We start from the raw sequence: 576,716 nt of genomic DNA on the forward strand, positions 1-576,716 counted from the left end.
GAGTTTTGCACTAAACCTTTACCTCCTTCGGGGTTATCTCTACCTCTGAGCGTCAGCAGCCGCCCCAACAGTGCAGAGCCGGGCTGCAGTTCCTGCGACACTCCTCTATATGATCAGGTTAGTTCACAACTGGGAGGAAAATAAGAATTGATATAACTGTGGTTCAACATTGAAGTTTATTACCCAACACTTCAAAATAAAGGCTATTTTAATGTAGATACTGTATGAGAAAACGATTAATTTAGTTCAATATTATAACGTAGAAAGTAATCTATTAATGGAAACGTTGGCTTCAGGCTCACAAAAAAAAACGAAATATCATACGGTTTTATTTGGAAACTAACGGGTGATATGTTCTCTTCTCCGTAGGGTGGACCCGTAGAAATCCTTCCTTTCCTCTACCTCGGCAGTGCCTATCATGCTTCAAGGAAGGACATGCTGGACGCCCTGGGGATCACGGCCCTGATCAATGTCTCTGCCAACTGCCCGAATCACTTTGAGGGACATTATCAATATAAATCCATTCCTGTGGAGGACAGTCACAAAGCAAACATCAGCTCCTGGTTCCTCGAGGCCATTGAATTTATAGGTAAATTGGGCTCTTGCTTTTATTCATATCATGCACAGTCAGTTTCGCAAACAAACTTTAAAGACTTCATTATACTAAAAGCAGTACCATATATTTCTGATGCCATAAGAATCTTGCAGTAGATTATTAAAATACATACAATCAGCATTCTCCTACCATGTAAAATGCAGAGGGTGGGAATTTGACCTTCTCAATTACAATTTAGGTTTTACTTCATAAGCCATAAACACATGAGGGAGAAAGGAATAGAAGGATATGCTGATAGGATTAGTTGGAGGGAGGGAGAAGGCTCATGTGGAGCATAAACACCAGCATGGACCTGTTGGGCCGAATGGCCTGTTTGTGTGCTGTACGTTCTACGTAAAGCTTCAATCATAGTTGCCATCAGCCCATTTTTCTGAACATTTTAACAGTGGTCATACACATAGCTGAGGCTCCTTAATTTTTATACCAATTAGTAAAACCTATTCTAAACATTAACTGTAATTATTTCTTTTATATCTAGTCTTTGATATTGTTTTATATCCAGTCTCTGGTACTAAAGATCTGTTGTTTCTTTCAGATTCTGTAAAGAATACTGGTGGCAGGGTGTTTGTACATTGCCAAGCTGGGATCTCTCGATCGGCCACCATTTGCCTAGCTTATCTCATGAGGGCAAACCGGGTGAAGCTGGACGAAGCATTTGAGTTCGTTAAACAGCGCAGGAGCGTCATCTCCCCCAATTTCAGCTTCATGGGACAACTCTTGCAGTTTGAGTCTCAAGTATTAACCCCCTCGTGTTCGACAGAGGCTGCCAGTCCCTCAAAGAACCCCTCTGGAACTTCAACTCGATTTGTCTTTAATTTCCCTGTCTCCATGCCAGTCCGATCGGCAGCTAATTCCCTGAGTTATCTCCAGAGTCCTATCACCACGTCCCCTACGTACTGATCTATGCTGGAAAGACTGATTTTTTTTTAAAAGACTAAACAAAGTTCAATAAGCTGAAAGATCATGTTCATATCTTTTTTCAATGTACAGAAACTTGTCTATGATGGTTTCCAGACCAGAAGTTTGATATTGTTTTGAAGAACTGCAATACCTCAACCAGACCCTTGCACTGTGTCACATTCTGAAAACTGTCTGGGGGAGAATACAATCGGCGTTTTAGCACTTTTTTAATACTTTTTTAAATATTTGGCCGAACTCTTCGTGACAATTTATGCAGATTGCCAATTTGATAATTTATACAATTATTTATTTACATAATGGCCATTGTTTATTGTACAGTTATTTTGTAAACATCCAATAAAAATTTTTTTACGATGTTGCATGTAATGATCTATTTTATCGGTACCTATCTGGGTTGTTAATGATACAACCCATATAGTCTGACTGGAATGCTTATCACCAGATTGTGTTCCAAGATTTCCAGACTTTATCCTGCAGACGTTAACAATAGATAAGAACAAGCTGCAGATAACAACTTGCATTTATCTATTGCCTTTTAATGTAGTAAAATGGCACTTCACAGCATTCCTATCAAACAAAATTTAAGGAGATATTAGGACAAGTGACCACAAGCTTGGTCAGAGAGAGAGAGAGAGAGAGAGGTGTTTAGGGTAGGGAAGTTCAGAGCTTGGGGCCTAGGCAGCTGAAGGCATAGCCACCAATGGTGGAGGGATTAAAATCAGGGAAGTGCAAGAGGCAAGAATTGGAAGTGTGCAGAGACCTCGGAGGGTTGTAGGGCTGGAAAAGGTTAGAGAGAGAGGGAGGGGTGAGGAAGAAGTGAACTTCTATTGTGCTTGAGCCTTTACTAACTGCTATTTTAAGTACTGTATTCCCCTTTAAGTTACACTTTGTATCAAGTGGCTTTGTCTTAAACCCTGGCCATGCCAATGTCAGGTAATATACATTGTCAGCCACTGTATGTCTTGTGACAATACTTGGCTTCATTTGGAACTTGGTGAATAGCTGCAGTGTTTTAACTGCAAATACAAAGCTTTTATATATTTTTAAAAAACAATAAATCTCCATGCCCAATATGTAGAAGTGTACTAGTGGGATTCCCTAATTGCAGTATTAGCATGAAGGCCAAGTCAATTTCTAAAGAAAGTGAGCCTTGAAATCCATACTATGAAGTATAACTATTGGAAATGTTCAAATATCATAACTCAATCTTCCAGAACCTCTCCTCCTTTTCCCACCCCTGCCTTTAAAAAAATATTACCCAAGATATTAGAAGTGGAGATGGTAAATAGTGTGCCATTTCAGCTGGAACTAATCCCAAAATGAATGTGCATTGGCATCACAAGTGCCAAATTCCATAGGGAACAGCTTGCTGCTGAGTATGCTGCCCTTGTCACAAGTGTGATACAATACAAGGGTGTTTAATTTCAGTAACAGATTTTCATTGGGACTATTAAAATGTGGAGCATCTTTTAATATCTCTCACCTCTGTAATTGATAGTTGGTCCAGCATCATGAAAACCTGGTCCTGCTCCAAACATACCTTTTCATTATGTTTAATGGGGCTACATTAATTTCATAGCCCTCTGTCTTTAAAGTACAAAAATATATTTTTCAGTTAATGCCTTACTACCAATAACAGAAACACTAACCTTACTCAGTTTGTTTTTAAACTAGTGCTTTTAAAATGTTATGTTTATAGCCAATTTATTTGGAATACACATTTAGCCTATCACTGACATATACTGTTTTATGAGCATTCATCGAGGCTGAACTTGGGATTGAATCGAGGAAATTACTCCTATATCTGCTCCTGAATTTTTTTTGAGGAATCAGGAAACCACTCCCCTTTGATGGGGTATGATAGTATAGTGGTTACTCGACCAGTAATCCAGAGGCCAAGACTAATAATCCAGAGAATGTGAGTTCAAATCCCACTATGACAGTTTGAGAATTTGAATTCAGTTTAAAAAGCCAGTATCAGTGAAAATGACCATGAAGCTGTCAGATTGTAAAAACCCAACTGGTTCATTAAGGAAACCTGCATCCTTACTGGTCTGGCCTATTTGTGACACCAGTCCTGGAGGTTAACTCTTAAATACCCTCTGAAGCAACCTAGCAAGTTGTACCATGACTTTCTCATAGTAAATAGGGATGGGCAATAAATGCCAGCTTGCCAGCAAAACCCACATCCTGAGAATGAATTAAAAAAGTAAATATTCCAACATAAAAATTATTCCCTAATTTGGATCTCACACAGCTGCATGCATTTTATGTATGCCTCCAAAATAACTCAACCCCCTGAAAATCACCATATTAGTTCTAAAATTATATTTTGATTAAAATGTTTAAATTTAGACAGCAAATTATGAAACTTATTGAACATATTGCTACAGTGATCAGAGAGAAAAAAAACTTACAGCGGGAGACGGCTATCTTATTAGTTCGTGCTACATTCAGCTGAAATACTTTGGGGACACATTGAAACTCCTGAATATATATATATATATGTATATATTGCTGGCTCTACCGTTTCAAAATTAAACCAAAGTAAACAAACTGAGACGAAATCTCAACCTGTCCTAAATGTTTCAAAGTCACGGGGTACTTAGGTCAAAAGTAAAGATTAGCCAAGTTATTTGTCTTTGGAGTTAGTTTAATCGTAGTTCAATAACGTTGCTAAGTAACCTTGGAGGAGTTGTTGCTCAGAAGTGTTCGACTGGTTGCATCTCCATGGAAACCACAGGGGAGTTTCCTGAGTCACACAAGGAAGCCGCGCGTCACTGCTTGTTCTTGGCCACTAGCCCGGACTCTGATCAGGCACTGTTTAGGTGAATGGTCTCCAAGTCTGGTACCAAAATCCTACTTTATACTAACAAATCCTCCGGGAAGCAGTGTGTTAAAGCACGTATCACATTCCTTTGAACATAACTCTATTTCTTATATATATATATATATATACACTCGTTCAAAGCAGACCCATCTTAATTCCTTAGGTAAAAGGATTATTTTCTCTCTGCATTACCCCTCATCCGTATGTGTGCCTCCAGTCAAAACTCTCCCAATTTGTTTTATTGGAAGGATAAATTGTTATAATTAATTACTGTAGTTAAATTCACAACTGCTCGAAGGGAATCGTTTGCAACACCCATCAGTAAAATGTTCACTTGTATAAGTTTGGTGATTTAATTGATGGATAACTTTGCCGAGGATATGTATTTTAACATTATGAATACAATGCGAGAAACAGGTTTACAACCAAGCATCTGTAGAAAGGTATAAAACGCGTAGAAATATGCCCCGTTTGATCACATACACAGTACCCTCTAATATGATCTCTGATTAGATTAGCGGGTGAGAGTCAATTCCGTCACGATATTCATTTGAAACAATAATGGAATCAAGTGCAATTTCACTTAAATTAAGTGTCAATTTCGGCAACATCGAGACAAATCGTTGCCAGGACGCTACAAATATGCACAGGACAGGTCAAAACTGCTTGTGTTCTTTTCAAATAATATTTTTTTTAAAGTACACATGAATCGGATCTGTTGGGAGCTGATGATCAGCTGCATAGGGTCGTTTCACTTTGCTTTTCAGATGATTGGTTGGATAAGCGATCCTGGACGATTCTCTTACGGGTCACCTTATGAAATAACTACCTCCAGCCACCAGCCAACTCCTATTTTTATTGGACGCCCTTGCCGTTTATTTTGTTCTATTATGGAAAATCACTGCCGTCAGGCTGGAGCACGTGTATGGCCAATGGCGCTGTCACTCAGTTACTTTCCATTACAAGTCCAAGTGGGCAGCCGAGCGTCTAAGGCGCATTTAACAGGAAAGGAGCGCACTGACGTTGAAACTCAGAGAACACGGAGTCCCGAGAGCGGCCGCGTTCCGCTCATTCCTCAGGATGCGTCCTGCACGTTTTCATTTCCAGATGTCCCGGCGGAGGTCACGCCGGATGTACTGTACGTCTATAATTAGAAACATTTATGGATTGAATTGCAAGTGAAGCATTTCATATTACAGACCGAAATAGATTTGCAACTGATGGATTTTACATCCTGTTCTTAGTATCTGGATATCTTACTCTTATACACACAATTTCTGAAGATAGTGAAGAATTACTTCCGCCTACATTTGTATGACAGATAACGCAACTATTTCGGCTTTGCTCTATTTTAAAACAAAATGTTGGAACTGCAATTTTTCCCTTTTCTTCTGAAAGGACTGTAACTCGTCTCTGAGTCGATGTTTCTGCCTTACAATGCATAGCAGCTCAAACAGCAGTTAATAATTGATGTTCAGTCCGATCGTGGTCACAAATATTAATACTAATATTATACGAACACACTTCCATAGTTAATCTGGCGGTTTTAATCATTTTCAAATAAAATATAGGTTAAAAATATAATTTTTGAAAGGTAGCTGAGATTGACAGCTGTGGTTATATTTAGGGAAAATGGGCCAGATATCTGTTCCGATCGCATAATTTTCGACAACTAAGTAACTGCAAGTTTAAATGATTATGTCAATACTAGGAACGTAGGCAAGATGTGCTATAGTGTTACGACCTGCTAGAAACGACAGAATTAAGAATGAAAGTATTACATGAAGTTGCAGGGCAAATCAGGACATCCGTGATTACAGATAAATCATTTCTTGGAAATCTGTGCAGTGCCAGATGAACAATTACGTTACTTTATCGGTACGCAGCTGTCATGGAAACTATTGTAACGGGTTCCAAAGGCTTTCTTCTCGATTTACCTCTCTCCAGCAGAGCCTTAAAAAGATTCTATACAATTAAGTTTACAATCAGTATGTTTACAATCAGTAAACATAATGAGAAATTGCAATTAAAAGCAGAGGTGAAAGAAAAAGGGTGGGACTCCAAATCTAGAGCCCCCTAGATGTCAAGGAGCTTACAGGGTAGGATAAGGCAATAAAGGGAAACTTGTGTCAGATACCAAGAGCTCAATACTGCAGAAAGCCTAAAGGAATCATCCGATAAAACCAGGTAACCTTTGTTCCCACTTTCCACTCCTCATGAATTTTCCACTCTCCACTTTTCAAAGTCACCTTCATTTTCATGAGAAGCCAGTCAGAACCATAGCTTGCGTCATCAGTGATTCGCCACACATCAGCCTTTCTGCCTTGTCTAAGTTGCTCAGAGAAGCTCCAAATAGCAGCTTTCAGTTAAGTATTTTGAGATCATTGATCCCCAGCTTGCTGCAAAATTGTTTCCCTTCGTCACATCCAAACCAGACTGCCTCTCCATCCTTGATGGAAGCAGTGGCCATTTGCTTTAACACCTCAATTGGCTGGTTGATGTATAAAGTCTTCCTCACATTCAACATGTGAAAGTGCAGGGGTGACATTAAAAAGGAAATTAGGAAAGCAGAGAGAGGGCATGAAAAAATACTGGCAAGTAAAATCAAGGAAAATCCAAAGATGTTTTATAAATACATAAAGTGCAAGAGGATAACTAAGGAAAGAGTAGGGCCTATTAGAGACCAAAAAGGTAGCCTATGTTTGGAGGCGGAAGATAGGGGTATGGATCTTAATGAATACTTTGTGTCTGTCTTCACAAAAGAGGGGGACGATGCAGACATTGTAGTTAAGGAGGAGTGTGAAATATTGGATAGGATAAACATAGTGAGAGAGGAAGTAATAGTTTAGCATCTTTGAAAGATAAATCACCAGGCCTGGATGAAATGTATTCTAGGCTGTTAAAAAGAAGCAAGGGAGGAAATAGCGGAGGCTCTGACCATCATTTTCCAATTCTCTCTAGCTACAGGTGTGGTACTGGAGGACTGCTAACGTGTACTGTTGTTTTAAAAAGGAGAAAGGAATAGACTAAGTAATTATAGGCCAGTCAGCCTAACCTCGGTGGTGGGCAAATTATTGGAATTAATTCTGAGGGACAGTATTAATTGTCATTTAGAGAGGCATGGATTAATCAAGGACAGTCAACATGGATTTGTTAAGGGAAGGTCGTGTCTGACTAACCTGATTGATTTTTTGAGGAGGTAACAAGGAGTGTTGATGGCAATAGTGCATTTGATGTAGTCTACATGGATTATAGCAAGGCTTTTGATAAGGTCCTACATGGCAGACTGGTCAGAAAAATAAAAGCCCATGGGATCCAAGGGAAAGTGGCAAGTTGGATCCAGAATTGGCACAGTGGCAGGAAGCAAAGGGTAATGGTCGACGGTTGTTTTTGTGACTGGAAGGCCGTTTCCAGTGGAGTTCCGCAAGGTTCAGTAATAGGTCCTTTGTTTTTTGTAGTATATATCAATGATTTAGACTTAAATGTAGATGGCATGATTAAGAAATTTGCAGATGACACAAAAGTTGGCCATGTGGTTGATAGTGAGGAAGAAAGCTGTAGACTGCAGGAAGATATCAATGGACTGGTCAGGTGGGCAGAAAAATGGCAAATGGAATTCAATCCGGAGGAATGCGAAGCAGTGCATTTGCGGAGGTCAAACAAGGCAAGGGAATACACAATAAATGGGAGGATACTAAGAAGTGTACAGGAACAGAGGAACCTTGGAATGCATGTCCACAGATCCCTGAAGGCAGCAGGACACGTAGATAAGGTGGTTAAGGCATACAGGATACTTTCCTTTATTAGCCAAGGCATAGAATATAAGAGCAGGGAGGTTATGCTAGAACTGTATAAAACACTAGTTAGACCACAGCTAGAGTACTGCGTACAGTTCTGGTCACCACATTACAAGAAAGATGTGAATGCACTAGAGAGGGTACAGAGGAGATTTATGAGGATGTTGCCAGGACTGAAGAATTTTAGCTATGAGGAAAGCTTGGATAGACTGGAGTTGTTTTCTTTGGAACAGAGGAGGCTGAGGGGAGACTTAATTGAGGTGTATAAAATTATGACAGGACTAGATAGAGTGGATAGGGAGGATCTATTTCCCTTAGCAGAGAGGTCAAAAACTAGGGGGCATACATTTAAATTAATTGGTAGAAGGATTAAAGGGGAGTTGAGGAGAAATTTTTTCACCCAGAGGGTGGTGGGGGTCTGGAACTCACTGCCTGAAAGAGAAGGTAGAAACCCTCATCACATTCAAAAAATACTTGGATATGCACTTGAAGTGCCACAACCTACAAGGCTACGGACCAAGAGGAAAGTGGGATCAGGCTGGGTGGCTCTTTCTCGGCAGGCACAGAAGCGATGGGCCGAATGGCCTCCTTCTGTGCCATACATTTCTATGACTATGATTCTATGAATAATGCAAGACAAATAAGTTGATGGAGGCTTGTGTTGGGTTTCAGGCCCAGAACTTGAAATGAAGTGCTAATACAATCTACCACAATATACACATGTGAATTGTGTGCAATGCTTCTTTCAGAGTGTAAAATATATGTGTATTGATTCCCATTAATAATATCATAAAAAGTCCTAGTGTACCTTTCCTGTCAGTCACACTTTAAGTGTCAAACTCAAATTTTTGTGTCACACATGAAAAAAGTATAAAGAAACAAAAGCATTCATTTGACACAGGAGGCAGGATCATTCCGTGAACTTTCCAATTCATACTTTAAAAACAAAGGCAGTTATATGACATAGGATGTGTCATAGGAGCCAGAATATCTGTTTTATCGGAGTGACTTTACAAATCACACTTTGAAAAAAATGGAAAGCCAAGATGGGAATCGTGGGTGGAGCTGATTGCAATGTTGGAGAGGGAAGTCATGATGTTGTGGAATGGTTCAAAGTGAGAAGCCCGAGGCTAGGGCAGATGGATGCAGGTTCAAGGTGAGATGGCGGTAGTGGCATTAGAGAGAGTAGCTGGCCTAATGGCAACAACAGATACTGGAAGGGGCAGGTGGCAGGAGGCCTGAAAGTCAATGAAAGGATAGTGGCAGCAAATGAAGGGGTGCACACGAAATTGGGAAGATAGGTTACGGCTCATGACATGAAATGAGCATATGATGGGCAGCTGCAATTGGGAATGGGTGGGTGGGTGGGTGGGTGGGTGAGGGAACAGAGTGGGCAGAGCCAACATCCCCAATCCCAAATGTCAACATGGCAGCCAGCGGGAATTAGTGGGTAGCAGAGCAATAGGGGATGGACAGCACAAATGGCAGGAGGCAGTGCACAAAAATAGAAGTGGTAGGCAGAATTCATGGTTGGGACATAAGTATAATTAATATAGTATTGCCACAGCACCAACTAGCTTTGAGGTGCAGCTTGGAGGACTGATGCATTAGCGCATTAAAATGATATGAAAATTGAAGCGGAAATAGCATTACACAAAAATCCTACAAAGGAAGTAACATTGAGTTACATCGAGTCTACATTACAGAAATAAGACTTTTGGCCCAACTGGTCTATGCCGGCTGTTATGCTCAACACAAGCCTCCTCCCACCCCTCTTCACCTAATCCTATCAGCATACCCTTCTATTGATTTCTCCCTCATGTGCTTATCTAGCTTCCTCTTAAATGCATCTACACTATTTGCCTCAACTATTCCTTGCGGTAGCGAGTTCCACATTCTTATCACTCTTTGGGTAAAGAAGTTTCTCCTGAATTCCCTATTGGATTTATTACTGACTATTTTATATTTATGACCTTTATTTTTAGACCCCTCCCACAAGTGGAAACATTTTCTCTACGTCTACCCTATCAAACCCTATTATCTTAAAGACCTATCAAGTCACCCCCCAGCCTTCTCTTTTCTAGAGAAAAGAACCCCAGCCTGTTCAACCTTTCCTGATAAGTATATCCTCTCAGTTCTGGTATCATCCTTGTGAATCTTTTTTGCACCTTCTCCAATGCCTCTATATCCTTTTTATAATATGAAGACCAGAACTGTGCACAGCACTCCAAGTGTGGTCTAACCAAGGTTTTATACAAGTTTAACATAACTTCTTTGCTATTCAATTCTACCCCTCTAGAAGTGAACCCTCGAGGTTGGTTTGCCTTTTTTATGGCCTTAATAACCTGTGTCTCTATTTTTAGTGATTTGTGTACCTGTATCCCTATATCCCTTTGCTCCTCTATCCCATTTAGATTTATTATCCAAGCAATTTGTAGCCTCATTCTTCCTACCAAAATGCACCACCTCACACCTATCTATATTGAAATTTATTTGTCATTTATGCATCCATTCTCCAAGCTTATTAATATCTTCTTGCATTTTAACACATTCTTTGTTTGTATTAACTACACCCCCCAATTTGACGTCAGCGAATTTTGAAATTGTGCTTCCGATTCCGAGTGTCCCTGTGGAACAACACTTCCCACCTTTTGCTAGTCTGAGTAGCTACCCTTAACACCTACTCTCTGTTTTGTAGCCAGCTTGCTATCCATTCTGCTACCTCTCCCCTGACTCCAAATGCTCTGTCCTTATTCAGGAGTCTACAATGTGGTGCCTTATCGAAGGCCTTTTGAAAATCCAAATATATCACAACTGCTGCATTACCCTTGTCTACCCTTTCTGTTACTTCTTCAAAGAATTCAATAAGGTTGGTCAAGCATGATTTTCCCTTTTGAAATCCGTGCTGACTATTCTTTATTATATTTTCATTTTCTAGATGTTTTTCTATTACATCTTTGAGTAAAGATTCTATTATCTTTCCACCGCCGACGTTAAGCTAATTGGTCTATAGTTCCCTGGACTTGTTCTCGCTCCCTTTTTAAATATAGGAATCACATTAGCTATCTGCCACTATTCCCTTTTCTACTGAATTTTTATATATATGTAATAGTGCTTCTGCTATCTCTTCCCTAACTTCTTTTAAAATGTGCGGATGCAATCCATCTAGACTGAGAGTTTTACCCTCTCTAAGTTTGCTAATGTTTATCAATTATCTCCTCCCCCACCCCCGCTTTCTATCTTAAATGTCTTTATATCTTTTTTGATCCCTTCTTCTAATATCATGCCCACCTTATTAGTCTCCCTGGTAAATGCTGAGGCAAAGTAACTATTCAATATTTCTGCCATTTTGCTGTCATTGCCTGTGAGTTTATCTTGTGCATCCCTTAGTGGCCCTATCCCTATTCTGATTTTTCTTTTATTTATGTGTCTGTAGAATACTTTACTATTTCTTTTTATAATACTTGATAATTTAATTTTGTAGTTCCTCTTCGCTTTCCTAATTTTTTTTTTACTTCTTTCCTAACCTCTTCATATTCCCTTTTGTCACCCTCTCCTTTATTTTCTATGTACTAAGAATATGCCTTTTTCTTTAGTTTCAATTTTACCCTTATCTCTTTATTCATCCATGGTGTTTCACTATTGGCTAGTTTGTTTTTGTTTTTTAGAGGAATGTATTTCTCCTCAACTCTATTGATCACTGTTTTAAATATTACTACTGCTGTTCTATTTCTTTGTCAAAATTTTAGTAAGTATGAAATGTACAGAGAGTGCTTCCATTCACAAAATTTTTAATTTATTACTAGTGAATCTCACATGGCATTTCCCATGGCAAGTCAAAGATGATGTTGTTTTATTTCATGTAACATACAAATTATTATCAGGGTCATTGATTTATGGAGATTGAATCAGTGAATTGTATTTTTATCACAGAGGAGTGTGGGAATTTTAGTGGTATTTTCAGACTCATAACTGTGTGCATACTTATACATAATGTGTTGTTTGATAAGGAGAGAATTATATAGTGTAATGGAATATATTATTGAAGACAGGAATAAAACAATGGTGAAAAATAAAGACATTCATGTAAAATGGAGAGAAATTACATAGCAATCCAAATCAAATGAATTTAATTAATTGAAAAATGGGATTGTATGGTATAAATGTTTTATCTTATAGTAGAGTTTTATGAAGCAAGCATAAGGAAATTACAATAAATTAATGTGAAACATATGTAATAATAAAATCTTCCCCATAGTGTTTTAAGTGGAAAATTTGTTTTAAAAGTGAATGTTGCTGTGTTGGAGTTTTTTTATGTCAGTATGAAGTTTAATATGTAGTGGGCAGAGGAGAAAGGTTGGGGATTTGGGGTTAAGTGGTGGGGAGATATTTAAAAAATCAGGAGAGAAAGATGCAGGAAAGAATGCAGAGGGAAATATTGGTGGTGGTGAGTAGGAAAGAGGTTGGTGATGGGAAGTGGGTGGTAAAGTGCAAGCATGGGATTAGTAGCAGGGAGTGGTGAAAGGTTAGAGGATGAAAATTGAAAGGTTGCAAAGAGTTTGAGACAGTGAGTGCAAAAGAGATAAGGTGATCATGAAGAAGAGAATATATATATATATATATATATATCTAGCTGCATTAAGGATGAGAGTATTGGGGTTTAAGTGAATTGGTGAGTGGCAGGATGTGCAAGAATGTAGAAGGGGGGTTTATAGGTGAGGGAAAAGTGGGTTTTGGGAGGATTGGTCATGTAGGTCATAGAATATGGGAGGGGAATATTGGGGCCTGGGAGTAGTGGGTGCAGATGTGGCACTGGAGAGAAGTGTGGAGGAAGTAGGTGGGTGGTGCTGGGATGTGGGAGAAGTGGAAATGGGATTGTGCGATTTAGTTGAGATGGTTTTGCAGTGTGGGAGTATTCGGGAGTGATTTGTGGGATGTGATAGCAATGAGGACCCAGGATGTGGGAATTTTTTTTATTTGTTCACGGGATGTGGGCAACACTGGCAAGGTCATATTTATTGCACAAACCTAGTATTTGGACTGGCTTTGTGAGTATTAGGGGTGCCACAGGAGATCGTAGTATCATAGTAGGTACAGCACAAGAGGAGGCCATTTGGCCCATCATGTCTGTGCCGACACTTTGAAAGAGCTATCCAATTAGTTTTATTCCCCTGCTCTTTCCCCATAGCCCTGTAAATTGTTTCCCTTCAAGTATTTATCCAATTCCCTTTTGAAAGTTACTATTGAATCTGCTTCCACCATCCTTTCAGGCAGTGTATTCCAGATCATTACATCTCGCTGCATAAAAAAATGTTTCTTCATCTCACCTCTGGCTCTTTTGCCGATCAACTTAAATCTGTGTCCTCTGGTTACTGATCCTCCTGTCACTGGAAACAGTTTCTCCTTATTTACTCTATTAAAACCATTCGTGATTTTGAACACATCTATCAAATCTTAACCTCTCTGTTCTATGGAGAACAACCCCAGCTTCTCCAGTCTCTCCACATAACTGAAGTCCCTCATCCCTGGCACCATTCTAGTAAATCTTTTCTGCACCCTCTCTAAGGCCTTGACATCCTTCCTAAAGTGTGGTGCCTAGAATTGAACCCAATACTCCAGCTGAGGCTTAACCAGTGTTTTATAAATGTTTAGCATAACTTCCTTGCTTTTGTACTCTTATGCCTATATTAATAAAGCCCAGGATCACATATATGCTTTTTTAACAGCCTTCTCAACTTGTCCTCAAGTGGGAAGATAACCTTGAGTTGTTGGAGTAGTAGGAGATAGAGTTTGGGCATGTTGGAGTATCAGAGTGTTGGAAGAGGGTTACAGGAGAGGGGAGTGTTTGATAACAGTGCTGGGAAGTGGGAATAGTGGGAGGGGCTCTGAGGTCCAGGATGAGTTTGTGGCAATGGGGATTCCATGCTGGGACATAAGGTTTGGATTTGGAGGCATTGCAGAGGTGACCCTGGAGTGAGGAAGAACATGGGATTTTGGGGCTGGGAGCATTGGAAGCAGGGAAATGGGATGTGTCAGCATTGGGCTGGTGTGATGAATTAGGAGAACTAGGATGAAGGTTGTGGGATTGATGGCACTTGATAAGGAGATACCAGGGTGTGGTAGGACTGGGAGTGGAGTGTCAACACGTAAGACCATGAATGGGATGGGTGGGGTCCTAGGTTTGGAAAAGTGGCACGCGATAGGGGGTTTTATCAGGAAAAGGTGGCCAGTGTGGGAAAGATTATGGGGTAGGGGGTGTGATCCAAAACCCAGGCTCCCTGTAAGCAATGTCAGGTAGAGCTATGTATTAACAAGGTAAAAAATTGAATCTGGAAATTTCTTTCCATGACTTTTTTTTATTCGTTCATGGGCATCGCTGGCGAGGCCAGCATTTATTGCCCATCCCTAATTGCCCTTGAGAAGATGGTGGTGAGCCGCCTTCTTGAACCACTGCAGTCCATGTGGTGAAGGTTCTCCCACAATGCTGTTAGATAGGGAGTCCCAGGATTTTGACCCAGCGACGACGAAGGAATGATGATATTTTTCCAAGTCGGGATGGTGTGTGATAGTATATAGTGTATAATCTGTTGTCCACCATGCAGCACTAATTTAGTTTTCAAATGCTTCAGTGAACTCTGATGATTTAGAAACAATGCAAAAGGAAAATTCGCTACCTCATAATTTATAGATGAACATCATTAATAATGGTGGTGGTGTTGTTCCCATGTGCCTGCTGCCCTTGTCCTTCTAGGTGGTAGACGTCGCGGGTTTGGGAGGTGCTGTCGAAGAAGCCTTGGCAAGTCGCTGCAGTGCATCCTGTGGATGGTACACACTGCAGCCACAGTGCGCTGGTGGTGAAGGGAGTGAATGTTTAGGGTGGTGGATGGGGTGCGAATCAAGCGGGCTGCTTTGTCCTGGATGGTGTCGAGCTTCTTGAGTGTTGTTGGAATTGCACTCATCCAGGCAAGTGGAGAGTATTCCATCACACTCCCAACTTGTGCCTTGTAGATAGTGGAAAGGCTTTGGGGAGTCAGGAGGTGAGTCACTTGTCGCAGAATACCCAGCCTCTGACCTGCTGTTGTAGCCATAGTATTTATGTGGCTGGTCCAGTTAAGTTTCTGGTCAATGGTGACCCCCAGGATGTTGATGGTGGGGGATTCGGCGATGGTAATGCCATTGAATGTCAAGGGGAGGTGGTTAGACTCACTCTTGTTGGAGATGGTCATTGCCTGGCACTTGTCTGGCACGAATGTTACTTGCCACTTATCAGCCCAAGTCTGGATGTTGTCCAGGTCTTGCTGCATGCGGGCATGGACTGCTTCATTATCTGAAGGGTTGCGAACGGCACTGAACACTGTGCAATCATCAGCGAACATCCCCATTTCTGACCTTATGATGGAGGGAAAGTCATTGATGAAGATGATTGGGCCTAGGACACTGCCCTGAGGAACTCCTGGAGCTGAGATGATTGGCCTCCAAAAACCAGTGCCATCTTCCTTTGTGCTAGGTGTGACTCCAGCCACTGGAGAGTTTCCCCCCTGATTCCCATTGACTTCAATTTTACTAGGGCTCCTTGGTGTCACACTCGGTCAAATGCTGCGTTGATGTCAAGGGCAGTCACTCTCACCTCACCTCTGGAATTCAGCTCTTTTGTCCACGTTTGGACCAAGGCTGTAATGAGGTCTGGAGCCGAGTGCAGCCTTTATATTTGTACCACATTTAAAAAAAAAATATGAATTGCTGTGCTCACTTAGATGAAGGATGCCAGTACTAGGAATTCAACTCTTTACTAATTTTGGCTCGCAGTGTCAGTGTGAAACAGCCCAAGGTGAGGTGTTTCAATAAATGTGCAGTTATACTGCTCTTTTTGCATTTGTGTACAGCAGCTTCCACTTTCCAGCAACACAAAGGTGATGATAAAACTTTAGGTTCAGGTTCTGACCTTGATACAGAAATTGAGTGATTTTATTATTATTATTTATTTATTATTATTGGAATTTGCAGATAACACTGAATTGGGGGATGTGACAAATTGTGACAAGAATTGTGGAAAAACTACAGGAGAACATGCTCATGCTTGTAGGATGGGCAGATAGGTGGCAGATACAGTTCAATATAGAGAGATTTGAAGTAATACATTTTGGAAGTAGGAATAGGGAAAGTAAATATAAAGTAAATAGTAAGATTTTAAATGGAGTAGAGAGACTTTATCATGCAAATACAAACATCATTAAATGTGGAATCACAAGTAGAAAGGGCCATAAAAAGACAAATCGAATTCTCTGTTTTTGTATTTAGAGACATAAAATATAAAAGCAAGAAAGTAATATTGAAGTTATACAAGACATTAGGCCAAAGTTAGAGTATTTTGTACAGTTTTGGGCACCCCAATGAAGGAAGAATATGAAAATAATGGAAAAGGTGCAGTGTGGATTCATGAGAATGATACCAGGGATGAGGCATTACAGTTATGAGGAGACACCTGAGGATTTAGGGTTCCCCCGCCCCCCACATAGAGCTAAGAAAGTTAAGGGATGACCAAAGATCTATAAGGTTTTGAAAGGTTGAAATAAGGTAAATATTAATAGATTGTTTTCAATGATCAGTGAGGCAGTAATGAGAGGGCACACATTTAGGATAATCACAAAAATCACAAATAAAGCAAAGGTTAGAAAAAAAATTCTTGACACAGAAGGTGGTTAGAATGTGAAATGTCACAGACCACTGTTGAAGCAAAATTAGATAGTTACTTTAAAAGAAGAATATTAAAGATCATGGAGAGTAAGTGGTAGAGTGTGATCACTAGATGCCTCTTGCGGACAAAGAAACCAATGCTGACTTGATGGGTTGCATGTTGGTTCTGTGCTGTAACATGCTACGATTGTGTGGGTGTATATGTGTACATGTTCAGAGCTCTCTCATAGCTGTTAGAGTCTGGTTTGCAGCATAAATCAGGTCTGACCAACTGTGCTTTTCATTCTCCACCTATCAGTCACATACCAGCCACTGCAATATCAAACGCTGCATTCATACTCACACTGCTTGTCTCCTGAGTTAGGTTGGCCTTGACTTTGGATTAAAACTACAACTGTAGTGTTGCTTCAAAGTGGTATGACAGTTGCAGTATTGATTCAAAGTTGCAGTGTAAATTTACCCAAGGTTGCCCTACTCTACACTATGTAAACTATGTTATTGCCTAATCTCAACTTCAGAGAAGCACCAATATAATTTTTCCCACTGACCGTTCCTATTTCCTCCTTGTTGCTTCTTTTACACTGCATTTGGTGATGCAGTGCTGCCAATGTTTGACTGATGATATGAGTACATTCGGGTGGAATGTGGTTGATGAACGTCCTCATAGGCATGCAGTTGTTGCTTACTGATCTCCAGCTGTGGTGAGTTTGCTGCAATTGCTGAGTGTTGACAGAACAGTCAACCACCCTCAATTGATAGAAATTGAAAGATGACCTGGAGGCCACTTGGTTTCTAATTTACTAAAAAACAGGCTCCCCTATGATTCACTTGAATAGGTGAACATCACAGACCAGGAAGATCATGGGTTCAATTGTTGGCTTGTGCTGAGATAGCTGATCTCAACTAGGGTGTTGGTAGACTACTATAATTGCCTTCAGACCCACAAAGTTAGGGAGGGGAGTGTTGGCCTACATTCCCATTTATAATTATTATCTAGTGACCTCTTATGGAAGTGTATGTATGGATGATCCGGTTTGGCTGTGATGCTCCCTGCAGTAGAATAGCATGCCAACACTCAATGTCTAGGCTCACGCATGAAGAATGGCTACATGGGCGAGGCACCAATGGCGGCGGGTGTCTGTGGAACTATACCTTAGTAAGATGTCAATGGCCTAGAAATTAGTTTAGGCCAGTCTTTAAGTACCAAATGGGTGCATCCCTGCACCTGAAGGTGGAGGATCGCAACAAATTGTTCCTCAGGCCTCATCTTCATAATTGTGGTGAGCTGCTGGTGCCTGCCGCGTCTCCACAAGCAGCTCAACTGAAGAATTCAATTTTGTGCCACCAGCCTCACTGATAGGGGCCCTCAGGTAAGTCTTGCGGGGCGGGGGGGGCGGAGGAGGACAGATCGCTGCCAGAAGTGGCAAATCGGGAGTGTTTTATAGCCCAGGGAGCACTCTTGCTACTCCTGGCTCCACATCAATTAAACATTTTTTTTACTTACCTTGTCAATGGTGGCCCTTGACTAGGCCGTGAAACATCCAGAAAACCTGAGCAGAGCAGGCCCGATTAGCAAATGACATTACACTTGTTTTAGACAGATGCCTGAAAAATGGGTCTGAACCAGGCACAGAACTTTGGACCCTGAAATTAGGCCTTGTTGCACCTGTTTTTGAGCAGTGCCTTCTAAATACCCTTCTTCTCATTTTTTTGTGCCCCATCCTGGCCTTGTGTCAACAAACTGTCCTAAATCAAACTTGTAAACAATTTTACAACACCAAGTTATAGTCCAACAATTTTATTTGAAAATCACAAGCTTTCGGAGCTTTTCTCCTTCGTCAGGTGTGTGAAGGTTTCCATAAAAGCACCGCATATATAGCCACAGAACAATGCCTGGTGATTACAGATAATCTTTCCAACTGCCCGTTATCACACCTCTGCATGGATGGTGTTCAAACAGGGGAACGTTACACCCCAGACCACTGAATACGCAAGCAGTCAGATTACAAAGACAGAGAGAGAGAGAGAGAGAGACAAAGAATGGCCAGTTGTATTAAAAACAGATAACTTTTGTTCGCTGGTGGGGTTACGTGTAGCGTGACATGAACCCAAGATCCCGGTTGAGGCTGTCCTCGTGGGTGCGGAACTTGGCTATCAATTTCTGCTCGACGATTTTGCGTTGTCGTGTGTCTCGAAGGCCGCCTTGGAGTACGCTTACCCGAAGGTTGGTGGCTGAATGTCCTTGACTGCTGAAGTGTTCCCCGACTGGGAGGGAACCCTCATGTCTGACGATTGTTGCACGGTGTCCGTTCATCCGTTGTCGCAGTGTCTGCATGGTCTCGCCAATGTACCATGCTCTGGGGCATCCTTTCCTGCAACGTTTGAGGTAGACAACGTTGGCCGAGTCACAGGAGTATGAACCATGCACCTGGTGGGTGGTGTCCTCTTGTGTGATGGTGGTATCTGTGTCGATGATCTGGCATGTCTTGCAGAGGTTACCGTGGCAGGGTTGTGTGGTGTCGTGGACGCTGTTCTCCTGAAAGCTGGGTAATTTGCTGCGAACGATGGTCTGTTTGAGGTTGGGTGGCTGTTTAAAGGCGAGTAGTGGAGGTGTGGGGATGGCCATAGCGAGGTGTTCGTCGTCATTGATGACATGTTGAAGGCTGCGGAGAACATGGCGTAGTTTCTCCGCTCCGGGGAAGTACTGGACGACGAAGGGTACTCTGTTGGTTGCGTCCCGTGTTAGTCTCCTGAGGAGGTCTATGCAATTCTTCACTGTGGCCCGTCGGAACTGTCGATCGACGAGTCAAGCGTCATATCCTGTTCTTACTAGGGCGTCTTTCAGCGTCTGTAGGTGTCCATCGCGTTCCTCCTCGTCTGAGCAGACCCTGTGTATTCACAGGGCCTAAATCAAACTGAGTGCTTTCACTTATTAAAACAAAAATGTGACAACTCATCCATTCCTAATTTGAAGGTAATAATTTGTCATACATATACACACAAAATAATGGAGTGGCCACCACCATTTTTATTATGTTGAATGAGTATTATTTTCTCAGCCTCTTGCAGTGTCATTTTACAGGAGCAAAAATAATAAATGTATTACATATTTGTTAAAATGTCTATTAACCATTACTATCATGCAGAGCATGCCAATGGGATCACAGTGCATGTGCATAACTCACTTGAGGTTTAGGAATCACTGAGTTTGGTACTTACAAACAAACAAAAAAACCTTACCTTTAAAATAATATAAATTCGGTCCAATCATTTTTATTAAACAATGCATAAAGTGAATACAACATCATACCATAGCATGTGTTGGTTTGGTTTTGCTTGTGGGAAAATGCTTCATAGTTATGGATCTTTCAAATGCTGCCGCTGTTTCTAGTGAAACCTGACCCATTTACCTCAATCAAACAGTCACTACCCCATAATTCATTTGTTTCACTATATAGGTAAAAGCTAAAGAAACCCAGCTGTGAAAAATAACAGATCCCTATAACTCTATCTTTGATGTTTAACTTGTAAAATCCACTATGAATACAGTAGAGCATTCTGACTCTGGTTTTTGATGGCGTGGATCAGAGGCAGAGCAAAGCTAATAGAAATCACACCTAGTCTGAATATTTCATTTTGTTTTTCTTCCCAGCCCAATCGAAATCCACAACTCATTTGTACCCTGAATCTAACCCACAGTTTAACATCTCTGAGAGAGTCTTAACTAGGACCACAAACACTTACAATGGAAAAGGCGAGAAATGTTTTTTAAAAATTGAGATGCATTTTTGTAGTGATACAGCGACATGAACTTTATCTAGCAATTATAGGTACTGCCAATGGATAAAAAATATAAATCCACTATGCTTGTAAAGAGAGGTATTGTAATGTCTAAGGGAGTGATAGTTAAAATGGGTGATATCAATTCAGCTGCCCATTATAGATCTCTCCTGATTTTCATTTCCATTGACTTCTGGAAATGAAAATTAAGAGAGATATATAACGGGTGGCTGAATCAATATCGTCCGTTTTACATTATCACCCAAAGTCAAAATTACTCCCTCCGTGTGCTGATGTTTGAATGATGTGGAGATGCCGGTGATGGACTGGGGTTGACAATTGTAAACAATTTTACAACACCAAGTTATAGTCCAGCAATTTTATTTTAAATTCACAAGCTTTCGGAGGCTTCCTCCTTCGTCAGGTGAACGATGTGACGAAGGAGGAAGCCTCCGAAAGCTTGTGAATTTAAAATAAAATTGCTGGACTATAACTTGGTGTTGTAAAATTGTTTACAGATGTTTGAATGGTCAGGGCTATAGGGTGATAGGATGTAGATTAGTAATAATGATTACTTACATGTTGGTTTCCTGGCCTGGGCTGTGTCAACAGGGAGGGAGGCTTAGCAGGAGGAAAGGATGCTCAGAGTGTAATTAATCTAAGCTACTCTCATCTAGTGGACAGTTGCACAATGCCATTGAGCATTTTGTCTGCATGCCCTCTTAGGTAGGGAGTCATGTGAAGTAGAGGGAGACCTGCAAAGGAAAGGGGACAAAATACAAAATCATTATACAGAGAAAGAAAACAAGCCATTTCAATTTGTAGCAGTGACAGACATGTAACTCGGTCAGAGTATTTACAATTACAATATTTGTGTATAGATTTGAAGAAGCGCCCTTCATGTAATAGTTTTCTATGAAGAAACTAAAACATTATTGTAAAACCCACAAGAAAACTTGCAAGTCAGCTGTCATCTTTGATACTTTGGGAAAGTCAGACATTTCTGATGACAATGTAGATTTAAGTTCTGACTCAGAACTTTTACCTCAATGCACATCAATACTACCTATCATGTATCTGACACATTAAATAATGATTGCTAAGGAATAAAACAGCCACTGGACTCCAATTCAAACACTGTTGTTAAAATGGGATTGCCAGAATTTTCTAGTCAACAAACTGTCCTATTTCCATATCAAAGGTGATAAGAAAATGTAAATACACTTGGATCTTTGCACTTATACAATTATGCAATTTGTGAGGAGTTTCAACTATGCAATCTTCATACACTTTAACAGTTGTGATGGGGACCAGTATTCCACTACTGCCTTGGATAGGCACAAGCTTAAATGACAAGTGGCTGTTCCATAACAAGAGGCTGTTCCATAATTGTTCAACTCCACATTCTCTTAGCTAGAATCACAATTAACTTTTTAAAATAAAATTGGGAGTGACATCTGAGCAGTTTTAATATGACGTATCATGTACATTTTGTGAACATGTTTTAAATAAAACATTGATGAAAAAATGACAATAAATCAGAACCAAGATAATGATGCTTTCCATTATGATACTGACATTTGAATTATGCACAGGTGTTGTTGAAACAGGTTCAAAGGCTCGCAGGTGACTTGAATTCATCTGAATTTACTTAGTCAAAAGGGTCCAAATTAAATCTATTAATTGGCAGTTGTAGCCTTGAGAGACCTATAATGTCTGAGCAATAAAAATTTAGCTGGTGTAATGCTGGCAATTCCCTTACGCTACAAGTTTAGCACTGGCTCATTCTGGTTTTGGATTTGCACCAATGCTAAACTTCTGTAAATCAGGCGTCAAAGTCCAAATTGATTCCTAAGTGAAGCAGAGTAAGACTACCTCCTCCAGGGAGTCTTACTTTACTTTGCTCTGGTGTCAGGTTAGGCCCTGTATTGGGATTCAGGCTGCACTTACACTGCAACTGCCATGTTGGTGCAAAATGAAATTTCTTTCAGAAAAATACATTTTGGGATACAGTATATGAGTGATTTGAGATATGACATGAAATAAATGTAGCATGCTTGGGAGGAAAAGGTGACTTTGGATCTATGATTTCCAAAGCTCTCCACCACTGAGGTTTTCCTCGCGTCATGTCTGGGTCTGTTGTAGACTAATTGATAGAGATTGATGGCTACGATTAGTCAACAATTCCATTATTGTTGTACCATGCGAGTACCAGGATGGTAGAAAGCGAACTGGATGGACCTTGGTCTTTTGTTGTCTAGCAATTCCTATGTCCCTGTGAAACCACTTCAAACCGACACAACAGTGACAGTGTAAATGCATCCTTATACAGTCGCAACAACAGCGGTATCGAGGTGACAAGTTTTACTGTTTACGTCTAACCCTAGGAGTGCAAAATCCAGCGGCAGAGTGGCTACATGGGAAAGCAGGAGATTTCCCGAGTACCAGCATGAATGGTTCCAAAAGGATGTAAGGATAAACAGCAACTACAGGTCAATCAGTTTAACCTCGTTGGTGGGGAAACTTTTAGAAACGATAATCCGGGACAGAATTAGCAGTCACTTGGACAAGTGTGGAAGGCCTTAGAGAGTGTGCAGAAGAGATTTACTAGAATGATTCTAGGGATGAGGGACTTTAGTTACGTAGCTAGACTGGAGAAGCTGGGGTTGTTCTCCTTGGAACAGAAAAGGTTGAGAGGAGATTTGATCGAGGTATTCAAAATCATGAAAGATCTAGACAGAGTAGATAGAGAGAAACAGTTCCCATTGGTGGAAGGGTCAAGAACCAGAGGACATAGATTTAAGGTGATTGGCAAAAGAACCAAAGGTGACAAGAGGAAACATTTTTTTACACAGCGAGTGGTTATGATCTGGAATGCACTGCCCAAGGGGGTGGTGGAGGCAGAATCAATCATGGCCTTCAAAAGGGAACTGGATAGGTACTTAAAAAGAAAAAAATTGCAGGGCTACGGGGATAGGGCGGGGGAGTGGGACTAGCAGGATTGCTCTTGCATAGAGCCGGCATGGACTCGATGGGCCAAATGGCCTCCTTCCTGCTGTAACCTTTCTATGATTCTATGATAGTGCTGTATTATCGCTGCCCCCCTTTCTCAGTGAGAATCCTGAAGAATCCTGCGCCTTTTCAAGTGAACCCTGACTTAATCTGATCAAAATTCAATCTCAAAAATTCTTATTTTTCTTTACAGAATTCTCAGATCACTGAAAAGATATTCCAGAAAAATGGTTGGCCTTTCAATGCTATAGGATTTTGTTGTGACAAGTGCCACCTGCTGGCCATTCTGAATGCAAGTCTCTTATAGGAAACATTTCAATCAGTTAATTCCTGCAAAGGAAATGACCAGTTCATCATAATAATTTATTCATATATCAGCAATTCATAGTGGAATAATAGAAAGAACTTTCCACTGCACAATTCTTTGCATAATTTTATTGTATTGGACTATTGTCAGAAGTGTAGTGTTTCATACAATTATCACTTTTACACAGTCAACCATCCACATTTCATGCTGACAGTCAGCGTTTTATAAGTCATTTTGAGATGAAAATCAGTGCCACTCCCAGCATCTACCGCCTGCTGCTGCTCCAGAGGATTCAATGCAGTGGGCAGGAATGCCCATGATAGTTTTGCAACATCAGGAACTCCTGCCCGTAGTGTGCCATGATCTTCACATGCTGGAAATGATACGGATAGGAGGATCCCAGACCACCGCAAGTGAGGTGGAGGGGAGCTGGGAGTCTACTGAGGTGGGAGGGGAGGAAAATGTCAGTATGAAATGGGTGAGATGAAGAAGAAGAATGCCAGCATGAGCTGAGAGGGAGGGGCTGAAGAGTAGCAACATGAACCCTGGGGGAGGGAGTGAAAAGTGCCAATGTGAACCGTGGGGGAAGAAGAATGCTCCATCACTGTGACAACTGTAAAACAATATTAAAACAATCTGACAATTAGATGTAACAGTGCACCAATACATACCCACAAAAGCCCACAATGTCTTTGCAAAAAAATAAGGACAATCTCTGCATTTTTGCCACAACCTGATGCTGTACAACTAATGGAATGTTGGGTATCTTTGCAGCTTAAGTTATGACCAGCCTGTGCAATTGCACCTTCAGTGTAACTACATGTATTAGGGCTATGCTGCTTTTGAGCTGTCAGTTTTTGCTAGTGTTCAGGTTTGTATCTATCCCTGCAACATGATGTAATTTGAAAGATTGTTGAAATAATAGGAGCTTTTCACCAAGTTTTAATGGAGCTTCTTGTGATGATGGGCTTGGATAAGGTAAAATCAGACCTTTTTAATATGCGTTCATTTAACAGGAGTTAACAGTTAAAATTAGTTAACAAGAAGGAAGGCAAGAGCTGTTAATAGAGAATGGTCTGGAGCTTTCAGTTCCTATTCACTTGGTAGAAATAATCACATACCAGGTTTTTACTTAAGTGGAATTACCTGTATTATAAAGTTCCCAAAGATAAGTATAGATCAGAGAGATCATTCAGCCCATCCAGCTCATCCTTCTTGAGAAACCTTTGGTACTCCCATCATAGTATCTAACTAGCTCTTGAATAATTCCAGTGTTTTCCCCCCTCCATTACACTACCCAAAAGATCATTACAGGTATTTATCACTGTTCATCATATTAGATTAGAATTTGGCTTTTCCAACTCTCTCTATCTGTGTCCCTTTGTCTTCACGCTTTAAGTTGAATTTGTGCTCCAGATTGACCTTTTTGGTTCCACTTTGTATTTTGTTTGCCTCCCATAAATCCCCTCTCATTTGCCTCCTTTCAACAACAACAACTTTCATTTGTATAGCATCTTTAACATAAAAAAATGTGCCAAGGCACTTCACAGAGGCAGGGACAGTCACGCAATGAGATTCAAATATGTTGCCCTCTCTCAAGTTGAGAGCACGTCTGCACCCTTGCCACCCTGTCAACCAATAGCGGCACAGGTGCCAGCTGTGCCAGACTGCCCTGACAACCACCAAGGTGCCACAGTCTGCAGCTGGGCCTTCTCAGTTCCTAGAGGTTGCCAATCAGGTTGTAATTTGATAGATTGTTGAAATAATAGGAGCTTTTCACCAAGTTTTGATGGAGCTTCTTGTGATGATGAGTTTGGATAAGGTAAAATCAGACCTTTTTAATATGCGTTCATTTAACATGAGTTAACAGTTAAAATTAGTTAACAAGAAGGAAGGCAAGAGATGTTAATAGAGAATGGTCTGGAGCTTTCAGTTCCTATTCACTTGGTAGAAATAATCACATACCAGTACACAGTACACTTCCTGTAAGTGCCATAATTGCTTCCTTTAACACTTTCTCCATCATACTCTTCCAACTCACTGTGAGCAATATCACAGGAAATTTGCTAGTGATACCTGTTTATTTTTAAGTTCTAATGAAAATTTGTAGACAGTTAACATCCCAGAGTTTGCTACTGCTCTTTTTTCTTGCTATTAACTTGGCTAGTTCCCGTGGAATTCATATTCTAGTGCATTTCAGACTGCAAAATTTTTCATATTGAAATTCAAGACTGTTGCCATCTAAGGATGCACAATAAAAATTATAGCATATTTGATCTATTTTAATCATTTGCAAAACTATTAGATTACTGTGATTAAATTGGTCAGATTTTTGTTACATAGAATTTTGGAGATTCCACCAATGTTTGCATTATATAGAATGTTAACTTGTTGTGAAAGTGGAAAACCAGTGGCCTTGCCTATAATATAGAAAGGGCTGATGCCATTGCAATATATTAACCGAGCAAATCAAAAAAAGCTTTTAGCACCTGTAATTCTGGGATTTGTGTGGTATTTTGGGCATTGTATTTGCGATTCTGTCACTTTTTTTGTGAAAACCAAAAACCAGTAGTATTGATCATTTATAATAATGTTAACACCACGAGAAAATGATGTAAGAACAAGATACTTCTTGTGAGATGTTTGAAAATTACTTTAGAAACTAACAACAGAAATAGTGTATTGAGGGTCCAGCGTACAAAAATGTTAGACAATGTTCCGTCATTTGTTTTCAAACACATGATGCAGAGCATAAATCATATTGCAATGCATCATCACTATACTTGTGTTACATTTCTGTGTTTGTCTCACTCTCTGATGTGGGGTTTTTTGAAAATGTGTTATTTTGTGCACTTTTCCTGCACTGTGAATGATTTTTTTTTTATTCGTTCACGGGATGTGGGCGTCGCTGGCGAGGCCAGCATTTATTGCCCATCCCTGGTTGCCCTCGAGAAGGTGGTGGTGAGCCGCCTTCTTGAACCGCTGCAGTCCGTGTGGTGACGGTTCTCCCACAGTGCTGTTAGGAAGGGAGTTCCAGGATTTTGACCCAGCGACAATGAAGCAACGGCGATATATTTCCAAGTCGGGATGGTGTGTGACTTGGAGGGGAACGTGCAGGTGGTGTTGTTCCCATGTGCCTGCTGCTCTTGTCCTTGTAGGTGGTAGAGGTCGCGGGTTTGGGAGGTGCTGTCGAAGAAGCCTTGGCGAGTTGCTGCAGTGCATCCTGTGGATGGTACACACTGCAGCCACAGTGTGCCGTTGGTGAAGGGAGTGAATGTTTAGGGTGATGGATGGGGTGCCAATCAAGCGGGCTGCTTTATCTTGGATGGTGTCGAGCTTCTTGAGTGTTGTTGGAGATGCACTCATCCAAGCAAGTAGCGAGTATTCCATCACAATCCTGACTTGTGCCTTGTAGATGGTGGAAAGGCTTTGGGGAGTCAAGAGGTGAGTCACTCGCCGCAGAATACCCAGCCTCTGACCTGCTCTTGTAGCCACAGTATTTATATGGCTGGTCCAGTTAAGTTTCTGGTCAATGGTGACCCCCAGGATGTTGATGGTGGGGGATTCAGCGATGGTAATGTGGTTGAATGTCAAGGGGAGGTGGTTAGACTCTCTCTTGTTGGAGATGGTCATTGCCTGGCACTTCTTTGGCGCGAATGCTACTTGCCACTTATGAGCCCAAGCCTGGATGTTGTCCAGGTCTTGCTGCATGCGGGCACAGACTGCTTCATTATCTGAGGGGTTGCGAATGGAACTGAACACTGTGCAGTCATCAGCGAACATCCCCATTTCTGACCTTATGATGAAGGGAAGGTCATTGATGAAGCAGCTGAAGATGGTTGGGCCTAGGACACTGCCCTGAGGAACTCCTGCAGCAATGTCCTGGGGCTGAGATGATTGGCCTCCAACAACCACTACCATCTTCCTTTGTGCTAGGTATAACTCCAGCTAATGGAGAGTTTTCCCCCTGATTCCCATTGACTTCAATTTTACTAGGGCTCCTTGGTGCCACACTCTGTCAAATGCTGCCTTGATGTCAAGGGCAGTCACTCTCACCTCACCTCTGGAATTCAGCTCTTTTGTCCATGTTTGGACTAAGGCTGTAATGAGGTCTGGAGCCGAGTGGTCCTGGCAGAACCCAAACTGAGCATCGGTGAGCAGGTTATTGGTGAGTAAGTGCCGCTTGATAGCACTGTCGACGACACCTTGCATCACTTTGCTGATGATTGAGAGTAGACTGATGGGGCGGTAATTGGCTGGATTGGATTTGTCCTGCTTTTTGTGGACAGGACATACCTGGGCAATTTTCCACATTGTCGGGTAGATGCCAGTGTTGCAGCTGTACTGGAACAGCTTGGCTAGAGGCGCAGCTAGTTCTGGAGCACAAGTCTTCAGCACTACAGCTGGGATGTTGTCGGGGCCCATAGCCTTTGCTGTATCCAGTGCACTCAGCCGTTTCTTGATATCACGTGGAGTGAATTGAATTGGCCGAAGACTGGCTTCCGTGACGGTGGGGATATCGGGAGGAGGCCGAGATGGATCATCCACTCGGCACTTCTGGCTGAAGATGGTTGCAAACGCTTTAGCCTTGTCTTTTGCACTCACATGCTGGACTCCGCCATCATTGAGGATGGGGATGTTTGCAGAGCCTCCTCCTCCCGTTAGTTGTTTAATTGTCCACCACCATTCACGACTGGATGTGAGAGGACTGCAGAGCTTTGATCTGATCCGTTGGTTGTGGAATCACTTAGCTCTGTCTATGGCATGTTGCTTCCACTGTTTAGCATGCATGTAGTCCTGAGTTGTAGCTTCACCAGGTAGGTACCTCATTTTTAGGTACGCCTGGTGCTGCTACTGGCATGCTCTTCTACACTCCTCATTGAACCAGAATTGATCCCCTGGCTTGTTGGTAATGGTAGATTGAGGAATATGCCGGGCCATGAGGTTACAGATTGTGCTGGAATACAATTCTGCTGCTGCTGATGGCCCACAGCGCCTCATGGATGCCCAGTTTTGAGCTGCTAGATCTGTTCTGAATCTATCCCATTTAGCACGGTGGTAGTGCCACACAACACGTTGGATGGTGTCCTCAGTGCGAAGACAGGACTTCATCTCCACGAGGAATGTGCGGTGGTCACTCCTACTAATACTGTCATGGACAGATGCATTTGCGACAGGTAGATTGGTGAGGACGAGGTCAAGTAAGTTTTTCCCTCGTGTTGGTTCGCTCACCACCTGCCGCAGGACCAGTCTAGCAGCTATGTCCTTCAGGACTCGGCCAGCTCGGTCAGTAGTGGTGCTACCGAGCCACTCTTGGTGATGGACATTGAAGTCCCCCACCCAGAGTATATTTTGTGCCCTTCCTACCCTCAGTGCTTCCTCCAAGTGGTGCTCAACATGGAGGAGGACTGATTCATCAGCTGAGGGAGGACGGTAGGTGGTAATCAGCAGGAGGTTTCCTTGCCCATGTTTGACCTGATGCCATTAGATTTCATGGGGTCCAGAGTCAATGTTGGACTCCCAGGGCCACTCCCTCCTGACTGTATATCACTGTACCGCCACCTCTGGTGGGTCTGTCCTGCCGGTGGGACAGGACATACCCAGGGATGGTGACGGAAGAGTCTGGGACGTTGGCTGAAAGGTATGATTCTGAGAGTATGGCTATGTCAGGCTGTTGCTTGACTAGTCTGTGGGACAGCTCTCCCAATTTTGGCACAAGTCCCCAGATGTTAGTAAGGAGGACCTTGCAGGGTCGATTGGGCTTGGTTTGTCGTTGTCGTGTCCGGTGCCTCGTGGTCCGATGCCGGGTGGTCCGTCCGGTTTTATTCTTATTATGACTTTTCGTAGCGAGATTTTACAACTGAGTGGCTTGCTAGGCCATTTCAGAGGGCAATTAAGAATCAACCACATTGCTGTGGGTCTGGAGTCACATATAGGCCAGACCAGGTAAGGACGGCAAGTTTCCTTCCCTAAAGGACATTAAGTCTTAGTGGTCTTAGTTTTAAGTGGATTCTTGGTCATGGATGTGTGGAATGCTGACCTTTTATATCTAGAGGGCTAGAATACAAGGGGGTAGAAGTTATGCTACAGCTATATAAAGCCCTGGTTAGACCACACCTGGAGTACTGTGTTCAGTTCTGGACACCGCACCTGAGGAAGGATATATTGGCCTTGGAGGGAGTGCAGCGTAGATTTACTAGAATGATACCTGGACTCCAAGGGTTAAATTACGAGGCGAGATTACACAAACTAGTGTTGTATTCCCTGGAATTTAGAAGATTAAGGTTGACTTGATCGAAGTTTTCAAGATATTAAGGGGAATTGATAGGGTAGATAGAGAGAAACTATTTCTGCTGGTTGGGGAGTCTAGGACTAGGGGACATAGGAACAGGTGTCGGCTATTCAGCCCCTCGTGCCTGCTCCGCCATTTGATAAGATCATGGCTGATCTGTGATCTAACTCCATATACCTGCCTTTGGCCCATATCCCTTAATACCTTTGGTTGCCAAAAAGCTATCTATCTCAGATTTAAGTTTAGCAATTGAGCTAGTGTCAATTGCCGTTTGCGGAAGAGAGTTCCAAACTTCGACAACCCTTTGTGTGTAGAAATGTTTTCTAATCTCGCTCCTGAAAGGTCTGGCTCTAATTTTTAGACTGTGCCCCCTACTCCTAAAATCCCCAACCAGCGGAAATAGTTTCTCTCTATCCACCCTATCTGTTCCCCTTAATATCTTATAAATTTCGATCAGATCACCCCTTAACCTTCGAAACTCTACAGAATACAACCCCAATTTGTGTAATCTCTCCTCGTAACTTAACCCTTGAAGTCCGGGTATCATTCTAGTAAACCTACGCTGCACTCCCTCCAAGGCCAATATGTCCTTCCGAAGGTGCGGTGCCCAGAACTGCTCACAGTACTCCAGGTGCGGTCTAACCAGGGTTTTGTATAGCTGCAGCATAACTTCTGCTCCCTTGTACTCTAGTCCTCTAGATATAAAGGCCAACATTCCATTTGCCTTATTGATTATTTTCTGCACATGTTCATGACACTTCAATGATCAATGTACCTGAACCCCTAAGTCCCTTTGGACATCCACTGTTTTTAACTTTTTACCATTTAGAAAGTACCCTGTCCTATCCTTTTTTGATCCAAAGTGGATGACCTCACATTTGTCTACATTGAATTCCATTTGCCACAATTTTGCCCATTCACCTAATCTATCAATATCCCTTTGTAATTTTATGTTTTCATCTACACTGCTTACAATGCCACCAATCTTTGTGTCATCGGCAAACGTAGAAATGAGACTTTCTATGCCTTCATCTAAGTCGTTAATAAATATTGTGAATAATTGAGGCCCCAAGACAGATCCCTGCGGGACTCCACTAGTCACATCCTGCCAATATGAATACTTACCCATTATCCCTACTCTCTGTCGCCTTTCGCTCAGCCAACTTCCTAACCAAGTCCATACTTTTCCCTCGATTCCATGGGCTTCTATCTTAGCTAACAGTCTCTTATGTGGGACCTTATCAAATGCCTTCTGGAAGTCCATATAAATAACATCCATTGACATTCCCCTGTCCACTTCTCTAGTCACCTCTTCAAAAAATTCAATCAGGTTTGTCAGGCACGACCTACCTTTCACAAATCCATGCTGGCTCTCTCTGATTAACTGAAAATTCTCGAGGTGTTCAGTCACCCTATCCTTAATTATAGACTCCAGCATTTTCCCCACAACAGATGTTAGGCTAACTGGTCTATAATTCCCCGGTTTCCCTCTCTCTCCTTTCTTAAAAAGCGGAGTGATATGTGCAATTTTCCAATCTAAAGGGACCGTTCCTGAATCTAGAGAACTTTGAAAGATTATAGTTAGGGCATCCGCAATGTGCTCACCTACTTCCTTTAAAACCCTGGGATGGAAACCATCTGGTCCTGAGGATTTGTCACTCTTTAGTGCTATTATACATCGCCTGAAAATTGGAGCCAGGACTTTCAGGAGTGAAGTTCGGAAACACTTCTACACTCAAAGGGTGGTAGAAGTTTGGAACTCTCTTCCGCAAACAGCAGTTGATGCGAGCTCAATTGTTAATTTTAAATCTGAGATTGATAGATTTTTGTTAACCAAAGGTATATGGAGTCAGGTCACAGATCAGCCATGATCTCATTGAATGGTGGAACAGGCTCGAGGGGCTAAATGGCCTACTCCTGTTCCTATGTTCCTTGTCTTTCATAAGTATTCTTGACTTGACTCCCATTGAGAAAATCAATAAGTTAAGGGAATTAAAATGACATGCTCTAAAATGTTCCTCTTAATAGAAGGAGACAGCATATCCAGCTTGAATGTGTGACATAGATGATGGCCACTGAAGAAAATCCTTAATGTTGCATGAAAGGAAATGGTTTAAATGTGGAAAATTGGAAAATTGTGAATTTTGGTGCAATTCTGGTAATTTGATTCTGCATAGCTCTTCAACTGAAGAAATAAATAATTTGCAACATGCACATGCAGACACTCCAGCAGTGATCCTCCCGCTATCGATAATTTTAACAAAAATGTCAACGTGAGTGAAAAACAGGATATCCTGTTTTGTGCTCATATGATTCATTTGGTAAAATTATAAAGAGGGGAAATTTCAGCTCCAAAGTTTCTTGGTTTGTGTCCCTTCAACATGGAAACCTCTCTGTTTAATTGACTGGCACTGGGAACTGGAATAGTTATCACTTCTCACTAATTGATTTAAGTGGATAACAATCTTCATTTAGTTTTATTGATCTGTCAACAATCAAATAAAGCTCCCCCCCTCTTCTCCCCTAAAATGCTAACTCCTCATTGGGACCCTAATCACTTTCAGGGGGTGGTGGCTGGGACTTCCCTTGTCAGAATGTGTCATTGCCGAGCACTTGTGGTGTGAACGTTACCCGCTACTTGCAGCCTAAGGTTGATGTTGTCTGGGTCTTGCTGATGGCCAGCATGAGCTGCTTCGTTACCAGAGAAATTATGAATGTAGCTGAACACTGTAGAATCATCAGTGTACAGACCCACTCCTAACCTTATGACACAGGAAAGGTCAGTGATGGTTGAGCCAAGCATCATGTTCTGAGGAAATCTGATAGCACTTTCCTGGGGCTTCAAAAGTTGGCATCAAACAACCACAACCATATTCCTGTGTGTCCGGTATGATTGCAGCCAATATTCAATGAAATTATTTGTTTTTGTACTGTCAGCTTTTGTTAGTTTTCTAGCCTGGCATGTATCTGGACTTGTGATGTCGGCCAGAGAATTGTAGGGTGATATCAATTGGAGACTGAGCATGAAATGGGAAAGGGCCACCCTCAAACATGGGCTGTTCTTGTGTGTCTCCTGGAAACCAGGTTAGGGTGTCATAAGTGGAAGTCTGGGGAACAAGATACCCACTTGATTTGAATGCAGGGTAATGTGTGTCGATCAGAGGACAGAAAATGGTGGAAAAATTAGTGGCCAAACATCTTCCCAAAAAAAGAAAGCAATATGATTTTACTGTTCATTAAAACATATTTTTCCAGTATCAAAACATTAACTTTTGAAAAGCTACCAGCAGATGGTGCAAGCAAGCCTACTTTAAATTTGAAGCACTTCACAAGTTGCTTTCAGCTGTATCTTTCTAACTGAGTGAAATATTATTTAGCAGACAAACAATGAATACTTCATAGAACCATGAATAAATAATTGCAATGATGCTCAATTACTATCATACTTGATAGTTCTGGAAAATAGTTCACACTGCACACACTGGGATCTGCCTTCGAGTGGGGCAGGCTCGAGGGGCCGTATGGCCTACTCCTGCTCCTATTTCTTATCTCCACCTTCTCCTTTATTGGTAGGTTCACCTGACTGATCATTCAGGATTTGTTGTTTTCGTAAGTCCTTATCAGTTTCTGACTGGCAGTATTCTAACTGCTTTCCTTGTATGATTTGTATGTTCCTTACCTCAATCCAAAAAAATTACCATTTTGCCTAGGTATGAATCCTGTGGCCAATAAATTAAAACATAATAAGCTCTTTGACCTGCAAATATTTGTTCTTGTCAGACACACCTATTTATATTTGCAAATTCTTTCTCCTGTTTGTGTCCTTGTTCTAAAGCTGCAGTATGTTACAGTTTTTGATTCTATTTGTGCTTTTTACAAGTCAGCTTAATATGATTGTGTACATAATGTAAATTTATCTGGCAGGCTGGACATGATAATAAGCAGGCTCCACTATATGCCTTTACATTAAGTGTCTAAGCAATCAAAGACATAATAGTGGCTTAAAAATAAATTACATACAGTCCTGTAAAACAGCATTAAACACTATAACTTAAGAATGCAAGAATTAGTAGTTAGAAAAAGCTGTTTGGATTCATTGAGCTTATTCTACTTTATGGATCACTGTTTAGCAAGCCCTAGCTCATTTTAATCCTCTTGTTTCCTGATTCTGCTCCCAAAACAATAGTCCCATCTTTTTGCAATCTTCCCTAATAAGCCTAGACAGCACTATGCTCTCCTTCAACAAGAATCTCCTCCAATCTCTCTTGAAAAAAATCTAGAAATTCAGTATTCAACATTACCAGGAGAAAACATCGACAACTTGCAGTTATATATAGTGCCTTTAGTGTAGTGAAACATCCCTTGATGCTTCAGAAGGTTGGGGATCAGACTCTGAGCAGGATTTGGGAAAGGATTTGAGGAAGATACATCTTGAAAAGGCTTTTAAGGGTGGGGAGAGATGTTGGAAGTATTTCAGAAAAGAATTCCAGATTGGTTGAAAGCTTTGCCACCAATGGTGAAATGAGGGGAGGGGCACACAGCAGACTAGAGGTGGAAGAGGAGAGGGTGTGAGCTGTGACATCCAGCAGGAAGAGGTTGAAAAGGGTTTTTGAGGGATTTGTCAATGAGAATGATGATTTTGATGAGGTAGAGAGCTAGTGGAAGTCTGCAGGACAGAAGTGATAGTTGAACACACATACTATGGCACTGGAAGGAGTTTGTGTAGATTAGAGCTGGAGAGGCTAGTGAGAGCATTGGAAAAGTTAAGCTCTCCAAGGTGACAAAGGCATGGGTGAAGGTGACTGTGAGGGTTATGTAGGGACAGAGGTGGGAAACATAGTGGAGGTGGTCTTGGTGATGGACTGGATATGAGGTATGGAGTTCAGCTTAAGGTTGAGCAAGACATCCAGGTTGTGTACTGTTGGTTTCAGCCAGAGTGTGTAGCTGGGAAGTAGGGTAAAATCAGGGCTAAGGCATAAAGTTTCTGGTGGGAGCTGAACATGATAGCTTTGTACTTGTGAACATTGAAATGGAGGAAATTCTGGCTCATCCACAATTTAATATCTGTTAAACAGTCAGACAGTACAGCAACAGTTATGGTTGGTAGTGAACAGGTACAGTTGGTTGTCATTGATGTACACCTGAAGGGTTACATCTATATTGGGTTGATGTCATGGAGAGACAGGGGAATAGCAGGGGCCTAAAGATAGGACCTTGTGGGCACAGATGAGAAGTCGTTCCAGGAGATGTGCTAACTGTGTTGGGATGCAGATGTAGAGAACTGAGAAAAGGCAGTGCCAAGGAACTGGAACATCAAGAAGTGGCAATAGAGGGGGATGGAATGGTTAACCCTATTGAAAGCATCAGAGAGGTCAAGGAGAACTAAGAAGGATAACTTGCCACAATTGCAGATACACAAGACATCATTGACTTTGACCTGTGCAGTCTGGATGCTGTGGGTGGGACAGAACCAGACTGAAGAGATTCAAGGAAGGGGTTATGGGAGGCATGGACACCAAGCTGAGCCCCAACGGCATGCTTGAGGACCTTGGGGAGGAAAAAGCGATTATATACAGGGTAGTAGTTGAAGAGGATGTAGGGCGTTTTAAGGCGAGGGGTGTTGATGCAAAGAGGAAGAAAACTAATACAGAACCCATGAAACAAAACTCACATTTCTATGTTTGCCACATCACCGAACATAAGAACATTATAGGATGATCTGGTGCTCCATTAAAATTAATTAATGGAAATTCACAAGCTAAGTTTCACAATTTCAGGAGGTGCCTTCTCTGAAAGTGCCGCCCTCCACTGGGAGCGCTAGATGTCAGAATCATCCCTTATAGTCCCCATTATGCAACTTGTCCAATACCAGAAAGGGTTCTTCTGCCCAGTTCAAGTGCTTTCACCAGTAATGTTATTGCCGTTATACAAGTGTTTCTTTTTTCTGTTCATTAACTGATAAAAAATTTGAAAAAGTCTAACTTTTTTTAAATAGAAAAAAGTTTCAAATGCTTACTGAGGTTAAGTATGTCCTTTTGTGAAAATGAACCATTTCAGTTACATAGTATCAGTCCTAAGCACTCCCAGCTATAGCTTAGGTTAGATGGAATGTATAGTTCCCTGAACTTGGACGTAAAAATTTACCTTAACCTCAACCACAGAATAGCACTCCCTATGTGTAACAGTGTGGCATTTAGTTTCCCATAGCAGCTATCCTTGTGGTCTCTGAGTAGAACTGCCAAATTCTGAACAGTATTGTGCTCTGGATTAAAGTACATTAGGAATGGGATCAAAACTGCCTAACACATCCCACCCCATCTGTCTGGATTACATTGAATCCAAATCCTAGCTGAAAAGCCAATGTTCCAACTCACTGCTCCACCCAGTCCATCATTTTAGTACTTTTTGTACTTGTATTTAATCTAGTTTCCTCTTACCTAGCTTTCTCTGTGGTGTGATTCATCCACGACTTTTTTTTATTCGTTCATGGGATGTGGGCGTCGCTGGCAAGGCCAGCATTTATTGCCCATCCCTAATTGCCCTTGAGAAGGTGGTGGTGAGCCGCCTTCTTGAACTGCTGCAGTTCGTGTGGTGAAGGTTCTCCCACAGTGCTGTTAGGTAGGGAGTTCCAGGATTTTGACCCAGCGACGATGAAGGAATGGCGATATATTTCCAAGTCGGGATGGTGTGTGACTTGGAGGAGAACGTGCAGGTGGTGTTGTTCCCATGTGCCTGCTGCCCTTGTCCATCTAGGTGGTAGAGGTCACGGGTTTGGGAGGTGCTGTCGAAGAAGCCTTGGCGAGTTGCTGCAGTGCATCCTGTAGGTGAAGGGAGTGAATAGGGTGGTGGATGGGGTGCCAATCAAGCGGGCTGCTTTGTCCTGGATGGTATCGAGCTTCTTGAGTGGTGTTGGAGCTGCACTCATCCAGGCAACTGGAGAGTATTCCATCACACTCCTGACCTGTGCCTTGTAGATGTGGGAAAGGCTTTGGGGAGTCAGGAGGTGAGTCACTCGCCGCAGAATACCCAGCCTCTGACCTGCTCTTGTAGCCACAGTATTTGTATGGCTGGTCCAGTTAAGTTTCTGGTCAATGGTGACCCCCAGGATTTTGATGGTGGGGGATTTGGCGATGGTAATGCCGTTGAATGTCAAGGGGAGGTGGTTAGACTCTCTCTTGTTGGAGATGGTCATTGCCTGGCACTTGTCTGGCGCGAATGTTACTTGTCACTTATCAGCCCAAACCTGCATGTTGTCCAGGTCTTGCTGCATGCGGGCACAGATTGCTTCACTATCTGAGGGGTTGCGAATGGAACTGAACACTGTGCAATCATCAGCGAGCATCCCCATTTCTGACCTTATGATGGAGGGAAGGTCATTGATGAAGCAGCTGAAGATGGTTGGGCCTAGGACACTGCCCTGAGGAACTCCTGCAGCAATGCCCTGGGGCTGAGATGATTGGCCTCCAACAACCACTACCATCTTCCTTTGTGCTAGGTATGAATCCAGCCACTGGAGAGTTTTCCCCCTGATTCCCATTGACTTCAATTTTACTAGGGCTCCTTGGTGCCATACTCAGTCAAATGCTGCCTTGATGTCAAGGGCAGTCTCTCTCACCTCACCTCTGGAATTCAGCTCTTTTGTCCATGTTTGGACCAAGGCTGTAATGAGGTCTGGAGCCGAGTGGTCCTGGCAGAACCCAAACTGAGCATCGGTGAGCAGGTTATTGGTGAGTAAGTTCCGCTTGATAGCACTTGCTGATGATTGATGATTGATGGGACGGTAATTGGCCGGATTGGATTTGTCCTGCTTTTTGTGGACAGGACATACCTGGGCAATTTTCCACATTGTCAGGTCCATGTCAGTGTTGTAGCTGTACTGGAACTGTTTGGCTAGAGGTGCGGCTAGTTCTGGAGCACAAGTCTTCAGCACTACAGCTGGGATGTTGTCGGAGCCCATAGCCTTTGCTGTATCCTGTGCACTCAGCCGTTTCTTGATATCACATGGAGTGAATCAAATTGGCTGAAGACTGGCTTCTGTGATGGTGGGGATATCGGGAGGAGGCTGAGATGGATCATCCACTCGGCACTTCTGGCTGAAGATGGTTGCAAACGCTTTAGCCTTGTCTTTTGCACTCACGTGCTGGACTCTGCCATCATTGAGGATGGGGATGTTTACAGAGCCTCCTCCTCCCGTTAGTTGTTTAATTGTCCACCACCATTCACGACTGGATGTGGTTGAACTGCAGAGCTTTGATCTGATCCGTTGGTTGTGGAATCGCTTAGCTCTGTCTATAGCATGTTGCTTCCGCTGTTTAGCATGCATGTAGTCCTGTGTTGTCACTTCACCAGGTTGGCACTTCATTTTTAGGTACGCCTGGTGCTGCTCCTGGCATGCTCTTCTACACTCCTCATTGAACCAGGGTTGATCCCCTGGCTTGTTGGTAATGGTAGAATGAGGAATATGCCGGGCCATGAGATTACCGATTGTGCTGCTGATGATGGCCCACAGCGCCTCATGGATGCCCAGTTTTGAGCTGCTGGAGCTGTTCTGAATCTATCCCATTTAGCATGGTGATAGTGCCGCACAACATGTTGGATGGTGTCCTCAGTGCGAAGATGGGACTTCATTTCACACGAGGACAGTGCGGTTGTCACTCCTACCAATACTGCCATGGACATATGCATCTGCGACAGGTAGATTGGTGAGGACAACGTCAAGTAGGTTTTTCCCCTCGTGTTGGTTCACTCTCCACCTGCCGCAGGCCCAATATGGCAGCTATGTCCTTCAGGACTCGGCCAGTAGTGGTGCTACCGAGCCACTCTTGGTGATGGACATTGAAGTCCCCCTACCCAGAGTACATTCTGTGCCCTTGTTACCCTCAGTGCTTCCTCCAAGTGGTACTCAACATGGAGGAGGACTGATTCATCAGCTGAGGGATGGTAGTAGGTTTCCTTGCCCATGTTTGACCTGATGCCATGAGATTTCATGGGGTCCAGAGTAAATGTTGAGGACTCCCAGGCCCACTCCCTCCTGTCTGTACCGCCACTTCTGGTGGGTCTATCCTGCCCGTGGGACAGTTCATACCCAGGGATGGTGATGGAAGAGTCTGGGACGTTGGCTGAAACATATGATTCTGTGAGTATGGTGATTGCTTGACTAGTCTGTGGGACAGCTCTCCCAATTTTGGCACAAGTCCCCAGATGTTAGAGAGGAGGACTTTGCAGGGTTGGCTGGGCTTGGTTTGTCTTGTCTAGTGGTCCATCCGATTTTATTCTTATTTTGACTTTCTGTAGCAAGATTGTACAACTGAGTGGCTTGCTGGGCCATCAAGAATCAACCACACTGCTGTGGGTCTGGAGTCACATGGAGGCCTAGACCAGGTAAGGACAGCAGGTTTCCTTTCCTAAAGGGCATTAGTGAACCAGATGGGTTTTTACAACCATCCAGTAGTTTCATGGTTACCATTACTGATACTAGTTTTTTTAATTCCAGATTTTATTTAATTGAATTTAAATTCCCCAGCTGCTGTGGCAGGATTTGAATTCCTGACTCTGGATTATTAGTCCAGGCCACTGGATTATTAGTCCAGTAACATAACCACTATGCTACCGTATCCGACTTGTTTCATGTTAGCTCAGAGGCTCCCAAGGATTATCCCATTCTGTTTCTTCTCTATATCATGACATTCTCCACTCATCATTCAACCCTGTCTAGTTTTCTGCTGAAGAATCCACTCTGCATTTATCAACTTCCTTCAGATTGCAAGCTCTCACAAATTTTATTCTTCTCCCAGTGCAAATATTGAAACATTAATTCTTAATGCGGTAATGAAAGTCTTGTTCCTTTCAATTCTTTGAAGACACCGACCTCAAAACTTCAATGATTTGGCCTGGAATAAACCCAATGCATCTACCTAGGGGAGTTGGAATATGCTGGTATTATGCCACCTTTTAGTTCTGCCCTAAGTTCTGCTGGAAGTAGCGGAGAGTGCAAGATATGCCTGCAGAAGTGCATCCATACAGATAATGGATTTAGGTCAGGTTAACATCAGAAGACCTAAATTCTGCCAATTTGCCCTTGGATTTGCTTAGCTTAAAGTATGCCTTATAAAACAGGGGTAACTTACAACAGCAGCTGAGGAAGGCAAATGCTGGGATCTTAAAAGTGAACTGCTGCATTTCATTGAGTTGATAGATAAAGGCTCATAACTTTACTTTGGATTAGTCTTTTGTCAATTTTTTTTGCTCTTTATTTTGGAGACTTCTTGCTTTCTTTTGAGGAATTTCCCTAAAATTAAGCGAAAGGCTTCAAAATGGTTTTCCCCTTGGGGATTCCCCTCCTTATCATTCATTTGTCAGAGGAGGAGGAGGACCAGCAGGCAACCCAGGAATTCAAACTCATAAGGCAGGAGCACAGAAAATCTAAACCTGCCCACTGATACCCAGCCAATATTAGTGACATTTGCACTGTCAAACACGAGGGCGGGAATTAAATTGTTAAAAATGTGCAACCCGAGCCCAATCTGCTGCAAACGCATCAACTTCCGGTTTAACCGCAGTAACCCACTCTAGAGAGGCAGGTCCGTAATTATAATATTCAAATGAGGCTCCATTCCAGAGATTTTGGCAGTGACTTGAAACTAACGCCTCCTGCACAGGATTCCCGGGGTTCGGGAAAATTGTCCGTAAAACGGAGGCGAGATTGAATGGCACTTCACGGGGATGGTTAATGGTCAGGTGCCTCGACATGAATAAAGGCTCAGTGCTCACAAATGCTTTCTCCGTTCCTTCTGGGAAACGGTTTGATGAGAGTACTTGTTGTGGCAAACATATTGGTACAGTTTGGAAGTGTTCACACAGAGAACATCAGGATGGGTGGTGCCATGGCTGCTTTTGATTGGACTTCAGATGAGGAAGACAATCAAAAGCAGCAACGGTGTGTTGTGGAGGGAGCTACAGGAGAGCAGCAGATAAGGGAGGAACAGAGGGGCCAAGATCGCAGAAGGCACTACCCAAGTAACATGGTGCACAGACAGAGGTTCAGCTTTCATGACCTCTCAGAAGAGCAGTGCTTCCAAAGGCTGTGATTGTCTTGTCAGGTGGTCGCAGATATCCTCAGCCTACAGTGGCTGCGAAAGTCAACACCACCCTCAATTTTTTTGCCTCTGGTTTCTCCGAGGGTGCTACCGGAGACATATCGCTGTCAGCTGCACGTAAATGCTTACGGAAGGTGACTGATGGGCTGGGAGGTATGTGAACTTCCCCTGAGATGATAATAGCCAGAATGAGTAGACACTCGGATTCACATCTCTTGCTGGCTTCCAGTAGGCACAGAGTGCCTTCGACTGTGCACAAGTGGCAATCCGAGCACCACCAGTTCAACCAGGAGCATTAGTCAACCACAAGGGCTTTCATTCCTTCAATGTTCAGCTGGTGTGCAACCACGAGAAAAGGTCATTCAGGTCTGCACCAGATTCCCTGGTAGCTGCCATGATGCTTTCATACTGCGGCAGTCTAACATCCTTGACCTGTTGGTACCTGGAACCACCCTTAAGGGGTGGCTGCTAGGAGACAAAGGATACCCCCTTCAAACCTAGCTGATGACACCTCTGAGGAGCCCCACCCATCAACCCCAAGAGCGGTACAACAAGATCTGCATGATTACCAGATGAGTCATCGAGTAATCCATCAGCATGCTCAAGATGTGCTTCAGGTGCCTGGACAGGTCTGGAGGTGCCATTCAGTACTTGCCAGCGAGGGTCTTTAGGATAATGGTGGTGTGTTGCATTGCGCACAACATAGCGCAGCAGTGAGTACTCGAGGTGAAGGAGGAACAAGCCGCTCATCACTCTTCATCTGATGACGGTTCCAATGGAGAGGAGGAGGAGGAATGAAGATGTAGTACCCAACACCAGACCAGTCTCTCTCTTTGCTGCTTGAGATGCCAGGGATGCCCTAATAGCTCGAAGGTTCAGTTAGTCACTCTGTTACTTTGGTCCAGTCTATCACATTCCCTGCCGCCATCCCCCCCTCTCCCCCCACATGCACCACTTGGTCTCAGTCAATTCACGTCTTCACATTCATCACCAAGCAACTGAAAACCCGAGTTGCCACTCAGTCAGGCAAGAATGGTGAACATGGGGAAATGGTGCAAATTAATAAATTTTATTTAAATAAATAAATGAAACTTAATAACACAACATTTTCATAAAACATTGGTGGGAGTTGTTTATTGGCCACCAAACAGTAGGACACGACATAAAGTAGGAAATTAGAAGTGCATGTAACAAGGGTAATAAGTATTCATCAGGGACTTTAATGTACGTATAGATTGGGCAAACCAAATTAGCACTAATACTGTGGAGGACGAATTCCTGGAACGTATACGAGCTGGTTTTCTAGATCAGTATGTTGAGGAACCAACTAGGAAACAGGTTATCTTAGATCTAGTATTGTGCAATGAGAAAGGGATAATTAATAATCTTGTTGTAAAGGAGCCCTTAGGGAAGAGTGAGCATAATATGATCGAATTCTTCATTAAGTTTGAAAGTGATGGCGTTCAATCCAAAACTAGGGTCTTAAATCTAAACAAAGGAAACCACGAAGGTATGAGGCGCAAGTTGGCTGTGGTTGATTGGGGAACTACATTAAAAGGTATGACGGTAGACAAGCAATGGCTAGCATTTAAAGAATTAATAAATAATTTACAACAAATATATATTCCCTTAAGGCAGAAAAACCCAACGGGAAAAGTGGTCCAACCGTGGCTAACAAGAAAAATTAAAGGTAGTATTAAATCAAAAGAAGAGGCATATAAAGTTGCCAGAAAAAGCAGTAAGCTTGAGGATTGGGAGCATTTTAGAATTTAGCAAAGGAGGACCAAGAAATTGAAAAGAAAGGGAAAATAGAATATGAGAATAAACTAGCGAGAAATATAAAAATGGACCGTAAAAGCTTCTATAGGTATGTAAAAAGGAAAAGACTGGCGAAGGCAAATGTGGATCCCTGACAGACAGAGACGGGAGAATTTATAATGGGGAATAAGGAAATAGCAGAGAAATTAAACAAATACTTTGTGTCTGTCTTCAAGGAAGAAAAAACCTGCCAGAAATACTAGAGAACCAAGGGTCTGGCTAGAAAGAGGAACTGAAAGCAATTAGTATTAGTAAAAAAATAGTATTAGAGAAATTAATGGGCCTGAAAGTCGATGGGCTCAATTTTAAACTTAAATTGCGGGTGCGTGGAGACGAAGTTGGGGGGGGGGGGCTGCGAAAATTGCAAAAATGCAGAGTGGGTTTGGAAGCCAGCTCCGACCCGCCGACTTCCGAGTTCCCCACAGACGCACCTGCGAGCGCGCGCACTTCCCAAATCTGGAAGTTCCGCCTGTAATTAAAGCTGGCGGGATGATAGTTAAAGAACCAAATGTACCTCATTGAGATACTTCAGGTACTTTACTTGTGACAGATTAGGCAGTTAGAACAATTTTTAACTTACCTGGGCGGCTTTCCCATGGTTTCCGATTCACGACAGGCAAAAATGAAATAAATAAATAAAATAAAAATCCATTGCACAAAGTTAAAACACAAAATCAATCTACCTTTCCACCCTGCTCCGATGTCCAATGTCTCCCTCTCCGATGTCCCTCTCCGCCCCCGATGTCTCCGTCTCTGATCTCCCCCTCTTTCCCCGATGTCCCTCTCAGCTCCCAATGTCCCTCTCTGATCTCCTCCTATTCCCACCCCACGTCCCCCGATCTTCCCCTCTCCCCCCCCGATCTTCCCCTCTCCCCCCCCGATCTTCCCCTTCCCCCCCCCGATCTTCCCCTCTCCCCCCCCGATCGTTCACTCTCCATCCCCCGATCGTTCACTCTCCATCCCCCGATCGTTCACTCTCCATCCCCCGATCGTTCACTCTCCATCCCCCGATCGTTCACTCTCCATCCCCCGATCGTTCACTCTCCATCCCCCGATCTTTCCCTCTCCGCCCCCCCCCGATCTTTCCCTCTCCGCCCCCCCGATCTTTCCCTCTCCGCCCCCCCGATCTTTCCCTCTCCGCCCCCCCCCCGATCTTTCCCTCTCCGCCCCCCCCCGATCTTTCCCTCTCCGCCCCCCCCCCGATCTTTCCCTCTCCGCCCCCCCCCCGATCTTTCCCTCTCCGCCCCCCCGATCTTTCCCTCTCCGCCCCCCCGATCTTTCCCTCTCCGCCCCCCCCGATCTTTCCCTCTCCGCCCCCCCCGATCTTTCCCTCTCCGCCCCCCCCGATCTTTCCCTCTCCGCCCCCCCCGATGTTTCCCTCTCCGCCCCCCCCCGATCTTTCCCTCTCCGCCCCCCCCGATCTTTCCCTCTCCGCCCCCCCCGATCTTTCCCTCTCCGCCCCCCCCGATCTTTCCCTCTCCGCCCCCCCCGATCTTTCCCTCTCCGCCCCCCCCGATCTTTCCCTCTCCGCCCCCCCCGATCTTTCCCTCTCCGCCCCCCCCGATCTTTCCCTCTCCGCCCCCCCCGATCTTTCCCTCTCCGCCCCCCCCGATCTTTCCCTCTCCGCCCCCCCCGATCTTTCCCTCTCCGCCCCCCCCGATCTTTCCCTCTCCGCCCCCCCCGATCTTTCCCTCTCCGCCCCCCCCGATCTTTCCCTCTCCGCCCCCCCCGATCTTTCCCTCTCCGCCCCCCCCGATCTTTCCCTCTCCGCCCCCCCCGATCTTTCCCTCTCCGCCCCCCCCGATCTTTCCCTCTCCGCCCCCCCCGATCTTTCCCTCTCCGCCCCCCCCGATCTTTCCCTCTCCGCCCCCCCCGATCTTTCCCTCTCCGCCCCCCCCGATCTTTCCCTCTCCGCCCCCCCCGATCTTTCCCTCTCCGCCCCCCCCGATCTTTCCCTCTCCGCCCCCCCCGATCTTTCCCTCTCCGCCCCCCCCGATCTTTCCCTCTCCGCCCCCCCCGATCTTTCCCTCTCCGCCCCCCCCGATCTTTCCCTCTCCGCCCCCCCCGATCTTTCCCTCTCCGCCCCCCCCGATCTTTCCCTCTCCGCCCCCCCCGATCTTTCCCTCTCCGCCCCCCCCGATCTTTCCCTCTCCGCCCCCCCCGATCTTTCCCTCTCCGCCCCCCCCGATCTTTCCCTCTCCGCCCCCCCCGATCTTTCCCTCTCCGCCCCCCCCGATCTTTCCCTCTCCGCCCCCCCCGATCTTTCCCTCTCCGCCCCCCCCGATCTTTCCCTCTCCGCCACCCCCGATCTTTCCCTCTCCGCCACCCCCGATCTTTCCCTCTCCGCCCCCCCCGATCTTTCCCTCTCCGCCCCCCCCGATCTTTCCCTCTCCGCCCCCCCCGATCTTTCCCTCTCCGCCCCCCCCGATCTTTCCCTCTCCGCCCCCCCCCGATCTTTCCCTCTCCGCCCCCCCCCGATCTTTCCCTCTCCGCCCCCCCCGATCTTTCCCTCTCCGCCCCCCCCGATCTTTCCCTCTCCGCCCCCCCCGATCTTTCCCTCTCCGCCCCCCCCGATCTTTCCCTCTCCGCCCCCCCGATCTTTCCCTCTCCGCCCCCCCCGATCTTTCCCTCTCCTCCCCCCCCGATCTTTCCCTCTCCGCCCCCCCCGATCTTTCCCTCTCCGCCCCCCCCGATCTTTCCCTCTCCGCCCCCCCCGATCTTTCCCTCTCCGCCCCCCCCGATCTTTCCCTCTCCGCCCCCCCCCGATCTTTCCCTCTCCGCCCCCCCCGATCTTTCCCTCTCCGCCCCCCCCGATCTTTCCCTCTCCGCCCCCCCCGATCTTTCCCTCTCCGCCCCCCCCGATCTTTCCCTCTCCGCCCCCCCCGATCTTTCCCTCTCCGCCCCCCCCGATCTTTCCCTCTCCGCCCCCCCCGATCTTTCCCTCTCCGCCCCCCCCGATCTTTCCCTCTCCGCCCCCCCCGATCTTTCCCTCTCCGCCCCCCCCGATCTTTCCCTCTCCGCCCCCCCCGATCTTTCCCTCTCCGCCCCCCCCGATCTTTCCCTCTCCGCCCCCCCCGATCTTTCCCTCTCCGCCCCCCCCGATCTTTCCCTCTCCGCCCCCCCCGATCTTTCCCTCTCCGCCCCCCCCGATCTTTCCCTCTCCGCCCCCCCCGATCTTTCCCTCTCCGCCCCCCCCGATCTTTCCCTCTCCGCCCCCCCCGATCTTTCCCTCTCCGCCCCCCCCGATCTTTCCCTCTCCGCCCCCCCCGATCTTTCCCTCTCCGCCCCCCCCGATCTTTCCCTCTCCGCCCCCCCCGATCTTTCCCTCTCCGCCCCCCCCGATCTTTCCCTCTCCGCCCCCCCCGATCTTTCCCTCTCCGCCCCCCCCCGATCTTTCCCTCTCCGCCCCCCCCCGATCTTTCCCTCTCCGCCCCCCCCCGATCTTTCCCTCTCCGCCCCCCCCCGATCTTTCCCTCTCCGCCCCCCCCCGATCTTTCCCTCTCCGCCCCCCCCCGATCTTTCCCTCTCCGATCTGTAACTAGTAGAATAGATGAGGGGGAACCAGTGGATGTGATGTATTTGGATTTTCAGAAGGCTTTCGATAAGGTCCCACACAGGAGGTTGGTGAACAAAGTTACAGCACATGGAATTGGGGGTAATATACTGGCATGGATTGAGAATTGATTAACAGAAAGAAAACAGAGAGTAGGAATAAACAGGTCTTTTTCAGGTTGGCAGACTGTGACTAGTGGGTACCGCAAGGATCAGTGCTTGGGCCCCAGCTCTTCACAATCTATATCAATGATTTGGATGAGGGGACCAAATGTAATATTTCCAAGTTTGCTGATGACACAAAACTAGGTGGGAATGAGAGATGTGAGGAGGATGCAGAGAGGCTTCAAGGGGATATAGCAGGCTAAGTGAGTGGGCAAGAACATGGCAGATGGAATATAATTTGGAAAAATGTGAAGTTATCCACTTTAGTAGGAAAAACAGAAACGCAGAGTATTTTTTAAATGGTGAGAGATTGGGAAATGTTGATGTTCAAAGGGACCTGCGTGCCCTTGTCCATGAGTCATTGAAAGCTAACAAGCAGGTGCAGCAAGCAATTAGGAAGGCAAACGATTTGTTGGCCTTTATTACAAGAGGATTTGAGTACAGGAGTAAAGATGTCTTACTGCAATTATATAGGGCCTTGGTGAGACTGTACCTGGAGTATTGTGTACAATTTTGGTCTCCTTAGCTAAGAAAGGATATATTTGCCACAGAGAGAGTGCAACAAAGGTTCACCAGACTGATTCCTGGGATGGCAGGATTGACATATGAGGAGAGATTGAGTAGACTAGGCCTGTATTCTCTCGAGTTCAAAGAATGAGAGGTGATCTCATTGAAACATACAAAATTCATACAGGGCTCGACAGGGTAGATGCAGGAAGGATGTTTGCCCTGGTTGGGGAGTCTAGAACCAGGGGTCACAGTCTCAGAATAAGGAGTAGGCCATTTCGGACTGAGATGAAAAAATTTATTCACTCAGAGGGTGGTGGATCTTTGGAATTCTCTACCCCAGTGGGCTGTGGAGGCTTAGTCATTGAGTACATTCAAAACAGAGATCGATAGATTTCTATATATTAAAGGCATCAAGGGATACGGGGATAATGTAGGAAAATGGCGTTGAGGTCAAAGATCAACCATGATCTTGTTGAATGGTGGAGCAGGCTCGAGGGGCCGGATGGCCTACTCATGCTCCTATTTCTTATGTTCTTATAAACATCCATGTGCATACCTTAGGTGAATTACAAAGCTTTTCTTTACCTTTTTAAAAGATGGGAGACTAAGAAATGTTGGTAGTCAGAGGGATTTGGATGTCCTTGTACACAAAACACAGAAAGTTAACATGCAGGTACAGCAAGCAATTAGGAAGGCAAATGGTATGTTAGCCTCTACTGCATGGGTGTTGGAGTATAAGAGTAAGGAAGTCTTCCTGCAATTATATGGGGCTCTGGTGAGACTACACCTGGAGTACTGTGTACAGTTTTGGTCTCCTTACCTAAGGAAGGTTATACTTGCCTTAGAAGAGGTGCAACGAAGGTTCACTAGATTGATTCCTGGGATGAGAGGGTTGTCCTGTGAGGAGAGACTGAGTAGAATGGGCCTATATTCTCTGGAGTTTAGAAGAATAAGAGGCGATCTCATTGAAACATATAAGATTCTGAGAGGGCTTGACAGGGTAGATGCTGAGAGGTTGTTTCCCCTGGCTGGAGAGTCTAGAATTAAGGGTCATAGTCTCAAGATAAGGGGTCAGCCATTTAAGAACAAGATGAGGAAAAATTTCTTCACTGAGTGTTGTGAATCTTTTGCATTCTCTACCCCAGAAGGCTGCGGATGCTCAGTGGTTGAGATCAGTAGATTATAGGACCCTAAGAGCATCAAGGGATATGTGGATAGGGCGGGAAAGTGGAGTTGAGGTAGAAGCTCAGCCATGATCATATTGATTGGCGGAGCAGGCTCGAGGGACCATATGGCCTACCCCTGCTTCTATTTCTTATGTACTTTTCCTACCGCTGATATGTGGTGCAACACCGTGGCTTCAGCAGAGGTAGAGGCAGGCTGCTTTGATCCCTGCTCTGACTTCTGAGATGCTCTGGGTTTTGGAGCCCGTGAGGGCCCTGCCAAAGTCTGCTCCACCCGCACCTGTGCAGGGGCAGACTCGGTCATCCGGAGAGGAGGCAACATGTCGGGTACTGGTGGAGGAGGTGGGGGGTCCAACAGGTAAGACGTGGGAGCGCTTTGAGTGGAGTTCTCACTTCCATGTCTCCTTTCACCATCATCCCTCTCCTGGACCTATGGCCTCTCTGGGAGGGAGCAGCAGGGAGGAGATCAGTGATGCCTTGTAAGGCCACGGCTAAGGTCTCTGTCATCCCGTTTAAGGTGGCAGAAATTTTGGTATCCACAGTTTGCACGGCTGTGGTCAGGGCCTGCAGGGATGATCGCAGTTCCACAGAGGAGGACAGTCTATCCATGGAAGACATCCTTGCGATGACCTGTGACATCAATCCACAAATGCTTGGGCTGGACTCCTCCATCCTTTGCGCTATTGTGAAAAGTGTGCCTGGCACATCTGGCAGTACCTTGCTTATTTGCTGCTGATCCTCTATCACTCTCCTTTTCAATGATGGCCCCTGGGGTTCAGCATTTATATCCAGCTGGGCAGATCTTGGAGAGGAGTGCGTCCTCCAACTCGGACACTGCACAGGTGTTCCTACCACCACTCTCTGCTCGTGCTCACTTGTGAACTGTGAGTCATGAGGTGAACACCTACCTAACTGTCTAACAGGATCCACTGATGTGGTCGTATTGGTGCTGGTGCCTGTGATGGTGCACCCTCTGAAGGAATCAGCTCATCTGAGGAAACATCACCTGGAAGAGCCACATGCTGCTGTTCTTTGCATGATGGCCCTGGAGGAGAGAAGACATGCTTACGATTTAGTAGTGGGAATGTAAAAATGTTGCAACTCAGCATGATTAACATGATCATATTTCACTCACTGCTGAATGCAAGTCAACATGACTGAGTCTTGTAGGAGATGTGGGTCAAAGATATTTAATGCTCTCATCAGGCAGCAGCAAAGTCCGAGTCTCTCCATCTCCGATGGTCAGGGACACCGATATGCCATTTATCTCCTTGGTCTCCTCCTCTGCAGGTGTCAACTGCACAATTCATAGAGGACCATCTCCGGTCTTTTTTTTTATTCGTTCACGGGATGTGGGCGTCGCTGGCAAGGCCGGCATTTATTGCCCATCCCTAATTGCCCTCGAGAAGGTGGTGGTGAGCCGCCTTCTTGAACCGCTGCAGTCCGTGTGGTGACGGTTCTCCCACAGTGCTGTTAGGAAGGGAGTTCCAGGATTTTGACCCAGTGACAATGAAGGAATGACGATATATTTCCAAGTCGGGATGGTGTGTGACTTGGAGGGGAACGTGCAGGTGGTGTTGTTCCCATGCGCCTGCTGCCCTTGTCCTTCTAGGTGGTAGAGGTCGCGGGTTTGGGAGGTGCTGTCGAAGAAGCCTTGGCGAGTTGCTGCAGTGCATCCTGTGGATGGTGCACACTGCAGCCACAGTGCGTCGGTGGTGAAGGGAGTGAATGTTTAGGGTGGTGGATGGGGTGCCAATCAAGCGGGCTGCTTTATCTTGGATGGTGTCGAGCTTCTTGAGTGTTGTTGGAGCTGCACTCATCCAGGCAAGTGGAGAGTATTCCATCACACTCCTGACTTGTGCCTTGTAGATGGTGGAAAGGCTTTGGGGAGTCAGGAGGTGAGTCACTCGCCGCAGAATACCCAGCCTCTGACCTGCTCTTGTAGCCACAGTATTGATATGGCTGGTCCAGTTAAGTTTCTGGTCAATGGTGATCCCCAGGATGTTGATGGTGGGGGATTCGGCGATGGTAATGCCGTTGAATGTCAAGGGGAGGTGGTTAGACACTCTCTTGTTGGAGATGGTCATTGCCTGGCACTTGTCTGGCGTGAATGTTACTTGCCACTTATCAGCCCAAGCCTGGATGTTGTCCAGGTCTTGCTGCATGCAGGCTCGGACTGCTTCATTATCTGAGGGGTTGCGAATGGAACTGAACACTGTGCAGTCATCAGCGAACATCCCCATTTCTGACCTTATGATGGAGGGAAGGTCATTGATGAAGCAGCTGAAGATGGTTGCGCCTAGGACACTGCCCTGAGGAACTCCTGCAGCAATGCCCTGGGGCTGAGATGATTGGCCTCCAACAACCACTACCATCTTCCTTTGTGCTAGGTATGACTCCAGCCACTGGAGAGTTTTCCCCCTCATTCCCATTGACTTCAATTTTACTAGGGCTCCTTGGTGCCACACTCGGTCAAATGCTGCCTTGATGTCAAGGGCAGTCACTCTCACCTCACCTCTGGAATTCAGCTCTTTTGTCCATGTTTGGACCAAGGCTGTAATGAGGTCTGGAGCCGAGTGGTCCTGGCGGAACCCAAACTGAGCATCGGTGAGCAGGTTATTGGTGAGTAAGTGCCGCTTGATAGCACTGTCGACGACACCTTCCATCACTTTGCTGATGATTGAGAGTAGACTGATGGGGCGGTAATTGGCCGGATTGGATTTGTCCTGCTTTTTGTGGACAGGACATACCTGGGCAATTTTCCACATTGTCGGGAGGATGCCAGTGTTGTAGCTGTACTGGAACAGCTTGGCGAGAGGCGCAGCTAGTTCTGGAGCACAAGACTTCAGCACTACAGCTGGGATGTTGTCAGGGCCCATAGCCTTTGCTGTATCCAGTGCACTCAGCCGTTTCTTGATATCACGTGGAGTGAATCGAATTGGCCGAAGACTGGCTTCCGTGATGGTGGGGATATCGGGAGGAGGCTGAGATGGATTATCCACTCGGCACTTCTGGCTGAAGATGGTTGCAAACGCTTCAGCCTTGTCTTTTGCACTCACGTGCTGGACTCCGCCATCATTGAGAATGGGGATGTTTGCAGAGCCTCCTCCTCCCGTTAGTTGTTTAATTGTCCACCACCATTCACGACTGGATGTGGCAGGATTGCAGAGCTTTGATCTGATCCGTTGGTTGTGGAATCGCTTAGCTCTGTCTATAGCATGTTGCTTCCGCTGTTTAGCATGCATGTAGTCCTGAGTTGTAGCTTCACCAGTTTGGCGCCTCATTTTTAGGTATGCCTGGTGCTGCTCCTGGCATGCTCTTCTACACTCCTCATTGAACCAGGGTTGATCCCCTGGCTTGTTGGTAATGGTAGAGTGAGGAATATGCCGGGCCATGAGGTTACAGATTGTGCTGGAATACAATTCTGCTGCTGCTGATGGCCCACAGCGCCTCATGGATGCCCAGTTTTGAGCTGCTAGATCTGTTCTGAATCTATCCCATTTAGCACGGTGGTAGTGCCACACAACACGTTGGATAGTGTCCTCAGTGCGAAGACGGGATTTCATCTCCACGAGGACTGTGCGGTGGTCACTCCTACCAATACTGTCATGGACAGATGCATTTGCGACAGGTAGATTGGTGAGGACGAGGTCAAGTAAGTTTTTCCCTCGTGTTGGTTCGCTCACCACCTGCCGCAGGCCCAGTCTGGCAGCTATATCCTTCAGGACTCGGCCAGCTCGGTCAGTAGTGGTGCTACCGAGCCACTCTTGGTGATGGACATTGAAGTCCCCCACCCAGAGTACATTTTGTGCCCTTGCTACCCTCAGTGCTTCCTCCAAGTGGTGCTCAACATGGAGGAGGACTGATTCATCAGCTGAGGGAGGACGGTAGGTGGTAATCAGCAGGAGGTTTCCTTGCCCGTGTTTGACCTGATGCCATGAGATTTCATGGGGTCCAGAGTCAATGTTGAGGACTCCCAGGGCCACTCCCTCCTGACTGTATATCACTGTACCGCCACCTCTGGTGGGTCTGTCCTGCCGGTGGGACAGGACATACCCAGGGATGGTGATGGAAGAGTCTGGGACGTTGGCTGAAAGATATGATTCTGTGAGTATGGCTATGTCAGGCTGTTGCTTGACTAGTCTGTGGGACAGCTCTCCCAATTTTGGCACAAGTCCCCAGATGTTAGTAAGGAGGACCTTGCAGGGTCGACTGGGCTTGGTGTTTTGCCGTTGTCGTGTCCGGTGCCTAGTGGTCTGATGCCGGGTGGTCCGTCCGGTTTTATTCTTATTATGACTTTTCGTAGCGAGATTTTACAACTGAGTGGCTTGCTAGGCCATTTCAGAGGGCAATTAAGAATCAACCACATTGCTGTGGGTCTGGAATCACATATCGGCCAGACCGGGTAAGGACGGCAGGTTTCCTTCCCTGAAGGACATTAGTGAACCAGATGGGTTTTTACGACAATCCGGTAGTTTCATGGCCATCATTAATTCTAGATTTTTTAATTTAATTAATTGAATTTGATTAATTAATTAATTGAATTTAAATTCGCCAGCTGCCGTGGCGGGATTTGAACTCATGACTCTGGATTTTAGTCCAGGCCTCTGGATTACTAGCCCAGTAACATAACCACTATGCTACCGTCTCCCTCTCTCTTGTATTTTGGGCTCTCCTCCTGCAAGGGGGAATGACAGACCCATTAGATTCTGTGAGGCACGTGCACATCCGATGGATGGAGTGCATTTGGTATGCACAGCAGGTAGGTGCATTACGAGTGCCACTGGCATGCATTTGAGGATGTGTGTTTAGAATCGGGTGAGCTTAATTGAGGTGGCATCACATTGCATAAGGATTGGGGTGAGTGGCAGTGGTGGACAGATAAATGGGGAGGTGAGGAAGTGCATAGAAAGGGAACGATGGGTGCTGTTGAAACTTAAGTGGCTGTAAGGAGTGATGTGATGGATTGCGCTTGACAAGACAGTGAGGGGCGGGGTGGGGGGGTGCATTACACAATGTAGGCAAATCTGCAACTGTGCTCACCTTTCCTGACCTGGTTAGATCATTAAACTGCTTCCTGCACTGGATCGAGGTATGGGCACTATAATCCTGCTGCTGACCTCCTCAGCCACCTCTAATCATGCCTTCTTGGTCACAGCAGCAGGTTTCTTATTGCCGTTGCTTGGGAAGACTACCTCCTTTCTTGTCCTTAGTGCACCCAGAAATACATTAAGTAACACATCATTGAAGCAGGGCACAGCCTTTGACCATTCTGACTCCATGTTTGAATTTTTTCCTCTCTCTAGAAATGCTCCCAACTCCTTCAAATTCCATCTTTGCAATGGCCCTTTAAATAGTTGAGGTGAAATCACATCATGCAGCTGTGCTCACACGCATTGGAGACGCTAAGTAAAAGATAGAGGTATCCCTGTCGAAATTGGACATTCCCACACGTTCCACGATCTTCCGCCTTTCGCGCTGACTATTGTCCCCCCCCTCACCAGCCACTCCCCCCACCCCCCATTCAGATCCTGCGTCTTCGTTATTATCGGGCCCGTGAAGTCTAAGTTCATAAATCACAAATGCATATACAATATTTAGAAACTAATTGTGGTCATATATTATGTTAGCATTTAATAAATTCAATCGTGCTTGCTGTAAGAAAAGCAGTATTACTTCTATTGCAATTTTTGTTTAAAATTTTAAAAGATTAGTTCAGAAAGCTCACACAGCTGTAACGTTGGATAACAAACATTGCTTTTATAGAGGAAAATTGAACAATATACATTTCTCAGACTAAGTAAGACTTATGAGCTAGTATACAGTTTATAGTCACTAGAAATACATATTTGATGAAATATATTTAAGTGCTCATCATGCTCAAGACAAGTATACATTGATTTCTTTGTGCCTAAAGATCTCTTTCATATAATGGCAAAATAATAAATGAATTAGAATTTGACAGTTCACACAATGTGAGTAAATTCTGCTGAACAAATTAATTTAAATTAAATGGAAAAAGACATGACTATTAGAATGTGTTGCACAGTAGAAATAGTTGTACTGATAAATCTTAGATGAACATTCACTGCTGTCATGGACTCTAAGGAGGAGAGAGAAGTAGCATCGGCCCAATCCTGCACTGCAGGTACTCATCTCGCCTTGCTGGCTCCATTATAATGAGGCCCAATATCAGGCCTCATTACAATGGTCTCGGGCCGCACCATTCAGTTGCAGGCCATGTACCCTGCATTCTGGGCACACCTGAATTTCTAGGCCAAGCAGTGTGCTCTAAGTTTGTACTATCACCACCCTGCAAGTATACAAGAGTGCCCCAGATTCACGCCACTTTTAATATTCTTAAGCCCCAGACTCATTCTAGCTCTAATTGGTCGTTCCTCCACTTGATGCTGTCTGGTGCCCTGGTTGAATGTTACTTGTGGAGTTACTGAGTTTAAACTGACAAATTACCATTTCATAATAGAGCATATTACTGCATCATTATGCTGCACTACCAGACTATGCATCTGTTATTTGACACCATAGCATAACAGGAAATGACATCACTATTGTAATTTTGAGTGGTTACATGCTGTTTAACAACTTGGGTTGTGAAATGAAGCCCATTAATGAGGGTTTGGAGTCCTTTTAAAAGTTTTTATACTATCAGCAATTGCACGGTTTAATTTATTCCTCTACAGCGTTTTAAACACATCTTGAACAAGTTAAATAGTCAAAACACTCTAGCTCCCAAAATAATGCTATCATAACAATGAAAGCTCAATATGAGCATCTAACATGTGGTCATAGGATATTATTTTTCCCTGACATAATAGTGCACTTATTATACATGCAACCATTACAATGGGACTGGAACATGTTGACTAGCAGGCAGTTCCTGGATTATCTTGCAGATCTAAATCCCCTTAGGCAGCAAAGCTCGAGATGCTGATTTTAAAAACAGATGATTTTTCTAGCAGTGTCCTTTCTCTCCCAAGCAACATACGGCTAAAAATGAATGGAGTCACTGTACATAACTCTGGATTTTAAAATTGACTATAAAAATGAACAAAAAGCAAACATTTTTTAACTTGTAATGAAACTGATACTATCTCCATTAGTTTTTTAAAAAAACATTTAGCGTTATACTACTCTAAATCATTAGGGAGGCTCACCAATGCCTCTCTGCCTTGCCAGCGTAGCTTTAAATTTTCCCCTTTTTTCCCACCCCCCCAGCACCACCGCTGGGATCTCAGTCAACCAACTTTTGCCCATCCCACAGCATTTAAATGATGGCATGGGTTGGGGCCAGGGCTCATCGTTGATTTTCCCGCTCCGCTGCCTCAACTGCTGCCAACTTCAGAGACTGCCAGGAGTGGGATGGCAACGGATCCAGTGGCTGGTGAAGAAAACCCGCCCTGCTGAACATTGGAGGGAGAAGGCCTAGTAGTGGGTTCCTCTCCCTCTTTTAAAGCTCCTTACTTATCCTTTGAAGTCCCTCAGCTCATGGGGAAATTTTATTTTTTGAATTTTTAATAAAATTTAACAGTGGTCTTCTGGCCCCTTCAAATGTGGCACTATACCCTTCTTCTGCCTCAGTGGGCATCCTGCTACAGCTTTGCCATTCCTTGCTCCCTTGCAGTAGCAGGCTCCCTCTTTGTGGCAGGATCCTGCTGGGAGCCAGAAGGCTATAAGTAATGGCCTCTAACCCAGGAAACTGGAGCAGGGTCGAGGTGGTAGGTGCCCAGACCCTCTTCCGGTGGTGAAAAAAATAAAGTTAAGTCTAGCTATAGATTATTTTATTGTTAGCTATGTAAATAATAGGATAAATGGCTAGCTCTGTTTCACTACATACACAGTACTAGAACCAGCCAAATTCTGTCAAATTTTGTGGCTAGTACATTGTGGAAATTGAACAAGTGGCTTGCTTAGTACATGCAATTTGTAAACTGAAATAAAGTAAAAAGCTATTTTCTTAGCATAATAGTGGGGTAGAAATTCTTTCCCGTCCCGCCGATTTTCCAAGCGCAAATTCAGCGTTGGACTTACAAATTTCGCTGTTGGACATCCTGCACCATAAGTATGTTCAAAAAATGACCGCCGCCATATTGGTAAAGGTGTGCCTAGGTGTGCCTAGCGTCTGCCTGAAATAAATGCTAGCCTCATTATAATATATTAATGGAGTCCTGCGCATTAATTAGGATCCCTTGATGAAATTGGTGCCTGGGTGTCTTTAATTCGCACTTTCTTATACCCGCTCAGAAAAACATGGTGCCAATCCTTGGGAAGTTGGCTGAAGCAGCGCTATTTAAAGGGGTCCCCACCTCTATTAGGGTAAGTCACTGGAATGTCATTTTTGGCTGCTGGAGATTTTTGAAGCCATTGTTTTGGCTGAGCCTTGGTAGTAGTTCAGAGTACAGAGCAGTTGGACTGCTGACTTTTGGCTGCGGCTGCACTGTTTAACTCCATGGCTGCAGGAGGACCAGAAAAGATGGGAATGTTGCTGGGATTACCATTGAGGCTGCCATAGTGGCGGTAACAGCAGAAGCAGCAGCAAAGACCTGTACAGGGTCAAAGAAGATGGTGAACAAGACAAGTGTCACGGAGGTGTTACAGCACACAGGTCTTCTGGAACAGGACACCGTACCTCAACATGTCAGAGGAGCAGTGTGTGAGGAGGCTGCGCTTCACCTCTGTCACCTGTTGTAGCAGGAATTGGAGCCAAACACCAGAACACGTACAGCACTGCCTGTTGCTGTAATGGTAATGGTGGCTCTCAACTTCTATGCCTTTTCAGGCTGCAACAGATGACATCAGCAACATCAAGTCAGTTTGCTGTCCATACGGCCATCAAGCAAGGAGAGAGCAATACTTCACCTTCCCAATAGAGGCTGCTGATCAGGAGGAGAGAGCTCTTGGATTTTCCAGCATTGCTGGATTTCCCTAGGTGCAGGGTCTTATTGATTGCACACACAATGCCTTGCATTGCCCCCATCATGAATCTGCCATGTTTTAGAATAGGAAGGGGTTCCACTCCCTGAATGTTCAGCTGGTGTGGTGACCACAAGCAGCAAATAATGCAGTCTGTGCCCAGTATATTGGCAGTAGTCATGGTGCCTTTATATAGCAGCCGTCCTCTTATGTTCTCCCGCCCCCCCCCCCCACATTTGTCTTCAACCCAGACCAGGGGTGTCAGGCTGGATTCTTGGAGGCAGAGGTATCTCCTCTATATCTGGCTCATGACTCCTGTCAGGAACCCAGACACGGAACACCAATACAATGAGAGCGACTCAAGGATAAGAGCTCTCATTGAGCAAACCATAGGCATCGTCAAGTAAAGGTTCTGGTGCCTGGACCAATCCGGTGGAGTCCTGCAGTATAACCTCATTGAGTCTCTGGATTTGTAGTGCTTGCTTTGCTGCAAGCTATACAACTATGCCATTCGGAGAGGCCATGTCTTACAGAAGGAAGAAGTGCCAGAGGAAGATGAACAAGGAAACGAAGAAGGTGGTTGGGAAGGTCTAGGCCGAGCAGTATTGCCAGAGCTGTAAGGCAACAAATTATTGAGGAGAGATTTTCCGAAGCAAATCCTTCCCCAGCACACCAACAGTCCTGCCCTTTGACCCACTCTTTCCACCCACCTTCTCAATGCCCTCTAACATTACTACCTCATTGTTTTTCCTCCTACATAACTACAAATATGAAGCCCACCTATTTCATCATAATGGGGACCTCCGACCAATTTACTAATCTTGGCATTGCACTGATTCTCAGCCTGAAAACGGGCCCATATGAATTTCAACTCCTTTGAATCCTGAGAGGTGTGTTGTAAATGTCTCTGAGGAGTGCGGCAGAAATCTTTGATCAGTTTGTGCAGAAGTCACATCTTTATAAACAGAAATCATTTGAAGCACAGCCATCGAGATCATTTCATTTCACTTTTCATTTACAACTGATTCAATTTAAAACCAGTTCAGCTGAGTAACATACCACAAACCAAGGCTGTACTTTAATTTGATTTAAATCAGATTCTCAGAACATCTTGAAAGGATTTCAGTTGATTCTAGTTGTGGCCCAAGTGAGCAATAGCAATGGTTTAACGTTTTGCTGTATTTTCCTCAAGCATGTGGATACTCAAATATTTTCATAGTTTTCAGCTTTTTTCTTTGAAAAAAAAAACTTTCTAAGAGTTTAAATATGTATAGAAATCAATATCTACAGTTGAAATAGTCAAAGCATCGTCAGCCAGAAGTGCCAAGTGGATGATCCATCTCGGTCTCCTCTCGATATCCACGCCATCATAGAAGCCAGTCTTCAGCCAATTCGATTCACTCCACGTGATATCACGAAATGGCTGAGTGCACTGGATACAGCAAAGCCCCGACAACATCCTGGCTGTTGTGCCGAAGACTTGTGCTCCAGAACATGGACAAAAGAGCTGAATTCCACAGGTGAGGTTAGAGTGACTGCCCTTGACATCAAGGCAGCATTTGACCGGGTGTGGCACCAAGGAACCCTAGTAAAATTGAAGTCAATGGGAATCAGGTGGAAAACTCTCCAGAGGCTGGAGTCACACCTAGCACAAAGGAAGATGGTAGTGGTTGTTGGAGGCCTATCATTTCAGTCCCAGGACATTGCTGCAGGAGTTCCTCAGGGCAGTGTCCTAGGTCCAACCATCTTCAGCTGCTTCATCAATGACCTTCCCTCCATCATAAGATCAGAAATGGGGGTATTCACTGATGATTGCACAGTGTTCAGTTCCATTTGCAACCTCTCAGATAATGAAGCAGTCCGTGCCCGCGTGCAGGCTTTAGCTGATAAGTGGCAAGTAACATTCGCGTCAGACAAGTGCCAGGCAATGACCATCTCTAACAAGAGAGAGTCTAACCACCTTCCCTTGACATTCAACGGCATTACCATCATCGAATACCCCACCATCAACATCCCGGTGGTCACCATTGACCAGAAACTTAACTGGACCAGCCACATAAATACTGTGGCTACAAGAGCAGGTCAGAGGCTGGGTTTTCTGCGGCGAGTGACTCACCTCCTGACTTCCCAAAGCCTTTCCACCATCTACAGGCACAAGTCAGGAGTGTGATGGAATACTCTCCACTTGCCTGGATGAGTGCAGCTCCAACAACACTTAAGAAACTCAACATCATCCAGGACAAAGCAGCCCGCTTGATTGGCACCCCATCCACTACCCTAAATATTCACTCCCTTCACCGGTGCACCGTGGCTGCAGTGTGTACCATCTACAGGATGCACTGCAGCAATTCGCCAAGGCTTCTTTGACAGCACCTCCCAAACCCGCGACCTCTACCACCTAGAAGGACAAAGGCAGCAGGCACGTGGGAACAACACCACCTGTACTTTCCCCTCCAAGTCACACACCATCCCGACTTGGAAATATATCGCCGTTCCTTCATAATCGCTGGGTCAAAATCCTGGAACTCCCTAACAGCACTGTGGGAGAACCTTCACCACACGGTCTGCAGCAGTTCAAGAAGGTGGCTCACCACCACCTTCTCGAGCAATTAGGGATGGGCAATAAATGCAGGACATGCCAGTGACGCCCACATCCCATGAACGAATAAAACAATAAACAAACAATCCATTTGAATAAATCAGCTCAGCCATGACACACACAGTGAAGTAGAAATTGGTCCTTCTTGCACCCGTTTTGTCGGCTGAAGTGGGGTCAAAATGACCAATTTCTCAGGGTTACAGCCTGTGACCCAAGGATGCCTGAAATACGTCCAACACCATATTGGCCTAAGAAGATCTTCAGGCGGCCGACTTAAACAGGTATTGGGCCCTTTGCATATGCTAATGAAGGGCCATTGCCTGTTTAAGTACCCATCAGCAAAATTAGTCAGTGCCGAGCAGTAAAGGATCTGGGCCTGCTCTACTTGGGTTTTGGTGGGATTGCTGTGGTCTAACAAGTAGCTGCCACAAAAACATAATTTAAAAAAAAATTACTTTCCCGTGGAGCTGGGAGGAGCATGAGTGCTCCTCCTGGCTTACATCACTTTTGGGGGTTGCTGACGGCCTGCAATCACCCCCTACCTGGTCTTCCCACCCCCCAGGACTTACCTGACCACATCTGCCGGTGAGGCAGAGGGCCCAAATTGAAGCACCGCTAATGGACTAGCTGCCTCTAGCCCATTGGGCCGTAATGAATTTCTACTCCAGTGACACAGGAATGAGTCACCAGAAATAATGTGATATTTTTCAGAGTAATTGAAGTAAAGAAAAAACTTGTATTTACAGATAAGCTCCAGTTGAAGAGCTGGAGTCTGGCAAGAGTGTGTCTGGCATTAGCACAGGTGTATTGGGCTGATAGTTCCCATCTGTGTTATGTTATAATTTCTATGTTTCTTTCATTCTGTGTGGATAAATTTATGTGCTCGTCTAGGTAAAAGATATTCGTACAGTCAAGCCCATTTCAATTAATAACTGATAAAAGAATAAAACATTTGAGAATAAAATCTCTTTTCACAAATCCCTTTTCTATCTTTTCCAATGATAGCTGATTAATTAAATAACAGTTAAATGACAAATGTTTAATTGAAGCCTGGATTTATCCATTTAAGCTTTGTACTGCCTCGCTAAACCAAAGTCAATGTGTTAAGCCCTTTTTACAAGAGTTTTTGTCTGGGTGTGAAAACCACGTTGTAAACTAATTCAGTGATGTTTCACAATCTTTCTCGCCTCATCAGATGCTAGGGCTCAAGATGTGATCTGTTTTCAAAGGTCCTTTATAAAAAAAGATTTGTTGTGTTGCACTGTAATGAAGCATTTGCCTGAGGAAGGAGAAAATCTCCGAAAGCTTGTGAATTTAAAATAAAATTGCTGGACTATAACTTGGTGTTGCAAAATTGTTTACAATTGTAATGAAGCAAATGGCATAAATACACTTTGTTATCCAAAACAACTGTGTGACCATTTTTACACTGCTCTAATTACAATCCAGTTCGCATTCCATTGTTAGTTTCACGCCAACTTGATCCAACAGTTAAAATGGATGATCAAATAGAATTGTTAAGTGAATAAAATTACTAGGCAAAATCATTAATAATTTACCATTTTCCACTGTATTAAATGAACACATTTTCTATGTTTGAGAGAAAGACTTGCATTTATGTAGCACCTTTCACAACCTCCTGATGTGCCAAAGTGCTTTACAGCCAATTAAGACTTTTGAAATGTAGTCACTGTTGTAATGTAATTGATATTTTCTGACAGCATCAAGCGCTCCCATGTCTGCTAGAGTATAGAGAAAAGCTCTTGTTACCCTGTGCCAACAATGTACCTGGATCTCAATTCCAGAAGAATTTTTTTTTTAATTATCTGTTCTTGTGGCTTCTTTGAATGTGATTGTGAATCTTGTGCCAAGCTATGAGCAAGTTTTTGCAGTGGCCTCCTGTCTACTAGGAATTAGGTTGAGACTGCCCAATCTAATTTTTACATGGCACTTTTACAGTCACAAGAGAGAAGATTTTCATCCCAAGAGTCTGGACTTCATCAGGTACCAGAGGTGAGGAGACAAGGTACTAACCATCTGTTCAAAGTCCTTCAAAATGTTCATTTTAAAATATTAGGAGATTTGAATGCTTAATTTTGTTAGATACTAGATGGTAATTTAGATTGCAAGTTGACTTGTGCAATCTTCAGGTGTAATTTGAAACAGTTTCCAATTTTGCAACACTAATGTGTACTAAATGCACATGTAACATGTTCTGCTGTAGTGCGTCGAGCCACAATCCCCCAGTAATTTCATAGCTATATCACTGACCTGTGAAACCTCTTTAATGAGATGGACTGTCTGGCTTTGCAGTGTAATAACAAAATAAGTGATTGCATTCATTTAATGAATTAATTTATTTTAAGATTTAGCTGACTGGTTCTGAATTCTTGCAGATTAAAATTTTTAAAAATAATATACAGACATTTTGAAGGATGAAAATAATTTTGTAGCAGATTTTATTAACATGTATGTGGTAATGTAAAAATATTGGAAAGTTGCTACAAAAGAGCATTGTAGACACAGAATTATGGAAGTTCCCTTTTAGATACTTTTTATCCTTCTGCGGCTCATTAAAGGAGAGGTATCACCATGCAAAGTGACTTGTACTTATCGGGAACTGGCAGAGTGACATAATCAGTAACGCAATGACATTATTGTAGCATTGAGTGTGTCTGGCATTACATATCCAATATTACTATTACAAATACCCTGGTAGAATAGTTTATCTGTGCAATATCTGTTGCAAAATTGTGAATGTATTTACATTCTGGTACACATAGCAACAAAAGGAAATCGTCCCCTTGTTATAAAAGTTTATGCGCTTGAAAGCCCACTAAAACTGCCTTTGCGAAAGATCATTTTCCTGAACTGTACACTGTATCCCATTCGATGGGGCCGATTTTTGGATGGCCGAGCGGTTGCTTTGGGGCTGAAAATGGCGGAATCCCGGAGCGAGTTCAGAGCCCAACTCCAACCCGATCAGTTCCGGGTTCCCCAATGACGTGTTCGGGTGCGCTGCAGCTCCCGCATGCAGGACTCCCACCGGCAATTAAAGCCGGCAGGATGATAATTTAGATAGTTATTTAGATAGTTGAGGTACTTGACAGACCTCATTGACTGGAGATTTTGGCAGGGGTGCAATTTTGAAGGATCCTCAGTGTGTTTTCCGTGCTGTGGAAAACACTCCCTGTTGGAGCAGACGTGTTTCAGCCAGCAGCCAGTGCGAGATGCAAAGGATTATTTGACAGTTGGGGGGAATACCTCATTTATTGCAGCAGGGCACTCTGTCACTTCAGACAAAGTTTTGGCTGCAACACCTTTGTCTTTCCACTCAAAATTAATAATTTATACCCTAAACTCTGCTGTGCAAACACATTTACCTACTTTGCGGACCCCCTCAAAGTCACACCATCAGGATGGGGGTGGGGGGGGCACCATAACTGCATTCATCACTTCATCCGAGGACGAGCAACGTCACCAGCCGCGCCAGGCACACCATCCACCTCTGCCACGTGGATCTCCACAACACAGTGCTGCGCCATAGGCACCTGCACAAAATAGACATGCAAATACACATACACCCACTGTAGGGTGACCCAATGGGTGGCATCATGTGTGGGTGTTCATGGTGAACTTCATGAAAAGGACTTATTACTCAAGCGAGTCAAGAATGGCCAAGACGTGGCAGTACTGGTGGCAATAATAATATTTAATGTGCCATTAACAAAAATCAATTATAAATAAAAAAACATGACAAACTGTCAAACACCCTTGTGCATCCCCTTTGTGCTCACAAAACCTTCGCCTTATGAGTACTCCTACATGGTGCTTCCCCTGTGACTGCAGCAGAGGTAGTGGCAGGTTGCTCTTGCTCATGCCCTGACCGATTAGATGCTTTGGGCCTATGCCCTCTGGGTTTAGGTGCCTGTGAGGGCCCCTCCAAAGACTGCTTCACCTGCACCTGTGCAGGGGCAGACTCAACCACCTGGAGAGGAGGCAGCATTGCAGGTACTAGTTGAGAGGGGGGCAATGGATGAGATGTGGGAGCGCTTTGAGTGGCGTCCCCACTTCCATGTCCCCTTTCACCATCATCCCTCTCCTGGGCCAGGCCCACATCACTCCTACCACCCTGCTGGACGACAGTTTGGAGGACATGTGTGAAGCCTTGTAAGGCCAGTGCTAGAGTATCTGCCTGCCTGTTCAAGACGGCAGAAAGTTGCTCACCCTGAGTCCGAAGGCCGTTGTCTGGGCGTCAGTGGACTCATTGGTGAGCCGTACTTGAAGCTCGATGGAGGCTAGCCTTCCCTCCATCGCAGACGTTCCCGCACTTACCCACAACACCATCTCAGAGATGCCCTCACGTCCCTGTGACAGTATCTCAGAGATTCCCTCCTGTACCTATGCCACATTCCACTTATGCAGGAGTTGGACTCCTCCATCCTCTGCGCAATTATGGAAAGTACGCGTGGCACCTGTTCCAGCACCTCGCAAATTTGCTGCTGCCCCTCGATCATTTTCCTTTCAAAGGATGGCCCCAAGGGTTCAGCATCTGTGTCCAGCTGAGCAGAGCCTGGAGAAGAGTGCTCCCAACGACGCGGACTCTCCACAGCTGCCCCTGCCACCAGTGTCTGCTCGTGCTCATATGTGTGTGGTGACTCACCATGTGCGACCCCAACTAACTGAGGACGGGGTTCCCACCTAGGTGTGTGTATCTGCGCTGGTGGATGGCTTGCTCAGATTTGACGGTGCCCCCTCAGAGGCCGGCAGATCCTCTGAGGAATCGCCCTCCGCCGTCATGGTGGTCGCTGAATGCCCTGTAAGAGAACAGAAGGCAATATTAAGCATGATGACAGATGTTGAGGTGCTGAAGATGGCAAGGCATGTTAACATCAATTGCCATTGTGAGTGCTGAATGTTAAAGTTCTGTCACCAGCCGTTTGTCGGGTGGCAGTCTCGGCGTTCCCGACGGACAGTCACTCGAGGTTGTGGCTTAGTTCAAGAGCCTCCTGCTCCAGGTCTGTGAGGACGACCAGATGTTGTGGCACCCTCCGGTCTTCGCCCTCTCCCGTGCATTCTGGGCTCTCTTCTCCTATAAGGGGAATAAGTAGAGAGACGTGAGTGAGGGATGGTGACGTGGCCAACCGCTGAATGCATTGGTTTGGGTGAGGCTGACCGTGAAAGAGATGCATCAGAGGGTGAGTATGAGACAGTGCCATCACATTGTATGAGGATTGGGTTGAGTGGTAGTGGTGGGATGTGTACTGGGGAGGTGAGTAAGTAGAGGTAAGTTGAGGATGAGCTTTGAGAGGATGTGAGGAGTGATGTGGTAGAGTAGTTTGCCAGTGCAAAAGGAGTTGTGGAGTGGGGGCGGTGATGTGGAAGACGGAGTGTAGGAGAGTGATTAAGTGTACTCACTTTGGCTGACCTAGTTAGGACATTGAAGCGCTTCCTGCACTGTATCCAGGTGCGGGAGACGTCGCTGCTGCTGCTGACCTCCTCTGTCACCTCAAGCCAGGCCTTCTTGGTGGCAAAGGCAGGCCACTTCCTCCCGTCCGCTGGGTAGAAAATCTCCCTCCTCCTCCTCACCCCATCCAGTAAGACCTGGAATAAGGCATCATTAAACCTGGGGACAGCCTTTCCCCTGGGCTGCTCCATGGTCCTGTGTCGTTGTTTGCTTCATGATCAGTCATTGGAGGACTGCCCCTTTAAATAGGGCTCCTCCAGCTGAGAGGCTGTGATGCAGGTGCGCAGACCGCCCGCTGTGCAGGTTTCCGACGGGAAACCCAGAAGCCACGTTAAGTGGCTTCAATTTACCCATGATCGCGTGGGGAATGGACGGATTTTATTGGGCGGGTTACCCACGCGCCCAGTCGCCCCTCCGCTGCCATCCCGCCTCCCTGGTAATATTGGGCCCAATCTGTTTGCCACTAAGGAGAATTGTTCCTCATGGTTAAAGTGTGGCTTCCCTGCAAGACAGGTGGGAACTCCTCTTCAGTTACATCGTTTCATGCCTCTGGCCCGGATAACTGTGCTTTGTAATTTATGCTGTAGGTTTAGTTCCCTGGGTTTATCTGCAAATGAAAATGTCTTTTTTTTTGTGGCAAAATATGCGGTGGCAAACCTTTCAAGGGCAAGTTGCTCCATTGCTGTTCTAGGAACCCAGCTGATAATGTCGCTTTAAAAGGTACTTCCGTCTCTTTCGCCAAAAGGTCATTTTTAGTGAATTCAATGTTCATCTTATTTTCACTTCATTTTATTGAACAAAAACATGTTAGCGATAGCTGTTACTGAATTCCTTTTTAAATGAACATTATCCCTTGAATACATAATTGGCTTTTTAATAACACTCCATAAACATTGCTTCAGGCAGAGTCCAATTGTTTGATTAGTGCTGGAATGCATTTTGCACATTTTTATAATCAAATAATTAAGTGATGAAAAGAGCTCACAACATGCAGTTTATGGCTTTACTGCATCGACCTGTTAGTACGTGTTTTAAAATATAGCCCCAGGAGTAATATTTTGCTAATAGTGTAACTCATGATATGGTAAGAGGAATAGGCCCCTAAAGCTGAACTAAGTTTCTTTATGATCGTTTAGATTTAATTTTGTTTTCTTACATATATTCACTTGCAGAATATTGTGGATTGAAACTATAATACAATTGGGATCAATTTATGTAAATATAATTAAACATTAAAAATTCACTGATCATTCATTGTGCTTTATATGCGTCTACAATAATACATGAGGGATACACATTGGGGAGCAGCAAAATATTTTATTTTAATCGAAATAAATTATTGAGGGAATTTCATATTTGTATCATATAGGGTTACCAACTCTGGATGCATTCCTGGAGGTTTCATCACATGACCTCCCATCTCCAACCGCCCCACCCAGGCAAACAGCCTTTTTCTCATCTCCAATTTTTTTGGAATTAATAATTAAAAGTACTCAGAGAAAATGAAAAAAATAAAGTGTTCAAACAAAAAGAAATACACTTTTTTAATGCCCCTATGATTTTTCTCCTGGGTTGCTCGCAGCAGTGTCCAGGGGATTAATCTTTAATTCTTGAAGAATCCAGGATAATCCTAGAGGGCTGGCAACCCTATTATTATATGAACTGCCTCACCTCTCTGGAAACATGACTGACTGTCACCTTGAAAATTCCTTAACTGGGTATTAAGTACATATTAAATTCATAGGACTGTATTGAGTCAAAATACTGCTTGCACAGTTCAGTAATTGAGTCTGTATGAATGTTAGCTCTGTAAGAGGATGCAAAGAATTTTGAAATATATTTTCAAATATATTTTACTTCATGTTTGTTCCTCAAGCTGTGAATGTGTTACTTGTTTGAGCGCTGTAAAGAATCTGAGAATGGTAGTAGTGAGTAAAGAGTTTCAGATTCCGTGTTATCATACACATATGGATTATTCTTGGTATCACACTTATGTATAACCACATGGTTTATCACATGAACAATATCAAAATCACTTCATAAGGTAACATATACTACTCACATGTTATGAACATGGTGTTAAAGTCTTGAAAACAATTACAAAAACTAAAAAAAAGTTTTGAAGTTACTATTGTTTATTTTATTCAGGTGATATACAAAAAGTTCTGATTTAACCTTTGCTTCTATTTATAGAAGTATACTTTTGCCATTAAAGTGAACCTGAAAACCACTGAATTATATGGGGCCAGAGATCGCTCACCTCAGGACACCGTATTGCAATGGCGTCCCCTCTCTCCGCCGGCGAATCCAGGAAGTAAGTTCGCGAATGCGCATGTGTGCACTAAAAGTCGAAAATCGCGAACTTGCTCCCATTGGTTCGTCGGCGATTTGACAATTCCAAATTAAAGGGCCACACTACGTCACAATCAATAAAATCATTAAACATTCGTAAACTTACCTGTCTGCCCAGCTGGGAAGAAGATACTTACACCACCAAAAGGTACACTGGAATATACCAGCTCTACACTACTTTTTAAAAGCGCGATGACTGTTAATGACTGCAAAACAACAAAAAATTAAATTTTAAAATGTGGAATGTCATATTACTCTTATTTTAATACTTCTTGATCATTAAAATGTTTTTTTTACTTTTTTCTGTAAATTTTTATTTAAACTAACATACAGATGTTAACTGTGAAGGAATAATTTCTACTTGCCTGCTTGTGGGCGTGACTTTTCTTCTTGACAGATTCTGTGGGCGTGGCTTCCATTCCCACAGTCTGTATCGGATCCGAATGAACCTGTGCTGAAATCACAGCTGAACCTAAAAAAAAAATTGAAAAGGGAGAAAGTGGACGTTGGAGACCACGAGGTAAGTTTTTTCGTAGTGTTTGTCTGCAGTATGTGCAGACAGCCTTGCAACGCTGGTCGGAGCAAGTCCTGGCCCATTCACTACATATTTGAATTGTAAGGGCTTCTTGTAACTTGGTGACTAAGTACCAAGGTCAAAAGGGAGCAATTAAAAGCACATGTGCTTTTCTAGTCAGATCTTCCAAAAATATTTCGAACAATAGTACAGGTAAAAAGGCTGTTCTCCTAACCATGAAATAAAAAAGGCATCCACTACCCAAACTCAAGGGAAATATGTTCTCTTACTGAATCAATGGTCACATTAAATTCCAAGATATATGTCCACAATTGGCTTACTGAAGCACCCATGGGTCCAGTAAATCAATCTGCTGACAACTTAGTTGATATTGAAAGTTTCTGTGAGGTAAACTATATTTAGTGCTTGAACATGAATTTCCATTTGAGCAATTTATGTGGGCAATAACCATACAGTTTAGTCCCTGCCTATCGATTGCCAATACAAGTGTCACTCTGTAGGATAAACCCAGGGAACTAAACCTATGACATAAATCATAGTTGTCTGGGCCAGTGGCATGAAACAATGGGCCAAATCTTGCTGGAAAAATAATGGTGTGTTAACACTACACAACGTTATTAATGAGCAAATCGGCAGACAAATTCAGGGGATTGAGATATACGGAGAGTTGTGAATCTGCTGGTCGATTTATGCCGCTCCACCATTTGCTGTGCACAAACAGTATCTCGCCCTTAGCCCACCTGTTATTTTTAAGAAGTTGCTGGATTTGCACATGAATTGCCCTTTAAACTCGCTGCAGAAAGTTAGGGCTGGTGATTAAGAGCGTACGTACCCTTTTAACAACAGGGTTGTTAATGCAATGCCAATCAACCTCTCTGGCCTAGAAAGGGAACAATTTAAACTGCTTATTCTCATTGCTGCAAGTAGTAAATTCTTCTTGGAGATTTAAAATTTTTAAAATTGTTTTCTTATTTTTCTGTCTTTTTTCTTTCTCTCTCTCTTAATCTAATCTTTCTTTCGCTCTCTTTATTTCTCTTTCTGTACCTGATTTGACTCTAATTCACCACTCTAATTCATCCTCCTTGTCTGTCGTTCCTGTTTCTTTCTCAATCCTTAAATCTCATTAGTTAAGGAGACACACTGTTGGTCTTGCCTTTCACTAAGGTCCCAGATGCCCCGTTGCCCTTGCCATGCCATTATAAGCTCGCACTTCCATCAAGTTATGACACAAAAAATTTTGAGCTGAAGAGTGCAGGAAAATGTATAACTAACTCTGCACACTGCAAGATACCCCGCTCCAGCAAAATTTGGCCCAATGTAAGAGGAATTCCCATCTGTTCTGCAGGGGAGCCACTCCTCTTTAAGCCGTAAGGAATAATTCTCCTTAGCATCAAACAGATTGAATCGGATCCAGTGTACACCTCAGGAAATTGATTTACAACAAGCCGTTGGTTTTTTTGCAAGGAATCCCAGTGGGCTTTCAAATCTTATCTTGTTGAGAAAGGAGTATATCTCTGGAATGCTTCAATAATACCTATTGAGAAGTTAATAAATGCCTGGAACAGAGAAGGTTGAGAAGAGATTTGATAGCGGTATTTAAAATCATGAAGAGTCTAGACAGAATAGACAGAGATAAAATGTTCCCATTGGTAGAAGGGTCAACAACCAGAGGACATAGATTTAAGGTGATTGGCAAAAGAACCAAAGGTGACATGAGGAAAATCTTTTTTACACAGCAAGTGGTTATGATCTGGAATGCACTGCCTGAGGGGGTGGTGGAGGCAGATTCAATCATGGCCTTCAAAAGGGAACTGGATAAGTACTTGAAAGGAAAATATTTGCAAGGCTACGGGGAAAGGGCGGGAGAGTGGGACTAGCTGGACTACTCTTGCATAGAGCTGGCACGGACTCGATGGGCTGAATGGCCTCCTTCCATGCTGTAACCTTTCCATGATCCTACCAAATTGTAACACATTGACTTGGTAGTTTTCGTAGTCAATGCAAAATTTCAAGAAGTTATACTATTTCAGTCAAATCTGGACATGTAGGTTTCAATCATAAAACAGAAAAAATCTTGAGGGATAAATTAAATGTGGACACAGTTTCTATTCAGAAATGTATCTATTCAACTACCTGAGGTCTAAAGCTCTTAAAATTTTCTGAATGTTTAGGAATATAGAATTACTGAGAATATAAATCCTATTCCCAATCTTTGAGGATACAAAGCTCTAGCACAGAGTGGCGCAGTTCCTTAACCAGGATACTCTTTCTTCTGCTTCCAGTTATAGAGCGTTAATATGAGTGCTGGAGCTACAGGCAAAATTATGAAACTACCGGTTACACCCTGTTCAAGATCCAAAGACTGCTAACATTTCATTGAAAAATTATACGTCTCAAGGTAAGACTGTGTTGTAGGGTCACAAGATAGCTGGCATTCCGAAGGATTATTTTGATTTGGGAGGAAGTAGAGTATGAGATGTGGGGCAATTAAGGATTTTGGGGCGCTAAATTGGGCCGTGTAGTGCCCGTAGTTTCGGTGCTAAACGGCCCCTCCGACATCCAAGATGGCGTCTTGGATGCGCACGCACGTTTCCTATGTGACGTGCACCAGACACCATCTTGGTATAGGAGTTAGCGCCCAAACGCTAGAAGCATGTAAAGTAGAGACAAAGGGCCTGATTTTAGCAGGCCTGCGGGTTTCCGGCGGGTTGGGTTTCGGGTGCGTGGTCTCCGCGCCCAGTGAAATTAGTGGGTTGCCCGCGCGATCGTGCCAGGCAATCCACTAATTGGAATCAATTACCTGCTCCTCCGGGGTCCGCGCTGCTGGTCTGCGCGTCGGGCGGGCTGCGCATGCGCAGTACGATCTGTCAGCTGGAGGCTCTCTAGTTAAAGGGGCAGTCCTCCACTGACAGATGCTGCAACCAATGGAACAAATTACAGCATGGAGCAGCCCAGGGGGAAGGCTGCTCCCAGTTTAATGATGCCTCACCCCAGGTATCATCAGATGGGGTGAGGAGGAGGGGGGGGACAGAGATCTTCCACCCGGCGGGCGGGAGGAAGCGGCCTGCCTCTGCCACCAAGAAGGCCTGGCTCGAGGTGGCAGAGGGGGTCACCTGCGCCACCAACATATTGCCCACCTGCATACAGTGCAGGAGGCGCTCCAATGACCGCAGTAGGTCAGCCACTGTGAGAACACGTAGTCTTTCCCCTACACTCCGTCTGCCACAACACTGCCCCCACCCCACATCTCCTTCGGCACCGCCAACACTACTCTGTCACATCACCCCTCATACCCACTCAAACCCCATCCTCATCTTACCTGCACCTACTCACCTCGCCAGTACTCACCCCGCCACTAACACGCAACCCAATCCTCATACAATCTCATGGCTCTATCCCATACTCACCCTCTCGTGCATCTCCCTCACGGCCAGCCTCACTCAACATGCCACCACCTGTGCTGCAGCCACAGGGCATGCATCACATATGTGCAGTAGGCAGCGTAAGGCAAACGTGTCGTGAGCATGAAGGGGATGCACAAGGGTGTCTGAGGGTTTGCCATGGATGTTACCTGTATTGAATTTCAGAGCAACAAACATCACACATTATATTGGCACCACCACTGCCATGTCTCCGCGAATCCTGTCTGTTGTGTCCAATAATGCCCGCTCCTGGGTATCACTATGAGGACCCACCACTGATGCCACCCATTGTGTTACTGCAGAGTAGGTGCAGGTGTATTTGCAGGGCTTTTCCGCGCAGATGACTGAGAGACATCGGCGGTGTACCCGGCTGCACCCTGGAAGGATGCGGAGGAGAAGTTGTGGAGGGCAGTGGTAACTTTGGCAGCGACAGGTAAGCAGATGGTGCTGGGGCCAGCCAGGAGCAGCTCGGCATGAAAGAGCCTGCAGATCTCCACAACTACATGTCGAGTGAATCTGCGCCTCCGTGTGCACTGCTGCTCTGAGAGGTCCGGGGACCCTGTGGCGAGGGTAGTGCCCTCTGCGACGCGTCTCTCTCTGCGGTAGCCCTCCCTCCTGCTGTACAGGTGGATGTGTCACAGTACTCTGTTGTGGAGCTCCACGTGTCAGAGGTGGACGGCGTGGATGGCGAGGCTGGTGATGCTGTTCGCCCTCCGAGGGGGTCATGACTGCAGCTACGGCGGCCCCCATCCGCAATATGTACATCTGAGGGGGTCCGCAAGGTAGGCACATGTCTCCGGACCCCAGGGTGAGTGTGCAGGTTAGTGACTTTGACCGTCCGGAGGGGGGTGGTGGAGGCCACACTTTGTCCCAAGTGACAGAGTGGCCTCCTGTAATGGGTGAGGGTCCCCCCCCCCCCCCCCCACCTGTCAAATGGACCTTTGCAGCTGCCGCAGGCTGACGGCTGCAACACGTCCAGTTCAACTAGGACTGTTTCCCCCAGTGTGTGAAACAGTCCCATGTTTCCCAAAAATCACACACAGTCCCTTAATCAGGTCAGTTAATGACCTGAACAAGCAAAATAAATACACTCAAGTGGCATCCCGCTGGCTTTAATTGCCTGCGGGATTCCCAGCAGCGGGGGCCACCGCGCACGCACCCCTGCACGTCATCGGGGAACCCGGAAGTGGGCGGGATCGTGGCGCGATCCGGTCACGTGCCTGGATATCGGGATTTTAGGGGCCCCCCCCGCTGGAAACCCACAGGAAACCCGACGGTAAAATCGAGCCCAAAATGGCTGCAATCAGTGCGCAACGCTGATTTAAAGTGATACACACAATCTTGGACCTTAACGCTCAACTCAACGCACAGTCTTATCCCCGACCATCTAAACGTTTCTAACAGTGCCTGAAGGAATCCCAACTGCGCTATTTAAATGGCCATGCAGGTGTTGCAGGTTAGTTGCTGGATTATTGCTTCTGGCTGCTGGAGGAGTAGCAAGTGTTTTTTAAAGCTCCCTATTCTTATTGAGAGTTCCTACATTACTTTTGAGAGTGCTTTGGCAGGTATTGCCTTACGGGTCGGGAAACTACAACCCTGGTGGAAAAACATTCCTGCCAACCATGGACTGTCTGCTAGTTCTCCCATTGGGCATTGAGCATGACTGGGAGCATGCAGAGAGGCCACGCCCAGAAGGTCAAGCTGCGAGGAGACGGAGGACGAGGAGGCGCAGGGCACTGAGCAGGAGGCCCTACCCAATGAGGGCCTTAAGGGATCAATTCTCTTACCTCAACATGACCGAGAAGGACTGCATCCGACGTCTGAGGTTCACCAAGGAAGCCCTCACTGAGATCTGTCAACTGGTGCGGCCACAACTGCAGCCTCAGAGCAGGGCGAGGACAGCATTGCCTGAGGCTATGAAGGTCATCGTGGCACTGAATTTCTACGGCTCAGGAGCATTTCAGGTCTCTGCTGGTGACATGTGCAACATCTTGCAGTATGCAGTGCACTTCTGCATAAGGGAAGTCACAGATGCACTGTACCACATGAGGAATAGGTTCATCATCTTCCCTCTCGACAGAGCCAATTAGAACGAGTGAGCACGGGGGTTTGCCCACATTGCTGGCTTCCCCATGGTGCAGGGTGCCGTGGACTGCACACATATTGCCCTGCGTGCCCCGCACATCAACTCGGCTGTCATCGTCAACCGAAAGGGCTTCCACTTCCTCAACGTGCAGTTGATGTGCGACCACACGCATCGCATCTTGGAGGTCGATGCCCGCTACCCTGGGAGCAGTCATGACGCCTTCGTCATGCGGCAGTCCAACATGCCAGCTACCTTTCATCTGACTCGGCAAGTCAAAATCTGGCTACTGGGCGACGAGGGCTATCCCCTCACGACGTGGCTCATGACACTGGTCAGGAATCCATGCACACGTGCACAGCAGGCCTATAATGAGAGCCATGCTGCCACACGCAACATCGTGGAGCACACCATAGGCCTCCTCAAACAATGCTTCCGTTGCCTAGACCGGTCTGGAGGAGCCCTGCAGTACTCCCCTGAGCGGGTGGGCAGATTCGTGGTGATCTGCTGCATGCTGCACAAACTCGCCATCATGAGGGACCAGCCTTTGCCACCAATGACTGCAGAAGATCCTGAGCCAGAGGAAGAGGAGGAAGAGGCAGAGGAGCAGGAGGAGGGGGTGGAGCCGAAAGAGGAGGTGAAGGAAGACGCAAAGTTGCAGTAGGAATCACACACTTTGTCTGCAAGGGCTGTGCGTGATCGCCTGATCCGTGCTCGCTTTCAATAATTGGAACTACATCCCCCAACTCACCAACAGTCCTACATTCCCCACCTTTCCCCTCCCACAAGACAATCAAATCGCCCTCCATCAGATCACACATTGGTGTCCCTCTCAGCTCATTGCATGAATAAAAACCAACAAATGCAAAATCAAACTCTCATTTATGGATTAATAAATGAAAATAATTAATGAAAATATGCAAACATAACAGAACTATTCATCCTTGTACAGACCCCATTACAGCCTTGGTCCAAACATGGACAAAAGAGCTGAATTCCAGAGGTGAGGTGAGAGTGACTGCCCTTGACATCAAGGCAGCATTTGACCGAGTGTGGCACCAAGGAGCCCTAGTAAAATTGAAGTCAATGGGAATCGGGGAAAACTCTCCAGTGGCTGGAGTCATACCTAGCACAAAGGAAGATGGTAGTGGTTGTTTGTGGCCAATCATCTCAGCCCCAGGACATTGCTGCAGGAGTTCCTCAGGACAGTGTCCTAGGCCCAACCATCTTCAGCTGCTTCATCAATGACCTTGCCTCCATCATAAGGTCAGAAATGGGGATGTTCGCTGATGATTGCACAGTGTTCATTTCCATTCGCAACCCCTCAGATAATGAAGCAGTCCGAGCCCACATGCAGCAAGACCTGGACAACATCCAGGCTTGGGCTCATAAGTGGCAAGTAACATTCACGCCAGACAAGTGCCAGGCAATGGCCATCTCCAACAAGAGAGAGTCTAACCACCTCCCCTTGACATTCAACAGCATTAGCATCGCCAAATCCCTCACCATCAACATCCTGGGGGTCACCATTGACCAGAAACTTAACTGGACCAGCCACATAAATACTGTGGCTACAAGAGCAGGTCAGAGGCTGGAATTCTGTGGCAAGTGACTCACCTCCTGACTCCCCAAAGCCTTTCCACCATCTACAAGGCACAAGTCAGGAGTGTGATGGAATACTCTCCACTCGCCTGGATGAGTGCAGCTCCAACAACACTCAAGAAGCTCGACACCATCCAGGACAAAGCAGCCCACTTGATTGGTACCCCATCCACCACCTTAAACATTCACTCCCTTCACCACCGGCGCACAGTGGCTGCAGTGCGTACCAGCCACAGGATGCACTGCAGCAACTCGCCAAGGCTTCTTCGACATCACCTCCCAAACCCGCGACCTCTACTACCTCGAAGGACAAGAGCAGCAGGTACATGGGAACAACGCCACCTGCACGCTCCCCTTCAAGTCACACACCATCCCGACTTGGAAATATATCGCAGTTCCTTCATCGTCGCTGGGTCAAAATCCTGGAACTCCCTTCCTAATAGCACTGTGGGAGAACCGTCACCACACGGACTGCAGCGGTTCAAGAAGGCGGCTCACCACCACCTTCTAAGGGCAATTAGGGATGGGCAATAAATGCTGGCCTCGCCAGCGACGCCCACACCCCATGAACGAATTTTTTAAAATTCCCTTCGTGCCTGTTGTCCGTGTGCCTTTACCTATCCTAGTGCTACTACGAGGTGCTTCCCCAATGGCTGGAGCATGGGTGGAGAAAGGCTGCTGGCTTTCAATGGAGGAACGTCCAAATGGCCTTGGAGGATGACCTCGAGCAGTTCTGGGCCTGGAAGGCCCGGCTTCAGACTGCACCATCTCAGCATGGGCTGCAGCAGTCCGGCCTGGCTGGCCGACAGGCAACTTCAGGGGCACTGGGGGAGTGGCAGGGGTGGGAGCAGGAATGCCTTCGTCCTGAGAGAGGACAGCAGGTCCGACTGCCATGGCACCACCGCCACTTTCCCGGGGCGGTGCCTCAGCACTCCTGGTGATCGGCTGTAGAACGGATTGCTAGAGTGCTGTGATGCCCTGGAAGCCCTGTTCCACAGTGGTCCCCAGAGTCACGATAGCTGCAGTCTGAACTTCCAATGCAGCAGTCTGAGCTGCAAATGCAGCAGTCAGACCTTGGATGGCAGATGTTTGTGCTGCAATGGATGCTGTGACATCAGTTATCAGATGCTGCATCATGGTGGGTTCCACAGCTGCGCTGATGGAGGTGACCACCCATTCCATGTTGGAAAGGATGGGCTCCAAGCTCTGCACAAAGCCCTGCACCAAGTTGGAGCTGGACTCCTCCATGCCCCTTATCATTATGCGCAGGCTTTCTGGCAGGCTTTCCAGTGCCCCAAGCATTTGTTGGTGTACGCCCATTAGCCGTCTTCTGTAGCCTGGCCCATCGAAGTCCTCATCTGACTCCTCTGCAGAAGAACTAGTGAACGACCTCACCCTCCGGCGAGCTGGCAGCTGTGGTATCCATTCCCCCCACCCTGGCTCCTGCGCACTTGTGCTCAGTGTCTCACCACGTGCAGATCCCTCCTCTAACCTAACCTCTAAAGGACGTGCAGTGACAGTCTCTTAGCTGGTGGAAGCAAGTGTCAGATCGAGTGACGATGTGGCTTCAGTGTCCTCCTCCTCCTCCTCGGGTGCCGCCAAGTGCTCTTGGGTCTCTGGAATGACAAAGGGAAACAGGTTGAGTTGTGGAGTGGGGAGAGGAGCAAGTAAGAGGTGCGTGCTGGCAGCATGTGCAGTACCTGAGTCAGAAAAGATTATGGGAGGGAGATGTGGAAAAGGAGAAGGATCATTAGATATGCAGAGACCCCTTGACCAGGATCTCCAGCGCGGCACGTTGTAACGGCTGCAGCGACGGCCCGTCCAATAATCCGCAGCACCATCTCCTCTAGGGGGGTTGAGGATGTGTAGACATGCCCGTCCAGCCTCAGGGCCCTCCTGTTATATGCTACCTTCTCCTGCAAGATAGAGGACAGTGTGTCAAGGTGTGGGTGATGTGCCTGTCATGGTAGAATAGCTGCCAGTTTGTGTGCCTTGAGTGGTGGTTGTGTGGCCTGCAAGTTTGGTATTATGTGCAGGTGAGATGCAGCATTGCGTATGGATGGCAGTGTTTGTTGGTGGGTGGGTGGGTGACAGGAGGTGTCGTGCATGGAGTATTGGTGCAGTTGGTAGGATGTGCCACTTGACACTTGCATTCACTCACCTTGACCACTCGTGTCAAATCATTAAATTTCTTGTGGCACTGCACCCACGTGCATGGTGCAACGCTCCTCCCATTCACCTCCTGTGCCACGGCCGGCCAATCCCTACGCTGCTGTAGTCTAGAAGGTCTCCATCCACCCTGCGGGTACATGGCTGCCCTCCTCTGGTCCACACCATCCACCAGGGCCTCCAGAGCATCGTCAGAGAATTTTGGTGCCTGCTCTCTTGCTGGTGCAGCTACTCGTGATGCCATTCTCCCTTCTCCTCCTTGGCTGTGTATCTGCCATTTGAAATGCGTCTGCACCTTTAAGTAGTGCAGGCTGCTGATGACGTGCGCTGTCCACGCCCCATTTCCAACTTCCTCATTCTCCGTGCAGCCTCTCAGCAGCGAGGGCTGCGCTTGCCGCACGGAGATTTCAGGGTAAGTATCAGGCAGCACAAAGTTCACGTGCTGCCTGCGTAGGGTCCATTGGGCATGGAGTGGTAATGCACGCGCTACCATCGCCCAGAACAGACCCTTATCCAATTTTTCCCCCTTGGTGTTTGAGATCTTGGGATCATCCTGACAGGATTTATTGAATCCCCTGGATGGGTAAGAGGTTGGGTGGGGGGATGGGGGAAGATGTGTGTGAGTTAGCTCTTGATTGGCAATGAAGGGGACAGTCCTACTGCATTTGTAACTTAATCTGTAGTAGTGGGTTCATACACCAATCAGATCATTTCTAAACTGTGGGTAATAATAGGGTAACTTTGACAAATGAGTCTTGGACTTTATGTCACAAGTCCACTGGGGAAGTTAGAAGTTTCTATGTCCCACATGCAGCGTGCTGTTACTTGGAGAATGTTAAATGCTACGTTACAGGGAAAAGAAAACAGACGTGGAACAATTCCTGAAGAAACTGAGTTGCAACAACCTCCATAAATAATGAATTCTCAAGACAATCTTGGGGATGTGTGTGGGGACCAAGACATAATAAATAGAAATGCAGGGCTGCGAAAACCACATCAAAGATCTCGCAAGGTGTGGTCTTGCATCTGTGGTAGATAAAGGTACTGTGCTATCGGATGGAATACTGGACTCTTAACTTTACAATTCTGAACTGTTGATTGATAGTATATACGTTTTGGAGAATTGGTCAGAGAATGGTAGGTTCTTCTCCACTTCGTCCCAATCTGACGCATGAGGCGGTGAAAATAGCAAGGTGATTCACCCATGTGTAGTGTATAAAGAGCGTGTGAATTTAAAACACTTCCTCCAAGTTTCCTTATGCCTTTTGAGCCTTCCTGCGATCTGCCTGCCAAGTCCCCATTGCAAAAGTGAGGAGTTCCCAACACCGAAGAGTCTGGAGATTTTGAATACAGGTTTATGTTAGCTCAGAAATGTTTTTTAAAGTTTTTTTTAAACCATTCTGCCTGAAGACATCTGAACTTCCTTCTCGCAGGGTCAGACCAGCAGATTTTTGGATCCCCTACAGTCGGGGTTCTCCGGAGCAGGTATGGCATTCCCTATGGGCATTGTCTTGTAAGCCATTATCATGGAGGAGGAGCACCTCGGGATGGAACAAAGGAGACTTGGGCAGCATTTACTACAAGAGGCATCACAGTACACTTCATCACTGATGCCTTCTCTTCCATGGAACACAATCTACCTTTGACACCACAGCCTTAATTCTTTGTCCCCACTTTCAAATAAAGGGACTTTCCCTAAAACCACTACTCATCCGACCACATGACAACACATCAGCTCTCTTTGCTCCTACATGAACATACAATGGTACCAATCATCATTACCTGAGTGAAAATGCCAGCACCGCATAAGTGCACCCTTTCCTGTATGACCCTAACCACTATCAATAACAAAGCATCATGTTAGTTAAAGTAGTGGACAGGGGAATGTCAATGGATGTTATTTATATGGACTTCCAGAAGGCATTTGATAAGGTCCCACATAAGAGACGGTTAGCTAAGATAGAAGCCCATGGAATCGAGGGAAAAGTATGGACTTGGTTAGGAAATTGGCTGAGCGAAAGGTGACAGAGAGTAGGGATAATGGGTAAGTATTCATATTGGCAGGATGTGACTAGTGGAGTCCCGCAGGGATCTGTCTTGGGGCCTCAATTATTCACAATATTTATTAACGACTTAGATGAAGGCATAGAAAGTCTCATATCTAAGTTTGCCGATGACACAAAGATTGGTGGCATTGTAAGCAGTGTAGATGAAAACATAAAATTACAAAGGGATATTGATAGATTAGGTGAATGGGCAAAATTGTGGCAAATGGAATTCAATGTAGACAAATGTGAGGTCACCACTTTGGATCAAAAAAGGATAGAACAGGGTACTTTCTAAATGGTAAAAAGTTAAAAACAGTGGATGTCCAAAGGGACTTAGGGGTTCAGGTACATAGATCATTGAAGTGTAATGAACAGGTGCAGAAAATAATCAATAAGGCTAATGGAATGCTGGCCTTTATATCTGGAGGACTGGAGTACAAGGGGGCAGAAGTTATGCTGCAGCTATACAAAACCCTGGTTAGACCGCACCTGGAGTACTGTGAGCAGTTCTGGGCACTGCACCTTCGGAAGGACATATTGGCCTTGGAGGGAGTGCAGCGTAGGTTTACTAGAATGATACCCGGACTTCAAGGGTTAAGTTGTGAGGAGAGATTACACAAATTGGGGTTGTATTCTCTAGAGTTTTGAAAGGTTAAGGGGTGATCTGATCGAAGTTGATAAGATATTAAGGGGAACAGATAGGGTGGATAGAGAGAAACTATTTCCACCGGTTGGGGATTTTAGGAGTAGGGGGCACAGTCTAAAAATTAGAGCCAGACCTTTCAGGAGCGAGATTAGAAAACATTTCTACACAGGTAGAAGTTTGGAACTCTCTTCCGCAAACGGCAATTGATACTAGCTCAATTGCTAAATTTAAATGTGAGATAGATAGCTTTTTGGCAACCAAAGGTATTGGGGGATATGGGCTAAAGGCAGGTATATGGAGCTAAATCACAGATCAGCCATGATCTTATCGAATGGTGGAGTAGGCACGAGGGGCTAAATGGCCTACTCCTGTTCCTATGTTCCTATGAATTACAAAGTGCAAATAATCAACATTCTCTTTCCTAACGTAACACTGTGCTTCCCTTGGTTGCTTGCATATGCCTTTTTTTAACCTATCCTCACATGGTTCACGGGTCTAAAGTGGCCCTAGTTTCATGTCAGCTTGCTCCTGATGGGGAAGCACTACTGGCTGCAACTGTTCCTGGGAAGCCTGGTCTTGCCTCCCACATTCCACTGATGTGGTACTTTGAGGGAGATGGCCGGTGGCATAATGGCAGCTATCAGATCCTGAAAGCCCTGAGATAGAGGTCAGCTGCAGATTGCAGTGGAGCTGCCCCACACCCAATTGGTGCCTTCAAGGAAGACAGCTGCTGTGAAGTCACCACAAAAGGTAGCTGTAGACTCAGGAGTCACACCTGTCAGTTGCTGCACATCATCTGAGCCTGCACATAGGTATGATGATCCTCAACCATTCTTCTTTTCAGGCACGCACCCATGAGTTCTGAGTCCTACAACTCTGAAGCTGTTGGCAACCTTCTTCTTAGCTTTTGCTGGGAAGGGGCCACATCCTCACCCACTCCCCACTCCTGTACGTGGAAACTTCTGTGCAGTCGTTAAAAAGACAGTTCAGCCTGCACTCATCAGCGGCCAACTGGAGAACAAACAGGTAGGAGAAGAACAGTGTTTGGCTCTTTCACTTCACTCTCTAATAACTTCACTGCATATCTTAGTAATATTTGCATTAAACGTGTGCGGAATTATGGCTACACAGACACCATCTGGGTCCAAAGGGCAGGAGGAAATGGCATCAATTGAGAAGAAGAATGCAGAATTTCACTGATTCTGATCACCAAGCTCTCCTCGAGGAAATCAAAGGCAGTAGGTTGGTGTGGGTGCCACCATGCCACCTAGAAATGTAAATTATGCTGCCTGGAGGGAGGTGATACCAGCACTGAGTGCCAACTTCCTCACCTCCAGGACTGCAGGGATATTGATAGATTAGGTGAATGGGCAAAATTGTGGCAAATGGAATTCAATGTAGACAAATGTGAGGTCACCACTTTGGATCAAAAAAGGATAGAACAGGGTACTTTCTAAATGGTAAAAAGTTAAAAACAGTGGATGTCCAAAGGGACTTAGGGGTTCAGGTACATAGATCATTGAAGTGTAATGAACAGGTGCAGAAAATAATCAATAAGGCTAATGGAATGCTGGCCTTTATATCTGGAGGACTGGAGTACAAGGGGGCAGAAGTTATGCTGCAGCTATACAAAACCCTGGTTAGACCGCACCTGGAGTACTGTGAGCAGTTCTGGGCACTGCACCTTCGGAAGGACATATTGGCCTTGGAGGGAGTGCAGCGTAGGTTTACTAGAATGATACCCGGACTTCAAGGGTTAAGTTGTGAGGAGAGATTACACAAATTGGGGTTGTATTCTCTAGAGTTTTGAAAGGTTAAGGGGTGATCTGATCGAAGTTGATAAGATATTCGGAAGGACATATTGGCCTTGGAGGGAGTGCAGCGTAGGTTTACTAGAATGATACCCGGACTTCAAGGGTTAAGTTGTGAGGAGAGATTACACAAATTGGGGTTGTATTCTCTGTACAGGAATGGAGGATCGAAGGTAATACTGGATGACCACTACATCCTCAAGATTAAAGAGAGAGAGAAAGGGGGTGGAAGGTTCTATGCTCTATCAGAGGAATACTAGGGCGACAGTGTAGGTGTTCAGTTACCAACATGGCATTGGCAAGATGCCATTGACCTCACCATCTCCCACAGCAAGAGCCGAGTGCCCACAAGCTGCATAGCCTTGTCCTTGAAGGGGGTGGCCTGCCTTTGGCAAGTACTTAGTAAGTATGTGCAGGCTTGGACGATGTGCAGCAACTGACAGGTGTGACTCCTGAGTGTTCAGCTGCCTTTTGTGGTGACTTCACAGCAGCCGTGTCTTCCTTGAAGGCACCAATTGAGTGTGGGGCAGCTCAACTGCAATCTGCAGCATTATATGCCAATTTTTCCAGCAAGAAGATAGACTAAATGAGGTTACGGCTAGCAGTTGAGTGTGTGCCAAGTGGCATAGGATCGCTGTGGGAGTATGAGGTTGTTAAAGTGAAGGAAGGATGGTTCATGTAAGTGATTGTTATGAAAGGAGCTGAGTAGCCATATTGCAAGATGTCAAGTTGGAGCCACCTTTAACCAGTGTAGTATGAAGGGTTAGTTGTGAATGTGTTGCTTTAAGAGAACGCGCTGGTGCCCTGAGTGGGGAAGGAAGAAAAGGAGAGTGCCCAGTTATCTTGCCGGTCCTGATGAGATCATTTTTGTGGCACCGTTCTGCAGTCCTGGAGGTGAGGAAGTTGGCACTCAGTGCTGGTATCACCTCCCTCCAGGCAGCATAATTTACATTTCTAGGTGGCATGGTGGCACCCACACCAACCTACTGCCTTTGATTTCCTCGAGGAGAGCTTGGTGATCAGAATCAGTGAAATTCTGCATTCTTCTTCTCAATTGATGCCATTTCCTCCTGCCCTTTGGACCCAGATGGTGTCTGTGTAGCCATAATTCCGCACACGTTTAATGCAAATATTACTAAGATATGCAGTGAAGTTATTAGAGAGTGAAGTGAAAGAGCCAAACACTGTTCTTCTCCTACCTGTTTGTTCTCCAGTTGGCCGCTGATGAGTGCAGGCTGAACTGTCTTTTTAACGACTGCACAGAAGTTTCCACGTAGTTCAGCTGCTTACACTCGTTTTATACTGGTTTTACACCAATAACTGCACTAATGGGAATGCAAATGAGCACACCCAGGAAACTTGCCTGTATCTCCCTCTGCAGGCCACAGGTGGGTACAATTTATTTTTGAAGTGACCATAATGTTTATTAGCACTTAGTAAGGGCAATTAGGGATGGGCAATAAATGCCGGCCTCGCCAGCGACGCCCACATCCCATGAACGAATAATAAAAAAAAATCAGAACATAGTGCAAAGGGGAAACAACTTTTCTTTTCACCATTTCTAACATATAAATGTTTCTCTTATACTCCTGCTCAGATTTGATTGATTCAGTCTTCAAAACCCTGGCTGACCTTTTGATGAAATGTCCAAGCTGGCCCAGTCCTGCTACAAGCTCTCCTTACTACAATGTACATCTTCCGGATGGGGGCCGCCTTAGCTGCAGTCATGACCTCCTCGGAGGACGAACAGCATTACCAGCCTCCACGGCATCCACCTCTGACACGTGGAGCTCCACAACACAGTGCTGTGACACATCCACCTGCACAGCAGGAGGGAGGGCAACAGCAGAGAGAGATGCATTGCAGAAGGCACTACCCTCGCCACAGGGTCTACAGACCGAGGCTCAGCTTCCTGGACCTCTCTGAGCAGCAGTGCACACGGAGGCTCAGAGTCACTCGACATGTAGTCATGGACATCTGCAGCCTCCTTCATGCCGAGCTGCTCCCGGCTGGTCCGAGCACCATCTTCTTACCTGTCGCTGTCAAAGTCACCACTGCCCTCGACAACTTCTCCTCCGCATCCTTCCAGGGTGCCACCGGGGACATCGCCGCGTCTCTCAGTCATTTGCACAAAAGAGCCCTGTAAATTCACCTACACCCACTCTGCAGTGACACAATGGGTGGCATCAGTTGTGGGTCTTCATAGTGATCTTCAGGAAAGGGCATTATTGCACAAACCAGACAAGATTCGCAAAGACGTGGCAGTAGTGTTGACAATATAATATATTATGTGAGTTGATCAGAAATTAAATATAGGTCAAAACCATGACAAACCCTCAAACACCCTTGTGCATCCCCTTCATGCTCACGTTTGCCTTACGCTTCCTACTGCACATATGTGATGCAAACCCTTTGGCTGCAGCACAGGTAGTGGCAGGTTGAGTGAGGCTGACCATGAAAGAGATGCATGAGAGGGTGAGTATGAGATAGAGCCATGAGATTGTATGAGGATTGGGTTGAGTGGTAGTGGTGGGATGAGTACTGGCAAGGTGAGTAAGTGCAGGTAAGATGAGGATGAGCTTTGAGTGGGTGTGAGGAGTGATGTGATAGAGTAGTGTTGGCAATGCAGAAGGAGATGTGGGGTGGGGGCGGTGATGTGGCAGACAGAGTGCAGGGGCATGAGTAAGTGTGCTCACTTTGGCTGACCTGGTTAGGTCATTGGAGCGCCTCCTGCACTGTATGCAGGTGCGCGATATGTTGGTGGTGCTGGTGACTTCCTCTGCCACCTTGAGCCAGGCCTTCTTGGTGGCAGAGGCAGGCCACTTCCTCCCGCCCGCCGAGGGGAAGAACTCTGTCTTCCCCCTCCTCCTCACTCCATCCAATAAGAGCTGGAGTGAGGCATCATTAAACCTGGGAGCAGCCTTCCCCCTGGGCTGTTCCATGCTGTAATTTTTCCTATTTTGTGCAGCATCAGTCAGTGGAGGACTGCCCCTTTAAATAGGACTCCTCCAGCTGACAGTCTATGCTGCGCATGCGCAGTCCGCCCGCTGCGCAGCTTTCCAGCACGAAACCCAGAAGCACAGGTAAGTGGCTGCAATTAGCCTGCGATTGCGTGCGGAGCACCCCGATTTCACTGGGCGCGTTACCCACACGCCCAGTCGACCCCCGCTGCGAACCCGCCGCCCTCCTAATATCGGGCCCCATAAATTTAAGGAGGAAGGGAGTAACCAGGTAACTACAGACCTGTCAGTTTAATATGATTTGTAGGGACATTAGTGGAATCTGTCATCAGAAACAGAGTGACTGATCATTTGGACAAGAATGTGCTGATCGAGGAGAGTTAGCATGGATTTGTAAAGGGTAGGTCATCTCGTTGATTTTTTTGAGGAGGTCACTATCACAGGTGGATAATGGAGTGTCTATGGATATTGCCTATATTGATTTTCAGAAGACATTTGATAAGGTTCCGCACAAGAGATTATTAGCAAAAACGAAAGTTAATGGAATTGGAGGTAACCTTATTAAACATGGGTTGGGAGGTAGGAGACTGAGAATAGGGATAAAGAAAATATTCTCTGATTGGTGGGATGCAACAAATTGTGTTCCCCAGGGATCCCTATTGGGGCCTCAGCTTTTCACCATATATATTAATGACTTGGATGATGGAATAAAAAGCTGTATTCTGAGTAGTTTTTTCTGATGACACCAAGTTAGGAGACGTAGCAAGTTGTGTGGATGGGAGCAGGAAATTAGAAAGGGACAAAAACAGATTGCGTGCCCTAAACTATGGCAAATGGAGCTCAATGTGGGGGAGTGTGAGGTCATGCATTTTGGATCTGAAAAAGACAAATTGGAATATTTTCTTAATGGTGAAATATGAGGAGCAAAGTGATTTAGGTGTCCATGTACACAAAATCACTAAAAGCTAGTGCACAGATACAAAACACAATCAAAAAGGCTAATGCAATGTTGGCCTTTAGCTCGAGGAGGCTGGGATACAAGTGAGGAAGTGATGCTTCGATTGTACAGAGCCTTGATATGACCCCCATCTGGAGTACTGTGGTTTTGAGCACCACATCTCAGGAAACATAAGTTGGCCTTGAGTGGGTATAGTGCAGATTCGCTAGAATGAAACTGGGACTGTAAGGGTTAAATTATAAGCAAAGGTTTCATAAACTTGGTTTGTATTCGCTAGAATTCAGAAGGTTGAGGGTCATCTAATCAAAGCCTTTAAAATGATCAAGGGATTTGAAAGGGAAGATGCAGGGAAACTATTTCCTCTGGTAGGGGAATCCAGAACAAGGGGGCATAATCTTAAAATTAGAGCGAGACCAGTTAAGAATGAAATCACGTAGCACAAAGGGTAGTGGAAATCTGGAAAACTCTCCCCAAAAGACTGGATATAGGTTAACTGAAATTTTCAACATTGAGCTTGATAGATTTTGTTGGGTAAGAGTATCAAGGGATTTGAGATATAGATCTAAGAAGTCATGATCAAAAAGAATGACAGAACAGGCTGGAGGGGCTGAATGGCTCATTCCTGTTCCTATAACTGGCATAAAAAATTACAATAAGTGAATGCCACTTCCAGATCTGAATTTATTTACATGCATGAAACAAGTCTCTATCCTTCTGTTCCAAGCACTTATGTTGTTTCCTTTAATTTTCTAATCCGCATCTGTACACCCATATATGAAACGGAATGCAGTTGAAAGCATTGTCTAGTCGCTCTAAGCAAGGCTTCTGTCTTGTTTTTTTGGAAGCAGTTATTCAAATTACTGTTGATGCGGTTCAGTTTCAAATTCAAACTCACTGAAACCGTGGACAAGTTCGTGCCTGTTTTCTTTTACCGTATTTGCTTAAAACTAGAACACTTAAAAAAAACCGAATCACAGTTCAACTATCTCAGAAATAGGACTTAAAGAAATTTAATGTTAACGTGAGCAATTATTTAATATTGAAAATCACTTTTTATACTTATGACCCGAATATATATCATCTGCAGCCTGTTGCACTTTTTCAGATTCTCCACAATATGTGAAATCTATTGCAATTCTTTATTTTTTTCATATGCAAAAGAGACAGCAAACAATTGTAGTCTCGCCTGAAGTAGGCTTGACCCACAACGAAATCGACCGATATTTAAAAGAGTCAATAATAGAGCGAGCAACATTATTTGGAAGGGAAAGAGATCAAACCCCGCCTCCAGGATGCACTCGGGATATTCCAACCCCTGCCGATCCAACCCACGTTCAAGTTGCAAAGCGCGCTATCTTTGCTCTGCCGGAGCTCTTAGTTTGTTTGTTTTAAACCATACAAAAAAAAAAGGGGGGAGGTTGACAAAGGGGGCAGGTGTGTCCGTTCATGTCGTTTCCCACCCGGGGAGGTGGCTTTACAGTTGCAGGATTGGTCGGCGCCCTTGTCATGGTCAGCGATTGGTCCCAAGTAGCGGCAAAAGTGTAACTGATGAGAAAACAGGAGCAGCCGCTGTTTGCACCATCACCACCTCGACACACAGACACAGACAGAGACAGACATGGGCAACAGCAGCTCCAGCTTACTGACCCGTTCCACCTGGAACAACATCAACCTGGCGGGCAACAGCAGAGCGGCTCCCGGGCTGCACTGCCATCAGGGGCACAATCATAACTGTGAGTTTCTGTTTCGTGCAGAATTAATCTGCTGCTGCTTCTTCTTCTTCTTCCCCTGCCATAATATGCTGCTGAAAAGCCGCTCTACCAATGCACCCGTTTGCCTGTGATATTTATAGTCTGTGACCCTCAGTTGCTAAGTGATAGCAGTAGGAAGAAAATATTACCTTGTTGGTAATGGGAGTGAAAGGAGGGGGGCAAAGGCATTATCAACAGCACCCACTGGGTGCTTTAATCAGCAAGTTGTAGAAAAATCTCCGACCTTACTTGAGATGTGGCAGCTGTGCTGTCTGGAAGCGCGGCTTTAGTTGCTGTTATTGTAAGAAATAATGTCAGAGTTCATTACAGCTGATAACGTTTCCTTTCTTCCCAGGGTCCTAAAGCCAGCCGTGTTGCAGAGCGGTAGGAATAGCAAGTGTAGGTGGAGACACATTTAGTAACAATTCCATAAATACGGTGTTATTTTTTAAAAATCCGTCATTACTAGAATAGATAATCCAAATGAAACGCATCATCTAACACGCTAAGTATAAAATGTCCTTTGCAGCTTTCAAATTTTGTGCATTTTTTGTCTGAATTATTGATATGTTTTATTCTATAAGTTCCAGAGTGCTTAGTTGAAAAAGCACAATTATATAAAATGATATAACATTTTTTTGCAACAACTCAATTGAAATATAAATTGGGCTCAATATTGTATGCTTTCCTTATCTGCCCAAATTAATGAGTGAACATCATTGATTATTTAAAAATCTTTTCCCTATTAGCTAAAACCCAGTGTTCACTTCAGCCTCTGTTACAGTGCCTACTAGGAGCTCTGGTACACTTACCAGGTTGCACAATACTCAAAGTAAGTATTTTGAATCTTGGAATTTAATTAAATGAAGGGTGAGGGAAAACACACTTTCCTTTCCTGCCTGCCCCACACCTCTGATCATCCTCTCTGAGTTTTTGCCTCTGATCTCTTTGTTCATCTCTTTTCTGGTCTTATGATTCCTGTTATTCCTCTGACTCCTGTTCCATATGCTCATTTTGGCTCAAAGTTAGGAGATGTGGCTATTTTGGCCTTCCTTTTGCTCTGAAACTTGGTCCATCATCCCTCGAGTCATTGTTCAGGCAGAATGGATGCCAGAGTAGTCTGCGTCCCAATGTTAATACTATCCCTCCTCATCCTTCTTGACCTGTCTGCAGCCTTAGACATGGTTGACCACACCATCCTCCTCCAATGCCTCTCCTCCGTTGTCCAGCTGGATGGGACTGCCGTCGCCTGGTTCCATTCGTAGCCAGAAAATATCCTGCCATAGCTTCTCTTCCCGCTCCCACACTGTTACCTCTGGAGTCCCCAAGGATCTATCCTTGGCCCCCTCCTATTTCTCATCTACATGCTGCCCCTCGGCGACATCATCCGAAACACAACGTCTGGTTCCACATGTACGCTGACACCCAGCTCTACCTCCCCACCACCTACCTCTCTCTCTCTCTCTCTCTCTCTCTCGCCCACCACTGCTTTTGATTTGTCATGCTGCTTGTTCGACATCCAGTATTGGATGAGCAGAAATTTCCTCCAATTAAATATTGGAAAGACTGAAGCCATTGTTTTTGTTCCTCGCCACAAACTCTGTACCCTCGTCACCAACTTATCTCTCTCACTGGCTACTATCTGAGGCTGAACCAGACTGTTCACAACCTTGGTATCCTATTTGACCCTGAGCTTAGTTTCCAACCCCATATCCTCTCCATCACCAAGACTGCCTCCCTCCACTTCCATATCGCCTGTCTCGGCTCCTGCCTTAGCTCATCTGCTGCTCAAACCCTCATCCATGCCTTTGTCACCTCTGGACTCGACTATTCCAATGCTCTCCTGGCTGGCCTCCCACCTTGCACCCTTCGTAAACTTAAGATGATCCAAAACTCTGCTGCCCCTATCCTAACTCGCACCAAGTCCCATTCACCATCACCTCTGTGCTTGCTGACCTACATTGGCTCCCGGTCTGGCAATGTCTCGATTTTAAAATTCTCATCCTTGTTTTCCATGGCCTCGCCCTCCCTATCTCTGTAACCTCCTCCAGCCCTACAACCCTCAGAGATCTCTGCGCTCCTCCAATTCTGGCCTCTTGCACATCCCCGATTTTCTTCACTCCATCATTGGCGGCCATGTCTTCAGTTGCGTAGGCCCTAAGCTCTGGAATTCCCTCCCAAAAACACACTCTCCTCCTTTAAGACGCGCCTTAAAACCTACCTATTTGACCAAGCTGTTGGTCACCTGTCCTAATATGTCTTATGTGGCTCGGTGTCAAATTTTGTTAACTCTCCTGTGAAGCACCTTGGGACATTTTTTATTACGTTAAAGGCGCTATATAAATGCAAGTTGTTGTTGAATGTACTAAATTCCTCACAGTCGGAGAGAGCAGGACTATTTTACAAGTAGTTGGCGGTATGGATGGGAGCTGCTTATTGGACTATGGTTTGTGGGCTTTTACTAATGTTGAATTGTTATAGATTTAACTGTGATTTTTTTCTTCCAGTAATCACCTGAGCCAAATGAACTATATGATTTTACTGCACAGAAAGAGGCCATTTGCCCCATCATGTGTGTATCTGCTCTTTTAAATTAAACTGATTAGGGTTCAGTTAGTTCCAAGCCACCATGGATATTTTACTTTTTAATATTTGATAGTGTATGAGGTAATGATAAATGGAAGGAGAGCAATAAGTCTACAAATTATATAACTAATATTGACTTCCCTTCCCTCCAATAAACTATATCCGTGTTCTGACTGCTGCTTTGATGCATCCTGTTATTCTATCACTTCATGCAGATGGATATCAAAGATCTAAAAAATTGACATCACATTAGGAATGAACATTAATATTTATCCTGGTGCTGGTGGTGGTGAAGAACAAGCTATTTTATTGGCTCCTACAGTTCTCCAATGTTGAGACCACCATAGCAATTTTTGTGTTTGATCAACTGTTATTAGCTGGAAGGGATCTGTCCTAACTCTGTATTTGAATTTGTTTCTCAAGAACAATATAAAAATATATCACCTTGTGGTACTTTTAAGGGTTTTAAAAATATTACCTTCTTGGTAAGTCAAAATTTTCTCCTGTCTGTACGGAAGGTGGTCTGAAAAGTACTCAAGTGAGACATGACCATTTGTAAACTGACCATCAGGTTTATTTTACATGAAACATGTGAATCAACTGCATTTTCTAGTGAGATACATTTATTTCCTATGGTTCTTGTACCGTAAAATAACAAAATGCCTAGCTCTGCCCCTGTCATAGGGTAAACTCACTTACAAATCCACTGCCCCTGAGCTAACTGCTACCTGACTTTCTCTGTTATAGCTGCATGTATTCATACCTATGCCTGGAGTCACTCAAACTCCCTGATTGAAGAGAAAGCAAGATCTCCCTGGACTCTTGTGAGCCAGAGGGAGACAGACATACCAAGACCATCCTTTGTGATAATGATTGGTCTGCTGAACTGCCAATCTTGAATGAAAAAACACAGCACCTGTATTGCCTGTTCAGCTAAGCCCCCTGCCGAGTGCAATGAATAAGAACCATTCTATCATAATGGCCAGAAATACCCAGGACCAGGTATTAGTGATCTCCAGTGTTTCAAAACTAATGTGACATGAAAATAAACAACCCGATATCTGTGCTGGCTCTACTCTATGGCATTTCTTATTGTGAATCTACCTAAATGGCCTAATATCTCTGGGAGTTAACCCTTTGTGAGATTAATCTAATTTATTGCAATATCATAACATGAATTAAAACAAAATCCTTCCCAGACCACATAGGTAAAAGTTTTGAAATTTTAGAGTCCAACAGAGAAATGTCAGGTTTAAAAAGTAAACTGGAAATGCACAGTTGAGAAGCGACTGAAAGGGGATAGATTATTGTTTCGGGTGCAATGCTGCATTAGCATGAGTTTTGCTGAAGAGTTATATCTGAAACATTGACTTATTTTTCTCTCTTTTAAGGTTTTGAGAATTGTCATGTTTTTCATTGTTGTTGAAAGGTTCGGTGACTTAACAGTGAGGGGGAGGTGGTACTGAGATTTATAAGAGATACAGGCCACTGAAGAATACCACTAACTTTTCTGTTAAAGGTGAAGTGTTGTCTTATGAAATCTTTTTCACAAGATTAAAATCTTTGTAAGCTCATGTGTACGCAGTTATCGTTACATCAGCTCATGTACTAACTGGCTAAATTTTAAAATAATACCAGAGATTAGGTGCTTGCGCACTGACCTTTCATTTCTTGAACTTGACTTTAAATCCAACCCAGACTAAAGAGATAAATGCCTCCTCTGTTTGCAAGTTGCAATGGTCTTAGGTGAGATGAGTTTGGGGAATTTCAGTTAATTTCCCACTGGACCTTAGACTACTGCATAAAACTGTTCATATTTTGTTACTAAATTGTTTGACTCTGGTTACAAGGCTGCTGGTGGAAATAAAACTAACACACTGGTGCAGTAAAGGGAATAACAAAAATGTATTTTTGTTTGTCTGGTTTGGTGGTGGTCCTTTTAATTCCAGTCTTCAAACCAGCTGCAGTTACAAAAAGAAAACAATGTCTCATTCAAATTTGATCTATAAGTTGTGAGTCAGGTTTCTCAAACTGTAGGCTTGAGAGGAACCAAGCTACTTTTGAACAAACACAGACTTTTTTTTCCAGTTAAATTTGTGGACCAATTTATTTTTTTTGAATCAAACAAGCCATGGCAACTTGGGAAAGGGTAAATAAGTAGCAGGAGTTGGTAGAAAACACTCAAACTGTTTGGAATCTTGACAAGAAAAGAATAATGTAGACTAGCTTGCTCTTATAGGCAGAAAAGATTACAAGAAAGGAAAGGGCTACAGATGTAAAAATTAACTATTAAGGAGTAGCTTAGAACTAGATTGTGACTCTTATTTTTTCACACAAGAAGTAGTACACACTCTATTGTAAATATATAATTGTATTAATTTACTCTTAGATTGTTTGCTTGTTCATTGTTTAATAAGTTTGCTTCATGTTTTAAACTTAAAACAAGATCTGAAGTGATGCGGGTGCTACTTTTAAAGACTGCGATAAAGTCTGTGGAGGCAAGGATAAAATACAATAGCTTAAAAATAATTATCATAAGACCATAAGAGATAGGAGCAGGAGTAGGCTATTCGGCCCCTCGAGCCTGCTCCGCCATTTAATGAGATCATGGCTGATCTGATTTTTACCTCAACTCCACTTTCCCGCCCTTTCCCATATCCTTTGATTCCCTTGCTGATCAAAAATTTGTCTAACTCAGCCTTGAATGTATTCAATGACTCAGACAGGGTTTGTGTTCGTTATTGGTCTAGGATAGACCTTTTTTTTGAAGATATGGGCAGTTGGGACTCATCATGAGAGTGATCGAAGATTTAAGAGCCAAAATAATGTAGAGTAAGAAGGGTAGAAAAGACCCAAAACTATAGTAAAGAGTTCCCTGCAGATTCCAAGATTGGAGTATATCAATGGGGCAGAAAAAAGAGACTTTTAAACTGCATCTCACCCAGGTGATGCTAAATCTGGGTTCACTTGATGGTTCACTTGATGCTGGCACTAGGTGGCAAAAGTAGAAAACTGTTCTCTACTGCCCAACAAAGAAATGCCTTATCTTAAGGACAAAATGGACCAGAATATTTCAAAATAATTAAATTAAATTTAAAAATAAACTGCAGAAAAAATTAAATTGCAGCATTCAGGCAATGTTGGAACAAAAATTATTTCCCAGCTGTAATTATGGTAGTATTTTGATAGAGGCTGTGACCTTAGCCATAAATGTCTTATCATAGTGATAGAGGCTACTTAAAATACAAATATACAGACTTTCGCTTATTTGTGTGCTATTGAAAATGTTAGAAAGCAGGACATTGTTGCACTGTGCATTAAACTGCTGAACAGATTTGATGTGGGTGAGAATTCAGAATCCCAAGTATTTAGTGGACACTGCAGCCTTGAGTCCATCCTCAGCAATTTATTGTGCATCAGTTATACTGAGTTATGCAACTTAGGAATCTGAGCTAAATGAGTTAGGGCAGTTAGTTATACACAGATGCTAGACCATCGCCTATACCCAGTTTTGATTTAATTGTTCCAGTCCAGGAGATATAACCAATCTCTCTGCTGGAGAGGAAATGAGAAATCCAAGAAATAAGGCAGGGTTTATATTGTAGGAAAACTTGGAAGCAAATTTTTCTAAAAAAAGATGAAGCGAGTTAATGCCCATGCAACACTGCAGTAACATATATTTGTACGTAGTTTTGTGCTCTACTATCTGTAATAAATGTAAGTGCCACATAACAGTTTAAACATTTTAAAATGCTTTTAAGAACTGATGGTAAATTCTTCAATCTCGGGAGAGAGTTAACTCCATCTGGAAAAGCAGATAATTTTTTTAAAACAAAAAAAACCTTATTGATGATTCATGAAGCAATCAATAGTTTACAAAATAGATACATGAGAACCAAAAAACTGTGAATGTAAATGAAATCATTGGCTAACATGATTTCCCTCCCTCCCCCCCCCACCCCCGACCATTTCTCATTAGATTCTTTGGCCATGGGGAGATATGGAAGAAGGTGAAACTGCACAGAAGTGAGGATGAAAAAAGGTGAAACTGGAGGAGCTGCAACCTATTTGGCAGAAGGACCGCTCAAGGCCTCCTTTCCTAGTTGTGTGCTCCTAAGTATTGCCCCAGTGGATGGATGAAATGAGCTGGTTGGCTGCTGCACGCCAGTGTTAGGGATGGAGGTGGACCAATATGTTCTTGTGTGGAGATAGTACATTTTATTAGGTCGGTGAATTTCCCTGCAACACTTAGGGTATTACTGCTGTAGTTTACTGGGCTTGCATGCTTTCTGCCACGTTTAGTAATTTGAGTAGGGCAGATGAGTGATACAGATGTGGCTTTGCCCTGACTTATCTCCATTATCTGTGGAAAATCTGCAATTTCCCTTCTGGGCACTTCCTCAGCATGGTCAGAAATCTGTGTGGGAGTACACTGCTGGACAGCAGTATGTCTCAGCCAGATTCCCCAACATGGCAAAGCCACACAATACAATTTACTGTAGATTGGAACTGAAGATCTCTAGAGCCCAGTGAGTTATGCCTGAGCTTACTTTATTGCTAAAAGGGGCTCCATTGCAGAGGACCTTGGAGAGGCCACTTTCTCCATGGTGGTCTGCAGCTTGGTTAAGTGATCATGGAGCACAGTGGATCTTCTAGAAATGCCCCAAACTCTGCAGGCTGCTTGGCAAACTCTCAAATGAATACAGTGGCTGGTGCTGCTGGACTACCAAACTATGTTTGGAAGCAGGTCTTAAATCATTAGTTTCACCACCCAAAGGAGGCCTTGAGCTGCCCCTCTGGCCAAATAGGCTGCAGCTCCTCCAGTTTCACCTTTTTTCATCCTCACTTCTGCTCAGTTTCACTAAGTGCTCTCTCCAGAAATCCTTTACCCAACTCCCACAAAATGGGTAAGTGCGGGTGTTTGCACTTATTTGATGACACTGGGTGCACTGAGTGTTTGGTTGAGGCCAGATATTAGGCTTTGCCTCCTGAAGACCTAGAATTTCAGAAGAATAATATATTTTAGAACACTAGCAGTAAGGCACCCCTTCAAATGGAGCTTGCATGGCGAGACATTCCAGTGTGTTATGCTGCAATGTATTCCCATGTGCGAGGGAGGGAGCAAGTGAGTGAGTGAGTATGATAACAGCCACGAGCTTGGTGCAGGACTCTGACCTTGCCTTCACCCAATTCTTCTGTTCCAGGCACAGAATCTTTGACTCCTTTATCAGGAGATGGTGACCTGTTCCACCCCTCACCCCTGTGCAGTCTTCTCTTGAAGGAGAGGGTGACATTTTCCACCTCCACCCCCTCCCCCCACCCTGTGCAGTCTTCTCCTGAAAGCGATGAGGACTCTGAGAAGATGTGTCACTCCAGTGCTCAGTGCAGCAGCCACTTTATCTAAGCCTGTGAACATACAGCATTCAGGAACTTGGTATTGGCAGCATGCTTGCTGTTCGTTGCTTGCCACATTTAGTGGGCAATAGGGCAAATGCATTGGCATGTCAGCAATACAAAGTGCTGTGATAAAATAGGGGTATGCCTGTGCATTTGAAAGTAAATAAATATTTGCTGCACACTATACATACTGCTGTGTGATGCCCCATCAAGCTTACAGTAAAAGTGTTATGAAGTGGTATTGTAGGGTGGGATTGTAAAATGAAGCCAAGTAAGAGTACATTTATGTTAGTAACCTTTTGGAGACTTGCAGATTTCTTTCTCACCTGCATCCAGGTTTGGTGCACAGATGAGACAGCATTCACTCTTTCAGCCACTTACATCAACCTGCTGCACTTCCCTGGATAATGTTCTTCACCTCCAAAAAGGCCACCTATCAATTTAGGACCGCCAAACATGTAAACTGGAATGGAGCTATTCTGCTTCTTCCAGCAATGTTTCCCTTTCAGTAGTAGTCTGCTTTAAGCGTGACTAGCAGTCTACTGGCACTGACTAATGCACTCTTTTCCACAGTACACTCACGGGGCATCATGTGCTATGCACCGCAACATCGTGTGAATGAGCTGACTTTACATTATAGCCTGAGCTCAGTTCTTCGCACTTTAACCATTTATAGTGCCCAAAAAGCCGCAGTCTGATTGCCAATGTGCTATTATCAGCTCCTTTATATCGTGCAGGGGCAGACGTTGCTTGCTGTATGTCAGATTCTATTGTGCACTTCTCCACGACTGTTAAAGCCTTGCAACTAAATTTAGAGTGTGCAAGCTATTTGTGTCTCTAGGCAGTCCATGCTCCAAGTACCATTGCAGTTATTTCAAAAACTCTATGACCCAAGACTTCACTGCTTTACCTGCAAATTGGAATCTTCAGCTTTTGCTACAAAGTAACACTTCTTTCTTTAAGCCTAATGTTAAATGTCATGTTGCTCCAAGCAGCCACTTCCTTCTTTTCCAACCTGTTCTCTCCAAAAGCTTGCACCTCTGCAGTATCTTCATTCCACCTCATCAGAACCAACAGTGTCGCTGGAAATAGAAAGTCCCAACAGGCACTCATGTATGAAGTCATCTGAAGTAATGCACAATTCAAAAGAGAGCACTAAAAGAAAGTATTGTAATTGAGGAAAGTGAGTTTGCCTTAGATTTTATTATATTTATGCCATTGCTAAATAAAATCAATGTCAGTCTGGTTCTACATGTAAATCAAATGCCACATTTCCCTTTTCTCCCCATTAGCACTGAAGTGCTTATTCTTTTGCAGGATGCACTTGTGGAGAGGGCAGGGGCAGTATCATTACTGTGTTGGAGGCACCACCACTATTATTCTGCTATGTGTTTCTAATGTAGGATGCATTGGCTTTGCCTCAGTACCATCTATCGAGCTGGCCCGGAACCAGCAAGCTGCAGAAGGATGCCTGTTTATTGCATATAGCTTGATGGAAGCATGTTAACGAGGCTCAGCTCTCAAAATGGACCAGGCCTCCTGCCGTAGGGATGGGGCGGCTGGCCTGCGTGCTCCACCGGCCGGCCTTCCAATGTTTAAAATCGCCCCGTGAGTAGCAATGTTGCCGTGCACCAAATGCATGGATCCCGATGGCCCTAGCGTGTTTTGGCCCCTATTTGGGTGCTGCTTCATCACGAGGTCAGACACTTTAAAGTTCCTATGCTGTTTGAAACCATTTCTCTCATATTTGTTGCAGGAAAGTACTCAAGAACTCATAAGAATATGAAGGTCAATGCTGTGTTAATAAAACTTCATTAGGCATTATTGAGATATGCAGTCTCTTTGTATGAAAACATGCTTTGTGTCAGCAAATAATCCAAATTATCTTCAGTTGACAAATTCCTTCAGATTGCGTCTCTTCGGTGTACCTAATCTCCATTCCTCTCGTTACAATCACTGCTTCACTACATCTTGATGTCTCCCAGGCATTTGATGGGATAATGGAAATCTTGTTTCTTTAATTTTTTACATTGTTTATCTTTGTCTCTCCCAAGTCCAACCAACACTCTCATTTTCTTACCTTTGGCTCCACCTCTAATCACCTTCACTTGTTAACATTCTTGGCCACATTACATGATATGATCTTTTCTAAGGGAAAGGCTGCCTTGAAGGATTTCAGCTTCCTCTTTTGTGCTAAGTACTTCTTTTCCCCTCAACAGCTCTTAGCTTTCTATAAAGCCCAACTTAAACAGCGCTAGGGACACTCTTCTGTCAACTCTCTTGTGTTCCTGGGGAGGAGTCAAGAAAAACTGCTCTCACTTCTAGTCTCTGCAAATGTTCACTTTGTCTCTCTCTCTTTCTCTCCCTCCCTTCTCATCACAACTTTTCTTGTCTTTCACTATGGTCTGTGTTTCCCTGAACCTCCCTCTTTTTTACACTTTGGTACATGTACACCATTCACACAGTCTCTTCCCTGCATCAAGATATTGAAATCAAGACTCATGGCACTGTCTCCTTCTTTAACTCATCCCTTGCCAGGATTTCAAAACTGTAGAACTCCCTACCTCTCTCAGCCGACCCTTCTGTCTACAGTTCACAAACTCCACTTCAAATCACCTAATCACTACTGCCTGCCTTAGGGTTTCTCATTGGAAAAAATAGCATTTAATGTAGAAAGTCATTTTAAATTTGCGAGTAAAAAGAAACCAAATATTATGCAGCCTAATATGTAATATATTTATTTCCTTTTATTGACATGAACTTGAAATTCTGCTTTGACTTTCTGTTCTGGTTCAGTAATGGAAATGAATGCTTTATTACACAATAAAGCACTTAGTGTCCTCTATGTGATAGCATCAAAAGTTATAACTAATTCTATTCACTATGAACCCTGGAAGAACAAACACTGATTTTGGGGATGGAGATTGATGTAGTGGGAACATGGTCTTCCTTTCTGAAAAGTATAAATAAGTGGGTCTCCTGATCAAACAAATGGAAAAGATACTTTCTGCATTTGATAAACTGCAGATCTTATCATACGTGGCATTCTGTTAGTGTCCTCTTGGGACATTCGTATTTCAGTGATTCTACACTCCTGTGATTGATTGGATTTACGTACAGTATACCATTGGAAAGTTTAGGCTATTCTCTTCTCTTCCCCCCGCCCCCCATTCTATTGAGGGGAAATCAATAATAAATGAAAAGAAATGTTGCAAATTTTAGAACTAGTTTACCAATAGGGGACGTGGAGTAGCACTGAGTCCTTTCACCAACAAGCTCTCTGTTTGGATCCAACTCTCAAGACAGAAGTCAGAGGAAGAAACTGTCATTTTGATTCTTAAGAGAGATTGGTTTAGGCTGTCTTCTCTCACAATGATTCCCAGTGGATAGATGCAAATCTATAGCACAGATCTGTCGATAATGCTAAACCAAAATGCCATAAGGTAGGGTAGTGTGGAAAATGAATTGTCCTGCTGATAGTAGAGCTGACCTTTGTCTGCTTGTTAATAATGATTTATATACTTTTTATCTTGGAAGCATAGAGTACAAAAGCAAGGAAGTTATACTAAACCTTTGTAAATCACTGGTTAGGCCTCAGCTGGTGTATTGTGCCCAATTCTGGGCTCCACACTTTAGGAAGGATATCAAGGCCTTAGAGAGGGTGCAGAGGAGATTTACCAGAATGATACTAGGGATGAGGGACTTCAGTTATGTGAAGAGACTGGAGAAGCAGGGGTTGTTCTCCTCAGGAAGAGATGGTTAAGGGAAGATTTAATAGAGGTGTTCAAAATTATGAGGGGTTTTGATTGAGTAATAAGGAGAAACTGTTTCCACTAGCAGTAACCAGAGGACACAGATTTAAGATAATTGGCAGAAGAACCAGAGGGGAGATGATGAGAATGTTTTAATGCAGCGAGTTGTTATAATCTGGAATGCACTACCTGTAAGGGTGGTGGAAGCAGATTCAATAGTAACTTTCAAAAGAGAATTGGATATATGCTTGAAAAGGAAAAATTTGCAGGTGTCTGGGACTAACTGGATAACTCTTTCAAAGAGCCAGCACAGGCATGATGGACCGAATGGCCTCCTTCTGTGCTGTATGATTCTATAAAGAAACTTCTTTAAGATCATCACAATTTGCAATTATAGTAAATTTTTAAAAATTCCAGAAATAAGAAGGTAAAAATTTAAAATCAGTTGCTATGATCCTGATGAACTTGATTTTACTCAGTTTTTGTGGTTTGTTTGTAAGTACATTGTTAATAACTGCAACCTAGTCTGATGGCATACTATCTATTGCACTATTTACATCAAGTTGGATGTAGGCTCTGTTTAAAGGGACAAAGTTTCATGAAAATACTTGGCCAGGTTTTTCTTCCCATTTACAAGTATTTGCACTGAAGTAAATTATATTCCAATGCGCCATTTTGTCACTTTTACAGATCACTTTGATCATACCTATATGTCTTGTCTTCATAAAAAGAATTACCAAACACTTTCTCATAAAGATAGTGTCCCTTTAAAACCTCTGTTGTAGTTGAAAAAAGGCTTATGTAAAGCTTCATGATGATTCATGTTTCAGTAGAGAATTTATAGGCACATTCTTATCCCACAAATCCATGGCAATTGTAATAGATACAGTACTAGAAGACATTTGGCATTGATCGTAACTGATATTTAATCGGTTTATCTATAGGTAGTCAATCAGATAAATCAGTAGCAGATGGAGACAGCTTTGTGTTTGACATCTTTTAGCCGTGCAGCAATTAATCCATCTGTATAAAAGTACTTTTAATCAATCGATTATTTACCCTTGCTTTTTCACAAAATATAAAAAGTCTCTTGTGACATTTGATATCCTGGATTTAAAGAATTTTAGATGGGATTCACAGGGAGTAAATGGGTTAATTCTCTTTGGCTAAAAACATCCATCTATGTCTGTATATTTAGTTTTGCTATAAGGGCTCTTTGTATAAAAGGTATTTTTTTTGTCAAAGCACCATTTTATTCAGCTGTGGTTCCTAATGACCCCATAATGGCAAAAGAACCAGAGGCGATATGAGGAAACATTTTTTTAGGCAGCGAGTTATGATCTGGAATGCACTGCCTGAAAGAGTGTTGTAAGCAGATTCAATAGTAACTTTCAAAAGGGAATTGGATAAATACTTGGAAGGGCAGTGGGACTAATTTGATAGCTCTTTCAAAAAGCCAGCACAGGCATGATGGGCCAAATGGCCTCATCTGTGCTGTATCGTTCTATGATAATGATGTGGAAGTTAAAAAAAAATTAAATTGAAAAGTGAAAGTGTTAATGTAAATGTTATTTATGTTTAAGTAATTGATTATTAGACTGGTTGTTATATTTAAAGGGGACAGTTTCCCATGAAAGAACATTTAACTGAACCATGAAAAATCAGCTTCTCATTTTCAATTGTAAACAATTTTACAACACCAAGTTATAGTCCAGCAATTTTATTTTAAATTCACAAGCTTTCGGAGATTTTCTCCTTCCTCAGGCAAATGTTTCAAGAGCTCCTTGAAGCCTATGCATTTATACATATTGAACAATACATGGTGTTTACAGACTGCCCCTGCAACTGCCCGTTGCCAAGGCAATCACCGTGTTCAGACAGAGAGGTGTCACCTGCAGAACCCCCGAATACACATTCAACAAAAAAACAAACAGGGAAAAAAAACAGAGAAAAAAAAACAGAGAGAGAGGCAGAAACATCCGGAAGGCAGAGAGAGCCAGCAAATGACCCATTATATTAAAAACAGATAACATTTGTTCGCTGGTGGGGTAACGTGTAGCGTGACATGAACCCAAGATCCCGGTTGAGGCCGTCCTCATGGGTGCGGAACTTGGCTATCAATTTCTGCTCGACGATTTTGCGTTGTCGTGTGTCTCGAAGGCCGCCTTGGAGTACGCTTACCCGAAGGTCGGTGGATGAATGTCCATGACTGCTGAAGTGTTCCCCGACTGGGAGGGAACCCTCCTGTTTGGCGATTGTTGCGCGGTGTCCGTTCATCCGTTGTCGCAGCGTCTGCATGGTCTCGCCAATGTACCATGCTCTGGGGCATCCTTTCCTGCAACGTATGAGGTAGACAACGTTGGCCGAGTCACAGGAGTATGAACCATGCACCTGGTGGGTGGTGTCATCTCGTGTGATGGTGGTATCTGTGTCGATGATCTGGCATGTCTTGCAGAGGTTACCGTGGCAGGGTTGTGTGGCGTCGTGGACGCTGTTCTCTTGAAAGCTAGGTAGTTTGCTGCGAACGATGGTCTGTTTGAGGTTGGGTGGCTGTTTAAAGGCGAGTAGTGGAGGTGTGGGGATGGCCATAGCGAGGTGTTTGTCCTCATTGATGACATGTTGAAGGCTGCGGAGAACATGGCGTAGTTTCTCCGCTCCGGGGAAGTACTGGACGACAAAGGGTACTCTGTTGGTTGCGTCCCGTGTTAGTCTCCTGAGGAGGTCTATGCGATTTTTTGCTGTGGCCCGTCGGAACTGTCGATCGATGAGTCGAGCGTCATATCCCGTTCTTACTAGGGCGTCATGACTCTCATTTTCAACACAATGATGTCACCTATCAGCATTGCGATGACTCATTTTGATGCAACAAATGACACCAAGTTCCACGTGATATCACTCCACGTGATATCACTCCACGTGATATCACTCCACGTGATATCACTCCACGTGATATCACTCCACGTGATATCACTCCACGTGATATCACTCCACGTGATATCACTCCACGTGATATCACTCCACGTGATATCACTCCACGTGATATCACTCCACGTGATATCACTCCACGTGATATCAAGAAACGGCTGAGTACACTGGACACAGCAAAGGCTATGGGCCCTGACAACATCCCGGCTGTAGTGCTGAAGACTTGTGCTCCAGAACTAGCCGTGCCTCTAGCCAAACTGTTCCAGTACAACTACAACACTGGCATCTACCCGACAATGTGGAAAATTGCCCAGGTTTGTCCTGTCCACAAAAAGCAGGACAAATCCAATCTGGCCAATTACCGCCCCATCAGCCTACTCCCAATCATCAGCAAAGTGATGGAAGGTGTCGTCGACAGTGCTATCAAGCGGCACTTACTCACCAATAACCTGCTCAATGATGCTCAGTTTCGGTTCCGCCAGGACCACACGAGCTCCAGACCTTATTACAGCCTTGGTCCAAACATGGACAAAAGAGCTGAATTCCAGAGGTGAGGTGAGAGTGACTGCCCTTGACATCAAGGCAGCATTTGACTGAGTGTGGCACCAAGGAGCCCTAGTAAAATTGAAGTCAATGGAAATGAGGGGGAAAACTCTCCAGTGGCTGGAGTCATACCTAGCACAAAGGAAGATGGTAGTGGTTGTTGGAGGCCAATCATCTCAGCCCCAGGACATTGCTGCAGGAGTTCCTCAGGGCAGTGTCCTCGGCCCAACCATCTTCAGCTGCTTCATCAATGACCGTCCCTCCATCATAAGGTCAGAAGTGGGGTGTTCACTGATGATTGCACAGTGTTCAGTTCCATTCGCGACCCCTCAGATAATGAAGCTGTCCGTGCCCGCATGCAGCAAGACCTGGACAACATCCAGGCTTGGGCTGATAAGTGACAAGTAATATTCGTGCCAGACAAGTGCCAGGCAATGATCATCTCCAACAAGAGAGAGTCTAACCACCTCCCCTTGACATTCAACGGCATTACCATTGCCCACCATCAACATCCTGGGGGTCACCATTGACCAGAAACTTAACTGGACCAGCCATATAAATACTGTGGCTACAAGAGCAGGTCAGAGACTGAGTATTCTGCGGTGAGTGACTCACCTCCTGACTCCCCAAAGCCTTTCCACCATCTGCAAGGCACAAGTCAGGAGTGTGATGGAATACTCTCCACTTGCCTGGATGAGTGCAGCTCCAACAACACTCCAGAAGCTTGACACCATCCAGGACAAAGCAGCCCACTTGATTGGCACCCCATCCACCACCCTAAACATTCACTCCCTTCACCACCGGCGCACTGTGGCTGCAGTGTGTACCATCCACAAGATGCACTGCAGCAACTCGCCAAGGCTTCTTCAACAGCACCTCCCAAGCCCGCAACCTCTACCATCTAGAAGGAGAAAAGCAGCAGGCACATGGGAACAACTCCACCTGCACGTTCCCCTCCAAGTCACACACCATCCCGACTTGGAAATATATCGCCGTTCCTTCATCGTTGCTGGGTCAAAATCCTGGAACTCCCTTCCTAACAGCACTGCGGGAGAACCTTCGCCGCACGGACTGCAGCGGTTCAAGAAGGCGGCTCACCACCACCTTCTCAAGGGCAATTAGGGATGGGCAATAAATGCCGGCCTCGCCAGCAACGCCCACATCCCATGAACGAATAAAAAAAAAAGTTACATGTTTCCCTTTTGATTACTTATTTGTGCCTGACTCCAGCAGAGACTCTGTATTCCTACTTTGAGGAATTTCTTTTCCTTCCATTTCATAAACACGAAGTTACCACATGTATTTGGACTGATCAGCTTACATCCGACACCTCACTCTCCTTTTAAATGCACGTAGCTTAATGATTAGATTAGGACTTCTACTTATTTCTGTTAAATATTAATTTAAATAGTTGTAGCCAGTTCTGCTAGCAACTCACATTGTTACATTTTTTGGCTGTGTTGTAACTAATTTGTCTGTCGGTGTTTGTTTCATACCAGATGTATTTTGTTTTAAAACTCAGTAAAATATGTATATTGCAGTGATGTTTAACAGTTCTGCATTTTCCCCCAATTTACTTAGGGGGTCATTTTAACCTAATCCCCAGGGGGGTGAAACTGGCGGGTTTGGGTCGGTCACCCATTTTATACCCTGCATGAATTTACACTCCACTGACTTCAATGGAGCATAAAATCAGGCTGGGTGTAAAACGGCCGCCGACCTGAACCTGCCCTATTCCTGCTGGGTGGTTAGGTTAAAATGACCCTGTTAGTCATCAAAGAACATCCTCTAGGGTTTATGTAAACCTGTGTGTTACTGTAAAGGACATGGAAGTACTTAGAGTTGATGTTTCTGTTTCTACGAAGCAGGTACTTGCTTTTATAAAACCACAATGAGATTAATCTTCATCCAAATAATTAAATACTCAAAGATGCTAAGAAAAGGAAAATCTAAATGTGCTCAACACTACAGATGGCACAGAAAGGTGATAATCCCAGTGATATGAAATCTAATTATGTTTTACATTTTTGCCAGTATTTTTATTGCACCTAAGTCAGATCTAAAAGGAGCTTTAAAGATATGTTTCTTGCAGCTTTAGATGTTAAATGAGCAGCCCGATGCAGGAGTATTGCAGGTAATGCTGATATTAATCCCATTTATATCCAACAGTTCTTCCTTATTCTGTATAGCAAAATAATGGTAACAGGCACCGTACTTGAGAAAAAAATGGAGATGGTGTAACTTCTGTGATTTATGGTTTGTTCAAAATATTAAATGTATTGTGTACAATTATTGAGATAGACAATAGTATCGGTGGTGTAACTTACTTAATTCTCTTTTATTCACCACCATCTTGTTCCTTTGCTATGCAGCTCACGTCACTCGCACCAAGTCTTTGGAATTCTCTACCCCAGAGGGCTGTGGATATTGAGTATATTCAAGGCTGAGATAGATAGATTTTTTGGACTCTCGGGAAATCCAGGGATATGGGGATCGGGCAGGAAAGTGGAGTTGAAGCCAAAGATCAGCCATTATCTTATTGAATGGCGGAGCAGTCTCGAGGGGCAGTATGGCCTACTCCTGCTCCTATTTCTTATGTTCTTATGCTTATATAAGTCCTGTTCACCCATCACCCCTGTGCTCACTGATCTATATTGGCTCCCGGTCCGGAAGTGTCTCGATTTTAAAATTTGTGTCCTTTTTCAAATCCCTCCATGGCTTCATCTCTCCCTATCTCTGTAACCTCCTCCAATCCTACAACCCTCGGAGATCTCTGCGCTCCTCCAATTCTTGCCTCTTGCGCATCCCTGATTTTAATCGCTCCACTATTGGCGGCCGTGCCTTCAGCTGCCAAGGCCTTAAGGAATTCTCTCCCTAAACCTCTCTGCCTCTCTACCTCTCCTTTAAGACACTCCTTAAAACCTACCTCTTTGACCAAGCTTTTGGTCACCTTTCCTAATATCTCTGTGGTTGGTGTCGAATTTTGTTTGAAAATTACTCTTGTGAAGTTCCTTGGGAAGTTTTACTACATTAAAGGTGCTGTTTAATGCAATATGTTGTTGTAATGAGTTGTGACTATATGACTTCTAATTGGAAACAGGAGCTGCAGTTGTGAAAAAACCAATATAATGGGTGACCGCTATCAGGGCTTTTCCTGATTTTAATAATTTGTGTTTTGAGAATATTTAAAAATCATGTTTTATTTGCATTGGACTTTCTATACATGGCTCCTTTTTAGTAACTGTTGTGGCCCCTAAAGGTTTGCATTCCACTGGTAAGTGTGATTACAAAAGTTTTGATTTCCCTCAAAAGTGGTTCAGGTAAGTCGTACTTTGAAGAGGATTTCTTTAAGGTAAGGATAATGGGGCAGACTTTTCACTTTGGGCGCAATTGGTAATTGGGCGCATATTGCGCTGGCTGGGTTTCGTTCCGAGTTTCCACTAAAATGCATTAACATAATCACAAATATAAAATCGTCCATGAATCAGCGCAATCTGGCAGCTTAACAGAGTGTATTCGATTTTTTTTTTTGCAATAAAAAATATTCATTGATGTATTTAAGAATGGTAACCTGGTGTGGCCAGTTTTGTTGACGGGGACCGGCTTCAGAACATGATTTTTGAACCAGCGCAAAAGATTGTGGAGACTCGAATTACGCTGAACGGAATTTACTCTATCATTTGCGCTGAAAAAACCAGCGCAATTTAGTGTGTGTGTGTATATATATATATATTTATTTATTTATTTATTCCGCGTCACAATTTATAAAAAAAAAGTTTTGCGCAAATCATTGTTTTTAAAAAAAATCAATTTGATTTTATTAAATATAGTAAAATCAAATAATTTCTTTTAATAAACAGAAATCTATATATGTCTTGTGTATAACTTTTTTGAAGCAGTGACATGCATACTAAAACAGCTTTGGAATAGTTCACCATTCACCCAATTTAATTGTAACCCTCTTGGAAATAATTTACTCTTCCAGAAATAAGTGGAACTGAAATGATGAGGTTTTTTGCACCAACTTTAAAAAAAAACAAAGCAACTTAACTAGCAAATGAAAGTGTACTGGTATTTTCATTGTACTTGGAATGCATTGCCCATTTGGCTTATCCAAGCCTATAGTACATGTGCATTTTTCCCAGCTCTGAAATATAATAGGGCTGCTCTGATTCTTCTACTAATTCATGAAGGCAGTGATACTGCTTTTAGAAGAAGTGCTACAGGGGTTGTGAGGAGGGCTGAAATGGAAATGTGCCAAACTCCGCTGATATTAATTTTGAAGAAGTAAAATTGATTTATTTTACCCAGAAGGCCAAAGCACTAGGTCACCAAAAACAGACCTTTCCAGTAAACAGCTTGCTTTCCTGGCCAAAAAAAAAATCTCCAAAGTAATGATGTAGAATCGTCATCTTGACACTGCTGCCCAGTTTAGAGGTTCAAATTCAGGATGAACTGTTCAGAATGTTCTTTTACATCACCATTTATGACTCTTCTAGGAAAGGAATACAACATTTTTTAATCCAATCCTCAGTAAGACTGCAAATGTCTACTTCTATACTGAGCACAGAAAGAGGGTGAAATTGGTCCTCGGCACTTGTACAAAATGGGTGATAGCAAATCAGCAGCCAGTTTTACACCCTGCTCGATTTTCATTGAAAAAAGAGAATGGGCAGGGTGTACAACGAGCTGCCAATTCGCTATCACTCGTTTTGCCCAAGGCCAATTTCATCCCAATTTAATATATTGTACTCGACAGCGCATGACATGTGTAGATTTAGTTACAAAGAGCCATTCTGTCCATCAATGCCAGTATTTTTTGTTCATGGCATCACTGGAAGTTCTAGCTTGTAGGGGATTCTGAATTTGACAGTATAGTGGAGCTGATTTAACATATATGGGTAAATTGTCACGGCTGACACAAGCTAGGCTAATGTGTTATGCCACTGATGTTAGTTTGGCTCCACCAGTCCATTGGCCCCAGTGATGCCTCCATCTGTCTTTAATATATTTAAAAATTTTGGGCTAGAAATTCAGCCGTGTAGCGCCTGTTTTTCAAAATGGCATCCGGAATGCATGTGCACGCTTCGAGCGTGACATGCGCCAGACACCATCTTGGTAACGGGGTTCGCGCAAGCACAGGTAACAAGTGCTGGCAGCATGTAAAGTAAGGAGAATTTGTGTTCGATCAGTGTGCAATGCTGATTTAAAGGGATAGATACCATTTTGGCACTCAATGCACCAGCCAATGCATTGCCTTAACCACGACCAGCTGAACAAGTCATAGATGGCCTGGAGGACCCCCAACCAGTGCTATTTAAAGGAACCATGCAGGATTTACAGGTTAGTTGCTGGATTATTGCTTCAGGCTGCTGATGCATTTGTACCTGTTTGGAGGTCTCTGCTTGAATACAAGAATGAGTGGACATGGCCTAACATTTAGAGCCAGGATTTGCAAGAGTGAAGTTAGGAAACGCTTCTACACGCAAAGGGTGGTAGAAGTTTGGAACGCTCTTCTGCAAACGGCAGTTGATGCTAGCTTAATTGTTAATTTTAAATCTGAGATTGATAAATTTCTGTGAACCAAAGGTATTAAGGTAAATGGGACCAAGGCGGGTATATGGAGTTAGGTCACAGATCAACCATAATCTCAATGAATGGCAGAACAGGCTCGAGGGACTTAAATGCCGCTGCCTCCGATAATGCGCCACCTTCTGCAAGAATGCGAGAAGTCCATCAGCGAGTGTCCTGCAGGATGTCTGGGTGATGTGCCAGTCATGGTTGAATAGCTGCCAGTGTGTGACACCTGTGAGTTGTGGGTGTGCGGCTTGCAACATTGATAATGAATGAGGGTGAGATTGGAAGGGTTAGTTACTGATTGAAAGAGTTTGTTGGTATGTGGGTGATGGGGGGGTGTAGTGCGTGGAGCAGTGGATTCAGCTAGTGGTGCAGATGGTAGGAGATGCCTCTTGACAGTTGACTTCGCTCACCTTGACCACTCGTGTCAAAGTATTGAACTTCTTCCTACACTGCATCCATGTTCGTGGTGCTATGCGCCTGGCATTGACTTTGTCCCCTACTGCCTCTTGAGCATATGTCTGGAGAGCCTCCTGCCCCCCCAATGGATATAGGATGCCCCTCCTTCAGTCCACCTCTTGCACCAAGGCCTCTAGTGCATCAGCAGAGAACCTTAGTGCATGCTGTCTCACAGGCCTGGTACAAACTCAGATTGGTGAGGTGTGGCATACAGATCGGAGGATGTGGGATTTAGTAGTGTGCAACCTTTATTCAATGTTTTAATATAACCCAACAGTTTGTAAACATAGGGATGGGACCTGCATCTGTGTTTTACATGTGTGATGTCTGATCTCCATTCAGACTCCGTGTGGACCCGTATCTTATTTTGCACATAAGAGGTGCACGCTGCCTTTAAGAGGTGAGAGCAACTCACACGATATCTGGGCCCCCCTGCTGGTGAGAAGTGTGCTACAATCAGGTAAGTGGGGAGGCAGCACGAATCTCACATTCTGCCTGCTTCGAAACCATTGGGCGCGGGTTAATTGCGCACCGCGATGCCCGCACCCGGATTCGGAAGTTAACCAACTTAACCCCCAATAAGTTTGCATGCACTTCCTGTCTGTGCTACTTTCTGTTACCTCATTTTTGTCACACTTTTGTCAACTTTTTCCCATTTAAATTTATATCTACATTTATATGGATTTTGCCGTAGTAAACTTGGCATGTTGTAATTGCACAATCTGGCCATTCAAATAATGTAAATGGTTAAAAATGGCTTCGTTTTGGCAGCCTGTCCCCCTCCCCCTCACTTTCTTCACCTATTAGTGGGTCTCCCTGGACTACTCAGTGCTGTTGACAACCTGTCCCAGATTTCTTCACTGACTTTCTGGCCAACTTCTTCCCATTCCAGTTCTCGTATCATGGTAGCCCAATTTCTTGGTTGTCTGCTTTTTGGCCTGCCTCCATGATTGAAAACACACTCCTTGCATTGCTGTTCCTCTGCCTCAGAATTGTGTCCCACTACTGGCTATGTTGTTTGCTGCTTGCCACAACCATAGTCACTTTGCTGAAACACATAGCTGTTAAAACTAAAAAAAATTGCTGTGCAATGTTTATTTTCCAATGATCAAATAAAAATTGGTTGCATTGAGTTTTATTTTGGGCCTTTATACAGTTTGCAAGGTGAGGGAATAATATTCAGTTGTGCATTCTGGAAATGCATTCAGTCCCAGTTCTCAAGAGGCAACACGAAACCAGTGATTTATCCCTTGGAACCTCACAGCCTTGTTTGTTTTTTTAAAAACGCATTGTTTAAATATCAAACTCATCAGTCACTGTCAGGATCTACACTTTTGATAAGATTTCACTGATGTGTCCTAATCCCTGCCTATATTTCATATTCATACAAAAAACAAATATCTACTGTTTTAAGTATTGAAGCAGTTGTGCATTTTCTTAACATGGCATTTACAAGGTGCGTTGACATAATGGCAAATATTGGTGCAATAGTTGGACAAGTTCTTGTTTCTATAAGAGCAGATTTTTTTAATGTGGGTATCCTTGGAGAGTTGAGATTACTGCGGGATCTATTAATGCCACATTTCATCCATCACCATATCCACTTACTTCTATCTCCACAACATTGTTTGCCTTCAGCCCTACTTCAGCCCCTCCACCACTGACTCCCTTATACAAGTTTTTGTCACCTCCAGACTTAACTATTCTAATACTTTTCTTAATGGACTCCCATTTTCCATGCTTCATAAACCAATATATGATCTATCTAGTGCTCTAATATTTATAATAACTTAAGGTTTCTCTCATATATTGATATGAGAGTTCTCTTAAAAATATAATGGCCCAGACTTTGCTGTAGCAGGGCATCTAACGGCATCTGCTATTAGTTAGACTTGCCCTTGCACGTTTAAGTTTTAAAATTTTTTGCGTGGCAAGTTGCTGAAAGTGCGAGCTGATAATGTTGCAGCGAGAGAAAAAGGGCATCTGGGACATGAGTGAACAAGGCAAGCAACTGTGTATCTCCTTAATCAGATTGAAGGATTGTGAAATAAACAGAGTAAGGAAGTGTAAATTAGAGCAGGTGAATTCAATGTCAATCAGGTACAGAAATAGAAATAAAGAGAGAGAAAGAAAGATTGGATTAAGAGAGAGAGAAAAAGAGACCGAAAGGAAAAGTTTTAAAAAATAAAATTAACATTTTTAAAATTTGACTTTTTATATCTCCAACAATACCTGAAGGAATGAGACGTCACATTTGTAATTGTTAATTTTCAGTGTCAGAGAGGTTGATTAGTAGTAATTAACACTTATCACATCATTAAAAGGGTACTTAGACTTAAAATGACAAGATTTAACTCTCTGTGGTGAGTTTAATTCATATCTACCACACAAATACAGCAACTTCATGCCATTCAATGCATTTCAATGGTGAGGCAGACAGTGAGATGCCGTTTTCGTGAAACTCAAAAGAAGCGCATCTCGGACAGCAACTTTTGGATTTAACCTTGCGTTTGCCCTTCGCCTGAAGTTGCTGTTCCATTTGCGCATAAATAACGGCGAGCACCATTATCCTCACCGTTAATTTGACAGCAAATTCTGGCCCAATGGTAGAGATGTTTCTTAATTCCAATTATTGATATTGGGGTTCTTCAATATATATTCGTAAAGCAGTTTCCTTGGCCCAACCATCTTCAACTGCTTCATCAATGACCTTCCCTCCATCATAAGGTCAGAAATGGGGATGTTCGCTGATGATTGCACAGTGTTCAGTTCCATTCGCAACACCTCAGATAATGAAGCAGTCCATGCTCGCATGCAGCAAGACCTGGACAACATCCAGGCTTGGGCTGATAAGTGGCAAGTAACATTTGTGCCAGACAAGTGCCAGGCAATGACCATCTCCAACAAGAGAGAGTCTAACCACCTCCCCTTGACATTCAACGGCATTACCATCGCCGAATCCCCCACCATCAACATCCTGGGGGTCACCATTGACCAGAAACTTAACTGGACCAGCCATATAAATACTGTGGCTACAAGAGCAGGTCAGAGGCTGGGTATTCTGCGGCGAGTGACTCACCTCCTGACTCCCAAAGCCTTTCCACCATCTACAAGGCACAAGTCAGGAGTGTGATGGAATACTCTCCACTTGCCTGGATGAGTACAGCTCCAACAGCACTCAAGAAGCTCAACACCATCCAGGACAAAGCAGCCCGCTTGATTGGCACCCCATCCACCACCCTAAACATTCACTCCCTTCACCACCGGCGCACAGTGGCTACAGTGTGTACCATCCACAGGATGCACTGCAGCAACTCACCAAGGCTTCTTCGACAGCACCTCCCAAGCCCGTGGACTCTACCACCTAGACGAACAAGAGCAGCAGGCACATGGGAACAACTCCACCTGCATGTTCCCCTCCAAGTCACACACCATCCCGACTTGGAAATATATCGCCGTTCCTTCATCGTCGCTGGGTCAAAATCCTGGAACTCCCTTCCTAACAGCACTGTGGGAGAACCGTCACCACACGGACTGCAGCGGTTCAAGAAGGCGGCTCACCACCACCTTCTCAAGGGCAATTAGGGATGGGCAATAAATGCTGGCCTCGCCAGCGACGCCCACATCCCATGAACAAATTTTTTAAAAAAATTCTCATAATGCCATACAGGCTCTCTTGCACGTTCGCCCATGGGCCATCTTGATGGCTTGCTGGGCCTTTCCCCGCACTAGTATATCTTGATTTTAAAAGTTATATGGATGGGTATAACCAATGATGGGCAGACTTGCTTCCCCTGCCATTTTTTCCTCCATACGTTGCCTACCATGCCAGTTCTGTTTCTCCCCCATCCCAATCCCTTCTATCCATCCTGCTGCCTCCTTGCCCAGCTTCCTCTTTCGTCACAGACCCCAGCTCTGCTTTGCTCCATGTAATTTACACCAATTAATTTGAGTTTTATTCCTAATATAGACAGCAGCTATGGTACCTCGTGCTGCAAAAATGCAACAAACCAATATATATGAATATTTAATATTCTGATGCATGACTTCAAATTGGGGAATGAATATCGTCTGTACACCCTGTTTCAATTATCCCCTACTCCCTAAGCCCACTTCATCTGAAGGCTACATTTGGTCTTGATTCCCCATGTGCAATGCCACAATAGATTGATTCGGGGGTGTATATATAACATTTGGTATGTGAGGCGTATGTTTTATTGCAAGTTCTATCTACTTGTCACTCTTGTAGGTGGTACTGTTCTAAAATATTGAATTTGGATCATACCTGTAGGACAAAGTTTATGTGAGTTCAAACTCTCAAGGAGTCTTCACATGACCATCTTTATGTGGACTGCAAAACAGTAGAACATGAAGAACTGTTTAATTGGCAAAAGCAGCTACAAAATATATTTCCTTAGCTGGGCAAGGAGCTGCCAATAAATACCTTACTCCAGATACAAAGGACATCAAAAGGTATCCTTCAGGATTAAATAAAGCTGTCACAGTAGGGCTTGGAGACATTAGAACCTGTGTCTAGCCAGCTCCCAGTTTTGAGCTCCAAACTGTTTCCTTTTGTGTAATTTTCAATTGACAGTCTGGAGATAGACTACAAGGGGAATATCCATATTGCAAAGCAGGCAAACAAATTGACAAGATTCAGTAGATAGGTAACAATGCAGACAATTATCAGGAAGTGCTCTGATGAAGCAGTAACACTAACAATGCTAAAGGCCCTTTGCCTCATCACAGACTTGTCTGTTTGATTTAAGGGACAAATACAATGAATGCTCAGTTTTCACCTTTTTAAAGAGATCCTTTCTTAGCCTCAAATAACATAAAGAAAAGAAAAAAATATGCAATACTCTTATTTTTGTCATCAGACATCATATTCTAAAAGCATTACATCTATGTGAACTTTCTGTTTGTCCCATCAGGCATGCAGCATTACCCAATTATATACTCATTTCATGCAGTTGATTTGTTAAACTTCATCTAAATCAGTGAAAGTCAAAACGCAGTGTCGAATGATGAAAATCTATCAATTTTTTAAGAAAGGAAGCTGAACCAGTCGAAACACTGTTTCGAAACTTCTTTCATTTTATTGAATCAGAACTGATTAACTAGAAAAACTGAGGAAAATCCACCAATTAAAAAAACATAAACTGTACTAATTGAATTGCTAAACAAAAAATTAATCTGTTGATGTTTTATCCTTTTGTCTGCTGACTAGGCTTAAACAATGTTTCCAGCATAAAAATATTAAAAATGAAATATTTCTCAATAATCTAATTAAATTTGCCTACAAATTTGTCTCTTGGACACCTTCATTGAAAGTTTTTACTTGGAGGCCTCGGCCTGGCTCAAAAGTCTGGGCTTCCAGTAGATGTATTTCCCAGAGCTACCTCTGGTGTTTACAATTCCCAGGATACTGCAGTTGAAGCATGTGTCGTGCGCAAAACATCCCAACATGCATAAGCATCCCTGGGTTCAGGAGCCGAAAGAGGACTCGAGCTAGCCCTCTGGCCAGCAGGTTTTAGCTCCTCCATTTTCACCTCTTTTTGTTCCTTCTCACTCGTGCTCTGTGATTCATCTAATGTGCACCTCCTCCCTCTTCTGGAGTGGGTGTATCTGTTCTGGTGCTTGCAGCTGTTGGAATGAGTGATGTAACTGTTGAGAACAGGGTGGGCATTGTGCTCTGGGGTCTCCTCATCCTCTTGCACGCCTATAAGGTCAGAAAAAGAACACATGTTCGAATGGTGGCAGGAAGATGCCTCATGAAACACTTTACATGGTGAGATATTGTGTGTTTTGTGTTGGTGAATCTATAAATGAGTGAGTAGGGAGAGAAAACACACTGAGTAAATCATGATATTAGCCTTGCTTGAGGAAGATCTTCCCCAAGACCTCTATGTTCTTTGGCCCCAGAATTTCGAGGCCTCTCTCCTCATTGAGCCACTGACTCTGCCCTCCTTTGGTCTGCATTTGTTTCTACCTATTGTGTATGGGCTTTTGCTGCAAGCAGATGCAAAATATATATAAAAATTTTGAAGAACAGAGACAGTGTTGCTTGAATACCCAGCCTAAATGCCACTGTGTGTGAGCTGTGAGCATGCAGCTTGTATTGACAGCATATTAGGTGGTCCTACCTTACAATATTTATGAATGACATTAGAAGTATATTTGTGTGACAGCAATAAAGTGGGCCCTGCAGCAACAGTAGCATGTATGTGTCAACCACTGCAGGTTGCCTAATTGCTTTGCATGCTGCCTCGATGATGCATCATTGAGGTAAAAGTGCACTCTTGTCGGTGTTCATTGTAAGGCTATATAGTACTCTTATCATGCTAATCTTCGTGAGTCCAGAAAATTTCTTGCAGATCCGTACTTATAATCTATGAATATAGGAGATTGTATTGACTCCCTCTGCCACCCCCAACCAGGCATTTCAAACCAAGCTTATGATCAAAGGTTCCTCTCAGCTCCAAAGAAGGCAACTTTCCTTTGTAATACCTCTGGAGACTCATTCTCAAAAAAGCAGTCCTGCTCTACTCCTCGTTACTATAGTCAAGTGCTGTCAGAAAAATTAGATTTGGAAAATGTGCAGCTCAACTTTAATTATGAGCAACACTTTGAAAACTGCTGACTTGCCAGATATCCCACCCTGCAACCCAGTATGGTGCCTGTCAACCAATCTGTGCAGAGAACATATGGAAATGAGTATAATGAGGTGCCTCCCAAATGATGAGTGGTCAGCTGTACATAGTACTATCCCACAGCCCCAATGATAAGAGTCAGACAGGGAAATGGAGAAAGAATGGGTGGAAGGCAAAAAAGAACAACACAAAGAATGGAGTATGAAACAGAGATATAGTGAGCAATAACACAGGACACAACTGTTATAATGCATTTTGAGATACATGGTATAACGCTCCTGTCATTATAAAATAGTGGGCTGTCCAAATATGGACAACACCACTGTGAGTAATTTTTTTTCCTGATTGGCTGAAATTTCATATTCATGATACCAGGACAAATTTCAAGTGATCATGTATGGAAATATGTCACAAGTGGCAATGAAATTTACTAATCATCAGCGTCAAAAATTGTTAATGAGTAGACTGCTACCAACAGCAAGGAGCAAAAGGGGAACCAATGAAATCGTGCCAACATTTAAAAAAAAAGTCCTTTTTGGCTATGCAAGAAATCTTCACTGAAAATGAAATTCGTAGATAACAAACACATAGGCCTCCAAATCTGATCGCACAGAGGGCCTGCACACGCTTGTTGGTAGTGATTCAGGCTAATATTCATGCTGTCTGTGATTATCATCACTCAGGTGTGCAGCCAGCTCTACCATTGGTTATTCATTGGCTGCACATCTGTTTCGGGGGATGGATATGGAGCATCTCTGATGTCACTTAAAGGCAGCCAGCACCTCTTAAGGAGCAGGTGCACTCTGCCTGCAGAAGGAAGGACTTGTGAATTGGAGAAATGGCTGCTAGACATGAAAAAGTGTGCCTTTCAATATAGACAAATGTGCAGTTATTTTTTTCATTCGTTCGTGGGATGTGGGCATCGCTGGCAAGGCCAGCATTTATTGCCCATCCATAGATAGATTCAGAACAGATCTAGCAGCTCAAAACTGGGCATCCAAGAGGCGCTGTGGGCCATCAGCAGCAGCACAATTGTATTCCAGCACAATCTGTAACCTCATGGCCCAACATATTCCTCACTCTACCATTACCAACAAGCCAGAGGATCAACCCTGGTTCAATGAGGAGTGTAGAAGAGCATGCCAGGAGCAGCACCAAGCACACCTAAAAATGAAGTGCCAATCTGGTGAAATTACAAACACAGGAATACATGCATGCTAAACAGCGGAAGCAAAATTCTATAGACAGAGCTAAGCGATTCCACAACCAATGGATCAGATCAAAGCTCTGCAGTCCTGCCACATCCAGTCGTGAATGGTGGTGGACAATTAAACATCTAACGGGAGGAGGAGGCTCTGTAAACGTCCCCATCAAGTACACCACATCCACTGGTTCTCCCCTATCTATTCTACAAGTTACATCCTCAAAAAATTCCAGTAGATTTGTTAAGCATGATTTCTCCTTCATAAACCCATGCTGACTTTGTCCAATCCCGTTAATGCCCTCCAAGCGTTCTGTTATCACATCTTTTACAATAGACTCTAGCATTTTCCCCACTACTGATGTTAGGCTAACTGGTCTGTAATTCCCTGTTTTTTCTCTCCCTCCTTTTTTAAATAGTGAGGTTACATTTGCCACCCTCCAATCTGTAGGAACTGTTCCAGAGTCTATAGAATTTTGGAAGATGACCACTAATACATCCAGGGCCACTTCCTTTAGTACTCTGGGATGTAGATTATCAGGCCCTCGGGATTTGTCAGCCTTTAGCTCCATTAATTTCCCTAGCATAATTTTCTTACTAATACTTTTTCCTAATAATTTTCCCTCATGTTGGTTCGCTCACCACCTGCCGCAGGCCCAGTCTGGCAGCTGTGTCCTTCAGGACTCAGCCAGCTCGGGCAGTAGTGGTGCTACCGAGCCACTCTTGGTGATGGACATTGAAGTCCCCCACCCAGAGTACATTCTGTGCCCTTGCTACCCTCAGTGCTTCCTCCAAGTGGTGCTCAACATGGAGGAGGACTGGCAGGAGGGCGGCAGGAGGTTTCCTTGCCCATGTTTGACCTGATGCCATGAGATTTCATGGGGTCCAGAGTCAATGTTGAGGACTCCCAGGGCCACTCCCTCCTGACTGTATACCACTGTACCGTCACCTTTGGTGGGTCTGCCCTACCGGTGGGACAGGACATACCCAGGGATGGTAATGGAAGAGTCTGGGACGTTGGCTGAAAGGTAGAATTCTGTGAGTATGGCTATGTCAGGCTGTTGCTTGACTAGTCTGTGGGACAGCTCTCCCAATTTTGGCACAAGTCCCCAGATGTTAGTGAGGAGGACTTTGCAGGGTTGACTGGGCTTGGGTTGCCTTTGTCATGTCCGGTGCCTCGTGGTCCGATGCCGGGTGGTCCGTCCGGTTTTATTCTTATTGTGACTTTCTGTAGCGAGATTGTACAACTGAGTGGCTTGCTAGGCCATTTCAGAGGGCGATTAAGAATCAATCACATTGCTGTGGGTTTGGAGTCACATATCGGCCAGATCGGGTAAGGACGGCAGGTTTCCTTCCCTAAAAGACATTACTGAACCAGATGGGTTTTTACGACAATCCGGTCGTTTCATGGTCACCATTACTGATACTAGTTTTTATTTATTTATTTAATTAATTGAATTTAAATTCCCCAGCTGCCGTGGTGGGATTTGAACCCCTGACTCCGGATTATTAGTCCAGGCCTCTGGATTACTAGTCCAGTAACATAACCACTATGCACCTAGGTGTGCAAAATACAGATATAAGGGATGATTTTCCATGGGAGTTCTCTCGTTTATTCACTAACTTTGGCAATAGAGCTGTGGAAACCCCAGCACAACAACGTCAATGCTATTTATGCAGTTGGGAATTCACCCCCATAGAGTCTAGCATGAGTGGGTGTAGGTTAAAGGTGACTAAAAGGGAGACAAACTTGGAAGTGACCTTTGACTGTTTCTTAAATGTTCAAGTGTAGTGGCTGTGACTACAGCAAACTGTGTCCTGGGTTATATTTGTCTGGACTATTCACGAGAAAACCAGGGCCACAATAATAATGGTTGTATAAAGCTTTGGTGAGATCACATTTGGTTTACAATTTTGGTCCTCTCAACTGAAGAAGCACACTTGCTCTTCAGAAAGTACTGAGGAGGGCAACAAAGATGATCCTCAGCCTAAGTGCATTGAATTATTAAGATAGATTTTATGCCTTTTGGTTTGAATTTACTGGAAAGGTGCAATCTTGGGAGAGAATCTGATTCAGGTATTTAAAATATCAAGGGCATCAAGAATTCACAAAGAGAGAGATTGCGGTGATGTGGCTGGATGGAACTTGGGGCCACCCATTTAAACTAAGAAAGCAGGGAATAAAGCTAGATGTTTGGAAGTTACCAGGTAATCAACCTGTGGAATAGGATTCCAGAGGCGGTAGTCAGGCCTAAGTCCTTGCAGTCCTTCAAGAAAAAGTTAGGTGCATTTTTGAAAAGTGAAGTTATTGTGGCAGAAGGAAGGTGAGACAAATTATTGTGGGAAATAATTAACAGATTTGAGACCTCCTGGGACTTGCCTGATTTGCCTTTGAGGGGGTCAGAGAGGAGTTTTTTAGGATGATTCTTGGCAAAAGGTCTCTGTGTTGTTGCCTTAGTTGGGTGGTGACGGTGGGGGGGAGGGTCGAGATTGACGATGAGGTCGGCAAAAATGGGTTGAGTGCACATGGGTCTGATGGCCTTTTCTCATTTTAGGAACATAACACAACATAAAACAAACATTAAAAAAAAACATAAAACATGCCATAACATGCTTCCTCTGGAGGTGCCAGTGAAAGCCTTCTGTTCAGGTAGATCCCTCTGAAAGCAGTCGTGCTGCCTCATTTACCTTGCAGGACTGCAGTTGACATTGGGGTTACCACCATCTTATCTGTGCTTTGTACAGTTAAGTGACTTGATTGTTTTTTTGCTAACAGCCAAGAAATTCTTATTTTCCAGGTGACTAGTCACATATATAACTTGCATGAATAACTTCACCTTCCATTAAAGACACTGGGAGTGTGTGTGTGTAAATGTCGTACTGCCAGGGGGGAAATTGCGGTTTTTTTCACTTCCTACTCACACTTGCATCATTAATGTGAATGTGCACATCAGTGTGCTATAAGCTCTGAAATATTGCTGTGCAAACCAATAAAAGCTTTGGAGCCTTTAGACTCTGTCGTCTTGTACACGGTTTTACTTTATTAACAAGTAAAGATGGGGGATCTTGTAGGATATTGTCGGAATCTTCCGGCTAGGTTTGTATATCTGCGTAATGCTATAAATTATTTAAGGTAGAAGCAGTTGGTTAGGTGAGCCCTTTCCATTAATATACTAAAGATCAAACACTAGCAAAATCAGTCCTCACATCTCAAAAGTTAAATTGAATCATTTGATCACAATCCTTAAATTAAAGTTGACTTTAAATATAAATGTGATTTCCCAGCATTTCTAGAACAGTCAAAAGTGCTGTCTTAATTTATCTAATTCTGCTGTTGCTGAAGTCAATGGGTACGATTTTAACCCCAAAGAATGGGTGGGTTGGGGGCCGGGGGGCAGTTAAAATTTTAAAAGTTGGGAGCGGGAACGAGTGCCGGCTCCAACGCGCCGAAAAATGAGTTTCACCCGGGCACATCTGGGCGCGTGAGCGCTTCGGAAACCCAGAAGTCCCGCCCGCAATTAAAACTGGTGGGATGACGTTTAAAGGGGGAATTAAGATAGTTGAAGTACTTAAATCAATTAAATTTGTGAGGATTGAGGCAGACAAACGATTTTAACTCTGCCTGAACGTGTCTTCCGTGGCCTCTGAAAAACGCTGTGGAAGCGGAGGTGAAATGCAGCTGGCAACCATTTGGACCTTTAAACCAGTGATTGACAAATGGGGATAAAAGGTAAGTTTTTGCAGCAGGGCAAGCAGTTTTCTCAGACAAATCTTTGGCTGGGAGTTCTTAGTGTTTAGACTCAGATTTCTTTGTTCACACTCAGAATTTTTCTGTTCATACATATTTACCTACATTTTGGACCCCCTCAAACCAACACTATCAGGACAGGGGTGGGGGGGCACAATGGATGTATTCAGCACTACATCTGAGGAGGAGACACATCACCATCCATGCCAGCACGATGCGCAGTTCTGGGAGTTGCAGCTCCACAAGACAGAGGTGCGCCACAGGGACCCGCAGAAGAGCGGAGAGGGGGACAACGGAGGGGCTGACGTTGCAGAAGGCACTACCTTCGTGAGAGGGTCTACAATCAGAGGCTGAGCTTCCTGGACCTCTCTGAGGAGCAATGCCTACGAAGGCTCAGATTGATTCACCAGGTGGTCGCAGACATCTGCAGGCTCCGTCATGCAGAGTTGCTTCCAGCTGGGCCTGGTGGCCATGCATTGCCTGTCACAGTTAAAGTCACTACAGCCCTCAATTTCTTCGCCTCCGGATCCTTCCAGGGCGTCATTGGTGACATCACCAGCACCTCTCAGTCATCTGCCCATAAGTGTATACAACAGGTCATGGATGGTTTGTTTGCCAGGGCATCCCACTATGTCACCTTCCCCATCGACGACATCGGCTAGACTGAGAGGGCAGTGACTTTCCACTCTCTGGCTGGCTTCCCACGGGTGCAGGACATAAGTGTTTGCACACACGTAGCAATCTGAGCACCTCCACATGAGCCAGGAATGTTCATCATCAACAGAAAAGGATATCACTCTAACAATGTGGTTTGCGACCACCAGAAGAGATTTCTGCAGGTGTGTGCCAAATTCCCCGGCAACTGCCATGATTCCTTCATTCTGCACAAATCCAACATCCTGGGCCTCTTCCATGTATAAGATACACTTAAGGGATGACACCTTGGAGACAAGGGATACCCCATGCAGATGTGGCTCATGACACTTGTGAGGAACCCCCCAGTGAGGAACAGAAGTGGTACAACGACAGTCACAGCACCACCAGGTCTGTCTTAGAGCAAGCCATGGACTGCTGAAGATGCATTTCCGGTGCCTGGGTTGATCTGGGGGAGCCCCCTTTAGTTTTCACTGGTGAGGATATGTAGAATAATACTCGTGCTGTGTCCTGCACAACATCGCTCAACAGAGAGGGTTACTGGTGGATAAGCTCCACAAGCAGCCACACCGACCATCAACAATGAAGAAGAGGAGGAGGGGGAGATGACAATGGGCGAACCATCGGTGAAGCAGTGTCTCATTTGGCTGCTCGTCATGCCAGGGAGTCACTCATACCATGAAAACAACCCATCCCCCTCTCAGGTTGCACAAAACAGCCATACAACGACACATACGACCCATTGCAAACGCACCCAATGGGTGGCATCAAGTCTTGCCGTTCATAAGCAACCACATGTAAGGGCGCTTTCACAAAAGGGACTCAAGAATGGGCAAGACGTGGCAGTGGTGGTGAGAATCATAACATTTAATGTGATGTTAATGTAACATAAATCAAGTATAAATGAAAAACATGACAGTCTGTCAGACACCCTTGTGTATACACTTGGTGATTACAAAACCTTTGACTTCTCTTCTACAGCTTGAATGTGGTGCATCCCCTGTGGCTGCAGCAGAGGTAGTGGCAGGTTGCTCAGATTCATGCCTAGGCTGCTTAGATGCTTTCGGCCTACGACCTCATGGCTTTTGGAGCCAGTGAGGGCCCCTCCAAAGACTGCTCCACTTGCACCTGTGCAGGGGCAGACTCAGTCATCTGGAGAGGAGGCAGCATTGCAGGTGCCGGTTGAGGGGGGGCAATGGGTGAGATGTGGGAGCACTTTAAGTGGCACTTCCATGTCCCCTTTCGTCATCATCCCTCTCCTGGGCCAAGGCCACATCGCTCCTACCACCCTGCTGGAGAACAGTTTGGAGAACATGTGTAAGGCCAGTGCTATTGTATCTGTCTGCCTGTCTAAGGCAGCAGAATGTAGTTCACCCTGAGTCCGCATGGCTGTTGCCAGGGCCTGAACGGACTCATTTGTGAGCCGTGCTTGAAGCTCAATGGAAGCTGCCATTCTCTCCATCGCAGACATTGCCACACTTACCTGCGCCACCAGTCCGCTAATGATGGAGTTGCACTCCTCCACCCTCTCCGCTATTGTGGTGAGTGTGCATGGCATGTTTTCTACTCCCTCGCAAAGTTGCTTCTGTACCTCTATCATTCTCCTTCTCAAGGATGGCCCCCGGGGTTCAGCATCTGTGCCAAGCTGAACAGAGCCTGGAGAGGAGTGTGCCCACCGATGCAGACTCTCCGCCCCTGCCACCAGTGTCTGCTCGTGCTCACTTGTGTGTGGTGACTCACCAGGTGACAAACCAACTACCTCTCTAATAGGACCCACCGAGGTGTGCGCCCTCAGTGGCAGAGAGCTCCTCTGAGGAATCGCCCTCGACCACGTCTTTGGTCTGTGACGCCCCTGGAAGAGAACATATGGCAATATTAATAATCATCACATAAGTAATGTTGCGATGAGCATACTGAGGTGTGCAACAGATCAAACATTGATAATATCAATTCATGTATGTGAGGGATGTTAAAGTTCTGTCACCAGACGTTTGTGGTGTGCCAGTCTCGGCATCCCGGCTGGCCAGGCACCCCACCGTCTGGCTTATGTCCAACGTCTCCTCCTCCCCCTCTAAGGACCATGATTTGTGGATGCCCCCCCCCCTCCAGTCCTGGCCCTTTCTCTTGCATTTTGCGCTCTCTTCTCCTGCAAGGGGAGAAAGTACAGACGCGTGAGAGAGGGTGATGTGGTCACCCGATGGATGCATTGCATTGGGTCAGGATGACAATGAAGCAGGTGCATCAGAGGGTGATTATCAGACAGATTGATCACATTGGATCAGGATTGGGATGAGTGGCAGTGGTGGGTGCACAAATGGGGGGGGGGGGCGGTGTGAAGAAGTGCACAGAAAGTGAAGGTAAGTTGAGACTGAGCCTTAAGTGGGTGTGAGGAGTGATGTGATGGAGTAGGCTTCGCAGGGCAGTGTGAGGGGGCGGGGGGTGTACTGTACACCACAGAATGCAGATCAATCAGTAACTCTACTCACTTTTCCTGACCTGGTTAGGTCATTAAATCTCTTTCTGCATTGAAGTCACGCCCGGGGCACCGTGCTTCTGCTGCTGACCTGGTCTGCCACCTCCAGCCACGCCTTCTTCAAGGTTTCTTGCACCTGTTGGCTGGATAAAGCACTTTCCTCCTGCTTCTCACTGTGCTCAGCAATGTCTCCAGGACAGCGTCGGAAGACCTGGGAGCTGGCTTGGCTCTAGAACATTGCATAGTGATTTTAGCCTCTTTTCTCCTTCAAACTGCATTGTTGGAGTGGCCCTTAAAATAGTGGGCTTTGAACACACCTTGTAGGTACGCAGTCTGCTCGCTGCGCAGCTTGAGGTTGTGAAACCTGGAAGTTCAGTTAAGTGGCTTGAATTTAGTCGCGATTGGGTGGGAAACTGCACGATTTTTTTATCCGTGTTTCCCATCCAGTTATTAACTCCCCCGGCTAAGATCCTGCCACCATGTTAAAACTAGGAGACATGGGGCTTAATTTTAATAGCAATTTTAGCCTTTTATGGTTAATTGAAATGATTCAGTGATGGTGTAAGACCTGGTTTCTGAAATGAACCATAATACTGTGGATCATTGTGAATTATGAAAGGGTGGGGGAAAATATAATACGGTTTCAGGTATTGCAGTGTTCAGGAAAAAGATGCTTCATTATTTATTATTGTCTAGCATTCGTGCATTAGAGTAAGTAGGATAATTACAGTGAGGAGAGAAAGTACATGCCGAAATGACTACTTAGCCCCACTCATATGCTGGGCAGGACAGCACTTCAGATACCTCTCGAATTGTGTTTGGGTTCAAAAATAAAGTTTCTGGCCAGAAAATTCTAACTCCAGTCCCTTCCCATCATCTCGGTACATCGCATTCTGTTTCCAAAAAATGCTGTGTAATATGCAATATAACTTTTTGTACTGATTAGTTATTTTGGTCCACTTCACATAATTCTGGATTACTTCACATGTGACTTATAATAAATGTTACAACATCTTTTAATTTCAGCTACATTAGTAGTTAAGATATTACTAAAGGAATTATTTTGCATATTTCTAAAGTTTGTGCTTTTTCCTTTATCCAAAAAATAATAACACTATCTATAGATTTTCCTTTGGCACAATTTGGACCCATAAGTATTTTTAAAAACAGTGTTCTGAAGCACAGCACACTTTCAAGTGGTCAATGTTACTCGGTCGGGTAATGACGCAGTGTTCATCATGATTGTCTCTGGACAATGCAATTCTGTAGAAATGATGAAGGAAAAGAGAAAGTTCTTTGTGTTGACTTTGTTCCAAAAGAGTGGATGGTATGGAATAGGAAGAAGCAGCATCTGTGGATTTATTTCAAAAATGAGGTGATTTATTAAACGCGGGGAAAAATATCTATTGGAAAAATTGCTGTATCAGTGACTGGATGTGACAGTCTTGCTACCATTCCCCCCGCGGCTACTGCCAACAAAACACCTTGATCCTCAAGCCAATAACACTACTGAAGTAATACAACTACAGTAAATATATAGATGTACGCTCCCAAAAACACCCTGTAATCAAAATGTCTCAACAACACCATCAGTATGTAAATTCATGTACAATGCAGGTTGGAGGGGAAATAAATGGGAGAGGGGCAACAACTTTTAGGGAATAATTAGTCAATTGTCCTTTTTTTTGATAGTCTTAGCGAAAAATGTGCAACTCATCTATTGCCAGATCCACAGTTTTATTCAGCGTAAATCATTTTAATAAATGTCAATAATCCGCAGAAGCTAGCTGATGCGGAGCTTAGACACTGGCATTTCACCCCTGGGTTCAAATCCAGCCCAATCAAATAGGATGAATATCTGCTAGCTGTGAAATGAGGTTTGGTATCTCAAACCAGTTTCTAGTGGTTATAGAAAGCTGGCACTAATTAGCACTAAACTGGCAAACTCATAAGAATCCATAGAATAGATGGTATGGGAAATCGAAGACTATCACCTGTTAGGGCAGAGTAGAGGGAGTGGCACTAGGCATCTAATCAGTATAACTGACCCAGGATTGCTTGATATGCTTTAAAATGTAAGCAATTCTCACTTTGGCTACCACAAAATTCACAATTGCAAAAAGGTTTAAAAAAACAAAAATATCCAAGTGTTCAGGCCACTAAGTGATGCAGTACCACTGTACTGCCAAAGGAGTCGCCAGCACTCTTTCCCTACTATGGAGTTCTGCCTTAATAATGAGGACCAGTTTACTTGAAATAATGTCATATTAAAACCATAGAATTATTTTAGCAGATTCTGTATTATGGTGCATATACATCACGGGGCTTAAAGCTGGAAAATGCTGCTAATAGTCCCATGTATAACACAGACACTACAAGTGATTACCATTTTAGGCGGTATACTGTTGGAATATATTGATAACGCAACTTTATATGGTTGCAATTTTTGAACATGAAGGGCAGAGAGATTCCTTCATGATATTTTTGGCTAATTTAGCATCTTCGGGTGATCAGTAACTATGTGAACAGACTCCATTTTAAGTATATAATTTTATTTAATCTTAGTCATTTTTTGTGGAGTTGAAAGTGCAATGCTTGCATCTGATGCGCATCAGGTGCAGTTGATCCATATTATTAGGTACTGAAGCCTGTTGTTTGCTAATTGCACTGAGGCACATGCCTAGAGTGTAAGCCTCAAAAAAAAAAATTTCCTGCTCATTCATAATATTGTTCTAATGAATCTTGATGTACTCGTTCCATGGCTCTAATATCCTTCCTATAATGGGGTGCACACAACTGCGTGCAATATTCCAATTGTGACCTAATCAATGTCTTGTACAAATTCAATACTACTTCCTTGATTTTTATATTCACTGGCCCCAAGCCCAGATTCCCATTTGATTTTTTTATTGTCTTCTCTACTTGCTCTCTTACTTTAAAGGTCTATGTACCTTCACCCATAGATCTGTTTTCTTCTCTAATTCTTACCATTTAGGGTATACTTCCTTTCACTATTTGCTTTCTCAAAATGTACTACTTCACACTTCTCTATATTGAACTGCATCTGCCACCTATCAGGCCATTCCACTAACCTACATCCCCCTGTAGTCTCTTGAATTCTTCCTCCGTTTATCCTATTCTCTAAATTGGTATCAAGAGCAAACTGTCATATCATTTCCCTTGTGTCGATGTCTAAATAATTTATATAAATGGTAAAAGGCAGTCCCAGTGCAGATTTATGTTGCACATCACTACTCTCATTCTGACAATCCCTACTCTTTGCTTTCTGTCCCCTAACTATCCCTCTATTTTTGTGGCTCCATTCCCTTTACTACCTAAGCTCCATTTAGTGGTAGAAATGTGCAGCTGCAGTCACAGTTGTTTGCCACATAATGCTGATGCCCAAATACGGAGTGCATGACATACATAGCAAATTTAATATTATAGATAAATGTAACTTTGTGTTAAGTGTATATGTTCTGAACTGCATTTGTACATCTCAGCATTACCAGCGTTTATCTGTTGATCTATTTCAGTAGACACCAGCCAGTACATTGTCTGAAAATGTCCTATTATTATAATTGTTTAATCATCCATTTCTAATTAAATTCAGACTTTCAATGTCAGCCTACTTTAGAATTGCCCACTATACAGATCAGTGTAATAAGTCAGTTAAGGCATAAACTGGGATTGTTCTTTATATTTAAATACCCTCTGGCCTTTTTGCTTTTTGCTTTTTTACTTTGAGACTAATTGTAGAACAGTTTCATTTGATAAATAATGGGGGAGAAATTCAACTCATGACCATCTATTTTGTGCTTGAAAAACAGGCGGCCATGAATTGTAATGGGAGAGCACCTTCGTCGCCCCGTTGATGCCCATGGCTTGCCTGATGCCTGATTACATAGAATTAAATAGATTGTATGGCATAAAAACAGGCCATTGTGTTCCTGCTCCACACGAGCCTCCTCCCTCCCTACTTCAACTAACCCTATCAGCACACCCTTCTATTCCTTTAATAAGAACATAAGAAATAGAAGCAGGAGTAGGCTATACGGCCCCTCGAGCCTGCTCTGCCATTCAATAAGATCATGGCTGATTTTCGACATCAACTCCACTTTCCCACCCGATCCCATATCCCTTGATTCCCCTAGAGACCAAAAATCTATCTATCTCAGCCTTAAACATATTTAACAACTCAGCATCCATAGCCCTCTGGAGTAGAGAATTCCAAAGATTCACAACCCTCTGAGTGAAGAAATTCCTCCCCATCTCAGTCTTAAATGGCCGACCCCTTATCCTGAGACTATGTCCCCTCATTCTAGACTCTCCAGCCATGGGAAACAATTTCTCAGCATCTATCCTGTCAAGCCCCTTCAGAATCTTGAGGGGGTGATTTTAAACCCAAAGAACGGGTGGGTTGGGGGCGGGTGGGAGTTGAAAATAGTTGTTTCTTCGGTTCGCAACCTCATAATTTTCGGACTTTGCATTCCCAGTGGGAAGCCTGTACTTTTCTGCGCCGACATTAAACCCGGAAATAAAGCCGGGTTGTGGTCGCGACCCAAAAAACAACTATTTTCAACTCCCACCCGCCCCCAACCCACCCGTTCTTGGGGTTTAAAATCACCCCATGTATGTCTCTTTCTCCCTCATGTTTATCGATCTTCCCCTTAAATGCATCAATGCTGGTAGCCTCATCGACTCCTTGTGCTAGCGAGTTTCACATTCTAACCACTCTCTAGGTAAAGGAATTCCTCCTGAATTCCCTATCGGATTTATTAGTGACTATATATTTTTGGCCCCTAGTTCTGGTCTTCCCCACAAGTGGAAACATCTTCTCTACGTCTACCCTGTCAAACCCTTTTGTAATCTTAAAGACCTCTATCAAGTCACCCCTCATGCTTCTCTTTTCTAGAGAAAAGAGCCCAAAATATTCAGATGGGTCTGTAAATGGGTGAGCAGCCTGCCTGTCTGAAACAGGCATAAGGCTTTTTTTTTCTATGCAAATCGGGGATCTACGCCAATTGTTGGACCTTGATGCAAATTCTGGTAGAAATGGGTGGAGCTTGTGTTCAATTTTAAAAACATGTCACTTATAGGTTAAAATTATTTTATTACTCCACCTGGCTCCACAAAATTACAGTGGCCGCTGTCGACCCAGGCTCACCCTCCTCGGCTTTGTGTCCCTCCGCCCTCCCAGGACCTGTGGACCACTTTGGCATTGGAGCCGGCTAGAATTCACCAGGCCCCAGCCGGTAAGCTACACCAGGATGCCCATTTGACGGCCACAGCTCACTGCTTCCATTCAAATGCGGCCCGGTGCAAAATTTTGCTCGATTACTTTATATAAAATTTTTCTTTTTTTCATAACTGTGTTATTGATATTTGAAAACTATTTTTGGGCCCTACAATGAAGTTTGGATAGCACTATACTTGATAGAGTTTGCTACAATCTGGGTCATCCTTCTACAACTATATATTTGATCTAGATTTGAATAATTCATCATGCATACCGCTTCATTTCAGTTACAGTATAACTGTTTTGCAATTGCTGGAATCAGGAATTTGAGTAGCTACGAGTTCCTCTTTGCAAACTTCTCTACTGTGATGAGTTAATGCAGAAACCAAGGCTGCAGTTAACCTACACTAATGGACTATCTGTGACCAGTAGCTCTCGAGTACAAATTGTGGCCAGCTAGACCCAAGTTATACCGTGGGTTGAGCCTAGTTATGCATAGCAATCTACCTGCCAGAAGAGAACTTTGCATGTTTGCTTATGCTCATACATAAGAGTCTTCTCCCAAGACAGCAGGGGTGGCTGTATCTGCTTTCTCATAATATTTAAAAATATGGCACTTCCTGAGCACTTTTAACCGTGGTTTTATATTGGTTTTGACCCAAGGTGCACCTGATGTGAACCCAAATGGTTGAAACAGCTTTTGGAGGGGATCTTGTACCACATGGCTTTGGTGCATTCAATTCAACCAAGACCTGACTTGCAAGTTATACTGACACTTTTGTGTTGATGTGCACCCAAAACTGCTTCACCTTGATGCAAAAGTAGCAGTATAGTAACAGCAAAAGTTCTTGCGATGAAGTTTGACTGCTCCCTAATGTAGTGGTGCGCATCATCTTTGATTTCAGAGCCTCTATAATCAAGCACCTGTCACTTTATCCTCAGATGTGTTTATCTTTAAACACACTTGGTGCTGATTTTTTTTCCCCCTTTATGGAAACACCATAAGTTGACTTGTTGCCTCCCCCTAATGGAGAAGAGGAATTTGCTGTGACTATGGAATCCAACATGAATCGCAAGATAATCACAAATAAGGAAGGCCATTCAGCCCATCTTAATTCATCCGTCCAGAAAAATCTTCACACTCTCACTACTGCATCTAATTGTTTCTTAAATGATTCCAGGGTTTATGCTACACCACTCTGCAGAAAAGTCATTCCAAGTGTTGATTACATGCTGCATGAAGACCTCCTGATATCAGTCCTAAATTCACTAGTTTGAACCTGTAACCCCTTGTCCTACTGTTTAATTTAAAGTAGTATTCCAGATTACTATCTTAAGTCTATATAAGATTACCTCTCAGCTGCCTCCTTTCCAGGCTGAAAAGCCCAAGTCCCTCCAATCTTTCTTCATAACTCAGACACTTGACAATAGGGACCAGCCTTCTGACTCTTCTCTGCACTGCCTCCAGCACTTGAATGTCTTCCTTGTTTTTTTGTTGACCAGAATTGGACACAGTATTCCTGGTGTGGTCTGACCAGAGCACTGTATAGTAAGATCACATTAATCTAATTGTATTCTACTGTTTTGACTGTGTTTCAGCATTTTGCTGCTCTGCATTGGCTGGACATATTGAGCATTGAGTCTACTAAGACTCCTAGGTCTCTTTCAGTTTATTCTCAGCTATTTCAACACCATTAATGGAGTATGCATGTTTCCCATTTTTCTTTCCAGTGTGCAATACTTTACTCTTGATGAAATTAAATTTCATCTGCCATTGTTTGGCCATTTATGCATTTTGTTTAGCTCACTCTGTAGTTTCTGAGCTGCCTCCTTCGATTTCATCGTCCCTCCTGGTTTGGTATCCCCTACAAATTTAAACAATTTGCATTGAATTTCAGAATACAAGTCATGGATATAAATAAGAAATAATAGTGGTCCCAACAACAAGCCCTGGGGCTTGCCACTCTGTACTTCACCACCCGCCCACTCCCCCCCCAAACCTTGCCGCTCTAAACCAGTACCCATTATTTCGTACCCTTCAGGAAATTTCTTATCCATACCCAGGTTTCTTCCTGAATCCCCACAGCTTTGAGCCTAGTAGTAATCTTTTGTGTGGAACTTTATCAAAAGCTGTTTGGAAGTCTAAGTACACAATGTTGTAGGGTTTAACACAGTCCTTGCTTTACTACTATCCTTCAGATTCCCTGAATATCTTTTTACTCAGTTGTATGGGACATGATTTCACAAATTTTCCAATGTATTAGTCATATGTGGATTTGAAATCTCTGCTGGACAACCTACACTGCCCAAGTTTTTATGCACCACTGGCTAAATGAATGTGTAAATGGTAAGACCTATGTTTTGAGCTGTAGAGCAAAATTATTTAGCAAGTGTTGACCCCTTTACTGTGTTTTTTTAATACATTTATTAATGTTTTGAGAACTTGTACTCACTTGCTATGGACTAAGATACTTAACTGGTGAAACAGCAATGATGGCAAATATGTCAGTAAAAATTTAATATGAATTTATACAGTCTTTGAGCTCAGTCCTATGGGTGTGCCATCTTGGGCCTGTCATTTTAATAAATCTGATTATTTTTCTCTCTCTGATGGAATAGAGAATATTGAGGTTACATGATATCCGAGAAATGTGATTTCAGTCAGTAAAAAAATCTATTTTTAAATTTAGACTTAAATTATATGCAAAAAAAAATAACTTACAGCATATAAGGTATGAACTAGAAACAGATGAAATTGTTACTTTGATTTGTATCCATGTATCTTTTATATAACAAGAATCCATGACATATGGCTGATTGCAGAATGTGATGAAAAGAAAATATTGAGAACACAAGCTGCATAAGGTTATAATCACACTATGACGGTAGTGTCAGTGCAAAGCTTCACACCAACACTGCAGTTACAATGTTAACGCAGTGTGAATCTGGAATTAGGAACCAAGCTGACACCGCGGCGAAGAAAAGTGGTTCTCTGGAGAAGGTAGTCTTGCTTTGCTTCAGAGTGGGTTTGGACCATGATACTCCATTTATGTTGCACAAGTTTAGAGTTGGCACAAAGCTGGAACAACTTTGCACCAATGCCACGTTTATAGTGTAAATGCATTGTTAATTACCAATAATTTGTAGGATATGGAGTGCGTGCAAGTGATTAAATCAGTATTGTTACTGAATACATTGTCTTAACTTAGCTTCACATGATGTCATATTATTGACTATTCACGACATGACCATGGAATTGTTTGTGAAATAACTAAAACTAATTGTTAGATTCTAGCCCTTAAAGAATAAATAAATTAGCAAATTAATATGTTTTCATCTCCATGTTTGTTTTCCAGTTGGTTAGTATTTTGGTTCTGATTTATTCATTGAATAATAAAATGGGCGTTTTACTTTTAGTTACTTGGTGTTCAGAAAACCTTTGTGCAAGACTGTGGTTTTGCAATAATTTTGGGTGAGAAATGTGTGCTTATTGAACTTATTACCTGTTAGAATAGAATATTTGGTGAGCTTTTTGTGGTCACTAAGATAAGCAATATTAGTGCTTTAGAAATGGAACATTTTCACATTCTTGGCATTGGTGCCTCTGAATTAAACTGCCAATTAGCATCCATTAAGACCAAAATATGGGCCATTTTGTACTGCGGACTCTGGCCAGTTCATTTCACTGTGGATCTTTACAACTGACAAAAAGAGGAACCTTTCTCATCAGTTTGGACCAGATTGACAACATTTGAAAAAATAACTTTCTAGTCTTGTATTATTTACATAAGAACATAAGAAATAGGAGCAGGAGTCGGCCAATCGGCCCCTCGAGCCTGCTCCGCCATTCAATAAGATCATGGCTGATCTGATCCCAACCACAAATCTAAATTCATGTCCAATTTCCTGCCCGCTCCCCGTAACCCCTAATTCCCTTTACTTCTAGGAAACTGTCTATTTCTGTTTTAAATTTATTTAATGATGTAGCTTCCACAGCTTCCTGGGGCAGCAAATTCCACAGACCTACCACCCTCAGTGAAGAAGTTTCTCCTCATCTCAGTTTTGAAAGAGCAGCCCCTTATTCTAAGATTATGCCCCCTCGTTCTGGTTTCACCCATCCTTGGGAACATCCTTACCGCATCCACCCGATCAAGCCCCTTCACAATCTTATATGTTTCAATAAGATCGCCTCTCATTCTTCTGAACTCCAATGAGTAGAGTCCCAATCTACTCAACCTCTCCTCATATGTCCGCCCCCTCATCCCCGGGATTAACCGAGTGAACCTTCTGCCTCGAGAGCAAGTATGTCTTTTCTTAAGTATGGACACCAAAACTGTATGCAGTATTCCAGGTGCGGTCTCACCAATACCTTATATAACTGCAGCAATACCTCCCTGTTTTTATATTCTATCCCCCGAGCAATAAAAGCCAACATTCCGTTGGCCTTCTTGATCACCTACTGCACCTGCATACTAACCTTTTGATTTTCTTGCAATAGGACCCCCAGATCCCTTTGTACTGCAGTACTTTCCAGTTTCTCACCATAAAGATAATAACTTGCTCTCTGATTTTTCCTGCCAAAGTGCATAACCTCACATGTTCCAATATTGTATTGCATCTGCCAAATCTCCGCCCACTCACCCAGCCTGTCTTTATCCTCTTGTAGGTTTTTTTTATGTCCCCCTCACTCTCTACTTTCCCTCCCATCTTTGTATCATCTGCAAACTTTGATATGTTACACTCGGTCCCCTCCTCCAAATCGTTAATATAGATTGTAAAGAGTTGGGGACCCAGCACCGACCCCTGTGGAACACCACTGGCTACTGATTGCCAGTCCGAGAATGTACCATTTATCCCAACTCTCTGCTTCCTGTTAGATAACCAATCCTCCACCCATGCCAGAATATTACCCCCAATCCAGTGATTCTTTATCTTGAGCAATAATCTTTTATGTGGCACCTTGTCGAATGCCTTCTGGAAGTCTAAATACACTACGTCCACTGGTTCCCCTTTATCCACCCTGTACGTTATGTCCTCAAAGAACTCAAGCAAATTTGTCAGACATGACTTCCCCTTCATAAAGCCATGCTGACTTTGTCCTATTAAATTATGTTTATCCAAATGTTCCGCTACTGTCGCCTTAATAATAGACTCCAAAATTTTACCCACCACAGATGTTAGGCTAACTGGTCTATAATTTCCAGCCTTCTGCCTACTACCCTTTTTAAATAAGGGTGTTACATTAGCAGTTTTCCAATCTGCCGGGACCTTTGCTGAGTCCAGAGAATTTTGGAAAATTGTTACGAAAGCGTCCACAATCCCTACTGCCATTTCCCTCAAGACCCTAGGATGTAAGCAATCAGGTCATGGGGATTTATCCGCCTTGAGTCCCATTAATTTACTGAGTACCAATTCCTTAGTGATTTTAATCGTATTTAGCTCCTCCCCCCTAGAGCCCCCTGTTTGTCCAGTGTTGGGATATTCTTAGTGTCCTCTACCGTAAAGACTGAAACAAAATATTTGTTCAGCATTTTTGCCATCTCCATGTTTCCCACCATTAATTTCCCAGTCTCATCCTCTAAGGGACCTACATTTGCCTTAGCCACCCTTTTTCTTTTTATATAACTGTAGAAACTCTTGCTATCTGTTTTTATATTTTTTGCTAATTTATATTCATAATCTATCTTCCCTTTCTTAATCAATCCTTTAGTTACTTTTTGCTGTCTTTTGAAGACTTCCCAATCTTCTATCCTCCCACTAAGTTTGGCTACCTTATATGTCCTTGTTTTTAGTCAGATACAATCCTTGATTTCTTTACTTAGCCACGGATGGCTGTCATTTCTTTTACACCCTTTTTTCCTCAGTGGAATATATATTTTTTGAAAGTTGTAAAATAACTCCTTGAATGAACACCACTGCTCATGTACCGTCTTACCCTTTAATCTATTTTCCCAGTCCACTTTAATCAATTCCACTCTCATACCATCATAGTCTCCTTTATTCAAGCTCAGTACACTTGTTTGAGAACCAACCTTCTCACCCTCTAATTGGATATGGAATGTAACCATGTTATGGTCACTCATTCCAAGGGGATCCTTAACTAGGACATTATTAATTAATCCTGGCTCATTACACAGGACCAGGTCCAAGGCTGCTTGCCCCATTGTAGGATCAGTTACATACTGCTCAAGAAATCCATCCCTAATACACTCAATAAACTCTTCCTCAAGGCTGCCCTGCCCAATTTGATTTGTCCAGTTAATATGATAGTTAAAATCCCCCATAATTATAGCTGTTCCATTATTACATGCCCCGACTATTTCCTGATTAATACTTTTTCCAGCAGAGTTGCAACTATTAGGAGGCCTATATACTACACCCACGAGTGTTTTTTCCCCTTATTATTCCTTATCTCTACCCAAACTTTCATTATCCTGATCCTTTGTCCCAATATCTTTTCTCTGTATTAGTGATTCCTTCCCTTATTAACATAGCCATCCCACCTCCCCTTCCTTCCTGATTGTTAAATACCCTGGCATATTTAATTCCCAGTCATTGTCACCCTGCAGTCATGTTTCTGTAATGGCCACAAGATCATACCCATACGTAGTTATTTGTGCCATTAACTCGTCCATTTTGTTACGAATGCTACGTGCATTCAGATAAAGAACTTTCAAATATGTTTTGTGACGCTTAGTTCCTGCTTTTTCCTTTTTTAACACTTTACCTTTTACTCCATACCTTCTGTCCCTTCCTGACACGCTTTCCTCTGTCTCCCTGCTCAGGTTCCCAACCCCCTGCCACAGCTTTGATGCTGGGTTAATCGCCTTACACCTTCTAGTTTTTATTTTATCTGTCGTGCCTAAAGTACACTTTCTTTCCGCTGCTCTACGCTTTTCCCTTTCACTTGTTCTTGAACAACTGTTTGTACTATTTGTATTGTAGATTTCCCCTGGGTCTTCCCCTCTCTTGCTGCTCTCAACTTTATTCCCTTCTGACTCCCCGCTCACGTTCCCATCCCCCTGCCACTCTCGTTTAAACCTTCCCTAACAGCACCAGCAAACACCCCCGCGAGGACATTGGTCCCAGTCCTGCTCGGGTGTAACCCGTCACGCTTGTACAGGTCCCACCTTCCCCAGAACCGGTCCCAATGTCCCAGGAATCTAAATCCCTCCCTCCTACACCATCCCTGTAGCCACACATTCATCCTGTCTATTCTCCTGTTCCTATACTCACTAGCACATGGCACCGGTAGTAATCCTGAGATCACTACCTTTGAAGTCCTGCTTTTTAATTTATCTCCAAACTCCTTAAATTCACCTTGCAGGACCCCATCCCTTTTTTTAACCTATGTCGTTGGTACCAATATGGACCACGACTACTGGCTGTTCACCCTCCAGAATGCCCTGCAGCTGCTCAGTGACATCCTTGACCCTAGCACCAGGGAGGCAACATACCATCCTGGAGAAACACCTATCTGTTCCCCATACAATCAAATCCCCTATCACTATAGCCCTGCCACTCTTCCTCCCCTCCTGTGCAGCAGAGCCACCCGTGGTGCCCCAAACCTGGCTCTTGCTGCTTTCCCCTGATAAGCCATCTCTCCCAACAGAATCTAAAGCAGAATATCTGTTTGAGAGGGAGATGGCCCCAGGGGACTCCTGCACTACCTGCCTCGTCCTTTTACTCTGCCTGGCGGTCACCCATTTCCTTTCTGCCTGCATAATCTTTACCTGCGGTGTGACCACCTCACTGAACATGCTATCCACGACAGTATCAGCATCGCGGATGCTCCACAGTGAATCCACCCGCAGCTCCAGCTCCGAAAGATGGTTAGCCAATAGCTGCAGCTGGACACACTTCCTGCACACATGGTCACCAGGGACACTGGTCATGTCCATGACTTCCCACATAGTGCAGGAGGAGCATATCACAGGTGCAAGCTCTGCTGCCATGACTTGCCTTGGACTCTCCTCCCGCTCTAGGTCTCCCCTTTTATACTGTGCTCACCTCTCTGACTCTCCTGCCTCACCTGTGACGTCGCACAGTAGTTGTCTCTTGTTGCAGGTCTGCTGCTGCTGCTTTATATCCCCAATCTCAGTCTTCTACTCTCAGGTCCACTGCCACTCTGCGGAAAAAGTTCAGAAAAGCAAGGCAAAGCAGCACCTCCTTCCCCCACTGCACCAAGCTCACACTGTGCTGTTCACACTGAAAGGCCCCTGTATTTCTAGTTTGTGACTCAGATGAGTCAGGCCTGCCCCACCTTCAAGTACCAGTTTAATCTAGCTAACCAATTAACTTGCTACAGCAGCTCTCTCTGCTGAAGCCTGACAGAAACTTAAAAATTTAAACTTTAAAATTGAACTTAAACAGTTGAAAGCAATTGAACTTAAACAGTTGAAGCAATATGCACTAGATCTAAAGAGATTAACCCTTAAACTCCCACACGTACCAAACTCTCAGCAGCTCACACTGTGTTGTCCGCACAACCGTGCTGTTCGCACTGAAAGGCATGTACCATACTTTATTTCCACACAAAGTATTGTAAAAATGCCACAATTAGTAATATGCCCCATTTCACAATAATCATGAAATACATCATGGTGCCAAATAGTTTGATGTGTCTATAGTCTGATGTTGATTCTGTTTTTACTGTTCTCAGAAGCAAATGGGTTCAGATAAAGTAAATAAAGAGAAACTGTTCCCATTGGCGAAAGGGTCAAGAACCAGAGGACACAGATTTAAGCTGATTGGCAAAAAAAACAAAGGCGACATGAGGAAAACTTTTTTATGCAGCGAGTAGAACGATCTGGAATGCATTGCCTGAAAGGGTGGTGGAAGCAGATTCAGTCGCGACGTTCAAAAAGGAATTGGATAAATATTTGAAGGGAAAAAAATTGCAGGGCTACGAGGATAGAGCAGGGGAATGGAACTAAATGGATTACTCTTACAAAGAGCCGGCACCAGCTCGATGGGCCAAATGGCTTCCTTCTGTAACGATTCTATGATCCTCAGATTTTGTGTAATTTCAGATAATTTTGGAGAGTCTTAAAACAAAAGTCAAATTTTCTCTTCAAAAATTTATTCTGTTTTTTTTAAAAACCTAAAAATGCTGAAATTTTACCAAAATTCAGGTATTGACTGAAGCTTTCAAGGTTCATCCTTTGGGTGTGATGTTAAGCTACGTCTCTGTCTGCATGTTCAGGTGAACATTGAAGATGCTGTGCCACTATTGGAAGAAGAGTAGGTTGTTCTTCTGGTGCCTTGGCCAACATTCCTCCTAAACTGATCCCACCAAAGACAGATCATTCACTTCCTTGCTATTTTTGGGATCTTGCTGCTTTTTCCTACATAATAGACACTGCACTTGATCGGAGCCAAGATGGAATCTCAGCAGATTTCTAGACCATGGGTAGAAAAATGGAGTGAAACCTGGTTCTGCCGGGATTCTGGCCCATTTCTCCTGTACTGCCATTTCCCAGTGGGAGAGAGTTGTGGACAGATCGTCTGCCCATTCACCCTACATTAGGGAACCCAGGAATTGTGCCTAGTACGCCTTTAAAGTCTGAGAAGAACTCATGCCAACTGTTGAAGCATTTGCAAGGCTCAGAACCTCTTAGACAAAATTAATCGATCCCTTTGTTATCCTGGTAAATGGCATCTTTTGGAGCTGAAGAATTATTTTTGTTTTGATTTCTTCAGCCTGTGGAATGTATGGTGGAGTAGTTAACAGCCTTACAGTGGGGGATTGGGACAGGTGTTGCTGAACTGATCTTGCAGGTGACAGTGGCCTGCCTTAATCATGAAAATGATCCCACACTGGCAATTTATGATGGGACCAGAGTCTTCGGGCATGGGTGCACTTAAGTCTTGCTCCGCTACACTTCTGCCGGGAGCCAAGGGCCATTGGAACTTTGTCCCCATTAAGATGGTTGAGAGATGTGAGAAGGTGGTGTATAAAAAGGAAAAATAAATTGATTAAATTCAGGTGGTTGACTAAATATTCTCTGAACAATTTAATGCATCATTTAGGCCACTAAACATTCAACATATCTACCCTCAATCTCCATGCAGCTTCTAATCAAGGTGTCACTTCTCATTACTTTTGCTGCATTTTAACTGCAGTTACTGGTCTGAGAGGAGTGTTTCAGATAGGCAGTACCTGGTTTACACTGAGTGACTCCTGCCTAGCTGAAACTCTAATTCTTCTGTCCAGGAGAGAACTCTGCACCTGTATGGTTACACAGAGCTCTTCTACCAGCTCATGAGTGGCAGTACCTGCAATGTCTAAACATTTAAATTAACTTTTTAAACCTGGTTTGACACTACTGGAATTTAGTCTGGCATTGACTCACTGCGATTGACATAGCCATTTATAGGAAATGTAACCAAAATCATAGATTTTTTTTAAAGAGATAAATTCAATGCAAAAATTCAATCTCACATTTTGTGCAATGCTTTTTGACTTGTTAATTCTACAATCTACCAAATTACAGAAGGTATAAATATTTTTGTAGAATTAAAACTGCTATCTTTTTGGAATATTTTGAATTGTATAATTTAAAAATGAAAGGAATTATGCAATAGAATGTTTAGCATCTTTTGCTGACAAGTGAATATGAATGGTGAAAAATGGTTTCTTGACTGTTGCTGTCGAATAAATTTATCTTCAGTACACCTGACACTACGTTTGTTTACTGAAAATGCGCATATCTCTGATTTTTAATAACTTTTCAAATGAAGTAAATTTTCTGCATTGCCTTTCATTCTCATTCCTTTCAGTTTTATTTTTGTTACATTTGGTTCTTGACAGTGTATCAGAGATGTTGTCAAGTGCTGGATGGCAGATGCTGAAGGACCTCCCTATACGTGTGAGATGAATGTTTGCAATCAGGAACTGAAAACAACAGTTCTTCCAACAATGGTGCAACATTGCCACAAGAAGAATTTCTTCTGTGTTTTTGTTTTGAAGATATGAGGGTTGCATTTTCCTAGTTTCCCAAAGAGGAGAAAAGGCTGTGCCGAGTATTTTTGTCTCAGTCACAAAAGGTTGGAAGCAGTAGCTGAACATTGTACTTTTAATGAGTAAATGATGAAAACCCAAAAAGATGATCATAGATTTGAATACCAGCCAACAATTTCCTGGCTGCTGTATTGTGTAATTGGACTGAGTGACAGACTAATGGATATACATGTCCCAGCTGAATGGTAGCTGCAGCTGAGGAACCTCCTCTGTAGCTTTATCATGTGAAACCACATCAGTTTAATTCTTGATTATTTTTATAGCATTCCTGCTGCTGTGGAGATGTCCAGTTTGAGCTTCACAGCATTTGCTTGTGGCATAGATTCTATTCACTCCAACCCCCCTTTTAAATTCAAGGAAATGCACACATATAATTTGATGGATGATGGCAGAAATGGTCAAGTCCTAACAAACTGTATGATTTGTGTATGCTAGGAACTCCCATCTTTAAAACCTGGCTAAGTTGTCTTCATAAGCAGCAAGTTATCCTGAGACTGCTTTAGATGACAGTGTAATCATTTAAGATGTATCTTTCACTCCATTTTGTTCTATAATCTGTAATACAGGCAGAATTATACACATTTTTTACACAGCGAGTGGTTATGATCTGGAATGCACTGCCCGAGGGGGTGGTGGAGGCAGATGCTATCATGGCCTTCGAAAGGGAACTGGATAAGTACTTGAAAGGAAAAAATTTGCAGGGCTACGGGGAAAAGGTGGGGGAGTGGGACTAGCTGGATTGCTCTTGCAGAGAGCTGGCGCGGACTTGATGGGCCGAATGGCCTCCTTCCTTGCTGTAACCTTTCTATGATTCTATAAAACGTTGCTTCTTGTTAAAGTGGCACTCTTCTAGTGATCTTGTACAGTCCAGACTCTCTCAATTTGGGCCTTGACAGACCAGCAGCATTGTATCCATGTTCAGGGTTCAAAAATGCACAAACTGATTTAATCCAATGCTTTTGAAATTGAATGATAATGCTTTCATTATATAATGCAGTTTGGATTAAACTCCTGTTTGACCAATGTGCAATTTCAATGAACCATTTCCATTCAAAGATTCAAAAGGATTCAATTGTTATGGCAGATAATCAGATTGCCATACTAACCTTGATTAAATTCTAATTAATATCCTTCAATTTTCCAATGAGTGTAAACTTGGCACTATAATTTTACATAAACATTGATTTTTGTTGTGCAGTGGTTCACTTTGTATGCAGTCTCCTGTGCACTTTATGATATCACAGTGGGGGATTCAGCATTGCACATTAGTGTTAATGAGCTGTGCAATTGTACAGTTCCTGACCACAGGACATTTGATTGCTAAGTAGGGTTAAAGTGTTCAGGCACCACAATTATTGTGATTGCAAAACAAAATTTAGCAAGGGGTGGCATCTGAAGTACAGTACAACCTTGTCCAGTTTGATGGGTTGGAACAGACGTGAAGGGACTTGCATCCATTGTAGAATCCATAGAATTCTTGTCGTCTTGCCATCCCGATGGGATGTTAATTGTTCAAACAATCTTGCAAATACATTTTAGAAATAAAAGTAAAGATCATCTTGCAGTACAGTTATTTTCCCCTTGAAGCACAGTGTGGAAATAGTAATGACCTAATCTCTCTCAACAGCGGGTGATATGTGTGAAAGACACCCGAAGTGCAGCAGAAAACCAATCATTGCTTATTCAGCAAGAAACTTGTTTTCCCATTTTTCAGCTGGTACTTGTTAAATGAAGACATTTAAAATCAAAAAGGGTTTGTATTTACACTTCCTGCATTCAGAGAAACCCCACAGCAAACTTCCCAGTTAGCAACGTTATCTCCTTTTTTCTAGTATTAAGGAACCATTTACATCTAGATCATGAGGCTGACCATGCAGCCTTTCTACAAGGGTGGAAGAGGTGGTGTATCATCATTAATACCTTAAAGGTACTGCAAACAAACATTATTTGGGAGCTAACTGATCAAGCAGGTGTGGAGCCAGGCATCCATTCTGCGTTAACAAAGGATAGTTGTAGCCATGTATGGTGCGGAGAGAGAAGATTGTTTTTTATGATTTTCTTCTATGAAAGATATACCTCTGGGAGCATTGCAAGAAAATGAGATTCAGGCAGAATGGTGAATCTTGATCAGATATTTCGAAAGTATGGCATATGTGATAAGTTCAAATGTAATATGTTACTGTAGATAGCAGCTATGTCTTGTTGCTTCTTGGCTATGTTATACTATAAACAGCAGACCATTCAATGAGCAAATCGAGGTTTGATGAGTACATTTTCCATACACCACCCTATCCTCTTCAGCTGCTGGCTCTTGCTTATTATCATCTTTCTCTTCACCTCTGTCCTGCTGCAGTTGTGGTGCATTACCAAGGAGAACATGTCAATCTTTCACAATATTGTGTAGCATCTAGCAAATCACCACAATCTTTTTAACATATTTGAGGGTAAATTGTAAAGTGTCATGTGACTGATCCACCGTGTGGAAGTCATGGTTGAAGAATCCAAGGGCCCGATTTTACCAGGGGTGCGGGTTCCCGGCGGATGGGCAAGCGGGCGCGTTGGTAACGCGCCCGGTGAAATTAGTGGGTTTCCCGCGCGATCGCAGCAGGCAAACCACTAATTGGATTCACTTACCTGCTCCTCCGGGTTCCCCGCTGCTGATCTGTGCGTTGGGCGGGCTGCGCATGCGCAGTAAGATCTGTCAGCTGGAGGCGCTCTATTTAAAGGGGCAGTCCTCCACTGACAGATGCTGCTACAAATAGCAAAAATTACAGCATGGAGCAGCCCAGGGGGAAGGCTGCTCCCAATTTAATGATGCCTCACCCCAGGTATCAATACATGGGTTGAGGAGGAGGGGGAGGACAGAGATCTTCCACCCGGCGGGTGGGAGGAAGCGGCCCGCCTCCGCCACCAGGAAGGCCTGGCTCGAGGTGGCAGAGGGGGTCACCTGCGCCACCAACATATCGCCCACCTGCACGCAGTGCAGGAGGCGGTCCAATGACCTCAGTAGGTCAGCCAAAGTGAGTACACGTAGTCTTTCCCTTACACTCCATCTGCCACATCACTGCCCCCACCCCACATCTCCTTCGGCACTGCCAACACTACTCTGTCACATCACCCCTCATAACCACTCAAACCCCATCCTCATCTTACCTGCACCTATTCACCTCGCCTCTTCTGCGCAGACGACTGAGAGACATCAGCGATGTCCCCGGTTGCACCCTGGAAGGCTGTGGAGGAGAAGTTCGGGAGGGCAGTGGTGACTTTTACAGCGACAGGTAGGAAGATGGTGCACGGGCCAGCCAGGAGCAGTTCGGCATGAAAGAGGCTGCAGATGTCCACGACTACATGTCGAGTGACTCTGAGCCTCCATGTGCACTGCTGCTCAGAGAGGTCCAGGAGGCTGAGCCTCGGTCTGTGGACCCTGTGGCGAGGGTAGTGCCCTCTGCGACGCATCTCTCTCTGCGGTAGCCCTCCCTCCTGCTGTACAGGTGGATGTGTCACAGCACTCTGTTGTGGAGCTCCACGTGTCAGAGGTGGACGGCGTGGATGGCGAGGCTGGCGATGTTGTGCGCCCTCCGAGGAGGTCATGACTGCAGCTACGGCGGCCCCATCCGCAAGATGTACATCTGAGGGGGTCCGCAAGGTAGGCACATGTCTCCGGACCCTGGGGTAAGTGTGCAGGTTGGTGACTTTGACCGTCAGGAGGAGGGTGGTGGAGGCCAAACTTTGTCCCAAGTGACAGAGTGGCCTCCTGCAATGGGTGAGGATCTCCCCCCTCCCACCTGTCAAATGGACCTTTGCAGCTGCCACAGGCTGACAGCTGCAACACGTCCATTCGATCTGGGAGTGTTTCCCCCAGTGTGGGAAACAGTCCCATGTTGATCCAAAATCACACACAGTCCCTTAATCAGGTCAGTCAATGACCTGAAATAGCTGAGTAAATACTCTCAAGTGGCATCCCGCTGGCTTTAATTGCCTGCGGGATTCCCACCAGCGGGGGCTGCGCGTGCACGCCGGCGCGTCAGCGGGGAACCCGGAAGTGGGCGGGATCGAGGCGGGATCCTGTCGGGATCCTGGATTTCGCAATTTTCAAGGCCCCCCCGCCGAGAATGCACCCGATAGCGGGTGCTAAAATCGGGCCCCAAAAGTCCAATATGTATCTTATTGCATATCCGTGTGCACTTTGATGCTTTCAACTTTAGTATCAATCCTACGATGTATTATTGGTAACTCAGCTTCATTTTCTCTTGTGAAGACTAATGCAAACTAGCCATTTAAAACTTTTGCAATATTCTGCAAGTCCATCTGAATTTGCCCTATCGAATCTATTAATAGTCCAATACAGTACTTAATAGCCTTCTGACTCCTAACATAGCTGAAAAATACTTTGCTACTATGACCACAGTATCCACTATCTTCTTCCCCAATGTCCTTTTGGCGGCTTTGATAACCTTTAGCTGAGATCATTACCTATCCATATTCTACTGAGAAGCGGCTTAAGTCTGAGTGTCTTTGAACATTATCCATTAGCTATTTGCTTTGATTTACCATTTGCCCTTTCAACTCTAGGGACATAGGTATTTTCCTTTTGCATAAGGATGATTTTGAAGGCATTCCATTTTTCTTCTGTATTGCCAATGTCCCTGCCTAATCTGCCTGGTTCAAGTCATTTGCCATATTTGTTCCAGAATCTTAAATGTCTGAGATACTGTATGAGGTTAGAGGAACAATGCAAAAATCTATAGAGTAAAGGCAGGCAAGGGAATGTAGAAAGAGAAGGTTGTTGGCTTCATTTTAATATGGTGCATTTCTTACAGATTTTTCCTAAACTGGGATCTGATTGCGATGGGTGCAGTCTTGCAGGTGTTTATGGTTTGTAAAGTGGTGTTTTACTATGATTATAGTAGTACCATTAGTGATTGCTAAGAAAGGTAAGGACCTTATATTTTACAGCAACGGTCACCTAAAATCCTTGCTGGACAAAGGCCACAAAATAATAGCACAAGTGTTGGACATAAATTTGGAGAAGATACTTCTACATATTATTGAAAGGCAGATCGGCACACATTGCTGCTAACATCACCTGCCTCCGGGCCCCTGCCACTACTGCCCATCTGCCTCTGAAATACTCATGCACACTTTTGTCACCTCCCAGACGTTTATACTGCATTTCTTTCATCTTCGGCTTCCCACCCATCATCCTCGGTTAGCTTTAGCACATTCAAAACAATGCTGCCTGTATCCTATTCTACACCAAGTCCCACTTACCCATTAGCCCTGTTGCTGATAATCTACATTGACTTCTGGTTCCCTCAACCCTTCAAATTGAAAATTCTTATCTTTGTGTTTAAATCCTTCTACGGCCTTGCCCCATGTCCGTCTCGTCCAGCCCTATGACACACTCCATCTCAAAACTCTTCATTCCTCTGATTGTGATCCCTTGTGCATCTCCCCACCTTCTGCCCCACCATTGATGGCCACGCCTTCAGCTGCCTAGGTCCCACAGTCTGAAACTCCCTTCCTAAACCTTTCCTCAAAACATACTTCTTTGACCAAGCTTTTGGACACCTCTTTTAATCTCTCCTTCATTTTGGAACCCATTATTTTCCTTACACCTCAGTGAAGAGCTGTGGGATGTTTTTCTTTGTTAAATGGCACTTTAAAATTGTTCTAGTAGTAATATTGATCATCTGGCAATATTCTTAGATGTAGAAAAAGCTTTTTGACAAATACAGTGAGAACACTTGTTTTGTATTCTGGAGAAGTTTGGTTTGACCAATATTCATTCAGTGCATTCTGTCCTTGTATTCTGTGCCCCAGGCAATAGTTTGGCAATGTGTTCTCTGTGAAGCATTTTGGCATGTTTTCTACAATAAAGCCAATATCGTGAATACAAGTTATTGTATTATTTTTCTATCTTTTTAATTGAGTAGAGCTACTTGTTTCTCCATTGCTGCTTGTTGTTGGAACAGGCTTCATTAACAATTGAAGGAAAACTCTGGCATGCAGGGCTTGAACATGGATGGTAAAGAATTCCTGTGTGTAAAACAACATTGACTATGACAGTAGCAGGATGCTCGAGTCCATGTGGTTTGATCCATATTTTTTCTTGTTGGTTAAACTTGCAACATAAATAGGGCTGTTTCACCATTGGGAGAGAGGAATTCTGAATGCCTTGAACTGCTTTATACAGTAGCTGTCTACTGTAAATAAGATTTCAAGATTCACTGTCGTGTATTGATGGGAGCTGAAGAAATGTCCAGCTTGTGCACTGAACATCTGAATTTAAGATGTGGTTTTCATAAAGGGAATTAGTGTGGATATCTGCACGAATTAAGAAAATAATCTAGGTAAAGACTAGCAAGCAGAAAATAACAAAAATAAAAGTAAAGGACTTGAGAGAAAAGCTGAGAGGTATACTGTGAGCAGAGCTTCTTTGTCCACATTTGTCATTTGCATGCTTAAACTTTGTCAGCAGCACAGCAATTAATATATGTAGCTATTTAAAATATATATTTCAGAAATTAGTGTCATTAAACCTTTATTACGTTGTGCCTCTGCTTCAGTATTGAATACTGTGCCATGTTTCATCCAAACTGGTAAAAAGTGGTCATCAGTCTTCATCACAGATGTCCATATAAACTGACAAGGTCATTGTGGTCAAGGGCCCCTTTCAGGCCTCACAAATACAAAAGAAATTAAAAAGGAAGTACTGTAGAAGGAAAAGGACTGAATTGAGTCAGAGTAAATGACTCATGCAGCAATCCACCCACCTCCTTTGTGACAGGCTTAGGAACATTTCATTGTTTTGCGGAAAGAAGGTTATAATTTTGTATTCTATATGTTGTTTTCTATTTTTAAAGTCAGTGCTAGACAGATTACATAAATAATTTCTGTGATAATTTTACATTTAGAAACTGATTTGTTTTGTAGAGTATTTGAGTAAAATGTTATGCGTCAAACTTATAAATGCTTTAGTTCTCTTCATTTTGCAGAAATATAATTTCTCATTCATCTTTACTCTTAAACTTCTCACAGACATCTCCCTTAAATATATTCAGATTCAGTTCTTAAAAAGAGATTTATGACCGTGAAATGAAATATGTATTGCGTATTTGTGTTCTAGTTTCTTTTCTTTCCACTCACCACTAATGCCACCCACTGCTTTCCCCTTGAAAGTCACACAGTGGAATGCTTTAAAAAAGGTTTGTCTATATATAATATATATTCAATGCTGTAATTTTTATTGCCTCGATGATTTTCCAGGCTGGTGACATCTCAAACCCTAGCCATTTGTGTAACCTGAGTCTAACTGCATTTAGAAACAAACTGTTCTTGCACTGGTGACAGGGCCATGTTCCTGCACTGTAATATGTGCCGTGATTGAGGAACTGGCTTTTATATTTTCCTCTATTAGGAGTTTCTTACCTTAGACAAGGTCACTTGGGTAAGTGTCGAGGAGAAGTGATATATTTCCCCTTGAAGGGGAATATCTGAAAACTTTGTTGACTGGCAGTGGGCTCCGTTGCATCTTAGTGGTGATTACTGTAGGAAATTGGTGGATCTGGGATATATTGCTTGTGTCTTTCCTTGCTGAGTATGAGAGATGCTGTTTCAGGGGTTGGTACTCCCTTCCACACAGCCAACCATTCCTAACAAGAAGGGTGGCCTGCCAATTCCATTCCAGTAGGAAATGCACAAGGGCAGTGTTTAATGATCCTCCCCTCCTGGCAAAGTGCCTTCCCCTAGCACTTCAGCCAAATTAGAAACACATGAGAAAAATAATTGGAATAGAAGTCATGACGTGTCCTCTTCTGGCACATCAGGACCCCCATGGCGTTCTTTTGCACATCCTGTTGATTGGCTGCAGAGCAGTACTGGCAGAGGTGTGGGAGAAGATTTTCAGCCTCTTGTCTTGATCAGAGAATATGTATCCTGTAGGAAGTGCTAGGAATGAAAGAAAAATAACGACCTGACACACATAAAAAAGAACCAAGCTCTGACATAGATTTGTGGCAACAAAAAAAAGGGTTGCAGGGAGGAAGGGTTTCAGGCTACACTGAAATGACACTCAGGTCCTGGAGGGGAGTTGGCCTCACAGTGGGCATAGCTTTTTGTCAAAGACCCTCACATGAGAACTCAAATTAAGTGGTTGGTGAGAAACAAACATTGGCCTTGGATACCTGACAACTAGGCACATTGTAGACTGTCTTATGCCACACTAAAGACAGACGTACAGCTTATAACTAACAAGGAAACTGAGGGTTGGGACAAAGGCTATTAGAAGGGGTTACCTGGAGGCCAGGTAGGAGGACATGCTTGTATATGCACATGTCAGAGCCTACAATCATAGGTTTTCAGAGGGGCAAGCAGTTGCTACTAAAGTGTCACACTGTCAACCACTGGATCCACTGACTGGGGTTTGATGTTTATCCACAGAAGTTGGAAGGATGGTGCCAAAACAGTCATACATTTTATGGTGAGTTGTGCTGCACACCATGAGTTCAAACCCATTGTCAGTTGCCCAGTGACAAACTGGTGACTGTCCTCCCTTGGGGGGAGGGGGGGAAGATAAATGGTCGCCTAACAGGTAAGATGATTTCAGCTGGACAAGCAGTGGGAAGCTTGCTACTGATCTGGTTTGGTAGGTGACACACCAGTGATGGAAGATTGGAACTAAATCAGCTCTCCATGGAAGATTGCTACCTGAGCCAGGCAGGTCTACAGTACTTTCACACCTCTGCCAAGTCAGCTTGTCTCATTAACTGAATCCGAAGGAGTGGACATACCACTGGGGACTGGCATTCTTCCCACTCGGCTTCAGATAATCCTCCTGGGTAGGGCATCCTAGCTGGACAAGCAGTGGGAAGCTTAACGGTGATCTGCTATAGTAAACTGCACAGTTTTAGTTGTTCCTCTGTACACACTTCAAGGTCCCTAACCTTTGGCAGTGCTAACATGCACCTGCGGTCTCTTAATTTAGGTAACCAGAATGTACCTCTGTAAGGAAAGCATGTGCATTCTATATTGGGCAAACTGAAAACCCTTCAAGTGGGTTTAGATTTCTCAATTGCTTGAAATGAAGACTCTCCAATATGGTAATGGATTTCCATGTGTGTCAGAAATCCAGCTGACAAAAACCAATAAAAGTGTTCTTCCAATTTGGCTTCAGATAACCTTGGAAGCCAGTGCCTAACAGGTAAGATGATTTCAGCTGGACAAGCAGTGGGAAGCTTGCTACTGATCTGGTTTGGTAAACTGCATGGATTGAGCTGATATTAAATTCCTGTATACACTTGGGGAACCCAAAGTCTTGGCCAGTGCCAACCTGCGCATATGATCTCTGGACATTAAGTGAGATGTGACCCTATGGGAGATTATGCAACTCAATTTTATGTAAAATGAATTCTGTGTTGGTCACTCAATAGCTTTGCTTGGAGACTCTTCAGCATGGTGATGGACATCTGTGAATGTCGGGCACCTGACTGAATCGTGTCATGCTGTAGAACTGGGCTGATTCATTAAGTTGGACTACATTCACAATTCAATGGACTCTTTGGCATTCCTTCAATTTGAATATTACTACTATTGCTGTTATCATTATGTTTACCCTTGATGGAATATTGCCTATCACTTATTAAAACAACTGTCATAAATCAAGTTCTGTAAAGTTTGGGGAGGAGGTAACCAATACAAACATTCACATACCATACCAAACAAGGACATCTGTAGAGAAATCATTGGAAACATTAACTATAAAAGTAAAGTAGGTGCACTAATTCTAAAAGTAATCTTTACCATAATTTCACTACTGCCAAACCAATTCCTTGATCAAAGTCCACCTGAAAGATTAGACAATAATGGAATCTATTTACATAAATGTCATTGATACCCCCCCCCCCCCCACCCCACCTTGAGCACCCTTGTTGTTTTGCTCCTAGACATCTTTCTTTTCAACATTTGTTGTTCTAATCTACTTATGGTGCTCTTTACTTGAGTCATCCTCTTTACACTATATTTAGACGAGGAGAGCATATTCAGCTCAAATCTAATGTGATCTCTTGACACTTGGTCTCCCCTCTGTTGCGTTCATTGGGTCTTCATCACAGATGCTTGTACAGGTGGCAGGCAGTCAGATGTGTGTAACATTTGTTTGTTGTATTCCCTTTGGGCAGATGGTGGACAAGATTTTAATCTGACTGTTTACACCTGTCTAAATTTAGTGACATCATAATCCCTTTAACCACGCAGTGGGAAATAACAGTTTTACTGTGAAATCTGGACACAGTAAATAACTGGAAAGTTGCTGTGAATTTGTAACTAAATTGTTGTGAAAAAGTTTAAATTAATTGTACTAAAATGGTTTGAGAAGCTGGGAAGTAAGGATGCCCCTGTGCTGATGACGAATACTAGGAACATAGGAACAGGAGTAGGTCACTCAGCCCTTCAAGCTTGTTCTGCTATTCAGCCAGATCATGGCTGATCTGTATCTGAACTCCATTTACCTGCCTTTGATCCATATCCCTTGATATCCTTACCTAACAACAAAAACCTATCTGTCGGAAATTTCGATTAACCCAGCATCCGCAGCCTTTTGTGGAGAGAATTCTAGGTTTCCACTACCCTTTGTGAAAAAGTGCTTCCTGATTTTACTCCTTAGCTCTAATTTTAAAATTGTGTCCTCTTGCTCCAGAGTCCCCCACCAGTGGAAATAGTTTCTCTGTATCTACCCATCGAATCCCTTTATCATTTTAAATGCCTCGATTAAATCATCCCTCAACCTTCAAAACTCAATAGAATACAAGCCAAGTTTATGCAACCTGTCCTTGTAATTTAACCCTTTATTCCCCAGTATCATTCTGATGAATCTGCCCAGTACCCCCTCCAAAGCCAATATATCCTTCCTGAGGTATGGTGCCCAAAACTGAATACAGTACTCCAGATAGGATCTGACCAAGGCTCTGTAATACTGAAGCATCATTTCCTCCCCATTGTATTCCAGCCCCCTTGAGATAAAGGCCAACATTCCATTAGCCTTTTTGATTACTAGCTTAACGTTTGCAGCCGTAGAAATCTACATTTTATTGAATTATAGAAATGTTAAAGCCACATCCTCCCTCCAAATAGTACTGTTGATTACAACGGTATTCCCCACCCAATAATGAGAACCAGGGGAATCAATTCAAAACTGGTCCATTATGAGCTGCAAATGAGATTCAAATTTCAATACCTGCCAACAGTTGTTCTTCATATGTTTACTCTGGCTGTGTCAAATCATGTTGTACAATAAATGTTGTTGCTACAGATGGAGATTGTACATGTGTGCGCGCGGACACACACACACACACACACACACACAACCCTATATTGCAGAGATTACCTTATTGTAGATCGCTACATGATACTTTCACAAACCCAGTGTAATTGTACAGTGAGCATCTCTGTTTATAAAGAGTAAAATGTATTTCAATATTACACTGAATTGGAACGGATGTGATTTGTTCTGAGGGCATTATAGAACGGTTGTTTGTCTACAATATAAGTTGGGGCAATGGAGACATTCTTTGGGGAAAAGGATATAATTAGTACTGTCAGGGTGTGTATTCTTTCTATTTAGATCAGTCTCCTACCTAGCTGTTTTTATTTGTCCTGTAAATTGACATAGTGTGTAATAAAATGAATGAAAACTCTTAAGCTTGTTTAATTTTCTGTGTTCAATTTTTGCTGGCTGAGATTAGAAATGATTGAAACAGTTTAGAGGGAGCTAGGCCAAGTTTCAGGAATATTTCAGATGCATTTCAATAAAAGGTATTACTTTGAGACAGTGCAGTAGTTACAGCATACAAATTTATCCATGACCTTTTTAGGTGACCTGTGCGAAGCTGCTGCCTGTTCTTCATATTGCTAAGTGGAGGGTGTATTTGTTTATCCTTAATCTCTTATCTTTCACTTGTTCAATTTACTGTGTAAACAATTTCAGTTTTAATACAAATTTGCGGAAGTGGTTGCATATCCCAAAGGGAACCAGGAATGATTGATTGTTTCCTTGTAAAATAATCATGCACCCATTTGCAGTGTAATACAGTCGCAAGGGCCATGTGTAACCTTTTCCAATGGGTAAAAGTAGTGCACGGGAAGCTTCCTCTCTGTTCCATGCAGGATTGCTGGTGCTGCCTTCCAAGTAAAACAATTAAATCCATTCAGTCTGAAAACAAACCTTTTGGGTGGTTGTGAAGTTGCCAGTCACTGTTTTCAAAGGAATGGCTAAAAAAAAGTATTCTTTGGTATGCAGTCTAGCAAAAAGCCTCACAAGCACTACTCGACAATGTACTATCTCTGTAAACTTCATGTTTGATGTTTTGACGTTAGGTCTGACGTTTTCATAATTTCGTAGAACATTTCTGGCCAGTCTGTCTTGCAAAACAGTATAGCTTGTTTAAAATTCATTAAATGTTGCATCACTTCCAAAAATTGCTTGGAACAGTTTTACTTCAGAGCTGGTAATTACGGTGAGTGGACGCTTTTGGAAGAAAACTCATGTTAGCATATTGTGTTAATCACTTGGAAATCTCTTGTTTTATTCAAGTAATTTCCAAGCTGTTTTTTGGGGGTTTTGTTTGATTGTAATAAGAGGTAGATTTCTCCTCCTTTTGATTTTACTGAAACAATGGCTGATAGCCACAAACTGGGTCAAAATATACCTTGCTTACTGTAATAGTTTTCGGTAGGCAGGTTATTGAGAAATGATTATAGAGGTATTCCTACCTTGCAGATTCAATTTTAAAAAAAGAGCTGCTAATTGAATCTTTAACATAAACATGCTTTAAAAAGCTTGCATTGTTCGAGATAGTTCAATAAATACACTGAGCTGGAAAGTCCTGGGTGCATTTTAGGTGTTGAGACATCCAGATTTAGTGCCCCCCAGCTTATTTAGTAATGGGAAATGGAACAAAAATGGTTGCTTCAACCAGGATGCCAGCTGTAAGTATACCTTTTAAGAAGTTTTTAAATGACAAAAAGATACACAAATAACTTTAAAAGCTGTTATTTATAGGGAGTACTCCAGGTTATAGCTATTATGACTGTGTAGTATTTCCTTATCAGACATCACAGAATTTCTTATAAAGTATATGATTCTGATTCTTTGGAGAAAGTGTACTTGCTCGTCATACAAAAAATATTGAAATAAATAATTCAGTAATCCTCCTTTTGCCTTCCTACTTTAAAATCTATTTGGGGGTTCGGTAGTGTAGTGGTTATGGTACTGGTCCAGAGGTCATGAGTTCAAACCCCACCATGGCAAGTTGTGAAAAAATGACTGAAAGCTGCTGGATTGTTGTAAAAATCCAGCTGGTTCACTAATGCCCTTCAGGGAAGGGAGCCAACCATTCTAACGCAGTCTGGTCTACATGTGACTCCATTCCCACATTACATGGTTGACTCTTCATGTACAGGACAAATAGGGAATTGCAATAAAGGTGGCCAGAGATTGGCAATAAATGTAGCCATGTCAGTGTTGTCCACATGTCAATAAAAAATCTATATAAAATGGTCTGAGGGTATAGGTAAAATTACTTTTATGGATTACTATTGAGGATTACTTGTACAAGTCACTCATGACTTTGTGAGCAGTCCTCAACAATGAAATATTTGTTTCCTTTCTCTCCCCATCTCCCAAACACACCACATGACTATCCATCTACTTTCTGAGCTTTGAATTAAGTTATATTCGTAGCCACTATAGAGGGAACTCAACTTTCCCTCCTGTATTGAAAGCTTGATTCTGTCATGGGCACACAATTGTTTTCACACAATAATATCTTGTCTAAGATGTAGGTTTCAAAGCAGGATCCTTCAAAAGATTCCAAGGAATCGCTGAAGCCATTCGACTTCTATCTGTTGGTCCTCAGCCATCTGTATTTGTCAACATACTACCGTGTTTTTTTTAAAAAAGATTTCTGCAGAAATCACTCTTTTTCCTTGCTGGCATTGTTTCTTTTAGAAGTTAGGATAGGGGTCCACAGGAAAGTGTTTATATTTGTAGGGGGTCCCCACATAGAAAAGTTTGAACATCACTGATTGTTCTAAATGGACTTGAGTGAGGCACTTTGCTTTCTGTGTTACCTGATATAGAGACCTATTGAATCATATTTACTGAATTAAATTTTGCTGTTTTAAAATTGTGATGAGGGCTCAGTTTTTGTGTATAGTTGCCCATAATTCTGTGCACAGAAATGTAGCTGTACAGTGAAGAAGAAAACAAGTCTGTGCCTTTTATTTCTGCAAAACAAGACCATTTTTCCAATGTCACACCCTCTTGGTAGTGACTTTTCAGAAGACTGGAATTAATATAGACATTAAATCTTTTGGTAGGGATGTATCTAGCATTTCCTTGTGTTTTTCTGTTGGTGTGGTGTATATATATATATATATATATATGTTTTAGCGAATATACTTTTGATGGTAGAAATCTTTTTCTCTGGCATTCAGATTCAGTTTTGAGCACATACAATGTACTTATTTTGAAGTTAATTAAAATGGTGCACTATAAATCAGAGTTTTACCTACCTTGTTCAAACAATTGGTAGTAGACCAATGCCTTCTTCACAAAAGATTGACAAATTTGAAAGCACAGATCTGCTTAGGTACAGCACTCCCTTCATAATTTTAAGATCATATAATAAAGGCATACATGGCCCATTTACTACAGATTTGACTCGATTAAACAGATCTTGTTATAGGGTCCAAACAGCTCTATGTGATCTGCGTAAATAGCAGATAATCCAGACCATGCCATTTTAGAGATTTGCAATGTACTTGGAAATTCTTATCTCTTGAAAATTGATTGTGCCGTTTGAATTAAATTGTGCTCTTTAATTTGGCATGTTTAAATTGCCAGAAGCGAAGCTTTCCTTCTCTCCACTACTTGATTGCTGGTAAATCCGAGGAATTAATTAAAATCATATTTATCTGCGCAGGAGAGAAATATAGTAAAATAACATTCTAAATTGAAAATTAAACACTTGCCTAAGTACAGATAAAATAAATGGTACATTGAAAATTAGGTTTCAGTATTGCTGAATGAATATCAGATAAGACAACAAAGACTAAGATGGTGGCAGTTTGTCCTTGTACAACAGAATCAAAGGATTCCAAAACTGCATTTGTGCAGAGGTTTTGCTTGGGTGCCTGAATGAATGGTACCCTGACATGACTTGTTCCTTTGTTTCAAAATAGAACAAACAGGCCGGATCATGTTATCTATCACTTCAATTTGATGGCAAAGAAGTTATTTTTCAATTTTAAAATATTACAGCCGGAAATTCCAGAGTACAAAGCTGACCCTGACCAAGCTTTGCCATTAAAGGAAACCTTGGCCAATAGTAAACTGTTTCAAGTCCTTCCAAATGCTTGTCCTTTGGATAATTTTTATTACATGCCCAGAATAAAATGATAGCAATCTGAAATAGTTTACTTGGGATTTGTCCTCCATAGTTTGAGTAGAGAAAAATCAAAAATATGACTTGAGATTGCATAGGAGGTCCCAGGCGCACTTGTCTTTGCAGCATGAGTGGGCCAACACTGTTAGTAATTAAAAACAAAAATTGAAAATGCTGGGAACACTCAGCAGGTCAGGGAGAATCTGTGGAGAGAACACAGGAGCTAACATTTGTCAAAACTGTTAGTAATTAGTTTGTGACCCTTTTAACTTCATCATTTGACTATTGAATCATCCAACAACTGTTGTTGCAGTACAAGTTATTAAAACTAAAATCATATTAATTTTCAAGTATCAGAGCAATGATACACATAAATGCAGAAAACATATGGAATTAAATGCTGTCCATTACAATGTTTTAAGCCCAATCGTGAATCCCCTTGTGTTCATCGAATTGCTCTTTGTGGATTTTATTCTGAAGTGGAGACGGTTCCTAACAATGGAAAGCACCATAGCCTCCACCTAGTTTCCTGGATTTGCATTGCAGGAATGCTTGACAATTGTTGCCCATTAGGCGCCAGCATCCAGCACTCTGAGGCAAGTAGAGGGGGCACCGGGATAGAACTGGAAGAGATTCCTGTGCAACTGCACTCCAGGCACTGCCATGCATAGGCCCCACCAATAAATGTCGAAATTTAAAGTTTGATTTTTGTTTTTTTTTCCCTCTTCCCTGTGTCGAAAACTTAAACTTAAACTTATTACCTATTATATACAATGCAATAACTCCAAATAATTATTTCAGACAAGTAAGAATTTATTAAAAGAAAATTGTATACAAGGGAAGAGTGCTCTGAAGCAATGGTCAGAGCAACCTCTTCACTGAACAAAGGAAACAGCTCACGTTTATACAGTTAATCAGCCCTCCATCATGCCCACAGGTCAGGTTCACCCTCAGTTTGTTGATTTGTTATTCATAAGGGTACTTCACCTGCTTGTAGCCGTCTTCGGGAAAAGGATATTTTCTAGTCCTGGTCCATTTGGACCAAACTATCAACTCGTCAGTTGTTTCTTTCCCAAAGTTTATGTACATATAAGCAGCAGGTGTTCCCTTTGGAGGGATTTTGCATGCGCTGGCGCCCATAGCTTCTATTTACAATCGCTACAATATGTTACACAGCGATATAACGGTCGCCGATCCGCACTTGATAATTCAGCTGATCAGACAAGATGTCATGTGTTCTCTACACCTACTTTAGGGTCCTGGACTTCACGTGGGGTTAAAACCCTCTTTATATCCAGCTCAGGCTAGGTGCATGAGAGAAACGTCTGCTATTAGTTGAGTCAGCTGACTTATGATTTAAAGTCCAGAGTTCTGCTCCATTCCTGAAGTCCCGGTTCGGATTGGACCCGAGGAACTGGTAGAGATACACCAGCATAACCTCACCACCTTACAAGTTTCTGAGGATGTAAAAAAGGACTTAAAAGAATATCAGGACACATTTGGGTATCTGACACCCCTGTTGCCTAAATACTTGAAAGCATTACGAATGGAGATACGCCTCTCCCAGAAGGTTTATTATAACCTACGACACCTGTCTGCCCATGCATTAGGCCCTGGGGCACCCTGCTGTATTATGTTGCTGCCCCTAGTGGTGCGATCCACTGACACAGGCCTGTTTCCTGTATGGTGATGACACTAGGGCTGGAAAACAGCTGGGACGAGGAGGGCATCACTGGGTAAGAAGATGGCCAAGTGGAAAACCCAAGTCTACAAATTTAATTTATAGTTAATGTATTTGTTCTCATGTAGGTAGCGGGGTTTTAATTTCAGTGGAATTTTAAAACCCTTCCTTTACTGAAGGCAGTGAGTCCTATTCAGATACAGTACCATTGGTTCTGGCAGCAGTCTTCCTAGACTCACAGTTGAAAAATGGCTACTAGGGTGAGGTAGCACAGTGTCTGCAGGCTATTTGAGCATCTTGGGTATCACTGCAAAGCCTGGTCCTCTCCTCCTGTTTTATTATTTATACGGTTTTAATAAGCTTAATACAGTGTTGTGGATTACACATTCAAATACAAAAAGGTCCCAAAAGGGAAAAAGTTGGCAACATTAACACTTAAATTTAAAGTGACAAATAGATAACATGAAAACTCATACTCCCTTTTAGGAGCCCCAGCTCAGAACATAAAACCAAAGAGCAAAAAATCAGTGGGTATTAGTCAGGAAAGTTTTTATTTTTTAAATTTATTTTTCCACACTTCACAATCTAAGACCATTTTGTACATGTTCCACAGTTTTAAGTTTTAACCTGTCAAAAAAACACTAAGATGTTAATCACTCTGACTAAGAAGCGTGGGTAAATTAATTAAGTGGATTCCATATTTCCTTTGTCCTCCACAATAACAATTTGGAGGACATTGAACTGCATTTTAAAATTTGGTAATGCTGCTCCAAAACAGGACTGTGGAACATGATAGAAATTAATCTCTCAAACCTAGAAGTTTTGGTTTAATTAGAACGAGCTTTTTCAAATGGAGCCTCAGTATTGCTGGACTTGGGATCAAGTCTAGAAAATGTGCAAGGGACTGTTGACATTTCCACAGCTGTCTCAACATAAATTCGAGGTGAATGGGTTACAAGAAAGTAGTCACTCAAGCGTAAGATATCTCTTTATGCAGGATCTTTTAATGAGTTGTTACCAACTAGTCAACATGAAACTATGCAGGCAGACTCATGTGCCTCTGAAACATCAATTGCAAGATCCATCCCCCACATCTCCATTATTAGGTGCATGCTCACCGGACTCTTGGATGTAGAGATTAAGTTAAGTAGAAACAGTTGGAATGGAAATAAAAAACACCAATGTTGCCTAAGGCTGGGTAGCCCATGCCATGGTTTGGACACTACTTGGAAAGTAATGTGACTGAAGGTACCAATAACAGCTTCTACCTTCAAGTTGATCTTGCCGCTGCTATCAAATAGAGATGAAAACACCTTGATCTCAAATCTGAGATTAGTGCATTAAATGCTCAGTGTGCCAACTGAAAAAGCCCAAACCCTCTATTGTGGGAGGAATATCTGACTTTTTCCAGAGAAGTGAGTTGAAGGCATGACATGGAAGTACCAATAAATATTACTCCTGGTACTAGTCACGTTTTTAGAATTAGCCTGCAACTTCTCTGATGGAAGTTGAATTGACAGGAATGATGGCAGTGGCGGTGTTGTCATTAGGATGGGCCATTTACATGGAAATATTCAGAGCAATGTAGACGTTCAAGAAATTTACTTTAAAAACTCAGAGTTTAGTCAGACACAAGTACAAGTACTTTGGGATTTAAAAAAAAATTGGGCTCTCTTTATGGAATTGGCTGAAATAAATGTGCATCGGATTGTAAAAAAGTGAGACCCTGAAAGGGTTAGGTGGTGCCATCATCATTTCAATTGTCCTGACTGCTCAGTTTGTAGATTTGTATGGGACCTGTTGCTCCTTGTAGCTTGTTGGTGCGCTTTATTTTTGTAAATTTGGTGTCATAAAATGGAACAACTACAATTAGGACAGATGTCTCTCAATAAACTGTCTTGAGATTTTTTTTCCCTTGGCTAAACCTTATTTTGACACAGAGGGAGTATTTTTCTGAGTACATGCTGGAGATAGGAAATCTCGTCTGTAATTTTGGAAAAACAGTTGTCAAAGAAAATCACGGACAGTGCATCTGTGATTTTCTGATATGTGCTGGTGGTGAGTGATGTTCTCTGCTTGGAAATGGACCCTCATATTGTTTAATAAAGCTTGTGCACTGTTTAATGCATTTGTGTGAAATTCCTTTGTGCATTTTTTACAAGTAATTAATCCAAGTATTTAAATTAATGATTGGTTGCAGTTAAATTAGCTGACAAAGGAAGATTGTGTGAATGAGTTATGCATCACACTACTAGAGGAAATTAAAATGCTGAAGAAATGGCCAAGAAAATTCTTGTAATCATTATCTCTTTCTGCTTGCAATCTTAATAAAATTACATTTGAACATTCTGCAAATATTTACAAATTAATGGTCAGTTATGTCGAAATGACAATCATACCACTCCTTTTAAGGAATTTAGCCTTTTATTACAATTTGCAGCATGTACACTTATTGAAGGTAATGGCAGACACTGAACCCAGAGCAGAATTTTCATTTGTGTGCATTTCCTAGAATTCTGCATCTCAATTATTTAAATAAAACAAGGAGGTTGGTTGATGCAGCAGATTAGTTGTTAATGTTTCATCTCAAGAATCTGGATTCAAATCCACCCAGACTGTTGTAATTTTTTTTGTATTCATTCACGGGATGTGGGCATCGCTGGCGAGGCCAGCATTTATTGCCCATCCCTAATTGCCCTCGAGAAGGTGGTGGTGAGCCGCCTTCTTGAACCGCTGCAGTCCGTGTGGTGACGGTTCTCCCACAGTGCTGTTAGGAAGGGAGTTCCAGGATTTTGACCCAGTGACGATGAAGGAACGCGATATATTTCCAAGTTGGATGGTGTGTGACTTGGAGGGGAACGTGCAGGTGGTGTTGTTCCCATGTGCCTGCTGCTCTTGTCCTTCTAGGTGATAGAGGTCGCGGGTTTGGGAGGTGCTGTCGAAGAAGCCTTGGCGAGTTGCTGCAGTGCATCCTGTGGATGGTACACACTGCAGCCACAGTGCGCCGGTGGTGAAGGGAGTGAATGTTTAGGGTGGTGGATGGGGTGCCAATCAAGCGGGCTGCTTTATCTCGGATGGTGTCGAGCTTCTTGAGTGTTGTTGGAGCTGCACTCATCCAAGCAAGTAGCGAGTATTCCATCACACTCGTGACTTGTGCCTTGTAGATGGTGGAAAGGCTTTGGGGAGTCAGGAGGTGAGTCACTCGCCGCAGAATACCTAGCCTCTGACCTGCTCTCGTAGCCACAGTATTTATATGGCTGGTCCAGTTAAGTTTCTGGTCAATGGTGACCCCCAGGATGTTTATGGTGGGGGATTCGGCGATGATAATGCCGTTGAATGTCAGGGGGAGGTGGTTAGACTCTCTCTTGTTGGAGATGGTCATTGCCTGGCACTTATCTGGCGCAAATGTTACTTGCCACTTATGAGCCCAAGCCTGGATGTTGTCCAGGTCTTGCTGCATGTGGGCTCAGACTGCTTCATTATTTGAGGGGTTGCGAATGGAACTGAACACTGTGCAGTCATCAGCGAACATCCCCATTTCTGACCTTATGATGGAGGGAAGGTCATTGATGAAGCAGCTGAAGATGGTTGGGCCGAGGACACTGCCCTGAGGAACTCCTGCAGCAATGTGCTGGGGCTGAGATGATTGGCCTCCAACAACCACTAACATCTTCCTTTGCGCTAGGTATGACTCCAGCCACTGGAGAGTTTTCCCCCTGATTCCCATTGACTTCAATTTTACTAGGGCTCCTTGGTGCCACACTCGGTCAAATGCTGCCTTGATGTCAAGGGCAGTCACTCTCGCCTCACCTCTGGAATTCAGCTCTTTTGTCCGTGTTTGGACCAAGGCTGTAATGAGGTCTGGAGCCGAGTGGTCCTGGCGGAACCCAAACTGAGCATCGGTGAGCAGGTTATTGGTGAGTAAGTGCCGCTTGATAGCACTGTCGACGACACCTTCCATCACTTTGCTGATGATTGAGAGTAGACTGATGGGGCGGTAATTGGCCGGATTGGATTTGTCCTGCTTTTTGTGGACAGGACATACCTGGGCAATTTTCCACATTGTCGGGTAGATGCCAGTGTTGTAGCTGCACTGGAACAGCTTGGCTAGAGGCGCAGCTAGTTCTGGAGCACAAGTCTTCAGCACTACAGCTGGGATGTTGTCGGGGCCCGTAGCCTTTGCTGTATCCAGTGCACTCAGCCATTTCTTGATATCATGTGGAGTGAATCGAATTGGCCGAAGACTGGCTTCCGTGATGGTGGGGATATCGGGAGGAGGCTGAGATGGATCATCCACTCGGCACTTCTGGCTGAAGATGGTTGCAAACGCTTCAGCCTTGTCTTTTGCACTCACGTGCTGGACTCCACCATCATTGAGGATGGGGATGTTTGCAGAGCCTCCTCCTCCCGTTAGTTGTTTAATTGTCCACCACCATTCATGACTGGATGTGGCAGGACTGCAGAGCTTTGATCTGATCCGTTGGTTGTGGAATCGCTTAGCTCTGTCTATGGCATGTTGCTTCCACTGTTTAGCATGCATGTAGTCCTGAGTTGCAGCTTCACCAGGTTGGCACCTCATTTTTAGATATGCATGGTGCTGCTCCTGGCATGCTCTTCTACACTCCTCATTGAACCAGGGTTGATCTCCTGACTTGTTGGTAACGGTAGAGTGAGGAATATGCCGGGCCATGAGGTTGCAGATTGTGCTGGAATACAATTCTGCTGCTGCTGATGGCAGTTTTCCTTCCCTAAAGGACATTTGTGAACCAGATGGGTTTTTACGACAATCCAGTAGTTTCATGGCCATCATTACTGATACTAGTATTTTAATTCCAGATTTTTATTTAATTAATTGAATTTAAATTCGCCAGCTGCCGTGGCGGGATTTGAACTCATGACTCTGGATTTTAGTCCAGTAACATAACCACTATGCTACCGTACCCGTAATGTGAATGTCTCCACTCTGCTAGCTATAAACGTTCTATTGAAATGAGGTTGGACAGCTCAATCCAGTTCCTAGTGGATATGGGCCCACAAAACATAACTGCCCCTACTTAGCCATTAATCAGCAACCTTAACAGGCCATAGGATGGATGGCTTGTGTGGGAAAAGGAAAATGCCACAGACTTGCTGTAGGGATGTGCTTCTGAGTTTGGGGTTTAGGAACTTTGTTGTTATTTTCTAAGTAACTTTTGGAGCTTCTGCATTCTTGTGGAAATTTTTCTATGTGAATAGTGAAATCTGATAAGGTAAACACAAGTGTCTACCACTTGAAATACTGCTGGGGAAGCTGCAAGATGGGAATGCAGTTGCAGAGGTAATAGACTTGTAACTCGAAAATAGCCAGTGGACCATTCGGAACTAAGCATTCAAACAATGTTAAACATTTCTTCCATTTACAGCCTGCCTCGTATAACTGTGCCTGACCTGGGTGTATTTCATTGTGACATTGGGTGCCTGAAGTAGAAAGTGTTTCATTCCCCTCCACAAGCAACAGTCACTTTGATGTGTACAGAATTTACTAACAAAAAAATTAGTTGTACAGTTTCTAGCTTCTGCAATGCTGTGGAATTTTTCAATGTAAACAGCTCAACCTAATGAAACAAATGCCGCAAGTGCCTATAATTCCTGTCAATCCAATTACCATCAGGGAAGTTGTGACAGATAAATGCAATAACTTTCATGGAGCAGCAGGGAATTGAACCAGGTAATGTAGAATGTGGATTTGTTAAATTAAACAAAAGTTAGAATATGCAATATTTTGACACTCTATGGTAGAAGGATAATTTTGTAACCTCACGAGATGGAGCATTGTTAAGGTTTTAAAATTTAACCCTATTTCTCCATTCCATGCCCCTTGGCCAAGAAGAACAGCAGGACCTTACATTGCCAACAATGGAAATAACTCACTGCTACAAAAACTCTGGACAGACTTTTCGTGGAAAGAACAAATTTCATTTTATTAGTCTAGCGGAGTGGCAGGTCTTGTTAAAATGAGCACTATAGCTTGTAGAGGTTGTGCAATGCAGACTGTATCTTTACTGCACAGCTACAGACACAGCGCATTCTGTGCTTTATCTGCGTAACACCAGCCATGAGCCACAGAGCCTAACCATTGAAGTCAAAATCTTATCTGCAGCAGGCACAGTGGCTGCTTTGTTTGGCTAACTAGGCATGAAGGCATAAAATAAATTGTTTGGATTTCTCTGGATTTATTTTCAATACACTTGAGATACACAGTGTTATATCAGATTTTAAAAATGTAATAATTTGTCTAGCTGCATATTTTTAAACATGGGAAGGTACTTAAATGTTTCTCAAGAGATGCAGAAGACATTGCCAAAAATTCTGTCTGGGATCTTTCATAACCCTTTTTTTTCCATTTTCCCATCATTTAGTGGATGAATAGACTCAGAAAAGTGGGGGTGATTGTGAACTCTGGCAACCTTTTGTCTTTGTTTGTTCCCATATTCTGACCCTCTGGGGATGAGTGCTTGAAACCACAAATTGCTTGTTTCTCAGGCCTGGAAATTGTAGTTGGAATAGTAATGAACTGGGTTAGTCCGTAATGGATAACAATATAGATTAAATTGACACTGACATTTGGCTATAAATATAATGTCATAAAAAATTGAAATATGAAGTTTGAAACTTGGATATTCAGAGGTAAGATACAGTATAAAGCTAAAAGAGGCTTACACAAAGGCAAAAGAATAGTGGAAATCCAGTGGACACGGAGAGCTTTAAAAAGCAACAAAGGGATACAAAGAAAGTATTAAGAGCTGCAAAAAGGAATATAAAAACAAACTTGCAAGGGATATCAAGGCTAACATTAAAAGTTTTCATAAATAGATTAAGAGAAAGAACGTGGCTAAGGGAAATGTGGGCCTATTTAAAGACAGATGTAGGTGATACTATGACAATAAGGAAATGGCAGACTTGTTAAATGAATACTTTGCATCAGCTTTCACAGTGGAGGAAGAGGATAAAGTACCAGAAATACGAGGAAAATGAAAAATAAATCAAGGGGAGGAACTTACTGGATTTAATATAAGTTTAAAAAATGGTAATAGAGAAAATAATGAGACTTAAGATAGACAAATCTTCAGGACCTGATGGTTTCCAACCCACGGTATTAAAAGAAGTACATTGGGAAATTGCAGATGCGTTAGTCATAATCTTCCAAAGCTCTCTTGATTTAGAAATTGTGCCGTTGGATTGGAAAATTGCAAATGTCACTCCATTATTTAAGAAGGATGGGAGAGAGTAATCTGGTAACTACAGACCTGTCAGAATCTGTCATTTAGGACAGAGTGACTGAGCACTTGGACAAGTCAGCATGGATTTGTGAAGGGAAGTCATGTCTGACTAATCTAGTTGAATTTTTTGAGGGGGTCACTAATGTGATAGATAGGGGAGTGTCTATGGATGTTGTCTACATGGACTTCCAGAAGGCATTTGATCAGGTTCTGCACAAGAGAATGGAACAGGAAACCCAGAAGTATGGGTTTCTTGGATGTCCGAGTGAATTTAACTGTAGGATGTCTTTTAAATGTTCTCACCAGGTTTCCCCATGTGACAGGCAGCGAGATTGACATACTGGCTGCCTGACAGACGGAAAAGCAGCCGGGGAACAGATGCTCATTAAGTTGATTCATCGGGATGGGGGTCAGTCATTGAAGGGGGGGGGTGGGGGTTGGGGCCGGACAGCGGGGTTTGGGGCCAGACATTGTGGTGGGGGGGAAGGGGGTCGGTCATGGGGCGGGGTTGAGGCCAATCATCAGGGGGAGTGTGGGGTGGGGTGTCGGTCATTGGGGGCTTTGGTGACATCGGTCGGGGGGGAGTTTGGAGACATCGGGAGGAGGTTAGAGACATCGGTGGGGGGTGGGCGGTTGGTGGTGGGGGGGAGCTGGAGACATTGGGTGTGGGGTTCGTGGATAGATCGGAGAGTTGGAGATTGGGGGGCCGTGAATAGTTTGGGGGTGTCAGATTTTGGGGAGTACCAGGGATAGATTGCGTGTGTCGGATTGCGGCGGGTGAGTTGTTGGGCCTGGAGTGAACGCTGCTGCTCCTCCTGGCCCACAAGCAGTGCAATAAAGGCACTCACCTGTTGATCCAGCCCTTCTAGCCTCCGTTTACCTGGTGAGAATCACGAGCCCCGGGAATCACGGCACCCAGGAGTTAAAAATAAAAAAGCTGTTAAAATGGAGGCACACAGCCTCCTTTAAAAGATTTCAGTTACTGGCCCACCTCCTGAGAGCGGATTGGTTGCCTGACCCGCCTCCGTTAAACTCGGAAATGGGCGGGTTGCGGTCAGGGTTGACATTTTTACAGTTTTTACCTTCCCACCTGTCCTTGGGGGTTAAAATTACCCCTGTGGTGTTCCCCAAGGATTTGACAGCCAATAAGATTGACAGGCTGGGGCCTCAATTTTTCACCATGTTTATCAATGAGTTGGATGGAGGAGTAGACAATTGTATATCAAAGTTTGCAGATGACAGTAAGTTGTGTAGATAGGAGTAGGATGTTACAAAGGAAGATAGACAGATTAAGTGAGAGATCAAAGCAGGCAAATGGAGTTCAATGTGGAGAAGTGTGAGGTCGTCCACTTTGGATCCAAGAAAGACAAATCAGAGTAATTTCTAAATGGTAGGAAAATAGGAACTGTGGTGGAGCAAAGAGATGTGGGTGTTCATGTACACAAATCACTAAAATCTAGTGAGGTACAAAAAGCAATCAAAAAGGCAAATGGAATTTTGGCCTTTATCTCAAGGAGGCTGGAATACAAAGGGGAAGAAGTTATGCTTCAGTTGTATTGAGCTTTGGTCGGATCCCATTTGGAGTACTGCAATCAGTTCTGGGCACTGCACTTCAGGAAGGATATATTGGCCTTGGAGAGGTGCAGTGCAGTGTGGGAGTTGAAGGGCTAAGTTATGAGAATGTGAGAAATAAAAGCAGGAGTAGGCCATGTGGCCCCTCGAGCCTGCTCCGCCATTCAATAAGATCATAGCTGATCTTCAACCTCAACTCCATTTTCCCTTGATTCCCTTAGTGTCCAAACATCTATTAATCCCAGTCTTGAATATACTCAATGACTGAGTATCCACAGCCCTCTGGCGTAGAGAATTCCAAAGATTCACAACCCTCAGAGTGAAGAAATTCCTCCTCATCTCAGTCCTAAATGGCTGGCCCCTTATCTTGAGACTATGCCCCCTAGTTCTAGACTCTCCAGTCAGGGGAAACAGCCTCAGCATCTAGCCTGTCAAACCCTCTCAGAATCTTATATGTTTCAATGAGATCACCTCTCATTTTTCTAAACTCCAGAGAGTATGGGCCCATTCAATCTCTCCTCATAGGACAACCATCTCACCCCAGGAATCAATCTAGTGAACCCTCATTGTACCGCCTCTAAGGCAAGTATATCCTTCCTTAGATAAGAAGACCAAAACGAACACAGTACTCCAGGTGTGGTCTCACCAAAGCCCTGTACTATTGCAGCAAGATTTCCTTACTCTTGTGCTCCAACCCCCTTGTAATAAAGGCCAACATACCATTTGCCTTCCTAATTGCTTGCTGTACCTGCATGTTAACTTTCCGTGTTTTGTGTACAAGGACACCCAAATCCCTCTGAACACCAATATTTAATAGTTTCTCACCATTTAAAAAATATTCTGTTTTTTTATTCTTCCTACCAAAGTGAATAACCTCATATTTCCCCACATTATACTCCATCTGCCACCTTTTTGCCCACTCACTTAATCTGTCTAAATGCCTTTGCAGACTCTTTGCGTCCTCCTCACAGCTTACTGCCAAACCGGAAAATGGCCCGTTTATTCCCAAGATCTGTTTTCTCTCTGTTAACCAATCCTCTATCCATGCTAATATATCATCCCCAACACCACGAGCACTTATCTTGTGTAACAACCTTGAGTGTGGCATCTTATCGAATGTCTTTTGAAAATCCAAATATACTATATCCACTGGTTCCCCTTTATCTACCCTGCTAGTTATAGCCTCAAAAAACTTTAATAGATTTGTCAAACACAATTTCCCTTTCATAAAACCATGTTGACTCTACCTAATCATATTATGATTTTCTAAGTGCCCTGTTACCATATCCTTAATAATGGATTCCAGCATTTTCCCTACTACTGATGTCAGGCTAACTGGCCTGTAGTTCCCTGTTTTCTCTCTCCCTCCTTTCTTGAATAGCGGTGTTACATTTGTTACCTTCCAATCCACTGGGACCGTTCTAGGATCTAGGGAATTTTGGAAGATCACAACCAATGCATCCATTATATCTGCAGCCACCTCTTTTAGAACCCTAGGCTGTAGGCCATCAGGTCCAGGGGATTTGTCAGCTTTTAGTCCCATTAGTTTCTTCAGTACTTTTTCTTTACTAATATTAATTACTTTAAGTTCCTCACTCTCATTAGACTGTTGGCTCCCCATTATTTCTGGAATGTTTTTTGTGTCTTCGACTGTGAAGACAGATGCAAAATATTTGTTTAAAGTCTCTGGCATTTCCTTATTCCCCATTATAATTTCTCCTGTCTCTATCTCTAAGGGACCAACAATTACTTTTGCTAGTCTCTTCCTTTTTACATATTTGTAGAAGCTCTTACAATCTGTTTTTTTATATTTCTTGCTAGTTTACTCTCATTCTATTTTCTCCCTCTTGATCAATTTTTTGGTCATTCTTTGCTGGTTTCTAAAATGCTCCCAATTCCCAGGCTTACTGCTACTCCTGGCAACATTATAAGCCTACTCTTTTAATCTAATACTACCCTTAATTTGTTTAGTTAGCCATGGATGGATCAATTTTCCCGTGGAGTTTTTATTTCTCAATGGAATGTATATTATAAAATATTTCTTTCAATGTTCGCCATTGATTACCTACCATCGTACCTTTTAATCTAATTTCCTAATCTACCATTACCAACTCACCCCCTCATACCTATGTAATTGGCTTTGTTTAGGTTTAAGACTCTAGCTTTGGACTTAAGTATGTCACTCTCAAACTCATTGTGAAATGCTCTCATATTATGATCACTCTTCCCCGAGGATCCCTTACAATGAGATTACTAATTAACCCTGTCTCATTACACAAGAAAAGATCTAAAATACCCTGTTCCCTGGTTGGTTCCATGACGTATTGTTCTAGGAAACTGTCTCAAATGCATTCCATGAACTCGTCCTCCAAACAACTTTTGCCAATTTGATTTGCCCAGTCTGTATGAAGATTAAAGTTCCCCACAATTATTACATTACCTTTGTTACAAGCTCCTCTTATTTCTTGATTAATATTCTGTCCAGCTACTATTAAGGGCCCATAAACTACTCCCACCAGTACTTTGTGCCCCTTATTTCTTATCTCCACCCATACTGATTCTACTTCCTGAGCCAAGATCCTTTCTCACTACTGTCATTATGTCATCCTTTATTATCAGGGCTACCACCCCTCCTTTTCCATTTTGTCTGTCTTTTCAAAAAGTCAAGTACCCTGGAATATTTAGTTCCCAACCTTGGTCACCTTGCAACCATGACTCAGTAATGGCTACTAGATAAAACCCATTTATCTTTATATGTGTCATTAATTTGTCTGTCTTGTTTTGAATGCTTCATGCTTTCAGATAAAGTACCTTGAATTTTAACTTTTTACTATTTTTCCCTGATTTGACCTTATTCACTGATACACTATTACCGTTAAATTCTCTGCCCCTTCCTGAAACACTCTGCTTATCTTTACCCAAATCACTACACTGCTCTATGGTCTTGACTTTTCTCTTTAGATTTATAAATTTTCCCTCACCTGAACCCCCCCTCACTCCCTTTTTGGTTTAAAGCCCTATCTACAGCCCTAGTTATTGAATTTGACAGGACACTGGTCCCTGCCCGGTTTAAGTGGAGTCCACCCCAATGGAAGAGTTACCCTCCTTCCCCAGTACTGGTGCCAGTGCCCCATGAATCAAAACCTCTGTCTCCCACACCACTCTTTGAGCCATGCATTTAACTCTCTGATCTGCTTGACCCTATGCCAGTTTGCGTTTGGCTCAGGTAGGTAATAATAATCTCCAGAGATTATTATCTTTGAGGATCTGCTTATTAATTTGGACCCTAGCTCCTCAAACTCCCTCAGCAGAATCTCATTCCTAGTTCTACCTATGTTGTTGGTCCCTGTGTGGACCACAACAACTGGATCCTCCCCCTCATGCTCCAAGTTCTTTTCCAGCCATGAGGAGATATCCTTAACCCTGGCACCAGGCAGGCAACACAGCCTTTGGGACTCCCAGTTGTGGCTGCAGAGAACAGCATCTATCCCTCTGACTCTACTAGCCCCTACCACTGCCACATTCTTTTTTACTCCCCCCACTTGAATGGACTCCTGTACCACGGTGCCGTGGTGTGTTTGCCCATCCTTCCTGCAGTCTTTGTTCTCATCCATACAGGTAACAAGTACCTCATACCTGTTGGACAAGGTCAAAGGCTGAGGCTCCTCCATCACTGCATCCTGGGTGCCCATATCTGCCTGACTCACAGTCACATCCTCCTGTCCCTGATCACAGACCAAATCTAAACTACTACTTAACCTAAGGGGTGTGACTGCCTTCTGGATCAAAGAGTCCAGATAACACTTTCCCCCTTCCTGATGCATTGCAATGTCTGCAGCTCAGACTGCAGCTCAACAACTCTGAGCCGAAGTTCCTTGAGTTGCAGATGCGGTTGTTTGGGATCTCACTGGTCTCTACCAACTCCCAAGTGCTGCAGTTACAACGCGCCACCTACCCTGCCATCTCTATCTAACCTTGTTTTATATATTTAATTAGTTAAAGGTTAATTGAGGACAGGTTGCATAAATTTGGCTTGTATTCCTTTGAGTATAGAAGATTGAGGGGTGATCTAAAATGATAAAATTCGATAGGGTAGAAGAGAAACTATTTCACCTGTTGGGAGAATCCAGAACAAGGGAGCATAATGTTAAGATTAGAGCCAAGCCATTCGGGAGTAAAATCAGGAAGCACTTCTTCGCACAAACGGTAGTAGAAATCTGGAACTCTTCCCCCAAAATATTGTGGATGCTGGGCCAATTGAAACTTTCAAGACAAAGGTCGATAGATTTTTGATATGGTAAGGGTATCAAAGGGTATAGATCAAAGGCGGGCAAATGAGTTTGAGGTACAGATCAGCCATGATCGAATTGAATGGTAGAATAGGCTCGAGGGGCTGAATGGCCAATTCCTGGTCCTATGTTCCTATCTGTCTATTACAACACTTTACAATGGAAAAAACTCTGGAAACTTCAGCCCTTTTTGTGCTAGTTCTTTTCTTTAAAATTACCTTCTATATTCCAAAGATGTTTGTGTGAAGTTCACGCCCAGGAGTCTCCATAGGAGGTCCACCCCATTTTAACAGCCTGGCCCCATTAATCCCCCCTCCTTTCAACATGCACACGCTGCACTGGAACCTTTGGAAGCTTTGAAATGGTTCTTCTGATCTGAAATAACCAAATTTCTGATGTTTTTAGAATTTGCACCATTCTGATTTTTAGCTAAGTTGGATTTGGATGACTTGTGTGGCGAGTTAGTAAAGTACACCTTCAAGTTAAGCCTCTCTTATAGGATAAGAAGTCTTTTGGAATCCAGATCCTCCAAATTTTGGCTTTGCGAAGTGAGAAAATGGAATTGCAAATAAGATTCCAATTTTCCTTGAATTACTTGTCCCATTTTTCCAAATCACAGAATTTGTTCAGAGATGTCACTTCAGTTTTAAACAGGCATTTCCTGGTGAATTGGAAGCTCTGCTCTGTATTGTATTGTAGACAGCAGTAATCTAACCATTTCAGACTAGTAACAATAGGTATCATTACATCAGATCAAATGTTTTGCAGATAATGTCAGAGAGCAGTATTACCAAAAATAAATCACTAAAGGTTAGAAGCAAATGAAGCATTTTGTCCCTGTAGCCGGCATGGCTCCACACATTACAAGTTAGTTTATTTTATTTAGTAAGCCACTCCTACATCCTTCTATCTGGTTTATGCACATTTCAAGTGGTTTAAAAGTTGCAACATTTTAAGTGGTACTGATGCCAGTAATCTCCAATTATTCAGGGCTCTGCGAATTCCTGGAAATCACTTCTGGGTGGAAAAACAAGTAAGTAAATAAATCCCTAACCATACAATGAGTAATGGGGGAGGGGTGTTCTTGCCATACTGTCCAATGCATTCACAATAACTAGATATAATTGAAATTGCCTCTTTTTAGTGTATATGCTTCAGTATGCAGTAATCAGCTGCATCCAAAATAGATTACAATCTTCCAACATATAATGTACCAAGTAGGAACAGATACTTGATCATAAATTGATCCCGAGCCAGCTGGTAGACCTTCCATTCCTATTACTGGGAAATTGTAAGCTTAAAAAAAACTAATCTGTGGTTTGTGGAGCTGAGCTGGCTACAGGGCCAAAATGGTTTATCATCTTCTAATCATTATTTAGTGGTTTATTTTTGGTTATACTTCTGCTCTTTGAGGTTATATGGTAGGGTTAATTAGGCCCAAAATAGAATCTTTGCAAAAATCAAAAGAGGAGGCGATACCATTGATAAACTATTATGGACACTTTTATTTAAGACCATTATTAACTTTGGTTGCATTCCTGACCCTACAACAGTTAGGGTGTCACGGTTCAGAATTCTGTGCCCATTGTTTTCACAATTAAGATGCTGACGAGCTGTCTTAATATGTTTTGGGCAGAAGCTGGCCTGAAAGGGAGTAGTTTCCCTAGATAGCCTCATATTGGGTTAGCCATCCATAGGCAGACAAGCAGTGATTTAAATGTGGTTTAGGCAGTTATCTTTCACAGACCCCAAACACCGGCCAATTCGTTACTAATGTCTGGCCGTTCAGGAAGATATCTAGTCCTTGGTATCTTTTTGATCTCTGTGGGTCAGGGAGAGAGAGGCTTTTAACAAAAAAACAGGACCAATGCCAGGAAGTCAACAGAAATGCTGTGAAAAGGGGAATGCAGCAGAAAGATTGCGAAAGAAATGATCTCTGCACTGTCGGTAGTAGAGCAAGAATCCGTGAATTAGGCCATCATAGGTGCTTCATGTTATTTACATTTGTAATAGTGCATGAACAGGAGTTATACTGATTGTACCAAGTATCTCTCATCATATGCAGTGTTCTGTATCGTTTGCCTGCTGTGGAGTAAAGCATCTTACAAATTGAACTGAACATTGTTTTGCCCAATGTTAACTCTGTCCGCCTTTGCAGAAGGAGTACACATGCTTAGGACACAGAGATCTGATCAAGATCGTGAAGGAGTTTCATTGTTATACCTCGGTCTTGCTATTGCACTAGCCGATACATGGCAATGGGAGTCAACTTCTGTTTTTAAAAAAAAAGCAGGCAACCAGACTGCTTAAGGGAATAACTGACATCAATGAACCCGAGCAAATACCTGTGGCAGATGCAAATTCATATTACAGGGATTAGGTAAAGAAAGGAATAACTTGCATTTATGTAGCACCATTCACACCCTCAGGATGTCTCAAAGTGCTTCTTAGCCAATTAAGTTCTTTTGAGGTGTAGTTACTGTTGTAGAGAAACAGTAGCTAATTTTCACACAGCACAGTCCCACAAACAGCGATGACAAGTGTGATCAGATTATTCGTTTTAATGATGTTGGATGAAGGATAAATATTGGCCAGGACGCCAGGAGAATTCTTCTTGGAATAGTGCCTTGGGATCTAGCAGAGATCATTTCTCTCTCGCAATCTTTTTGCTGATGGGGCTGTAGTTTAATATTTCATCCAAAAGGCAGCATCTCCGACAGTGCAACACTCCCTCAGTACTGAAGTGCCAGCCTAGATTATGGGCTTAATTTTAGGGGGTAATTACAGGTGCGTTGGGAGCAGGGGAGCTCCGAAAATCGCGGAAATCCGGTTTGAGTTTGGAAGCCAGCTCCAACCCGCTTAATTGCCAGCGGGATGACAGTTAAAGTGCCAAATGTACCTCATTAAGTTACTTAAGGCACTTTACTTGTGACAGATTAAGCGATTGTAACGATTTTTAACTTACCTGGGCGGCTTGCCCACCGCTTCTGATTCACGCCTGGTGAAACCTGGTGTGAAGGGCCTGATCAAGGAAAAAGAAACAAAATAAGTTATATCAAAAATCATAGAAAGAAGTTAAAACACAAAATCAACCTATCTTTCCACCCTGCTCCGATGTCCGACGTCTCCATGTCCGATGTCCCCTTCTTCACCCTCCTCCGATGTCCTCCCCATCTTCCCATCTTCCACTCCCACCCCCCCACGATCTTCCACTCCCCCCCCCCCCGCCCGATCTTCCATTCCAGCGCCGGATGATGCCTCTCTCTCTTTCTCTCCCAACCCCCCCTTGCGTTGCAGCTCCTGACAAAACCCGGAGAGGACGTTAATCATCAGCAATCAACATGCGATCGCATCGGAAACGATAATTTTTGTTTATGTGGGCTTGCCTTGGGCACCTTCACCCCCCCCCCCCCCCGCCCCCGCTGCCAACTCGCCATCATTACAAAATCGACCCCTATGTGTTCAGTCTCTAGAGTGGAGCTTGAAACTCTAACTTTCTGACTGAGAGGCGAGAGTGCCACCACTGAGCCAAGGCTGACATGCATATATTGTATTTAAAAACAAGATAACTTCTTTTAGGTATTGTAGCATGATGATGATGAGCGAAAAGCTAGATAATGAAAATGGTGACACTGCAGTGTAGAAGGATGTTTTGTACTTCTATATATAGGCAGTTCCATTTTAGCATCTGAGGCTAAATCTTATATTCATGACCACCTCAGAAATGGTACTTTATGTTCTAATCTCAGTTTGACACTTGATACTGTGTACTGTTTGGATGTTTGCTCTGCTTGTACTCAGTACCTTAGTACTATAGAGGTTCATTCCTGATTTCTTCAAACCCGATTCAAAAATATCACAGGAACTAATGCCTCTATATCAGCACTGCTCTCCTACTGCGGACTGTGCACCTGTGACCATTCCATTTCGTTTAAATTTCCTTGTCCAGAACAATATATATTTGTTCACCAATAACTAAGGTGTAGTAATGTGGAACATAGAAGCGATTAATATGAGGAGTTGTTACTTTAAAAGATCTCACTGCTTGGCTGATACTTTAGAATCCACACAATAAAGCAGAAATGAGTTTTCTGTGGTGTTGGCCAATCTAGTAGTGGTCTCTGGAGCAGCTGTTGTATTTCTGTAGGAGTGCAGTGAAATTTGGCACAGTTTTTATCCAGTCCTCTTGCATTAACTCATGACTTTTTTTTAGAAAACAGACCCCAAAAACCAAATATGCCAGAGGTGAAATGGATAAAAGAGTTTGAAATATTTTGAATTGAAAAAGAGCTATATTTCTGGTAACAGTTGCAGCATGAAGAGAAATTAACCTTTTTAATCAGCCATACAGAATTGACTTTGGGAATGAAAGATATTTAATGTTAACCCATACCCCTGCGTTAAAAAACTCATGAGGAATTTAGAATATTTATTAAGTGTTCGTACGGGAATAGCACCAGGAAGAAAATATACTCAAACAGAAAAGAAAATCAGACATGATGTGAAACAGGCTGCCCATTCGCCAGCGCCCATTTTGTGCTAACTCTGAATTCGAATTTCACCCCTTTAGTGTCTGAAAGCTACATAAAGACATCATATTGAGGGTAACGTGCCCAGTGAAATCAGTGTGCTCCGCACGGAATCGCAGGCTAATTGGAGCCACTTACCTTTGCTTCCAGATTTCGCGCTGGAAAGCTGCGCAGTGGGCGGACTGTGCATGCGCAGCATAGGCTGTCAGCTGGAGGAGCTCTATTTAAAGGGGCAGTCCTCCACTGACACTGCTGCAGTAAATAGGAAAAATTACAACATGGAGCAGCCCAGGGGGAAGGCTGCTCCCAGGTTTAATGATGCCTCACTCCAGGTATTATTGGATGGGGTGAGGAGGAGGGGAAGGACAGAGATCTTCCCCCCAGCGGCCGGGAGGAAGAGGCCTGCCTCTGCCACCAAGAAGGCCTGGCTCGAGGTGGCAGAGGAGGTCACCAGCACCACCAACATATCGCGCACCTGCATGCAGTGCAGGAGGCGCTTCAATGACCTAAGTAGGTCAGCCAAAGTGAGTACACTTACTCATTCCCCTACACTCCGTCTGCCACATCACCGCCCCCACATCGCCTTCTGCACTGCCAACACTACTCTATCACATCACCCCTCACACCCACTCAAAGCTCATCCTCATCTTACCTGCACTTACTCACCTCGCCAGTACTCATTCCGCCACGACCACTCAACCCAATCCTCATACAATCTCATGGCTCTATTTCATACTCACCCTCTCATGCATCTCTTTCACTGTCAGCCTCACTCAACCTGCCACTACCTGTGCTGCAGCCACAGGGCATGCATCACATATGTGCAGTAGGAAGCGTAAGGCAAACGTGTTGTGAGCATGAAGGGGATGCACAAGGTTGTTTGAGGGTTTGTCATGGTTTTGACCTATATTTAATTTCTGATCAACTCACATAAGATATTATATTGTCACCACTACTGCCACGTCTTTGCGAATCTTGTCCAGTTTGTGCATTAATGCCCTTTCCTGAGGATCACTATGAAGACCCACAACTGATGCCACCCATTGTGTCACTGCAGAGTGGGTGTAGGTGTATTTGCAGGGCTCTTTTATGCAGACGACTGAGAGACGTCGGCGATGTCCCCAGTGGCACCCTGGAAGGATGCGGAGGACAAGTTGTTGAGGGCAGTGGTGACTTTGACAGCGACAGGTAAGAAGATGGTGCTCGGGCCAGCCGGGAGCAGCTCTGCATGAAGGAGGCTGCAGATGTCCACGACTACATGTCGAGTGACTCTGAGCCTCCGTGTGCACTGCTGCTCGGAGAGGTCCAGGAAGCTGAGCCTCGGTCTGTAGACCCTGTGGCGAGGGTAGTGCCTTCTGCGACGCATCTCTCTCTGCGGTTGCCCTCCCTCCTGCTGTGCAGGCGGATGTGTCACAGCACTGTGTTGTGGAGCTCCACGTGTCAGAGGTGGACGGCGTGGCCGGCGAGGCTGGTGATGCTGTTCGTCCTCCGAGGAGGTCATGACTGCAGCTACGGCGGCCCCCATCCGGAAGAGATACATTTGAGGGGGTCCACAAGGTAGGTACATGTGTCTGGACACTGGGGAAGTGTGCAAGTTGGTGAATTTTATTGTTAGGAGGAGGGTGGTGGAGGCCAAACTTTGTCCAAAGTGACAGAGTGGTCTCCTGCAATGAGTGAGGGTCTCCCCCCCCCCCCCCCACCCCTATCAAATGGACCTTTGCAGCTGCCACAGTCTGATGGCTGCAACACGTCCATTTGAACTGGGACTGTTTCCCCCAGTATGGGAAACAGTCCCAGTTGTTTGCAAAATCCCACCCTCCTAAAATGTTATGTTAATCAGGTCTCTAAACGACCTGAAATACCTTAATGATTACTTTAAGTGGCACCCTGCTGGCTTTAATTGCCGGTGGGAGTCCCACATGCGGGGGCTGTGCGCGCATGTCAGCACGTCACTGGGGAACCCGGAAGTGGGCGGGTTGGAGCCGGGCTCCAGACCCGCCCCGGGAATCCCCGATTTTCACAGCCCCCCCCCACCACGAGTGCACCCGCTCGGGGGTGCGAAATTCGAGCCCTTAATCTTTTTTCAGAAACTAAGTGAATCAAAGGATAGCCTGTCCATTGGTTCTTGGACTTACATTATTTGGAAATCACTTGTTACATTCATCAAGATGTTAGTGCTAAGGAATGGAGCATTTGCCATTAAGACACTGAAGGGGTAAAATTCAACTTCGGCAGGGGCACAAAACGGCTGGTAGCACATTGGCCAATGAAAAGAAAAATCGGGCGGAGTGTATAATGGGCGGCCGATCCACTACTGCCCATTTTGTACCCCTGCCAAAGTTGAATTGCACCTCCCCCCCCCCCCCCCCACAAAAAGTCATAATCAAGCACTTCCATGTCTGTTGTAGCACAGTTAGCAGGCCTACCGACTCTTCACACTTGATGGGAAAATGCTTTGTGGGTTCTGAGTGTGTGCACATTGTGCCAGGAAATTCTAATACTTCTCTTGCTTTTTTGCACTAGACAGCAGGGCAGTCATACCATTTATGGAGCTGGTAAAAGTTCTCTATTAAATCTATAAAAACTTACTACCACAAAACTCCATGGGCTCGAATTTAGCAGGCCTGCGGGTTCCCAGCGGGTGGTCCTCCGGGAGCGTCGAAAACGCGAACGGCGAAATTAGTGGGTTGCCCACGCGATCGTAGCAGGCAATCCACTAATAGGATCCAATTACCTGCTCCTCCGGGGTCCACGGCGCTGGCCTGCGCGTCGGGCGGGCTGCGCATGCGCAGTACGATCTGTCAGCTGGAGGCTCTCTAGTTAAAGGGGCAGTCCTCCACTGACAGATGCTGCAACCAATGGGACAAATTGCAGCATGGAGCAGCCCAGGGGGAAGGCTGCTCCCAGTTTAATGATGCCTCACCCCAGGTATCATCAGATGGGGTGAGGAGGAGGGGGAGGACACAGATCTTCCCCCCGGCGGGCGGGAGGAAGCGGCCTGCCTCTGCCACCAAGAAGGCCTGGCTCGAGGTGGCAGAGGGGGTCACCTGCGCCACCAACATATCGCCCACCTGCATACAGTGCAGGAGGCGCTGCAATGACCGCAGTAGGTCAGCCACAGTGAGAACACGAAGTCTTTCCCCTACACTCCGTCTGCCACAACACTGCCCCCACCCCAAATCTCCTTCGGCACCGCCAACACTATTCTGTCACATCACCCTTCATGCCCACTCACACTCCATCCTCATCTTACCTCCACCTACTCACCTCGCCAGTACTCATCCTGCCACTAACACGCGACCCAATCCTCATACAATCTCATGGCTCCATCCCATACTCACCCTCTCGTGCATCTCCCTCACGGCCAGCCTCACTCAACCTGCCACCACCTGTGCTGCAGCCACAGGGCATGCATCACATATGTGCAGTAGGCAGGGTAAGGCAAACGTCTAGTCAGCATGAAGGGGGTGCACAAGGGTGTCTGAGGGTTTGTCATGGGTGTTACCCATATTGAATTTCAGAGCCACAAACAGCACACATTATATTGACACCACCACTGCCATGTCTCCGCGAATCCTGTCCGTTGTGTCCAATAATGCCCGCTCCTGGGTATCACTATGAGGACCCACCACTGATGCCACCCATCGTGTTACTGCAGAGTAGGTGCAGGTGTATTTGCAGGGCTCGTCCGCGCAGACAACTGAGAGACATCGGCGGTGTTGCCGGCTGCACCCTGGAAGGATGCGGAGGAGAAGGTGTGGAGGACAGTGGTGACTTTGCCAGCGACAGGTAAGCAGTTGGTGCTGGGGCCAGCCAGGAGCAGCTCGGCATGAAAGAGGCTGCAGATCTCCACGACTACATGTCGAGCGAATCTGCGCCTCCCTGTGCACTGCTGCTCGGAGAGGTCCGGGGAGCTGCGCCTCGGTCTGTGGACCCTGTGGCGAGGGTAGTGCCCTCTGCGACGCGTCTCTCTCTGCGGTAGCCCTCCCTCCTGCTGTGCAGGTGGGCGTGCAACCACACCGTGTTGGGGGGATCCACGTCTCTGCGGCGGACGGCGTGGACTGCGAGGCTGCTGGTGGTGGTCATGCTCTTCGTCCTCCGAGGGTGTCCACACACCACCCAACTGGCAGGTGTTGGTCTGAGGGGTTGTGCAGGGTAGGTGTGTGGGTCCTCGGACTGGGGCTGCGGTTTCGTGTCGGTCTGTCCTCTGGCTTGGCCGGGGGGTGGTGGGGGGCAGGGGTTGCCCTATGTGACGCGGTGGCCTCCTGCGTGGGTGAGGGCGCTCCCCCGTGGAGCGCACCTTGGCACCTGCCACAGGCTGCTGGCTGCAACACGCCTGGTTTGAAGGGTCCTGTTTCCCCCAGTGTGGGAAACTGACTGCTTTGAACGTAAAATCCCACACTTCCTCTTTTGACAGCTGCTTCAGCTCATTAACTGACCACAACGAGCAAGTTAAGTACTCTCAAGTGGAACCCCGCTGGCTTTAATTGCCTGCGGGATTCCCACCAGCGGGGCTTGCGCGCGCAGCCCCGCACGTCAGCGCGGTACCCGGAAGTGGCCGGGATTTCGTCCGAATCCGGTCACGTGATCGGAGATCGGGATTTTCGGGGGCCCCCCGCTGGAAACCCGCAGGTAACCCGACCCTAAAATCGAGCCCCATGTGGCTGCAAAACTGATTGGCAGCAATAAAGAAAGAATAGATAGGAGGTATGGTTTGAAGAAGAAATAGGACCAGAGTGTGGATTCAAAGCCATGGAGGGGAGTTTAAAAGTACCATTATATTGATTGTGTGTTGTTGGCAGTGATGTGTAGTATTCCCACTGCCATCAGCACACTATAATATAAAGGAAGGGAACTCCACACATCCGGTGGTGTGTGAGACCCGACATTTTGTGGGCACTGATAATGATTGTTGGAAGCATGGTAAATGTGGGGCTTTTCCTTTTGGAAAAGTTTTGAATTGAATGTATTCTGTCTACTGGACTATAGTATAAATGTGGTCATTGATGCTGCAGCATCGTTACAACCTCTTTTAATCTGTTCAGTAAATTCAATATGTGGCTGACACATTTCAAGAAAACAGCTGTGGTACTGCAGCTGCAGGTGATCATATAATCTTCATATCAGCTGATTCTTGACCTTTCTGCGGTTAGACAGAGGCATTTAATTGCCTTTCCTTAATGATCAACATTCTACTCTTGCCTGAATACTATAATCAGCAACATTACAGGATGTGTGTCATTTGATGCTTATGCTCTGATGATTTACAGTTATTTCCATGGGAAGCTGCCTATGTGAGTCGGAGAGTGATAGCACAGAGTATAGCATGATGCATGTATTTCCTTTCCATTACATCTGATGAGACATCCTATTTCTATAAATGCTATGTCCAATTATAAAGCTTGTGGGGATAGTATTACACAGAGTTTTTGCACATCCGTCTCCCAGTATTGGAAAATACCAGTGACATCAGTGATGCATTTGTGTCTGATCTAAATAAAGGTGAGGTAGTGATGAATATTGCATTTAATAGAAGATATTCAGTGTATTCTAGATTTTGTGCTGATAGATGTTACAACTGAATCAAATCATTAATGCAATTATACTTTAGGGTGGAAATCAGACTTGTGCCTTTTTTAAAATCTTCTTTCTTCAATACTTCTTAAAAAAATATATATATATACATATTGACACTCCAATCTTATCCCCTGCTCCTGTCTCCTGAAGGCATTGACTCACTCACCAGTGGTCACCCTTCATTACTTCACCCAAAGTGGCCATTATTCATGTGTGAACCTTGACACTGTGTCAACAAGCTATCCAACTGTGGAGGATGTAACAACCGATCCTGCCCTCCCCATGTTATCCACAAATGCACCTCCTCACTGATTGAGACACTGGTCAATTTTTATCCCATTTCGCGAACCAGACATTGGTGAAAATTGTTGTCTTTACTGCAGCTTCAGTTAAGATCAGCTAATTAAACACTTATTGGGGATTGAAACCTGGTTCCTTCCTCATCGTATAGTTCAGAGATGTTTTTGGTGTCAAGAACTACAAAACAAGAGCCACTGACAATTCATTCCTTTATGTGATGCCATTGAAGTGCACATCTACCTCTTAATGTTAATGTCCCAGTGTTTTGATTTATCTTGCTATGTAATGCCACATATTCATTCCAATCACACACATGCCAAACTAGAAAATTAGCAAAAGCTGACAAACAAAAATCAACCCAGAATATTGGCCTATGACCCACAAAGACAATGGGTGGAACTTTCAACATCGCAGGGCCGTAAAACGGGCAGTAGCAGGATGGCCACTCATTATACACCCCGCCCCATATAATAGGGCAGCCCATCCGCTACCACTTGCTTTACAGACCTGCCGAAGTTGAAAGTTCAGCCCAATAGGTTAGGCTGAAAGTGTAGCAAGATATGGGCTTGTTGTAACTTAGATACAAGTATATCCAACATTCAACCACCTTTGTTGCAAAGGAAAAGACCCAAAGCATACACAAAGGCAATTTTCTGTGGTGGTAAATTTAGGAACTATTGAAGGAGGATGAGCAATGAGTGTTGAAGGCATGTGATCATTTTCTGTCACTGGAGCCTACTGTAGCCAAAAGTAATGGAAGATGATATTTTAAATTTGAAAATAAAAGTAATTGTAGGGACCTCAATGTAACTTTACAGCGTACAGTTCCTTCACTGGCAACCTAATCTAGGACTATCATGTTAATTTGTGAACCAAAACTTTTTACAACATGCACTTATAATAATCTCAATGGGCAGGCACTCTACATCACAAGATATGTACTGGTTCACTGTTGCATCTGTCTCTGTTTTGATCCCCAGAGCAACTCAGAGACAGGTGGGGGTTGCCTAGATATAGAATTTAATCTAACGATTTTAAATATATTATTTTTTATTTTTAAGTAGCTTCAGGAGGGATAACGATGAGCCAATAACCTTAGAACTGAGTTCTGATGAAAGGTCAAACCTAAAACATTAATCTGTGTTTTCCTCTTTTGGATGCTGATCAACCTGCTGTGCATTTCAAACACTTAAAATGCAACAGCCTAAAACTGAAGGTTGTCGAGAGTAGGGGACGGACATTTAACATACTTGTATGACTTTCCTTTGTTTGCTGTTTTACTAATCACATGAAACCAACTTAAGATAAATGAATTAACATCCACAAAAAATAGCAGATGGTGGAATATAGTGAAAATGTGATGTTTGTCCAATAATATTGCTGATGGTCGGTTCTAGCCAATATTGGTTTATTTTCTTCCACTTAAAATTCATTGTACATTTAAATTATCATTTTAAAAAAAACTAATGTGCACAAAAATCGGGCTTGCAGAAACATGTACTGGAAGCTGAATTTTGTGTTCAGGTCAGCCTGCTTGACATTTCCGATGAATGTTAAGCATTCTAAATTGAACAATGTGAGCTCTCTCCCTGGTTACTGTATGGTAATAACAAGATCTCTATCACGAGCATGTATTAGAACTGAAAGCAGTTTCCAAAGTTACAGAAATAACTGGGCATTACAAAGGCCAAACATGTCAACAATGAAAATCGGGGAAGATGTATAACGGGCGACTGATTCAATATTGCCCATTTTACACTATCGCTCGAGTCCACAATTACCCCCATTATCTCTCCAACCCCACTCCCTCTTTTATTTTGAAATTCTGACAATTCTGCAAGTGCAGATGCAGGAATATTTAAGTAAAGCCTGTTAATGCATTCACACAAGCGAACATCCTCCTGCCTTCAAAAGTGGCTGCAAACAGTTTTCAAGAAAATAAAGCTTCACGTAAGATAACAGTGTGGAATAGCCCAATGATTCCTTTTGAGGAAAATGCTTTTAAAGGCTATATTTTAGCAACTTATTACATTTAACTTCTTTGAAGACAAACAGGAAATAAACACAATTGTAACTGTGAATCTCTGAAACTATCAGATCATTTTTAAACTTTTCTGCTTCAAGATTATCTGCAACCAACAGTGGGAGACATTAAAATCTGATTATTTTTGACAGGCTTCAGTCCTGACATCCAAGCAATCTGGTGCTGACAGCCTCTAGAGCTGCCTTCTGATTGGTTCTGGCACCCCCACTCTTGCCTTCCAACTGATCTGATTGGTTCTGACACCTCCATTAATGCCTTCCCACTGATCTGGTTGGTTGATACCAGTAAACTCTCACCCCAGTGGAACACAGATATTTTTATGAAAGGCAAACATGCTGATGGGTTGAATTGCTGACTGTCCACTTGAAATTTAATATGAAAAAAGAGACATTGCTAATGAAAGAAAAACAAAAGATGAGTGGAATACAAAAATGTAAAGGTTTTGCCTGAGAAGGTCTCAGGGTGAGAAATGGTTTTCATCCTAGCCTCAAGTGCAAAGAAAGTTAGATAAATTGTTGGGATCCCTTTAAACTGTTAATCATTACTGACATTATTTACTGTAATGGTAGGGATGAGAGGGACTCGTACATTACCTAGAAGGTTCAAAAATGTTTTACTCCAAGGATACATTTTATATTGCCAATACCAACTACAGGATTGATTTACTGTTCTCTTTATGTGGCTGTATAAGGAGAACAAGCCTCTAGTAATAGGAAAGTAATTGGGGAAGATATTTTTTGTGTCATCTAGTTTTGTCATGTAATATCCTGAAAAATTGCATTGTTTACAATTGTATAAACATAATAAGGATAGTTGCAAATATAGACAACTAGGGTTGGAGAAAATGAGACCCTTATTGATCTGGCGCATTATACGCTAATATGGTAAGATGCAGATTTGTTAACGTTGCCATATACTGCCTTAGCTGGTAAGTCAATTGTTGGAGATGAAATCTTGAAGCTTACTAGCCAAGAACCTGTGGATATGTACCATTCCTCACTTATTTAATTCCATTGAAAATGATCCTGCCCCTTTTACAAGTAAGGAGAGAAAGACTGACGGCTGAAAATCTAAAATGAAAATAGAAAATCCTGTAAATTCACAGTAGGCCTGTCATCATTCGGAGACTTTGTCAATTCTGACAAAAAAACCCTTTTCTCTTTTCAGATGCTGACAGACAGGTGTATTTCTGAAGTTTTATCCTTTGGAGTCTGGGTTTGACTTGGACTACACAGAGGAGTTTAAGATGTTCATGATACGTAGGGTCTATAAAAACAAGTTGATATCCGATGCTGCATATTTGACATGGATAAGTGGCCAGCACAAAACTTTAATGAAACTTTTTGAATTCTGAAGGGTGAAATATGAACAATGGAAGTTTTTGATGGCCCATTAGTGGGAGCTGTGCTGAGATTGACATGCACTGCAGCTGGATACCATATATTGCTGCAAGTTTATGCTTAACCTAGAATGTGAAGGGCATGATGCCACATATGGCAGCATAGTTTTTCTTTACCTTGCTGAGTACATTTGTGTGCACAGGATGCAGTATTTTTTTGAATTTTAAGTATGATGGAATAGGATGCTAGAAAACTTAGCTTTCAGCTCTGATTATTGACCTGGGTGCTTGACACATGAAAATCCTTAAATTAGCTTGATTGAAATTCTGAAGTGTGTTGGCTAAAGAGTTGCACATCACAGATTTTTTTTTTTAAAAATGGTATGTGTTTTCTACAGTGGAATAGCACTGCAACACTGTTTACCTTCTCTCTTTTTCCCCTTCCTCCCCCACCCTACGAATGATGCGGTTTTTAGTTGCAAGCTGCTTTCTCGAGATCAGTGATTTGGTACAATATTGTCTCAAAATCTATTTACAATAAAATGTTTTATTAATAGTAGAATAAACTTGAGGCAGAGCTTCAAACTCAAATACACATCAGCCAATGAATATGTCTCTGCTTATTATTGTATTTACTACTTGGCCTTTTAGATTAAATTGGTGGTGCACTGAAATGGTCTCATTGCTACAACGCACATAACAACATTCAAACTATGTTTTTTTTCTGGAAGGTGATGGCTGTCAGTGCTTCGAGGGTGGAAAAATAGCCAGAGAAGATGAATTCCTTCCTGCACTACCTACGTTGCCCCTTTGTGGGTTGATGAAATTGATAAGTGTGTACGAACTATACCACTTAGAAAATGTGGAAGAGAGAAAACACTTAAACATTCAAAATGTTTTAATTTTAACCTATCCATTTTAGGACTTTCCTCCATCAATCTCTTGATATATGGGATATACTTCACAACATAACCCTCATGCGTAGATCAAAATTGTTCTCTTCCTTAATAGGGGATCTGAATGCCACTCATAACTCTAGTACAAGATGAATACAGATGAGAAAGGCTACTTTTCCTTCATCCATCCAGAAAGACCGCACAGCTGCCCCTATTGCAGTATCCAACTGTTTCTTAAATGATTCCAGAGTTTTTGTCTCCTCTACCCTTAATCACTTTTTTGTGAAGAAGGTCTTCCTGACATCAGTCCTAAAGTTGTCTTTTAACTAGTTTGAATCTGGTCCCTTTATCCTACTTCACAATTTAATTTGAGGTGATTTTCCAGATTCTCCTCCTTCACAATGTTTATGTTGTACACCTCTCAATTACCTCCTTTTGAGCCTGCAAAGCCCAACTGTCTCCAGTCTTTGCTCATACCTCAATCCTTAACACCAGGGATCATCCTTGTGGCTCCTCTCTGTACTGCCTCCAGTGCTCGAATGTCTTCTTTGTGTCTCCATGATCAGAACAGGACAGATGTCATGTCACAACGGAGAGATTTGTCATTTTGAGTCAGATCAGTATGTTATGCTTACCGGATGGACACCACAAAAGAACTGTGTTGGCAGTTTTGTTGCTTAAACTAACTTTTCCATTAATTAGGGTATAAAAATTGTGACAATAAACATTCTCAAATTTAATCAGTTGCAATATTTGCATATTTTGTTTTTGTTTTATGTAGTCTCCATTTAATACACACGCATCTTCTGCAAACATAACATTATTTCTTCCTATAAACTGTTTGGTTTTCTATATTTAAAAATTCTGCCAGATGTCCAACAGCAGTAAATCTTATGCCATTGAGTTTTTCTGATGGCATGGACTAAGCTGCTTGCTCGTTATTTCTTCAGAGTATTCAAGTTTTATTGCTGGTGTTCCAGGCAGTCTTTTGGAATAGTTTGGAGAAAAAAAACATGATTCTAAATACAGTAGCAGTTTAAAGTAAGCCAAAGTTCAAAGCTGCTATTTTGGTGGTTTGCTGTCTTGTTTGAGTCTAGAGTAAAAAATATACTTAGAGGCTCCAAAAATGACTTCCCCCTTGAGTGAGAAACCTACTTGTGTTACATTTAGAGAATTGAATATGCCTGCTCTTTTTAAGTGTGTCCTAATTGAGCAAGCCAAAACACAATAGTACTGTATCAACTTGGCTTAGTACTTAGTACAAGAGTTAGTGCTTTTGCTTCTGAATTGGAAGGTTGAGCATTTGATCTAAGCTAATACTGTAGTGCAATATTTGAGGGAGTACTGAATTGTTGGGGTTGCTGTCCTTCATATAAGAGGATAAAATTAAGGCCCAGTCTGCATGTTCAGGTGACTGTCAAAGATCCCTTGGCACTATTTGAAGGATAGGGTGTCCCGGCCAACGTTCAACAAACTAGAATAACTGGACATTAATCTTAGTACTGTTTATGGGATCTTGCTGTGCGGATAAAATTGCTACGGCCTATGCCTACATAACACTGCACTTGAAATACAATTCATTGTATGTGAAGTTTATTGAGAGATTTGTAAGAGAGGGGACAAAGCTCTATCTAAATTTCTACTTAAAGTATATATATATATATATATAAAAATATATATATACTTTAAGTAGAAATATATATATATTTAAAAAGGTAATTGTAAAGAAGCTTGTTTAAATTATTGCACAATGGCTTCTCCCTTATTAATTATAGTAGGAATTTATCGTTCAGAGACTTTTGTGGAAAGAATCACGGAGCAATTTTTCAGACATGTACTGCAGGCAAGTAAATGCAGGCAGTGGAATGTTTTCTACTCCGCTGCCTCCCCGCTTTAATTGAGGGATCCGCTGCTTGTTAACCTCTAAGGATCTAAAGCTTTCCTGTCGGAAACTGCTTGCTTCTAGGTCACTTGCTGACGACAAGTTTCTACCTTCAGAATGCTTCATTATTTAGGTCATGGCTTGTGAGTGGCTTACTCCTGTGTTCTGCAGACTATTAAATAATTTATTCAATTTTAAAATGTTAAGTGCTAAGCAGGTTCTCTTGTGCTTTAATACTGTAATGAGTCTTAAATGTAACTTTTTTTTAACATTTGTGTGTATAGATAATGTATATGGTTGCAGGGAACTACCACCAAACAAGAAAATTGTCATATCTGTAAGGGTTCATCTTCCACAATTTCTTAACTTCACCAGTAATTACATGCTCTTGAACGTTGCCTGAACTCTTAGTATTTTATGTCAAGGAACAGATCAGAGGTTCCAATAATGCAGTTTTGAACAAATGAAAACGATTCTTTGTAATTGGTAGCTTGAAGTGTGATTATGCATACATTGGGTAACTGTTAATTTTGCCTTTTTATATTCTATAAACTTTCTAATTAGATATTTACCCCATTGCTGATATCTCTGTTGTAAGATGCAGTAGTACTCCGATCTCCTTCAGAGTATCAGAGCTTCTTCTAGGGTTCCATGGGCCTATAGCCAAGGCATGAGTCAGTGAGCCCTCTTATCCATATGTGATTCCTCAAACATTGCAAAAAGGGACTTACTCGACAGATTTTATGTAAACATTCAAACTTTTACAACTGTTCAAAAATGACAAACACTAGACTTCTGTTGAAAATGTGTCACTTGCTGAATTAACAAAATAAACCAATGTTGAAGAACTAAATAAGAATTAATTTGACGTCTTTTTAAATTTTCTCTTGAAAAGTGGTTGGCCGAAGATTCCTTAAAACCATAGGCCTTCAAAGCAGAGCGTGCTCGATGTACCCCCTAACGTCGGCCCTCCAGAGCACAAGGATTACCATTTAGAAATACCTCGAGCGTTCCATTACCTCACGAGCGCTGTCATTTTTTAGAATTTATTAGTGGTATTTTCAAATGGAATATCTTGTGCATGAGTTTCATGATTGCCAATAACTACAGGCATGGAAAATACAAAGACTGCTAATTTTGGCACGATTTGAATATTTTCCATATAAACATTGTCTGAACTGTTCCATGAACATGAACAGGTGGAAGTACAATAACAGGCAAGCTCGAAATCGTCTTTAAAGGAATCGTGACTTTCACCATTAAACTTTACATGGAGTAGACTGTTAATTCTGAACTGCATTTAGATCACGTCTCAATTTGATCTTCACAATAGAAATGGCTTAAGGTGACAAGCACTAATGGAACTAAGGGCAAATTAACATTAAAGTTGGATTAAAAGTTGCCATGGCAAAATGAGGCAGAAATTGCTAAACGAACAAGGAGTGTCAAGGGCAACATGACTGGCATTCTGAAAGGATCTGTTCTCGTTCTCCTGCTGTCTAATTCATATTCACAAATATGAATTCACAAATGATGGGAGGAGGGTATTACTGGTAATGATATATAGTCTACTCATCATGCCATGTGACTAACGTGAATGTGGTTAAGAGTATCGAAAGGGACCTCGAAAAACTAAGAAATGGGTTAAGGGGTAGAACATTAATTTTAACATGAATAAACACAAGGTAATGAACACTGGTAAAGGAAATGTGCGATATGTACATGATGAACAGATGCAAATGGGGACATAGATAAAATTCTGGCTGTGATTTCTTACTATTCACTTAAATTATAGAGTCAATGTGAAGCAGTTATCAACAAGACTAACCAAGTACTGGGATCCCTCTCAAAGTCATTTAGTTCAGTTAAAAATATGCTATTTTCATGTATAATTCATTGTTAGAGCTACATCTGAAACATTTTGTGCAATTGCGGGCAGTCTATCTTCAAATGGATATTGAAACAATAGAATTCAGAGGAGAGTGACAAGCATATTCCTAGCAATCCAGCACTAAGTTATAAAGAGAGGCTCACAGAGCTGAACTTGTTAATGTTGGAGATAAGATGATTGAGAGATGCCATGATCCAAGTCTTTAAAATTGTTAGATAATATGGATGTTAGCAGGTTACTTATGATTGTTGAATTAGAGAATAGAAGTACAAAATTGATGAACATCAAACAAGATTTGAGATTGAAAAACTTCTTCCCTGACCCTCCCCCAAGTACACCAGTAAAGTGTGGAATAGACTCTCATCAAAAGCAGTGACAGTAGTAAATAATTTAAAGCAATAACAACTTATTCCATGAGTCAAGAAATGAATATGTGATAAATCAACTAAAGCGAGTCATGGTGGGGGCAGCTGCAGAGAATATTGATTGAGAGATTAATTTATAGCAGCAGATTAGTTCGGAGTAGTTGCTTCCATTTTTCTCCTTTTGGTGCAACTTGCTACCATACATGTTCTTCTAACTGGGACGGTGGTCCAGGTTGTGCTGATGACTGCTCCATATCCTGTTTTCATGCAAATCTGTCGCTAGCCTGTACGAGGTATGGTTTGAGCACTGAGAGGTTCTCTAAGCTTTTGCTTCCTCCTCTTCACACGTAAAAGCCTCGTGCTCTATTCAGTTATATACTGAAACCCATCCAAATAGTGCAAAGTAGTAGCCAGCTTTGGGGCGATGGATAATATTGAACTAGCAGTGTAACTCTGCACTCAGAATGAAGTGGAACAAGACTCCCTGGAGGAGAATAGTCTTGTACTGCTTCAGTTTGACACTACATGGAGTGTAAATTTGGTGTGGTGTCAAAGCTGGTTTGCAAAGCGCTCTCGTTGGACCCCCTCAGCATTTTGTAAGCTTATTTCACCTTAATTTTAATAATTTGAGTATGGAAAGTCTTCCCTCCCCGCTCCCTAAACATTTAAATTTCTAACATTTGGGAGACAGCATATCCAGCACGAACAATCTATTTCCTAAAAAGGACAGTTAAAGTTGGTACGAGCCAATCAGTGCAAATAGGCTTCTGCCTGGTTGGAACCAGAACTGACATTACTGGTCCCAGATCGGTTGAGCTGCAGTGTATTTACACCCAGAATGTCATTGAGTCATTTGCCTAGACAGTAAAGGAATTTGGGAGATGGGTACTACAGCCATATCTCCTATGATGTATGTAAGAATTTTTAGGAATAGGGTAAGCCCATTAGGCCAACACGCATGTCCCTTTTTCAGAGATCAACCTAATCTACCTCCTCCTTAACACATTCCGTACTCACTGCTATTTCCAAAAATTCTTCTAGCTGTCTTTCCTCATTAATTTTCCTTCAGGTGAACAACTTCCACCTGTCTTCCTAATTGTTAACTTTTGTCTGCTGGTACATGTGGACGCTTCACCATAGAAACAATTTGCTTGGATCGATTCTGTGAATTTCCTTCATAAAAACATGCAATTGTAATATCTCCCCTCTTATCTTGTATCTTAATACCCTTAACCACTATATCCAGGGAATGTCTGCTCTGATAAACCAGACGCCATCTGACTGATTAAATGCTTCCCTATGTCAAAGAAGGTGTAAAGTTTTGTAAAAGACAAATCAACTACAATTGATATATCATGTAGACTGCAGACTGTTCCCTTTTGATATGGTGTGTACTTCTTTTATAATGATCTCTGTACATATTATTTGGTCTTAACATTACCTTGTTGGAAATGTTTCCGTCATATTAATTCCAAAGATAAAGTGCCTTGAAAATACATTTTAAAAACTTTTAGACGTTTGAGAGGTCTGATGAGACACTACATAAATGCAAAAAATCCAATGGGGGTGAAATTGGTCACCAACCGTAGCGCACAATGGGCCGATAGTGATTCGACAGCCCCTTTTACACTGCGCGCATTGAAGTCAATGGAAAAGATAATCGGGCGTGGTGTAAAATGAGCTGCCGATTCACTATGAGCTGGAGGTGACAAATTTTATCTCCATTGTGTTGTAAAATGTTTCTAGCAAAATAGTATAATGCTTGAGAATCCATGAGCTATTATTTGTATCTCACAGATGAGGACAACCTTCATAAGTCGCTCGCTCATTTTGTTGCTTTTCAGTTATTATATTAGATTATACTCTGTTGTCTGATTTTTATGAATGATGTCTGCCTCTCAGTCATTACCCTATTTATCCCATGCTATGCAACCTTCAAGCACCTTATTCATTATAGGTGCATATGGTGATAAGTAGGGCAAATATAAACTGCAAGTCCTAGTGATGTAATTTGATTTACAACCTTCATTCTTAGGCAGTTCAAATCAATAAGCTATTTTTTAAAGACACTTTACACTGCCTTAGTTCCTCCCAGTGCTTTATAGTGTCTCTATGTTCGGAATGTTCTAATGTTAGTATTTGATTAAATAGGCCAGTTTAAAAAAAGTTTCCTGGGGCTTTATGGCATCAATCTCTCTCTTTCAATTTGGCCATTAATCTGTATTCTTTTTCCTGGTATCTAACGTATATTTACATTGTAGCCACAAAATACTTGCTTTTGACAAAAATCTATTTTCTTCCACTAACTGTACAGGAGTCATTAAAAAAAATGGTAGTATCTTTGCGTACAAGAACGGGAAGACACTCAAATAACCCAGTAATATCTGTCCCTGAGATGGATTTATCTCAGTTGGAGCTTTAAAAAGCCTTCTTTGGGGACTTCACATTAATGGACATCCCTGAACCAAACTGGCTCAGGGTACCAATGCGTTTGGTGTCCAAACTGTAAGCTGGCCTGCATGATAGTAATTGGGGTTAATAATGCTTTAAACCTAAAACATAAGCTTCAAACCTTTTTAAAGTTAAATTTATGAAACGCCAAGGCATTGTTACAAATTAATAGATTTTTATCACAGTTATGGTTGTTCTAAGCCTAAAAATAAGATGCACATCTTTCAGATACTAAATTTTCAACTTCACGTTCATGAAAAATGTCTTTCCTTCCTGCTCCATCACCACTCATGCTTTTACCAGTACTGCTATTCAGTATGCGTTGCAGGTGGCTCCTCCCCCCACGTCCCTGTGAGGGTGCACCTTGCTTACATTCAGTCCTTTTCTAGACTATCCAGTTACGATTAGAGCATTGTGTGTAACACTGTAAGGACATCATGGATGGTAATCTGTTAAGAGATGCATCCCAGAGCACAGTGTACTCTAAAGTGGTTACCCTTTCTCTTTGGTTTGTTACCATGTACAGGGTTTGTTTCCGTTTATCTTTGCTTTAGCTGACACTGAATACTGATGACATTTGCTAAACTATTTTCTGAAGTGCTACAGTTGATCCTATAGCATATCAAGTATATACATGGACTAGCATACAGAATTTCCTGTTATTAATTAAATGAAGAGAAACATATAAAAGGTGCCAAGCACAAGCTGAGTGTCCTTCTACCTACTCTGGTTTTACTCACCACTGCTGATTTCATTCACTACTGTTTTAAAAAGGCTATAAGTTGCATTATAATTCTCTGCTCTTTTCCACTATGCACAGTACCATAATAATTAATGGAATTACATTTTTGGTCTGTAACACCCCAGCCACAGAGTTCATATTTTTTTTTATTAGGAACATAATTACAATAGTGATCATTATTATTGAACATAAAATTTCCCAGTGATCAGTTGTAGATTATTTATCTAAGTCTGCCATAATAACATTATGAAAATATGTTAAAGAATGCCAGTGGACATTTACAATAAATGGGTTAATACTTTTGCTAAAATAGCAGAGAGGGGAATTTCATACGACATGTTAAGCACTGATCTGCTAGTATTCACCGTATGATTTTGGAGCGAAGACTTTTTCATGACCCTATGTGAACTGACCAGTCTCAGCTTTCAATTTACCACAGAAACCTACCAGAAACTAAAAGAGAGGCCTACAAACTGACATGCCAGAACAATTCACTTCCATTTCTGCCACCTTTGTTTTTATCAACAAGATAGCAATATTTCTATCCATTAGTTTGAGACGTGCACCCAACCCTCTCTCCTCCCCCAAACACAGCAATCACATGCACATATAATTTGTGGGTACAGCAACATGGGTTAAAATTTAGGATATACATAGTCAAATGCTGAACTACGATAACTATCGATAAATTGATTGGATTACAGCCTTGCAATCAAACTCTTTTATCTCAGGATTTAGATGATGCTCATAAACCAGTTAATGTTTAGTCTCTTGTGGTTTATGACACTATCTGAATCTCTCAATTAGATTACTGCCTAGTAATCACTCCCAGGTAACCATAACTATTTTTATGCTTGTGGTTTTGGAATGTATAGAAATTCAGCCTCTATGCTACCTCTGCAGTATTGTAGACCAATATACCAGCAAAGGTCATTTGTGTGTATTAAGATTCAGACTTAGTTAAAAAAAAATGACCAGTGAAGTGATTTCATATTTGTACTGAAAAGTATTAAGCATTGTAGGAGTATAGGCATCTTATTTGAACCTTAGGTGTTGTAACTCACTAAAACCAAAGTTCCCAAAAAATATGGATGCAGACCCCCATGCACTTACAGAATGTTGAGCATCATTTTGCAGACTGTTTGGAATTAAGGCATTAATTTTTTTCACCCTCGTTAACTCTTATCATTCTCTGGCTGAGGGGCAGATATATAACATGTTCAAGTTCACTCTTTTTACTCCCTTGATGCTTCAATGTCTTGTCAGAATGTTAATAACCAGGAACTACTGAAGAGTTTTTTTTATTCGTTCATGGGATGTGGGCGTCGCTGGCAAGGCTGGCATTTATTGCCCATCCCTAATTGCCCTTGAGAAGGTGGTGGTGAGCCACCTTCTTGAACCGCTGCAGTCCGTATGGTGAAGGTTCTTCCACAGTGCTGTTAGGAGGGGAGTTCCAGGATTTTGACCCAGCGACGATGAAGGAACAGCGATATATTTCCAAGTCAGGATAGTGTGTGACTTGGAGGGGAACATGCAGGTGGTGTTGTTCCCATGCTGCACTGCACTTGTCCTTCCAGGTGGTAGAGGTCGCGGGTTTGGGAGGTGCTGTCGAAGAAGCCTTGGCGAGTTGCTGCAGTGCATCCTGTGGATGGTACACACTGCAGTCACTGTGCGCCGGTGGTGAAGGGAGTGAATGTTTAGGGTGGTGGATGGGGTGCCAATCAAGTGGGCTGCTTTGTCCTGGATGGTGTTGAGCTTCTTGAGTGTTGTTGGAGCTGCACTCATTCAGGCAAGTGGAGAGTATTCCATCACACTCCTGACTTGTGCCTTGTAGATGGTGGAAAGACTTTGGGGAGTCAGGAGGTGAGTCACTCGCCGCAGAATACCCAGCCTCTGACCTGCTCTTGTAGCCACAGTATTTATGTGGCTGGTCTAGTTAAGTTTCTGGTCAATGGTGACCCCCAGGATGTTGATGGTGGGGGATTCGGCGATGGTAATGCCGTTGAATGTCAAGGGAAGGTGGTTAGACCCTTCCTTGTTGGAGATGGTCATTGCCTGGCCCTTGTCTGGCGTGAATGTTATTTGCCACTTTTGAGCCCAAGCCTGGATGTTGTCCAGGTCTTGCTGCATGCGGGCTCGGACTGCTTCATTATCTGAGGGGTTGCGAATGGAACTGAATACTATGCAATCATCAGCGAACATCCCCATTTCTGACCTTATGATGGAGGGAAGGTCATTGATGAAGTAGCTGAAGATGGTTGGGCCTAGAACACTGCCCTGAGGAACTCCTGCAGCAATGCCCTGGGGCTGAGATGATTGGCCTCCAACAACCACTACCATCTTCCTTTGTGCTAGGTATGACTCCAGCCACTGGAGAGTTTTCCCCATATGACTCCAACATATATGATTTTTTTTTTTGCTCAGCCAGATGTGTGATGCTAGGGGAACCCATGACTATGCTTAAATGCTTCCAAATCAAATTACTGAGAAATCTATGTAAACACTGTTTTTGTTCCCTTCTCGGTAGGGACGCACCTAACTTACCCTAGGCTGGAAGAAGTTGGTTAGCAACAGCCAAGTTTTAGGGTCCCACAATTGTGTGTAGGCATACTGCTGGAGGTCAATTAGGTAAAACTATGCAGCTTACCAGCACAGGGCTCTAATTAATTTCCCAGTATGTCCAACTAGAACCATGTTACCGGTTATTGGCTACAGTAGATCTGAGTGGGGAAAAATTCCATTGAAAATGTTTTAGACTATTGCACAAAGTCAAAATTACCCCCTGTATGTGAATAAAAGGACTGTTTGAAGAGAGGAAATGAAGTACTCTGAAACATCTTTCTGTATTTGAGCAATACTACAGAAAAGCTTGTCACTGTTGTTGCTTGACTCTTCACTACCTCCCCCAAGGTTGAGGTATCCCAATGCAACATTACATCTGGTGACAAAAGGACATGGTCCATTTACTCATAAATATTTTATCTTCAGAACAGTTTTTTTTTCAGTCATTCATTCTTTCCTTTAATATTCTTGGAAAAGCTGAAGGAAGAAAATTGTTCTGTAGTTTTAAGCAGATGATCACATGCTATTGCAGCAGTTAGTTTAATCACATAAATATTGCAGTTTTCTGTATTTGTAGTATTTGGCTGCAAGCCCTTTACTATTACAATAATTGTTCTTTCACTGGAGGGTGAGATGGCAAATTTTTTTTTTATTCGTTCACGGGATGTGGGCGTCGCTGGCAAGGCCGGCATTTATTGCCCATCCCTAATTGCCCTCGAGAAGGTGGTGGTGAGCCGCCTTCTTGAACCGCTGCAGTCCGTGTGGTGACCGTTCTCCCACAGTGCTGTTAGGAAGGGAGTTCCAGGATTTTGACCCAGCGACGATGAAGGAACAGCGATATATTTCCAAGTCAGGATGGTGTGTGACTTGGAGGGGAACGTGCAGGTGGTGTTGTTCCCATGCGCCTGCTGCCCTTGTCCTTCTAGGTGGTAGAGGTCGCGGGTTTGGGAGGTGCTGTCGAAGAAGCCTTGGCGAGTTGCTGCAGTGCATCCTGTGGATGGTGCACACTGCAGCCACAGTGCGCCGGTGGTGAAGGGAGTGAATGTTTAGGGTGGTGGATGGGGTGCCAATCAAGCGGGCTGCTTTATCTTGGATGGTGTCGAGCTTCTTGAGTGTTGTTGGAGCTATTGATTTCTCTATAGCTGTTTTAATTGGCAGGAGATTTATACACGTGGGCAGGATAGGTCTTGCTCGTTTTTTCATCTCTCCAAAATGCTTTGGGCTGGATCTTGCAGGAGCAGAGCATCTTGTGGCGTGCCCCATTAGTTAGACTTTATCAGCATCCTTCAGCTCGAACATTTTTTGCATCATAACTTGCTGGAAATGTGAGCTGATAACGGAGTGATGAGGGCACAGGGCATCTGGGACCTCCGTAAACAGCGGGACCAACTTCTTAACCAATGAGATTTAAGGATGGCAAGGGACCATGGGAGAAGGAGGATAAATTTGAGTGGGTGAATTAGTGTCAAATCAGGTACAGAGAGAGAAATAAATAGAGGGAAAGAAAGATTAGATTGAGAGAGACTGAAAGGAAAAGTAAGAATTTTTAAAAAATTTTAAATTTTGACATTTTGTAAATATCTAACAACAATTGACTACAGGAATAAGATTGAACTATTTAAATTATTCCCTTTTATGGCTAGAGAGGTTGACTGGCATTGCATTAACAGTTATCACGTCGTTAAGAAGGTACGTGTGCTCTGAATTACCAGACTTAACTTTCTGTGGTGAGTTTAATGGGCAATTAATATGCAAATTCAGCAAATTCTTTAAAATAACAGGGAGGCTAAGGGTGCGATGCCGCTTGTGCGAAGCAAATGGTAGAGCGGTGTAAATCCACCAGCAAGTTCTAGAGATTCGCAATTCATGGTGTAACTCTTAATCCCCTGAACTTGCTGACTGATTTGCACATTAATAACGGTGCGCATCGTTAACACGCCATTATTTTTCCAGCAAGATCCGGCCCTTTATCCTGCACCAAGGCACTCCATCTTGCAGCCCAGCTGACGGGTAATGAAGCTCGGACAATAAGGGAAGCAAATTCAAATGTCGCTTATTGCCGAGATTCAAATTAGGGCTTGTGTTTGGGAATTCAATCCTATACCGTTACTCGGTTATCTTCTACAGATCCATTGCTACTTCAATAATAGTCAGACTGTCATTGCTTTTAAATTGAAAATGCTACGGAAATAATTTGTAACGAGGCCCAAAAGACTTGCTATTATGTCGCGCTGGTTGGCTGTGTGTTACAGAATTTGCATTAGTTTGGAATAATTTTCATATCAACTGAAGAACTGGCTTTGAAAACTTGTCTGTGCAAATAATGCAAAGTAAAATTTTGATGGTTCTCGGACATTTCCAACATCATCAAAGTTTGAGCCAGTAGTGTTGCAGCTGTGCTGGCTGGAAAGGTCCTGTGTCAAATACAGCATCAATTCAGCCCTTAATAGTACGGGCCTGCAGCACAAAGCTTCTCCTAATTTGACACTAACTGACAATGTCCAGGATGGCTGATGAGGGAAATGGAAAAATACAGTGCTTGTTATGGGCGTTTTTCTGAGACTGGGGCTGATGCGTGTTGTTGAGACTGAGTAGAGGGAGCTTTCTTTTGCACCTAACTATGCTGACCTTATCCTAAGGGCATTTGATGCTGACACTTGGTGCGTGATTTTGACCCAGATCCGGGAAGGGGGCGGGGGTGCAAATACAGGTTTCCCGGACGTCCTTACGATTTTGATGTAAGGTTATTTTTTTTTGTCGATATGCCGTCCGATTGGCTGACCTGATTGACAGGTTGGTCTTAGTCGGATGGGAGACCAGCCAAGGAGAGGACGTGGAAAGGTAAGTCTTCAGGGAAGTGTTTAATTGTATGGATTGAGGGGGGAGGGCATGGGGGGGGGTCATGAGTTGGCATGGGGCACTGATGGGCATGGGGGGGAGTCAGTCATGGGGGGAGGGATCGGGGTGGGGTCAGTCACGGGGGGGAGGGGATGTTGTGATCGGGGGTCCATGATCATTTGGGGGGGTCAGGGGTCATCGCGGGGGTCTGCGATCGTGGGGGGGGAGGGCCAGGGGTCATAGCGGGGGTCCGCCATTGTTGGGGGGGGCCGATTGGATATTGGGGGGGGAGGGTTTCGCAATCATTGGGGGATCGCTGCAGGTAGGCTTGTTGGGCCTGGGGGAAGCACTCCTGCTCCTCTGGGCCCTCAAGTTGCGGCAGAAAAGCATTTACCTGCAGTTTCGGGCCTTCTTGCCTTCTCTCACATGGCGTGAAGGAGAAGGCCTGGGAATCCCAGACCCTAGAGGTTGAAATTGCATAATCTGTAAAATTGGAGGCCCACAGTCTCCTTGAAAGGTTTTAGTCACCAACCCACCTCATGGGAGTGGGTTGGTTGCCCGCCCCTCGTCCCGCCCTGGTGAAAACCGGAAATAGGTGGGTTGGGGGCGGGTCTGAAATGGTTGCGATTTTCAATGCCCCCCCGCCCCCAACCCACCTGTTTTTCAATTTTAAAATCGTGCCCCAGGTGCCAGAAATGGAAGATATTCTATTCCCCGCATCGAACTTCCTAATCTTAATGATCACAAGAGCAAAAAAGAACCACAAATATTTCATTAAATATTGTAACGGCCATGGAGCAGCAGCAATACTAGAAACAGCAGCAAAAATCAGTGCAGCTTTGTCTTTACGAGGAGCTGTGTTTTTTGTTCTCCAATTGACTAAATCTCACCTTTAGTATTGTGATATGACCCAGACTTCAACAACTTGTCCTCCCTGATGATGTGACTTCTGCATTGTAGTGAGCGACACAATGGCAATTATACATGGGTGTCTCGTCACAGACGTTTTAAAAGGGCAATGTTGCTGCATGATGGAGTTTGGGGTGAGGCTGCGTTTCCAGAATAATCTGCCTGAAAATTCCACTGAAACTTCAATATGTTGGCAGCTACCTTGTGCTGCAGCAGATATTATATCTGTTGGAGCACAACTTAAATGTGTTATTCTTTCCTTAAGGGAAAACTGCCAAAAGGCTGAATGCTTCATTGATCCTGTAAATGTACAGTTTCCAAACTAGTAAAGTTTCTTATGAATGTCTTCTCAAAGATCTCATTCCTCGTTTAATATTCTGGAGTAAACCTCCATATAAAAATGTAACTTGGTTTCATTTACAAATAGAATATTTAGAACTAGAAATAGAATCTTTAGAAATTGCCGTATCTCTAGCCAAACAGTTCCAGTACAGCTACAACACTGGCATCTACCCGACAATGTGGAAAATTGCCCAGGTACGTCCTGTCCACAAAAAGCAGGACAAATCCAATCCGGCCAATTACCACCCCATCAGTCTACTCTCAATCATCCATGGCTCAATCAGCAAAGAGATGGAAGGTGTCGTCGACAGTACTATCAAGTGGCACTTACTCGCCAATAACCTGCTCACGATGCTCAGTTTGGGTTCCGCCAGGACCACTCGGCTCCAGACCTCATTACAGCCTTGGTCCAAACATGGACAAAAGAGCTGAATTCCAGAGGTGAGGTGAGAGTAAATGCCCTTGACATCAAGGCAGAATTTGACCGAGTGTAACACCACGAGGCCCTAGTAAAATTGAAGTAATTGGGAATCAGGGGGAAAACTCTCCAGTGGCTGGAGTCATACCTGGCACAAAGGAAGATGGTAATGGTTGTTGGAGGCCAATCATCTCAGTCCCAGGACTTTGCTGCAGGAGTTCCTCAGGGCAGTGTCCAAGGCCCAACCATCTTCAGGTGCTTCATCAATTACCTTCCCTCCATCATAAGGTCAGAAATGTGGATGTTCACTGATGATTGCAAAGTGTTCAGTTCCATTCACAACCCCTCAGATAATGAAGCAGTCCGTGCCCACGTGCAGCAAGATCTGGAAATCATCAGGTCAAGCAAGCAAGTAACATTCACACCAGACAAGTGCCAGGCAATAACCATCCCCAATGAGAGAGAAACTAACCACCTCCCCTTGACATTCAACTGCATTACCATCGCTGAATCCCCCGCCATCAACACCCTGGGGGTCAACATTGATCAGAAACTTAACTGGACCAGCCACATAAATACTGTGGCTACAAGAGTAGGTCAGAGGCTGGGTATTCTGCGGCGAGTGACTCGCCTCCTGACTCCCCAAAGCCTTTCCACTATCTACAAGGTACAAGTCAGGAGTGTGATGGAATACTCTCCACTTTCCTGGATGTGTGCAGCTCCAACAACACTCAAGAAGCTTGACACCATCCAGAACAAAGCAGCCAACTTGATTGGCACCCCATCCATCACACTAAACATTCACTCCCTTCACCACCAGCACACCATGGCTGCAGTGTGTACCATCCACAGGATGCACTGCAGCAACTCGCCAAGGCTTCTTCGACAGCACCTCTCAAACCTACGACCTCTACCACCTAGAAGGACAAGGGTAGCACTCACATGGGAACATCGCCACCTCTCACGTTCCCCTCCCAAGTCACACACCATTCCGACTTGGAAATATATCGCCGTTCCTTCATCGTTGCTGGGTCAAAATCCTGGAACTCGCTACATAACCGCACTGTGGGAGAACCTTCACCACACGGACTGCAGCAGTTCAAGAAGGCGGCTCACCATCACCTTCTCAAGGGCAATTGGAGATGGGCAATAAATGCTGGCCTAGCCAGTGATGCCCACATCCCATGAATGAATAAAAAAAAATTATTATTTTCAATTTGAGTATAAAAAATTGAAATGCCTGTTATTAATAGCGGGTTGTTACATGAAGACAGAATTTTTTTTGGTGCTTTTGTTTAGGATTAAAACCAAATCTCAGTTCATAGTTGTGTACCTGGCATTCCATATAAAGCCTTGGATGGACCACACCTGGAGTGTGTTCGGTTCTGGGCACCGCACCTTAGGAAGGATATATTGGCCTTGGAGGGTGAGCTGCGTAGATTTACTGGAATGATACCTGGACTTCAAAGGTTAAATTACGAGGCGAGATTATACAAACTAGGGTTTTATTTCCTGGAATTTAGAAGATTAAGGGGTGATTTGATTGAAGTTTTCAAGATATGAAGGGGAACTGATAGGGTAGATAAAGAGAAACTATTTCTGCTAGCTGTGAAGTCTAGGAGTAGGGGACACAGCCTAAAAATTAGAGCCAGGGCTTTCAGGGGTGAAGTTAGAAAACACTTCTACATGCAAGGGGTGGTAGAAATTTAAAAATTTAAAATAGGAACATAAGAAATAGAAGCAGGAGTAGGCCATGCGGCCCTTCGAGCCTGCTCCGCCATTCAATAAGATCGTGGCTGATCTTTGAACTCAACTCCACTTTCCCACCTTCAGTCCCTTAGAGTCCAAAAATCTATCAATCTCAGTCTTGAATAGACTCAACGACTGAACATCCACAGCCCTCTGGGGTAGAGAATTCCAAAGATTCACAACCCTCTGAGTGAAGAAATTCCTCCTCATCCCAGTCTTAAATGTCCGACCCCTTAATCTGAGACTATGTCCCCTGGTTCTAGACCCTCCAGCCAGTTTGGCACTCTCTTCCACAAACGGCAGTTGATGCTAGTTCAGTTGTTAATTTTAAATCTGAGATAGATAGATTTTTGTTAGCCCCATATCCCTTAATACCTTTGGTTAAGGTAGGTATATGGAGTTAGGTCACACATCAGCCCTGATCTCATTGAATGTTAGAACAAGCTTGAGGGGCTAAATGGCCTTCTCCTGATGCTATGTTCCTGTGTTCCTATGACCCTTTGCTGTGAGGGAGGGGCACTGAGGAACACACCACAAAGTGGGCTCACCTATCTTCTCCCATGTGATGATGTTCCATTCCCTCACTTGCAAATAGTTGGTACAATACAAAAGTGAAATGCCATCTTGATTTAGGCTTAACAGCATGTTATTTTCTCTAGAGACTGGACCAATGGACTCATCTATGCTTAACTGCACCAAGGTGAATAATTTACCTATCCTTTCCTGTGCATAAAACTGTTGAAATAGCCTGTCATTTTGCAGAGGTCGAACTTGTTTTTAATAGGGCCTCTCTGCTACAATGGGACAATGGTACTGTCTTCTATTTGTGAATATGTCTGTGATTTAGTTCAATACCTGCTAGAATAACCTAGATAGATGAATGAAAAGTGACAGAGTTTTATCAAAACAGACAATGTGATGTTGAATTTCTAGACCAACTTGACTCCTGAAAGCTTCTGTCTTTGACCACACAGCCCGAAGCCTTTCAAGCAGTGGCATGCCCACTGGTCCGCTTAGGATCTCATCAACATAGGCACTGCTGCTCACAGATGCCCTCAGCTGATGACGATTGATGTGCTTTTGATTGAAAGCTATTTTATTATTTTCACCTCTGTGCTCGCTGACCTACATTGGCTCCCGGTCCGGCAACGCCTTAATTTTAAAATTCTCATCCTTGTTTTCAAATCCCTCCTTGGCCTCACCCCATCTTATCTCTGTGACCTCCTCCAGCCCTAGAACCCTCCGAGATCTCTGCGCTTCTCCAATTCTGGCATCTTGCACATCTTTGATTTCAGTTGCTCCACCACTGGCGGTCATGCCTTCAGCTGCATAGGACCTAAGCTCTAGAATTCCCTCCCTAAACCTCTCTCCGTCTTTACCTCTCTCTCCTCCTTAAAGACGTCCCTTAAAACCCACCTCTTTTATCAAGCTTTTGGTCAACTGTCCTAATATCTCCTTATATGGCTTGGTGTCAAATTTTGTTTGATAATGCTCTTGTGAAGCACCTTGGGATGTTTTACTATGTTAAAGGCGCTACATAAATGCAAGTTGTTGTTGTTGTTAAAGTACAGTGTAATTATAGTGCCTGGAGAAAATACTAATTAAAGTGACACGACATCAGCTGGCTTCAGATCATATGGAACTTGCTGTGTAGGTTGGCACCAGAGTAGACTATCCCAAACACGTGTCAAAATTCATATTACATAGAATTTACAGTAAAAAGAGGCCATTTGGCCCAACCATTCTCCACACGAGCCTCCTTCCACTATTTACTTCATCTCACCCTCACGACATAACTTTCAATTACTTTCTCCCTCATGTACATATCCAGCTTCCCCTTAAATGCATCTATTCTAGTTGCCTCAACTACTCCTTGTGGTAGCGAGTTCCACATTCTAACAGCTCTCTGGATAAAGCAGTTCCTCCTGAATTCCCTATTGGATTTATTGGTGACTATCTTATATTTATAGCCCCTAGTTTTGGACTCCCCCACAAATGGAGACATTTTCTCCACGTCTATGTATCAAACCCTGTTATAATTTAAAGACCTCGATCAGATCACCCCTCAGCCTTCTCTTTTCAAGAGAAAAGAGTCCTGGCCTGTTCAGTCTTTCCTGATAGGTATAACAGTATCCTGAGAAAGTAATGATGTGGAGATGCCGGTGATGGACTGGGGTGGACAAATGTAAGGACTTGCACAACACCAGGTTATAGTCCAACAGTTTTATTTTAAATCATTTTAAATCATTATTTTAAATAGTCTCTGACTATATATGCTATGCGTTTTTAGAACCCTTCACTCACCTGACGAAGGAGGTAAGCTCCGAAAGCTTGTGATTTAAAATAAAACTGTTGGACTATAACCTGGTGTTGTGCAAGTCCTTACATCTGAGAAAGTAACACCATGATTTTTTTCAGTCTCAATACCACAATTAAAATGACAAAGGCTCTTCGTCTATTTTGATCCCATCCTTCTCGAATGCTAAGGACAGGAGTAGGCCATTCAGCCCCTCGAGCCTGTTCTGCCATTCAGTTAAATCATGACTGATCTGTATCTGAGCTCCATTCACCCGTCGTGGTTCCATGTCCCTTATTAGCCTTGCCTAACAAAAATCTATTAATCTCGGTTTTGAAATTTTCAATTGACCTAGCCTCAATGGCATTTTGGGGGCGAGAGTTCCAGATTTTCACTACCCTTTGTGTGGAGAAATGCTTCCTAACATCACCCCTGAATGGCCTAGCTCTAATTTTAAGGTTATGCTCCCTTGTTCTGGAATCCTTTACCGGAGGAAATAGTTTCTCTCTATCTACCCTATCAAATCCTTTAATCACCTTAAACAACCTCAATTAGATCACCCCTTAATCTTCTATACTCAAGGGAATACAAGCCTAGTCTATGCAACCTGTCCTCCTAATTTAACCCTTTTAGCCCCGGTATTATTCTGGTGAATTGGTGCTGCACCACCTTCAAGGCCAATAATGTATCCTTCCTTTGGTGCAGTACTCCAGATGTGGTCTAACCTTAGCTTTCTACAACTGTAGCATTATTTCCACCTCTTTGTATTCCAGCCCCCTTGAGATGAATGCTATAATTCCATTAGTTTTTATTGACTTCTGTACATGGACCCATAAATCTCGTTGCTCCTCCACAGTTCCTAGCTTCTCGCCATTTAGAAAATACTCTGATCTGTCTTTCTTAGATCCAAAAAGGATGATCTCACACTTCCCGACGTTGAACTCCATCTGCCACAATTTTGCCCACTCACTTAATCTATCAATGTTCTGTTGAAACGTTCTGCTCCCATCTACACTATTTACTGAGCCACCCGACGTAGTTACATCAGCAAACTTGGATATACAGCTCTCTATTTCTTTATCTAAGTCATTGATGAATATAGTGAAAAGCTGAGGCCCCAGTACAGATCCCTGGGGGACACCACTAGTCACATCCTGCCAATTGGAGTTATCCTTACTTTCTTGTCTCCTATCTCCTAACCAATTCCCTACCCATGTCAAAAGGTACCAACCAATTACAACGTCTAGTTGTTTCCCAAATAAGTAAGTGTACTCCTCTTGGCAACCCAATCCAACAGTTGATCACCCTTTGTGACCTTTGTCCTGCTACCCTGTTGTTTATAAAAGTACTTAAATACTTCTATGAGTTCCCCCTTGGGATGTGTCTGAAGTGCCCCGGGTTATCAAGTTGTTCCTTGTAATTCTTGCCTCTGACACTGTAGATCGGCCTTGTTGTTCTCCTCTGCACCACATCAAAGTCCTGGAGACCCTTTATGTCACACTGACCAGAACGGTACACAGCACTCCAGGTGCAGCTTGAGCAAGGCACTGTAAACTTCAGAATAACTTTGATGGAATTTAAACTCTATTGATTTGACAGTATAATCCAGCATTCTGTTTACTTTCAAGTAACAAATGTCCTGGAATTAAATTCCCTAGTATCCTTGTAATACTGTATTTTCTCCTGGGTGCTGCTATATCCCTTCTGTTATCCCATGTTCTCCATTCCAGAGCAATGTCCTGCTCAAGTAAACTTTCCTCTTGTTTAATGTAATAACGCAGAAATCATAGACAAACCCGCCACCATTTTTAATGTATACAAATATAATGTCTGCACAGAAGCACAACCTTTGTTCCTCTCTGCCACCTTTTTTTGGAGTCATGAGTGATGTAATAGGCATAGAGGTAAAGATAAGCACACAGGCAAGACAGGGGGGAAAAAACATCTTGTACTCCTGGGGAGAGCATGACATAGGAGTGCAAAAACTTTTAATAAAGTAGTTTCTATGGTCACTGCTGCTGTCAGCTTTTGCAACTTGGAATTCGCGTGTAGCGTCAACATTTATGGAAGCCAACACAAAGCAGGTTGCCCTGATCTGCCTAATTTGCACAACATTGCAAATTCTCCAGTGATTTTAAAAAAAAAATAGCAAAATGCTAGAAATGCACAGTAGGCCAGTAAGCATATAGATAAGAAAGATGGGCTAATGTTTCATGTATAAGGGATTGGCCATTTAGGACTGAGATGAAGAAAAATCCAATCCGGCCAATTACCGCCCCATCAGTCTACTCTCAATCATCAGCAAAGTGATGGAAGGTGTCGTCGACAGTGCTATCAAGCGGCACTTGCTCACCAATAACTTGCTCACTGATGCTCAGTTTGGGTTCCGCCAGGACCACTTGGCTCCAGACCTCATTACAGCCTTGGTCCAAACATGGACAAATGAGCTGAATTCCACAGGTGAGGTGAGAGTGACTGCCCTTGACATCAAGGAAGCATTTGACCGAGTGTGACACCAAGGAGCCCTAGTAAAATTGAAATCAGGGGGAAAACTCTCCAGTGGCTGGAGTCATATCTAGCACAAAGGAAGATGGTAGTGGTTGTTGGAGGCCAATCATCTCAGTCCTGGGACATTGCTGCAGGAGTTCCTCAGGGCAATGTCCTAGGCCCAACCATCTTCAGCTGCTTCATCAATGACCTTTCCTCCATCATAAGGTCGGAAATGTGGATGTCCGCTGATGATTGCACAGTGTTCAGTTCCATTCGCAACCCCTCAGATAATGAAGCAGTCCATGCCCACATGCAGCAAGACCTGGACAACATCCAGGCTTGGGCTGATAAGTGGCATGTAACGTTCGCACCAGACAAGTGCCAGGCAATGACCATCTCCAACAAGAGAGAGTCTAACCACCTCCCCTTGACATTCAACGGTATTACCATCGCCAAATCCCCCACCGTCAACATCCTGGGGATCACCATTGACCAGAAACTTAACTGGACCAGCCATATAAATACTGTGGCTACAAGAGCAGGTCAGAGGCTGGGTATTCTGTGGCGAGTGACTCACCAGCCTTTCCACCATCTACAAGGCACAAGTCAGGAGTGTGATTGAATATTCTCCACTTGCCTGGATGAGTGCAGCTGCAACAACACTCAAGAAGCTCGACACCATCCAGGACAAAGCAGCCTGCTTGATTGGCACCCTATCCACCACCCTAAACATTCACTCCCTTCACCACCGGCGCACTGTGGCTGCAGTGTGTACCATCCACAGGATGCACTGCAGCAACTCGCCAAAGCTTCTTCGACAGCACCTCCTAAACCTGCGACCTGTACCACCTGGAAGGACAAGGGCAGCAGGCACATGGGAACAACACCATCTGCACGTTCCCCTCCAAGTCACACACCATCCTGACTTGGAAATATATCGCCGTTCCTTCATTGTCGCTGGGTCAAAATCCTGGAACTCCCTACCTAACATCACTGTGGGAGAACCTTCACCACACGGACTGCAGCGATTCAAGAAGGCGGCTCACCACCACCTTCTGAAGGGCAATTAGGGATGGGCAATAAATGCTGGCCTAGCCAGTGATGTCCACATCCCATGAACGAATATAAAAAAAAAAAATCTTCACTCAGAGTGCTATTATTCTTTGGAATTCTCTACCCCAGAGGGTTGTGGATGCTCAAACGTTGAATATGTTCAAAACTGAGATCAATGGATTTTTGAACACTAAGGGAATCAAGGGAAATGGGGATAGGGTGGCTAAGTGGAGTTGAGGTTGGAGATCAGCCATATGGCCTACTCCTGCTCCTATTTCTTATGTTGTTATGTATGTAGGACCAATAATTGCAACTTTGTTAGACCCTTTGTCAGAAGCATTTTTATAGGACTGCCCAAACAAAAAGAGGGAGATCAGCAGTTAGAGGTCAAGAGTTCAAATACACCAGCTTCTTTTACAGCTAGCTAATGGCTGTATTTTTTTTAAATGCTGAAAATAAGTATGAACTGCTTTATCCTGTACAAAGGTTATCTTAATCAAGTGGCTCCAAAGTGGAAAGGAAAGCGGCAGACTGTGATTGGGAGAATCCAGCAGGAAATTTGGAAAGGTTGCCAGTTCCCTAGTGTTGCTTTATAAATCAAGTGAAAGTCCAATCACAACGTGCACTGGAACAATCTCTGTAACTATATTAGTGCTGTTACAAATGCAGTTCAAGCATTTACACAGGAAAAATTCTATTGAAGGTTCTGAACTCTAAACCTACCATGTTCTTGTTCAACACTGCAGTGGAGATTTGTTCTGAGTGTTAATAGTGCTTCACTCTGAGATACCATTTCTGCCTAGTATCCTTGTAATACTGTCTTTTCCCTCAGGTGCATCTGTATCCCTTCTTCTCTCATCACATGTTGTCCATTCGAGGGCAATGTGCTGCCCAAGTAAACTTTCCCCCTGTTTAATGTACTAGATTTGAAGTACAGATGTGAGAATCTAATTGTGCATGCTGTATAGAGTAATATAGTTGAGAGTGATTATAAAACTGTAATCTGTCCCAAGATCCAGATGATCTTGCAGATTGTCCAGTTTAGACATGCTCTTACCGTGTAAATTTTGATAGTGAAATCACTCCCTTGCAGTGGTTATTTGTAGTATATGCTGGACATATTTTATCGTGACATTGTTTCTCTATCTTACCTGAACATTTCATGAGGTTTGGAAGCTGTTTCACGTTTGTAGTTTTTCACTGTTTCTTTACTATTTTCAGGTTTTTTTTTCTCCAGCTGGTAGATAACTAAAACAAAAGTAGATTTCTGCTTTGGGAAAATGTGAAGCAGTTTCTGCATCTCAGACAGTTCTGGTGAATTACCAGCTGGCCATTTGACATTTGAAGCATGTGTAAACCTGCAGTAATGTACGCCACACATATGTGCTGAGTATCAAATAAGAGGCCAAAAAGAACGTTTTTTAAAAAAAACAATTCCGATGGCATTTAGAAATTTATTAAACGTTGCTTTCATAGTTTGTAATGGCATCGACCTCAATTGCAGTTACCTGGTACCTCATTGTTATGTTCTATATACCTGTTTAGTATTAGAAATATCATTTCCAATAGCAGAGTGAAAATATCTGATAATGTGTGTCTGCCAGTGGGTCACTAAGATGTAATTCAATCAAGTGGTTCTGATGACTTCATAAAGCACAATTGCAGTTTATGAATGATTGTTAGCAGAACCCTGAGAGATTGGAGTTCTACCTTAAACTGACTGCCAGGTATTTGTTCTAATAATGTGTGGTTTTATGATTTATATCATTTTAATTTCAGTGTTTTTTTTACTGTTAGGCAGTTGGCATTGATGATGATATCAGATCTGAAGGTATTTGGCATCACATAACTGGTGCTTTTGTATCTCAAATTTTATTTTGGCATTGGGTTACTAGGAAATAAACTATACACCAGCATTCTCAGATCTATAGGACATCTTGTATTTAACACTAAATTAGGCAGGAGAGCAGCAAGACGCTACTAACCTTAGGCGGGGGGAGATACGTTGCTTTCTCTTACCACCTTACCAAATATTCTCGGACAATTGAAGTGGCCCTTTTGAAATAGTAATCTTAGCAGTGTTCCTGCAATGCACTGACAGGGGCAATGTGTCAGCATTGAATACTGACTAGTAATGGGGAGGGAGGTGGGGGGGGAAGGGAAGGGAGGTAAATGGTAGCAGAGAAAAAGCACTCCAGCAACAAGACACAGATAGAAAGGAAAAATATAGCCAGAAGACTGAAATTGGACAAAAATTCCAAATATTATAAAGACATTTTTGTAAGTAATACTTTAGGGCAGTATTTCCTGCCCCCTCCCCCTTGCCCTGGAGCTGGTCAGGACCGCTGAGATTTCTTGGCGTGGACCATTCACATGGCAAAGGGGCACCCCTGGTGTAGGCTTGTGCCCTGCCCTCCCCGACTGCTACCCTTACTCCCGGCCAACTCTACCCCCCCCCCCCACCATCCTGATCTCCTTTAACCACTTAACTGCGATGCCAGTGACCCAATCTTCCATTTCTCTTCACCGACAAGCTGCCTAGTAGGTGTCCGCAGCTTGCCAGCTTGATGATATTGAGGCCCGAGGCCTGTTATCAGGTCCGCCTCAAGCCTATCCATTCAGGGGCAGGGATCTGTACTTATCTTTGTAACATAAAACAGTTGAAGGCCAAAATTTGGCAGAGGAACAGTAAAATAATTATGCAGCAGATCCCAGCAACCAAGAGAACATAGCAGATACAAACCTATCTGGCAAAGCCCAAATAGCAAAATGCAAATATGAAGTGAAACATTGTTGAATTAAATTCACTGCTCTTGTGCTCTCAGTGGAGAGCCATGTTCAATCAGAGTGCAGATCAGAGAATTGGTGCTAAAGTGTAGGAGACCTGTCTCCCGACCTGTGCTTCCATTGAGCATAAGTTCCTAATGGGTATGACAGATTGGTGAATGAACCCATATATTACACAAATTCCAGCAATCTGGGAATACATGTTGCAGATTTTGACACAACCTCTGTATGGTAATGATTTTAAAGTTGGTCAAGTTCCCATGCACATGTAGTGAGATCCTTTTGATTGTGTTACAGCCATTTAACATGCTGCCAGTTATCTGTTATCCGAACTATAATAAGATTATTGTACTGTGACAGTACATAAAAAGTTAATTTTATTGTACCCCTGTTGGGCTCCTGAATTACGCTGCAGAATCTCTCAAGCACAATGGAAGAAATGTCTCGCTGACCTTGGTAACAGACCATCGAAATGGCCCTTTGTGTCATATCTTCTTAAGCAGATATCACAAGTGGGACATTAACAATTTATTGTGGCAGGTCCTGTGTGAGCGTGTGTTGCAAATTCTGATTATGAGCTGAAACAGATTAATTACTTTTCTCCAAGACACTGAGTAGAATTCATTTGCCAGAAATTAATTAACAGTTTACTGGGATTTAATCTTTTTGATGTATTGCTCACATTGATTTAATGTAAAGAATCTTACAACACCAGGTTATAGTCCAACAATTTTATTGATTTAAGTAAAACTAAATAGACTTAAGCTAGGGCTACATTAAGATAGATGGGGAAACACTGTTGGCAACATCAAACGTGACTGATATATTGCCCTCTTTAAAAAGTCACCTTTGCTGATAGGTTTTAGTATTTCAAAAGCAAGGCTTCATTGGATATTAATCTCATTTGCAAATGGAAAATTGTTTTAATCCATCAGTGGTCTTAATGTTGGTTACTGCACTTTTTTGTGTAGTACAAACACATAACTATAGTGAGAACCAGCTGACCATGTCTGAAGAAGTGCTTGTGGGATCTGCCAACAGTTAATTACTTTCCCATCCCTTGGTGTTAGCAGGACTGTAGATATATCTAAGAACTGTTGAGACAGCATTCTATGTTTTCTATCTTTCTCACTTCAGAGTTTTCCTCAGGGAATTTCTCAAGTTTCTGCATTATCAGTAGTTGTTTTGCTTTGACTATGATTACAAATTTGGCAAAGCCTTCTGTTTGGAGAAACTGGTTTTCCATTCCAAGTTCAATTTTGCTGTTCACAGGATTTGCTCATTTATTTTTGCAGACCTACAAATTGTTGGGCAAATGGTCATGTAAATATTGGATCAGCGGGTATTTCTAGTCACCTGGTTTACTTGTTTTGCTGAAATAATTGCTGCATTGGCTGAGTTCAGGAAAACCCACTCTTGTTGCTCTAATATCAGCTCATCATCCACCCTTGACCAGATCTTTGACAAGTTGTCATGGGAAAACTGCAAATAAATTTGACTAGTCTTCCAAAAGGCAAGTATATTCTCTCAAGCAATGTGGCCCATCATAGACATTAAGCAAATGTGAGATGATTTGATAAGGTGGTGCTTGCAGCCAGACCAGCATTGGTCATTAAAGGACAAATACCCACACATAAGGAGGAGAAGGGAGGAAAGGTATATTGCATCATAGACTACTGGTCTGTTCTTAATATAGAACACTTTCCTGTGATACAAGATGTAATTTTAATGAATAGGTGGCTTAAGAACCAAATATCTGCAATTGAAGAACCTGTTTTTATTGCCATGTTACCCATGACCAACCCTCCTTGTAGCATCCCACAACACAGCACCCTTCATCACCATCACCATTTGAAACAAGCACAGGCTTAACGAAAGACATAAAGTGTCTTTACCTAACAAAAATCTATCAATCTCAGTCTTGAAAATTCCTATTGACCCAGCACCCACAACATTTTGGGGGAAGAGAGCTCTCTTTCAACTACTATTTAAATTCCTTTTTAAAAGAATTTATTGACTTTGCATCAACAACAGCTGTGGCAGAGAATTCCATATTCTATCCACCCTCTGTACGAATTTCTTTCTAACTTTAATTTTCTTTATATTTATGCCCACTTGTTATCATCTCATCAACTACTGGAAACAATCTTTCACTCTTTACTTTATCGTAACCCTTCATTTTCTTGAAGACCTTTATCAGGTCACCCCTTAACCTGCTCTGACTTCATGGCTGAATAGCCAGCTGGCATTCATTGTCACGGCTCACGTGAAGAATGGCCACGTAGACGCCACAGATACATGGAACTATGCCCCAGTGTGACTGAGCATTCTGGAATATGGGGTGGGGGGCGGGGGGGAAGAGAAAATTGGGAGACTGAAAACTTGGGTTTCCTGCAATAAAAAGATCAAAAGAGGTAATTTCCTAAGCAGTGAAGAGGACAATGGATTAAAAGATTCTGAAATGATGTTGTGGGATATTTTGTACGATTTCTAAATACATTGATTTGGAATACGTGCCAGTATTAGTACTTGATCTGTCTTTCGAAGCACGGTGTAGAAACTTCACACTTTGCAATGTAAACAAGAGGTGCTGACAGTTACCTGTTGGCCTGATATTACCACCTCTTTCTTGTGGAGGTGGGGAAAATGCTGATGCAGCTGAACTAGACTTTACTTCCCCTGCTAATGCTTTGTTGATGACAATGATACTAAATCACTGGGCAGTGATCTGTAATGTTTTAACTTGAATAATATGGGTCCCTATTTCAATGTTCTCTTTTTCTCAGATGGTGCAAGAATCTGTCCCTCCTGATGCCCTCCTCTTTACTACAGCTATTGTTATTACAGAGCTACTGCCTTTTGTGTTTGCAGTACACTGTAAACCCGCTACGCTACATGTAGAATATCATTTTTGAAAGGAACTAGAAATAATGGCTCAGAATTTGCTGTCAAAGTAACGGTGAGGGTAATGGCGCTCACCATTATTTATGCGCAAATCATACAGCAACTTCGGGCGAGGGCAGGTGTGCAGTTAAACGCAGAAATCCAAAAGTTGCTGTCCGAGATGTGACACTATGCCATTAGCTTTGAGAAAACGGCATCTCGCTGTCTGCCTCACCATGGAAATGCATTGAACACGATGGAGTTGTTGTATTCGCGCAGTAGATACAAACTAAACTTGCCTAAGTACCCTTTTTAACAACGTGATAAGCTTTAATTACTGCCAGTCAACCTTTCTGGCATAGAAAATTAACTATTACAAGTGTCTCATTCTTTCAGGTTTTAATTGTTGGAGGTTTAAAAAGAATTTTAATTTTTTAAAAAAACTTTTTCTTTGTCTCTTTCTTTCTATCTCTTTATTTCACCATCTGTACCTGATTTGACATTGAATTCACTATTCTAACATATACTTCCTTCTCAGTCCTTGCGCTGTTAATTTCACAATCCTGCAATCTGATTGGTTAAGTTGCTTGCCCTGTTCACTCAGATCCCAGGTGCCCTGTAGAGGCTGCTGCTTTTGTAAGTCAGTGGGCAGATTGCTGTGCTGGAGGGGCAGTTTGTGCTGAGTGAAAATTTAAGAGTAGGTTCCAGCCTGAATGACGTTTCTCCAATTTAGGTAGAGGCCAAATATCCTTTGTTTTGATTGGGGTATGTCCCACTTGTGCTTCAGCCCCGTGTTGTACTGGGGAGAACTGTACTTCACCATCAGGTGAAATATATCCTTTCTTGCAGATAGGCTCTCGCTCTCCAATTGGCAGATCCAGCAAGTATTGAGTTGGGTCCTCTGGATTTGCAAGACCAGTCATGGTCCTAGTGGTCTTCTGGACTGCTATCCAGAATGGCTGGATGTCAGGGTGTTAGTAGAATGTGTGGAGGATACTTCCCTTCTAGCCACAGCACTCTAGGAATTGCCTGGTATGGAGGAATGACATTTCTGGAGCTTGTATGATCTTGAATTGGCCTTTGTGCATTTTGGTACAGATGGTGCTGTATAGGATCATTTTTCATATCTCTCTCTATTCTTCCTCTCTTAATAGGTCATGTTCCCAAGCTTTCCTGAGGCTTGTTGTTCTGTTTTTAGTCATGGCGATAAGCATGGTATACAGGGCAGTATCGGCAGGAAACTCTTGGGGAGTAGAGAAAGTGTTCCAAGGGGGTTGGCTCACACTGAAATCTGAAAAAGTAATTCAAGATTCTGGAAGCAGTGCCATAGTTAGAGAAAGTGGTATTGGTCATATTGGGAGAGCTGAGCCAAAAACCATGAACAGAATGACAAGCCAGGGAAGCTCCCTACATACACCCTAAGGCAGCAAATACAGATCATGACTATTCCATTAAGTGGGTTGATAGTAACCTCATCTTAGACCATTCTGTAATAAACAGAGTTTGTAAATGACTACATCTTGCTCTACTACTGAGAGTGTCAGGCCAAGCTCCAAAAAACTGCACAATAGCTCTCCATTCTCTTAGCTATCCTGTCACCCTTTGCAAGGCTCTACTCCCGGAGCTTACTCTCCTCCTACTGAAACTCCGACACTGTCTGCTAGAGACAATGACCGTCCCAGACATTTTCAGGGCAGCCATAATAACACTAATGAACAAAAATCCTTCATCAAACAGAGCGATATCCATCCTCAATCCTGACTGAGGTATTGTCCAAGATATTGTCCAGACTAGATGCAGTTATCTCTGGTTGGTTCATACAGACCAAACAGTGGCTACTTTCTTAAATTGTTGCAATGGTATTAAGTGGCCAGTGGAGCAGCAGCCCAGTCAATCCAAGAAATTGATTTTTAATAGTCCACTTAGACCAACTAGGATAAATGACAGCAATTAACCTAATTGGCATTTCCGTCAAAGTGCAGATTGTACTGCTTGTAATAATGCTGCAAAAGTACGAATATGACTAAAGTACTTTTTAATTGGTTGACATCGTGAATACAATTTTCAAAGTGGCTCAGTTAATAGAAATGTCAGTAACCTGATCATTTTCTCTCTATCTTTTTGTATCTACCACTTTGGTTCTAGTTACTTATCCAATTGGAACCAGTCACTTATCCAAACAGATTTATTCTGTGTTCATTTTCAAAAAGAGGTTTATTGATGTTAAAAACCTTAGATATGATAGGAGAAGCAACAACACCTTGCATTTATATAGTGCCTTTAACATAGTAAGACATCACAAGACGCTTCACAGGAGTGATCATCAAACACAATTTGACACCGAGCCACATAAGGAGGTATTAGGACAGGTGACCAAAAGCTTGGTAAAAGAGGTAGGTTTTAAGGAGCATCTTGAAGGAGGAGAGAGAGGTAGAGAGGCGGAGAGGTTTAGGGAGGGAATTCCAGAGCTTAGGGGCTAGGCAGCTGAAGGCATGGCCGCCAATGGTGGAGCGATTTAAATCAGGGATGTGCAAGAGGCAAGAATTGGAGGAGCGCAGAGATCTCGGAGGCTTGTAGGGCTGGAGGAGGTTACAGAGATAGGGAGGGGCGAGGCCATGGAGGGATTTGAAAACAAGGATGAGAATATTAAAATCGAGGCATTGCCAAACAGGGCAGCAATGTAGGTCAGCGAGCACAGGGGTGATGGGTGAACGGGACTTGGTGTGAGTTACGATACGGGCAGCAGAGTTTTGGATCAGCTCAAGTTAATGGAGGGTGGAAGATGGGAGGCTGACCAGGAGAGCATTGGAATAGCAAATGCAAAGAAAGACCGTGTATTTTTATAGAAGCTTATCACATCTCTGCAAAATGTCCCAATGAATTACACAGTGCAATTATTGTTGTTATAGGGGTAAACATGGCAGCAATTTTGGCCAAAGTGAGGTCCCACAAACAGCAATGAGATGAATGACCAGTTAATCTGTTTTTTATTTGGTGATGTTTGATGGAAGAATGTTTGCCAGGACACTGGGAGAACTCCTGCTCCTCAAATTATGCTATAGGATCTTCAGTATCCAGCACAACAGGCATAATTGACCTTGGGTTAACATCTCATCTGAAAACCTGCACCTTGGATAATGCAGAACCCCCTTATTACTGAAAGTGTCGGCCAAGATTATAAGCTGAAGTCCTGGAATGGGGCTTGAGGCGAGATTGTTACTGACTGAGCCAAGCTGACACTACATTGTGAACTTCTTGATTGTGTTATAGCCATGCAATGCACTGCAGACTGACAGCTGTGGGAGACGATTTATATCTTGGGAGAAGGAAGACCTGGAAACAAAGTCGTGAATTATGGTCAATGCCACAAGTGGGATTTAAATCCTATCTTGTGGGTTTTTGAAATTTATTCTATTTATACTGTAGGGATTGTGAGGCCTCGGTCCTGATGTGGATCCTTGCTACATGCGAGTGAGGGTCAGAGATAGGCTGCAACATTGTAGCCCCGCATCTGCACCCCACATTTGTGTCGAGCAAGGCTCTGTTCCTGCAGCAGAGCCTCATAATTTCTGCCTTTATCTGTAACACATTATTTAAGTAAACAGTTTAATTGTACTTATTTTATTAGCTGTGTTTAATGGCGAACTATATTTCATTGCAGATTGGTTTCAACGGTCTCACCACTCTTTTCTATGTTTGAGAATAAATTGTTTTGAAAAACGTTGAATTTTTCAGCTGTGCAAAAGAAAAAATGTCTCTATGAAATCCTTTCCATAAAATTTATTTTTGTTAAATGTATGGCACAGAGATGATGCATGGTATAAGTGTACAGTATTGAGTGCATACTGTAACACAATCACATCTTAGATGAAATTTGAAAACTGCACAAAGTCTTCAAGAAGATAAGTAATTTTCTCCCTATATACTGGAGTTCTTTGAGGACACGATGGACCTTGTTGACAACAGAAATTTTGTGAATGTGATCTATGTAGATTTCAGCAAAGCTTTTAATACTGTGTCACATAGTCAATTAGTCACAAAATAAGAATTGTAAACAATTTTACAACACCAAGTTATAGTCCAGCAATTTTATTTTAAATTCACAAGCTTTCGGAGGCTACCTCCTTCCTCAGGTGAACGATGTGGAAAAATTTTCCACATCGTTCACCTGAGGAAGGAGGTAGCCTCCGAAAGCTTGTGAATTTAAAATAAAATTGCTGGACTATAACTTGGTGTTGTAAAATTGTTTACAATTGTCAACCCCAGTCCATCACCGGCATCTCCACATCATGACAAAATAAGAAGGCATGGAATAGGATTCAAGATTCTGAGCTGGTTTGAAAATTGGCTAAAACAGAAAGCAAAGGGTGGTTGTGAATATAGCTGCATTGGCACAGCAAGGGTTCATAGGTTCTAAGACCATTGCTGTATACAAAATATATAAATGTTTGGAGCAGGGGACAAAAACAAAGCTATCTAACTTTGCAGATGATCCCAAATTGGAAGGGATTCTGAACAGTAGGGAACAGGCAAGCCAATATAAATGGATCTGGATAGGTTCAGAAAGTGGATTGCTTGGTGGCAAATTACATTTAATGTAGACAAATGCAAGATGTTGAGAACAGGAAAGATAAATTAACAGTGGCAATATAAGCTATACAATTCTAGGTTACAGAACATAAGACAGGAGAGGGATCTGGGGGCATTGGTCAATAATATTTTAGATCAGGGAATCATTTTTCACCAAAGGTTTTTAAAACCTTATTCCACACTTGCCATCTTTGACATTAATGAGTTCAGATCTCACAATCTTATTAGTGTGACTTCTAAAGCAGCCATCTTACTTGAACTGCATGTTCATCAGTTTGCCAAACACCAAAAGCTGATGTGCATGGACTGTAGTGTAGTGTTGATTGGTATGAGAGGAAGCAGGAAGGGTAGAATTTAGATAAGGGACTCCGTTTTCCTCAGATTAATAATGTTCTGTGTAGGAACACAAATGTTTCATTAATCACTGTTAGATGCGGTGATGTCTCAAAAATCCTGAAATATTCCATGAAAAGCAGCTAAATGGCCTACTTAGAAGTTTCCTTTTAACTATATTCTTATTAAATGGCATGAGTTGCTGCTCCCTGGAAGGCAGAAATGGCAGAAGTAAAGGCATTATGGAAACATGCTGGATGTGTGAAAATTTGTTGTAAGGTTGTGCAGCCTGGGCCAATCAGAAAGACTTTGTGAAACATAGTAGCCGTCTGGGAAACTGTGGCTAGGACTGGGTATGAGGAATGGATTGGAAAATACTCTTGTTTTACCTGATTAGGATCAGCTGTTTCCCTGATCTTTGTTAGAAACGTTTTTGCTCACTGAGTTAGAAAAGTTTCAAATGTTTGTTCCTTCAGTTTTTAAACTTTTGGAGTGGCGCAGCTGCAGAATTTAGCTTTAATTTCCAAGTTATGCTTTCAAGGATTTTTCTTGAACACCTAATTCTGTGAACAATTTGTATTCATTTGGTACTCCCCATGGAGAAAAAAAACTTGGAGCCCCTTACAAGGCAGAAAGTATGATGCTAAATAAGAGGTAGGAGAGATTGAGTGGGGAAGGGATCAACACCTGGTCAAGGAAGTAAAGGGCTGAATGTCCACAGGGTTTCTCCTGCTCGTCCGCACTGTTTTTCCAGGGTTTCCATTGCTATTTCTTCAAAGTTACAGCAGACAATCGGAAGCCCCCATGGAAATTCAACGCCTATGTTTTTAACAGCTTTTTGAAGGGAGGGCCAGCAATGGGAAGAGTTTTAGGGTGAGAGTGTTAAAGAGCAGGAGGTCAGCCTCCTCTGGTGGAAGGGAAACGGTAAACCAGGGTTGGAGGTGCAGACTCGAATATACAGCTGGAGAAGATCACTCATAATATTGGTTAAGAGTATGGAGAAATCTAAAGTCGCAGATGAGGACCTTGGAATTGATGCATTGAGGACAAGGAGAAACTGGGGCTTGCAAAGACAGCAATGATGGGAATACCGACTTCATGCAAGAGAGGACTTGGATTGTACAGTTTTTGGATTAACTAGTGTTTGTGAGGATGCTGTTGAGGACTTTTAAGAAACCAGTGCTAGAGGTAATGGAGGCATGAATTAGAGTTTTGGCAGCAAAGAGAGAGAGAAAGAGAGAGGTTGGAATGCAGGTTGGTTTCTGGAGGTGGGAGGATGCTTGGTGACTGACCTGATTTGAGGGGGCAGGATTGACAGCTCAGGATTGAGCAGAACACTACCACCAGGTGCAGTCTGAGTGGCAGACATGGTAGTTGTTGAAGCTAGAAGCACAAAGGTTCTGAGGAAAACTGAAAAGGATGGCTTCAGTTTTGCTGACAATGACTTGAAGGAAATTTTGGGTCATCCAAGACTTGGGGGACGATTCTAACCTTACCCGCCCAGTGGAAACCGGGTGAGCAGGTTGCTTACCTGTTCATATCCTGACCATTTGCATTGTTAGCCAGCAGAGTTTTGCAGGCAGATGAAGCACCTTCCTATTATGTCAGTAGGACCCCAATGTAATTTAACCAGGCCTGTGGCTTTCCCACTAAGCAGAAGCTGGTCTGAAGACAGAACAGACCCTACTGGTATGTCTAAAACTTTCCTTTGTGAGGCCAGGAGTGCTCCTCTGGGCCCCACAAGGAGTGTCACAGCGTTCCCTGTACTTCCACCTCTTTCCTCCCGAAACACACTCCCCACCACTTCCCTGGAAGCTGGTGAGCGACAAAGAGCCGCCCAGGTCTCACCTGCCAGCAGCTGCTCTGCATCCTCTTCACGTCTGTTCCGTGTAGGAAGTGGATTGGTGACATATTGGCATCCTGCTGTCTTTTCTGGGCAGGAGATCACTCGCCAGATGTTTCCCGCTAAAAACCTGTTCCAAGTTAAAATCCGTCCATAATATCAGACTGGTAGTCTGAAGAAAGTAATATCAAACTCTTGATATACAGTGTACCAACCTTGCTTGGACAGCACCTCCCAGCTCTGTGACCTTTGCTACCAAGAAGGACAAGAACAGCAATATCATGGGAACACCGTCACCTTCAGAATATGCAGCACAAACCGTGCTTCCACCTCATGATCTTTCATTGTCACTGGGTCAAAATTCTGGAATTCGCAACCTGACACCATTGTGTGAGCATCATTACCACAAAAACTGCAGTGCTTCAAGAAGACCCATTGCCACCTTCTCATGGAAAGTAGGGGTGTGTAATAAATGCAAACTTGATCATGTTGCCTGCATTTCGTGAACAAATAAAAAAAAAGGGAGACCTTTGGGTAATTTCAGTTCTTACTGTAGGTTATTGCTCCATTAGTGTGAGAGAGTGTTGAAGGATTTTGCTCTACCATCATTGAGTCTTCAAAGTATCTACTCCTTAAAACTTTGTTCGCAAAGAAATCGGCCAAGGACTTCCTTCCTGTGTGTGGGAGTACAGTTATTTTGATGTAAAAATCATGAGGTGTTAGCATGATTTGTGGAACAGCTGACTGCTGCATATTCTGTTTGTCTTTTCTATGCAAGATTCATAAATTTCCTGTCTCTGATGCATTAATTAAGAGAGAGTGAATAGATAGAATTCAGATACAAAACAATTGTCCTATTGGTCTTGACTATTCAGCAATAAATTTTTAGTTAGTGATGGCTATTTTTACACTTTATTCTTCATTTTTTTTCCTTTTAAGAATAGATTTGATCTTTTATTGGGAAATAGCTTGAATTATCTTATTGTTCAAAATTGACGTAAGAACTCGATCATTCCTAAATCGTTCACAGCAACCAGTTATATGGGGCAGGAAATAGAGATTATTGTTTTAGGCAAAGCTATTTCAAAACAATCAATGAAAATAATCTGCAAATCATGAGTCATGCATTAATAGCCAAAAGTCCAAATGCACCAATCATTTAACTAGCATCTGTTGGTATGTTGGTTGTAACTTGATTGGGTGCAACAGTTTTTCCTGTATTTCTACTCTTCAAATATTCCTTTTAATTAGAACAATTGAAAGGCAAACCAGAACCAGGGTCTATGGGAATGAAATTCCGGGGTGGGGTTCTCCCTCGTGCCTGCCATAAATTTGGCAGAAAAGCGTAAAACACCAAAGTTATGGTGGACGAGCGGGAGACCTCCGCGGAAATTCACCCCCCTGTATGTTAAAAATAAATCATATTCGAGGCTGTGAAAATTTGTTTCCACAGATTATGCTACCAATCAAAGCCCCTCAAGTGTTCCAGCCATGCAGCCATTGTTTGCTCTGTTTTTAATTGCACAAGCACTCCCAGGTCAGGTTAAAGGCAAATTAAATCTGCTTTAGGCTGCCCCAACAATGTACCTTAGCCCCATCCCCAGAAGACCCTCACTCACTCACTGCGCCAATTTTCCACACCAGCTGTCCTGCAGCCTCTTTGAGTGAGATTTATAATTTGCGCTGAATTAGAACAGTTTTATACTTGGGGTCATGCCCACCAGTAACTGGGTTGAAACTGTCAAACTCCTTTCACAAAGGCAGTAATAGACAAAATTAAAACTGTCTGAAACTTCATTGATAAAAACTGATCACAGCAGCTTTTTCTGGATGTTCTAGAACCTTAGCCTGCACAATACTCCACAAAAGGGTAAAGATGTCTTTCCAAGGCCAGACTATGCATTGATAATACAGTTACCAAAGAGAACAATGTTCCTCAATGTGGGACGAGGTAAATCTGAAAAATGGATTATATGAAATAAAGTGGGAATGTGAACAATTATGGCCATAAAAATACAATCATGCCACATGTATTTCCTGTACATGTATCAATCTGAAAATTTATGCCAAATATTATGATAGGGTCCCAAATTCCCCTGTTCTGAGGTCCAAGATTTACCATTTTTAGTCTATGAATGATAGAAAATTTTCCATAAAAGGCACTGAAAAAAAATTGGTATGAAGCTAGAGACATTTTAAATCTACTTAAAATTACAAATTGTGACTGAGATTGATTATTTTTGGAGGGGATGTACAACGATGATGCTTAGGTGCAAGAACATTGATACCCCTGTGCTTACAGTATTTGTACTAAAGACTTTAAATTGAGGCTAAGGGGTAGGAATTCCTCTGGACAATGTAAATGTGCTGTTTGTAGAAAATTTATATGCAGCTTCTAAATGAAGGCACAAGTCAGGAGTGTGATAGAATACTCTCCACTTGCCTGGATGAATGCAGCGTCAACAACACCCAAGAAGCTCAACACCATCCAGGACATAGCAGCCCGCTTGATTGGCACCCTAAACATTCACTCCCTTCACCACCAGCGCACAGTGGCTTCAGTGTGTACCATCCACAGGATGCACTGCAGCAACTTGCCAAGGCTTCTTCGACAGCACCTCCCAAACCCGCGACCTCTACCACCTAGAAGGACAAGAGCAGCAGGCACATGGGAACACCACCAACTGCATGTTCCCCTCCAAGTCACACACCATTCCGACTTGGAAATATATCGCCGTTCCTTCATCGTCACTGGGTCAAAATCCTGGAACTCCCTTCCTAAAAGCACTGTGGGAGAACCTTCACCACACGGACTGCAGCGGTTCAAGAAGGTGGCTCACCACCACCTTCTCAAGAGCAATTAGGGATGGGCAATAAATGCTGGCCCCGCCAGCAACGCCCACATCCCATGAACGAATAAATTTTTAAAAATGATTTTGTAATAAATACTGAATTGAGGAAATCGTCACAATTGCATTTACAGTGTCGCTACACATAGCAACCAGAAGAATTCCTAGCACCAGTCGTTTCCTATGCATATAGATCGTACCCTCTCCAACCCTCCACACTTAAAAAAAAAGGTTTGACCAAGCAATATTTTTCTTAAATACCTCTCCTGGCAAAATGAATGGCAAAATGTTTCCACAGTATAAAGCACTTGTTAAAAAGGTCAGTGTAGAAAAGTATTGGAGAAATAGATTAAAAAAAGACTCTTGATATTTGGTCTGTAGATGCTGCTGCATGCAAATGTCTGTTTCTTAGTCTCAGCATCTATCTTTGCCAGTGGAATTTATTTTTGGCATCAGTGAGAACACAATTTTCAACTCCAGACAATTGTTGCTGCCTTGGTCCCAATAGTTCAGAAAATTCCACCGCTGGCGAGAGCTGGCCAGGTCAAGATAAGAAAGTTATTTTCTTGCATAAATTTCAGATTAGGTAAATTGCTGTTTGAGACTTCCTTAAATTTTTTCTTTGTAGCAAAATATATTTCTGAACAGTATATGGCTTTTCTCTTGAATACTAAGTATTAATAAGTGGCTGAACTGCAGCACATGTGTCAGGTGAAGTGGGTTAGTGGTTTAGCCACAAGTTGAAAAATGTCCATATTCAAACGGTCCCTTGCTGCACATTGTGTTTATTCTGATCTCTTAAATGGCTTCATTAGTAGATACTTTTTGATAAATTAAAAAATTGACGTCAGTTTTTATTTTTGCTTCCAAGGAGTTGGAATAGTACTCGATAGTGTCAGGTCAAAGGAGCAGAGTCATTTTGTTGCTATGCAACATATAAAAACAAGGAGGTATTGCTGCAGTTATATAAGGTATTGGTGAGACCGCACCTGGAATACTGCATACAGTTTTGGTCTCCATACTTAAGAAAAGACATACTTGCTCTCGAGGCAGTACAAAGAAGGTTCACTCGGTTAATCCCGGGGATGAGGGGGCGGACATATGAGGAGAGGTTGAGTAGATTGGGACTCTACTCATTGGAGTTCAGAAGAATGAGAGGCGATCTTATTGAAACATATAAGATTGTGAAGGGTCTTCATCGGGTGGATGCAGTAAGGATGTTCCCAAAGATGGGTGAAACTAGAACTAGGGGGCATAATCTTAGAATAAGGGGCTGCTCTTTCAAAACTGAGATGAGGAGAAACTTCTTCACTCAGAGGGTGGTAGGTCTGTGGAATTTGCTGCCCCAGGAAGCTGTGGCAGCTACATCATTAGATAAATTTAAAACAGAAATAGACAGTTTCCTAGAAGTAAAGGGAATTAGGGGTTATGGGGAGCGGGCAGGAAATTGGACATGAAGCTGAGTTCGGATCGGTCAATGCCCTGTGGGTGGCGGAGAGGGCCCAGGGGCTATGTGGCCGGGTCCTGCTCCGACTTCTTGTGTTCTTTAGATTTGTGGTTGGGATCAGATCAGCCATGATCTTATTGAATGGCGGAGCAGGCTCGAGGGGCCGATTGGCCTACTCCTGCTCCAATTTCTTATGTTCTTATGTTCTTATGTAAGTAGCACCAAGTTCCATTAGAGTCACTGGATTTTATTAAGCCATTGTGAATATATATAAATAGAGTGGCCTAGAAATCGTTTGACGCTACGCCCTTTTTACAGGTGTAAAATGAATGCCTAAGCATCCAATATGACGGGTGGCACATGCACATTCCGCATCGGAAGTGCGCCGCCTGCTATATTGGTGAAGACAGAAAAAGAGGTAATGAAGGCTCACACCTAAAACAGGCGTTAGGCCTTTTGCATGTGCAAACAAGGGTTCTGGTGCCTGCTTCAGATCCCCTTCCTGAAATTGGACTGCCCTGAATACTGTTGGCTAGTTGGATTCAAGAAAACCAAGTCTACAAGTGACCTAACTACTGCTCTTTGAAATTGTAGCTGGAGGCCCCACCCAAAAGGTAAATAAAAAAATATATATATACATACCTGAATGTGGAGCTGGGAAGAACAGGAGTGCTCCTCTTGGCCTCACAGCAGTGTTGAAGTATGTTGCCAGCCCCCACTTGGACATTTTCTCTCCTCTTCCCCTATGGCCCCCCCACCCCAACTTCCCATTTCAGGGCTTACCTGATGGCTCAATATTCCCCTGCTTGGCGATGCCCAGCAGTCCGATGTAAATGAGGCCCGAGGCCCAATATGGGGTGTGCCTCAGGCCTACCTGTTCCAGCACAGGCTAGAAAACTTTTCAAGTGTATGAGGGTAGACAGAGCTGTACGTCTTGCCCCAGACACTGGACAGTGCCCTGAATTCAGCAGTGCAAAACGGCCAGACTTGACAGGAAAAAGCTTTGGGAGGGATTTAATTCCATCCAGGCTACAATACATTCTGCTGACGGTTCACATTATCTAATGGATGTAATGTGTGAGTGCGTGGGCGAGTCCTTGAAAAAAGAATTTGTGAGAACCTTTTCCTTTCACCGCCCACATGCTGCTCCTGTGGAGGAGCCTCTACAAAGACTGGCCTTGCTAATAGTTTCCTCAGCCTATCATCTGTTACTTACAGCTTAGAAAAGTCAAACAGAGATGTAATGACTGAATCATTTCAACACTGAAGGAAGGTAGATATGGACTCTTTGTTTTGCACAAAATCAAAAGTTATCAATAACTATAAGCCTTCAAACAGCGATATTTTAAGTTTACTGCAGGAAGTATTTTAGTGTGTATGTAGCTTTCAGAATCATTTTGTTGTTTGTCTCATTCTTTTCTGTGCTCTTAATGCCCTTACTTTAATTTAGTGCCTTTTGTGTATGTTTCATTTTTCATCTTTTCTTTCCTGCCATTTCCTTGTCTTGCCTTGGGCTCATTCTCATCTTCTGCAAGTAAAGTGCAATCCTTAGAACTAATGACTGCAGGAGACATAGCAACTTGGTGATTGTGCCAAGTCTGTGTTTCTACCACAAGAATAAGACACCCAGCCTCCAGGACATGCTACTTGTCATATCAAGCATGTGAAAACCAAAATACTAATGGGAATACTATGCAATGTCGAGCATCATTTAAGCCACAGTGTTGTTAGGAACTTATTTCTTAATGAACAAATTTCTGTGTTAAAATTAATTGAAATGGCACAAAAAGAAGAGCTTGCATTCATATGGCATCTTTCAAGTCCTCAGGATATCCCAAAACGGCTTCACAACCAATGAAGTACTTATTGTAGTGTAGTCACTATTGTAATGTAGGTGAACACAGTAGCCAATTTGCACAGAGCAAAGTTCCACAAACAGCAATGAGATGACCATATCTTCTGTTTTGGTGTTGTCTGGGGACTAAATGTTGGCCAGGAGAACCAACTTGCTCTTCTTCAAGCAGTGCAATGGGATCTTTTATATCCATTTGAGCACACAGATGGCTTAATGTCTCACTGATGTGTCAGCCTAGCTGCTCAAGTCAGTGGAGTGGGGCTTGAATCAATGACCTTCTGATTCATAAGCGAGAGTGTTGCCACAGAGCTCACACTGACACCTAAGCACCGTGGTTCCATAATTTGTTAGCTGAGTTGGCTCCGTTGACTGACTGGAATTTTCAACTGAACCTTATTGTTAGTATGAGCTGCCCAATTTGCTGTCTAAACTGTTGTTGGTCAATTTTCTAATATATAGCTAGCAATTAGAAAATGAGTCCCAAGAATGTTTCCAAATTCTGGAATATGATGGCGTTAAGCCTACCGGAAACTAATGGTACTGCAAAATTCAACCCTGAAAGGAAACAGGTACAAGGCCTCATGGGGCATCGCAAGATGATGCCGTGGGATATACCCTGAGAAAGAATCTTTCTACATTTATGGAATTCACCAACTCCTACGAGTATTTCTGACTCACAGGCTGTTAAAGGACACAACCAAGTGAATCATCGATGTTACAGCAAAACACTTGTTCATTATGAAATGAAGCACCAAAATGCAATCCTACATTGTCGCTTGACTCCATGAACTAAAAGCAACTTGTATCTTGGGAGATTTTTTTAAGTTACCCAAAACAGTCATTCTTGTGGCTTTGTAAAGTGGAATTGCCAAATTATGGCTAGCTATGTGTTATTGGTTTGTAGCTACTTGGAACTGGGTAGAAATGCCACCAGAAAGAGACTTTTAAACTATCAATTTGCAACACAATGTCGATTGGTAAATCTTTCATTCAGATTAAAACTAATATAACTGTGGATGTCCAAAGGGACTTAGGGGTTCAGGTACATAGATCATTGAAGTGTCATGAACAGGTGCAGAAAATAATCAAGAAAGCTAATGGAATGCTGGCCTTTATATCTAGAGGACTAGAGTACAAGGGGGCAGAAGTTATGCTGCAGCTATACAAAACCCTGGTTAGACCGCACCTAGAGCACTGTGAGCAGTTCTGGGCACCGCACCTTTGGAAGGACATATTGGCCTTGGAGGGAGTGCAGCGTAGGTTTACTAGAATGATTCCCGGACTTCAAGGGTTAAGTTACGAGGAGGGATTACACAAATTGGGGTTGTATTCTCCAGAGTTTAGAAGGTTGAGGGGTGATCTGATCGAAGTTTATAAGATATTAAGGGGATAGAGGGAAACTATTTCCGCTGGTTGGGGATTCTAGGAGTAGGGGGCACAGTCTAAAAATTAGAGCCAGACCTTTCAGGAGCGAGATTAGAAAACATTTCTACACACAAAGGGTGGTAGAAGAGTGGAACTCTCTTCCGCAAACGGCAATTGATACTAGGTCAATTGCTAAATTTAAATGTGAGATAGATAGCTTAATGGCAACCAAAGGTATTAAGGGATATGGGCCAAAGGCAGGTATATGGAGTTAGATCACAGATCAGCCATGATCTTATCAAATGGTGGAGCAGGCACGAGGGGCTGAATGGCCTACTCCTGTTCCTATGTTCCTAACTTTAAGTTAAAATGTATACAGAAAGAATTTGCTGAACTCTACAGGGAAGATTAGCACGTTATACACAATGCATCTTTTAAACATGAGTTTGCACTTTGAGTGCCTTGGGATTGAAAGCAAGTAGATTTTATTGCACATGGTCCTTTACTTTCTTTGCTGTTGGGAGAGGGTGTATTTCAAGCCTGAGTAAGTTGGGAGATGTCAGTGATGGGGAACACATCACTTTTGCATTTTACATGCCCAGTGCCTGAATCAAGTACTTCTGCATTCGATATAACATTGCCAGATAGGGGACTAGGCTTCCTCTACTTTGCTCAGGCCATGTGATCCAATCTCCGACAAACACCCCCTACTACACATAGTAACGTTTTTCTATTTCTCATTACTGCCATCTTTGTGGCTTCACTGAGCGAGTTCCCAATTTAGTTCTAACCTACAGGCACTTTTATGCAATGACTCTGCATCCAATGGGAACTAGTTTCAGACTCTACACGCTTATTTTAACTAGAATCTTTACAGACAGCAGACAAATGAAACTTCAGGGCATGGCCACTTTTAAAGTTCATCCTTATTATCTTCGAGATATGTACCATTTTCTAGTCACTAATTGTAGGAAGAGAGTTAAAAATTACTACTATAGAATGGGTAGTAAGTCGTAGACTGACTCATGAGGTTGAAAGGCAGGTTTTAAAAATAATAAAATGGAGACCTGCTGCTGCAGCCTCTGAAGGAAGAATGATTCCTGTCAACACTGTAAGCAAAACAACTTGAAGGAATAAACAGATTGAAATGCTGTGGTATGTTCATTATCTATTACAGTATATTAAATCATTGTGACAATCACTACATAATGTAGCCTGTTTAAATCTAATTAAATTTGGTCTGTACTTTTAAAAAGTGACTCTCGTCTCTCCAACTCATAAGTTACAAGTTGTTAATATGGTCCAATGAGATGCAGACAATTTATTTATCATCTCTGAAATTAAATGAACCATCAATTTTGATTTTCAGGCAGGAAAGGTTTATCTCTCCTAAAATAAGTTTACATAGTTGATAGCTCTGCCTTGTCAGGTGTGAGTGGTTAACTAAATCTAATGACTTTCCCATGCAGTGTGGTAACCATATAAATTATCAAGTAAATTATGTAGATTTTTTTTAAAGAAGGATGTGGTCATATTTTAGTAAAGTTGCATTAATTACAGTTAGCTGTCATACTTTTACACTTTGTGTGATTATAGCTGCTATATTTGTCACTGCCAACTTGGAGAGAAGAAATCAAATATTCACAGCCAATATATCATTTCTTTTTGTAACCGTTTGAATTGTTTGCTGGCAGTTCTCCCGGTGGCTTCCATCTTCAGGACTGACTCTTAGTGCAGTCTTCCAAACTAGGTGTGTGTAATATAGAGATGTTAGAAGTCAGAAACACAAAGTGTTGAGAGCTACTTGCGGCTCAGATAATGCACTTCAAGTTGCAATAATATATATGTAAACGATGAAAGGGTGCTGGAAAGCACATCTTGCCTCAATATCAGTAAGTAACCTGGAGAATTTTCAAGGTTGAACACTTGATTCAAAGCTGTGCTGTAACTGAAGATGGGGGAATTGTTCTGAATAATTCTAAGCTTGTAATTCAAACTGCACCCAGTTTAATGTGCAAGTTCACAGTAAAAATGCTTTTGGGATTGCTTCAAAGATGTAATGTTGGTAGAACAGCTGTTGCATGACACCCATAACTACTGACAGCATTAAAGCTTTGACCTAGTTGATAGTTTCCCAGGCTTTTTAAGTCATTCATAGTGACTGTGCCCTTCAAGGAAATGGGTGTATTCATCTTTCAGGACACAGTTTATTCACCTCCATGACCAGGTTCAAATTCAACCTTTGCAGTCAGGATGAAAGTATCTTCTCTCTGATTGCTATTTTTAAAAATGAATCATAAATGACATTCAGTGGTCAGGAGTCTACCATACAAAACCAGTGTTGATTTGCTGCAACTAAACACTGATCATGTAATAGTTCCACATAGTCAAAGGATGGTTTTTAATTTGTAAAGGAAGGCCATGTGGAGTCAGGGAGAGTGACCTTTGGAAACTGTGGTTTAGACGCACCGTCTGGGAAATATAGTGAGAGTTCTGCATTGGATCTGATCAATGTTGTATAGGGCTAGGGAATGCTTGATGCTTTTGCTAGGAGTAATCATTCCATTCTCTAATATTTTTGTTTCTCTTCAATAAGCATATGGCCTTTGTGACTTTTGTTATAGGCATTTTTGCTTAAATTTGTTAAACTAGGTTACATATTTTAATAATTTACTATGGTGCTAATATCCATGTAAGGCAATGGTACGTGGTAATAATGTGCAAGATACCAAGGTGGCATTTAATATCAGTAAAATTCTGATGAGTTTAGGAAATCTGCAGAATGTGAGTATTACAGCAGACAGCTTCAATCTGTTCCTTTTTGACAAATTCATTGTTGATGTTGAACATTTGGACCAGGTAAGTGCCAGGCAATAACCATCTCCAACAAGAGAGAGTCTAACCACCTCCCCTTGACACTCAGTGGCATTACCACTGCCAAATCCCCCATCAACATCCTGGGGGTCACCATTGACCAGAAACTTAACTGGACCAGCCACATAAATACTGTGGCTACAAGAGCAGGTCAGAGGCTGGGTATTCTGCAGCGAGTGACTCACCTCCTGACTCCCCAAAGCCTTTTCACCATCTACAAGGCACAAGTCAGGAGAGGGATGGAATACTCTCCACTTGCCTGGGTGAGTGCAACTCCAAGAACACTCAAGAAGCTCAACACCATCCAGGACAAAGCAGCCCATTTGATTGGCACCCCATCCACCGTCTTAAACATTCACTACCTCCACCACTGGCACACCATGGCTGCAGTGTGTACCATCTACAAGATGCATTGCAGCAACTCGCCAAGACTTCTTCGACAGCACCTCCCAAACCCGCAACCTTTGCCACCTAGAAGAACAAGGGCAGCAGGCGCATGGAAATACCACCACCTGCACGTTCCCCTCCAAGTCACACACCATCTTGACTTGGAAATATATCGCTGTTCCTTCATCGTAGCTGGGTCAAAATCCTGGAACTCCTCACCTAACAGCACTGTGGGAGAACCTTCACCACATGGACTGCAGCGGTTCAAGAAGATGGCTCACCACCACCTTCTCAAGGGCAATTAGGGATGGGCAATAAATGCTGGCTTTGCCAGCGATGCCCTCATCCCATGAATGAATAAAAAAAACAGTTTAAAAGGTACTGTGTACTGAAGCTCTAGTTCTTTTTTTACAAACTACCTACTCCATGAGACATTAGCTAATGTTGTCAACTTACTAAATGAAGTGCCTAGGTCTTTTTGTGAGGCACTTAAAGCATTAAATACTCAATTTATGCCCAGCTCTGTCATGTAGTTTAACATTGACATTCTGTTTTAGGCAACAGCTTGGATCAGATGGAAATTGTTTCAGATTCTCTTAAATGGAAGAAACACTGCAAAGGGCAGTGCAATATGAAAAATGAAGGACAGTCACCAGTGAGACAAATTTGATCATTTGCTAGCGTCATATTGAAAGTTTTAGTTTTCAACTTTTCAAAAAATATTTTTTTATCCTGCCATTTTTTTAATCCCCAAGGTGTTACATCCTTGCTGGGGTATAAGGCCACAGATAATGGCCATCTTTCAGCACCTATTCAAGTGCTTGTTTTTTTGTATGTGAACTCAATCTGTGAATGTAATTTAATTGAGGGCAACACAGTTGAGCCCAATCCTGTCCTCATTCAATATTCATACTGGCACATTTCCAGCAAAAGTTCCTGGATAGCAATCAGATCCCTGATTGATTTTTCCCCTCCCTAATCCAGGGATGCCTAGGCCAATTACAAAGCTGCTTCTGGTCCCTCAGCTGTGATCAACTGACTCACTGGAGACCAGTATTCAATCTGTGTGGCTCAGCTACTTATTGCCTTAATTAGCTGAACCATGGGATGAGATTGGGGGGGGGGAGCTTCACAGAACACTATAATGTTATGAACTGCCTTTCCAGAGGTGATTCTCTACCATTTTGAAACTTTTAGAAATTAGAAATTAAATATTAAATTCACAAGTCCCTAACACTAATTTGTAGAATCAGAATTTTACAGCACAGCAGAAGGCCATTTGGTCCTTTGCATCTGCACTGACGCTCAAAGAGCTATCCATGTAATCCCATTCTTCTGCCTTTATCTCATAACCTTTTATTCCTTTCTTTTTCAAATGGTTATCCATTTTCCTTTTAAAAGCTATTGTGGATTCTCTTTCCATCACTGTTTTTGGTATGGCATTCCATGTTCCAACAACCCTCTGTTCAAAAAAAAATCTTAAAATCTCTCTTCATTCTTTTGTTCATGATCTCAAATTCATGCTCTCTCGTTACCGACTCAGTGAATGTTTCATGAGCGATTCGTACAGCTGGTTTAGAACTTAAGCTCTGTCAGAAGTGATATTATTGAAAAGTTTACTATGTACTGAGATTTTGCTTTGATTGTGCTTTCATTATGGCTTACAAGGATGCCAATATGACACCAATGTGTACAATTATGTAGTCAGTAGACAGAATATGTGAGTACCATAATAAATGCCGTGATTATATATTTCTTTCTTGTTCTGTGTAATAATGGTATAAAAATTGATTTGCATTTTTCAGCCAAGGATTCCTGGTTGAAGATTCTTCCAGTCATCTCCAAACTTTCTCCCTTTGGGTGTTGGTGATAATACTCTGACAGCTGTGAGGAAATGATGTACAATTTTGAATGTTCAGACCGTGGCATCTCTATAATGAAAGGTTTTGCATCTGACACATGGGGCTCAATTTTAAAACCAAGCTGGGAAAGGGGCGGAGGGGTCAAATTGAGGTCGGGAAGCCCATTAGTACGGGTTTCCTGGACATCCTTACGGCTTTTGACATAAGGACATTTTTTTTTGTCGGTATCCTGTCCGACTGACCGGCCTGATTGACAGGCTGATCTCAGACGGACGGGAGACCAGTCAGAGAGAGGACGTGTTCAGGTAAGTCTGCAGGTAAATCTTTGTTTGTATGGATGGGGGGGGTATGGGTGGGCATAGGTAGGCATGAGTTGGCACGGGGGTCGTGAGTCATGGGGGATGGGATTGGGGGTCTTTCACGGGGCAGAGGGGTCGGGATCGGAGGTTATCATGGGAATCCGCGATCGTGAAGGGGTGGATTGGGGGTCGGAGGATCAGAATGGGGAGGAGGATGGGGGTCGAGGCACCGCGATCGGGGGTTGGGACCACGATCATTGGGGTGTTGCTGCAGGTAGGCTTGTTGGGCCTGAGGGAAGCATTCCTGCTCCTCCGGGCCCACAAGCTGTGCCTTTCAAAGCACCTCCCTGTTAGTCTCAGGCCTTCTTGCCTCCTTTCATGAGGTGTAAAACAGAAAGCCCAGGAATCCTGGCCCCCGAGGTTGAAATTGGGAAGTCCAGAAAAATGGAGGCCCGAAGCTTCCTTGAAAGGTTTTAAGGCCCGACCCACTGCCTGGGAGTGGATTGGTTGGTCGCCCGCCCTGGTGAAAACTGGAAATGGGCGGGTTGGGGGCAGGTCTGAAATGGTGGCAATTTTCAATGCCCCCAATCCACCCATTTATCACAGTTAAAATTGAGCCTACGTTGTCCGAAAGTTCCCCATGTGTTTGCAGGGTGAGAAACCTGCTGGTTGTCTCAAAGTTCCACATTGATTAACAAGGAACCAATCAAAAAGCACTCAAACATTCACAAACACATAGAGCATGTTCCATTATCTCATTTTTAAAAAAAAATCCCTTTCACAAGAGGAGCAGCCAAATCCTTCCCTCAGAAACAAAATGTGAGGAAGCTTGTGGGTACTGACACTTTTCCAATTCCCCTTTGTATAATTCCCATCTCTCCTTGCATTGTAGGGACTCTTAGTGTGGAAATGTTGATTCTCTCATCTGCCTGTATCCCCTCCCATTCCCTGCAGTCATTTTTCTTCATGAACCGTCACTTGTGCTGCTATCCACCCACCCCCTGTCACTGGCTTCCCCTCTCCGACCAGCCTCGACCTTGATTTTTCTCTGGATCTTGAGTTGTTGATTTAGACTTTCCCTTTGGGACCATTGCATAAGTGTGATTTTCCATGACCGTAGCATACTCTGCTTCCCACTCGTGGCAACTTCTGATGCTCTCTTCCCCTTGGCTGCTCCCAACTCTTCATAATATCATAGTAGGTACAGCACAAGAGGAAAACATTCGGCCCATCATGCCTGTGCCGGCTCTTTGAAAGAGCTATCCAATTAGTCTCATTCTCCTGCTCTTTCCCCAATAGCCCTGTAAATTTTTCCCCTTCAAGTATTTATCTAATTCCTTTTTGAAAGTTACTATTGAATCTGCTTCTGCCACCCTTTCAAGCAGTGCCTTCCAGATCAGATGCTGAGAGGATATTTCCCCTTGTGGGAGAGACTAGAACTAGGGGACACAGTTTAAAAATAAGGGGTCTCCCATTTAAGACGGAGATGAGGAGAAATTTTTTCTCTCAGAGGGTTGTGAGTCTGTGGAACTCCCTTCCCCAGAGAGCGGTGGAGGCAGGGTCATTGAATAGTTTTAAGGCTGAATTAGATAGATTCCTGATTAACAAGGGAGTCAAAGGTTATAGTAGGTAGATGAGAAAGTAGGGTTGAGGTCGCAATCAGATCAGCCATGATCTTATCAAATGGCAGAGCAGGCTCAAGGAGCCGAATGGCCTACTCCTGCTCTTAATTCGTATGTTCGTATTACAACTCACTACTTAGGCTCTGCACAATGCTCCCAAATGCCCCAGCACTTCCCTTAAGTCCTCCAGATGCCTGCTCCACTCCATCCCAATTGAATTCTCACAGACCCTAGCCCATCCCAAGCCAAATGCTTCAGAGCCCAGGCCACCACTTTACCCCTTCAAGTGCTCAAGTTTCTGCCCCAATACAGATTCCATTCATCTCTTTCCCTCCTCCCCCATCCCTGCATGCTGCAAACCAGACATCCGGAAGTGCTCGAGGTGGTCTGCTTTCTTGGCCCAGTGCTCTGCCAGTTTTCTCCCACGACTTTCAAATTCTCCCTGCCCCATTCCCATCCAAGTATCTCAAATCTCAGAACCTCCCTCATCCCCCCCCCCCACCATTCCCACCCAAATCTAACCCCTGATGAGTTTGCACTCCAGTGGAATGCACATCTTGTGCCATAATGGAATTCAATGTAGACAAATGTGAGATCATCCACTTTGGATCAAAAAAGGATAGAACAGGGTACTTTCTAAATGGTAAAAAGTTAAAAACAGTGGATGTCCAAAGGGACTTAGGGGTTCAGGTACATAGATCATTGAAGTGTCATGAACAGGTGCAGAAAATAATCAAGAAGGCTAATGGAATGCTGGCCTTTATATCTGGAGGACTGGAGTGCAAGGGGGCAGAAGTTATGCTGCAACTATACAAAACCCTGGTTAGACCGCACCTGGAGTACTGTGAGCCGTTCTGGGCACCGCACCTTCGGAAGGACATATTGGCCTTCGAGGGAGTGCAGCGTAGGTTTACTAGAATGATATCCGGACTTCAAGGTAAGTTACAAGGAGAGATTACACAAATTGAGATTGTATTCTCTAGAGTTTAGAAGGTTAAGGGGTGATCTGATTGAAGTTTATAAGATATTAAGGGGAACAGATAGGGTGGATAGAGAGAAACTATTTCCGCTGGTTGGGGATTCTAGGAGTAGGGGGCACAGTCTAAAAATTAGAGCCAGACCTTTCAGGAGTGAGATTAGAAAACATTTCTACACACAAAGGGTGATAGAAGTTTGGAACTCTCTTCCGCAAACGGCAATTGATACTAGGTCAATTGCTAAATTTAAATGTGAGATAGATAGCTTTTTGGCAACCAAAGGTATTAAGGGATATGGGCCAAAGGCAGGTATATGGAGTTAGATCACAGATCAGCCATGATCTTATCAAATGGTGGAGCAGGCACGAGGGGCTGAATGGCCTACTCCTGTTCCTATGTTCCTATATGGGATCTCCAGGATGCTTCCCGTGTCCTGGACAGCCACAGATGCAGGAAGTGTCGTCAGCTGGAAAAGCTCGCGCTCCGGGTTTCGGAGCTTGAGCAACAGCTAGCTTCACTGCAGTGCATCCGTGAGGCTGACAGCTACGTGGATAGCACGTTTCTGGGGGTGGTCACACCGCAGTTTAAGAGAGTGCAGGCAGAGAGGGAATGGGTGACCGCCAAACAGACAAGGAGGAGCAGGCAGGTAGTACAGGAGCCCCTGTGAATGCATCTCACTGTCTAACCAGTATTGAATACTGGTGAGGGAGAGGGTTCCTCTGGGGAGTGTAGCCAGAGCCAAGTCCACATCACCATGGGTGGCTCAGCTGTACAGGGGGGGAGGAGAAAGGTCAGGAGAGCAATAGCGATAGGGGATTCAATAGTTAGGGGAACAGACAGGTGTTTCCGCAGATGTGATACCAGGATGGTATGTTGCCTCCCTGGTGCCAGGGTCAAGGATGTCACTGAGCGATTGCAGATCATTCTTGGCGGGCGGGGGGGGGGGGGGGAGCGGGTGCTGGTGGAGAAGAGGGTGAACAGCCAGAGGTCATGGTCCAGATCGGTACCAATGACATAGGTAGAAAGAGAGATGAGGTCCTGCCTGCAGATTTTAAGGAGCTAGGGAAGAAATTAATAAGCTGACTTCAAAGGTAGTAATCTCCGGATTGCTCCCGGTGCCACGTGCTAGTGAATATAGAAATAGGAGGATATTGCAGATGAATGCGTGGCTGGAGAGATGGTGCAGGAGGGAGGGCTTTAGATACCTGGGGCATTGGGACTGGTTCTGGGGGAGCTGGGAACTGTACAAACTAGACGGGTTGCACCTCAACAGGACCAGGACCAATATCCTTGCGGGGAGGTTTGCTAGTGCTGTTGGGGAGGCTTTAAACTAGCTTGGCAGGGGGATGGGAACCTGAGCATAGATTCAGAAGGGAGAGAAACAGAACTGGAAATGGAAGGCAGAAAATTAATAAGCAAGTTTGGAAGGCCGAGGAAACAATGATTAGAAAATAGACAACAAAGGAAATTGGCAGTGCTTAATGGGATATACCTCAATGCAAGGAGTATAGTGAATAAGGCAGATGAGCTGAGGGCACAGATAGACACGTGGCAGTACGCTATCTTAGCTATTACTGAAACATGGCTTAAACAGAGGCAGGAATGGCAGCTCAATGTTCCTGGTTACAGGATTTTCAGATGAGATAGAAGGGGGATAAAAAAGGAGGGGGTGGTAATATTGGTTAAAGAAACAATTACACCTGTGAGGAGGGATGATCTGTTAGAAAGATCATCAAATGAGGCCATATGAGTTGAGCTAAAGAACAAAAAAGGGGCAGTCACACTGCTGGGGGAGTGTACTATAGACCCCCAAACAGTCAGAGTGAGATAGAAGAGCAAATACGGTGGCAATTTTCAATGCCCCCCCCCTGCCCCCAACCCACCCATTTTTAACAGTCAAAATTGGAGTATAAAATGTGCAGGGGTGAAACTAAAAAGGAAATTAGGAAAGCAAAGAGAAGGCATTAAAAAATACTGGCAACTAAAATTAAGGAAAACCCCAAAATGTTTTATAAATACATAAAGAGCAAGAGGATAACTAAGGAAAGAGTAGGGCCTATTTGGGACCAAAAAGGTAACAATTGTGTGGAGGCGGAAGATGTGGGTATGATTCTTAATGAATACTTTGCAATTGTCTTCACAAAAGAAGGGGACGATGCAGAGATTGTAGTTAAAGAGGAGTGTGAAATATTGGATGGGATAAGCATAGTGGGAGGAAGCATTAAGGAGTTTAGCATCTTTGAAAGTAGATAAATCACCAGGCCCAGATTAAATGTATCCCAGGCTGTTAAGAGAAGCAAGGGAGGAAATAGCGGAGGCTCTGAGCATCATTTTACAATCCTCCCTGGCTACAGACGTGGTGTCAGAGGATTGGAGGACTGCTAATGTTGTACCATTGTTTAAAAAGGGAGAAAAGGATAGACCTAGTAATTACAGGCCAGTCAGTCTAACCTCAGTGGTGGGCAAATTATTGGAATCCATTCTGAGAGACAGTATAAACCGTCATTTAGAAAGGCATGGATTAATCAAAGACAGTTAAGGGAGGGTCGTGTCTAACTAAATTGATAGAATTTTTTGAGGATGTAACAAGGAGGGTGGATGAGGGTAATGCGTTTGATGTAGTCTACGTGGATTTTAGCAAGGCTTTTGACAAGGTCCCACATGGCAGACTGATCAAAAAAGTAAAAGCCCATGGGATCCAAGGGAAAGTGGCAAATTGGATCCAAAATTGGCTCAGTGGCAGGAAGGAAAGGGTAATGGTCGACGGGTGCTTTTGTGACTGTAAGGCTATTTCCAATGTAGCTCAGCCGGCTCAGTACTAGATCCCTTGCTTTTTGTGGCATATATTAATGATTTGGACTTAAATGTATGGGGCATGATTAAGAAGTTTGTAGATGATACAAAAATCGGCCATCTGGTTGATAGTGAGGAGGAAAGTTGTGGACTGCAGGAAGATATTAATGGACTGGTCAGATGGACAGAAAAGTGGCAAGTGGAATTCAATCCAGAGAAGTGATGCATTTGGGAAGGTCAAACAAGGCAAGGGAATATACAATAAATGGGAGGACACTCAGTGGTATAGAGGAAGAGAGGGATCTTGGTGTGCATGTCCACAGATCCCTGAAGGTAGCAGGACAGGTAGATAAGGTGGTTAAGAAGACATACAGGATACTTTCCTTTATTAGCCGAGGCATAGAATATAAGAGCAGGGAGATTATGCTAGAACTGTATAAAACATTATTTAGGCCACAGTTTGAGTACTGCATACAGTTCTGGTCACCCCATTACAGGAAAGATGTGATTGCACTGGAGAGGGTACCGAAGAGATTTATGAGGATGTTGCCAGGACTGGAGAATTTTAGCTGTGAGCAAAGACTGGATAGGCTGGGGTTGTTTACTTTGGACCAGAGGAGGCTGAGGGGTGGTTTAATTGTGTGTATAAAATTATGAGGGGCCTAGATAGAGTGGACAGGAAGGACATATTTCCCTTAGCAGAGAGGTCAATAACCAGGGGGCATAGATTTAAAGTAATTGGTAGAAGGATTAGAGGGATGCTGAGGAAATAAAATTTCAACCAGAGGGTGATAGGGGTCTGGATCTCACTACCTGAAAGGGTGGTAAAGGCAAAAACCCTCATCACATTTTAAAAAGTACTTGGATATGCACTTGAAGTGCCATAACCTACAATGCTGCGAACCAAGTGCTGGAATGTGGGATTAGGCTGGGTAGCTCTTTTTCCGCTGGCACAGACACGATGGGCCGAATGGCCTCCTTCTGTGCCGTAAATGTTTCTATGTTTCTAAGTCTCTATCGCTGAGTACTCTGAGACCTTAGACCGTGTGTGTCAAGCCCAGCTGCAGGCTGTCTACTCCCTCCCACCCCTCTGCACACTCCCTCAATGCACCAACCTGACGCTACCCTCTCCCACTTAGACTTGCTGTGAATCCCCAACTGCAATTCCTCCTAGTTTCTTTCTTACCCACCCACCCACATGTATTACATCAGTTCCTGAACAGTCTGTCCCCACCCAATCCCAGTACACATCTCCAACCCAGTACACGTTGACTGCCAGCTTCCTGTTAGTTCTGGGCTTTAACAAAGGTAAGACATAGACATAGACATCACCTACAGCAGTAAAGGAACATATGAGAACCTGTTATGAATTAGGGTCTGCAGTAGATACTGCCATGGGTTCAGTATCATCAGTCACTCCTGAAAGCAATCTGTGATATTTCTTTTATGGGACTCTTGACTCCCCAAAGCCTTTCCACCATCTACAAGGCACAAGTCAGGAGTGTGATGGAATACTCTCCACTTGCCTGGATGAGTGCAGCTCCAACAACACTCAAGAAGCTCGACACCATCCAGGACAAAGCAGCCCGCATGATTGGCACCCCATCCACCACCCTAAACATTCACTCCCTTCACCACCGGCGCACCGTGGCTGCAGTGTGTGTACCATCCACAGGATGCACTGCAGCAACTCGCCAAGGCTTCTTCGACAGCACCTCCAAAACCCGCAACCTCTACCACCTAGAAGGACAAGAGCAGCAGGTACATGGGAACAACACCACCTGCACGTTCCCCTCCAAGTCACACACCATCCCGACTTGGAAATATATCGCGTTCCTTCATCGTCACTGGATCAAAATCCTGGAAATCCCTTCCTAACAGCACTGTGGGAGAACCTTCACCACATGGACTACAGCGGTTCAAAAAGACGGCTCACCACCACCTTCTCAAGGGCAATTAGGGATGGGCAATAAATGCTGGCCTCGCCAGCGACGCCCACATCCCATGAACGAATAAAAAAAACCTCACCCTGCCCTATATATACAATTATAGTAGCATAACCCAGTGGAGTGACAATAAAACCACCTTGTGACCTGAACCGGATATCCGTGTCTTTTGCACACGTGTTTCTTCAGTATCTCCAAAGGCAGACTGAGTTAACACTAGATGAGGTGAAGCTTGGTTTGAATCATAAGATGCTTTATTCCACAGTAAGAGAAAACATAAAGACAATAGATATGATCAGAGTTGCTTAGTGTAATTGGTAAAACTTATATTTGTGTAATACTAAAAAATAAAGAACACTACCCCCACTATGGTGGGTTATCTTACTTAACTTAAAGAGAATAATCTCTCTGCATCCTGTCCCAACAGCCCTGGGCAGAACCTGTCTCTCTTTAGTCTCCTGTCTTTAATAACCTTCTTTCACTTTAATAACCTTCTTGTAGCACTTCACTGCCTCTGACTTTGCAGTCCTGTTTCCAAAATCCAGACTGCCTTTTTAGATGCACCAAATTCTTCTTTATTCTTTGCTGTTCTCAATCAGGCAAAGATACAGTGGGTGCAAGGTATTTATCACTTACGGGGACTAACCACTGAAATGCTTACTATTTGGTCTCTGAGAAAGACAACTTCCAGTTAGCATATGTCACCTTTTGCCTGACTTCGAATTCACAGCCCACAAGGGACTATCCTGAGAAACTAACTCCTTTATCATAGTATCATAGTAGGTACAGCATAGGAAGAGGCTGTTCGGCCCATCATGCATGTGCCGGCTCTTTGAAAGAGCAATCCAATTAGTCCCATTCCCCTGCTCTTTCCCCATAGCCCTTCGGATACAAAAGCAAGGAGGTTATGCTAAACCTTTATAAAACACTGGCTAGGCCTCAGCTTAAATCTGTGTCCTTTGATTACCGACCCTTCTGCAACTGGAAACGGTTCCTCCTTATTTACTCTATCAAAACCATTCATGATTTTGAACACCTCTATCAAATCTCCCTTTAACCTTTCTGTTCTTAGGAGAACAACCCAGCTTCTCCAGTCTCTCCACATAACTGAAGTCCCTCATCCCTGGAATCATTCTAGTAAATCTCTTCTGCACCCTCTCTAAGGCCTTGACATCCTTCCTAAAGTGTGGTGCTCAGAATTGAACGCAATACTCCAACTGAGGCCTAACCAGTGTTTTGTAAAGGTTTAGCATAACTTCCTTGCTTTCGTGCTTTATGTCTCTATTTATAAAGCCCAGGATCCCATATGCTTTTTTAACAGCCTTCTTAATGTGTCCTGCCACCTTCAAAGATTTTTGTACGTACATCCCCAGGTCTCTCTGTTCCTGCATCCCCTTTAAAATTGTTCCTTTTACCTTATATTGCCTCTCCTCATTCTTCCTACCAATATGTATTACTTCACACCTCTGTGTTAAATTTCATCTGCCACATTTTAAAATAATTCTTTTCTAGATTCTTTGTGTGGAAAAATAGCCAAAAGTCCTGAAACACGATTGAGTCATATCATGAGGAGATATAGAAAAGTGAAGAAACAGTACGAAGAGAAGAGGAGTAGAGAAATAATAAAAAAAAGAGTTGGATACAAGTAGAAACAGGTACCACAATGAAGAAGCTGTGTAGGAGCCTAACAGAGAGTGAGAAAAAGAGCAGAACGCAAATGTAGTCAGAGGGAGGAACACAATGAATTATTGTAGAAAAGGATAGAAATAGTTACATGAAGAGAGATGAATTTTTACATCATTGACAAATGCTACTGGAGAACTAGTATGTGATAAACATAGACAAGAGAAAAAAGGATTCAAAGATACCTCACTATTAGACTTGGTGTGACCAGAAAATTACATTAAAATTAAGAATTCTTGAACTGAGTGCAATGAGAAGTTCACTGTGTCTCTGTTATGGTGAAGTTTGGGATGATGAGGTTTGACTCTGTATGGGGAGGGTGCGTGTGTGTGTGGCATAAGGGAGTGTCTTTGTTTCTTTACACACTGTGAGTTCTCAGTAATTTCACAATGTTTGCCTTACGTGTTACAGAGCTGGATTTCTTCATATGGTATTATCCGTCTGATTTTGTTTCTTGTGTTTTTGGGAGGGGAACCAAAAGACAGAGCTCTCTTTGTGCTCTTGTGAAAATTATGCAATTATTAAATGGTCTAAGATGAGAATATGATTGTGGGTTGAGCAATCATAACGGGGCAAGTTGAAATTAGTGGCATCCGTGCAAACAAATTAAAGGAATATATGATTGCACGGGTTACTGGTTACTTACTACCAAGGCTGAAAGGAAGAAATGGAGAGCAAAACATAAATGAAAATGTTTCTACCCACAGCTACATTGTCATTTCCTCAGAGCAAACCAACGTGTAGTTTCAGTTTAAAAGAAATCCACAAGCAATGTTTTTGCAAAAAGAGTTGACTTTTACAAGAGTATTCTTTTACCTTACCACAATTACCATTACAATGTTGACAGTTATATTGTTTGCCTTTGAAACATTTTACTCTCTTTATTTCTGTTGCCATTTGGTATTTTTCTCTGACCAGGTTTTAATGATATTAGTAATACATAATGGAGTGAATCCTTCAAATTCCATAAAGATCACCACCCATACAATCTCAGAATTGTATTTTGCTGGGAGTTCAGGATTTACAGTAATCCCTGCTAAAATCAACATAGCATTGTTTCAAGAAGAGTGAGGTGATTTTATGGTTTCATTATTTAAAAAGGTTCTATTGCACAATTTCTAATTTTGCTAATTTAGAATAGTGTTGTCCAATAGAAATCGCTGACTAGCCACAGGTGTGGCTATAGCAACACTATTTTTGCCACATGCACTACTCTTATTAGAAAATAATAAGAGTATGAATTTCAAATAAAATTGCTGGACTATAACTTGGTGTTGTAAAATTGTTTACAATTAGAAAATATATTACATACACTCACAAAATACCGATAAATATATTGACTTAACAAACATCTACCACCATTCAGTGTGAAACTTTGCAGTCTTTCTTTTTCACCAAAGTTTGGAATTCTGGCATGAATTTATCAGACACAGCACATCTTAGTTCTGCTTCCAGGTTTTTGTCCAGCAGTTGCGAGCGGTACTTTGAATTCATCAGAGTGAGTTCTGAGAATATTGACTCACACAACGAGATGCACCAGTCTCGCCTAGAACACGGTTAGATGCTGCTTGCCCTTTGCCGTGATGTACCTTGTTGGAGCTGCCCATTATTGGTTGGGTTTGCTCTCCTCTGCTGGCCTGGCGCAATTGTTCCCATTGGTCGAGTTGACCACGATGACACCTCCCCCTCCGTACAGTGTTGTTGGTGTTTCCATGGTGCTGAAGTCCAGCATTTTCACATGTGTTCGACACCATTTAAGCAAATAACCAAAAAGCAATAACCAAGTAAGTAAAGCACACACAACAATCCAAAAACACTCACACACTCTGTCTTTTTGTCTCACCATTTTACCAACAAATACACAAGAAGGTTAAAGTACACATGCATACTCTGTGTGAATATAACATTGAGATCACATGCCCACTAATGGTGTCTATTACTTATTTTTTATTCACAAATCAAAAATGCAATTAGCCATATCTGGATTCCCAATTAGCCACAGTGGCTAAAGTATTGGATAACCCTGATTTAGAATTGCAATTGCTGTAATAAAACATGAACATGGACTAAAAATACGCTATATTTAACTGCATAATAAACTCTAACATAATCTTTGTGCAATCATAAAAGCAGGAAACAGGATGGTAACTGCTGGTTGCTACTATGACATTGCTATGGAAACCAGCAATTCCAAGTGCATCCAGATGGTAAAGTGGTTGGCTGTGAAGAGGCAGACAGTTTTCTCAGATACTTCCTCAGATGAGGCTGAGAATGTATTTTTAGCTTAAGTTTCCTCCTCAGTCTGAAAAGAAACAACATTGTAGGCTGAGTTCTGTTCAAAACAAAATGCTGCCTCTTGGAAGAGGCTGCAGCAACCTGCATTGGCTTTATTTTGTCTTTTCCTAGGCTCTTGTTTTAAAAGAAATGTCTTTCTTTTTCCAATTGTACTAGAAGTTATATATTATTGTTTAAAAAAGATTGTGAAGAATGTTTTTTTTTAATGTTGAAGTGGATTTTTTTTTAATGTCCAAGCTTTTACCTTCATGGGCCACATAGCTTCATACCATGGAACCACAACGACCCCATATAAGCTTAAATCTTATGTTCCTGTTAATTTGCATGTTTCAAGTTGTTGATACCAACTGGTCTTGGAGTTTTGATTTAAGATTTGCGTTTGATAAAGAGCCACATAATAAATCTGTTTCAAAATTGAAGCCCATTGGGATTAAAGGGGCAGTGGCAGCGTGGACACAAAATTGGCTGCAAGACGAGAAAGCAGCAAGACGAGGTAGTAGTGAACGGTTGTTTTTCGGTCTGGAGGGAAGTGTACAGTGGTGTCCCCCAGGGGTCGGTATTAGGACCACTACTCTTTTTAATGTGTATTAATGACCTGAACTTGGGTATAGGAGGCAGAATTTCAATATTTGCAGGTGACAAAAAGCTTGGAAATGTAGTAAACAGTGAGAAGGATAGTAACAGACTTCAGGAGGACATTGTCAGACTGGTGAAATGGGCAGAAACATGGCAGGTGAAATTTAATGCAGAGAAGTACAAAGTAATGCATTTTAGAAGGAAGAATGAGAAGAAGCAATTAAACTAAATGGTACAGTTTTAAAGCGGGTGCAGGAACAGAGAGGGACCTGGGGATTCACATACACAAATCTTTGAAGGTGGCAGGACGAGTTGATGAAGCTGTTAAAAAGTATACGGAATCTTTGGCTTTGTAAATAGAGGCATAGAGTACAAAAGCAAGGAAGTTATGATAAACCTTTATAAAACACTGGTTAGACCTCAGTTAGAGCATTGTATCCAATTCTGGGCACCACACTTTGGGATGGATGTCAAGGCCTTGGAGAGGGTTCAGAGGAGATTCACTAGAATGATACCAGGGACGAGGGACTTCAGTTATGTTGGAGAGACTAGAGAAGCTGGGATTGTTTTCCTTAGACAGAAAAGGTTAAGGAGAGTTTTAATAGAGGTGTTTAAAGTTAAGAGGGGTTTTGAGAGAGTAGATAGGGAGAAACTGTTTCCACTAGCAGGAGGGTCGGTAACCAGAGGACACTGGTATAAAATAATTGGCAAAAAAACAGGAGGGAGATGAGGAGAATTTTTTTCACTCAGTGAGTTGTTATGATCTGGAATGCACTGCCTGAAAAGGTGGTCATGATGTGGAGATGCCGGTGATGGACTGGGGTTGACAATTGTAAACAATTTTACAACACCAAGTTTATAGTCCAACGATTTTTATTTGAAATCTACAAGCTTTCAGAGGCTTCCTCCTTCCTCTACCTGAGGAAGGAGGAAGCCTCTGAAAGCTTGTAGATTTCAAATAAAAATCGTTGGAAAGGTGGTGGAAGCAGATTCATAGTAACTTTCAAAAGGGAATTGGATAAATACTTAAAAAGGAAAAATTTGCAGGTCTATGGGGGAAGAGCAGGGGAGTGGGACTATTTGGTATCTCTTTCAGAGAGCCGGCACAGGCATGATCGGCTGAATGGCCTCCTTCTGTGCTGTATGATTCTTTGATTTATCTACCAACAAATTAGCAGCCTTTCCCACCCTGCACACAAAATTCAAAGCACAAACTAGTGAGTTAGAAATATGGACATAAGTTTTACTGAATTGTCTGCAATTTAAGGGTCACACATGAGTGTTCAGGAGTCACTGTTTGGACACTCCTGCTCGAGGGGATAAACACATACATAGATGAGAATTTTTTACTGCCTTTAAACAAAGAAAAAAAAGACTGTAAATTTCTTAAGTCTCGACTAACTTTTTGAAAAATGGACAGTTTAGAGATAATCAGTAAATCCACCAACCTGCCCTTAGTTAACCTATTCTTTTCATTCAGAGTGTTTTACTTGGTTGTAGTTGTTACCATGTGAAGCCTTTTCTCAGAAGTTGCACTGTATAGTTAGCATCGAAAGGAAAACCTAGGCATCAGTTCTATTAAGTAAACCTCTTTCCTTTCAATTCCTCACCCAAGACTGCAAATATAGAGCATGTATGTGCATTAATCAGAACCTTCAGTCATTTTCTTTTGGAGCAGCAAAGATTTTCATCATTTTGATGGATTAAATTTAATTGTACATTCTGTTAACTTTACACAGTCTCATGTTATCAGTTGTTCATGAATATTTTCTTCTCATCATTGGACAAAGTACACTATTGCTTTGCTTTTTTAAAAAAAAACTTTCTAATGTATGCTGTATGGCAGACCTCTGATAAACTCACCTATCATACTTGCTAATTAAACTGATGTTGAGTTTGAATCATTTGAATACAATTCTAACCTTCATGTACACACTGCTGCCTTAGGAACTGGCAGGTCAGGTAAACAAATGGTTTTCATTTTCACCCAAATGTTCACACTGTCCTTGCAAGTGAACAATACCTTTACCAGATATCTTCAACTGTTCCCTGCACAGTATCCAAGGTAAGTAGGTTGGAGAAATTTACTGTATGGGAGAAGCTGAGGGAGGGTAGCAGTAGTCAAATGAGTGGTAGCCATTTTTGTAAGAGTGCAGAATTTCTGAATAGAGCTCATGAATCCATTTACTGGATAGGACTTCACAATTTTGGGGGTCAGACCAGGCCAGAAAGTTGTCCCAAGAAAATTCAGAGACTTATAAGAGCTCATAAGAGAGCAAATTATTAGAGTTGTGATCCATAGACTATATATTCACACATTTATCTGGATTTTTTAAGCACTGAGCTTGATGGTAATAATGAAGGTAGTTGTCCATTTAAATATTAGGAGCAGTAGTAGAAACAGTAGTTTTAGATCATAGATCTTTTCAATCAGTTTCCTTTTGTCCACTAAATAAATGAATATATCTAAATAATTTAATTTTTAATGAAGTATTTTATGGAGTTGTATAAAAGGCAGTGTGCTGATTAAAGCAGCAATTATTGTCAAGGTTCAAAATCATCAGTGTACAGAAGTACCTTTTATATACAAATCTCATTAAAACACTATTCTAATTTGGTTTGTTTTTTAAATTTATATGCTGATCCTACTTCCATTATCCAGCCTTCTGTTTTCTATCTGCAAATGTGTTGTTATAGTTTATTTTACCTTTCTAAATTACAGCAGAGTTAAATGAATCTTTAGATATTCCTACAAATAAGTAAAAGGAACTGCCTGCATTATCTGGACTGCAATCTAAACTGTTTGTAACTGATATTTTTGTCAGCAAAGGAACTTTGTCTTGGCTCAATGCAAAATAATTGTTTTCTCCTTTAATAGTGGGAATTTACAGACAGTAATTTACAGTAAGTGCAGTGATGGTTAAAACACCATAAATACATAAATATTAACCTGTGAAATTATCTGCAAATCCATTCTTGTAATTGGGATAGATGAGGTTATCCTTGAAAGACTAATAGCCTGTTAATATAGATTGAATCATTGAATTATTAATATTTGGGCTGTTACGAGTTGGCTCTTCAGAACAAGTGAGGGCCAAAAATCCATGGCCCTTCTGCTGCTTATCGAATGCCTTTATGAAAATCCAAATATACTACATCCACTGGTTCCCCTTTATCTACCCTGTTAGTTACATCCTTAAAAATCTCCAATAGATTTGATAAACGGGATTTCCCTTTCATAAAACTATGCTGACTCTGCCTAATCGTGTTATGATTTTCTAAGTGCCCTGTTACCATTTCCTTAATAATGGATTCCAGCATTTTTCCCGACGATCGATGTCAGGCTAACTGGCCTATAGTTCTCTGTTTTCTCTCTCCCTTCTTTCTTGAATAGCAGGGTTACATTTGCTACCTTCCAATCCGCTGGGACCGCTCTAGAATCTAGGGAATTTTGGAAGATCACAACCAATGCATCCACTATATCTGCAGCCACCGCTTTTAAAACCCAGGGGATTTGTCGGCTTTTAGTCCCATTAATTTCTCTTGTACCTTTTCTTTACTAATATTAATTACTTTACGTTCCTCACTCTCATTAGACCTTTGGTTCCTCACTATTACTGGTATGTTTTTTTATGTCATCTACTGTGAAGACAGATACTAAATATTTGGTTAATGTCACGCGAGTTAGGACATGGGCAGCAGAGTTTTGGATGAACTCAACTTTATGGAGGGTGGAAGATGGGTTGCCGGCCAGGAGAGCATTGAACTAGTCAAGTCTATTAAAGTTGTGGTGCCGATGATGTCATTAGGCCGCAACTTTGGTGTGTTAATTAGGCCCCGTCTATCTTTTGCGGGAGCCTCGTCCATGGACTGATTGCACATTAAAATGTAAAGGGTCGGGAAGTGGGTCGGGTTTCCCGATCCTGATATTTTAACCCATGCTTCCCAACCCTCTTCCGCCCATCAGGCTAGGGGGCTGGGGATGAAATTGAGGCCTATTCTGTTGGAAGATCATATGGGTAACTTTATTGGCATAAAATGGACATATTCTGATTCCCCGACAGTTAACAAGTTAGTTTTTGGGTAGCTGAATTTTATCTGAATGTGTGATTCTGATTAGATGTATTTGAATCATTTTTTGCAAGTGAATCTGTTTAAATTTAAATTGTTACAGGCAAGATTGCATGAATAAGGAACCTAAACCTAACTTGTTCATTCACTTCAACTTAAACGAACAGAGGTTAGCTGAAGGTTATTGCTTAAGCTGTGACCGTAAACTGTAATCATTTTTAACTGAATAACCACCATGTACTAACTGAAAAAATTTAGGCCCAAAATTCCAGTGGAGAACAAGGGCAGAAGGGTGGGGTTGTCTGTTTGGCAGTGCGGAGTGTGCTGTCATTTGGGGCAGAATTAGGATCCGTTGGGCTTCTACCCTCTGTAACTTACCTGGGAAGTCCCGATCACTGGGTGCAAGAAAGTCTTTTGTACGTTCCCCCCCAACATCAGAATAGGCTTTGGATGTGTTCCTGGGCTACTCCAGGAATTCTGGCCATCATGTCCTGCTTAGGCCCAGCACAAATGTCAAATGAGAAGATGCATGTCTTGTGGTTTTGAAATTGGTGCGCAGGGAGCCTGATGGTTACCACCCAAAATAGATGGGAGAGAAAGGAAGAATAGCCACCTCTTTTATACATGTTCCTCCTAGAAGTGACATGGGCATACTATCTCTTCGATCCAGGTTAGTGTGTATGCTGGATAGAGAGGGAGGGGCCTTTTGTGCAGAGTTCCAAGTTCTAGTGTTCAGTTGTTGTGTTCAGATATCTAAAGCCTATCCTTGGCCACACAAAGGAGTAATTCTCACATACATGCAAAGTTGACTTGTATCCTGAGTGCCAGCTGAATTACACCCATCTTCTTTAATTAGGCTTTGATGTAGCAGCAGATAAAAGTATTAAGGCTTCTAAATCTTTAAAATTTTAAGCAGGGATTAAGAGTGATGTATATAAGATTACTGCATTTTCCATACATTTGTACAACTTGCTACCATAATGGTTAATGAGATAATTTTGTAAACCATGATATTCTCTGTTGTCATGGCTGTTCAGTTCTAGAGATTGCTCTCTGTCAAACGTAATACTTGTCACCTTTGAATTTTACCCTCAGGGACATCGTGGGTGGCTATAAATTAATTGGCAGGAAAGCATGCAGCATAGGAGTGTTGCATGAACCTGCTGTTGGGATGTGAGGTAGCCTCAGGCGAACCTCCAGCATTACTTTATAAATGTATAGCATGTTACATTGCAGAAACAGCCCATTTGGTCCATTTAAATTTGATCCTGTGTTTTTCTCTACTGGAGCTAATGTCCTCTCATTTTCCATGCGCTTTAATATTCCTAATTTTCAAGCAACTGTCGAATTGCCTTTTGTTTTAAAAAAAAATTATGAATTCTGTTTCAATAATGTTACCTAACAAGAAATTTTCACATTCCAGCCACAGTTAGTGCAAATAATCTTTTCCCAACCCCTCCTTTAATTGTTTCTGTAATTATCTCAAATCTGTGCCCTCTCATTACTGAGTAGCTGATCGTAAAATAATAGAATGATACATTCTATTTGGCCATTTGGCCCATCGTGCCTTTGCCGCTTCTTTGAAAGAGCTATCCAATTAGTCCCACTCCTCTGCCCTTTCCCTATAGCCCTGCAAATTTTTCCCCTTCGAGTATTTATCCAATTCCCTTTTGAAAGTTACTTGAATCTGCTTCGATCACCCTTTCAGGCAGCGCATTCCAGATTATAACATCTTGCCTCTGGCTCTTTTGCCAATTACCTTAAATCTGTGTCCTCTGGTTACCAACCCTTTTGCCACTGGAAACAGTTTCTCCTTATTTACTCTATCAAAACCCTTCGTGACCGGTGGAAACAATCATTATTTTCTTGACCATAACTCTTCTTGATCTTGAGAAACTCTGTCAGATCACCCCTTAATCTTGGGTGGAGTGAAAAAAGATGCAGTTTCTCAACTGTAACCTCGTATCTGGTAACAACCTAGTAAACATACGCTGCACCCTTTCAGTTGCTTTTATTTCTTTACCATAGTGGAGTGCCCAAAACTACACAGAATACTCCAACTGCAGATCAACTAAAGTCTTATACAAATTCAACATTACCTCCTTGTTTTTGCTTTTAGATACAAAACTAAGAATTCTGTTTGCCTTTTTATGACCTTATCTATTTGCACTGCCACCTTTAATGACCTGTGTATCTTTACACCAATCTCTTTACTCCATTTAAAATCTTATAATTTAATATGTATTGCCTTTCCCCTTTCTTACTTCCAAAATTACTTCACCGTTTTCTATATTGAGCTACATCTATCACCCATGGGGTCTCAACTATTCGCTGTATTTATTAATGACTTAGATGACGGGATAGTGAGCCTCATATCCAAATTTGCCAATGACATGAAGATAGGCAGCATTGTAAGCAGTGTAGATGGAAGCATAAAATTACAGAGTGATATTAATAGATTAAGTGAATGGGCAAAACTGAGGCAAATGGATTTCAATGTAGGCAAGTGTGAGGTCATCAACTTTGGACCTAAAAAGGATAGATCAGTGTACTTTCTAAATGGTGAACAGCTTGAAACAGTGGAGGTCCAAAGAGACTTAGGGGTCCATAGATCATTAAAATGTCATGGACAAGTACAGAAAATAATCAAAAAGGCTAATGGAATGCTGGCCTTTATATTTAGAGGACTAGAATACAAGGGGGTAGAAGTTAAGCTACAGCTACACAAAATCCTGGTTAGACCACAACTGGAGTACTGAGCACTGCAACTTAGGAAGGGGATATTGGCCTTGGAGGGAGTGCAGCGTAGACTTACTAGAACAATACCTGGACTTCAAGGGTTAAATTATGAGGAGCAATTACACAAACTAGGGTTGTATTCCCTGGAATTTAGATGATTAAGGGGTGATTTGATCAAAGTTTTCAAGATATTAAGGGAAATTGATAGGGTAGATAGAGAGAAACTATTTCCGCTGGTTGGGGAGTCTAGGACTAGGGGACATGGCCTGAAAATTAAAGCCAGGATTTCCAGGAGTGAAGTTAGGAAACACTTCTACACACTCCTGAAATTTGGAACTCTCTTCCACAAACGACAGTTGATGCTAGTTCAATTGTTCATTTTAAATCTGAGATTGATAGAATTTTGTTAACCAAAGATATTAAGGGATATGGGGCTAAGGGGATATATAGAGTTAGGTCACAGATCAGCCATGATCTGAATGAATGGCAGAATAGGCTCGAGGGGCTAAATGGCCTACTCCTGTTCCTATGTTTCCTTTCTGCCCTTCCTGTTGCTAACCTGCAGTCTTTCTGCAGTTTTTTTCACAATTTTCCATATTCCCAATTTGGTGTCATCAGCATATTTTTGTATCATTTCCTCAATTCCTAAAGCTATATCATTTATGTACATAGTAAATAAAAGCAGCCCCATCATAGAATCCTGTGCAACACCACTCACCATTTCTTTCCATGATGTGGAGATGCCGGTGATGGACTGGGGTCGACAAATGTAAACAATCTTACAACACCAAGTTATAGTCCAACAATTTTATTTGAAAATCACAAATCCCAGTCGGGGAACACTTCAGCAGTCAAGGACATTCAGCCACCGATCTTCGGGTAAGCGTACTCCAAGGCGGCCTTCGAGACACACGACAACGCAAAATCGTCGAGCAGAAATTGATAGCCAAGTTCCACACCCATGAGGACGGCCTCAACCGGGATCTTGGGTTCATGTCACGCTACACGTAACCCCACCAGCGAACAAAAGTTATCTGTTTTTAATTCAATGGGTCATTTTCAGTCTTTCTCTTCCTTTCGGATGTTTCTCCCTCTCTCTGTTTTGTGTTCTGGCCGTTTGTATATTCGGTGGTAACACCTCTCTGTCTGAACACTTTGATTGCCTTGACAACGGGCAGTTGGAATGATTATCTGTAATCACCAGGTATTGTTCTCTGAATATAAATGCAAAAGGTTCAAGGATTTCCTGACATTCACCTGACGAAGGAGGAAGCCTCCGAAAGCTTGTGATTTTCAAATAAAATTGTTGGACTATAACTTGGTGTTGTAAGATTGTTTACATTTCTTTCCAGTCTGAGAAACTTACTTTTGCCTCTGCCCTACCCTATGCTTTCTGCCCTCCAACCATTGCTCCATCCATGTGACCACATTCCTCTATATTCTATGTGTTCTTATTTTTGAATGTCATATGTGGTACTTTATCAAACACTTGAAGATTGATATTCTCTTTGTTACTTTTTCAAAGAATTCTTTAAGGTTGGTCAAGCACCATTTGTCTTTTAGAAATCCGTGCTGACTATCTCCGATTAGCTCATGTTTCTTCAAGTGCTTTGTAATTTCATCCCCGTGTTATAGAATCTGGCAGTTTATTAATAACTAAACTAAGACTAACTGGTCTATAATTTCCTAACTCATCCCTTTTGTTTCAAGAGGGGAGCCTCATTTGCCATCTGCTCTGGCACATTTTCCTTCCACAGAATTTTGGAAAATTATCTTAAGAAGTCTCCACTATTTATTTCCTAAGTTCTCTGAGGATCCTTGGATGTAAATAGTCAGGTCCTGGCAATTTGTCAACCTTGAGTAACTTCTGGAGTACCATCCCTCTTTGAATAATGACCTCAATTAACTAATCTATACCAAAGTCTGATGGCTTTACAATCTCAATATCCACCCCCTTCTGTGAAAACTGAGCCATATTATTTATTTGGCATTTCTATCATTCTGCATAAGCTTTCCTCCTTCATTTCTCAGCAACCATACTCCTACCTTGACCATCCTCTTAGTACTAATGTCTCTCGAGAAAGCCTTTTTATTGTCCTTTTAAGTTTTGCTATTTTTCTCTCAAACCCCCTCAGCCTTCCTATCTCACTTTTTATAACTTTCTTATGTTGTTTATATTTGTCCTGGTTTTTATTACCTGCCCTGTAAACACTAAATGCTTTTTAAAACAATTTCAAATTTTATCTACTTTCCCTGTTGACCCACAGAGTCTTAGGCTTTTAGGTATCCCTTTTCCCTTCACTGGTACATATTTACTTTGTATCCTTCCCATCGCCTCTTTAAACATTTCCCATTGCAGTTTTATTTGACAATTTTTCCTTCCATTTAATCTTGGAAAGGTCCTTTTATATCTTGCTGTAATTTGCTAGTTTCCAGTCAAGTACCTTGTTCTCAACTTTTTTTTTACTTTGCTGGTCTTGTGGGGAAGTTACAGAGAGGTGCAAAAGTGATAAAGGAGGACTTCAACTTTCCTATTATAGACTGGGATAGTAATAATATAAGGGGCAAAGAGGGGGAGGAATTTTTGAAGTGTGTTCAGGAGAACTTTCTTGACCAGTACATTTCCAGCCCAATGAGGAGGGAGGTATTGCTGGATTTGGTTCTGGGGAATGAGGTGGGCCAAGTGTCAGTGGGGAAACATTTAGGGAACAGCAATCGTAGTATCATAAGGTTTAGAATAGCTAAGGAAAAGAACATGGACCATTCTAAAGTAAAAATGCTCAATTGGAGGAGGGCCAATTTCAGTGGGAAGAGTACAGATCTGGCCCAGGTAAATTGGAATCAAAGATTGCCAGGCAAAACCGTAATTGAACAATGGGCAGCCTTTAAGGAGGAGATGGTTTGGGTACAGTCTAGGTACATTCCCAAGAGGGAGAAAGGTAGGACAACTAAAGCCAGAGCTCCCTGGATGACAAAAGAGATAGAGAATAAGATGAGGCAGAAAAAGGGGGTGTATGACAGATGTCAGGTTGATAATATAAGTGAGAACCAGGCTGAATATAGAAAGTTCAGAGGCGAAGTAAAAAAGGAAATAAGAGGGGTAAAGAGAGAGTATGAGAATAGACTGGTGGCCAACATAAAAGGGAATGCAAAAGTCTTCTATAGGCACATAAACAGTAAATGGGTAGTAAGAGGAGTGGTGGGGCCGATTAGTGACCAAAAAGGTGATCTACTCGTGGAGGCAGAGGGCGTGGCCGAGGTACTAAATGAGTACTTTGCATCTGTCTTTACCAAGGAAGAAGATGCTGACAAAATTACAATAAAAGAGGAGGTAGTTGAGATACTGGATGGGCTAAAAATTGATGAAGAGGAGGTACTAGAAAGGCTAACTGTACTTAAAGTAGATAAGTCACCTGGTCCAGATGGGATGCATCCTAGGTTGCTGAGGGAAGTAAGGGTGGAAATTGCGGAGGTACTGGCTATAATCTTCCAAACATCCTTAGACACGAGGTGCCAAAGGACTGGAGAATTGCAAATATTAAACCCTTGTTCAAAAAAGGGTGTAAGGATAAACCCAGCAACTACAGCCCAGTCAGTTTAACCTCAGTGGTGGGGAAACCTTTAGAAACGATAATCCGGGATGGAATTAACAGTCACTTGGACGAGTGTGGATTGATCAAGGAAAGCCAGCACCGATTTGTTAAAGGCAAATTGTATTTAACTAATTTGATTGAGTTTTTTGATGCAGTAACAGAGAGGGTAGATGAGGACAATGGAGTTAATGTAGTGTATATGGACTTTCAAAAGGCGTTTGATAAAGTGCCGCATAATAGGCTTGTCATCAAGATTGAAGCCCATGGAATAAAAGGGGCAGTAGCAGCATGGATACAGAATTGGCTAAGTAACAGGAAGCAGAGAGTAGCAGTGAACGGTTGTTTTTCGGACTGGAGGGAGGTGTACAGTGGTGTTCCCCAGGGGTCGGTACTAGGACCACTGCTTTTCTTGATATATATTATTGACTTGGATTTGGGTGAACAGGGCACAGTTTCCAAGTTTGCAGATGACACAAAACTTGGAAGTTTAGTGAACCGTGAGGAGGATAGAGATAGATTTCAAGAGGATATAGACAAGCTGGTGGAATGGGCTGACACGTGGCAGATGAAATTTAACGCTGAAAAATGCGAGGTGATACATTTCGGTAGGAAAAATAAGGAGAGACAATATAAACTAAAGGGCACAATTCTAAAAGGGGTACAGGAACAGAGAGATCTGGGGGTATATGTACACAAATCGTTGAAGGTGGCAGGGCAGGTTTAGAAAGCGGTTTAAAAAAAACATATGGGTTCCTGGGCTTTATAAATAGAGGCACAGAGTACAAAAGCAAGGAAGTCATGATGAACCTACTGGTTCGGCCACAACTGGAATATTGTGTCCAGTTCTTTGCACCGCACTTTAAGAAGGATGTGAAGGCCTTAGAGAGGGTGCAGAAGAGATTTACTAGAATGATTCCAGGGATGAGGGACTTCAGTTACATAGATATACTGGAGAAGCTGGGGTTGTTCTCCTTGGAACAGAGAAGGTTCAGAGGACATTTGATAGAGGTATTCAAAATCATGAACGGTCTAGACAGAGTAGATAGAGAGAAACTGTTCCCACTGGTGGAAGGGCCAAGAACCAGAGGACATAGATTTAAGGTGATTGGCAAAAGAACCAAAGATGACATGAGGAAAAACGTTTTTACACAGTGAATGATTAGGATCTGGAATGCACTGCCAGAGTGGATAGTGGATGCAGATTCAATCATGGCCTTTAAAAGGGAACTGGATAAGTACTTGAAAGGAAAAAAATTGCAGGGCTGCAGGGATAGGGCAGGGGAGTGGGATTAGCTGGATTGCTCTTGCATAGAGCTGGCATGGACTCAATGGGCCAAATGGCCTCTTTCCATGCTATAACCTATAAGCTTTCTATGATATTGTGGTCACTGCCTTCCAAATGTTCCCCGACTTTAGATTACCTACTTCCTCTGCCTTATTACCCAGAACCAGGTTAAGTAGCACTTCCATCCTGTAGGTAGCCTTAGGTGAACTTCCAGCATCTAAATTTATACTTTCTCAATGCATTTATGCCGAAGGGTGACATGAATATTGAGCATGAGCAAAATGCACCTGATGTAAAATGTGAATGTGAATTTGAAAGTCTGTATGCTTTGGATCTATAGTTTTGGGTTTGTATATTTGGATGACTTTTAGTTCATGTGCAAAGTTCATCCTCCCACTTCTTTTGACTGTGTAAATGAGAACAATGTTGAGATTTAAGATTTAAGCAGGAACTGCAAGACTCACTGACATTTACTCATAACTCTGTACAGAAGAGGGTGTCATCGGATGGCTAAGAGGGTGTCATAGGATGGCTAAAATAGGCAAGCACTATCTGAACAAGAAATGGCTGAAAAATCTTGAGTAATTGAGTAAATAGAAAATTAAGCAAAAAAATTACTTTACTATTTGTGTTTAGTTCAAATAAATCAGTACAGTTAAATCTATGTGAATGTGATCCTGATCTAAAGAAATTTGTGTCTATGATCCTGATCTAAAGAAATTTGTGTCTATGTCTTGCTACATATCATAAACTCCTGTTCCCAGGTAGCAGCTTGTTACAAGTTGGACCTACAATTCTTCTTATGGTGCATGAGGTTTTGCTGCTTGGCTACCTTGTGTAACATTCATAGGTCATAATTTTGTTCCTTGCGGTGACTATAGACAATTAAATTTGTCTGGTTGTGGCCTACTTCATCAAACAGGATTCCTCTGTATTTACTTGTCCAATGTTACTATTTTTGTTTATTTTAGTGCTTTGACATTGTGACTTGCAGTTGTACCATAAGATTCCTGCTGGTACCACAAGGTGTGCATCTCCATGTAATGCCCCTTTGTGCCTTGGCTTCTACTCTTGAGCTCACAAATCACCATTGTTACCATTGCTCTCGCCAGATATAGGAATTGATGGAGGGTCTCCGCAGTCCTAAATACTAATTATTGATAGCATCATTGGAAGAACCGGCTAGGGGCAGTTATTGAATCTGAAGGTGAGAGGAAACTTAGTTAACATAATTTAAAAAGGAGAATTAACCCAGGGTGAAAGGGTTTATAAGAGCTTGTGGAATGTTTCTATGTGTAGGGTTTTCCAAGCATTTTCAAGCTGTGGGAGGTGCTGACAAATATTGGCAAGATCCCTTCCTGGAGGTGCTTTTAGGATTAAAAGATTGATCTGGTCGCATCTGTGATGCAATCTGGTCAATCGATAGAATCTAGGCTTTCAATTGGCTGGAAAACTGGCATTTATATAATAAAGGGAAGTGGAAGTCTTCAAACTTTATATTAGTGGAGAAAAAAGGTTAAAGTAGTTATAAATTGTATTAGTTAGGAAAATAGTAGAATTAATATTTAAAGAAAGAGAATAGTGAAGAGAAAATAGAAGAAGCATGGCAAAAGTGTGAGCGCAGACAAAATGTGACTTCTTAATTTTTTATTTAACGTTGTCTTTAAGATGTTTATGTTTAATAATCTAGGGCTAATATTACAATAATAAAACTACTTTTAATGTTCTGAGTGGCTTAATTGCTATATTTATTTTCAGCACTTTGTAGAACATGAGCTGAAAACAAACCAAATCAGTCAGCCCAAAAAGAAGAGTCTCCCCTGAATCTGCTGACAGTCTAAATGTTAAATATGTTTTCACTTTCCAAATTTGAACATTTCAATGTGTAACTAAATAACTTCATACTTTGTTTACCCACTAATTAAACCAGACTTGAAAATGCAAGTGGACCACATCTTGGTGCTGCATGGTAGCCCTACAGTAATGTAGGTTAATGACAGATGATGGATTTTCTGTCTAACTATGAGGCTAAACCAAATAGAACTGCTTTAGACAAATACAGACTGATTATTTTAATATGTTGTGACCGTGTCCTGCGCTGTAATTGGGGTGTTTTACTTTGTGTTAAATATTTCTCACTTTTTTTTCACCCGTACTATAGGCCCTTGATGTTGTGCGAGATAGGGCTCAATGCCAAGTAACTAGTTTATTGGTTAGGAGAAATTTCATCACACAGAGGCTTGTTGGAGACTGGAATGCTTTGCCACAAGGAATGGTTGAAGCATAGATTGACTCTTTTAAGAGAAACTTGGGTAAATATTTGGAACAGAGAACGATACAAAGCAAGAGGACAGATTGGGCAGTGGGATTAGTTTTAGATCGATCCAGCAAAGTGCTGGCACAGACGTGATGGGCTGAATGACCTCATTCTATGCTGTAAACTTCGATGGTTCTATAAGTAAAACCATATCAGTTTTATTTTGCCATCCCATCATCTTGCCAGAGAAGATTCCTTAATCTCTGCCATTAGATAGCATTGAAAATATTAACTCTCCAGTTTGACATCGCAGTCTCCTTTTCTGTATCCCTGAAAATTGAAATCGGGGTGCTGATTACATCATAGGACTCTGATTTGCATAATCAAGAGGTCTACCGCCTGAAACAGATGGGTGCTCTGGCCACTCGAGGGCGACCGCTACAAAAATGGTGGTAGCCGCAGTGGCAGCATTATTTTTTTTATTCGTTCATGGGATGTGGGCGTTGCTGGCGAGGCCAGCATTTATTGCCCATCCCGAATTGCCCTTGAGAAGGTGGTGGTGAGCCACTTCCTGAACCGCTGCAGTCAGTGTGGTGAAGGTTCTCCCACAGTGCTGTTAGGTCGAGAGTTCCAGGATTTTGAACCAGCGACAATGAAGGAACGGCGATATATTTCCAAGTCGGGATGGTGTGTGACTTGGAGGGGAACGTGCAGGTGGTGTACCCATGTGCCTGCAGCCCTTGTCCTTCTAGCTCGTAGAGGTCACGGGTTTGGGAGGTGCTGTCGAAGAAGCCTTGGCGAGTTGCTGCAGTGCGTCCTGTGGATGGTACACGTTGCAGCCACGGTGCGCCGGTGGTGAAGGGAGTGAATGTTTAGGGTGGTGGATGGGGTGCCAATCAAGCGGGCTGCTTTGTCCTGGATGGTGTCGAGCTTCTTGAGTGCTGTTGGAGCTGCACTCATCCAGGCAAGTGGAGAGTATTCCATCATACTCCTGACTTGTGCCTTGTAGATAGTGGAAAGGCTTTGGGGAGTCAGGTGTTGAGTCACTTGCCGCAGAATACCCAGCCTCTGACCTGCTCTTGTAGCCACAGTATTTATGTGGCTGGTCCAGTTGAGTTTCTGGTCAATGGTGACCCTTAGGATGTTGATGGTGGAGGATTCGGTGATGGTAATGCTGTTGAATATCAAGGGGAGGTGGTTAGACCCACTCTTGTTGGAGATGGTCATTGCCTGGCACTTGTCTGGCACGAATGTTACTTGCCACTTATCAGCCCAAGCCTGGATGTTGTCCAGGATTTGCTGCATGCGGGCACAGACTGCTTCATTATCTGAGGGGTTGCGAATGGAACTGAACACTGTGCAATCATCAGTGAACATCCCCATTTCTGACCTTATGATGGACGGAAGATCAGTGATGAAGCAGCTGAAGATGGTTGGGCTCAGGACACTGCCCTGAGGAATTCCTGCAGCAATGTCCTGGGGCTGAGATGATTGGCCTCTAACAACCACTATCATCTTCCTTTGTGCTAGCTATGACTCCAGCCACTGGAGAGTTTTCCCCCTGATTCCCATTGAATTCAATTTTACTAGGGCTCCTTGGTGCCACACTCGGTCAAATGCTGCCTTGATGTCAAGGGCAGTCACTCTCACCTCACCTCTGGAATTCAGCCCTTTTGTCCATGTTTGGACCAAGGCTGTAATGAGGTCTGGAGCTGAGTGATTCTGGCGGAACTGAAACTGAGCATCGGTGAGCAGGTTATTGCCGCTTGATAGCACTGTCGACGACACCTTCCATCACTTTGCTGATGATTGGGAGTAGGCTGTTGGGGCGGTAATTGGCCGGATTGGATTTGTCCTGCTTTTGTGGACAGGACATACCTGGGCAATTTTCCACATTGTCGGGTAGATGCCAGTGTTGTAGCTGTACTGGAACAGCTTGGCTAGAGGCGCAGCTAGTTCTGGAGCACAAGTCTTCAGCACTACAGCTGGGATGTTGTCGGGGCCCATAGTCTTTGCTGCATCCAGTGCACTCAACCGTTTCTTGCTATCACGTGGAGTGAATCGAATTGGATGAAGACTGGTTTCTGTGATGGTGGGGATATCGGGAGGAGGCTGAGATGAATTCAGCACTTCTGGCTGAAGATGGTTGCAAACTCTTCAGCCTTGCCTTTTGCATTCACGTGCTGGACTCCGCCATCATTGGGGATGTTTACAGAGTCTCCTCCTTCTGTTAGTTGTTTAATTGTCCACCACCATTCATGACTGGATGTGGCAGGACTGCAGAGCTTTGATCTGATCCGTTGGTTGTGGAATCGCTTAGCTCTGTCTATGGCATGTTGCTTCCACTGTTTAGCATGCATGTAGTCCTGAGTTGCAGCTTCACCAGGTTGGCACCTCATTTTTAGATATGCATGGTGCTGCTCCTGGCATGCTCTTCTACACTCCTCATTGAACCAGGGTTGATCTCCTGACTTGTTGGTAACGGTAGAGTGAGGAATATGCCGGGCCATGAGGTTGCAGATTGTGCTGGAATACAATTCTGCTGCTGCTGATGGCCCACAGTGCCTCATGGATGCCCAGTTTTGAGCTGCTAGATCTGTTCTGTATCTATCCCATTTAGCACGGTGATAATGCCACACGACACGTTGGATGGTGTCCTCAGTGCGAAGACGGGACTTTACCTCCACGAGGACTGTGCAGTGGCCACTCCTACCAATACTGTCATGGACAGATGCATCTGCGACAGGTAGATTGGTGAGGACAAGGTCAAGTAGATTTTTCCCTCGTGTTGGTTTGCTCACCACCTGCCGCAGGCCCAGTCTGGCAGCAAGATCCTTCAGGGCTCGGCCAGCTTGGTCAGTAGTGGTGCTACCGAGCCACTCTTTGTGATGGACATTGAAGTCCCCCACCCAGAGTACATTGTGTGCCCTTGCAACCCTCAGTGCTTCCTCCAAGTGTTGCTCAACATGGAGGAGGACTGATTCGTCAGCTGAGGGAGGACGGTAGGTGGTAATCAGCAGGAGGTTTCCTTGCCCATGTTTGACCTGATGCCATGAGATTTCATGGGGTCCAGAGTCCATGTTGAGGACTCCCAGGGCCACACCCTCCTGACTGTATATCACTGTACCGCCACCTCTGGTTGGTCTGTCTTGCCGATGGGACACGACAAACCCAGGGATGGTGATTGAAGAGTTTGGGACATTGGCTGAAAGGTACAACTCTGTGAGTATGGCTATGTCAGGCTGTTGCTTGACTAGTCTGTGGGACAGCTCTCCCAATTTTGGCACAAGTCCCCAGATGTTCATGAGAAGGACTTTTCAGGGTTGACTGGGCTTGGTTTGCCTTCGTCGTGTCCGGTGCCTTCTGGTCCAATGCCGGGTGGTCTGTCCAGTTTTATTCTAATGATTTGTTGTAGCGAGATTGTACAACTGAGTGGCTTGCTTGGCCATTTCAGAGGGCGATTAAGAATCAACCACATTGCTATGGGTCTGGAGTCACATATCGGCCAGACTGGGTAAGGACGGCAGGTTTCCTTCCCTAAAGGAGATTCGACATTAATGGGGTGGTCAGTCTACTTTTTTTTTATTCGTTCATGGGATGTGGGCATCGCTGGCAAGGCTGGCATTTATTGCCCATCCCTAATTGCCCTTGAGAAGGTGGTGGTGAGCCGCCGCCTTGAACCGCTGCAGTCCGTGTGGTGAAGGTTCTCCCACAGTGCTGTTAGGAAGGGAGTTCCAGGATTTTGACCCAGCGACGATGAAGGAACGGCGATATATTTCCAAGTCGGGATGGTGTGTGACTTGGAGGGGAATGTGCAGGTGGTGTTGTTCCCATGTAACTGAGCCCATTACCACCTCATTAACTACAATTTTGCCAGGTGAAAATTGGCCCCAGAGTCACTAAATTGCTTCGCTAAATATTAGGGAGAAATTTTTTTTTTTAAATGAATGAGACTGAGTCTTTCATAGAAACGGCCATTACCGTGTGCAATCCATGGATTCTGGTGTAAATTGATTGTGTTCAAATAATTCCTTTGGCAACAACAAATATTACAAAATAAAGTAAATATGATTCCATTGAATTACAATCAAAGGATTTGGAAATACATGACATATATCGAACTTAATTGTCTTGTGCTGTGCATGTGAGAATTAATAGATGAATCTTCCATTAAATTAGCTTTTGTCAAACACATTTTGCCTGTTAAGGCCAGTTCAAATTCAAGATGTAGCTGTAAAATTAGACTGTGGGGGTAAAATGAATGAGTTTTTTGATGAGGTAACAGAGAGGATTGATGAGGGCAATGCGGTTGATGTTGTGTATATGGACTTCCAAAAGGCGTTTGATAAAATGTCACATGATAGGCTTGTCAGCAAAATTGAAGCCCATGGAATAAAAGGGCCAGTGGCAGCATTGATATGTGGGGCTTATCAGTTGTGGGGACAGTAGCGAACGTGGAGCTAGATATGTGGGGCTTATCAGTCGGGACAGTAGCGAACTTGGAGCTCGGTATGTGGGCCTTACCACTCCCCAGCTGACCAATACCAGGAATCCATCTGTGAACCAAATCCCAGCATCCCCACCTCAGTGCTGCCAAACACCAGGATTTCTACCCCAGTTCTGCTATACCTCAGGAGCACACCCCACTGCTACCAAAGCCCAGGACCACTTCCAGTGCAGCTAAACCCCATGACCTCCCATCTCCAGTGCTGCTAAACACCAGGTGCCCACCTTTAACCTGAGACATCATGTGTACCATCTTACTGTGTATCCTTGGCTTTAAATAAGGCAAGAGATAAAAATTAAGTATACAGGTAAAGGAATATATGTATATTAATAATTATAAAGACGACTCAAGTATAGCTTCACAGAATAATAGACAGGTATAGAATTAAATCCCCAAAGATATTGTAAGAATACCATGCGATCATAACAGAATTTGACTTATTAGTTGGTTTAACAGCACATCCTCCAACTCATCATTTTTTGAGCGTCCACCAGCGGTCCCTTTAAATTGGTTAGGCCAGCAGTTGTAAATCAGGGTGGGGGTCCCCCTAGGCTGCCCCTTTGATACCCATGGCCCACCTGATGCAATATTCAGGCAGGCCTATAGATGGACAAGTGGCCCGCCTGCCTGAAATATGCCAATCGGAGTCCTATGTCGGTTGTAGGACCCTGATTGCGAAATTCAGGTACAAATGGGTGGAGTGTGCGGTGTGCACGCTCCGTCTAGTTGTACCAGCCGTTGAGTGGCCTAACCAATTTAAAGGGACCGCTGGTGGATGCTCAAAAAATGAGCATTGCCCAGACTTAAATAATCCAAAAGCCTCTGATGCCAAACCATAAATTATCCTTGTTTAATGACATAATTGGAAGGCAATACTGCATATCATGTTAATGCACAAATGTTGACACCTCATCAGGTCTCACATACCTTAACGTTTCACACATGTATAGTTTAATTAGCATGTACCAGAAAACCCTGTATCATGACTGATTTATAGAACAAATAACCTGGCCTTGGTCTTCCTTTACCTTTCTGTCACAGGATGAAAACTCTGTTTTCATCGCAGTTGGCTAGTCCCAAAAGAAGAACTGAACAGTTTTTAGTATTTGAATTCAATTATTTTTTTCACATTATTTGCAGAATTGGCTTTCTACCACAGGAAGTCACAGAAGGAACATGTTGGCTAAAGTTCTAAAATGAATCATGTAAAGTTTCCGAGGACAGTTTACTTAATTATACCCCCAAAAATGCACTTCTATCAAGTATTTTTTCAGTATATCAACCTCTATTAATAGATTGAACTCTCTCAATCAGAAATATAGTTCTGCACTTGTAAACCTCAATGCACTCAAATTCTTTAGCAAAATCTCATTCGTACCTAATGTTAGTGTGTTCATTCTTGCATTTATAATCCTTCAATGGTTCATTCTTACTGCATTTTATCCTTTTGAATTCTTGCAGTTATTTGCTACCTCCCTGACCAGCCCTTTATCTCTACAAGGTTTCTTCTGTTAAAATCTAAGTGAAGGCCCATCACGGGACACCAGTACGTCTAAAGAGTAAGAAAGAAGAGATAAATCAAGTTGCAGCTTGAGTTTTAAAAGACTAATTGTTTGATTCTCTATCCCACAGAGATGAGGGTTTCACACAAGCCATTATGTGAAAAAGATTTTCACATATGTCCTAACCCAGGATCCATTGTTATAGGCTAAGAGCCACACACACACAGTTTGGAAAGAAAAGACAAAATAAATAAAGAAGTAGTGGTTAGGTGAAGGTCAGCTTGGGTTTTAAAAGCCTGAAGATTGTAGAAAGAAGGAAAGACTGAAGGAGGTATGGAGTTCCACAGTGTTGAGATCGTTGACCGAATGAATTGACAGTTGGAGGCTGCACATTGAGTCCTAGGTGCTCTTTTATTTCTTTGTATGTTTCGCTTTCTCAGGTTAAAGTTCAAATAACTAGGTGAGAAAAAGAAGCCCAGTTGAACTTATAAAATCTTTAAGGAATGCAGAGAAGTATTATTTGTGGTGAAGTCATTACCTTCTCTCCCATCATTTGTTTTAGAAGACCAACATTACAATTATACAACATTACAATTAGTAACTTCAGCTATGATGATACAAAAACATCAACCTCAGCTAATATATCTCTAATTAGAGGAATTGCATATATGAAGATGGCAGACAGCTGTGATAAGACAAAGTGGTATCTTGAATGGTAAATTTCAGAACTTTCTTATCTTAATCTTCATTATTTGCCTCTTAATGAGAGAGACGATGGAGAAATGATGAAGAATTAGCAAGGAATTCTACTTGTGAAAATGCAAAGATCACAGGAGAAGTGGCAAAAACATCGATGAAGAGAAAGGAAACTGTGGAAAAAAACATGGAGTTTCAGTTCGATCTTTACTTTATGTATTTGGTTAAAATTTTTAATATCCTTCACTCAAAATGTGATGTATCCATCTTCAGCCCACATGGGGTGTTTTCTGCACTGTCCATTTTCACCCAAAGGGAAGGAAGCTGAGAACGTGAAGATTGACAAGGGTTGATCAAACTTGATGACCTGTTTTGTGAGACGTTAATGAATCAAGTCGTAATATTGAAATTATGCTGTATTTTGTCGAAACTGTCTATATATGTAATATAACCTTAAAGTTCCGCCAATCTTCAGCATTGATAATGAAGACAGAAAGAGTGCAGAGACAATGGGATCCTGTAGTAGCAAACAAAACTCCAATAGTAAGAACTAAGCATAATAAAAACACATGGGGCCCGATTTTAGCACCCGCTACCGGGTGCGTTCTCGGCGGGGGGGCCCCGAAAATCCGGAAATCCAGGTGCGGGACCGGATCGCGCCTCGATCCCGCCCACTTCTGGGTTCCCCGATGACGCGCCGGCGTGCGCGCACAGCCCCCGCTGGTGGGAATCCCGCAGACAATTAAAGCCAGCGGGATGCCACTTGAAGCTATTTACTTTGCTTGTTCAGGTCATTAACTGACCTGATTAAGGGACTGTGTGTGATTTTGGATAAACATGGGACTGTTTCACACACTGGGGGAAACACTCCCAGTTGAAATGGACATGTTGCAGCCATCAGCCTGTGGCAGCTGCAAAGGTCCATTTGACAGGTGGGGTGGGGGGGAGACCCTCAGCCATTGCAGGAGGCCGCTCTGTCACTTGGGACAAAGTTTGGCCTCCACCACCCTCCTCCTGATGGTCGAAGTCACCAACCTGCACACTTATCCCGGGGTCCGGAGACATGTACCTACCTTGCGGGCCCCCTCAGATGTACATCTTGCGGATGGGGGCCGCCGTAGCTGCAGTCATGACCTCCTCGGAGGGCGACCAGCATCACCAGCCTCGCCATCCACACCATCCACCTCTGACACGTGGAGCTCCACAACAGAGTGCTGTGACACAACCACCTGTACAGCAGGAGGGAGGGCTACCGCAGAGAGAGATGCGTCACAGAGGGCACTACCCTCGCCACACGTTCCACAGACCGAGGCTCAGCCTCCTGGACCTCTCTGAGCAGCAGTGCACATGGAGGCTCAGAGTCACTCGACATGTAGTCGTGGACATCTGCAGCCTCTTTCATGCCGAGCTGCTCCTGGCTGGCCCGTGCACCGTCTTCCTACCTGTCGCTGTAAAAGTCACCACTGCCCTCCCGAACTTCTGCTCCACAGCCTTCCAGGCTGCAACCGGGGACATCCCCGATGCCTCTCAGTCGTCTGCGCAGAAGAGCCCTGCAAATACACCGACACCCACTCTGCAGTGACACGCTGGGTGGCATCAGTGGTGGGTCCTCATAGGGATACCCAGGAGCGGGCATTATTGCACAAACCGGACAGGATTCGCGAAGACATGGCAGTAGTGGTGCCAATATAATGTGTGATGTGAGTTGTTCTTTAATTCAATAGAAGTAAGAACCATGACAAACCCTCAAACACCATTGTGCATCCCCTTCATGCTCACGACACGTTTGCCTTACGCTGCCTACTGCACATATGTGATGCATGCCCTGTGGCTGCAGCACAGGTGGTGGCAGGTTGAGTGAGGCTGGCCGTGAGAGAGGTGCACGAGAGGGTGAGTATGAGATAGAGCCATGAGATTGTATGAGGATTGGGTTGAGTGGTAGTGGCGGGGTGAGTACTGGCGAGGTGAGTAGGTGCAGGTAAGATGAGGATGAGGTTTGAGTGGGTATGAGGGGTGATGTGACAGAGTAGTGTTGGCAGTGCCGAAGGAGATGTGGGGTGGGGGCAGTGTTGTGGCAGATGGAGTGTAAGGGAAAGACTACGTGTTCTCACTGTGGCTGACCTACTGAGGTCATTGGAGCGCCTCCTGCACTGTATGCAGGTGGGCGATATGTTGGTGGCGCTGGTGACCTCCTCTGCCACCTTGAGCCAGGCCTTCTTGGTGGCAGAGGCAGGCCGCTTCCTCCCGCCCGCCGGGGGGAAGATCTCTGTCCTCCCCCTCCTCCTCACCCCATCTAATGATACCTGGGGTGAGGCATCATTAAACTGGGAGCAGCCTTCCCCCTGGGCTGTTCCATGCTGTAATTTTTGCTGTTTGTGGCAGCATCTGTCAGTGGAGGACTGCCCCTTTAAATAGAGCGCCTCCAGCTGACAGATCTCACTGCGCATGCGCAGCCCGCCCGACACGCAGATCAGCAGCGGGGAACCCGGAGAAGCAGGTAAGTGAATCCAATTAGTTTGTTGCCTGCTACGATTGCGCGGGCAACCCACTAATTTCACTGGACGCGTTGAAAACGCGCCCACTGGCCCACACGCCCAGAACCCGCACCCCTGGTAAAATCGGGCCCATGGAGACAAGAAGACCCCTAAATAATTCAAAATACTCTGAGCACAAAAAACTTGCTTAGTGTATGAAATGTAGTAAATAGAGAACAAACGTCATCTACCAAAAAACATGAATCATTTTAGATATTTAACTAGTAATTAAGGATTAATATAGATCAGAATTATCAGTAAAAGAGGCATTTACACTATACTGTATTTCTGTTTTGCACAGAAATACGTGAACATGAAAGAGGTTATTGCAGCTTTAAATTTAGTTAACCTTTTAATTTTTTGATGCTGTAATGCTTTAGAGCATTAGAAAATGAAGTAGATGAGATTAATAGAATCACTGTAGTTAAGTGCTGATGAATTGTGATCCCACAGAACTTCCAGTGACAATACAGTCCCACTGATCCATTACTAATGAGGAATGATGGTGCTTTTATCTGATTAATGGAGAGCACACTCTAGTGATAACATTTTTGCAAGTCACTAGATAGCTAGTAGTTGTTTGTCACAAGCATTTGCAAAAAAAAACTGTCACATCTGTTTTGTAGTCTGAAAGCTATCTGCAACCCACAATTCTTTTCAATTTAAGAAGATGAAGTAATGAATATTTTAAAGGACGCCATTGAAAATGAGATTTTCTTTCTCATGCTGTCCTTGGGGTGGCCTTGTGTACCGTTATTTACAGTATGTACTTGTTCCATATATTGAGCTGTATCACTCCAGTTAACACACTGTCTGGCAATAGTGTGGATTAGAGCTCCCAAAGGGTAACTAAGACCTATAAAGAGATTTTACTGTCAGTATCATACTCGTAGAAGTTTACATTGGCTGGTTAAAAATTACTCACCACAATTGAAGGAAGTAGAATTTTGGTTACCTGCCATAACTGTTGACAGTTTTGTCCTCAAAGAAGGAAATATGTATTGTTTGTGAGTTACAATGCAGCAGTTCAATTTAGGAGTTTAGATGGAGTCCTAAATTGAAATCAAAGAGGTTTGAGAGTCCTGATTCCTGAGATGAAATTACTCCCTTTAACTCACTACCAGATTGAATACAAGCAACATATACTGCAGCTTTTCTGGGGAGAGGAGGGGATAGCAGATGTTGTTGCTGTCTGTCCATCTGTAATGGAGATTAGTATCTGTCAGAGGTTGAAGCAACTTAATGGCTTCTTGATTTTGAGATGCAACTTGGAAGTTAGTAATAATAATTAAACAGGCATGATTTTTCAACTCAAATATTAATTACTGTTTATAGTCTCTGGCAATTCTGTTGCTTCCTTGAAATAGACATTTTTTCCCATAGCATCATGAAGATGAAATATTGCCAAAATGACAGACCTATGTGAGGCTATTTTTGACCTGAGAAACTATCCTCCATTTCATTGCAGAGCATTTTAACACACGATCATACTTCAATGAATGAGTTTTATCATTAATCAACTCTCACTCAGAAGACTGGTAACTCTTTCCCACATTACTATTCCTTCCAAGAACCTTTATTTTTCTAAAAAGTGAATTAAAAACCTTTGACAACAAAGTATGAAACATGCAATAAGGCATTTATTTTTAAACTTGCTTACAATGTCCTTTGAATTCTTATAAGACATATTCATGTTAGTTCAACATACTCTACAGGACAAAGTATTATGCTGCAGTGAAAAATTGGGCTTTGTGAAAGTCAGAGGAGACAGGACAACAATACATTAAGCTCAGGGTTAAATCTTATGTGATTCAAAAACTTATGAAAATAACTATATTTCTAATGTTTGCTTGAATACTTCACAGTATACAGTACTTTAAATTAAAAAGTTGCATTTTAAATTGCTGTTAACTGCTGACAAAGCAGCAACAAAATCTTTAAAAGCACACAACAAAATGTTAAAATAAAACAGTAAATACAGATACTCTGATGATGTAGCATGTCGGAGCACTGCTCTTTGCGGTTACCAATCTTAGCTGGCCTCGGGTGAGGGCGAGTCAACCTACCGTGCTGTTTCACACCTCTAGGGTATGGCTCACCTGCTTGCTACATCAGTCATGACACATGGCTCAAGGCAAAATAAGGAGGCAGGGGAAAGGGGAGAGAGGACTTTTATTTTACAAAAAAGCATACCTGATGTGAATATATTTTGCAGTCATTTTATTGCAGAATGCTAACATGCTTACCAACATATGATTCTAAGCCTATGACATGTGAAAACAAGTAGTTACATGGGCTTTGTAACTGAAGCTATAGGTATATACAATGATCCTTCATTTGGTTGGAGGGGAAAAAAAGCATTGTTCTTATGCCTCTGGGGAAATCCAAACGTTAAAGGCACAAAATTGGTGATAGATTTCTAAATGAGGGGGTGTTTGGGGATGTGTTCCCCCCTACAACATTTTTACACTAAAAATAGTGCTTTCTGATTCATTCTAAGCAATTCTATATTTCATTATTGATAGTTCTTTAATCCTAAAAAAAAGAAGGAAAACAAAGTGACATTTGGAATTTTGGCAGAACAATCAGAATTACACTTCCCCAAAAGTTACCTCAGCAGTCAGTCTCTCAAATTCAACCCCTTTCCCTAGCTCTCAAGAGCATTCTACTCCTTCTGGACCCAGTTCACAGAGACAATGTACCCATCCAACTCCCCACCCTTTCACAAGCACACTCTTCTCCAATCCTCCCAGTTCATTATGGCACTCTCTCCCTCTCCTTCCTCAATTAAATCTGTTCTTATTCTCCTTCCCTTTCATTCAACCTGGCACTCTTCCATCCTCACACAAGCCCGCTGATTCTTTCTGACATTCCTCTCCTCTCCGTTCAAGCTAGCACTCTTCACCCATCCTTAGTTCAAGCTAGCGTTCTTTCAGCGCCCCCCGCCCCCCTGAATTAATGCTGGCAGTCTCCTTTTTACCCCAAAATGCTGCTGCCAGCTTTTCCTCTCCAACCCCCCCACCCCCAACCATACTTTGCTTCCAGCTTCAGTTCATTCCACATTCTGTTAATTGCCATCCATTTCCTCCCATCCATCTCCCTTTCATTGTCATCCATTTCCCATCGTCTGTCTCTCCTCAACGCCGCTCCTACTCAAACCCTGTTGCAAATGGAAAGGTTTCCAGCCAGTGCATACTGTTGGTAAGAATTCTGGCATGCAGTGTGCAGGGGCTGATTCACAGCAAAGCTCAAGTCGGGGTGGCACTGAGGGGAGAGAAGCCCATTCCACGCAGATTTTTGTCGTCAAATTCTGAAACGTGGAACAAGTCCCAAAATGCTGATGTCAGTGTGTGAAATGCTAATAGTCGGTACGTATGTAAACCAGTGATTGCATTACACTTGTAGCAACCTTTACCACAACCTCATTAATTTATCTCAAATTGGATGTAGAATTCTGTGTTTAAAAATTATATAAGAATATCATGAAGTCCTAACAATTTTAGCCCTCATTATTCTAAGCTTATTCTATTTCACTGCACTTGGTGCTGCCTTCTGTTACTATTTTAACCCTCATTTAATTTGAATTTGCCCATTAGTAAACGTTTTATTCATTTATAATATGACACAGAATTCTGTTATTGTTTGTGCCAATATTTGATTAATGATGATAATAAAATACTATGGTGCATCTATCATGATGACGGAATATATTGCTTGTGCTGCCAATTAAATATTTAAATCTTTAATTGAGTTAGATATTTGGTGCCTTACTGACTACCATGGATTATTTTGGTGTGCTGTGCAAGAAAGGAATAGCCCAGAGTCAAGGTAACTGCTATAGTTTCATTCAGCAATATCAATGAGCAATTGCAGAAAAATAGCACCGTTTGCAGATCTTTGTCCCATTGGGGACCAAGGTCATTTTCTCCCTTTCCAGTTGTGTATCTTGACAAAAATAATTGAATACCAAAAGCATAGTTTAAATGATATTGGGCATTAGCCCCAGTAAAGGGAAATGTTCAGTAGTGTGCTGGCAGTTACTGCATTACTTACATTATAATATCTCAATCTCCCTTCACTTAGCACTATTAAATTAGCTGTGCTGTTAAACTCTGAATTAAACAGGGCCAGTTGATAGACCTCTGAGTGTTCGTGCCATCCATCATGCAACACTTGTTACTTGTGCTACTGTAAAATCGAATAAAATTCTGACCTCAGTGTGCTCTTGTAAGAACAATGCCTACTACCCACCTAACTATATCACTGTACAAGCTGTGCTGCTATAAGCTGTTAATTTCTGTAAAGTTACACATAAGTTATTAATCTCATGTAAACTTAATTAAGTTGAGGATTTGATTATAAAGTCAGTCAATTAGGAGCTGCCTAATAAAATAAGATCCTAATATCCTTGTGCTCTTTTAACTGCTAAGTACCATTTTTAGCTATATTCTGTTATCTGTCCTTTTTTAATGGCAAATTGTATAATCTCCCTTCTTAATTGACTCAGTCAAGTACAGGCTAATATACATGCATTGTAATTCTTTATCTATCAACTCGATTCCTTTTTTTTAAACTTCTCCATTATTAATATAAAATAATTTGAGAAGCAAAATTCTGACTTTGTCAAAATTGAAGTTTTGTTTTGACCACCCGTTTTCACTACAGTATTTGTTTTATAAGTTGTTTAAAACTTTTCTTAATAAAGTTAGATTGCTTGGAATTAAGAGGCAAAGAAATAATATTTCAGTCTACCAAATTATAACAAGTCAAAAATATGAAATCAAATACATATTGGGATATCTTCAGCTGTGGAGCAGAAAATTTTTACCAACAGTATCAGTCCTGATAAATAGAAACCAGTTTCTGTTCAAACTGGTTATTTGCATAATAGGATTTGACTATATACAGACATTTAAAAAGATATAGGGGGGTTAAATTGGATAACCCCTGAAAACAGACACGGGGATCGCAGTACACGATAAACCTGCGTCCGATCGTTGCGATGAAGGCAGCACGTTACATTCGTGCTACCTGCTGCTACCAGCTAGCGCTACCTGCATTGTTGATTGGCTGCACGCATCAGCAGGGGGCCACAACGTTGCGAGCGGCTTGCGCTTCTTAAAGGCAGCCTGCACCTCTTAAAGGGGAGGTGCACTGTGGCTGTAAGAAGTAGTGGGAGTCATTTCAAAACTGAATCTGTGCTGTGATGCTTTGAAGAATGGCTGCGCCTGGGAGAGAGCGTGCACCAAGGTTCTCTGATGATGCACAGGAGGCCTTGGTGCAAGAGCTGGAGAGAAGGAGGGGCATCCTGTAAGCTCACAGAGATTAACACTTGCCTATTTCTGTTCTTTCAACCCTTGAGCAATTTCAAGAAGATGGACTAATAGTAAAAGATGGACAAAAGTAAAACAGAGAGCCAATGCAGTAGGGGCCACAACACACCCTGGGCTCATGATGTTATTTGACCGTTTTGAGCATATTACAGTTATGTAACATGCCCCAACCATCTCTCTCTTATATAATGCTATAACATGAAGATGTTAGGATAAAGTTTGCTTCTGCGCTCCAGGCCGCAGTTTTGCCTACTATTGGAAAATCGGTCAGGTGCGGACCATGCTCTTCCGTTCATATTGGACATTGCTTGGATGGCAGCCTATGATTTTCCAATATGCACTGCCAGCAGGTCAGGTTCTGTACCAGGAGTGTTGAAACAGAAAATTTAAATTTCAGGCACAATGCTTGAAGAAAGTAACCTGTAATGATGGAGAGAGAAAATTACTGAAATATCTGTGCTAAAAATTTGTAGTGCTAGTCAATTGGAAAAATAATTTCAGAATTATTTTTCAATTGAGAAAGACACCTGATCTGGAGACAGGATGGTGCAGTAGGTTAGCACTGCTCTATTATCTCCTGGATTCAGGTTTGTATTCAATCCAGAATCATGGAGCAAGGGGTCTGCAATAGCTGCAAGAGTCATTGTTTCATGAAATGCATTTGGGTGTCTCTACCCCGTTGCTAATAGATGCTAGTCTACTGCTCTAAACTGTTCAGCAGTCAATACAAATTTGGCAATTAGATTCAGAGCAGCCAGAATGGTGGCAGATGTGCAAACAGGGAAAATCCAGTGGGGTAGGAGATGCTCCTCCGAGACTGGGTTTAAGGTGTGTTTTTGGGCCCCATAGAAGGAGCTTCACTCTGCAACTTGTTATACCTGATGAGTTCAATATTGTTGCTAGGTAACAAAAAGGGAAATTATGCCATCCCCATCAATGATCTCTCTCACATTAATGGGCACAAAAAACAATACATTTTTTCATTTTGGCAGGCTATTTTATACATTGCAGCCCTTAAATTACTCCATGGGATAATAAAGGCCGAATCCTTTGAAATTCCTTATTCCACTGTTTAATTGAGAGAGGAATTTCAGACGAGTGTATTAGCATTCATTTGCTAGTGCCCCACAGTGTAATTTCTGGGTCTGTGTGTTTAGAGTTCAGAAAAATTAGGATCCATTTATTTTGTCAATCCGCATAAGTCTATACCAAAGGTGAGTTAATTTACGCTGAGGTATCTTTTTCTCCATTTTCTAACTTTAGTAAAAAGGTCAGCAAGAGAATAATGCCAATTTCCCTGCTTTATATTTATACCAAATTTTCACTAAAATTAGTGAATTGGAGGAAAATATTAGCCATTGTAACAAAGGTCTTTGCTTTCAATTCAATAATTCTATACCTTCCACCACTAATTAATTCCCTTACTTGGTTAATTTAATAAATACTACCTCCTTTAAAAAATGAGACAAGATGAAGAATTTTTTTAAAATTCGTTCATGGGATGTGGGCATCGCTGGCGAGGCCGGCATTTATTGCCCATCCCTAATTTCCCTTGAGAAGGTGGTGGTGAGCTGCCACCTTCAACCGCTGCAGTCCGTGTGGTGAAGGTTCTCCCACAGTGCTGTTAGGTAGGGAGTTCCAGGATTTTGACCCAGCGACGATGAAGGAACGGCATTATATTTCCAAGTCGGTGTGTGACTAGGGAGGTGGTGTCGAAGAAGCCTTGGCGAGTTGCTGTAGTGTGTCGTGTGGATGGTACACACTGCAGCCACGGTGCGCCGGTGGTGAAGGGAGTGAATGTTTAGGGTGGTGGATGGGGTGCTAATCAAGCGGGCTGCTTTGTCCTGGATGGTGTTGAGCTTCTTGAGTGTTGTTGGAGCTGCACTCATCCAGGCAAGTGGAGAGTATTCCATCACACTCCTGACTTGTGCCTTGTATATGGTGGAAAGGTGTTGGGGAGTCAGGAGGTGAGTCACTCGCCGCAGAATACCCAGCCTCTGACCTGCTCTTGTAGCCACAGTATTTATGTGGCTGGTCCAGTTAAGTTTCTGGTCAATGGTGACACATCGGATGTTGATGGTGGGGGATTCGGCGATGGTAATGCTGTTGGATGTCAAGGAGAGGTGGTTAGACTCTCTCTTGTTGGAGATGGTCATTGCCTGGCACTTGTCTGGCGTGAATGTTACTTGCCACTTATGAGCCCAAGCCTGGATGTTGTCCAAGTCTTGCTGCATGCAGGCATGGACTACTTCATTACCTGAGGGGTTGCGAATGGAATTGTACACTGTGCAATCGTCAGCGAACATCCCCATTTCTGGCCTTATGATGGAGGGAAGGTAATTGATGAAGCAGCTGAAGATGGTTGGGCCGAGGACACTGCCCTGAGGAATTCCTGCAGCAATGTCCTGGGGCTGAGATGATTGGCCTCCAACAACCACTACCATCTTCCTTTGTGCTAGGTATGATTCCAGCCACTGGAGAGTTTTCCCCCTGATTCCTATTGACTTCAATTTTACTAGGGCTCCTTGGTGCCATACTCGGTCAAATGCTGCCTTGATGTCAAGGGCAGTCACTCTCACCTCAGGGTTTAGGGGTAAACCCTGCAAGTATTTCTACTGCATTCTCTAGATTTTTAAACATTGTAATAGGATACACTCGGGTCATTTTAACTTAAAAGGGAAGTTAAAGTTGGGAGAGGTGTAAAACAGGCTGCCAATTCGCTGTCACCAGTTTTACACTATCGCACAAAGTCAAAATCTACCCCATTGAGTCAAAATTACAATCTTTTAAAATCTTCTGCGAATGCCAAAATACCCTCCACAGAAACAAAACTAATGGAACATTGAAATAAACTCAAAGAATAGGAATAGAACAGGAACAGTAAGCGTAGGAGGATCTTGTATTGGTTTGAAAAAGCCTGAAAGTTTGTTTAATATCGAAGTGCAATGTTGATTTCACTCTTTCGTGCATATGTTGAATTTAAAAAAAAATAATTCTTGGCATGTTAAGTATTTTGTATATTTTATTGTTTTTCCAGTAAACTTAACAACGAGCTTCAAATTAATTGCATATGGTGAGTTAGAGGCCAAAAATGATTATAAATGATGGCATTCATCTCTAGAGACTTTTATGCACATTCATGCTAGGAATAGCAAATAACAGTCATTAGTGGAAAGAGACTTTCAAGTCTCGAGAGAGTTGGAATCTATCAGTCTTAGTCCAGTTATAATGGAGTTGAGGTATATTACAAAGCTTTTCTTACCTTACTGCTGTGTAAGAACAAACTACTCTCTTTTAAGAGGAAGAAGCAGGGCAATGTCCCTTTTTATATCCTATATTTTGCTGAAGAAATTTTTAAAATCTGGTAAGAAAAGTCTTAAAATTCTAACAATGTTCATCAGGTAAAGTGAGAATTACTACAGTATCTGCCGCTCCTTAGATTTAAACATACCCACAAACTTTCCATGGCCTTTTGGGCGCCAACTTGTTTCAATGGGGAGCTGAAAAAAGTGGAACGTCCCCTCCCGGGCATCTTTGAGCTGTGTGAATGGGGCAAGGAACTGTCTGTCCACTCAATCAAACAGATTGAAGCATCCATAACAAGCCGTGCAGTGAGTGAGAACCAGGAAGTGCAAACTACAACAGTAAATTCAATGCAAAATCAGCTAGAGAAAGCGAAATAAAGAGAGGGTAAGAAATATCAAATTAAAAGACAGCGATGAAAGAGACAGAAAGAAAAAGTGAAAAAATAAAAATTTCTAAATTTTTTTTTAAAATGTCCAACAACAATTAAAATTGGAAGGAATGAGACTCCACATTTCTAACAATTGATTTTTCAGTGCAAGAGAGGTTGTTTGGCCGTCATTAAAACTTACCACACCATTAAAAGTTAGTTTAGCCCCAAAAAAGTGAGCTTAACTTTTTCTGTTTAGATTAGTTCATTTCCAGCTGGGCAGGAGAGCAACTTCACACTATCCTCCCTGCACGGCTTTCAGAGGAGCAGGGCATCTGGTAGAGTAACTTCCCGATTTCAGCGTTTGTGCATGTGTGCTCACCAGAAGTTGCTCTTCCATTTGGCCTGGAATAACACTGTTAGGCTTGTCGTTATTTTAAAAGCAAGTTCCGGGCCAGTATAGCAGAAAGGAAAAAGTTTGCATCTCCCCACCTCTGTAACCTTATCCAGCTCTACAACCTCCCTCAGAACACCCCATTCCTCTGAAAATAGCCTTTTACACATCTGCCCCTCCCTTTGCCCCACCATTATTGGTCATTCATTCAGCCACCGAAGCCCCGTGCTCTGAAATTCCCTCCTCCTTTTAAGACTTGCCTTAGAAACTACCTCTTTGCCCTCCTAATATCTCCTTCTTGGGCGTGGCATCTATTTCTTTCTGACTATGCCTCTGTGAAACGCCTTGGGATGTTTTTCGGACGTTAAGGGTGCTATATAAATGCAAGTTGTCATCATGGTTAAATTTCTGCTACATAATAGTTTTATCTTTAATAATTCAAAACTATTTTCCCCCTTACAAATACACATCATACAAGAATTTTTTTCTTTAAGATGAACGCATATGTGAATTTATTTGTACACCAGCAGCAACTGAAGATAAATTATGCTAGCCAGTTAAGGTTAAGTGTAGCAAAGATGTTGTTTTCTTGTTTCTAGTTTAATATTGCCCACTATTTAATCAATTTGTGGCCAGACCTGCACAAGTATTAGCTAAAGGGTAATACAGAACAGTCAGTAGTTATGTATATGTGAAATATTTTTTATTTTATGAATGCATTGCTTTATCTAAAGAATACTGTTTCAAACAAAGTGTCCGTATGTGATATTAGGCTGATTTCTTTCCCTACACAATTGCAGGGAATTTCCTAAGGGGTACTCCTGATTGGCTGCCGTAACATGGGCCGAAATCCTGTAGTTTATCTGGGGTTTCCTCTGATCTTCCACTGAAGTTATAGTGGCTGATCAGGAGAACCCCTGAGGAAGTTCCCAGTGAAGGTGTTCACTTTTTCAGTATACTATGTACGTGTTTCACTATTTAGTGAAATGTGCATCTATTTTCAGAATTAGATTATTTTCAATCAGTAGGTCTAATGTGGGTTTCCTGCCATTACACTGTCCATTACAATGTCCAGTTCCACCTTAAAAAAAGACATGTCCACTTCTCCTTGCAGAAAAGAATTCTCAAAAATCTTCCTACTATTTCCTTTTAGATTGCTGACACCGATAACCCACAGCAATATGGTAAATTATGCGCTGTTTCTGACTAGTTTTGTCAGATTCCTCTGGGCTTCTAACTTTTTTGCAATGTTGGACTGTAACATCGTTTGAAGTTTTTCAGATGCAACAGAAGAGGCTTCAAAGTTGCAGGAAAAATTATAACTTAGAAAAATCAGCCCCCAAGTTCTCTGAGTGAAGCCTCTTCCAGTCCATGTTGACCTTCAGTGTTTTTGCTCTACACTCTTGAAAGATGAGAGGTAATATCACTGTAGTTACTGAGCTAGTTTAAGCATCATATCTAGAGCACTTGAAAGTGAGTGGATCGTAGGGTTAAATGCTGGTCAGATGATTCAATAGGTCAACCTGAATCTCTCTTCACTCTACTATTTTGTTTGAATGTTAAGAAACTCAAGATATTCCAACCAAAGCAAAACAAACTGAAACATACTAACAGAGGTCAAGTATATTTAATATTATTTTTTTTTGGAGGAGAATGGCATGGAGCAAAAGAAACTGAATTGTTTTCTATAAGTGGACCAACTTTTGTTAAAAGCCATGAAAGCATTCTTATAGCAGCAGTATGCCACAATCAGCAACCCACTGATAGAATGTGGTGCCTGGAAACCATTGACAGCGGCAGCTAATTGTTAAATGAATGATTTTATCACAAGTGCAGTGATAACGCTGTTGAGGAAATGGTTTCTTAAGCTTCGAAAGCACGATAGTGTTCCTGTCCATCAGTGAACATGAAATTACACAGCTAATAGTTTGAAAAACTTCTTTCTGTACACCCAGGTGAAAAGAACTGTAGATACTGTTTGTTGCATAATGATCAGGGAAACTTTGGATTGTTTTTGACAAAAGCAAGACTTGAATAGCAGACTCAATTACAAAGGTTTTCAAAAAAGATTGAGTTATTGCGTTTCAAACTAAACCAATCATATTTTAGTACTACACAACACCTTACTGCATCCAAAGGGCAGAATACTGGCACTGAAATTATGCTGTTGGACACCAGTGTACTGCAGGATTAGAACAAGTGGACACTGGTTCAAACTAGAGAAGGGCACTTTTAGGACAGATATAAGAAAATTCTTCTCCACACAAGGAGTGATCAACATGTGGAATGAACTTCCAAATAGAACAGTGGAGGCAAAAACCCAGGAATTGTTTAGGAAACAATTTCATACTACAATGGGGTCATGTTAATATATCTCTGGATAGATGAATCAGGATGGGCCAAATGGCCTTCCTCACTAATTAACAAGGATGTTAACCCATTTTTAATTTTTTTTCAGACAAGCATGTTAACTGTTCATACACTAGTTTCCCAGTATAATTTCGAGGCAATTGGCATTAGATCACAGCCCTTGTTTAATAAAACTTATAATGTAATATTAATCAAAAGGCAGAAATGCTTCTGTAGGTGAATAGAATTAAGTAGGTCTGCAAAGGTCATTTCCATAGCAACCCTGCTATATGCTCATCAGAGATGGACATTTGAGATCAACTCCAAACTGTGTAATTCTCAGACAGTATCTGATGATTCATGGACGATAAATGAATCCGTTTCCAACATCAGGCCCAAATTCAATCACACTTTTCTTAAGAAGGATTGGGTCACAGCTCAGAATTGTGGCTATGCATTGATTTTTTAAAAATTCAGAACAGCATCCTGGTTCTTCCCAAAAGAACCTGATGCATCAGGACATCAATTGGAGTATTCCAAAATGACCTCAGTGCCTCTGAGGTTGGGAATGGAAAAATGAGCCAGTGATCCAACTTCTAATGACTACCCATTGGTGTCTACTGGAAGACATGCATGTATCAAAGTCAAGTCAGAGCAGGATCTATTTCATTGTGATTTCCACCCCCCCCCCCCCCCCCCCCCCGCCCTCGGCTGCAATCCATTTTGAACTTAAGATTGAAAGTATTGAAGTTTATTAAAGACATTCACCATGTTTAGACATTGAATTTAAGTCTCTGTCAGCATAGATGATGATGCATTGGGCCTGTGTGCGTGCATGTACAAGTATACACACATAGATAAAAGAGTGACCTCCTCATGACATGATGTTGTTTGATAATCAGCCAACCACACACAACCAATGTCAACAGATGGAAAGCGTCTTTGTAAATGAACACTAGATCACCATCTCATTATAGCTTGAAAGCGGAACAAGATTGACAGTAACAACAGTATAATCCGTGGTACTTTCTGAAACCACATTGATCTCATTGTACTGCAAAAGACTCTTCAGCTGCTTAAACCGTATACATATATACACGTGATCCTAATAAAATTGTAAGTTGGACAACACAGAGCTTGATCTTATTTTTTCCAATGCTACTTAATGTTAAGATAAAATAGTTTAAATGAATTAATGACCACAACAGGTGGATATTCAATGGCTATATACCAAACCTCTTGTTTGTGTTTTTTTCCTTGCAAGTTGCTTTATTATATTTTCTTCTCGTGTTTATGGCCTCTATATACCATTCTCAAGGTGAGAAGATTGTGAAGCAACCTGCTCTTAGGCGTCTTTGAAAGCTGCTCTATAACCAAGCACTGAGAAGTGTGAGGGTGAACTGGGCTGAATAACCCTTAGTTTTTCCTTTCTCCTTCGAGCGAATGCCAGACCTCCACAATGCACATTTTCCTGACTGAATTCAGAGCGTGGAGATTGCAGGTTTGAACCTGTGTTTCACCACTCCATATGGCACACTAGAATATTAATAAGCTGTGTCACCACATTGCCCTGTAAAGAGAGATTTTAGTGTAATTTTTTTCCCCCATTGCTTTTTTAAAAAAAAGTATTGCATACTCAATGGGAAAGTACCATAAAGCTGATTCCATAGCATTAACTGCTAATTAATCAAAGTCTGAGTAAACAGCTCATTCCTGATCAATGGCTGAGAACCATTTTATATGGGTGAGTCGATCACTCAGTATAATGGAAGTAGAAATGGGAAACTATGTACGCATGAAAATTATACTATTCCTGTTTCAGGCTTGAACTTCCTGCTTCCATTTAATTCAATGCAGGAAACGGAACATTATTTCCCATTTAATTTCTTTTGGTTTATGTCTCATTCTTTTGAACATTGGCTTTTTAAAATCACATATTTTTGTTCCTACCAGGGCTGATTGTCAGATAATCTTAAATTTCATTATATATGCCACTAAATCTATTTCACAGATGCTATCCTAATCACTTCTAAGAACCAGGTTGAGTTACCCCTAGTGAGGTACTTCACATATTGGGGAAGATTTTCATCTTCACCCTGGGCGGTAATCTGATGGAACGGATCGCCCGCCCATTGTAGAACATGTCCAATTTTCATCCCATTGAAATCAATTGAATGAAAGTCAGGCAGGTTCCATAAAGGGAGGGCGATCCATTCCACCAGATTACCATCCAGGTGGTGAAGATGAAAATCTACACCATCGGGTCAGAAAGCAATCTTGTACCACATAGTCTAGCTCTGATTTTGATGCCTCTCTTTCATTAGTACATTCTTAGTTCATACTGTTTTTTTTGAAGTTGCCCATTACAACATTATTACATCGACACTGCAGCACAGAAACAGGCCATTCGACCCAACTGGCCTATGCTGACATTTATGCTCCACATGAGCCGCATTATTGTCACATGACCTTTTGTATCTCATCACATAATATGCTGTCATCATGCTTTTCCTGCCTAGAGGCTACACAGCAGATCTCTCTTAATCCTCCCCTCAGCCTGCTTGTTAATTCAAGCGAGACCATTTTATTTTTTTTAATCTTCTCTTTGGGATATAAATTCACCTCCCTGAATTTCCAAATTCTACTGAACACACAAATCTATCCCACTTCCTTTATGGTCTTCTTTCCTTCTGTAATCTCCTGAAGTCCCTACATATTGAATCCACTTCTGGGGTAAGCTATGTTTCTATAGTCTCTATAACATCATAATTTCTTGTCTTTCCACATGCCCTTAACACAAGCATCCGATTATGAGTGAAACAGAAAGAACTTTGATTGCCGTGGTACCTTAACTTTAGGGACTTTATAAACATGTAAATAGAGATAATTTTTACAATAATAGTGACAGAAATAAAGCTTTATTTTTTTTTCTTTCACCGAACCAAAGAACCTTTTTGTAGGAATAAAAAAGCACTGTTGGTTTTAAAATATGTTTTGTTGTTTGCGTAAGGACAAAAGCAAGATTGTCTGCATTTGCCTTTAGTAATGCAGGAACAAGAATTAACCAGTTTTGTAGCTTTTTGTTATCAAAGAGGGCTGGTGAGATTGAGCAGGCTACTGCATGCTTTTCCCCAATTTATTCCACAATTGTTATTTTCATTGCAGCTATGGATTTGATTCAGTTGAGATGGAGGTTACGAGTTAATCCTGATGAAAGGTTGTTGCTTGGTTTACTGCACTGAACGTGTCGAGACTGGTTCAGTGCAGTAGTGAAATCAAGATAGCAGTGAATAAAAAAGAATCAGAGAAGAGGAGAAAAAGATGTGGGGGTCAATTTTAGGATGGCCGAGCGGGTGCGTTCGTGGCGGGGGGATTCCTAAAATTGAGGAATCCTGGAGCGGGTCCAGAGCCCGGCTCCAACCCGACCGCTTCTGGGTTCCCCAATGACGCGAATCGGTGTGCGCGCAGCCCCACATGCGGGACTCCCACCGGCAATTAAAGCCGGCGGGTTGACAACTTAGATAGTTAGGGAGGTACTTGAGGTCATTGACAGACCTCATTGGGAAGAGATTTTAGCAGGGATGTGATTTTGGACTCTCCTCAGCGTGCTTCCCATTCTGTGGGAAACACTCCCTGTTGTTACAGACATGTTTCAGTCAGCAGCCATTGGGAGACGCAGAGGATTCCTTGACAGTTGGGGGGAATATCTCATTCATTGAAGCAGGGCACTCTGTCACCTCAGGCAAAGTTTTGCCTGCCACACCGTTGTCTCCACACTCAGAATTATTAAATCATACCCTAAACTCTGCTGTCCAAACACATTTACCTACTTTGCGGACCCCCTCACACTCTCACTGTCAGGATGGGACGGGGGGTTCCATAGCTGCATTCATCACTCCATTGGAGGACGAGCAACATCACCAGCCTCGCCAAGCACGCTGTCCACCTCTGCCACGTGGAGCTACATAACACAGTGCTGCGCAACAGGCACCTGCACAAAGTAGTCGTGCAACTACACATACACCCACTGTAGGGTGACCCAATGGGTGACACAAAGGTGTTCATGGAGAACCCCATGAAAGGGGCTTATTGCACAAGCCAGTCAAGAATGGCCAAGACGTGGCAGTAGTGGTGACAATATAACATGTGATGTGAGTTGATCAGAAATCAAATAAAAGTAAAAACCATGACAAACCCTCAAAATCCCTTGTGCATCCCCTTCATGTTTGCCTTGCACTTCCTACGTGATGCATGCCCTCTGGCTGCAGCACAGGTAGTGGCAGGTGGGGTGAGGCTGACCGTGAAAGAGATACATCAGAGGGTGAGTATGAGACAGAGCCATGAGATTGTATGAGGATTGGGTTGAGTGGGAGTGGTGGGATGAGTACTGGCGAGTTGCGGAAGTGCGGGTAAGATGAGGATGAGGGTTCAGTGGGTGTGAGGAGTGATGTGATATAGGAGCGGTGATGTGGCAGACGGAGTGTAGGGGAATGAGTAAGTGTACTCACTTTGGCTGACCTGGTTAGGTCATTGAAGCGCCTCCTGCACTGTATGCAGGTGCGTGATATGTTGGTGGTGCTGGTGACCTCCTCTGCCACCTTGAGCCAGGTCTCCGTGGTGGCAGAGGCAGGCCACTTCCTCCCGTCCGCCGGGTGGAAGATCTCACCCCTCCTCCTCCTCCTCCTCCCGCCATCCAGTAGGACCTGGAGTGAGGCATCATTAAACCTGGGAGCAGCCTTCCCCATGGGCTTCTCCATGCTGTAATTTTTCTGCAGCATCAGTCAGTGGAGGACTGCCCCTTTAAATAAGGCTCCTCCAGCTGACAGCCTATGATGCGGGTGCGCAGTCCACCCACTGCGCAGCTTTCCAGCGCGAAACCCAGAAGCCAAGGTAAGTGGTTTCAATTTACTTAGGATCGCGTGGGGAACCCACCGATTTTACTGGGCGCGTTACCCACATGCCCAGTCGACCCCCTGCTGCCAACCCGCCTCCCTGATAATATTGGGCCCGTGCTTTCTGGAGAAAATCAGATTTTTGATTTACTTAGTAGGAATGGAAGTACTTTGGCAAATCTAAAAATGTAGACATTAAGATGTTCAAATAATGAATTGAAACCTTAGCAAATGCTCCCTTTAGCAGTCTGCCCATGACCTGCTTAGTGATTGGAAGTCATGTTGCAGTATTTATTCCAAATTAAAAATATTGTTGAATGCATTCAGTAGTAATACTCCAGCTTTCGATGACTGTAGCCACACATTACATTGTGCAAGTCGAAATGTCCTCCTCATTTGTCTCTCGTTGTACTATAAATCGAAATACACTTGCCAGATTCAGAATATCATATTCGAAAATATCTTTGGCAATAACTACAAAATTCTATTTTCAGATTTCGGCATTCAAAGGATTAAACTAATATTAAAACGTGCATTTCAACACTGTATAATGAGGTTTTAATATGAAGCACTTTCACAGAGGTGAGCAAAAGGAAAGTCAATGAATGATAAATATGATTTTGGTTAAATCATATCTCTAATGAAGGGAAACACTTGCAAAACAAGCCATCAAAACACAATTTAGTTACTGAAAGCACTGATTTAGTGTTATAGGTACACTTATGAGACGGTGTTTCTTAATCCAGCATAAGTGAATATTTTAACCACAAATATTTAAGTTAACTTAAAGAAATAAATCTAAATATGTAATTATATTACCAAGAGATTAGTATCTGTCGTTAGGATAGGAAATTCTAGCTAAGTGGTGTATGCCTGCTGTGCTCACTAAATGTGGTTGTGTACATGTGCCCTGTCTATTGTGATCACACACAACAAATGTCAAGATTAGAGGGAGTGTAATATGACATGGGTGATACCTAATCGGCAGCCCATTTTACACTCCACCCAATTTTGATGGAAAACAAAATCAGGTGTAGAGTAAAATGGACAGCCGATTTGCTGTGGCCCGTTTTGCACTACTGCCCAAAGACTGATTTATCCTCCAGGCTGTTTTGGCCTATACTGCTTTGGTCCTTAATGCACAACTGACAGTCATGTTTTTCTTTCTGATTAACCAAATCAGTCCATTTCCTTTTAGCTACATCATTAAATAAATGTAAAACAGAAATAGACGGTTTCCTAGAAGTAAAGGGAATTAGGGGTTACGGGGAGCGGGCAGGAAATTGGACATGAATTTAGATTTGAGGTTAGGATCAGATCAGCCATGATCTTATTGAATGGCGGAGCAGGCTCGAGGGGCCGATTGGCCTACTCCTGCTCCTATTTCTTATGTTCTTATGTAACCTTAAGTGCAAAACATTGAGGGCAAAATATGGCAAGTGTTTTATTTTACTGCATCATGACCAGTATTTTGTTTGATTTTCTTTCTTTCAATGAGGATTGCTTAATTGCTGTGAGGAAAACTTTTGTTACTTATGAAGTATTTTTTAAACTTAGTGACATTCACCTTAAAGCTAAAATGATGGGCTTTTCTTTTTTTTTTTATTCGTTCACGGGATGTGGGCGTCGCTGGCAAGGCCGGCATTTATTGCCCATCCCTAATTGCCCTCGAGAAGGTGGTGGTGAGCCGCCTTCTTGAACCGTTGCAGTCCGTGTGGTGACGGTTCTCCCACAATGCTGTTAGGAAGGGAGTTCCAGGATTTTGACCCAGCGACAATGAAGGAACGGCGATATATTTCCAAGTCGGGATGGTGTGTGACTTGGAGGGGAACGTGCAGGTGGTGTTGTTCCCATGCGCCTGCTGCCCTTGTCCTTCTAGGTGGTAGAGGTCGCGGGTTTGGGAGGTGCTGACGAAGAAGCCTTGGCGAGTTGCTGCAGTGCATCCTGTGGATGGTGCACACTGCAGCCACAGTGCGCCGGTGGTGAAGGGAGTGAATGTTTAGGGTGGTGGATGGGGTGCCAATCAAGCGGGCTGCTTTATCTTGGATGGTGTCGAGCTTCTTGAGTGTTGTTGGAGCTGCACTCATCCAGGCAAGTGGAGAGTATTCCATCACACTCCTGACTTGTGCCTTGTAGATGGTGGAAAGGCTTTGGGGAGTCAGGAGGTGAGTCACTCGCCGCAGAATACCCAGCCTCTGACCTGCTCTCGTAGCCACAGTATTTGTATGGCTGGTCCAGTTAAGTTTCTGGTCAATGGTAACACCCATGATGTTGATGGTGGGGAATTCAGCAATGGTAATGCCGTTGAATGTCAAGGGGAGGTGGTTAGACTCTCTCTTGTTGGAGATGGTCATTGCCTGGCACTTATCTGGCGCGAATGTTACTTGCCACTTATGAGCCCAAGCCTGGATGTTGTCCAGGTCTTGCTGCATGCAGGCTCGGACTGCTTCATTATCTGAGGGGTTGCGAATGGAACTGAACATTGTGCAGTCATCAGCGAACATCCCCATTTCTGACCTTATGATGGAGGGAAGGTCATTGATGAAGCAGCTGAAGATGGTTGGGCCAAGGACACTGCCCTGAGGAACTCATGGTGTCATCTGTAAAAACCAACGCCCTAATTGAGCTGCTGCAGTAATTTGCATTACTCCCACAATCATTTAGGAATTCGTATCTGTTGATATCCTCGCCATTTCTTTAAAGATTTATTCCAGAATAATTTCCACTTTTGAATATAAACCTCATCCCAATTCATTTCAATGAGTAATTCACTGTTTAGGTGTCCATGTATGCAAATCACTAAAAGCTAGTGTACAGGTACAAAAAGTAATCAAAACGGCTCATGGCATGTTGGCTTTTATCTCAAGGGATTGGAATTCAAAAGTGTGGAACCGATGTTTCTGTTGCACAGTTCCTTACTCAGATCCCATCTGGAGTACTGCGTTCGGTTTTGGGCACCAAGCCTCAAAAGATATTTTTGCCTTGGATGGGGTAAAGGGCAGATTCACCAGAATGATACCAAGGCTTAAAGAGTTAAATTATGAAGACAGGTTGCATAAACTTGGCTTGTATTTCCTGAATTTAGAAGGTTGAGAGGTGATCTAATGGAAGTGTTTAAAATGATAACGAGGTTTGATAGGGTAGATACAGAAAAACTATTTCCTCTGGAGGAAGAATCCAGAAAAATGGGGCATAATCTTAAAATTAGAACTAGGCTATTTAGGAATTAAATCAGGATGCACTTTTTCACACAAGCGGTAGTGGAAATCTGGAACTCTCTCTCCCAAAAGGCTGTGGGTGCTGGGTCACTTTAAATTTTCAAGACTTAGATCGATTGATTTTTGTTCGGTTAGGGTATCAAGGGATATGGAGCAAAGTCGGGTAAATGAAGTTGAGGTACAGATCAGTCATGATCTAATTGAATGGCTGAACAGACTCAAAGGACTAAATGACCTACTCCTGTTCTTCTGTTCCTATTCACTTCAATAGTTGACTATAATTCCGTCGTTAAGTTTCTCATGCACTTGGTGCAGCTTGCCGAATGGAGGGGGCTGAAAACCTGACAGGTCCGCTGCGGAGCCCAGCCGGTTCAGGTAAGTTAAGAAGGGTGGGTAGAGGCGATCCCAGAGGAGATCCTGGATGGAATGTCAGGCATTAGGGGTTGGGGTGGGGAGTTGATTTTTCTGGGGCCAGGAGGAGCTCCGCCTATTGGTACTGGAAAATTGCATTGGGGTCGTATTGACATCACAGGACCTGATTTGCATGGGCTAATGAGGCTCCTGCCTGCTTTCGGTGAGTGACTGGACTGCCAATTTTAAGGCCCCAACCAAAATGGTGGAGAGCCGGACGTTGCCGGGAATGGGCCGATAATTGCTGCGCTGCTATTTTTATCATGCCAGTGCCTCATTCCCGCTTGAAAGAAAAGATGAAAATCAGCCTCTCTGTGTCAGATACATGTGTAGAATTTAAGGAGTGTCCTATCTGGAGTAGGATCTATCTATATGTAGTATTTATTTTTATTCGTTCATGGGATGTGGGCATCGCTGACAAGGCCAGCATTTATTGCCCATCCCTAATTGCCCTTAAGAAGATGGTGGTGAGCCGCCTTCTTAAACCGCTGCAGTCCGTGTGGTGAAGGTTCTCCCACAGTGCTGTTAGGTAGGGAGTTCCAGGATTTTGACCTAGCGACGATGAAGGAACGGCGACATATTTCCAAGTCGGGATGGTGTTTGATTTGGAGGGGAACGTGCAGGTGGTGTTGTTCCCATGTGCCTGCTGCCCTTGTCCTTCTAGGTGGTAGAGGTCGCGGGTTTTGGAGGTGCTGTCGAAGAAGCCTTCGTGAGTTGCTGTAGTGCATCCTGTGGATGGTACACACACTGCAGCCACGGTGCGCCGGTGGTGAAGGGAGTGAATGTATAGGGTAGTGGATGGGGTGCCAATCAAGTGGGCTGCTTTGTCCTGGATGGTGTCGAGCTTCTTGAGTGTTGTTGGAGCTGCACTCATCCAGGCAAGTGGAGAGTATTCCATCACACTCCTGACCTGTGCCTTGTAGATGGTAGAAAGGCTTTGGAGAGTCAGGAGGTGAGTCACTCGCCGCAGAATACCCAGCCTCTGACCTGCTCTTGTAGCCACAATATTTATGTGGCTGGTCCAGTTAAGTTTCTGGTCAATGGTAACACCCATGATGTTGATGGTGGGGAATTCAGCAATGGTAATGCCGTTGAATGTCAAGGGGAGGTGGTTAGACTCTCTCTTGTTGGAGATGGTCATTGCCTGGTGCGAATATTACTTGCCACTTATCAGCCCAAGCCTGGATGTTGTCCAGGTCTTGCTGCATGCGGGCACGGACTGCTTATTTATCTGAGGGGTTGTGAATGTAACTCAACACTGTGCAATCATCAGTGAACATCCACATTTCTGACCTTATGATGGAGGGAAGGTCATTGATGAAGCAGCTGAAGATGGTTCGGCTTAGGACACTGCCCTGAGGAACTCCTGCAGCAATGTCTTGGGGCTGAGTTGATTGGCCTCCAACAACCACTAGCACCTTCCTTTGTCCTAGGTAAGACTCCAGCCATTGGAGAACTTTCCCCCGGATTCCCATTGAATTCAATTTTACTAGGGCTCCTTTGTGCCACACTCGTTCAAATGCTGCCTTGACATCAAGGCCAGTCACTCTAACCTCACCTCTGGAATTCAGCTCTTTTGTCCATGTTTTGTTCAAGGCTTTAATGAAGTCTGGAGCCGAGTGGTCCTGGCAGAACCCAAACTGAGCATTGGTGAGCAGGTTATTGGTGAGTAAGTGCCGCATGATAGCACTGTCAACGACACCTTCTATCACTTTGCTGATGATTGAGAGTAGACTGATGGGGCGGTAATTGGCCGGACTGGATTTGTCCTGCTTTTTGTGGACAGGACATACCTGGGCAATTTTCCACATTGTCGGGTAGATGCCTGTGCTGTAGCTGTACTGGAACAGTTTGGCTGGAAGCGCGGCTAGTTCTGGAGCACAAGTCTTCAGCACTACAGCCGGGATGTTGTCGGGGCCCATAGCCTTTGCTGTATCCATTGCACCCAGCCGTTTCTTGATATCACGTGGAGTGAATCAAATTGGCTGAAGACTGGCTTCTGTGATGGTGGAGGAGGCCGAGATGGATCATCCACTTGGCACTTCTGGCTGAAGATGGTTGCAAACACTTCAGCCTTATCTTTTGCACTGAAGTGCTGGACTCCGCCATCATTGAGGTTGGGGATGTTTACAGAGTCTCCTCCTCCCGTTAGTTGTTTAATTGTGTACCACCATTCACGACTGGATGTGGCAGGACTGCAGAGCTTTGATCAGATTCGTTGGTTGTGGAATCGCTTAGCTCTGTCTATAGCATGTTGCTTCCGCTGTTTAGCATGCATGTAGTCCTGTGCTATAGCTTCACCAAGTTGGCACCTCATAGTATTTTAAAACAGAATTGGGTATCTGTTGTAAGTGAAATATCTTGTACCAAAAAACATGAGTAATTGAGCCCCGATTTTAACTCGGGGTGGGAATCGGACGGGTGGGGGCCGAGGTGAGCATTAAACCCCCATGATATCGGCAGCGTGAGGCCAGCGAAATTTTAACTACCAGGCCTCATCTGCATGCCCCCAGTTAGTCGTCCGCTGAAGATGGCAAGAAGAGGCAGCTGGCCAGTGGGTGGGAGTTGAATGTCTGGAGACAGGAGGTTGCTGGCGGTTCCATCACTCGAGTAAGTCACAAGTTAGGGGTTTCGGTGGTGGGGGGGGGGGGAACAGGGGAGGCCTAAACTTTCCATGTGAAGCACTCCTGCTCCCCCTGGCCACACAAGGAATATTAATTTTAAAAAAAGTTCTAAAAATTACCACTTTGGGCCTCATGGCCCCGACTCTTCTTCCCGCTAGCTTCACCTGGCAGGAAATCCACAACGTCGCCCCGCTCAGGCCACTGGTTAAAATAGCAGTCAACCCCTTTGACTTTATCAGAGCTCGATCTGCATTTCCAACGGGTGTCCTTGGCATCTGCTCAGAAGAGCAGGTTAAAATTGAAGGAAGGGAGAGGGATGTCAGCGGGTAAGTTTTCGGGCAATTTTAACTGCCCCCCCCCCCTACCCAGTTTCCAACCGGTGGGCAGGGTTAAAATTGTCACTATGGTGATTGTGCAAAGGTTCTTAGTAGAGCAGAAAGGTTAGCTTTTAGGAGTTGTAAGAAAATAAATATTTTTATTGCCTGGAGCACTTTATTTCATACTGAATTTATGAAATGTCATTGATCCATACAGAAATGAACTGTAAACTACAGGCTTGTCTTAGCATGGAATGAACTTTATTTTGGAAGTTCATAGATTCAAAAGTAAGCTGTTTCAATAAACTAACTAACAATTCTGCTTAATAACTTTAGCTGTACCTCATATTGATATATATTTAACTCTTTTATTAAATGTTTTAGCAAAATAATATATATATATAATACAGTAGAACATTGTCAACATGAACCTCTGGGGAACTTGCTTTCAGTTTGGATTCAAGCCACTCCATGTGATTTGCTTTAATTTGCTCAGGCACATTGTTCTAAAATAAGTGCAGGCAAGTCATATGCATTTGGAGTTTCCTTGAAGCTTGTCCCAGTTATGTACCCTCCTCTTCATTAGAAAAGCAGTGTGGGAGAAAATAACAGTGTCATTTGCTTTGGGTATAAAGTCAGTTCAGTTCCACAGGGCCACACAGTTATAAATAGATATTTTAATATTTAAACTACATTCACTGTAAGACAATCTCTTTGCAAAATGGGTTTGGAATAAATTTCAAAGGAGCCCAGAATAAACAACAAATCAAGCCAGCCTCATATCCTGCACAGGTCAATGCTTGAAAAAACAACCATAAATAGTGCAGTTTATCTTAAACAAATATATTTCACACATTCAATCACAAAAAAAGTAATTATGACAATTTTACCATTTGTTCAGCCAAAACAGAGGGGAAATAGAATTTATATTTTATTTTTAGTTTGAAGCTTTGTTCTCTGATTTTTAGTGTTTTCACTTGTGTCTTGCACTTAATGTCAATACATGGTTGCAGCTGTAGCACTAAGGGTCTGGCCCCTCAGGTAGCTATAAATACTATATTGAACACGTATTGATTGTGGCATGAGCACTTGCTGACTTTGTGTATTTTGATTGCTCCCTCTTGATGCACAAAAATAGCAATGTAAACTGAAATTTGGAAATAAAGCATGTTTTATCTTCCAAATTTAATAAGGGAATATTCTACATTTTAAAAAAAATCTCAAATAGTGAATAAAAAGTCAATGGGAATCTTATTATTTCCAATAATAATTTGATATATTTTCTTGGAAATTTTGACCGTGTGGACTTTTTAATCTTTCATGAGGAGGATTTTCAACTGTTGCCTTGTTTGCTGCCTAGTTTTGCAGTGGATTTACCTGCCAGTGATAGTCTGTCAGGTAACACTGTGCTCCAAATGACATTTGCATGGCAGTGAATGGATTGGGTTACTGGTGTGGGAGAAAGGAATCAAGGCTCCTGGTTTTGACGTTTTCTAAAATGGTAACCAAAAGTTGTCCTCATCATCATGCCCCCAAGATAACTTAGCAAAAAACTTCTACAGCACATGGCTTATGTTTGATTTTCATTGTGAGGGACAAAGTTGTCTGACCCTCGCGAATCCTGCATATTTAAAGAGTCAAAATAAAAGTCATAGATTTGACTCTCAATTTGTGACTTGGATAGATGGCTTGCTATTTTTTCTGTCCCAGCAATACTGTTTTTTTGCAGCGTAAAGAATAGAAGAATGCTGGAATATTTACATATATAAAAATAAGGCCTATCTCCAAGCAGTGGCAAGTACAAATTTACCACTAACCCTAATTGTATGGCACTGATGATAAGCCTTCAACCCATGTTTACAGGAAAATCTCTAAAGAAAAAACAAGTTATTTTGTTTTCACTTTTAATAAATCCATCTCGGTGACCTTCCAGGTCTACTTTCCTGTTCAAAAGTTAATGTCCCCAGAGTGCGTCTCCTATTTGCTGCAGTATCCATATTATACTTAAAAGTAATCACTTGAGCCCAGTGTTTAATAATATATTGTGTGATGCAATCTTACAACAGAAAATGACACATTACGAGGAAAAGGACCTTAGGTTAAATCAAAAATGGGACCCCTGATAGTCTAATGGGTAAAGGAACTAAACCGTACAACATGGAAAGTCCCGGCTTTAATCTCTGGTCTGTGCTGAGTCTTCTGCACATGTTAAAGACTTCTGATCCTGGTCGGTATCCAGTAACTCCTTCTGGAAAGTGTATTTGCGTAGATGTAGAGTGAGAACAGGATCGGGCATGGCTTTGATGCCCTTTGTGGTGAATAGCCCACCAATGCGCACCATCTAAGCTCGCACATATAGAATGACCACTTGGGCATAAAAATCAAGCTTCAAATGAGGCTTGGACAGAAATGATGGAATTACAAATTGATCTAGAGCAGGATTTGACTATTGTGTGCAAGACAGAGTTTGAAGGGCTGCCAGTGTCTCTGGAACTGTACATCAGCAAAAGAGAGGAGAAAACTGAAGGGATAGAAAACAAATTTAAAAATCCTTGCCTTGGTGAAGAACACACAAGTTGCAACTTCTTAGTACGTGTTAACACCAGCACATAAAGGTACAGAGTAACTGTTATGATAGTGTTTATTGGCTATAGTCTTGTTTGCGCATGTGTAAAATGTGTTCTCTGTATGTGTTTAGTACCCTTTCAGTAAATACACAGCACAATTACAGCAGAGAGATGTTAAACTCATGCTGGTACTTGATCTTTTTCATATTTCTATAGCTATGGTTCAGTATCCCAGTCTTTTGAGATTGTACTGTGCATTTACTGGAAGTCTTAGTAATATTTTTGCTAAGAATATGTTTTTTATATACGTATCTGCATGTGTAACATATATAATTATACTAATCTCAATAGATGGCAATCTTAATCAGTTGCATATAGAATAGGTACTACACTTGATTACAAGGTAGTAAACAAATCAAGATGTTGTCAGCCACAGAAGTTAAGTTCCCACTGGTTTATAACCATCAGCTGAAATGAGTGTTAGATTACTAACTTGAAATCATTCCAGAGTATTCACTATGTTTTATGAGAACGTATGAAAAATGTGAAAAGGCCAATCAGCCCATCCAACTCTTCCTCCTCCAGTGCATTCTTTTAATTTTATGAGTTACCAACAGTTTAAATCCATTTTTGTGCCATTAATGGTTGTCAGGCTGATGACAACTGGCAGTACGCTGGTGCTGATAAATAATTCTAACATCATTATGGAACAAGAAATAATTCTCAATTAATTACTAGAAAATTCTATGGGAGTACATATTTTAATGCATTATTAAAGGGGAATGATCTTTATGAAAAAGTATTTGACAATTTTTTTTTGTTTACAAGCAGATTATGCAAAGACACAAGTGACGTCCAAACACGCCACACATCACTTCCAAGTAATTTAATTGTGAAAATGATACAGGACTCTTCCCCATGTGTAAATTTTAAAAATTGCCATGCTTTTTTTCATGAACATTGCATGTTTGATACTCGACTGACTGTATGTTATTGAGTACAAAAGACTTTGGTTTTTATGAAAACCAATGTTCAAATGTGGTAATCTTTCATCATCTGGTTAGTCACTTCATTGTGTCCACATTCATTATCCTCCTAGTTCCATTCCCAGGGAAACACGCTTCCTAAGAACAACAACTTTACTGTCTGTTTCATCCAGTCTATAAAATTGAATGGATGAGCTAACATTGGCTGAATGGTTTCCCTTATGTTCAGCTTGTGAAGGCTTACAAATGAAGAATGGCCACTTGGGTGAGGTATCAGAGGATGACCACTGCCTGTAGAACCATATCTTTGTAGGGCACAATGCATTTAGAAGAGGAGGCAGTGAACAAAAAGGAGGAAGAATCTAGAATGTGTGACCTGGGGCTTAATTTGTGTATCCCAGCAGGAAGAGTCCGGTGGGGGGGGGTGGTGATTTGCAGACGCCAAACCCGGAAGAGAAGTAGAAGGGTTGTGATTGCAACCCTAATGAGGCCAATCAAAGCCTCTTCCGGGATTCGCGCCTGGCAGCCAACCTGATTGCACATCCGAGGTGGTGGGGGAGAGAAAGAGAGAGCAAAAGACCTCGTCGGCAGTTAGGATAGAGATGGGGGTGGGGGGAGGGAACAAAGATTAGAGGGGGAACATCGGGACCAGAGGGCAGACATCGGACGTCGGGACCAGAGGGCAGACATCGGACGTCGGGACCAGAGGGCAGACATCGGACGTCGGGACCAGAAGGCAGACATCGGACGTCGGGACCAGAGGGCAGACATCGGACTTCGGGATCAGAGTGGGGAGGGGGTCCAGGCAACATCATTTTTAGGTATGTTTATTTGATTTGTTTACAATGGGAAATATAAATTTGTTTAATTTCTTTTTCACTGATCCGGCCCTTCCTGCCTGGTTTAACCAGGCGTGAATGGGAAGCCGTGGGAAAGCTGTCCTGGCAACGTTAAAACCTTTTTAACTATGCAATACACAAAAAATAAACTACCTGAATTACCTCAATGAGGTACATTTGTTCCTTTAATTATCAGCCTGCTTGATTTAAGTGGGGGTGGGACTTTCTGGTATCTGCATGCACGCAGATTTACCTGAGTCTCATTCAAAAATGTGCAGGTTCCAGCTGGGATCTCAGCCTGCCCCCTTTTAAAACTGTGCCACTGTTGTCTGTTTTAACATAACTTAAAGAAAAGGATGTCAATGCTGATTTCTCCTCCCCTAATACCCCAAAACACGCAAGTGTGATAATGCGATGGGTCTGGAGTGTGAGCAGCCCAGAAGTAAAACACACATTTTTCATTAGACTATTTAAAAACAATTAAATCAGGATAGTTGCTAAAGCCACTTATGAATTTTTTTAATGCGTTATGGCACAGAGGGCATATGTATCCTGCTCTTCATCACCTGCCTTGTAATGAATTCTTTTTTTGTCCATGTTCCTCATTTTTATTCATTGCCTGCTCTCGTAAATGCATTGTTTGCTGCAAAGATATAGTTCTTCAGGCAGTGGTCAGCCTCTAGTACCTCACTCAAGTGGCCATTCTTCATTTGTAAGCCTTCACAAGTTGAACATAAGGGAAACCATTCAGCCAACATTAGCTTATCCATTCCAAAAAAACACTCCCCTGCTCCATCATAGCACCCAACCATTTCTTAAATGATTCCAGCATTTTTGCCTCCACTATTCTCTTTGGGAATCCATTCTATCAGTTAATCACTTTCTGTAAAGAAGAACTTACTGATGTCAGTCCTAAATTTGTCTTTTATTAGTTTGAAATGGTGTCCCTTTGACCTACTGTGACTGTGAGTGTTGGCAGGCTCTACCACTATACATGTCACAGTTAAGCCCTATTCTGACTTCCCAAACATCCATATGAGCATTTTTTAACAGGAGCTTTTTAATTCAATACAAAGCAGCAACAGAAGTGATACAGAAATTATTTCAACTGACTCTGTTGTACTGCAATTTTGAACATTAAATACATGGAATGAAGAATAGACCATTCAGTCCATCAAATCCATTCTTTTCACAGACCACCTACAGCTTAACAGCAGAAAGATTCTGAAAAATTTCTCCCCGCCCCCAAAAGGATATTGAGTGAAGCTATAGAATATCGGTGTAACTTTACAACTTACATTATTCATCCTTGACTAGTGACTTTGCATGGTATGATGTTTCCATAGTTCTAGCAGCACAAGAGCCATCGTGTTCCATAAAATATTTGACATTTTCTATCCATTCTTGCTCTTAACAGCCTTCAGTTCTGTTCCGAACCAATTTCATTGACTTTTTTTTGGCATTATCTGTTTTCACTAGGAGTCTGTTGTATATATCCACTACTCTGTGGTCATAAACAGTTTGTTCTATTCTCCAGTCTTGCTGTTCCATGATTTCTCTTTACCTTGCCCCAGAAATGCAGTATAACACTGTTGGTGCTGATCCAGCCTCCATTCTACCAACCTGAGTCAGACCACCTCTAGGAGATTGTGTCACAATGATTTTCATTCAAACCAACCACAGTATAACTGTAAGGAATCTTACAACACCAGGTTATAGTCCAACAGTTGGACTATAACCTGGTGTTGTAAGATTCCTTACATTTGTCCACCCCAGTCCATCACCGGCATCTCCACATCACAGTATAACTGCACCCTGCATAAATCCCACCTTTTGAGTTTTATGTAACTGAAGGTGCCTACTATAATGTTATTAAGCTTTTATCAGTCAAAATAAATTCAGCACAGGAGGCTAATAATCACCATCCATGCATGCACCTGTGAAGAATTCTCCCACCCTTCCCCAGAGCAGGGCAAACAATGAATATTACTTATTTCCATGCTTGTACTGCTGCACTACTGACAGGGGACAAAATAGTTTTCCTCTGCCCTAAACTGGTTGCTTTCTTATCCATCTTATACTCATTATTGCTTTTATCAGACCCTGTAGGGAAAACCTAAAGTCAATGGAATGGAATTTCACTTCCTTTTCACATACCTGCATGGTATGAAGCTCTATCGAACCACCACTGAAGTGTGCAAACTCAGCAGCATATGCTGAAACACTAGAGATAAATGCTTATAAAACTGGGAAGGATAGGTGACATTCATTTTGATATTTTACATAGTTAGGAATTTTTGTCTGCAGGGACAGCTCATGGACACATTTTGACCTGGCTGATCTGATAATTAATACAAATTGTAGAGTATTGGTCATAATGAGAGAAGATTTCCTTTGGCCAGTGAGTTAGCAAAATCATAAATATAGGGTGAAAAGTTCCTCCGATACAGTTATTTCTAGCAAGATTGTAAACATGTCCTCAAAGAACATTACAGTTTTTGCTAGAAATACCGATCAGAGGGAATCTGCACAAACTCAATTATGAAGTCATGAAGTCACCATAGCAACCAGAGGAATTCTTACCCCAATATGAGCTGAATTTTTATTTCTCTTTTAGTTATGTCAGCAACCAAGCCGGTGACCCAGATGTATCACTGCTTTGAAACGCTTATTTACTGATTTTATGTGATATGGAGTAATGCCAAGTATAAATATTAATGATTATTTGATCCGTGTCCGGTGCACTTTTGTGTTAGTATGCCAGAATTTCATTAGTGTATACATTTCAAAATGCCTCCATACATCACATAAAAGACATAGCCCCTTTTGACTGTGTAACAGAAAAGCCTCATCTAAATCTTTAAAAGAAAAAGTAATAGACTTCATTTTGTGAAAAGTATCTAATTTTCTTTTGTATTGCACTCGTCTGTAGTGAGTCCAGTGTTACAGTGGTCACTAGGCCTCATCATCTTGCCAGCCCTGTGGTGAGGTTCTTGGAATCTACTTCATACCTCCTTGGAAGCACAGCTGAGATCAGGAGCTCACCATGTGGATAATCAAATGTGGACTTTACCAATCTGTGGCACATTGCACTGTATTCTATAAAAAACTTTTGAAACAAAGCTGCAGTATGTTACCAGGCTGTAATACATAAATAGGGGTTGAGACAACAACATGAACACTATAAAAAGGAAGATTGCACTTCTGAGAACTCGTATTGCCTTGGAGCACATCCAGTGCATGTTGATCTAAATTTTTGTAATATGTAGACATTTCTTGCTTTTTTCCCAGTTGCAATTGTTGTCTTTTATTTTTATATAGTGAGACTGCAGTTGGATATTCAGCTCTTGTTTGTGTATTACACGATCAGATCAAAAGCGACACAATCATTTGATTAGATCAGAAGTGACTATATATTAGGATTTATTTTACTGGCTGATATGGGAAATACAATTGTTTTTATCAATTATACAGTTTTTTAAAAATGGAAAAATGAACTGAATCCGAAACAATGGGGGTAATTTTAACCCTATCCCAACGCAAACTGGGCAGATGGGCAGTTAAAATGCGGCAGGTGACTTACCCACCGATGTCCCACCTGATTCATGCCAATCCTGATGTTAACCTGCTCTCCTGACCAGGCAGCAAAAGCACACATCTGAAGTCGTCGGGGTCCTTCTTTAAATATGCAGGTCGGGGCCATATGATGTTATCAGGCCCTGAATGCAACTTTAACTCTGGCCTGAGTAGGGAAGCTGTCGAGGACTCCCCAACAGGTGAAGACAGCAAGAAGTGGACCTGGGTCCAAAAGAGGCCATTTAAGGTAAGTTTTTAAAAAAAATGTCCTTGTGGGGCTACTCCTCCAGGCCACACAAGGAGAGTTTAGGCTCCCCCTGCCCCAGGCTCTCATTCATCCCTTCCACGAGACGCTCTCGAACCCTCCTCCCCGTGACTTACCTCCTTGCCAGTGAGCCTTCCTTTAGTGCCAGCTGGCAGCCTCCTGGACCTCCCCTTCCGGCCAACTGTCACTTTGCATGCAAATGAGGCTCGAGAGTCAAATTCGCCTGGGCCTCACACTGCCGATATCGGGCATGTTTGGTGCTCGCTCTGCCCACTCAAATCCCCCTCCCAGTTAAAATTTCCCCTAAATATTCAGTGGCGGTTGCGCTCTGACCCTAGGGTTTTCCTGCGAGCAGGCTATGGTGGTCTGGGCAACTCCCTCTTCTCAAAGCCCTAATTGTCTTATAAACTCTAGTACATGTGAACTTTTGCAAAATCATATTTTAAACAGAAACACTGCTTAATAACTTTCTCTGTGACTTGTGATGTCCTCTACCCAAATCCCAGAGATCATGAGTTTCCCCTGAATCTGCTAGATTATTTTGCAGTGAACTTACAGGGCAAATAATAAAGCAGGAGGTACGCCTCTGAGGATTGACTTCACTAGGTTTTCAATATCATGGAATAAATGACAGTTTTGTACCAAAACCACCACTTGCTTTCTTAACAATGGTGTATAGAATTGCAACTTTGTAGATTATCTCTTAGAAACATATTTTATTATCAAAAGATTGGGCTTCTTTTGCAAGCTTTAAAGTAGGTTTATTTCACAAATGGCTAAAGTTGCTGCATGTAATTATTTGAATCAATTTACTGTAATAACGTGCAGTTTAAATTATAATTGTCATTTAGTGTGATATTGGTACAGTATTTTAAGAGTTGTTGCAGTATTGTATTAGTAATAACCTTTGAAATCCGACCTATTCAGTGCAGGGTTCTCAGCCCAGCTGGCATGCGTGCTTCCCAGTCTTCTCTTGGGAATTTGAGTTATTGCTTTAACTGTGGCTAATTTCCCAGGTGGCCAATATACCCTGAGTAGAGTTATCACATGATCCATTGCATGCATTACGAAGTCATACTGGTTTCTAAAGATACACTGCAAACTGTAGCAGCCTTACTAATACATTTTGGGTTAATTTGTAGAACAAGTGTCTGCTGTATCTCAACTGTTTCTCTCACACAAGAGCTTTAAAGTCTGTGTGGAACCAGTCTGATAATGGAGGGGGGCTTGAAGATTAAAGATGCTGGAAAATGTGCAGGAGCAAATGGTTACCTGTCATCCAAGAACAAAATGAAAAACAAGAAATCTAACACTGTAACAGGTAATGTTGGTGTAATTTGGGAAAGGTAGTCAATGCTGTAGAAGACTATTTAGTTCCTATTGTGATGGGGAAGTAAGAAGATTGTGGAACTCAATTTCCATCTTTTTTGATCAATATTTGCAAGGAATTTACAAAAATGATTGTGATTCCCATTATTAGTCAGTAGCAGTTACACAAAGAATTATTTCTTAAGAGCTTGGTCTCAATTGATCCCTGTAGATCAGAAAAGAGGTCTGCACAATAGGATTTGTGTTGATGTTGAGAACTCCACAGAAAATCTCTCTTGCTTAAAATGGTTTCTTAAATATACACCACATTATGATACAGATGAAGATTTAAGTATTCTTCCATGTTTGAAATCTGCATTTTTTTTGAATAGCATGAACTGCAATGCATTTTATATTTTTTAGTAACAAGTTTGTGAAAATTTGCATAATGTATTGGGTCAAGACTTTGGAACACATTGGCATAAAAACTGGTATAGTTGTGAATAAAGGTTGAAGAGGTCACGTGTATTTCCACTGCAAGTTATATAGGCAATTGCTTAATTCTTTTTTTCATTGCAGTAAGTTTTTCCCAATTTTTTGAGTGTTTGTGTGTCTTACCTAGCAGTAGCCATTGCAAAACAATTCTCCCACTAAAAGCAATGACTTGGTACTAAGGCATTGGATAAGGAACTAAGGGCGCTAAATTGGGCCATGTAGCGCCCGTTGTTTCGGCGCTACACGGCCTCGCCGACATCCAAGATGGCGTCTTGGATGCGCACCCACGTTTCCATTGTGATGTGCACCAAACCCCATCTTGACGTACAAGTTAGTACATGGGCAAATACCGAATGCTGGAAGCATGTAAAGTACGGAGAAAATGCGTGCAATCGGTGTGCAGCGCTGATTTAAAGTGATACACACCATTTTCGACCTTAATGCTCAATTCAACGCACAGTCTTATCCCCGACCATCTAAACGTTTCTTACAGTGCCTGAAGGACCCCAGACGAGCGCTATTTAAAAGGGCCATGCAGGTGTTGCAGGTTAGTTGCTGGCTTATTGCTTCTGGCTGCTGGAGGAGTAGGAAGTGTTTTTTTGAAGCTCCCGATTCTTATTGAGAGTTCCTACACTACTTTTGAGAGTGCCTTACGGGTTGGAAAGTTATAACCCTGGTGGAACAATATTCCTGCCATCCATGGGCGGTCTGCTAGGGCTCCCATTGGGCATTGAGCATGACTGGGAGTATGCAGAGAGGCACGAACAGCAGGTCAAGCTGCGAGGAGACGGAGGACGAGGAGGCGCAGGGATCAGCAGGAGGCCCTACCCAATGAGGGCCTTCCGGGATCAATTCTCTTACCTCAACATGACCGAGGAGGATTGCATCCGATGCCTGAGGTTCACCAAGGAAGCTGTCACTGAGATCTGTCAACTGGTGCAGCCACAACTGCAGCCTCAGAGCAGGGCGAGGACAGCATTGCCTGTGGCTGTGAAGGTCACCGTGGCGCTGAATTTCTACGGCTCAGGATCATTTCAGGCCTCTGCTGGCGACATGTGCAACATCTCGCAGTATGCAATGCACTGCTGCATTAGGGAGGTCACAGACGCACTGTACCAGATGAGGAACAGGTTCATCACCTTCCCTCTCAACAGAGACAATCAGAACGAGCGAGCACGGGGGTTTGCCCACATTGTTGGCTTCCCCATGGTGCAGGGTGCCAGTGACTGCACACATATTGCCCTGCGTGTCCTGCTCATCAACTTGGCTGAGGAAATTTTTTAAAAACTCTGCATTTTAGTAGATTATTTGTTATATATACCTTCTCTGGGAACAAAGATTACGTAAATATATCCACGACTATGACTCTTAAAATTGATCAGTTCATTTATAATTTTTCTGCCTCAAGTTTGTATGCAATCAACAATGAGAGAAAGTAGTGACAGACTTCAATCCCACCTGCCAAATTATCTAATTAGTTAATATTGATAAGCTGCAATCCCATTGAAGAAAGCTAATTTTTCTTTTGAATTGCTCATCCATGCAACCATCCATTTAAAATGTCTCCCCTCACAGCATCATACTATTTCTTAAATTATCCTAAAATTTTTGCATTCCCAGAAGTCTATTCCATGTGTTGATCACAATGTCTGTCTTCTGTCTTTGTGACCAGAACTGGACCATAATACTTGAAATGCAGTCTGACGAGTATTGTACAGTTTTAGCATTACAACGCCCCACTTGTACTCTACTAACTTAAAAATATAGCTCAATATTCCATTTGCTTTATATATAGATTTTTCACCATGTCAGCGTTAGCCTTTGAAGGATGCAGCTGCCTGTTCTATTTTGCTTGAAGGTTCCCTGTTTATATTTCTGTCACTGAGTATTTTCCCAATGAGATAAGTAAAGTGATGAGTATTCTTGAGCGTCTTAACCTCTTCATGAATTATAGCATCATCTTTTCCACCACCATCATTTTAGTTTGTCTTGATAAGATCTGGTCAGTGCTTTTGCCTGCTTTGTCATCAGTAATTTCCTCTTGCACATTAAGAACATAGGAAAAAGTCAAGGTTGAGAAACAGCTGTTTGACACATTGAGACTCATTCATCCAGTATGCCTACTTGTCCAGTCTAGTGTCCAATTACATTTTAAACACCTTTTAATGCCTTTGATTCCATTACCTTATCTGGTAGATTATTCCAAAGGTTTATCATACTTTGAGTAAAGATTTATGTTATATAATATGTTTTAAATTTACTAATTTAATTTTATGCCCTCTTTTCTACCAGTCTGAGTTATCTATATCATTTAATACTTTGCATATTTCAATAATGTCTCCCTAAACTACCTTGTCTCTAAATTACAGAAGTTAAGCTTCTCTAATATTTACTCACAACTCAGTCCCTTTGCAGAGGATACTTCTTATTGCCACTTCCAATGTATGTAGTGTGGTGACTAAATTTGTACACAGCACTTGAAGTATGGTCTGACCAGTGAGCTATGTTCCTGATTTGTTCAACATTCTTATTCTGTTAAATAACTGGAGACTTTCAGATACTGATTTCTCACCCATTCAGTTCTAAAATGATGGTTTCTTAATTCTGTGGTAAGTTGGTGTTGCACTCTCTCATTACTGAAAGCTAGTCTCTGCTGCAAACAGTCTGACAGCTGTTTTTGTACATTGACATACCATGCATGCCAGTGGCATTGACTTAACAATTTTTTCCCCTACTTGTATCTTTAATTCTTCGTTGAAGTATAAAGTTTCAAAGTTATGAACTGTTCTCAAGAGGAAACCTCATTGTTTGAGCAGGCTTCAGGTCGTATCATGGATTCATTATGTGACATTTCTGTCTTGTCCTTTTTTAAAAGCCATGGTCAGTGGATGACATCATGAAAGAATCTGTAACATCAAAAGGCTGCCAGTGGAAATGCTGACCTGAAATTAGCCCAGTTTGACAGTGGATATAATTTCATATAATATAATACCAATACAAAATGATAGTGTTTGAAGAAATAATATTTTGTTTCAAGCCTACAAAAGGTCTAATGAAATAATCCTTTGTGTGTGGGCTTTGGTAAGGAGAAGGATTTGGGGTCATACTGAGGACGAAGCTTGAGGGACTTTAACTTGCATTGAGACTAAAGTATAAAGTTCGCTGATTTATGGAATTTCTGCCCTTGTAATCTTATTTATTGGTTATTGCTGAAGTACACCCATTTTAACAATGCATTCCTTGTTTATATGTATCCAATCCTGTAACTACTTCTTTAAAACTAGTTTTTAAACTATTCGGAGTAGGTTGTGGTCCTTAAAGGTGAGAGTGATTATAACTGTAGTGATGTTATTTTTTAACAATAAACATTTCTACTTATATCGAGAATCTGATGTAGAAAACATTCCAAAGTGCGTTATGCAGAGATGATAAAAAATGTATAAACTAGATGGAGTGAATAAAAGAATGGATACCAAGCCATGATGTGAGTTAGGAGAAGTGACCGAAACCTTGATTAAAAAGATGGGTTTTGAGAAGATTTTTAAAAGTGGACCGAGAAGTGGAGAGGCAGAGCGATTTAGGGAGGGAGTTCCAGAGAGTAGGGCTGAGGCGGCTGAAGGCTCTGTCACCAATGATGGGGATAATTGAGGGAGGGGGGCAGATGCACAAAAGACCAGAGTCTGAGGACTGAAGGGTGTATGAGGGGATATACGACAGGAGGAGTTTGTGGAAAAGCCTTGGAGGAATTTGAAAATAAGAACAAAGATTTTAAGTTCATTACGATGGCTGGTAGGTCAGCAAGGGCGGGGGTGATGGGTAAGTGAGACATTGCAGAGTGGGATATGGGCAGCTAAGTTTTGAACTAGTTGGAGTTTGTGAAGGGTGGGAGAATGCCAAAGAAAACATTGCAGATATGGGGAATAGAGGTGAGAAGAGTGTGGTTAAAGGTTTTAATGGCAACGAGGATGAGGTAAAGGTAGGTGATGTTGCAGAGATGGAAATAAATGATCTTGGTGGTGATAAGATGTGGGGTTTGAAAATCATCTCTGGGCCAAAGAGGTTGCCATGGTTTTGTATGGCCTGGTGCAACGTATACCAGTAGCCAAGAAGAGGGATAGATTCAATTGCAAGCGAACAGAGTTCATGGTGGGGACCGAAAATGATTGCTTCACTCTTCCTAATATTCAGTTACTTTTGCCTAATCCATGACTTGGATGGATGGTCCAATAAGATATAGGTGGTCGTGGGTTGAGGGAAATGGTAGAGAGGTAAAGCTGGGTGTTGGCAGCATACATGTAGAAGCTGACCCTGTGTCGGTGGGTGATGTCACTGAGGGGCAGTGTGTAAATGAGGAAGAAGAGGCCCAAAGATAGATCCTTGGGGGACTCTGAATGTGACTGTGCTTTTGAAAGGGAACGAGTTGCTGCCTGAGCAAAGGAAACTGTTATCAATGCTGGCAAGTATGGAGGACGGACAGGAGGAGTAGTTGTGTGGTCAGAAGTTAAGTGGATAGCAGACCAAAGGAGCAGAAGGTTGGTCTTATGGAAGAAATGTGCTTGGAGAGGGGAGATGGGAGAGAAACTGAAGAATAATGGGGGATCAGGGATAGAATGGGTGGGAGACCAGAGGAAACCAGAAGTATGAGTAGAGGAAGGGGAAGTAGAAGCAGAGACAGTTGCTTGGATGAGCTGAATCTGAGAGATGAAAAAATCCGTGAGCTCTTTGTACTTACAGAATAATGGAAAGGTTACAGCACGGAAGGAGGCCATTCGGCCCATCGAGTCTGTTTCGATTCTACGCAAGAGCAATCCAACCAGTCCCACTCCCCCACCCTATCCCCGTAGCCCTGCAAATCTTTTCCTTTCAAGTACTTATCCAGTTCCCTTTTGAAAGTCATGATCGAATCTGCCTCCATCACCTCCTCTGGCAGTGTATTCCAGATCATAACCATTCACTGTGTAAAAAAGTTTTTCCTCATGTCACCTTTGGTTCTTTTGGAGGTGAGGGTGGAGAAGGGACGGAGAAAGAAATTTGAGGAGGAAGGTCATCATGAAGAAAAGAAGTCTTGAGGTTGCTTTGCCAGAAATGGTCGAAGGATTTGGCCGAGTGGTGTTAGACGCACCATACTTGACTTGGTCAAGTGGTCAATGATTAAACCAGATATGCGCCAGAAAATGTAGGAGGTAGGGGAGGAGCAGGATGGGTACTTTTTGTTTTATTCGTTCATGGGATGTGGGCATCGTTGGCGAGGCTGGCATTTATTGCCCATCCCTAATTGCCCTTGAGAAGGTGGTGGTGAGCCGCCTTCTTGAACTGCTGTAGTCCGTGTGGTGACGGTTCTCCCACAGTGCTGTTAGGAAGGGAGTTCCAGGATTTTGACCCAGCGACGATGAAGGAACTGCGATATATTTCCAAGTCGGGATGGTGTGTGACTTGGAGGGGAACGTGCAGGTGGTGTTGTTCCCATGTGCCTGCTGCTCTTGTCCTTCTAGGTGGTAGAGGTCGTGGGTTTGGGAGGTGCTGTCGAAGAAGCCTTGGCGAGTTGCTGCAGTGCATCCTGTGGATGGTACACACTGCAACCACAGTGCGCCGGTGGTGAAGGGAGTGAATGTTTAGGGTGGTGGATGGGGTGCCAATCAAGTGGGCTGCTTTATCTTGGGTGGTGTCGAGCTTCTTGAGTGTTGTTGGAGCTGCACTCATCCAAGCAAGTGGAGAGTATTCCATCACACTCCTGACTTGTGCCTTGTAGATGGTAGAAAGGCTTTGGGGAGTCAGGAGGTGAGTCACTCGCCGCAGAATACCCAGCCTCTGACCTGCTCTTGTAGCCACAGTATTTATATGGCTGGTCCAATTAAGTTTCTGGTCAGTGGTGACCCCCAGGATGTTGATGGTGGGGATTCGGCGATGGTAATGCCGTTGAATGTCAAGAGGAGGTGGTTAGACTCTCTCTTGTTGGAGATGGTCATTGCCTGGCACTTATCTGACGCGAATGTTACTTGCCCAGAGTGAGACAGTCTTGTCTCCACAATGAGAACACCCTCCATTATGTAGTGTAACACTCCTACCATAGTAAGTGAAAGATGTAGTTATGGTTCTGTTTTAGATAGGTATTATTTTAAATTACATATAGTTCACACACAGGTTGGTGAATATGTGGACCAGATTGTCCAAGGAGGCAATATAGGTGTTTAGTGTCAACAAAAACCATGTTGTTGGATATAAGAGAAAGAGCATAGCATGGTATTTTTTGAATTTTGCGATGCATCACTATGGCCTTTCCCAGACCTGGACATTCCGATAAAGATGTATGCGTTTTCTGTTTTATTAAATAGTACATTATGCAAAGGCTCTTGACCCAATCAGCGAGCCATAAAATGCTTCTGCCATCACTATTAAACTTTCTTAAATGAAGTGTACTGATTTTCTCTCTGCCTTTAGATTCCATTTGATAATCGGGCATAGCTGAATTAAATTGACCTAGAAAAAATTTATGAGCCAGTGAGGTGCAAAATGAAAAGATAACCCTTGGGAGTTTTGAAATTCTGTGGTAATAAACAGATTTGCTATTGGTGGGTATGCGTTCTGTCGTGACCAGTATAATATAAATATGTTTTCTACTGATACTGAACACAGGCATATGATGAGTCCAGCATCATGCTGACATTATATTAGTGTCGCGACCAACTGGATCAATGCGCCTCCTTAATTCAAGGCTTCAGCTTTCACTTGTCTTCCAGTCTCCATTTTAAAAATGTACTAAAACTTGTAAACAAATCATTTTGTTGGAAGGAGATCTGCATCAGTGCTGTATATAAAAAAAAAATCAGTCTTTTTGCCTTGGAGCATAAAGATGGGGACACTGTGAACCTGTAGCTCTCACACAGGGCAAATGCCTGGTGTAAATGATGGGCCTGATTTTGCTGTGAAAATAACAATGAGGCTAACAGTTGTTTATGTGCAAATCAGACAGCAACTTCCAGTGACCGCACATGCGCAGTTAAACGCGAAAATCCGGAAGTTGCTGTCCAAGATGCGCTGCCTCTCCATAAGCTGCGTGAAGACAGCATCTTGCCGTCTGGTTCCCTATTCAAATGTATTGAACGGCATGAAGTTCCTGTACTGATGTCGTAGATACGGACTAACTCACCACAAAAAAATTAGGACTTGTCCATTCCAGTCTAAGTACCCTTTTAACGGCGTGGTAAGTCTTAATTACTGCCAAACAACCTCTCTGGCACTGAAAATTATTTTTTACAAGTGTGGCATCTCATTCCTTCAGTTTTTAATTATTGTTGGAGATTTTAAAAAAAAAATTAAATAATTTATTTTATCTTTTTCTTTCTGTCTTTTTCATCTCTCTCTCTCAATCCAATCTTTCTTTCCCTCTCTTTATTTCGCTTTCTGTACCTGACTTGACATTGAATTCACTAGTCTAACTTACACTTCTTGGTTCTGACTGCACTGCTCGTTGACAATTCTTCAATCTGATTGATTAAGGAGATACACAGATGCTCGCCCTGTTCACACAGGTCCCAGATGCTCTATGGAGGGCTCTGGATTGTTTGGATGTTTGGCTGATAGCAACTTGCCGTGCAAAACCCCATGGAAAGTCTATGGGCAAGTTCAAGTGTAACTAACCAGCAAAATCTGGCCCTATGTGTGTTCTGGGTATAAACCTGCGGAAGGGACATTCTTTCATATAAATCAGGAATTTTGCAATAGTGGAGCAGAATTGGGGAGTGGAAAAAAATTGGCAGTCAGAATCTGCTTGGAAGTAAATGACTGAATTTTATACACAGGATTTATTTGCTCAATTTTCCACTTCAGTGGCTCCTGTACCATCACCGGAGAAAGTGTAATACAATTGTTTGGTGTTTTCATTGCAAGTAAAATCTGAATTTCCCATCTGTTTCTCTCCCACCCACCGCCCCCCCTCCCCTTGCCCCGTGCCGCCCAAATTGGCCACTATGTATTCTTTATTCTGATTTGGTCACACGTAGTAGAACTCATTACTGTGATATAGTGGTACGTCGTGTTAGAGTCAATGAGAAGGAAATCTTGGATGAAAGATGACCCCTTCCTGGAGGTAATCTTAACTACATGTAAAATTAGACTCTAATATCAGCTTTCAGTTGGTATTATTTGCAGCACTTTGCACCACATTCAAAGAGGAAAATCGGAGAGTTCAGTAGAAAGATTACCATCCCATCTCTCTTATAAGTGGACTCCCTTCCTCTGTGTTATGTCTGCCATAATGAGGTAATACAATTAGAATTGATGCTCGAGCACACCCGCCCCTCAACTTAGTGCAGCAGACCCAGTTTAAAGTCCATTAGCGCACATAGGACTTGCAACGCTCTGCCAAGCAAAGCACTCGGCTCTGTAGCATGCACTTAGGAACAATTTGCTTCTTTGCCAAAATTTGAAACTTTAGGCACTGCCTTGTTTTCCAGAATCCAGATGAAAACCAGTTTGATAACATTTCTATTTGTTTTGCAATTTCATTGTTTTATTTGTTCTTCGTAATTCGTTCTTCACAGTTTTAACACACTATTGAGTAAGATTTCACAAGTTAAGAACATTCCAAAAGTACATGTAAAATATTTAAGAAACAAATAGAACATTCCCTCTGTTGACCTATTTCACAGTATTGTTCATATTGGCCCGGAAATTGTGCTGAGCGGAGAACGGACGTCGCCCGCCGCTCATAAGTAACTAACTCACCCACAAACTTTTTGCGGACCTCTGGGCGCCATCTTGCTTTAATGAACACATTAAGAAGTGCAACGGTCGTTCCCGGGTTTCTCTGAGCTGTGAGAGAAGGAAAGGATCTCTCTCTCTCCCCTCCACCAATCATCTGGAAGCATCATTGACAAACCGCGCAGTCAGAACCAGGAAGTGAAAACCTCCTTCACAAGCCAAGCAGACTAAGAACCAGAAAGTGCCAGGTGGATTCGTAAATTCTCTCTACAAAATTAGTTAGAGAAAGCAAAATAAAGAGAGGGTAAGATTGAGAGACAGAAAGAAGAAGTAAAAAGTAAAAAAAATTTTAAAAAAATTTATATGTCCCCAACAACAATTAATATCGGGAGGAATGAGACTCCACATTTTTAAAAGTTAATTTTCAGTGCCAGAGAAGTTGTTTGGCAGTCATTAATATTTACCATGCCATTAAAAGTTAATTTAGATCTAAAAAACCCAGCGTCCCTTTTTTATGGAGAGATTAGTTCGTTTCCAGCTGGGCAGTGCAGCAAGTTCACGCTGGTCCATTCATTCAGCCAGTGAGATCTCTTTAACGCAAACCTTTCAAACGAGCAGGGAACATGGTAGAGCAATTTCCAGATTTCCACGTTTGACTGCACATGTGTGCTCGCCAGAATTTGTTCTTCCAGTTGCCCTGACATAACAGTGAGCCCTGTTAGCCCCACCGTTATTTCATGAGCAATTTCTGGGCCATTATGTCTCGAAGTAAGCCAGGTACCAGGAATATTTAAGCCAATTTGAATAGCTGCTTAGCGCTGTAGCCTAAAGTTTCCATAAATCCTTGTCATTTTTGCCTTGCTCAGAACACTGCATTACATGGGTGGGTATGTGACACTCACTACAGTAATTTAACTGTGCTTTTTTTTGTCGAACAGACTGTGTTAATGTACACAAACCAACCAATGTTTGTTTAGCATTCTTCTCAAATATTTACATAAAGCCCAGTTTTACAGCTCACCAGTTTAAATGCATTTTTTTGTTGGTTGTTCAATTCATTTAAATTGTAGATTAACTAGTTGCAGTTGTACATAAAATGACACAAGCCTTATTTATAAACAGATCACCTTATTATAGTTAGAAAGAAAAAAACTCATATTACTGTTCCAATTGTTAATATATAGTTTTATACATAGAATTATTGTGCTTATTTGACATTTTTGTAGTCAGTAAATTAATACAATATTCTTGACATGTAATAGTGAATAGCTAAGAAACTTAATCTAATAATGTCAGGGTGTGATTTTTGCTGCTGTTTCGATTTCTTCAATCTGTCATTTGAGAGCAAAGATGGATATCCTTTTGAATGTATTAGGGAATAGGTAAGCCCCTTTACTCCTTCTTGACTGGAACACATGGTTTCCATTTTATATAAAGGTGCAAAAGATCAACTAATCCAATGGTGGCTGGTCTGTCAATTTGGGGGATGTAACTCGACGGTAGAGTGCGAGTGTTGCATGTATAAGGCCCTGTCATCTCCATAAACGGCCGATTCAGAATTTTAGGTGACCGTGGCAGCACTCTGGCCTCTGAATCAGAATGTCGTGGATTTAAGCTCCACTCCAGAGACTTGAGCACATAATCAATGTTGACACCAACGCAGTACTGAGGGAGTGCTACACTGTTGGAGGTGCCACCTTTAAGATAAAATGGTAAACTGAAGCCTTGTCTGCCATCTCAACTGGACATAAAAGATCCCACGGCTCTATTCGAAGAAGAGCAGAGGGGTTCTTCCAGTGTTCTGGCCAATATCCCCGAACCAACATGAATAAAACAGATTATCTGGCCATTTATCTTATTGCTGTTTATATATATATATATACATAATTATAATTACTGTGATTTTTGCATTTGCTGCAACATTAAGTCTGACATGATAGCTACACATTGGAATAGACTGTTACAAAAACTGAGCCTATGTTAAACGATGATACATTTTCAAGAAAATAAATCTCTGATGCTAAAGTTTCACCTTCATGCATTTTTTCAGGTGCTTTAAATACATGGAAGTGACTTATGCAATGGACTTTATAACACATCTACTAACTCAGTGATGGATAAGTTGTCATATTGGTTAGTAATTGCACACAGTCTAAATAATTATTACATGCCTGCTTTTGGTTAGAAAATTATGTGTTCTTTGTTTATGGAGAATGAATTTATATCTGAGTGAATATTCCTTTAAATTAACATTCCCTTTAACAAGTGCTGTGTCGTTAATCTCCATTAAATTGTAGTTTGTAGATCCCGGATTGTTATTCCAAACAGTGAAGGAAACTGAGGAAAGGCAAAGATGCCAAAAAACAAGAAGTGCTGAAGCACTCTGTCTTAACATGGATTTTAAGTAACCATCACCTCACACTTCTTTATATTGGCTGAATGTGCAGAGAATGCTTGGGATTTGGCAGCCCCTTGTAATAAAGCTCATAAACGATACACAGTGTTTATTGTTTGCCCTGTTAACACCTGACAGTCATCTACTAGTGCAGTATACTTGTACAACTCACATTGTTCTAACCACAATAAGACTTGGTTTCATAATAGGCTAAAAATAAACTATGCTATGTAAAAGTGATTTCAGAATTAGCCCTCCTCAAGGTGTACTGCAACACTTGTACAAATAATGTGTGAGTGTCTGGTGAAAGGAGGGTCACGGCTGAGAATATATATTTTCTGAAAAGTTGTTGTAAATTCTAATCATTTGAAATTGGAGTTGAGTGCATGGGGACCTAATAAAAACACAACCATTTCTACAGTTGTTACAAATAATTATTACTGAGCTCTAACTTCTTTGGCGTAGAGTCCTTAACTTTCCAAATAGTGTGCTAAGTCTCCAGTGAAATAAGTTTGGACAGTTCCGAACCATTTTCAATAGAAGGCACGATCATGAATGATTCTTACCCTTTTGTTGTGTATCTATGGTTTCCTGTACAATTTGTAACATAATACAAGTACGCAAATCTTAATTTGGGTTTAAAGTTTGATTTAATCCTTAAAGGTTCACTTTCTTCATGACTGTGTTTCTCATTGTTGGAGTGACCTTGGCATAAGTAACTCAATTATCCATTTCATCTTTGTATTCTGGGTCTGTAAACACACACACAAAATGACCGAACATTTTTTCTTCAAGGTGTTGCACCTCTAAAGTGGTAAACACACTTGTTCTGCTGATTACCTGGCGTTCTTATTTGTTGAGCAGTGCAAGACTAAAGCATTGTATATTAAAAATACATTGTACATACATTTGTTAACCATCCTAATTGAGTACTTTTGACCACCTGAACTATATTAAATCCTGTAAATAGTACCCTGTTTCTGGATAACCTTAGACCTGACTATATTTATGGCAGGAAAATCATAATAGGGCAAATTCACACTTGAAGTTAATTGAAAATTAACTGCTTTTGTAGAAATTAAGTGAGCCATAAATTCTGCTGAAACCATGAGCTCTCTAAATTCTCCTATGTGCATCATCGCTGATGTAAGTTGTGATGCAAATTGCTGATGCTTATGATAGATAGCGACAAGACCTAAAGCTATATAAGCAAAGTCAAGTAGTCTGTTCAATGGTGTTGGATGTTCATTGAAGGTGGAAGATTTTGTTTAGTCTGAAGTTCGGAGGGTTTGCGAGTTTAGCAGGTTTTTGAACCATAGGCAAACCACTCTTCATTGTGCACTGATCACTGCAAAAGTGCTGTTTTCTTCTAGTAAAACTTTAAACACTGCGTCTTGAACATTGTGGTTTTAATTAACACTATACAGATGTACTTTGCCACAACACGTGATAAGAACATAAGACTATAAGAAATAGGAGCCGGAGTAGGCCATACAGTCCCTCGAGCATACTCCGTCTTTCAATAAGATCACGGCTGATCTTCGACCTCAACTCCACTTTTCCGTCCGGTCCCCACATCCCTTGATTCCATTAGAGTCCAAAAATCTATCAATCTCAGCCTTGAATATACTCAACGACTGAGCATCCACAGCACTCTGGGGTAGAGAATTCCAAAGATTCACAACCCTCTGAGTGAAGAAATTCCTCCTCACCTCAGTCTTAAATAGCCGACCCCTTATCCTGAGACTATGCCCCCTAGTTCTAGACTCTCCAGCCAAGGGAAACAGCCTCTCAGCATCTACCTTGTCAAGCCCTCTTAGAATCTTATTTGTTGAGCAGTGAGATCACCAATGAGATCACCTCTCAGTCTTCTAAACTCCAGAGAGTATATACCCATTCTACTCAATCTCTCCTCTTAGGACAACCTTCTCATTCCAGGAATCAATCTGGTGAACCTTCTTTGCACCGCCTTTAAGGTGAGTATATCCTTCCTTAGGTAAGGAGACCAAAACTGTACGCAGTACTTCAGGTGTGGTTTCACCAAAGCCCTGCACAATTGCAGCAAGACTTCCTTACTCTTGTACTCCAACCCTCTTGCAGTAAAGGCCAGCATACCATTTGTCTTCCTATTTGCTTGCTGTACCTGCATGTTAACTTTCTGTGTTTCGTGTGGAAGGCACACAAATCTCTCTGAACACCAACATTTAATAGTTTCTCACCATTTAAAAAATATTCTGTTTTTCTATTCTTCCTAACAAAGTGAATAACCTCACATTTCCCCATGTTGTACTCCATCTGCCATCTACTTGCCCACTCACTTAACCTGTCTATATCCCTTTGCAGACTCTTTGGGGGTGATTTTAAACCCCAAGAACGGGTGGGTTAGGGATGGGTGGGAGTTGAAAATAGTTGTTTTTTTGGGTTGCAACTGCAAAATTTTCGGACTTTGCATTCCCAGTGGGAAGTCAATACTTTTACGCGCTGACGTTAAACCCGGAAATAAAGCCGGTTTGCGGTCACAATCCAAAGAACAACTATTTTCAAATCCCACCCGCCCCCAACCCACCCGTTCTTGGGATTTAAAATCACCCCCTTTGTGTCCTCCTTACGACTTACTTTGCCACCTAGCTTTGTACTGTCAGCAAACTTGGATACATTATACTCAGTTCCTTCTTCTAAGTCATTAATGTAGATTGTAAATAGCTGAGGCCCAAACACTGATCCTTGCAGGCACCCCACGAGTTACAGCCTGCCAACCTGAAAATGACCCGTTTATTCCTACTCTCTGTTTTCTGTCCGTTATCCAATCCTGTATCCATGCTAATATATTACCCCCAACCCCATGAGCCCTTATCTTGTGTAACAGTCTTTTATGTGGCACCTTATGGAATGCCTTTTGAAAATCCAAATATACTGCATCCACTGGTTCTACCCTTTATCTACCCTGCTAGTTACATCCTCAAAAAACTCCAGTAGATTTGTCAAACACGATTTCCTTTTCATAAAACCAAGTTGATGCCTCCTAATCATGTTATGATTTTCTATGTGCCTTGTTATGACGTCCTTAATAATGGATTCCAGCATTTTCCCGACTATTGATGTCAGGCTAACTGGCCTGTAGTTCCCTGTTTTCTCTCTCCCTCCTTTCTTGAATAGCGATCTTATATTTGCTACCATCCAATCCACTGGGACCGTCCTAGAATCTAGGCGATTTTGGTAGATCAGAACCAATGCATCCACTATCTCTGCAACCACCTCTTTTAAAACCCTCGGATGTCGGCCATCAGGTCCAGGGGATTTGTCGGCTTTTAGTCCCATTAATTTCTCCAGTACATTTTCTTTACTAATATTAATTACTTTAAGTTCCTCACTCTTGCTAGACCCTTGGTTCCCCACCATTTCCGATATGTTTTTTGTGTCTTCTATTGTGAAGTTAGATACAAAATATTTGTTTAATGACCCTGCCATTTCCTTATTCCCCATTATAATTTCTCCTGTCTCAGCCTCTATGGGACCCAGGTTTACTTTAGCTAATCTCTTCCTTTTTACATACTTGTAGAAGCTATTACAATCTATTTTTATATTTCTTGCTAATTTACTCTCATACTTTGTTTTCTCCCTCTTTATCAATTTTTTGGTCATCCTTTGCAGGTTGGAAACTGTTGGAACCACTTTTATCACAATCACTCAAGTTCTGTTTTATAGCAAAGAGGCTCCACTGACTTCAAGAGTAATCTCAAGTAACTTACATTGTAACAGATACAAGCTGCACCTTCAAACCACGTACACTCATAAATTACGAACTATGGACAGCCTTCAATGCACCAAGTTCGTTCAGAACTTGAAACATGGGACACGCAGGTCATTGCGAGGCGGCAGCGGGTGAAAAAAACAGCTTTTGTGTAATGGGTAGCTCTTTACCCAGCATCCATAGTGGCAGAGAAACCGCTCTATCGCTGGGATTGAACGCTTGCACGGCAATAAATTACTTGGAATGTACAGCACCGAAACAGGCCATTCGGCCCAACTGGTCTATGGTGGTGTTCACACTCCACACGAGCCTCCTCCCTCCCTACTTCATATAACCCTATCAGCATATCGTCCTATTCCTTTCTCCCTCATGTTCATCTAACTTCCCCTTAAATGCATTTATGCTAATTGCCATAACTACTCCTTGTAGTAGTGAGTTCCACATTCTAACCACTCTCTGGGTAAAGAAATTTCTCCTGAATTCCCTATTGGATATATTAGTAGCTATCCTATATTTATGGCCCCTAGTTCTGGTCTCCCACACAAGTGGAAACATCTTCTCCACAACTACCCTATCAAACCCTTTCATAATTTTAAAGACCTCTATCAGGTCACCCCTCAGTCTTTTCTTTTCTAGAGAAAAGAGCCCCAGCCTGCTCAATGTTTCCTGTTAGGTATAACCTCTCAGGTCTGATATCATCCTAGTAAACCTTTTTTACACCTTCTCCAGTGCCCCGATATCCTTTTTATAATATAGAGACCAGAACTGTTCACAGTATTCCAAGTGTGGTCTAACCAAGGTTCTATACAAGTTTAACATAACTTCTCTGCTTTTCAATTCTATTCCTCTAGAAATCAACCCCAGTGCTTGATTTGCCTTTTTTTATGGCCTTATTAACCGGCGTCGCTACTTTTAGTGATTTGTGTATCTGTACCCACAGATCCCTCTGCTCTTATTATTCAAGCAGTGTGTGGCACTCTTATTCTTCCTACCAAAATGTAATATATCACACTTATCTATATTGAAGTTCATTTGCCAATTACGCACCCATTCTGCGAGTTTATTAATGTCTTCCTGTATTTCATCGCGCTCCTCCTCGATATTAACTGTACCACCACCACCACCACCACCCCCCCCCGCCCATTTTGCTGTCATCCTCAAATTTTGAAATTGTACTTCCGATTCCCGAGAATAAATTGTTTATGTAAATAGTGAACAACAGTGGTCCCGGCACCAATCCTTTTGCCAGTCTGAGTAACTATCTTTAACCCCTACTCTCTCTTTTCTGTTTTGTAGCCAGCTTGCTATCCATCCTGCGAGTTGTCCCCTAACTCCACATGCTCTGACCTTAGTCGTGAATCTACAATGCGGTACCTTATCGAAGGCCTTTTGAAAATCCAAATATATTGGGCCCGATATTAGCACCCGCTATCTGGTGCGTTCCTGGCAGGGGGGCTCCGAAAATCGGGGAATCCCGGAGCGGATCGGGAGCCCGGCTCCAACCCGCCCACTTCCGGGTTCCCCACAGATGCGCCGGCGTGCGCACGCAGCCCCCGTATGTGGGACTCCCGCAGGCAATTAAAGCCAGCGGGGTGCCATTTGACAGTATTTATCTTGTCATTTCAGGTCATGAACAGACCTGATTAAGGGAATATGTCAGGAGGGGTGGGAATTTAGAAACAACTAGGACTGTTTCCCGTACTGGGGGAAACACTCCCAGTTGAAATGGTCGTGTTGCAGCTATCAGCCTGTGGCAGCTGCTAAGGTCCATTTGACAGGTGGGAGGGGGAGACCCTCACTCATTGCAGGAGGCCACTCTGTCACTTGGGACAAAGTTTGGCCTCCACCACCCTCCTCCTGACAATCAAATTCACCAACTTGCACCCTTAACCCGGGGTCCAGAGACATGTACCTATCTTGCAGACCCCCTCAGATGTACATCTTCCGGATGGGGGCCGCCGTAGCTGCAGTCATGACCTCCTCGGAGGGCGAACAGCATCACCAGTCTCGCCGGCCAAGCCGTCCACCTCTGACACGTGGAGTTCCACAACACAGTGCTGTGACACATCCACCTGCACAGCAGGAGGGAGGGCAACTGCAGAGAGAGATGCGTCGTAGGGGGCACTACCCTCGCCACAGGGTCCACAGACCGAGGCTCAGCTTCCTCGACCACTCTGAGCAGCAGTGCACACGGAGGCTCAGAGTCACTCGACATGTAGTCGTGGACATCTGCAGCCTCCTTCATGCTGAGCTGCTCCCGGCTGGCCTGAGCACCATCTTCTTACCTGTCGCTGTCAAAGTCACCACTGCCCTCAACAACTTCTCCTCCGCATCCTTCCAGGGTGCCACTGGGGACATCGCCGACGTCTCTCAGTCGTCTGCACAAAAGAGCCCTGCAAATACACCTACACCCACTCTGCAGTGACACAATGGGTGGCATCAGGTGTGGGTCTTCATTGTGATCCTCAGGAAAGGGCATTATTGCACAAACCAGACAAGATTCGCAAAGATGTGGCAGTAGTGGTGCCAATATAATATGTGATGTGAGTTGGTCAGAAATTCAATACAAGTAAAAACCATGACAAACCCTCAAACACCATTGTGCATCCCCTTCATGCTCACAACATGTTTGCCTTACGCTTCCTACTGCACATATGTGATGCATGCCCTGTGGCTGCAGCACAGGTAGTGGCAGGTTGAGTGCGGCTGACCGTGAAAGAGATGCATGAGAGGGTGAGTATGAGATAGAGCCATGAGATTGTATGAGGATTGGGTTGAGTGGTAGTGGCGGGATGAGTACTGGCGAGGTGAGTAAGTGCAGGTAAGATGAGGATGAGCTTTGAGTGGGTATGAGGGGTGATGTGACAGAGTAGTGTTGGCAGTGCAGAAGGAGATGTGGGGTGGGGGCGGTGATGTTGCAGACGGAGTGTAGGGGAATGACTAAGTGTTCTCACTTTGGCTGACCTACTTAGGTCATTGCAGCGCCTCCTACACTGTATGCAGGTGGGCGATATGTTGGTGGTGCAGGTGACCTCCTCTGCCACCTCGAGCCAGGCCTTTCTGGTGGCAAAGGTAGGCCGCTTCCTCCCGCCCGCGGGGGGGGGGGAAGATCTCTGTCCTCCCCCTCCTCCTCACCCCATCTAATGATACCTGGAGTGAGGCATCATTAAACTGGGAGCAGCCTTCCCCCTGGGCTGCTCCATGCTGTAATTTTTCCTATTTGTTGCAGCATCTGTCAGTGGAGGACTGCCCCTTTAAATAGAGCTCCTCCAGCTGACAGACCTTACTTCGCATGCGCAGTCCGCCCGATGTGCAGCTCAGCAGCGGGGAACCCGGAGGACCAGGTAAGTGGATCCAATTCGGCTGCGATCGGGCGTGGGGCAGACTGATTTCACCGGGCGCGTTACCCACGCGCCCAGTCGCGCCCCCCCCGCCGCGAACCCGCAGCCCTGGTAATATTGAGCCCATTACATCTGTAATACCCTTGTCCACCCTTTCTGTTACTTCTTCAAAGAATTCAATAAGTTTGGTCAAGCATGAACGTCCCTTTTGAAATCTGTGTTGACTATTCTTCATTATATGATGTAATTCTATGATGCAAGTCCTTTGTGTGTTCCTAATTTATAGGTCTCCTTATTTTCAAAATGGTCATTGTATGCACAGTAAACCAGATGAGCAAAATATCTCTGGATTGGCTGTATCTCATGTAGCCTTCCTTTTTTTCACCCGCGCCTGGGTTGTGCCTAACTGGAGCCCTGCCAGCGGGATGTGATTTCAGTTCATTTTCTATTCGTTGGGTTTCCTAGTTCATTGCTAACCCAGGTTCCTTTTCCATTGAACTAAAGATGTCCTGATCCTGGGATCTGCTACGTTGGCAACTTGCACAGGGCGAGGTGGCTGGGAGATCCCAGCTAGATTGGGGGGATTAATGTCCTTCAGACCCCTGTCCAGGACCCCATCCCTCCGTGTGCTGCAACTGCTAATGTTTGATACGTTCGGGGATGGGTAGGGGGCTGTTAGCAGCTCATCAGTACCTGACCTACTGGTAGAGTGAGATGTGATGTTGCCTGGTGCAGTTCCTGGCTTTTATCAAATGGGGAGTTATTTACCCAGCATCCATAGCATCCGAGAAACAGGTCTATTCCTGGGATAAGCCGTGCAAGCGTTCAATCCCAGAGATAGAGCGGTTTCTCTGCCCGCTATGGATGCTAGGTAAAGAACCCCCCATTCTACAAAAGCCATTTTTTTCACCCGCTGCTGCCCCGCACTGACCTGCGAGTCCCGTGTTTTAAGTTGTAAACGGACTTGGTGCATTGAAGGCTGTCCGTGGTTGGTAATTTAAAAGTGTCTGTGGTTTCAAGGTGTAGCTTGTATCTGGTGCAATGTAAGTTATTTGGAACTGTTATAAGTGTGTCATTTGGGGGTGTCCATTTGTACAGGTTTCACTGTAAAACTTTCATTCAGCTGGGCTTACTAATTCTTGTAGTACTTGCAGTTCACTAACTTGCTACAGGTCATTATGTCATTTTCATGTTGAATTATTATTTTGAGGGGTACATTTTTGTGCCGCTTGAGGTGAAGAGTATGAGTGCTGGAGAATACAACAGTTTTGCACTTTTGGCCCTCAACGCTCCCACATTACTTTTAGCACAGGAAATGTAAACCTCCCTCTACTGAACCTTAACATCAGACAACCACCCTTTACTGCATCACTTTGACTGGTTAGTAGGTTAGTTTTATCATTCAGCAACTCCTGTAGATCTTTCCCATTCATGAGATCCATTTGGTGTACTAGAGATGGCTTTGCTCTAAATATTTACTTCTAGCTGTCAGAATTCAGTGATGTACATCTATTTTAGTTAAAGATTTATTGGCACAAATCTAAACTTAGCTTTTAACAAATGCTGTTTTTTTTCCCCCGAATGACAAAAAAGCCTTTCAGTTTGCACTTCTTACTTCAGCAATGTCAGGAGAAATATGATATCGAATGGGTTCTGCAAATTATTATTAAATTAATATTGTCTGATCCTCCATCATGATAATGCAGCTGCAAGTTTTCTCTCAGTTCTCATTCTGTCAGTATCATTCGAAGTTTTCAGAGCACTGTGCCTTTTTGTTCTCCAAATAAGCTTTTTATCAACAGGTTTGCAATTGTCAGGTCAAATCCTGTTAATTACATTCCTCAATGCCATGTAATGACCAAACCATTGTTTAGCCAACTGACACCAAGATTTGCTGCTTTTTGATTATGTCCTCAGTGACTATCTTTCCAACTGGCTCCTAAAATTCTTAAGAAACGGTGATTATAAACAGTGAACGGTGCATCAAAAAGTTTCATTTCATAGAATCATTGAATTTTACACCACAGAAGGAGGCCATTAAGCCCTTTATGCTTGTGCTGGCTCTCTGAAAGAACTATCCACTTAGTTGCATTCCCCCTGTTCTTTCCCCATACCCTTTTAATTTTTTCTTTTTCAAATATTTATTCACTTCCCTTTTAAAAGCTATAAAGTTCAATATCGTGTTCACAAAATCATAGCAAGAATAGCCTTGTAGAGTCATGTGCCAATTATGAAGGAATTTGTAAACACGCATAGAATAGCAGACTACAGAGATTTTCATTTTTATTGAAATCAAGCATGGCTGTCACAAATAAACGTTCACTGAACTTGACCAGTTGACATTACATTTGAATAGTCAATCATTCAACACATAAGAAGAAAAGAATTTAATATTTTGCTTGGCATGCCTTGCAGTTTAAGTTGTCAATGTTTTCAGCAAAGAACTCATGGCTGGAAACTGAAGAATTAGCTCAGTCTTTTACATGGAATTTGATCCTTTGCAAAATTAAGTTGGATATCACCCATCTGGGTCTTGAACATTTACATTATTTACAGGTGCAGATGCTTAGAAATGGCAACTGCCAAAATACTCTGGAATCTGCTGACAGCCTTGCAGTTACCTAATGTGAAATATGCTGAACTGTCATGAAAATGACTCCACACAGCGCATATTCTGGATCAAAAGGGAGTGGTAAGATTATTCAGATGTAAGGAATGGCAGCAACAGTGTTTTTTGATTATAATATTTAGCTGCTTTATATGGTTATAACCTAATATGGAGTTCTTCAATCCTTGTTTCATATTGTTAGAATATTTCTTCAGTTTAAACAGGAAAATGTTATGGTGTGAACAATGGCTTCTCTAGACTTCTCTTTCTGTCTCATGTTGCACCACCCAGATCTAATAGCAGAATAATGCCCCTCCACCTAAGATTTGATCAACGATCACAGTCCCAAGCAATAACTTGTTCCGAGATTGAAGCCAGGATTTTAGTATAGCTTAATGATGGGCACCCCGGCTGGGGCAGGTATCACGGCTCGGGCAGGTATCGTGGCTGGGGCAGGTATCACGGCTCGGGCAGGTATCACGGCTCGGGCAGGTATCACGGCTCGGACAAGCACACCCAGCATGAGAGGCAAAGTGCAAAAAACTGTTCTTTGAGATGATGCATTTTCTCATTTCCTTTTTTTGTACTTTCCTCCCCCCATTCTAATATTAATTTGTTTTTCCCATAACTTTTTTCCAGACTAATTTAGATAGTTATATTTTGCAGCTCACTCTTTTTCCTTTCTACTTTTGCTTCCCTGGACAATGTCGAAGTTTTAGTTTTTTTTTAAATTAGTCTACTTTGCAAGGAACAGGACATAACTGGAAACAGATACAATTATTTGCAATTATTTCCATTTGCTTCATTGTATTCTACTTTTGAAACAAATTATATTTCACCTGATTTAAATCAGTTAAACTTGGAATATATATAATGACCAGTCATGCAATCTTAGATTTTTCAAAACCAGACAAACCATTAAAAAAAACTTAAAGTACTGTGGAGCTTCTTTTAATTTCAAAGTAATTTTATTGAAATGGAAGGATCACCTCCTATATTTATGAACAAAAAGTCAGAAGTGTTGGACTGTCAGCCTCGGCTCAGTTTTCACACTCTTGTCTCTGGGTTTGAAGATTGTGGGTTCAAGTCTTACTCCAGAGTCTTGAGTATATAATCTAGGCTGACACTTCAGTGCAGGATTGAGGGATTGTTGCACTGTTGGTGGTGCTGTCTTTCACTTAAACTAAGGCCCTGTCTGCCCCCTCAGGCGAACGTAAAAGGTCCCATGGTGCCATTTGGAAAAGAGCAGGGTGAGTTCTCCTAGTGTGCTAGCCAACGTTTATCCATCAACCAGGACCACTGAAACAAATTATCTGGCTATTTCCCTCATTGCTGTTTGTGGGACCTTGCTGTGTGGAAATTGGCTGCTCTGCCTGCATAACAACAGTGACCACACTTCAAAAGAGTAATTCATTGGCTGTGAAGCACTTTGTATTATCCTGAGGGCATGAAAGGCGCTATATAAATGCAAGGTCTTTTTTTCTTCTATTGATTGATTGAGAGTCTGTTTGAGAAAATGTTTGTGAATCGAGAGGGGAAAAGAGCAATGAGCAGGGACAGAGGCTGGGAGAACTGTTTAACCTCTCTACCGGGGGGGCCCACTGGGCACGTGGGTAACGCGCCCAGTGAAATCGGGGTGCTCTGCATGCGATTGCAGCTTGGTTGAAGGTACTTACCTTTGCTTCCGGGTTTCGCGCTGGAAAGCTGCGCAGCGGGCGGACTGCGCATGCGCAGCATAGGATGTCAGCTGGAGGAGCCCTATTTAAAGGAGCAGTCCTCCACTGACTGATGCTGCAAGAAATAGGCAAAATTACAGCATGGAGCAGCCCAGGGGGAAGGCTGCTCCCAGGTTTAATGATGCCTCACTCCAGGTCTTATTGGATGGGGTGGGGAGGACAGAGATCTTCCCCCCGGCGGGCGGGAGGAAGTGGCCTGCCTCTGCCACCACGAAGACCTGGCTCGAGGTGGCAGAGGAGGTCACCAGCACCACCAACATATCACGCACCTGCATACAGTGCAGGAAGCGCTTCAATGACCTAAGTAGGTCAGCCGAAGTGAGTACACTTACTCATTCCCCTACACTCCATCTGCCACATTACCGCCCCCACCCCACATCTCCTTCTGCACTGCCAACACTACTCTATCACGTCACTCCTCACACCCACTCAAAGCTCATCCTCATCTTACCTACACTTACTCACCTCGCCAGTACTCATCCCACGACTACCACTCAACCCAATCCTCATACAATCTTATGGCTCTATCTCATACTCACCCTCTCATGCATCTCTTTCACGGTCAGCCTCACCCAACCTGCCACTCCCTGTGCTGCAGCCACAGGGCATGCATCACATATGTGCAGTAGGAAGCGTAAGGCAAACGTGTCGTGAGCATGAAGGGGATGCACAAGGGTGTTTGAGGGTTTGTCATGGTTTTTACTTATATTTAATTTCTGATCAACTCACATTACATATTTTATTGTCACCACTACTGCCATGTCTTTGCGAATCTTGTCTGGTTTGTGCAATAATGCCCTTTCCTGAGAATCACTATGAAGACCCACAACTGATGCCACCCATTGTGTCACTGCAAAGTGTGTGTAGGTATATTTGCAGGGCTCTTTTGTGCAGACGACTGAGAGACGTCGGCGATGTCCCCGGTGGCACCCTGGAAGGATCTGAAGGAGAAGTTGTTGAGGGCAGTGGTGACTTTGACAGCGACAGGTAAGAAGATGGTGCTCGGGCCAGCCGGGAGCAGCTCGGCGTGAAGGAGGCTGCAGATGTCCACGACTACATGTCGAGTGACTCTGAGCCTCCATGTGCACTGCTGCTCAGAGAGGTCCAGGAAGCTGAGCCTCGGTCTGTAGACCCTGTGGCGATGGTAGTACCTTCTGCGATGCATCTCTCTCTGCCATTGCCCTCCCTCCTGCTGTGCAGGTGGATGTGTCACAGCACTGTGTTGTGGAGCTCCACGTGTCAGAGGTGGACGGCGTGGCCGGCGAGGCTGGTGATGCTGTTCGTCCTCCAAGGAGGTCATGACTGCAGTTACGGCGGCCCCCGTCCGGAACATGTACATTTGAGTGGGTCCGCAAGGTGGGTACATGTCTCTGGACCCCGGGGTACGTGTGCAAGTTGGTGAATTTTATTGTAGGAGGAGGGTGGTGGAGGCCAAACTTTGTCCAAAGTGACAGAGTGGCCTCCTGCAATGAGTGAGGGTCGCCCCCCCAACTGTCAAATGGACCTTTGCAGCTGATGGCTGCAACACGTCCATTTGAACTGGGAGTGTTTCCCCCAGTACGGGAAACAGTCCCAGTTGACTTGAAAATCCCATCCTTCCTAAAATATCAGGTCAATCAGGTCTGTAAATGACCTGAAGTACCTAGTTAATTACTTTAAGTGGCACCCCGCTGGCTTTAATTGCCAGCGGGAGTCCTACATGCGGGGGCTGCGTGCGCATGTCAGCGCTTCAAGGGGAACCCCGAAGTGGGCGGGTTGGAGCCGGGCTCCGCACCCGCCCCGGGAATCCCCAATTTTTGGAGCCCCCCAGCCATGAACGCACCCGCTCGGGGGTGCGAAAATCGAGCCCCAAGTTAGTATTGACCTTTTAAATGAATACTTGAAGAAAATACTAGTTTTGTGCAACCATTTTCTTTTCTTCCTCAATGTACCTTCCACTATTAACTTGTAGAATTCAACTTTCTCTCCAACATTGTTCCATCGAATTACTGTCTTGCAACTCACTTTAAGCCTTCTATTATCTCTATTATTATATTGATGCATCACTGTAGTGCAGAAGGTGGCTGAAGTTGAATTTAGTTTGCATATAGTTAATGTTACTGTTTTAAAACAAACATAATCCAAGTGTGGCAGATTGAGAGCTAGCAATTAGGGATATAATGATCATGGGCTTTCACTACCCACTCTTGCCACTGGCAGTAGTGCATTCAGTATAAATCACTGTGAATGACACCTTTCATCCTGTTCATTGCTGCTGATTAGAATGTCTATTAATACATAGCACAGCAGCATGAAATCCTTAAATATAATGATTACAATGATTGATGTGATGTGATGTGATGTGATGGAAAGCTCATAATGAGTGTTTTATTTCTTTCTGTAGTGAGAAGTGTCTTTGAATCCCTTGAGTATCGTTGTCTCCAGCAATGCTCAGAGCATGCCCTTCATGAAGGTTTCACAGTTGGCTCAGTGACATTTGAACTGAAGCACAGCTAAGTCCTACTGTATGGTGTTCAATTTAAGCTCAACTTCCTCAGTGAGGGAATTCTATTCCCATGACAGGTCATTGTGTAGCAATTCAGACTCATTTTGTTTAAAGTCTGTGACGACATATTTAAGAACTAAGGGAATTTTATTGTTCTTATAATGTGCAAATTATACATTAAGATATATATTTCTCAAAGGCTTAGTTTCACAGACTACAGAGTCAACGGAAAGATTAAGATCTTCTTTAATTTACTATCAAGATTTCAAGAAGCCAGCAGTACTTTCTAGCAACAGGTTATCTCTTTGGAAGATTTTTGCATAAGTGCAATTTCTTCAAGATTTACCCGAACTGCTGATTTTCCCAGGTTCCTGAAACCCTAATCTTCATTCTTTCTAACTTCAGGAATTAAAACCAAAAAGGATACCACTCAACATTCCAAATGGGGACAAGAGTAGGGAACACAATATGATGATTAGATTGGGAAAAACTACAAATGCAGAAAATCAGAAATAGAAACTGAAAATTCTGCAACCACTTTGATCTGAATTTTGGCTATTTTAAAAAGATAACATCACAAATTCCAACTGTTCTTGATTGAGATTAATCTTACAAATAATTAAACTTTCAGTTTGTACTAGTTGTAGTAGTGTACCTTGTCAATGAAGGGCAAGTGTTCCCCCAAGGAATTCCTGCCACACGATGAGCTGTCAGTCTCAGTTTAGCTGTTGAGAGTTGGGGATGGCACAGGGCACAAATCCACAGTATTCCCCAGAAGAATGGAAGGAGAAAAGAATTGGAGGACAAATCAACCTTCACTACTCATAGCCAGTTCAAAGCAGCACAGGAGTACATCAGAGTACAACCCTTATATCCTCTTTGCCCCTGCCCTCCTAAACAGAGAATGGTGTGTGTCATCACAGGACCTATAGAAGGGGTGGAAATTACTTACAAACTTAGAAGGAGGAGTCAGAAAATAAATATATACAATTAAATGAAATGGTAGTATGTGTACTTGAAGTACTGTTTTAGCTGGTTATTCATTGTAGGTTATTCCCACTATACTTGACATTTTTATTACTGGTAATATTTTTTCAGTATGGTGTGATGAATGTAAAGTGAACTCGATAACACTCCCAAAATCAACCAAATAAGATTCTAAAAATGGTTCCTTATAATAACTGGTACGATAATTCACTGTACAATAATACTGTTCATGCCGTTATAAAAATTGTGGAATAGAAACGTTGAGATTTCTGGGAGCTTTGGGAAAATCATTCGGCTATTTTCACCATTCAATAGGAGAAATTTGTTACTAAATAAAAAAAAGTGATGAATAGAGTAAGAAGATTTAATTTTCAATAGTTCTCAAAATGAAGCAGAAGAAAACCATACAAAGGATTTTTTTTCTTTAATTAAAGCCTGTAACAATAGTTGCAAGCTGAAAGCTCGGGGACCTTTCATCGTAATTAAATTTTTAGGGCACTGCATGATTCAGCGAGAACAGCTTTCTGATAATTTGCATATTTTATGTCTAGAATCTGAAAGTATTACATTAATTATTCTCCTGTAATAATAACTACATCTGGCCGCATGGTCGCTTTAATTATATACTGTAATATCACATTGTCTTATTCCTGATAACCTCCAAATCCCTGTTTTGTAATACTTTATGGTTTTAAATGCAGATTTTTCTGATCTGTTTTCCTGCAATACTGTATGGTATCACATCATCTATTACCATTTTCCTGTGTATGGGAGAAAGTAACCTGTTTTAAAGAATAAAGGCACAAAAGTATTCCGAATAAATAGAAATAACTATTTTGGTGCATTAGTGAATTTACGAGTTAATAGGGTTTTCAAACGGCGCTTACAAATAGCTTTCAGACTATTTCCAGACTGCTATGGTAATTAAACAATTGATGGAAATCATTTTTTTAACTGGAAATAAACGCTGGCAAATGAGCAGATTTCTCTAAACACACTGCATGTGTAACTATTTATCTTTTACATCTTCTTCACTTTATTATTAATTTTCAAACAGTATGCTTACATCAAACCTTCTCTCCACTGCACCTTCTCCAACTATCTCCTCATTTCCAATGGCACTTCTTTTCCAATTTTCAATGGCCACCTCTTTTCCAAGTTTCCTTTTCTTTTTAAGATTCTTGAATGTGTCATTGCTTTATAATATGCTCCCACCATTCCCTGTTTGAAGACCTCCCCCAAAAAAGTGTATGCCCTGCCCACAGCACTGAGATTATGCTGATCAAAGTCACCAATTACCACCTATATGACTGCGACTATGGCTTGCTGACCAGCTTCACCCTCCTGACCTCTTCACTGCCTTTGGCACTGTCAACTACTCCATCCTACTCGAACACCTCTCCCCCACAGCTCACCTCAGTGGCACTGCTCCCCCCTGGTTCCATTCTTACCTGTCGTATTGTCATCAGTACATTGCCTTAAATGGCTTCTTCTCTTGTGCCCGCACAGTCACCATTTCTAGCCCCTTCCCCTTCAGCTCTACCTGTCTATCTTCTCCATTGTCCCTGTGGCTGTTCGTCAGACTCTTCCGCAGCCTATCTGACATTGAGACTTGGATGAGCCATAATTTCCTACACCATGATGTTGGCAAAACCAAAGGCATTCTACTTGGCTTGTAAAGTGCTCTGAGATGTCTCTCTGGATGTGAAGAGTGCTGTAGAAATGTTAGTTGTTATTGTACACAATGGTGAGAAGCTGTTGATATGGCCACTAATGCAACCCTGCACAGAGAATATAGTGTCTCTAGCAGCTATACAAAAAGATGCATTTTATAGTGTTTGTTTATCAGCAAGGGTCCCAAGGAACAATAGTGCTAAGTGGACAATCCCACTTCGCCTCCTCTCAGGGACCCTACTATCACAGATTCCAGTATCCAGCCAATTTGGTTCACTCCGCATGACGTTAAGAAATGGCTGAGTGTACTGGACGCAGGCTGTGTGCTGACACAGACGATGCAACACACATGTACCTGTTGATCCTAGTCAGCTTCACTGAGATGATATTAATTTGTTTGCCTCGCTCACACTACTGACTGTGCATGTCAGAGTTGTCTAATGTTGAGCTGATATATTCAGTATTCATTTTCAATATGTGCCAATTTTTAAAAAATATCTCCCAAGGGTGTTCTTTTAAAGGCTCTTTTAATTTTAGCGTTTCTACAATGGTCGTGTTCCTTCAAATTAGGCAAGTTCCACCTCCCTCGATATTGTGTCTACTAAAGTGTGTTAAAGTCTACATATTGGGCTCGATTTTACAATGGTGGTGGGTTGGTAGTGGGGGGTAGGGGGGTGAAGGTGCACGTGGCAAACACACATGAACAAAACTTACCATTTCCGACATGATTGCAAGATGATTGATAGTGATCAACGTCCTCTCCGGGTTTCGAACATGGCAGCCAGCCTGATTGACAGGCTGGTTGCCGTCAGGAGATATAACCACGAAGGGTGGGGGGGGGGCGAGACGTCATCCGGCACTGGAACGGAAGATTGGTGGGGGGGGGGGGGGGCTGGAGATTGGAAGATCCGGCGCTGAATTGGCAGACCGGGGGGGGGGGAGAGGGGGACGATCCGGGGAGTGAAGAGGGCGAGATCAGGGGGGTTGAAGAGGGGGACATCAGAGCAGGAGACATCAGAGTGGGAGATATCAGAGCAGGGTGCAAAGGTAGGTTCATTTAGTGTTTTCACGTCTGTGGTTTTTTATTTAATTTATTTAGTTTCTTGTTCCCTGATCTGGCCCTTCACTCCTGGTTTCACATGTAGGTTTTGCAAGTATTTCTGATGCTATATCCTGAGGAATCCCATATCTCAGGCTAGTGATGTAGGTATTTACAGATGGAAAACATAATCACAAAATTCTTCCATGGCTTGGCAAGGACATGATTGTTCAGGATTTGAGACAAGGGTATAAAGTCAACCATCCTGCCCATCATTCACTTCATCAATAAGCTTCAATATAGAATTGTATCCCATTTGATACTGTACACCGTATGCATCGAAACAGCTCAGCACCATAATAACGTCAGATTTTGTCAACTAATTCTGCATCAAAGTAATTGATGTGCTAAAAATGTCACTGTGAGCTGAGAATGTATGTGGTAAGATTACACATAACTTATGAATCACCATAACTCTCAGTCTGAAAGCCAAGTACAAAGAAAATTAGTTATTTTATGTTCCCAATATCAGCAAAGTGTGGATGTTCATGTTAGTAATTCAGAAATAAAGACAGTAAAGCAGAGGTGTTCCCTTTACATTGGAAAAGACTAAAAGTACTCCAAGGTCAGATTTGACAAAGTAGTTGCAAATCAGTGTAAATCATCCAGAAATTGCTCCCTGTCAATCAGACAGTTATTTGAAACATTACATTTCAGACTGTATTAATCGGGATTCTCACTAATTCATCACAGTGCAGCTCTTTCAAATTTTCCCGTACAATAGGTATTCAACCATATTGCAGATATCAAGCAAATTACTGTTCTTATCAATTTTTTAAAAAACCATTGACATTTCGAGCCACCGGGTTATTGTGTGAAGATTTGCAGCTGTGTATTGGGTTTAGCTAATTTAACTCTTGGGTTGCTTACTTTAACCAATTGGGTGTTTAAATGGTAAGAAAAAATTCCAATAACCAATAAAATATATATGCAAAGGAATGGAAATGTTCTGTTTTAATTAACTGACCAGTTAGCACTTGCTTTTTAAAAGTGGAGCATTATATCCACCTTTTTTTAAAAAAAAAGCATTCTGTTTTTAAATGATCCTTTAACATTACAATGTTTTATGGTTGCCATCTAAATAATGAAGATCATAAACTTTAATGTTGGTAAATGTTTAATTTTTATGGGGGTAAAAAGCTGCTAATCACTTTTTTGCATATTTCTCCAATAAGATCATCCACAAGGAACATATTGCTTTTGCTTCTGGGTTTGGAAATGACTAACTATTATGTTGTAATAAGCCTTTTATAACATTTTCTGTTGCTGCTTTTAAAGATGATATTATGATTTATCATTTAAATAAATGTCAGTGTGCAGAGCTTGAAAAGAGATTCTGTTGGGTAGTATGGCATTCTGCCAGTTGTTTTAAAATTGCCCAAACTCATTGGGCCAGATTTTGCTGTCGGGGGGAATCTAATGGCGTCTGCCGTTAGTTAGACTTGATCTTGCATGTTTAGGTTTGAAAAATTTTTGAGCGGCAAGTTGCCGAAAGTGCAGTGAGGGAAACAGGACTCCTGGGACCTGAGTGAACAGGACAACCAACCGTGTATCTCCTTAATCAATCAGATTAAAGGATTGTGAAATCAACAGCGCAAGGACTGAGAAGGAAGTGTAAATTAGAGTGAGCTTCTCTAGATTTTCATCACCACATGAATGTCAGCCTAGAATTAAACACTGCTAAACTGACTGATACAACTTTTTAATGAGAATTTATTTTTAATAACTTGAAAATTGTTTAAATTCGATTTAACCAGTGAGTGCGTCATCCATTACAGACCAGAAAGGACCTCTGTGTGATAACCAGTCTGTCCTGTTAGCTGATCTCAGTCGGGATGTTGGTGCAATTGGTCTCAGTGCCTTGAGTTGGTGAGCGAAAATCGGCTGGGTTTTCATTCCTGATCACTATCCAGTGACCCCCCCTACTGGAAGTGCAAAAAATGTGGATGTTGGGTGAAAACAGGATCGGGCTTAGCTGTAATGCCTTTGCTTGCTAACACTGATTGCCTAGGGTCTCTGATGAAGAATGGCCAGTTGGGCAAGGTATCAGAGGGCTGCATATGGGACTGTAGCCAGCAAGGAGTCAACACTGCGAAGATGGTTGGGGAGATAGAGATAGGGGGAAGAAAGAAAGAAAAAAAATGTAACTGATTTTTCTGAGTGTTGGGAGAATAATCAGAATTTGAAAGAAAGCAGCACGACCCTGTAAACAAGACAAAATAAACTTAGAACTTTAATCTATCCACCAGTGAGTGTCTCACTCACAACGGTAAGTCATTGGGGTCGATTTTAACTTGTTTCACCTGGTGTTTGTTAATTGTATCCATGTGATATATATCAACTAGTGTTAATTGTATTTAGGTGGTGCGTATCAATTGGGGACTCTGGTATCCATTCATAAGAGAGCTTATCTAGGGTGTGGGTTGTGTTGATCTCTGTGAATGAAGGCTTGGAAGCTCTAGTATTCTATCCTTCACCACTGGGCTATTCAGTTTATAACAGTGTTAAAGGGCCAGTAACGATCTCAAAATAAGAACGTAAGAAGTAGGAGCAGGAGTAGGCCATGAGGCCTCTTGAGCCTGCTCTGCCATTCAATAAGATTATGGCTGATCTTCGACCTCAACTCCACTTTCCCGCCAGATCTCCATATCCCTTGATTCCCCAGAGTCCAAATATCTATCCATCTCAGCCTTAAATAGATTCAATATATAGAGAATTCCAAAGATTCACAACTGCGTGAAGAAATTCCTCCTCATCTCAGTCTTGAATGGCCGACCCTTTATCCTGCGATTATGCCCCCTAGTTCTGGACTCTCTAGCCAGGGGAAACAACCTCTCAGCATCTACCCTGTCAAGCCCCTTCATAATCTTATATGTTTCAATGAGATCACCTCTCATTCTTCTAAACTCCAGAGAGTATAAGTTCATTCTACTCAATCTCTCTTCATAGGACAATCCTCTCATCCCAGGAATTAATCTAGCGAACCTTAGTTGCACCGCCTCTAAGGCAAGTATATCCTTCCTTAGGTAAGGAACCAAAACTGTACACAGTACTCCAGGTGAGGACTCACCAATGCCCTGTACTACTGTAGTAAGATTTCCTTACTCTTGTACTGCAACCCCCTTGCAATAAAGGCCAACATTCCATTTGCCTTCCTTATTGCTTGCTTTACCTGCATACTAACTTTTTGTGTTTTTTGTACGAGGACACCCAAGTCTATCTGAACACCAACATTTAAAAGTTTCTCACCATTTAAAAAATATTCTGTTTTTCTATTTTTCCTACCAAAGTGAATAACCTCACATTTCCCCACATTATACTCCATCTGACACCTTCTTGTCCACTCATTTAACCTGTCTCTATCCCTTTGCAGACTCTTTGTGTCCTCCTCACAACTTAATTTCTGACCTAGCTTTGTATTGTCAGCAACTTGGATACATTACACTTGGTCCCTTCTTCTTAGTCTTTAATATAGATTGTAAATAGCTGAGGCCCAAGTACCGATCCTTGCGGCACCCCACTAGATACAGCCTGCCAACCTGAGAATGACCCGTTTATCCCTACTCTCTGTTTTCTGTCCGTTAACCAATCCTCTCTCGATGATAATATATTACCCCCAACCCCATGAGCCCTTACCTTGTGTAACAACCTTTTATGTGGCACCTTATCGAATGCCTTTTGAAAATCCAAATATACTACATCCACTGGTTCTCCTGCTAGTTACATCCTCAAAAAACTCTAATAGATTTGTCAAACACGATTTCCCTTTCATAAAACCATGTTGACTCTGCCTAATCATATTATGATGTTCAAAGTGCCCTTTTACCACTTCCTTAATAATGGATTCCAGCATTTTCCCGACGACTCATGTCAGGCTAACTGGCCTGTAGTTTCCTGTTTACTCTCTCCCTCCCTTCTTGAATAGCGGGGTAACATTTGCTATCTTCCAATCCGCTGGGACCGTTCCAGAATCTAGAGAATTTTGGAAGATCATAACCAATGCATCCACTATCTCTGCAGCCACCTCTTTTAGAACCCTCGGATGTAGGTCATCGGGTCCAGGGGATTTGTCGGCTTTTAGTCCCATTAGTTTGTTCAGTACTTTTTCTCTACTGATATTAATTGTTGTAAGTTCCTCACTCTCATTTACCCCTTGGTTCCCCCTTATTTTTGGTAGGGCTTTTTGTGTGTTCTACTGTGAAGATCGATACAAAATATTTGTTTAACGCATCTGCCAAAATAAGGTCGGTAGCCTTAGCCCCGACTATGCAGAGAGAGGTAAACTTAATATTATTGTTTTAAATCCCTCCATGGCCTCGCCCCACCCTCTCCCTAAAACCACCTCCAGCTCTAGAACCCTCCAAGATCTCTGCACTCCTACAATTATGGTCTCTTGCGCATCCCCAATTTTAATTGCTCCGCCATTGGTGGCCGTGCCTTCAGCTGCTTCAGCTCTGGAATTCCCTCCCTAAACCTCTCTGCCTCTTTACCTCTCTCTCCTCGTCTAAGATGCTCCTTAAAACCTACCTGTTTGACAAAGGTTTTGGTTACCTGTCCCAATATCTCCTTATGTGGCTCGATGTCAAATTTTGTTTGATAAGGCTCTTGTGAAGCACCTTGGAATGTTTTACTACAAAAGATGCTATATAAATTTAAGTTGTTGTGAGGAATGCTCCTTCAGGGTCCACAAAAATAATCTGGGCCACTGCCGCCCCAGATCCCCACCGCCCGCAATCGCAACCCCTCTTCTCCACTCCCCGCACTTACCTTGATGTCAGTGACAGCCAGGGTGTAAATGTAAATTAGGCTGGTGCCTCAATATCACGGCCACCTCTTCACCGCGGGTACAGGAAACTGGTTGTCCAAAAGTCAAATTCAACATAACAAATGTTCTTTGAACAAGAAGAATGGCAATAACTCATATGAAAGACAATCAAGACTCACTTTCATTCATGACACTCATAAGTGAAAGGAAACCAAAATTGGCCATCACACATAGAATAAGATGCTGTTATTAAACAATAGGGTTTACAGGAGGTGATACCTCTGGCAGCACTGAAAACATTTGCAAACCATTTTCACTTCATCAGGCTTCTCTCCTCCTAGCCCCTCACCCAATGGTGGATCTGAATTCCAGTATAAAAATCACATTGCCGTCCTTTTTGGTTTTTCCTGAGGTTCAGCCTGTGCTACTTCCCTCCTGACTCTCCATTTGCTGCATTCTAGCAAATAAAAACAAATGGCTTCCTTTACGAAAAGAATAAGAACTTTTGAGTTGGCAAATAACTTGTGCTGCAAAGAATCCTATTAAAATCAAGGAATTATATGATCAAGAGAATCGAGAATGGTTTTCACCTCTAACTTAACTCCTGAGCCCATTCTGTGGAAGTGCTGAACTGACTCAGTGACCACTCACACAGTTAGACCCCAATGGATCAACAATTCATGCATAGCCCTTTAGGTTCAAGGTTCCAGCATTCACGATTTTTTAGGGCATTCTCCCAGTGTCCTGACCATTATTCCTCCCTCAACCAACACCACCATTTGCTGTTAGTGGGACCTTGCTGTGCACAAATTATCTGCTGCATTTTCTTTCATAACATTAATGAATGCCCTTCAAAAAGTAACCCATTGGTTGTAACTCATGGATATGAAATTGGTTAAGTGACAAGAAACAGAGAGTAGTGGTGAATGGTTATTTTTCGGACTGGAGGAAGGTATATAGTGGTATTCCCCAGGGATCGGTACTAGGGCCTTTGTTTTTTTTATCTAAATTAATGACTTGGACTTGCGTGTACAGGGCACAATTTCAAAATTTACAGATGACACAAAACTTGGAATTGTCGTAAACAGTTAGGAGGATAGTAATAGACTTTAAAGGACATAGACAGGCTGGTGGAATGAGTGGCAGACGAAATTTAACGCAGAGAAGTGCGAAATGATACATTTTGGCAGGAAGAACGAGGAGAGACAAAATAAACTAAATGGTACAATTCTAAAGGGGGTGCAGGAACAGAGACACTTGTGGGTATATGTGCACAAATCTTTGAAGGTGGCAGGATCGATTGAGAAAGCGGTTAAAAAGTATACGGGATCTTGGGCTTTATAAAGAGAGACATAGGGCTTGATTTTCGCGCCCCCGAGCGGGTTCGTTCGTGGCGGGGGGGATTCGAAAATCGGGGATTCCCGGTGTGGGTCCGGAGCCCGGCTCCAACCCGCCCACTTTCGGGTTCCCCAGTGACGCGCTGACATGCGCGCGCAGCCCCCGCATGTGGGACTCCCGCCGGCAATTAAAGTAATTAACTAGGTACTTTAGGTCATTTACAGACCTGATTGACCTGATATTTTAGGAGGGGTGGGATTTTCAAGTCAACTGGGACTGTTCCCCGTACTCGGGGAAACACTCCCAGTTGAAATGGACATGTTGCAGCCATCAGCTTGTGGCAGCTGCAAAGGTCCATTTTACAGGTGGGAGGGGGGAGACCCTCACTCATTGCAGGAGGCCACTCTGTCACTTTGGACAAAGTTTGGCCTCAACCACCCTCCTCCTAACAATAAAATTCACAAACTTGCACACTTACCCCGGTGTCCAGACATATGTACCTACCTTGCGGATCTCCTCAGACATACATCTTCCGGATGGGGGCCGTCGTAGCTGCAGTCATGACCTCCTCGGAGGACGAACAGCATCACCAGCCTCGCCGGCCACGCCTTCAACCTCTGACGTAGAGCTCCACAACACAGTGCTGTGACACATCCACCTGCACAGCAAGAGGGAGGGCAACGGCAGAGAGAGATGCGTCTCAGAAGACACTACCCTTGCCACAGGGTCTACAGACCGAGGCTTAGCTTCCTGGATCTCTCTGAGCAGTAGTGCACATGGAGGCTCAGAGTCACTCGAAATGTAGTCGTGGACATCTGCAGCCTCCTTCATGCCGAGCTGCTCCCGGCTGGCCCGAGCACCATCTCTTTACCTGTCGCTGTCAAAGTCACCACTGCCCTCAACAACTTCTCCTTCGCATCCTTCCAGGGTGCCACCGGGGACATCGCCGACGTCTCTCAGTCGTCTGCACAAAAGAGCCCTGCAAATACACCTACACCCACTCTGCAGTGACACAATGGGTGGCATCAGTTGTGGGTCTTCATTGTGATCCTCAGGAAAGGGCATCATTGCACAAACTAGACAAGATTTGCAAAGACGTGGCAGTAGTGGTGACAATATAATATGTAGTGTGAGTTGATCAGAAATTAAATATAAGCAAATACCATGACAAACCCTCAAACATCCTTGTGCTTCCCCTTCATGCTCACGACACATTTGCCTTACGCTTCCTACTGCACATATGTGATGCATGCCCTGTGGCTGCAGCACAGGTAGTGGCAGGTTGCGTGAGGCTGACCGTGAAAGAGATGCATGAGAGTGTGAGTATGAGATAGAGCCATGAGATTGTATGAGGGTTGGGTTGAGTGGTAGTGGTGGGATGAGTACTAGCGAGGTGAGTAAGTGCAGGTAAGATGAGGATGAGCTTTGAGTGGGTGTGAGGAGTGATGCGATAGAGTAGTGTTGGCAGTGCAGAAGGAGATGTGGGGTGGGGGCGGTGATGTGGCAGACGGAGTGTAGGGGAAAGAGTAAGTGTTCTCACTTCGGCTGACCTACTTAAGTCATTGAAGCGCCTCCTGCACTGTATGCAGGTGCACGATATGTTGGTGGTGCTGGTGACCTCCTCTGCCACCTCAAGCCTGGCCTTCTTGGTGGTAGAGGCAGGCCACTTCCTCCGGCCCGCCGGGGAGAAGATCTCTGTCCTCCCCCTCCTCCTCACCCAATCCAATAAGACCTGGAGTGAGGCATCATTAAACCTGGGATCAGCCTTCCCCCTGGGCTGTTCCATGCTGTAATTTTGCCTATTTTCCACAGCATCAGTCAGTGGAGGACTGCCCCATTTAAATAGGGCTCCTCCAGCTGACAGTCTATGCTGCACATGCGCAGTCCACCCGCTGTGCAGCTTTCCAGCGCGAAACCCGGAAGCAAAGGTAAGTACCTTCAATCAAGCTGCGATTGCGTGCGGAGCACCCTGAGTTCACTGGGCACGTACCTACGTGCCCAGTCGACCCCCCGCTGCCCTCCTAATATCGGGCCCATAGAGTTCAAAAGCAAGGAAGTTATGTTGAACCTTTATTAAACACTGGTTCAGACACAACTGGAGTAGTTGTATCAATTCTGGCCACCGCACTTTAGGAAGGATGTGAAGGCCTTAGAGAGAGTGCAGAAAAGATTTACTAGAATGGTTCCAGGGATGAGGGACTTCAGTTACATGGATAGACTGGAGAAGTTGGGGTTGTTCTCCTGAGAGCAGAGAAGGTTATGAGCAGATTTAATAGATGTGTTCAAAATCATGAAGCGTTTAGATAAAGTAAACAAAGAGAACCTGTTCCCATTGGCGGAAGGGTCGAGAACCAGAGGACACAGATTTAATGTGATTGGCAGAAGAACCAAAGGCGACATAAGGAAAAACTTTTTTACGCAGTGAGTAGTTATGACCTGGAATGCACTGCCTGAAAGGGTGGTGAAAGCAGATTCAATCATGGCTTTGAAAAAGGAATTGGAAAAATACTTGAAGGGAAAAATATTGCAGCGCTACGGGGTAAGAGTGGGGGAATGGGACTAACTGGATTGCTCTTACAAAGAGCCAGCATGGGCTCGATGGGCCGAATAGCCTCCTTTGTGCTGTAACCATTCTATGATTCTAAAGCACTTTGCGATATCTGAGAATATGATACAATCATATAAATGCAAGTTTATTCCTTCTTTCCAGCATTCGTGGACTTTTGATCGCCATCATTACAGTGTAATTAAGAACTAATAGGTATTGTGTGTTTTTCGTACTGTACAAAGATACTTCATATGGATATAATTTTTTCTTACTTGTGCAAGATGATGAAGATAGCAAGGCATCGGCTATTTTATTATCATAAAAACAGTGACAAAAAGATCTGTCTTATCCAAGGAAGATAGATTAATGTTGGAGTTGATAGCAGCTGATTATATTTTGTACTATGGAAGCTTTGGAACATTGGGATGCTGCATTGTGGGGAACTATTTACTCTTTTCAAACCTGTGCAGCTCGAGAACAGCTTATTGTTCCACAGCCATCAAATTCCGAAACACACCTTGTCTGTACAAAACCCACCCTTTATAAATAAATAGTTCATAGAAAACTGTAAACTGCAGGAAGATATCAATGGACTGGTTCAGTGGGCAGAAAAGTGGCAAATAGAATTCAATCTGGAGAAGTATGAGGTAATGCATTTGGGGAGGGCAAACAAGGCAAGGGGATGCACAATAAATGGGAGGGTACTGAGAGGTGTAGAGGAACAGAGGGACCTTGCAGTGCATGTCCACAGATCCCTGAGGGTAGCAGGACAGGTCGAATAGGCGTTTAAGAAGGCATACGGGATACTTTCCTTTATTAGCTGAGGCATAGAATACAAGATGTGAGAGATTATGCTAGAACTGCATAAAACACTTGGTACAGTTCTAGTCACCACATTACAGGAAAAATGTGATTGCACTTGAGAGGGTACAGAGCAGATTTACGAGGATGTTGCCAGGACTGGAGAATTTTAGCTATGAGGAAAGATTGGATGCGCTGGGGTTGCTTTCTTTGGAACAGAGGAGGCTGAGGGGTGATTTAATTGAGATGTATAAAATTATGTGGGGCCTAGATAGTATGGATAGGAAGGACCTATTTCCCTTAGCAGAGAAGCCAATAACCAGGGGGGATTGACTTAAAGTAATTAGTAGAAGGATTAGAGGGGAGATGAGGAGAAATATTTTCACCCAAAAAGTGGTGGGGGTCTGGAACTCACTGCCTGAAAGGGTGGTAGAGGCAGAAACCCTCATCGCATTTAAAAAGTACTTGGATATGCACTTAAAGTGCCGCAACTTACACGGCTATGGACCAAGAGCTGAAAAATGGAATTAGGCTGGATGGCTCTTTTTCGGCCGGCAGATGGACTGAATGGCCTCCTTCTGTTCATCTCTTTCATGCTAATACAGTTTATTCTTATATTTTCTAACCATTCTTTGTTCCTGGGTACCACTTCTATTCCAGACCACCACATTTCTATCCTGAAGATCAATGTTTTATTTCCTAAGTTACCACAATGCAGCCGTTCTTCAAATGATGATAGCTGACAGCATGTAACATCACCAACAACTTCCTGTATTCTTGCAGAATTAGCTGGTAACACTCAAAATCACTCCATTTTAAAAAACTGTCATCAAATTTGTTTTAAACACATTACATCTAGAACATAATACCTGGAATTACTTCTATGTACCTTGTGGTACTTACTTAGTGGTCTTACGCAAGCAAATCCAGCTCATGGTATAAATATTGTATTATACATGGGCCCCCAAAATCTGCAGACCTCTGCTCCCAATATAAGTGCCAGGATTCACCACCATATCTGGGTCCCGTCTTAATTCACAGGCCTTCTACTGCACACCTGGTGGGCTTACGCCAGGAGTGGGCTGTAAAAGCCCACACATTTTTGGGGCTATCGTATCTCGGATTTAAAATAGGGGATAATTGTCCTTGCAATGAGGGTTAATTGCTTCTTCTGTTCCTTTACTTCTCCAGTTGAGTCTCTGCTTTTATCTTTGTGAAGAAAAAAAATCACACTGTCAACAATAGCCAGTAGTGATAAATGATGCATGCAGATTATACAGTCATGAATTGAATGAGAGAAATTGGATGCTTATCTTTAGGATTTCTAAATCCACAAGTTTATACAATATCATTTAAATATAGTTGAAGCTCCATGCAGGTTAACAGCTGTTTGTACTGTATATAAGTAGATTTGTCCACCAGTGCTGCTATCTGATAAGCCGGCACTCCTATTATGACTTAAAAATTATAACAGATGATGAATAGGAAGAAATGTTGCAACTTTTTTATCTTATAATTACTTTTATTGCAAGCCCAAGTTGAGAATATCTGGCAAATATACTTTACGCTTTTACAATGTGAAATGGAACAATGCCTAAGCTGCTCGGTTTGCACTGCTGAAAAAGTTTTGTGTGACTTTTTTTTAATATATAGAACTCATTTTACAGGTGCACTCCAGTCTGAAGTAACCTGTGAAATGTACTCCATTGTTGGCATTCTATGCACAGCAAGGTAATTTGAGAAACATGCAGTAGTGCCAACATTAAAGGGATGTCATCACATAGATGAGGTCTTGCAAGGCACTCTTATCATGTATGTATTCAGAGGAGAATGTTGTGACACAGTAGCTGATATGGTCATAGCTCCAACAGTGTTGAAATGAATTTATTATGGCTCTAAATGTTTTTAAATGCAGAAGTTGACACGACAACCCTAACCCTAATGCACTGCGTCTGTTAAAGGAGGGGGATTACATGATCCATGCACACTCCTGGACCACTCTCTAGCTGGGCCTAGCACCAGAAAACCAGGGAGAAAATTGGAACTGGGTTCCTTGTCCTAAGGCTCGAAGATCATCAGTGGACGGGAGTGAGAGGGTGGGGGAAGAGAAGGAAAATACCAAAAAATTAGTCCTAATGGCTTCATTTTCATCTCCAGCCTCCCCCAGAGACTCCCACAGATCCTCTGGCCCGTGAGGATCCTGGCAAAGACCCTGTGTCAGGTTTCTTCAGGCGCCTCTTCATAAATACACCTGATGTACTAAAGAGGATCAAAACGAGGTTGGAGGCCGGGAATACCCACCATCAGCCTCGTTAATATTGTAACACTGGGTCTGTGTCAGTGACATACCTTGGGGCAATCCCAGGAATGCTGAGGCAATATTATGGAGACAATGACCTGGGTTAAAGGGTCTCCGCCCCTTTTTCCTCTCCGCTGTGCCTAAGTAATGCTGAGTTCACCCTCTAACATCTGCTGTTGCTGACCTCCTTCGGCGTTCAATGTGGTGAACTTACATAAATGTTTTTCCAAGCAGCTGTTCTCTAAGAACCGAGTCTGACCAAAAAATGTCCACTAGGTCACCACCACCCTTTAAATGACTTGCAGATGATATTAAAAGTGCTACTAACAGTGTTATTTTAACACTGAATACATATGTTTTGATGTTGTTTACAATCTTCTTTTAGACCTTTATCAGTTAGTGTGTGCCAAAATCTATCTTTGAAGATATACTATTTGTAAAGTGTGAGTTTACTGCCAATTATCGATGCAGCAAAAAATCCAACAGAAGGGAGTGATTTCAATGTTCATATTCCTCCAGCGTTGGTGTCCTTTGGCCCCATTCCATACCTTCAGCATATTCAATAGAGTAGACTAAGGAATGCATCATTATTGTGTTTATAACAATGGGGAAAACAGGACAAGAGGGTAGGGCAGTTAAGACAAGTTTGTAAATACAATTTAAAGTGGGTAGGATTATGGGCCTGAAATGAATTATTGGCATATATTGGCAGTTAAGCAGTTAACTATTTCAGAAGGCTCATTTTCCCTTTGCACTGTGATGGTTTTTAAAGAGAAACCAGATTTGAACTGAATCATAAGTCTTAAAACAGCTGATTTGGATCAAACCAGTGAATGACATGAGAATCTTTTCAAACCGATAAAAATAAGATAAGAATCACATAATTCACATACTTTAGTTACATGTTCCTGCCTTGTTAAATCTCATTACATCTTACAATAAACAAAACTTAGTTTATTTTGTTTGAAAAACAGTATTGTTGTAATAAAAACCTAGATAGGGTTCTTGCTATAGAGAACTTAAATTAAACAATTATAGAAACTTATGTCCTATCATCAAGCTGAGGATGAACTAGATAATTGAAAATGTGAGAAAAAAACGACTGAAGAACAGTCAGAATGATGTGTATTTTTTCCTTTAAAAGAACATGTACTGTTTTCAAAGCTTTCTTTACTCCTCTACTTGGTAAGGGAATCAGTACATCAAACCTGTTATTCCTTATTTTAAGTATTTAACCAACAGTCTAAACTTTTATTGCTGGAAGTCCAGTATTAGTTTGCTTTGTAAAATTGATTTGTGTCATATTTTGATGTAACATTTAACTGAAATATAGATGAGCCTCTTGAAACTATGCCTCCTAATGAAAGCTATGTTGTAAAATGTGGCTTTCCCAATGTTCCATGTACTCCTTGTCTGAATAGCAGTATACATTATAAAACACGCACCTATTTATTATTGCTATTGAATTGAAAATAAAGGGGTTATCTATAATAATCAAAAGGTTGTCAAGAGGCGGAATTTGGTGACCCCTGCGTTTATAAAATAGATATTTAGATAACAATTTTATAACATTTTTTGGGTAAGAAAGGGAAAGGAAAGACTAAGGGCGCTAAATTGGGCCGGGTAGCGCCCGTTGTTTCGGCGCAACACGGCCCCTCCAAATCCAAGATGGCATCTTGGATGCGCACGCACGTTTCCAGCTTGAACTTCTTCCTGCACTGCGTTCATGTGCTGTGCGCCTGGCATTGATTTTGTCCCCCGCTGCTTCCCACTGCCTTTTGGATATATGTCTGGAGGGCCTCTTGCCCCCCTCCGCCCCCCTGCGGATATAGGATGTCCCTCCTTCCGTCCACCTTTTGCACCCAAGGTCTCTAGTGCATCAGCAGAGAACCTTGGTGCACGCACTCTCGCAGGCCAGGTACCAACTCAGATCAGCAGATTGGTGAGGTCTGGCCTGAAGATTGGAGGATGTGGGATTTAGTAGTGTGCAACCTTTATGCAATGTTTTAACATACTTCATCAGTGTGTAAACATAGGGATGGGACCTGCATCTGTGTTTTACGTGTGCGATGTCTGATCTCCATCGGACTCCGTGCAAACAATAGAATGTTATTTTAAGCAAATAACAGGTACCATCTACCTTTAAGAGATTTCTAAGAAACATCCTCCATTTAAGAAATTGAGCCCATCCTGGTGGTGGAAAGTGCGAATTGCATTGATTCCACATGCGAGGCCCGGAATGGAATGCTGATTGCAGGTGAGCCCTCAGGTGGGCCGAAACTTGCGTCCTGCCTACGCAGGGGTCATTGGGCGCAGGGTAATAGCACATCACGCTACCTACACCCAAAAACAGCCCCTATCCAAGTTTTCCCCCTAATTCTTTTCCATTCTTCTGAAAAAATGGGCAATCATGGATGGCTCTTTTAAGATTTTGTTTCAAATCCTTATTTAATGTGATTTGACAAGAACTGTGGAAGGCATAGCCTTATGTCTGTCTGAATCTTGCACTTATAAAAACAGTTGTATGGACTTATACATATCAGGTGTAGGGTCCTAAGAAATCTATACATTGAGAATTCACTGACCAAGAGAAACTGAGAATTATTTTAATCATTTCTAAACAATCTATGTATTTATTCTGGAGGTTTATTTCATGGTGCTGCCCTCCAACCCACTCTGCTAATCACAGGTACAGAATGTGTCTCCACCTCAAAGCTTGGGAGCTCAAGTTGACTGCTGGAGGCTAGTCAAAAAAAAAAGCTTCAAAAATTCCAAAATGTTTTTTTTGTGGAGTTGGAAGGAGCAGGAAGCCCTCGCCCCTCCCTCCCAATCGCCTTCCCCTCTTTCCTTTTTGGCGTACTGTTGCTGCACACAGTAGGAATCAGACCCGGTTTGGGTCGCTAACAAATTTAGGCCCCAGTGGCACCAAAAAAATAAAGAAAGAGAGAAAAGCTACCCAAATACAAGAAATTATGACTGAATATTAATTATGACTGTGCACTATACTCAATCATCCTTTGTAGTTTTTAACTTTTATTCGCTTACTAAAAACAAATCCTATGTTTACTGTTTCTATGGTTAAATCTAATCTGGCTTTGTAGCTGTGAAATATCATTGGTTACAAATTTGAATCTACCATAGATACTGTCTAGGGTTCAGTGGCACCAGTTACTCCCATAAGTAGTCTGAGCATCTTACTTTTATGGCAGTTGACTAACATTGACCTATGTATGATAGCAGTACCCGGGGTTGTAGCAATGAAATCCCTTGATACCTGAATCTGATAAATTCTAGGCTATCTAATTGGATGTGAAACATTAAAACACAGATCATTTAGACAATGAATATCTCTTAATTATAGAAATTAAAGCCCGTGGGAGTAAAGGGACAGTGGCAGCGTGGGTACAAAATTGGCTAGGGGACAGAAAGTGGAAAGTAGCGGTGGACAGTTGTTTTTCAGACTGGAACGAAGTATACTGTGGTGTTCCCCAGGGGTCAGTATTAGGACTACTGCACTTTTTGATATGTATTAATGACCTGGACTTGGGTATAGAGAGTATAATTTCAAAGTTTGCAGATGACACTAAACTCAGAAATGTAGTAAACAATTTGGAAGATAGTAATAGACTTCAGGAGGACATAGACAGACTGGTGAAATGGGCAAACACATGGCAGATGAAATTTAACACAGAGAAGTATGAAGTGATGCATTTTGGTGGGAAGAATGAGGAGAGGCAATATAAACTAAATGGTACAATTTTAAAGGGGGTGCAGGAACAGAGAGACCTGGGGGTGCACATACACAAATCATTGAAGGCTGTTAAAAAAGCATATGGGACCCTGGGCTTTATTAATAGAGGCACAGAATACAAAAACAAGGAAGTTATGCTAAACCTTTATAAAACACTGGATCGACCTCAGCTGGAGTATTATGTTCAATTCTGGGCACCACACTTTAGGAAGAATGTCAAGGCCTTAGAGAGGGTGCGGAAGAGATTTACTAGAATGGTACCAGAGATGAGGGACTTCAGTTAAGTGGAGAGACTGGAGAAGCTGGGGTTGATCTCCTTAGAACAGAGAAGGTTAAGGGGAGAACATAAGAACATAAGAAATAGGAACAGGAGTAGGCCCCTTGAGCCTGCTCCACTATTCAATAAGATCGTGGCTGATCTTCGACCTCAGCTTCATTTTCCTGCCCGACCTCCATATCTCTTGATTCCCTTAGAGTCCAAAAATCTATTGATCTCAGTCTTGAATATACTGAACAACTGAGCATCCACACCCCTCTGGGCTAGAGAATTCTCATTCCAGGAATCAATCTAGTGAACCTTTGTTGCAGTGCCTCTAAGGGAACTATGTCTTTCCTTAGATAAGGAGGCCAAAACTGTACACAGTATTCCAGGTGTGGTCTCACCAAAGCCCTGTACAATTGCAGCAAGACTTCCTTACACTTGTACTCCAACCCCCTTGCAATAAAGGCCAATGTACCATTTGCCTTCCTAATTGCTTGCTCTACTAGCAAGTTAACTTTCTGTGTTTCATGTACAAGGACTCCCAAATCCCTCTGAATTTAATAGTTTCTCACCATTTAAAAAAAATCTGTTTTTCTATTCTCCCTACCAAAGTGAATAACCTCACATTTCCCCACGTTATATTCCATCTGCCACTTTCTTGCCCACTCACTTAACCTGTCTATATCCCTTTGCAGACTCTTTGGGGTAAATTTTAACAGGGAGCTAGGAAGAAAACAGGAAACCTGGAAGTATAGATTTCCTGGACATCCTTAGGATTTTGACGTAAGGGCGTCTTTCGATTTTTTTTTTTCAGTAGGTTTCCCGCCCGACTGTCAGCCAGATTGACAAGCTGGCTGTCAGTCGGATAGGAGAGCAGCCTGGGAACGGATGCCAGCAGGTAAGTCTTAGATCGGTGGAGTGGGGGTTTGGTCATCAGGGGGAGGGGGGGGTGTCGGTTACCAGGGGGGGTCAGAGCTCATGGGGAGTGGGTCAGAAATCATTGGGGGTGGCGGAGATCGTGGGGGATCAGAGATCGTGGCGGGGCGGGGGGTTTGGTCAGTTGCATGTGTGGGATGACAGGTAGATGTGTTGGGCCTGGAGGAAACACTCCTGATATGATTATACAACCAAGTCCAACTTTTATTGTTGTACTAATGGCATTTTGGAAAGTACTCTACATGATTATTATGAAGACACAAGACTTCATATTTGATTAGTATTGGTTTTGCAATTCACAAAGCTTTGATTTGTTCTTTCATGTAAAATCACAAAACTGGCAAAATAGGCTGGGCATGATAAAATGGAAACAGAATTATAAAAGACATTTAGTAACTGCAACATGAAAAGTAGGAGCAAGGGTGACCAAATGAAGTTTCAGAGCCTATAAATTAGGGCATGATGAACCGCTAATAGATGGGGTGGGGAGAAATCAATTGTAAGAGTCCATCAATTGAACTTTCTCATTTATCTGAACATCCCTATTTGACGCACTGAATCACAGGAAACCAGTTCCCCTATGGCTAAAACAGATTGGGCAGGGAATCAAATTCCCACGAGGCACAGGGCTTCTTGCAAATGCATAGTCGAAATGGCAGACTCCCATTTCTACCTTGGGTTGGTAACATCCTGTGATATCATTTGATTAAATATATTTAAACTATATATAAAAAGGATCTCTAAGAGTTTTGGTGTATAGTATTCATTTATTTAAAAAAGTTAAATTAATGAACCCAGGGGGAAAAAATGTGGAATATGGCAGATTTAGGACGTAAATATGTAGCTGTGAATCTTACAATAGACAGGAAAAACAGTCCATTTCCTGTGAGAACTTTGTGCTGTTTTAGTGATAAACAGATCATGAATTCTGCTGTCTGTTTTATTACAGTATAAGATAAAATGAGGCATCACCAGATGCTTTCACTCAAGCCGTATTTATGGCCCTTGGCAAAAAAAAATGTTTAAAGATCACGGGAGGAAATATCTACACAGCACAAAATGTAATATTGTCTTTTGTGTTATGTTTGGCTCAAATTTGGTAAAGCTGTGCTAATGAATCCAACGTGAAGGAGGAAATAATGACTTGAGAGCAAAGAAGTGAGCAGCCCAGTTTTCATCATGTCCTAGGCTAGCGGCACTGCAAGTCAGATTAAGCCATCAACAGGATATGGCAATGGTGAAAGACTTTTAAGCTTATCTTCTACCTCTGAGGAAACAGCATTCTTCATTGACATGTGTCGTGGGAATTACTTCATGGTAATGGCATCCGCAAGTTTCAAAAGTGAACCTGGTCCATGTATCAGAATGATAGCTTATGCTCTGTTAGGCAATGTAGAGCAAAGTATTTTGTGTCACAATGTTATCAGTGTGATTGGAGCAGCTAATATTTAACCTGACAGATACAGGCACTGGAAATTTATGGCCCTTCAAGTGTGCCTCCATGGTGACTTTGGTAGGAATCCCCAGATGGGGCCAGAATTTAGGCTGGGAAACAGATCGGTCAGAGAATTCGTATGCAGCCTTGTAAGGGCTGAAGTCTTCACCCACTTCTTATAAGGTCAATGGCTTAGGAGGGGTCAAGGCTAGAGGCAGTGACCCCTCTGTACGGAATTCCCACTTTCCTGGCTCTTAGAGGGACCACACCAACAACAGGCAGAAGTGAGGCCCATCTAGGAGTTCAGTTTGGAATTGTGGCCTGGACCCCAAAGGAAAAAAAATATTTTAAAGCAGTACACTTACAAAGGAGGCCATTATGTGAAACTATTACTCCTCTCCTGGGGAGGGGTGCGCCCACCTCTCCTTTTCATAACTGGGAACTCTGCCGGGTTGTGCCCCTAGTGGTGTGGGTGCCTACCATTACAATGTAAAGTACCCAAGATCCCAGGAAGTTCTCTGGGGTCAGCGAAGGAGGATCCCAGTGGATACATCTCAGCATTTTCGGCAGGATGTGACCCCCATGTGGATTTTTGGCGCCACAGTAACTAATACAGTATTGGCATTTAGTTCACATGCAATACATTATCATAAGGAAGCATCTGAAAAGAAAGAATAAAAGTACAACAAACGTTGGTGTCAATGCACTACAGTGTTACAACTAATGTCAAGGAGAGTCCCCCACTGGGGTAGAGTTTAACGGTCCTGCCCAGTATATGGTTAAGCCGTAGAGATCAGAAGATCTTAAGTGTGACCCTGAATCTGTGCTGAATAAGGTGATTTCAGGCTGGTAGTAGTTGTGGTGTTGCAATTGGCCTCAGCACTCCTGAACTAGAGAGAAGAAAAAGCAGCTAGGGTCCCTATGCATGATCATTATTCATTAACTACAGCTGTAATGCAGTGAGTCCTGCTGGGAAATGTGCATATGTGGATGTTGGATGAGGACAGAATCTATACTTTGAATAGTCCGCTGACTCTCATTGCCTGGGCTCAAGCATGAAGATTGCCCACTTGGGCCAGATACGGGAAGACTGCAGCTGCCTGTGAAACTGTACTTCAGCAAGAAGGGGAGAAAATTGGGGAAAAAAATGAAAATGTCAAGGAGATTCCGTTATATGACGGCACCTTGGCTTATTGTACTCAAAGTCAAAGCCTTAATGGATTATTAGATCAAGACTACTAAAAATTATGACATTTAAAAAGAAAAAAAGGCAACCAATATATAGTGTCTAGCTGATTTCTTGTTCCTACTTAATGTGCAACCCTTGGTAAGAAAGTTAGTTTAATTTATCAAATAGATGAACAATGAAGGAACAGAATTCAAAAGCAGAGAAATTATGTTGACCTTATATAGAACCTTGGTTAGACCACATTTAGAGTACTGTGCACAGTTCTGGTCTCCATATTGCAAAAAGGATATACAAGCATTGGAGAAAGTGCAAAAAAGATTTACAAGGATGACACCAGAACTTTGAGGGTACAAGTATACTATGAGGGAACAGTCTGGGGCTCTTTTCTCTAGAAAAGAGAAGACTGAGAGGTGACCTGATAACATTTTGAAGAGGTTCGAAAGGGTAGAAGATGTTTCGACTTGCGGGACAGTCCAAAAGTAGGGGCCATATATATAAGGTACTGTCGTCACCAATAAATCCAGTAAGGAATTCAGAAGAATTTTTTTTACTCAGAGCGGTGAGAATGTGGAACTCGCTGCCACAGGGAGTAGTTGAGGCAAATAGTATATAGCATTTAAGGGGAAACTAGATAAGTACATGAGGGAGAAAAGAATAGAAGGATATGTTGATAGGGTGAGATTAAGTAAGGTGGGAGGAGGCTTGTGTGGAGCATAAACACTGGCATAAGCCTGTTGGGCCAAATGGCCTGTTTCTGTGCTATAAAATTCTATGTAATTCTATGTAACAATAGCGATTTTCAAACAAATTAATTGTCAAAAATACTTAAATGATTCTACAGAAACTCATCATCAAAACAATGTTCATTGAGGTCCTATCTCATGGCGATATTTTATTTTTTAATCGTAATGGAAACTGATGTCAAACACTTTCATTGAAAAAAATGACGAATGGCTCCTGAATTCAAGTTAACTGCATTAAATGTTCCTTCAAAGGCAAAAGAAATATGTACAAATCACAACAGCAAGGAAAATAGTGGCCCTGAATTTGCTCTGAGTGGCGAACGAACAGCGCCCGAAGCTCATTTTATTTAAACTTACCCACAAACGATCCACGGGCTTTAGTGCAGGAACTTCCTCTAATGGTGAGTTGCAAAAAGTGCAGCGTCCTCTCCCGGGCATCTGTGAGCTGTGTGAGCAGGGAAAGGATCGCTCTGTCCCCTCAACCAATCAGATTGAAGCATCCTTGACAAGTCGCACAGACACAGAATCAGGAAGTGAAAGCTACAACAGTAAATTTCTAAATGATAAGAAGGACCTTTGGCCTTTAATTTGGGGGCATTAAACAGTAAATTCAATGTAAAATCAGTTAGAGAAAGCGAAATAAAGAGAGGCTAAGAAATACTGAATTAAAAGACAGATAAATTGACAAAGAAAAAGTAAAAAAATAAAATTAAATTTTTTTTATTTTAAATGTCCAACAACAATTAAAATCAGAAGGAATGAGACTCCACATTTTTAAAAGTTAATTTTCAGTGGCAGAGAGGTTGTTTGGCAGTCATTAATATTTACCATGCCATTAAAAGTGAGCTTAGACCCAGAAAACTGAGTATACCTTCTTCTGTATGGATTACATCGAGTTACACCAAAATTAGGGCACAGAAATAGGCCATTCGGCCCAAATGGTCTATGCCAGCCTCATTCCTCCCTACTTCATCTAACCTTATCAGGATACCCTTCTATTTCTTACTCCCTCTTGTGCTTATCTAGCTACCCCTTAAATACAGCTATGCTATTTGCCTCAGCTACTCCTGTGGTAGTGCATTCCACATTCTTACCACTCTTTGGGTAAAAAAAGTTTCTCCTGAATCCCCTATTTGATTTATTAGTGACTATTTTATATTTATGTCCTCTAGTTTTGAACTCCCCCACAAGTGGAAAAATTTTCTCCACGTCGACCCTATCAAACCCCATCATTATCTTAAAGACCTCTATCAGGTCAGCCCTCAGCCTTCTCTTTTCTAGAGAAAAGAGTCCAAGCCTGTTCAGCCTTCCCTGATGAATATATCCTCTCAGTTCTGGAATCATCCTTGTGAATCTTTTTGTACCCTCTCCAATGCCTCTATATCCTTTTATAATATGGAGGCCAGAACTGTGCACAGTGCTCCAAGTGTGGTCTAATCACGGTTCTATACACGTTTAACATAATTTCTTTGCTTTTCAATTCTCTTGCTCTAGAAATTAACCCTGGCGTTTGATTTGCCTTTGTTATGGCCTTATTAACCTGCATCGCTACTGTTGGTGATTTGTGTATCTGTACCCCTGGATCCCTTTGCTCCTCTATCCTGTTTAGACTCTTATTATCCAAGCAGTATGTAGCCTCCTTATTCATTCTACCAAAATGCACCACCTCGCACTTGTCTATATTGAAATTCATTTGGCAATTACACGGCCATTCTGCAAGTTTATTAATGCCCTCTTGCATTTTGATGCATTCTTCCTTGCTATTAACCACACCCCCCAATTTGGTGTCGTCTGCAAATTTTGAAATTGTACTTCCGATTCCCGAATCCGAGTCGTTAATGTAAATTGTGAACAACAGTGTTCTCAGCACCGATCCCTATGGAACACCACTTCCCACCTTTTTCCAGTCTGAGTAGCTACCCTTAACCTCCACTCTCTGTTTTCTGTTTTGTAGCCAACTTGCTATCTATTCTGCCAACTGTCCCCTGACTTCTCCTACTCTGACCTTAGCCATGAGTCTACAATGCGGTACTTTATCGCAGGCCTTTTGAAAATCAAAATATATTAGTTTGTTTCCAGCTGGGCAGGAGGGTGACTTTGCATAGGTCCATTCATTCCAGCCAGCGAGATCTCCATCCCACGCAGCTTTCAGAGGAGCAGGGCATCTTGTAGAGCAATTTCCAGATTTCCACATTTGACTGTGCATGTGCACTTGCCGGAAGTTGCTCTTCCATTTGCCCTTAAATAATGGTGAGCGCTGTTCGGCTCTCTGTTATTTTTGGAGCAAATTCCGGGCCAATACTTTTATCAAAACATTGGTTGTTTCTGTTGTTTAATAAATAGTTTGTAAATATTTAGATGAGTTGTTTGTGCTAGTAACCATTCTGTCAGTGTGCAAGAAACTATATTAACATGCACCTGGTACTTTATTCCCTGTGTATTTTTTTTAAAGTGACATCTCTGCGAACTGCAAATTAATATAGCAGAGCATGCAAATGTTTTCTTGAAATTTGCATCTCTGATATTAACTACTCATTTTCTTCTTATGCCTGCTTTGCTATGTGTCTATTGAGAATTAGAGCTGACCTCCTTGCCACTAGTCATCTCACCTCACCCAGGTATCCATTTTTATGTAAGATAATAGCTGGTCAGGGATAAATTACGATGACATTTACGATGTTCTTTGTAGTTTTGCGCTTGTATCTCACGAGTGGTTTCCCAAATCTAATTTTGGACCTTGTACAAATTTATAATTTACTTTGGCTGCCTGTTATCATCCCTGAATTGCCACTTTCCCAGAAAGCTGATTATCTACTTAAAGTCAGTTCAATGAAAACAGGAATGGGCTTCAAGATAAAAGAGGTGAGAGAGGGATGTTGACTGGAAATTATGAATGTTTTTTAAGGAATGGTTTTCACAGTAGAAAATGGTAACATATCTATTTCAGGAATTTCATGGTTAGGCGATCGACAATCAATGTATCACACTTGTAGGATTGGAGGATAGACTGAGCTGAACAAAATGACATGCTTACGTAATCACTTGCCTTCCTAGCACCAAGATATTATCTCTTTAAGGGCATGAAAGCAACCACATTGATGCAATAAACCTTGAGCAATTGTTGCAAGGAAATGATCTGGGAAAAATAATTATAGAAATTTGGAGCACATACAGTGTTCCCTTCCTGTGTTTTCTTTTCAACAGCCCATGCCTGAAACCAATAAGAAAAATGGAAAGAGACAGTTCACAATCTTTGAACGCTGTTGTCAATATTAGAAACTTTGAGTGCATACATTTTACAAACTACAGCAGAATTATAGTTGGGAGTTTAAACAAAAGAGTGAGCTATCGAGAAAAGAGCCCCAACCTGTTTAGTCTTTCCTGATAAGTATATCCTCTCAGTTCTGGTATAATCTTTGTGAATCTTTTTTGCACCTTCTCCTTTTTATCCTTTTTATAAAATGGAGACCAGAAACTGTTTTCAGTATTTCAAGTGTGGTCTAACCAAGGTTCTATACAAGTTTAACATAATTTCTCTACTTTTCGATTCTGTCCCTCTAGAAATGAATCGCAGTGCTTGGTTTGGCTTTTTTATGGCCTTATTAACCTGCATCGCTACTTTGTGATTTGTGTATCTGTACCCCAAGATCCCTTTGCTCCTCTACCCCATTTAGACTCTTATTATCCAAGCAATATGTGGCCTCCTTATTCTTTCTACCAAATGCACCACCTCACACTTATTTATATTGAAATTCATTTGCTAATTGCACGCCCATTCTGGAAGTTTATTAATGTCTTCTTGCATTTAATGCATTCTTCCTTTGTATTAACTACACACCCCAATTTCGTGTCGTCCGCAAATTTTGAAATTGTACTTCCGATTCCCAAATCAAAATCATTGATGTAAATTGTGAACAACAGTGGACCCAGCACCAATCCCTATGGAACATCATTTCCCACCCTTTTGCCAGTTCTGAGTAGCTACCCTTAACATCCTACTTCCACCTCTGTAACATCGCCTGTCTCCACCCCTGCCTCAGCTCATCTGCTGCTGAAACCCTGACCCATGCCTTTGTTACCTCTAGGCTTGACAATTCCAATGCTCTCCTGGCTGACCTCCAATCTTCCACCTTCCATAAACTTGAGCTCATCCAAAACTCTGTTGCCCGTATCCTAACTCGCACCAAGTCCTTTTCACCCATCACCTCTGTGTTCGCTGACCTACATGGCGGCTGGTTCGGGAACACCTCAATTTTAAAATTCTCATCCTTGTTTTCAAATCCCTCCATGGTCTCACCTCTCCCTACCTCTGTAGCCTCCTCCAGCCCTACAACCCTCCGAGATCTCTGCGTTCCTCCAATTCTCGCTCCTTGCATGTCCCCGATTTTGGCAGCCGTGCCTTCAGCTGCCTAGGCCAGAAGCTCTGGAATTCCCTCCCATAACCTCTCAGTCTCTCTCCTCCACGAAGGCGCTCCTTAAAACCTACTTCTTTGACCAAGCTTTTGGTCACCTTCCTAATATGTGGCTCGGTGTTAAATTTATTTTGAAAATCGCTCCTGTGAATGCCATTGGACATTTTACTACTTTAAAGGCGCTATATAAATGCAAGTTGTTGTTGTTGTTGTTGTTAACCTCTACTCTCTTTTCTGTTTTGTAACCAGCTTGCTATCCATTCTGCTACCTGTCCCCTGCCTCCACATGCTCTGACCTTAGTCATGAGTCTACAATGCGGTACCTTATAGAAGTCCTTTTGAAAACCAAATATGTTACATCTACTGCATTACTCTTGTCTATTCTTTCTGTTACTCCTTCAAAGAATGCAATAAAGTTGGTCAAGCATGACTTTCCCTTCTGAAATCCGTGCTGACTACTCTTTATTATATTTTGGTTTTCTAGATGTTTTTCTGTTACATCTTTGAGTAAAGGTTCCATTATCTTTCCTACAACCAACATTAAGCTAACTGATCTATAGTTCCTTGGATTTGTTCTGTTTCTCTTTTTAAATATAGAAATAACATTAGCTGTCCGCCAGTCCTCTGGCACTATTCCCTTTTCAAATGAATTTTTATACATATGTAATAGTGCCTCTGCTATCTCCTCCCTATCATCTATTAATATGCATGGATGCAAGTTTATCCCCCTTTTCTATATTAAATGTCTTTATACCTTTTTTAATGTGCTCTTCTAATGTCATATCCACCTTGTTAGTCTCCCTGGTAAATACTGAGGCAAAGTAACTATTCAATATTTCTGCCATTTCAGTATCATTACCTGTGATTTTATCTTGTGTATCCCTTAGTGGCCCTATCGCTATCCTGATTTTTCTTTTGTTATTTATGTGTCTGTAGAATACTTTACTACTTCTTTTAATATTCCTTGATAATTTAATTTCATAGTTCCTCTTTGCTTTCTTAATTGTTTTTTTTGACATCCTTCCTAACCTCTTCATATTCTCTTATGTCATCCTCTCCTTTACTATCTATATACTTAGAGTATGCCATTTTTTAGTTTCAATTTTACCCTTATCTCTTTATTCATCCATGGTGCTTCATTATTGGATAGTTTGTTCTTGTTTTTTAGAGGAATATTTTTCTCCTGAACTCTATTGATCACCATTTTAAATATTTCCACTACTGTTCTATCTCTATCTGTCAATTTTTTTTTCCAGTTTGCCTTCCCTAGTTTCATTCTCATCCCCTCAAAATTAGCTTTTTTCCAAACTATTACTTTGGACTCTGTCTTACTTATGTATTTCTCAATCATTATATTAAAACTTATTATTATGATTGCTATTGCCTAGATGTTCCCCTACACTTACTTCTCTTACATGCACCGGTTCATTTCCCATTATTAGATCCAACAGTGATTCCTCTCTTGTTGGGCTTCTCACTTACTGGGTAAGAAGGGAGTCCTGTACACACTGTAAAATCTCCATTCCCCTTCCCCCTTTCCCTACTTCTTCTTGCCATGATTATTATTCAATGTTTTTTACTCATTTCATAGATTTGCCTACATATTTCATCCTCCACCTCCCTTCCACTATTAAGTGGTCTGCAGCATATGCCCGTTAATGTGATCAATCTCTTATTATCCTTTGTCTTAATCCATATGGGTTCTGTTTCTATCTTAATATTACTTATGTCCCTTTTTTCTGTTGCCATTATGTTGTCTCTAATTAGTACAGCTACCCCACCCCACTTCTTCCTTTCCTGTCCTTAAATCCCATTCCTAGGTAAATTGTCTGAACTCAGCACTTGCAAAATGTGGCCCATTGTTACTAAACACTTCATTAGGTATTCCATATCTGGTCAAAATGACTTTCCTGCAATTTATCATCATGTTACTAGTTATAGTACATATTGTGCACACTTCTGGGTAAGTTGAGCAGCAGTCAGTAACTATGAATTAATCCTACCCCTTCCACATGAACTGATTACTGCCAACATTCTAATATGGCTAATACGATACTGGCTGAGATTTTAGTGGTTCTGTTTGCTGGCTTAGCCTATAATTTAAGCAGAATGAGTTAAGCAGAATGCTACTCATGATTTCCTGACCATATGTCCCTAATGAATCTTTTACAGCATTTCTTTACGTAAGCTTTTTGGAATTACAATTTTATTCTGTACACGATTCCATCTATTCATAGAATCATAGAATCATAGAAGTTACAACATGGAAACAGGCCCTTCGGCCCAACATGTCCATGTCGCCCAGTTTATACCACTAAGCTAGTCCCAATTGCCTGCACTTGGCCCATATCCCTCTATACCCATCTTACCCATGTAACTGTCCAAATGCTTTTTAAAAGACAAAATTGTACCCGCCTCTACTACTGCCTCTGGCAGCTCGTTCCAGACACTCACCACCCTTTGAGTGAAAAAATTGCCCCTCTGGACCCTTTTGTATCTCTCCCCTCTCACCTTAAATCTATGCCCCCTCGTTATAGACTCCCCTACCTTTGGGAAAAGATTTTGACTATCGACCTTATCTATGCCCCTCATTATTTTATAGACTTCTATAAGATCACCCCTTAACCTCCTACTCTCCAGGGAAAAAAGTCCCAGTCTGTCTAACCTCTCCCTGTAAGTCAAACCATCAAGTCCCGGTAGCATCCTAGTAAATCTTTTCTGCACTCTTTCTAGTTTAATAATATCCTTTCTATAATAGGGTGACCAGAACTGTACACAGTACTCCAAGTGTGGCCTCACCAATGCCCTGTACAACTTCAACAAGACATCCCAACTCCTGCATTCAATGTTCTGACCAATGAAACCAAGCATGCCGAATGCCTTCTTCACCACCCTATCCACCTGTGACTCCACTTTCAAGGAGCTATGAATCTGTACTCCTAGATCTCTTTGTTCTATAACTCTCCCCAACGCCCTACCATTAACGGAGTAGGTCCTGGCCCGATTCGATCTACCAAAATGCATCACCTCACATTTATCTAAATTAAACTCCATCTGCCATTCATCGGCCCACTGGCCCAATTGATCAAGATCCCGTTGCAATCCCAGATAACCTTCTTCACTTTCCACAATGCCACCAATCTTGGTGTCATCTGCAAACTTACTAACCATGCCTCCTAAATTCTCATCCAAATCATTAATATAAATAACAAACAACAGCGGACCCAGCACCGATCCCTGAGGCACACCGCTGGACACAGGCATCCAGTTTGAAAAACAACCCTCTACAACCACCCTCTGTCTTCTGTCGTCAAGCCAATTTTGTATCCAATTGGCTACCTCACCTTGGATCCCATGAGATTTAACCTTATGTAACAACCTACCATGCGGTACCTTGTCAAATGCTTTGCTGAAGTCCATGTAGACCACGTCTACTGCACAGCCCTCATCTATCTTCTTGGTTACCCCTTCAAAAAACTCAATCAAATTCGTGAGACATGATTTTCCTCTCACAAAACCATGCTGACTGTTCCTAATTAGTCCCTGCCTCTCCAAATGCCTGTAGATCCTGTCCCTCAGAATACCCTCTAACAACTTACCCACTACAGATGTCAGGCTCACTGGTCTGTAGTTCCCAGGCTTTTCCCTGCCGCCCTTCTTAAACAAAGGCACAACATTTGCTACCCTCCAATCTTCAGGCACCTCACCTGTAGCGGTGGATGATTCAAATATCTCTGCTAGGGGACCCGCAATTTCCTCCCTAACCTCCCATAACGTCCTGGGATACATTTCATCAGGTCCCGGAGATTTATCTACCTTGATGCGCGTTAAGACTTCCAGCACCTCCCTCTCTGTAATATGTACACTCCTCAAGACATCACTATTTATTTCCCCAAGTTCCCTAACATCCATGCCTTTCTCAACCGTAAATACCGATGTGAAATATTCATTCAGGATCTCACCCATCTCTTGTGGTTCCGCACATAGATGACCTTGTTGATCCTTAAGAGGCCCTACTCTCTCCCTAGTTACCCTTTTGCCCTTTATGTATTTGTAGAAGCTCTTTGGATTCACCTTTGCCTGATCTGCCAAAGCAATCTCATATCCCCTTTTTGCCCTCCTGATTTCTCTCTTAACTCTACTCCGGCAATCTCTATACTCTTCAAGGGATCCACTTGATCCCAGCTGCCTATGCATGTCATATGCCTCCTTCTTCTTTTTGACTAGTGCCTCAATCTCCCGAGTCATCCAAGGTTCCCTACTTCTACCAGCCTTGCCCTTCACTTTATAAGGAATGTGCTTACCCTGAACCCTGGTTAACACACTTTTGAAAGCCTCCCACTTACCAGACGTCCCTTTGCCTGCCAACAGACTCTCCCAATCAACTTCTGAAAGTTCCTGTCTAATACCATCAAAATTGGCCTTTCCCCAATTTAGAATTTTAACTTTTGGGCCAGACCTATCCTTCTCCATAACTATCTTAAAACTAATGGAATTATGATCACTTGTCCCAAAGTGATCCCTCACCAACACTTCTGTCACCTGCCCTTCCTTATTTCCCAAGAGGAGGTCAAGTTTTGCCCCCTCTCTAGTCGGGCCATCCACATACTGAATGAGAAATTCCTCCTGAATACACTCAACAAATTTCTCTCCATCCAAGCCCCTAATGCTATGGCTGTCCCAGTCAATGTTGGGAAAGTTAAAGTCCCCTACTATTACCACCCTATTTTTCTTGCAGCAGTCTGTAATCTCCTTACATATTTGCTCCTCAATTTCCCGTTGACTATTTGGGGGTCTGTAGTACAATCCTATCAAAGTGATCTCTCCCTTCTTATTTTTCAGTTCTACCCATATAGACTCAGTGGGCGAACCCTCGGATATATCCCCTCTCACTACTGCCGTGATGTTCTCCCTAATCAAGAACGCAACTCCCCCTCCTCTCTTACCTCCTGCTCTATCTTTCCTATAGCATCTGTACCCTGGAACATTGAGCTGCCAGTCCTGCCCCTCCCTTAGCCATGTTTCAGTAATAGCTATAACATCCCAGTCCCATGTACCCATCCATGCCCTGAGTTCATCTGCCTTGCCCATCAGACTTCTTGCATTGAAATAAATGCAGTTTAATCTAGACTTCCCTTGGTCTTTGCCCTGCTTTCTCAGACCATCTGTCCGGTCATGTTCTGTACACTCTCCCTTACTGCCTTTTGTTTCTGTCACCATTTTATTTCCCACTGACTTCCTGCATCGGTTCCCATCCCCCTGCCACATTAGTTTAAACCCTCCCCAACAGCACTGGCAAACACTCCCCCTAGGACATTGGTTCCAGTCCTGCCCAGATGCAGACCGTCCAATTTGTACTGGTCCCACCTCCCCCAGAACCGGTTCCAATGGCCCAGGAATTTGAATCCCTCCCTCTTGCACCATCTCTCAAGCCACGTATTCATCTTAGCTATCCTGTCATTCCTACTCTGACTTGCCCGTGGCACTGGTAGCAATCCTGAGATTACTACCTTTGAGGTCCTACTCTTTAGTTTAACTCCTAATTACAGTTAGCTAGTCTGTACAGTTTCTGTGTTCTTGAATGACTGGAGAACAGTCTTGATTTAGTTGTGGCCATCCCTCCAGCATTATTTCTTCGAGGACCCCTAATGCCTCATCTCTTTCTGCCTCAGTCAATAGACGTTATGTTTAAGCAATGGATTGCCACCAATCATCATAACTTTTGCAGCAGCATATTCCCGTGATGCATCATCTGAAATTTTGGTTGGTCTTTCAGGATTGTAGAACTTAAAATGACTGCTCCTGCAAGAGCTGGTTCTTAAGTTTACCCATGTTTCTTTCTCCATGATACCAGTTCCATTCGGTAATCTTATCTAACAGTTTTCTTAGAGGCAGTACTTTTTCCAAGAGATTTAGTAATTCATCATACCTTGAACCTTTGCATATCTTTGTTGAATGTACTGAATAGCTAAGTCTTGCATATTACCAACCTTAATGCCTTCTCACATGATGATGATGCCAAAAATATTGATTTAGTGACTTCAGGTTGACTGTTGTAGTATGCTGATGTACTTCATGAAGTCCAATGGCATGTTCCTCTTTTGTTGAACTCCAAAGATCATCAATTGACATGCTGACACAGTCAGTGAGTCTGATAGCAAATAGATGGTTTTATGATATATTTTCTTGAGGTGGAAGCTTGAAATATTGCCTTTTAATTGCAAATTCACAACTTACCATTCCTTTTGTCCACAATTACTGATGAATTTACCTGCTCTGTTGTTTCATGTATTTTCTTTATGGTCCCTAAGCCTTCCATTTTACCAAGTTCCATTTTAATTCTTCTCACAATGCAAATACAGTAGTTCTTTTCTGCGTGAGTGGGTTGTTCTCCTGGTAGATGCCCAAATCCTTGAAATAGGTCTCATATACCTGTACAAGTGTCCATTCCCCCAGGTAAATTTTCTGAGTCCTTTCCCAGAACAAGCACATATCAGTTTCTGCACTGCCCCCTATTTTCCATTGAAATCAATACATGGAAAATTGCAGGACATGTACAAGCAATTTTCCGCTACACACTGCAGACAAGGTAACTCACCGTGGACAAGAACTCAGAAAATCTAATCTCCTGTATCACTTTGAGTCTCTACTGTAAGTATTTTTTTAAAACACAAACATTATGTAAGATTTAAAATTGGCTGGACATCTTTAGGCACCACTACACATAACTTGCGTTTGTCGTCCTAGATGGGACATTGAGAACATCCCTTTCATTGGTGTACCTGTTCGCTTTCCTTTTACTTTTAGCCTCCTGCAATTTATGTCTATTCTGTAACCATGACATTCACTAGCGCTCGTGCATTCAATTTAAAGGATATGACTGTTTCATTCATTACAAATTGCAGCACCCAGTCTTTTTCATTTGCTTGGCTTATAGCTAATATATCCATGTAAATGTTCTCAAGGGACCTTTCTTGTATAGCACACAGTTTGTTCTGTGATTTGAAACATCTTGCATACTGGTTATTTTTAACCACATTTTATGCATAGTTTCTCAAAGCCTGGGCAACTTTGGGGTCTATGCTGCATTCCATATTGTCCACACAACTTTCTCTTTTCTCCCTCTCCTTCAGCTTTGATGGATAGCATTTCAGGTTTCTCATTTGACAGTTTCTTAATCCCTTTCCTAGCTACTGCTTGATGGTTCTATCTTTTTCACTGCTCAAATTTTAACCTTACTTTCTAATGCTTCTTCTGCCCTACTTATTGGTGCTGCTTTTTTGTCCAAGACTCCATTTTGCAGGCTCAGCCACCTTCCTCTTAGTGATCATGTCAAATCAACAGATTCTCAGGTCTTATTGTGAGACTTTTGAGTAGATTTTTATCCTTGCCTTCTGGGTATAAAGCATCGCATGAGCAGAGTGCATGAGAGGAAAATTGGCTGGGGAGGATTGCACACCAGTAATGGATCCCCACCCAATTTTCCTTCCATGAATTTCAATGGAAAAAGCATCAGGCAGATTCTGTTACGGGCATGTGATCCTCTCTGCCCGATTTTACTCTCTGTGCTCTGTCTAGATGATGCTTTACACCTAGATGGTACAGATTGAAATATATCACTTTAATCGATGGTTTTCTGCACACATGAAACAATTGTGTTTATAACAAATCACATTTCTTTTAACATTGCAGTATCTCAAACTTATCCATTATTATATACAGTACCACGTTCTTTCCTACGAAGTTGAAATTATCATAAATATCTAGCAGTTCTTCAACAATAACATTCAGAAAAATGGATGCTTTCATCATCTCATTTTTTTCCATCTGTCCCAAAAACAGTTAAGTTCACTTTCAAAGATTTCACTGTTTAAAGATTTTCAGTCATCTGAAGACCAAATAGTGGTTATGGTTTATATCCATGAGGTTCTCTTTGGTTTGCTTCAATTACTTATTGTGATAATTTACCTCCACTTCTACTTTTCATTCTGCACTTAAATACTGAGTGTGCATGTGAGGACAAATATTAGTGCTCAGTAATTCACTACTGAACTGTATTGAGTTGTTCAAGAACACATATTCTATTCTAAATGTTGTCCATCCACACAAGCCCAATTCAACACCACATGTTATGTTTATTTTATTGTAGATTTTGCTAATAATCCAGCATTGAATAATAAAGGAATAACAACTATTGTTTCTGAAAACATTATTATATTCAGCAGCTCAACCTCTGCTAACAACCTCCCATCTTGCAGGCTGATCTACTTCCTCAATCTACTTTTAACTGGTTGTGCTTACCTGAAACATTAAGAACGTCTATAAATTCTCCTACTGACACTGATACATCATTACACATATTACCCACAGAGAGGATGAATATGGCCATAGTCTGTTCAGTAGTACATCAGACCTGTTTTTCATATGACTGACTACACAAAAAGGGAGGAAAATACTGTAACAACACAGAACAAAAGTACATGATGGGGCCCATAGGCTATGATGTGAAGCAATGCACAATGATATTATTACCTTATGGAGAGCCCGATGTCATCACAATGCAACAAAAAAAAATAAGTTTCTGACAGGAGCACATGTTCTAAAATTTTTAATATTTTCCATGAATACAAACAGCCCTTCTGTTCTGAAGCAATCTTGGATTGCCATATAGGAACACAAACAACTATAAATATCTGTACCTTGTGACACTCCTCGTGTAGGCTAAGTTATACTTGCAAGTTGTTAATCAGGGTGGTGTTAATTTTGAACCTTGTACCCTTAATTTAACTCAATTAAATTTGTATCTGTTTAAAAGATGACAAATGGTTGGACATAGCACTAATATTAGTAAGATCTTTCTCGAGTAAATAGTGAATTGGGCTTGTGTGGATGGACAACATTTTAGAATGGAATATGTGTTCTTGAACAACTCAATACAGTTCAGTAGTGAATTACTGAGCACTAATATTTGTCCTCATATGCACACTCAGTATTTAAATGCACCATTTATATAATAACTTTACTTCACTGTTTTGAGACATTCTTCATAGAACTGTGCTATTATTTATTACTTCTGATGTGCCACATGTCATCTGTGAAAAATGCAGTTTCCAAATTTGAGCAAACTGAATGAAAATTTGTCCACAGGCTTTAGCTTTTTTATTCAAACAAAATATTTTTAACTTGGTTGAAAGCAGCTCATATGTAAACAGCATAGCATAGATTTTTAAATCCATGGGCAGCTCACCTATCATTTAAATTTCACAGGTGAGCTGCCCATAGATTTCATAGGGAGCTCACCTATGAAATTTAAACGAGAGGCCTCACTGATTGTCGCCTTCCCGCTTTGGAGGGCGGGATTTCTGGCAGGCCCAACACCAAATCAAAGCAAGCTTGCACCTTTTAAAGTGAGGTGCTCTTTAACTTGAAGGTTATCTTTGGCAAAATGGTTTGAAATTTAGGGCTATGGTTACCTTAACTGCCAGAGATAATTCAGTGCCAGCTGTGGTAGTGGGCTCCAGCACCTGCAGCAGCATTCTGCAGCTTCCTAGTGTGGCCTCTCGTGAGAAGTGCAGTCTCCTCCTATACTGCTCCTTACTGAGGTTCGGGTATCTCAGTCTAGGCCTGTACATAGGAACAGGAGTAGGCCAGTTAGCTCCTCGAGCCTGTTGCGCCATTCAATGAGATCATGGCTGATCTGTGACCTAACTCCATATACCCACCTTAGCCCCATATCCCTTAGTACCTTTGGTTAACAAAAATCTACCAATTTCAGATTTAAAATTAACAATTGAGCTAGCATCAACTGCCATTTGCGGAAGTGAGTTCCAAACTTCTACCACCCTTTGCATGTAGAAGTGTTTCCTAACTTCACTTCTGAAAGTCCTGGCTCTAATTTTTAGGCTATGTCCCCTCGTCCTAGACTCCCCAACCAGTGGAAATAGTTTCTCTCTATCTACCCTATCAGTTCCCCTTAATATCTTGAAAACTTCGATCAAATCAACCTTCATCTCCTAAATTCCAGGGAATACAACACTAGTTTGTGTAATATCGCCTCGTAATTTAGCCCTTGGAGTCCAGGTATCATTCTAGTAAATCTACACTGCACTCCCTCCAAGGCCAATATGTCCTTCCTGAGGTGCGCTGCCAGAACTGAACACAGTACTCCAGGTGTGGTCTAACCAGTGCTTTGTATAGCTGTAGCATAACTTCTACCCCCCTTGTATTCTAGTCCTCTAGATATAAAGGCCAACATTCCATTCGCCTTTTTGATTATTTTCTGTATCTGCCCGTGACATTTTAATGATTTATGTACATGGACCCCTAAGTCTTTTTGGACCTCCACTGTTTGGAGCTTTTCACCATTTAGAATGTATTCTAATCTACCCTTTTTAAGTCCAAAGTGAATGACCTCACATTTGCCTACATTGAAATCCATTTATCACAGTTTTGCCCATTCACTTAATCTATTAATATCTCTACGTAATTTTATGCTTCCATCTACGCTGCTTACAATGCTGCTTATCTTTGTGTCATCGGCAAACTTGTATATGTGGCTCTCCATCCTGTCAACTAAGTCGTTAATAAATACGGAGAATAGTTGAAGCCCCAACACAGATCCCTGTGGGACATCACTGGACACTTGCTGCCAATTTGAGTACCTGCCCATTATCTGAACTCTCTGTCTCCTGCCGCTCAGCCAATTTCCTAACCAGGTCAATAATTTGCCCTCAATTCCATTGGGGAAGCTTCAACTTTAGCTCACAGTCTCTTATGAGGGACTTTATCGAATGCCTTCTGGAAGTCCATATGAACAACACCCATAGACATTCTCCTCTTTAGTCACCTCTTCAAAAAATTCAATCAGGTTCGTCAGGCATGACCTACACTTTACAAATCCATGCTGGCTCTCTCTGATCAGCTGAAAATTTTCAAGGTCTTCAGTCACCCTATCCTTAATTATAAACTATAGTAATTTCCGGACAACAAATGATAGGCTAACTGGCCTATAATTCCCTTGTTTCCCCCTCTCACCTTTCTTAAATAGCGGAGTGACATGTGCAATTTTCCAATCTAAAGGAACGGTTACTGAATCAAGAGAACTTTGGAAGATTATAGTTCAGGCTTCCTTTAAAACACTAGGATGGAAACCATCTGGTCTGGGGATATGTCACTCTTTAGTGCCATTATTTTCTCCATTACTGTTAATTTGCTTACATTAATTATGGTAAGTCCCTGTCCCTGATTCAAAATTAGTTTCCTTAGGATTTCCGGCATGCTATCCTCTTCCTCTACTGCAAATACTAATGCAAAGTAATTATTAAAATGTCTGCCATTTCCTTATTTTCATTTACAATATCACCATTATCAGTTTTTAAGTGGCCCACATTGCTCTTGACCATCCTCTTTTACCAAATATAACTATAAAAATGTTTTGTGTTGATTTTTGACATCCCTTGCAACTTTCTTTTCATACTCCCTTTTTGTAGTTCTTGCTACCTGTTTTGTCACCCTTTGGTGTTCTTTGTATCCCTATGAGCAGGTTTAAGCCACCTGTCAGCAACCCTCCTTCCTCGATTCCTTTCAGGGCCATGTGCTGTTCCCTGAAGCTCGCTTACCTGTTGTTGCTGCTGCAGCTTCTGTTCCTTTTCCTGCAGCCAGTAAGAAGTGGCCAATATCATTCCCATCACTCAGTAAAGGAAGAAAATCTCTGTGGTAATAGAATGGTTGAAATGCTAAAAAGTGCAAAAATCGAAAGCACAATGTCAGCCAAAAAAAAAACACTCACAGAAAAGCTTCTCCAACTCTCTAGTCAGATGCCAATAATCTTACAGGTGAGTGCCCCTTTAAATAGCACGAGAAGTGGCTTTTTCCGTTCTGTACCATCTACTGGGCGGGTCCATAACTGAGCATTCACCATGAAAATGTTTATGAAAATGGCATTGGGATCCTATAGATGTCATAGGACCCCAATTTGCAGACTTTATTGAGGCTCCTGCAGGAGCTCTGATTGCCTATCTCCAGGCGTGGATCAAAATGATGGCGAGAAAATCAGCAGTGGGAATAGAACAGTAAGTTCTGCAATCCCCATTTTCATTGTGCTACCACCTCTCTCTCACCTGAAAACAGGGATGAAAATCAGCCCCTTTTTTTTCTTCACCTACCTCATTGCCAGGTTATGCTGAATATCAATGGGACACATTGTAATGCAAAGCTAGATCCCTCTTAATGCCTTAAATTTCCACAAAAGTCCCTTCACATTTGCTTTGTTACAGAACTTGATTCCAACAAACATAAAATTATCTTGGAATTTGAAAAGTGTTTGCAAAGCAAGAATGCAGGTACATTTACAGACGGTATGTTTGTCGTTGGTAAGTTAAGCATTCTTTCAAGATGATGTGAGGTCCTTGAATGACACAAGCCCAAGTACATATATATAGCTAAAACCAACAACAAACCCTGATGTGTCTAAAGTTCATCACCTGACCCACCATTATTTTCGCAGAATCTTTATCAGCTGCCTTTCTTCCTTTTCTGTAAGAAGTATGTTTGCTCATTTGAGTGGCTTACGCAGGTGATGAGGATATTTGAAATGAAGAACAATGGCTGTGTGACCTCAAGGATGCATAAAACAATGGATGTCTAGTATCAAAAGTGCAAAACTTGTAGGGAAATGTGGAGATTCTAAAGGACACAGTGTGCAGCTTAAAGTGGTATCACTTTCAAAAGTACCTTGAACATCATTACATTTAAGTTTCTGGCATTATTTTTTGCTGTATGTCTTTTAACTTGTTTGAAGTTTGATTTATAGATTTTATTTTTATTTTTTTACGCTGGTATTATTCATCTGCTGGGAACCATGTGGATTAACTAAGGCCCCGATATTTAGCGGGAGGCGGGGAGGGAGCGGAGGCGTGCGTCGGGGTGGTGAACCTGGAAATGCCGGGAAAGCAGAGGTCCTGCCGCATCTCTATCATCTAGCAGGATCTCTATCGTGTTTTTTACTCCATTTCCCACCCAGCAGCTGGCTAGGTTGACAGGCTGGCCGACTGACAGCAGGAAAGCCAGCGGTGGAAAGCTGCAGCTGGGCACTGTTGGGGACGGTCTCCAGCAATAGGAGAAGATCGGGAGTTGGTGGGGGGAGTCTATCAGGCAATGGGGAGAGAGGGGGGACTAGGAGAGATCACGGGTTTGGGGGCAGGGGGGAGGGGTTGGACTGTCAATTGGGAGGGAGGGGGACCGGGAAACATCGCAGGTGTGGAGGGAGGTGGGGTTGGCCGATTGCGACAGAAGATTTGCATGAGGGGCTGAGGGGAAGCGTTCCTGCTCCTCCTGGCCCACAAGCAGTACTATAAAAATACCTGCTGGATCTGGCTGCTCCCTTTAGCTGCTGGGTTTCCCGAGTCCTGGGAAACCCGGCCGGACAGCATTTAATTCAAATGGCTGCCAAAATCTGAGGAACGGAGCCTTATTAACATATTATAATGATGGACCTGTCTCTCCAGAGTGGGTTATTCGGATGTCCCCAAACCCGCCACAGTTAAAATGGAAGTGGGTTGGGGTCGGGTTTCGCATATTTGCTGAGTTAACCCAACCCTCTCCCACCCGTCGGGAGGCTAAAATTCCCTCCAACGTTTCTATGAACAAATGTATTTCATTAAATACACAATATAGTTGTTAGGTGTGAGTCTTTAGTGTGTAAATTCTATCTGAAAGGCATAAGCCTATTAATTCGGCTGCCCAGCGCCCGTTTTTCAGATGCTAACCGGTCTACTATCCCCTAATGCGGCGGGCAGGAAGCGTGCTCACATGTCTGACTGGAAGTCCACATGACTGTCATATTGGTGAAGGAATAAAAAATAGGCATTCAGGGACCATGCCAGAAACAGGCGTTCGACCCTTTGCATATGCAAATAAGGGGCCTAGTGCCTGTCTGAGGCCCCCGTGTTTGCCCTGAGGTAACCCACTCCAGCAGTAAAAACCAGTCCTTGGGACCACCTGCTACCAAAAAGGTAAATTTTTCAAATGCACTTACCTGAAAATGTAATTTGCTCCTCCCCACCCCACCCTTGACCATCACTGCTCACCCCCCACCCTCGCAATCACTGCAGCCGCACTCCCACCCCCAACCCCAACCCCAGCCTCCGATTCATTCCGCCGGCTGGCTGGCTATTCGGACCACTCCGGCTCCATTGAAACAAGTGCCGAGGCCCAATATCATGGGCGACTCAGGCCTCACCATTTAGGTGCAGCTAATGTACCTTGCTCCCCCTCCTCCCCGCATGCCCAAAACGCTCAAATTTCTACCCCATACATTTTATCGTGAGAAAATACTATTTTTTTTGGGCAAGGCAGTGTTGTGGCAGTCACTCAGGTGATTTTAAAATTGATGTGAACCATATGGCATAAGGCATGTGCTGTCCCTGTATAGTCCCCCTGGATGAGGCAGATTAAGAACCTAGAAATCCTGTAGCTGGTACTACCACCTTCAGGAGTCTTGAGCCTCTCAGGTGATCTGAAAGAAGAATTCTCAATTCGGTGGAGGGGTGGGGGCGGTGCGGGGAGTCGGGCGGCACTGGGCAAGATTAGTAGAAATGGTTTACAGTTTAGACATGATTAGTTTGAAGTATAGAAGCAGAGCTCATTGAAATATTGCTGGCATGCTATAATAAAGACAGAGCCAAAGCAAGCAAATATACAGGAAGCCATAATGCCTACTTAAACAAATGTCACCAGAAAAATAAACTAATGAAAAAGTTTGTTGTAAAGAATTTCAGTTCATTGCTAAGAATAGATTTGTGTTTATTTTTCTGAATTTTTTACAGTAATTCCCTATGGTATGAAAATCAACAATGCATGAACATTGATTAAAATATTTATAGACATATGTGTTCTTTTTCTTCAAACATGTCTGTGATGTTTAACTGCTTAAAAAAAACTTTTCTCATTGATGTTTTTTGAATGTAATATCCAAAAATGACTAAAGAATGTATGTAATCCCTTTCGCATTGGTTGGAAGACCAGTAAAATTCCCATTTGACAGACCACAATCTGCCGAGTACAAGTATTTTTTTTAAATGTGTAGGTATATATGAATTAGCTGATCTCATAAGAGTGCTACAATTGGCCAGTGCCCCTACTTAAAGACAAAAAATATTAGCCGGGGTTCCCACTTCTGATCGCCATCCACTGACCTTCAAAGACAGCACACATCTGTGGATGTCAGGCAATAGCAGGATCGGGGTAAACTGCAGTGCCCCATGGTTCAATATCCTGCTGATATTCACTGTCTAGGTTCATGCATGAAGAGCGAGCACTTTACATGAGGTACCAGATGGCAGCCAGCTCCAGTGGAACAGTACTCGAGCATGAGTCGGCAGCTACAGGAGAGGGGGGAAGAAAATGAAAGAGAAAAACATTGTCTTTCAGTTGAGATGAATTGGATTTAAAGAAGATTAGCTCTTGTGCTCCCCACCAGGGTCACCAATTTGAATGTGCTGGGGCTGAGAAGATTCAATAGCTCATTTCTGATATTAGTGAACATCATTTCCTAAGCATGACAGCTAACTGAATTAAATGGTTGGTCCATTAATTCTGAAAATATCAATAATTGCCTTCAGGAAGAAGCCAGCATTGCTGGAAAGTCCATTCTACATCCGTGTTGAAAAGCAAGTGTTTCGATGTAAATTGAAGTTTTGGCTCCATCTTAATCTTTCTAAATCTGCTTTTTTTAAAAATCTGCTTGAGACTACATTTAGTGCTGATTACACCTCCCCCCACCCACTGTACAACTCTGAGATGGGGAAGTACATATATTTGCCGGCTCAGTCCTCTCTGGTGGGTAGCTCAGTGGCCAAATGTCTCCAAATATAGATTAGATTGGACTAAATGTGTAGTTGAACAATCAGTTTCGATTTTTCAGCTGGCATTCTAAGGACTTTGTATGGATGAAAGTTTCAGGCCAGCCCGCAGAGATAGCTGACCTAGTTTTCAAACAGTAACCTGCTCTATAGGGTAAAAAAGTTAGTCTACACAGGTGATTTTAACCAATCCCACCTGGCAGAAATGACACGGTGGGCAGTTAAAATCCCTTCAGGATGTTTATCACTCAGCTGCTTTCCCTCTGACCACCATTTTAACCGTCCAAATTTTTTAAGTCCGCCAGGGTGCCCATAGAGACAGGCAAGGGCCTCATGAATACATGCAGATCGGGGTCCTTTGATGTCATTAGGACCCCGGCGTGAAAGACATGGAAGTCACGCAAAGTGCCCAACCCGCTAATAAAACCTAGCAGGATTGGTCTCTCAGAGCAATTGGAAGCATTATTTAAAGTTAATTAGATCATAGGGAACTTTTTTTTTATTCATTCATGGGACGTGGGCGTCGCTGGCAAGGCCAGCATTTATTTCCCTAGAGAAGGTAGTGGTGAGCTGCCATCTTGGACCGCTGCAGTCCGTGTGGTGAAGATTCTCCCACAGTGCTGTTAGGTAGGGAGTTCCAGGATTTTGACCCAGCGACGATGAAGGAATGCTGATATATTTCCAAGTCGGGATGGTGTGTGACTTGGAGGTGGTGGTGTTCCCATGCGCCTGCTGCCCTTGTCCTTCTAGGTGGTGGAGGTCGTGGATTTGGGAGGTGCTGTCGATGAAGCATTAGCGAGTTACTGCAGTGCATCCTGTGGATGGAACACACTACAGCCACTGGGCACCGGTGGTGAAGGGAGTGAATGTTTAGGGCGGTGGATGGGGTGCCAATCAAGCGGGCTGCTTTGTCCTGGATGGTGTTGAGTTTCTTGAGTGTTGTTGGAGCTGCACTCATCCAGGCAAGTGGAGAGTATCCCATCACACTCCTGACTTGTGCCTTGTAGATGGTGGAAAGACTCTGGGGAGTCAGGAGGCCACAGAATACCCATCCTCTGACCTGCTCTTGTGTGCTATTGTGCTGTTTGGATTGCCAGCTTAGTTTTCAGTTTCTGGATTGCTTTTTTCTGAGATTTTTTGCCTGCCTTATCTTCATTAAGCTCTAACAGCTTAACATGAGTGTCATTATTGCCACTTTGAATTGGATGGAGAAAGATGTGGAGCAAGAGGAGCAGCAGTAGCAGAAGCAGCAGGTGGGGCCTATTAGAAGACAGCAAGTGAGGTGCAATGCTCAAAGAAGGCCTTTACTCAGCCCACAGGATCTATACACCAAGAGTCCTTCTCTTGGATCTATCTGAGGAGCAGTGCATCAGGACGCTGTGCTTCTTCAGGCAGGCTGTTGCAACCTCCTGCAAAGGACCTGCTGCACCAAATGGCCATGCTTTGCCAATAGCTGCCAAAGTCACCACAGCCGTTAACTACTGGCTCATTCCAAGCTCCTATAGGCCACATCTCTCGCATATCCCAGTCTGTAGTGCACAACTGCATTTAGCTCTGATTGACTGGCCTAACGAGTACATCACTTTCCCCATTGACAAGAACAGGAGAGAGCTCAGGAGTGGCTGGCTTCCCTCACATCCAGGGCATGATAGACTGCACATATGTTGCCATCAGGGTAACACAAGATCAGCCAGCAGCCTTCATAGATAGGAAGGACTACAGATCAATTAATGTGCGGCTTAACAGGATCATGCAAGTTTGTGTAAGCTTCCCAGACAGCTGTCGTGATGCATTTATCCTGTGACGCTCAACCATCCCCACAATATTCAACCCTTCCGGGAATGTGACAGGTTGGCTGCCGACACATGGCTTATGACACCTCTCCGCAACCCCACCTGAACAACACAGGTATAATCAAAGCCGTGAGACCACCATAATTGAGCACACCAAAGGGCTCCTCAAATAAGGGTTCAGGTATCTTGACCCATTTGGGGGGTCCCTTCAGTATGCTCCAGAAAGAGTCTCCTGCATCATAGTGATGTGCTGCATTCTGCACAAGCTTGCCAACCAGAGAGGTCTGCATTTGGAGGAGGCAGCGCAACAGCAGCAGTCCTCATCAGATGAGGAAGATCAGTGTGAAGGCGAGGTAGGAACAGAAGAAGAAGGGCCACCTCAATGCCTTGCAGCAAGAGATGTGAGGGATGAATTAATTGCACAGCAACTCCAGTGACCGGCTCATTTTCCTGCCTTAAAAACTTACACAAATCCCCTCTGCATTAACAGTCCTTGTTATATCCTGCACCACTCCCTTAATCCTGCATTAAAGAACATTGAAACCATTACGCCAACTTCTATATTAATGACATACTGACGATGCAGACTTAGAGGCTGCTATAAAACCACACTGTAGACCAAAGTGCCAAATGTGAAAATGCCAACACAATAATTGTCTTGAATTCATTTCTCACCTCAATGTCAACCCATGGTGCCTTTCTTAAAGAAGTTTCACTAACTCTACTACTCCTACGAGGTGCTCCCCTAGTGGCCTCATCAAAGCTGGTGGAAGGCTGCTGTTGCTTATGATCGGACCCTTGAGATGCTCGTGAACGACAACTTCTGGGTGATCGAGCATCTGAGGGCCTGGCTGCACACTAGTACACCCCGGCTGCTGCTAGGACAGTGTGGCCCAACCGACGTCCGGGCACCATGGTGGGCATTGGGAGAAGGAGCAGACGTACTGATATGTTGAGAGATAGCACCACGTACTGCTCACCTAACACCACTACCATTCCTGCAGGGCAGGGACTCGTCACCTCAACTGATCTGTGGGAGAGCAGATGGCAGAAGATGAGTGACTCCTTGAAAGCCCCTATCCATGTGGTCCACCATTCTCTCCAATGTGCATTATAGACCAGGATAAACAGTTGTGGGATTGATGAGCAATCACAGACCAAGTGTTGAACTAATACTTTCAGCATTCATGTAATGTGGTATCATTAAAACAAAACCCAGCACTTTTTTCTCTTGTTTAGTTGTGTGTTTCACTAGGCACAGTTTCTAGCTAACAAGCTCCAAAACTACACTGTACTTGTGTAAGAGCTACTGTGCATATGGAGTATGTAATCCTATATGATACAAGTATAATTTTGCTCAACAAGGATCTTGAATAAAGTGTGCAAATACATTTTTTGCACTCAATACAGTGGATTTAATTTATTAACATTTTGATTATATTTTAGTTTGCTTTTGTTAGTGTGTGCAGTTGCTATGTTACCAATGCTTCTTGCGGGCTATTGATTCTCTCTGGAAACTGAGCAGCTCAGGCAGTGAGTCTTAACTAAATGGAACCCTGATTGTTATCTCTCCTGCATGTGCGGCAAAGAACTGCCCTGATCGCAAGGAAGTTCCTTAAATGATTCCAAATTTAAAAATTATATCCATACATCTGGATTTGGAAGTAACAGAATGTGTAGTTTCCCCTTGCACCGCCCAAAACAGATGTATTTGATACCCAGTACAATTCTCCAGGGACTGTCTTCTTTAATGAGCTATTCAAAATTCATTGTATTGCATATAATGATATAAAAAATACTCTGTAGGACTTAAGCACTAAGCAGATATAGCTTTTTTTAACTGCTAAATTAGTTAGTTTTACAGTACTTTAACCGCTGGAAGTCTTGTATACTGATTGACAGGTTTATGTAATTCCAAACAACAAAAAAGGAAGGATTAATTCTCCATTAAAAACACATTTTGAAATTTCTCTTTGGCTCATTCTGTGGTTCAGGTCCTCTTCCCTCCGATCTCTCTCACAGCCCAGTTTGCTTACAGCAACAGATTCTCTCTGCAACCAAAGCCAAGCAGCCAGCTCAAAAGCATGATTCTTTTGCTGCCGCCGCACTCTGATAGACTTGGGTGGCTTCCAGAAGTGATTATACACAGCCACACCCCCCAATTGTCACCAAAGGTCACTCAGTACCATCTACAATATGAAATATGTTTAAAAAGAACAAACAAAAACATTAACAAATAAGTTCTACAAATAAAAGCATTGAATGTGTGGTTGACCAAAGTGATTTTCTACCGCACATAAATCTAACCACTGTTGCAATGTCATCCTTTGTTTATGCAGTTTGCTACCTTTTGTTGTACAAAAGTCATCTACTATGATTGCCTGGTGTTTATATGCATATAGTAAGCCTTACTTTAGTATTACTACTAAATTATATGTGGAGGGAAGGAAGGGAGTCAAGTTTCCACTGATTACATGCCAAAGAATATAAATGTTCCCAAGGAACGCCAGGCTTCCTCGTGTCTTTCAGAATGTCAGATTAGCTACTAGAAAAAATGGCTTTCCCACTTTGTGTTCAGGGTTTCTCAAAACATTCCTCGAAAGAAACATCAAGCTTCAAACTGCTCAACATTTAATGATTCCTTTTAGAGACCGATGTGTAAATTGTTGTTTAAACAAAAGCCCTTCTTGGTTAAAACTGATGTTAGGCATGGGTCATCAATCAAACTAAAATGACAGTGTTCACTGGAATGCAAACCTCCCACGAGGTTATCGGGTCTGTACTTGTAACAAGTACTGTTATGGTAATAAGGTCAGGTTTCAGGGTGCAGAATCCCACTCCGCCTTTTAACTCTATACTTATCTAGATACAATTAAATTTCAGGGCAATTCACTCTCCTCGGGTATCAGAAAAATAACATAGCAATCTGAATTATAAAAACATGAGATTGTTGCTTGTGTGAGTAAGGGAAGCTTGGTTTTTCTTTTATTCATTCATGGGATGTGGGCGTCGCTGGCCAGGCCGGCATTTATTGGTGGTGAGTCGCCTTCTTGAACCGCTGCAGTCCGTGTGGTGACGGTTCTCCCACAGTGCTGTTAGGAAAGGAGTTCCAGGATTTTGACCCAGCGACGATGAAGGAATGGCAATATATTTCCAAGTCGGGATGGTGTGTGACTTGGAGAGGAACGTGCAGGTGGTGTTGTTCCCAGGTGCCTGCTGCTCTTGTCCTTCTAGGTGGTACAGGTCGCGGGTTTGGGAGGTGCTGTCGAAGAAGCCTTGGCGAGTTGGTGCAATGCATCCTGTGGATGTTACACACCGCAGCCACTGGGCACCGGTGGTGAAGGGAGTGAATGTATAGGGTGGTGGATGGGGTGCCAATCAGGTGGGCTGCTTTGTCCTGGATGGTGTCGAGCTTCTTGTGTGTTGTTGGAGCTGCACTCATCCAAGCAAGTGGAGAGTATTCCATCACACTCCTGACTTGTGCCTTGTAGATGGTGGAAAGGCTTTGGGGAGTCAGGAGGTGAGTCACTCGTCGCAGAATACCCAGCCTCTGACCTGCTGTTGTAGCCATAGTATTTATATGGCTGGTCCAGTTAAGTTTCTGGTCAATGGTGACCCCCAGGATGTTGATGGTGGGGGATTCGGCGATGGTAATGCCGTTGAATGTCAAGGGGAGGTGGTTAGACTCTCTCTTGTTGGAGATGGTCATTGTCTGGCGCGAATGTTACTTGTCACTTATCAGCCCAAGCCTGGATGTTGTCCAGGTCTTGCTACACGGGGGCTTGGACTGCTTCATTATTTGAGAGGTTGCGAATGGAACTGAACACTGTGCAATCATCAGCGAACATCCCCATTTCTAACCTTATGATAGAGGGAAGGTCATTGATGAAGCAGCTGAAGATGGTTGGGCCTAGGACACTGCCCTGAGGAACTCCTGCAGCAATTCTCTGGGGCTGAGATGATTGGCCTCCAACAACAACTACCATCTTCCTTTGTGCTAGGTATGACTCCAGCCACTGGAGAGTTTTCCCCCTGATTCCCATTGACTTCAATTTTACTAGGGCTTCTTGGTGACACACTCGGTCCAATGCTGCCTTGATGTCAAGGCAGTCGCTCTCACGTCACCTCTGGAATTCAGCTCTTTTGTCCATGTTTGGACCAAGGCTGTAATGAGGTCTGGAGCCGAGTGGTCCTGGCGGAACCCAAACTGAGCATTGGTGAGCAGGTTATTGGTGAGTAAGTGCCGCTTGATAGCACTGTCGACGACACCTTCCATCACTTTGCTGATGATTGAGAGTAGACTGATGTGGCGCTAATTGGCCGGATTGGATATGTCCTGCTTTTTGTGGACAGGACATACCTGGGCAATTTTCCACATTGTCGTGTAGATGCCAGTGTTGTAGCTGTACTGGAACAGCTTGGCTAGAGGCGCAGCTAGTTCTGGAGCACAAGGCTTCAGCACTACCGCTGGGATGTTGTTGGGGCCCATAGCCTTTGCTGTATCCAGTGCACTCAGCCGTTTCTTGATATCATGTGGAGTGAATCGAATTGGCTGAAGACTGGCTTCTGTGATGGTGGGGATATCGGGAGGCGGCCGAGATGAATCATCCACTCGACACTTCTGGCTGAAGATGGTTGCACTTGTTTTTTGCACTCACGTGCTGGACTCCGCCTTCATTGAGGATGGGAATGTTTGCAGAGCCTCCTCCTCCCGTTAGTTGTTTAATTGTCCACCACCATTCACGACTGTATGTGGCAGGACTGCAGAGCTTTGATCTGATATGTTGGTTGTGGAATCGCTTAGCTCTGTCTATAGCATATTGCTTTCGCTGTTTAGCATGTATGTAGTCCTGAGTTGTAGCTTCACCAGGTTGGCACCTCATTTTTAGGTACGCCTGGTGCTGCTCCTGGCATGCTCTTCTACACTCCTCATTGAACCAGGGTTGATCGCCTGGCTTGTTGGTAATGGTAGAGTGAGGAATATGCCAGGTCATGAGGTTGGACAACACGTTGGACGGTGTCCTCGGTGCGAAGACAGCCTTCGTCTCCACGAGGACTGTGCGGTGGTCACTCCTACCAATACTGTCATGGACAGATGCATTTGCGACAGGTAGATTGGTGAGGACGAGGTCAAGTAAGTTTTTCCCTCGTGTTGGTTTGCTCACCACCTGCCGCAGGCCCAGTCTGGCAGCTATGTCCTTCAGGACTCGGCCAGCTCGGTCAGTAGTGGTGCTACCGAGCCACTCTTGGTGACGGACATTGAAGTCCCCCACCCAGAGTACATTCTGTGCCCTTGCTACCCTCAGTGCTTCCTCCAAGTGGTGCTCAACATGGAGGAGGACTGATTCATCAGCTGAGGGAGGACAGTAGGTGGTAATCAGCAGGAGGTTTCCTTGCTCATGTTTGACCTGATGCCATGAGATTTCATGGGGTCCAGAGTCAATGTTGAGGACTCCCAGGGCCACTCCCTCCTGACTGTATATCACTGTACCGCCACCTATGCCAATGGGACAGGACATACCCAGGGATGGTGATGGAAGAGTCTGGGATGTTGGGATGATTCTGTGAGTATGGCATTGTCAGGCTGTTGCTTGATTAGTCTGTGGGACAGCTCTCCCAATTTTGGCATACGTCCCCAGATGTTAGTGAAGAGGATTTTGCAGGGTTGACTGGGCTTGGTTTGCCGCTGTCGTGTCCGGTGCCTAGTGGTCCGATGCCGGGTGGTCCGTCCGGTTTTATTCTTATTATGACTTTCTTTTAGTGAGATTTTGTAACTGAGTGGCTTGCTAGGCCATTTCAGAGGGCAGTTAAGAATCAACCACATTGCTGTAGGTCTGGAGTCTCATACAGGCCAGACCGGGTAAGGACGGCAGGTTTCCTCCCCTAAAGGACATTAGTGAACCAGATTGTTTTTTACGACAATCCGGTAGTTTCATGGCCACCATTACTGATATTAGTATTTTAATTCCAGATTTGAATTTAATTAATTGAATTTAAATGCCCCAGCTTGCCGTGGCAGGATTTGAACTCATGACTCCGGATTACTAGTCCAGTAACATAGCCACTATGCTACCGTACCTGATTTGTATTGTGCTATTGGCAATGCAGTATTCTGTTTATTGTATAAATATGTGCATCGAAGGTGGCACCAAATGAAGTTTGTTAAGGGTTAATTAACTCCAATTAGATGTAAGTTTAATCTTCACTGCTGTCAGTTTTTACTGTGAAACTATCATAAACACCATATTAGAAATTGGGTGGGATATTTTCCGTCGTTCACTATTTTCAGCAAAAATGTAGATGGGAGTTTAAAATCTACTTTTTCATTAAAAACAATAGAAAGTATCCCTATAAGGACTATATTTTCTTTTTTTTGAAAACAAGTGCTAAAAAGCCTTTTCTTTTTATTTGTTTTTTCCAGCTCCCAAATAAAGTGGTGGATATATGTAATATTACTAGGTGTCATCCAATATGAATTCATAAGTGTTGATAAGTAAGATTTAGGTAATCACACCACAACTTTAACACACATGACTCTTTTAAGACTTCTCAAAAAGCTTACGAATGGGTTTGTTATATTTTTAATGAATGCACTCATTTTCAACAATATTGCTGCACTCTCTGTAAGCAGACCTCACATCCCTGTGATCCAGAAGCGGCAGCCTCTTGGCCTACAGCATTTGCAGAGAACTCATACCTTTTGGACTCTTACAGATCTTAGTTTGCCAGTATAACTGGCACTCTTGCCTCCCAGTTGTTCCAGAGAGAGAAATACTAATGCTCCACATTCGAGTTAATTGCAGGCTCCAAACTGAATTACTAAGTTTATTTATAGTAATTTTAACAATTAAAAACATATATAGAACAGCACAATTCTATATGATAACTTGCTACTAACTCCCTGACTTTAGATGATGCACTCTGCTCCTTCAGTAATAAATGGTATATAGGGGGAAAACTCTCCAGTGGATGGAGTCGTACCTAGCACAAAGGGAGATGGTAGTGGTTGTTCGAGGCCAATCATCTCAGCCCCAGGACATTGGTGCAGGAGTTCCTCAGGGCAGTGTCCCAGGCCCAACCATCTTCAGCTGCTTCATCAATGACCTTCTGTCCATCATAAGGTCAGAAATGGGGATGTTCGCTGATGATTGCACAGTGTTCAGTTCCATTCGCAACCCCTCAGATCATTAAGCAGTCCGTGCCCGCATGCAGCAAGACCTGGACAACATCCAGGCTTGGGCTGATAAGTGGCAAGTAACATTCGCGCCAGACAAGGGCCAGGCAATGACCATCTCCAACAACAAGAGAGTGTCTAACCACCTCCCCTTGACATTCAATGGCATTACCATCGCCGAATCCCCCACCATCAACATCCTGGAGGTCACCATTGACCAGAAATTTAACTGGACCAGCCACATAAATACTGTGGTTACAAGAGTAGGTCAGAGGCTGGGTATTCTGCGGCGAGTGACTCACCTCCTGACTCCCCAAAGCCTTTCCACCATCTACAAGGCACAAGTCAGAAGTGTGATGGAATACTCTCCACTTGCCTGGATGAGTGCAGCTCCAACAACACTCAAGAAGCTCAACATCCAGGACAAAGCAGCCCGCTTGATTGGCACCCCATCCACCACCCTAAACATTCACTCCATTCACCACCGGCGCAACGTGGCTGCAGTGTATACCATCCACAGGATGCACTGCAGCAACTTGCCAAGGCTTCTTTGACAGCGCCTCCCAAACTCGTGACCTCTACCATCTAGAAGGACAAAGGCAGCAGGCACCTGGGAACAACACCACCTGCATGTTCCCCTCCAAGTCACACACCATCCCGACTTGGAAATGTATCGGCGTTCTTTCGTTGTCGCTGGGTCAAAATCCTGGAACTCCCTAACCAACAGCACTGTGGGAGAACCTTCACCACACGGACTGCAGCGGTTTAAGAAGGCGGCTCACCAACACCTTCTCAAGGGCAATTAGGGATGGGCAATAAATGTTGGCCTTGCCAGCGATGCCCACATCCCATGAACAAATAAAAAAAAATAGGGGGTAATTTTCAACTTCACTGTATGGTGCTCAGGTCAGACCAAACCTTGAGCACTGATTCCAGTCCTGATCACTAAGACACAAACATTCAGTGCAGAGAAGAGCCACAAGGCTGATCCCTATTGTCAAAGTCTGAGTTAATGAGGAAAGACTGGAGAAACTTTTCAGCCTAGATAGGAAGTGTTTGAGAGCTGATCTCATAGAGGTATATAAGATAATTAACAATGTGTAGTCTTCCTGTGAACATGGGACAACACCAGTAGAATCTGCAGTGGTGACCTCAGTAACACAGGCATGTCTTTATGTAGTTACTGAGAGGTATCGTACTGCGGTGCTTGCTTCCGTTATGGGTGCAAATGATTGATGATCTGTTGACTGGTGTTTTTCTGTGCACCTTGTTCACTAAAGAATTTCTTTGCCCTGGGATGTATCTATATCTTCTTTCATATGTGTAATGCTAGTTATGACCTGGAGTTCCAAACTCAGTTTACCTTTACATGCTCTTCCAAATTTAATTTTTTTCATGTTTCTCACGATTGTTCCCTAACAAGGTGTTGACAAACAGCTTATTTTTTTTTGCTAATTTCCCAGTCCATATTTGGATCGGAATACTCCTGAAAGCGATGATAACAGCGGATAAATAGTCTTGTAGGAGGTGAAATTCCGCACAAATTCTTCTGCTCGTCTGCTATTTTGGAGCCGCAGACATCCTGGAAAAATGCCATTTTTCTCCAGTTTCCATGGCTCTTCCACCAAAGCTACAGCAGATGAGCAGGAGAATCCCCATGGAAATTCACCTCCATTGAGTTTTCTTCAAGGATTTCATTTGTATCAACATGCAGCTACTTTACTGCTACAAGAGGAAATGCCCTATATGATAAATAATGTTACTAATGCTTCCACTACCCCTGTCTATTAATACATTGTGCTTTATATGCTAGATTTTTTAAATAACAATTAGAAAAATGGACTGGTCAGGTCCTGGGAACAGAATCTGTATGATGGAGCAAGCTGGTGGGCTGAATGGCCTTTTCTCGTTATATTCTCATGTTATTAAGGTACAGAATGAAAAAAATCATTAGTACCTGAAGCATATCACCTGACTATCAAGACAATGCTCCCTTTTGTCAAATCACATTTTATACCATAAGACTATGGGAGCATGAGTACAGTTTTTTTCATTTTCAGTGGACATTTTTATCAACAATCTGTATTTTTTTTATTTGTTCATGGGATGTGGGCATCGCTGGCAAGGCCTGCATTTATTGCCCATCCCTAATTGCCCTTGAGAAAGTTATCCACTTGTTTAGATTAGAAAATGATTCCAGTTTTAAAATCAGCGATGAAAAAAGATTTTAATAGTGCCACTTTGAATTGTACAATTTTAAATTTTACAAAAAATGAGTGCATTTGTCCAAAATCTGTCATTGTTGGTGACCAAAAAAATGAATCAATATTGTTCAGCTGCTCAACTACAAAAACACACACCCTTACTAAGAATAGAAGTGTGTGAGTTGAGGCAACTAAAGAACAGCCTTGTTTTCGCACCATTTTGAGAATGCATTGTTTTAATACTTGGCTGTGTGATATTTCTGAAGTGGCAATGATAGAAATAACTGTTTTTTCATCTTGACAGCTTCTAAAATTAACTGAACTAATGATTTTGTACCTAAAAGGTCAACCATTCTTCTAGAATGCTTTTGTTTAGGAAAGCAATACCCACCCTTTGCAGGCTAGAGGCCAGTAAGAGGTGTTCTTTTATCTGCAGAGTATAATTGGTTTGTCAACCATCTGAAACATAATCTTGGTTACTGATTAACAAGTATGTCCAGGAAAATTAAAGGAAAAAAAAGGTTGGATCCAGCTTTTGATAGTGATTTGTTTAAAGCAGGTTTTGAAATATTGCATGTGACATCATGGGCTAGATTGTCGTCTGAATTACTGCCTAATTTGCAGTGACAAATGGAGTAAAATGGGTACTTAGAGACTACCACCTCAAATTCGCTGCTAAAAAACTGCACTAGAATTATCCTCCCAAAAGAGTGCCAGTCTCCTTTAACCATGTAAATGGTTTCCGGGGGGAGGAGAGTGCAACTAACCCCTCCAACCCACTTCCCCCAGATTAGGTTAGAGGCATTTAGAGTCAGGCATCACAGAAGATATCTCCTCCCTACATGTTCATACCCACTCACCAAGAAGTCTTATCAGTGCCTCAGAAGGCTGCACTTTCCCCCAGCGAGGCTATTGGAGAAATATGTCAACTTCTGGTTGAAGTCCTGCAACTGACTTCCACCAGGACAACAGCATTGACTGAACCAATCAAGGTCACTACTGCCCTTAATTTCTTTGCGACTGGATCCTTCCAGGTAGCATCTCATGACCTTTCTCACATTAGTCAGCCCTTGAACAAATAATTGCTGAGTATAAGGGCATTACAATACTTTGAGAAAGCACATCCAGTTGCAACTGTCCATGATGAGCATTTTCCAGCTTTTACCAACCTTCTGTTACCACCTCGCCTCCAACCATGCCCTCTCTCACAAGTTCTTCTGCCTGCCTGCCTGCCTGCGATTTGCAATGCCTCCTCTTGCACTCAGGGTTTTCAGCACTGCTGCTCCTCAATAATTGCATTTCAGTATTGCTGGTTGTAGGTCATCTCTTCCTTTGGAGGGAGCAGGCATGTGAGTGGCATTTGCACTTTCCCCCACATGGGCAAAGATCTCAAACCAAACTTGGTCATGATGGCAACAAAGAATGAAGTTTATGCCAAGGTCCTTTTCGGCATGAAAGTTGAGGACCTCCATGATCATATCCCTCATGTTTGTCCCAGTTGCAGCATGTGCCCACTCAGGAGGAACCGAGCACCACTATCCAACCCAGGCTTCCATTTAGAGCTCTCTCCATCCAGAAAAATCTCAAACTTGTAGAAGCAAGATTTTACCTGTCTGAAAACTTTGCTACTTGGAAGCTAATGAATTGACTGACAGACTCACCCTAGCCTTCCCTGTCAATTAATCTATTCTCTCCAGGGCAAGAATGCACCTTTGTTAGAAGTAATATACTCCAAGCAATGTACTCCCATATTAGCGAGTAGTGGCTTTACCTCCCTTGCTATGACTCCCATTGTTGTACTTGCAAATATAGGCTCATACATTCAGAAAGACCACTTAGGCGAAGAATTATTTTTTTTCATTCGTTCATGGGATGTGGACGTCACTGGCGAGGCCGGCATTTATTGCCCATCCCTAATTGCCCTTGAGAAGGTGGTGGTGAGCCGCCAGATAGTAGACATAACCTCAGGATGAGCCAGCTCATTCAGGAGAGGAGGGAAAAAATGCTGGAAAGCCTGGCTTGACGGTGGTTCCGAGGCTGATTTGTATCAGACTAGTGCAGAGCATAGATGTAAATATCCTGTTAATTATCAGTAATAATCAAAACTTTGTGAATGCTTCAGGCAGCAGTGTATTAACTGACTTGAGATAACCATTCAAGGTAGACTGTATTCAGTTCAGGTCATGCTGACCAAATTGAATGTGATTGTTATGGCCTGAAGTTCAAACTGGGCTCAAGAAGATATCACTTGACATTTATTTCAGTGAGAAGTGGAGTAGCTTTAAAGGCGCACCAATGCGTTTTTGCATCATTTGGTGTTCACTGTACAGATTTCAGAGCCAAAATATGAGTGACAGTAACAGCAGCTAGTAGAACCTCTTTTATAAAAAAAGCACTTTGATTCCCTTTGAAATGAATGGGAAGTAGAGCTTTGGCATGTGTGTTGGCATGACGACGCAGTGGGTAGGAGTATTGAAACAGGATGCAGGGCACAGAATGCTGAACTGCAATCATTATTCAGTGAGTACTTCTCCACCTGCCACAGCAAAATTACTCCTGTTTTTGTATTAACTAACTGGTATTCAAACCTAAATCCAAGTAAGCTTACTACTGTTCACAAGCACTAGTTTCTTTTATTCCTTTGGTTTGACTTGGTTCAGATATAAATTGGCAATTAACTGTGGTTTTCAGTTTTTCTATTGTCTTAAAAATAATTGCCCATCATTTAGTATTCCCTTCCCAAATCTATACTTTACTGCTTGGTTGGGAGTGCAGTCCAGCCAGCAGACGTCACCATCATCGATCCACTAAGTGGCATACCTAAAAGGTTGAGATTTTTTTTTCTCCTCATCTTCCTCTCTACTCTTTCTCACAGAGATAGTGGTCAAGAATCATGTAATTTGCCTTCAAACAAATGACTAAAAGGCAATGGCAGTTCAAATTGTGATCTGAGCTCTGGCCTTCTGTCGTGGAGTCAATGGGCTGGTTCATGAAGGTCAAAATTTCACCTGGAACCATTTGTATTTATTTTAAATATTGGACAAATCCTGTACTGGTGATGAATATTGAAATGGTCATGTACATGGTATTATATATCACAATAGAATTTTAAATGCATAAAAGCAGTTTCTCAACAAGTGCTTCTATATATAATTAAATCTCATTTAATGTCCAAATGCTCTTATTGACTTCATTATAGAGTGAACTTACACAATGACCTCCTTGTGTGGGTGCCATGCTCCTGGATATATTTTAATAAAAGCATTACTTTAATAATGGTAAAATAATAAACCTAAAGTGCACCCATACAGTACCTTAATCCTTTGTAAGGTAACTTGACATTTTCTAACAAGCTATAAATACATTAAATGTTACCCTTTCAGGTGTGGAATTTATATTGTTCACAACATGGAATGGGGGTGGGCTGGTACACAGCCCTGTTTTGAAACTGAACTCTATCATAAATGGAAACTCCAGTTTCCCAAGTTAAAGGAACCATTGAGTTAAAGACAGACTCACACTGTAAGTACGGTAGAGTGGCAGGGTTTGACGACACCTAGAGAGAAAGTTGATGGTTGCTTTGAATTTAAATGTGTATTTGGAATCACTGTCACAGGGAGCTGCCTATAATGCTCCAGAAATTGGCTTAGATCTTGATGTGTGTTTGAAGCATAAATACTTGATGTATTCAGAGGATGTACAGATGAGCATTCTGCTATTTAAAGATATTAATGATAGTAAGATGTATACTGAGAGAATCTCTGTCATATGTATTCCCAAGAGGTTAGCCTATTTTGTTAATATATAAGCTGATCTCCCGTGGCATTGCTCACAGGCTGTCTGAGGTTTGGAGGAGAGTTGTGATGATTAGCTGCTAAGATGGAACTGTGCTTAGCCCTAGCCTGTCCCTTTAAGGCCACTGTTTATCTGTTCCCTGTGGGGAAGTAGTCTACATAGGCATGATAGGTGTTAAGTATTATAGGAAGATTCTCAAGATCAGCAACTAATCTTCCTAATGGAGAGAAGCTAAGTTATGAAGGTCATAAGAAAACAGCAAGAAGTGGCTGACTTTCTTTCTCTTTGTTCTCATTTAAAATAAAGCATTAAAAAAAATCAACAGGGTTCAGGGTTGCTGATGATTTTTTTGATAAATCTACACAAACAACTGGGACTGCATGCCTAGTCTACAATGCATCAGTTTTAATTGTTCATTTTTATCTTAGAAAAATAATGAAACTCCCTAACTCTATTCCAGCTCACTTACATATGTGTTAAAATAGTTGAAATAGCACCCCACTAGCATTAGTTCTGGGCGGCAACGGGCAACATCGAATTGGTAACCCGTTTTACACATTGCTGGATTTTCTTCTCCATAGAAGTCAATGCAAAAGCAAAACAGGCAGGATGTAAAGTGGGTGGTTGATTTGCTTTCACCCTTTTTGTGCTACAGCCCTAGATCAATTTCACCCCCCATGTGGCATAAACCGTAACAAAGACAGAATGCAAATTCCAAGAAAGTACAAAAAGATCCCTCATTTCATTTTCATATCCCTGCAGAAAAGTAGCACTTGTCTCTTATATTCTGTAAATTTCAATATAATTCTGATGCTTTTCAGTGATAGCAAATATAGGCCTGGGATTATTGAATTGTATGCAGGCATGCCATTTTATATTGAAGTTGCTGTAAAAAGAAGCTTCAAAGATCCAACACGATAGTGTTTTTTTATACAGCCATTAATACCTACTTAAGCAGTGTCTTAGAACAGATTACATGGAAATAACCGCATGAATTAAACCAATTCAAAAAAAAATGACAGCTTCTAGAATTCTCTAAAAATCTTCCTTTTACAAGCCTCAGTTGCTAAGTTTATCATTAAACTACATATAATGCAGACCATTTAATTTTCCTTTAATACAGTCAGCAATTTAGCACATATTTTTTCCATCTCCGTTTTACTGCCAATGAATTTTTGAGAGTCTACACTACCATCTGTATCTGATAGGCTCAGTTGTTTTCCAGATAAAATTAATGATTAATAGTCGCCCAATAAAAGAATTAGACAAGTTTGGTTAGCAAGGGACAAGCTAACATGTATTGGGTTATGGCAACCTTGAGCCACTTTCTGTTTTAACCCTTTGCTCTAAAGGTCTGCCATTTGCAGCATTCTTTATACAATTCGAACAGAAATCTGCATATACAACACAAAATAAAAATTGGAAATCCTTCATTGTATCTATTAAGCTGTATCTTGCCGTGGTACCTTTAGTGCTGATAGACTAGTTGATGTTTCTGGAGCTTTGCCAAGCATGGATGTTTTACCAGAAATACAGTTTGAAAGGTTTATTGTGTTGTAGCATGTTGAAGCGCAGATGTCGTGGTATTGCTGAATGAATGATTGAATGCTCAATTTCATTCCACTCCCCTCCAACTTCCCAACTGAGTTCCTGGTCCTGGCTGCATCGCCACAGAGAAAAACTTGGCCAATGCTGCTTCTCCCAGCTGAAAATGTAACTCACTGCTCAGATGTTGTTTCTCATTTGGCACGGAACAGTAAGGAGCAGTAAAAAACATGGCCATAGACATGATGTACTCTGGACCTGACTAGCTTGCTCCACCACATACATGCAGCTCAATCCCTGACCTCAAAATGCCAAATTAACATTTCTTAAAATCCCGCACGAGGCCACAGTTGGGATACAAACTAATTGTAAAATGGAACATGGTCTTCGGAGACTCTGCGAAGAAAAAAAAGCTCCTAAGCCCTAAACAAAATGAGAAAAAAGGGTTCTCCAGTATTTTTGCATGATATGCCTCCTTGCATGACTATGAACCTGGAATTAGGAATGAAAGGACACAGGACTGGAGAGCACAAACATAACCTCCTGAAGCATGCCCAGCAATATACTCTGATAAGGGAAACCTGATGGTATTCCTTAAAAGAGACACACTGCAGAAGTCTTTGTTACTTCTGTGTTATATGTTGCCCATATATGGAATTTCAGGGGTAGCACTAGAGGGCTTATCAGAGCCTGATGCTGGGCATGCTTCAGATGGGTCTGCAGGTTATTTACGTGCTCTCTTCGAGGGCTTGACAGGGTAGATGCTGAGAGGCTGTTTCCCTTGGTTGGAGAGTCTAGAACTAGGGGGCATAGTCTCAGGATAAGGGGTCGGCCATTTAAGACTGAGATAAGGAGAAATTTCTTCACTCAGAGGGTTGTGAATCTTTGGAATTCTCTACTCCAGAGGACTGTGGATGCTCAGTCTTTGAGTATATTCAAGACTGAAATCGATAGATTTTTGGACTCTACGGGAATCAAGGGATACGGGGATCGGGCAGGAAAGTGGAGTTGAGGTCGAAGATCAGCCATGATCTTATTGAATGGTGGAGCAGGCTCGAGGGGTCGTATGGCCTACTCCTGCTCCTATTTCTTATGTTCTTCATCTTATTACATACCAATACTCATTTCAGATGGACAAACATGCAAGGACAGTGGGGCACCCTTTTGCTATTTTTGTGCCCAGGTATAGGACATTAGTAACCCACACAGAAATCAAATGGGCCATGACAAACAAAGAATGGAATTAAAGTGCCAATAGAATCGCTCTGACTTTTATAATGGCCCTTATTCTGTCTGCATCAACTAAAAGTAGGTTAGAGGGAGATAAGGTAAGTAGTGAGATAAGACCAAATTTAAACTAAGGATTAAGTATCCTTGTCGAATGTATAATTGTATGTGATTAGGGGTGCTTACTCTCTTTACTGGGTGTGTTCTAGCTTACTCGAATAAGAAAATATTTTTGGCCTTGGTTTGTACTTTATTTTGAATCTGCTTACAGTTATTTGGACCAGATAAGGAGCATACAGGGAAACTTCCCACCATCCTCAGTGGTGACCATGTGACATAATGCACTGCCATATAAGGTTAGAGGCAGCACAATTATTTCATTGAATAGCTGTTGATTGCACAAATTACATTTCATGATGATCCACAACATACAGCCTCATACATCCCGGTGACCTAGAAAATGAATGATTTTGCTGAAAAGTTAATTTATATAAGTATTCAGAATAACAGTAAGCCCATTCATGCAGAAAAATCTATAGACCCTGCCCCGCCCCCCTCCCCCCCCAGCTACTGAAATGATTCCAAGATTTTTGCCTCCCTGTTCTCCCTTGTCCTACAGTCACAGTTTAACTTGAAACTGTGTTCTGGATTTACCTTTACTTTACTTTACTATTTACTATCTTGCACACCTCTCGGAGGTTTCTCCAGTCTTTCCTCAGATTCAGTACTCTGAGACTAGGGGGTCAATTTCTGTGGGGTTCTCCCACTCATCCACCATGGCTTCGGTGAAAGAGCCCTAGAAAAATGGTGTAAGCGATGTTAATGCTGTTTTTTCAGGGTTTCTATGGATCTTCCACCAACGTTACAGCAGACGAATGGGAGAACCCTGGCTCTTCTCTGTACCTCCTTCATGGTTTATATGTCTCCCTTGTGTCAGTGACCAATACTGGACACAGTACTCAAGTTACAACTTTAGCATGACATCCTTCAACTTGTCCTCTATTAATATAACAGTATGGTTCAGCATTGCATTTGCTTTATGGATTGCTGTTCAAGTGATTAGACTTGCTAAGCATTGGGTCTACTAACAGATCTCTTTCAATACCACCTTTAGTAAATTCAGTACATTCCATTTTTTGGGGGAATTTTTATTCAACAACAACTTGCATTTATATAGTGCCTTTAACATGGTAAAACGTCCCAAGGTGCTTCACAGGAGCGATTATCAAACAAAATTTGACATCGAGCCACATGGGGAGATATTAGGTCAGATGACCTAAAGCTTGTTCAAAGAGGCAGGTTTTAAGGAGCGACTTAAAGGAGGAGAGAGAGGCGGAGAGGTTTAGGGAGACAATTCCAGAGCTTAGGGCCTAGGCAGCTGAAGGCACAGCCGCCATTGATGGTGCGATTAAAATCGGTGATGTGCAAGAGGCACAAGTTGGAGGAGCGGAGAGATCTCGGAGGGTTGTAGGGCTGGAGGAGGTTAGAGAGATAGGGAGGGGTGAGGCCATGGTGGGATTTGAAAACAAGGATGAGAATTTTAAAATCAAGGCATTCCCGGACCGGGAGTCAATGTAGGTCAGCGAGCACAGGTGTGTGATGGGTGTTCTGTCTTTGATTATTGTCTTGCAACAAATAGTGCAGTTTTATTTTAACTATAGATTTCACTTTTCACAAATTTTTTCTTCCAATATGCAATAATTTATACTTGCTCATACTGAATTTCATCTGCCTCTGTTCCACCCTTGCAGATTTTAGCTAGCTCATTTTCAGCTCCTTGGCTGTCTCACCATGCTCAACTGCCCGCTCCTCCATTAGTTTAGTTTTGTCAGTGAAGTTGACTAATTTGCATTGAGTCATTATTGTAACTAATTACATTTTCATTAAAGATACCTACTACTGGAAAGTTATAGGAGCTGTTTAGAATCTACGTGAAAGTGATGAATAAGGAATTTTTGTGGTAATGACAAGAATGTCACAGACAGAATTATTCTCCATTGACTATGAGTGGAGGGAAAAATCCAGCCAGGATGTTTAGGAATTAGAGGAAAAGAATTTAGCCCATCTGGTCCAGACTCTCTATTGCAAACACTCAGATCTGTCAGCTGTATTTTTAAATATATATCTAATTCTTTATATATATTTTTAACATTTACAATTATATCATTTGAACATTTCTCCTGCCACCATCAGTGAAATACGGGATATTTCCAAGATGAGAACTTGTAATTATCTCAGTACACGATGAAAGTAGACTGGGAAAAATGTCTTTATTATATCATTTTCTATGAATTTAGATAGACAGATATAGTAATGTGGATTAAAATTGACTTTGGTTAGCTGTATCAATAAAGGATTTCTTTTGTCTTCGGGCCAGAGGAGTAGCCAATGCACACAACTCTCCTGATTCTGCCACATTTCAGTAAAAGTTGTCTGTCCTTGATGGTTTTTCCTTATTAATGTTGTTGCCTGTATTCAGAAATTAATTATAGAAACATAGAAATTCTTAAAGTAAAAAAGACCAACGTCCACCTAGTTCGCCTTCTACCATCCTGGTAGTTCCATGATACAATGGTAATGGGAGTTGTTGACTAATCGTAGCAATCAATCTCTATCAATTAGTCTACAACAAGCTCCAAAATAACACGAGAAAAACCTCAGTGGTGGAAAGCTTTAGGAACCATAGGTCCAAAGCCACCCTTTTCCTCCTAAGCATGCTCCATTTACCACATGTCATGTTTTAAATTACTCATATAATGTATTCCAAAATGTTATTTGCTGAAAGAAATTTATCTCATTTGCATTTGAATGAATCAATACGAACTGCTTCCACCATCTCCCTAGGAAGCCTGTTCCATAGATTGATCACTCGCTCACTGAAATATTGTTCCTGCAGAATAGATTTGAATTTACTCCCCTTCAAGCACAGACTGTGTCCTCTGGTTCTAACACCTGACGCTTGAAAGGCTTCTTTTGCCATAAATGCACTGCATTATTAGTCTCCTCAGCAACTTTCACCTCCATTTCAATTTCTGTAATTAACTCTCAGAGACTGTACAGTGGGCAGGAATATTACCTCACCCATGTATAGACATTGCAACCAGAAAGTCAACCATTCATATCCTCTAAGAGTCTTGCAGTTTATCAGACCATGTGAAAAATACATTCTGAAATAGATATTCAAAATCTTCTGGACTGATTCAAACTTTATCGTTTTCTAAGTATTTGTGCCGTCAGTATCTTGCTCTTTTTTTTTGCTTCTGTGCAACTATCTTGTACCTAAATGTGACTATTAGCTGTAACCTGGACATAGTGGCATTAATGTAACATTTACTGCCTTTTAAAATAGACAGGAGAACATAGTTAGCATCTAGCACATAATACTGTGGCACACTATCCCTTTCAAATCATTCATAAGCAAAAGGTTTCATTTCATAGAAGACATGGTCCGCTAATGACAAGTGCTTTTTTGATGTGAACACAAGCTAAAAGTTAATCATCATCTTCGTGTCATCATTAAATATGCCCAAAAGCTTGTTTGGGGATTATATTTAGGCTTCCAATGCCAATTATCAAATAATTTCTGTACAAACTGAAACAATCTGCAACATTAATGTATTATACATTTATCTTGAAGTAGATTCCCAAATTCCAGTTTGTGTGAATTTCCTAAGTGGACCTCAGCTTTATTTCAAATATGATTGTCCGTGGAAGCTGGAATAACCTGGCAGTCAGAGCAGTTGAGCAATAATCCATCAGAAGGGCATTTCCAGCTGCAGCATTTCAAGCAATTGTTTGTACATTGATGGCAATAAATTGTAATCACCCACGTCACTCCCTGTACAAGTCACCACTTGTTTTTTGGATCCTGCTGGATAAAGAATGACAGCCCATTAAACTGTACTTCTGTTTATAAAGGTACTGGTTCCACTGAGATTTAAGACAGATTATGTCACACTGTCAAAAAGAGGTAAATTTGGTAAAGATTTGATCTACATAGAGCAATTTGTAAATTTCAATTCTAGGTATGGGTCAACCACTTCAATAAACCAATATCTACTCATTAAATTCATAACCCTGTATTATTAAATTCAATTGAGTGACTTTTCATAACTGGAAACCAGATTAATGTATATAGAATCGTAGGATGGTTATAGCACAGAAGGAGGCCATTCGGCCTATCGAGCCTGTGCCAGCTCATTGTAAGAGCAATCAAGTTAGTCCCATTCCCCCCCCCCTCTTTCCCCGTAGCCCTGTAATTTTTTTCCCTTCAAGTATTTATCCAATTCCATTTTGAAAGCCACAATTGAATCTGTTTCTACCACCCTTTCAGGCAGTGCATTCCAGATCATAATTACTCGCTGCAAAAAAAGATTTTCCTCATGTCGCCGTTGGTTCTTTTGCCAATCACCTTAAATCTGTGTCCTCTGGTTCTCAACCCTTCCGCCAATGGGCACAGTTTCTCTTTATTTACTTTATCTAAACCCTTCATGATTTTGAAATTTTCTCTCAAATCTCCTCTCAACCTTCTCTGCTCTAAGGAAAACAATTTCAGCTTCTCCAGTCTATCCATGTAACTGGAGGCCCACATCCCTGGAACCATTCCTTGGCCACTCCGGTTGTGGCCAAACAGTGTTTTATAAAGGTTCAACATAACTTCCTTGCTTTTGTACTCTATGCCTCTATTTATAAAGCCCAGGGTCCTGTCTCAGCCTGTCCTGCCACCTTCAAAGATTTGTGCACATATACACCCAGGTCTCTCTGTTCTTGCACCCCCTTTAGAATTATAGATTTAGTTTATTTTGCCTCTCTTCATTCTTCCTGCCGAAATGTATCACTTTGAACTTTTCTGCGTTAAATTTCATCTGCCATGTGTCCGCCCATTCCACCAGCCTGTCTATGTCCTCTTGAAGTCTATTTCTATCCTCCTCATTGATTACTATGCTTCCAAGTTTTGTATCATCTGCAAATTTTGAAATTGTCCTGTACACCCAAGTCCAAGTCATTAAGTCATAATTATATCAAAAAAAGCAGTGGTCCTAATACCGACCCCTGGGGAACACCCATATATACCTTCTTTCAGTCCCAAAAACAACTATTCACCACTACTCTCTGTTTCCTGTCACCTAGCCAATTTTGTATCCGTGCTGCCACTGCCCCTTTTATTCCACGGGCTTCAATTTTGCTGACAAGCCTATTATGTGGCACTTTATCAAAGCCTTTTGAAAGTCCATATCAACCACATTGGCCTCATCAACCCTCTCTGTTAACTCATCAAAAAACTCAATCAAGTTAGTTAAACACGATTTGTCTTTAACAAATCCGTGCTGGCTTTCCTTTATTAATCCATACTTGTCCAAGTGACTATTAATTTTGTCCTGGATTGTTGTTTGTAAAAGCTTCCCCACCACCAAGGTTAAACTGACAGGCCTTTAGTTTTTGAACAAGGGTGTAACATTTGCAATTCTCCAGTCCTTCGGCACCACCCCCATATCTAAGGAGGATTGGAAGATTATGTCCAACACCTCTGCAATTTCCACCCTTACTTCCCTCTGCAACCTAGGATGCATCCCATCCGGACCGGGTGACTTATTTACTTTAAGTACAGCCAGCCTTTCTAGTACCTTCTCTTTATCAATTTTTAGCCCATCCTGTATCTCAACAATCTCCTCTTTTGCTATGATTTTGGCAGCATCTTCTTCCTTGGTAAAGACAGATGCAAAGTACTCATTTAGTACCTCAGCCATGCCCTCTGCCTCCATGTGTAGATCTTCTTTTTGGTCCCTAATTGGCCCCACCCCTCCTCTTACTACCCATTTACTATTTATATGCCTATAGAAGACTTTTGAATTCCCTTTATGTTAGCCGCCAGTCTATTCTCGTACTCTCTCTTTGCTCCTCTTATTTCCTTTTTCACTTCTCCTCTGAACTTTCTATATTCAGCCTTGTTCTCACTTATATTATCAACCTGATGACTGTCATATTCCCCCTTTTTCTGCTTCATCTTACACTATCTCTTTTGTCATCCAGGGAGCTCTGGCTTTGGTTGCCCTTCCTTTCCCCCTAGTGGGAATGTACCTAGACTGTACCCGAACCATCTCCTCTTTAAAAGCCGCTCAATATTTGATTACAGTTTTGCCTGTCAATCTTTGATTCCAATTTACCCGGGCCAGATCCGTCTCAACCCACTGAAATTGGCCCTCCTCCAATTAAGTATTTTTGCTCTAGATTGCTCCTTGTCCTCCTCCATAACTAATCTAAACCATGTGATACACTATGATCTCTATTCCCTAAATGTTCCCCCACTGACACTTGCTCCACTTGACCCAATTCGTTCCCCAGAACAAGATCCAGCAATTCCTCCTTCCTCATTGGGCCTCCTTCCTCATTGGACCACAAACATACTGATCAAGAAAGTTCTCCTCCCCCGCTTTACTCCTCACACTATTACTATCCCAGCCTATATTAGGATAGTTGAAGTCCCCAATTAACGCTACTCTATAGTTCTTGCATCTCTCTGCAATTTCCCTGCAAATTTCCTCCTCTATATCCTTCCCACTAGTTGGTGGCCTATGGAATACACCCAGTATTGTAATGGCACCTCCATTGTTTTTTTAACTCTCACCAAATAGATCTGTCCTTGACCCCTCCAGGACACCCTTTCTTTCCAGCATTGCAATATTCTCCTAAATCAATACTGCCACCCCCCCTCCTCCTTTCTTTCCTTCCCTATCTTTCCTGAACACCTTGTATCCAGGAATATTTAGTACCCAATCCTGCCCTTTTTTGAGCCAGGTCTCTGTTATCACCTCTACGTTATATTCCAGTGTGGCTATTTGCACCTGCAGCTCACCAATCTTATTTACCAAGCTTTGTGTGTTTACACACATGCATTCTAAACCTATCTTAGACCTTCTCGTATTCTCTCTTGGTCTAATCCCACCTAATATTATACTATTTCTTACTCTAGCGCTATCTGTTTCTCCCAATCCTTTGCTTACCTTGTTTCTCCTTTCTAATGCTACATCCTGGTGTCCATCCCCCTGCCAAGTTAGTTTAAACCCTCCCCCACAGCACGAGTTAACCTCCCCGCGAGGACATTGCTCCCAGCTCTGCTGAGGGTGCAACCCGTCCATCTTAAACACGCCTTTTTTTGCCTTTTAAAAAGAATCTTTATTTTATTCCCAGCCATGAAATATTATAAAACCCACATTACAAGTGCGGTTAAATCATTTTTTTTAATGATTGGCTGAACTTAATGCTGTATATTGTCACCTAAGGCAATCAAATTTTGCAACTTGTTTCAGACAGTTAGAGAGTTTGTTCAATCATTGTCTGTTTATTCTTTTCAGCTTGTATCAATAACCCTAACCAGTACAGGCTATTGAAAATTATAGTTTTAAGTGCATCTTTGCATAAAGATTTTAAATCACCTTTAATTTTTTTAAGGCAATTTTTTTTTAATGGTTAATGGTGGTAGATTTACCACTAACAATACCAGTAGGAAACTTGGTATATAATCATTTCATATGTTTTCTTAGTAGTGACATTCAAAAAAATTCAGGTTAGCCGATCTTAGCCAAGCTGGTGATCAGTGCTATAATATCCCTCAGTACTCCTGGGTTAAGGAATGGAAGGTCAGCCAAGGCATCTGCTCCTGATCGCTATCCAGTGTAAGTTCGTGAGTGTGTGTGCATGCACGTGAACACATAAGGTAAGAATGAGGTGAAACTCACAGTGATGTCGCCATGAGAGAATAGCTGACTGACAATTACTGTCAAGGTTAACAAATGAATAATGGCCATAAGGCTGAGGTCTGAAAGGTGATTGGTTCTTGTGGAACCATACCCACGAGGGAGTCAATGCCTTCAGGAGAGGAGAAATGGGAGAAAATTGACAAAGAAATATCAGAGGCAAAATGAAGAAAAAAAACATTTGTTTGAAGTTATAATTTCACTAGGTAGTGGCTCGGTGCACTGAAGCACTACAGTAGAGCACCATGTAATGGTCCAACACTGGATTGATTTCCAACCCCATTCCACTGAGTCCCAGATTTCAGCCACTCTACTTTGGTCAATGTAGAAGGAGAGGTGTTTGGAGGGACAGTACTTCGCTCAGCACCTTCTACTGGCCACACATGTGTGAGACACTAAGAGGGGCATACCCACCCAGTCTCACTCATCTACAAGTCGTATGTGTTTCAGAGAAAGCAGAAGGGGAAAAAACTGGGGAGAAGGAAGTTGATGGTAGATGCCGTTAGGTGTTTTGCCACAGCAAATTATGGCCCAATATAAAGAAATTAATACAAAGTGGTGTTAATGTATTTGGTTCCCTTTTCTGTAAGAAAATCTTACTATTTTCTGACTTGATTTGGGACCTATTACCATCAGACCACATAGCTTCAGTCCTTTTCTCCATGCTTCTTCTTTGGTCAAGCTGTTAATCAGATGGTACTGCTATTGATTTCTCTTTATATTAATTACTTTATATTGGGCCATAATTTGCTGTGGCAAAACACCTAACAAGATCTACCATCAATTAGACTTGCCCTTGCCCTTGCCCTTGCCCATTTAGCTTTTTGAATTTTTTGCATGGCAAGTTGCTGAAAATGTGGGCTGATAATGTCGCAGCGAGGGAAACAGGGCATCTGGGACCTGAGTGAACAGGGCAAGCAACTGTTTATCTCCTTAACCAATCAGATTGAAGGATTGTGAAATTAATTGTGCAATGACTGAAAAGGAAATGTAAATTAGAGTGGGTGAATTCAATGTCAAATCAGGTACAGAAAGAGAAATAAAGAGAGGGAAAGAAAAATTGGATTAAGAGAGCGAGAAAAAGAGTCAGAAAGAAAAAGTAAAAAAAAAATTAAATTTAAAATTTTACATTTTTAAAATCTCCAATAACAATGGAAGGAATACAATGCCACACTTGTAATAGTTAATTTTCAGTGCCAGAGAGGTTGACTGGCAGTAATTAACGCTTATCACGTCGTTAAAAGGGTACTTAGACAGAAATGGACAAGACTTAACTTTCTGTGGTAAGTTTAGTTTGTACCTACTGTGAAAATACAGCAACTTCATGCCATTCAATGGTGAGGCAGACGGTGAGATGCCGTTTTCGCAAAGCGCCTCATCTTGGACAGCAACTTTTGAATTTCCGCATTTAACAGCGCATCTGCCCCTCACCTGAAGTTGCTGTACCATTTGTACATAAAAAACGGTGACCGCCATTTATTTTGACAGCAAATTCTGGCCCGTTAACTGTGTCCAGTAACTTTTCAATTGTATCTGATCTCACTAGCATTTTGATGATCCCTTTGTTATAAACAGATCCTTTAAGAAGACCTTGAGAATTCTAAGACACAGTCGTGGGTGTGTAGTCAACAGAGCATCTTGTAGGCAATTTGTCTTTCAACTTCACAGGGACGCAGGAGATATGACATTTTTATGATGGTTAGATGAAGGTGACAGGAAAGGGATGTATTGATCAGACATAAACGGCTGCAGGCGAAGGCAACCTTGGAAGGCTATATCTGTCCAAAGGGATACGGCCTAAGGTGATGGAAAATAACACCCCCACAGATGGTAAAAAGGCCTTTGATAGTTCATGAATTTCTGTAACTATCTTCAGCCTAAAGATTTGATTGACAGATCAATCAGGATGTGTAAAACTGAATTTATTGATAAGGGACATGAAAGGAAGGTTAGGTAATGCTGAATCATAGCAGGATTGAAAAAAAGGGTATAAAAGAGTCAGTGCTGAGGGAGATATCTCAGAATTTGATAAGGCCTGATCAGCCTTGTTAACTTCGAGCTTGAAACCGTTAACATATGTGAATTCTCCGGTGAATTCGCATGGTTTTGCAGTAAGCGCTGCTGTTAAGTGTATGTTTAATTATCGTCAATAATAGTTATTATCACATGCTTAATAAACCTGTGAATGTCTACCTGTAATGCTGTGAACCCTATTATTTTGAGGAGTAACTTATAAGTAGGAACACCCATCCTCTAACAAAGGCACCAAGTATATCAGATGGGAGGAGTGCCCAGGAGGAAATTATAACCAGTCTTAACCTATTGACAACAGAACTGGAACCATAGGAGCATAGGAACAGGAGTAGGCCATTGAGCCCCTCCAGCTGTTCCACCATTCATTGAGATCATGGCTGATCTGTGACCTAACTCCATATACCCGCCTAGGCCCATATATGAACATATGTACGAACATACGAATTAAGAGCAGGAGTAGGCCATTCGGCCCCTCGAGCCTGCTCTGCCATTTGATAAGATCATGGCTGATTCTGATTGCGACCTCAACCCTACTTTCCCGTCTACCTACTATAACCTTTGACTCCCTTGTTAATCAAGAATCTATCTAACTCAGTGTTAAAAATGTTCAATGACCCTGCCTCCACCGCTCTCTGGGGAAGGGAGTTCCACAGACTCACGGCCCTCTGAGAGAAAAAATATCTCCTCATCTCCATCTTAAATGGGAGACCTCTTATTTTTAAACTGTAGCCCCTAGTTCTTGTCTCTCCCACAAGGGGAAACATCCTCTCAGCATCTACCCCTTCTAGTCCCCTCAGGATCTTACATGTTTCAACAAGATCACCTCTCATTCTTCTAAACTCCAGTATATACAGGCCCAACTTGTCCAACCTTTCCTCATAAGATAACCCCCTCATCCCAGGAATCAGTCGAGTGAACCTTCTCTGAACCACCTCCAAAGCAATTATGTCCTTTCTTAAATAAGGAGACCAAAACTACACACAGTATTCTAGATGTGGTCTCACCAATGCCCTGTACAACTGTAGCAAAACATCTCTTACTTTTATATTCCATTCCCCTTGCAATAAATGACAACATTCCATTTGCCTTCCTAATCACTTGCTGTACCTGCATACTAACTTTTCGTGATTCATGTATTAGGACACTCAGATCCCTCTGTACCTCAGAGTTCTGCAATCTCTCTCCATTTAAATAACATACTGCTTTTCTATTCCTCCTGCCAAAGTGGACAAGTTCACATTTTCCCACATTATATTCCATCTGCCAAATTTTTTGCCCACTCACTTAACCTATCTATATCCCTTTGCAAACTCCTTATGTCCTCTTCACAACTTACTTTCCTACCTACCTTTGTGTCCCTTAATAGCTTTGGTTAATAAAAATCTATCAATCTCAGATTTAAACATTAACAACTGGGCTAGCACCAACTGCCGTTAGCGAAAGAGAGTTCCAAACTTCTGCCACCCTTTGCATGTAGAAGTGTTTCCTAACTTCACTCCTGAAAGTCCTGGCTCTAATTTTTAGGCTATGTCCACTAGTCCCAGACTCCCCAACAAGCAGAAATAGTTTATCTTTATCTACCCTTTCAGTTCCCCTTAATATCTTGAAAACTTCAATCAAATCACCCCTTAATCTTCTAAATTCTAGGGAATACAACCCTAGTTTGTGTAATCTCTCCTCGTAATTTAACCCTTGGCGTCCAGGTATCATTCTAGTAAATCTACGCTGCATTCCCTCCAAGACCAATATATCCCTCCTAAGGTGCAGTGCCCAGAACTGAACACAGTACTCCAGGTGTGGTCTAACCAGAGCTTTGTATAGCTGTAGCATAACTTCTACCCCCTTGTATTCTAATCCTCTAGACATAAAGGCCAGCATTCCATTAGCCTTTTTGATTATTTTCCGTACCTGTCCATGACATTTTAATGATCTATGTACATGGACCCTTAAGTCTCTTTGGACCTCCACTGTTTCGAGCTTTTTACCATTTAGCAAATACTCTGGTCTATCCTTTTTAGATCCAAAATGGATGACTCACACTTGCCTACATTGAAATCCATTTGCCACAGTTTTGCCAATTAATTTAATCTATTAATATCTCTCTGTAATTTTATGTTTCCATCTACTCTGCTTACAAGGCTGCCTATCGTTGTGTCATCGGCAAAGTTGGATATGTGGCTCTCTATCCTATCAACTAAGTCGTTAATAAATAACGACTTAATAATTAACAATAATAAATTCACCAGTAATATGCCCCTAGTGACATGACCTCCCACTGTTATGCCACTGTCTTGAACCATAGTTTGTAAATTTAACATCTAAGATGCTTTACCTTTTTATACTCTGCATTCTTCTCCTTTGTTGCTTATTCTTATCTAGTGAATTTCTCTGAGATGGGTCTGGAGAAAGTGCGATTCACTTTTAAGATAAATAGATACATTTTGGGAAAGGAACTGAGAGGAACTGAATGAGTGGTTTATGAACTTCTCACACTGTTTTTTTTGTGATGGTACATATTGCCTTTCTTCATAGATCACTGTAGCTTTCTTCTGATTCCATGATTCCTCCAAGAGGACTCTAGGATGGTTTGGGAATGGCTGACCAAAGGTGTGATTCTGCACAGTGGCACTAGTGCTGTCAGTTTGTCCACTGCTCTGCTGCAAAGCACTCCATCTTGTGGTTGAATTAAGAACTGGTAAAACTGGCACAATTCAGGGACCCAAGTTTTGAATGGCATATGAATTCAGAGCCTCCATGTGAACATTCAAAACTGCAAACTGCAAGGTTACATCTTCTGAATTACTTTTTCATCATCATTGCACACTCCATATTCAACAGACAGGACATGCATCTGCTGCAGAACCAGCTAAGTTGCGTCAGTTTTTCATCTATGCAATTGTCCTACCTGCAGGTGAGACATCTCACCTGGTGACCTGGCCCTTCATCCTACCTGAGACTCAACATTAACTGCAGGAATGGAAAAGCTTTCTTTATATTTTGACTGTTCCGTTATATTTGCAAGTTAATATGTGAGTATTTTAAATACAATTTAAATTTCTCTCCTCTACACATTTTAAATGTATCAAATCATCACACTTCAGGATTTTCTAGTAAGTTGTGGACATTTCTTAGTATTTTGCACAGCAGAGTTTGTCTTTTAAATACTGCCTGCCATTTATGGTTAAATGGGTTGCATCCTTTTAGAAATCAAGAAGACATTGACTCATCAAAAACAAATTTATAAATTAGATCATCCCAATTAATAAAACTTTTTTGGAATCTTATCTGATATTTTTCATAGAAACAAGTAAAAAGATAATTGAGTTGAATTTGTACTACTCATGTGACACTGACATTCTCATGTCTGTAGTAGTTCTATATATAACTTTAAAAAATGTATTTACACTAACTATTCTCTGCCATTTCTGATGAACTTCTCACAATATTGTAATATTTAAAGCTGCAATTTCCCTTGTCATAATGACATTTAGTAATGTAGCTATTTCAGATTCAACTTGTTAAATTTATGGTGATAATCATGTCATAAAGTTAATCATTTATGCTGGTTGGATCTGACATCCTCATCCCTCCCTTTTCCCCATCATTCAGCCTTTGTTGCAGTTCTACTGATATTCATGTCCATTTCAAAAGTTCAACTCCAATAAATAGGATATTGAATTTACAAACATATCAGTTCAATGTTTAATTTCCATTTATGAAAATGGCAGAGACATTTTTAAGAATTTAATAAGTCAAAGATGGCTGCAGTTTTTCTTTCAAGCATTTATTCAGCTTTTTTAATTGGTTTGGTTAACTATGCCTGATTATCAAGGAACATACAGCCTTTAAAGCTGCTGTGGATTTTGTTTAGCTTAGTGTGGATGGAATAGCAGCCTAGTTCAATACATGTACATGTGAAGCAACTCAAACAAAAAGGACGTTGATGGGTACTGGAGGAGGTGGCAGGACCAAATGATGCATTATCTGTCACTATACTCCACCACAGGACACCCAGATCAGATTCAGCCCAGTAAAAATAAATGTAGGTCAGCTCTCACTGATGGGTATTACTGTATGACATAAATAATCTGAGTCACACAGTCTGAGCCTATTACTTAATTAATTAAGAGTCCTGCTTTCATTGCTGATAATGTATCATCATACGGTAACATTATCATTGCTTTTAAATATAATCATGCCATTGGATTTTCCTTATTGTGAAGACCTTGAGTCATGATAATTGCAGTGGTCAACAGCAAATAGACCGTTAGAAAAATTTATAACTCAGACATTTACTTGATAAATTGAAAAAATAACTTTTATGTTTCGTAGTAATATTGTGAAGCTAATGGGTCCTTACAGGGAAGAATGTTTAAAATATTAAGATGTCATTGCTCTATAATCCCACACCACATATATTTCACAGTAGTTTGAAAGCTAGTCTTTAAAGATGCATCACAGTGTGATTTTCAAAACACTTTCTATGCTTTATCGTAACCCAAGATACTTTTTGGGCTACACCTGCATCTGACCACAGTAATACATAGTCAGATAGTTAATTACACGTCTCCTCCTCCCCCCAACAAGAGTAATTCATTTCTTGTAGCTATTAAGGAAATAAAGGTTTATATGGCATTCATCCTTCTGGAATCAAATGTTTCATCAAGTTTTCCTATGTAAAAACACCAAACCGATTTCCTGCAAAAGCTATTCATTAAAACGCGCAAAATGTCATTAATTAAAAGAATAAATGTGCTGATGAAAGCTTTAACTTGAATATTTTTTAAAAGGATTATTTTACAGGGGCTGTTTACACTGAGACCGTGCATCAATAAACTAGCACAGCACCACATAGCTTTAAAAATTACATAGAACAAATAAATACACATTAAAGCTTTGTGGCACCACTGTTATTGTATACATCAATAAATCAGAACATTTGTTTTTCTCCTAAGTGCTAAGAAAGACTTAGTGAAATAAGTCTTCGTGAATGAAACTCATCTTTATCCTGCTGTTACAAGCACAAATGTTAACCATTTGAGAACTCCTTTAGCGATTCAGTACAATAACAGTAAATTCAGCCAATTTGTAACTACCAGTGTAGCAGTGGCACAGGTTGTTTTTGTGGAGCCTGGAGGAACACTCTTGCTTCTCCCAGGCCCCAAAATAAATTAAAACTTACCAGTTGATACTGTGTGGAGTCTGCACAGGGCCACTCCACCCACTATTGTCCTAAAATGGCAGTCTGGGTTCTATGCATGTCATAGGATCCCAATTTGCGTATGAAAAAGGCCTACTGGCCGACTCAGGCGGGTGCTCCAGCCACCCAGCAATAGACCCTGTGGAAGTTAGGGTCGGCACATGGTTGGCAGGAATGGGGTGGTAAGTCATTACTCATGGGACTGGGATGTTATAGCTATTACTGAAACATGGCTAAGGGAGGGGCAGGACTGGCAGCTCAATGTTCCAGGGTACAGATGCTATAGGAAAGATAGAGCAGGAGGTAAGAGAGGAGGGGGAGTTGCGTTCTTGATTAGGGAGAACATCACGGCAGTAGTGAGAGGGGATATATCCGAGGGTTCGCCCACTGAGTCCATATGGGTAGAACTGAAAAATAAGAAGGGTGAGATCACTTTGATAGGATTGTACTACAGACCCCCAAATAGTCAACGGGAAATTGAGGAGCAAATATGTAAGGAGATTACAGACTGCTGCAAGAAAAATAGGGTGGTAATAGTAGGGGACTTTAACTTTCCCAACATTGACTGGGACAGCCATAGCATTAGGGGCTTGGATGGAGAGAAATTTGTTGAGTGTATTCAGGAGGAATTTCTCATTCAGTATGTGGATGGCCCGACTAGAGAGGGGGCAAAACTTGACCTCCTCTTGGGAAATAAGGAAGGGCAGGTGACAGAAGTGTTAGTGAGGGATCACTTTGGGACCAGTGATCATAATTCCATTAGTTTTAAGATAGCTATGGAGAAGGATAGGTCTGGCCCAAAAGTTAAAATTCTAAATTGGGGAAAGGCCAATTTTGATGGTATTAGACAGGAACTTTCAGAAGTTGATTGGGAGAGTCTGTTGGCAGGCAAAGGGACGTCTGGTAAGTGGGAGGCTTTCAAAAGTGTGTTAACCAGGGTTCAGTGTAAGCACATTCCTTATAAAGTGAAGGGCAAGGCTGGTAGAAGTAGGGAACCTTGGATGACTCGGGAGATTGAGGCACTAGTCAAAAATAAGAAGGAGGCATATGACATGCATAGGCAGCTGGGATCAAGTGGATCCCTTGAAGAGTATAGAGATTGCCGGAGTAGAGTTAAGAGAGAAATCAGGAGGGCAAAAAGGGGATATGAGATTGCTTTGGCAGATCAGGCAAAGGTGAATCCAAAGAGCTTCTACAAATACATAAAGGGCAAAAGGGTAACTAGGGAGAGAGTAGGGCCTCTTAAGGATCAACAAGGTCATCTATGTGCGGAACCACAAGAGATGGGTGAGATCCTGAATGAATATTTCACATCGGTATTTACGGTTGAGAAAGGCATGGATGTTAGGGAACTTGGGGAAATAAATAGTGATGTCTTGAGGAGTGTACATATTACAGAGAGGGAGGTGCTGGAAGTCTTAACGCGCATCAAGGTAGATAAATCTCCGGGACCTGATGAAATGTATCCCAGGACGTTATGGGAGGTTAGGGAGGAAATTGCGGGTCCCCTAGCAGAGATATTTGAATCATCCACCGCTACAGGGGAGGTGCCTGAAGATTGGAGGGTAGCAAATGTTGTGCCTTTGTTTAAGAAGGGCGGCAGGGAAAAGCCTGGGAACTACAGACCAGTGAGCCTGACATCTGTAGTGGGTAAGTTGTTAGAGGGTATTCTGAGGGACAGAATCTACAGGCATTTGGAGAGGCAGGGACTAATTAGGAACAGTCAGCATGGTTTTGTGAGAGGAAAATCATGTCTCACGAATTTGATTGAGTTTTTTGAAGGGGTAACCAAGAAGATAGATGAGGGCTGTGCAGTAGACGTGGTCTACATGGACTTCAGCAAAGCATTTGACAAGGTACCGCATGGTAGGTTGTTACATAAGGTTAAATCTCATGGGATCCAAGGTGAGGTAGCCAATTGGATACAAAATTGGCTTGACGACAGAAGACAGAGGGTGGTTGTCGAGGGTTGTTTTTCAAACTGGATGCCTGTGTCCAGCGGTGTGCCTCAGGGATCGGTGCTGGGTCCGCTGTTATTTGTTATTTATATTAATGATTTGGATGAGAATTTAGGAGGCATGGTTAGTAAGTTTGCAGATGACACCAAGATTGGTGGCATTGTGGACAGTGAAGAAGGTTATCTAGGATTGCAACGGGATCTTGATAAATTGGGCCAGTGGGCCGATGAATGGCAGATGGAGTTTAATTTAGATAAATGTGAGGTGATGCATTTTGGTAGATCGAATCGGGCCAGGACCTACTCCGTTAATGGTAGGGCGTTGGGGAGAGTTATAGAACAAAGAGATCTAGGAGTACAGATTCATAGCTCCTTGAAAGTGGAGTCACAGGTGGATAGGGTGGTGAAGAAGGCATTCAGCATGCTTGGTTTCATTGGTCAGAACATTGAATGCAGGAGTTGGGATGTCTTGTTGAAGTTGTACAGGGCATTGGTGAGGCCACACTTGGAGTACTGTGTACAGTTCTGGTCACCCTATTATAGAAAGGATATTATTAAACTAGAAAGAGTGCAGAAAAGATTTACTAGGATGCTACCGGGACTTGATGGTTTGACTTACAGGGAGAGGTTAGACAGACTGGGACTTTATTCCCTGGAGAGTAGGAGGTTAAGGGGTGATCTTATAGAAGTCTATAAAATAATGAGGGGCATAGATAAGGTCGATAGTCAAAATCTTTTCCCAAAGGTAGGGGAGTCTATAACGAGGGGGCACAGATTTAAGGTGAGAGGGGAGAGATACAAAAGGATCCAGAGGGGCAATTTTTTCACTCAAAGGGTGGTGAGTGTCTGGAACGAGCTGCCAGAGGCAGTAGTAGAGGCGGGTACAATTTTGTCTTTTAAAAAGCATTTGGACAGTTACATGGGGAAGATGGGTATCGAGGGATATGGGCCAAGTGCAGGCAATTGGGACTAGCTTAGTGGTATAAACTGGGCGACATGGACATGTTAGGCCGAAGGGCCTGTTTCCATGTTGTAACTTCTATGATTCTATGATTCTATGATTCTATGATTTTTGGGGCACTACCACCCCATTTCCGCACAGCTAAAGGCCTTCACGTTTTCCCCATAGTGTCAAAACCACATAGTACATTGACCTGGTCATATCTATGTTGTGATTATCCTATTCTTTCAGTTTTTGATTGGCTGAAAAGTCAGTCCCTAAAATTGGTTTTCAGATGATGAAAAACAAGTATTTTCTTGAAGGTTACCCCCACTTCCAAAATGTACAGTTGAGGAGAGGTTTTAAAGTTTGAAAAAAATCAAATTGATAAATTGGATAGGAAAAAAAATAGAAGGTTAAAATGAAAATAGGACAGATCAAGAATGGAAATGGAGAGAATGCTAGAATAGGGACAATAGGGCTGGCATATTTAGTATCTAAAAATGTTATTTTTAATTAAAATTTATTTTAAGTCCTTATTTGAGTAATCTTGGTTTAACATCTCATCCAAAGGATATCATCTCTGACAATGCAGTGACTTCCCGAGTACTACACTGAAATGTCAGTTTTGATTAAGTTCTAAAGTCCTGGGGGAGATCTTGACTTTGTGCGATAGTGTAAAATGGGGGACAGCGAGTCGAAAGCCTATTTTACATCTCTCCCGATTTTTATTTCCATTGTTCCTTTCCCTTCCTCTTTTTGATCTTGTGTTTTGACCCAGAATATCCTCGTTGCTGCTGTTCAGTGAAGGCATTTGATTGATGTAAACAGCTAATTTGTGGGTTATATACATGGCTGTAAGTTTTCTACAGGTTCATATGTGGGAAACGCTTGAAATTCAGCAAAATTGGGGAACATTGTGAAATTCACCAATGGCTTCAATGTAAAGTGTATATTGTTCACTGATGAATTTCAGAGGGATTCAAAGAACTTCAGGTATTCTGCACAGCAAATCCAGCCAGTGTGAAATATACCATAGTTATATGCATGCAGAATATAGGATATTTTAATGTTTGTATTATATACAGGGATTTATTAAAATGAGTTCATCCGTACTATAAGCCAACTAAAACTGTACACCTTTGGCCCTATGCCACTGGCAGCTTTATTGCTTTTTGTCATACCATATTTACTATGGTTGGGACCAATTTACACAATCGTAAGATGTGAGAAACACATTTAATAATATATAAAATATAATAAAGTGAGGGCAGTGAGTTACAGCCTTCTTGGGGTTCTGATGTTCATTAACTGCTGGACCAAGTTATGTTGCTTGGGAATGGTTTTATTCAATTATAACCTCATTATATATAGTACAGTGGTATTTTGGTGTAAAATCGCAGTTATCATTAAGTAGTCAATTTTAAGACAGCTGGAATTTCCCAATCTATAATCTTTAAATTAAAAAAAATGTAAAATCATTGTGTGATCCCAGTGAAGAAAATACTGCTTTCATGCTGAAAGGGAGAAAACCTGTAGGAATTCAATTCATTTGTTTAAATATATAAAACAAACTTTCAGATGAAAGTATGTTATGCAGCGTTACATAACACACAGGTTCTAATATCCATCCTGAGTGTACCAGAGGGCTATTCTGTGCATTAGGTTCTATAAAGCATTCCTAAGGCATGATGTAGCCCTTACACTATGCCAGTCACAGATTAAGAATCAGTTTTCTGATTACTAAGTGACTGTGTGGGGGGAGTCAGTTTGACAGGAAATAATAGAAATGTTGGTGTTCTCGGTGCAGACTGTCAGCAGCATTGTACTGTGTATGGATTCCTGAGGCGGTGGGGTTGATGAATTGGGATTTAATGCGGATTGACTGCACGGGTATGGTCGAATTAGTACGGTGGGAACCAGTGACGGGAGATGGGCAGCGCCGTTGCCAGGATCATTATAGATCGCAGTCGGAAGTAGTTGACTTTCAATAAATCGGGGACCAAGTGTGGCTTAGGTTCGGCGTCGATTCCTGTGTGTCTTTCGGAGCCTGGCCATTTCCACTCTCAGAGCGATTTCCAGAGATAAGGGAAGGACTCGGATCTCCCGGTGGGGAGCAGCGCACACGAGCAGCCTCCAATTGCCCAGGTTTTCTTTGTGTCGAAGGCAGGCGGTGCTTTGGAGATCAGTTTGGAGACTCAAACCCCCTCCTTTAAAAAAAAACACTTGCTCCCGCGAGTAGATGGACCTTCTGAAGCCAAGAACAGAGATTACAACACTGGTCACACACACACTCACACACAAAAAAAAAACCCCAGCTCTGCCTTACTTTAAATGAAAGGAAGTGATGGGAAACAGTGCTCAGAAAACACATGCAGGTAGGAAGCTTCCTCTCCTCCGCCTTCCTCTCTCTCTCTCTCTGCGCTACAGATTTTCCTACAGCTTCTTTAGAAACCTAGTTGTGAAAGTCTAGAGGCTCGCTCGCTATTTTTCCGATCTAATTTGGTTTTCCTCGTGAATAAAATGCCCTTGGATTATCATTTACTGTTATTATTACCGGATTCTGCAGCTTTCGCCGTGTGTGTGGCATTCTGTTGAGTGAGACACATGTCACAGAGCCGAGGCCGTCAAATGTTTCGGGGATGATTTTCCAAAGGGGTTTCGATGCGACCCCTCGGCTTTACTGGGCTGGCTGGCTGTGTGAGCGCCGAGTGTGGTGAGAGATGGGCTGGGCAGGGCTGCGGGGGTCTCACCACCACCCCCCGTCCTATCCACTCGCATCGTGCTGCCTTCCGAGCCGGTTAAATCGACTCAAGTCGCAGCCTCCCCGTGCAATTTACTTCAGGTTTTTGAAACATTTTATCCTTTTGAGTGTTGGGGGGAATCGTGTACCGTTCGAGAATTAGAGAAGTTGATTATAATAAAATTAAGAGTGAAGTATATCACCCCTGACAAGGACATGGGAATTGAATAGATAAAATAACCTGATGTGTGTGAGGAGTGCGCGTTTGTGGATTTAACTATTCAGATTCAGTGCTGAATCTGGTCAAGCTTATATTAAAAAATAGTGAACTTGAATACATCAATTAAGGGTAGATTAAAGACTCATTCTTTTTATCTGGCAATCACCTCTGATCTTAAAGTCACTCCAAGGAATTATAAATAGATCTGTAACGCCTTTTGTGACTTAGCCAGTTATAAATATAGAGGTATGGAAGCTTATTGGGGTGTTTGTTTAAATATAAAAAGCGGAGGTCGGTGAAAGAAATAGGATGCGAGGAAGCCAATTCCCCTAGCTGTCAAGTGCAAAGCAAAAATAATTTTTTTTGCGCTGCGTGCGGACTGAGTTCCGTGTGCCTGTTAAAAATCCTGCTATCTTTAGTTACAACTAACTGCTGCATGGGGGTTTCCAGTCTTCAGCTGTCAATGGGAGGTGTGTGTTTCAGTTAGAGGGCACTTCATTGCCTTGAGCTTCAAAAAGTTCTGAACAGGTGGTGGGACAATGTGACAGTTGCTCCCAGCTACAGGCATTTCAGCTAGCAATGCTCCACAGCGCAATAATGGGATGAGTCTCTTTGTAACTAAAATGTGTCTCACAATAAAATGAAGCAATGCAGAAAGCCACTGCATGCTGTCTGCGGGAAACAATATTGCCAGAAACTGACATGTTCACGCTGCATTAAATACAGTATAGACATGGTATAGCAACTATACTATAAAACATGTCTTCATAATGTTTGGAAAAAATTGCACTGCGTGCTTTTTAAGTTTGGGAAGAAAATCTCTTGAGGTATCAGGCTATATGTGCTCTCTTTGAGGCTGCTTCTAAGAGTCATACAAGACGCGATAGGGTGAGGGCGTGCCCTGGAAGATGTCTAAATGTTGTTTCTATTTAAGGGGATGATATAGTCAACATATGTTCTATCTAAGATTCTGACACATCTGGAAGAAAAAGTGTGTACAGGTTGCAATACCACTGTTTTTCTTTGTGTCGTCAAATAAAAAAATGTTTTGAATGTCAAAAAAATGTTTTAAATATATGTATATGAAATGGGATGAACGAGTGTGTGAGGGTGAATTAAATTGTCAACTTAATTTATGTTAGGTACTGATCACCTGTGTTTCCTGGTCTGCTACATGTTGGTAATAGTTTTTATTTTAAAAGTGAAAATCACAATTCTAAAAGCTCATTGTACAAGTCCGTCTTTTTTGAGCTATGATCATAGAATATTTCAGTACAGATGGAGGTTACTGAGCCTATCGTGCCTGTGCCAGCTCTCGGAAAAATCTATCCACTCAGTACCATTCCCCCTACCCTTTTAAAATTTTTCTTTTTCAAATATTTGCCCACGTTCTTTTTAAAAGCTATTACGGGTTCTGTTTCCACCTACTATTTCTGGTAGGGTAGTCCATGTACCAAGAACATATGCATAACAATTTTTTTAAAAATTCTCTTGAGTTCTACCTTTGGGGGGGCAATTTTGATGTGCAAGTACATCGGGCGGGCGGTGGACGGACCTCACGAGAGGCCTGGACCATTTTCATGGTATGCCTCATTTGCATGGAAATGACGAGCCAGCAGCACATTCTGAGCACTGAAAGGCAGCTCACCATTCTGAAATGGATGTGAGAAATCCAATGGCCCATCCGCAGAGCCGACCTAAACCGGCAAAAGGCCATTAAAGTGGAGGGCCAAGACAACTGAGGGGGGGATTTTATACTCAACTTGCTGCCAAATTAATTCTCCCCAAACCATTACTTTAACTTTTTCATCATGGTGGTTTGACCACCTTTCAGTCGGGGGGCAGTGGGCAGGACCTACATCTCTGGGGCGCAACGCTTTGGAGGACTAAAATGGCATCAGGCTCCAATCTACATTGTAGGACCTCAATTTGCATGGCCTAATGAGGCTGCTGCCTGTTTCTGGCGGGAGTGCTGGCTGCCTGTTTCAACTAGAAAATGGCAGCGGGTGGGTCTCAAGTGAGAAGATGACAGTAATTTGTGATTTTAGTCTTACTGCCTCAATCCCATTGGAAAACGGGGTGGTAGAGAAATCAAAATTGCCCCTTTGTTCATTCTGTCCTCTAGTTATTGACTCACTGACCAGTGGAAATAATTTTTCCCAATTATCCTTATCAAAATCCCTCATAATATTGAACACTTCAGTAAGACTCTTCACTACATTCTTTGTTCTAATGAAATGAGCCCCAGTTTTTCTAGTCACTCATACCTAAAGCCTCTCAACCCATCTTAGCAAATCTCTTCTGCATCCTTTCCATGGCTTTGACATCCTTCCTAAAATAAGGTGCCCAAAACTGGACACAATGCTCTAACTGCAGTATTATAAAATTTACATGGTACATTTTACATCAAATAAAGCATTTTCAGAAATGGTGATTTTATAAAAACAATTCACCAGATTTTATTTTTTCCACCTTTTGGCTAGATTCTTACTCTCAAGTCTGACCCTTACTAGTTTCCCATGCAACCATTATTTGATTACTTTCTTAGATGAATTTAATTGCAAGCAAATCAAAATAAACAATGTGCCTTAAATACTTTGTTCAAAGTAGCAAGCTGCAGGGTTGAAAGCCTACAAGAAGATCAAGCCCAAATCCTAAGGAATATTTCTAAAACAGAGAACACAGAAAATCCACAGAAGGTTTATTATCCAAGCCAAATAAATATAACACTACACCTCCATTATTATATAGAAAAGAGAAAACTGAGGGGTGACCTAATAGAGGTCTTTAAAATTATGAAGGTGTTTGATAAGGTTAGACATATAGAAAATGTTTCCACTTTTGTGGGAGTCCAAAGTTAGGGGTCATAAATATAAGATACTCAGTAATAAATCCAATAAGAAATTGAGAAGAAACTTCTTTACCCAAGAAGTGGTTAGAATGTGGAATTTGCTACCACATGTCGTAGTTAAGGCAAATAGCATAGATGTCTTTAAGGGGAAACTAGATAAATACATCAGGGAGAAAGAAATAGAAGGGTATGATGGTAGGGCTAGATGAAGTAGGGTGGGAGGAGGCTCGTGTGGAGTATAAATATTGGCATAAACCAGTTGGGCTGAATGGCCTGTTTCTGTGCTGTATATTCTATGTAACAAGAGTACTACTGAGTGACAGAGTTGGAGCAACAAGGAAACAACTTTAGGAGCTGGCAAGCCCTCTAAAGGTGCTAAGGATTGGGGAATTTTCTTTTTTTCTTGCTAATTTGCTTTGCTGTGTCCTGCACCTCCTCTTTTGAAGGTGTTGACCCCATGTACAGTTCCACAGGCACTGATCTTCCTGCAGCGCATTATTCATGTGTGAGCCTCGATGGTCACCAATGGTAGGTTATTTGACCATGGAAGTCATCACAGTTGAGCCCAATCCTGTCCTCACGCAGCACTTACTGGGGAAAATTCCATCTGGAGAGTGATCAGGAGCAGAAGCCCTGGTTCATTTCTCTTTTCCCTAATCCAGGAGTAATGATGCTATTTGCAGCCCTCTTACTGCCACTGCAACTTAAATCAGCTAACTCAACATGTGGGTTATTGAATCTGGGAAACAATGTGGTCGGAATGGCTCAACTACTTACTGAAGTGGCAAACATTTTTTCATGGATTTGTGCATATGTATTACACGCAAACTGGACCTATGAAAAGTATTCTAAACGCCAAGCTATTTATCCAAGTTTTAAAACTAGACTGAGGAAATAAAAAAGTGCACAGCACAGACTGAGATATTTCTGCATTTTTGGAATGATAAATTAAAGCTGAAAATTTTGGGGTGCATCACGATGAAAATAAAAAGGCTCAAACAAGGACTATAAAAATGTAGTCAGTGGAGAAAAAATAACTATTATTAGGATACTTAATAGTACACAAACTTTGAAAACTTTGTTTTCAGGTCAGTATAGCTCTGCTTGAAGTTAAATGTTCGGGATGTTTTAGATTGAAAGCATCTGTAATCAGTTGTTTCCATTGCTTTATGTCAGTAGTATGCTGAAGTGTTTGCAGTTGCTGGTTCTGGGAATGGCAAAAAGTACAACTATAGGCTGTTAATGTCAAGACTTTTGATGTACATTAAAGAATGATAACACTGGGGTGCATTATTGGTGCCTGCAGTGTATTTTGTAATGGACTGCTGTGCCAGCTGCCTTTTATTTATCAACACTAATCTTTTTTTAATAGTGGAATAAAGTTGTGTTTTATATCTTGGTGCCCGTGGCATGCAGTTGTACCCTTTTGTTTTGTCCTGCTGCCCTGGCATTAATTCTCTTGACCGCAAGTCTCATAATAATTCTTTGCTGAGACCCTTTGCTTGTTGTTGCTGCCTGGACTGCTCAACAATACATTGTATTCACAAGCTGAAACTCGCCCTTACGTGCAGCAAAGTGTAAATTACATTAAAAGCACAACATCATTTGTCAACAAGTTTACAAAATGTTACATAACACATAAGATCATAATACAGTACTTTGGTTTGAATTGGAGCATTTAAAACAAAGAAATACTTATCTTGCATTTTTAACTTTCATATTTGTTAAATCATTTCCTTTTTATTAGACCGTTTTTTTTAAAATTAGAAATTGCAATGTTCTCAATAGCCCTGCCACAATTAAGGATTATTGGCTATTTTACCCAGGAGGGATTTTTATTTTGAGCTATAAAATGTTTCTGATATGAAATCAAGTTCTGGACTTTAAGATACAACAACCTCTTTGTTGTTTTTAACAAAAGGCGATACTGGAGCTGCTGAGACAAAGAAGAGATTGGTATGTTAATGGGATAGCCATTGAAACTATTATCCATAACAACTTAGGACAATATGTAATTTGTTATCTTGCTTCAGACTTCCAGTAGGCCATTCACACGAGATGGTGCTATTCTTGTGTTCACAGCATGGGCTGTCTGGTAAGAATCCACTTTTAGGATGCTCGTAGCCAGTTAAATTGGCAGCCTTACTAACCAACCCTAGGCAAGAGAGGGGAGATGGAACCCCTCCCTCCCCCCATTTCCTGTGAATACAGGGAACAAAAGAACAAAGACCCACATGTTTGGGATCAGTTTAGTCAGGTCTGCTGAGAGAGAGAAGCAGGTGAGGCCTAGGAAGTTTACCTCAAGCTGACCAGGCCCCGTATAAGCCTTGGTCTGAATCAATGCTGAGACTAATCAAAAGCAATTATATTTAGCCCACTAACCGGGACAGAGCTGTGTGTTTCTTTTCTTATTATTTATGAGGAAGATCTGGTATTAAGTTGAAGTAAGGGAGGTTTGTCATAACTGTGCTTACTTGCTGGATTTAAAATTAAGCAGCTTAACGATTCGTATCTGGCCTTGCCTCACTAAAGTGTTAATCAGTCTGCCTATCAGAAGATTGGAGAAATGCATGTGATGGCACTTGTAATGGACATGGTACAACCCCTCAGATAATGAAGCAGTCCGTGCCCGCATGCAGCAAGACCTGGTCAACATCCAAGCTTGGGTTGATAAGTGGCAATTAACATTCGCGCCAGACAAGTGCCAGGCAATGATCATCTCCAACAAGAGAGAGTCTAACCACCTCCCCTTGACATTCAATGGCATTACGATAGCTGAATCCCCCACCATCAACATCCTGGGGGGGTCACCATTGACCAGAAACTTAACTGGACCAGCCACATAAATACTGTGGCTACAAGTGCAAGTCAGAGGCTGGGTATTCTGCAGCGAGTGACTCATCTCCTGACTCCCCAAAGCCTTTCCACCATCTACAAAGCACAAGTCAGGAGTGTGATGGAATACTCTCCATTTGCCTGGATGAGTGCAGCTCCAACATCACTCAAAAAGCTCGATACCATCCAGGACAAAGCAGCCCACTTGATTGGCATCCCATCCACCACCCTAAACATTCACGCCCTTCAGCACCTGCGCACGTGCCTGCAGTGTGTACCATCTACAGGATGCACAGCAGCAACTCGCCAAGGCTTTTTCGACAGCACCTCCCAAACCCGCAACCTCTACCACCTAGAAGGACAAGGGCAGTAGGCACATGGGAACAACACCACCTGCATGTTCCCCTCCAAGTCACACACCATCCTGACTTGGAAGTATATCGCCATTCCTTCATCGTCGCTGGGTCAAAATCCTGGAACTCCCTACCTAACAGCACTGTGGGAGAACCTTCACCACACGGACTGCAGCGGTTGAAGGTGGCGGCTCACCACCACCTTCTCAAGGGCAATTAGGGATGGGCAATAAATGCTGGCCTTGCCGGCGACGCCCACATCCCATGAACGAATAAAAAAGTACACCTTTCCCCGGTCATGCTATTGCATAACTAGACATTGGGCAGTACGGGTGAAATCTTGCATGTAAGAAAGGCAGGGTCTGCTTCCCAGAATGACCAAGTGCTGCTAAAGCAAGAGATGGCCTAAGGCAGACCCAAAATTTGTAACAAACCCAATTTGACACAATTGTCCCTAATCATTTAATGCTTTGATTGTTGGTAATTCAGCACAGATTCCCCAAAGTAATACTTCATGATGTGGTGAAGAAAAGCCATAATAAATTGATGCAATACTGTCATCTGAATCAGTCAAGTCTTGGAAGCGTTTTTGAGATTCTATAAAGATATGTGCATTTTAAATTCAAAGTTGTTCATTTTCTTTCTGTAGCAATTGCTTTGAAATAAATGAACAACTTGCAGTTCAACCAATTAACTGAAATACTTTTTTAAAAAACTGCTTCCTTTTTTTTAATATCCTTGTAACACCAGTTAAAACTGCAGGTCACCATTAACTTCTTTTACCTCAAGCCAAATATACTACAAAATAAAATGTCACTCCGATATTGTCTGAGACAACATATTAGGTGAAATGTTCAGTGGGGTATAGACCATTTTCACTTGTACTGATTTCTGGCAGTAAGCGTTACACTTCTGAATTTCCTATTTTCTTTATGCCCTAGATATTTTTAGCTTTTGTGCTTCAGACTGCTTCCACAGGTGAGGCCTAACCACTGTGTCCCACAGAGAGTGTTTTCAGTTGCCCAGATATTTATGTTAATTTGTAGTGTGCAGAGAGAAACCTCTTCACTTTATTTCTGTTAATGGTTTTATCCCATTTATTCATTAATCTTATTGTCTTCAGAAGGCATGATCTGGAAATGCACTGCCTGAGGGTGGTGGAAGCAGATTCAATAGTAACTTTCAAAGGGGAATTAAATAAATACTTGAAGGGAAAAAAATTGCTGGACTACAGGGAAAGAACAGGGAATAGGACTAATTGGATAACCCTTTCAAAGAGCCGGCACAGGTATGGTGGGCCGAATGGCCTTCTCCTGTGCTGTACCTACTATGAAACTATAAGGCTATCTAAACTCCATTAATGTTGAATAAATTTGTTTGGCCCAAGACTTGGGCCAAACAAATTTATTCAACATTAATGAAGCAAGTGAAAATAGCAGTAACACAATATAGAATCATAGAATGATACAGCACAGAAGGAGGCCATTCAGCCCATCATGCCTGTGCCAGCTCTTTGAAAGAGCTATCCAATTTGTCCCACTCCCCTGTGCTTTCCCTATAGCTGTACAAATTTTTGCACTTGAAGTATTTATCCAATTCCCTTTAGAAAGTTATTATTGAATCTGCTTCCACCACCCTTTCAGGCAGTGCATTCCAGCTCATAACAACTTGCTGCATAACATTTTTTTCCTAATGTTTCCTCTGAAACTTTTGCCAGTTAACTTAAATCTTTGTACTCTGATAACCAATCCTTCTGCCACTGGAAACAGTTTCTCCTTATTTACTCTGTCAAAACCATTCATGATTTTGAATACCTCTGTCAAATCTCCCTTTAACCTTCTCTGCTCTAAGGAGAACAATCCCAGCTTCTCGAGCCTCTCCGCACAACAGAAGTCTTTCATCCCTGGTACCATTCTAGTAAATCTCATCTGCACCCTCACCAAGGTCTTGACATCCTTCCTAAAGTGTGGTGCCCAGAATTGGATATAATACTCCACCAATGTTTTATAAAGGTTTAGCATAACTTCCTTGCTTTTGTACTCAATGCCTATATATAAAGCCAAGGATCCCGTATGCCTTTTTAACAGCCTTCGCAACTTGTACTGCCACCTTCAAAGATTTGTGTACATACACCCCCTTTAAAATTGTACCATTTAGTTTATATTGCCTCTCCTCATTCTTCCTACCAAAATGTATCACTTTGCACTTCTGCTATGTGTCTGCCCATTTCACCAGTCTGTCTGTATCTTCCTGGAGTCTATTACTATCCTCCTCACTGTTTACTACATTTCTGAGTTTTGTTTCATCTGCAAACTTTGAAATTATACTCTGTATATCCAAGTCCAGGTAATTAATATATATCAAAAAGAGCAGTGGTCCCAACACCATCCCTAGGGGACACCACTGCATACTTCCCTCCAGTCTGAAAAACAACCATTCACCACTACTGTCTGCTTTCTGTCCCTTAGCCAATTTCATATCCACACAGCCACTGCCCCATTAATCCCATGGGCTTCAATTTTGCTAACAAATCTATTATGTGGTACAGTACCAAATGCCTTTTGAAAGTCCATCTATACAACATCAACCACACTGCCCTCATCAACCCTCTCCCTTAATTCAATATATATTTTTGCAGCAGCTAAACTTAGTTGGCTCCTCATGTAATAGGAAATAATAGATTGTTTGTGAGTGTTGATATAAGTTATATTCTTATATAGTGATTCCTTTCATTTTCTAACTGACACAATTATCTCTTTTTAAAGGCTACAGACTCCCCAACTTGAACAAGACAGGTTGATAAATACCCTTAAAAAACTGACTGCACTGAGGCAGTTTTAAATAACAGTCTGTTAAATTCAAAATGCTGAACATTAAACATATTTGAACAATCCCACACGATGTTTGTATTTGAATTGGAAGGCCTATTCCCCTCCATTGGACAAAAGCCACAAACAAACTGACTAAAATTTGTAAATTTGTATCACTTCAAGTTGGGATATGGGGAGGGGGCGGACGGAGAGTGATGTGAAACGGGCCCAAGGTCCAATTTTGGGGACCAACATCCTGCGCCCCAAAGACACCTGAAAAACGTTTGATCCGAGATTGGTATATGCCATTTGTCAAGCATCCAAGGTGGCTGCCTAAAATGGGCGTTAGGCCCCTTGCATATGTTCCGAGAAACTGGGCTGCCCTGAGCTGAGCAAGCATTGGGCCTGCTCTGCTCAGGTTTTCTAGACATGGATGCGACTTAGCCAGTGGCCGTAATCGCAATTATTTTTTAAAAATTGATGTGGATCCAGAAGGAGCAGGAATTTGTGTTCTGGTTCTTTCTGAAACATTAAACTAACAAAACCTGTGGGAAGCCAGTATAAGTAGGTCAGATAGCATCTTTAAGACTACAATAGGATGAGTTTCTTAGTTTTTTTTAACAACTATTTAATAAGCAGGAATGACAGAGTGAACAATCAAAAATGTTTTTATTTTTATTTTAACAAACATAGGATTGTAACAAGATTCATTACATTGTCATTTTTAACAGATCAATAATCCAATTGTAATACAGTTCATCATGGGTTACCCACTCAGAAGAAAGGGGAAAAAAAGTGTTTTTTTTTAAATCTGTTTTCTGTAATTGCTAATTATAGGCTTAATAAAGTTTTGTTTTCTTTGGAATGTAACATTTCACCTCAGCATATTCTTAGCCAAAAGTCCTCACAGCTAGAACTGACAATTTCCTGAAAGGCTTGTTTAATTTGCTTTTCTTGTGATTGTTTTTACTTCAATTAAAAATGCTGAGTATACAAAATGTTCACAGAAAGTAATTCCAACCATTAAGCAAGATTTTGTAAGAACATAAGAAATAGGAGCAGGAATGGGCCAGACGGCCCCTTGAGCCTGTTCCGCCATTCAATAAGATCATGGCTGATCTTTGACCTCAACTCCACTTTCCCGCCCAATCCCCATATCGCTTGATTCCCTTAGAGTCCAAAAATCTATCTATCTCAGCCTTGAATATATTCATTGACTCAGCATCCACAGTCCTTTGGGGTAGAGAATTCCAAAGACTCACAACCATCTGAGTGAAGAAATTCCTCGTAAAAGATTGACCCCTTATCCTGAGACTATGCCCCCTAGTTGTAGAATGAAACTGTTGTGAATAAATGTTATTTTTACTCTTCACAAAAATACATCAAATTGTCATCACAATGATGAAGCTGTTTATTTTTTTTACTTTTTATATAAAACGTTTCATTATCTTGTGATAGTAGGGACCTTTTTTGATGGTTGAGGGAAGATCATAATTTGGTTCCTTCTTTCTTGAAGGCACTGACTTTTAAAATTTTTGTAGAACTTAAATGTCGTCCTGGCATATTTCCACCTGTGATTTTATTTTGAGAAATGTTGGTTGTTACTTTTAGGAAGACTGTAAATTAGGACATTGGTTAGGAAAGAAATAGTAGCAGCTAATTAAATGAAAAAGTGTATTCAGATAGGATTTTGTTAGATATATGTAGTAATAGTAACTATTGGTTTATTTTGAATGCCTCAAATACAACATCCAAAGAAGTATGCGTACTGTTAATGTCTCTAAATGATTAGTGGAAAGAGCCTATATTTACAGAACTTCATGTGAGAATTAAAACTAAAATTCCAATGACATTTGATATCCTTGAGCATAGAAACCTCCATTTGTGAATATAGGCTGAGCCCTCTACTGTTAAGCTTCTACTGTAAACAATTTCTACCCTAGAGGCCTTTGGTTTTGTTCTGTTTGATCTTCTCCCAGTTTTCCTTGGTTGTTTCTTCCCCTTCTTGTTTTCGTCCTTGCCACCATAAAAAGCAAACACTTCAAAATCCTCCACTCTCGAGAGCTGCTAGAGTTGAATGGGCATATGGCAGGTGGCTTTGTGCATCAGGCACCACTGGGCTTGAGCCCACAGTACCAATAGGAACTGTTGTAATATCCAGCTTGCTGGCCGAAGGGAGAGAAAGTTACATAGTCTAGTGAAAAATAATTACTATCTTAGAATCATAGAATCTTACAGCGCAGAAGGAGGCCATTCGGCCCGTCATGCCTGTGCACCTCTTTGAAAGAGCTGTCCAATTTAGTCTCACACCCCAGCTTTCCCCATAACCCTGCAAATTAATCCTCATCAAGCTTGTGTCCAATTCCCTTTTGAAAGTTCCTATGGAATCTGTTTTCACCACCCATTCAGGTAGTGCATTCCAGATCTTATCAACCCTCTGTGTGAAAAAAAATTCTCCTAATTTCCCCTCCAGTTCTTTTGCCAATTATTTTAAACCTATGACCTCTGGTTACCGACCCACTTATCAGAGGAAACAGTTTCTTCCTATTTGCTCCATCAAAACCCTTCATAATTTTGAATATCTCTATTAGGTCTCCCCTTAACCCTGTCTGCACTAAGGAGAACGATCACAGATTCTCCAATCTCTCCACTTAACTGAAGTCCCTCATCCCTGGTATCATGCTGGTAAACCTCCTCTGTACCCTGTCCAAGGCCTCGACTTCCTTCCTGAAGTGTGGTGCCCAGAATTGTACACAATACTCTAGCTGAGGCCTAATCAGTGATTTGTAAAGGTTTAGCATGACTTCCTTGTTTTTGTATTCAATGCCCCTATTTACAAAGCCAAGTAACCCATACACTTTCTTTACTGCCTTATCAACTTGCCCTGCCACCTTCAAAGATTAATGAATATGCATCCCCAGGTCCCTCTGCACTTGCACCCCCCTCAAAATAGTACCACTTACATTATACTGCCTCTCCATATTGTTGTTCCCAATGTGCATCACTTCACACTTATCTGCATTAAATTGCATCTGCCATGTGTCTGCCCATTTCACCAGTCTGTCTATGTCCTGAAATCTGCTACTACCCGCCTCACTATTTACTACGTTGCCAAGTTTTGTATCATCCGCAAACTTTGAAATTGTACTCCCTATACCCAAGACCAGGTCATTTATATATAACAAGAAAAGCAATGGTCCTAATTCCAATCCCTGGGGGACCTTATTGCGTACTTGTCTCCAGTCAGAAAAAATCCATTCTGCCTCCTATCCCTTAGCCAATTACATACCTGAGTTACCACCGTCCTTTTAATCCCATGTGTTTCTATTTTCCGAGTAAATCTGTTATGAGGTACTTTATCAAATGCCTTTTGAAAGTCCATGTGTACAACATCTACTGCACTACCTTCATCAACCCTCTCTGTTACTTCACCAAAGAACTCAATCAGGTTAGTCTGACATGATTTGTCTTTAACAAATTTGTGCTGGCTGTCCCTTATTAACCCATGCTTCTCCAAGCGAGAATTAATTTTGGCCTTGACAGTGGTCTCTAGTAGTTTTCCCACCACTGATGTTAGACTGATTGGCCTGTAGTTACCAGGTTTATCCCTCTCCCCTTTTTTGAATAGGGGTATAACATTTGCAATCCTCCAGTCCTCTGGTTCCACTCCCATAGCCAAGGAGGATTGAAAGATTGTGGTCAGAACTTCTGCTACCTCCACCCTTGCTTTCCTCAGCAACGTAGGATGCATTCCATCTGGACCAGGTGACTTGTTAACTTTGAGTGATGCCAACCTATTTAGCACTTCCTTTGTATCTATTTTTATCCTATCCAGTATCTAAATCCCTCCTCCTCTACTGCAACATTAACTTCATCCTCTTCTTTTGTGAAGACAGATGCAAAGTACTCATTCAGTACCTCAGTCATGTCCTCTGCCTCTACAAGAAGATTTCCTTCTTGGGCCCTTAGAGTTTAAATAAGTTTTAAAGCAGCTAAAAGATTTAAGAAGAAAACCGAAGGTGCCCATTTGGTAAAGCATATTGCCATGTAGAGTGGTAGGCTGTAGGTTTATGCCTGCAATTCCTAATATGTTGGTTTTCTCATTTTAATAAAGCTACCAGGGACAGTTAATGATTGGAGATTGAGGTGCTTACCCACAGAGAGGAGAGCTAATCTGGAGTACTAACATGCACTTTCTGGAGTTCAGATGACAGACAATTATCTGCAAAAGCCTGGAACCAGATAGTCTAGCATTCTCCTCAACTAGTGAAAGGAGGCCTAATGAGAGGTTGAGGATGGTACATTTCTGGGGGTTTAATACTACATAAAAATGATCATCAAGTAACTTGTGATTTGAGTAAAAGTTGGTAAGGAGGACGTCCAGTCTGGTCTCTATCCAAAACCATGATTACAACTTGTTTCATATGGGTTCCCCCCATCCCCCACCCCTGCCCGTTCATGTCTAGACTACAGTCACCCTAAATAATTACATTTCTTATGAACTGAAAACTGTATCTTTAACATCTGCCACATATGCATTAGCATAGCCCAGGTCTATCAATTATCCCCAAATTGCATTCAGTCTCTTGCTGGAGAATATGTTGGATGCCCACCACATTCTCCCATTGCCTCAGAAGGCATAAGAAACCACACTATTAGACCACTGTGTGAATGCTAAAACTACTTGTTCAGGTTTATTTACAAATGAAATAATAACAAAAGTAGAAGTATCAGCAAGGTACTATTTAGTACAATACTTAGAGAGAATTAGACCAAGTCCACAATGGATTAATACACTTATTTTTAATCGATATTTCTTTCAGTCTTTAACAAGCAACAGTGCAAACAATAGTGACTTTGAATAAAACAAGCATTCCTCTTTCCTTTTCTGTGGGTCTTTTAGAATGAGATGTCACCCATATGCTCCTGGAGAATGCATCTTGGGTTTTGCCAGAGCTAAATTCTAGCAGCCAGAACTGCAATTTTAAGCATGGCACTTCTTTCATATAAAGCTATCGTTTGAAGTGGACAAGCAACCAAGATATTAATGGCATTTATACCTTAGGAGACAAAGCAGTAATGCTAGCTGCCTTCATATACTTACCCTAGACTGGGCTTTACAACTGATCACAACTAAAAATTACAACTCTGGCTGTCAAACTACATAAATTAACATTTTGATCATGCCATCCCAGCTATCAAAATAACTTTAAAACTGATTTCTAAATACAAAGCATTGGCTTATTACTAGCAGACTGGCTGTCTCCTGCCTTCCATTTTGAAACTTAGAAACCTTTATTATGCCATTTAAAAAAGACATGTGAAATACAGCAGAAACTCCTACAGATGCTAAAAGAATTTCACCCAGTGTATTTCATACTATAACCCAACATTGTATAGGATCTTTGCATTCAAATGCTACAACATGTATCATGGATTACTCAATATTGTTAATATTTACTCTAATACTTTTGCATTTTTTTAATTGAATATGTTCAATGTTTCTAAAAACATTTGTGATGCAAAAGAAATTTGCTCCTAAATTTTCCATACCATGTCTGATTATACATTCCATACAATAAATGCACTGTTTAGAACCCAGATGTTTCCTTTTGCATGCTTCTGTCGTAAACAAAAGCATTGTTCTCTGTGGTTTTATTTTTGCTTCAGTCAGACTTTCCAACAAAACAACATGAACCTAGCTGCATTTTTTCTTCTGATTCTGGAGAATGAGGTGGGTCAAGTGGAGCAAGTGTTAGTGAGGGTACATTTAGGGAACAGTGACCATAGTGTCATAAGGTTTAGATTAGCTATGGAAAAGGACAAGGAGCAATCTAGAGTAAAAATACTTAATTGGAGGAGGGCCAATTTCAGTGGGTTGAGAACGGATCTGGCCCGAGTAAATTGGAATCAAAGATCGGCACACAAAACTGTAATCAAACAACGGGTAGCCTTTAAAGAAGAGATGGTTTGGGTATAGCCTAGGTACATTTCCACGAGGGGGAAAGGAAGGGTAACCAAAGCCAGAGCTCCCTGGATGACAAAAGAGGTAGAGAGTAAGATGAAACAGAAAAAGTATGACAGATGTCAGGTTGGTAATACAAATGATTGACTTAGTCATTGAGTACATTCAAAACAGAGATCGATAGATCTCTAGATATTGAAGGCATCAAGGGATATGGGGATAATGCATGAAAATGGCATTGAGGTAGAAGATCAGCCATGATCATGTTGAATGGTGGAGCAGGCTCGAGGGGCCGGATGGCCTACTCCTGCTCCTGCTCCTATTTCTTATGTTTCTTGTTCTTATGTGAGAACCAGGCTGAATATAGAAAGTTCAGAGGGGAAGTGAAAAAGTAAATAAGAGGGGCAAAGAGAGATTATGAGAATAGACTGGCAACTAAAATAAAAGGGAATGCAAAGGTCTTCTATAGACATATAAATAGTAAGAGGAGGGGTGGGGCCGATTAGGAACCAAAAAGGAGACCTACTCATGGAGGCAGAGGGTATGGCTGAGATATTAAATGAGTACTTTGCATCTGTCTTTACCAAGGAAGAAGATTCTAACAAAGTCACAGTAAAAGAGGAGGTAGTTGAGATGCTGGATGGGCTAAAAATTAATGAAGAGGTGGTACTAGAAAGGCTGGCTGTACTTAAAGTAGATAAGTCACCAGGTCCGGATGGGATGCATCCTAGGTTGCTGAGGGAAATAAGGGTGGAAATTGCGGAGGTACTGGCCATAATCTTCCCATCATCCTTAGGTATGGGGGTGGTGCCAGAGGACTGGAGATTTTCAAATATTATACCTTTGTTCAATAAAGGGTGTAAGGATAAACCCAGCAACTATAGGCCAGTCAGTTTAACCTTGGTGGTAGGGAAACTTTTAGAAACGTTAATCCGGGACAAAATTAACAGTCACTTGGACAAGTGTGGATTAATTAAGGAAAGCCAGCATGGATTTGTGAAAGGCAAATCTTGTTTAACTAACTTGATGAGTTTTTTGATGAGGTAACAGAGAGGGTTGATGAGGGCAATGCAGTTGATGTAGTGTATATGGAATTCAAAAAGGTGTTTGATAAAATGCCACAAAATAGGCATGCCAGCAAAATTGAAGCCCATGGGATAAAAGGGGCAGCGGCAGCATGGATACGAAATAGGCTAAGTGACAGGAAACAGAGAGTAGTGGTGAATGGTTGTTTTTCGAATTGGAGGAAGGTATACAGTGGTGTTCCCCAGGGGTCTGTACTAGGACCACTGCTTTTCTTGATATATAGAATCATAGAATGGTTACGGCACAGGAAGGAGGCCATGAGGCCCATCAAGTCTGTGCTGGCTCTCTGCTAAAGCATTCCAGGAAGTCCCACTCCCCCACTCTTTCCACTCTTTCAAAAAGGAATTAGATAGGTACCTATCTAATTCCTTTTTGAAAGCCACAATTATGCTGCTTCCACCACCCTTTCAGGCTGTGCATTCCAGATCATAACCATTCACTGCGTAAAAAGGTTTTTCCTCATGTCGCCTTTGGTTCTTTTGCCAATCAACTTAAATCTGTGTCCTTTGGTTCTTGACCCTACCGCCAGTGGAAACAGTTTTTCTTTATTTACTTTGTCTACACCTTTCATGATTTTGAACACCTCTATCAAATCTCCTCTCAACTATCTCTGCTCTAAGGAGAACATTCCCAGCTTTTCCAGTCTAGCACGTAACAGAGGTCCCTCATCCCTGGAACCATTCTAGTAAATCTTTTCTGCACCCTCTCTAAGGTCTTCACATCCTTCCTAAAGTACGGTGCCCAGAATTGGACACAATACTCCAATTGTGGCCAAACCAGTGTTTTATAAAGGTTCAACATAACATCCTCACTTTGTACTCTATGCCTCCATTTATAAAGCCCAGGATCCCATATGCTTTCTTAACCGCTTTCTCAACGTGTCCTGCCACTTTCAACAACCTGTGTACATATACCCCCAGGACTTTCTGTACCTGCACCTGCTTTCGAGTTGTACCCTTGTTCTTCCTACCAAAATGTATCACCTCACACTTCTCCGTGTTAAATTTCATCTGCCACGTGTCCGCCCATTCCACCAGTCTGTCTATGTTCTCTTGAAGTCTGTCACTATCCTCCTCATTGTTCACTACACTTCCAAGTTTTGTGTCATCTGCAAATTTTGAAATTGTGCCCTGTACACCCAAGTCCATGTCAATAATATAGATCAAGAAAAGCAGTGATCCCAGTACCGACCCCTGGGAACACCACTGCATACCTTCCTCCAGTCTGAAAAACAGCCGTTCACCACTACCCTCTATTTCCTATTTCGTATCCATGTTGCCACTGCCCTTCTTATTCCATGGGCTTCAATTTTATTGACAAGCCTATTATGTGGCACTTTATCAAACGCCTGTTGGAAGTCCATATACACGACATCAACCGTATTGCCCTCATCAACCCTCTCTGTTACCTCATCAAAAAACTCAACCAAGTTAGTCAAACACAAATTGTCTTTAATAAATCTGTGCTGGCTTTCCCTTATTAATCCACACTTGTCCAAGTGACTATTAACTTTGTCCTGGATTAATGTTTCTAAAAGCTTCCCTACCACTGGTGTTAAACTGACTGGCCTGCAGTTTCTGGGTTTATCCTTACACCCTTTTTTGAAAAAGGGTGTAACATTTGCAATTCTCCAGTCCTCCGGCACCACCTATGTCTAAGAAGGATTGGAAGATTGTGGCCAGTACTTCCACAATTTCCACCTTTACTTCCCTCAGCAACCTAGGATGCATCCCATCCGGGCCTGGTGACTTATCTATTTTAAGTACAGCCAGCCTTTCTAGTACCTCCTCTATCCATTTTTATCCCATACAGTATGTTAACTACCTCCTCTTTTACTGTGGCTTTGGCCGTATCTTCTTCCTTCATAAAGACAGATGCAAAGTACTCATTTAGAACCTCTGCCATGCCCTCTGCCTCCATGCATATATTTCCCTTTTGGGCCCTAATCAGCCCCACCCCTCCTCTTACTACCCATTTACTATTTATATGCCTATAGAAGACTTTTGGATTCCCTTTTATGTTAGCTGCTAGTCTATTCTCACACTCTCTCTTTACCCCTCTTATTTCTCTATGTTAATATATTAAAGACTTGGACTTGGGTGTACAAAGCACAAAATTTGCAGATGACATAACACTTGGAAGTGTAGTGAACAGTAAGGAGGATAGTGATAGACTTCAAGAGGACATAGACAGGCTGGTGGAATGGACAGACACATGGCAGTTGAAATTTAAGGCAGAGAAGTGCGAAGTAATACATTTTGGTAGGAAGAATGAGGAGAGGCAATATAAACTAAAGGTTGGAACAGAGAGGCCTGGGGATATATGTGCACAGATTGTTGAAGGTGGCAGGGCAGGTTGAGAAAGTGGTTAAAAAAGCATACGGGATCCTGGGCTTTATAAATAGAGGCATAGAGTACAAAAGCAAGGAAGTTATGATGAACCTTTATAAAACACTGGTTCGGCCACAATTGGAGTATTGTGTTCAATTCTGGGCACCGTACTTTAGGAAGGATGTAAAGGCCTTAGAAAGGGTGCAGAAAAGATTTACTAGAATGGTTCTAGGGATGAGGGACTTCAGTTACGTGGAGCAGCTGGGGTTGTTCTCCTTAGAACAGAGAACGTTGAGAGGAGATTTGATAGAGGTGTTCAAAATCATGAGGGGTCTAGACAGAGTAGATAGAGAGAAACTGTTCCTATTGGCGGAAGGGTCGAGAACCAGAAGACACAGATTTAAGGTGATTGGTAAAAGAACCAAAGGTGACATGAGGAAAATCTTTTTTACGCAGTGAGTGATTATGATCTGGAATGCACTGCCTGAAAGGGTGGTGGAGGCAGATTCAATCGTGGCTTTCAAAGGGGAATTGGATAAGTACTTGAAGGGAAAAAAATGCAGGGCTACGGGGATAGGGTGGGGGAGTAGGACTAGCTGGATTGCTCTTGCAGAGAGCCGCCACGGGCTCAACGGACTGAATGACCTCCATCTGTGCTGTGCCATTTTATGATTATGCCAAAGACTGACATTTTTATATGATCTACAAATTAGTTCTGTATAGTTTAGCTCCAGGCTGGTAGGCCCAGAACAGGAACAAGAGTGCCCCTGTTTGTCCTTGCAGAGCAGTACTCTCAAATTAGATATTGGTGGCTTGAATTTTCTGCTTCAGCGCTCCTGTTAGACACCACATATTGGGAAAATGCGTACCCACAGTCCCAGCTTTTCCTATCAGTTATTTCAATAGTTGGAAAATCATGCAGAATTTTCCAATATTCTCCCAGCATATGCCAAGAGCGCTGAGCAGAAAATCTTGGTGTTAATTTGCAAAAAGTTTATATAGTCTTTAACCAAATTTATTTTACCATTTTCTTTTAAATCTGAAGGGCATTTTCAAGAAGAGATTGCCTTGCATCTGGTACAATGGCAAATGTTGTATTTTAGCACATTTGTCATTGTACCATGTGTTGTCAAGGAAACTGTGTGAAGCTGTGAGTAGGAAGGTGCAGCTGTGATGCCCTTTACACAAGTGCACTTCCAAGATGGCCACAGAACAGGAATACTAACTCACATTTCATGTTCTTACTTTGCCAGGAGGGAAGTTATTATTGGGTTTTATAAGTTAGCATTAAAAATTAACTGGACTCAAATGGCTGCAGCTAGCTAGTAGAATGTGACTGGATCAGTGCTTTAAAAGGAATGTGCTCTTTTACTATAGATGTTAAAGTTATATGTTTCCTTGCTCAATATTGAAAGCTTATCTGAAAATAAAACCTACAATGCAGAAGTGATTTTTTTCTGAATTGTAAAAGGCAAAGACAGAGCAGTAAAATCATGCATTAGCAAAAGTGTTCAGTTGTGGAGAGCCTTTTCTGTAGGATTGAGTCACTTTTGTAATTACATGAAAACTGGCATCTTAAGAAAAAGGCTTTCAGTAATATTTTCTGCTTCATAAAATCCCAGGATGACTATTGTTAATAGATCCTGCAAACTCTTAAGAGCCCCTGGAATCTCCTCACATTGTGAATACATTATTACAAATAGCAATTATCTTTCCACCCACACCCTTTATCCCATAGGAATACAGTGTGCTTTTTTTTAATGCACAAAAGAACGTGAGCAAGTGAAATTTAACAATCAAGTTATGTCCATTAAATTGTAACCTTCTTATGGAGTGCACTTGGGTCACCATCTGTTTTCTCTGCATGGAATTGTCAATAGAATCAGAATAAAAAAACAATTGCTGTACAATAAGCCGTCTGATAATGATATTGTTAGCTTCCCAACTCAATTACAAAGCATTTGTGTTCTACTATATAGTAGCCTGCCACTTGAATGGGACTGTTCTTTTAATCAATCTGAGATAATTCTGCTCAAATGTTGTCCGTTCTCAGCTGCACTCTGTGAGAGCCAAGCATTGTTTGTGTACATTCTGTTAACTCTGTTCATAGCAACATATTTTATTGTTTGGGCTACTACAACCATGCTGACCCACTGATTCCCAGAAATACCAAATTCAAAGCGACTTCTAAACACACTGGAAATGGAACCCTTTCCTTAACTGAAGAGTTTGTTTGTAATGAAATTGATAAGTGTCATATCTGTATTTTGCAAATGAAAGAAAAAGATTGTCAAACTATTTTAGATGATGTGGGGAAAAGATACATTTAACAATCCACCTCACTTGGAAGAATGTACCGCTAGAGGGGTTACCAACAGATGTTAACAAGTACACACTAATATACTGCCAGGCCGGCGCGGACACGATGGGCCGAAGGGCCTCTATCCGTGCTGTATAACTCTATGACTCTATGACTTCCCAGCACTTCAATACTAAGTAAATTCTCATAAGTACTTGCAGTAATTACAGGGACAAACTGAGTGAACATCATTTGATTCTTTCTTTTGTGCTGGCCACTTTGTATTTCTGTGTTTTTAGAAAAAACTTTGTCTCTATTCCCAATAGAAAACTGGTAAATGAATGTAATGGAGTAGTTAGTACCAAATAAATAGTCAAGTGTCCATTTTCATCCCCAGGGCCAATTATTTGTGAATAGATGCACAAGTTCTCCTACAGTACAATTGTTATACATACGTGTTAAGGGCATATCACTGTGCTCCTATCTTTACAGTTGACCTTGTGATTCAAAACATCAGAACATTTGTAATCCAGGTAATAAAATTGATCTTTTTTTAACTCCAGAGAGATCAGTAGATTTGCTACAGACCACATTCTAATAAAAATATAAGAACTAGCTCAGTCTGTATCTCTTTCAATAACTTGTAACATTACATCTGCTTAAAACCGAGGTTCTTGTGGCCATTGCAATGCTTATGTGTCTGAAAAACAAATGTTAAGTGAGCATTGAGTGCTTAATGCTGAATTAACTTGGGGAATTTTCCTTTCATCATGTCATGAGAATTTGTCAGCTGCTTCATTGTTCTACCAACGGATGTCAGCAACTTTCTGAAAATGAGATCTAGCACTTGGTTAGAAAAAGATTTTAGTTGTACCAAATTATGCACTGATGTAATGCAATGAACTTACAGGATGGTAGTGACCATCTCCTTGAATGTCATTGTACAACACTGTCTACTTAAAGTAAGGTGTACAAAACTGAAAAACATGTCATTTTAATATCCATAGCAACACAGTACTAACATCACTTTCATATTTTATGCATGTGGTCCATCTAATTAATGACTGATTTGCAAGTCACAATGCTGCCTGGACATGGCCTAGGATTTAAAAAAAATTCTAATTGTATTTCTTGTTATCTTGTTTTTCATTGTGATGAGTTATGTGGGTTTTGTCTGTATCAACTTATGAGGAACATATTTTTAGTGAAACAGAATTAACAAGGCAGATGTGGTGAAAAAGTTGTTAAGTTATGGTATAAGCTTCTTTGACATGAGGTTTTAAAAATCGAGTCACGGTCTTTACTGATTGTCAAAGGAGCTCTGTTACAAGAGTCTGCCCACTCCAAACAGATGCCTGTTGCCAGCAATCAGCTTGTTCTGATCTATGTCATACCAGCACCAGTTTATCACTTTATACAATAAGGTAGTGTACCACATGCAATAAATAGGCAATTGAGTCCAGAGACTCTCTTGCCAGGGATAGTGAGTTAAAACTTTTTTCACAAATGTGACAGATCCGCAACCTGTAAATGTTGCAGATAGGAGTACGTTATGATGGCCTCTTGTATAGGTGGAAGAACCCTGGCTCTTGCTATCATTGGTGAGGTATTCTCATTATTTTGTGGTGAAGAGCACTCCTGGCAATATTTTCAGTGCCTTTTCAAATTATTTCTGTACTGTTGCTGTTTGCTGGTCGGTAGCATTACTAATGACTTTTATTTACATGAAATTGCATTTCAATGGTATATAAAAACCTAAACCTTGTCCAGTGACTGAGGTTTTTTAATCAGGGATTCAGAATATCATATTTTTCCAGTGGTAGAAATGGGAAATGCTGCAGTTCTTGGGAACACGTGTCCTTTTTCATATAATGAAAATAATTTTGTAATGTAATACAGCCAACACTATAAAATAAATCATTTTTTCTTTACATTATTAACTTGTTAAAATTATGTCATTTATGGGGTGTAGTGCCACCTGGGGTTGAATTGTAAAATAACCGCTGTTCTAGAAATCAATACATAGGGGATGAATTTCCTCATCATTTGCAGCGTATTTCAGGAGCACAATTGGTGCCCGTAAACTTTTGTGCCAGGAAAATAGAATAGAAGCTGTTTCTGCCAGTTTCACGCCTTTAAATCACTTTCCCCGAATTCGCTCACGCTTTTCGGCCCTTCCAGCACTCCACCTGCCAAGTGCCGAGTACCCTTGTTTAAATATATGGTGATGAGGGCCAATAGTGTTGCAGCTCCAAGGTTCCAGCTTTTACTGTTGCAATATACTTAGGGTAACTTAGATTGAGAATTATACGGCACAGCTCTTACTAGGATCTTCGAAGACAGGTAGAAGTGAGGAGTTTCTGAGCCTGAAGAGTCTGGAGAGTTTCGTTGGCGATTCCTGAAGCTGGGAAACTTTTTTACTGCAATTTCTTTTTGTTGATATTCAGCCTATACACGCCTGGACTTGCTTCTCACTGCTTCTGATAGGGTCAAACCACTGGCAGAATTTTTACTCATCGAGTTGGCCACTAGGCAAGACTTCTGACCAATTCTGAGGAAGAGTCTTAGACCTGAAATGTTGACTGACTTTTTTTTTTCCACAGATGCATAACTTCTGAGTATTTCCATCTTTCTCTGTGTTTGTTTTTAGATTTGCAGCTTCTGCAGTATTTTGCTTTTTGTTTAACAGGCCACTAAGATCTGGTTCCTAAAAAGTGCATAAAGACTTTTAATTTCCTGTTTTGTGTCACTATATTGACTTCTATAGCATGTGCACATAGAGGTTAGCAGAAGGGAGATTGAAAATTTTGTTAAGAAATTTCAATGAAGATCGATATATTTGTTGTTTTACTCCATATGCCTGGCTGTTGACTTTTTACATATTAAATACCAATTCTTCTTTTTATGCACGAGTCACCTGGATAAGCAGTCATAGTACAGGGAGATTTGGAGAAAGATACTAAAATCTGCTCTGATTAGGGTCAGCTGTTCCATTCCATATTCTTAGCTGGCTTCCGCCTCCCCCGTATTGATTTCTATCTTTATTTTAAAGCTGCTATTTCCTTTTCCAGTAATCTATTTGCTGATGTGGTATATTCAAAATCACCCAACCAGCAATTCCTTTACAGTCCACTGTCTTTGAAATCCATCCCTCCAATTATCTCAATCATATTTATTTTTCTTTTCAAAGTTATTCAATCAACACACAGAAATGTTAAGTGAAAGTGATTCTCCTTTTCCTCATTCTGGATGAAAATAGTAAGCAATAAAAGGGCGAATAACAGGGGTAGTAGAGCATTCAATACAGCTAGAAGCATAGCATCCAAACAGCGATGAGGAAGCATAGTAGCCTATTTTGGAAAGATTCTTATATACTGTATTTTAACCATTCTGGAGATACTCCAGAATGGAGCCCCGTTTAACACATAACAAGTCACAAAAGCATGTGAATATGTAGTCAAAATGGAGTTTGCTTCCGATTCTGGATTTTACAGATTGAATCAGGTTTGAGCATTGTGCTTTGGGAGCATTCCCGATCTCATTATACAATCCCTTAAATATCTATATTTGCAGTCGTCACATCACCAATTACCTACTGTAGTTAATCTGGATTTAGGTCCTATTTGGGTCTGATAGAAATCTGTACCTTCTGAGCCAAAAACATTCTACATAAGACATATGACAAGGAGAGTAGTTCTTTCTAAACAGTGCTATCCAGTGAGATGAGCTTGAAGATCAAGCGCTTGACTGTTAAACAAAAGGTTGTGAATTTGAGTGCTCGAGCTACCAGATATGCAGAGGAGCTCCCTGACCGTATTGGCCAAGTTCACCAGTTTTTAACTGGGCCACCAGATCAAGCAGCTTAACAGATATTACAAAATTTTTACTGCTTGAATCATGCAGGATAGTTGTAGAACAGCATTGATATCATTTATTGAGGGGCCAGTGTCATAGATCATCCTACAATCCTGCTGGGGGAAAGATTTGTGTTGGTACTCTGGAATTGGAATAGAATGAGAAAAAAGAACAGGAAACAAATATCTGAAGAATAATTACTTGGCAAAACCAAACACTTGTATCAAATGTGTTAACTCTGATGTCAAACCAGTTCTAATATTCAGTTTTATGGAAGTTATTATTAATAAACAATTTACCTGCATGAAGGAATGGAGTTGGTTATATTGAAGTAAAACCTGCCAGCCTTTCTAATGCCATTTATTTTTACCTTATAGATGCAACTCACCAGGCCCGCACTGGATCTGCTCGACAGTATTACACAGTTCCACCTAGCAGTCATGAACGGAGAGCACATCCTAACATCGCTGAGCCTCCTAGGTTTCATTCACAGGCCAAAGGCAAAAACATTCGTCTGGACTCGCATTTCAGAAAAGCCACCCGGAAAAACAGTTTCTGTAATGGTGTAACCTTCAGCAACCGTCCAGTTCACCTTTATGAAAAAGTGAGATTACGGTTATCAGTGGTTCTTCATGGATGGAGTGGTGCTTTACGGTTTGGTTTTACAAGTCATGATCCCTCTCTGATGGGCTCTGCAGACATCCCGAAGTATGCATGTCCTGACTTGGTAACCAGGCCTGGTTACTGGGCCAAAGCGCTACCCGAAAGATTTGCTCTAAAAGACAATGTCCTTGCCTTCTGGGTGGACAGGCATGGACGAGTATTTTACAATGTGAACGATGAAGACCCTATTCTTTTCCAGTGTGGCATTAATGCTTCAGGACCACTCTGGGCGTTGATTGACATTTATGGAATTACACAAGAGGTCCAAATGCTTGGTGAGTATTCCAACAGTAAAATAAAATCTCCAATAATTCTAAAGTAGAGTCAGGATGAGTAGCCCTCTAGGGTAATTGTTAAAATGCCCATCCCCTAACACGTCTGGGTTGCCTATTACTTGAGCCCACCCACACCTGTCACTGTTAAGGCCGCAGTTTGTTAGTTATATGGCACGACCCTCAATCTAGCAGGTGGAGAAGGAAAAGGAAATACTGATGCAGTTTGCTTGCAAGTGTTCCATTATCAAAGTCATTATCGTGGAGTAGCCTACAATCTCCATCTCCAACTAGTAAAAACACTTTTAAAAAGAACACAGCCAAGAGATTACAGAATTAAAGGATCACGTGCCAGTGATGCAATATACTGGATCCAATTAGCAATGATTTTGGGAAAGAATGGCGACACAACTGGCCAAAATTCAAGATTTCTTGTTGAGACTTTTGCTCAGAAGCCATGTGTAAAGATCTGTGAGATCATATGATAAATCAAGTCATAAGGATCAAACCGGGCAATTTATTCAGTAAAACAGTTGTGGAGTTATTACAGCATTTGAGTGCCGCACTGTTTGTTTTTTTTTTGCCTCGTACCTTTAAATTTGAAAATTTGCATCCTTGCATTTGCAAACTTGCAGTTTCTCTAATGTTGGAATTCTGCCATTAACAGTCTACCAATTAAAACAATTAATGTTAGATTTGCATAAGTTTCAGAGTAGCACTGCTGCCATTTTGCTTGTGGGTGGGTGAGCAGACTACAGTTCCTGTACATTGTGTATTTTCTTATTGTGTTAATAGGAAAGATTGAATAAAAGAATGGTATGTTTTGTTTTCAGCACAGTACGCAAGTGTTAGTTTGAAGCATGCAGCTGTTGTCTGCCCAACCTACTCACATGCAAAATAGTCTGCATGACATTAGTGTAAATCATTTAAAATATTGGTCCAGATTTTGCTGGAGCAGGGCATCTCGAGGCATGCCTTATTAACTAGACTTGTTCGTGACACGTTTAGGTTTTAACATTTTTTGCCCACAAAGTTGCTGGAAGTGCGAGCTGATAGTGGAGGGCAACAGGGCACCTGGGACCTTGGTGAACAACAGGACAAACAGTGTATTTCCTTAACCAATGATTGAGAAATAAACAGAGGAAGGACTGAGAAGGAAGGTGAATTAGATTGGGCAAATTCAATGTCAAATCCGGTACAGAAAGAGAAATAAAGAGAGGAAAAGAAAGATTTGATTAAGAGAGAGAGAAAAAAAGAGACAGAAAGGAAAAGTAAGAAAAACATTTTTTAGATGTAAAATTTGACGTTTTCAGCACAGTATGTAAATTTGAAATTAATAACTGTGTGCATCGTTCACATGCCTTTATTTTTTCAGCAAAATCTGGGCCTGTGTATTTCAAATTGAAGGATTGTTACTAAATCGCAGTGCTAGTGATTCAGCCATCAGCAATACCAGTTTAAACAATCAAGATCATCCTGATAAAATGATAGAGATCAAAAGATGCTTGTAATCTGAGATCTGCAGTGACGTCATTTCATCATTATGTGATCCCATCAGCTAATACCTGCGTGCTAAAAATATATATATTTTTATAAATAGCTATATTGCAAAAATGTCATGACAGCAGCAATTATCACATTTACTGCAGCATGAATTTTCCTGGAGCCAATATTTCAACGGTAAGGTATCATTTTTGGAGCAGGATGTTCCAGAAATGGAGCCTGCCCAAAAATTACCCAAAAGGTCAACATTACCCTTTTGAGGCATAGTGCTCAGTATTTCTCTAGTATCAGCTTCATTCTTACAAAGCATGCAAATGTAGATCTAACATACACTGAGACAGTTCTAGAATTCTGCTTTTCAATGGCTTCAGCCATAAATGCAATGTTAAATGTTCATTACAACACACTGCAGCTTGGAAGAACAGTGAGGCTTCTTCATTCCAATAGGATATTTTTAAAATATCTTCTCCAGTTATGTGGTAGAGCATGGCTCCAAATGGTAGTTTTTTTCTTCCCCTAATATTTTGCAACCCCTCAATTACTGGGATAAAAATTCTCCTGTCAGTACATGCGCATATTCTCCTGTCAGTACATGCGCATATTTTTCACTGCTACACAATCCAATATTAAGATCTAATGCAAAGCAACACAGGAGTACACACAGACTAATGTGAGGTGGAAATGATCCCTGAATACGTTATGATTTTCTTCCATACTCACTTTGTCAGTGAATGATGTAATTTTTCAATTACTAATAATACAGCTGCAAACATACACACCAGAACCACACTTTTTTTCAATCAGAGGGGTGCAGATGACAACGCATAGTTCTACCAATATTTTTTTTAAATGCTGTACATTCTCTAATGCGTTAAAACCATTAGTCATGTACCAGTGTATGAGGAGGAAAGCACACTATTTTCTCCCTACTTGACATCCCTATTGTTGTCACTGAAAAATTTCCCATCTTTTACATTCTTTTTAATTTATATATTTTGGTGAATTTTTGTGCCCATAAAGGTGAAGGATATCGGTGGTGGGGAACAGAGCACCTTTGTCACTCTTGTCACCACTCTTGTCCATGTCAAACACTCCCATATCAAATAAAACCCAGCTGCCCCAATAATGTGCTTTGAAGGAAAGGAAGCCCTGAGGAAGTAATTTTTTGTCAGGGAGCTCTTTTCAGTGGAAAATGACAATGGAAAGGAAAATCAGGCGACATGTATAACAGGCAGTCGATCCGCTACCACTCATATTACACCCCTGCCAAAGTTGAAAGTTCCACCCACTAATATCTTGACTCTTTGGGGGGAAAATTCGATAGGGCCTATTATTATTGGGCATAGGTAGTGTGATCTGCTATTAACCCAGGCCCAATGGCCCCTGTGAGAACTTCGTCCTGCCTCAGTACTCACCATCAATCTACATTGAAATCCAGGCCTTGCATCTCTATTCAATGCAATTAACACTTTCCACCAGCAGGGGAGCCCTAATCTCTTAAAGGGAGTATGTCTCTTCAAGTCTCTTAAACGTAGCCGGTACCTGTTATTTGCTAAAAATAACAGTCTGCTGTCTGCACGGAGTCATCACACAGGTAAAACACAGATGCAGATCCCTTCCCTAGGTTTACAAACTGATGAGTTATGTTAAAACATTGAATAAAGGTTGCGCGCTTCTAAATCTCACATCCTCCAACCTTCATGCCAAACCTCACCAATCTGTCGATCTAAGTTGGTACCAGGCCTGCGAGAGTGTGTGCACCAAGGTTCTCTGCTGATGCACTAGAGACCTTGGTGCAAGAGGTGGAAAGAAGGAGGGACATCCTATATCCACGGGGATGTGGGGGGGAGGGGTGCAAGAGGCCCTCCAGACATATGCTAAAAAGGCAGTGGGAGGCAGCGGGGGATGAAGTCAATGCCAGGCGCACATTGCCACGAACATGGATGCAATGCAGGAAGAAGTTCAATGCTTTGACATGAGTGGTCAAGGTGAGTGAGGTCAACTGTCAAGTGGCATCTCCTACCAACTGCACCACTATCCGCATCCACTGCTCCATGCACTACCCCCCATCACCCACATACCAACAAACTCTTTCCATCAGTACTCAATTCCTCCAATCAGATGCTTCCTCTCACCCTTACACATTACTATTGTTGCAAGCCACCCACCACAACTCACAGGCTGCACACACTGGCAGCTATTCAACCATGACAGGCACATCACCCAGACACACGTCCTGCTTTCTTGTAGAAGTAGGTGGCACATAACAGGAGGCAGCAATTGGCAGTGGCATTTAGCCCCTCGAGCCTGTTCCACCATTCAATGAGATCATGATGAGCTTGTGACCTAACTCCATATACCCGCCTTAGCCCCATATCCCTTAATACCCTTGGTTCACAGAAATCTATCAGTCTCAGATTTAGAATTCACAATTGAGATAGCATCAACTGCCGTTTGCAGAAGAGCGTTCCAAACTTCTACCACACTCTGCGTGGAGAAGCGTTTCCTAACTTCACCCTTGCACGTCCTGACTCTAAATGTTATGCTATGTCCTCGCATCCTAGTATTCAAGTATAGGAGACCTCCAAAAACAGTTACATATGTATCGGTAGCCAGAAGTAATAATCCAGCCACTAACCTGTAAATCCTACATGGTCCCTTTAAATAGCGCTGGTGGAGGTCCTCCAGGCACTCTAAGACACGTTCAGGTGTTTGAGGTTAAGACTGTGCATTGAGTTGAGCGTTAAATGCCAAAATGGTGTCTATCACTTTAAATCAGTGTTGCATACTGATTGTATCCATTTTCGCCTTACTTTACATGATTCCAGCGTTTGGTATTTGTGCTTGAGCTAACTCCTATACCAAGATGGCATCCGGCGCACGTCATGCTGGAAACATGCGTGCGCAACCAAGATGCCATCTAGAATATTCAAGAGGCCGCATAGTGCCGAGTCAACATGTGCCCCTTTTTTAAAAATGAGTTTTTCTGCTGGCGTGGAAATTCTTGAGTAAGGTCTCCCTCCCTTCTAGACTATTCACTAGGAAAAATTCTCATTTGTCTCCCCAGCAAGCAGTATTAGTTGCAACCTTGCAACCTGTCTGATAGGTGCTCTGGAGCCAAGGAACTTTGGGAAATTGCACTATTAACGTAGTTTTCCAGGACTGGACAGCTCCAGAGCAGCTCTCGAGTTAAACTGAAAATACAGTTGGATTATGGGCCTGTTATGACCTTAGCTGCAGGTATACCTTGATCATATTTGTAACAGTGGGAAAAAGTAAAGTCTGGTTCTGATAGCCTCCAACCCCATCTTCTTATTTATCTGAGTGGTTCTAATAGCCTTCAGTCCCACCCTCCAAGAAGTCTAATTGATTGATACTGATATCTTCAATCCCAGTGAAAAAAGTTGATTTTTCTTGTGAACCATTAACAAATAGACACATGATGAAATGCTGATGGTTGGCATGTATGCATGTGTCCATGCCTCTTGGAAGCTTAGATAGACTGGATTCAAAAAGGGCAGATTGCCAACCAGTCACCCTGACCATTATATTTAAGTGGCCTAGCTGCATGGTTCTGGTTAGTGATTGAAGGCCACTTGACAGCATAGTCCCAATTCGTATGTTAACTAATGACAGTTGCTGAGCAATCAGAATAAGTTGTCATTCAAACAGTTCTACGACTACATCGAGGATGTCAATTGACATCAAATCTTATTAAGCCACAATGCCCCTGCTCACACCTACATGCTTTCAATCAGAAATCACACTCCCTCGTTTCATGGATATTCTAAACTTATGTCCCTACCCAGAAAAATTGCTTAATGGATAATGTGTGAGGTACTGCCATGGAAGGGGTGGGTGGAAATGTCCCTTCCTCATAGCCTGGCCAAAAAAAGCTGCAGCTGGGACTATTGCTGATGGCTGCTAAACAATGAAGCTACTCTTTGTGCCACACTGAATCGGAATTCAATGTATAATGAAGGAATACTTCAAAAGAAACTAAGCATTTTAGAAAACATTGAGCTAGCATTCAAATAAAAGTATTTCATGCAGATCTTAAAACACGTTATATAATAACATCAAACTTAATCAGATGATCACAACAAATGACATCAGTTTTATAATTGCTGTCTGAAAATATCATTCGTTAGCTAGCGAACCTTTACTACAAATTAAATGGCAATTATTCTGCAACATTTTATGAAGGACATGAAAGACAATGCACTGGAACAATTTAATTGCTGTGGCTGGTTCTTCTACACCAAAAAAACTTTCTTGATTTATCCTTCTCACATGCAGTTGGACATTGAGGGGCCATAAGCATGTAAATGTACACCTAGTCCTCCTCTCCCCCGCCCCAGTCCCGACACTTTGCAGCTCAGCGCAGAACTCCTCTTCGACTTTTGTACATGTTGCATGCTATAAATGAGATGATTTCAGTATTTAAATTCCATGAGTAGTTTGGCCACAGTTGCAGCCATTGGAATGATGTGCCTAGAAACTAGACGTCATCCCGGATACTGGAATGTCCTCGAAATGATCACTTTATGAGACATCATTCTTTTAACAACATTTCAAGAAGAAAATATTTTTTAATAATTGTTCCTATTTTTAAGTTTGCAGTTTTGATATGGTCCCTCAGGTTCAAATTTCGTGTGACTACTGTACTTATTTGCCACAGTGATAGTTGCACAGTGGGCTAATCCTCTCCGCTACACAAATTAGGTGCCAATTCACAATGCATCTGAGCTCACTATGGGACAACAAAATGATCACAGATAATGCCTCTATGCATAAGCAAATCACTAGCAAATACGGAGATGAAACGTGTAGATTGCTGATTTGTGGATGGCGTCCCTAGCCTGATTGTCTGGTTCAACGAATCATAGAAGTTTACAACATGGAAACAGGCCCTTCGGCCCAACATGTCCATGTCGCCCAGTTTATACCACTACGCTAGTCCCAGTTGCCTGCACTTGGCCCATATCCCTCTATACCCATCTTACCCATGTAACTGTCCAAATGCTTTTTAAAAGACAAAATTGTACCCGTCTCTACTACTGCCTCTGGCAGCTCGTTCCAGACACTCACCACCCTTTGAGTGAAAAAATTGCCCCTCTGGACCCTTTTGTATCTCTCCCCTCTCACCTTAAATCTATGCCCCCTCGTTAAAGACTCCCCTACCTTTGGGAAAAGAATGGTTATCACTGAGAAAGCTAAACGGAGGGAAAGTAGAGATAAACATGTGAGAACAGATGAATGGCTTCAGCCTGCAATCTTCGTGCTTTAATCATAGTATTCTTAACCTTGTAAACTCCCCCAACAACATCTGCTTTGGCCTGATCAGCGATTAGATTCAGAAGCTGCAGGCTGCGTCTTATATCCCACATGAACCACTCACTGCTTCTCACCTTCCGTTCCATTCACTATCCATTGCCATATGAGAAACACAACCTACACTTGGAATAAGCAAGCACTGCCTGTCTCTGCTGAAATGACAGCACACCTGTGGTTTAAATGTCTTGATGAGTCTTTTCAGACCATTTTAAAATGCCATGGTTGATGGCAATTTGGTGGTATTATAGATGGCCCTGCCCGTAACTGTAACTGTGGCCATCATGACAATACACATGCCACAATGATTGCGACTGTTAACATATCGTTATTTGATTCTTAAATAAAACACTATCTGCCATAACACGAGGGGGGAATAGTTTATTTAAACCAAAAATAAACTCACTTTCCAAATCTATATGACTGATATATATTTTGCACTGTTCAAAACAAGGGGAAAAACAACTGATTTGCAGTTGCAGGAAAATACAGGAAAAATCCTCCCTTTTCCCACTTTATGATGCAGAGGAAACATCTGGAACCAAAATAGCACATCATTCCCAATGTACTTGCATGTCCGGACATCAGCATGTAGTCTCCTTGGGGACAAATTAAGATGATAATTAGCCATTACCTTTGTGGCTCTTTGATTGTGTTTTTTTTAAAGGAAGGGACTTTCCATTAGTAGCTGAATACTTGTATGACTATCCATTTTTTCAAAAAGTCAGTGAACCAATAAGCAATTAAGTTAACCATGTTTCAAGCACAACAGTGAAAACAAATCAGTTCTAAGGATTCAGTAGTAACATCCAGAAACCATCAGGTGTGATGTTTCTAGTTAACAGAAATAGATGAGGGATCAAGCTTAATCCCCATGGATTTAGTGCCTGCTCGAAGAGGCTTTACCATATATGGCATTTCAGTCTGAGTCATTCAGCAGATGAACCACAGTGAAGGCCTCGTACTCTAAATGACTAAACGCCTGCCTTTGAAGAAAGTTGTTGATGTACTCCTTAGGCAGCTTCATCAGTTCAGCTCAATTTGAACTGATGATTTGATAAAGGGTTCTCAATTTGGACCCGCAAATTCCAATCCCAACAACAAGCATGTTGTAATGTATTCTGCATGGTTGCTGTAATATAGCTTGCTATTCTTAGTTTGTACAGCTGTGAAAGGAACTCTAAAAACACCATGATTTTCTAGTCCACCCACGCCTGTCAGATTTGGCTTTCACAGACTACTGACATTATGGTAATGGTAGAACTAATAACTATTTCTTCATAAGAACTCTTGCTTCAATTATTGTTCTTAAGTAGACTTTTCAGAACAGTCTACAATTGACTATTAATGATGGTCTTTAGATGTAACTCAGTAATGTGAGCTGCAGCACTAATCAGAGAAAAGCCTCAATAACCAAGGGTGCAGGAATAACGTTTAGTTCAAAGGTGTTTATAGAACTGTTGTAATGATTGCAGGGGCAAGTCTCCATTAAAGTTAATGATTTTTTCTAGTGTTACTTTTTGGTAAACCTCCCCCATATAAAAATGAACATCTATTTTGCTGGCTGATTTTCAGTGATTTGACTGAGGACTGTCCTGAGCTGCAACAAGACCCAGGACACAGAAATCAAGCAATTTTCTCCCTCCTCTACCAATCCAAATAATACAAAGGAACATCCATGTGATAGATCCTATTACCCCTGTATTTCTGGGTCCAGCCTGTACTCCGTCATCTGTCTATCCCCTTCTCTTTTCAGCCTTGAAGATCTAGTTCTGGCTTAGTGTGTTGAACACTAGACTTTCACCTTTGGATTTGATTCTAGTCCAAACGCTTGAGTTGATGGTCTCTTCTCGGTAGTTGCTGAAGGTCTTATAATGAATGCACTTGTAACCAATTCTCAGTGGACAAGGATACAGTGCGCAACATAAAGTACTCAGCTTCTACACTAACCATTGCTGTATGAGGCTTGACAACAAAAAGTAGGAATTGGAAATGATATTCTGGTGAAGGATGGGGGCTTGATTTTCAATATTGATGTTTGATGTATTGGCTGGACCACTTAAAGGAGCTCTACGTTACATTTCATTCATGTCACACCTGCACAGGGAAAGCTCGATACTGTTTTTGGATACATAGAGTAAAGTGCTTGATTTCCTAGCACTCTCATTCTTCACCTTGATCAGCAAACAAGCTAGATGTGTGAGTGCATGCAGGCACACACAGTGCAGCAACAGTCGGCGTCCGATTGATGTTCTGCTGATTTGTGTACGCTCCCACTTGTTCCAAGTTCTTCTCACTGGTTTTAAAACAGGGAGGAGAAATTTCAATTTGGAAAAATACCATCAAAACAGGAAAAAAAACATTAATAACCTTTTCCACATAGTGATAAGATTCTGAGCAAATGATACCACAGTATTAGTTATTGACTAACATACATCTAAATTTCAAGATGAAGGGAAACCGGAAACTCTAATCAGACAAATGAAATGTAAAAGAACAGATCCACACAGTATATTTTAATTGGTAGTTTTGATTAGAGTTAATGGAGTTTGGGCAATTTCATCTTTTTAATATCACTGAGTATTGCACATGTCTATGGCATCATAATATCTGTGGAAAAAAATGTTTTCTTATCGAAGATATAACAATAGTAATGATTTCCTTCTGTTTCTGTTGCAGAGAGTATGTTTGCAGAAACCATCACTTCAGCACGACTCAACACAGCACGACTAAGCAGTTGCCTTCCTCAGACCAGTCATGACAACGCCAACTTCAATAACAATGAACTGGAGAACAGTGTTGTGGTGGCAAAAATCACAAACCTAAACCTAGGTGAAGTTCAGAGCCTTGCACCAGACAATCACAATTTACCGTGTTGTACCAACAGACGGCTTCGCTCACGAGGCCTGCCATCTTTTCTCGACACTGACCTTCACTTTCACCATATACGAGGGCCTGATGTCACCCTTTCTCAGGACAGAATGGGAGCATGCACAAACTGGCAGGAGAGTACTAGGACTCTGGTGTTCTCTGATCGGCCTTTGCATACTGGGGAGACCCTGTATGTGGAGGTGGGGCATTTAGGGTTGCCATATTACGGTGCTCTGCTCTTTGGTGTAACGTCATGTGACCCCAGCACTCTGCGAATAAATGAGCTCCCAGCGGATCCAGACTTCCTGCTTGATCGTAAGGAATATTGGGTAGTGTACAGAGGTTTTTCAGTGCCCAACAGTGGTGATATTTTCAGTTTCACCATTCTGCCAAATGGCGAGCTCCATCATCGCATTAATGGAATAAACGTAGGGATGTTGGTGTATGTGGACACCACTCAGTCACTGTGGGTGTTCTTCAGCCTACATGGAGTTGTCAATCAGCTAAGGATACTGGGTAAGTACATGCGTACTTGCTTATTAGTCCCACATACTAAAATTATAGTTACAAGGTGACTTATAAAACATATATTGATATTGTTTTCTTTACTAAAATAGCTATAAATGAGTTCCTTTGATAACTCAGTGGGTACTTGTTGCTGTATGGTTTTCTGAGCCATACAGGCTAGAAGGGTCCCAGGAATAGGAAGAAGAAACTTGGCCAAGGTTTCTGCTATTAGCTGATAGCGTAAGTGAACTGCTTGGGTGAGGTACTGTAGGGCAGTTGCTGCATGAGTCATTACCGTCAGGACAGAAGTGGGGATACAACCCAAAGTATTATCCTTTTCAAGATTCATTTGAGAACATGTAATTCTCTCTGTGAGGTATTGGAACAAATCCTGCAGAACGCTAATGCTCATATAGAATTACAATTCTTATAGAATCATAGAAAGTTATGGCACAGACGGAGGCCATTCGGCCCCTCATGTCAGTCCTGGCCGAAAAAGAGCTATCCAGCTTAATCCCACTTTCCAGCACTTGGTCTGTAGCCCTGTAGGTTACGGCACTTCAAGTGCACATCCAAGTACTTTTTAAATGAGTTGAGGGTTTCTGCCTCTACTACCCTTTCAGGCAGTGAGTTCCAGACTCCCACCACCCTCTGGGTGAACAAAATTCTCCTTCGCTCCCCTCTAATCCTTCTACCAATTACTTTGGATCTATGCCCCCTGTTCACTGACCGCTCTGCTCAGGGAAATAGGTCCTCCCTATCCACTCTATCTAGTCCAGTCGTAATTTTATATACCTCAATTAAATCTCCCCTCAGACTCCTTTGTTCCAAAGAAAACAACCCCAGCCTATCCAATCTTTTCTCATAGCAAAAATTCTCTGGCCCTGGCAACATGTTTGTAAATCTCCTTTGTACCCTCTCTAGTGCAATCACATCTTTCCTGTAATGTGGTGACCAGAACTGTATGCAGTATTCAAGCTGTGGCCTAACCAATATTTTATACAGTTCTAGCATAACCACCCTGCTCTTATATTCTATGCCTCGGCTAATAAAGGAAAGTATCATGTATGCCTTTTTAACCACCTTATCTACTGTCCTGCTACCCCTTCAGGGATCTGTGGACATGCACTCAAGGTCCCTCTGTTCTTCTACACCTCTCAGTATCCTCCCATTTATTGTGTACTCCCTTGTATTGTTTGCCCTCCCCAAATGCATTACCTCACACTTCACTGGATTTCTTTTTATTCGTTCATGGGATGTGGGCAAGGCCAGCATTTATTGCCCATCCCTAATTGTCCTTGAGAAGGTGGTGGTGAGCCGCCTTCTTGAATTGCTGCAGTCCGTGTGGTGAAGGTTGTCCCACAATGCTGTTAGGAAGGGAGTTCCAGGATTTTGACCCAGCGACGATGAAGGAACGGTGATATATTTCCAAGTCGGGCTGGTGTGTGACTTGGAGGGAAACGTGCAGGTGGTGTTATTCCCCTGTGCCTGCTGCCCTTGCCCTTCTAGGTGGTAGAGGTCGCGGGTTTGGGAGGTGCTGTCAAAGAAGCCTTGGTGAGTTGCTGCAGTGCACCCTGTGGATGGTACACAATACAGCCACAGTACGCCGGTGGAGAAGGGAGTGAATGTTTAGGATGGTAGATGGGGTGCTAATCAAGCGGGCTGCTTTGTCCTCTGGATTGAATTCTATTTGCCACTTTTCTGCCCACCTGACCAGTCCATTGATATCTTCCTGCAGCCTACAGCTTTTCTCCTCACTATCAACCAGACGGCCAATTTTTGCAATCAAGCCCCCCACATTCAAGTCCAAATCATTAACATATACCACAAAAAGCAAAGGTCCTGGTACTGAGCGTTACGGAACCCCACTGGAAACAGCCTTCCACAGCCAAAACACCCGTCAACCATTACCCTTTGCTTCCTGCCACTGAATCAATTTTGGATCCAACTAGCCACTTTCCCTTGGCTCCCATGGGCTTTTACTTTTTTCCCAATCTGCCATCTTGGACCTTGTCAAAAGCCTTGCTAAAATCCATGAACACTACATGAAACGCTTAACCCTCATTGACCCTCCTTGTTACCTCCTCAAAAAATTCATTCAAGAAATTAATTAAACCATCAATTAAAAGGAATTTAATCATGTCTTATTGGATCCCATATAGAAATTTCTATATGCAATGAAAATAGTTGTCTTGGCAGCATGTACAAATCAAGGATATTTAAATATCCTTGTATATTTAAATTTGTTCTGTTATTGTAATTGCTGTGACTTTCACCAGCAAACCACTGGGGCAATTAACCAGCAAAATTTACTATGCCTTACAGTATGAGGCAGTGGAATGAACACACAGTTGAAATGCTAGGATTTCTGAATCACCACAGTTTAATTCTAGAATGTTACAGCAAAGGAACAGGCCATTTGGCCCATTAAGTCTGTGCTGGTTCTTTTCTGCACATGAGCCACCTAGTTTCATCCCGTTCCCCATATCCTTTAGTAGGCCTGTTGTTCAAGCAGCTACTTTATTCCATTTTAAAAGAATTGATGGTCTCTGCTTCAACAACAGTTTGTGGCAAAGAAATTCCACATTCTAACCATACTCTTATATAGAGACTTTTTTTCCAACTTCCCCATTGATTCTTCTTTGTAATTATCTTAGATCAATGTTCTCTTGGTACCATGTCGCTAATCAGTGGAAACCATTTATCATTATTTATCTTAACATACCCTTTCATAAACAAAAAACAATTGTCACCCCTTAACCTTCTCAATTCTATGGGGTCGATTTTAATGAGAGTGCACTCAGGGCAGGCTGGTGTATGGGTTGGGAGGGAAACACCTGTGGGGAGTTCAGCATGAGGCCCAGACCGTTTTAACTCCTGAGCCTCATTTGAATAAAGTAGGATGGTCTTCCACCCAAAACCGTCGAGAGTGACATCAAGGCTGGTGGCGGGAGCAATAATTGGGTCAGGAGCCCGAGGATGCTGGGGACCCAAGGAAACAGTCCATTGGATTAGTTAGTGCTGGAGAGGGAGGTTGGCAGCTGATACTGGCGCTTGGAGGGGAAGGCAAGGCAGGGGCTCGGGAGGACCAAGAGCTCCTTGCATGGCTCAGGGGAGCACCTCTGCTCCTCCTGGCCCACAAGGATATATAGAAACGTTACATTTTTAAACATACCTTGGCCTCTCCTCACACTTTGTGATTCCCACCACAGTTCAGCTGTCAGGGTGGGCGGGAATGCTGCGCGTCCTCCCCTACCATCTTAACACCCCCCCACCCCCCCGCAACACCTTTGCCAGGTGGGGAAGTCAAAATCCACCACTATTTCTCAAGAAGTCCAACTACTCAAGTCTTTCCATTACTGAAATCCATTATCCTGGTGAATCTATGCTGCATTTTTTCCATTATTTTTATTCCTTTCTATAATGGATTGCCAAACTTGCCAAACTTGGGGTCTTGTAAAAGTTCAATATTATCTAAAAATTAGAGCCAGACCTTTCAGGAGCGAGATTAGAAAATATTTCTACACACAAAGGGTGGTAGACGTTTGGAACTCTCTTCCGCAAACAGAAATTGATACTAGCTCAATTGCTAAATTTAAATCTGAGATAGATAGCTTTTTGGCAACCAAAGGTATTAAGGGATATGGGCCAAAGGCAGGTATATGGAGTTAGATCACAGATCAGCCACGATCTTATCAAATGGCGGAGAAGGCACGAGGGGCTGAATGGCCTACTCCTGTTCCTATGTTCCTATCTCTTTACTTTTTGTATTCGAAGACCCAGATGCAAAACCTTGAGTTCTGTTTGCCTTTATCACTTTATCTACTTGCAGTGCCACCTTTAATGACCAGTGTGTCTGCTCACTGGGGTCCCTCTGCTCTTCTACTCCATTTAAATCTTACCATTTATGATGTATTTCTTTCCCTATATTTACTTCCAAAATCTATTACTTCAGATTTTGCACAGTATCTACCACCTATCCTGCTAGCCTATCTATGTCCCCCTACAGTCTTTTGCAAACCTCGTCACAATTTATCATGCATCCCAATTTTGATATTGTTCCTTCAATTATATGTCCAAATCTGCAAATATATAATAAATAAAAACAGTCCCAAGACAGACCCCTGTGAAACAATGCTCACCACATCTTTCCAGTCTGAAAATCTTTGCTTGCTTTCTTCCCCTCAACCATCTCTCTATCTATTTGGCCACATTCTTCTTAATTTCATGTGCCATTACTTTTCTATAAATTTCTTGTATGGTACCTAATCAAATTTTTTTCTCAATCCCTATAGACCACATCCATTTCTTTTATGTGTCCTCTGTTATTTCTTCCAAGAATTCCAAAAGGTTGATCTAGCATGACTTAATTTTCGGAAATCCCTGTTTAGTAACTTAATTGTGTGACAGACTTGAGCAGTATACCAACAACTGAAGTAAGACTAACCGGCTTGGTTTATGTCAGTTCCCTGTTTCTGAACAGCAATATCTCTTTTTCCACCTTTTAATCCTCTGCCACAATTTACTTTTCAAAGAATTTTGGAAAATTATAGTCAAATCCTTCTCTATTTCTTCCCTAGTTTCCCTCAGAATCATTGGATTTATACCATCAGGCCCTGGTAATTTATCTACTATAAGCTTTAGTAACTTCTTTAGTACCATCTTTCTTCAAATAATAACTTTCACTGAAGCAGAGTACTTATTCAGTATCTCTGCCATTCCTTCACTCTCCATTACAAGCTTACTTTTTAAAAATTCATTCATGGGATGTGGGCGTCGCTGGCGAGGCCGGCATTTATTGCCCATTCCTAATTGCCCTTGAGAAGATGGTGGTGAGCCGCCTTCTTGAAGCGCTGCAGTCTGTGTGGTGAAGATTCTCCCACAGTGCTGTTAGGTAGGGAGTTCCAGGATTTTGACCCAGCGACGATGAAGGAACGGCGATATATTTCCAAGTCGGGATGGTGTGTGACTTGGAGGGGAACGTGCAGGTGGTGTTGTTCCCATGTGCCTGCTGCCCTTGTCCTTCTAGGTGGCAGAGGTCGCGGGTTTGGGAGGTGCTGTCGAAGAAGTCTTGGCGAGTTGCTGCAGTGCATCCTGTAGATGGTACACACTGCAGCCACGGTGCGTGGGTGGTGAAGGGAGTGAATGATTAGGGTGGTGGATGGGGTGCCAATCAAGCGGGCTGCTTTATCCTGGATGGTGTCAAGCTTCTTGAGAGTTGTTGGAGCTGCACTCAACCAGGCAAGTGGAGAGTATTCCATCACACTCCTGACTTGTGCCATGTAGATGGTGGAAAGGCTTTGGGGAGTCAGGAGGTGAGTCACTCACCGCAGAGCATCCAGCTTGACTATCCTCTTACTATTAATATTCCTATAGAGAGCCTTTTTATTGACCTTTCCGTTCTTTGCAAATTTTCTCTCACATTCCCATTTAACATTTCTGTTCTCCCTTTTGAAAATTACCCCTGGAATTTCTTAGAACAGGAAAATGCCATCAAGTCCAAAAAGTCCATGATTGAGCTCAATTCAACTGAATTCCTCCAATAACATCAGTTAGGTCACGTTGAAGTCTTCCCTTTATCAAAGAGCTTAAGCCCAATTTTCTTAACTTTCCTTCATTACTTGTGAATCTTGATACCCAAGAATAGACCACCCCCATAGAAGGTTGATTATCCCAGTCCAAATGAATATAACACTTCACCTGCATTGTTTTGCAGCTCCCTGTTCGGTTGTGCATGGACTGTTTTATTTACCTGCCTGCTCTTCCAGCCAGAGGAGGATGCTTGGAAACAAGTGGTCAGGATTGTGAACAATATCAGGGAAAAAATTAACATTTTTTATATATATGGAAGTTATGGTAAACCTTTATAAATCACTGGTTAGGCCTCAGCTTGTGTCCATTGTGCCCAATTCTGGCCACCACACTTCAGGAAGGATGTCAAACCCTTGGAGAGGATACAGAGGAGATTTACCAGAATGGTATCAGGGATGAGGACTTCAGTTATGTGGAGAGACTAGAGAAGCTGGGATTGTTCTCTTTAGAGCAGAGACGCTTAAGGGGAGATTTGATAGAGGTGTTCAAAATTATGAGGGGTTTTAATAGAGTAGATGGGGAAAAGCTGTTTCCACTGGCAGGAGGGTTGGTAACCAGAGGACACAGATTTAAGATAATCGGCAAAAAATCCAGGGGGGAAATGAGGAGAATTATTTTACGCAGTGAGTTGTTATGATCTGGAATGCACTACATGAAAAGGTGGTGGAAGCAGATTCAATAGTAACTTTCAAAAGGGAATTAAGATATATACTTGAAAAGGAGAAATTTGCAGGGCTGTAGGCAAAGAGCAGGCGAGTGAGACTAATTGGATAGCTCTTTCAAAGAGCCGGCACAGGCACAATGGGTTGAACAGCCTCCATTTGTGCTGTACTATTCTATGATTCATCAGGCATTAGATAGCATGAGACTGATCCTTTGAACTTAACAACTTGTACTCTAAGTTATATTTATTAAAGAGCCAACACCCGTTTTGTTTTTATTATTGTAATGTACATTGATTCTGAAGAAATTAGATCTCCTCAGCAGCCAGTGCAAATCACTGAAGATATTCTGGTGGTGAATGCTCAATTAGTTATCAGATTTATACACAAGAGCACACACAGCACTTTTAGTAATGATCAGTGTCATTTAAAACATGAGTCTCATCTGTACATGAAATACAAAATTAGTGCTCGAAATATAAACTTCATGACTTTAGAATGCAACTATTTAGCATTTAACAATTTTATTTTAAAGTCAGTTCAAGATCTAAGTCTTTATGCATGTCAGTGTGAGATTTTTAAATAACCTACGAAACAATGGAGTAGAGCTTTTTCTTTGCCGCCTGGGCATTAAGCATCACCTGGGTAGAGCGCAGAAAGGAAAATCTGGTAGAAGGATCGTATGCCTGTTAAAGAATCAGCCAGATTTTCCTTCCATTCATTTCAATGGAAGGAAAGTCAAATGGGTTCTGTTACTGGTGTGTGATTCTCCCCCCAGATTTTCTGTTCTGTGCTCCACTCAGGCAATGCTGGTGATGAAAATACAACTGTCCATAATAAAATGCTGTACACTAAAATCCTCAAGCATTCTTTGCCCCTGAGAAGATTAAGTAGAGATAAAGCTATGCACAAGCTTACACGTTGTAGACTGTTCAGAGCAAGAATCTAATCATAGGGATTTAACTATTATAGACCATATTTTATATATCAGACTGTGAAGAATAAAGACTATCCATATTGTATATTTAACTTTAAGACTGTTCAGAGTAAAGATTACCCTTATGCTCCCCTGATGGCTTAGCAAGTTTATCCAATGAATCACTGCCAGAGATCAGGTAGATCCTAAGTTTGGTCCCCAATCTGTGCTGAGCTAATTACTGCAGCAGAGCGGTGGTACAGGCACTGTGCTGGACCATGAGTGTTTGGGGCAAATAATCTTTATAATTAGGCTGTTTATCCTCCCATGAGGAAACAAAGAGACCGTACCTCTGTTTGAATCTAAACTTAATGATGATACCTCCAATATTGCCGGACATTGTGGTGCTGTTGCTGAAAAATAGTTTCATTGAAAATAAATGTAAATCAGTCTGTATAATTGAAGTCCCTAAAATTGTTGATAAAGCCAACTAAATGCACCACACTGGATGCCAATACATTTGGTACAAACAAGATGAATAAAACAAGATATACTTTTCTTTTTGGTGCTGTCATAAACCTCAATTTTGTTTAATGACAAGTACAAAATATGAATACTGGTCTACAGTAGATGGTAACTGATGCATTTGGGCTACTGGCCTGAGGTTAATGTCAAGGCACATTGTTAGGACAGAGTAGAGAGAGCTTTAGTCTCCATCTGGCCATTCTGCACCTGGCCTTGGATTGATGCCAAAGTGGGCCTGATTATCCAAAGCGTAAATGTATTCCATTTCCTAGCACTGAACTCCATCACCTTGATGTACTAACAAAACAAAAGTGGTATTTAATGACACTTAATTGCCAACACAGCCAGTTTAAACAGGATAAGTAAAACTATACATATGTTTTTTTTTGTGCTGTCACAAACCTCAGCATATGTTAGTAATGAGCACTAAATATAGTTGGAACTGGTATGGGTTCACTATGGATTTCTAATTCTGTTATCCAAAATTATGCCACAACATAAAATGATAAACACTTCACTATGTGCATTTGCACTGGAATTTATATCATACCAAAGATTCTGTGCTTGTTCAGTTCTGCAACAAAAATGTGTACTGAATGGAGCTGTACTCACTGGAGTTAATGTGCTTCAATATCCCCTCTACAGGTACTTCCCAGTCCAGCCCTGTAGATGTGTCTCCTTCAGGTTCTCCAGGTGGTTCCCACTATGACAGTGACTCTGACATGGCGTTCAGCGTTAATAGGTCCTCATCTGCATCTGAATCATCACTGGGTAAGGAAATATCTCCAAGTGTTTGCATTAAAATAATAACTAATGTTTTCTGTGTGATTGAAAACTCATGTTTCTCAATGTCACTGTCTGAATTCATTTTGTAATATTGGGAACTGAGTGAGCATGTGTGTCATTTCACCCTTGAACTGGTTTCAACTCCAGCCTCGACAGATGGGATAAAACTCTTCTCGCTCTGGTTGTAAGGGTCCTATGAGAAATTATTTTGGACAGTCTCAACTCAGTTCCTAGCGAGCACAGATCCACAGCACCAAATGTCATTCTGTACATTTGTGCTGAAACACTCAAAGGCCACAAGGATGGTTGGTGTAGGAAGTGGTAAAATTCACACAGATGAATTAGAAGGAGCTCCTTTGAGGTGAATGTCGAGGCGCATTGTTGGGACTGAGTGGAGGGAGTTTTAGATTGGGAGGTAGATTGCTTTAGATTGCTGACCATCCAGCTTCCCTTCCTGTCCCCCATGCTGGCTGATAGTGTTAACGGTTCCCTCCCCTCAGGTACTGTACCCCTCCCCTTCAAATCTTCCGTCATCACACCCCTCCTCAAAAAACCTACCCTAGACCCCTCTGTCCTTGCAAACTACCACTCCATTTCCAACCTCCCTTTCCTCTCCAAAGTCCTTGAACGTGTTGTCGTCTCCCAAATCCGTGCCCATCTTTCCCGCAACTCCATGTTTCAATCCCACCAATCAGGTTTCTGCCCCTGCCACAGCACTGAAACGGCCCTTATGAAAGTCACAAAAGGCATCCTATGTGACTGTGACCATGGTAAACTATCCTTCCTCATCCTTCTTGAACTGTCTAAAGCCTTTGGCACAGTTGACCACACCATCCTCCTCCAACGCCTCTCCTCTGTCATCCAGCTGGGTGGGACTGCGCTCACCTGATTCCATTGTTATCTATCCAGTCGTAGCCAGAGAATCACCTGCAATGGCTCTTCCCGCTCCCGCACTCTTACCTCTGGAGTCCCCCAAGGATCTATCCTTGGCCCCCTCCTATTTCTCATCTACATGCCACCCCTCGGCGATATCATCCAAAAACATGTCAGATTCCACGTGTATGCTGAAGACACCCAGCTCTACCTCACAACCACCTCCCTCGACCCCTCCACTGTCCCTCATCTGTCACTTTGCTTGTCCGATGAGCAAAAATTTCCTCCAACTAAATATTGGGAAGACCGAAGCCATTATCTTCGGTCCCCGCTGCAAACTCCGTTCCCTAGCCACCGACTCCATCCCTCACTCTGGCCACTGTCTGAGGCTGAACAGACCGTTCGCAACATTGATGTCCTATTTAACCCTGAGATGAGCTTCCGACCACATATCCACTCCATCACCAAGACTGCCTACTTCCACCTCCGTAACGTAGCCCGTCTCCGCCCCTGCCTTAGCTCATCTGCTGCTGAAACCCTCATCCATGCCTTTGTTACCTCCAGACCAGACTATTCCAATGCTCTCCTGGCTGACCTCCCATCTTCCACCCTCCATAAACTTGAGCTCATCCAAAACTCTGCTGCTCGTATCCTAACTCGCACCAAGTCCCGTTCTCCCATCACTCCTGTGCTCGCTGACCTACATTGGCTCCCGGTCTGGGAACGCCTCGATTTTAAAATTCCCTTCCTTGTTTTCAAATCCCTCCATGGCCTCGCCCTTCCCTATCTCTGTAACCTCCTCCAGCCCTACAACCTTCTGAGATCTCTGCGCGCATCCAATTCGTGCCTCTTGTGCATCCCCAATTTTAATTGCTCTGCCATTGGCGGCCGTGCCTTCAGCTGCCTAGGCCCTAAGCTCTGGAATTCCCTCCCTAAACCTTTCCGCCTCTCTACCTCTCTGTCCTCCTTTAAGATGCTCCTTAAAACCTACCTCTTTGACCAACCTTTTGGACACCTGTCCTAATATCTCCTTAGGTGGCTCGGTGTCAAATTTTGTTTGATAACGCTCCTGTGAAGCGCCTTGGGACGTTGGCTATGTTAAAGGCGCTATATAAATGCAAGTTGTTGTTGTTGGTAGTTGATGACAAAGCGCACCCTGGATGTCAAAGTGGAAATGTGCTCCATGCCCCAGCACTGAGATCCATCATCTTAATGAATGTACCAATTAATTAGTGGCATGGTGAAGTTTTAAACCACTGTGCTGTAGAGCTTGCAATTGCTTACCTACAATTTCAAGCAACCCTCTAATCTTAGCCATACCATCAGCAGCTAGTGCCAGCAAAAGCCAATGGCTTCCCCACAGAGAGGGAGAAAAGGTAGAGGACATATGACCTTTGGCTAATTGCACTTGCAGTGACTGGTAGCATAATGAATGGTCAGGAGCAGGGGAATGTAAATCTTTAGCTATACAAAACCCTGGTTAGACCGCACCTGGAGTACTGTGAGCAGTTCTGGGCACCGCACCTTCGAAAGGACATATTGGCCTTGGAGGGAGTGCAGCATAGGTTTACTAGAATGATACCCGGACTTCAAGGGTTAAGTTACGAGGAGAGATTACACAAATTAGGGTTGTATTCTCTAGAGTTTAGAAGGTTAAGGGGTGATCTGATTGAAATTTATAAGATATTAAGGGGAACGGATAGGGTGGATAGAGAGAAACTATTTCCGCTGGTTGGGGATTTTAGGAATAGGGGGCACAGTCTAAAAATTAGAGCCAGACCCTTCAGGAGCAAGATCAGAAAACATTTCTACACACAAAGGGTTGTAGAAGTTTGGAACTCTCTTCCGCAAACGGCAATTGATACTAGCTCAATTGCTAAATTTAAATCTGAGATAGATAGCTTTTTGGCAACCAAAGGTATTAAGGGATATGGGCCAAAGGCAGGTATATGGAGCTAGATCACAGATCAGCCAGAATCTTATCAAATGGTGGAGCAGGCACGAGGGGCTGAATGGCCTACTCCTGTTCCTATGTTCCTATGTTTTAAAAATTACATTGAGAATTTCGAGCTTGCTTCATTAGACCCATTAGAGAATGATACGGGATGACCTCATAGAGGGCTTCAGGATTATAAGATAAATAATGCTAGGTTGTTTTCACTGGCTGGTGAGGCAGTAGTGAGAGGGCACAAAAGTTAGGGGAAAATGTCTTTATGTGGAGGGTGGTGGAATCTCCTGCCCTGTTTTCCAGAGGTACAAGATCCACCTGAGATATACAGATTAGCATAACTCTCATTGCTAGCAGCAAGAAATTGCTTCCATCCACAATGGCAAATCCTTACTCCTCCCACAACAAACACGTGGATGAGGCACTATGGACATATGCTGTAAGGCCTCCATCTGGTTCTGGGCAAATATCAAGCATTATGGACTCCCTCCCTGGAGACTTATATAACAGGTCCCTTCTAACAAGCCCCACAACATACCCCTACCGAAGAAGGGATGGGTCAATGCCAATAGGAACACAATAGCGTTGATCCCCAGGGGTACAAAAAAAGTGACCGAACCCAAGACACCCCTAGAAAAGATGGGATAGCACCTCTGCATCCTATCCAGCTGAGCTGCCCCCACTCCATCTATGTCCTGGATCTGAAGCATGTTATGTTACCAAACAAATATACACAACTAGGCTGTCACTCTGCCTTCCCATGAATGGCCTGTTGAGAATGTACAGGATAGTAGTGCTATTTCAGCATGAAAACCAGCGTCTGATTTTAAAATTTTCAAAATTTTAAATTTTCAATATGTTTATACCAGGACCGTTAATTGGTAAATGTTTGCTAATGCTTCTGTTCATAATATCTTGTCTGCTTTGTTGAAATACAATGAAACAAAATAGAATGTGGAATTCTCTTTGGTAGAGAAGCAGAATCTATAAAATTCTTTAAGAAGTGAATTAGATAGTTGATTGAAAAAGAATATCAAAGAGTATGGGAGCCAGCAAGGATGGGATTGGAGTAGGTGGTTCATAGAGAAAAAACACCTTGACAAAATTGATGGGCTGAATGACCAATGATCTACATATTTTAACTCTCCCATTCAAAAATCCTTCAAAGTAAATAAAACCAATTTTGTATAATCGTATAGCTCCTATTTCTAGTATTTGTAAAGTACAGTTTTACTACTGGTTATTAATATTTAATGTTCTGAGGCATTTGCTTTTTTGGAATTTTGGATGTGATATGGGGCTATGCTGAACTCCTTGGGTGCTAAATTAGGCCGTGTAGCGCCCGTTGTTACGGTGCTGCGCGGCCTCGCGAACATCCAAGATGGCGTCTTGGCTGCGCACATACGTTTCTAGCTGGACGACATCTTGGTATAGGAGTTAGCCCACGCGCTATTACTGAACGCCAGAAGAATGTAAAGAGAAAATGGATACAATCAGAGTGCAACGCTGATTTAAAATGATAGACACCATTTTGGCACTTAACGCTCAACTCAATGCACAGTCTTAACCACGACCATCTGAACGTGTCTTAGAGTGCCAAGAGGAACCCCACCAGCACTATTTAAAGGATTTACAGGTTAGTGGCTGGATTATTGCATCTGGCTGCCGATACATTTGTAACTGTTTTTGGAGGTCTCCTATACTTGAATACTAGGACACGGGGACATAGCCTAACATTTAAAGCCAGGACGTGCAGGAGTGAAGTTAGGAAGCGCTTCTACACGCAAAGGGTGGGAGAAGTTTGGAACGCTCTTCTGCAAACGGCAATTGATGCTAGCTCAATTGTGAATTCCAAATCTGAGATTGATAGATTTCTGTGAACCAAGGGTATTAAGGGATATGGGGCTAAGGCGGGTATATGGAGTTGGGTCACAGGCCCTCATGATCTCATTGAATGGCAGAACAGGCTCGAAGGGCTAAATGCCACTGTCACTTGCTGCCTCCTGTTATGCGCCACCTTCTTCTACAAGAAAGCGGGATGTGTGTCTGGATGATGTGCCTGTCATAGTTGAATAGCTGCCAGTGTGTGTGGCCTGTGAGTTGTGGGTGGGTGGCTTGCAACAGTGGTAATATGTAAGGGTGAGAGGAAGCATCTGATTGGAAGAATTGAGTACTGATGGAAAGAGTTTGTTGGTATGTGGGTGATGGGGGGTGTAGTGCATGGAGCAGTGGATGCGGCTAGTGGTGCAATTGGTAGGAGATGCCACTTGACAGTTGACCTCACTCACCTTGACCACTCGTGTCAAAGCATTGAACTTCTTCCTGCAGTGCCTCTATGTTCGTGGTTCTGTGCGCCTGGCATTGACTTCGTCCCCTGCTGCCTCCCACTGCCTTTTGGCCATATGTCTGGAGGGGTTCTTGCCCCCCACCTCCTGTGGGTGTAGGATGTCCCTCCTTCTGTCCACCTCTTGCACCAAGGTCTCTAGTGTATCAGCAGAGAACCTTGGTGCACACACACTCGCAGGCCTGGTACCAACTCAGATCGGCAGATTGGTGAGGTCTGGCATGAAGATTGGAGGCTATGGGATTTAGTAGTGCGCAACCTTTATTCAATGTTTTAGCATAACTCATCAGTTTGTAAACATACTGACGGGACCTGCTTTTTGGCAAATAACAGGTACCGGCTACCTTTAAGAGATTTTAAGCGACATCCTCCCTTTAAGAGATTGGGGCTCACCCTGCTGGTGGAAGGTGCGCATTTACTTGAATCGACGTGTAAGGCCTGGATTTCAACACTGCTTGAAGATGAGTACTGTGGCCGGACAAAGTTCTCATCCTGCCTGCGCAGGGACCATTGGGCGCGGGTTAATAGCGGATCGCGCTATCCATGCCCAATAATAGGTCTCATCCAATTTCGACCGCCCTCCACATTGTATTTTTACTGTACTTGGAACATAGAAACAGGAGTAGGCCATTCAGCCCCTCGAGCCTGTTCTGCCATTGAATGAGATCATGGCTGATCGGTATCCTAACTCCAACTTGGCTTTATATCTCTTAATTCCCTTGGCCAGCAAAAATCTATTAATCTCAGAATTAAAATTATTAATTGAACTAGCATCTACTGCTTTCTGTGGGAGAGAGTTCCACACTTCTATCACCCTTTGCATGAAGAAATATTTCCTAACTTCTCTCCTGAATGGTCTGGCTCTGATTTTAAGGTTATGCCCCCTTGTCCTAGACTTCCTCCACTAGTGAAAAAAGTTTCGCTCTATCTACTCCATCAATTCCTTTCAAAATCCTAAAAACCTCAATCAAATCACCATTTAATCTTCTATATTCCAAGGAATACAAACGTACTTTATGTAATCTATCCTCATAATCTAACCCTTGGAGCCCTGGTAACATTCTAGTGAATCTGCGTTGCACTGCTTCCAAGGCCAGTATATCCTTTCTAAGGTGCAATGCCCAGAATTGTACACAGTACTCCAGATGTGGTCTAACCAGGGCTTTGTATAGCTATAGCGCAACTTCCTCCCCTTTATATTCTAGCCCTCCACTTCCATTAGCCTTTTTGATTCATTTTTGTGCCTGACTACTGCATTTTAGTGATCTGTGTACATGGACCCCTAAATCTCTTTGGACCTCCACTGTTCCTAGCTTTTCACCATTTAAAAAAGTACTGGGGCCTATCCTTTTTTGGTCCAAAACAGATAACTTCACACTTACCTGCATTGAAATCCATCTGCCACAGTTTTGCCCACTCACTTAATCTATCAATGTCTCTTTATAATTTTATGCTCCCATCTACACTTCTTACTATGCCACCAATCTTTGTGTCATCGGCAAACTTAGATATATGGCTCTCTATTGTATTATCAAAGTCATTAATAAATATAGTGAATAGTTGAGGCCCCAGCATGGATCATTATGGGACACCACTGGTCACTTCCTTCCAATTCGTGTACATACCCATTATCCCTACTCTCTGTCTTCTACTGCCTAACCAATCTTCTAACCAGGTCAATAATTTGCCTTCAATTCCATAAGCTTTAATTTTAGCTAACAGACTCTTATGTGGAACCTTATCAAATGCCTTCTAGGAAGTCCATATAAACTACATCCATAGACATTCCCCTGTCTACTACTTTAGCAACTTCCTCAAAAAATCAATTAGGTTCGTTGGACATGACTTACCCTTTACAAATCCACGTTGGCGCTCTCCAATCAGCTCAAATTTCTCTAAGCGCTCAGTCACCCTGTCCTTAATTATAGATTCCAATAACTTCCCCACAACAGATGTTAGACTAATAGGTCTAAAATTTCCTGGTTTCTTTCTCTCACTTTCTTAAATAATGGAGTTACATATGGAAATCCATATTGAAAAATCACTAGGTAGATAGATACATTTTAAGGTGATGTGTTCTGGGAGATATTAATAAGATTTTTTGTTTTGACTGTTTTGTATCAGGGTGTATATATTAATAAGATGAAACTATTTCCAATTAGTGTAAAGTTTATATATGCTGCTGACAAAAGTAAAGCTGGCAGCAAATACCTCTTAAAGAGATGTTCCATCATTCACTGAAAACGGTGAGAGACTGAGCTAATAAACATCCTAAATAGCACTGGAGGAAAGGATAAAGTGGCAACCCAGTTCACTATTCACATTCCTCAGTGTTCTAAGAACCGAATATAATGGAGCCTGTGCATGTGTATGAAGTAGTACTGAATGTGAGTGGTTGAAGATCAGTCACATGTATTACTGTCGCGTACTTACATTGTGAGGGGTATCGGAAACATTAAAATTGGTGGATGGCCCCCTCTAAAATTTCACAGGTGACCCCAAATGTGCTGTAATGTCCTTAGCTTACTGTTAGAATCTTGATGGCAAACTCTTGTGCTGTTATTGTACTCCGAAACAACTCCAACACAGGGCATTTAAACAGCTGGCATTTCACTCACACTGAGCACATAACAGCATCCAAGACTCAGAATGCCATTGCACATGCTTAGACACCCATGATTGTGTATGTGCAGTGCCACTCTGAATCAGCACATGCATTTCAATTTCATCTCATTATTGGCTCCAGTCTCTCGGTCCCAGTGGAGGTGAAGTGGGATGTCAGACCCTCACTGGAGCTCAGTTGCTTTATATTGCCTGCAGCAATTGCATTTAGCCAAAGCAGTATAAAAGTGTCCTCGAGCCTTCTTTTTTTGGCAAAACTGGGAATTGATTCCACAGCAATCAGTACACCCTATTGTTGTATTACTGACTTAGTCCTGGATTTACACTGAAATTGGGATGAATTCAGTGACAAATTGGTAATATAAAACAGTATTAGTCACCTTCCATTGCATTTCTTTGTATTTTCAATAGGGAGACTTGCAAAATTCTTATGGACACCGAAAAACCTCCAGTCAGCAAAGTTTATGCGGAGAGAGAGAAAACAATACCAATTCATATCAGGCCAGAGCAGAAAAAATGGCCCGGAAATTGCGAACGAATGTCACCCACCGCTCATTAGTTATAAACTCACCCACAAACTCTTTATAGGCATTAGTGTGGGAACTTCCAGTAATGGTGAGCTGCAAAAAGTGCAGCAGTCTTCCCCGGGCTTCTTTGAGCTGTGAAAGCGGGGACAAGATCGCTCTCTACCCTCAACCAATCAGCTTGAAGCAGTCAGAACCAGGAAGTGAAAGCTACAACAGTAAATTCAATGTAAAATCAGTTAGAGAGAGCGAAATAAAGAGAGGGTAAAAATATTGAATTAAAAGACAGAGATAAATAGACAGACAGACAATTAATTTTAAACATTTTTTTATAAATGTCCAACAACAATTAAAATCGGAAGTAATGAGACTCCACATTTTTAAAAGTAAATTTTCAGTGCCAGAGAGGTTGTTTGGCAGTCATTAAGATTTACCATGCTGTTAAAAATTAGTTTCGACCTAAAAAACCCAGCATACCTCTTTTACAGAAAGATTAGCTCATTTCCAGCTGGGCTGGAGAGCAAGTTTGTGCTGATCCATTCTGATCCATTCGTTCAGCTGGCGAGCTGTCCTTCCCGCACAGTTTTCAAACGAGCAGAACAAATGTTAAAGCAATTTCCAAATTTCAGCATTTGACTGCGCATGTGAGCTCACCGGAACTTGCTCTTCTATTTGCCCTGAAATAACATGAGTCCTGTTAGCCTTACCGTTATTTTATAAGCAATTTCCGGGCCGTTATGTTCTAGTCTAAAGTTCTGTATGTTTAACCAGGTAAAATCACAGTATAAATCTTAAATGCATCTCACAAATGAATGTCTACAGTAAATGTGCTATAACAAAAGTAAGTAAAGTACAGGTTACCATTAAAAGTACCCCAAACTGCAGGAAATCTGTCATTTGTAACTAAAAGCACTTATGAAACAGCTGTTCGGTTTCACAATATTTATCATAGGCAATTGACATTGCTAACAAAAAATTAAAATTGTGTGGAAGCACGATTCTTCTGTAGACAAGTCTTGATTCCAGTCAGCAAAGAAACAAAACCTATATGGAGAGTCCTGTTGTATGTTACAGTGTCATGAATAAGGTTCATAGACTATTCTTTATTTAAACAGAAATAGTCAGAGGCCAAAGGACAAGCTAGATGTCATGGGAATTTTACAACAGATTATAATAATGCCAAAGTGAATTTCCTGAAGGATAGCAGGTTAAGAAAAGTTCACTGAATGATGGCGGAAAGAGGCATGAGCGCCATCTAAAGGATTGTCTGCAAAGCATTTTCTTTATTGTCATCTCAGCCTTTGCTCCCAGTTATTTTTAGAAGAATTCTCCATCTTATTGATTTAAGATCCATACAATTTATATAACCTTTATGATAAGGTAATCCCTACTATGGGTTGCAGTATTTTCTCTGATAGTGATGCCATCATATTGAACCTATTGCATAACAATATTTGGTGAAACAGAATTATTTTGTGGATTAAAAAAACAATAAAGTAGTAAGTCAGTGCACCTACAACACAAACTGCATAGTAGTCAGTTTCCACAGTTCTCAGCAGTGCCTGGAAAATATTTGAGCCTTATTTTTTAACTCATTTTTAAATTCAGATCGCAGATGAACTAGCTAAACTGCAACTCTGCTTTTTGTTCAGCTATGATGAAGTACTTAAGGAGCCCAAACTGACTCAAACCTCCATTCTTCCCAGTCCATCCCTCCTGAGTGTATGATGCTGCAGGTAGAACTTCCCAAAGAGTATAACCAGGGAAAGATTGCTGTTAAATGTAGAAAAATGATTTAACAGGAGTGAAATATCAGCACTTATGTGGGACATTACTGGCCTTGGATCAATATGTACGTGTGTAGCACATTATTTTGTATAACATGTACAAGTTCCTTTCTTTCTTCCTTTGTTCTGTCTAACTTTTTGCAGCAGACATAATTACATTGTCTAGGTGATAAGGCAGTGTGTAATCAAGCACAATTAGTGCATTCTATCCAAGGTGAAGCACCACAGTGGTCATCTGTGATTGCTGACTTTCAAATGTAGTCTGCCGTTCAGAAAATAGAGATATGCACACTGGTACTTTCCTCTACTCTTCTTGAGTTATTCTTGAGTAGTAGAACTATAAATTATTCACGAAATGTTTCAGTGTTTTGAGAGGGAATCTGACAATACATTTAAGTCTTGGCATCCACTAAAGTTGTAAACGTCTCTCAATCATAGTAAAAGATTGGACACTGCTGGCCTGGTTCATTAAGTAATTGATGGGATATCTTTTATTAGCCTGACATAAAAATCAAAGTACACAGATGTTCAGCATGTATGTTCATTTTAAACATTTGTTTTCTAAGTTACAAATGATTGCATCTTATCAATTATTTTTCAATCCTGCTAGTCCCTTCACCCCATAAAACATTCCAAGTGGATTCTATCAGAAGTTAGTTCCCAATAATTAGAGTTATAGGCAATTGAGAAGGTTACCTCACACTGGAAAATGTCGCTCTTAAACTTATTACCATAATGTCTCAAAATGTGTTTATGAACAGATATGAGGGGCAAGTTGGCTAAGGTAGATTGGGAAATTAGTTTAAAAAATATGACAGTAGAAAAGCAATGGCAAACATTTAAAGAAATAATTCATAATTCTCAACTAATATACATACCCTTGAGGAATAAAAACTCCATGGGAAAAATGATCCAACTGTGGCTAACTAGAGAAGTTAAGGATAGTATTAGATTAAAAGAAGAGGCTTAGAACGTTGCCAAAAAGAGTAGTATGCCTGAGGATTGGGACGGTTTTAGAAATCAGCAAAGGATGACCAAGAAATTGATAAAGAGCAAGAAAATAGAATATGAGAGTAAACTAGCAAGAAATATAAAAATAGATTGTAAGAGCTTCTACAAGTATGTAAAAAGAAAGAGATTGGCAAAAGTAAATGTGGATCCCTTAGAGGCAGAGACAGTAGAAATTATAATGGGGAATAAGGAAATGGCAGAGACATTAAACAAATATTTTGTATCTGTCTTTGCAGTAGAAGACACAAAAAACATACCGGAAATAGTGGGGAACCAAGAGTCTAATGAGTATGAGGAACTTAAAGTAATTAATATTAGTAAAGAAAAAGTATTGGAGAAATTAATGGGACCAAGAGCCGACAAATCCTCTGGACCTGATGGCCTACATCCTAGGGTTTTAAAAGAGGTGGCTGCAGAGATAGTGGATGCATTGGTTTTGATCTTCCAGAATTCCCTAGATTCTACAACGGTCCCCGTGGATTGGAAGGTAGCAAATGTAACCCCGCTATTCAAGAAAGGAGGGAGAGAGAAACCAGAGAACTATAGGCCAGTCAGCTTGACATCAGTAGTTGGGAAAATGCTGGAGTCTATTATTAAGGATGCAGTAAATTGTGTTTGACAAATCTATTAGAGTTTTTTAAGGGTGTAACTACAGGGTAGCTAAGGGGGAACCAATGGATTTAGTATATTTGGATTTTCAAAAGGTAATCAATAAGGTGCCACACAAGAGGTTGTTAAACAAGATTAGGGCTCATGGGATCGGGGGTAATATATTAGCGTGGATTGAGGATTGGTTAACAGACAGAAAACAGAGAGTAGGAATAAACGGGTCATTTTCAGTTTGGCAGGTTTTAACTGGTGGGGTGCCGCAAGGATCAGTGCTTGGGCCTCAGCTGTTTACAATTTATATCAATGACTTAGATGAAGGGACCAAGTGTTAAGTACCAAGTTTGCTGATGTTACAAAGCTCGGTGGGAAAGTAAGCAGTGAGGAGGACGCAAAGAGGCTGCAAAAGGATATAGACAGGTTAAGTGAGTGGGCGAGAAGGTGGCAGATGGAGTATAATGTGGGGAAATATGAAATTATCTACCTTAGTAGAAAAATAGAAAAGCAGAATATTTTTTAAAAGGTGAGAGACTATGAAATATTGGTATTCAAAGGTGTCTCTGTACATGAATCACAGGAAGTTAACGAGGTACAGCAAGCAATTAAAGAAAGAAAAGAAAGACTTGCATTTATATAGCAGCTTTCACGACCTCAGGACGTCCCAAAGCGCTTTACAATCAATTAAGTACTTTTGAAGTGTCGTCGCTATTGTAATGTAGGAAACGCGGCAGCCAGTTTGCGCACAGCAAACTCCCACAAACAGCAATGTGATAATGACCAGATAATTTTTTTTTAGTGTTGTTGGTTGAGGGATAAATGTTAGCCAGGACACCGGGGATAACTTCTCTGCTCTTCTTCAAAATAATACCATGGGATCTTTTACATCCACCTGAGAGGGCAGACAGGGCCTCGGTTTAACGTCTCATCCGAAAGATGAAAATCCGAAGGCAAATGGTTTGTTAGCCTTATTGCAAGGGGGTTGGAGTATAAGGAGGTCTTGCTGCAATTATATAGGGCTGTGGTGAGACCACACCTTGAGTAATGTGTACAGATTTGGTCTCCTTACCTAAAGAAGGATATACTTGTCTTAGAGGGGGTGCAACAAAGGTTCACTAGATTGATTCCTGGGATGAGAGAGTTGTCCAATGAGGAGAGATTGAGTAGAATGGGCCTATATTCTCTGGAGTTTAGAAGAATGAGAGATGATCCCATTGAAACATATAAAATTCTTAGAGGGCTTGACAGGGTAGATCCTGAGAGGCTGTTTTCCCTGACTGGAGAATCTAGAACTGGAGGTCATGGTCTCAAGATAAGGTGTTGGCCATTTGGGACCTGGATGAGGAAAAATTTCTTCACTCAGATGGTTGTGAATCTTTGGAATTCCCTACCCCAGAGGACTGTGGATGCTCAGTCATTGAGTATATTCAAGACCAAGATCAATGGACATTTGGTCACTAAGGGAATCAAGGGATATGGGGATAGGATGGGAAAGTGGAGTTGATGTAGAAGATCAGCCATGATCTTATTGAATGGTGGATCAGGCTCGAGGGGCTGAATGGCCTATTCCTGTTCCTATGTTCCTAGGTATTGTACATTGACCTAAACTTACAAGGCAAGTTCATGCACTAATTGGCTTTTTCTCAATTTTTCCTTATTGAAGTATTTGTTGACAACTGCCATAGTGTGTATTATCTTTCATAAATATTTGTGTAATTCCTGGACGAGGAATGATATTTGGCAGTGCAGTGCAATGTTGTCAAAGCAAAAAGGCATGAACACTCTCAAATTGGAACCATGCTCAGCACAAAAACAAAAGCAGAGCAGGAGCAATAACCAGGCAAATGCAGATATGGCGACAATCACTAGATATTTTAAGTCAATAACACGTATCAGAATTTTAAAACATTCGTTAGTCGGAGGAAGGCAACTTAACTAATTTAATTATCCTATATGATGGAATTTCTATGTTAACAAATTATTAAGGATTCAAACAACTTGAATGATCTCTAAAAACATGACAGCTTTTTGTAATTTTTGGAAGTGTAGTACCTCAACATTCTCCTGTTATAGAACTGTAAGACCATATGCTACAGTTGCGTAACATGGAAGACTTTCAAGATTAATCTTATTGCCTATTTCTAATGCCAGTGAGAACATAAGAAAGTCTTACTGTTGTCATAAACCTTTGTGAACTCTATTTTATTCTGCATCATACACTGCATTATTAGGATGCATGATTTTCAGTGCTGTTTTGTTATGTGGAGTTTTGAGTATCAATTGATGATGTTTTTCCTGTTTCCCACAGTGACTGCGCCCAGCTCTCCACTGAGCCCTCAGTTCTCCCCGTCTTTCTCTCCGCCTGAACCCCCGAATAGCAAAAATGGAGAGTGTACCGTCTGCTTCGACAGTGAGGTCGACACAGTTATTTACACCTGTGGACATATGTGTCTCTGTTACAGCTGTGGTCTTAAGCTGAAGAAACAGATCAATGCCTGCTGCCCCATCTGCAGGCGAGTTATAAAGGATGTCATTAAGATATACCGTCCATGAGATACTTGGCTCCTCTAAGGACTATTTCTCAATCCACACTATAGTTTTTAAAAAGTGTAGAATTTTTATAGATAAGAAAAGCTTCTATTGCTCACTCTGATTTCAGTTATACACATTCACAAGGTGTGGCTGTACTCTTATTCACTCAACTTATTTTCTGTATCCCTTATTCTCCTTCTCCCTTTCTGTCCCCATTCTTGTTGCCAGTCACCTGTGGACAGGAAATTGGCTGGCTGCACACTTCTCCATCTGTGGCAACAGTGCCACTCCATGATTGACCAACAAGTGGCATAACTCAAGTGGAGAAATTTGGACACCATCTAGCAGCCAGACTGAGCACGGCTTAAATTGACCTAGCTAAGATTCAGTGGTTCAAATGAAGAGCAACCTTCTTCTGATTTGCTTTTCATTACAAGAAAAAATATTAATCATCAACACAGACCAGTTAATTTGAGAAAGAAATGTAATTTGCCATAATTATCACCATGTCTCATGATCACATCTAACCCAATATCCCTAAAGACTAGTTGTAAGCAGGTTATTTTCCATGAGCAGTTACCCATTGGTCTAAAGAGATCAATGATGGATCTTGCCCTAGGTGTTCTCCACAATGTCTGATATTTATCGTGTCTGCTTCATGCACAACAGCCTGCAAATTTGTTTAGAGAGCTGAAATTGCCACATTCAATTTAAACATCTTCTATGCCTTCATATGCCTCTGAAGAGAACATACAGCTTAATTAATTTCTAATTGCCGTTCTGTTGTGGATGTTACATGCATGCCAAAATTGATAGCTCACCAATGGTGATGGGCCCCCAAATTGAAATTAATTTTGTTTAATTTTTTTAAAACATTAAGCATGACTTTTACTGAAGGAGTTGGGGAGTTTGATGGGTTCAGTGTAATGACTAAAGCTGCAGTATCCCTTTTTGGCAAAAAGTCAAGTTTAACAATTAAATCTAAACTATGTAATGATTATCATAACCAGTTCTTTTTTTTGTAAATCTTGTTTTATTGTATTTTATTATTTGTTCAGAAAATTGGCCTTTTTTTCTTGCACCTACTTATGAGGACACTTCATTAGCTTTGGTTAATTCTCAGCTGGTCCTATAGTTGTCGGTCCTTATAAGAAGGACTTGTGGTTCTCAATTTGCCTTACCTCTTGGAGGTCTGCCTCCCAGTGATCCATGGGTCAGGACATGAAAGAGTTTGTTCCATGGGGTTGGAAGAAAATGGAAGGGGGATGAAGGCATCCCAGGGAAGCCTGGCTCCATTAAGCAAAGTTTTAATTGATTTGTACTTTTCAGAGTCTTGGCTAACATGCCAGCAAAGAGATATTGCAACTTTAACATGGCTTTAACAGGTATGAAGTTTTATGCTGGATTTTTTCTGTGGTGATTCAAAGCTACAGGTGCCTTACATAGGAAGATGATGCACTTTTTTCTGATTCCCTGTGAACTTTGACTACCACTATAATAGATTCACTGATTAATGGCAAAGTAGTTTTATAGGACTCATGTGACAACCACTAAAATATTTTCCTTTTGATAATGGAATGAAAATGGTAGGTAACACAGATATATTTAATATCTTGCCTAATTTGCTGACTTTGTACAAAAAATAGTATCTAGTTCCGTTAGCTTATTGTTTCAATATTGAAGATGATGGCACATACCATAAACTTCAACAGACACTTTGTACAAATTTTGCCTGCAATATATAGTGTAAGCATTATAATTTCTGTTTTTTGCACTTAATTTAAATGTTTTTTGTTGTCCAAGGTTTGTGTTTCTGTGTGTGTGTGTCCGTGTGTGCCTGCACTGTGAATTGAAAGATTAATAGATCAGTTATAAAAGAAGGAATGAGACCTAAACATGACATTAAAGAGAAGCATCTCTTTTACTGAGACCTGACTGAACTGTCATTGTGAACTGGCAAAACTCTTCTCTAACTAGCTGATTACAACATTTGGTAACACGTTCTTTTAAGGAAATATGAACAAGTAGACCATAAATCTTTATTTGAATATTTTATCAAATTGAAATTAGAATTTAAATATGTAATTAAATTGACTTAATACTCACATCTAGTTGCATTTGGTTTTGCTATCTTCCCACTTTATAATTCCTTAATTCCATCCCAGCATCCTTTACCTATCCATTGTTACTTTCAATATTTCTGGGGTAACTGTCTTGGGGTTTACACCCTATCAAGAATATTTAACCAGGTTCAGTGCATCTTTCCATTATAGGCTCTGCTTATTTATGTGTGTGCAAAGACTATTCAGATTGTAAAGCTACTGATTCTGATTTTATGTACTCACCTGTTAAACTCTTCTTGTGTCACATAGTTTTGGCATGTCACTACTTGCCAATAAGTAAAGGAGCCTTGAACCCCATTCAGGTTATATTCATATGTCAATTATCTTACCCCAGTGCGTGAGGAAATCTGTATCCAGTACAAACAAAGCAACTGCCAGAGAAGTAGATAGTGAGACGCATCTCATTGAGGAGTTGGCATTCTTTGGGAAATGCAGTAAACTTTGCCCCAGGAATTTAGATTTAGTGTAAACAATGAACACTGATAGAAAGTCAAACAGTGAGAATATTACAATGACATCAGCACCATATAGAGCATGTGTGCATTATTTTTATATGCGTTATTTAAAGAAAGACAGAACTTGCATTTATATAGTGCCTATCATGGCCTGAGGACATCCCAAAGTGCTTCACAGCCAATGAAGTATTTTGAAGCATGGTCCCCATTGTAATGTAGGGAAATGTGTCAATTTGCAAAAAGTAAGGTCCCAGAAACAGCAGTAAGATAAATGACCCGATAATCTGTTTTTGGTGGTATTGGTTGTGGGATAAATGTTGGCCAGGACACCAGAAGAAATCCCCTGCTCTTCTTCAAATAGTATCATGGGATATCTTACTTTCACCTGAGAAGGAAGATTGGACCTTGGTTTAACATCTCATCTGAAAGATGACACCTCCAGTGGTACTGCATTGAAGCATCAGTATAGATTATGTGCTCAAGCCTCTGGAATTGAGCATCTGTTCTCCCGTTGATTTCACCTATATCTAAATATCTATAGCTACCCTTCTTACTTCACTTCAATTTTCTTCCCACAGCTCCTTAAGTCACTGACTCATGCTGGTTTACAGTTCCGTTAGTGACGCCATCCACCAGTACATCACTCAAATGACTGTTCTTCATACTGCATGGGCATAAGCAGCGAGTGTCGTCAGGCTATGTGATCAAAACATTACAGTTAAGACCAATCCTGCCTTCTCCTAAAATCATGCATTTTCCAAAAGGGCAATTAGGTGGGCTCAGTTTTCACCTCCCTCCCCTGGGGTACTGAGATTAATTTTAACACCATTATTGCTGCCCTGCAGAGATTAGTACAGATGTGATCAACCTGGGATCTTCCTTGTCTGTATAGCTCACTATCACACCAGGTGGTATTTTTTCCTGTAAGCCTTTGGGGGAGCTACACATTTAACTATTATTGCTTTTCTATAACCCTGGTTAAAATTGTACTAATGCAAACTGGTTTTGGAATTTTCTACTTGAAAGCCTTCCTAGGCATTGATAAACTTGATTTAATATATTCAGTGGTATGGACAGAAACCACCTCTTCATCTGTGACCAGCTAGCACCCTCTTTCTGGGGAGAGCTAGCAGGCCGCCCTTAATTTATCTATTGTTCTAAGTGTTAACTTCACTTTGTCACGTTGCTGTATCAACATGTTGCAAGCCTTTTAAGAAATGACCAAAGAGGAGCTAATCTTGTCATTTTAGGTGTGCTAACACTGTTGCGCAATAGTTACATTTTAGATAGTACTCGTTATATCATGTTAAGAATTACATGATTAGTTTTACTTCATAGTAACTGCGCTTTGAGGTCGTGCTTGTTCTTCTTTCCTCAGATTAATGTGTTACCACAAGAAAAGCCAATGTTTCATGTAAATTCTGTAAATCTGCTGCAGTGAAACTTTGTACAGGCCCACAAATAAAGATGACAATGATTGACTTTTGTAGTGCTGTTGTCATCTTTTGACAAGATGCACTTCACATAGCGTGAAACTTTATAAGCTCCAATAAAGTGTAAAGGAATTGGGTGTGGGTTGATTGGACTATTATTAGGCCTTTTTAAGCTATGTTTATGTTCTGAAGGTTTTAAACTGTTATACTGCATTTCCACTATCTGCATTGCTCTTTCTTGGGTTGTGTCTGTTTTTGGAAACCTTGTAACCTAGTAAAAGAAATCAGTCACTAGCATTAGTTTGATTTGTAAGCAGTTTTAACATCTATCTTATGTAGGCTCAAAAGATAATGGTCCCAATTTTAACCTCCTGCTGGTGCAATGAAGATTTTGTCTTGTGCAACAAAGTTTGGCATTATCACCTGTGGAAAAGTTCTATTTATTTCCTGATATGGGTTAGCATTAGTAAATACTCCCAGTGTAAGTACCAATTTGTTTTTATATATATATATTAAAAAAAGTGCTGACAAACATTAGATGGGTGTTGGATGAAAAAAAATTAGGTGAATGTTGGTATGGAGATGGTCCCTTATCCTGCCTGGCACTACCAGAGGCCAGTGTTTGTTCTCGTGCAATAGATTTGACCATGCAGAGCAGTAATTTACATGTAGCTTTTTAGCACCTTAAGATCTCAATTGATCACAAGTTGACTAGATTTACCCACATCTTGCACTGTCATTGCACCAAGTGAAGGTTAAAATGCTGCCCACTGTCTGAGCATATTGTTTATATCGGAACTGGGGGAGATACTTTGTTTCTGTTTACACATATAAGAACGTATTTGTTAACTACGGAAGAGCAAAATATATGGATATTCCCTTTAATAGGGGAGTAATGCGCCATTAATTCTAATTTTATTTGCCTAACTGAACCCGAAAAGCTATGATTCATGTTATTTTTATACAAAGAGGACTAATTAAAATTCAAGCAAAAGTCAACATAAAAATTGCTCAAATTATCTTGATTAATTGAAAATTGAGTTCCTTCTGGAATTTAAAAATGAAAACAAGTAAATGAGAATAAAAAGGCAATGTCTCTCAAAGGGGAGTATCAGATACAAGTTCTTACCCTCATCCATTTTTGTTATAGGTTAATTTTATGAAAACACTGCAAAAATGATGTTTCTGCTACTTTTTGTAAATTATTTGCCTCAAAACACTTTGTTGATTCTGGTTCTTAATAAATACATACCGTACAGTTTCACGTTAGACTGCTTCACTATGTATACTGGGGTTTTTAAGAAAAAAATGCGGTTTTGTTGCTGTTGTAAACAGTTGCATAATTGTAACATTCCTTTGTTCTGTGACCAAATGCCTCCCATGTTGCTCACATGATCAGACATATAAAGTCTTTTTGAGACCTATTCTGTGGCATTTAGTTTGTGTGTTATGTCATAACCAATTCATAATAAATTGCTGCTTTCTACCTATCTGAGGTTCTCTAAGTTTTACAATCCCTTTAAGGTAAGGACTAGTCTGCTTGAATTATTTTTAGAGACATCATAAAACAAATCCCTTTTGGTAAAAATTCAGTTTTCACCCGATTTGGATCTTCTGTGTTGTTACAGAGATATGTAACTGGCAAAGAATGTCTCCTAATTGAGCAGAATCAGCGTGTGAAAGGTGCTCTCTGCATCCAAACCCACCTGTTTTTAATGATTTTTAAAAAATAACAATTGATGTATTTTATTCTCACTACCATTGTATCCCTTGAACATCAGGCTATCTACATAATGTTCAGATAGCAGTGCTTGTTTCCTAAATGGGATTAGCTGTGAATTATGATCGAATTGGCATATACACACAAGTACAGGGTCTTGCTGAAAAAAAGCCTTACTGTACCAGCAGAGATTTAAAAAAAAGTGTATCTTGACATTGATAAGTGGCTCAATTTCACCCAATAATGATTTGCATGAGGGATTCATATTTCGTGCATATTAAGCTTTCAGTTACCACCAAGCTGATTGCATTACATTTTCAGCTCCGAGGATTTTAAATTAGCACCAGCTCTATGTAAGCTACCAAATCAGTAGAGACCAGCGCTAATCGATAAATAGGAAATGAGGTCATTGGCCATAAATAACTGAGTGGTAGCATCGCAGTCAGAGCTGATTGTAAAACAGCATGTGCAACCAAAAAAAGCCACGGAATCCCAGGTTTACTTAGCAGGACCTATAGCTGATGTCATGCCCCCCAGTCTAAGGACCAAAAGGGAGGATTGGAAGCATTTTGCTCAGCATTCAGGCATAATCACCAGAAATAAGAGGACCTGGCGCCAGTCAAGCAAACATTTGAACAACAAATTACTATAACCTCAAATTACTATAAAAGTTGAAGGCTATAATCATTTTATCCAGCTCATACAAATGCATCATGTAAAATTGATGAGCCTAAATTCTCAGTTTTGAAATGTTAATCTTTCCTTTTGTGCAATCATATAAATATGCATTGTAAGAAAATACTGATTTTTGCACCTTTTTTTCATCAACATCATGTGGTTAAAATAAAAAGGATTAAGATGCCCCAGCATATTATTCACATAAATGAAAGAGCACAAATCCAACACAGAGAACAAATTTTGCTTACAACAAAAACCAGCAGAGTTACCACCCAAAGAGTTGACACCAGCAAATTGAAAAGTCACCAGACCTGGAGGGTGTTGCAGAGGCTGTTGTGAAAGGCACAGCCACTGAATCTGATAAGTTTCCTCCAGATACAACACACGTGAAATGTAGTAGTAGAAAATAATGTAGATATTAAATCCTGCCAATGCATTCATCAGACTATATTTGGTACATGACCTCTTGTCAATAACCCCGTTATGTTCTCTCTTGATGTGATGTTGAGGGTCGTAATGTACACTCCTATGTTATGCTTTCTGTCTGCAAGTGAACCATAGGTACAGCTCTCACTACACTACACAGCAACTGCTTCACATTTGAGCTGCATCTGTCATCCAATGGCCAATCTTGAGTTTTGCTCAGATTTTTTTTAGAACGAACACATTTTCTACAGTTATCCCTGTCACTTGTTCCATATCCTCTAGTACACCTAGATTCTCACTTCCATCATCACTTGTAAAAACTGCTGCAAAATTTGTATTTAATCTCTTCATTCTCCACAACTAGATTCCCCCTTCATCTTGGAGTGGTCCTACCTCCCTTTAACTATTCTTTTATTTTTAATGTGCTTATAAAAACCCTACCATTTCTTTTATATTATTTGATTTTCCTTTCATACTCTCTTTTAGCTCTTCTAAGGGTGGATTAATGCATGGCCCTGTCGGGCCCATGCACAGGGGTCCCAGGCAAATATAGGACCCCCACCCGGGGCCCGAAGCGTATAAGAAGTGTAGTATATTATGATATGCTTTGCCTTATTATTAATGCAGTGTGTAAACATTCTATGGGCATTTTAATACATGTTTGTGTTTTTATAGATCGGAGTGGGGAAGGGGTGTTGTGTTGGGGACGTGGGGGGGTGGTATGGAGGAGCCTCAAATGTTCATGGTACCCAAGACCCCAAGAATTCTTAATCTGGCTCTGGCCATTCTAATCTCCCAGTTTACCTCCTCACTACACTTTCTATATTTCTTGTGATTTCTCTGGTATTGTCAGCTCGACCTTTATTATATACCTCCCTTTTAAATTTCAGTTTAGTTTCTCGATCACTATCTTTACCACAGAAGTCTATTCTTTGATGTTTCCGCTTTTTAACTTAGAGGTGCATATCTATCTTGTACTCTAACTATCTCATGTTTGAACATTCCTTGCTGCTGATCCATCTCCCTGTTTTCTAACTTTTCTGTCAGTTAAGATTTGTTCCCTTCTTATCTCACTAAAATTTGCCATTTTCCAGTCCTGCACTCTTATCTTTGACTCTTTATGTATCCTTTACTATTTTTACACTATGTTTTGGTTGCTGTAACAGATTTGGATGTGATGTCAAATGGTAATCAATGTCTCATTTATTAATAGTTAAATCAAACATGTAAAAGTACCCAATATTAGAAAACATTAATAATAGAGATTAAAACAATATTGCACCATTGATCTCTGTGCAGAGTTCGTAAGTAACTTGGCGGCATGGTCCTTTTGAGTTTTCTGACAGCTTGGTAGCTTTCTGACAGCTGGGTGGGCTTTGCTGCTTCCTCTGCACTAACTTCAGGAGACATTGGGTTTTTTGGCCCCCTGGCCAGATCCTCATACCAAATACAAGAGTTGTTATTCACAAGACCCTTATAGATTTAAAAGGTGGTTTTTCACAGAACTGAAGGTGGCGAGCTTAATTTTATTCCTTACTCATCTAGCTGTCTTGCCATTACCCCGTTTTTATCACTATTCCAAATTGATATTTCTGTTCCAAGTACCCCTGTTAACTACCCATCCCACAGCATCCGACTGTAATTGTCTTGTCCAAAAGATGCCCTCTTCTGGTCTAGTTTCTATCCCCGTTGTGTTATCTATCACTCTACCTCTCATTCCCATTGTATCTGCATGTCCCTTGTCGGCATTTACCACAGTACCGTAAATTGGAGGATATTTACTTTTTTTTCATTCATGGGATGTGGACGTTGATGGCAAGGCCAGCATTAGTTGCCCATCCCTAATTGCCCTCGAGAAGGTGGTGGTGAGCCGCCGTCTTGAACCGCTGCAGTCCGTGTGATGAAGGTACTCCCACAGTGCTGTTAGGTAGGGAGTTCCAGGATTTGACCCAGTAACAATGAAGAAATGGCGATATATTTCCAAGTCAGGATGGTGTGTGACTTGGAGGGGAACGTGTAGGTGGTGGTGTTCCCATGCGCCTGCTGCCTTTGTCCTTCTAGATGGTAGAGGTCGCGGGTTTGGGAGGTGCTGTCAAAGAAACCTTGGCGAGTTGCTGCAGTGCATCTTGTAGATGGTACACACTGCAGCCACGGTGTGCCAGTGGTGAAGGGAGTGAATCTTTAAGGTGGTGGATAGGAACATAGGAACAGGAGTAGGCCATTCAGCCCCTCGTGCCTGCTCTGCCATTTGATAAGATCATGGCTGATCTGTGATCTAGCTCCATATACCTGCCTTTGGCCCATATCCCTTAATACCTTTGGTTGCCAAAAAGCTATCTATCTCACATTTAAATTTAGCAATTGAGCTAGTATCAATTGCCGTTTGCGGAAGAGAGTTCCAAATTTCTACCACCCTTTGTGTGCAGAAATGTTTTCTAATCTCGCTCCTGAAAGGTCTGGCTCTAATTTTTAGACTGTGCCCCCTACTCCTAGAATCCCCAACCAGCGGAAATAGTTTCTCTCTATCCACCCTATCCATTCCCCTTAATATCTTATAAACTTCGATCAGATCACCCCTTAACCTTCAAAACTCCAGAGAATACAACCCCAATTTGTGTAATCTCTCCTCATAACTTAACCCTTGAAGCCCGGGTATCATTCTAGTAAACCTACGCTGCACTCCCTCCAAGGCCAATATGTCCTTCCGAAGGTGCGGTGCCCAGAACTGCTCACAGTACTCCAGGTGCGGTCCAACCAAGGTTTTGTATAGCTGCAGCATAACTTCTGCCCCCTTGTACTCTAGTCCTCTAGATATAAAGGCCAGCATTCCATTAGCCTTCTTGGTTGTTTTCTGCACCTGTTCATGACACTTCAATGATCTATGTACCTGAACCCCTAAGTCCCTTTGGACATCCACTGTTTTTAACTTTTTACCATTTAGAAAGTAACCTGTTCTCTCCTTTTTTGATCCAAAGTGGATGACCTCACATTTGTCTACATTGAATTCCATTTGCCACAATTTTGCCCATTCACCTAATCTATCAATATCCCTTTGTAATTTTATGTTTTCATCTACACTGCTTACAATGCCACCAATCAGATGTGGTGCCAATCAAGCAGGCTGCTTTGTCCTGGATGGTGTCGAGCTTCTATATTGTTGTTGGAGCTGCACTCATCCAGGCAAGTGGAGAGTATTCCATCAAACTCCTGACTTGTGCCTTGTAGATGGTGGAAAGGCTTTGGGGAGTCAGGAGGTGAGTCACTCGCCACAGAATACCCAGCCTCTGACCTGCTCTTGTAGCCACAGTATGTGACTGGTCCAGTTAAGTTTCTGGTCAATAGTGACCCCCAGGATGATGATGGTAGTGGATTTGGTGATGGTAATGCCCTTGAATGTCAAGGGGAGGTGATTGGACTGACTCTTGTTGGAGATGGTCATTGCCTAGCACTTGTATGGCGCGAATGTTACTTGCCACTTATCAGCCCAAGCCTGGATGTTGTCCAGGTCTTGCTGCATGCGGACATGGACTGCTTCATTATCTGAGGGGTTGCGAATGGAACTGAACACTGTGCAATCAACAGCGAACATCCCCATTTCTGACCTTATGATGGAGGGAAGGTCACTGATGAAGCAACTGACGATGGTTGGGCTTAGGACACTTCCCTGAGGAACTCCTGCAGCAATGTCCTGGGGCTGAGATGATTGGCCTCCAACGATCACTACCATCTTCCTTTGGGCTAGGTATGACTCCAGCCGCTAGAGAGTTTTCCCCCTGATTCCCATTGACTTCAATTTTACTAGGGCTCCTTGATGCCACACTCGGTCAAATGCTGCCTTGATATCAAGGGCAATCACTTTCACCTCACCTCTGGAATTCAGCTCTTTTGTTCACGTTTGGAACAAGGCTGCAATGAGATCTGGAACCAAGTGGTCCTGGCGGAACCCAAACTGAGCATTGGTGAGCAGGTTATTGGTGAGTAAGTGCCGATTGATAGCACTGTTGATGACCCCTTCCATCACTTTGCTGATGATTGAGAGTAGACTGATGGGGCGGTAACTGGCCGGATTGGATTTGTCCTTTTTGTGGATAGGACACACCTGGGCAATTTTACACATTGTCGGGTAGATGCCAGTGTTGTAGCTGTACTGGAACAGCTTGGATAGAGGCGCGGCTAGTTCTGGAGCACAAGTCTTCAGCAATCCAGCCGGATGTTGTTAGTGCCTATTGCCTTTGCTGTATCCAGTGCACTCAGCAATTTCTTGATATCACGTGGAGAGAATTGAATTGACTGAAGACTGGCTTCTGTGATGGTGGGGATATCGGGAGGAGGCCGAGATGGATCATCCACTCGGCACTTCTGGCTGAAGATGGTTGTAAACGCTTCAGCCTTGTCTTTTGCACTCACGTGCTGGGCTTTGCCATCATTGAGGATGGGGATGTTCACAGAGCCTCCACCTCCCGTTAATTGTTTAATTATCCACCACCATTCATGACTGGATGTGGCAGGACTGCAGAGCTTTGATCTGAGCCGTTAGTTGTGAAATCGCTTAGCTCTGTCTATATCATGCTGCTTCCGCTATTTAGCATGCATGTAGTCCTGTGTTGTAGCTTCGCCGGGTTGGCACCTCATTTTTAAGTACTCCTGCTGCTGCTCCTGGCATGCTCTTCTACACTCCTCATTGAACCAGGGTTGATCCCCTGGCTTGTTGGTAATGGTAGAGTGAGGAATATGCCGGGCCATGAGGTTACATATTGTGGTGGAATATAAATCTGCTACTGCTGATAGCCCACAGCGCCTCATGGATGCCCAGTTTTGAGCTGCTCGATCTGTTCTGAATCTATCCCATTTAGCACGGTGGTAGTGCCACACAACATGATGGACGGTGTCCTCAGTGTGAAGATGAGACAGAGGATGAAAAATTGCATAAGGGTCCTGCTACTTACCATGAAATCTCTGTGCAGCAAGTGCAGCGCTCGCTGCTGAGAGGCTGCACGGAGAATGAGGAAGTTGGAAATGGGGCGTGGCCAGCGCACGTCATCAGCTGCCTGCACTACTTAAAGGTGCAGACACATTTCAAATGGCAGATACACAGCCAAGGAGGAGAAGGGAGAATGGCATCACGAGTAGCTGCACCAGCAAGAGAGCGGGCACCAAGATTCTCGGATGAAGCTCTGGAGGCCCTGGTGGAAGGGATGGACCAGAGGAGGGCAGCATTGTACCCGGAGGGTGGCCGGAGACCGTCTCGACTACAGCTGCGTAGGCATTGGCAGGCCGTGGCACAGGAGGTGAATGGGAGGAGCATTGCACCATGCACGTGGGTGCAGTGCCGCAAGAAATTTAATGATTTGACACGAGTGGTCAAGGTGAGTGAATGCAAGTGTCAAGTGGCACATCCAACCAACTGCACCAATACTCCATGCACGACACCTCCTGTCACCCACCCACCCACCAACAAACACTGCCCATCCATAAGCAATGCTGCATCTCACACGCACATATACCACACTTGCAGGCCACACAACCACCACTCAAGTCACACAAACTGGCAGCTATTCGACCATGACAGGTGCCTCACCCACACACCTTGCAGGACACTCATTGACACACTGTCCTCTGTCTTGCAGGAGAAGGTGGCATATAACACCCGCCAGCAGGATGGACCTGAGGCTGGATGGGCACGTCTACACATCCTCACCCCCTTAGAGGAGACAGTGCTCAGGATCATTGGGCGGGCCGTCGCTGCAGCCATTACAACGTGCCGCACTGGAGATCCTGGTCAAGGGGGTCTCTGCACATCTAATGCTCCTTCTCCTTTTCCACATCTCCCTCCTCCGATAATCTTTGCTGACTCACGTGCTGCACATGCCATCAGCACGCACCTCTTACTTGCTCCTCTCCCCAATCCACAACTCAACCTGTTTCCCTTTGTCATTGCAAATACCCAAGAACACGTGGTGGCACCCGAGGAGGAGGAGGAGGACACTGAAGCCACACCGTCACTCGATCTGACACTTGCTTCCACCAGCTCAGAGACTGACACTGCACGTCCTTTAGAGGTTAGGTTAGAGGAGGGATCCGCACGTGGTGAGACACTGAGCACAAGTGCGCAGGAGCCGGGGCGAAGGGAACGGATACCACAGGAGCCAACTCGCCGAAAGGCGAGGTCACTCACTACTTCTGCTGCAGAGGAGTTCAATGAGGACTTCGATGGACCAGGTTACAGAAGACGGCTAATGGGCGTACACCAACAAATGCTTGGGGCACTGGAAAACGAGCCAGAAAGCCTGCGCATAATGACAAGAGGCATGGTGGAGTCCGGCTCCAACTTGGCGCAGGGCTTTGCGCAGAGTTTGGAGCCCATCCTTTCCAACATGGAACGGGTGGTCACCTCCATCAGGCGATGAATTTGTTCCTCATGTGGTACAGTGCATCTGTGACCTCCCTTATGCAGAAGTGCACTGCATACTGCGAGATGTTGCACATGTCACCAGCAGAAGCCTGAAATGCTCCTAAGCCGTAGAAATTCAGCGCCATGGTGACCTTCGCAGCCACAGGTAATGCTGTCCTTGCCCTGCTCTGAGGCTGCAGTTGTGGCCGCACCAGTTGACAGATCTCAGTGACGACTTCCTTGGTGAACCTCAGGCGTCGGATGCAATCCTCCTCGGTCATGTTGAGGTAAGAGAATTGATCCCTTAAGGCCCTCATTGGGTGGGGCCTCCTGCTCAGTGCCCTGTGCCTCCTCGTCCTCTGTCTCCTCGCAGCTTGACATGCTGGGCGTGGCCTCTCTGCATACTCCCAGTCAAGCTCAATGCCCAATGGGAGCCCTAACAGACAGTCCATGGTTGGCAGGAATGTTGTTCCACCAGGGTTGTAACTTTCTGACCTGTAAGGCAATACCTGCCAAAGCACTCTCAAAAGTAGTGTAGGAACTCTCAATAAGAATAGGAGCTTTAAAAAACACTTGCTACTCCTCCAGCAGCCAGAAGCAATAATCCAGCAACTAACCTGCAACACCTGCATGGCCCTTTAAATAGCGCCGGTGGGGGATCCTTCAGGCACTGTTAGAAACGTTTAGATGGTCGGGGATAAGACTGTGCGTTGAGTTGAGCGTTAAGGTCCAAAATTGTGTGTATCACTTTAAATCAGCGTTGCACACTGATTGCAGCCATTTTCTCCCTACTTTACATGCTTCCGTGTGCACTAACTCCTATACCAAGATGGCGCCTGGCGCACATCACGCAGGAAATGTGCATGCGCATTCAAGATGCCATCTCAGATGTCGGAGGGGCCACATAGTGCTGAAACAACAGGCACTACACGGCCCAATTTAGTGCCCTTTTTCTCCACAAAGACTGTTCGGTGATCACACCTACCAATACTGCCATGGACACATGCATCTGCGTGGTGAGGACGAGGTCAAGTAGGTTTTTCCCTCGTGTTGGTTCTCTCACCACTTGCCGCGCTTATGGCACATCTTACATTTTCTAAGTCCCTGAATTGTTAATCTCTGATGTTTCCTACATAACTCAATTTTGTACCGATTTAAAATCTCATGTGGGAAAGACCATTTATCAAGCTTTTATTGGCTCTCCTGTTTAAAAGTTTTTTCCTTTTCCTCTGTTGGTGGAAGGTAAGGGTATAGTAACATAAAGTAGGGAAGAGAAGGGAGTACTGGGGACCCAGTTGAGAGTTCCAGTACCTTTCCCAAGTTTACTTTCCAGAACCTCTACAACAAACACTCTCCCTTCTGGTTGCATATCCTGGAGCACACTTTGGGTTTGCTTAAATGCATCTTTGACTTCTGCAACTTTCATTTCTATTTCCTCATCTAAGCCTTCATAATCCACTTTATTCTCATCATTGGCTCCTTATGTCATTGTGTTGCCTGGGGAGTGATAGTTCGCAGCCTCCTCTGCCAACCCTTCCCCATCTACCTCGTCTCCGTCACCACTCGCTTGGGTACATATACTATGAGGTCTAAATTGGGCTGTGTAGCGCCCGTTGCGTAGGCACTATGCGGACTCCTAAGGACCCAAAATAGTGTCCGGAATGCACACACACACATCCAGCGCCAGACATCATATTGGTAAAGTCGTTTGCGCACCCGCAGGTAAAGAATGCCGACACCGTGTAAAGTAGGGAGAATATACGGTAGATTAGAGTGCAACGCTGATTTAAAGGGACAGATACGATTTTGGAACTCAACCCTCCAGACACCCACTTTCTTAATCTCGCACAGCTGAACAGGTCTTAAACAGCATGGAGGACCCCCGATCAGTGCTATTTAAAGGGACCATGCAGGAGTTACAGGTTAGTTGCTGGATTATTGCTTTTGGCTGCTGATGCATTTGTACCTGATTTTGGAGGTCTCCTATATTTGAATAATAGGACTAGGGAACGTAGCTTAAAAATTAGAGCCAGGACTTTCAGGAATGAAGTTAGGAAACACTTCTACATGCAAAGGGTGGTAGAAGTGTGGACCGCTTTTCCGCAAACGGCAGTTGATGCCAGCTCAATTGTTAATTTTAAATCTGAGATTGATAGATTTCTGTGAACCAAGGGTATTAAGAAATATGTGGCTAAGGCAGGTATTTGGAGTTAGGTCACAGATCAACCATGATCTCATTGAATGGCGGGACAGGATCGAGGGGGTAAATGCTAGTTGCAGGCAGCCGTTACTTTAAGACTCTCTATTGCTATACTCCAAATGAGAGTTGTGACCAGGTCACAGTAACTCACCTCGATGTCGTTGCAGTACAAGGTTTCTCAGTCATTCTTGATTTCATGTACTCTGGCCTACTCCTGTTCCTATCTTCCTATGTTCCTATAATAACATTTTAGTACTCTACAGGGAATGGGCTGGCTAGCTGACAGGCAACAGCAAGGGCACTGGTGGAGTGGCAGAGGTGGGACAGGAATGCTGTCATCCTGAGAGAGTCATGATGTGGAGATGCCGGTGATGGACTGGGGTTGACAATTGTAAACAATTTTACAACACCAAGTTATAGTCCAGCAAGTTATAGTCCAGGAACATTTGCCTGAGGAAGGAGAAAATCTCCGAAAGCTTGTGAATTTAAAATAAAATTGCTGGACTATAACTTGGTGTTGTAAAATTGTTTACAATCCTGAGAGAGGACAGCAGGTTCATGTTCCATGGAGCCACTGCCACTTGCTGCCTCCTGTTTTGTGCCACCTTCTCTGCAAGAAAGCGGGACGTGTGTCAGTGAGTGTGCTGCAAGATGTTTGGGTGATGTTGCTGTCACGGTTGAATAGCTGCCAGTGTGTGTGACCTGTGAGTGGTGGGTGTGTAGCTTGCAATAGTGGTAATGTGTGGGAGTGAGAGGATGCATCTGATTGGAAGAGTTGAGCACTGATTGAAAGAGTTTGTTGGTATGTGGGTGATGGGGGGTGTAGTGCGTGGTGCAGTTGGTAGGAGACGCCACTTGACAGTTGACCTCACTCACCTTGACCATTTGTGTCAAAGCATTGAACTTCTTCCTGCACTGCATCCATGTTTGTGGTGCTACGCACCTGGCATTGACTTTGTCCCCTGCTGCCTCCCACTGCCTCAGGAGCATATGTCTGGAGGGTCTCTTGCCCCCCTGCAGATATAGGATGCCCTATAAGGAAATGTAGTTTCCACTTGAATGTATGAGGCATTCAAAGAGTTAGACTTAATGGGGTTATGGGTGAGAAACTACAGGAACCAGCCTTAATGCAGTCATAGTGGTTAAAAACACACAACCATGCTACCTGAGGCAAAAACAGTGAAACAAAGGATGGGCCTGTATGTCCGAACTTGTGGCTAGGCAAATACATTCCAGAATCAAGAAAGAATGATAGATGGGCCCCTAGTACTGATAAGGGAACCATCTATGAGTGCACATGTATTTTTGATATGTAACTTTTACTGTCTTTATACGATCACCATTCTGTATTAATCAAACAGTGTATGGTAACTAATTCACACAAATGGGTTTTATAAGTTTTATAAGTATTATAAAGCCTTTTGCTTCTAAGGTAATTAAGGGACTGGTGGAAACTGCTAACTATAAACAGTTGTAGCCACAGGATCAGACAGCTGTCCAAATTGCGAAATGGCCAACAGCCTTAACATAACAAAGAGGCCTCGGACTTAATGGCTTGGGAACAGACAGGGAATGTTAGATAACAAGCCCAAAGTTGCTTGCTTCGACCTTGGCCTTAGTAAGATGAGTTGTGGAAACAGCCTCTTTCTGGTGTTGTAGGCTGATGATTGGCCAAACTAAGGTGTATGGCATTTTGAGGGCCAATCAATCATTCCTGGCCTGCGAAAGGTAGAGATAAGGAGGGGGCTGACTTGTCCTCCTTTGTCTAGAAAATACACAACATCTTACTGGTCACCTCGCCCTTTAGAAAGACCCCGATAGGGTAAGCACCTGTGTCAGTAATAGCCCCTGCGCCCGCCCCCAAAAGTGGCAGAAAAGAGAAAGGTTGTAGAGAACCAGGATAGAAATAAGAGCTGACCCTGGAGCGAAACCAGACAGCTTTGAGGAGAGGATCTGGATCCGAACAGGCCAGGGGCCAACGAACAGAGGAAACCCCAGGCAGGGTAAGACCAGGGACCTACGACAAAGAGGGACGGAGGAGACACCAGGCGAGGGTGAACCATTAAGACTCCTGTGCGAAGTGAGGGGGTCTCTACCCAGAACAGAATGGGTGACATAGCTCTTGTTCCGTACAGATAACTACTGCTTAAGTATGCATAGTGCTGATCCTTGTGTAAGACTTAATGAAACACCATTGTACCATATTGGAGTCACGTCAATCATTGGCAAAGGGGTAGAAATACCCTACAAATTGTCGAGCCAGCCATGAGGTGACTGACAGTGATGTTTGTTCCATTTTACATAAGGCCCTAGGACCAACCTACTTAGCTGGTACGTCAGTTTAGGAAGTATAACCGTAAGGGAGTGTAGGCAACTTTGGTACACCTGCCAGTAGTCATAGTGCCCCACAGAATGGCTGACCCTACGACAATAGACGTGGGGAAAGTCTTACAAAAACAATGACAAAAGCTTCTGCACAGTGGTGGCAAAGCAACCAAGTTACGAAAGGTTTGTGTTTGTCTCTCCCATATTCAATGATTCGACTTGACACCATATTGGTTATAGAGGTTGTTTAGACTTTATTGCATAAGGTAGTTCAGACTATATTATATTACAATCCGTCAGCAGTAACTAACAATCGCTTTAACAGTGCAATAATAGATTCATATTACCCACCTCTGCCGATTGGACAATCGGCACGCCTGGCTCATTGATGGTGATCTACCCGATAGTTACATAGCGTTAGGTCAAAGGCCAGCATCGATCCGCTGGATGTGTCCAACTATCTGTTCCTCCTCCGACTGTGTTTCTGCTGGCTAAAAGCCAGTCTCTTATACTTTTATTTCTACCTGAAAGATGTGCCGCTCTGCACGTACTGTTTAACAGACATTCCACAAATGATGAGTTAATGAGGTGTCAGTTCCCCTATCCTGTGGAGATACCCCAATATTCACAGAAGCAGAACAAAAGTCATTAGGTTAGCTGATGACCCCCTCCTAAGGTTTATAGCTTTCCTGTTTATTCGGCTACATGATTTAGTTAGAAGAGTCCTAAAAGTCAGAAGGGTTAGAAAGATTTAGAAAGGTTAGTATCTTTTCATTTCACTAGACTTCTAACGCCTCCTCTATTCCATCAGACTAATTTATCCTTTTGCACTTGAAACAATTGTCAAAATCTGATGTTTCTGACTTATCCCCATTCTGTACTGATTTAAAATCTCATGTGGGAAAGACCTTTTGTCAGGCTTGTTTTAACTTCCCTGTTTAAAAGTTTTCTCCTTCTCCTCCGTTGCTAGAAGGAAGGGATATAGTGACATAGAATCACCGTCTTCTAGCTCTCCGTGACCCCATGTGCCCCTATTGGATCATCCCTTTCTTTAATAGTGCCAAGTTCTCTGGCTAAGGCCAGCACCAAATCGGGTTTTATCAGCTCTGATTGGCACACCCTGCTGGCATTCCCACGTGGGTACGTGGTCATACGCTTTGTGACCACATTGACGGGTATCGGCCCCTTCTCATCACGCTTCAGATCGTATTCCAGTAATTCTAACGCCTTACTACCAAAATTCATCTCTTCCTGGATTAGCCTAGTCTAAATTTATCACATTTGATGAATTCTTAGACTCATTATATTCTTACAGTAGACAGTTGTTAGGTTACACAGCCTTCTTTTGCGTGCAAAGGAGTGAGCAGCTGATAATTGATCTGGAAAAAGAACTTAGCCAGACAAAATTTCAAGCCCTCAATCTGGAGTGCGAACTGAGCCAGAGAAAGCAGAACCTCGAGACATAGCTCACTAGGGCACAGGACCTGTTATGTAAGCTGCAGCAGCAGCTAGCTCAGCGGTATGACTCAGTTGCACTCGTGGCCGAGTCACGAGAAAGGAAGGATAAAATTATGGAACAAGAAAGAGAGGTTGAGGTCTTGACCTGACCGTTGGTGGATGCAAGAGGAGCTTTAAGAGAGATAATGCACAGACCAGCTAGGGAGGCCGACCATACCCAATGTAAACTTAAGATTTATGAGCTACAGGGCAAACTGGGACACCAGAATGCTGTGGTTTCAGCCGTTACCATGGGTCAGGGTATGGACGGAGACGACCTAGGATGGGACGAGCTGGATGGACAAGCTGCCTCTTATCATTACTGGAATACGATCCGAAACGTGATGAGAAGGGGCCGATGCCCATCAATGTGGTCACAACGCGTATGACCATGTACCCACGTGGGAATGCCAGCAGGGTGTGCCAATCAGAGCCAATAAAACCCGATTTGGTGCTGGCCTTAGCCAGAGAACTTGGCACTATTAAAGAAAGGGATGATCCAATAGGGGCACATGGGGTCACGGAGAGCTAGAAGACAGTGATTCTTTGTCACTATATCCCTTCCTTCCAGCAACGGAGGAGAAGGAGAAAACTTTTAAACAGGGAAGTTAAAACAAGCCTGACAAAAGGTCTTTCCCACATGAGATTTTAAATCAGTACAGAATTGGGTTAAGTCAGAAACATCAGATTTTGACAATTGTTTTAAGTGCAAAAGGATAAATTAGTCTGATGGAATGGAGGAGGAGAAAGGGGAAGATCTTGTCTCTTTCCCGCTGTTCTACAGAAGTTTTTGTTTTCAGTGCACTGTCTCTTTAAAAGCTTGTCCTCATTGTGAGTGCTTTCTTTGCGCTGTTGTGGGCTACATCCCTTTTTAATGCTTGTTATGTGTTTTCCTCTTTTGTGTAATATAACAAAGATTTCGTTTAGCTGTGAAAGCAGTTATTTCCAGTATTTTTATAATTTTTGGAAAGGCGCGTCTGAAGAAAGAAAGAAACGAAAGACTATGTAATTCATTGGGTTTTAATAAAGTCATCAATGTAGAATGCGCTTATCTGTTCTGTCTTGTGTTTAACTCTGATATTGCCGAATTAAAATTGGTGTTATTGAGGTTAACTAACCCATTAAATTGTGGAAACCAGACTTTTATTGTGGCCAAGTAAAATTCTGGTTCTGATAAAAAATGTGAGTATCTCAAATTCCGAACATGAGATCATCACATAAAAACTGGCATTTTGAGTTTCTTAAATGCCTAATGATTTGAAATAAATGTCAAGTGATTTAAAGTTTAAGTTGTGTTGAATATTGGTGAGTGTGAATTGATGTATAAGGAGTTAATGTTATGTGTAACTGTAAATCAAAGAACAATATCTTGTTATCTAGTACAGGCCATCAATTTTGATAATTTTGGGATAATTATCTTGGTTGTACTAAAATGTGAGCTGGTAGCTCTGACAGCACCCTTTTTATCTTGTGATTGGCTGTGGTCAGGAAAAAAAAGTGACCAAAAATGGAACAGGTTAAATAAAGGATATCTTGTATCTCCTTGATAGATAAAGCAGAACATTTAGAACAGCTGGGAGAGTTGGTTCAGATTATACCCATGAAAAGTTTGTAGGGGAAAAAAGGAATAAGACAACAACCTGGAGATGTCTTGTAGTTGGTATATCCACATGCTAAATACTTTAAAATGTGATTTAATTGTAAAATAGGATAAAATGCAGCTTTAAAGAATTACAAGTTACAGTTGTGGGATGGTCTCTGATTATAAATTAATTTGAAGCACTTTGTGCTATCATGATTGACTCCTCCCCCACCTCCTTAAGGTTTTGACAAGCAAGAAGTAATTAACCCTTACTTCTGTATTGTTGAAGTTAAGTATTTGGACCATACTAGTTTTTAGAAGTTGGCCTGACACCTTTTGAGCTTCCAGCATTCCAATCTGGAGTCACATCTTTCTGGAAGTGGAAAGAGCAGTTACTGTACAAACAGTTTTATTGTCTCTTGATAAAAACAATGTCAAAGGAAAGTGGGCAAAGAGATTTGAAGGACCCTTCTCGACATTAGATAAATTGAGTGATAATATGTACAAAATTCAGACTGATAAAAGGATAGGTGGGTACATATTAACCAGATAAATACAGTACATTTCATCGTTCCTATAATCCTTTTATAGCTTATGGACAATGACAATGTACAAGCTGAGGAGGATGAGACCATCTCCACCGACTCCAGAAGGACTTGGAGTTGGAAATTCCAAAGTCAGTCATTAGCATACCATTTTACCAACAAATCCACAAAAAGGTTAAGGTACACGTGCTTACAGTGTGAATAATAAATATTGAGATCACATGTCCAACAATGGTGCCTATTGCTCAGGTGGGTAAAAGACGATCTATAATTATTTTGTTAGGAAAGTGTTGAAGTGACAGATGCTGAAATGTCAACCCTGATCCACTTGCAAAACTACATCAGATTACCAAACACTACAATTGATTGCATAGCGAGTTCCATTCTCTTAAAATCTAATCTGTACCAGACATTATTTATTTTGATTTGTAGTGCTCTATCACGAGCCCTAGATCTACATATTTCATTATGAATTCAGCTCTTATTTTGTAGCACTCTAAACTGTATATGTTACAACAAATCTGGAAACTCAGTGTCGCTTCCAGTTTGTTAAGTTGATTAAAAACCTTTTGCTATTTCATTTAAAGCCCTAATCTTTTTAATTCATGGTAGACTTTGATCTCTGCTGTATTTTTGCTTCATTGTAAAAAGAAATAGGGGAATGTTGGTTTTTGTTTGTAATTTGGGGCCTATTAACAAAATGGCTGGTATGCACATTTTTGGAAATCCTGGGAATATGATTTTGTTATTCTGAACAAAATCCTAGCAGCCAATTGTGACATATTTGTAATAATCATCCATTCATATTTCTCAAACAACTTACAAGACAGTAAATTTGAAGGCTCCATTTTCAAGAATAGAGAAGTTTAGGGGATGCTGCAAGACAGGAATAACTGTGATACAGAAGTAAAATAGCATTCATTCAAATCCATACAAATAGATGGGGAGGCTTAGTATGTTCCTCAGATAGAGGAAGGTTCATGGTAAAGTGAAACCCAAGTGGTTAAATAGAAAGGCCCATTGGCAAATTAATCTCAAAAGAATAAAGAGAATAATTGTCAAAAGAGTAGGGACAAGTATATGATTCAGCTGAGGTTAATTAAATCTGCTATTAGGCCAAAAGGGCAGTAGAAAGAGGATTGTGGATAAGTGCAGTAGTGACCTTGCACTCTCCGTAAACTTGAGCTCATCCAAAACTCTGCTACCCATATCCTAACTTGCACGACGTCCCGTTCACCCATAACCCTACACTGACGCTGACCGACATTGGCTCCCAGTCCAGCAACACTTCCATCTTAAAATTCTTAACCTTGTTTTCAAATCCTTCCATGACCTCGCCCCTCCCTATCTCTGTAACCTCTTCCAGCCCTACAGCCCTCTGAGATCTCTGTGCTCCTCCAATTCTGGCTCCTTGCACATCCCCGATTTTCTTCATTCCAACAAATAAACAATGTACGATAAGTTATTAGTACAGCCTTGGAAATCTTCTTTCAGCTTAAAACCATTTCCATCCCCGAGTCCCATGTACTGCCATTGGCGGACATGCCTTTAGCTGCCTAGGTGCTAAGCTCTGGAATTCCCTCCCTAAACCACTTTGTCTCTTTACCTTTCTCTCCCCCTTTAAGGCACTCCTTAAAACCTATCTCTTTGACTAGAGCGGAGAGGAGCGGGAGGATAAAAAGCAGAGTCAGCACAAGGCCCGAGAGCGAAGAGGAGCAAGAGGAACGGGAGGAGCGGGGAGGAACGGAGAGGAAAGGAGCGGGGAGGAGCGGAGAGGGGTAGCACAGAGAGGAGTGGGAGGAGCGGAGAGGAGAGGAGGGGGGAGGGGGGAAGAGGAGAGAAAGGATAAAAAGCGGAGTCAGCGAAAGGCTCGAGAGCGGAGAGGAGCAGAGAGGAGAGCAGAGGCGCGGGGAGCAGCGGGGAGGAGAGCAGCAGGGAGGGGGGAGTGGGGAGGGGGGAGAGGAGGAGCGGAGAGGATGGGGGAGGAGAGGAGCGGGAGGAGCGGAGAGGAGGGGGAGTAGAGGAGCAGGAGGAGTGGAGAGGAGGGGGAGGAGAGGAGAGGAGGGGGAGGAGAAGAGAGGAGGGGGAGGAGAATAGAGGAGGGGGGGAGGAGAGGAGAGGAGGAGGGGAGGAGAGGAGGGGGGAGGAGAGGAATGGGGATGAGTGGAGAGGATGGTGGAGGAGAGGAGTGGGGAGGAGCAGAGAGGAGGGGGAGTGGAGGAGCGGAGAGGATGGGGAAGGAGAGGAGTGGGAGGAGCAGAGAGGAGCGGGAGGGGGGGAGGAGAGAAGAGGGGAGGAGTGGAGAGGAGCGGGAGGAGTGGAGAGAAGGGGGAGGAGAGGAGAGGAGTGGGAGGAGAGGAGTGGGGGGGAGGAGAGGAGTGGGGAGGAGAGGAGCGGGGAGGAGAGGAGCGGGGAGGACAGGAGCGGGGAGGAGAGGAGCGGAGAGGAGCGGGAGGAGCGGGGAGGAGAGGAGAGGAGAGGAGAGGAGCGGGAGGAGCGGAGAGGAGCGGGAGGAGCGGAGAGGAGCGGGAGGAGCGGGGAGGAGAGGAGAGGAGCGGGAGGAGCGGAGAGGAGCGGGAGGAGCGGGGAGGAGAGAAGCGGGAGGAGAGGAGCGGGAGGAGAGGAGCGGGAGGAGCAGAGCGAAGAGGAGAGGAGCGGGAAGGAGAGGAGCGGAGGGAGGAGGAGAGGAGCAGGAGGAGGAGTGGAGAGGAGGGGGGAGGGGAGGAGCGGAGAGGATGGGGGAGGAGAGGAGCTGGAAGAGTGGAGATGAGGGGGAGGAGAGAAGAGGGGAGGAGCGGAGAGGAGCAGGAGGAGTAGAGAGGAGGGGGAGGGGAGGAGACGAGGGGGTGGAGAGGAGAGGGAGGAGAGGAGTGGGGAGGAGTGGAGAGGATGGGGGAGCAGAGAGGAGGGGGAGGAGAGAAGAGGGGAGGAGTGGAGAGGAGGAGGAGGAGAGAAGAGGGGAGGAGTGGAGAGGAGGGGGAGGGGGGAAGAGGAGCGAAAGGATAAAAAGCGGAGTCAGCGAAAGGCTCGAGAGCGGAGAGGAGCAGAGAGGAGAGCAAAGGCGCGGGGAGCAGCGGGGAGGAGAGCAGCAGGGAGGGGGGAGTGGGGAGGGGGGAGAGGAGGAGCGGAGAGGATGGGGGAGGAGAGGAGCGGGAGGAGCGGAGAGGAGGGGGAGTAGAGGAGCAGGAGGAGTGGAGAGGAGGGGGAGGAGAGGAGAGGAGGGGGAGGAGAAGAGAGGAGGAGGGGAGGAGAGGAGAGGAGGAGGGGAGGAGAGGAGGGGGGAGGAGAGGAATGGGGATGAGTGGAGAGGATGGTGGAGGAGAGGAGTGGGGAGGAGCAGAGAGGAGGGGGAGTGGAGGAGCGGAGAGGATGGGGAAGGAGAGGAGTGGGAGGAGCAGAGAGGAGCGGGAGGGGGGGAGGAGAGAAGAGGGGAGGAGTGGAGAGGAGCGGGAGGAGTGGAGAGAAGGGGGAGGAGAGGAGAGGAGTGGGAGGAGAGGAGTGGGGGGGAGGAGAGGAGTGGGGAGGAGAGGAGCGGGGAGGAGAGGAGCGGGGAGGACAGGAGCGGGGAGGAGAGGAGCGGGAGGAGCGGAGAGGAGCGGGAGGAGCGGGGAGGAGAGGAGAGGAGCGGGAGGAGCGGGGAGGAGCGGGGAGGAGAGAAGCGGGAGGAGAGGAGCGGGAGGAGCGGGGAGGAGCGGGAGGAGCGGGGAGGAGCGGGAGGAGCGGGGAGGAGAGAAGCGGGAGGAGAGGAGCGGGAGGAGCAGAGCGAAGAGGAGAGGAGCGGGAAGGAGAGGAGCGGAGGGAGGAGGAGAGGAGCAGGAGGAGGAGTGGAGAGGAGGGGGGAGGAGAGGAATGGGGATGAGTGGAGAGGATGGTGGAGGAGAGGAGTGGGGAGGAGCAGAGAGGAGGGGGAGTGGAGGAGCGGAGAGGATGGGGGAGGAGAGGAGTGGGAGGAGCAGAGAGGAGCGGGAGGGGGGAGGAGAGAAGAGGGGAGGAGTGGAGAGGAGCGGGAGGAGTGGAGAGGAGTGGGAGGAGAGGAGTGGGGGGGAGGAGAGGAGCGGGGAGGAGAGGAGCGGGGAGGAGAGGAATGGGGAGGGGAGGACAGGAGCGGGGAGGAGAGGAGAGGAGCGGGAGGAGCGGAGAGGAGAGGAGAGGAGAGGAGCGGGAGGAGCGGAGAGGAGCGGGAGGAGCGGAGAGGAGAGGAGGGAGGAGGGGAGGAGCGGGGAGGAGAGGAGCGGGGAGGAGAGGAGGGAGGAGGGGAGGGGAGGAGCGGGGAGGAGAGGAGGGAGGAGGGGAGGAGCGGGGAGGAGAGGAGGGAGGAGGGGAGGAGCGGGGAGAAGAGGAGCGGGGAGGAGAGGAGCGGAGAGGATGGGGGAGGAGAGGAGCTGGAAGAGTGGAGATGAGGGGGAGGAGAGAAGAGGGGAGGAGCGGAGAGGAGCAGGAGGAGTAGAGAGGAGGGGGGGGGGAGGAGAGAAGAGGGGAGGAGCGGAGAGGAGCAGGAGGAGTAGAGAGGAGGGGGAGGGGAGGAGACGAGGGGGTGGAGAGGAGAGGGAGGAGAGGAGTGGGGAGGAGAGGAGAGGATGGGGGAGCAGAGAGGAGGGGGAGGAGAGAAGAGGGGAGGAGTGGAGAGGAGGGGGAGGAGAGGAGCGGAGGGAGGAGGAGAGGAGCAGGAGGAGGAGTGGAGAGGAGGGGGGAGGAGAGGAATGGGGATGAGTGGAGAGGATGGTGGAGGAGAGGAGTGGGGAGGAGCAGAGAGGAGGGGGAGTGGAGGAGCGGAGAGGATGGGGGAGGAGAGGAGTGGGAGGAGCAGAGAGGAGCGGGAGGGGGGAGGAGAGAAGAGGGGAGGAGTGGAGAGGAGCGGGAGGAGTGGAGAGAATGGGGAGGAGAGGAGAGGAGTGGGAGGAGAGGAGTGGGGGGGAGGAGAGGAGCGGGGAGGAGAGGAGCGGGGAGGAGAGGAATGGGGAGGGGAGGACAGGAGCGGGGAGGAGAGGAGAGGAGCGGGAGGAGCGGGGAGGAGAGGAGAGGAGAGGAGAGGAGCGGGAGGAGCGGAGAGGAGAGGAGGGAGGAGGAGAGGAGCGGGGAGGAGAGGAGCGGGGAGGAGAGGAGGGAGGAGGGGAGGGGAGGAGCGGGGAGGAGAGGAGGGAGGAGGGGAGGAGCGGGGAGGAGAGGAGGGAGGAGGGGAGGAGCGGGGAGAAGAGGAGCGGGGAGGAGAGGAGCGGAGAGGATGGGGGAGGAGAGGAGCTGGAAGAGTGGAGATGAGGGGGAGGAGAGAAGAGGGGAGGAGCGGAGAGGAGCAGGAGGAGTAGAGAGGAGGGGGGGGGGGAGGAGAGAAGAGGGGAGGAGCGGAGAGGAGCAGGAGGAGTAGAGAGGAGGGGGAGGGGAGGAGACGAGGGGGTGGAGAGGAGAGGGAGGAGAGGAGTGGGGAGGAGTGGAGAGGATGGGGGAGCAGAGAGGAGGGGGAGGAGAGAAGAGGGGCGGAGTGGAGAGGAGGAGGAGGAGAGAAGAGGGGAGGAGTGGAGAGGAGGGGGAGGGGAGGAGACGAGGGGGTGGAGAGGAGAGGGAGGAGAGGAGTGGGGAGGAGAGGAGAGGATGGGGGAGCAGAGAGGAGGGGGAGGAGAGAAGAGGGGAGGAGTGGAGAGGAGGGGGAGGAGAGGAGCGGGAGGAGCAGAGCGGAGAGGAGAGGAGAGGAGCGGGGAGGAGAGGAGAGGAGGAGAGGAGCAGGAGGAGTGGGGAGGAAAGGAGTGGGAGGATCGGGAGGAGAGGAGCAGGGAGGAGAGGAGGGAAAGGAGCGGGGTGGAGAGGAGAGGAGCAGGGAGGAGAGGAGCAGAGAGGAAGGAGGAGGAGAGGAGGGGGAGGAGTGGAGACGAGAGAGGAGCAGGAGGGGAGGAGAGGGGCGGGGAGGGGAGGAACTGGGAGGAGAGGAGCGGGGAGGGGAGGAGCGGGGAGGGGAGAAGCGGAGAGAAGCGGGGAGGGGAGGAGCGGGGAGAAGCGGGGATGAGAGGAGCGGGAGGAGAGGGAGGTGAGGAGCGGGGAGAAGAGGAGTGGGGGGAGGAGAGGAGCGGGAGGAGTGGAGAGGAACGGGGAGGTTAGGAGAGGAGAGGCGCGGGGATGAGAGGAACGGGGAGGAGCAGAGAGGAGAGGAGCGGGAGGTGCGGGGAGGAGAGGAGCGGGGAGGAGAGGAGGGAGGAGGGGAGGGGAGGAGTGGGAAGAGCGGAGAGGAGACGAGCGGAGAGCAGAGGAGCGGGAGGGGAGGAGTGGGAGGAGTGGGGAGGAGAGAGAGGAGCGGGAGGATTCGGAGGAGCGGGGAGGAGCGGGAGCAGAGGAGCGGGGAGGAGAGAAGTGGGGAGGAGAGGAGCGGGGAGGAGAGGAGGGAGGAGGGGAGGGGAGGAGCGGGGAGGAGAGGAGAGGAGGGAGGAGGGGAGGGGAGTAGCGGGGAGGAGAGGAGGGAGGAGGGGAGGAGCGGGGAGGAGAGGAGCGGGGAGGAGAGGAGGGAGGAGGGGAGGAGCGGGGAGAAGAGGAGCGGGGAGGAGAGGAGGGAGGAGGGGAGGAGCGGGGAGAAGAGGAGCGGGGAGGAGAGGAGGGAGGAGGGGAGGAGCGGGGAGAAGAGGAGCGGGGTGGAGAGGAGGGAGGAGGGGAGGAGCGGGGAGGAGAGGAGCGGGGAGGAGAGGAGGGAGGAGGGGAGGAGCGGGGAGAAGAGGAGCGGGGTGGAGAGGAGGGAGGAGGGGAGGGGAGGAGCGGGGAGGAGAGGAGAGGAGGGAGGAGGGGAGGGGAGGAGCGGGGAGGAGAGGAGTGGGAGGGGAGGAGAGGAGAGGAGAGGAGTGGAGTGGGAGGAGAGGAGTGGGGAGGAGAGGAGCGGGGAGGAGAGGAGTGGAGTGGGAGGAGAGGAGCGGAGTGGGAGGAGAGGAGTGGAGTGGGAGGAGAGGAGAGGAGTGGAGTGGGAGGGGAGGAGCGGAGTGGGAGGAGAGGAGAGGAGTGGGAGGAGTGGAGTGGGAGGAGAGGAGAGGAGTGGGAGGAGAGGAGTGGAGTGGGAGGAGAGGAGAGGAGTGGAGTGGGAGGGGAGGAGCGGAGTGGGAGGAGAGGAGAGGAGTGGGAGGAGTGGAGTGGGAGGAGAGGAGAGGAGTGGGAGGGGAGGAGTGGAGTGGGAGGAGAGGAGAGGAGTGGGAGGAGAGGAGTGGAGTGGGAGGAGAGGAGAGGAGTGGAGTGGGAGGGGAGGAGCGGAGTGGGAGGGGAGGAGTGGAGTGGGAGGAGAGGAGAGGAGTGGGAGGAGAGGAGTGGAGTGGGAGGAGAGGAGAGGAGTGGAGTGGGAGGGGAGGAGCGGAGTGGGAGGAGAGGAGTGGAGTGGGAGGGGAGGAGCGGTGAGGGGAGGAGCGGAGCGGGAGGAGAGGAGTGGAGTGGGTGGAGAGGAGCGGTGAGGGGAGGAGCGGAGCGGGAGGAGAGGAGTGGAGTGGGTGGAGAGGAGAGGAGTGGGAGGGGAGGAGCGGTGAGGGGAGGAGCGGAGCGGGAGGAGAGGAGTGGAGTGGGAGGAGAGGAGAGGAGTGGGAGGAGTGGAGTGGGAGGAGAGGAGAGGAGTGGGAGGAGAGGAGTGGAGTGGGAGGAGAGGAGAGGAGTGGAGTGGGAGGGGAGGAGCGGAGTGGGAGGGGAGGAGTGGAGTGGGAGGTCCGGCCTCTCGTGATTTCCACAATTGGCTTCAACTCGCACAGGCAGAATTTTGAAAAAGTGACTTCACAGAACAGCAGGTAGGTGATTGGTTGTTGAGTATTACTGTTTTTTTTCTCTCGAAGTTAGGGCAGTTGGTTAAATTAACAGCTTAAATCAATAACTTAAAGTAGATAAATTAATTAGTTAATAAAACTAAGAATAGTGAGGTAGAGCAGAGGAGAGGGAGTGGGAGATGGAGGGGGCGTGCGTGTCAGGGAGGGGGTTAAAAATAACAAAGTGACGTGAGCACAAGGGAATGATCTGATTGGTGAGTTGCTCGTGAGTTTTTTTTTAAGTCTTTAGTTTCTTTCTGTTAAGTTTAGTTAATAATCTAATAAATCGAGGGCAGCCCGTGGAATGCACATCTTGTGCCATGTGGGAACTCCAGGACACTTCCCGTTTGCTGGAAACCTTTAGTGCAGGAAGTGTCCTCAGCTGGAGGAGCTCGAGCTCCGGGTTTCGGGCCTTAAGCAGCAGCTGGCGTCACTGCAGTGCATCCGTGAGGCTGAGAGCTACGTGGATAGCACGTTTCTGGAGGTGGTCATCCCACAGCTTAATAGAGTTCAGGGAGGGAATGGGTGACTTCCAGACAGACTAGAAGAACCAGGCAGTTAGTGCAGGAGTCCCCTGAGGGCCTCTCACTCTCTAACCAGTATTCGGTTCTGAACACTGATGGGTGGCTCAGATGTACAGGGGAGAGGAGAAAGGTCAGGAGAGCAATAGTGATCGGGGATTCTATAGTTAGGGAACAGACAGGCGTTTCTGCGGCCGCAGATGTGATTCCAGGATGGTATGTTGCCTCCCTGGTGTTGGGGCCAAGGGTGTCACTGAGCGGCTGCAGAACATTCTGGAGGGGGAGAGTGAACAGCCAGAGGTTGTGGTGCATATCAGTACCAACGACATAGGTAGAAAGAGGGATGAGGTTCTGCAGGCAGATTTTAAAGAGTTAGGAAAGAGATTAACAAGCAAGACCTCAAAGGTAGTAATCACCAGATTACTCCCGGTGCCACGCGCTAGTGAGTATAGAAATAGGAGGATAGAGCAGATGAATGCATGGCTGGAGAGACGGTGCAGGAGGGAGGGCTTTAGATTCCTAGGGCATTGAGACCAGTTCTGGGGGAGGTGGGACCTGTACAGGCCGGACGGTTTGCACCTCAACGGAGCTGACACCAATGTCCTTGCTGGGAGGTTCTCTAGTGCTGTGGGGGGTGGGGGAGGGGGTGATTAAACTAATTTGGCAGGGGGATGAGCACCAGGATGTATCATTGGAAAGGAGAATCAAGGTGCACAAAGATTGGGAGAGAAAGATAGGACTAGAGTAAGAAATAGTATGGTAGTAGATGGGGTCAGACTAAGAGAGAGTACAAGAAAGTTTAAGATAGGTTTACAGTGCATGTGTGTAAATGAACGAAGCATGGTACATAAGGTTGGTGAGCTGCAGGCGCAAATAGCCACATGGGAATATGAGCTCCCTGGATGACAAAAGAGATAGAGAGTCAGATGAAGCAGAAAAAAGGGGCATATGACAGTTGTCAGGTTGATAACACAAGTGAGAACCAGGCTGAATATAGAAAGTTCAGAGGGGAAGTGAAAAAGGGAATAAGAGGGGCAAAGAGAGAGTATGAGAATAGACTGGCGGCTAACATAAAAGGGAATCCAAAAGTCTTCTATAAGCATGTAAACAGTAAACTGGTAGTAAGAGGAGGGGTGGGGCCAATTAGCGACCAAAAAGGAAATCTACTCATGGAGGCAGAGGGCATGGCCGAGGTACTAAATGAATACTTTGCATCTGTTTTTACCAAAGGACAAGATACTGCCAGAGTCTTAATAAAGGAAGATGTAAGTGAGATACTGGATGGGCTAAAAATTGATAAAGAGGAGATACTAGAAAGGCTAGTGGTACTTAAAGTAGATAAGTCACCCGGGATGGGATGCATCCTAGCTTGCTGAGGGATGTAAGGGTAAAAATTGCAGAAGTCTGGCTCTAATCTTCCAAACGTCCTTAGATATAGGGGTGGTGTCAGAGGACTGGAGACTTGCAAATGTTACACCTTTGTTCAAAAAAGGGTGTAAGGATAAACCCAACCACTACAGGCCAGTCAATTTAACCTCGGTGGTGGGGAGACTTCTAGAAACGATAATCCGGGACAGAATTAGCAGCCACTTGGACAAGTGTGGATTGATTAGGGAAAGCCAGCACGGATTTGCTAAAGGTAAATCATGTTTAACAAACCTGATAGAGTTTTTTGATGAGGTAACAGAGAGGGTCGATAAGGGCAAGGCAGTTGATATGGTGAATATGGACTTTCAAAAGGTGATTGATAAAGTGCCTTTTATTCCATGGGCTTCAATCTTGTCATCAAGATTGAAGCCCATGGAATAAAAGGGGCAGTAGCAACATGGATAAAGAATTGGCTAAGTAACAGGAAGCAGAGAGTAGTGGTGAATGGTTGTTTTTTGGACTGGAGGGAGGTGTACAATGATGTTCCCCAGGGGTCGGAACTAGGACCGCTGCTTTTCTTGATATATATTAATGACTTGGACTTGGGTGTACAGGGCACAATTTCCAAATATGTGGATGACACAAAACTAGGAAGTGTAGTGAACAGTGAGGAGGATAGTGATAGACTTCAAAGAGGATATAGACAAGCTGGTGGCATGGGCAGACACATAGCAGGTGAAATTTAACGCAGCAAAATGCGAGGGGATACATTTCGGTAGGAAGAATGAGGAAAGACAATATAAACTAAAGGACACAATTCTAAAAGGGGTACAGGAACTGAGGGAGCTGGGGATATATGTACACAGATCATTGAAGGTGGCAGGGCAGGTTGAGAAAGTGGTTAAAAAAGCATACGGGATCCTGGGCTTTATAAATAGAGGCATAGAGTACAAAAGCAAGGAAGTCATGATGAACCTTTCTAAAACACTGGTTCGGCCACAACTGGTGTATTGTGTCCAGTTCTGGGCACTGCACTTTAGGAAGGATGTGACAGCCTTAGAAAGGGTGCAGAAGAGATTTACTAGAATGATTCCAGGGATGAGGGACTTTAGTTACGTGGATAGAGTGGAGAAGCCGGGGTTGCTCTCCTTGGAACAGAGAAGGTTGAGAGGAGATTTGAAAGAGATATTCAAAATCATGAAGGGTCTGAACAGAGTAGATAAAGAGAAACTGTTTCCATTGGCAGAAGGGTCAAGAACCAGAGGACATAGATTTAAGGTGATTGGCAAAAGAACCAAAGGAGACATGAGGAAAAATTTTTTTACACAGCGAATTATTAGGATCTGGAATGCACTGCCAGAGGGTGTGGTTGAGGCAGATTCAATCACGGTCTTCAAAAAGGAACTGGATAAACACTTGAAAGGAAAAAAATTGCAGGGCTACAGGGATAGAGCGGGTCAGTGGAACTAGCCGGCACAGACTCGATGGACCGAATGGCCTCCTTCCATGCTGTAACCTTTCTAATATTCTATGATTCTAAGCTTTTGGTCACCTGTCCTAATATCTCCTTATGTGGCTGGTGTCAAATCTTATTTGATAATGCTCCTGTGAAGTACCTTGGGATGTTTTACTACATTAAAATTGCTAGATACATGCAAGTTGTTGATGTTGTTGATGGTAAAGTCTTTTTCAGAAGTCAAAAGTGATTAAGAACTTTTAGGGCTCAAAGAGGAATTTCCCAGAGTTTTCACTAAATGGACATCAGTTTTTTTTTCTTCTCTCAGGAGATTGCATGGCTGGGGTGTGGGGAGGGGTGCGGGGTGGTTGATGGTGCACATGGGCTGCACCATTCTGAATAGGATAGGCTTGATTGGTCAGATGGGCTTTTCCTGTCTTTCTTCATATGTTCATATGACACTTAACTGGTAGAATGTTGAAGAGCTTGTTAATCCAGCTGTGGAGTGCAAAAGCTTAAAGGAAATAGCTCAACAAAATTTGCAAAAAGCCCGCTAAGTGACCTGGCCTTAACAAACTCTTATTATGGAGAAATGTGAACATATTGGGGTGAAAGAACATGGTCTCCCATAAATGCAAAAGAAGCAACAATCACGACAGAATGTCACAGAAAGAGTCGATGCAATAGCAACAGCTTGGAGGACATTGTAGGTGATTGGAAGAAATTACACCATTTGGAGGAGACCACAAAGAAAACGCATAACTGTTACTATAAAGTAGCAGCACAGGATATAAAAATAACCATGTAAAAAGTAATTGCCATTCAAGATCTGTGGACAAAAATTTCCACTGTCACAGATAAATGTTTGCAAGGATTTAATAAGTAAGGTAATAGAAGTAAAAATTGCCACATTATGCATATGACATTGTACACAGCAATGTGAGGGGGAAAAGGGCTGCAGCAAGAGAGAGAACAGAGACAGTACAGCAGAATTAAATTTTTAAAAACCTTCGGAAGTAGGGAGAAAAGGATTATTGCAGAAAAAGAAAGCTGAACTATAGCATTGTGTGGGAGGAATAAAGGAAGGAAGCAGGAGAGAGAATGAAGAAGTCAAGGAAAGAAAATTAAAACAATAGAAATGAGAAAATAAAGAACCAGGCCCTTGGGTCAACTCCCATTCCCCCACGGAACTTTATAAATGCAAGAAAGCTTTTCCATATAAAATGCATCTGAGGTGAGCCATGAGAAAAGAAACAGCAAACATCCCTCTAAAGGAGAAAATCCCAAAAGGCACCGCTCTCCTCCCCCTTTGCAGCACCAACCACAAGAAGACCCAATTAAGAGGAAGGCCCGCATAAAGAAGCCAGCCCCGACAGTTAAAATGCTTACTACAGGCCCTTCATCCTCAGTCAGCACAGCGACAGCAGAACCTTTTGCAAAATGGTGCTCTTCCAGCCAAGTTTCAAAGTGCCCTCACTGTCAGAAAAAGTTCAGAATTTTGTTTTTCCAAAGGAGTTGGAACCCAGCTCTTACATAACTATATGACTGTAAACTAAGCTTGTAAACTTTCACCTTCTTTAACAGGAGACCAGGTAAGTACTAAACTGGTGCAGCACTCACACTCACCCATAGCACAGCAACTAGCAGGATCAGCCTTATCTAAAATGGATACCTGCCACCCCCAGGCCCCCAGCAGGTTTATCACACCCTCTGCCACCAGAAGCAGGAAAAATCTGACTGTGCCACACACTGCGACTGGGGGAGCACTGCATTGCTCACAACTAGGGGAGATTGTGGATGAAGTTGCGCCATCTAGTGGATAGGGTGAGTATTGATAGGCCCGATGGCCCTTTTCCCACCCTTCTTTTCATGTGTTCATATGATCCACCAAAATGTGCACCTTCATGTAGGTTGCTATCTGTTTCAACCAGTACATTCCTATCAGCTGTTGATCTGGTCCTCAAGCGTTGTGATATTTAAATGGCAGTTCTCCCTCCTGACTTCAAATCTGGCTTCCACCTCTGATTTTAAATTAGGAGCAGGAGCCTGACCTGAAATCAAGGGCCGGGAGGGAAAGTTGCCATCTAAATATCATAGCACTTTGAGGAGTAAAATGGAGTGGAGTGAAGAAATAGTTAACAGAAACAGATGGTATGGTACTGCTGCCTGGACCACCATCCTGGAGAAATTGCTTTTTTAGGAGGGAAACCAGTTGGTAAGGAAAGCTAAAGGATGGTGTGATCTATGTATAAAATAACTCCCCTATTTTTAATTCCTAATAGGAAAATATTTTTTTATTTTTACATGGTAGGCCCATTTTTCAGTACTACTATGATATATAAGATTTGCAGAGATAGACAAATCAGGAAGAAACTATGATCACCTACTCTTACAGTGTGGTCTTTTTGTTTCTTTGAATATAGTTTAATTTCTACATACCTGGCTTCCTTCCTCCTTCATCAATCTTTATTTTAAAATATTGTGTTCATCAAGGTGAGCATTGTCAGTGCTGTGAAATGAAACCCTTCCCATTTCAGGTACCCAATGTTGCATCGAACACTCCTAGATTGGATATCCCACAGCTTGATGCAGAGGAAAGCTCCCTCCACTCTGTCCCAATGATGTACCTCAAACTCCAACCTCAGAAGAGCCACCATTTTTTCCATTTCCCATCCTGTGGACCATCTGAGTGAGATTGTCAATTAGTACCAAATTTTGCACTATAGACCCATGCCCACTAGAAACAGGATTGAGACTGTCCAAACTCATTTCACATACTGCTAGCAGACAGGAAGATTTTCATCCCGTTATTCTAGATTGGATTTCAACTGAGATCCCAGAGGTGAGAGGCAAGTCCTTGACCCCTTGCACCCAGTTCCCACTTTTAAAATATTTTATTTTGATTAGCATTTCCCCGATTACAGAATATATTGCAGCTCATATTGTCAATATTCATTATATTGGAAACATTTTGACACTTGGATTCAATTGTGGATCGTTTGTGGATGCTCTGTTATTTATGCCACTGTTTGTTGTGTTTTCCTGGATGTATTTCTTCACTTTTTTGACCTATCCTTGTGGTTGTGTGGTTGAGTAAAGCAGCTTTCCACCACACTTAACGTGGGGTGTAGTCTGATCTGGTTATCCGTTGTTAGCAATAGTCCAGCTACTCAGTTTTGTTGAACAATGTTGGACATTGTCACCCTACACAATGGAATAGTTCAGCTCTCAACCATTGACCCATGCTGGATACAGATCTGGCACGATGCGAATCAGGCATTTATTCTGCACATACATCCTGCATGGGTATGAAATAAGTATAGGTTAAACAACATCAACCAGGGACCAGATGGAGGGCAACTGACAAAACTCCAGGTTCTCCTGTAACTCTGGGAAGTGGAGTCACAAGGGAATTGACCTCTTATTAAGCTCCTCCACTCTAAAAATCATTTAGCTTATTGTCCTACAATGAATCCTACAATTACTTTTGTTTTAACTTACTAGTAGTTTGTGTGAAGGTCATTAAACTAAATGCTTTTATGATGTTATTTCCTAACAGTGGGTGGAACTTTAGTTGTTTATTTCTAAGTCCCAACTATTAAAAACTGAAATATTCCAAACTTCAAAATAAACCAGCACAGTGATTTCTCTGTATTGGTAAGTAGGTTAGTGTTTAAGGAACAATGCGGGAATGTAACACTTCAGGAAGCACATTTGTTACTTTACTGATAAAAAGTTTTATACTTTTCAGATTTCTAAAGCGTTTTTGTTCCATTTTCTCCAATCCTTTTCTCAATGTGCTGGCTCTTGCCAAGGACACAACCGGCACCATCTTTCCTGTACCTCACTCAAGTGGTCGCTCTTCACATGTGAGCCTAGAAAGGGCCATCAGGAAGCTCATCACAGCCAAACCAGACCTTATCCTTGTCCAACGTCCTCATACAGGTGCACTTTCCAGTAAAAGGTCTCTGGATAGCAGCCCGGAGCAAGAACCTTAGTTATTTTTCTTTTCACTAGCTCAGGGCTAATGAAGCCAATTGTAGTGCCTTCAGTGCTGCCTGGGCTGAGGTCAGGAGACACAGCATGAAGCAAGGATTGAACCTGAGACCTTCTTAGATTAAGTGAGTGGGCAAAACTGTGGCAGATGGATTTGAATTTGAGGTCAACCATTTTGGACCAAATATGGATAGATCCAAGTATTATTTAAATGGTGAAAAGCTAGGAACAGTGGTGGTCCAAAGAGATTTAGGGGTCCATGTACTCAGATCACTAAAATGTAGTAATCAAAAATGCTAATGGAATGTTAGCCTTTATAACTAGAGGGCTAGAATATAAAGGGGAGGAAGTTGTCCAACAGCTATACAAAGCCCTGGTTAGATCACATCTGGAGTACTGTTCTGTGCACCGCACCTTAGAAAGAATATATTGGTCTTGGAAGGAGTGCAGCGCAGATTCACTGGAATGTTACCAGGGCTCCAAGGGTTAGATTATGAGGAGAGATTACATAAATTAGGTTTGTATTCCTTGGAATATAGAAGATTAAGGGGTGATTTGATTGAGGTTTTTAGGATTTTGAAAGGAATTGATAGGGTAGATAGAGAGAAACTTTCTCCGCTGGTGGAGAAGTCTATGACAAGGGGATGTAACCTTAAAATCAGAGTCAGGCCATTCAGGAGAGAAGTTAGGAAACACTTCTTCACGCAAAGGGTGGTGGAAGTATGGAACACACTCCCACAGAAAGCAATAGATGCTAGCTCAATTAATAATTTTAAATCTGAGATTGATAGATTTTTGCGAGCCAAGCGTATTAAGGGATATGGATCAAAGGCGGGTGGATGGAATTAGGATACAGATTAGCCATGATCTTATTGAATGGCAGAACAGGCTTGAGTGACTGAATGGCCTTCTCCTGTTCCTATGTTCCCTGGTCTGTGTGTCTTAGCTCCACATCATGCAGTGAGCCCTGTACTCCAATTTTATAATAAAATCACCTAAGTTAATCATCTAAGCTGAAGAAAAGTATATAACAAAAAATAAACTTTAAAAAAATTATTTGAAATGGACTGCAAGATACTTTGGTAATATATTTACCAGTTTCATTGATAGTACCAGTTGGAAATAAAATAGTAATTGTGAGGGAAAGAAAATATGTTCACTACTGTCACCGTGTGGGTAAATTAGGAATAACATGAAGGAAGGGGTTCTAATTGCTTTATTGAATACTTTATGCTATTAGTACATGATAACACCAGTTTTAATATCTGGTGGGAAGGAGTAATTGATTCCATCAACCTGATTTTTTAAGGGTGCAACTTTTATAAGGGATGAGCAAGATAAACTTACAGGAGATGATGCTGAAATGGCAAGGATACCGAATGGATCTCAGTTTTCACCGAAGAGGCTAACAAAGAGGAAATGACCAAAGTAGAAGTCAAGAGGGACATCACAACGGTTAAGATAGAAAAAAAGGAGATACTAGACAAACTAACCAAACTTAAGGAGGGCAAGAGCCCGGGTCCAGATTGATTGCACCCATGGATACTCAAAGAAACTAGGGAGGAGATAGCAGAGGCACAAGTATCCATATATTAAAAATTCAATAGAAAAAGGAATAGTGCCAGAGGACTGGCAAATAGCAAATGTAATTCCTATCTTCAAAAAAAGAGATGAAACAAATCCAAGAAATTATAGGCCAGTTAGCTTAACGTCAGTGGTAGGATAGTTACTAGAATCTTTGCTAAAAGATGAGATAACAAAACATCTAAAGGTGGAGAATATAATTTTAAAAATTAGTCATCGTGGATTTCTAAAAGGAAGGTCATGTTTAATCGAAAGCAAAATACTGCAGATGCTGGAAATCTGAAATAAAAACAGAAAATGCTGGAAATACTCAGCAAGTCAGGCAGCATCTATGGAGAAAGAAACAGTGTCAACATTTCACATTGATATCCTTTAGTAGGTTGGAATTGGAAGAAGTTAAAGATTTAACAGCTTTTAAGCATGTACAGAGCCAGGCAAAAGGGGTGAGGGGGAGGGAGGGGAGGGGAGGAAAGAACAAAGGGGAAGGTCTCTGATAGGGTGGAGTGATGAAATGACAAAAGGGATGATGGTGCAAGGCAAGGAGGGTGGTACTGGGACAAGTAAAGAAACAAAAGATGGGTCTAGAGGAGCTGTAAATGGCAACAGCAGAACCATTAGCAGCACCGAAAAAAATGGGAGGAGCGGTTATGATCTGAAGTTATTGGCGGAGGATGATACGTTGAATGTAGAGGCTAGGAGGGTGGAAGGTGAGGACAAGGGGGACTCTAACATGGCTCTGGGAGGGAGGGAAAGGGTGAGGGCAGAAGTGCAGCAAATGGGACGGACACGGTCGATGATCCTGTCAACTACGGTGGAGGGGAATCCTCGGTTGAGGAAAAAGGAAGGCATATCGGAAGCTGGAAGGTGGCATCGTGAAAACAGATGCGACGGAGAAATTGGGAGATGGGAATAGAGTCCTTACAGAAAGTGGGGTGGGAGGAAGTGTAATCAAGGTAGCCATGGGAGTCGGTAGGCTCATAGAAGGTATTGGTTGACAGTGTATCCCCAGAAATGGAGATAGAGAAGTCGAGGAAGGGAAGGATAGAGTCAGAGATGGACCATGTGAAGGTGAGGGAAGGGTGGAAATTGGAAGCAAAGTTGATGAAATTTTCCAGTTCAGGGCGAGAGCAGGAAACGGCACCAATACAGTCATGAACGTACCGGAAAAAGAGGTGAGGGAGGGGACCTGAGTAAGATTGGAACAAAGAATGTTCCATGTATCCCACGAAAAGGCAGGCATAGCTAGGACCCATACGGGTTCCCATAGGAACACCTTTTATTTGGAGGAAGTGAGTGGGGTCAAAGGAGAAGTTGTTCAAGGTAAGAAGAAGTTCAGCCGGGCGGGGGAGGGTGGTGGTGGATGGGGACAGGTTAGGCCTCCGTTCAAAGAAGAAGTGGAGGGCCAGCAGGCTGACCTGGTGGGGGATGGAGGTGTAGAGGGACTGGATGTCCATGGAGAAAAGGAGACGGTTAGGGCCGGGAAACTGGAAACCGTTAAAGTGGCGGAGGGTGTCGGAAGAGTCGTGGATGTAGGTCAGAAGAGACAGGGCAAGGGGAGAAAAAATAGAGTCGAGATAGGAAGAAATAAGTTTTGTGGGGCAAGAACATGCTGAAATGATGGGTCTACCAGGGCAGTCCTGTTGTGGATCTTGGGAAGGAGGCATAAGCGGGCTGTCCGGGGTTGGGGTATTATGAGGTTGGAGGACATGGAGGGAAGATCTTCAGAGGAGATGAGGTCAGTGACAGTCTGGGAGACAATGGCTTGATGTTCGGCGGAGGGGTCATGGTCCAAGGGGAGGTAAGAGGAGGTGTCGGAGAGTTGGCGTACAGCTTCCACAAGATCTGTTCACCAAACAGCAACAGTGCTGCCCTTGTCAGCAGGTTTAATGACAATGTCAGAGTTGGACCTGAGAGAAAGGAGTGCTGCAAGTTCAGAGGAGGTAGGTTAGAGTGAGTGAGGGGATTCGAGAAATTGAGATGGCCGATGTCACGCTCGCAGTTTACAATGAAAAGGTCAAGAGAGAGTAAGAGGCCAGAGGGAGTGGTCCAGGTGGAACGAGAATTAGGAAGATGGGAGAAAGGGTCCTGGAGGGGAAGACTCCTGGCCAAAGGAGTGGGCGCGGAGACGAACGCGATGGAAGAAGAGCACAGCACCACATCGAGCTCGAAATTCATTGAGCTGGGGTGTTAGGGGATGTGGGTGAGGCCTTTGCTGAGGACTGATCATTCGGGGTCAGAGAGGGGAAGGTCAGAGGGGATAGTGAAAACATGACAAAGGGTGAGATTGGAAGGAGTGATGGGGTCAGAGGAAAGTCATAGAATCATAGAATGGTTACAGCACAGAAGGTGGCCATTCGGCCCATCGAGCCCATGCCGGCTCTTTGTAAGAGCAATCCAGTTAGTCCCATTCACCTGCTCTTTCCCCGTAGCCCTGCAATTTTTTTCCCTTCAAGTATTTATCCAGTTCCTTTTTGAAAGCCACGATTGAATTTGCTTCCACCGTCCTTTCAGGCAGCGCATTCCAGATCATAACTACTCACTGAGTAAAACAGTTTTTCCTCATGTCGCCTTTGGTTCCTTTGCCAATCACCTTAAACCTGTGTCCTCTGGTTCTCGACTCTTCCGCCAATGGGAACAGTTTCTCTTTATTTACTTTATCTAAACCCTTCATGATTTTGAACACTTCTTTCAAATCTCCTCTCAACCTTCTTTGCTCAAAGGAGAACAACCTCAGCTTCTCCAGTCTATCCACGTAACTGAAGTCCCTCATCACTGGAACCATTCTAGTGAATCTTTTCTGCACCCTCTCCAAGGCCTTCACATCCTTCCTAAAGTGCAGTTCCCAGATCTGAACACAATACTTCAGTTGTGGCCGAACCAGTGTTTTATAAAAGTTCAACATAACTTCCTTGCTTTTGTACTCCATACCTCTATTTATAAAGCCCTGGCTCTTGTATGCTTCTTTAAACACTTTCTCAACCTGTTCTGCCACCTTCAAAGATTTGTGCATATATACCCCCAGGTCTCTCTTTTCCGGCACCCCCTTTAGAATTGTACCATTTAGTTTATATTGCCTCTCCTCGTTCTTCCGGCCAAGATGTATCACTTCGCACTTATCTGTGTTAAATTTCATTTGCCATGTGTCTGCCCATTCCACCAGTCTGTCTATGTCTTCTTGAAGTCTATTATTATCCTTCTCACTGTTTACTACATTTCCAAGTTTTGTGCTATCTGCAAATTTTGAAATTGTGCCCTGTACACCCAAGTCCAAGTCATTAAGTCATAATTATATCAAAAAAACAGTGGCTAGAGTACCGACCCCTGGGGAACACCACTGTATACCTTCCTGCAGTCCCAAAAACAACCGTTCACCACTACTTTCTGTTTCCTGTCACTCAGCCAATTTCATATCCATGCTGCCACCGCCACTTTTATTCCATGGGCTTCAATTTTGCTGACAAGCCTATTATGTGGCACTTTATCAAACAGCTTTTGAAAGTCCATATACACAACATCAACCCTATTAACCTCATCAACCCCCTCTGTTACCTCATCAAAATACTCAATCAGTTTAGTTAAACATGACTTGCCTTAATCCATACTTGTCCAAGTGACTATTATTTTTGTCCTGAATTATCGTTTTTTTCAATTCGTTCATGGGATGTGGGCGTCGCTGGCGAGGTCGGCATTTATTGCCCATCCCTAATTGCCCTTGAGAAGGTGGTGGTGAGCCACCTTCTTGAACCGCTGCAGTCCGTGTGGCGAAGGTTCTCCCACAGTGCTGTTAGGAAGGGAGTTCCAGGATTTTGACCCAGCGACGAAGAAGGAATGGCGATATATTTCCAAGTCGGGATGGTGTGTGGCTTTGAGGGGAACGTGCAGGTGGTGTTGTTCCCATGTACCTGCTGCTCTTGTCCTTCTAAGTGGTAGAGGTCGCGGGTTTGGGAGGTGCTGTCGAAGAAGCCTTGTCGAGTTGCTGCAGTCCATCCTGTGGATGGTACACACTGCAGCCACAGTGCGCCAGTGGTGAAGGGAGTGAATGTTTATGGTGGTGGATGGGGTGCCAATCAAGCGGGCTGCTTTGTCCTGGATGGTGTCGAGCTTCTTGAGTGTTGTTGGAGCTGCACTCATCCAGGCAAGTGGAGAGTACTCCATCACACTTCTGACTTGTGCCTTGTAGATGGTGGAAAGGCTTTGGGGAGTCAGGAGGTGAGTCACTCACCGCAGAATACCCAGCCTCTGACCTGCTCTTATAGCCACAGTTAAGTTTCTGGTCAATGGTGACCCCCAGGATGTTGATGGTGGAGGATTCGGCGATGGTAACACCGTTGAATGTCAAGGGGAGGTCGTTAGACTCTCTCTTGTTGGAGATGGTCATTGCCTGGCACTTGTGTGGTGCGAATGTTACTTGCTACTTATCAGCCCAAGCCTGGATATGGTCCAGGTCTTGCTGTATGCAGGCTCGGACTGCTTCATTATCTGAGGGGTTGCGAATGGAACTGAACACTGTGCAATCATCAGTGAACATCCCCATTTCTGACCTTATGATGGAGGGAAGGTCATTGATGAAGCAGCTGAAGATGGTTGGGTGTAGGACACTGTCCTGAGGAACTCCTGCAGCAATGCCCTGGGACTGAGATGATTGGCCTCCAACAACCGCTACCATCTTCCTTTGTGCTAGGTATGACTCCAGCCACTGGAGAGTTTTCCCCCTGATTCCCATTGACTTCAATTTTACTAGGGCTCCTTGATGCCACATTCGCTGAAATGCTGCCTTGATGTCAAGGGCAGTCACTCTCACCTCACCTCTGGAATTCAGCTCTTTTGTCCATGATTATTAACCAAGGCTGTAGTAAGGTCTGGAGCTGAGTGGTCCTGGCGGAACCCAAACTGAGCATCGGAGAGCAGGTTATTGGTGAGTAAGTGCCGCTTGATAGCGCTGTCGACTACACCTTCCATCACTTTGCTGATGATTGAGAGTAGACTGATGGGGCAGTAATTGGCTGGATTGGATTTGTCCTGCTTTTTGTGGACAGGACATACCTGGGCAATTTTCCACATTGTCTGGTAGATGCCAGTGTTGTAGCTGTACAGGAACAGCTTGGCTAGAGGCGCAGCTAGTTCTGGAGCACATGTCTTCAGCACTACAGCTGGGATGTTGTCGGGGCCCATAGCCTTTGCTGTATCCAGTGCACTCAGCCGTTTCTTGATATCACGTGGAGTGAATCCGTTCTCAATCCACTTAAATTGGCCCTCCTCCAATTAAGTATTTTTACTCTGGAGTGCTTCTTGTCCTTTTCCATAACTAATCTAAACCTTATGATACTATGATCACTGTTCCCTAAATGTTCCCCCACTGACACTTGCTCCATGTGACCTATTTCATTCTCCAGAACTAAATCCATCAATGCCTCCTTCCTCGTTCGGCTGGATACACACTGATCAAGAAAGTTTTCCTGAACACACTTCAGAAATTCCTCCCCATCTTTGCCCTTTACACTATTACTATCCCAGTCTTTATTAGGATAGTTGAAGTCCCTCATTATCACTACTCCATAGTTCTTGCACCTCTCTGTAATTTCCCAGCAAATTTGTTCCTCTATATCCTTCCCATTAATTGGTGACCTATAGAATACACCCAGTATTGTAATGGCACCTCTATTGTTTCTTAACTCTAACCAAATAGATTCTGTCCTTGACCCCTCCGGGACATTGTTACTTTCCAGCACTGCAATATTCTCCTAAATCAATACTGCCACCACCCACTCCCTCTTTTCTTTCCCTATCTTTCCTGTACACCTTGTATCCAGGAATATTTAGTAGCCAATCCTGAACTTTTTGAGCCAGGTCTCTGTAATCACCACTACATCATATCATGTGGCTATTTGGGCCTGCATTTCACCAACCTTATTTACCACACTTCGTGCGTTTACACACATGCACTCTAAACGTATCTTAGACTTTCTCATATTCCCTCTTAGTCTGATCCCACCTAATACTGTACTATTTCTTACTCTAGTGCTATCTGACTCTCCCAAATTTTTGTGCACCTTGTTTCTCCTTTCTAATGCTATATCTGGTGCCTGATCTTCAGCCAGTTTAACTAACTTGATTGAGTTTTTTGATGAGATAACAGAGGGCAATACAGTTGATGTTGTGTATATGGACTTTCAAAAGGCATTTGAAAAAGTGCAACTTAATGGGCAACCAAATTGAAGCCCATGGAATAAAAGGGGCAGTGCAACATCGATACGAATATATCCAGTGGTGTTCCCCAGGGTTTGGTACTAGGACTACTGCTTTTTTTGATATATATTAATGACTTGGACTTGGGTGTACAGGGCACAATTTCAAAATTTGCAAATGACACAAAACTTGGAAATGTAGTAAACAGTGAGGAGGATAGTAATATACTTCAAGAGGACATAGACTAGCTGGTGGAATGGACGGACACATGGCAGATGAAATTTAACTCTCGAGGGGCCGTATGTCCTACTCCTGTACGATTATACCCTCACCTGTTGAATCTGTATTGAATATGTATTTTGTGTAATTCACCTTTGTATTAATCAAACATATATCTGATGATTGTTAACAAATGTATTGATGTAACCACACATGTAACTTGACTCATTGACTCATATAAGAATAGCAAAAGTTACACATCAAAAACATGTATTTTTGATGTGTAACTTTTGCTATTCTTATATGAGCACCTTTTTCCCTTCAGTACTAACCAAGCAAGTATATAGTAATTAACCATATAACCTAGAATCTGTCAAAGTTTACAAAATCCCATAATACAATTAAAGAGAATATGAAATTGCAACACAGCACATAAGCAATAACCATAGCTACATTAACAAGTCACTCAGCCATGCCCATGAGATAAGGAGCTATCTGTCCATATGAGACAACGAAGTCTGAGAGCGAACAGCCTGGGACAAGGTGGGGAGTGAAAAGATAACCGGTCCAAGCTGCCAGCTTCAGCATTGAAGAAAATTTAGAACAAGATAAGTTGGAGGTGCAGGCCCCCTCTAGTGTTGGAAGCTGGTGATTGGTCAACCAGAGGGTAAGACATTTTTGAGAGCCACTCAAACACCCCTTGCTCACGAAATGCAGAGATAAGGGGGGTGATTTTAACACCCGAGGACGGGTGGGTTGGGGGCAAGTGGGAGTTGAACATAGTTGTTTTTTTGGGTCACAACCGCAAAATTTTCGGACTTTGCATTCCCAGTGGGAAGTCAGTACTTTTACACGCCGACGTTAAACCCGGAAGTGAAGCCGGATTAAAATCACTCCCCTTAAAATCACCCCAGTGGGCTGACACTTCTTCCTTTGTCTAAAGAGATACATGACACCTCATTGGCTACCTCGGCCTTTAGAAAGACCCATATAGGGTAAACATCTGTGTCACTAACAGCCCCTGTGCACGCCCCAAAAGTAGCATAAAAGAGTCAGGTTGTAGAGAGCAGAAAAGAAGGTAACCATTATGGAGTCAGTCTCGAACAATTAAACAAAGAGTCAAATTGACTACAAATTGGCGAACCAGCCAGGAGACTGACACAATAGCTATTGGCATATTTGGTACAAGTGAGATCCTAGGACTGACGTGGACCAATATCATCTAGTCAGTTAAAGAAGGGAACCTTCGGGGAGTGTAAGGACATTGCGAACTACCAGCAGTATAGTGACGGTTCATTAACAGGGAACCATGGAACTAGCTCAACCAATTTTCAGAGAGAGCCTGAGGTGAGAAGTTTGAGAAATTATGTGTAAGAGATTAGTGTCGATTTTGACGAGTCCAGAAGGGGACTCCTGTCAAAAGACAACAAAACGGATTCAAAGTCAAGTAACTGAGGGTAAGATTGTGCAGGAGGATGAGGAGAACATAGGAGCTAAGTGCGAGTTATGAGCTACAGGGAAAATCGGGACAACAAACACCCCTGGTGTCAGCTATTACGACTGGAGTAGGAAGAGACCTGTCAGAATGAGAAGCAGCATGTTATAGTAATCCCTCCTGCGCTGACTGGGAAAACCAACCTGTCGAAGTGATTACCACCAGTGTAAGGCATAGCCGACAGAACGCGATTACATCACAGGTGACTGACAGTACACCAATAAAATCAGCGGAGGCATCTGCATTGGCAAGTTGGCTATATTTAAACAGGGTCATGGAGAGCTCGAAGACAATGATTCTTTGTCACTATATCCCTTCCTTCCAGCAACGGAGGAGAAGGAGAAAACTTTTAAACAAGGGAGTAAAAACAAGCCTGACAAAAGGTCTTTCCCACATGAGATTTTAAATCAGTACAGAATTGAGTTAAGTAAGAAACATTGGAGATTGAAAATGGAGTGCAGAGATGAAGGATAAATGATTTAAAAAGGGAGAGATCATAAGCTACAGAATGTGTCCTTTTGTTTTCAGTGTATGGTCTCTTTAAAAGGACTGTGGGGCTTTTACTGTCTCTTTAAAAAGCCTGTCCTCATTGTGAGTGCTTTCTGTTCGTGTTGTGGGTTATACCCCCTTCTTACTGCCTGTTATGTGTTTTCCTCTTTTGTATAATGCATTTGTTTTGTCTTGTGTTTAATATTTGTTTTGTCTTGTGTTTAATTCTGATATTGCTGAATTAAAATTGGAGTTATTGAGGTTAACTGACCTATTAAATTGTAGAAACCAGGCTTTTACTGTGGCCAAATAAAATTCTGGTTCTGATAAAATGCGAGTATCTCAAATTCCAGACATGAGATTATCATGTGTGAAAATTAATCTGTTTGAAGTTGCGTTGAGAATTGGTGAGTGTGAATTAATGTGTAAGGAGCTAATGTGTGTAACTGTAAATCAAAGAACAATAGCTTGTTATCTAGTACAAACCTTCAATTTTGATAATTTTGGCATAATTATCTTGGTTGTACCAAAATGTGAGCTGGTAGCTCTGACATCACCCTTTTTATCTTGTGATTGGCTGTGGACAGAAAAAAAAAGTGATCGAGAAACAGAAAAAATTAAATAAAGGATATACCCACGAAAAGTACGTGAAAAAAATGAATTGGAAAGCTTTAGATGTGTTTTGGCAAGGACTGCAAATTATAAAACTTAAGAAACAATTAGAAACTATGGGGTACCTCAACAAAAAGTTGATCACAACAATCTGGAAATGTTGGACTAACCAGAAACTAAAATGAATGAAGAGAAATGCTATCTCCCAACAGTTTTTTAAAAAAAAATTACATGAAAGCTACATTGACGTACACTGAGAATGCTGCGTACATCTGATATCTGGCTTGGTCATTTTGTTTCTGCAAAAAAAAAGTTAACCCCTTCTAAGGACACTGACATTTGCTTTTAATTCACCAAGCAACAAACTTTCAATTTATTTAAAATAATTGACATAATTGGATATTTCCCCACGGTGACAGAATGAAATAATAAAATCGTGAATGGACAAATTAACCCCCTTGGGCTCTCAAGAAGAGCCACTATGGATTTTCTGTCTTTCTTTAAAACAGGGGTCCATGAGTTTTCGTGACCGCATAAGTGTTGATGGTGCAGGATTACCAAGAGTAGTTCTTTGACATAAAACGGCTTTACAAAGCTATGGAGCAACCTTTGCTAGAGAAATGCTGGTGCAGGAAACGATCCAGCAGTGCGAAGAATTTAAGACCCTGTCTGCAGACGTCGGCAGATATCAAATATCACAGTGGGGTGACGATTTGAACTGAGACTTTGCTTCTCAAAGGCTCGGCTTTGACCCATTCACCGTTATTATGTTGTCGATGGGAGTCACATCCGAAAATAATTACAAGCACTTCTGTCTCCAATGTACAAAGCCTGGACTTAATATTTATTTTTATTCGTTCATAGGATGTGGGTGTCGCTGGTGAAGCCGGCATTTATTGCCCATCCTTAATTGCCCTTGAGAAGGTGGTGGTGAGCCGCCGCCTTGAACTGCTGCAGTCCGTGTGGTGAAGGTTCTCCCACAGAACCTTCACCACATGGTGGAGAGTTCCAGGATTTTGACCCAGCGACGATGAAGGAACGGCGATATATTTTGAAGTCGGGATGGTGTGTGACTTGGAGGAGAATGTGCAGGTGGTGTTATTCACATGTACCTGCTGCTCTTGTCCTTCTAGGTGGCAGAGGTTGTGGGTTTGGGAGGTGCTGTCGAAGAAGCCTTGGCGAGTTGCTGCAGTGCATCCTGTGGATGGTACACACTGCAGCCACAATGCGCCGGTGGTGAAGGGAGTGAATGTTTAGGGTGGTAGATGGGGTGCCAATCAAGCGGGCTACTTTGTCCTGGATGGCGTCGAGCTTCTTGAGTGTTGTTGGAGCTGCACTCATCCAGGCGAGTGGAGAGTATTCCATCACACTCTTGACTGTGCCTTGTAGATGGTGGAAAGGCTTTGAGGAGTCAGGAGGTGAGTCACTCGTCGCAGAATACCCAGCCTCTGACCTGCTGTTGTAGCCACAGTATTTATTTGGCTGGTCCACTTAAGTTTCTGGTCAATGGTGACCCCCAGGATGTTGATGGTGGAGGATTTGGCGATGGTAACGCCTTTGAATGTCAAGGGGAGGTCGTTAGACTCTCTCTTGTTGGAGAAGCTCATTGTCTGGCACTTGTCTGGCGTGAATGTTACTTGCTACTTATCAGCCCAAGCCTGGATATTGTCCAGGTCTTGCTGCATGTGGGCTCGGACTGCTTCATTATCTGACGGGATGTGAATGGAACTGAACACTGTGCAATCATCAGTAAACGTCCCCATTTCTGACCTTATGATGGAGGAAAGGTCATTGATGAAGCAGCTGAAGATGGTTGAGCCTAGGACATTGCCCTGAGGAACTCCTGCAGTAATGTCCTGGGGCTAAGATGATTGGCCTCCAACAGCCACTACCATCTTCCTTTGTGCTAGGTATGACTCCAGCCACTGGAGAGTTTTCCCCCTGATTCCCATTGACTTCAATTTTACTAGGGCTCCTTGTGCCACACTCGGTCAAATGCTGTCTTGATATCAAGGGCAGTCACCTCACCTCTAGAATTCAACTCTTTTTTCCATGTTTGGACCAAGGCTGTAATGAGCCCTGGAGCCAAGTGGTCCTGGCGGAACCGAAACTGAGCATCAGTGAGCAGGTTATTGGTGAGTAAGTGCTGGTTGATAGCACTGGTGAAGACACCTTCCGCCACTTTGCTGATGATTGAGAGTAGACTGATGGGGTGGTAATTAGCCAGATTAGATTTGTCCTGCTTTTTGTAGATAGGGCATACATGGGCAGTTTTCCACATTTTCGGGTAGATGCCAGTGTTGTAGCTGTACTGGAACAGCTTTGCTGGAGGCGCGGCTAGTTCTGGAGCACATGTCTTCAGCACTACAGCCAGGACGTTGTAGGGGCCCATAGCCTTTGCTGTATCCAGTGCACTCAGCTTTTTCTTGATATCACGTGGAGTGAATCGAATTGGCTGATGACTGGCTTCTGTGATGGTGGGGATATCGGGAGGAGGCCGAGATGGATCATCCACGCGGCACTTCTGGCTGAAGATGGTTGCAAATGCTTCAGTCTTGTCTTTTGCACTCATGTGCTGGACTCTGCCTCATTGAAGATGGGGATGTTTACAGAGCTTCCTCCTCCCGTTAGTTGTTTAATTGTCCACCACATTCCTGACCGGATGTGGCAGGATTGCAGAGCTTTGATCTGATCCGTTGGTTGTGGAATCGCTTAGCTCTGTCTATAGCATGTTGCTTCCGCTGTTTAGCATGCATGTAGTCCTGTGTTGTAGCTTCAGCAGGTTGGCACCTCATTTTTAGGTATGCCTGGTGCTGCTCCTGGCATGCCCTTCTACACTCTTCATTGAACCAGGGTTGATCCCCTGGCTTGTTGGTAATGGTAGAGTGAGGAATATGCCGGGCCATGAGGTTACAGATTGTGCTGGAATACAATTCTGCTGCTGCTGATGGCCCACAGCGCCTCATGGATGCCCAGTTTTGAGCTGCGAGATCTGTTCTGAATCTATCCCATTTAACACAGTGGTAGTGCCACACAACACGTTGGATGATATACTCAGTGCGAAGATGGGACTTCGTCTCCACAAGAACTGTGTTGTGGTCACTCCTACCAATACTGTCATGGACAGATGCATCTGCGACAGGTATATTGGTGAGGATGAGGTCAAGTAGGTTTGTCCCTCATGTTGGTTCGCTCACCACCTGCCGCAGGATCAGTCTGGCAGCTATGTCCTTCAGGACTCGGCCAGCTCGGTCAGTATTGGTGCTACCGAGCCACTCTTGGTGATGGACATTGAAGTCCCCCACCCAGAGTACATTCTGTGCCCTTGCTACCCTCAGTGCTTCCTCCAAGTGGTGCTCAACATGGAGGAGGACTGATTCATCAGCTGAGGGAGGGCGGCAGGTGGTAATCAGCAGGAGGTTTCCTTGCCCATGTTTGACCTGATGCCATGTCCATTGTCTAATGGTCCGATGCTGGGTGGTCCATCCGGTTTTATTCTTATTTTGACTTTTTGTAGCAAGATTGTACAACTGAGTGGCTTGCTGGGCCATTTCAGAGGGCGATTAAGAATCGACCACATTGCTGTTGGTCTGGAGTCACACATAGGCCAGACCGGGTAAGGACGGCAGGTTTCCTTCCCTAAAGGGCATTAGTGAACCAGGTGGTTTTTTACAACAATACGGTGGTGTCACGGCCACCATTACTGATACTAGTTTTTTTTATTCCAGATTTTATTTAATTAATTGAATTTAAATTCCCCAGCTGCCGTGGAGGGAATTGAACTCATGACTCCAGATTATTAGTCCAGGCCTCTGGATTACTAGTCCAGTAACATACCCACTATGCTAATGCACCCTAATTTGTTTCTGAATTTCGAATTGATAAGATAAATTGACATGAGTTGCTGTTCAACCACTCAAGAAGGGAAAATTTACCTGTCGTTTAAGGTGATAATCAAATTATATTTTAAAATAAATTGAGTCCAGTCTAAATAGTTCCTATCCAATACTGTGTAACAAGGAAGAATTTTTTGGGGAGGGAATAAAATTGTACATTGGCAAGTCCTGTCAGTGCAACAATACTGCTATCCAAATGGGATAATGAAAAGCAATTCAAGAAAAATTTAAGTAAATTAAACAAAAAATGTATTGGGATATTGGACTCGACTGTAAATATTGTATTGGACAGTTATGTTCCTCCAGGCCTCATGAATGGTAATATAATGGGATATGTAAAATTGGATGAGAGGAAGTGATTGAGAATTGAAGTATAGAAACAGAGAAACTACACCACCAAATGGGAATTTCTCTAAAGTCATTGACCTGGGCATGATTTATCAAAAGATATCAATCTGGTATAAATGTACAATCTGGTAAATGTGAGGAAAGTGTAGTTGAGAATAGTAAATGGATAGCTTTCACATGGAGATGTTGTGTCCTTGCCTGTACTGAACAATGAGAAAACTGTATTTGATAGCCTGGCCACTATCTGAGAATTCGCGACCATGCAGGGGAAATAAGCAAAGACTTCCAGACACCCTCCCCCACCCCCATCTTTTTGATAAGATAACCTGAAAGCTCAAGAATGGCTACAGTGGACATGAAAGATACAAATTCCTTAAAATCCCTGAGTACAATTAAAGAGAATATGAAATTGCTAACACAGCAGTAACCATAGATACATTAACAAGTTACTCAGTCATGCCCACAAGATAAGGAGCTAGCTGTGCATATGAGACAATGAAGTCTCTGGATTATTGTGTCGAATTCTGGGCACCGCACTTTAGGAAGGATGTGAAGGCCTTAGAGAGGATACAGAAAAGATTTACTAGAATGGTTCCAGGGATGAAGGACTTCAATTTTGTGGATAGAAACATAGAAAATAGGAGCAAGAGTAGGCCATTCGGCCCTTCGGGCCTGCTCCGCTATTCAAAATGATAATGGCTGATCGTTTAACTCAGTACCCTGTTCCCTCTTTTTCCCCATATCCCTTCATCCCTTTAGCATTAAGGAATATATCTATCTCCTTCTTGAATACATCTAATGACTTGGCCTCCACTGCCTTCTGTGGTAGAGAATTCCACAGGTTCACCACCCTCTGAGTGAAGAAATTTCTCCTCATCTCGGTTCTAAATGGCATACACTGTATCTTGAGACTGTGACCCCTGGTTCTGGACTCCCCAGCCGTCGGGAACATCCTCCCTGCATCTAGTCTGTCTAGTCCTGTTAGAATTTTATATGTTTCAATGAGATCACTTCTCATTCTTCTAAACTCTAGTGAATATAGGCCTAGTCGACCCAATCTCTCCTCATACCTCAGTCCTGCCATCCTAGGAATCAGTCTGGTAAACCTTTGTTGCACTTCCTCCATGGCAAGGACATCCTTCCTCAGATAAGGAGACCAAAATTGCACACAATACTCCAGATGTGGTCTCACCAAGGTCCTGTATAACTGCAGTAAGACATCACTGCTCCTGTACTCAAATCCTCTTGCAATGAAGACCGACATACCATTCGCCTTCCTGACTGTTTGCTGCACCTGAATGCTTGCTTTCAGCGACTGGTGTACAAGGACACCCAGGTCTCGTTGCACCTCCCCTTTTCCCAATCTATCACCATTCAGATAATAATCTGCCTTTCTGTTTTTACAACCAAAGTGGATAATCTCACATTTATCCACGTTATACTGCATCTACCATGTTCTTGCCCACTCACCCAACTTGTCTAAATCACATCGGAGCATCTTTGCATTCTCCTCACAGCCCACATTCCACCCCAGTTTTGTGTCGTCTGCAAACTTGGAAATGTTACATTTAGTTCCCTCATCCAAATCATTGATATATATTGTGACTAGCTGGGGTCCAAGCACTGATCCTGCGGTACCCCACTAGTCACTGCCTGCCACCTGGAAAAAGATTCGTTTATTCCTACTCTCTGTTTCCTGTCTGTCAACCAATTCTCAATCCATGCCAGTATATTCCCCCTAATCCCATGTGCTTTAATTTTGCACACTAACCTCTTGTGTGGGACCTTATCAAAAGTCTTCTGAAAATCCAAATACACCACATCCACTGGTTCTCCCCTATCTATTCTGCTAGTTACATCCTCAAAAAACTCCAGTAGATTTGTTAAGTGTGATTTCCCTTTCATAAATCCATGCTGACTTTATCCAATCCCGTTAATGCCCTCCAAGTGTTCTGTTATCACATCTTTTATAACAGACTCTAGCATTTTCCCCACTATTGATGTTAGGCTAACTGGTCTGTAATTCCCTGTTTTTTCTCTCCCTCCTTTTTTAAATAGTGGGGTTACATTTGCCACCCTCCAATCTGTAGGAACTGTTCCAGAGTCTATAGAATTTTGGAAGATGATCACCAATGCATCCATTATTTACAGGGCCACTTCCTTTAGTACTCTGGGATGTAGATTATCAGGCCCTGGGGATTTGTCAGCCTTTAGCCCCATTCATTTCCCTAGCACTATTTTTTTTTTACCAATACTGGTTTCCTGCAGTTCCTCCCTCTCACTGGACCCTTGGTTCCCTAACATTTCTGGGAGATTATTTGTGTCCTCTTTTGTGAAGACAGAACCAAAGTATGTGTTTAATTGTTCTGCCATTTCTTTGTTCCCCATTATGGTTGCCCCCATTTCTGACTGTAAGGGACCTACGTTTGTCTTCACTAATCTTTTTCTCTTGACATATTTATAGAAGCTTTTACAGTCAGTTTTTATGTTCCCTGCTAGTTTACTCTCATACTCTATTTTTCCCATCTTAATCAATCTCTTTGTCCTCCTTTGCTGAATTCTGAACTGCTCCCAATCCTCAGGCTTGCCGCTTTTTCCTGGCAATTTTATATATCTCCTCTTTGGATCTAATACTATCCCTAATTTCTTTTGTAAGTCATGGTTGAGCTACCTTTCCTGTTTTATTTTTGTGCCAGACAGGAATGAATAATTATTGTAATTCCTGCACATGTCATAGAATCATAGAATCATAGAAGTTACAACATGGAAACAGGCCCTTCGGCCCAACATGTCCATGTCGCCCAGTTTATACCACTAAGCTAGTCCCAATTGCCTGCACTTGGCCCATATCCCTCTATACCCATCTTACCCATGTAACTGTCCAAATGCTTTTTAAAAGACAAAATTGTACCCGCCTCTACTACTGCCTCTGGCAGCTCATTCCAGACACTCACCACCCTTTGAGTGAAAAAATTGCCCCTCTGGACCCTTTTGTATCTCTCCCCTCTCACCTTAAATCTATGCCCCCTCGTTATAGACTCCCCTACCTTTGGGAAAAGATTTTGACTATCGACCTTATCTATGCCCCTCATTATTTTATAGACTTCTATAAGATCACCCCTTAACCTCCTACTCTCCAGGGAAAAAAGTCCCAGTCTGTCTAACCTCTCCCTGTAAGTCAAACCATCAAGTCCCGGTCGCATCCTAGTAAATCTTTTCTGCACTCTTTCTAGTTTAATAATATCCTTTCTATAATAGGGTGACCAGAACTGTACACAGTACTCCAAGTGTGGCCTCACCAATGCCCTGTACAACTTCAACAAGACATCCCAACTCCTGCATTCAATGTTCTGACCAATGAAACCAAGCATGCCGAATGCCTTCTTCACCACCCTATCCACCTGTGACTCCACTTTCAAGGAGCTATGAATCTGTACTCCTAGATCTCTTTGTTCTATAACTCTCCCCAACGCCCTACCATTAACGGAGTAGGTCCTGGCCCGATTCGATCTACCAAAATGCATCACCTCACATTTATCTAAATTAAACTCCATCTGCCATTCATCGGCCCACTGGCCCAATTGATCAAGATCCCGTTGCAATCCCAGATAACCTTCTTCACTGTCCACAATGCCACCAATCTTGGTGTCATCTGCAAACTTACTAACCATGCCTCCTAAATTCTCATCCAAATCATTAATATAAATAACAAATAACAGCGGACCCAGCACCGATCCCTGAGGCACACCGCTGGACACAGGCATCCAGTTTGAAAAACAACCCTCTACAACCACCCTCTGTCTTCTGTCGTCAAGCCAATTTTGTATCCAATTGGCTACCTCACCTTGGATCCCATGAGATTTAACCTTATGTAACAACCTACCATGCGGTACCTTGTCAAATGCTTTGCTGAAGTCCATGTAGACCACGTCTACTGCACAGCCCTCATCTATCTTCTTGGTTACCCCTTCAAAAAACTCAATCAAATTCGTGAGACATGATTTTCCTCTCACAAAACCATGCTGACTGTTCCTAATCAGTCCCTGCCTCTCCAAATGCCTGTAGATCCTGTCCCTCAGAATACCCTCTAACAACTTACCCACTACAGATGTCAGGCTCACTGGTCTGTAGTTCCCAGGCTTTTCCCTGCCGCCCTTCTTAAACAAAGGCACAACATTTGCTACCCTCCAATCTTCAGGCACCTCACCTGTAGCGGTGGATGATTCAAATATCTCTGCTAGGGGACCCGCAATTTCCTCCCTAACCTCCCATAACGTCCTGGGATACATTTCATCAGGTCCCGGAGATTTATCTACCTTGATGCGCGTTAAGACTTCCAGCAACTCCCTCTCTGTAATATGTACACTCCTCAAGACATCACTATTTATTTCCCCAAGTACCCTAACACCCATGCCTTTCTCAACCGTAAATACCGATGTGAAATATTCATTCAGGATCTCACCCATTTCTTGTGGTTCCGCACATAGATGACCTTGTTGATCCTTAAGAGGCCCTACTCTCTCCCTAGTTACTCTTTTGCCCTTTATGTATTTGTAGAAGCTCTTTGGATTCTCCTTTGCCTTATCTGCCAAAGCAATCTCATGTCCCCTTTTTGCCCTCTTAACTCTACTCCCGCAATCTCTATACTCTTCAAGGGATCCACTTGATCCCAGCTGCCTATGCATGTCATATGCCTCCTTCTTCTTTTTGACTAGTGCCTCAATCTCCCGAGTCATCCAAGGTTCCCTACTTCTACCAGCCTTGCCCTTCACTTTATAAGGAATGTGCTTACACTGAACCCTGGTTAACACACTTTTGAAAGCCTCCCACTTACCAGACGTCCCTTTGCCTGCCAACAGACTCTCCCAATCAACTTCTGAAAGTTCCTGTCTAATACCATCAAAATTGGCCTTTCCCCAATTTAGAATTTTAACTTTTGGGCCAGACCTATCCTTCTCCATAGCTATCTTAAAACTAATGGAATTATGATCACTTGTCCCAAAGTGATCCCTCACCAACACTTCTGTCACCTGCCCTTCCTTATTTCCCAAGAGGAGGTCAAGTTTTGCCCCCTCTCTAGTCGGGCCATCCACATACTGAATGAGAAATTCCTCCTGAATACACTCAACAAATTTCTCTCCATCCAAGCCCCTAATGCTATGGCTGTCCCAGTCAATGTTGGGAAAGTTAAAGTCCCCTACTATTACCACCCTATTTTTCTTGCAGCAGTCTGTAATCTCCTTACATATTTGCTCCTCAATTTCCCGTTGACTATTTGGGGGTCTGTAGTACAATCCTATCAAAGTGATCTCTCCCTTCTTATTTTTCAGTTCTACCCATATAGACTCAGTGGGCGAACCCTCGGATATATCCCCTCTCACTACTGCCGTGATGTTCTCCCTAATCAAGAACGCAACTCCCCCTCCTCTCTTACCTCCTGCTCTATCTTTCCTATAGCATCTGTACCCTGGAACATTGAGCTGCCAGTCCTGCCCCTCCCTTATCCATGTTTCAGTAATAGCTATAACATCCCAGTCCCATGTACCCATCCATGCCCTAAGTTCATCTGCCTTGCCCATCAGACTTCTTGCATTGAAATAAATGCAGTTTAATCCAGACTTCCCTTGGTCTTTGCCCTGCTTTCTCAGACCATCTGTCCGGTCATGTTCTGTACACTCTCCCTTACTGCCTTTTGTTTCTGTCACCATTTTATTTCCCACTGACTTCCTGCATCGGTTCCCATCCCCCTGCCACATTAGTTTAAACCCTCCCCAACAGCACTGGCAAACACTCCTTTAAATATTAGCCATTGCCTATCCACCGTCATCCCTTTTAGTAAAGTTCCCCAATCTATCATAGCCAACTCGCACCTTATACCTTCATAATTTCCTTTATTTAGATTCAGGACCCTAGTTTCGGATTCAACTACTTCACTCTCTATCTTAATGAGGAATTCTATCATGTTGCTCTGGATAGACTGGCAAAACTGGGGTTGTTCTCCTTAGAGCAGAGAAGGTTGAGAGGAAATTTGAAAGAAGTGTTCAAAATCATGAAGGGTGTAGATAAAGTAAATAAAGAGAAACTGTTCCCATTGGTCAAGAACCAGAGGACACAGATTTAAGGTGTTTGGCAAAAGAACCAAAGACAACATGAGGAAAAACTGTTTCACGCAGCAAGTAGTTATGATCTGGAATGCGCTGCCTGAAAGGATAGTGGAGGCAGATTCAATCATGGCTTTCAAAAGGAATTGGATAAACACTTGAAGGGAAAAAATTTGCAGGGCTATGGGGAAAGAGTGGGGGAATGGGACTAACTAGATTGCATTTACAAAGAGCCATCATGGGCTTGATGGGCCGAATGGCGGCCTCCTGTTCTGTAACCATTCTATGATTCTATGAAACACAATTTGCCTTTAACAAATCCGTGCTGTCTTTCCTTTATTAATCCATACTTGTCCAAGTGACTATTAATTTTGTCCCGGATTATTGTTTCTAAAAGCGTCCGCACCACCGAGAATAAACTGATTTGCAATTCTCCAGTCCTCTGGCACCCACCCCAATATCTCAGGAGAATTGGAAGGTTATGGCCAGCACCTCTGCAATTTCCACCCTTACTTCCCTCAGAAACCTAGGATGCATCCCATCCCCCATCCGGACCAGGTGACTTATCAACTTTAAGTACAGCCAATCTTTCTAGTACTTAGTGAAGGGGGAAAAGGATCAGGAGGGGCATTGGTTTCTAAGAGTTTTTGAAGCTTGCGGTCCTTGATACCTGAAAGGAAGAAGAAAAGTTTTTTGTTGAAGCACTGAATGAGGCGAAGGATGAAATGGAACTGTGGACCAGGACAGCACTGAAATAGAGTGAGTTGCTGCTGCTGAAGAGAGAGGTCGAGAGTATGCATGTGGCAGTGCACGGCGTTGAGTGTGGATCTCAGGAAGCAATGAGAGCAGTGGTTCGAGGAACGCTGGATATCATGGAGATATCTGTAATCATGAGTGGATCCGAAACATGAAAGGTGCAATTTAAGTTGGAATCCCCGTGGTATAAGTCAGAGACCAGGGCAGTTGCTGAAGAAAGAGATGTGGCTGTGAAAGCAAGTTTTAGTAATCAACCTTATTGAATTCTTTAAAGAAGCAACAGAAAGAGTACACAAGGCCACAGACTCCTGACAAAGGTCAGGACATGTGGAGTCAGGGGTCAGGTAGCAGAATGGATTGAAAGATCTCTATTAAACAGAAAGCAGATGGTAGGAGTTAAGGGAAGTTTCTTTGGACTGACAGAAAGTGGAAAGTGGTATTCCGCAGGGATCTGAGCTGGGACCACTGTTGTTCATTACATACATAAATGATTTGGAGGTATGTTGTCGAGATTTGCAGATTATACCAAATTGGGTGGTATAGCCAATAATGAGGAGGACTGCACTAAAATATAGGAAGACATAAACAGGCAGCAGAGTGGGTGGATAAATGGCAGATGAAATTCAATATAGCAAAGTTTGAGGTGATTCATTTTGATAGGAGAAATAAGGAGGCCATTTATTCCTTGGAAGGTAAGAAACTAAATGGGTAGCGGAGGAAAGCCATCTGGGAACACAGATACATAAATCGCTAGAAGTAGCACCAAAGTTGATAAGGCCATAAAGAGTGGAAACAAAGTACTGGGGTTCATTTCTTGAGGAATAGAATACAAAAGCAGGGAGGTAATGTTAGATTTATATAGAACCTTGTTTAGATCACACTTGAGTAGTGTAGGTAGTTCTGGTCTCCATACTTCAAAAAAAATACTGAAGCACTGGAGAGAGTGCAGAAAATATTAACAAGGGACACTGAGAAGCCAGTATTTATTGCTCATTCCTAGTTGCCTTAAGGGCATTGAGAGTCAACCACATGATGTGAGACTAGAGTCACATATAGACCAGACCAGGTAGGGATAGCAGGTTCCTCACTAAAGGGCATTAGTGAACCAGCTGGGTTTTTACAACAACAAAAAAAGACACTTTCGTGGCCATTTTTCTGGTGCTAGCCCACAAATTTTTAAGTTCAATTTGATGACTTGCCATGGTGGGGTTTTAACATGTAACCACTAGGCTACCATACGGTCATAGATTGTGAGGGAGAGAGCCCTTGGCTCCTGTATTAGACATGATTGTTACATGGCACAGTGTGAGTTTAAACAGCGAGAGAGTTACTTAGCTGCCTGTGTGTATACGTACGCATGTACAGGTGACATCATTGGAGTGAGGTATGGGAACAGAACATTTTATACTAACACTAAGTGGATAATGAGACAGTTCTCTGCACTGATGTCTACCTCTCTCTCCTCCTTTAAGACGCTTCTTAAAACCTACCTCTTTGACCAAGCTTTTGGTCACCTGTGTATCTCCTTACGTGGCTCAGTATCAAATGTTTGATAAAGCTCCTGTGAAGCGCCTTGGGATATTTTACTATGTCAAAGGCATTATATAAATGCAAGTTGTTGTTGTTATGTTTGGGAATAAGAGTTACTCAGTACAGGGCAAAGGATCATTGTCAGAGCAAATACATGAAACTTAAATATATGACTGGAATTCAATTGTGGTTAGCATGTTCTCCTGTTAAACAGTGGATTATAAATTAGGGGAGGAGAACATTTTTTTCAGACTAAACCACAAAAATAGAGAATTTGGTCTTTGACCAGGCTTAGGACTTGTAATCATACTTATACAAAGAAGAAAGGGTAATATTAAAAAGACAGCATAAGGATAGAATGAAAGTGTATCATATACTTTGGAAGCAATCTGTCCAGTGCTGGCCAAATACATTATTTTTACTTGGGATCTCTAACATGTTGCCAAAGCTTTTGAAGAAATTAGGTCACAAAAATCTGTGGCTGTTGTAGCATACTTCAGCAGGAGTCCACTGGAATGGCCAGAATCTAGGTCAGGACCCAGATACATTGGTCCTGCTCTTGTGAAAATAGAGCCTCCACCTACCCCAAACAAGGTCATAGTTGTGAAAGGGGCTTGGGGCCAGAGGTAGGGATTTTCTATGTTGGGGGGTGCCCTGCATAGGTCCTACTACCATGGTGAAGGCAGATGTCTGCCATGTAGTGAATGAGAAACCTTTGTAAGACCTTAGTAGTTTGTCATTGGCAGCTTTCTAGCCACGATCTTTGGATTTGTATGTTCCTTACTCTTCAGTATTGATTTGTTCTTGGGTGACTTCTTTACCCAGTGAGTGGTTAGAATGTGGAACTTGCTCCCTCATGGTGTAGTTGAGGCGAATAGCATAGATGCATTTAAGGGGAAGTTAAATAAGTACATGAGGGAGAAAGGAATAGGAGGGTATGCTAATAGGGTTAGAGGAAGAGGGGTGGGAGGAGGCTTATGTAGAGCATAGACCAGTTGGACCAAATGGCCTGTTTCTGTGCTGTAAATTCTATGTGATTCTATGTTGCTATTTTACTTTGAGTCAATCAATAGAGTGTAACGGCTAAATGTTGACATTGGGTTTTTCCATTATAAATGTTGACAAGATTTTCTATTATAAATATTGATGTACAAAGCATTACTCAAAAATTGTAACACATATGAACATTGACGGACAATCCATCCAGCCTGTCCCATGCAACCGTAATACCTTGTATATCACAATATGTACACTCCCCACTCAACACCATGGTGATCTCCCGGGAGAGGCAAAAACCAGATAAAAACCCAGGCCAATTTGGGGGGAAGAAATCTGGGAAATTCCTCTCCGACGACCCCTTTGGCAATCAAAACTAGTCCAGGAGATCAATCTAGTCCTGATAATTCTATGGATTACATTACCTATCTTTTGTAAGAGGTGATCTCCACCCCAGCCAGAAACAGGTCCAGCTCTCGCTTGAAGGAATTCAGCAAATCGGCGTCCACCGCACGAGCCGGCAGCCTGTTCCAGAGATCCAGTATTCTCTGGGAAAAGAACCACCTCCAGATATCTAACCTCGATCTGGTCTCGTACAACTTAAAATTGTGCTCCCTAAAGTATTTTGTTGGAACAAATTAAATGAAGTAAGCTTATTGTGTACAGGAAGTGCACGCCATATGCACGACATTTAATATAGATATCTGGAAGCCACCTCTTAGTTCCACCTCTCCTTAATCAGCGGAAGTCATCATTTTCTGAGGCCAGTAAGCAGCCTGAATATACATATTTACCTATGGACACATAAAGGTCTGTATATAGTGAGATGAGGCCGCTCGCATTATGGCTCAAATGTACCGTTCTGGTAAGTGAAACACCAGCTTTCAAGGACCCGGGAAAACAAATAATGCAATGTATATATGTAGAACAATAGAGAAAAAAAAGTTATTTTTGTATATATTTTTTTCTGCACCATGCATGTATGTCTCTCTCTCTCTCTCTGTCTCTTTTTCTTTCTGTATGTCTTATGCTTCTTACATCCCAGGGAGGATTGGAGACAGTTTCCATGCTTTGGTCCTCTCAGTCACAAAAATTATCTGTAATTTTCCCCCGATACATAGCTGCTATTCTCCTCTCAGGTGTAAGTTTAATTCTCAAATTTCCTTCAGAAGAGCTATCTTTCAACCATCAGTTCTGATGAGGAATACACATCCAAAGCATCATAATCTGTCTTTTCTGTTTACAAACGCTAGCTGACTTGCTGTGTATTTTCAGCAATTGCTATTATTTCAGATTTTCATCATTTGTAGTTTTTTTTTCTTTTTATTTCTGTTCAGTAGAGTCTGTGTCCCACAGAGATACTTAGGGTTAAGGAGAGAGCAGGGGGTGAGGTACTTTAGTGGGCCTGGACTTGTGCAAGGAGAGGAGCACTTCAGCATATCTGGACACGGGTCTATACATAAAAAGTTTTTAAAAATGGTTTTAGAAAAATTAGAGATAAGGATTTTGAAAGCTAAAAAGGCATTTCAATGCTTAAAAGGTCGATAATCTAAGCAATGGTGTTGATAAATTATCACTGTAATTCTTAAAATAATGGAACCTTTAATTCCTATTGGCTACATGCTGTAAATATTCACCTGCATATATAAAAAGGATAAACCAATGTTAACAGGACTGGGATGACGTAGGTACGACTTTCAGTTAAAAGACTTCATTTAAAAATTACAAAAAGATATCCAGCATTCATATAAGTTAATGTCACAGCCTATCTGGATGGAATGGTTATGGGCAAGGGGTTACGTTGGCGGGGGTTCATACTGTGTTCCCAATGCGTTTCCGCTGCCCACCATTTTAACTAGCCTTAAATCAGTCACGAGAAGGCCGCTGATCCCAGAGAAGAGGAAGCCTAATTTAAATGGCCAGGTTGTATCCCGATGACATCATCTAGATGCGCATACCATCTTAACAGTGAGCCAGGCTAAGGCCTGCATGGTCTCTAGATCCTGGCCATAGGAAGCCCAGGTAAGTCTACCTTTTTAACCTTTTAAAGGTTTCTTGTGGACCAGAAGGAGCAGGAGTGGGCCCTGCCATGTCAGCATCCCCCTCACCAGCCCCACCCCCCACCCACCCTCCGATTGCGGACTTTCTGATTTCCTCCAGCGCAAATTTCTTACTTACCTTGCCAGGGGTTGTTTCCATGGGTCCCCGGTAGCAGTTTGACACCCCATGAATTGTGACACCTGCCTGCTGCCGGTGACGCCATTCACATCGGCTTCGGACGGGAGTAAGTGTTGGAGCAAGAAAATGAGGCCCAGGAATTTAAATCTCCTGGGCCCAACACTTCCCAATGCCTGCTCCGAGTTAAAATCAGAGCTAAAGTATTTCTTTAGCTTTAAAAACATGATTTTCTGAAAATATTATGTTTCATTGTTTTATAAACTTCTGCTAATTTAAAACTAATTCATATTATAAGGCCTGTACTACATGCTAGTGATGCTGAATTAATTATTAACTGACCTCTACAGCAATCAGGTGGGGAGCCAGGAGGCATGCTAAAAGTGGGAAACAGCAGATCTGAGTTCAGGCATGAGAACAAGAGGCCAGAGAGAGAGAGGGAGTGGTAGTGGTCAGAGAGAGGGAGTGGTAGTGGTCAGAGAGAGGGAGTGGTAGTGGTCAGAGAGAGGGAGTGGTAGTGGTCAGAGAGAGGGAGTGGCAGTGGTCAGAGAGAGGGAGTGGTAGTGGTCAGAGAGAGGGAGTGGTAGTGGTCAGAGAGAGGGAGTGGCAGTGGTCAGAGAGAGGGAGCGGCAGAGGTCAGAGAGAGGGAGTGGCAGTGGTCAGAGAGAGGGAGTGGCAATGGTCAGAGAGAGGGAGTGGTAGTGGTCAGAGAGAGGGAGTGGCAGTGGTCAGAGAGAGGGAGCGGCAGTGGTCAGAGAGAGGGAGCGGCAGTGGTCAGAGAGAGGGAGCGGCAGTGGTCAGAGAGAGGGAGCGGCAGTGGTCAGAGAGAGGGAGCGGCAGTGGTCAGAGAGAGGGAGTGGCAGTGGTCAGAGAGAGGGAGTGGCAGTGGTCAGAGAGAGGGAGTGGCAGTGGTCAGAGAGAGGGAGCGGCAGTGGTCAGGGAGAGGGAGCGGCAGTGGTCAGGGAGAGGGAGTGGCAGTGGTCAGTGAGAGGGTGTGGCAGTGGTCAGAGAGAGGGAGTGGTAGTGGTCAGAGAGAGGGAGTGGCAGTGGTCAGAGAGAGGGAGCGGCAGTGGTCAGGGAGAGGGAGCGGCAGTGGTCAGAGAGAGGGTGTGGCAGTGGTCAGAGAGAGGGAGCGGTAGTGGTCAGAGAGAGGGAGCGGCAGTGGTCAGAGAGAGGGAGCGGCAGTGGTCAGAGAGAGGGAGCGGCAGTGGTCAGAGAGAGGGAGCGGCAGTGGTCAGAGAGAGGGAGCGGCAGTGGTCAGAGAGAGGGAGCGGCAGTGGTCAGAGAGAGGGAGTGGCAGTGGTCAGTGAGAGGGAGTGGCAGTGGTCAGAGAGAGGGAGTGGTAGTGGTCAGAGAGAAGGTGTGGCAGTGGTCAGAGAGAGGGTGTGGCAGTGGTCAGAGAGAGGGAGTGGTAGTGGTCAGAGAGAAGGTGTGGCAGTGGTCAGAGAGAGGGTGTGGCAGTGGTCAGAGAGAGGGAGTGGTAGTGGTCAGAGAGAGGGAGCGGCAGTGGTCAGAGAGAGGGAGCGGCAGTGGTCAGGGAGAGTGAGTGGCAGTGGTCAGTGAGAGGGTGTGGCAGTGGTCAGAGAGAGGGTGTGGCAGTGGTCAGATAGAGGGAGTGGTCGTGGTCAGAGAGAGGGATTGGCAGTGGTCAGAGAAAGGGAGTGGGATTGGTCAGAGAGAGGGAGCAGCAGTGGTCAGAGAGAGGGAGTGGCAGTGGTCAGAGAGAGGGAGCGGCAGTGGTCAGAGAGAGGGAGCGGCAGTGGTCAGAGAGAGGGAGCGGTAGTGGTCAGAGAGAGGGAGTGGCAGTGGCAGTGGTCAGAGAAAGGGAGTGGCAGTGGTCAGAGAGAGAGGGAGAGGCAGTGGTCAGCGAATGGGAGTGGCAGTGGTCAGAGAGAGGGAGCGGCAGTGGTCAGAGAGAGGGAGCGTCAGTGGTCAGTGAGAGGGAGTGGCAGTGGTCAGAGAGAGGGAGCGGCAGTGGTCAGAGAGAGGGAGCGGCAGTGGTCAGAGAGAGGGAGCGGCAGTGGTCAGTCAGATGGTGTGGCAGTGGTCAGAGAGAGGGTGTGGCAGTGGTCAGAGAGAGGGAGCGGCAGTGGTCAGAGAGAGGGAGCGGTAGTGGTCAGAGAGAGGGAGTGGCAGTGGCAGTGGTCAGAGAAAGGGAGTGGCAGTGGTCAGAGAGAGAGGGAGAGGCAGTGGTCAGCGAATGGGAGTGGCAGTGGTCAGAGAGAGGGAGCGGCAGTGGTCAGAGAGAGGGAGCGGCAGTGGTCATGGAGAGGGAGCGGCAGTGGTCAGTGAGACGGTGTGGCAGTGGTCAGAGAGAGGGAGTTTTAGTGGTCAGAGAGAGGGAGTGGCAGTGGTCAGAGAGAGGGAGTGGCAGTGGTCAGAGAGAGGGAGTGGCAGTGGTCAGAGAGAGGGAGCGGCAGTGGTCAGAGAGAGGGAGTGGCAGTGGTCAGAGAGAGGGAGTGGCAGTGGTCAGAGAGAGGGAGCGGAAGTGGTCGGAGAGAGCGAGTGGCAGTGGTCAGAGAGAGGGAGTGGCAGTGGTCAGAGAGAGGGAGTGGCTGTGGTCAGAGAGAGGGAGTGGCAGTGGTCAGAGAAAGGGAGTGGCAGTGGTCAGAGAGAGAGGGAGTGGCAGTGGTCAGAGAGAGGGAGTGGCAGTGGTCAGAGAGAGGGAGCGGCAGTGGTCAGAGAGAGGGAGTGGCAGTGGTCAGAGAGAGGGAGCGGCAGTGGTGAGTGAGAGGGTGTGGCAGTGGTCAGAGAGAGGGTGTGGCAGTGGTCAGAGAAAGGGAGTGGCAGTGGTCAGAGAAAGGGAGTGGCAGTGGTCAGAGAGTGGGAGTGGTAGTGGTCAGAGAGAGGGAGTGGCAGTGGTCAGGGAGAGGGAGCGGCAGTGGTCAGGGAGAGGGAGTGGCAGTGTGTGGCAGTGGTCAGAGAGAGGGTGTGGCAGTGGTCAGAGAGAGGGTGTGGCAGTGGTCAGAGAGAGGGAGCGGCAGTGGTCAGAGAGAGGGAGCGGCAGTGGTCAGAGAGAGGGAGCGGCAGTGGTCAGAGAGAGGGAGCGGCAGTGGTCAGAGAGAGGGAGCGGCAGTGGTCAGAGAGAGGGAGCGGCAGTGGTCAGAGAGAGGGAGCGGCAGTGGTCAGAGAGAGGGAGCGGCAGTGGTCAGAGAGAGGGAGCGGCAGTGGTCAGAGAGAGGGAGCGGCAGTGGTCAGAGAGAGGGAGCGGCAGTGGTCAGAGAGAGGGAGCGGCAGTGGTCAGAGAGAGGGAGCGGCAGTGGTCAGAGAGAGGGAGCGGCAGTGGTCAGAGAGAGGGAGCGGCAGTGGTCAGAGAGAGCGAGCGGCAGTGGTCAGAGAGAGGGAGCGGCAGTGGTCAGAGAGAGGGAGCGGCAGTGGTCAGAGAGAGGGAGTGGCAGTGGTCAGAGAGAGAGGGAGAGGCAGTGGTCAGCGAAAGGGAGTGGCAGTGGTCAGGGAGAGGGAGCGGCAGTGGTCAGGGAGAGGGAGCGGCAGTGGTCAGGGAGAGGGAGCGGCAGTGGTCAGGGAGAGGGAATGGCAGTGGTCAGTGAGCGGGTGTGGCAGTGGTCAGAGAGAGGGAGTGGTAGTGGTCAGAGAGAGGGAGTGGCATTGGTCAGAGAGAGGGAGCGGCAGTGGTCAGGGATTGGGAGCGGCAGTGGTCAGTGAGAGGGTGTGGCAGTGGTCAGAGAGAGGGTGTGGCAGTGGTCAGAGAGAGGGAGCGGCAGTGGTCAGAGAAAGGGAGCGGCAGTGGTCAGAGAGAGGGAGCGGCAGTGGTCAGAGAGAGGGAGTGGCAGTGGTCAGAGAGAGGGAGTGGCATTGGTCAGAGAGAGGGAGCGGCAGTGGTCAGGGAGTGGGAGCGGCAGTGGTCAGTGAGAGGGTGTGGCAGTGGTCAGAGAGAGGGTGTGGCAGTGGTCAGAGAGAGGGAGTGGCAGTGGTCAGAGAGAGGGAGCGGCAGTGGTCAGAGAGAGGGAGCGGCAGTGGTCAGAGAGAGGGAGTGGCAGTGGTCAGAGAGAGGGAGTGGCAGTGGTCAGAGAGAGGGAGTGGCAGTGGTCAGAGAGAGGGAGTAGCAGTGGTCAGAGAGAGGGAGTGGCAGTGGTCAGAGAAAGGGCGTGGCAGTGGTCAGAGAGAGAGGGAGAGGCAGTGGTCAGAGAGAGGGAGCGGCAGTGGTCAGAGAGAGGGAGCGGCAGTGGTCAGAGAGAGGGAGCGGCAGTGGTCAGAGAGAGGGAGCGGCAGTGGTCAGAGAGAGGGAGCGGCAGTGGTCAGAGAGAGGGAGCGGCAGTGGTCAGAGAGAGGGAGCGGCAGTGGTCAGAGAGAGGGAGCGGCAGTGGTCAGAGAGAGGGAGCGGCAGTGGTCAGAGAGAGGGTGTGGCAGTGGTCAGAGAGAGGGAGCGGCAGTGGTCAGAGAGAGGGAGCGGCAGTGGTCAGGGAGAGGGAGCGGCAGTGGTCAGGGAGAGGGAGTGGCAGTGGTCAGTGAGAGGGTGTGGCAGTGGTCAGAGAGAGGGTGTGGCAGTGGTCAGAGAGAGGGAGTGGTAGTGGTCAGAGAGAAGGTGTGGCAGTGGTCAGAGAGAGGGTGTGGCAGTGGTCAGAGAGAGGGAGTGGCAGTGGTCAGAGAGAGGGAGTGGCAGTGGTCAGAGAGAGGGAGTGGCAGTGGTCAGAGAAAGGGAGTGGCAGTGGTCAGAGAGAGGGAGCGGCAGTGGTCAGAGAGAGGGAGCGGCAGTGGTCAGAGAGAGTGAGCGGCAGTGGTCAGAGAGAGGGAGTGGCAGTGGTCAGAGAGAGGGAGTGGCAGTGGTCAGAGAGAGGGAGCGGCAGTGGTCAGAGAGAGGGAGTGGCAGTGGTCAGGGAGAGGGAGTGGCAGTGGTCAGTGAGAGGGTGTGGCAGTGGTCAGAGAGAGGGAGCGGCAGTGGTCAGAGAGAGGGTGTGGCAGTGGTCAGAGAGAGGGAGTGGCAGTGGTCAGTGAGAGGGTGTGGCAGTGGTCAGAGAGAGGGAGCGGCAGTGGTCAGAGAGAGGGAGCGGCAGTGGTCAGGGAGAGTGAGTGGCAGTGGTCAGTGAGAGGGTGTGGCAGTGGTCAGAGAGAGGGAGTGGTCGTGGTCAGAGAGAGGGAGCAGCAGTGGTCAGAGAGAGGGAGCGGCAGTGGTCAGAGAGAGGGAGCGGCAGTGGTCAGAGAGAGGGAGCGGCAGTGGTCAGAGAGAGGGTGTGGCAGTGGTCAGAGAGAGGGAGTGGCAGTGGTCAGAGAAAGGGAGTGGCAGTGGTCAGAGAGAGGGAGTGGCAGTGGTCAGAGAGAGGGAGTGGCAGTGGTCAGAGAAAGGGAGTGGCAGTGGTCAGAGAGAGAGGGAGAGGCAGTGGTCAGAGAGAGGGAGCGGCAGTGGTCAGAGAGAGGGAGCGGCAGTGGTCAGAGAGAGGGCGCGGCAGTGGTCAGAGAGAGGGCGCGGCAGTGGTCAGAGAGAGGGAGCGGCAGTGGTCAGAGAGAGGGAGCGGCAGTGGTCAGAGAGAGGGAGCGGCATTGGTCAGAGAGAGGGAGCGGCAGTGGTCAGTGAGAGGGTGTGGCAGTGGTCAGAGAGAGGGAGTGGCAGTGGTCAGGGAGAGGGAGCGGCAGTGGTCAGGGAGAGGGAGCGGCAGTGGTCAGAGAAAGGGAGTGGGAGTGGTCAGAGAGAGGGAGCAGCAGTGGTCAGAGAGAGGGAGTGGTAGTGGTCAGAGAGAGGGTGTGGCAGTGGTCAGAGAGAGGGAGTGGTAGTGGTCAGAGAGAGGGAGCGGCAGTGGTCAGGGAGAGGGAGCGGCAGTGGTCAGGGAGAGTGAGTGGCAGTGGTCAGTGAGAGGGTGTGGCAGTGGTCAGAGAGAGGGTGTGGCAGTGGTCAGAGAGAGGGAGTGGTCGTGGTCAGAGAGAGGGATTGGCAGTGGTCAGAGAAAGGGAGTGGGAGTGGTCAGAGAGAGGGAGCAGCAGTGGTCAGAGAGAGGGAGCGGCAGTGGTCAGAGAGAGGGAGCGGCAGTGGTCAGAGAGAGGGAGCGGCAGTGGTCAGAGAGAGGGAGCGGCAGTGGTCAGAGAGAGGGAGCGGTAGTGGTCAGAGAGAGGGAGTGGCAGTGGCAGTGGTCAGAGAAAGGGAGTGGCAGTGGTCAGAGAGAGAGGGAGAGGCAGTGGTCAGCGAAAGGGAGTGGCAGTGGTCAGAGAGAGGGAGCGGCAGTGGTCAGAAAGAGGGAGCTTCAGTGGTCAGTGAGAGGGAGTGGCAGTGGTCAGAGAGAGGGAGCGGCAGTGGTCAGAGAGAGGGAGCGGTAGTGGTCAGAGAGAGGGAGCGGCAGTGGTCAGTCAGATGGTGTGGCAGTGGTCAGAGAGAGGGTGTGGCAGTGGTCAGAGAGAGGGAGTGGTAGTGGTCAGAGAGAGGGAGCGGCAGTGGTCAGAGAGAGGGAGCGGCAGTGGTCATGGAGAGGGAGCGGCAGTGGTCAGTGAGACGGTGTGGCAGTGGTCAGAGAGAGGGAGTTTTAGTGGTAAGAGAGAGGGAGTGGCAGTGGTCAGAGAGAGGGAGTGGCAGTGGTCAGAGAGAGCGAGTGGCAGTGGTCAGAGAAAGGGAGTGGCAGTGGTCAGAGAAAGGGAGTGGCAGTGGTCAGAGAGAGGGAGTGGCAGTGGTCAGAGAGAGGGAGCGGCAATGGTCAGAGAGGGGAAGTGGCTGTGGTCAAAGAGAGGGAGTGGCAGTGGTCAGAGAGAGGGAGCGGCAGTGGTCAGTGAGAGGGTGTGGCAGTGGTCAGAGAGAGGGAGCGGCAGTGGTCAGAGAGAGGGAGCGGCAGTGGTCAGAGAGAGGGAGCGGCAGTGGTCAGAGAGAGGGAGCGGCAGTGGTCAGAGAGAGGGAGCGGCAGTGGTCAGAGAGAGGGAGCTGCAGTGGTCAGAGAGAGGGAGCGGCAGTGGTCAGAGAGAGGGAGCGGCAGTGGTCAGAGAGAGGGAGCGGCAGTGGTCAGAGAGAGGGAGCGGCAGTGGTCAGGGAGAGGGAGCGGCAGTGGTCAGAGAGAGGGAGTGGTAGTGGTCAGAGAGAAGGTGTGGCAGTGGTCAGAGAGAGGGAGTGGTAGTGGTCAGAGAGAAGGTGTGGCAGTGGTCAGAGAGAGGGAGTGGTAGTGGTCAGAGAGAAGGTGTGGCAGTGGTCAGAGAGAGGGCGTGGTAGTGGTCAGAGAGAGGGAGCGGCAGTGGTCAGAGAGAGGGAGCGGCAGTGGTCAGGGAGAGTGAGTGGCAGTGGTCAGTGAGAGGGTGTGGCAGTGGTCAGAGAGAGGGTGTGGCAGTGGTCAGAGAAAGGGAGTGGGAGTGGTCAGAGAGAGGGAGCAGCAGTGGTCAGAGAGAGGGAGCGGCAGTGGTCAGAGAGAGGGAGCGGCAGTGGTCAGAGAGAGGGAGCGGCAGTGGTCAGAGAGAGGGAGCGGCAGTGGTCAGAGAGAGGGAGCGGCAGTGGTCAGAGAGAGGGAGTGGTAGTGGTCAGAGAGAGGGAGCGGCAGTGGTCAGAGAGAGGGAGCGGCAGTGGTCAGAGAGAGGGAGCGGCAGTGGTCAGAGAGAGGGAGTGGTAGTGGTCAGAGAGAGGGAGTGGCAGTGGCAGTGGTCAGAGAAAGGGAGTGGCAGTGGTCAGAGAGAGAGGGAGAGGCAGTGGTCAGCGAAAGGGAGTGGCAGTGGTCAGAGAGAGGGAGCGGCAGTGGTCAGAGAGAGGGAGCGTCAGTGGTCAGTGAGAGGGAGTGGCAGTGGTCAGAGAGAGGGAGCGGCAGTGGTCAGAGAGAGGGAGCGGCAGTGGTCAGAGAGAGGGAGCGGCAGTGGTCAGTCAGATGGTGTGGCAGTGGTCAGAGAGAGGGTGTGGCAGTGGTCAGAGAGAGGGAGTGGCAGTGGTCAGAGAGAGGGAGCGGCAGTGGTCAGAGAGAGGGAGCGGCAGTGGTCATGGAGAGGGAGCGGCAGTGGTCAGTGAGACGGTGTGGCAGTGGTCAGAGAGAGGGAGTTTTAGTGGTCAGAGAGAGGGAGTGGCAGTGGTCAGAGAGAGGGAGTGGCAGTGGTCAGAGAAAGGGAGTGGCAGTGGTCAGAGAAAGGGAGTGGCAGTGGTCAGAGAGAGGGAGTGGCAGTGGTCAGAGAGGGGGAGCGGCAGTGGTCAGAGAGAGTGAGCTGCAGTAGTCAGAGAGAGGGAGTGGCAGTGGTCAGAGAGAGGGAGTGGCAGTGGTCAGAGAGAGGGAGTGGTAGTGGTCAGTTAAAAGGAGTGGCAGTAGTCAGAGAGAGGGAGCAGCAGTGGTCAGAGAGAGGGAGCGGCAGTGGTCAGAGAGAGGGAGTGGCAGTGGTCAGAGAGAGGGAGCGGCAGTGGTCAGAGAGAGGGAGCGGCAGTGGTCAGAGAGAGGGAGCGGCAGTTGTCAGAGAGAGGGAGCGGCAGTGGTCAGAGAGAGGGAGCGGCAGTGGTCAGAGAGAGGGAGTGGTAGTGGTCAGAGAGAGGGAGTGGCAGTGGCAGTGGTCAGAGAAAGGGAGTGGCAGTGGTCAGAGAGAGAGGGAGAGGCAGTGGTCAGCGAAAGGGAGTGGCAGTGGTCAGTGAGACAGTGTGGCAGTGGTCAGAGAGAGGGAGTTGTAGTGGTCAGAGAGAGGGAGTGGCAGTGGTCAGAGAAAGGGAGTGGCAGTGGTCAGAGAAAGGGAGTGGCAGTGGTCAGAGAGAGGGACTGGCAGTGGTCAGAGAGAGGGAGCGGCAGTGGTCAGAGAGAGGGAGCGGCAGTGGTCAGAGAGAGGGAGTGGCAGTGGTCAGAGAGAGGGAGTGGCAGTGGTCAGAGAGAGGGAGTGGCAGTGGTCAGAGAGAGGGAGTGGCAGTGGTCAGAGAGAGGGAGTGGTAGTGGTCAGTTAAAAGGAGTGGCAGTAGTCAGAGAGAGGGAGCGGCAGTAGTCAGTGAGAGGGAACGCCAGTGGTCAGAGAGAGGGAGTGGCAGTGGTCAGGGAGAGCGAGTGGCAGTGGTCAGAGAGAGGGTGTGGCAGTGGTCAGAGAGAGGGAGCGGTAGTGGTCAGAGAGAGGGAGCGGCAGTGGTCAGAGAGAGGGTGTGGCAGTGGTCAGAGAGAGGGAGCGGTAGTGGTCAGAGAGAGGGAGCGGCAGTGGTCAGAGAGAGGGTGTGGCAGTGGTCAGAGAGAGGGAGCGGTAGTGGTCAGAGAGAGGGAGCGGCAGTGGACAGAGAGAGGGTGTGGCAGTGGTCAGAGAGAGGGAGCGGTAGTGGTCAGAGAGAGGGAGCGGTAGTGGTCAGAGAGAGGGAGCGGTAGTGGTCAGAGAGAGGGAGCGGTAGTGGTCAGAGAGAGGGAGCGGCAGTGGTCAGAGAGAGGGAGCGGCAGTGGTCAGAGAGAGGGAGCGGCAGTGGTCAGAGAGAGGGCGCGGCAGTGGTCAGAGAGAGGGAGCGGCAGTAAACAGAGAGAGGGAGCGGCAGTGGTCAGAGAGAGGGAGCGGCAGTGGTCAGAGAGAGGGAGCGGCAGTGGTCAGAGAGAGGGAGCGGCAGTGGTCAGAGAGAGGGAGCGGCAGTGGTCAGAGAGAGGGAGTGGCAGTGGTCAGAGAGAGGGAGCGGCAGTGGTCAGAGAGAGGGAGCGGCAGTGGTCAGAGAGAGGGAGCGGCAGTGGTCAGAGAGAGGGAGTGGCAGTGGTCAGAGAGTGGGAGTGGCAGTGGTCAGAGAGAGGGAGCGGCAGTGGTCAGAGAGAGGGAGCGGCAGTGGTCAGAGTGAGGGACTGGCAGTGGTCAGAGAGAGGGAGTGGTAGTGGTCAGAGAGAGGGAGTGGTAGTGGTCAGAGAGAGGGAGTGGCAGTGGTCAGAGTGAGGGACTGGCAGTGGTCAGAGAAAGGGAGTGGCAGTGGTCAGAGAGAGGGAGTGGTCGTGGTCAGTGAGAGGGTGTGGCAGTGGTCAGAGTGAGGGTGAGGCAGTGGTCAGAGAGAGGGAGTGGTAGTGGTCAGAGAGAGGGAGAGGCAGTGGTCAGAGAGAGGGAGCAGCAGTGGTCAGAGGGTGGGAGCGGCAGTGGTCAGAGAGAGGGAGCGGCAGTGGTCAGAGAGAGGGAGCTGCAGTGGTCAGAGAGAGGGAGTGGCAGTGGTCAGAGAGAGGTAGTTGCAGTGGTCAGAGAGAGGGAGTGGCAGTGATCAGAGAGAGGGAGCGGCAGTGGTCAGGGAGAGGGAGCGGCAGTGGTCAGAGAGAGGGAGTGGCAGTGGTCAGAGAGAGGTAGTTGCAGTGGTCAGAGAGAGGGAGTGGCAGTGGTCAGAGAGAGGGAGTGGCAGTGGTCAGACAAAGGGAGTGGCAGTGGTCAGAGAGAGAGGGAGAGGCAGTGGTCAGCGAAAGGGAGTGGCAGTGGTCAGAGAGAGGGAGCGGCAGTGGTCAGAGAGAGGGCGCGGCAGTGGTCAGAGAGAGGGAGCGGCAGTGGTCAGAGAGAGGGCGCGGCAGTGGTCAGAGAGAGGGAGCGGCAGTGGTCAGGGAGAGGAAGTGGCAGTGGTCAGGGAGAGGAAGTGGCAGTGGTCAGAGAGAGGGAGTGGTAGTGGTCAGAGAGAGGGTGTGGCAGTGGTCAGAGAGAGGGAGCGGTAGTGGTCAGAGAGAGGGAGTGGCAGTGGCAGTGGTCAGAGAAAGGGAGTGGCAGTGGTCAGAGAGAGAGGGAGAGGCAGTGGTCAGCGAAAGGGAGTGGCAGTGGTCAGAGAGAGGGAGCGGCAGTGGTCAGAGAGAGGGAGTGTCAGTGGTCAGTGAGAGGGAGTGGCAGTGGTCAGAGAGAGGGAGCGGCAGTGGTCAGAGAGAGGGAGCGGCAGTGGTCAGTGAGACGGTGTGGCAGTGGTCAGAGAGAGGGAGTTGTAGTGGTCAGAGAGAGGGAGTTATAGTGGTCAGAGAGAGGGAGTTGTAATGGTCAGAGAGAGGGAGTGGCAGTGGTCAGAGTAAGGGTGTGGCAGTGGTCAGAGAAAGGGAGTGGCAATGGTCAGAGAGAGGGAGTGGCAGTGGTCAAAGAGATGGAGTGGCAGTGGTCAAAGAGATGGAGTGGCAGTGGTCAGAGAGAGGGAGCGGCAGTAGTCAGAGAGAGGGAGCGGCAGTAGTCAGAGAGAGGGAGCGGCAGTGGTCAGAGAGAGGGAGTGGCAGTGGTCAGAGAGAGGGAGTGGCAGTGGTCAGAGAGAGGGAGTGGCAGTGGTCAGAGAAAGGGAGTGGCAGTGGTCAGAGAGAGAGGGAGAGGCAGTGGTCATCGAAAGGGAGTGGCAGTGGTCAGAGAGAGGGAGCGGCAGTGGTCAGAGAGAGGGAGCGGCAGTGGTCAGAGAGAGGGAGTGGCAGTGGTCAGTGAGAGGGTGTGGCAGTGGTCAGAGAGAGGGAGCGGCAGTGGTCAGAGAGAGGGAGCGGCAGTGGTCAGTGAGAGGGTGTGGCAGTGGTCAGTGAGAGGGTGTGGCAGTGGTCAGAGAGAGGGTGTGGCAGTGGTCAGAGAGAGGGAGTGGTAGTGGTCAGAGAGAGGGCGTGGTAGTGGTCAGAGAGAGGGAGCGGCAGTGGTCAGAGAGAGGGTGCGGCAGTGGTCAGGGAGAGGGAGTGGCAGTGGTCAGAGAAAGGGAGTGGCAGTGGTCAGAGAAAGGGAGTGGCAGTGGTCAGAGAGAGGGAGCGGCAGTGGTCAGAGAGAGGGAGCGGCAGTGGTCAGAGAGAGGGAGCGGCAGTGGTCAGAGAGAGGGAGCGGCAGTGGTCAGAGAGAGGGAGCGGCAGTGGTCAGAGAGAGGGAGCGGCAGTGGTCAGAGAGAGGGAGCGGCAGTGGTCAGAGAGAGGGAGCGGCAGTGGTCAGAGAGGGGGAGCGGCAGTGGTCAGAGAGAGGGAGCGGCAGTGGTCAGAGAGAGGGAGCGGCAGTAGTCAGAGAGAGGGAGTGGCAGTGGTCAGAGAGAGGGAGTGGTAGTGGTCAGTGAAAGGGAGTGGCTGTGGTCAGAGAGAGAGGGAGAGGCAGTGGTCAGCGAAAGGGAGTGGCAGTGGTCAGAGAGAGGGAGCGGTAGTGGTCAGAGAGAGGGAGTGGTAGTGGTCAGAGAGAGGGAGTCGCAGTGGTCAGAGAGAGGGAGCGGCAGTGGACAGAGAGAGGGTGTGGCAGTGGTCAGAGAAAGGGAGTGGCAGTGGTCAGAGAAAGGGAGTGGCAGTGGTCAGGGAGAGGGAGTGGCAGTGGTCAGGGAGAGGGAGTGGCAGTGGTCAGGTAGAGGGAGTGGCAGTGGTCAGTGAGACGGTGTGGCAGTGGTCAGGGAGAGGGAGTGGCAGTGGTCAGGGAGAGGGAGTGGCAGTGGTCAGTGAGACGGTGTGGCAGTGGTCAGAGAGAGGGAGCGGATGTGGTCAGAGAGAGGGAGCGGCTGTGGTCAGAGAGAGGGAGCGGCAGTGGTCAGGGAGAGGGAGTGGCAGTGGTCAGTGAGAGGGTGTGGCAGTGGTCAGAGAGAGGGTGTGGCAGTGGTCAGAGAGAGGGAGTGGTAGTGGTCAGAGAAAGGGAGTGGCAGTGGTCAAAGAGAGGTTGTGGCAGTGGTCAGAGAGAGGGAGCGGTAGTGGTCAGAGAGAGGGAGTGGTAGTGGTCAGAGAGAGGGAGTGGTAGTGGTCAGAGAGAGGGAGCGGTGGTGGTCAGAGAGAGGGAGCGGCAGTGGTCAGAGAGAGGGTGTGGCAGTGGTCAGAGAGAGGGAGCTGCAGTGGTCAGAGAGAGGGAGCGGCAGTGGTCAGAGAGATGGAGCGGCAGTGGTCAGAGAGAGGGAGCGGCAGTGGTCAGAGAGAGGGAGCGGCAGTGGTCAGAGAGAGGGAGCGGCAGTGGTCAGAGAGAGGGAGCGGTAGTGGTCAGAGAGAGGGAGTGGCAGTGGTCAGAGAAAGGGAGTGGCAGTGGTCAGAGAGAGATAGTGGCATGGTCAGAGAGAGGGAGTGGTAGTGGTCAGAGAGAGGGAGTGGTAGTGGTCAGAGAGAGGGAGTGGCAGTGGTCAGAGAAAGGGAGTGGTAGTGGTCAGAGAGAGGGAGCGGCAGTGGTCAGAGAGAGGGAGTGGTAGTGGTCAGAGAGAGGGAGTGGTAGTGGTCAGAGAGAGGGAGTGGCAGTGGTCAGAGAGAGGGAGTGGCTGTGGTCAAAGAAAGGGAGTGGCAGTGGTCAGAGAGAGGGAGTTGCAGTGGTCAGAGAGAGGGAGCGGCAGTGGTCAGAGAGAGGGAGCGGCAGTCGTCAGAGAGAGGGAGCGGCAGTGGTCAGAGAGAGGGAGCGGCAGTGGTCAGAGAGAGGGAGCGGCAGTGGTCAGAGAGAGGGAGCGGCAGTGGTCAGAGAGAGGGAGCGGTAGTGGTCAGAGAGAGGGAGCGGCAGTGGTCAGAGAGAGGGAGTGGCAATGGTCAGAGAAAGGGAGTGGCAGTGGTCAGAGAGAGGGAGCGGCAGTGGTCAGAGAGAGGGAGTGGTCGTGGTCAGAGAGAGGGAGTGGTCGTGGTCAGAGAGAGGGAGTGGTAGTGGTCAGAGAGAGGGAGAGGCAGTGGTCAGAGAGAGGGAGCGGCAGTGGTCAAAGAGAGGGAGCGGCAGTGGTCAGGGAGAGGGAGTGGCAGTGGTCAGAGGGAGGGTGTGGCAGTGGTCAGAGAGAGTGTGTGGCAGTGGTCAGAGAGAGGGAGCGGCAGTGGTCAGGGAGAGGGAGCGGCAGTGGTCAGTGAGAGGGTGTGGCAGTGGTCAGCGAGAGGGTGTGGCAGTTGTCAGAGAGAGGGACTGGTAGTGGTCAGAGAGAGGGAGTGGCAGTGGTCAGAGAGAGGGAGTGGCAGTGGTCAGAGAGAGGGAGCGGCAGTGGTCAGAGAGGGGGAGCGGCAGTGGTCAGAGAGAGGGAGCGGCAGTGGTCAGAGAAAGGGAGTGGCAGTGTTCAGAGAGAGTTAGTGGCAGTGGTCAGAGAGAGGGAGTGGCAGTGGTCAGAGAGAGGGAGCGGCAGTGGTCAGAGAGGGGGAGCGGCAGTGGTCAGGGAGAGGGAGCGGCAGTGGTCAGAGAGGGGGAGCGGCAGTGGTCAGGGAGAGGGAGCGGCAGTGGTCAGAGAGAGGGAGCGGCAGTAAACAGAGAGAGGGAGCGGCAGTGGTCAGAGAGAGGGAGTGGCAGTGGTCAGTGAGAGGGTGTGGCAGTGGTCAGAGAGAGAGGGAGTGGCAGTGGTCAGAGAGAGGGAGTGGCAGTGGTCAGAGAGAGGGAGTTGCAGTGGTCAGAGAGAGGTAGTGGCAGTGGTCAGAGAAAGGGAGTGGCAGTGGTCAGAGAGAGAGGGAGAGGCAGTGGTCAGCGAAAGGGAGTGGCAGTGGTCAGAGAGAGGGAGCGGCAGTGGTCAGAGAGAGGGCGCGGCAGTGGTCAGAGAGAGGGAGCGGCAGTGGTCAGAGAGAGGGCGCGGCAGTGGTCAGGGAGAGGGAGCGGCAGTGGTCAGGGAGATGGAGTGGTAGTGGTCAGAGAGAGGGAGCGGCAGTGGTCAGAGAGAGGGAGCGGCAGTGGTCAGAGAGAGGGAGCGGCAGTGGTCAGAGAGAGGGAGTGGTAGTGGTCAGAGAGAGGGATTGGCAGTGGTAGTGGTCAGAGAGAGGGAGCGGCAGTGGTCAGAGAGAGGGAGCGGCAGTGGTCAGAGAGAGGGAGCGGCAGTGGTCAGAGAGAGGGAGCGGCAGTGGTCAGAGAGAGGGAGCGGCAGTGGTCAGAGAGAGGGAGCGGCAGTGGTCAGGGAGAGGGAGCGGCAGTGGTCAGAGAGAGGGAGTGGCAGTGGTCAGAGAGAGGGAGTGGCAGTGGTCAGAGAGAGAGGGAGTGGCAGTGGTCAGAGAGAGGGAGTGGCAGTGGTCAGAGAGAGGGAGTGGCAGTGGTCAGAGAGAGGGAGTGGCAGTGGTCAGAGAGAGGGAGTGGCAGTGGTCAGAGAGAGGGAGTGGCAGTGGTCAGAGAGAGAGGGAGTGGCAGTGGTCAGAGAGAGGGAGTGGCAGTGGTCAGAGAGAGGGAGTGGCAGTGGTCAGAGAGAGGGAGTGGCAGTGGTCAGAGAGAGGGAGTGGCAGTGGTCAGAGAGAGGGAGTGGCAGTGGTCAGAGAAAGGGAGTGGCAGTGGTCAGAGAGAGAGGGAGTGGCAGTGGTCAGAGAGAGGGAGTGGCAGTGGTCAGAGAGAGGGAGTGGCAGTGGTCAGGGAGAGGGAGCGGCAGCGGTCAGGGAGAGGGAGCGGCAGTGGTCAGGGAGAGGGAGCGGCAGTGGTCAGGGAGAGGGAGCGGCAGTGGTCAGTGAGAGGGTGTGGCAGTGGTCAGAGAGAGGGCGCGGCAGTGGTCAGAGAGAGGGAGCGGCAGTGGTCAGAGAGAGGGAGCGGTAGTGGTCAGAGAGAGGGAGTGGCAGTGGCAGTGGTCAGAGAAAGGGAGTGGCAGTGGTCAGAGAGAGAGGGAGAGGCAGTGGTCAGCGAAAGGGAGTGGCAGTGGTCAGAGAGAGGGAGCGGCAGTGGTCAGAGAGAGGGAGTGTCAGTGGTCAGTGAGAGGGAGTGGCAGTGGTCAGAGAGAGGGAGCGGCAGTGGTCAGAGAGAGGGAGCGGCAGTGGTCAGAGAGAGGGAGCGGCAGTGGTCAGTCAGAGGGTGTGGCAGTGGTCAGAGAGAGGGTGTGGCAGTGGTCAGAGGGAGGGAGTGGTAGTGGTCAGAGAGAGGGAGCGGCAGTGGTCAGAGAGAGGGAGCGGCAGTGGTCAGGGAGAGGGAGCGGCAGTGGTCAGTGAGACGGTGTGGCAGTGGTCAGAGAGAGGGAGTTGTAGTGGTCAGAGAGAGGGAGTTGTAATGGTCAGAGAGAGGGAGTGGCAGTGGTCAGAGTAAGGGTGTGGCAGTGGTCAGAGAGAGGGAGTGGCAATGGTCAGAGAGAGGGAGTGGCAATGGTCAGAGAGAGGGAGTGGCAATGGTCAGAGAGAGGGAGCGGCAGTGGTCAGAGAGAGGGAGCGGCAGTGGTCAGAGAGAGGGAGCGGCAGTGGTCAGAGAGAGGGAGCTGCAGTAGTCAGAGAGATGGAGTGGCAGTGGTCAGAGAGAGGGAGTGGCAGTGGTCAGAGAGAGGGAGTGGTCGTGGTCAGAGAGAGGGAGTGGCAGTGGTCAGAGAAAGGGAGTGGTAGTGGTCAGAGAGAGGGGGTGGCAGTGGTCAGAGAGAGGGAGTGGCAGTGGTCAGAGAGAGGGAGTGGTAGTGTTCAGTTAAAAGGAGTGGCAGTAGTCAGAGAGAGGGAGCGGCAGTAGTCAGAGAGAGGGAGCGGCAGTGGTCAGAGAGAGGGAGTGGCAGTGGTCAGAGAGAGGGAGTGGTAGTGGTCAGAGAGAGGGAGTGGCAGTGGTCAGAGAAAGGGAGTGGCAGTGGTCAGAGAGAGAGGGAGAGGCAGTGGTCATCGAAAGGGAGTGGCAGTGGTCAGAGAGAGGGAGCGGCAGTGGTCAGAGAGAGGGAGCGGCAGTGGTCAGAGAGAGGGAGTGGCAGTGGTCAGTGAGAGGGTGTGGCAGTGGTCAGTGAGAGGGTGTGGCAGTGGTCAGAGAGAGGGAGCGGCAGTGGTCAGAGAGAGGGAGCGGCAGTGGTCAGAGAAAGGGAGCGGCAGTGGTCAGTGAGAGGGTGTGGCAGTGGTCAGAGAGAGGGTGTGGCAGTGGTCAGAGAGAGGGAGTGGTAGTGGTCAGAGAGAGGGCGTGGTAGTGCTCAGAGAGAGGGAGTGGCAGTGGTCAGAGAGAGGGTGCGGCAGTGGTCAGGGAGAGGGAGCGGCAGTGGTCAGAGAAAGGGAGCGGCAGTGGTCAGAGAAAGGGAGTGGCAGTGGTCAGAGAGAGGGAGCGGCAGTGGTCAGAGAGAGGGAGCGGCAGTGGTCAGAGAGAGGGAGCGGCAGTGGTCAGAGAGATGGAGCGGCAGTGGTCAGAGAGATGGAGCGGCAGTGGTCAGAGAGAGGGAGCGGCAGTGGTCAGAGAGAGGGAGCGGCAGTGGTCAGAGAGAGGGAGCGGCAGTGGTCAGAGAGAGGGAGCGGCAGTGGTCAGAGAGAGGGAGTGGTAGTGGTCAGTGAAAGGGAGTGGCTGTGGTCAGAGAGAGAGGGAGAGGCAGTGGTCAGCGAAAGGGAGTGGCAGTGGTCAGAGAGAGGGAGCGGTAGTGGTCAGAGAGAGGGAGTGGTAGTGGTCAGAGAGAGGGAGTCGCAGTGGTCAGAGAGAGGGAGCGGCAGTGGACAGAGAGAGGGTGTGGCAGTGGTCAGAGAAAGGGAGTGGCAGTGGTCAGAGAAAGGGAGTGGCAGTGATCAGGGAGAGGGAGTGGCAGTGGTCAGGGAGAGGGAGTGGCAGTGGTCAGTGAGACGGTGTGGCAGTGGTCAGGGAGAGGGAGTGGCAGTGGTCAGGGAGAGGGAGTGGCAGTGGTCAGTGAGACTGTGTGGCAGTGGTCAGAGAGAGTGAGCCGCAGTGGTCAGAGAGAGGGAGCGGATGTGGTCAGAGAGAGGGTGTGGCAGTGGTCAGAGAGAGGGAGCGGCAGTGGTCAGAGAGAGGGAGCGGCTGTGGTCAGAGAGAGGGAGCGGCAGTGGTCAGAGAGAGGGAGCGGCAGTGGTCAGAGAGAGGGAGCGTCAGTGGTCAGGGAGAGGGAGCGGCAGTGGTCAGTGAGAGGGTGTGGCAGTGGTCAGAGAGAGGGTGTGGCAGTGGTCAGAGAGAGGGAGTGGCAGTGGTCAGAGAAAGGGAGTGGCAGTGGTCAGAGAGGGGGAGTGGTAGTGGTCAGAGAGAGGGAGTGGTAGTGGTCAGAGAGAGGGAGTGGTAGTGGTCAGAGAGAGGGAGTGGTAGTGGTCAGAGAGAGGGAGCGGCAGTGGTCAGAGAGAGGGTGTGGCAGTGGTCAGAGAGAGGGAGCTGCAGTGGTCAGAGAGAGGGAGCGGCAGTGGTCAGAGAGATGGAGCGGCAGTGGTCAGAGAGAGGGAGCGGCAGTGGTCAGAGAGAGGGAGCGGCAGTGGTCAGAGAGAGGGAGCAGCAGTGGTCAGAGAAAGGGAGTGGCAGTGGTCAGAGAGAGGGAGCGGCAGTGGTCAGTGAGAGGGAGCGGCAGTTGTCAGAGAGAGGGAGTGGCAGTGGTCAGAGAGAGATAGTGGCAGTGGTAAGAGAGAGGGAGTGGCAGTGGTCAGAGAGAGATAGTGGCAGTGGTCAGAGAGAGGGAGTGGCAGTGGTCAGAGAAAGGGAGCGGCAGTGGTCAGAGAAAGGGAGTGGCAGTGGTCAGAGAGAGGGAGTGGCAGTGGTCAGAGAAAGGGAGTGGCAGTGGTCAGAGAGAGGGAGCGGCAGTTGTCAGAGAGAGGGAGCGGCAGTTGTCAGAGAGAGGGAGCGGCAGTGGTCAGAGAGAGGGAGCGGCAGTGGTCAGAGAGAGGGAGCGGCAGTGGTCAGAGAGAGGGAGCGGTAGTGGTCAGAGAGAGGGAGCGGCAGTGGTCAGAGAAAGGGAGCGGCAGTGGTCAGAGAGAGGGAGCGGCAGTGGTCAGTGAGAGGGAGCGGCAGTGGTCAGAGAAAGGGAGTGGCAGTGGTCAGAGAGAGGGAGCGGCAGTGGTCAGAGAGAGATAGTGGCAGTGGTCAGAGAGAGGGAGTGGTAGTGGTCAGAGAGAGGGAGTGGTAGTCGTCAGAGAGAGGGAGTGGTAGTGGTCAGAGAGAGGGAGTGGCAGTGGTCAGAGAAAGGGAGTGGTAGTGGTCAGAGAGAGGGTGTGGTAGTGGTCAGAGAGAGGGAGTGGCAGTGGTCAGAGAAAGGGAGTGGTAGTGGTCAGAGAGAGGGTGTGGCAGTGGTCAGGGAGAGGGAGTGGTAGTGGTCAGAGAGAGGGAGCGGCAGTGGTCAGAGAGAGGAAGTGGTAGTGGTCAGAGAGAGGGAGTGGTAGTGGTCAGAGAGAGGGAGTGGTAGTGGTCAGAGAGAGGGAGTGGCAGTGGTCAGAGAGAGGGAGTGGCTGTGGTCAGAGAGAGGGAGTTGCAGTGGTCAGAGAGAGGGAGTTGCAGTGGTCAGAGAGAGGGAGTTGCAGTGGTCAGAGAGAGGGAGCGGCAGTGGTCAGAGAGAGGGAGCGGCAGTGGTCAGAGAGAGGGAGCGGCAGTGGTCAGAGAGAGGGAGCGGCAGTGGTCAGAGAGGGGGAGCGGCAGTGGTCAGAGAGAGGGAGCGGTTGTGGTCAGAGAGAGGGAGCGGCAGTGGTCAGAGAGAGGGAGCGGCAGTGGTCAGAGAAAGGGAGTGGCAGTGGTCAGAGAAAGGGAGTGGCAGTGGTCAGAGAAAGGGAGTGGTCGTGGTCAGAGAGAGGGAGACGCAGTGGTCAGAGAGAGGGAGTGGTCGTGGTCAGAGAGAGGGAGAGGCAGTGGTCAGAGAGAGGGAGCGGCAGTGGTCAGGGAGAGGGAGCGGCAGTGGTCAGAGAGAGGGAGAGGCAGTGGTCAGAGAGAGGGAGCGGCAGTGGTCAGGGAGAGGGAGCGGCAGTGGTCAGGGAGAGGGAGCGGCAGTGGTCAGGGAGAGGGAGCGGCAGTGGTCAGGGAGAGGGAGCGGCAGTGGTCAGAGAGAGGGAGCGGCAGTGGTCAGGGTGAGGGAGCGGCAGTGGTCAGGGAGAGGGAGCGGCAGTGGTCAGGGAGAGGGAGCGGCAGTGGTCAGGGAGAGGGAGCGGCAGTGGTCAGAGAGAGGGAGTGGCAGTGGTCAGAGAGAGGGAGCGGCAGTGGTCAGGGAGAGGGAGCGGCAGTGGTCAGTGAGAGGGTGTGGCAGTGGTCAGAGAGAGGGTGTGGCAGTGGTCAGAGAGAGGGAGTGGTAGTGGTCAGAGAGAGGGAGTGGCAGTGGTCAGAGAGAGGGAGTGGCAGTGGTCAGAGAGAGGGAGCGGCAGTGGTCAGAGAGATGGAGCGGCAGTGGTCAGAGAGAGGGAGCGGCAGTGGTCAGAGAGAGGGAGTGGTAGTGGTCAGTGAAAGGGAGTGGCTGTGGTCAGAGAGAGAGGGAGAGGCAGTGGTCAGCGAAAGGGAGTGGCAGTGGTCAGAGAGAGGGAGCGGTAGTGGTCAGAGAGAGGGAGTGGTATTGGTCAGAGAGAGGGAGTCGCAGTGGTCAGAGAGAGGGAGCGGCAGTGGACAGAGAGAGGGTGTGGCAGTGGTCAGAGAAAGGGAGTGGCAGTGGTCAGAGAAAGGGAGTGGCAGTGGTCAGGGAGAGGGAGTGGCAGTGGTCAGGGAGAGGGAGTGGCAGTGGTCAGGGAGAGGGAGTGGCAGTGGTCAGTGAGACGGTGTGGCAGTGGTCAGGGAGAGGGAGTGGCAGTGGTCAGGGAGAGGGAGTGGCAGTGGTCAGTGAGACGGTGTGGCAGTGGTCAGAGAGAGTGAGCGGCAGTGGTCAGAGAGAGGGAGCGGATGTGGTCAGAGAGAGGGTGTGGCAGTGGTCAGAGAGAGGGAGCGGCAGTGGTCAGAGAGAGGGAGCGGCAGTGGTCAGAGAGAGGGAGCGTCAGTGGTCAGGGAGAGGGAGCGTCAGTGGTCAGGGAGAGGGAGCGGCAGTGGTCAGTGAGAGGGTGTGGCAGTGGTCAGAGAGAGGGTTTGGCAGTGGTCAGAGAGAGGGAGTGGTAGTGGTCAGAGAAAGGGAGTGGCAGTGGTCAAAGAGAGGTTGTGGCAGTGGTCAGAGAGAGGGAGTGGTAGTGGTCAGAGAGAGGGAGTGGTCGTGGTCAGAGAGAGGGAGTGGTAGTGGTCAGAGAGAGGGAGTGGTAGTGGTCAGAGAGAGGGAGTGGTAGTGGTCAGAGAGAGGGAGCGGCAGTGGTCAGAGAGAGGGTGTGGCAGTGGTCAGAGAGAGGGAGCTGCAGTGGTCAGAGAGAGGGAGCTGCAGTGGTCAGAGAGAGGGAGCTGCAGTGGTCAGAGAGAGGGAGCGGCAGTGGTCAGAGAGATGGAGCGGCAGTGGTCAGAGAGAGGGAGCGGCAGTGGTCAGAGAGAGGGAGCGGCAGTGGTCAGAGAGAGGGAGCGGCAGTGGTCAGAGAAAGGGAGTGGCAGTGGTCAGAGAAAGGGAGTGGCAGTGGTCAGAGAAAGGGAGTGGCAGTGGTCAGAGAAAGGGAGTGGTCGTGGTCAGAGAGAGGGAGAGGCAGTGGTCAGAGAGAGGGAGTGGTCGTGGTCAGAGAGAGGGAGAGGCAGTGGTCAGAGAGAGGGAGCGGCAGTGGTCAGAGAGAGGGAGCGGCAGTGGTCAGGGAGAGGGAGCGGCAGTGGTCAGAGAGAGGGAGCGGCAGTGGTCAGTGAGAGGGTGTGGCAGTGGTCAGTGAGAGGGTGTGGCAGTGGTCAGAGAGAGGGTGTGGCAGTGGTCAGAGAGAGTGTGTGGCAGTGGTCAGAGAGAGGGAGCGGCAGTGGTCAGGGAGAGGGAGCGGCAGTGGTCAGTGAGAGGGTGTGGCAGTGGTCAGAGAGAGGGTGTGGCAGTGGTCAGAGAGAGGGAGTGGTAGTGGTCAGAGAGAGGGAGTGGCAGTGGTCAGAGAGAGGGAGTGGCAGTGGTCAGAGAGAGGGAGCGGCAGTGGTCAGAGAGGGGGAGCGGCAGTGGTCAGAGAGAGGGAGCGGTAGTGGTCAGAGAGAGGGAGCGGCAGTGGTCAGAGAAAGGGAGTGGCAGTGTTCAGAGAGAGATAGTGGCAGTGGTCAGAGAGAGGGAGTGGTCGTGGTCAGAGAGAGGGAGTGGTAGTGGTCAGAGAGAGGGAGAGGCAGTGGTCAGAGAGAGGGAGCGGCAGTGGTCAGAGAGAGGGAGCGGCAGTGGTCAGGGAGAGGGAGTGGCAGTGGTCAGTGAGAGGGTGTGGCAGTGGTCAGAGAGAGCGTGTGGCAGTGGTCAGAGAGAGTGTGTGGCAGTGGTCAGAGAGAGGGAGCGGCAGTGGTCAGTGAGAGGGAGCGGCAGTGGTCAGTGAGAGGGAGTGGCAGTGGTCAGAGAGAGGGAGTGGCAGTGGTCAGAGAGAGGGAGTGGCAGTGGTCAGAGAGAGGGAGTGGCAGTGGTCAGAGAGAGGGAGTGGCAGTGGTCAGAGAGAGGGAGTGGCAGTGGTCAGAGAGAGGGAGTGGCAGTGGTCAGAGAGAGGGAGTGGCAGTGGTCAGAGAGAGGGAGTGGCAGTGGTCAGAGAGGGGGAGTGGTAGTGGTCAGAGAGAGGGAGTGGTAGTGGTCAGAGAGAGGGAGTGGCAGTGGTCAGAGAGAGGGAGTGGCAGTGGTCAGAGAGAGGGAGCGGCAGTGGTCAGAGAGGGGATGTGGCTGTGGTCAAAGAGAGGGAGCGGCAGTGGTCAGAGAGGGGGAGCGGCAGTGGTCAGAGAGAGGGAGCGGTAGTGGTCAGAGAGAGGGAGTGGTAGTGGTCAGAGAGAGGGAGTCGCAGTGGTCAGAGAGAGGGAGCGGCAGTGGACAGAGAGAGGGAGTGGCAGTGGTCAGAGAAAGGGAGTGGCAGTGGTCAGAGAAAGGGAGTGGCAGTGGTCAGAGAAAGGGAGTGGCAGTGGTCAGAGAAAGGGAGTGGTCGTGGTCAGAGAGAGGGAGAGGCAGTGGTCAGAGAGAGGGAGTGGTCGTGGTCAGAGAGAGGGAGAGGCAGTGGTCAGAGAGAGGGAGCGGCAGTGGTCAGAGAGAGGGAGCGGCAGTGGTCAGGGAGAGGGAGCGGCAGTGGTCAGAGAGAGGGAGCGGCAGTGGTCAGGGAGAGGGAGCGGCAGTGGTCAGGGAGAGGTAGTGGCAGTGGTCAGTGAGAGGGTGTGGCAGTGGTCAGAGAGAGGGTGTGGCAGTGGTCAGAGAGAGTGTGTGGCAGTGGTCAGAGAGAGGGAGCGGCAGTGGTCAGGGAGAGGGAGCGGCAGTGGTCAGTGAGAGGGTGTGGCAGTGGTCAGAGAGAGGGTGTGGTAGTGGTCAGAGAGAGGGTGTGGTAGTGGTCAGAGAGAGGGAGTGGCAGTGGTCAGAGAGAGGGAGTGGCAGTGGTCAGAGAGAGGGAGCGGCAGTGGTCAGAGAGGGGGAGCGGCAGTGGTCAGAGAGAGGGAGCGGTAGTGGTCAGAGAGAGGGAGCGGCAGTGGTCAGAGAAAGGGAGTGGCAGTGGTCAGAGAGAGGGAGCGGCAGTGGTCAAAGAGAGGGAGAGGCAGTGGTCAGAGAGAGGGAGTGGTCGTGGTCAGAGAGAGGGAGTGGTAGTGGTCAGAGAGAGGGAGAGGCAGTGGTCAGAGAGAGGGAGCGGCAGTGGTCAGAGAGAGGGAGTGGCAGTGGTCAGGGAGAGGGAGTGGCAGTGGTCAGTGAGAGGGTGTGGCAGTGGTCAGAGAGTGCGTGTGGCAGTGGTCAGAGAGAGTGTGTGGCAGTGGTCAGAGAGAGGGAGCGGCAGTGGTCAGGGAGAGGGAGCGGCAGTGGTCAGTGAGAGGGAGTGGCAGTCGTCAGAGAGAGGGAGTGGCAGTGGTCAGAGAGAGGGAGTGGCAGTGGTCAGAGGGAGGGAGTGGCAGTGGTCAGAGAGAGGGAGTGGCAGTGGTCAGAGAGAGGGAGTGGCAGTGGTCAGAGAGAGGGAGTGGCAGTGGTCAGAGAGAGGGAGTGGCAGTGGTCAGAGAGGGGGAGTGGTAGTGGTCAGAGAGAGGGAGTGGTAGTGGTCAGAGAGAGGGAGTGGCAGTGGTCAGAGAGAGGGAGTGGCAGTGGTCAGAGAGAGGGAGTGGCAGTGGTCAGAGAGAGGGAGCGGCAGTGGTCAGAGAGGGGATGTGGCTGTGGTCAAAGAGAGGGAGCGGCAGTGGTCAGAGAGGGGGAGCGGCAGTGGTCAGAGAGAGGGAGTGGTAGTGGTCAGAGAGAGGGAATGGCAGTGGTCAGAGAAAGGGAGTGGCAGTGGTCAGAGAGAGGGAGTGGTAGTGGTCAGAGAGAGGGAGTGGTAGTGGTCAGAGAGAGGGAATGGCAGTGGTCAGAGAAAGGGAGTGGCAGTGGTCAGAGAGAGAGGGAGAGGCAGTGGTCAGAGAGAGAGGGAGAGGCAGTGGTCAGAGAGAGGGAGCGGCAGTGGTCAGTGAGCGGGAGCGGCAGTGGTCAGAGAGAGGCAGAGGCAGTGGTCAGAGAGAGGGAGCGGCAGTGGTCAGTGAGAGGGTGCGGCAGTGGTCAGAGCGAGGGAGCGGCAGTGGTCAGAGAGAGGGAGTGGCAGTGGTAAAAGAAATGTAACAGTTCCTGAAAGTCACATGGATTCTGGGTGGACAGTAACCTTCAATCGATGTGCAGGAAATGGGTCCTGGACTCATTCCAACATGGATTGGCCAAAGAGAAGAAGCAAGGAACATGAGGCGGACAGAGGGATGGAGCAAGGCCCCGAGTCATCCAGAGTGGGAGCAGTGAAGTGCAGGGTCTGGGGGCAAGGTTCGGATTTGAGAGGCTCCCTAATGAGTACAAGGCCAAAACCAACAGCAAAGGCACCAAGTTTAGTCTCTGGCGACCATGTGACCTATAACTGTCATGCAGTTACAATGGATGATGAGATACCAAACTGACATACAGAGCAGACAGAATAAACAAATATGTTAATATATATGCGAGAAAGATATATCAACAGATTATATTTTTTGCATTTTGTTGACCAAGTGGGGAAAATCAGAGAATCAGTTTCCTCTCATGTATCTCTTATTGATCACATTTAAAACAACAATAGCACAGCTCAAGGAGCAGGTTGTCTCTCTTCCCTCTGCAGCAATGATGATGCGGGGCACAGAAAGGCTGGGAAAAGGGAATAGGAAGAAAAATTAAAAATAACGCCACCAAATATATACTTATAAAGACTACATCCCTACACAGATGCTGCTGGGGGTACTTACCACTTTGGGAGGTGAAAATAATTGTTAATTCCCTGTTAGAATTTTGTGAATATAGTAAATAACCATGATCAGTATTTGAAATATTTAAAATTATTTAATATTATATCCACTAGGTGGCAGCCTCCTGTATCCAAATATGTGGTAGACTTTGCACTTCGAGTGCTGTTATATAGTTTTAACATCATAGTGTGGAGATTTAAAAATAATTTCCAATACATAAAAACTGATTCTCTCAAAATCCTGCAATGGTTTGATGAAGAGCAGCAGCAGGAAAGTTCTCGTTCATGCAGTGTGTCAAATGCTGATAATAGAATTGTGTATGCTCTTGCACTCTTGGATTTTCCAGATCCAAAGTTTTGGTTTGGATTTATGTTTCTACAGTGTGGAACGGTGATCGCACTCTTTTTCAAAGGTTTTTTTTCTCCATTCCTTATCTTGTATAGAATCTCTGATTATCAAGCACGGTGGGAGTTTGTATTGTTGTATAAGTTGTGAGTCTAAGCCTCAGTAAATCTGAACTGGGGAAATTTGAACAAATTTGAACTTCAACCTATCTAGATGGAGTAACTTTGCATTTCACATCAACGAGCCAGGGAGAGAGTCTTACTCCTTCCAGAGGGATCTATCCAACTCATAGTGATGGTGGTACCAATCACACAGTGATATTAGATGTACAGGAGGATTGGCCTGGATTTTAAGTGTTCCCAACATTCTTCTGATGTGATGCCAAAAGAAGCTAACCATTGTAATTAACTATTACTGGAGTAAGAAAAAGTTTGGTAATATGTTTGTAATAATGGCATGAGTAAGAATTATTTTTCAAAGAAGGAAAGTCAACTTTTCTTTCCACTTTCCAAGTGGTTTGTTCGTGATAGTAACCATAATCTGCAATTGCTGGAAGGTCTTTTATGCAGGTTTGTGACTTTAGATATATCGGTGTATAAATGGGGCTTGAAAAGGAATTACTTTTGATTAATTTTAATCTTTTTGAGTTTTTTCAGTGTTTTCATATACTTAACTTTAATTATTTGCTTATTATTTGGTTGCCATTTTTATTGGAACATTTTTTAATGAATAGCGAGAGCAGCAATGTGTTAGCTAGTCATGTGGTACACTTCGTTAATGTTTTAAAAAACTGCTGGCATCCTTATTAAGTTAATTTACATTACATGTAGTCAGTGATTATATATAGTTTTTACAGATATTTTTCTTGGGTGCTACATCATTTCCAGGTAATTCGACCTCTTTTTATTTTACATTCATCAGAATTCCTGTTAAATAAATATTGTTAACTTTTTTGAATTACTTTCATAAGAACATAAGAAATGGGAGCAGGAGTAGACCATACAGCCAAATATTCACGACACTCTGAGCGAAGAAATTCCTCCTCATCTCAGTCCTAAATGCCCAACCCCTTATCCTGAGACTATGACCCCTAGTTCTAGACTCTCCAGCCAGGGAAAACATCCCCTCAGTATCTACCCTGTCAAGCCCACTAAGAATTGTATACATTTCAATGAGATAACCTCTCATTCTTCTGAACTACAGAGAATATAGGCCCATTCTACTCAATCTCTCCTCATAGGACAACCCTCTCATCCCCGGAATCAATCTAATGAAGCTTCATTGCACCCCCTCTAAGGCAAGTATATCCTTCCTTAGGTAAGGAGATCAAAACTGTACACTGTACTGCAGGTGTGGTCTCACCAGAGCCTTATATAATTGCAGCAAGACCTCCTTACTCTTATACTCCAACCCCCTTGCAATAAAGACTAACATACCATTTGCCTTCCTAGTTGCTTGCTGTACCTGCTTGTTAACTTTCTGTAATTTATGTACAAGGACACCCAAATCCCTCTACCAACATTTCTTAGTCTCTCTCCTTTTAAAAAATATTCTGCTTTTCTATTCTTCCTACCAAAGTGGATAATTTCACATTTCCCCACATTATACTCCATCTGCCACCTTCTCGCCCACTCACTTAACCTGACTATATCCCTTTGCAGCCTCTTTGTGTCCTCCTCACAGCTTACTTTCCCACCTAGCTTTGTATCATCAGCAAACTTGAATACATTACACTCAGTCCCTTCATCTAAGTCATTGATATATACTGCAAATAGCTGAGGCCCATGCACTGATCCTTGTGGCACCCCACTAGTTACAACCTGCCAACTGGAAAATGACCGATTTATTCCTACTCTCTGTTTTTTGTCCGTTAACCAATCCTCAATCCATGCTAATATATTACCCCCAATCCCATGAGTCCAAATCTTGTGTAACAATTTCTTGTGTGGCACCATATCGAATGCCTTTTTAAAAATCCAAATATATTACATCCACTGGTTCCCTCTTATCTATCCTGCTAGTTACATCCTCAAAAAACTCTAATAGATTTGTCAAACACGATTTCCCTTTCATAAAACCGTGTTGACTCTGCCTAATCATATTATGAATTTCTAAGTGCCCTGTTACTATACCCTTAATAATAGATTCTAGCAATTTCCCTACTAATGTTGTCAGACTAACTGGGCTATAGTTCCGTTTTCTCTCTTCTTCCTTTCTTGAATGGGGGGGTTACATTTGCTACCTACCAATCCCTAGATTCTAGAACTGTCAAACATGATTTCCCTTTCATAAAACCGTGTTGACTCTGCCTAATCATATTATGAATTTCTAAGTGCCATCAGGTCCAGGGGATTTGTTGTTTTTTAGTTCCATTAATTTCTCCCGTACATTTTCTTTACTATTCTTAATTACTTTAAGCTCCTCACTCTTATTAGTCCCTTGGTTCCCCACTATTTCCAGTAAGTTTTTTCTTATTTCCTTATTCCCCATTATATTTTCTCCCGTCTCAGCCACTAAGGAACCCACGTTTACTTTCGCTGATCTCTTCCTTTTTATGTACTTGTAGAAGGTCTTACAATCTGTTTTTATATTTCTTGCTAATTTACTCTCATATTCAATTTTCTCCCTCTATATCAATTTCTTGGTTATCCTTTGCTGATTTCTAAAACCCTCCCAATCCTTAGGCTTGCTACTCTTTTTGGCAACATTGTAAGCCTTTTCTTTTAATCTAATACTATCCTTAACTTCTCTAGATAGCCACGGTCGGATCATATTTCCTGTGGAGACTTCATTCCTCAAGGGAATGTATATTCATTGAGAATTATGAATTATTTCTTTAAATGGTCACCATTGCTTATCTACTGTTATATCTTTTAATCTAATTTCCCAATCTACCTTAGCCAACTCACCCCTCATACCTACGTAATTGGTTTTGATAAAATTTAAGACCCTAGTTCCGGACTTAACTACATCACTCTCAAACTCAAAATGAAATTCTATCATATTATGATCATTCTGTCCCCAGAAGTTCCTTAACTATAAGAATACTAATTAACACTGTCTCGTTACACAATATTAGAGCTAAAATAGCATGTTCTCTAGTTGGTTCCTCGACATATTGTTCTAGAAAACTGTCTTGAATGAATTCCATGAACTTGCTCTCCAAACTACTTTTGCCAATTTGGTTTGCCCAGTCTATATGAAAATTAAAGTCCTCCATGATTATTACATTACCCTTGATACATGCTCCTCTAATTTCCTGATTTATACTCTATCGAACACTATAACTACTGTTAGGGGGTCTGTAAACTACTCCCACCAGTGTTTTCTGCCCCTTGTTATTTCTTAGCTCCACCCATACTGATTCTACATCCCAATTTTTTGGGCTAATATCCTTTCTCAATAATGCCTTTATCTCAGCCACTCCTTTTCCATTTTGCCTATCTTTTCTAAAAGTCAAGTACACTGGAATATTTAGTTACCGACCTTGGTTACCCTGCAACCACATCTCAGGAATGGCTACTCGATCAAACCCATTTGTCTCTATTTGTACCATTAATTCATCTTTCTTGTTACGACTGCTTCGAGCATTTAGATATAAGGCCTTTAATTTTAACTTTTTCCTATTTTCCCCTGATGTGACCTTAGTCACTAATGCCGTATTACCTTTCCTAAACTTTCTGTCCTTTCCTGACACACTCTGCTTGTTTTTACTCAAATCGCTACTCTGCTCCACAGCCTTAACTTTTCTCTTTAGACTTATAAATTTACCCTTACCTGAACCCTCCCCCCCCCCCCCCCCACCATTAGTATAAAACCCTATCTACTGCCCTAGTTATTCGATTCACCAGGACACCGGTCCCAGCCCGGTTTAAGTGGAGCCCGTCCCAATGAAACAGCTCCCTCTTTCCCCAGTACTGGTGCCAGTGCCCCATGAATTGAAATCCCTGCTTCCCACACCACTCTTTCAGCCACGCATTTATCCATCTAACCTATTCCAATTTGCGCATGGTTCAGGTAGTAATCCAGAGATTATTACCTTTGAGGCTCTGTTTTTCAATTTGGACCCCAGCTCCTCAAACTCCCTTAGCGGAACCTCATTCCTAGTTCTACCTGTGTTGTGGGTTCCTATGTGAACCACGACACCTGGATCCTCCCCCTCATGCTCCATGTTCTTCTCCAGCTGCGAGGAGATGTCCTTAACCCTGGCACCGGGCAGGCAACACAGCCTTTGGGACTCCCGGTCGCGGCTGCAGAGATCAGCATCTATCGCCCTGACTATACTATCCCCTAACACTACCACATTCCTTTTCGCTCCCCCGACTTGAATGGCCTCCTGGACCATGATGCTGTGATCAATTTGCCTATCCTCCCTGCAGTCTTTGTTCTCATCCACACAGGTAGCAAGTACCTCGTACCTGTTGGACAAGGGCAAAGGCTAAGGCTCTTCCACCACTGCATCTGGGGTCTCCTTACCTGCCTGACTTGGAGTCATATCCTCCTGTCCCTGACCACTAACCAAATCTAAACCACTACCTAACCTAAGGGACAGGACGACCTCCTGGGTCAAGGTGTCCAGGTAACTCTCCCACTCCCTGATGCATCGCAATGTCTGAACCTCAGACGCCAGCCCAACAACTCTGAGCCGAAGTTCCTCGAGTGGCAGACATTTACTGCAGATGCGGTTGCCTAGGATCACGCTGCTCATCACAAACTCCCACATGCTGCAGTTACGGCACACCACCTGCACTGTCACCTCCATTTAACATTGTTTTATTTATTTGCTTAAAGTTGTTATGTGATTAGTTCATTTGGTTATTTTTAAAATTAATTTATCGAATTTAAGTTATTAATTTAATAAAGTATGAGCAAGTTAAACATTCCGAGTTTAAACCACTCCCCGAGCTGAGAGAGTAAAAAATGTATCACTCATCAACCAGTCACCAACCTGCTGTACTCAGATGTCACACTTTCAAAACTCTGCCTTTGCTTGAGTTGGTCTCAGCTTGACGTCCCCGCTCTGCTCTCGGTCACTGGTCCCTCTCCTTTATATGCCCGCTCTGCTCTCGGTCACTGGTCCCACTCCTTTATATCCCCGCTCTGCTCTCGGTCACTGGTCCCACTCCTTTATATCCCCGCTCTGCTCTCGGTCACTGGTCCCACTCCTTTATATCCCCGCTCTGCTCTCGGTCACTGGTCCCTCTCCTTAAAATCCCTGTCCTGCTCTCAGTCACTGGTCCCTCTCCTTTATATCCCCGCTCTGCTCTCGGTCACTGGTCCCTCTCCTTTATATCCCCGTCCTGCTCTCAGTCACTGGTCCCTCTCCATTATATCCCCGCTCTGCTCTCAGTCACTGGTCCCTCTCCTTTATATCCCTGTCCTGCTCTCGGTCACTGGTCCCACTCCTTTATATCCCTGTCCGGCTCTCGGTCACTGGTCTCACTCCTTTATATCCCCGCTCTGCTCTCGGTCACTGGTCCCACTCATTTATATCCCCGCTCTGCTCTCGGTCACTGGTCCCACTCCTTTATATCCCCGCTCTGCTCTCGGTCACTGGTCCCTCTCATTTATTTACCCACTCTGCTCTCGGTCACTGGTCCCTCTCCTTTATATCCCCACTCTGCTCTCGGTCACTGGTCCCTCTCCTTCATATCCCCACTCTGCTCTCGGTCACTGGTCCCTCTCCTTTATATCCCCACTCTGCTCTCGGTCACTGGTCCCACTCCTTTATATCCCCACTCTGCTCTCGGTCACTGGTCCCTCTCCTTTATATCCCCACTCTGCTCTCGGTCACTGGTCCCACTCCTTTATATCTCCGTCCTGCTCTCGGTCACTGGTCCCACTCCTTTATATCCCCGCCCTGCTCTCGGTCACTGGTCCCACTCCTTTATATCCCCGTCCTGCTCTCGGTCACTGGTCCCACTCCTTTATATCCCCGTCCTACTCTCGGTCACTGGTCCCACTCCTTTATATCCCCGCTCTGCTCTCGGTCACTGGTCCCACTCCTTTATATCCCCGCTCTGCTCTCGGTCACTGGTCCCTCTCCTTTATATCCCCGTCCTGCTCTCAGTCACTGGTCCCTCTCCTTTATATCCCCGCTCTGCTCTCGGTCACTGGTCCCTCTCCTTTATATCCCCGTCCTGCTCTCAGTCACTGGTCCCTCTCCTTTATATCCCCGCTCTGCTCTCGGTCACTGGTCCCTCTCCTTTATATCCCCGTCCTGCTCTCAGTCACTGGTCCCTCTCCTTTATATCCCTGTCCTGCTCTCGGTCACTGGTCCCACTCCTTCATATCCCTGTCCTGCTCTCGGTCACTGGTCCCACTCCTTTATATCCCTGTCCGGCTCTCGGTCACTGGTCTCACTCCTTTATATCCCCGCTCTGCTCTCGGTCACTGGTCCCACTCCTTTATATCCCCGCTCTGCTCTCGGTCACTGGTCCCTCTCCTTTATATCCCAACTCTGCTCTCGGTCACTGGTCCCTCTCCTTCATATCCCCACTCTGCTCTCGGTCACTGGTCCCTCTCCTTCATATCCCCACTCTGCTCTCGGTCACTGGTCCCTCTCCTTTGTATCCCCACTCTGCTCTCGGTCACTGGTCCCACTCCTTTATATTCCCAGTCTGCTCTCGGTCACTGGTCCCTCTCCTTTATATCCCCACTCTGCTCTCGGTCACTGGTCCCACTCCTTTATATCTCCGTCCTGCTCTCGGTCACTGGTCCCACTCCTTTATATCCCCGCCCTGCTCTCGGTCACTGGTCCCACTCCTTTATATCCCCGTCCAACTCTCGGTCACTGGTCCCATTCCTTTATATCCACACTCTGCTCTCGGTCACTGGTCCCACTCCTTTATATCCCCGCCCTGCTCTCAGTCACTGGTCCCACTCCTTTATATCCCCACTCTGCTCTCGGTCACTGGTCCCACTCCTTTATATCCCCACTCTGCTCTCCGTCACTGGTCCCACTCCTTTATATCCCCGCTCTGCTCTCGGTCACTGGTCCCTCTCCTTTATATCCCCGTCCTGCTCTCGGTCACTGGTCCCACTCCTTTATATCCCCGTCCTGCTCTCGGTCACTGGTCCCACTCCTTTATAACCCCACTCTGCTCTCGGTCACTGGTCCCACTCCTTTATATCCCCACTCTGCACTCCGTCACTGGTCCCTCTCCTTTATATCCCCGCTCTGCTCTCGATCACTGGTCCCACTCCTTTATATCCCCACTCTGCTCTCGGTCACCGATCCCAATCCTTTATATCCCCACTGTGCTCTCGGTCACTGGTCCCATTCCTTTATATCCCCACTCTGCTCTCTGTCACTGGTGCCATTCCTTTATATCCCCACTCTGCTCTCTGTCACTGGTTCCACTCCTTTATATCCCCACTCTGCTCTCTGTCACTGGTCCCATTCCTTTATATACCCACTCTGCTCTCTGTCACTGGTCCCATTCCTTCATATCCCCACTCTGCTCTCTGTCACTGGTCCCATTCCTTTATATCCCCACTCTGCTTTCTGTCACTGGTCCCACTCCTTTATATCCCCACTCTGCTCTCTGTCACTGGTCCCTCTCCTTTATATCCCCGCTCTGCTCTCGATCACTGGTCCCACTCCTTTATATCTTCGTCCTGCTCTCCGTCACTGGTCCCACTCCTTTATATCCCCACTGTGCTCTCGGTCACTGGTCCCATTCCTTTATATCCCCACTCTGCTCTCGGTCACTGGTCCCACTCCTTTATATCCCCACTCTGCTCTCGGTCACCGATCCCACTCCTTTATATCCCCACTCTGCTCTCGGTCACTGGTCCCACTCCTTTATATCCCGACTGTGCTCTCGGTCACTGGTCCCTCTCCTTTATATCTTCGTCCTGCTCTCCGTCACTGGTCCCACTCCTTTATATCCCCACTGTGCTCTCGGTCACTGGTCCCTCTCCTTTATATCTTCGTCCTGCTCTCCGTCACTGGTCCCTCTCCTTCATATCCCCGCTCTGCTCTCCGTCACTGGTCCCACTCCTAAATATCCCCGCTCCGCTCTCGATAACTGGTCACTCTCCTTTATATCCCCGTCCTGCTCTCGGTCACTGGTCCCTCTCCTTTATATCCCCGTCCTGCTCTCTATCACTGGTCCCACTCCTTTACATCCCCGCTCTGCTCTCGGTCACTGGTCCCTCTCATTTATATCCCCGTCCTGCTCGCTAACACTGGTCCCACTCCTTTATATCCCCACTCTGCTCTCGGTCACTGGTCCCAATCCTTTATATCCCCACTCTGCTCTCGGTCACTGGTCCCTCCTTTATATCCCCGTCCTGCTCTCAATCACTGGTCCCTCTCCTTTATATCCCCACTCTGCTCTCGGTCACTGGTCCCTCTCCTTTATATCCCCGCTCTGCACTCGGTCACTGGTCCCACTCCTTTATATCCCCGCTCTGCTCTCGGTCACTGGTCCCTCTCCTTTATATCCCCACTCTGCTCTCGGTCACTGGTCTCACTCCTTTATATCCCCGTCCCGCTCTCAATCACTGGTCCCACTCCTTTATATCCCCGCTCTGCTCTCGGTCACTGGTCCCTCTCCTTTATATCCCCACTCTGCTCTCAGTCACTGGTCCCTCTCCTTTATATCCCCGTCCTGCTCTCAATCACTGGTCCCACTCCTTTATATCCCCGCTCTGCTCTCGGTCACTGGTCCCTCTCCTTTCTATCCCCGTCCTGCTCTCAGTCACTGGTCCCTCTCCTTTATATCCCCGTCCTGCTCTCAATCACTGGTCCCACTCCTTTATATCCCCGCTCTGCTCTCAGTCACTGGTTCCACTCCTTTATATCCCCGCTCTGCTCTCGATCACTGGTCCCTCTCCTTTATATCTTCGTCCTGCTTTCCGTCACTGGTCCCACTCCTTTATATCCCGACTCTGCTCTCGGTCACTGGTCCCTCTCCTTTATATCCCCGTCCTGCTCTCGGTCACTGGTCCCTCTCCTTTATATCCCCGTCCTGCTCTCGGTCACTGGTCCCTCTCCTTTATATCCCCACTCTGCTCTCCGTCACTGGTCCCTCTCCTTTATGTCCCCACTCTGCTCTCGATTACTGGTCTCACTCCTTTATATCCCGACTCTGCTCTCTGTCACTGGTCCCTCTCCTTTATATCCCCGCTCTGCTCTCGATCACTGGTCCCACTCCTTTATATCTTCGTCCTGCTCTCCGTCACTGGTCCCACTCCTTTATATCCCCACTGTGCTCTCGGTCACTGGTCCCATTCCTTTATATCCCCACTCTGCTCTCGGTCACTGGTCCCACTCCTTTATATCCCCACTCTGCTCTCGGTCACCGATCCCACTCCTTTATATCCCCACTCTGCTCTCGGTCACTGGTCCCACTCCTTTATATCCCGACTGTGCTCTCGGTCACTGGTCCCTCTCCTTTATATCTTCGTCCTGCTCTCCGTCACTGGTCCCACTCCTTTATATCCCCACTGTGCTCTCGGTCACTGGTCCCTCTCCTTTATATCTTCGTCCTGCTCTCCGTCACTGGTCCCTCTCCTTCATATCCCCGCTCTGCTCTCCGTCACTGGTCCCACTCCTAAATATCCCCGCTCCGCTCTCGATAACTGGTCACTCTACTTTATATCCCCGTCCTGCTCTCGGTCACTGGTCCCTCTCCTTTATATCCCCGTCCTGCTCTCTATCACTGGTCCCACTCCTTTACATCCCCGCTCTGCTCTCGGTCACTGGTCCCTCTCATTTATATCCCCGTCCTGCTCGCTAACACTGGTCCCACTCCTTTATATCCCCACTCTGCTCTCGGTCACTGGTCCCAATCCTTTATATCCCCACTCTGCTCTCGGTCACTGGTCCCTCCTTTATATCCCCGTCCTGCTCTCAATCACTGGTCCCTCTCCTTTATATCCCCACTCTGCTCTCGGTCACTGGTCCCTCTCCTTTATATCCCCGCTCTGCACTCGGTCACTGGTCCCACTCCTTTATATCCCCGCTCTGCTCTCGGTCACTGGTCCCTCTCCTTTATATCCCCACTCTGCTCTCGGTCACTGGTCTCACTCCTTTATATCCCCGTCCCGCTCTCAATCACTGGTCCCACTCCTTTATATCCCCGCTCTGCTCTCGGTCACTGGTCCCTCTCCTTTATATCCCCACTCTGCTCTCAGTCACTGGTCCCTCTCCTTTATATCCCCGTCCTGCTCTCAATCACTGGTCCCACTCCTTTATATCCCCGCTCTGCTCTCGGTCACTGGTCCCTCTCCTTTCTATCCCCGTCCTGCTCTCAGTCACTGGTCCCTCTCCTTTATATCCCCGTCCTGCTCTCAATCACTGGTCCCACTCCTTTATATCCCCGCTCTGCTCTCAGTCACTGGTTCCACTCCTTTATATCCCCGCTCTGCTCTCGATCACTGGTCCCTCTCCTTTATATCTTCGTCCTGCTTTCCGTCACTGGTCCCACTCCTTTATATCCCGACTCTGCTCTCGGTCACTGGTCCCTCTCCTTTATATCCCCGTCCTGCTCTCAATCACTGGTCCCTCTCATTTATATCCCCGCTCTGCTCTCGATCACTGGTCCCTCTCCTTTATATCCCCGTCCTGCTCTCGGTCACTGGTCCCTCTCCTTTATATCCCCGTCCTGCACTCGGTCACTGGTCCCTCTCCTTTATATCCCCGTCCTGCTCTCGGTCACTGGTCCCTCTCCTTTATATCCCCGTCCTGCTCTCGGTCACTGGTCCCTCTCCTTTATATCCCCGCTCTGCTCTCGATCACTGGTCCCACTCCTTTATATCTTCGTCCTGCTCTCCGTCACTGGTCCCACTCCTTTATATCCCCACTGTGCTCTCGGTCACTGGTCCCATTCCTTTATATCCCCACTCTGCTCTCGGTCACTGGTCCCACTCCTTTATATCCCCACTCTGCTCTCGGTCACCGATCCCACTCCTTTATATCCCCACTCTGCTCTCGGTCACTGGTCCCACTCCTTTATATCCCGACTGTGCTCTCGGTCACTGGTCCCTCTCCTTTATATCTTCGTCCTGCTCTCCGTCACTGGTCCCACTCCTTTATATCCCCACTGTGCTCTCGGTCACTGGTCCCTCTCCTTTATATCTTCGTCCTGCTCTCCGTCACTGGTCCCTCTCCTTCATATCCCCGCTCTGCTCTCCGTCACTGGTCCCACTCCTAAATATCCCCGCTCCGCTCTCGATAACTGGTCACTCTCCTTTATATCCCCGTCCTGCTCTCGGTCACTGGTCCCTCTCCTTTATATCCCCGTCCTGCTCTCTATCACTGGTCCCACTCCTTTACATCCCCGCTCTGCTCTCGGTCACTGGTCCCTCTCATTTATATCCCCGTCCTGCTCGCTAACACTGGTCCCACTCCTTTATATCCCCACTCTGCTCTCGGTCACTGGTCCCAATCCTTTATATCCCCACTCTGCTCTCGGTCACTGGTCCCTCCTTTATATCCCCGTCCTGCTCTCAATCACTGGTCCCTCTCCTTTATATCCCCACTCTGCTCTCGGTCACTGGTCCCTCTCCTTTATATCCCCGCTCTGCACTCGGTCACTGGTCCCACTCCTTTATATCCCCGCTCTGCTCTCGGTCACTGGTCCCTCTCCTTTATATCCCCACTCTGCTCTCGGTCACTGGTCTCACTCCTTTATATCCCCGTCCCGCTCTCAATCACTGGTCCCACTCCTTTATATCCCCGCTCTGCTCTCGGTCACTGGTCCCTCTCCTTTATATCCCCACTCTGCTCTCAGTCACTGGTCCCTCTCCTTTATATCCCCGTCCTGCTCTCAATCACTGGTCCCACTCCTTTATATCCCCGCTCTGCTCTCGGTCACTGGTCCCTCTCCTTTCTATCCCCGTCCTGCTCTCAGTCACTGGTCCCTCTCCTTTATATCCCCGTCCTGCTCTCAATCACTGGTCCCACTCCTTTATATCCCCGCTCTGCTCTCAGTCACTGGTTCCACTCCTTTATATCCCCGCTCTGCTCTCGATCACTGGTCCCTCTCCTTTATATCTTCGTCCTGCTTTCCGTCACTGGTCCCACTCCTTTATATCCCGACTCTGCTCTCGGTCACTGGTCCCTCTCCTTTATATCCCCGTCCTGCTCTCAATCACTGGTCCCTCTCATTTATATCCCCGCTCTGCTCTCGGTCACTGGTCCCTCTCCTTTATATCCCCGCTCTGCTCTCGATCACTGGTCCCTCTCCTTTATATCCCCGTCCTGCTCTCGGTCACTGGTCCCTCTCCTTTATATCCCCGTCCTGCACTCGGTCACTGGTCCCTCTCCTTTATATCCCCGTCCTGCTCTCGGTCACTGGTCCCTCTCCTTTATATCCCCGTCCTGCTCTCGGTCACTGGTCCCTCTCCTTTATATCCACACTCTGCTCTCGGTCACCGGTCCCACTCTTTTATATCCACACTCTGCTCTCGGTCACTGGTCCCTCTCCTTCATATCCCCACTCTGCTCTCGGTCACTGGTCCCACTCCTTCATATACCCACTCTGCTCTCGGTCACTGGTCCCTCTCCTTTATATCCCCGCTCTGCTCTCGGTCACTGGTCCCACTCCTTTATATCCCCGCTCTGCTCTCGGTCACTGGTCCCACTCCTTTATATCCCCGCTCTGCACTCGGTCACTGGTCCCACTCCTTTATATCCCCGCTCTGCTCTCGGTCACTGGTCCCTCTCCTATATATCCCCACTCTGCTCTCGGTCACTGGTCTCACTCCTTTATATCCCCGTCCCGCTCTCAATCACTGGTCCCACTCCTTTATATCCCCGCTCTGCTCTCGGTCACTGGTCCCTCTCCTTTATATACCCACTCTGCTCTCAGTCACTGGTCCCTCTCCTTTATATCCCCGTCCTGCTCTCAATCACTGGTCTCACTCCTTTGTATCCCCGCTCTGCTCTCGGTCACTGGTCCCTCTCCTTTCTATCCCCGTCCTGCTCTCAGTCACTGGTCCCTCTCCTTTGTATCCCCGTCCTGCTCTCAATCACTGGTCCCAATCCTTTATATCCCCGCTCTGCTCTCAGTCACTGGTTCCACTCCTTTATATCCCCGCTCTGCTCTCGATCACTGGTCCCTCTCCTTTATATCTTCGTCATGCTTTCCGTCACTGGTCCCACTCCTTTATATCCCGACTCTGCTCTCGGTCACTGGTCCCTCTCCTTTATATCCCCGTCCTGCTCTCAATCACTGGTCCCTCTCATTTATATCCCCGCTCTGCTCTCGGTCACTGGTCCCTCTCCTTTATATCCCCGCTCTGCTCTCGATCACTGGTGCCTCTCCTTTATATCCCCGTCCTGCTCTCGGTCACTGGTCCCTCTCCTTTATATCCCCGTCCTGCACTCGGTCACTGGTCCCTCTCCTTTATATCCCCGTCCTGCTCTCGGTCACTGGTCCCTCTCCTTTATATCCCCGTCCTGCTCTCGGTCACTGGTCCCTCTCCTTTATATCCACACTCTGCTCTCGGTCACTGGTCCCTCTCCTTCATATCCCCACTCTGCTCTCGGTCACTGGTCCCACTCCTTCTTATACCCACTCTGCTCTCGGTCACTGGTCCCTCTCCTTTATATCCCCACTCTGCTCTCGGTCACTGGTCCCACTCCTTTATATCCCCACTCTGCTCTCGGTCACTGGTCCCACTCCTTTATATCCCCACTCTGCTCTCGGTCACTGGTCCCCCTCCTTTATATCCCCGCTCTGCACTCGATCACTGGTCCCTCTCCTTTATATCTTCGTCCTGCTCTCCGTCACTGGTCCCAATCCTTTATATCCCCGCTCTGCTCTCGGTCACTGGTCCCACTCCTTTATATCCCCGCCCTGCTCTCGGTCACTGGTCCCACTCCTTTATATCCCCACCCTGCTCTCGGTCACTGGTCCCACTCCTTTATATCCCCGTCCTACACTCGGTCACTGGTCCCCCTCATTTATATCCCCACTCTGCTCTCGATCACTGGTCTCTCTCCTTTATATCTTCGTCCTGCTCTCGGTCACTGGTCCCTCTCCTTTATATCCCTGCTCTGCTCTCGGACTCTGGTCCCACTCCTTTATATCCCCGTCCTGCTCTCGGTCACTGGTCCCTCTCCTTTATATCCCCGCTCGGCTCTCAGTTACTGGTCCCACTCCTTTATATCCCCGCTCTGCTCTCAGTCATTGGTCCCACTCCTTTATATCCCCACTCTGCTCTCGGTCACTGGTCCCACTCCTTTATATCCCCACCCTGCTCTCCGTCACTGGTCCCACTCCTTTATATCCCCGCTCTGCTCTCGGTCACTGGTCCCTCTCCTTTATATCCCCGTCCTGCTCTCGGTCACTGGTCCCACTCCTTTATATCCCCGTCCTGCTCTCGGTCACTGGTCCCACTCCTTTATAACCCCACTCTGCTCTCGGTCACTGGTCCCACTCCTTTATATCCCCACTCTGCTCTCCGTCACTGGTCCCTCTCCTTTATATCCCCGCTCTGCTCTCGATCACTGGTCCCACTCCTTTATATCCCCACTCTGCTCTCGGTCACCGATCCCACTCCTTTATATCCCCACTGTGCTCTCGGTCACTGGTCCCATTCCTTTATATCCCCACTCTGCTCTCTGTCACTGGTCCCACTCCTTTATATCCCCACTCTGCTCTCTGTCACTGGTCCCATTCCTTTATATCCCCACTCTGCTCTCTGTCACTGGTCCCATTCCTTCATATCCCCACTCTGCTCTCTGTCACTGGTCCCATTCCTTTATATCTCCACTCTGCTCTCTGTCACTGGTCCCACTCCTTTATATCCCCACTCTGCTCTCTGTCACTGGTCCCTCTCCTTTATATCCCCGCTCTGCTCTCGATCACTGGTCCCACTCCTTTATATCTTCGTCCTGCTCTCCGTCACTGGTCCCACTCCTTTATATCCCCACTGTGCTCTCGGTCACTGGTCCCATTCCTTTATATCCCCACTCTGCTCTCGGTCACTGGTCCCACTCCTTTATATCCCCACTCTGCTCTCGGTCACCGATCCCACTCCTTTATATCCCCACTCTGCTCTCGGTCACTGGTCCCACTCCTTTATATCCCGACTGTGCTCTCGGTCACTGGTCCCTCTCCTTTATATCTTCGTCCTGCTCTCCGTCACTGGTCCCACTCCTTTATATCCCCACTGTGCTCTCGGTCACTGGTCCCTCTCCTTTATATCTTCGTCCTGCTCTCCGTCACTGGTCCCTCTCCTTTATATCCCCGCTCTGCTCTCCGTCACTGGTCCCACTCCTAAATATCCCCGCTCCGCTCTCGATCACTGGTCACTCTCCTTTATATCCCCGTCCTGCTCTCGGTCACTGGTCCCTCTCCTTTATATCCCCGTCCTGCTCTCTATCACTGGTCCCACTCCTTTACATCCCCGCTCTGCTCTCGGTCACTGGTCCCTCTCATTTATATCCCCGTCCTGCTCGCTAACACTGGTCCCACTCCTTTATATCCCCACTCTGCTCTCGGTCACTGGTCCCAATCCTTTATATCCCCACTCTGCTCTCGGTCACTGGTCCCTCCTTTATATCCCCGTCCTGCTCTCAATCACTGGTCCCACTCCTTTATATCCCCGCTCTGCTCTCGATCACTGGTCCCTCTCCTTTATATCCCCGCTCTGCTCTCGATCACTGGTCCCTCTCCTTTATATCTTCGTCCTGCTCTCAATCACTGGTCCCTCTCATTTATATCCCCGCTCTGCTCTCAGTCACTGGTCCCTCTCCTTTATATCCCCGCTCTGCTCTCGATCACTGGTCCCTCTCCTTTATATCCCCGTCCTGCTCTCGGTCACTGGTCCCTCTCCTTTATATCGCCGTCCTGCACTCGGTCACTGGTCCCTCTCCTTTATATCCCCGTCCTGCTCTCCGTCACTGGTCCCTCTCCTTTATATCCCCGTCCTGCTCTCGGTCACTGGTCCCTCTCCTTTATATCCACACTCTACTCTCGGTCACCGGTCCCACTCTTTTATATCCACACTCTGCTCTCGGTCACTGGTCCCTCTCCTTTATATCCCCGTCCTGCTCTCGGTCACTGGTCCCACTCCTTTATATCCCCGCTCTGCTCTCGGTCACTGGTCCCACTCCTTTATATCCCCGCTCTGCACTCGGTCACTGGTCCCACTCCTTTATATCCCCGCTCTGCTCTCGGTCACTGGTCCCTCTCCTTTATATCCCCACTCTGCTCTCGGTCACTGGTCTCACTCCTTTATATCCCCGTCCCGCTCTCAATCACTGGTCCCACTCCTTTATATCCCCGCTCTGCTCTCGGTCACTGGTCCCACTCCTTTATATCCCCACTCTGCTCTCAGTCACTGGTCCCTCTCCTTTATATCCCCGCTCTGCTCTCGGTCACTGGTCCCTCTCCTTTATATCCCCGTCCTGCTCTCAATCACTGGTCCCACTCCTTTATATCCCCGCTCTGCTCTCGGTCACTGGTCCCTCTCCTTTCTATCCCCGTCCTGCTCTCAGTCACTGGTCCCTCTCCTTTATATCCCCGTCCTGCTCTCAATCACTGGTCCCACTCCTTTATATCCCCGCTCTGCTCTCAGTCACTGGTTCCACTCCTTTATATCCCCGCTCTGCTCTCGATCACTGGTCCCTCTCCTTTATATCTTCGTCCTGCTTTCCGTCACTGGTCCCACTCCTTTATATCCCGACTCTGCTCTCGGTCACTGGTCCCTCTCCTTTATATCCCCGCTCTGCTCTCGGTCACTGGTCCCTCTCCTTTATATCCCCGCTCGGCTCTCGATCACTGGTCCCTCTCCTTTATATCCCCGTCCTGCTCTCGGTCACTGGTCCCTCTCCTTTATATCCCCGTCCTGCACTCGGTCACTGGTCCCTCTCCTTTATATGCCCGTCCTGCTCTCGGTCACTGGTCCCTCTCCTTTATATCCCCGTCCTGCTCTCGGTCACTGGTCCCTCTCTTTTTTATCCACACTCTGCTCTCGGTCACCGGTCCCACTCTTTTATATCCACACTCTGCTCTCGGTCACTGGTCCCTCTCTTTTATATCCACACTCTGCTCTCGGTCACTGGTCCCTCTCCTTCATATCCCCACTCTGCTCTCGGTCACTGGTCCCACTCCTTCATATACCCACTCTGCTCTCGGTCACTGGTCCCTCTCCTTTATATCCCCACTCTGCTCTCGGTCACTGGTCCCACTCCTTTATATCCCCACTCTGCTCTCGGTCACTGGTCCCACTCCTTTATATCCCCACTCTGCTCTCGGTCACTGGTCCCCCTCCTTTATATCCCCGCTCTGCACTCGATCACTGGTCCCTCTCCTTTATATCTTCGTCCTGCTCTCCGTCACTGGTCCCTCTCCTTCATATCCCCGCTCTGCTCTCCGTCACTGGTCCCACTCCTAAATATCCCCGCTCCGCTCTCGATAACTGGTCACTCTCCTTTATATCCCCGTCCTGCTCTCGGTCACTGGTCCCTCTCCTTTATATCCCCGTCCTGCTCTCTATCACTGGTCCCACTCCTTTACATCCCCGCTCTGCTCTCGGTCACTGGTCCCTCTCATTTATATCCCCGTCCTGCTCGCTAACACTGGTCCCACTCCTTTATATCCCCACTCTGCTCTCGGTCACTGGTCCCAATCCTTTATATCCCCACTCTGCTCTCGGTCACTGGTCCCTCCTTTATATCCCCGTCCTGCTCTCAATCACTGGTCCCTCTCCTTTATATCCCCACTCTGCTCTCGGTCACTGGTCCCTCTCCTTTATATCCCCGCTCTGCACTCGGTCACTGGTCCCACTCCTTTATATCCCCGCTCTGCTCTCGGTCACTGGTCCCTCTCCTTTATATCCCCACTCTGCTCTCGGTCACTGGTCTCACTCCTTTATATCCCCGTCCCGCTCTCAATCACTGGTCCCACTCCTTTATATCCCCGCTCTGCTCTCGGTCACTGGTCCCTCTCCTTTATATCCCCACTCTGCTCTCAGTCACTGGTCCCTCTCCTTTATATCCCCGTCCTGCTCTCAATCACTGGTCCCACTCCTTTATATCCCCGCTCTGCTCTCGGTCACTGGTCCCTCTCCTTTCTATCCCCGTCCTGCTCTCAGTCACTGGTCCCTCTCCTTTATATCCCCGTCCTGCTCTCAATCACTGGTCCCACTCCTTTATATCCCCGCTCTGCTCTCAGTCACTGGTTCCACTCCTTTATATCCCCGCTCTGCTCTCGATCACTGGTCCCTCTCCTTTATATCTTCGTCCTGCTTTCCGTCACTGGTCCCACTCCTTTATATCCCGACTCTGCTCTCGGTCACTGGTCCCTCTCCTTTATATCCCCGTCCTGCTCTCAATCACTGGTCCCTCTCATTTATATCCCCGCTCTGCTCTCGGTCACTGGTCCCTCTCCTTTATATCCCCGCTCTGCTCTCGATCACTGGTCCCTCTCCTTTATATCCCCGTCCTGCTCTCGGTCACTGGTCCCTCTCCTTTATATCCCCGTCCTGCACTCGGTCACTGGTCCCTCTCCTTTATATCCCCGTCCTGCTCTCGGTCACTGGTCCCTCTCCTTTATATCCCCGTCCTGCTCTCGGTCACTGGTCCCTCTCCTTTATATCCACACTCTGCTCTCGGTCACCGGTCCCACTCTTTTATATCCACACTCTGCTCTCGGTCACTGGTCCCTCTCCTTCATATCCCCACTCTGCTCTCGGTCACTGGTCCCACTCCTTCATATACCCACTCTGCTCTCGGTCACTGGTCCCTCTCCTTTATATCCCCGCTCTGCTCTCGGTCACTGGTCCCACTCCTTTATATCCCCGCTCTGCTCTCGGTCACTGGTCCCACTCCTTTATATCCCCGCTCTGCACTCGGTCACTGGTCCCACTCCTTTATATCCCCGCTCTGCTCTCGGTCACTGGTCCCTCTCCTATATATCCCCACTCTGCTCTCGGTCACTGGTCTCACTCCTTTATATCCCCGTCCCGCTCTCAATCACTGGTCCCACTCCTTTATATCCCCGCTCTGCTCTCGGTCACTGGTCCCTCTCCTTTATATACCCACTCTGCTCTCAGTCACTGGTCCCTCTCCTTTATATCCCCGTCCTGCTCTCAATCACTGGTCCCACTCCTTTGTATCCCCGCTCTGCTCTCGGTCACTGGTCCCTCTCCTTTCTATCCCCGTCCTGCTCTCAGTCACTGGTCCCTCTCCTTTGTATCCCCGTCCTGCTCTCAATCACTGGTCCCAATCCTTTATATCCCCGCTCTGCTCTCAGTCACTGGTTCCACTCCTTTATATCCCCGCTCTGCTCTCGATCACTGGTCCCTCTCCTTTATATCTTCGTCATGCTTTCCGTCACTGGTCCCACTCCTTTATATCCCGACTCTGCTCTCGGTCACTGGTCCCTCTCCTTTATATCCCCGTCCTGCTCTCAATCACTGGTCCCTCTCATTTATATCCCCGCTCTGCTCTCGGTCACTGGTCCCTCTCCTTTATATCCCCGCTCTGCTCTCGATCACTGGTGCCTCTCCTTTATATCCCCGTCCTGCTCTCGGTCACTGGTCCCTCTCCTTTATATCCCCGTCCTGCACTCGGTCACTGGTCCCTCTCCTTTATATCCCCGTCCTGCTCTCGGTCACTGGTCCCTCTCCTTTATATCCCCGTCCTGCTCTCGGTCACTGGTCCCTCTCCTTTATATCCACACTCTGCTCTCGGTCACCGGTCCCACTCTTTTATATCCACACTCTGCTCTCGGTCACTGGTCCCTCTCTTTTATATCCACACTCTGCTCTCGGTCACTGGTCCCTCTCCTTCATATCCCCACTCTGCTCTCGGTCACTGGTCCCACTCCTTCTTATACCCACTCTGCTCTCGGTCACTGGTCCCTCTCCTTTATATCCCCACTCTGCTCTCGGTCACTGGTCCCACTCCTTTATATCCCCACTCTGCTCTCGGTCACTGGTCCCACTCCTTTATATCCCCACTCTGCTCTCGGTCACTGGTCCCCCTCCTTTATATCCCCGCTCTGCACTCGATCACTGGTCCCTCTCCTTTATATCTTCGTCCTGCTCTCCGTCACTGGTCCCAATCCTTTATATCCCCGCTCTGCTCTCGGTCACTGGTCCCACTCCTTTATATCCCCGCCCTGCTCTCGGTCACTGGTCCCACTCCTTTATATCCCCACCCTGCTCTCGGTCACTGGTCCCACTCCTTTATATCCCCGTCCTACACTCGGTCACTGGTCCCCCTCATTTATATCCCCACTCTGCTCTCGATCACTGGTCTCTCTCCTTTATATCTTCGTCCTGCTCTCGGTCACTGGTCCCTCTCCTTTATATCCCTGCTCTGCTCTCGGACTCTGGTCCCACTCCTTTATATCCCCGTCCTGCTCTCGGTCACTGGTCCCTCTCCTTTATATCCCCGCTCGGCTCTCAGTTACTGGTCCCACTCCTTTATATCCCCGCTCTGCTCTCAGTCATTGGTCCCACTCCTTTATATCCCCACTCTGCTCTCGGTCACTGGTCCCACTCCTTTATATCCCCACCCTGCTCTCCGTCACTGGTCCCACTCCTTTATATCCCCGCTCTGCTCTCGGTCACTGGTCCCTCTCCTTTATATCCCCGTCCTGCTCTCGGTCACTGGTCCCACTCCTTTATATCCCCGTCCTGCTCTCGGTCACTGGTCCCACTCCTTTATAACCCCACTCTGCTCTCGGTCACTGGTCCCACTCCTTTATATCCCCACTCTGCTCTCCGTCACTGGTCCCTCTCCTTTATATCCCCGCTCTGCTCTCGATCACTGGTCCCACTCCTTTATATCCCCACTCTGCTCTCGGTCACCGATCCCACTCCTTTATATCCCCACTGTGCTCTCGGTCACTGGTCCCATTCCTTTATATCCCCACTCTGCTCTCTGTCACTGGTCCCATTCCTTTATATCCCCACTCTGCTCTCTGTCACTGGTCCCACTCCTTTATATCCCCACTCTGCTCTCTGTCACTGGTCCCATTCCTTTATATCCCCACTCTGCTCTCTGTCACTGGTCCCATTCCTTCATATCCCCACTCTGCTCTCTGTCACTGGTCCCATTCCTTTATATCTCCACTCTGCTCTCTGTCACTGGTCCCACTCCTTTATATCCCCACTCTGCTCTCTGTCACTGGTCCCTCTCCTTTATATCCCCGCTCTGCTCTCGATCACTGGTCCCACTCCTTTATATCTTCGTCCTGCTCTCCGTCACTGGTCCCACTCCTTTATATCCCCACTGTGCTCTCGGTCACTGGTCCCATTCCTTTATATCCCCACTCTGCTCTCGGTCACTGGTCCCACTCCTTTAATTCCCCACTCTGCTCTCGGTCACCGATCCCACTCCTTTATATCCCCACTCTGCTCTCGGTCACTGGTCCCACTCCTTTATATCCCGACTGTGCTCTCGGTCACTGGTCCCTCTCCTTTATATCTTCGTCCTGCTCTCCGTCACTGGTCCCACTCCTTTATATCCCCACTGTGCTCTCGGTCACTGGTCCCTCTCCTTTATATCTTCGTCCTGCTCTCCGTCACTGGTCCCTCTCCTTTATATCCCCGCTCTGCTCTCCGTCACTGGTCCCACTCCTAAATATCCCCGCTCCGCTCTCGATCACTGGTCACTCTCCTTTATATCCCCGTCCTGCTCTCGGTCACTGGTCCCTCTCCTTTATATCCCCGTCCTGCTCTCTATCACTGGTCCCACTCCTTTACATCCCCGCTCTGCTCTCGGTCACTGGTCCCTCTCATTTATATCCCCGTCCTGCTCGCTAACACTGGTCCCACTCCTTTATATCCCCACTCTGCTCTCGGTCACTGGTCCCAATCCTTTATATCCCCACTCTGCTCTCGGTCACTGGTCCCTCCTTTATATCCCCGTCCTGCTCTCAATCACTGGTCCCACTCCTTTATATCCCCGCTCTGCTCTCGATCACTGGTCCCTCTCCTTTATATCCCCGCTCTGCTCTCGATCACTGGTCCCTCTCCTTTATATCTTCGTCCTGCTCTCAATCACTGGTCCCTCTCATTTATATCCCCGCTCTGCTCTCGATCACTGGTCCCTCTCCTTTATATCCCCGCTCTGCTCTCGATCACTGGTCCCTCTCCTTTATATCCCCGTCCTGCTCTCGGTCACTGGTCCCTCTCCTTTATATCGCCGTCCTGCACTCGGTCACTGGTCCCTCTCCTTTATATCCCCGTCCTGCTCTCCGTCACTGGTCCCTCTCCTTTATATCACCGCTCTGCTCTCGATCACTGGTCCCTCTCCTTTATATCCCCGTCCTGCTCTCGGTCACTGGTCCCAC

At 43.9% G+C, this 576,716-nt stretch overlaps 2 protein-coding genes and 1 long non-coding RNA gene across 5 annotated transcripts in view; 2 read left to right on the top strand and 1 right to left on the bottom strand.

Annotated features, from left to right (window-relative positions):
- dusp1 (dual specificity phosphatase 1) overlaps positions 1 to 1,891 on the top strand; it is a 2,784-nt gene extending 893 nt beyond the window's left edge. Inside the window, exons 2-4 of the mRNA XM_067996407.1 lie at positions 1 to 117; positions 370 to 589; positions 1,152 to 1,891. The exon at positions 1 to 117 is cut by the window's left edge and continues 32 nt beyond it. Coding sequence (XP_067852508.1) covers positions 1 to 117; positions 370 to 589; positions 1,152 to 1,516 — 702 coding nt within the window. The 3' untranslated portion in view covers positions 1,517 to 1,891. The remainder of the gene's footprint in view (positions 118 to 369; positions 590 to 1,151) is intronic.
- Positions 1,892 to 87,504: 85,613 nt separating this feature from the next.
- neurl1b (neuralized E3 ubiquitin protein ligase 1B) lies at positions 87,505 to 472,147 on the top strand. 3 transcript variants are annotated; one of them, XM_067996410.1, is made up of 5 exons: positions 87,505 to 87,890; positions 433,215 to 433,775; positions 443,289 to 443,441; positions 452,328 to 452,453; positions 466,489 to 472,147. In XM_067996410.1, exons 1-5 carry the CDS (start codon positions 87,776 to 87,778, stop codon positions 466,731 to 466,733), a joined length of 1,200 nt encoding a protein of 399 aa, XP_067852511.1. In that variant the 5' UTR covers positions 87,505 to 87,775; the 3' UTR covers positions 466,734 to 472,147. The 3 variants fall into 3 exon arrangements, with proteins under 3 accessions (XP_067852511.1, XP_067852509.1, XP_067852510.1); XM_067996408.1 differs by having other exon boundaries at positions 87,509 to 87,890; positions 443,289 to 443,996; XM_067996409.1 differs by lacking the exon at positions 87,505 to 87,890 and adding an exon at positions 407,305 to 407,868 and having other exon boundaries at positions 443,289 to 443,996.
- LOC137332509 (uncharacterized) lies at positions 156,482 to 224,483 on the bottom strand. Its single transcript, XR_010965681.1, has 4 exons — positions 224,430 to 224,483; positions 219,497 to 219,621; positions 173,348 to 173,404; positions 156,482 to 157,038 (listed from the first exon to the last, which is right to left on the bottom strand). It is a non-coding gene; the product is annotated as an uncharacterized lncRNA (long non-coding RNA).
- Positions 472,148 to 576,716: the final 104,569 nt, after the last annotated feature.

The sequence above is a fragment of the Heptranchias perlo genome, chromosome 14, assembly GCF_035084215.1.
Source record: "Heptranchias perlo isolate sHepPer1 chromosome 14, sHepPer1.hap1, whole genome shotgun sequence".
Lineage (NCBI taxonomy): Eukaryota > Metazoa > Chordata > Chondrichthyes > Hexanchiformes > Hexanchidae > Heptranchias > Heptranchias perlo.

Excerpts from the sequence above, each read along its gene's own strand:
- neurl1b (XM_067996408.1), top strand. The coding sequence starts at position 87,776 with ATGGGCAACAGCAGCTCCAGCTTACTGACCCGTTCCACCTGGAACAAC. Across the intron at positions 87,891-433,214 it reads TCAGGGGCACAATCATAACT|ATGCAACTCACCAGGCCCGC; the intron begins GTGAGTTTCTGT and ends TTTACCTTATAG. Across the intron at positions 433,776-443,288 it reads ACAAGAGGTCCAAATGCTTG|AGAGTATGTTTGCAGAAACC; the intron begins GTGAGTATTCCA and ends TTTCTGTTGCAG.